At 43.4% G+C, this 576,716-nt stretch overlaps 1 protein-coding gene and 1 pseudogene across 4 annotated transcripts; one reads left to right on the top strand and one right to left on the bottom strand.

Annotated features, from left to right (window-relative positions):
- Positions 1 to 115,907: 115,907 nt before the first annotated feature.
- On the top strand, positions 115,908 to 116,709 carry LOC309561661 (annotated as a pseudogene). The gene is made up of 2 exons: positions 115,908 to 116,261; positions 116,416 to 116,709. The product of its transcript is annotated as an uncharacterized misc_RNA (transcript).
- Positions 116,710 to 130,489: 13,780 nt separating this feature from the next.
- On the bottom strand, positions 130,490 to 509,934 carry SEC16B (SEC16 homolog B, endoplasmic reticulum export factor). Of its 3 annotated transcripts, none has more exons than XM_082265600.1 (26): positions 509,784 to 509,934; positions 505,044 to 505,368; positions 481,491 to 481,597; positions 471,266 to 471,380; positions 445,284 to 445,359; positions 425,480 to 425,612; positions 410,450 to 410,604; positions 403,174 to 403,235; positions 369,094 to 369,229; positions 364,290 to 364,517; positions 363,862 to 363,959; positions 363,382 to 363,463; positions 354,466 to 354,583; positions 331,469 to 331,580; positions 314,654 to 314,759; positions 302,194 to 302,331; positions 297,786 to 297,899; positions 234,513 to 234,606; positions 230,101 to 230,334; positions 222,937 to 222,998; positions 208,007 to 208,129; positions 188,165 to 188,263; positions 187,081 to 187,177; positions 164,731 to 164,810; positions 164,570 to 164,650; positions 130,490 to 131,141 (listed from the first exon to the last, which is right to left on the bottom strand). In XM_082265600.1, exons 2-26 carry the CDS (start codon positions 505,334 to 505,336, stop codon positions 131,064 to 131,066), a joined length of 3,021 nt encoding a protein of 1,006 aa, XP_082121726.1. In that variant the 5' UTR covers positions 505,337 to 505,368; positions 509,784 to 509,934; the 3' UTR covers positions 130,490 to 131,063. The 3 variants fall into 3 exon arrangements, with proteins under 3 accessions (XP_082121726.1, XP_082121727.1, XP_082121728.1); XM_082265601.1 differs by lacking the exon at positions 509,784 to 509,934 and adding an exon at positions 509,631 to 509,729; XM_082265602.1 differs by lacking the exon at positions 364,290 to 364,517.
- Positions 509,935 to 576,716: the final 66,782 nt, after the last annotated feature.

Below are 576,716 nucleotides of genomic sequence, written 5' to 3'. Positions count from 1 at the left end.
ACAGTCAAGTGCTCGCCGATACCAAGTATCGATACTTTTGCGGTACAATTTAAGCCCATACAAAATAAATAGGATCAAATCACACTGCAAGATTTTTCTGAATCGCATGCAGTTTCTCCCGCTGTGTGATCCCAGTATAGAAAGACAGGGAAGCACCATCTAAGAAGTGCAGAAATGGGCAAACAGTTTACTAAAAATGGTATCACAACTCACATGTGAAAAAAAAGTACATAATATACAGTATCTTGCATGTCAAATCCAAACCCATGGCCGCTTGCGGTGCTCACAGGGCTGGAGGAGATGTAGGAAGTTTCGAGACCCCTGTGGGTATAGGGCGGAAGTGGTTGCCAATTGTTGCACTTTTTTAGATGGCGCTTCCCTGTCTTTCTATATTGGGATCTCACAGGAGCGGTGGGGGAAACTGCATGTGATTTGCACAGGAATTGCACCACATTCTTGTTCAAATAGCATGCTATTCTTTGCTGTGCGATTTGAGCCCATTCATTTTGCATTGGCTCAAATCACACCGCAATGGTATCGGTTTTGGGTATTGGGAGCTTGTGCAGGAGTATAAGTACATGTGCAAGTACTTGGTATTGGAGCTGATACTGGTATCGATGCAACTCTACTTTTTAGCTATAGGCCCCTTAACCCTACATTCACATGTATGCTTGTTTTTTTAAGTTTGCAGAAATGCACTACAGCCCATTTACCATGGTTTCCTATAGTACACAATCACATTTATGCTTTCTGCAGCAGGTGCGTTTTTGGAAAGGGTCGAGGACTTTTTTTTCCCCACATTTTGCATGTAATAGACTTTAATGGAGTTGCAGGAGAAGCGGAAGTGTTCCGTTTGTGATGTACCATGTACCGCATACTCATTCACATAGGGAAGAAGGCTTGGATTTCAGATCCCGATAAGCCCCCTGCCCGCAGACCCGCACAACCATTGCCGAGAGTTGTCGGGAAGAGGCCCTTGTCCCCATCAACATGGGGGACAAGGTGCTTTGAGGTGGCGCCCCCCTGCCCTAAAGAACCCCCCCCCCCCAAGTTAAGAGCATGCAGCCTAGTATGGTTCAGGGGGGGCACTCGCTTTCCTGACCTGCCGAGCTGCATGCTCGATTAAGGGTTTGGTATGATGTTTGGGAATTACCCCACGCCATTTTTGTTTTTTATTTTGGCGTGGGGTCCCCCCAAAATCCATACCAGACCCGAAGGGCCTGGTATGGACTTATAGGAGGACCCCACACAATTTTTTTTTCACTATTTGTTTTTTTTGGCAGTTCTTTTTTTTACATTCAGCTGTCAGCGGGGATCCTTGCTGACAGCTGAATTAGTTATTAAGGATGCAGCGACTGGCTTTTTGGCCTGTTTTTTAACAGCCAGCTATATACAGTGTGTTTAAACACTGTAAAAATGCATGAAAACTGCATGCAAAAATGCATCTAAAAAGAGGGTTTAACCACTTCCACACCACAGTACGTCATATAACGCCCTGGACTTTGAGTGGGGATATCTAAATGAAACCTGCAGCTGCAAGCATTATTCATATATATTTTTTTTCCAGCCGGCAATTCCCTGCGCCATAAGAACAATCATAGCGACTGTTCAATCTTTTGATTGTTCTCTGGCAGCTGAAGTTTACCATAGAGAATACCGCAGTCTCTATGACTCTCAGAGGCCTGGGCATGATGTTATGACGTCATGTCAGGCCTGGCAGTTGCAAATACTGCCGTGTTCTCAGCTGGAAAGCCAAAAACGTTTTTATTTTTTGATCCTAGCCTGGAGGAAAGATGCGGGGTGAACCAAGATCTCTCAATAAAGAGAACCTGTCATGCCCTATTCCTATTACAAGGGATGTTTACTGTCCTTGAAAAAAAAAAAAAAAAAAGTGATAAAAAAAAAAATTGAAAGGGAAAGTGTAAAATAAAAAAATAAAAATAAACAATTAAAAAAAAAAAATTAAAAGTTCCCCCCATCCCCGCATGCTCGCACACAGAAGTGAACGCATACGTATGTCGTGGCCACATATGCAAATGGCGTTCACTCCACATGTGTAAAGTATCACTGCAAATGTTAAAATGAGAGCAACAATTCTATACCTCCTCTGTAACTCTAAACAGGTAACCTGTACATTTTTTTAAAGCATTGCCTATGGAGATTTTTAAATACCAAAGTTTGGTGCCATTCCACATGTGTGCACAATTTTAAAGTGTGACATGTTAGGTATCCATTTACTTAGCATAACATCATCTTTCACATTATGCAAAAAAATTGGGCTAACTTTAGTGTTTTTTTTTTTTTTTAATTAATGAAACTGTTTTTTTTTTTTTAATTGCTGGGCAAATGCAGTGTGACATAAAAAAGTTGCAATGACCGCCATTTTATTCCCGAGGGTCTCTGCTAAAAAAAAAAAAAAAAACATATATAATATTTGGGGGTTCTAAATAATATCCTAGCAAAAAAAAAAAAAAAAAAAACAAGATTTTTACATGTAGGTGCAGAGTGCCAGAATTGGCCTGGTATGGAAGTGATTAAAAACGCAAAACGCACCACAAAACGCATCAAGCACAGTCCGCATAGATGTGCCCCTAGACTAAATCAGAAATAAGTTTGTTATTAAGTCCAAAACAGTAAAGGCAAATTGTAAGTAAAAAGTAGAATTCTTTCCAGTTTGACCAATGATCATTTTAATAACAACAAGCAATGCGGATAAATGAAATAAACAAAACTACTCTAAATGCGCCCCAAAAAAGCACATTGTTGTAATATCGCAAATGCAAAACTGGCAATTTCAAAGAAACATCCATTTTTTTTTTCCGAATTCAGTCCCCTCATCCCTAATACAGAACACACCATGCAGATAGAAATTTTGAGTATGAATGTCAATATTTCACTCTATCCTTGTCACAGGGGAGAATAGGCTACAGACAGAGGTGAGCGTCAGGATACTTGACTACGTTGCCCAGAGTAAGACATGTTCTGCCTGGGGGCATGGGTTTCATCTGAGAGGGAGGTCTTCTAATATTGAAACTCATAGGCAGCCAGTGAAATGCAGATTCTACTTCTGTTACATCTGTAGAGTCGAACACCTGCATTCACACTGGAGCCTCTGGAGTTCTACTCCTACAAGAAATCAATTTCAAAAGCCTGCACAATGCCAAAACACTACCTATAATGAGATAATGATACTCTGTAAAGCATTAAACAGCAGTTATGTGGAACAGTTAAATGAGAGAAACAGTCCATCATAGAAACATAAATGGGGGTTCTACGTCACTGCAAACATACTGGCAGGAGACACAGCAGCTATACATTGAGGGGAAAGGTATTTGCAGTAAGCATTCATTATGAGCTATTTTAAAATTTACATCTTACCTGCTTGCTGTGTCATATTTTCACGCTCATATTCATATATTATTGAACTGGGAGCCCTCTTGTGGCTTTCTATAGTCACTGCCTGGCCCACAAAAAAGTCACCACCTGGAATTAACCACTTAAGCCCCGGAAGATTTTACCCCCTTCCTGACCAGGGCCTATTTTGCGATTCGGCACTGTGTGATTTTAACGGACAATTGCGCGGTCGTGCGACGCTGTACCTAAACTAATTTGACGTCCTTTTTTTCCCACAAACAGAGCTTTCTTTTGGTGGTATTTGATCACCTGTGCGATTTTTTGATCATGCGCTATAAACAAAAAAAGACTGTAAATTTTGCAAAAATAACAATATTTTTCACATTTTTTTATATGAAATTACCCAAAAAAAATGTAAAAATCTAAGTTTTTTAACATTTTCGGCCAATTTGTTTTATGCTACATATGTTTGGTAAAAAAAAATCGAAAAAAGCATATTTTGATTGGTTTGCGCAAAAGTTATTGCGTTTACTAACCAAGGGAAAGATTTCTGTCATTTTATTTTTATTTTTTAACCAGTAATGGCGGCGAACTGCGTTTTTTTTTTGCGGGACTGCGACATTGCGGCGGACAGATCGGACCCCTCACTGAAATTTTTGACACTTTTGGGGTTACCAGTGACATTACTACAGTAATCAGTGCTATACATATGCACTGTTACTGTAAAAATTACACTGACAGTGAAGGGGTTAACTTTATTTGAGAGGGAGGGGCTGTGTGTGTCCCTAGGGGCGTGTTTCTTACTGTAAATGGATGTGGCTTGATGTGTAAGGACAGAGATCAATGGTCCTACATAGTAGAACCGTGTGATCTCCATTCTTACACAGGGAAGAAGGACAGGCGGCTTTGTTTTGTGTAACGGACGATCGCGAGTGCCCGGCGGACATCGGGTCCACCAGGCAGACGCGCGGGGGGTCCGTGACCGAGCGGGAGCGCACCTCCGGCTGCGCGCGCTCACTCCCTAGAGCCTCACAAGCTAGCGAAATAGCCCTACGTCACTTTGCCTGTGAGAGGCTGACCGCCGCAGTAATTAGTCGTGGGGCGGTCGGCAAGTGGTTAACTAAACAACTAACTAAACTAAGCATACAGTAATATCCTATTGGATAGTTACTGCCTTTGCCCAAAGAATGAGGTCAGCTGACTACCTGAATATACTGAATGACCAGGTTATTCCATCAATGGATTTTTTCTTCCCTGATGGCACAGGTATATTCCAAGATGACAATGGCAGGATTTGTCTCAAATTGTGAAAGAGTGGTTCAGGGAGCATGAGACATAATTTTCACACATGGATTGGCCAAGTCCAGAACTTAACCCCATTGAGAATCTTTGGGATGTGCTGGAGAAGGCTTTGCGCATTGGTCCAATTCTCACATCATCAATAGAAGAACTTGGTGAAAAATGAATGCGACACTGGACGGAAATATATCTTGTGACGTTGCAGAAGCTTATCAAAACAATGCCAAAGCGAATGCATGCCGTAATCAAAGCAAAATTGGTGCAATGTGTTTGACCTTTTTTTTTTTTTTTTTGGGTGGTGACTTTTTTGGCCAGGTAGTGTGTAAGGCACTGCACCCAGCATCCTTAGAGCTCCCTAGAATATGTCTGTAGTACTGCCCTCTAGAGGACTGCTGAGTATTACACTTTCTGGATTCCCCTGGGTTACCCTTAGCAACTGATAGCAGACAAGCAGTATTGAAAGTCCTTGGCTCAGTCAATAATCATGTAACAGAGAAAAGAAACAAGGGCGCCAAGTCATAAAGGTAGATGAACAGCTGTGTAATTTAATGTAGTAACTTACATGTTAAAAACAGGTATTCCAATGAAACAGCATGCATGGTGTAAAAAGACAGTCCCCACAGTAGATCCGATGGAAGATGCAAATGAAGGACAGTCACATCTGGGTCCTGTGTGGCGCGTCCTGTGTAGTGGTGAAGAAAGTCCTGAATACCGGCAATGCCGGGTGATGCTGCAAATGGCGTGGGCTCCCTGGCTGGGCAGCCTCACCGCTGTCTGCCGTACAGCAGGAAGGTAATAACCCGGAACCGGAAATAGAAGGACAAGTCTGTCGGTTCCTCCACGGAAGCCGACAGGAACGTACACTGAACCGAGAGTGGAGGGCGGGCTGCAACGTCGTTTCGGAGGACCTTCTCCTTCATCAGGCAAGCCCACCCCTCCACCATAGAAAGTATTTATAATCCTGAGAAACAATTGCACTGCTGAGGATTGGACAAACCTCAGGTGTCACCAATAAAAAAGGGAGGGAAAATTAACAACAAGAAAAAAAGGGGAGGGAGGGGGGGAGAAACGAACACCTCCCAGCAGCAACAGAGGCAATCATTATTAAAGGAACATCACATTATTAGACATTATAAAAAAACCCTATATAAGAGCAGAGTAACTAGCTCATCATAATAATTGGCATATGTAGAACCCTATATAGGAGCGGAGTGACTAGCTCAATGCGGACATCTCCCCATTGGATTCATATAAAATTATAAATATATAAATACATCAGATATAATTAAAACATTAAATTAATATAACCTCCGCTTTGAACGAGGTATAACCTATCTTGTGTGAACATGTCACATATATAAAATATGTAGGTATATATGAATATAGCTGTAAATATGGGACTCTATTTAAAAACCTAAATATTATATACCATTAGTGGATGAATAATAAAATATAACTCTATAAAAAACAATCAATAAATACATAAAAGGCAAACAACCTCACTGGGGGTTAACCAATTAACCGCTGGCAAGGACAAAAATAGGGGGGGGGGGGGGGGATGGAGGGAAAAAAAAAAAATCCAGTAAATATCAGCAGGACTCGTTGTAAAAGGAAGGGAAATGCATAAAATTACCGAAAGTACCAAAATTAGCAACGATACATAATCGCATCCATAGTGCTCACTATAAAATGGTGTTGATTTCGAGCTCCTCATTTAACCCCCCGGGGGCCAAGGAATTGAGAGTGAAAATCCAGAAAGTTTCCCTATGGCAGAGGGTCTGGAAACGCTCTGCCACTGAATCGCAAGGGGGGATGGTCTCGATGACCCAAGACCGTAGTCCCTCGGTCGACTGATTATGATGGAGACGGAAATGTCTGGGAACACTATGCTCCACAGACCCCTTTTCAATTAATCTCCTGTGGTCTCCAAAACGGGCACGCACTGTGCGGATGGTGCGTCCCACATAAAGGAGACCACAGGGACACGCCAGGCAATACACCACAAACTCAGTGGAGCAACTGTAGAAATGTTTATGGATGTATTTTTTCCCCAATGGACCCTGAAACCACTTCTGTCTGTGCGTAACAAAGGGGCACATCTTGCATAAGATTTTTTTACATTGGTACATGCCCACTAAGTTACAAAAGGTAAGAAGGGGCTGTGTGGAAATTTTGGGCTTATTGAACCTGCTCGGGGCTATTATGTTTTTTACATTTCTGGGCCTCCTATAGATGACTCGTGGATACTTGGGTAAAACAGGAGCCAATTTTGGATCCTGCATTAAAATCCCCCAGTGGCGTCTAATTATATTCTCCATCCTCTTGTGTGCATAATGATATTGGGTTATGAATTTAACCTCTCCAAAGGCTGTCAAGTCAGATGTAGATTTAACGGAACAAGGATTTTTACATTCTTCAAAGGCCGCCTAGACCAAGGTGGAGTCGTACCCCTTGTCCAGGAACCTATGAATCAAAACTTGGCCCTGCTCCTCATAGTCTTCTCCACGGGTGCAATTTTTTCGTAATCTGGAAAATTGCCCCTTGGGGATGTTATGTATCCACTTTGGATGGTGGCAACTTCCAAAGTGGAGGTATGAGTTGCCTGCAGAGGGCTTGAAGTGTGTCCTAGACACAATCCTACCCTCTCTGTGGGACAACTCTAAATCCAAGAAAACCAAGGAGGTTGGATCGATCACATGTGTGAAAGCTATACCCATGTCATTGCTGTTGCAATACTCGATGAAGGGAGTTGCGGTGGAAATGGGCCCATCCCAGATGATTATTACATTGTCAATGTATCGACCGTAGTAAATCAGATGGGCCGCGAAGGGATTGTTCCTCCAAATGCATTTATCCTCCCACCAACCCATGGTGAGGTTGGCATAGGAGGGAGCAAAGGACGCGCCCATGGCTGTCCCATGCATCTGGAGGAAGTAGTCACCTGAAAATTTAAAATAATTATGTTCTAAGCAAAACTGGGTACTATTGGTGATAAATTGGGCCTGCTTGTGGTGAATGTCGGAGTCCCTGGACAAGAAATAACTAACAGCCGCAATACCTATGTCATGGGGGATGGAGGTATAGACAGACGTCACATCTAAAGATAACCAGGTGTAAGTATCACTCCAGTAGTAATGGGAGAGGGTATCTAGAAGATGGATAGAGTCTCTAATATAAGATGGTAGGGCCTGAACCAGGGGCTGCAGGAAGGAGTCTATATATAAGGATAGACTGGAGGTCAAGCTATCCATTGCGGCTATAATGGGTCTACCAGGAGGACAAGTGGAATTTTTGTGCACCTTGGGTAGGTGATAAAAATAAGGATGTTTGTATAGTTCCTTAAAAAGGAACTGATGTTCCATTTTATTTATGATGTTCTCCTGTAGGGCCGGATCCAAAAGAGATTTCAATTCCAATTTGAAGGAATCTAAAGGATCACCCTTCAATTTGATGTAAGTTGTCCTATCCGACAAGAGTCTATTAGACTCTTTGAGATAGTCAGCAACATCCTGAATGACCACCCCTCCCCCTTTGTCGGCCTGTCTTATAATGATATCCGAGTTGTTGCCCAGGGAACTAAGGGCCAACTTCTCCCCGGGGGTGAGGTTAGTGTGCTGATGTGAACCAGACTGCACTGAGGAGCACAGCTCCCGTAATTCATTAAATGTTGTGTGGTAAAAGGCATCTATGAATGAACCTTTAGCCTGGGTGGGATAGAAGGTGGAGGTTGGTCTGTAGTTGGAATGTCTGATGGGAGCAAAAGATATCGGGGTCGGGGTAGGATACCCCTCTCCATCCCCCCCAGCTTCTGCGTGTAGTGACTCCAGGATCTCCAATATCCTCAGGTCATCCTCACTATAATTCTCCAACAGGGGTACATCCGAGGGCCCCCGTGGAGGAAGACTGTTGTTGTTGGCCAATTCCTTAATGTAGAAGAATCTCTTCAGAGTCAACTTCCGGATAAATCCGTTGAAGTCTCTGAAGAGAGTAAAGGGATTGGGAGGGTTACTGGGGGCAAAATTGAGACCCTTTTGGAGAATAGACGTCTCATCATCACTCAGGGAGTGGGACGAGAGGTTATAGATTCTGATGGTATTGAAGGACTGTCTATGTATTGCCTTTTGTTTGGATTTCCCACCTCGTCTGCCTCTTCTGGTTTTTTTCTTTTTATGGATGTTTCCATCAGGCAGACGGGTGGGGTCTGCACCAAATAATGATGATTGTGGTCCTCAATGGGAGTATGGACACTGGATACAGAAGGGGAATTGGACTGGGACGAGTCCTGCAATGGTATGTGTATGTTAGGTACTAGAGCCACTCCATTCACAGTGACTGTGTGGTTAGGCGAAGGAGAGTGGGCTGGCAGAGAAACCAAGCCTAAACAAGACTGGATCTCATCAGTGCTAGTAATGTCACTCTGTTCCACTTCCAAAGGTAAAGACACAGTCCCAGGGGGAACACAAGCGGAGGGCACAGTCGCAGGTGGAACATCAGGAGAGGGTACGGGGGGAATACCCACCCTACTAATGTGTAAAGTGCCCTCCTGACTGGGGATCCGCTGGGGCTGCGTCTGAACAGTGGATCGGGTGGAACGTGAGGTCAAACCTGTGTGTGATCTACGGGAACGAGGGGGTAGGGATATGCCTGTGGAGGGGTGTGGCAACTGTTGAGCCAACCTCCCCCGGCGTTTATCAGTAGCCCAAGTATGGGCTCTGTTTAGCTGATAATCCACTAGATCTCGATTCAATTTGCTAATTTTCTTGTGGACCATCTGCCTCTCTTTCGTGCAAATTTTATCTAGAAGATGGCTAAACCACCTCTCTAGAAAACAAAAGGAGGAATGTTTGAAAATAAGTTCAACAACATGGTTGATTTGGGAAGCATATTTGCTTATCCTCTGCTCTCTTTGTCTAATAATTACTTTGATCCATTGTGTAGTACAAAAATCTGAAATATGTCGCCATTCGATCATAAGATCCGGGTCTAAGAAGGAACACCCCTTGTAGACCCTCAGGCCTCTAGGGGTGACCTTCAGGTCCAAGTACTTGTACAAGAAGGATACGTCCCACCATTGGAGATTTTCAGCAACCAATAAATCTTCCAATTGGTGGAACAATTTGCGCATATGGTGTTCAAGGTGGGTGTGTGGAGAAAACAAAGGAAGAGGTTTGAACTTCACTGAGGGTATATCAGGGAAAGGGGAGGAATCCTTGACAAATAAATTACTGAATCTCCTATCTCTGTGTGATAGGAATTCTCTAATAGTGTCCATAATGGTTCAGGTGCAGCTGACAAACCCAAAACAAATTAGTGAATAAAAAGACACACACTGACCTAGGTCAGTGAATCAGCGCTCACTGGACCATTTTGGACCATAAAAAAGGGAGGGAAAATTAACAACAAGAAATTTCTCCCCCCCTCCCCTTTTTTTCTTGTTGTTAATTTTCCCTCCCTTTTTTATTGGTGACACCTGAGGTTTGTCCAATCCTCAGCAGTGCAATTGTTTCTCAGGATTATAAATACTTTCTATGGTGGAGGGGTGGGCTTGCCTGATGAAGGAGGAGGTCCTCCGAAACGACGTTGCAGCCCGCCCTCCACTCTCGGTTCAGTGTACGTTCCTGTCGGCTTCCGTGGAGGAACCGACAGACTTGTCCTTCTATTTCCGGTTCCGGGTTATTACCTTCTTGCTGTACGGCAGACAGCGGTGAGGCTGCCCAGCCAGGGAGCCCACGCCATTTGCAGCATCACCCGGCATTGCCGGTATTCAGGACTTTCTTCACCACTACACAGGACGCGCCACACAGGACCCAGATGTGACTGTCCTTCATTTGCATCTTCCATCGGATCTACTGTGGGGACTGTCTTTTTACACCATGCATGCTGTTTCATTGGAATACCTGTTTTTAACATGTAAGTTACTACATTAAATTACACAGCTGTTTATCTACCTTTATGACTTGGCGCCCTTGTTTCTTTTCTCTGTTACATGTTTGGAGGGTATCCCTACCTCTTGAGGAGCTGCCTGTCCAATCTTCACCCCAGTACCCTGATTTGGACTTTTTGTACTCTTTCATCAGCAAGGATCCATCCGGGATCATCGCATGATTGATTAGGACTTCTACACACTTGAGGTTCTTGTATCTTGTTTGCCCTGCAATATTCTCAATATTTTCATTGTTACCCAATTTAATTTAATTATTTATCCATTTATATTTTTAAATTTTGTTTTTTTTTTTTTTTGTTTTTTTTTTTTTATTTATATTGGTGATTCATCTGTGGTACCACTGGTCATGTGGTCCCCTCCAAAATGGTCCAGTGAGCGCTGATTCACTGACCTAGGTCAGTGTGTGTCTTTTTATTCAGTCAATAATCAATCCAGGGGATGTTGTTTTTTTTTGTGTTTTATTTAAGAACTGGGATAGGAGAAGGGCTGAGTGCGATACTCCAACTATGAACTATGCACAATCTTGAGGACAACTATCTGCAGAATGCGGCAAGGCACCTTACCACTGAACTGAAGATAAGATTACTGTTCCCACTTGAATATTCTCTTCACGCTTGGCACCCCCTTTACTCTCATTGCCTGTGTGCTGACACCTGTCCACTGACTCTAGCCACTGGAGTGGTCCCCTTCCTGGGCAGACCCTTTGGCAAGCTCCCCTGTACTCACGGACACTGTTTTCCAGAGTTGCTCAGCCTTCACCTCCACAGTCAGCTTCCACTAGACCTCTGTGTTCAGCCACACTTTCCTGGTCCACTAGGCCGACTGCCTGTGATCACCATCCCCAGCAACAGGGGGAGAGACAGCCGTCACCCTCTTCCTGGGACCTGGCTCCCTGCCAAATGACACCCTGTCACATGTGCCCTTGGCTTTTATAACGTATCCCAGAATGCACCACTGTCTGTGCCAACCCACTGGGACGGTTACAAAGCCTGTGTGTCACTGGCTGGGTTTCGTCCACTGTCCAGCAGGCTCCCCTATTGGATACAGTGGGGACACTCCCTCAGACCAGGCGAACCACACATGGACACATGCAACAGGCCCGACTAGAAATCCTGCTCCCCTGATAAGCAGAGAGAGAGAGATTATATATATATATATATATATATATATATATATATATACTGTATTTTGAGGAAAATAATGAATTTAATCCATTTTGCAATAAGGCTGTAAGATAATAAAATGTGGAAAAAGTGAAGCGCTGTGAATACTTTCTGGATGCACTGTATGTGCTCAGTAGGACCCTATTCTGTTACTGGGAATGAGGTAACAGAGGTACTCTGTCGCCTTTCAGAGGAACTCTGTATTATTACTGCACACAGTGAGTGCTCATCTCTGAGTAGAGAAACTGCCTTAATGTTAGATTCTTCACATTACTACAGTCTCTGCCTGGTCCCGGGCATTAATGGTGCACTCCGCATGAGAGGTACCCCCACGTGAATGGGTGTAGTTGACCCTAACCACAATTATACTACAGAATTATAGTAACCTGTTAAAATAAGATATACAGTAAAAAAAAAAAAAAAAAAAAAAAAGTGTTGTGGGTGTATTTTTTTTTACATTTATTTATTTATTTATTTTTTTGCAATTTTTGCAACAGATTATATTGCTTTTTCTTTAAAAAGTATGGAGAATGTAAACAAAACATCAGTAAATACATTAAATTAGATCTTGGCTAGCAACAAATACATCTAAACAAATGTAGAAAAGGTAATAATACATACAACATAGTACAAATATTTTTCTGACTTTTAGTTCAGGAGCTATCTTTTAGTTATTCTAACATGGCCCATGCCATTTGGGTATTTTCCTTAAGCAAAATAAACCCTAAAATTAGACCCAGCACCACCACTTAAACTCCCTGGACTTTTGGAGGATATTAGATCTGACACAGGCTGAATGTTCAGCAGTCCATTTGAGGACTCATGATGAGGGCAGGTGTGCCCTGCAGTGTAAGTGCAAAGTAACAACCAGCAGGTAGCGAAGGCTCAAAGATAATAATAACAGATACTTAGGAAGCAGTGTTAATTTCGTCGACTAAAACCGACTAAAATGTTTTCGTCGACTAACACAATTCAGATGACTAAAATACGACTAAAACTAAAATGGCATTTTAGTCTTAAGACTAAAATACGACTAAAACTAAAATGGCATTTTAGTCAAAAGACTATAACTAAAACTAAATCGAAATTTGCTGCCAAAAATTAACACTGGTGCATGCTGAAAGCATAAATAATAACATATTAGATTTCTCACTCCAGGACCAGCAGTAGTATATAATGAGTTTGGAAATTGTAGAGAAATGCTTAAATAATGCATTACAAATTACAATTGAACTACACCCACTTGATTATAGATGACTAAAATTAGTTTTAGTCGACTAAAATGTAGGGCGTTTTAGTCGACTAAAATATACTGGAGTTTTAGTCGACTAAATACGACTAAAACTAAAACACTTGCAGAAGACTAAAATAGGACTAAAACTAAAATGCCATTTTAGTCCTAAGACTAAAACTAAAACTAAATTGAAATTTGCTGCCAAAATTAACACTGTTAGGAAGTCAATGAGCCCAAGCCAGCAGGTCTTTGTTTTAAGTGCCCCAACACACCACTGGCTGCATGCTTTCTCTAGATAAGTAAAAGTAAAAATAAGCAAAAAAGCATGGATAATGATGGTGTATGGATCTATAACATGATTACATTTGATTGCAATACAACTTTAAGCTTATTAAAATCTCAGCAATCATTTAACTGAAATAAAATGAGATGTTTTGTGTAAGAGGGCTATTGGTGGTAACACATTATAATGTTTGGTTACAGAAGCGTACCTCTTACAAGTAGAGTCGACGGGAGTTCTATCTTCTTAGGATGGTAAAATGCAGTAATCTGCACACAGTAAATAAATAAAGGATGATATTTAAACATTGTAGCAGTCACAGTGGGTTTAAACTCTGGAAGAAAGCGAGGCCAGGAATACATTAATATAATAATGCTACTGCAGTACTGCAGCATATGTTCACCTGTGTTCTGCAGATGCTTAGGCCTGCAAATATGTGGCAATTATCGGTGTATAACACTAGGGAGACATACTGTGCTTATCATTTTACCTGTGACTGATCCCGTGTCTGCTGGAAATTGAAACAGTTTCTCACCACCTGGGTTTACACTCCATTGCTAAAAACACCAGGTTATCTATCTGATGCTTAAAGAGACATCTCTACTATTTCCCTCAAAAAGAAATGATGTGTTACATCACATATTAGTTTTTATACTAAAGATTTATTTCTTTACTATGAACTAATAAACATTTCATTAGTTTAACAGAGTGCTATGTGTTTTACACAGGGACAGCATGGAAGAAGCTGTTTTCTTTCAGATCATCTATTTCTAATTGAGAGAGCATGTGGAGAGGTAAAAGCAGAGGGAGGGAGTCACTGCCCTTTATCATTCAGCTGTGGGTGTAATCTGAGCTAAAGCTATTGGGCAGAGGCGTAACTAGAGCCTTCAGGGCCCCGAAGCAAGAAACCATGAAGGGCTGGGGCCCTTCCCTAAAGCCTGGGGCTCTTCCCACTGATCCTGGGGCCCTTTACTCTCATTTCGGGGGCCCTTTATTACAGCCCCGCAGCTGGACCCTTTCACAAAGTCTGCAGTGGGCCCCCTTCCTGCCATCTTGGGGCCTCCCAATTATGGTGAAATTCCAGGGCCCAGTCACAAGTGTGACCTTTGCATCCTGGAAAGTCACCTACTGGTGTCAGTAGTTTTTATTTTTTGGTATTTTAATTGTATTATTTTTTAACATTTTATTAAATTTTATTTACAATGTCACTGACTATGAATCTGTCCATTCAGAAAAGGAAGGAGCTGGTAAATTACATATTTACTGACCCCTTCCTGGTTCTCTATTGTGACACATCCCCTGCTGCAGCGGCAGGAGAGGGAAGGGAGCACGGTGGTGGGGGGGGGACCAGGGGAGCACACAGGGACCCAGAGACAGCAGAGCACAAGTTAACTGGATAGGAGGAGTGGTGGGGGCAGCATACAGAAGAACCAATCTCCTCCCATTGTCCTGCGGCAGCTACAGGAGGAAAAAGGAGGCCAGTGATTTCTCTACATGCTGCCCCCACCGCCCTTTCTATCCAGGTGTACAGGGGAGCAGCACAGGCCCCCTGGTGCATGGGGCCCAGTTGCAATTGCAACCCCTGTAGTTACGCCCCTGCTATTGGGGCTTGTTCATGTCTGTAGGTTATTGGTGGAGTGTGTTGGGCAAAGTGCTGCTTGCTTCCTTTTTTATGCAATTTTTATATGTTTTTTTGTTGCATGCTAGTCCCACATCGAAAGTGAAGAGGTCACTTTCATACGAAAATTCTTGCATGAAAAATTCTACTTCAGAAGTGATGTAATGTGTTGAACTGTTTTGTATGTATTCTTTAGTTTCCGAGCATGTGTAGTCTTGCTCTTACGATTTTTTATGGACGAAAATCCGTAATCGGCTGTCAAAAGCACTATACTAACAATCCAAAAATCGTCAGATCGTTTGTAGGACGAAATTTTACTTCGATTTTCTTTTCATGTGTATGGTCCCTAAATCGCACTTAACCACTTGCCGACCGCCGCACGACTATTTACTGCGGCGGTCAAATATCAAACCAAACCAGCTTCTTTTTGCTTCCAAAACCTCCTGTTCTCTAGTTTTATTTAACCTTGCATGCTTGGATCCAGGCTATATAAATCATGTATAAAAAACAGGTGCACTCTTTAAAAGTTTTAAATATAAATAAAACTCCCCATGAGTCCACTAGCGGCGCTCAAGGTGCATATTAAACATACACCGATAACGCATGTAAATAAATTCAATCGTTGGTGAGTGAACCACTATTATTGCTAAATGTGATCCAGATGACAACAGTCCAAATGAAAGTCCATTGAAGTGCATGGACTGCTTGACCACTCACCCAGACGTACATGCAAAAATGAATGTCACAACAACATAGCGTAACCCCGTTTTTCATTTATTTTCGAAGATAAAATCAAAACATTAAGCTCCTAGGAATTACACTCACATGCTTAAATATAATGACAAACGTTGTGACAAATTAGATTCGAAAGTTACCGCACTGTCGATCGTCCAACACCGTTCGTAGCAGACCGCCGGTCTACACATGCAGGTAACAGGATTCAAGACCTCCACCTCACCACAGTGCACGCCCAAATGGAAATGCACTTACCGACAGTAGCTCAAATAAAAGCCTGTAGTATCAATCACTGCAAGGTCCTCAAAACTGGAGTCAGTATGGTATCCTCTCCAACAGAAACATGGACTGCTTGACCACTCACCCAGACGTACATGCAAAAATGAATGTCACAAGCACATAGCGTAACCCCGTTTTTCATTTATTTTCGAAGATAAAATCAAAACATAAAGCTCCTAGGAATTACACTCACATGCTTAAATATAATGACAAACGTTGTGACAAATTAGATTCGGAAGTTACCGCACTGTCGATCGTCCAACACCGTTCGTCACACCCGCCGGGTACCAAGGCGGATGACTTCCGGGTGTGACGTCTGACGTATGTCGGTAACCAAGGTAACCGCGTGCTCACGCCCTAACCTACCTTGGTTACCGACATACGTCAGACGTCACACCCGGAAGTCATCCGCCTTGGTACCCGGCGGTCTGCTACGAACGGTGTTGGACGATCGACAGTGCGGTAACTTTCGAATCTAATTTGTCACAACGTTTGTCATTATATTTAAGCATGTGAGTGTAATTCCTAGAAGCTTTATGTTTTGATTTTATCTTCGAAAATAAATGAAAAACGGGGTTACGCTATGTTGTTGTGACATTCATTTTTGCATGTACGTCTGGGTGAGTGGTCAAGCAGTCCATGTTTCTGTTGGAGAGGATACCATACTGACTCCGGTTTTGAGGACCTTGCAGTGATTGATACTACAGGCTTTTATTTGAGCTATTGTCGGTAAGTGCATTTCCATTTGGGCGTGCACTGTGGTGAGGTGGAGGTCTTGAATCATGTTACCTGCATGTGGTTGTGCTGCACTTCAATGGACTTTCATTTGGACTGTTGTCATCTGGATCACATTTAGCAATAATAGTGGTTCACTCACCAACGATTGGATTTATTTACATGCGTTATCGGTGTATGTTTAATATGCACCTTGAGCGCCGCTAGTGGACTCATGGGGAGTTTTATTTATATTTAAAACTTTTAAAGAGTGCACCTGTTTTTTATACATGATTTATATAGCCTGGATCCAAGCATGCAAGGTTAAATAAAACTAGAGAACAGGAGGTTTTTGGAGCAAAAAGAAGCTGGTTTGGTTTGATATTTTTGAGACAAGGGATAATTATGTGCTCAGGTTTTGAAAGATTAAGTTATAGGAAGTGGTTTGTCATGATATGTAAATTTGAAATGTGCAAGGAGTAGAGAGATAGGTTTGGGTCTCATCAGCATTGAGATAGTATTGGAAGCCATGTGAGGTAACGGTTAACAATTGACTAAGAGAAGAGGTGAAGAGAGAATTTAGAGGGGTTTCAAGTGCAAAGTTGTGAAGGAACCCGATTGAAAGAGAAATAGGAATAGAAGGAGAACCATGAAAGAACCGAGTCTTGGAGGCCAAGGAAGTAAAGTTACATGAGGAAGAGTGGGTGGTCAACTGTGTTGAAGGCAGCAGAAATGTCTAATAGTAAGGGTACTGAGCAGTGGCCATTAGTTTTAGCAGTTTTTGTAAGTCATTGGTGAGTTTTATTAGGGTAGTTTATGTGACGTGTTGTGAGTTAAGGGGATAGGAAGGTTAACAGTGAAGTATGCGCTCAGACCATTGTGAACTAGATGTTTCAGGGAATTGAAAGTGGGAGTTGGGGAGTCCAGACTGGTGAGATCCAATGGAGGCTTTTAAAGCACAGGGGTGCAGTGCATACAGTATTTTAGTTGGCAGTGGAAGATACCAGTAGAGAGGGGGAGAATTAAGATGTCAGTAAAGTGAGCAGAGAGTGAAGAAAGAAGGTGAATAGAGAAGCTGTGAGGAAATGGGGTCCACAGGGCAGGTGGTGAGGTGAACGTCAGAGGAAAAGTTTTGCAACCTCATCTATATTGACAGAGTCAAAAGAGGAAAGTGATGATGGTAGAGTTTGTTTGTTAATTATAATAGGACAGAAGCAATCTAATCACGAATTGTATCTATTTCATTTTTTAATGACTATCAATGTACTGAGCAATGTGTGTTAGTGGGCAGCACCAGTAATATCTTTGGAATACATTTAATGTATTTTACAATTTGGTATAAATTCAAAGAGAAGTAGGTCTACTATTATAGTAAGTTTATTATTATAATTTTTATTTATTTGGTATTATTTTCTGTGACTAAAATGTGTTTTCTTGCAGACTTCTACTTTTGCAATAAACAGTGACCATTGACAGATCAACCTGACCTGGGCCTTCATTTTTAATGTCTGAAATAAGAACTGTTTTTGTTGCCCCATAGCAGCCAGTCAAACTTGCACTGAAAAATTAACGGCTGTAGAGTAAGCCTTGAGTTTATACTTCTGTACCAAGAAATGATGTTGTTGAACAGTTCTGGAGATCCACATCCAAAGTGACCTCCTCCCCAAGGCACAGAATACTCATCTCTTTAACTTCTCTCTCTCTATCCTCAGATTAAAGAGCAGTATTGGCTTTCATTCATAGATGACACATTGCACTAAGACAAAGAGCTGCATTTTGGATTTTCAGACCAGAGATCCTTTTTTTTTCTACTTTTATTGTGTTTTCTGCATGTTTTTTGTTTGTTTGCAAACTCCGAATACTGTCGTTTTTGATGTGCATTTTTTAACCACTTCTGGACCAAGAGGTTTTACCCCTTTAATGACCAAGCCATTTTTTGCGATACTGTACTGCGTACTTTAACCAGTTCTGGACCGGAAGGATTTGCCCCCTAATGACTAGGCCATTTTTTGCGATTCGTCACTGTGTTACTTTAACGGAAAATTGCGTCAGACAGATCGGACCCCTGACATTTTTTACACTTTTGGGGGGACCAGTGACATTACTACAGTAATCAGTGCTAAAAATATGCACTGTTACTGTAATAATGAAATTGGCAAGGAAGGGGTTAACCTAGTGGGTGATCAAAGGGTTAAATGTAAGCCTAGGGGAGTGTTTACTAACTGTTGGGGGATGTGCTTTTGAAATGACCATAGAGACCTGTGATCCTATAAAGAAGGATCACAGGCGCTCTGTAATCATTCCAGAGTGAAGAACGGTCAGCTGTGTTTGCAACAGCTGCCCGCCCTTCACTCTCATTGGGGAGCGATCATGGCCACCGGCCCCATGCATGGGCATTCCTACTGCCTAGTACCCACTCCCCCTAGCACCAGGTGCGCGACCAATGTAGTACTACGACGGTTCGCGCAGGAGGGGCTGCCTGCCACGGTAAAACTGCGGCGGGCGGTCCGGAACTGGTTACCTGACAATTGCACAGTCGTGCAAAACTGTACCCAAACAAAATGTATGTCCTTTTTTTCCAACAAATAGAACTTTCTTTTGGTAGTATTTGATCAGCTCTGCAGTTTTTATTTTTTGCGGTATAAACAAAAAAAGAGCGTCAATTTTGAGAAAAAAAAAAAAAAACAATATTTCTTATTTTCTGCTATAAAAAATGTACTTTCATTGCACTAATGACACTGGCAGGGAAGTGGTTAGCATTGAGGCGATCAAAGGGTTAACTGTGTCCCTAGGGGGTGCTTGCTAACTGTGCTTAGCAGGAACACTGTGGTCATCCCTGACAGAACCGTGATCTGCCTTGGTTACATTCTGCCATTCTCCCAGGGATGATTGCGAGTGGCCAGCGGACATCGGTTCTGCCGGACCCGTTGATTGACATCCCGGCTAGCCAATCAGGGTGCGATCCTGCCTCTGGATCATGCCATCTAGTGGCTATTGAAAGAAACAATGTACAGGTACATCAATTTATGCAACAGAGCCACACTGCGGGCAGTCGGCAAGTGCTCAGGCAATGTCTTTCTTTTTGCAACTCTTTCATTAAAGGCTAAGTTCACCTTTTTTTTCTAAATTCCAACTCCCCTATGTACCAATATAGTATTAATGCACTTATTTTGCAAAAATAAGACAGCTTTCCATTTATTCTGTACACGCTTACCTCACTGTCTTCATAGCTGTTTAAAAACACTGCTCAATTACTTCAGCCCTACTTCCTGGATGGACTATGGGTCATGACACAGGAAGGAGTTGACCAGCTGATCTCATTAGCATACACCCTGCATCATCTACACTCAGCTGGTCAACTCCTTCCTGTGTCATGAAACAGGAAGGAGTTGACCAGCTGATCTCATTAGCATACACCCTGCATCATCTACACTCAGCTGGTCAACTCCTTCCTGTTTCATGACCTAAATTCCAGGAAGTAAGGCAAAAGTAATTGAGCAGTGTTTTTAAACAGCTATGAAGAGGTAAGCGTGTGTAGAATAAATGGAAAGCTGTTTAATTTTTGCAAAATAAGAACATTAATGCTATCTTGGTACATAGGGAAGCTGGAATTTAGAAAAAAAAAAGGTGAATTTAGCCTGTAAGCTCAGATTTGTAGAGCATCCAGGTTATATTTGTCTTGCTGTACGTAATAAAGAAAACCTGTGAGGAGCTCACCAAAATCAAAAAAATAGGTGACTACAAATAAAGTGCTGAGTGAAAATTCCACTGATAGTGCTAAGTGCACATTTCATAACAATTCAAATAGTTCATTAACATTTAAAAAAAAAAATCAAAATACAATCATAAATAAATGGTGCTAGGTGATAATCCCATAATAAAGTGCAGATCACATATGACAATTCACAATTCACACAGAGTTCATCATGAACTTAAAGATAGTACTTGCTTGTGATGTTCTATGAAAATAGCAGCGGTGATGAAAATATATAAATAGTGTCCTGGTGATGAAAAGACACCCCAAATCCATGCTGACAAGTGAACTTACATACACACCAGAAAATTTGACCCTTTTTCTCAAAGAAGGTTAAAAACACTTGACGTCCGAGGATACACTCACCTTAAGTGTTTTTGGGTTTTACTTGTTTGTTTCAGTGGGTTTTTTTCTGAAATTTTACCTTTTTGGTAATATCAAGTGACATAAAAAATGGAACTACGACTATTTTATTCTGTAGGGTGTCTGCTATTAGAAAAAGATATAATGTTTGGGGGTTTTATGTAATTTTCAGGCCTAAAATTATTTTTTAAATATCTGTGCACAAAATGCAAAAACTGCTCTGGCAGTGAAAGGGTTAAAGGGGAAAGTGTGCTTTATTACCCTTAGCTCACAGGTAAGTGGGGTGAATAATGCTGGACCAATGCTGGATCACAGATTGATGAGCTTATGTGGGACAGATAGGTGGAGTAGTGCAGCAAGAGCTGTTTTTTAACTACTGAATGGCAATGTTTTTGGTATTTTTTTCTAGCTGCTTTGTTATTTATTTATTTATTTATTTATATTTATCTATATTTTATTTTGCCCAAGAGTCGGTTCACACTAATCCGACTGGAAGCCGCCCCGACTTCGGGCGACTAAGGAAGTTTTCCATGCAGCGCGACTTCGCGCGGCTTTCAACGACTTCTCATAATGGAAGTCAATGGAAGTCGCTCCGACTTTGTCAAAAAATAACGCAGGGACCTTTTTCTAAGTCGGAGCGACTTGAGTCGCTCTGATTAGAACAGTTCCATTGCATAGCATTGGAAGCTAGTTGTCATGCGACCAAGTCGCCTGACAAGTCGGATCAGTGTGAATCGGCAGTAATAGTGTTCCAGAAAATGTTTAATGTTTACTTGATAGCTCTTTGGTCTTCTGAGGCTGTTTGTATTGTATTCTCTAACAAGCTCTTTGACCTTGCAGAAATATTAACTGTAACATTTAAATGGTGTATAATATTTTAATATGTAGCTGGGGGCTGCTGGCTGTGAGCAGAGCGGGCTGTCGAAATCCCCCACTTAACACCCTCCCTGCTGGCTGCAGAAGAGCCTGTGAGGAGAAGACGGATAACACAGTAGCCGCATGGGATACTGGGATATGTAGTCCTGGAGGAGTGCAGCTCAGGGGGAATGAATACAGTTAAAAATGACAACACACAGGATTCCCTGTTGACAAAGGAGGAGAGACATAATACTTCCCAAGCACTTCTAGAAAGGTCGGAGTCTTTTGCCAAGAGGAAGCAGAGTGTAAAGACCAGATATTTTGAACTGCCAGTGCAAGTAGAGACTGCTACAGAGGAGACAGTACGGGAAACAAAGTGTGCAGACCTGCTGCTGTGTTCTGAGCACCCAGCGAGCAGAGAGCCTGAGTCACAGAGAGTCGCTGTGTCTTGGGACCAGAGCTAGAAAGACCTGTTTCCTTGTGTGCCTACATCAGTGAGGATCTGATCATGAAGGTCTGTTCAGAAAAACCTGATTGTGAGGACTGAGACTTCTGGGGAAACTGACAGCCAAGCATCTGAAATAAAACCTGTTGCATGCTAGGAGTGGTGACCGGAACAACCAAGTTTAATCCTTTGCTACACTCAATTAATGCCAATAGAGGCTGCTCCTTACTTAGCAGCCCATCAGCCATCCACTGCACAGTCTTAAAGTGATGGATCAACGTGCACCCCCTTATAGATGGGCCCCCAACATCAGTCAGCTTAACATTGCACATTAGGTTCCAAGTATCACGCAAACACCTTCCTGGGATACCCCATTCAGTAACATTTACATAAACCCACATCAGTGGGTGTCATTACAGAGTACAATCTAGGACACTTTCTTTAATTGGTTATTACAGGGTTACCTTGAGTCTTCCTTGACTGTCTTTATATATTTCACTGTTTTTACAGTTCCTTATTAATGCTGTGGAATCCATGTTAGTTTGGTTTAGCGTTACTGTGGTTTAAGTTAATTACCGAACTTAAGGCTAGTATTCAAATTAGCTAGCCAAATCCATTCTAATGTGATTTATGACCATTTATTGGTTTGTGCCTTGTTTTACCTAGCCATACCTTAATACACTTATTTTATTTACCATTAGGTTGCTTGTGGCCTTTTTCTATGCACTATTATACAGTGGTAGCATACTAATGTTTAGGATACATAGGTGTGAGTGGCCTTCAATTTATAACAAGGTGTGTTGTTGAGGATCAAGTTGTTTAAAGAGTCGTGGCAGAACAGAGAACCCATCATATCAAGCGACTCCTATGGGGGTAAGCGCTACAAATATAAGCAGAAATATGTTTTGCTTGAAGTCAACAGAGACTGCAGCATTCACAAGTAGTGAATTACTATAGGATAGCAATTGCCAGTCATTTCACGTTTGTTGCTGCAGCTCTGCAGGAGGTAAGCACTCTCTGCTTTTCTGTTACAAAGAGTAAATTGTGTTGGAATGCTCATCTGATGTTTCTCTTTGATGCACATTTTTCATGTTTGACTGGAGTTCACCTTTAAACCAGAGAGTTTTCTACATATACTGTAGAAGATGGTGCAATGTTCAGCTTTCCTCTGAAAATTGAGAGTGACAGGATCTGCCTGTGTGCCACCAGCACTCTATGCAGAGGACCCGCAATGTGCCGAGTACTTAACTATATGCACCTGCTCCTCATCAGCAGCCATTTAAGAGAATGCATAAAACCTGCCAGGTTATCGGGTTTTGCCTGGTAATCCAAGTAAAGCTCCCCTTCACTGATCCTGGGCTCAATCGGACTGTGCCAAATCCCATCTGTGTGTAGAGTAGCACTGCTACTTTCTGTCCGTATTGGCCTTGAAAGCACCACAGGGAATGCTTTGGTTTCTACTGGGAGAAGCTATATATTTATCCTGTGCAAATGATTCAAATTAAATAAAGTCGTGACTCATTGGTAGTCATTTATAAAAAGACGAAAGGCTGGATATCAGACCATTATTTGCAATTTTTTTAAGTGTATTTAATTTTTCTGATGTGGGTTTTCTTTATATCTCACATCTACATGAAGGTTTACATTGTACATGCTAAATAGCTAAAAAACAAAAATTGGGATGTTTATTTATTTACAACCCCAATTCCACAAATGTTGGGATGCTGTGTAAAATCTACATAAAACAAAACCAAATGCAATGATTTGCTAATCTCATAAACCCATATCTTATTTACAATAGAAAACAGAAAACATATCACGTTTAAACTGACAAAATGTACCATTTTAAGAAAAAATAACTTTGAAATTGATGGCAGCAACATGTCTCAAAAACGTTGGAACAGGTCAACAAGAAGCTGGCAATGTAAATGGTATTGACACGGAATAGCTGGAAGAACATTTTGCATCTAATTAGGTTAACTGGCAACAGGTCATGATTGGGTATAAAAAAAAAAGCATCTTAGAAATAAAGTTGGGCAGAGGATCACCAATCTGTGAAAATCTGCTTCTAAAAATTGACAAACAATTTCAGAATAATGTTTCTCACCGTAAAATTGCAAATACTTCAACTATAAAATCATCTACAGTACATAATAACATCAAAAGACTTTGAGAATGTGGATAAATCTCTGAGTGCAAGGGAGAAGATCAAAACACAATACTGGACGTCTGTGATTTTTGGGACCTCAGACAGCACTGATAAAAAAATAAAAGGCATGATGCTGTAATGGTCATCACTGCATGGGCTCAGGAAAACTTCTAAAAATCACTGTCTGAGAACACAGTTTACTGTGCCATCCAAAAATGAAAGTTAAAGCTCTATAATGCAAAGAAGCTGCCAGAATCTGAATATGATCCAGAAACACCATCATCTTCTCTAGGCCAAATCTAATTTCAAATGGTCTGTTGCAAAGTGGAAAACTTTTCTGTGATCAGACAAATTTAAATTTGACTTTTTTTTTTTGGCAACCTTCTGGCTTGTTATCAGAGCTTAGTTCAAAAGCCTGCATCTTTGATGGTATGGGAATGCATTTGTGTGTATGGGATGGGCAGCTTGATATCCTGAAAGGCACCTTCAATGCTGAAAAATATATCCAGGTTCTAGAGCAGCATAGGCTCCCATTCAGATGCCATTTTTTTAGGGAAGGACTTGCATATTTCAGCAAGGCAATGCTAAACTGCATACTGCATCAAATTAGGAAAAAACTGGGGTGGTTCTGCACAAATGGCTGTTAATTAGTTTCTATGGGAGCTGCTGCCTCCACTGGGACAACTACATAAGTAGAGTCTGTGATAAAGATTTGAGTAGTGGGTGTGGCACTGCTCTGCTAATATTGTAATATGTATGTGATTCCTTTTGACATAAAAAAAAATGAAATATCTTCAAAAAAGTGTCTGGTGCTCTGTAATTTGCAATGTGGTATCCATATGAAACTACACATTTAGATTACAAAAACTGGATCAGTTAAAAATACATATAATCACATAAGTTTGTAAAGAGAAAGGTGTTCCTATAGACCAGGTATTAGGTGAACATTACACTCTATAACAGTAAAATGACCAATTTGTGTTGTGTGCCATAAAGTCCTTGAGGTCATGCTGCCAGAATGCATAGGGCGGGGCTTTCAGCGTCATTGTGTCACTTCCTGTCGGGTCCGTGGAGCGCATAGTGTCCCGTACTTCCTGATCCCTATGCCTACTGAATTCTGACAAATTGTATGTGAAATTCAGACTGTTTGAATGGAATAAATAGTAAAAATGGGATTTCATTTATCTTCTATATATGGATGAAAGGAAGGGGCTAACTTTCTAAGGAAGAAAGGAGAGAAAAGACACATACAAGCATGGATCTGGGTCCTGCCATACAGCAGGGTCCTGCCATGAGGCGATAGCTCTCTGGTGAGTGCAGTTGCATAAGCATTAATTTGTGATATGCATGAAAAAAAAGCACCGCTCACTTTATTTCTCAATCATATATGAACTGATTACTTACTCAAGGACTTTCTGGCACACAAAACAAATTGGTCATTTGTACTGTTATAGAGTGTAATGTTTACCTAATATCTGGTCCATAAGAGAACTGGTCACTTTACAAAAAAGTATTTTTCACCAATTCAGTTTTGATCATTTAAATGTGTAGTTTCCTATAGATACCACATTGAAAATCACAGAGCACCAGACACTTTTTTGAAGATAGTTAATTTAATTTATTTTATATGTCAAAGGGAACCACTCACATATCATAATATTAGCAGAGCAGCGCCACACCCACTGCTCCTTAAGGCCCCTTTCACACAGGCAGACCGTTCAGATCCGCCTGTCTGTTTTTTTTGGCGGATCTGAACGGTCCCCCCATGCATTCCTATGGGGCATCGGATGTCAGCGGAGACATGTCCGCTGACATCCGACCCGATCCGATCCGTCAAATCTGGACGGATGGAAACCCTATTTTCCATCCGTCCAGCGGATCGATCAGATGGGATCGGGTGAGAACGGACTGACGGTCCGTTGACATCCGATTTCCCCCATAGAGATACATGGGGAACTGTCAGCTGTGTCTCCGCACACAGCGCGGAGACACAGCTGTCCTCCTGCTGCTCAGCGGGGGATCGGCGGCTCGATCCCCCGCTGAGAAAAACGGACTCCGTCCAACGGACGGAGTGTGTGAAAGGAGCCTAATTCTTTATACTGCATTAATGACAACAGCATGCTTTGGCAATAAAGGAGCCCAGGTGTTTAACTGGCCTGCCTGCAGTCCCAACCTTTCACCTTTGAAAATATTTAGAGCATCTTTAACCACTTGACCACCGGAGGATTTTGCTGTCTTCCGTCTAGGCCACTTTTTGCGATTCGGCACTGTGCGACTTTAACTGACAATTGCCCGGTCGTGCGACGCCGTACCCAAACAAAATTTACGTCCTTATTTTCCCACAAATAGAGCTTTCTTTTGGTGGTATTTGATCACCTGTGCGATTTTTACTTTTTGCGCTATAAACAAAAAAAGAGCATAGGTATATATCATAGGTAAAAAGGCGCTGGTAATCTTAATATATCACGTGTTATAAAAATTAATAAGTGATTTAAAGTGTAATATATGTGATTAAAAATTGCTACAAATATATATATGATCTACTATTGGTGCAATTAGCAAAGAAAAGTGCATACCAGTGCAATTTCAATTCAGAAGTGTTTGTGCTTCTCAAAGTAAATTAATCCACAAAGGTGTGGATCAGTGAACCAATAAATAGATATATAAAGAATTCCATACAAAAATCACATAAGAATATATAAAAATATAAATATATAAATGTGCTCCAAGTAGTGTTTTAAAAGTCCAGGCAATAGCATGCAATCAAAATTGTGCTTGGTGGATTCTTATTAATCCCTTCACATTGCTCCAGGTGCTGGGATGTGACAACCGTCAATTAAGAAGTGCTTGTGCTTCTCAAAGTAAATTAATCCACAAAGGTGTGGATCAGTGAACCAATAAATAAATATATAAAGAATTCCATACAAAAATCACATAAGGATATATAAAAAAATCACATAAGAATATATAAAAAGTATAAATATATAAATGTGCTCCAAGTAGTGTTTAAAAGTCCAAGCAATAGCATGCAATCAAAATTGTGCTTGGTGAATTCTTATTAATCCATTCACAGTGCTCCAGGTGCTGGGATGTGACAACCGTGGCCTCTTACCAGCTAGCAGCAGGTCACAAGGACCCCCAACGCCCGTGATCCCTTTATTGGGTGGATCAAACCTCTCCTCGATTGCTTGGATCTCTGGCTCCTATATTACTCGAGTTGGACCATGTAGTCCCCCCATACACATAAAGATATAGAAGAACAAATAGCCTCCAATAGTGAAATACTGTTTTATTCTCCAAAAAACATACACTATAAGGTGACAATTAGCCTCTTACTATTTGTTGTGCCCTCCTGGCACTGGGCAATTCGGCAGTACAAAATCGTTTTTTTGGGTCTTAGGAAGATATTCTCCGGGGATCTGCAGCACCCTGTATCTCCTTTCCCCCTTCTTTGTATTGCGGCGGTGGATGTGTATCCCAGCCTCTGTTCTGACTGCCTCTGTGTGTTACTTCCGGGTTAGCATTGACCACAATGCATTTCGCCTGAGGACGCTCGTTAAGCGAAATGCATTGTGGTCAATGCTAACCCGGAAGTAACACACAGAGGCATTCGGAACAGAGGCTGGGATACACATCCACCGCCGCAATACAAAGAAGGGGGAAAGGAGATACAGGGTGCTGCAGATCCCCGGAGAATATCTTCCTAAGACCCAAAAAAACGATTTTGTACTGCCGAATTGCCCAGTGCCAGGAGGGCACAACAAATAGTAAGAGGCTAATTGTCACCTTATAGTGTATGTTTTTTGGAGAATAAAACAGTATTTCACTATTGGAGGCTATTTGTTCTTCTATATCTTTATGTGTATGGGGGGACTACATGGTTCAACTCGAGTAATATAGGAGCCAGAGATCCAAGCAATCGAGGAGAGGTTTGATCCACCCAATAAAGGGATCACGGGCGTTGGGGGTCCTTGTGACCTGCTGCTAGCTGGTAAGAGGCCACGGTTGTCACATCCCAGCACCTGGAGCACTGTGAATGGATTAATAAGAATTCACCAAGCACAATTTTGATTGCATGCTATTGCTTGGACTTTTAAACACTACTTGGAGCACATTTATATATTTATACTTTTTTATATATTCTTATGTGATTTTTTTATATATCCTTATGTGATTTTTGTATGGAATTCTTTATATATTTATTTATTGGTTCACTGATCCACACCTTTGTTGATTAATTTACTTTGAGAAGCACAAGCACTTCTTAATTGACGGTTGTCACATCCCAGCACCTGGAGCACTGTGAATGGATTAATAAGAATCCACCAAGCACAATTTTGATTGCATGCTATTGCCTGGACTTTTAAAACACTACTTGGAGCACATTTATATATTTATATTTTTATATATTCTTATGTGATTTTTGTATGGAATTCTTTATATATCTATTTATTGGTTCACTGATCCACACCTTTGTGGATTAATTTACTTTGAGAAGCACAAACACTTCTGAATTGAAATTGCACTGGTATGCACTTTTCTTTGCTAATTGCACCAATAGTAGATCATATATATATTTGTAGCAATTTTTAATCACATATATTACACTTTAAATCACTTATTAATTTTTATAACACGTGATATATTAAGATTACCAGCGCCTTTTTACCTATGATATATACCTATTTATTGTTTTATTACAATTAAAAGGGCAGCAGGTTCAACAATCTTTTATTTAAAGGGCCAGGCACCTTCTCTTTTCTTTTTATTGCTAAAAAAAAGAGCATAAATTTTGAAAAAAAACAATATTTTTAAAATTTTTTTATATGAAATTCCCCCCCAAAAAAATGTAAAAATCCATTTTTTTTTTTAATTTTTGGCCAATTTGTTTTCTGCTACCTATGTTTGGTAAAAAAAATCGCAATAAGCGTATTTTGATTGGTTTGCGCAAAAGTTATTGCGTTTACTAACAAAGGGAAAGATTTGTGTCATTTTTGGTGTTTTTTTTTAACGCGTAATGGCGGTGATCTGCGATTTTTTTGCGGGACTGCGACATTGCGGCGGACAGATCGGACCCTTGACTGACATTTTTGACACTTTTGGGGGTACCAGTGACATTACTGCAGTAATCAGTGCTATACATATGCACTGTTACTGTAAAAATGACACTGGCAGTGAAGGGGTTAATTTTATTGGAGAGGGAGGGGTTAATGTATGCCTGGTGCTTACTGACGTGTGGGGGGGGGAGGTGACTGAGTGACAGAAGGACAGATCGGATGTTCAGCTATGCTGAACACTCCGATCTGTCAGTCCCTGTCACTATGGAGATCTGCCCGCTCTGTTTACACAGGCGGGCGGATCTCCTCACTAGATTCCCCGACGATCGGGGCAGAGCAGCGGCGATCGCCGCTGCTCCTCCCCTGGCCCGACTCCCGCTGTGAATGAAAACAGCGGGAGCGCGCCTCCGGCGGGGCGCGAGCGCCGCATACAGGGGGAGGAGTCCAGCGATGTAGGTCTACGTCGCTGGACGGGAACGAGCCACTTTGCCGCAGTACGCTCCATGTGAGCGGTCGGCAAGTGGTTAAATTAAAAATATGACAAAGTGGACCCAGAACTGTTAAGAAGTTAGAATCCTATATCAGGTAAGAATGGGATAACATTCCTCTCACAAAAGTCCAACAACTGGTCTCCTTAGTTCCTAGACATTAACAGATATTTGTAAGGGCAGATGTCACCATAAAAAGAACCTGCCACTGCCTATTGCTGTCACAAGGGATATTTACATTCCTTCTGACAGCAATAAAAAAAAGTAAAAGAAACAGTGTAGAAATATAAAAAAAAATAAAAATAAAATGAATAATGTAAAATAATGTAAAATCCCCCCAAATTTTTTTTAAAGTGCTCCCATCTCCCGTGCTCACCTGCAAAGGCAAACACGCGCATTGGTCCTGCAAGCATATGTAAATGGAGATCGTACAACACTTGAGGTATTGCTGTGAATGTTAGAGCGAGAGCAATAATTCTAGCACCAGACCTTCTCTGTAACTCTAAACTGGTAACCTGTAAAGGCTTTTAAAGCGTTGCATATGGCGACCTAGTTTGTCGTCATTCCATGAGAGTATGGTATGTTAGGTATCTATTTACTCGGTGTAACACCATCTTTTATATTTTACAAAAAAAGTGGGTATTATATTGTTTGCATGCATTTAAATTCATTAAAGTGTATTTTTTCCCAAAAATGTGTGTTTGAAAATTTGCTACGCAAATACCGTGTGATATAATAAAAATTTCAAAACCCACCATTTTATTCTCTACGGCCTCTGCTAAAAAAAAAAAAAAAGTATATAGATGTTTGGAAGCTCTAAGTAATTTTCAGATTTTTACTTGTAAACAAAACGTGTCAGAAAAGGCCCGGTCTTCAAAAGGTTAAATCTCTTTTTTTCGGAGAGCATTAACTGCTTGTTGACAGTTATCACATTGTGCTGCAAATGAGGTGACTGCCAATAAATTGTTAAAGTAGAAGCCCAGTCAAAATGTAACTACTCCCACCCCCATCCTAAGTCCTATACTAACTACCCTGTAAAGGAAACATGTGTATACTTACCTAATCTAAGGGTGCTCCTGTCTTGTCACCTGATTGTCTACCAACACCAGCTTCAGTGTAGACGAAGTATGGAGGTCAATGGGTGCCCCAATTTTAAGTCAGTTGGTGAACCTAGGCTCTGCAGCTGTTGTCGTTCCTCTCTGTTCTCCCCTGAGGTCAGCTGCTGGGAATATCACAGGCTGGAGCACCCTTAGATTAGGAAAGTATACACATCTTTCCTTTGCAAGGTAGCTAGCGTAGAGCTTAGAATAGGGGTGGGAGTAGGTTTAGGCACAGTTATGTTAAATATCTTATTAAGATGTGTTTGAAATAATGAGTTTCAAAATTGTACCGACATCCCTGGGGGTCAAATAGTAAATAGTTGGGAAAGAACCCAAAGACAGAAGGGAGGCAGGTCCAGGCGACAAGACCTGCTACCCTAAAGATATAGAAGGAAGAAGCCTTCCTGGAAATCAATAGGTTAGAAAAGGAGGAATAGGAACTTGTGAGGGCTATAGGGATTTTTCAGTGGTACTTAGCTCAATTAGTAGAACAGTACATAAATCAAGAAAATATATTAAAAATGATAAAGTTTATTCATCCAAAATTTTAAAATAACATGCATAAAAATGCACAAGACATACATACAGCGGTATGAATACAGGAGTACATTTTAGAGTGCTTGATAATTAATACATCCGATACAACTACCGGAAAAACACGACATGTTTTGCAGTTTTTCTTACTGCTTCTTCAGGGGTACATATTAATTAATGCTGTAATATTTACTTTTCTTTGGTATTCCTGTATAAAAAATAATAATGTTGTTAGTTTAACAATATAGTACACAATTATATAAGGAGAGTTTGATGTCTCAAGCGCACCAGCCAAAACGTCCCAAGAATCCGATATATATCTACTTCTGGCACGCTATCGTTACATACTGTGTATTGCCTCCACAACCGTCGGTGAGACGTATGTCATGGGCATTCCCCTTTCCCCACACCTATTGGGGCTTCTTGGGACGTTTTGCCTGGTGCGCTTGAGACATCAAACTCTCTGTATATAATTGTGTACTATATTGTTAAACTAACAACATTATTATTGTTATACAGGAATACCAAAGAAAAGTGAATATTACAGCATTAATTAATATGTACCCCTGAAGAAGCAGTAAGAAAAACTGCGAAACATGTCAGGTTTTTCCGGTACTTGTATCGGATGTATTAATTATCAAGCACTCTAAAATGTACTCCTGTATTCATACCGCTGTATGTATGTCTTGTGCATTTTTATGCATGTTATTTTAACATTTTGGATGAATAAACTTTATCAATTTTAATATATTTTCTTGATTTATGTACTGTTCTACTAATTGAGCTAAGTACCACTGAAAAATCCCTATAGCCCTCACAAGTTCCTATTCCGCCTTTTCTAACCTATTGATTTCCAGGAAGGCTTCTTCCTTCTATATCTTTAGGGTAGCAAGTCTTGTCGCCTGGACCTGCCTCCCTTCTGTCTTTGGGTTCTTTCCCAACTATTTACATGTTAAATATCTTAGTGGCAAAGACATTTAATTGCCCATGTGGCCTCAATCTTACAGTTAAAACTGCCTGTCTATAAAAGACACAAATTAGTGCAGCTCTGTTGTCACGTACCTGGTAGGTGAGCCTGACGTGTAGAGGAGGGCCTCTCGTACAACTCCAGCTCGTGGGCCTCTGATAGTGAGACAGCGGCCACAGGAGCACGGTGACATAGGAGTGCCTGTAATCAGTCCAGTAGTAGCATGGCCGCAGTGAGCGGGCTGGTATGAGGCTGCTGGGAGCAAGCTTGCTGGGCTGGAGTTGTAGCAGGCCGGATGAGCAGGGTGCAGGGTCAAACAAGGTAGGTAATGGTCGGGCAGGAAGGACATAGACGATAGGCAGCAGAGTAATCGGGTCACAAGCCGGGTCGGTACCAGGAGAGCAGCAAGGCAGGATCAACAGGCAGGTGCGAAATCCAGAAGACAAGCCAGGGTCAGGGTAAGAAGCAGACAAGCACAGGTTAGAGACAACAAGCCGGATCAAGATCAGAGGTCACATGGAGTCAGGAACACTACACAGGACGCAGCAGACCAAACAGCAATGAATCCATGCAGAAAGTCAGTTTAAATAGCCAGCTTGGCGCCATCTAATCGCGGGAAGTTCCAACTACCTTATGGACCAGACATCTCTGACATCTGTATTTACCATTACACCATTAAATGCAGTGCTGTATCTTGGCCTAGGCCAACAAGGCCCAGGCCTAGGGCGGCACTTTGCAGGGGGGGCAACAAAAAAGCTGCACCCTGCACAAAAAAAAAAACAGCCTCCTCCCGAGTCCCGCACGAAAAGGGTCTCCATCGGCTTGCGCTACACTTTTAATATAGTGCCAGTCTTATGGGGGGAATTGGGTCAGAGGGCAGAGTCCAGGAGGCAAATCAGTCTGGCAACCCCATAAAGCGGTCAGTGATGAGGCTGCACTGATAAGGGTGCACAGATGGGCACTGATGAGGCTGAACATATCGGAACTGATGAGGCTACGCTGATAGGCACTGATAGACTTGTGGTCTGTGGTTCACAGATGACAGGGCGGGTTGTAAACAGTAAAAGGCGTGGCCTTTACAGGAAGGGGTGGGTCATATGTAAATTAGGGGGTGCACAAGTTAATCAGGCCTAGGGCAGCACAAAACCTAAATACACCACTGATTAAATGTACAACATACAGTATTTATTTGGAATGCAAGCAGTGTTAATACCTGATTTTGGCTTGGTAACAGTCTCTTGCAGTCCCCATTCAGCAGAGCTGGGAGGAATAAGCAGCACAAGTAGTCAATCAGTCCATGAGCTAAGAAGGTGCTAAGCTCTTCAATGTTCAGCTTCTGCTCCACTATCCAGATATAGCCTGAGAGCAAGCCCATGACAGCCTAAATTCAGAGAAAGTCCTCTCTTCATCCATAGATTAGTGACTGGAAAGAGCAGAAATAGAATAATGATGTCACCCCTCTGCTCTCTCCTCCTTACTTAACTGGCTCCAACTTCTGCACCTCTCTCTCCTAGTCTAAGCTCTGCTGTACAGGTGATTGCAAGAGGCTGATACCAAGGCTAATTCAGGTACTTACACTGCCTACATTTAATCTACTGTATATAGTCAGGCCATTATAAACTGTTGCATTTTGATCATTAGTATTCTTCTTTTGAACAGGAGATGGCACTCATTTCACTTCTCCAGGCTCTTTGCTGCCAAGCTCAATATTAGGATACAGGAAGCCTTATCAGCAGTGACCCATCCCTTATCCCACTGCTAAGGCTGAATTAATAATTATACAAAGTGGGACAAAAGATAAGCAGATACTGTTGTGCTGTCCTATTTAGCTAACCCATAGTGCTCAGGGGATCATTTGCCATAAATGTTTATTCAAAAAACACATAGTTTGTATACAGATAGTGAATTAAAAATCTATAAAACAAAGCTTAAAAAAAATGTTTTAAAAATTACAAAATAAAATTGACCTAAAACCATTATAGTTCCTTTTAAACTAGCTTGTATTGCTGGCTGAATGCAGTAAGTGGGTCGCTATACTTCAACCCACATCTTTATTCAATTTTAAATAGTGTATTAGTAAAAAAAAAAAGAGAAACAAAAAAAGAAAAGCAATACCCATCCCACCCCCTCTCACCAACCATCCCACCCCTCTCACCAACCATCCCACCCCTCTCATCAACCATCCCCCCCCCCCCCCTCTCACCTCCCATCCCACCCCCTCTCACCTCCCTGTGCAATTATATCTTTATAGGAGATGCTGAAAAGAAAAAAATGCATTGTCCCAAAAAAGCAAAAAAGGACTCATAGAGGTATAATAGAAATCCAGTTACAAGGCATTTAATTCTGCAATTAAAATAATTGAATAGATTACAATTTGGAAAAAAAAAAAAAAGCTCATGCACTGCTATATTTAGTACAGTTCTTTTAGGTGTACTTTAAGCTCACTGCCCCTAACTCTACATAGGGAACTGATCCGATTGGATGGCTAGTCCAAGATGAAAATGATAAATTGCCCCAAAATAGTTGGAACTTATTTATTTCTGCTTCGTGCCCATGACAGAATTATTCCCAATTTACCAGCTGTCAGAGCTCTTCATTTTAATTAGGTATTAATTAAACATCATTGAAGTGATTAAATAGCCATAGAATGACATGCGCACTGTCAGAGGCAGTTGTGCAGGGAAAGAATAGCAGAGATTTCTCTTTGTACTGCGACAAGGTTGTGACTCACCTGTCCGTTTCTCTGATAAGGTGTGAAGTGGCCATTCCTGCAGCTTCTTCATTAGCGTGAAGCAGTCTCCTAACAATACTACGTCTATAATTTTTACAATTTTTATACATACAGTATATAATTTGACTTAATATAATTTCATTTAATGTTGAAATCCTTACTGCATCATAATACTGACTGTTTTTTAAGGCACAGCTACTAATTAAAAGTATTGTATGCTGTGGTGTGAGTACTGAGGATGGTAACTGGTGTCTAGCAAGAGGACACCATTTTTTTAGAGAGTATTTTCAGCTCTCCCTATCATAGCAAAGAAGACTATTAGGCAAGCTTTAGGCTAAGTTAAAGCTTAAAGCTTAACTCCAGCCTTACGTTCAGTCTTGCATAGTTCCTCTGAAATTGCTTATTCTGAGCTTCTAATAGGGTGCAGCAAGTCAGATAGAGCCCACCTAATTTCCTGGCTGGAGGACATCCAACATCATTTAGTTATTTCCTCTCCAGCCTAACTGTCACTAGCCCGTCCCTTTCATTCATTGGATTTCAGTTCTGCATTCACAGAAGAACAGCATCACATGCAGAGTTACCTTGGGTGGTCTGCATGCAAATGCTGTCTAGGCAGCGGAGGATTGGGCCAGGGGAGCAAATGCCCCCCTGGGCCACTCTGATACCCTGTAAAAAGGCTGCACCGCATCTACCACAGACATGCCTAAATAATTCCTGGTGAAGAGAAGTAAAAAGTCCCCGCTGATGACCTTCTGAGTGCAGGATGAAGACAAGGACAGAGTGCAGCCCCAAGCATGGATGGTGTAAACTGTATCTGAGCTAAGGCTGGTTCCATGCCCCACTGGAGACTCTCCTCCGGCCAGCCCCAACTGAGCTTTCCCAGCTCCCCCCAACCGCCCCCTGCTGGCTAGGTTGGAAACCCGGATTCGGCTGGTGGTTAGAGAGTATCTAGAGTGGAGCTTCAGCTTGGAATGGGGGTCAGAAAGAGGGAGAGTGGGAGAGGGGCTGAGTCGCTGCAACATGGACCTCAGGATTGTACTTGGTCCCTGGGCCAAAAGTTGCCAGTCAGCCCCTGTGTCTAGGAATGCCCACTTCTCCAAACTGACACCCATCTGGCATTTTGATTTTTGCATAGCACTTCCCAGGAGCCTGCCCACAACTTGCAACAGGACTACAGGCTCTTGATAAGAGTACAGGGGCAAGGTGGGGTGATGTTTTTAGGAAGCAATGTACAGCATCCTGCTGGACTTTCCCACCTGAACTCCATAGAGATGAATCTAAAATAAGGTATGTAATGAAAACATTTCCAGGACAGAGCTAATCTTTATAGTGGGAGTTTTTGGACAGGCTTTGGGAATTCTACTTTTGCCAGAAAACCTCCCACTGTAAAGCCCTCAGCCCATCAGCTCTGTCCTGCCCATGAACTGGGATGCTCTGTATCTTGAGCGCTCACCCCTTGCATCACAGAGGCTAGCACACATCTTAATTTAAAACGCACATATGCACACTTTGCTCTCTCGCCCCCTTTTGCAGCAATACTGAGCCTAGCTGTTGCGCATAAAGGGTGAGCGCACTGCCCATTCGAGTGTATCGCTTACCCTCAAAGAAGCTGTTTTTTCCTGGGTCTCCCATTTCTTGTGCCCACGACTCTGCAAGTTGCTCCACACACACTGACAAACCTGGGCTGCAGGAGGAATATTTAAGGGAAATTTATGCAGTACCCGGCAGTTTAAAGGAAAAGAATCAATAGTAATTGCTCAACAAATAGGTAAAACAATGGAAATTAGGATATACGGTTGGTGAGAGACAAGTGGAATAGAGAGTGATTCCTAAACCCTATTAAAGGGATTAGCACCACAATTCTAGTTAAACAATGTTCCATTTCCCTGCTAGCCACCATGTTGGCCAAATCTGATGTTTGATCACTCAGGATAAAGTTTCTCCAAACACTGGTAAGAGCATCTGCACTGTGACTCACATGGGCAATGCCCTTTCTTGTATCAGGGTGCAGTAGGCAGTGGTGGCTGGTAAAGTTTTAAGATGGTGAGGCGCCAGACCCCGCCCTTCCTTTTGACCCCTCCTACTTCTCATAAGATTCTTTGTAATGGGATATATTGACAGACCTATTATTATGGGATATACTGAGACACCCCCTATAAAATAATAGGGGTCTCTCACTATAACCCATAATAGGGGGTCTCTCACTCCCAGTATATCAGTACTAGTATATCCCATAATAGGGGGCCGAGGCCATATTATGCTAAAGGATATACTGAGAGACCCCCTATTAGGGGATATACTGATTGAGAGTGAGAGAGACCCCCAATACGGGATATTTACTGAAAGAACCCCTATAAAAAATAGGGAATCTCAGTATATATCCTATATAGGAGGTGTCTCTCTCACTCTAAGTCAGTATATACTCTCAGTGTTGGTTTGGGCTGCATTCCATGCTTCTCCAGTCTCCACACAGCTGAATATGTATGCAGCTGCTGCTGGAGGGAGAAGTGACTATACAAAGAGGAGAGGAAAAAATGGTGCTTGTAACTCATCAGCCTGCATGTTCCCCGTGCTTTCTCCCTGTCTGCTTGCTGTGACCTCCCCTGTCTCCCCCTGCTGCTCCAAAATCGTCTTTCTGGCTAGCCTACTGTTCACCGGACAGTGAGATTTCTCTCCCTCCCAATCTGCCAAACTGTTAGCTCCTGCACTTAGTTCCAGACAGTAGAAGAACAAGCCAAGCAGGAGCAGCAGCAGTAGACTCCTGACTCCCTCTTCTGAATCTTCTTGCTTTGCAGAACTACAGGTGGAAGCTGTAGTCTTGCTTGGATTGCTCCCCCTTCAGGATGTGGCAGAGCTGGGGCTCGGGCACTCCTGGGACATTGCGGGTCATGGGTAAGGGGTGGCTGGCAGTCAGTGGAGGATGGTGGGCAGGGGGCAGGGGCACAGTGTGGGGATACCTCCTCATCTCTGTTCTGGCTCAGCAGTGCAATGCAACAGCAGCAGGGAAAATCTCCACCCCCTGATGCAGGGAGCAAATAGGGAGCAAATAGGGAGCTCAATGGGCAGACGAGGTCCGCATATAGGCCCATCCTACTGAGCTCCATTGAACGCAATAGGGGACTACCAGGGAGCCAGTAAGCGGGGAGAAACGGTTTCTCTGTGTTTCTAAATTACAGTTGTAATGATTTTTAGGATGGATGGTCTGTTGCTAGGCAGATTAGGAAAAAAAATCATTAGACCTTTTTTTTCTAATCTACTGAGTAAATATATGGGGGCCTGAAAAATGTGTTCTCTATGTAGCACCCTCCTAGATAGGTGCTAGAGAGAAATTACCTTCTGCTTACCAGAAGGACTGCAGGTAAATCTACATTGTTTTCGGCCTACCAGAGAGCAGGATCAGCTAGTGAGGTCTGCTCATTGTGCTCTGTCTGCAGAGTGTTTCACACTGGTCCAATAGGGAGGCATATTGAACAGTGGGAGAAAACCTGACAAATGAGTGCACAGGTGTTTGATACAGCCCTGATGATTTGGCAGAGGAAAAGTGCCTCAGTGCATGCTGGGATACCGTATAAAAGCCTGAAGCACATGTGCTTGGGGTCTTTTGGCTGGATAGTGGAGTCCTGGAGGGAGGGGGTGGCTGCCTCCTCCTCTGTAGAGGTGCCATGCGGCCTCAGGTAGTCGACCTGAGGGCCTAGAGAGAGCTGGAGAGGAACTGAACCCAGAGGTCCGGTGAAGCTTACTGAAAGGGGATACCTTGGAGGATCTGATTCTGCAGTACAGTGAGTACAGATCTGTGTCAAGGGGCCTGACCTGAGGGGGCCATCCCTGCAGTTAGAAAAGTCAGTGGACGTCTGTCAGTAAAGGGGATGCTAGTGAAGTGTCCCGAAGATAATGTAGGTTCACCAAGTCTATTGCTTGAGAGAAAAGAGCAAGGAGATTTAACCCTGTCCATACATGTGGCAGTATGGATTAAGCAGTGCAGCTGCTTCCACAAGCAACCTGGTGAGGCAAAATGAGAGTTGTCCTTATCCATTGTGAATAGTTACAGTTGGAGTATCCTGTCCCTTCTCCCATCCAAGTTCCAAAATAAACACTAAAAAACAATACCCCTGGACTGTTTATTGTGTGATGAGCCATCAGGGGTAAGGATGGATGTGTGAACTGTTCCCTAAGTGACTGTGTGCTGGTAATCAGAGGAGGCCCAACAAGTCATCATACAGCAAGCTCTACAGTGCTACATTTATATACCATATATACTATTACTTTGGATTTTTCACTGTCATTTCATTGAGCTAATGTACACTTTTCTGTAAAACTATAGGAAACAAAAGTCTGAACCTGTGATGACACTCTCCGCCTGATGAAAACCAACCACCTACCTTCCTGTTTGATCAAAGAATAGACATTTGTGGTCAGAATCAGTTTGAATCAACAACTGTCATGGTGGACTATATATATAAGAAAAATCAGCGCACCTGGATACAAAATATAAAAGCAGCTATGCACTCAGGGTCAATAAACCAAAATCCCAATAACATATATAAATCAAAATAGTGCAGCGCTAGCATTAATAGACAAGATGAGTGTAAGAGAGTGTCCAGCGCTATCATTGGTAGTCACGATGAATATGAGAGAATGTCCCAAGGTGCAGATAAGGTGATTCATGCACAAAAGGTGATAAGGTGAGCAGCTAGTGTGACTAGGTGATGGAATGAGCACTGAGTGGAGCACATTTGATCATATTTTGTGCATGAATCACCTTATCTGCACCTTGGGACATTCTCTCATACTCATCATGACTACCAATGATAGCGCTGGACACTCTCTTAAAATCATCTTGTCTATTAATGAGAGCGCTGCACTATTTTGATTTATATATGTCATGGTGGACTGCTGCTTAGTTCCCTTTTTGTGTCAGTCACATGATGTTAACGCCCATTTAACTATTAGCTTGCCATTCAGAAGATATAGACACTGATTGGATTGATTATATGATCACACCTAGATTACAACCTAGAACACGCCTATGTCTTATGCATATTCATTACTATAAATTAGTTAGCCTAATGTTGTTAGCTAGAGGATATACTTCTGCCTTTGCCCAGTTAACTTCAAACTGAGCTTTGTAAGACTGTATCCTCTCCTCCCACTGCAGTGAATAAATTCACCTTTTGGGCTCTTTCACACGGCCGCTCCGTGTGTCCGCAAATCATCCTATTTTTTTGCGGATGATTTGCAGACATAATATAAGTCTATGGCATTGCGGATGTCAGCGGAATACCATCCGCTGACATCTGATTTTCTTCCTTTCAGTTCTGTTCCGTTTTTTGGAATGGAACAGAACCCTATTTTTTTATCCGTTCAAAAAACGGAAAGGAAGGAAAATCAGATGTCAGCGTTGTCACCCACTGACATCCGCAATGCCCATAGACTTACATTATGTCCGCATATCATCCGCAAACGGATGGGATGATATGCGGACATACGGAGCGGATGACACAAATGTCATCCGCTCCGTGAAAAAAAAAAGTCCCGCAGCGGAGCTTTCACACGGAGCGGCCGTGTGAAAGAGCCCTTTCTTTCATCAATTTGGACACATTATCTCATCTTGAAGGTCTTGTTAGCAACAGCAGACTGAGAGGTAACAAAATATACAGATATATACAAAGTTAAAGAGGTTGTAAACTTGTTTAAAATTATTTTTTTTTTTTTAAAACCTGCAAGAGAAAGACATAATGAGCTAGTATGCATCGCATACTAGCTCATTATGAAATACTTACCTTAGAACGAGCCCCCGCCGTGCCGCTCTCTTACCTGTATGACGGGCGACATGACATGTCGCTCGTCTTCCGGGATCGCGGCATCCGGTCATCTGATTGGCCGGACCCGCGGTGACGTCACTCCCGCGCACGCGCGCGGGAGCCGACGGTCACGGCACGGGGCTCTGAAGGAACGGCACGATCAGCCGTTCCTTCAGAGCCCATGCGCCAGTGACGTCACTGGCTGCATTAAAGGTAAATATCTCCTAAACGGTACATGTTTAGGAGATATTTACAGTACCTATAGGTAAGCCTTATCATAGGCTTACCTATAGGTACAACTTCCTGAGGAGGGTTTACTTCCTCTTTAAAAACAGAAAAAATAATTATATACAGCATATATTTATCTTCAATTATCCCGACATTGACTGGGACGAGGGGACTGCACACTCACAGAAGGCCCGCCTATTCACGGAAACCTTACAGGATAATTACATGTCACAGTTGGTGGATTCTCCGACTAGAGAAAATGCAGTCCTGGATCTATTGATCACTAATGACCCAGACCTAATCTCGCAGGTAGGAGTCCAGGACAATCTGGGCTCTAGCGATCACAGGATGATCACATTTAGTATAAATAACAATATAACAAAGCAAGTGGGGAACATAAGAACCCTAAACTTCAGAAGGGCAAACTTTCCAAAATTGTACTCATTGATGGAAAGGGTAAACTGGGACCAAACCCTGGGATCCCTGACCACAGAGGAAAAATGGGAATGCTTTAGGAACATATTAGGCAAAGGCATCTTGCAGTGCATTCCTATGGGAAATAAATTTAGAAGAGACAAAGCCAAACCTGGCTGGCTAAACCGTAGCGTCAAAAAACTTATTAGGGGAAAAAAATTGGCCTTCAAGAAGTATAAATCAGAGGGCACAGTATCGGCTTTCGAGCAATACAAGGAGGCAAATAAGAAAAGTAAACAAGAAATCAAGATGGCTAAAATCAACTTTGAGATACAAATAGCGGAGGATAGTAAAAAAAACCCAAAGAAATTCTTTAAATATATCAACAGCAAAAAAACTAGGGCAGAGCATATTGCACACATAATTAACAATGATGGGAGGATGGTTACAGAGGACACTGAAAAAGCAACCGTGCTGAATGCTTTTTTCTCGTCAGTCTTTACACAGGAAACGGAGGGGTACACTGACCATGACTGTTTGGTTAGTAGTAATACACAGGACTTGCCACTATGGCTAACAGAGGGTGAAATCAGGGAAAGGCTGGATAAACTCAACACAAACAAATCACCAGGCCCGGATGGCGTACATCCGAGAGTACTCAAGGAACTCATTAAGGTTATATCTAGACCACTGTTCCTGATCTTTGCTGACAGTATTAGGACAGGAGATGTACCAGGGGATTGGAAGAAATCTAACGTGATTCCGATATTCAAAAAGGGCCAGAGGCATATCCCGGGAAATTATAGGCCTGTCAGTTTGACATCAATAGTATGTAAACTTCTGGAGGGGATGATAAGGGACTATATCGTAGAGTTTGCTAAAGACAACAACATCATCAGCAGTAATCAGCACGGGTTTACAAATGGGCGTTCTTGTCAAACCAATCTATTAACATTTTACGAGGAGGTGAGCTGTGAGCTAGATAGGGGGAGACCAGTGGATGTGGTGTACTTGGATTTCGCTAAGGCGTTTGATACAGTTCCCCACAAGCGCTTAATTTATAAAATAAGATCTGCAGGTATCGACAGCAGGGTTTGCTCTTGGATACGGAATTGGCTTAAAGGGCGTGTCCAAAGAGTGGTAATAAACAGCGCATACTCAGACTGGTCTGAGGTAGTAAGCGGGGTGCCCCAGGGCTCAGTCCTGGGACCAACCTTGTTCAATTTATTCATAAACAACATTGAGGTCGGGATCAGTAGTTCGATATCAGTTTTTGCAGATGACACAAAATTGGCCAGAGCAATAACTGCACAGCATGAAGCAGATATCCTACAGAATGACCTGGACAAAATTACAGAGTGGGCACGGACATGGCAAATGAGGTTTAACGCGGAGAAGTGTAAGGTTTTGCACTTGGGGACTAAAAACATAAAAGCACAATACACGTTAGGAGGGGAACCCTTGGGGGAATCAAAAATGGAGAAGGATCTGGGAGTCTTGGTTGATGATAGATTAGGCAACAGCATGCAATGTCAAGCGGCAGCTGCCAAAGCCAGCAGAATATTGGCATGCATAAAGAAAGGGATGTATTCCAGAGATAAGACTATAATCCTTCCACTTTATAAAACTCTGGTCCGACCGCATCTGGAGTATTCTGTCCAGTTCTGGTCGCCAGTCCTCAGGAGGGATGTGTTGGAGCTGGAGAAAGTCCAGAGAAGGGCAACTAAACTAATTAGGGGATTGGAGGACCTTGACTATGAAGAGCGTCTACAATCGCTCGATTTATTCTCCCTGGAGAAGAGACGTCTGAGGGGGGACATGATAGCAATTTATAAATATCTTAATGGGGATCCCAGCTTAGAAAAAAAGCTGTTCATTCGAAGGGATTGCATGAGGACTCGAGGGCATACAATGCGATTAGAGGAGAAGCGTTTTAACCTCAGGCAACGTGGGGGGTTCTTTACTGTTAGGGCTACAAGATTGTGGAATTCTCTACCACAAGAGGTGGTTTCTGCGGGTAGTATGGTGGCTTTCAAAAGACTCTTAGACTTACATCTCAAGGATCAGAACATTCAGGGGTATGTGAGATGATTACAGCCACACACACCTACACAGGTTGAACTGGATGGACTATTGCCTTTATTCAACCTCACCTACTATGTAACTATGTAATATATTTTTTTTTTCCTGTAAACTGGTGGAGGGGGATGCTGTCCCAGGAGCCCCTATGAACAAGCCTCCAATGGTAGTAGGATTTGCCAGTGACCTATCCAAACTCCTGCTGGTTAAAGGAAAAAACTGTATCATCTATGGAATGCCTAATGCCCCGTACACACGCAACGATTATCGGCCGACCGATCGTCCGACTTTTGTCCAGAGTGATGTTTTGTTGATGCCTAGACTGCACACAAATTTTCTCAGCCAACAAAAATCTACTTCTGAAGTGATGTCATGTGCTGGTTCACTTTCCGTGTGTTTTTTCTTCTCTGAGCATGCCCAGTCTTGCTCATCAGATTTTTGTCTGCCGAAATCTGTACTGACTGACGGAAAACCGGCCGTTGTGTTGACGGCCAACAAAAATTTTACAGTCTGCACACCAGATTTTTTTCGGCCCGAAAAGTCGGAGTCGGTTGTCGGAAGCATCATACTAACAAGCCGAAAATCGGCCGATCGGACGTTGGCTGAAAATTCACGGCCAATTATCGATGCGTGTGTTTGGCCCTTTAGTCTGTATGGAACTATTCTCTAACAATCCTCAGTTTAATCCAGCATTCACAGCAATTTAACCACATAAGGACCGCCCGCCGCAGATTTACTGCAGCAGGCTGGCCCTCCTGCGCAAACCGGCACATTCCCGCCTCCACTCGGCAGCAGGAACTCTGATGCACAGGGCCGGCGGCTCCGATTGCCGTCGGGCACCCGTGATCGTTCCCAGCTGACAGAGAAAGATGGTCAGCTATTGTAAAACACAGCTGACCGTTCTTCTCTCTGGAATGATCACAGAGTGTCTGTGATCATTCTATATAGGATCACAGGTCTCTGTGATCATTTCAAAAAGTCCATCCCCCCATACAGTTAGAAACACTCCCTTAGGCTTACATTCAACCCCTTGATCACCCACTGTGTTAACCCCCTTCCCTGCCAGTGTCATTATTACAGTAACAGTGCATATTTTTAGCACTGATCACTGTAGTAATGTAACTGGTCCCCCCAAAAGTGTCAAAAATGTCAGTTAGGGGTCCGATCTGTCCGCCACAATGTAGCAGTCCTGCTAAAAATCGCAGCGAACCACTATTACTAGTAAAAAAAAAAAAACAATAAAAATGGCATAAATCTTTCCCATAGTTAGTAGGCGAATAACTTTTGCGCAAACCAATCATAATACGCTTATTGCAATTTTTTTTTACCAAAAATATGTAGCAGAAGATAAATTGGCCTAAAATGTTAAAAAATTTCGATTTTTAATTTTTTTTCTGGGAATGTTACCGGTATATAGCAGAATGTGAAAAATATTGTTTTTTGGGTTTTTTTTCAGAATTGTCGCTCTTTTTATGTTTATAGCGCAGAAATTAAAAGTCGCAGAGGTGATCAAATACCACCAAAAGAAAGCTCTATTTGTGGGGAAAAAAAGGATAGTCCGTTAAAGTAACACAGTGCCGAATCGCAAAAAATGACCTGGTTATTAAGGGGGGCAAATCCTTTCAGTCCAGAAGTGATTAAACAGTCCGCATCCTCTTCCTCTGTATGGTGGGTGGACTTAACAGGCTACACAAAGCTCCATAATCATAGTCTCCAATAACAGAAGTCCCTGTCCCTCTGTAAATATGAGCAGGAAATGCAGAAGAAATAATGAAACTGACAGCCAGATTCATAGAGCCGCTTCTTTCTGTCTGCGCTGTGGACTAGGGTTAAGCCCCGTACACACGTACCGATTGTCGGCCGTAAATATTCGGCCGACGACCGATTGGCCGATTGTAGGCTTGTTAGTATGATGCTTCCGACAGCCGACAGCGCACTTTCGGCCGAAAAGAATCTGTCATGCAGGCGTTAAGATTTTTGTTGGCCAACACCAGAACGTCCGATTGTTCGCCAGTCAGTACAGAATTCGGCCGACAATCAGCAGATTTGCAAGACTGGGCATGCTCAGAGAAGAAAAAACACAGGGAAAGTTAACCATCACATGACATCACTTCTGCAGTCGGCGGACAAAATTCTTGTGCAGTCTTTTGCACTTTTCAGCAGACAGGACAGCCCTGGACAAAAGACGGCCGATCGGTCGGCCGACGATCGGTACGTGTGTACGAGGCAATACACATACGTTTTGAATGAAGGAAAGCACTTGCTTATGTGATGAGGGCACTGGGCTGCTCTTTACAGTGCGAGTTTTTCATACAGGCTTTGGGATTGCAACTCATGGCCTACAGGTAAAGCATTTAAACTAAGTGCAATATTTCAAAGCTGTATTGTGTTTTTAACACACTGGGGCCCCTTGATTGCATAGTGTATTTTATTGAAAAGGTGAACTTAGCCTTTAAAGAAATAAATAGATGAACAAATGGCATTGATACATATTTGACTAGAGTTGTTCTTTAAATGTGTACATTTTTTAACTGAAGTGTTTCAGGTAATGCTATTTTATCACTTGCCAAATGATTAAACAGATGGCTAAGCATCGCCGTGTGAATTTAATTTATTATAAGAATAACAGCAATAAATATAGTAAATGGATCTATGTTGACTGCTGTTTCTTAGAGACCATGGCATGAATCTTCCTTTCCATCCATTAACAGCTATTACTTTACCATGAATTCCCAGATCCTCTTATTGCTCCTGTATTGTACACGGTGACCTCTTGTTTCAGATTCTTTGTACCATCCACTGCATACATTCACTACCTGGCCCCTTTCCTTTATGTACCCATCTTCCCTCTGGAGTTCATTATCTGCTTCATGTTGTCCTGGTGATTCTGTGACATGACCAAGGTCAAGAAGCGCCTGACACCCAATATGAATGAACCACAAGAATGGCAGATGTCTGATGGTAAAGATAGATTGAATTTATTGAAAGTAATGTTTTTTGTTAGTGCTTTAATTTATGTCATGTCCTCAACTGAGATAAACAATTCTGGTTCAATTATCCCAATAATGATAACATGTGCAATGTGTAGTGAATGTTGGCTTCTGTCAACAGTTATAAGTGAGATAGCCTGACCTAGTAGAATACAAAGAATATTCAATTTTTTTAAATTAAAAATATATTTAAATATTAATATTTTTTACAGACCAGTCAGTCTAACATCAATAGTATGTAGATTATTGGAGGGAATGATAAGGGACTGTATCCAAAAATGTTATGATAAAAATAGTTTCATTAGTAGTGACCAGCATGGATTTAAAAAGGATAATTCTTCCCAGACCAAACTTTTACATTCTATGAGGAGGTAAGCAGTAATCTGGATAGAGGAATGCCAGCGGACGTGGGGTATCTGGGCTTTGTCACAGCATTTGATACAGTACCCTACAAACGCTTAATTTACAAATTGAGGTCAGTTGGCATTAATGATAATCTTCCATGATAGAAAACTGGTTACAGGAGCGCATCCAGAGGGTGGTGATAAATAGTATATCTCTGAATGGTCTGACATTGTGAGCGGGGTGCCTCAGGACTCTGTCATGTAGCCAATTCTGTTTAACTTGTTCATAAATAATATAGAGGTTTGAATACATAGTTCAATCTCAGTGTTTGAGGATTATGCAAAGCTATGCAGGGTGATACCCTTGCAACAGTATATAGCAACCGTACAGTAATACTTCAATAAAGGGGTTGGGCAACTGCATGACAAATGAGGTTCAATAAATACATTGATAAATGTAAAATAAAGCACTTGGGAACTAAAAATATGATTGCAAGTTACACACTAGAGAGATAACCTCTGGGAGAATCTAGGATGGAAAGTATCTGGGTCCTAATAAACCACTGGCTTACCAATAGCATGCAATGCCAAGCTGCAGCAAGCAAAGCTAGCTGACTATTAACATGCATTAAAAAGAGTATTTACTCAAGAGATAAGAATATAATTCCACTACTGTACAAAACTCTGGTTCCGCCACATCTTGAATCTGCGTCCCAATTCTGGTCTCCAGGAGGGATGTACTGGATCTGGAGAAAGTCCAGAGAAGGACAACAAAGCTGAGAAAGGGACTGATAGACTTTTGTTATAAAGAACAACTACATACATTAAACATATTCTCCCTGGAGACGCTTAAGAGGAGACATGGTTGCAATATACAAACATCTAAATAGTGATCGTAGCAAAGGGAAAAAACTATTAAGAAGACACATGGCCACTCAATGAAGTTGAACAAGACGTGTTTTAACCATAAACTAGAGTGAGAGAAACACTGATTGCAGCAGCTATCTAAAACTGCCACCCTGCAATGCTAAACTGGTTAGCAGTTATATCAGCAAGAGTAGGGAGTTCAACAGACTGAGTCCGGAAGCATGCATTGTGGGAGCTGTGGTCCAGAACAGAGTGACTCTACCAATAGCTTTTGATCTGCATTTCTGAGAGGGAGACTGCCAGGAGGAGGGGAAAAAGCTGCATTTTCTCAAGCTGTACATCACACGGCTTCCTCTTGACATAAGGGAGCCCAGAGAGTGTATATTGCTGAAAAGTGTGTACCACGGCTGCTGCGTAATGGTGGCCTTAGCAAGATTCAGAGTGCTGAGTCCAGATATGCTTACAGCCAGAGTCACCTAGGTGCAGAGCAGAGAGTGGACTAACCGCTCTGTGTGACTGGATGGATCGTAGCTGCAATAGCGCTGGGACTGGTAAGCTGCTGCTGTGTGGATTTACTACCTGCTGATAGAGAGACATTAGCCCTTTAGGAACTGATGATACAGCCACCTAGTAGCCTTATTACTGCCTGAAGGCTGGACTGGGACTAGTCTCACATGCACCAACAGTACAACTGGAACCCAATGCCAGCCAGCTAAAGAGTTAGGTCTAAAGATTTTCCTTTTATAGTTGCTACACAGAGACCTTAACCTATTGCCAGGGGTGGAACTACCAGGGTCACAAAGGTCACACTTGTGACCGGGCCCTGGCATTCTGCCGCTTTCAGGGGGCACCAGCGGGGTAGCTGGCCTCAGGGTTCTGCGCTGAGAGTGTCTCTCTCATACAGCCCAAAGCCTGCACTGACAGTTACCCTTCCCTTGCATGGATGGGAGAGGAGAGAGCCAATCTGCTCCTTCTCCTCCAGCCCCTCCCCTCCTGTGTGCACCGCAGGAAGTGTGAAGCTAAGCAGCTGAATTTTTTCTTTTATCTGCTGAGCTTTACACTTCCCACAGGAGCAGATCGGCTCTCTCCTCTCCAATCTGTGAAATGGAGGAGGGAGGGGGAACAGTCAGTGCAGGCTCTGGGCTATATGAGAGAGGCTCTCAGCTCAGAGTCCTGCTGAGGAGTCACTGATAGGTGGCACTGACAGGCAGCACTGAACGGTTGCACTGATGGGCACTGATAGGTGGCATTGATGAGCACTGATAGGCAGCCTTGATAAGCACTGATAGGCTGTATAGATTGGGCTGCACTGACCATCTGGTGAGGATCAGTGCCCTGATTATTAGTGTAAACAATGTACTGACAATATTGCCAGTTAATGGGTCTCCTTTCCTCACACAGACACAGCGTGGGAAAAAAGGACTGCCGATAACCGGCAAGCCTGTTTACATGTGATCAGCTGATTATATGGAAAAGGGCTGCTGTGATTGACCCTTTACCATGATTAGCTGTGTTCGAAGGACCCAGCAGTCCAAGAGCGTGCTGAATTCATGCCCCATGGGGGCAGGCAGGAGGCAGGGTTCTGGGGGGGTGTCCATAATGCCCTTCCAGAACTGGAAATCTGGGGCTCGGATGGAGGGGGAGCGTTAGTGGGGGCCTTAATGGTTAGTTATGCCTCTGCCTATTGCTTATGCTGAGAGGTACCTTGCAGGAGACATTGTACCATATCCTAGTCATTCTTCCAAAGTGTACTCTAGACTAGTTATAGTATTATTATTCACATTGCAGTTAATGGTTACTATACATGCACGGTTTACTGGTGACTTTGCTGATTTATGAGTTAATCTTAGTCTAGTGGTATAGAACTTTGTTTTCTGTTTCCTTGGCTTATTGATCATACTGTCTAGGGGACTGTCTCTGAACCTACTTTCTGTGTGCTCATTTATGCTCAAACTACCATTTATTCTAATCCATACTAGTGATGTCGCAAACCTAAAATTCGCCGTTCGCGAACGGCGAACGCGAACATCGGCAAATGTTCGCGAACCGGCGAACCGCCATAGACTTCAATAGGCAGGCGAATTTTAAAACACACAGGGACTCTTTCTGGCCACAATAGTGATGGAAAAGTTGTTTCAAGGGGACTAACACCTGGACTGTGGCATGCCGGAGAGGGATCACGCAAAAAAAAGTTCTTAAAAATTATAATTTTTTGATAGAGAGCCAATTATTGGAAAAATTAAAAAAAAATAAAAATAAAAAATTTCTTTGGATTTAGCATCTGGGGGGTCTAAAAAGTGTACCTGTGAAGTTTCAGCTCTGTAGCATGTCCAGAACCCCTAAAAAACAGCATTTGTCTTATATTTTCAGGAATATGGCTTCTCTGCGGCTGGCTTTTTCTCTTGCAGGCATTTATCGGGCATTTTTTTAGGCAGGCATGTCATTTTTTGTATTTAGTGTCTGGGGGGTCTAAAAAGTGTACCTGTCAAGTTTCAGCTCTGTAGCATGTCCAGAACCCCTAAAAAACAGCATTTTTCTTATATTTTCAGGAATACGGCTTCTCTGCGGCTGGCTTTTTCTCTTGCAGGCATTTAGCGGGCATTTTTTTAGGCAGGCATGTCATTTTTTGTATTTAGTGTCTGGGGGGTCTAAAAAGTGTACCTGTGAAGTTTCAGCTCTGTAGCATGTCCAGAACCCCTAAAAAACAGCATTTGTCTTATATTTTCAGGAATATGGCTTCTCTGCGGCTGGCTTTTTCTCTTGCAGGCATTTATCGGGCATTTTTTTAGACAGGCATGTCATTTTTTGTATTCAGTGTCTGGGGGGTCTAAAAAGTGTACCTGTCAAGTTTCAGCTCTGTAGCATGTCCAGAACCCCTAAAAAACAGCATTTTTCTTATATTTTCAGGAATACGGCTTCTCTGCGGCTGGCTTTTTCTCTTGCAGGCATTTAGCGGGCATTTTCTTAGGCAGGCATGTCATTTTTTGTATTTAGTGTCTGGGGGGTCTAAAAAGTGTACCTGTGAAGTTTCAGCTCTGTAGCATGTCCAGAACCCCTAAAAAACAGCATTTGTCTTATATTTTCAGGAATATGGCTTCTCTGCGGCTGGCTTTTTCTCTTGCAGGCATTTATCGGGCATTTTTTTAGGCAGGCATGTCATTTTTTGTATTTAGTGTCTGGGGGGTCTAAAAAGTGTACCTGTCAAGTTTCAGCTCTGTAGCATGTCCAGAACCCCTAAAAAACTGCATTTTTCTTATATTTTCAGGAATACGGCTTCTCTGCGGCTGGCTTTTTCTCTTGCAGGCATTTAGCGGGCATTTTTTTAGGCAGGCATGTCATTTTTTGTATTTAGTGTCTGGGGGGTCTAAAAAGTGTACCTGTCAAGTTTCAGCTCTGTAGCATGTCCAGAACCCCTAAAAAACAGCATTTTTATTATATTTTCAGTAATACGGCTTCTCTGCGGCTGGCTTTTTCTCTTGCAGGCATTTATCGGGCATTTTTTTAGGCAGGCATGTCATTTTTTGTATTTAGTGTCTGGGGGGTCTAAAAAGTGTACCTGTCAAGTTTCAGCTCTGTAGCATGTCCAGAACCCCTAAAAAACAGCATTTTTATTATATTTTCAGTAATATGGCTTCTCTGCGGCTGGCTTTTTCTCTTGCAGGCATTTAGCGAGCATTTTTTTAGGCAGGCATGTCATTTTTTGTATTTAGTGTCTGGGGGGTCTAAAAAGTGTACCTGTCAAGTTTCAGCTCTGTAGCATGTCCAGAACCCCTAAAAAACAGCATTTGTCTTATATTTTCAGGAATACGGCTTCTCTGCGGCTGGCTTTTTTTCTTGCAGGCATTTAGCGGGCATTTTTTTAGGCAGGCATGTCATTTTTTGTATTCAGTGTCTGGGGGGTCTAAAAAGTGTACCTGTCAAGTTTCAGCTCTGTAGCATGTCCAGAACCCCTAAAAAACAGCATTTTTCTTATATTTTCAGGAATACGGCTTCTCTGCGGCTGGCTTTTTCTCTTGCAGGCATATATATCAGTGGTGGGTGGGCAGTGGCACAGTACACTCTCTGTGGACCTGACAGCAGTCACTGGCACCCAGGCAACTGCAATTTAAAAAATATATATATATTTTTTTACTTTGCAAGCTGCTGTGCCACTTTATATATCAGTGGTGGGTGGGCAGTGGCACAGTACACTCTCTGTGGACCTGACAGCAGTCACTGGCACCCAGGCAACTGCAATTTAAAAAATATATATATATTTTTTTACTTTGCAAGCTGCTGTGCCACTTTATATATCAGTGGTGGGTGGGCAGTGGCACAGTACACTCTCTGTGGACCTGACAGCAGTCACTGGCACCCAGGCAACTGCAATTTAAAAAATATATATATATTTTTTTACTTTGCAAGCTGCTGTGCCACTTTATATATCAGTGGTGGGTGGGCAGTGGCACAGTACACTCTCTGTGGACCTGACAGCAGTCACTGGCACCCAGGCAACTGCAATTTAAAAAAATATATATTTTTTTTTACTTTGCAAGCTGCTGTGCCACCTTATATATCAGTGGTGGGTGGGCTGTGGCACAGTACACTCTCTGTGGACCTGACAGCAGTCACTGGCACCCAGGCAACTGCAATTAAAAAAAATATATATATTTTTTTACTTTGCAAGCTGCTGTGCCACCTTATATATCAGTGATGGGTGGGCACACAGTGGCACTGCAGTGGGCACAGTACACTCTGTGGACCTGACAGTAACTGGCAGCCCAGGCAACTGCAATAATAAAAAATATTTTTTTTTTCAATTTATTGCAACAAGATGCTGTGCCACCGTATATATATCAGTGGTGGGCAGTGCACTGCAGTGGGTACAGTGCACTCTGTGGACCTGACACAGCACTCACTGCAATTATGACAGAGGAAAAAAAAAATATTTTTTAAAATGCAAGGTACTGTGCCTGTGCCACCCGAAATGAGTGTGGTGTGCACACAGTACAGTCTGTGGTGGGTCTGTGGCCTCTCACACACAGCGGGCAGGCAACTGCAGTGTACAATAGATATATATAGATATATATATAAGGAAAAAACTCTATTACCTTACCAGCCCTTAAAAGGGCTTTTGGGGACACTATATATATATATATATATATGTATATATATAAATAAAAAAAATCCTCAATTACCAGCCCTTAAAAGGGCTTTTGGGGACACTAGATAGATATAGATATATATATATATATATATAAGAAGAAACAACTCAATTACCAGCCCTTAAAAGGGCTTTTGGGGACGCTAGGTATATATATATATATATATATATATATAAAAAAACACAAATACCAGCCCTTAGAAGGGCTTTTTGGGGTGCTGATATTACAGCAGTAGTGGACCAAGAACACTGCAAGACCAGGAACACTGACTAACTGTCCCTAGCTTAACAGCAGCAGCAGCAGCAGCAGCAGCAGCTCTCTCCCTACTCTCACTACACACACTGCTTCAGAATGATCTAAGATGGATGCTGCCCTTGCTTATTTATAGGAGGTGGGAGGGTGTGGGAGGGAGGTATGCTGATTGGCTGGAAATGTGTCTGCTGACTGTAAAGTTCAGGGTCAAAGTTTGCCTCAATGATGTCTTATGGGGGGCGGACCGAACATCGCATATGTTCGCCGGCAGCGGCGAACGCGAACATGCTAAGTTCGCCGGGAACTGTTCGCCGGCGAACAGTTCTATACATCTCTAATCCATACCAATACATTGAGTTTATTTATGACTAAATAGTCTTTACTTCCTGGCATTTATTACAGCCAAGTTAAAGGCATACATGCTTAAATTCTTATAAGTGCTTGCAGTAATATTCGTTCAACCAAGTATGTCAGAGGGACTAAGATTGTTCTTGGAGTCAAGGCACAGAACAGAGAACCCAAATTCCCTTTGGGGGGGAAGTGCTACACAAATATTGGGTTCATCTTAACCACTTGCAGTACAGTCACATTGACTGTACTGCGGCAAAGTGGCTCGATTCCTTCCAGCGACGTAGACCTACGTTGCTGGACTCCTCCCCTTGTGGGTGGTGCTCGCGCGCCGCCGGAGGCTCGCTCCCGCTGTTTTCAGTCACAGCGGGAGTCGGGCCAGGGGAGGAGCAGCAGCGATCACCGCCGCTCTTCCCCGATCGACGGGGAATCGAGTCCGAAGATCCGCCCGCTTGTGTAAACAGAGTGGGCAGATCTCCTAAGTGACAAACAGTGAGAGATTGCAGGGTTCAGCATAGCTGAACATGCGATCTGTGCTTGTGTCACTCAGTCACCTCCCCCCACACACGTCAGTAAGCACCAGGCATACATTAACCCCTCCCTCTCCAATAAAATTAACCCCTTCCCTGCCAGTGTCATTTTTACAGTAACAGTGCATATTTATAGCACTGATTACTGTAGAAATGTCACTGGTACCCCCAAAAGTGTCAAAAATGTCAGTCAAGGGTCCGATCTGTCCGCCGCAATGTTGCAGTCCCGCAAAAAAAATCGCAGATCGCCGCCATTACTCGTTAAACAAAAAAACACCAAAAATGACAGAAATCTTTCCCTTAGTTAGTAAACGCAATAACTTTTGCGCAAACCAATCAAAATGCGCTTATTGTGATTTTTTTAACCAAACATAGGTAGCAGAAAACAAATTGGCCAAACATTTTGAAAAATTTAGATTTTTACATTTTTTTGGGGGGGAATTTCATATAAAAAAATGTGAAAAATATTGTTATTTTTTCAAAATTTACGCTCTTTTTTTGTTTATAGCGCAAAAAGTAAAAATTGCACATGTGATCAAATACCACCAAAAGAAAGCTCTGTTTGTGGGAAAAAAAGGAAGTAAATTTAGTTTGGGTACGGCGTCTCACAACCGTGCAATTGTCAGTTAAAATTCCCACAGTGCCGAATCGCAAAAAGTGGCCTGGATGTAAGACAGCAAAATCCTCCGGTGGTAAAGTGGTTAACCTTGGTAGTGTTTATCACTTTGTCCAAGAGATTAAACTCAAATGTGTTGCATTCATGTGGCTCCATCTTATTTCTTGAGAATAATGCAGTTTACATTTTTAAATTGTATACATCTCTACATATTGGACAATTCTTCTTTTGCAGAAGGTTCAATAGAGTGAAAAACGTTTCAAGTTTGCCTGGTTTTCAAACCAACTTGCTCATCACTAACTTCATGTCAATATGTAATGTTTTGGCTGGATTTTTACTTCAATTATTCAGCTTATTCTTTAGAGGAATAATGAATTGCTAACCACCAAGCATATTCATTCGGCTGATTTTAGGATGTTTTATCTAAATCACCAGTCCTGTCATTTTTTCTGACACCAAGCAACTGTTTTTATTTCTATGATAAACAAGCTAATTAATCAGGATCCGTGTACCATCATCTACTGTTGTGGTCTATTTGCTTTATGTTAACAGCTACATTTTATTTTGAATGTTGGGCAGATATCAGAAACATGGTGCATTCATGGTTCCTTATTTGGGCCTATTAAAGCGGAGTTCCGGGCACAAAATCGGTATTTTTTTTTTGTGCCCCTCCGCTAGCTATACATAACCTGAAAAGGAATTGGATAGTTATTTTTTTTTTTTTTTGTATACTCACCTTGTAATTGAAGATCGTAAATACTCACCTCAGGGTACTTCCTCCTCCAGCGCCGAGGCTCACCCCGTCACTTCCTGCCTCGCAATGATTCCTGGGAGCTGAACGTCATCGCTCCCAGGATTCAATGCGACGGCACCGGCCCCGCACGTCACTTCCGGGCGACGCCGCATTCCCCTGCTAAACAGCTTCTGGGCATGCCCAGAAGCTGTTTAGGAATGCGGCGCCGCACTGGAAGTGACGAGAGGGGCCGGTGCGGCGCATTCTGGGAGAAGCAGACGCGGAAGAAGACACCGAAGAGGACCGCGCCGGCTTCAGCTGCCCACAAGAGAGATGGAAACGCTGTGGAAGAAATTTTCAAAGTAAGTATTTCTTCTAAAAGGTAAGTGCGAACCGGGACAGATCAGAGGCTAGCCATTGTGGAATGTGCTAGCCCTGACTGTCCCGGGGGTATGTTCAGTAAAAAATCATTTCTGTGCCCGGAACTCCGCTTTAAGGTAGGCTTGAGACAGTCAACCTTTATTAAACTTTAGCAACCAGAGTGACCTTAAAGCTCATCCGCTGGAAGAAACCAACCCACTTCATCCTACCTTCCTTTACCTAATCTAAATGTTTAATTAAGAAAATTAATCTAGCTGAAATCCCTGTCTACTTACATTGATCTATAGTCATTAATAGTGACCATAGTCCTAGGTCTAATTTTTTTCTGATTGGTTGTTTGGGAGATTCACATCTACACTGTCACATTGCTTCCTGGTGACATGGCCACTACCCAATGTCTGCCACAGTTATCCATCACATAGGGGTCCTTTAAGTTCTCAATGGATCCCACAGTACTATACAGTGGTGTCATACAAGGGGCCAGTGAATACAATGCAGTATTACATCCAACCAGCAGTCAACTATCAATAAATTCTGTATTAAATGCTGCTCATACTCCCTCTTTCACTATAAGATTGTTTTCTGTATTCTGTAAAAAAAAAAACTGGTTCATCCTGCTGCTATCTATCTCCACCTTCTGTTCATGGCCCCAGTTCTGCTAGGGATTGTGCAACTGTGGTGGAAAGTCTGCACTTGCTCAGTTTTCAGGGAGTTTCTACACTGAGCATTTCCCTATCACATCTGAGCAGCCCATGTGACTATAGAGTCACACATGTGGGTGTATACACAGTGCTAAATGACAACCCACTCCCTCCCTCCTCCTCCATGCCCACTGACCAGCTAAGCACAATGGGGGTGGGATATTACATGTAGATTACTAGAGGCTTCACCTCCCTCTTATTCACCTCCCTCTTATTCTAAGATACAAGGATGGAGGAGAGTGACACAGCCTGTGACTAGCAGAAATCCACTCACACCATGTTATTGCCAAAAAATAATAAAGATTTGATTTCAAATATATATTTGTATGACATTTTAAAACAGTTTATTGATAATATTTATTTATTTTTACTCTGTATCCCAAAGGTTGATCGTTTTTTTTTTTTTTTGAACATTTGACCAGCAGCAGAGGACTAGAAGCTCCTCCTGCTTATGTTTCCCAGACAGTTTGGGAAAGATCTGGGTCATGTGACAGCTGTATATAGATCAGGAAAAAGGTACTTACTGTAGATGTTTTTTTTTTCTTATTAAAATAATTACAGTGCCATTATCCATATACAGAAATAGAACAGACAATGTAAATGAATCCCTTGCTGACCAGCCGTCGCAGTTATACGGCGGCAAGCCGGCAGGTTTCCACGAATCGCTGTACCTCACTCGCCAGTGGGAAAGCCGATCCATGGGGTCGGCAGCCGCAATTGCCCCTGGGCACCCGAGATCGCTCCCCGTGAAGAGAGAAAGGCGGTCTGCTGTTGTAACCACAGCAGACCATTGTTCTATCAGCTATCAACACAGAGCTCCTGTGTTCCTCCTTTTTAGGATCACAGGTCTCTGTGTTGATTTCACAAGCCCATCCCCCCACAGTTAGAAAACACCCCCTAGGCTCACATTTAACCCTTTGATCGCCCCTTCTCTGCCAGTGTCATTATTACAGTAACAGTGCATATTTTTACCACTGATTACTCTAGAAATGTCACTGGTCCCCCCAAGTGTGACAAATGTCAGTTAGGGGTCCGATCTGTCTGCTGCAATGTCGCAGTCCCGCTAAAAATCGCTGACTAGTAAAAAAAGAAAATATATAAGAATGACTTTCCCCTAGTTTGTAGACGCGATAACTTTTGCACATACCAATCAAAATACGCTTATTGGGATTTTTTTTACCAAAAATATTTAGCAGAATACAAATTGGCCTAAAATTATGAAAAAATTACATTTTACATTTTTTGTTATTGAGAATGTTATATAGCAGAAAGTGAAAAATATTGTTTTTTTTTTTCAGAATTGTCGCTCTTTTTTTGTTTACAGCGCAAAAAATGAAAATCGCAGAGGTTATTAAATACCACCAAAAGAAAGCTCTTTTTGTGGGGAAAAAGGACTGCACAACCGCGCAATTGTCCGTTAAAGTAACGCAGTGTCGAATCGCAAAAAATGGTCTGGTCATTAAGGGGGAACATTTTCCGGTCCAGAAGTGGTTAAACAGTGGGTGTTTAGTAACAAGTTTTAATTGGTTTCTGGGTTGCTGTTTTTTTTTAAGAAAAAGTTAGGTAGATGGGGGTGGAGGGTGGGAGGGGGAGATAAAGAGGACCTCTTTTCTTTTCCAGAGTCATCAATCAAGAATTAAGTGGCCAAAGAGTCAGAACCCCCGAAGGAAGACCAGGAAAAGATGGAAGCACCCATGGCAGTTGAGGGGACTGACACCTCAGTGCTGGAGGGGTATGCTTTTTGGGTAAGTCGGACATAATGTTCTAATATACGATGCATACCAATACAATATGGAATAAATCTCCCAGAGAACACGGAAGGAAGACCAGGAAAAGATGGAAGCACCCATGGCAGTTGAGAGGACTGACACCCAGAGATGTATAGTAACTAAGTAGAACTACTTCACTACTGTACATAAGTACCGAAAGGCGGTATCTGTACTTTCCTAGAGTAGAATTTTTTTCTCCTACTTCCACCTTTACTTCACTACATTTTTTCAATGATTTCAATACTTCTACTCCAATATTTTTTTTTTGTGCTGCATAGTTACTCGTTACAATTATAAAAATTACCACTGGTTTCATGAAGCTCAAAACATGTGTATTATCAGCGCATACGAAAATAAAAGCTACTGTATGTATAAATAAAATCTGCATTTGAAATAATAAAAAACAATATGATGTTCAAACTTTTGATTTCTTTCTTTAATAACTACATAACACAGTACTTGTACTTTTACTTTCAGTACTTGAGTAGCAATTTTTTTTCAAAACTACTGGTACTTTTACTTTCAGTACTTGAGTAGCAATTTGTTTTTCAAAACTACTGGTACTTTTACTTTCAGTACTTGAGTAGCAAAATTTAAAAAAAAAAACTACTTGCAATACTTAAGTACAAAAAATGTTGAATACTTTAGTACTTCTACTCAAGTCACTTTTTGATTGAGCACTTCCACTTCTACTCAAGTCACTTTTTGATCGAGCACTTTTACTCAAGTATGGGTTTCGAGTACTTTATACAACTCTGCTGACACCTCAGTGCTGGAGGGGTATGCTTTTCAGGTAAGTCTGACATAATGTTCTAATATACGATGCATGCCAATACAATATGGAATAAATCTCCCAGGGGCCTTTTTTTTTTTTTTTTTTTTTTACATATCTGGAGGTTTATTTCCTCTTTAAAGCATACTTATGAAAATTCTGGAAGACCAGGAAAAGATGGAAGGGTCCATGACAATTGGGAGCACTGACACCTCCATGCTGGGGGGGGTATACTTGGCAGGTAAGTCTGACATAATGTTCTTATATGCAGTACTTACTGTTACTAATACATTATTGCATAAAAATCACAATCACGGAAGCAATCTTTTCAATTTGTTTTGTTGAGGTTTATTTCCTCTCTAAAACATACTTCTGATACTTCGGAAAATGCTGCTTTTCTAGCTGTTTCACTTATCCACTTAGCCTCAGCACTATATTACTAACTGACCCAAAACAAATATACAGATCAGGCAAGTCAAATAAAAGTCAGGAGTGCTTAGCTGCGTACTTGTGGTTGACTACAATTATTGAAATAAGAGGGCCACCTTGACAGCCAAGAAACTAGCAGTTCCAGAGGTAAGGTCAGCAATGGCCACCTCCATTTTTTTCCTTTAATACTCCAGTCAACATAAATAAACCTCTTCTGAAATAAAAGCCTTTTTTCACTTTTGCCCTATTAGTTTTATTGGCACGCAGACCCGTATTTGCCAGTCAGGTGGCATCAATAGATGTAAAAATCCCCAAATGAGGTTCTTACACTAAACAAATGAGATGTAACACACATACATTTTGAATGAGTTTATCTTGTGTTTCCTCCTTCAATGTCATCCCGTCCTTCGAGTATAACAATGCTGCGACGGTAACATTAATATATTTCCTTCATGTATCCCTGGGTACAAACTATTAAAGCCGAATACGTCTTAAATTAATTACAGCTTTTTAATAAGATGGAGTACTTTGTTAAAACAGCAATCACTGTCCTAAACAATTCCTCACTCTTCAAATATTTGTTTTTCAGAGTGACTACACAGCATAACAGGATTTACTGTGTTGAACGAGGTAATGAAGTTGTACGCGCGTCTGTAAATCTCAGACTTATGCTCTTTGTAGCAGGAAATTACATCATATCTCCTTGCATCCTCAATTAAAACAACTAGGATTTAAAGAGAACCTGTCAGCTACTTAGGAGATTCAGACCATTGTCTTGTGTGCTGAGTGGTTATAGTTTCTTAACCACTTAAGCCCCGGAAGATTTTACCCCCTTCCTGACCAGGGGGTTTTTTGCGATTTTTTACTGCGTGACTTTAGCGGACAATTGCACAGTCGTGCGATGCTGTACCTAAACGAATTTGATGTCCTTTTTTTCCCACAAACAGAGCTTTCTTTTGGTGGTATTTGATCACCTGTGCGATTTTTACTTTTTGCGCTATAAACAAAAAAAGAGCGTACATTTTGCAAAAACAACAATATTTTTCAAATTTTTTTATATGAAATTCCCCCCCAAAAAAATGTAAAAATCAAAATTTTTTAACATTTTTGGCCAATTTGTTTTCTGCTACATGTTTGGTAAAAAAAATTGCAAAAAGCGTATTTTGATTGGTTTGCGCAAAAGTTATTGCGTTTACTAACTAAGGGAAAGATTTCTGTAATTTTTGGTGTTTTTTTTTTAACGCGTAATGGCGGCGATCTGCGATTTATTTTGCGGTACTGCGACATTGCGGCGGACAGATCGGGCCCTTGACTGACATTTTTGACACTTTTGGGGTTACCAGTGACATTACTGCAGTATAATCAGTGCTATACATATGCACTGTTACTGCAAAATGACACTGGTAGTGAAGGGGTTAACTTTATTTGAGAGGGAGGGGTGGTGTGTGTCCCTAGGGGCGTGATTCTAACTGTGATTGGCTGTGGCTTGAAGTGTAGGAACAGTGATCAACGGTCCTACATAGTAGAACCGTATGATCACTGTTTCTACACAGGGGAGAATGACAGGCAGCTTGTTTACATCAGCCGCCTGACTTTCTCCCTCTGCACCGACGATCGGCGAGTGACCGGCGGACATTGGGTCCACCAGTCACACGCACGGACTTGCTGGGGAACGAGCCGCTATTGGCTCCCAAGCAAGTGACAGGCTAGTGACGTATATATACGTCACTTTGCCTGGCCGGGGCTGACTGCCGACGTATATCGTCGTGCGGCGGTCGGCAACCGGTTAAAAGTGAACTTCAGGCAAACAGCAAAATACACAGATAAAACACATTTAGGGCACCAATATAATACATATAACTAGCCAATGCTTTGAAAAGTGTGGTGCCAAGTGACAATTTATAATGGGGCTAATGAGCTTCAATAACGTGTTTGTTTTAAGTTTCCTACATGGCCCCATTGACCTAAATGGGTGATTATGACAGGTGCTGCCACCTGTCAACTCATCTTGCCACGTTAAATTGGCTCATTGGCCTGTTTTTACAGCTTCTCGCCCACCCATGTGAAAGAGGCCTATGGGAGCTTTTTTACAGTGCATCTGGAAAGTATTCACAGCGCTTTACTTTTTCCACGTTTTGTTTATTCCAAATTGGATTAAATTCATTATTTTCCTCAACAGTCCACAAACAATACCCCATATTGACAATGTGAAAGCTGTTTGTTTGTAATCTTTTTATTAAAAATAAAAAATGAAAAAATCCCAAGTACATAGGATTAAATAAATCAGTTCTAGGAGCAGCTAACCACATCCACATCCATGGACTAAGATTGCACAAAAAAAATCAAAGGGGGGGGGGGGTCAAAAAGGAGGATGGTCACTCACTGTGAGGAAAAAGATCTGACGCTTCATTGATCGGCATTTTTTGGTCCGGTGCACGTCAATCCCACCCCCCGCCAGAAATTTGGCTGTCGGGTGAATATATTGCCACACAGGGTGACTTTATTAATGTGCTGTCCATGCTCAGTTGATGAAAGGTTATTTATGGATTGTAATGTTTGTAGAAACATATCAGCCAACATTCAATGGTCCCTGAGGAAGCAATATATGAACAAAATGTTCAGTGAAACGCGTTGGACCATCTAAATAGGTTTCATAACTAATGTACAATCCTAAAATATATTGGAGTAGATGTAACTTGTGAAATTTATGTTTATGTATCTCTTTTACCTTTGTATATTGAATATATATGTTTTTATATCATTCAATTCAACAACTGTTGTAGTGCTCATCTATCGTCCTCAAAAGTCCTACTGCATTGAAAGGGATATGGGAAAACTTTTTGCCCCCACCCTTTCTTTGATTTTATTGTGCAACCCAAGTACATAAGTATTCACAGCCTTTGCCATGACACTCAAAATTTAGCTCAGGTGCAACTGAATTTACCTTTGGTAAATTCAGTTGATTGGACACGATTTGGAAAGGCACACACCTGTCTATATAAGGTCCCACAGGTAACAGTGCATGTCAGAGCACAAACCAAGCCATGAAGTCCAAGGAATTGTCTGTAGACCTCTGAGACAGGATTATATCAAGGCACAGATCTGGGGAAGGGTATAGAAAAAATTCTGCAGCATTGAAGGCCCCAATGAGTACAGTGGCCTCCATCATCTGTAACTGGAAGAAGTTTGGAACCACCAGGACTCCTTCTAGAGTGGGCCGCCCGGCCAAACTGAGCGATCGGGGGAGAAGGGCCTTAGTCAGGGAGGTGAGCAAGAACCCGATGGTCACTCTGACAGAGCTCCCAGTGTTCCTCTGTGGAGAGAGGAGAGCCTTCCAGAAAAACAACCATCTGTGCAGTACTCCACCAATCAGGGAGACTAGTCAGATTTGAGTGAAAGATGAATGCAGCAATGTACAGAGACTTCCTGGATAAAAACCTGCTTCAGAGCACTCAGGGCCTCTGGGGACTGGGGCAAAGGTTCATCCACCAACAGGAAAACAACCATAAGCACACAGTCAAGATAACAAAGAAGTGGCTATGGGACAACTCCATGAATGAGGTGTGTCAACAAAGTATTGAGCAAAGGCTGGAAATACTTGCAGTACGTTTTTTATTTTTAGTTTTTAGTTTTAATACATTACTTCTCTTACATTTTAAACAAACTTCTCTTACATTGTCATTATGGAATATTATTTGTAGAATTTTGAAGAAAATAATGAATTTAATCCATTTTGAAATAAGGCTGTAACATAACAAAATGTGGAAAAAGTGAAGTGCTGTGAATACTTTCCAGATGCACTGTATATGCCAAAGGATTTGTATTTCTGTCAATCCAGTCCTTAAATTTTGTTTCTCTTCTGCATAAGTAACATTTACAGGATGTCCCTCCCTCAGCCTGTGAATGGACAGTGAAAAGAGAAGCGAAAGACTGATGAGCTTATCTCTCAGTTGCTCCACCCAACAGTGGGATCCTTGTTAGCACTGCAGCACAACTGATTGGCTCCTTGTACTATTCACCCTCTCCCAGCTAGAGCTTTGCTGAACAGGGACTGCAAGAAGCTAATATGCAGTCAGGTCCAGGTTCTTACACTGCTTGCATTTAAAAAACACAGATTATAGAACTGTATTTATATGTGTGTTTTATACCTGCCTGGATTTCAGATTTAAAATATAAGTCAACATAAATTTAAAAAAACATAACTAGTAGTGTTGAGCGAACACGGACTGTATTATTCGTGTTCGTACCGAATAATTGGATTTTTTGTACCCGAACACGGACACGGACACTTTACTGTATGTTCGGGTAAAAATCCGTGTTCGGTCGTTTTATTTCCGGGTTTTGCATGCTTTGGCGCTCTTTTCATGGCGGGCTTTCAACAGCCAATCAACAATCGTTTAACTGGTGTGCCTTAAGCCATCCCAGCCATGCCTGCAAATGTCTCAGTAGCTGTGATTGGCCGTCTGAAGCATGTGACCAAGTCTTTATAAGTTCGAGGCAGCCGCAGCGGCGTCATTATGCTGCTTAGATTCAGGGACAGAGCACACATCAACGTGCTGGCTGCTGATTAGGGAAAGATAGGCAGGAAAAAACCATTTGTGTCCGGATAGAATTGAGGGACAGGTCGGAGTGTTTAGGCAGGGCGAGTTGTAGGCATTTTAGGGATAGAGTCTGCTGAATTATATAGGGTCAGTGTCTTCTACAAACTACAATCGATATTGCTGTGTGGGGGGTGGGGTCTGCACTCAATCCTGATCTACGATCTCTTCTCAATCCTGTTAGGGACAGAGTCTGCTGAATTTTAGGGAAACTGTGTTCTACAAACTACAATCGATATTGCTGTGTGGTGTGGGATTGGAGATAGGCAGGTGTCAGTGATCCACATCCATTTTTCTGTGTGTGAGCTGCAGTGAACACAATCTTTTTGGGCTGCAGTGAACACAATCTTTTTGGGCTGCAGTGAACACAATCTTTTTGGGCTGCAGTGAACACAATCTTTTTGGGCTGCAGTGAACACAATCTTTTTGGGCTGCAGTGAACACAATCTTTTTGGGGTGCAGTGAACAAAATCTTTTTGGGGTGCAGTGAACACAATCCTTTTTGGTGTGCAGTGAACACAATCTTTGTGGGGTGCAGTGAACAAAATCCTTTGTGGGGTGCAGTGAACACAATCTTTTTGGGGTGCAGTGAACAAAATCCTTTTTGGGGTGCAGTGAACAACATCCTTTTTGGGGTGCAGTGAACACAATCTTTTTGGGGTGCAGTGAACAAAATCCTTTGTGGGGTGCAGTGAACACAATCTTTTTGGGGTGCAGTGAACACAATCTTTTTGGGGTGGAGTGAACAACATCCTTTTTGGGGTGCAGTGAACAAAATCCTTTTTGGGGTGCAGTGAACAAAATCATTTTTGGGGTGCAGTGAACACAATCTTTTTGGGGTGCAGTGAACACAATCTTTGTGGGGTGCAGTGAACACAATCTTTTTGGGGTGGAGTGAACAACATCCTTTTTGGGGTGCAGTGAACAACATCCTTTTTGGGGTGCAGTGAACACAATCTTTTTGGGGTGCAGTGAACACAATCTTTGTGGGGTACAGTGAACAGAATCTTTGTGGGGTGCAGTGAACACAATCTTTGGGGGGTACAGTGAACACAATCTTTGTGAGGTGCAGTGAACACAATCTTTGTGGGGTGCAGTGAACACAATCATTGTGGGGTGCAGTGAACTCAATCTTTGTGGGGTACAGTGAACACAATCTCATACTGAAGGTTTGAGGGTGCTGCCTGTTCCATACTCCCCCTACTCCTCATCTAGCCTTTTAGGGGTACAAACAATAGTAATTGGGGCCTAGTGTGGTTGTGTACGTGTGATATACATACACTTTTTTGGGATCATATTTTCTATTCCGCTATTTAATCAAAAACCTTTGGGGATCAGTTAAATTGGGGGATAGTCTGTGTTGGTACGTGTGAGAGAGATCCACCTTTCCAAGTTGTTGGGGTTCATCTCATACTTCTGAAGGTTTGAGGGTGCTGCCTGTTCCATACTCCCCCTACTCCTAGCCTTTTAGGGGTACAAACAATAGTAATTGGGGCCTAGTGTGGTTGTGTACGTGTGATATACATACACTTTTTTGGGATCATATTTTCTATTCCGCTATTTAATCAAAAACCTCTGGGGATCAGTTAAATTGGGGGATAGTCTGTGTTGGTACGTGTGAGAGAGATCCACCTTTCCAAGTTGTTGGGGTTCATCTCATACTTCTGAAGGTTTGAGGGTGCTGCCTGTTCCATACTCCCCCTACTCCTAGCCTTTTAGGGGTACAAACAATAGTAATTGGGGCCTAGTGTGGTTGTGTACGTGTGATATACATACACTTTTTTGGGATCATATTTTCTATTCCGCTATTTAATCAAAAACCTCTGGGGATCAGTTAAATTGGGGGATAGTCTGTGTTGGTACGTGTGAGAGAGATCCACCTTTCCAAGTTGTTGGGGTTCATCTCATACTTCTGAAGGTTTGAGGGTGCTGCCTGTTCCATACTCCCCCTACTCCTAGCCTTTTAGGGGTACAAACAATAGTAATTGGGGCCTAGTGTGGTTGTGTACGTGTGATATACATACACTTTTTTGGGATCATATTTTCTATTCCGCTATTTAATCAAAAACCTTTGGGGATCAGTTAAATTGGGGGATAGTCTGTGTTGGTACGTGTGAGAGAGATCCACCTTTCCAAGTTGTTGGGGTTCATCTCATACTTCTGAAGGTTTGAGGGTGCTGCCTGTTCCATACTCCCCCTACTCCTAGCCTTTTAGGGGTACAAACAATAGTAATTGGGGCCTAGTGTGGTTGTGTACGTGTGATATACATACACTTTTTTGGGATCATATTTTCTATTCCGCTATTTAATCAAAAACCTTTGGGGATCAGTTAAATTGGGGGATAGTCTGTGTTGGTACGTGTGAGAGAGATCCACCTTTCCAAGTTGTTGGGGTTCATCTCATACTTCTGAAGGTTTGAGGGTGCTGCCTGTTCCATACTCCCCCTACTCCTAGCCTTTTAGGGGTACAAACAATAGTAATTGGGGCCTAGTGTGGTTGTGTACGTGTGATATACATACACTTTTTTGGGATCATATTTTCTATTCCGCTATTTAATCAAAAACCTCTGGGGATCAGTTAAATTGGGGGATAGTCTGTGTTGGTACGTGTGAGAGAGATCCACCTTTCCAAGTTGTTGGGGTTCATCTCATACTTCTGAAGGTTTGAGGGTGCTGCCTGTTCCATACTCCCCCTACTCCTAGCCTTTTAGGGGTACAAACAATAGTAATTGGGGCCTAGTGTGGTTGTGTACGTGTGATATACATACACTTTTTTTGATCATATTTCCTATTCCGCTATTCAATAAAAACCTTTGAGGATCAATTGAATTGCGGGATAGTCTGTGTCGGTACGTGTGAGAGAGATCCACCTTTCCAAGTTGTTGGGGTTCATCTCATACTTCTGAAGGTTTGAGGGTGCTGCCTGTTCCATACTCCCCCTACTCCTCATCTAGCCTTTTAGGGGTACAAACAATAGTAATTGGGGCCTAGTGTGGTTGTGTACGTGTGATATACATACACTTTTTTTGGATCATATTTTCTATTCCGCTATTCAATAAAAACCTTTCTAGGGCAAGATCTTAAATTACAGAAATATGAGGAGACCGTCAAATAAGGGCCGTGGCCTGGGTCGTGGTGCTGCTGGTAGAGCTCCTGTTGCAAGGAGAGGACATGGTCGATCTGTGCCAGCTACACGCACAAGTGAAACACCTTCCTCAAGTGTGAGTAGGCGACAGAACCTGCATCAGTATTTGGTAGGGCATCAAACGCCCCTAGAAGTGATGAGGCCAGAACAAGTTGAGGCGATAGTAGATTGGTTTGCTGCTGACAGTGCCTCCAGTTCCTTCACATTGTCTCCCACCCAGTCTACTGCAGAAAGGTCAGAGTTGGCACCTGCAGCCAATGTCCAACCGTCTTTCACCTCACCCCCTTGCAAATCAGGCCAGCAGTCTGAGCCCCAAGCCATACAGCAGTCTCTTATTCTTTTTGAGGACTCTGTCAGCAGGGTTTCCCAGGGCCATCCACCTAGCCCTGCCCCAGAAGTGGAAGAGATTGAGTGCAGCGATGCCCAACCACTTATTTCTCAAGATGAGTACATGCAAGGATCATCGCAGCACGTCTCCGATGATGACGAAACGCAGGTGCCAACTGCTGCGGCGTTCAGCATTGTGGAGACCGACAAGGAGGGCAGGGGTGAAGACTGGGTGGAAGATGATGTGGAGGACGATGAGGTCCTCGACCCCACATGGAATGAACGTCATGCAGGTGAACTGAGTAGTTTGGAGGAAGAGGCGGTGGTCGCACAGAGCCACCAGCACAGCAGAAGAGGGAGCAGGGTGCAGAAGCGGAGCGGCCGTGCCCTAGACACTACGCCCGCTACTGCCCAACGCAGCAAGGGAACGAGCGCACCAAAGTCAGCTCAAAGGAGTTCTCTAGCGTGGAAGTTCTTTAGAAAATGTGCTGATGACAGGACACGAGTGGTTTGCACCCTGTGCAATCAGAGCTTGAAGCGAGGCATGAACCTTCTCAACCTGAGCACAACCTGCATGATCAGGCATCTAAGTGCAAAGCACGAGCTGCAGTGGAGTACACACCTTCAAAACCAAGAAACGTCTCTGGCTCATCCTGCTTCCTCTTCTGCTGCAGTCTCGGCCGCTCCAGCCACATCTGTAGTGATACCGGCACCTGCCACCCCGCAAACAGACGATCTGTCAGCAACACCACCACCTGGGTCACCAACAACCATCTCCACAATGTCCCGTGGAAGCGTTCAGCTTTCCATCTCCCAAACACTTGAGAGGAAGAGGAAGTACCCCCCTACCCACCCGCGATCCCTGGCCCTGAATGCCAGCATTTCAAAATTATTGGCCTTTGAAATGCTGTCATTCCGTCTGGTGGAGACGCACAGTTTTAAAAACCTTATGTCGGTGGCTGTCCCACAGTACGTCGTGCCCAGCCGCCACTACTTTTCCAGGCAAGCCATCCCTTCCCTGCACAACCAAGTGGGGGAAAAAATCAGGTGTGCACTGCGCAACGCCATCTGTGCCAAGGTCCACCTAACTACGGATACGTGGACCAGTAAGCACGGTCAGGGGCGTTATATCTCCCTAACGGCACACTGGGTAAATGCAGTGGCGGATGGGCCTGAGGCGGATAGCAATTTGGCGCATGTCCTTCCACCACCGAGGATTGCAGGGCGCTTCAGTTTGCCTCCTGTTCCTAACTCCTCCTACTCCGCTTCCTCATCCTCTACCGCCTCCTCATCCGGACAGCGTAACACCTTCACCACCAACTTCAGCACGGCCAGGGGTAAACGACAGCAGGCAGTTTTACAACTTGCCTGTTTGGGGGACAAACCACACACCGCGCAGGAGTTGTGGAGGAGCATGGAACAGCAGACAAATGAGTGGTTGCTGCCAGCGAGCCTCAAGCCCGGCCTGGTGGTGTGCGATAACGGGCGAAATCTCATAGCAGCTCTGGGCCTAGCCGGTTTGACGCACATCCCTTGCCTGGCGCATGTGCTGAATTTGGTGGTGCAGAGGTTCCTTAAAAACTACCCCGATATGTCAGAGCTGCTGCAGAAAGTGCGGGCCGTTTGTGCGCACTTTCGGCGTTCTCACCCTGCTGCTGCTCGCCTGGCAGCGCTGCAGCGTAACTTCGGCCTTCCCGCTCACCGCCTCATATGTGACGTGCCCACAAGGTGGAACTCCACCTTGCACATGCTGGAAAGACTGTGCGAGCAGCAGCAGGCCATAGTGGAGTTTCAGCTGCAGCACGCACGCGTGAGTCGCTCTGCGGAACAGCACCACTTCACCACCAATAACTGGGCCTCCATGCGAGACCTGTGTGCCTTGTTGCGCTGTTTTGAGTACTCCACCAACATGGCCAGTGGCAATGACGCCGTTCTCAGCTTAACTATCCCACTTCTATGCCTCCTTGAAAAAACAATTCGGGCGATGATGGAAGAGGATGTGGCACAGGATGAGGAGGAGGAGGAGGATGAAGAGGTAACATTTCCAAGGCTTTCAGGGCAGTCATTCGCAAGGGGCTCCGAGGGTGGGTTCCTGCACACGCAAACGCCAGGGACGCAATTGTCCAGCAGGGGCACAGTTCTGGAGGATGAGGAGGATGAGGAGGAGGAGGAGCTGGAGGAGGAGATGGAACCATGTTCACAGCAGGGTGGCACCCAGGCCAGCTCATGGCCATCACTGGTGCGTGGCTGGGGGGATACAGAGGACACGGACGATACACCTCCCACAGAGGACAGCCTTTCGTTGCCTCTGGGCAGCCTGGCACACATGAGCGATTACATGCTGCAGTGTCTCCACAACGACCGCCGAGTTGCCCACATTCTAACTTGTGCTGATTACTGGGTGGCCACGCTGCTGGATCCCCGTTACAAGGACAACGTACCGTCCTTAATTCACTCACTGGAGCGCGATCGCAAGATGCGCGAGTACAAGCGCACGCTGGTAGACGCCATGCTGCCCACATTCTAACTTGTGCTGATTACTGGGTGGCCACGCTGCTGGATCCCCGTTACAAGGACAACGTACCGTCCTTAATTCACTCACTGGAGCGCGATCGCAAGATGCGCGAGTACAAGCGCACGCTGGTAGACGCCATGCTGCTGGCATTCCCATCTGACAGCGGGGCCACAGTGGAAGCACAAGGCAGAGGAGGAGGAGGAGGAGGTCGCCAACGCAACCAGGGCACCGCCAGCACCTCAGAAGGCAGGGTTAGCATGGCCGAAATGTGGAAAAGCTTTGTCAGCACGCCACAACAAACAGCAGCACCAGCAGCTCAGATGGAACGTCTTAGCAGGAGGCAGCATTTTACCAACATGGTGGAGCAGTATGTGTGCACACGCCTACATGTAGTGAATGACGGGTCTGCCCCCTTCAACTTCTGGGTCTCCAAATTGGGCACATGGCCTGAGCTTGCCCTTTACGCCTTGGAGGTGCTGGCGTGCCCTGCAGCCAGTGTATTATCTGAACGGGTATTTAGCACGGCTGGGGGCGTTATAACAGACAAGCGCAGCCGCCTGTCCAGAGACAATGTGGACAAGCTCACGTTCATTAAAATGAACCAGGCATGGATCCCACGGGACTTTTCCGTACCTTATGCAGAATAGCAATGGATACCGACCTTACCCACCCATTGTTCCATTTTTGCTCTTTCTCACTCTTTTGGGGTGTACCCTCATTTAAAATTTGTGAAAAGAAGCAGTGTTGGCTACCTCGTCCTCCTCCTCAGGGCCAGATTAATGTAGGGGCTATTGGAGCTGCAGCTCCAGGCCCCTACCTTTTATATAGGCCCCGGGTTGGCCATATTCACTGTTACCGCTCTTCTGTCACTTGTAAACACAGAAGTCTGGCTTCTATGCTCGCTTCCCCAGGCAGCACCCTCAGAACCTCCCCACACAGCGTGAAGGCCGGACAAGGAGGGACAGTTGGCGATGCATGGATGTGTTTATGGGCTTCAGAGACAGCATCCCATGTTGAATTAGGCATGCATGGCTGCACCCTTCCTCCTCTGGGTGCATGGCAAGGCACGGCCCTAAGGCCCTTCAAAATCCTCAGCACCAAGCCCATGATGCTGTTAATCCGGCCCTGGTCCTCCTCCACCGCCGCTTCCACCTACACCGCCCATAGGTGTGGGCAGCCTATTGCATTAAGGTGTGCACCCCAAAGTTGAAATACACATGCATGTGTTTGCCAGCAGGGAGAGTAATGTATCGGGGCCATGTACCTGTAGGCAAGGAGAAATAGAGCAGAGCAGGTCCCAGGGAGATCTTTCCCATCTCCTCACTGGCAATGCTATGTGCCCTAGGTGATTAGGGTGTGCCCAGGCACACCCAGCACACCCTGTGCGCACGCCTATGTCACCGCCACATCCACCACCACCTCAACCTCCCTCCTACTCCATATGGGCCTCGTCCTTCAGAGATGAAGAAGAACATTGTTTTATTTTTCTGTTTTTTTTTGTTGTTTTAAGTTATTTCCCTATCCACATTTGTTTGCAGAGCACTTGCCATGCTCTTAATTACGTTTTGCTGCCATTTGCAGCACTCTAGCCCTTTCCTTTGGTGTTTTAGAGCCATTTTAGTGCCTTAAAGTTCGGGTCCCCATTGACTTCAATGGGGTTCGGTGTCCGGGAAAAGTTCGGTAAAAGTCCGGGACACGGACCCGGACTTTTTTTTAAAGTTCGGCCGAACCCGTCGAACACGGACATCTAGGTGTCCGCTCAACCCTAATAACTAGTACATCTCTCTAATACATGCACATTCCCTCATGTTTTGTATCTCCAGTGAACTCCTAAAATGCTGTGCTCTCTTTCTGTGCTGCACTGAAATCCCAAGCAACATAATCAATTATGTCCATTTCTCATCTGTAGACTGCAGAACTCCCTCCCTTTAGGTCAGGGGTGTCAAACTCAATTTCATCGGGGACCGCATTAGCAGTAGAGTTACCATCAAAAGGCCGGTTGTATCTAGGGTGGGCTATGTACAGAGTGCAGAGTTCAGGAGGGTCTTATGTACAGAGTGCAATGTTCAGGAGTGCATTATGTGCACAGTTCAGGACTATGCTATGTACAAAGTACAAGGTTCAGGAGTGCGCTACATACAGATTGCAGGGTTAAGGGGTACGCTATGTACAGAGTGCAGGGTCCAGGTGTGCGGTATGTACCTAGTGCAGTGTTCAGGGGTGTGCTATGTATGGTGCAGGGTCTGGGGGTGCACTACCCCCCCCCCCCCATGAAGCTTCCTCGCATCTCTTTCACCTCCCTAGCCCGGCTTTAGTACCTCTCTGTGTAGGCGGCTCTACTACCTGTGTATTTGCAGAGAGATTATTCTTTCTTTTAGATTCTGGAGATCTGTCCCCTCTGTGCTCTACCAATGAGTGCGTCCAAGAATCTGGACCCGCTGAGGGCAAAGCTTTCTTTTATAAACACATGAGGCTTCTGTATTTACAAGTGGAGCAGAGGGTGAGAGCTGGAGGTGGCCAAATGGAGTTTTTGCCATGTAATGACTGCAAAACTGGGTGTGAAGGCCTCATAACAAGGCCTGGAAGGCCACATTCGGCCAGCGAGCCTTGTGTTTGACATACGTGCTTTAGGTTATGGAGAGCAGTAGAGATAAGAGTGTAATCCAAATTAGGAACAAACAGGCAAGGGTTCCAGTATAGGTGGTGTGTTGCTGGCAGGATCACCAGGTGGCAAAAATTGGGCCGATGTCATATGACGTCGCTCAATCTCACCGCAATCGCAGTGACCCCAAACTCGGTAAAGAGCTCTTTACCCATGTAATTGGCTGTGTTCAATCACAGCCGATCTCATGTACACAAAGAAGTGACGTTTCTCGGCTCTTCTCGCCTCACACTGGCCTCACAGGGGAGACCTGTACAGATAATCAGGGCACGGATTATCAGTGCCCTGATTATCAGTCCAGCCCCAACAGTGCCCAGCAGTGATGACAGCCTGTGCCTATCAGTAATACCAATCTGTGCCCATTAGTGACGCCAATCTGTCCCAATCAGTGATGCCAATTTGTGCCCATCAGTGATGCTATTTTGTGCTCATCAGTGATTCAAGTCAGTTCTACCTTTCAGTGCTGCCCATCAGTGCCAGCTATCATTGTCCATAAGTGCAGCCTATCAGCGCCCATCAGTGCTGCATATTAGTGCCTCCTCCTCAGTGCCGCCTCATTAGTGCTACCACCACTGCCTTATAAGCCATAGAAGCCGCTGGTTATTTGGGCCTATTTCCCCCACATACAGCTTGCACAGCTAGGCAAATCACATTTTTAGAATTCTTACTTTGACTCAAGAATCAGTCTAGGGGTTTCTTTTTTGGGTTATGTTGGGAACAAGAACTTGGAAAGCAATAGGCAGCATGGGACACCCCGAAGCTGTAGAACTTGAAGATTGCTAGGCTTCTGGCTGCTCTGCACAAAAATGCTGGCTGTATTGCAAAACCTCAGGCTGCACATGACTTGTACAACTCCTGGCTGTACTGAGCACACTTTATAAGTATTGCTCATTCATGACTGTCTTGAACAACTCCTGCCTGAACTTGCTTGTGAGATAAACCACCCCACCCCACAGTCACTTCTCCTCTCTATATCAGGACCAAGTACTCACTCAGTCTCTGAATAGTTGGGCTTCCTCCTACCAACTCACTTCTGGCACTGCTCAGTTTCTGATCCAGGCTCTTTTCGATAGGCCCCCCCAGCTAAACCTAGCTGGAACCTCAATGTTTTCAACAGTCTCCTCTGTTTCTGTCTCTGCCCCAGGGGCAGAGCCCCAGAACAGGGGACTCTTCTCAAAGGCTGGACTCTGGAACACTGCCAGGTCTCAGAACATTTAAGGGGCTTCCCCAACCTTCTGGGCACAAGTCCCCAGGGATTTGGCAGAGTTCCATAAATATTCAGACTGCCTGTTCCACTCTCCCTCCTACTATACTTCCCAAAGTCTCCAGAAAACAGGGAAGTAGCAGAACAACTGTCTGTGAGACACTGAGCAGCCCTAGGTAATAAACCCTTGCCTACTCTGAACTAGGAGGGTGCTGCATAAGCTCACTAAAATAGCCTAAATGTTCCCTTTAAGCAAAAACAAAAGTGCAAAATGCAAAAAAAACAATATTTTTCATTAAAGCAAACTTTAGCTTATTCTATTAAATATTTATTAGGACCTCTGAATATATATTCTATTCTTTCATCTAGGCAGTGGAAAAGCATTTCTTCTCAAATTAGCTGCTATGAAGCAAATGAGATTTGTTCTGACCCTGTCCTAGATTAAAGTTATCAGAAATAAACCCAGTGTGTAGGTGTAGTTTATATAGAGGAAAACACACAAATTAGATTGTAATGGAAATTCGGTAGCCGATACGGACTTAAATAATTTTAGATGCTTTCATCTGTTTAAGTGCAATAGTATTTCTGTTTTAATGAAAGAATTTATACAAAAGCCGTATATGTTTCCTAATTGCCTATCATATTAGGATGCAGCAAAGCAATTCATGTTGATTATGTTTAGGGTTGAGCGGACACCTAGATGTCCGTGTTCGACGGGTTCGGCCGAACTTTAAAAAAAAGTCCGGGTCCGTGTCCCGGACTTTTACCGAACTTTTCCCGGACACCGAACCCCATTGAAGTCAATGGGGACCCGAACTTTAAGGCACTAAAATGGCTCTAAAACACCAAAGGAAAGGGCTAGAGTGCTGCAAATGGCAGCAAAACGTAATTAAGAGCATGGCAAGTGCTCTGCAAACAAATGTGGATAGGGAAATAACTTAAAACAACAAAAAAAAACAGAAAAATAAAACAATGTTCTTCTTCATCTCTGAAGGACGAGGCCCATATGGAGTAGGAGGGAGGTTGAGGTGGTGGTGGATGTGGCGGTGACATAGGCGTGCGCACAGGGTGTGCTGGGTGTGCCTGGGCACACCCTAATCACCTAGGGCACATAGCATTGCCAGTGAGGAGATGGGAAAGATCTCCCTGGGACCTGCTCTGCTCTATTTCTCCTTGCCTACAGGTACATGGCCCCGATACATTACTCTCCCTGCTGGCAAACACATGCATGTGTATTTCAACTTTGGGGTGCACACCTTAATGCAATAGGCTGCGCACACCTATGGGCGGTGTAGGTGGAAGCGGCGGTGGAGGAGGACCAGGGCCGGATTAACAGCATCATGGGCTTGGTGCTGAGGATTTTGAAGGGCCTTAAGGGCCGTGCCTTGCCATGCACCCAGAGGAGGAAGGGTGCAGCCATGCATGCCTAATTCAACATGGGATGCTGTCTCTGAAGCCCATAAACACATCCATGCATCGCCAACTGTCCCTCCTTGTCCGGCCTTCACGCTGTGTGGGGAGGTTCTGAGGGTGCTGCCTGGGGAAGCGAGCATAGAAGCCAGACTTCTGTGTTTACAAGTGACAGAAGAGCGGTAACAGTGAATATGGCCAACCCGGGGCCTATATAAAAGGTAGGGGCCTGGAGCTGCAGCTCCAATAGCCCCTACATTAATCTGGCCCTGAGGAGGAGGACGAGGTAGCCAACACTGCTTCTTTTCACAAATTTTAAATGAGGGTACACCCCAAAAGAGTGAGAAAGAGCAAAAATGGAACAATGGGTGGGTAAGGTCGGTATCCATTGCTATTCTGCATAAGGTACGGAAAAGTCCCGTGGGATCCATGCCTGGTTCATTTTAATGAACGTGAGCTTGTCCACATTGTCTCTGGACAGGCGGCTGCGCTTGTCTGTTATAACGCCCCCAGCCGTGCTAAATACCCGTTCAGATAATACACTGGCTGCAGGGCACGCCAGCACCTCCAAGGCGTAAAGGGCAAGCTCAGGCCATGTGCCCAATTTGGAGACCCAGAAGTTGAAGGGGGCAGACCCGTCATTCACTACATGTAGGCGTGTGCACACATACTGCTCCACCATGTTGGTAAAATGCTGCCTCCTGCTAAGACGTTCCATCTGAGCTGCTGGTGCTGCTGTTTGTTGTGGCGTGCTGACAAAGCTTTTCCACATTTCGGCCATGCTAACCCTGCCTTCTGAGGTGCTGGCGGTGCCCTGGTTGCGTTGGCGACCTCCTCCTCCTCCTCCTCTGCCTTGTGCTTCCACTGTGGCCCCGCTGTCAGATGGGAATGCCAGCAGCATGGCGTCTACCAGCGTGCGCTTGTACTCGCGCATCTTGCGATCGCGCTCCAGTGAGTGAATTAAGGACGGTACGTTGTCCTTGTAACGGGGATCCAGCAGCGTGGCCACCCAGTAATCAGCACAAGTTAGAATGTGGGCAACTCGGCGGTCGTTGTGGAGACACTGCAGCATGTAATCGCTCATGTGTGCCAGGCTGCCCAGAGGCAACGAAAGGCTGTCCTCTGTGGGAGGTGTATCGTCCGTGTCCTCTGTATCCCCCCAGCCACGCACCAGTGATGGCCATGAGCTGGCCTGGGTGCCACCCTGCTGTGAACATGGTTCCATCTCCTCCTCCAGCTCCTCCTCCTCCTCATCCTCCTCATCCTCCAGAACTGTGCCCCTGCTGGACAATTGCGTCCCTGGCGTTTGCGTGTGCAGGAACCCACCCTCGGAGCCCCTTGCGAATGACTGCCCTGAAAGCCTTGGAAATGTTACCTCTTCATCCTCCTCCTCCTCCTCATCCTGTGCCACATCCTCTTCCATCATCGCCCGAATTGTTTTTTCAAGGAGGCATAGAAGTGGGATAGTTAAGCTGAGAACGGCGTCATTGCCACTGGCCATGTTGGTGGAGTACTCAAAACAGCGCAACAAGGCACACAGGTCTCGCATGGAGGCCCAGTTATTGGTGGTGAAGTGGTGCTGTTCCGCAGAGCGACTCACGCGTGCGTGCTGCAGCTGAAACTCCACTATGGCCTGCTGCTGCTCGCACAGTCTTTCCAGCATGTGCAAGGTGGAGTTCCACCTTGTGGGCACGTCACATATGAGGCGGTGAGCGGGAAGGCCGAAGTTACGCTGCAGCGCTGCCAGGCGAGCAGCAGCAGGGTGAGAACGCCGAAAGTGCGCACAAACGGCCCGCACTTTCTGCAGCAGCTCTGACATATCGGGGTAGTTTTTAAGGAACCTCTGCACCACCAAATTCAGCACATGCGCCAGGCAAGGGATGTGCGTCAAACCGGCTAGGCCCAGAGCTGCTATGAGATTTCGCCCGTTATCGCACACCACCAGGCCGGGCTTGAGGCTCGCTGGCAGCAACCACTCATTTGTCTGCTGTTCCATGCTCCTCCACAACTCCTGCGCGGTGTGTGGTTTGTCCCCCAAACAGGCAAGTTGTAAAACTGCCTGCTGTCGTTTACCCCTGGCCGTGCTGAAGTTGGTGGTGAAGGTGTTACGCTGTCCGGATGAGGAGGCGGTAGAGGATGAGGAAGCGGAGTAGGAGGAGTTAGGAACAGGAGGCAAACTGAAGCGCCCTGCAATCCTCGGTGGTGGAAGGACATGCGCCAAATTGCTATCCGCCTCAGGCCCATCCGCCACTGCATTTACCCAGTGTGCCGTTAGGGAGATATAACGCCCCTGACCGTGCTTACTGGTCCACGTATCCGTAGTTAGGTGGACCTTGGCACAGATGGCGTTGCGCAGTGCACACCTGATTTTTTCCCCCACTTGGTTGTGCAGGGAAGGGATGGCTTGCCTGGAAAAGTAGTGGCGGCTGGGCACGACGTACTGTGGGACAGCCACCGACATAAGGTTTTTAAAACTGTGCGTCTCCACCAGACGGAATGACAGCATTTCAAAGGCCAATAATTTTGAAATGCTGGCATTCAGGGCCAGGGATCGCGGGTGGGTAGGGGGGTACTTCCTCTTCCTCTCAAGTGTTTGGGAGATGGAAAGCTGAACGCTTCCACGGGACATTGTGGAGATGGTTGTTGGTGACCCAGGTGGTGGTGTTGCTGACAGATCGTCTGTTTGCGGGGTGGCAGGTGCCGGTATCACTACAGATGTGGCTGGAGCGGCCGAGACTGCAGCAGAAGAGGAAGCAGGATGAGCCAGAGACGTTTCTTGGTTTTGAAGGTGTGTACTCCACTGCAGCTCGTGCTTTGCACTTAGATGCCTGATCATGCAGGTTGTGCTCAGGTTGAGAAGGTTTATGCCTCGCTTCAAGCTCTGATTGCACAGGGTGCAAACCACTCGTGTCCTGTCATCAGCACATTTTCTAAAGAACTTCCACGCTAGAGAACTCCTTTGAGCTGACTTTGGTGCGCTCGTTCCCTTGCTGCGTTGGGCAGTAGCGGGCGTAGTGTCTAGGGCACGGCCGCTCGGCTTCTGCACCCTGCTCCCTCTTCTGCTGTGCTGGTGGCTCTGTGCGACCACCGCCTCTTCCTCCAAACTACTCAGGTCACCTGCATGACGTTCATTCCATGTGGGGTCGAGGACCTCATCGTCCTCCACATCATCTTCCACCCAGTCTTCACCCCTGCCCTCCTTGTCGGTCTCCACAATGCTGAACGCCGCAGCAGTTGGCACCTGCGTTTCGTCATCATCGGAGACGTGCTGCGATGATCCTTGCATGTACTCATCTTGAGAAATAAGTGGTTGGGCATCGCTGCACTCAATCTCTTCCACTTCTGGGGCAGGGCTAGGTGGATGGCCCTGGGAAACCCTGCTGACAGAGTCCTCAAAAAGAATAAGAGACTGCTGTATGGCTTGGGGCTCAGACTGCTGGCCTGATTTGCAAGGGGGTGAGGTGAAAGACGGTTGGACATTGGCTGCAGGTGCCAACTCTGACCTTTCTGCAGTAGACTGGGTGGGAGACAATGTGAAGGAACTGGAGGCACTGTCAGCAGCAAACCAATCTACTATCGCCTCAACTTGTTCTGGCCTCATCACTTCTAGGGGCGTTTGATGCCCTACCAAATACTGATGCAGGTTCTGTCGCCTACTCACACTTGAGGAAGGTGTTTCACTTGTGCGTGTAGCTGGCACAGATCGACCATGTCCTCTCCTTGCAACAGGAGCTCTACCAGCAGCACCACGACCCAGGCCACGGCCCTTATTTGACGGTCTCCTCATATTTCTGTAATTTAAGATCTTGCCCTAGAAAGGTTTTTATTGAATAGCGGAATAGGAAATATGATCCAAAAAAGTGTATGTATCTCGCACGTACAAAACCACACTAGGCCCCAATTACTATTGTTTCTACCCCTAAAAGGATGGATGAGGAGTAGGAGGAGTATGGAACAGACAGCACCCTCAAATCTTCAGAAGTATGAGATGAACCCCAAAAACTTGGAAAGGTGGATCTCACACGTACCGACACAGACTATCCCGCAATTCAATTGATCCTCAAAGGTTTTTATTGAATAGCGGAATAGGAAATATGATCAAAAAAAGTGTATGTATCTCGCACGTACACAACCACACTAGGCCCCAATTACTATTGTTTGTACCCCTAAAAGGATGGATGAGGAGTAGGAGGAGGAGTATGGAACAGGCAGCACCCTCAAATCTTCAGAAGTATGAGATGAACCCCAAAAACTTGGAAAGGTGGATCTCACACGTACCGACACAGACTATCCCGCAATTCAATTGATCCTCAAAGGTTTTTATTGAATAGCGGAATAGGAAATATGATCAAAAAAAGTGTATGTATCTCGCACGTACACAACCACACTAGGCCCCAATTACTATTGTTTGTACCCCTAAAAGGATGGTTGAGCAGTAGGAGCAGGAGTATGGAACAGGCAGCACCCTCAAATCTTCAGAAGTATGAGATGAACCCCAACAACTTGGAAAGGTGGATCTCACATGTACCGACACAGACTATCTCGCAATTGAATTGATCCCCAAAGGTTTTAATTGAATAGCGGAATAGAAAATATGATCAAAAAGAAAGTGTATGTATCTCGCACGTACACCACCACACTAGGCCCCAACTACTATTGTTTGTACCCCTAAAAGGATGGTTGAGCAGTAGGAGGAGGAGTATGGAACAGGCAGCACCCTCAAATCTTCAGAAGTATGAGATGAACCCCAAAAACTTGGAAAGGTGGATCTCTCTCACACGTACCAACACAGACTATCCCCCAATTTAACTGATCCCCAAAGGTTTTTGATTAAATAGCGGAATAGAAAATATGATCCAAAAAAAGTGTATGTATATCACACGTACACAACCACACTAGGCCCCAATTACTATTGTTTGTACCCCTAAAAGGCTAGATGAGGAGTAGGGGGAGTATGGAACAGGCAGCACCCTCAAACCTTCAGAAGTATGAGATGAACCCCAACAACTTGGAAAGGTGGATCTCTCTCACACGTACCAACACAGACTATCCCCCAATTTAACTGATCCCCAAAGGTTTTTGATTAAATAGCAGAATAGAAAATATGATCCAAAAAAAGTGTATGTATATCACACGTACACAACCACACTAGGCCCCAATTACTATTGTTTGTACCCCTAAAAGGCTAGATGAGGAGTAGGGGGAGTATGGAACAGGCAGCACCCTCAAACCTTCAGAAGTATGAGATGAACCCCAACAACTTGGAAAGGTGGATCTCTCTCACACGTACCAACACAGACTATCCCCCAATTTAACTGATCCCCAAAGGTTTTTGATTAAATAGCGGAATAGAAAATATGATCCAAAAAAAGTGTATGTATATCACACGTACACAACCACACTAGGCCCCAATTACTATTGTTTGTACCCCTAAAAGGCTAGATGAGGAGTAGGGGGAGTATGGAACAGGCAGCACCCTCAAACCTTCAGAAGTATGAGATGAACCCCAACAACTTGGAAAGGTGGATCTCTCTCACACGTACCAACACAGACTATCCCCCAATTTAACTGATCCCCAAAGGTTTTTGATTAAATAGCGGAATAGAAAATATGATCCAAAAAAAGTGTATGTATATCACACGTACACAACCACACTAGGCCCCAATTACTATTGTTTGTACCCCTAAAAGGCTAGATGAGGAGTAGGGGGGGTATGGAACAGGCAGCACCCTCAAATCTTCAGAAGTATGAGATGAACCCCAAAAACTTGGAAAGGTGGATCTCTCTCACACGTACCAACACAGACTATCCCCCAATTTAACTGATCCCCAAAGGTTTTTGATTAAATAACGGAATAGAAAATATGATCCAAAAAAAGTGTATGTATATCACACGTACACAACCACACTAGGCCCCAATTACTATTGTTTGTACCCCTAAAAGGCTAGGAGTAGGGGGAGTATGGAACAGGCAGCACCCTCAAACCTTCAGAAGTATGAGATGAACCCCAACAACTTGGAAAGGTGGATCTCTCTCACACGTACCAACACAGACTATCCCCCAATTTAACTGATCCCCAAAGGTTTTTGATTAAATAGCGGAATAGAAAATATGATCCAAAAAAAGTGTATGTATATCACACGTACACAACCACACTAGGCCCCAATTACTATTGTTTGTACCCCTAAAAGGCTAGATGAGGAGTAGGGGGAGTATGGAACAGGCAGCACCCTCAAACCTTCAGAAGTATGAGATGAACCCCAACAACTTGGAAAGGTGGATCTCTCTCACACGTACCAACACAGACTATCCCCCAATTTAACTGATCCCCAAAGGTTTTTGATTAAATAGCGGAATAGAAAATATGATCCAAAAAAAGTGTATGTATATCACACGTACACAACCACACTAGGCCCCAATTACTATTGTTTGTACCCCTAAAAGGCTAGATGAGGAGTAGGGTGAGTATGGAACAGGCAGCACCCTCAAATCTTCAGAAGTATGAGATGAACCCCAAAAACTTGGAAAGGTGGATCTCTCTCACACGTACCAACACAGACTATCCCCCAATTTAACTGATCCCCAAAGGTTTTTGATTAAATAGCGGAATAGAAAATATGATCCAAAAAAAGTGTATGTATATCACACGTACACAACCACACTAGGCCCCAATTACTATTGTTTGTACCCCTAAAAGGCTAGGAGTAGGGGGAGTATGGAACAGGCAGCACCCTCAAACCTTCAGAAGTATGAGATGAACCCCAACAACTTGGAAAGGTGGATCTCTCTCACACGTACCAACACAGACTATCCCCCAATTTAACTGATCCCCAAAGGTTTTTGATTAAATAGCAGAATAGAAAATATGATCCAAAAAAAGTGTATGTATATCACACGTACACAACCACACTAGGCCCCAATTACTATTGTTTGTACCCCTAAAAGGCTAGATGAGGAGTAGGGGGAGTATGGAACAGGCAGCACCCTCAAACCTTCAGAAGTATGAGATGAACCCCAACAACTTGGAAAGGTGGATCTCTCTCACACGTACCAACACAGACTATCCCCCAATTTAACTGATCCCCAAAGGTTTTTGATTAAATAGCGGAATAGAAAATATGATCCAAAAAAAGTGTATGTATATCACACGTACACAACCACACTAGGCCCCAATTACTATTGTTTGTACCCCTAAAAGGCTAGATGAGGAGTAGGGGGAGTATGGAACAGGCAGCACCCTCAAACCTTCAGAAGTATGAGATGAACCCCAACAACTTGGAAAGGTGGATCTCTCTCACACGTACCAACACAGACTATCCCCCAATTTAACTGATCCCCAAAGGTTTTTGATTAAATAGCGGAATAGAAAATATGATCCAAAAAAAGTGTATGTATATCACACGTACACAACCACACTAGGCCCCAATTACTATTGTTTGTACCCCTAAAAGGCTAGATGAGGAGTAGGGGGAGTATGGAACAGGCAGCACCCTCAAACCTTCAGAAGTATGAGATGAACCCCAACAACTTGGAAAGGTGGATCTCTCTCACACGTACCAACACAGACTATCCCCCAATTTAACTGATCCCCAAAGGTTTTTGATTAAATAGCGGAATAGAAAATATGATCCAAAAAAAGTGTATGTATATCACACGTACACAACCACACTAGGCCCCAATTACTATTGTTTGTACCCCTAAAAGGCTAGATGAGGAGTAGGGGGAGTATGGAACAGGCAGCACCCTCAAACCTTCAGAAGTATGAGATGAACCCCAACAACTTGGAAAGGTGGATCTCTCTCACACGTACCAACACAGACTATCCCCCAATTTAACTGATCCCCTAAGGTTTTTGATTAAATAGCGGAATAGAAAATATGATCCAAAAAAAGTGTATGTATATCACACGTACACAACCACACTAGGCCCCAATTACTATTGTTTGTACCCCTAAAAGGCTAGATGAGGAGTAGGGGGGGTATGGAACAGGCAGCACCCTCAAATCTTCAGAAGTATGAGATGAACCCCAAAAACTTGGAAAGGTGGATCTCTCTCACACGTACCAACACAGACTATCCCCCAATTTAACTGATCCCCAAAGGTTTTTGATTAAATAGCGGAATAGAAAATATGATCCAAAAAAAGTGTATGTATATCACACGTACACAACCACACTAGGCCCCAATTACTATTGTTTGTACCCCTAAAAGGCTAGGAGTAGGGGGAGTATGGAACAGGCAGCACCCTCAAACCTTCAGAAGTATGAGATGAACCCCAACAACTTGGAAAGGTGGATCTCTCTCACACGTACCAACACAGACTATCCCCCAATTTAACTGATCCCCAAAGGTTTTTGATTAAATAGCGGAATAGAAAATATGATCCAAAAAAAGTGTATGTATATCACACGTACACAACCACACTAGGCCCCAATTACTATTGTTTGTACCCCTAAAAGGCTAGATGAGGAGTAGGGGGGGTATGGAACAGGCAGCACCCTCAAACCTTCAGAAGTATGAGATGAACCCCAACAACTTGGAAAGGTGGATCTCTCTCACACGTACCAACACAGACTATCCCCCAATTTAACTGATCCCCAAAGGTTTTTGATTAAATAGCGGAATAGAAAATATGATCCAAAAAAAGTGTATGTATATCACACGTACACAACCACACTGGGCCCCAATTACTATTGTTTGTACCCCTAAAAGGCTAGATGAGGAGTAGGGGGAGTATGGAACAGGCAGCACCCTCAAACCTTCAGAAGTATGAGATGAACCCCAACAACTTGGAAAGGTGGATCTCTCTCACACGTACCAACACAGACTATCCCCCAATTTAACTGATCCCCAAAGGTTTTTGATTAAATAGCGGAATAGAAAATATGATCCAAAAAAAGTGTATGTATATCACACGTACACAACCACACTAGGCCCCAATTACTATTGTTTGTACCCCTAAAAGGCTAGATGAGGAGTAGGGGGGGTATGGAACAGGCAGCACCCTCAAACCTTCAGAAGTATGAGATGAACCCCAACAACTTGGAAAGGTGGATCTCTCTCACACGTACCAACACAGACTATCCCCCAATTTAACTGATCCCCAAAGGTTTTTGATTAAATAGCGGAATAGAAAATATGATCCAAAAAAAGTGTATGTATATCACACGTACACAACCACACTAGGCCCCAATTACTATTGTTTGTACCCCTAAAAGGCTAGATGAGGAGTAGGGGGAGTATGGAACAGGCAGCACCCTCAAACCTTCAGAAGTATGAGATGAACCCCAACAACTTGGAAAGGTGGATCTCTCTCACACGTACCAACACAGACTATCCCCCAATTTAACTGATCCCCAAAGGTTTTTGATTAAATAGCGGAATAGAAAATATGATCCAAAAAAAGTGTATGTATATCACACGTACACAACCACACTAGGCCCCAATTACTATTGTTTGTACCCCTAAAAGGCTAGATGAGGAGTAGGGGGAGTATGGAACAGGCAGCACCCTCAAACCTTCAGAAGTATGAGATGAACCCCAACAACTTGGAAAGGTGGATCTCTCTCACACGTACCAACACAGACTATCCCCCAATTTAACTGATCCCCAAAGGTTTTTGATTAAATAGCGGAATAGAAAATATGATCCAAAAAAAGTGTATGTATATCACACGTACACAACCACACTAGGCCCCAATTACTATTGTTTGTACCCCTAAAAGGCTAGATGAGGAGTAGGGGGGGTATGGAACAGGCAGCACCCTCAAACCTTCAGAAGTATGAGATGAACCCCAACAACTTGGAAAGGTGGATCTCTCTCACACGTACCAACACAGACTATCCCCCAATTTAACTGATCCCCAAAGGTTTTTGATTAAATAGCGGAATAGAAAATATGATCCAAAAAAAGTGTATGTATATCACACATACACAACCACACTAGGCCCCAATTACTATTGTTTGTACCCCTAAAAGGCTAGATGAGGAGTAGGGGGGGTATGGAACAGGCAGCACCCTCAAACCTTCAGAAGTATGAGATGAACCCCAACAACTTGGAAAGGTGGATCTCTCTCACACGTACCAACACAGACTATCCCCCAATTTAACTGATCCCCAAAGGTTTTTGATTAAATAGCGGAATAGAAAATATGATCCAAAAAAAGTGTATGTATATCACACGTACACAACCACACTGGGCCCCAATTACTATTGTTTGTACCCCTAAAAGGCTAGATGAGGAGTAGGGGGAGTATGGAACAGGCAGCACCCTCAAACCTTCAGAAGTATGAGATGAACCCCAACAACTTGGAAAGGTGGATCTCTCTCACACGTACCAACACAGACTATCCCCCAATTTAACTGATCCCCAAAGGTTTTTGATTAAATAGCGGAATAGAAAATATGATCCAAAAAAAGTGTATGTATATCACACGTACACAACCACACTGGGCCCCAATTACTATTGTTTGTACCCCTAAAAGGCTAGATGAGGAGTAGGGGGAGTATGGAACAGGCAGCACCCTCAAACCTTCAGAAGTATGAGATGAACCCCAACAACTTGGAAAGGTGGATCTCTCTCACACGTACCAACACAGACTATCCCCCAATTTAACTGATCCCCAAAGGTTTTTGATTAAATAGCGGAATAGAAAATATGATCCAAAAAAAGTGTATGTATATCACACGTACACAACCACACTAGGCCCCAATTACTATTGTTTGTACCCCTAAAAGGCTAGATGAGGAGTAGGGGGGGTATGGAACAGGCAGCACCCTCAAACCTTCAGAAGTATGAGATGAACCCCAACAACTTGGAAAGGTGGATCTCTCTCACACGTACCAACACAAACTATCCCCCAATTTAACTGATCCCCAAAGGTTTTTGATTAAATAGCGGAATAGAAAATATGATCCAAAAAAAGTGTATGTATATCACACGTACACAACCACACTAGGCCCCAATTACTATTGTTTGTACCCCTAAAAGGCTAGGAGTAGGGGGAGTATGGAACAGGCAGCACCCTCAAACCTTCAGAAGTATGAGATGAACCCCAACAACTTGGAAAGGTGGATCTCTCTCACACGTACCAACACAGACTATCCCCCAATTTAACTGATCCCCAAAGGTTTTTGATTAAATAGCAGAATAGAAAATATGATCCAAAAAAAGTGTATGTATATCACACGTACACAACCACACTAGGCCCCAATTACTATTGTTTGTACCCCTAAAAGGCTAGATGAGGAGTAGGGGGAGTATGGAACAGGCAGCACCCTCAAACCTTCAGAAGTATGAGATGAACCCCAACAACTTGGAAAGGTGGATCTCTCTCACACGTACCAACACAGACTATCCCCCAATTTAACTGATCCCCAAAGGTTTTTGATTAAATAGCGGAATAGAAAATATGATCCAAAAAAAGTGTATGTATATCACACGTACACAACCACACTAGGCCCCAATTACTATTGTTTGTACCCCTAAAAGGCTAGATGAGGAGTAGGGGGAGTATGGAACAGGCAGCACCCTCAAACCTTCAGAAGTATGAGATGAACCCCAACAACTTGGAAAGGTGGATCTCTCTCACACGTACCAACACAGACTATCCCCCAATTTAACTGATCCCCAAAGGTTTTTGATTAAATAGCGGAATAGAAAATATGATCCAAAAAAAGTGTATGTATATCACACGTACACAACCACACTAGGCCCCAATTACTATTGTTTGTACCCCTAAAAGGCTAGATGAGGAGTAGGGGGAGTATGGAACAGGCAGCACCCTCAAACCTTCAGAAGTATGAGATGAACCCCAACAACTTGGAAAGGTGGATCTCTCTCACACGTACCAACACAGACTATCCCCCAATTTAACTGATCCCCAAAGGTTTTTGATTAAATAGCGGAATAGAAAATATGATCCAAAAAAAGTGTATGTATATCACACGTACACAACCACACTAGGCCCCAATTACTATTGTTTGTACCCCTAAAAGGCTAGATGAGGAGTAGGGGGAGTATGGAACAGGCAGCACCCTCAAACCTTCAGAAGTATGAGATGAACCCCAACAACTTGGAAAGGTGGATCTCTCTCACACGTACCAACACAGACTATCCCCCAATTTAACTGATCCCCAAAGGTTTTTGATTAAATAGCGGAATAGAAAATATGATCCAAAAAAAGTGTATGTATATCACACGTACACAACCACACTAGGCCCCAATTACTATTGTTTGTACCCCTAAAAGGCTAGATGAGGAGTAGGGGGGGTATGGAACAGGCAGCACCCTCAAATCTTCAGAAGTATGAGATGAACCCCAAAAACTTGGAAAGGTGGATCTCTCTCACACGTACCAACACAGACTATCCCCCAATTTAACTGATCCCCAAAGGTTTTTGATTAAATAGCGGAATAGAAAATATGATCCAAAAAAAGTGTATGTATATCACACGTACACAACCACACTAGGCCCCAATTACTATTGTTTGTACCCCTAAAAGGCTAGGAGTAGGGGGAGTATGGAACAGGCAGCACCCTCAAACCTTCAGAAGTATGAGATGAACCCCAACAACTTGGAAAGGTGGATCTCTCTCACACGTACCAACACAGACTATCCCCCAATTTAACTGATCCCCAAAGGTTTTTGATTAAATAGCGGAATAGAAAATATGATCCAAAAAAAGTGTATGTATATCACACGTACACAACCACACTAGGCCCCAATTACTATTGTTTGTACCCCTAAAAGGCTAGATGAGGAGTAGGGGGGGTATGGAACAGGCAGCACCCTCAAACCTTCAGAAGTATGAGATGAACCCCAACAACTTGGAAAGGTGGATCTCTCTCACACGTACCAACACAGACTATCCCCCAATTTAACTGATCCCCAAAGGTTTTTGATTAAATAGCGGAATAGAAAATATGATCCAAAAAAAGTGTATGTATATCACACGTACACAACCACACTGGGCCCCAATTACTATTGTTTGTACCCCTAAAAGGCTAGATGAGGAGTAGGGGGAGTATGGAACAGGCAGCACCCTCAAACCTTCAGAAGTATGAGATGAACCCCAACAACTTGGAAAGGTGGATCTCTCTCACACGTACCAACACAGACTATCCCCCAATTTAACTGATCCCCAAAGGTTTTTGATTAAATAGCGGAATAGAAAATATGATCCAAAAAAAGTGTATGTATATCACACGTACACAACCACACTAGGCCCCAATTACTATTGTTTGTACCCCTAAAAGGCTAGATGAGGAGTAGGGGGGGTATGGAACAGGCAGCACCCTCAAACCTTCAGAAGTATGAGATGAACCCCAACAACTTGGAAAGGTGGATCTCTCTCACACGTACCAACACAGACTATCCCCCAATTTAACTGATCCCCAAAGGTTTTTGATTAAATAGCGGAATAGAAAATATGATCCAAAAAAAGTGTATGTATATCACACGTACACAACCACACTAGGCCCCAATTACTATTGTTTGTACCCCTAAAAGGCTAGATGAGGAGTAGGGGGAGTATGGAACAGGCAGCACCCTCAAACCTTCAGAAGTATGAGATGAACCCCAACAACTTGGAAAGGTGGATCTCTCTCACACGTACCAACACAGACTATCCCCCAATTTAACTGATCCCCAAAGGTTTTTGATTAAATAGCGGAATAGAAAATATGATCCAAAAAAAGTGTATGTATATCACACGTACACAACCACACTAGGCCCCAATTACTATTGTTTGTACCCCTAAAAGGCTAGATGAGGAGTAGGGGGAGTATGGAACAGGCAGCACCCTCAAACCTTCAGAAGTATGAGATGAACCCCAACAACTTGGAAAGGTGGATCTCTCTCACACGTACCAACACAGACTATCCCCCAATTTAACTGATCCCCAAAGGTTTTTGATTAAATAGCGGAATAGAAAATATGATCCAAAAAAAGTGTATGTATATCACACGTACACAACCACACTAGGCCCCAATTACTATTGTTTGTACCCCTAAAAGGCTAGATGAGGAGTAGGGGGGGTATGGAACAGGCAGCACCCTCAAACCTTCAGAAGTATGAGATGAACCCCAACAACTTGGAAAGGTGGATCTCTCTCACACGTACCAACACAGACTATCCCCCAATTTAACTGATCCCCAAAGGTTTTTGATTAAATAGCGGAATAGAAAATATGATCCAAAAAAAGTGTATGTATATCACACGTACACAACCACACTAGGCCCCAATTACTATTGTTTGTACCCCTAAAAGGCTAGATGAGGAGTAGGGGGGGTATGGAACAGGCAGCACCCTCAAACCTTCAGAAGTATGAGATGAACCCCAACAACTTGGAAAGGTGGATCTCTCTCACACGTACCAACACAGACTATCCCCCAATTTAACTGATCCCCAAAGGTTTTTGATTAAATAGCGGAATAGAAAATATGATCCAAAAAAAGTGTATGTATATCACACGTACACAACCACACTGGGCCCCAATTACTATTGTTTGTACCCCTAAAAGGCTAGATGAGGAGTAGGGGGAGTATGGAACAGGCAGCACCCTCAAACCTTCAGAAGTATGAGATGAACCCCAACAACTTGGAAAGGTGGATCTCTCTCACACGTACCAACACAGACTATCCCCCAATTTAACTGATCCCCAAAGGTTTTTGATTAAATAGCGGAATAGAAAATATGATCCAAAAAAAGTGTATGTATATCACACGTACACAACCACACTGGGCCCCAATTACTATTGTTTGTACCCCTAAAAGGCTAGATGAGGAGTAGGGGGAGTATGGAACAGGCAGCACCCTCAAACCTTCAGAAGTATGAGATGAACCCCAACAACTTGGAAAGGTGGATCTCTCTCACACGTACCAACACAGACTATCCCCCAATTTAACTGATCCCCAAAGGTTTTTGATTAAATAGCGGAATAGAAAATATGATCCAAAAAAAGTGTATGTATATCACACGTACACAACCACACTAGGCCCCAATTACTATTGTTTGTACCCCTAAAAGGCTAGATGAGGAGTAGGGGGGGTATGGAACAGGCAGCACCCTCAAACCTTCAGAAGTATGAGATGAACCCCAACAACTTGGAAAGGTGGATCTCTCTCACACGTACCAACACAGACTATCCCCCAATTTAACTGATCCCCAAAGGTTTTTGATTAAATAGCGGAATAGAAAATATGATCCAAAAAAAGTGTATGTATATCACACGTACACAACCACACTGGGCCCCAATTACTATTGTTTGTACCCCTAAAAGGCTAGATGAGGAGTAGGGGGAGTATGGAACAGGCAGCACCCTCAAACCTTCAGAAGTATGAGATGAACCCCAACAACTTGGAAAGGTGGATCTCTCTCACACGTACCAACACAGACTATCCCCCAATTTAACTGATCCCCAAAGGTTTTTGATTAAATAGCGGAATAGAAAATATGATCCAAAAAAAGTGTATGTATATCACACGTACACAACCACACTGGGCCCCAATTACTATTGTTTGTACCCCTAAAAGGCTAGATGAGGAGTAGGGGGAGTATGGAACAGGCAGCACCCTCAAACCTTCAGAAGTATGAGATGAACCCCAACAACTTGGAAAGGTGGATCTCTCTCACACGTACCAACACAGACTATCCCCCAATTTAACTGATCCCCAAAGGTTTTTGATTAAATAGCGGAATAGAAAATATGATCCAAAAAAAGTGTATGTATATCACACGTACACAACCACACTAGGCCCCAATTACTATTGTTTGTACCCCTAAAAGGCTAGATGAGGAGTAGGGGGGGTATGGAACAGGCAGCACCCTCAAACCTTCAGAAGTATGAGATGAACCCCAACAACTTGGAAAGGTGGATCTCTCTCACACGTACCAACACAGACTATCCCCCAATTTAACTGATCCCCAAAGGTTTTTGATTAAATAGCGGAATAGAAAATATGATCCAAAAAAAGTGTATGTATATCACACGTACACAACCACACTAGGCCCCAATTACTATTGTTTGTACCCCTAAAAGGCTAGGAGTAGGGGGAGTATGGAACAGGCAGCACCCTCAAACCTTCAGAAGTATGAGATGAACCCCAACAACTTGGAAAGGTGGATCTCTCTCACACGTACCAACACAGACTATCCCCCAATTTAACTGATCCCCAAAGGTTTTTGATTAAATAGCGGAATAGAAAATATGATCCAAAAAAAGTGTATGTATATCACACGTACACAACCACACTGGGCCCCAATTACTATTGTTTGTACCCCTAAAAGGCTAGATGAGGAGTAGGGGGAGTATGGAACAGGCAGCACCCTCAAACCTTCAGAAGTATGAGATGAACCCCAACAACTTGGAAAGGTGGATCTCTCTCACACGTACCAACACAGACTATCCCCCAATTTAACTGATCCCCAAAGGTTTTTGATTAAATAGCGGAATAGAAAATATGATCCAAAAAAAGTGTATGTATATCACACGTACACAACCACACTAGGCCCCAATTACTATTGTTTGTACCCCTAAAAGGCTAGATGAGGAGTAGGGGGGGTATGGAACAGGCAGCACCCTCAAACCTTCAGAAGTATGAGATGAACCCCAACAACTTGGAAAGGTGGATCTCTCTCACACGTACCAACACAGACTATCCCCCAATTTAACTGATCCCCAAAGGTTTTTGATTAAATAGCGGAATAGAAAATATGATCCAAAAAAAGTGTATGTATATCACACGTACACAACCACACTAGGCCCCAATTACTATTGTTTGTACCCCTAAAAGGCTAGGAGTAGGGGGAGTATGGAACAGGCAGCACCCTCAAACCTTCAGAAGTATGAGATGAACCCCAACAACTTGGAAAGGTGGATCTCTCTCACACGTACCAACACAGACTATCCCCCAATTTAACTGATCCCCAAAGGTTTTTGATTAAATAGCGGAATAGAAAATATGATCCAAAAAAAGTGTATGTATATCACACGTACACAACCACACTAGGCCCCAATTACTATTGTTTGTACCCCTAAAAGGCTAGGAGTAGGGGGAGTATGGAACAGGCAGCACCCTCAAACCTTCAGAAGTATGAGATGAACCCCAACAACTTGGAAAGGTGGATCTCTCTCACACGTACCAACACAGACTATCCCCCAATTTAACTGATCCCCAAAGGTTTTTGATTAAATAGCGGAATAGAAAATATGATCCAAAAAAAGTGTATGTATATCACACGTACACAACCACACTAGGCCCCAATTACTATTGTTTGTACCCCTAAAAGGCTAGATGAGGAGTAGGGGGAGTATGGAACAGGCAGCACCCTCAAATCTTCAGAAGTATGAGATTGTGTTCACTGTACCCCACAAAGATTGAGTTCACTGCACCCCACAATGATTGTGTTCACTGCACCCCACAAAGATTGTGTTCACTGCACCTCACAAAGATTGTGTTCACTGTACCCCCCAAAGATTGTGTTCACTGCACCCCACAAAGATTCTGTTCACTGTACCCCACAAAGATTGTGTTCACTGCACCCTAAAAGGATGTTGTTCACTGCACCCCACAAAGATTGTGTTCACTGCACCCTAAAAGGATGTTGTTCACTGCACCCCAAAAAGATTGTGTTCACTGTACCCCCCCAAAGATTGTGTTCACTGCACCCCACAAAGATTGTGTTCACTGCACCCCAAAAAGATTGTGTTCACTGTACCCCCCAAAGATTGTGTTCACTGCACCCCAAAAAGATTGTGTTCACTGTACCCCCCAAAGATTGTGTTCACTGCACCCCACAAAGATTCTGTTCACTGTACCCCACAAAGATTGTGTTCACTGCACCCCAAAAAGATTGTGTTCACTGTACCCCCCCAAAGATTGTGTTCACTGCACCCCACAAAGATTCTGTTCACTGCACCCCACAAAGGATTTTGTTCACTGCACCCCAAAAAGATTGTGTTCACTGCACCCCAAAAAGGATTTTGATCACTGCACCCCAAAAAGGATGTTGTTCACTGCACCCCAAAAATGATTTTGTTCACTCCACCCCAAAAAGATTGTGTTCACTGCACCCCACAAAGATTGTGTTCACTGCACCCCAAAAAGATTGTGTTCACTGTACCCCCCAAAGATTGTGTTCACTGCACCCCACAAAGATTCTGTTCACTGTACCCCACAAAGATTGTGTTCACTGCACCCCAAAAAGATTGTGTTCACTGCACCCCACAAAGGATTTTGTTCACTGCACCCCAAAAAGATTGTGTTCACTGCACCCCAAAAAGGATGTTGTTCACTGCACCCCAAAAAGGATTTTGTTCACTGCACCCCAAAAAGATTGTGTTCACTGCACCCCACAAAGGATTTTGTTCACTGCACCCCACAAAGATTGTGTTCACTGCACACCAAAAAGGATTGTGTTCACTGCACCCCAAAAAGATTTTGTTCACTGCACCCCAAAAAGATTGTGTTCACTGCAGCCCAAAAAGATTGTGTTCACTGCAGCCCAAAAAGATTGTGTTCACTGCAGCCCAAAAAGATTGTGTTCACTGCAGCTCACACACAGAAAAATGGATGTGGATCACTGACACCTGCCTATCTCCAATCCCACACCACACAGCAATATCGATTGTAGTTTGTAGAACACAGTTTCCCTAAAATTCAGCAGACTCTGTCCCTAACAGGATTGAGAAGAGATCGTAGATCAGGATTGAGTGCAGATTCACCCCACCCCCCACACAGCAATATCGATTGTAGTTTGTAGAAGACACTGACCCTATAATTCAGCAGACTCTATCCCTAAAATGCCTACAACTCGCCCTGCCTAAACACTCCGACCTGTCCCTCAATTCTATCCGGACACAAATGGTTTTTTCCTGCCTATCTTTCCCTAATCAGCAGCCAGCACATTGATGTGTGCTCTGTCCCTTAGCTAAGCAGCAGAATGACGCTGCTGCGGCGGCTGCCTCGAACTTATAAAGACTTGGTCACATGCTTCAGACGGCCAATCACAGCTACTAAGACATTTGCAGGCATGGCTGGGATGGCTTAAGGCACACCAGTTAAACGATTGTTGATTGGCTGTTGAAAGCCCGCCATGAAAAGAGCGCCAAAGCATGCAAAACCCGGAAATAAAACGACCGAACACGGATTTTTACCCGAACATACAGTAAAGTGTCCGTGTCCGTGTTCGGGTAAAAAAAATCCAATTATTCGGTACGAACACGAATAATACAGTCCGTGTTCGCTCAACACTAATTATGTTGTGTGTGAAAGGGGTAGCTGCAATTAAAAATAGAAAAATCCCACGACCCCCTCTTCCCCATTGTGTATCTTATCAAATTGCAAAATAGGACTGCAGCGCCTTGTCTAGGACTGAGCAGTGCTGCCAACCTGCAGTCTTATGGTGGTCCTGTGGAAAGTCCCATTGGTGGCAGTGCCTACTGTCCTCCGAAAAGTGATCCATGGTGGATCGTTTTTCAGAGGGCTGTAAAGCAGTGGCTGACAGGTGTTCTGGAGGCAATCCTGCTCTCTTCTAAATGTCTACTTTTTTTCCCCTTTTTTTTTAATACCAAGGGGAGTTATGTATATAAATACTGAATTGTAGCCACTGGCCAAGCATTGCAGCATGCTCCCATTGGACTTAGTGAGTGAGTTTGACAGACCAACTTAAAAGACCACGGACGCAAAGCGATGCATCACAGCCACGGCATGTATACAGCTCTGTTTTGCTCTCGGCCTTTTGGCTAAGATCAAGTGTAGTATCTGTTCTTATCAGTTGGTATGGAACCTGATGGTTAGTATCGGTGGGGGCCGAAATGAACCAGGGTGCTCCGGAACTACCGGGGGACTGGGAAGTAAGCCACATCAGAGAAAGCCGGATGGGTCCATTGCCTTCTGATTTGAATGGGTCCGCCCCTGCCAGTTTGAAGGGAGCGGGAAAACTGGATTGGTTCCGTGGCCAGTTAGTACTGCTCCTGGATGTGATTGGTAAGGAATGGCGGTGGTGGTGGGGGAGCCTTTCCTCCTGGGTTGAATCTGGCCTTGCAAAAGGCTTGTCCCCACTTGAAGGTAGGTTCTCCCTAAGCTGTCCAAAGTTCTGATGCCTCCTGGTAGGATAGGGCTACACTCGGTCTGGCCTTTGGGCCGGGGTAGAAAAAGCCCGTAGTGTATGTGCCCCTGGGGTGGCAGCCCAGGGGTGCCTTAATTCTCACTGGTGAGGGGCAGCTCGCCTTGAGTTTTTCGGCACCATGGTCACTGCACCTACACACTTTTTTAAGCACCTGCCTCTTGGGCAAGGCCTTTTGGCTTCGACCAGAGGAATTTTTATTCCGGCCAGAAGGCCTGCCTTTGCATTTTCACAAAGGCACTAATTCACCTCTCCACTTCCCCTTCCCCACCTTTTCGTTTGTGTGTATTTTTCTTTGTGGTGTGTCACTTCACTTTCACTCTTCTTTTCCTGCACGACGAGTACGGTGTGGGTCTCTGGGCCTACCTTGAAAGTCTTGGGAGGGGGTGGACATGGCCTTCTGGCTTAGTTCGCCCTCTCTCATGGGGTCTCCCTTCGGGGGAGCCCCACCCAGTACTTGGGGTGGGCTGTTTCGGCAGTCCCCCTGGAGAACGGGGTTTGCCAGGTCTCGGCCAGGCAAACCATAGGAAGTACCTCAGTCCCTGTCAGGAGTCTTGCGCCCCGGGGGATTAAGGTATAGGTCCAACCTCTTCGGAGGCCAGACCATTTTCGCACACCCTGTGCAGTTTTTGTGTGTTCACGTTTGCGTGTGTGCACTTTTTATGCACCAGGTGAAGTCTTTTGAGTGTGTTAATATTTAGGGGGAAATTGCATACTGCTTGTATTATACTTTACTCATGTTGGTTTAGCGCCTCCTCATGGCTGGGTGCCAAACTACTTAATCAGGGCCCAACATACACTTGTCCTGGCACCTACTAAATGGACATTTTGAGAAATACAGGGGTGAGAACTAAGTCCCCTTCCACACTGGCTTTCCGATCCGATCCACCGGTCAGTTTTTCAGGCGGACCTGATCGGATGCTCCATGCACCCCTATGGAGTGGCGGATGTCAGCGGAAACATCTCCGCTGACACCCGCTGCTATCTGATCCTATTCTGTCCATGAAATCCGGAAAGATGGAACCCCTATTTTCCATCCCTCTGGAGGATCGGATAGGATCGGATGAGAACGGACAGGCGGTCAGTTCTCATCCGATCTTCCTATAGAGAAGAGCGGGGATCTGACAGCTCTGTCGGTGCACACAGAGCGGAGACAGAGCTGTCATCTGCCTGCTCAGTGGGGGTCGGCGAATCAATCCCCCGCTGAGCAGAACGGACTCTGTTGGGCGCACTGCCCGTGTGAAAGGAGCCTAAGGCCCCTTTCACACTAGCGGACCGTTCAGATCAGTTTTTCAGGCGGATCTGAACGGATGTCCCATGCATCTCTATTAGGGATGATCGAACTTTTGAAAAGTTCGGTCCGGCCAGAACATCCGAACTACCCGAAAGTTCGGCCCGGATTTCAGAACCCCATTGAAATCAATGGACCCGAACTTCGGTAATCAAAAAACACAATTTTAAAGCCCTAAAACCCAATAAATGCCCCTAAAAAGTGCCTAGGGTTCTGGGTCATGCCCCAGGGACTATTAATCACACAAAAAAGTTCTTAAAAATTGTCATTTTTGATAAAAAAGCCAATTATTGAAAAAATAAAAAAAAATATATATATATTTTTTGATTTTGACTTTGGATTTAGTATATGGGGAGTCTAAAAAGTGTACCTGTGAAGTTTCAGCTCTGTAGCATGTCCAGAACCAGAAAAAAAGATAATTTTTCATTAGAGCAGGGATGGTGGGACCCCACTTTTACACCTATATGATCTTTTTTGGGGGGTTCTGGACATGCTACAGAGCTGAAACTTCACAGGTACACCTTTTAGACCCCCCCAGACACAAAATCACACAAAAAAAGTTCTTAAAAATTGTCATTTTTGATAGAGAGCCAATTATTTAAAAAATAAAAAAATCAAAAAAATCTTTGGATTTAGTATCTGGTGGGTCTAAAAAGTGTACCTGTGAAGTTTCAGCTCTGTAGCATGTCCAGAACCAGAAAAAAAAAAGATTGTTTGTATTAGTGCAATTATAGATCTGGAATATGGCTTCTCGCTTTTCACACCTTGCCGGTTTAATAGCAGGCGTTTTTTTTTTTGGGCATTTTTTTGGGTTCTTTGGAGTCAGGAAAAACATCTGAACTTGTGTATAGTGGTACTTTATACACAAGTTCAGATGTTTTGCCTGCCTCCAAAAACCCCCAAAAAATGCCTGCAACAACACACCTGGGCGCTTTTTCTTTGGCGCTAGCGTTTTTTTGGGCAGTTTTTTGGGTTCTTTGGAGGCAGGCAAAACATCTGAACTTGTATACCACTATACACAAGTTCAGATGTTTTTCCTGCCTCAAAAGAACCCAAAAAAATGCCCAAAAAAAATGCCTGCTATTAAACCGGCAAGGTGTGAAAAGCGAGAAGCCAACCTCCTGTGCTGAAAGTGTTCTAATACAAATGATCTTTTTTTATGGTTCTGGACATGCTACAGAGCTGAAACTTCACAGGTACACTTTTTAGACCCCCCAGATACTAAATCCAAAGAATTTTTTTTTTTTTTTTTTTTTTTTGTTTATTTTTTTAATAATTGGCTCTCTATCAAAAATCTATCAAAATGACAATTTTTAAGAACTTTTTTTGTGTGATTTTGTGTCTGGGGGGTCTAAAAGGTGTACCTGTGAAGTTTCAGCTCTGTAGCATGTCCAGAACCATAAAAAAAAGATCATATAGGTGTAAAAGTATGGTCCCACCATCCTTGCTCTACTGAAAAATGATCTTTTTTTTCTGGTTCTGGACATGCTACAGAGCTGGAACTTCACAGGTACACTATACACAAGTTCAGATGTTTTGCCTGCCTCCAAAAACCCCCCAAAAAATGCCTGCAACAACACACCTGGGCGTTTTTCTTTTTTTTGACGCTAGCGTTTTTTGGGCATTTTTTTGGTTTCTTTGGAGGCAGGCAAAACATCTGAACTTGTGTATAGTGGTGTATATACACACATACTTATATGTATATACACACCTAGACATATATAGGTGTGATAGGAGCAGAAATATATTGGTGTTAATTATTTCATTAGCGCAAGTAGTTTTTTCTGCTCCTTTCACACCTACATATATACAGACATGTGTGTGTATATATACCCCCTATACACATGTTCAGATGTCATGTCTGACTCCAAACATGTGCTCAAAAAAGCACTAGCAACGCCTGCAGCCAAAAATGCTGGCGGCGGTGAAGCCATATTACGGAAACGAAAGTGACTTCAGAGAAACTAGCTTTTCTCTATAGCGGTCACCCTGCTATGGAAGGGTTCGGTCACCCTGCCATAGCAGTCACTGTCAGTTCACCCTACACTACATTACGGTCACCCTGGTATGGAAGGGTTTGGTCAGTCGGTCACCCTGCCATAGCAGTCAGTTAACCCTACACTACATTACGGTCACCCTGACACTTCATACTTTCCCTACAGAAACTAAATTTTTGAAGCTAACTAAAGTGTAAAGGAGCACTCTAACTACACTAGATATCCCTTTCCTCACACTAATAAATGCTAAATGACACTTTTAAAGTAAAATTAACAGAACTGCTTCCACTCTCTTCCATGTCCAGTGTAAAAATGCTAGGAGTTTGGAGGGGGCTATCTTATAAACTGGGGGGCGTATTCACTAATGATTGGACTATGGACCCCCTAGTCACTCCAATCCCATTCCTAGCATGCTTCTGCCCCCTCAATTGGCTTTTGCTAATGGTTCTGGTCCAATCACAGGCTTTTAAAGCCCATTTCCTGAACCATTGCATTTTGGTCGGTTCTGGTTGCCGAATTCCGAACTGTTTGGGCAAAAAGTTCTAAATTCGGCCGAACCTCGAACACCCAATGTTCGGGCCGAACCGATGGTCGACCCGAACCGTTCGATCATCCCTAATCTCTATAGGGCATCAGATGTCAGCGGAGACATGTCCGCTGACATCCGATCCGATCCGGTCTGTCAAATCTGGACGGATGGAAACCCTATTTTCCAACCGTGCAGCGGGTCGGATCGGATGGGATCAGATGAGAATGGACAGGCGGTCCGTTCCCATCCGATTGCCTCATAGAGAACAGCGGGGACCTGACAGCTCTGTCTCTGCACACAGTGCGGAGACAGAGCTGCCATTCGCCTGCTCAGAGTAGGATCAGCGGATCGATCCCCCGCTGAGATAAATGGAGTCTGCCAACAGACTACCTAATGTGAAAGGAGCCTAAGTCTCTCCACCAGCTCTTCTCACACTGTACAATTGACCCTGTTCAACCTGAAGGCATAGAGAGAAGCCATAACACCTACTTTGCAAGGCCTCACAACATGGCCAGGCCTAGTCCCTAGAAAGGTTTCTTTCCACCACGGGCCCTAAAATAGGGACCCAGCCTCTCTGTAGGATACACCAAGTGCCAGGCCATTCAGCCTACAGAACCCTAGGCAGCATCTGCCATCTCTCTCTCTCACTGAAGTAACTCAAATACTCATACAGAATCCCCCCCCTCAAAAAAAAAAAAAAATCAAAATAAGGCCCTCCATAAGCCATTAGTTACCATACTACCCACTGCCACTTCCCCCTCACAAATAAAAAAATAAAATAGAAAAGACAGACCCCCAACCACAAAGCCAGGGAGCAGAAAGACAGGGGAGAGTTTTAGAGAGAGATACATAAACTCTACAGATATATGTGCCTAGGTTGGATTTCATGAATGGGGTTTATGACACAAATAATACTTGGTAATGAATCACATAGGCTCCCTTCATTGTCACCCCTGCCCCCCCCCCCCACCCCCCACTCAGGGTGTGAGTCTGCAGCCCTGTGTTGACATAATGTGGGCCTAATCTCTTTGCTTTTGGAGGCCTAGGAGCAGAAGAAAAGCAAAAGAATTAGTATTTAGTATTTGTGGTTGGAGGAGCCAAACTAAAGTGAGTTACTTGCTTTGTCCTGTATGGAAAAAGCACAGGTTCACTTTAAAGACAAACTGCAGCCAAAAATAACAAAATAAAAATGCATAGCTCATTACAATATTGAAAGAAAAAAAAAAAAAACTTTTGCTGCATTTTTTACCTATAATCCAGAGATTTCTACTATAGTACTTCTATCTGCCAGTCTATAGAACAACATCATTCAACCAACTTCCTCCAAGTCCTCGTCATCCTAGATCTACCACAGCCCGTGACTGGACAGTGAAAGGAGAAACAACTCAGTGATAAGCTAATCTCTCTGTCACTCTGCTTTCTCTTATCAGCATGTTCCTTGTCAGCACTGGAACTCACTGGCTCCTTGGCGGACAGTAAGAGGCTGATAACAGGTCAAAATACCCCATTCATGGAGTATTGAAGTATAAAGTGTTTCAACGTCTACACCGACAAGTAATGCCACCCCAGGCATCACAGTGTATTGTAATTTCCTAAGAATGTCTGCTGTGTCCTATACATATGAAGGGAGTCGTGTAACCATTTCTTTGATCAACAGGTCAAGGTTTTTCCCAATTCTTTCAAGGGGTCCTCCCATTGCAGACATAATAGGTCTTCCAGGGGGTCTAAGTGGATTTTTATGGATTTTAGAGATAGCGTAAAATACAGGGGTTTCCACCTAAAAAAAAAAGTCTGCTTCCTCTGCCAGCACTAATTTATAGTTAAGTTGAGAAATCAGATGGGGAAAGGGATTGCTAGTTTGTTTAAGGTAGGCTGACCCATTCCCTAAGTCGTCAATCAATCTCTCCCACATAATCAACTTCATCCATGAGACCTCTCTGCCCTTTGGCTCTAGGAGCACTGTGCTTGGCGGTGGCTGCACCATCTGGTGCAACATACCCTCTGGCTATTTATCAACTAGACACCTTTATCGTGCCTGCATGACTCTGCCTGCATGGGAATCTGCTAGGTCTTGCTGGACTTCATGGGCGCCCATCACCATAAATTCTGAGATTCACTCCTTCTTGGCCATTGGGTCGGAATTCACTGTTTGATTTTATTCTATTTGTGGCTACTGTATGTAAAACCTTCTCCAACATAAACCATCTGTTATCACCACAGCAATACACACCCTTGAAGAAAGAAGCAACTTCTGAAACGCGTTGGGTGTTTCTTAGTAGTGTTGCCATAGCGGTCATATTTATGGTCACCATGATGATCCGCACAGATCCCATTATATGAGTTCCTATTATGTTTGTAAACTCTGGTATATTCATCCACTAGCCACGGTTTTTGTGTATTTTGTATATCATTTTTATGCAATGTTCAAATAAACTATATGTTTTTATATTGAGAGTTTATTCTTTAAAACTGACATAGACAGGCCGCTGAAGTCCCATTAAAGGGGGTCTTTTCCTTTCCAAATCTCACCACTACGAGGCGACCATTCTAGCTCCACTCAGTAGCAATATGCTCTCACCCATACAGTGATCGCTTTAGGAGCTCTCTACCATGAGTAGACACTGAGAGGGAGGATTTTTTCACCACCTTAATAGACACAGTCTATACACACACACATATATATATATATATATATATATATATACAAACACACAATATAATATATGATATACATATAATATAATACACATATAATATACACAGTCTATTATACACATTCTACCTATGCCATGCTTTACACACAACTGCTCAGTTGAGCCAATGACATGATTGATGCCTATAGCTAGACAACAACTTACCCCCCTCTGTAAAATGTGTTGTGTGACTGGGCCCGGTGTGCATTTGGTATTTTACTGATAACAACTTTGTTATTGTGGTGAAAGTTGGTGGGTTTAACATCTTCCTGCTTCTAAATCAAATTTTTTAAATTAGTCCAATAAAATTTGTATCTCTTTATATACTGCATACTCTCTAAGGTTACTTTATAGTTACTGTCTGTTGGGTCTCTTTCCCCTCCCTCATTGTTTATGCTAGTTTTTTGGTATGTTGACCCACTCCTAACTATAGAGGAATGATGGATACCTTATACTGTACCTCACTTTTCCCTTGCTAAAGTGAATGTACGTTATCTCACAAAAGTGAGTACACCCTTAACATTGACCACTCTGAACAGGCCTCGCCATGGTTGACCAAAGAAGATGAGTGCACGTGCTCAGAGTCATATCCAGAGGTTGTCTTTGGGAAATAGATGCATAAGTGCTGCCAGCGTTGCTGCAGAGGTTGAAGGGGTGGGGGTCAACCTGTCAGTGCTCAGACCATACACCGCACACTGCATCAAATTGGTCTGCATGGCTGTCATCTCAGAAGGAATCCTCTACTAAAGATGGTGCACAAGAAAGCCTGCATACAGTTTAGTGAAGACAAGCAGACTAAGGACATGGATTACTGGAACCATGTACTGTGGTCTGATGAGACCAAGATAAACTTATTTGGTTCAGATGGTGTCAAGCGTGTGTGATGGAAACCAGGTGAGGAGTACAAAGACCAGTGTGTCTTGCCTACAGTCAAGCATGGTGGTCAGAGTGTCATTGTCTGGGGCTGTATGAGTGGTGCCGGTGTTCCGTGAAAAAACCATACCCGTGAGAAAACCATACCCTCGTCACTTCCGGTTCCGCTACGGAGGGTATGGATTTCTCACGGTAGTTAAACTTGCGGCGGGTATATTAAAACACTTCGGGTGCAACATAAATCATGTCCTCTCCTATCGCTGTAACATCCCTCATCTCCGGTAATAAATATAAAAGCGGATCACGGAGCCGCGATCGCCGTCACATTTACATCTCATACTCCCGCCGCCGCTTTTATATTTATTACCGGAGATGAGGGAAGTTACAGCGATAGGAGAGGACATGATTTATGTTGCACCCGAAGTGTTTTAATGTACCCGCCGCAAGCATTAAATTTCACAGAGTGCCGTGAGTTTTTCCTAACCTCTGAGCATGCGCACTTCTCTAATTCTTTGATTGTCAATTAGGTATCCGGGGCTCTGAGCATGCGCACTGCTGTGCTGCTCAGCTGTTTCCCACAGGAAGTGACGATGGTATGGTTTCTCCACGGGGTATGGAATTCTAACGTTACACCGGCACTGGGTAGCTACATTTCATTGAGGGAACCATGAATGCCAACATGTACTGTGACATACTGAAGCAGAGACTGATCCCCTCCCTTCGGAGACTGGGCCGCAGGGCAGTATTCGCGGTTTAGACATTAATGGCTGTGTGTGTTGAGTTATTTTGAGGGGACAGCACATTTACACTGTTATACAAGCTGTACACTCGCTACTTTACATTGTAGCAAAGTTTCAGTGTTGTCACATGAAAACATATAATAAAATATTTACAAAACTGTGAGGGGCGTACTCACTTTTGTGAGATACAAACACAGGGGGGAAGGAAATGGGACTTTATATGAGACTCATGACCAACAGAGTCTCCATTCCTATATGCGATAAAGCAAAAGAACAAACACAACTTGATTTACTTGCCTATTGGATGTGTTGTTGTTTATATTTGTACATCCTATCTAGATACTTGAACCATGACTACTCCTGATGAAGTGAATTTTCACAAAACGCGTTGAGTTCAAAACAGGCAACTTCATCAATTACTAGTTTTGATTATGCACTTTTGTTTCATGACCTTATCATATTTTCAATTATGTACCAGGATGTACCAGGATAACATTGTATTATATTGTACCATTGTCCTAGACCATTGATATTTATATGTGTATCATTCATGTTTATCCCAATCTGATGGGCTACATGCTCTCACCGAGCAATTTGGTTTTACCAATATTGGTTTATAGACTCTCCAATAAACAGGCAATTTTATTATTTATTTGGTCCTTCTCATTATGTATTTATAATTCTACTACGCGTCTGGCCACACCTCATATAAAGTCCCACATTTTGCGTTTGTTCTTTTGCTTTATCGCTTTTGTGAGATACTATATACCTCTTTGTATTGTGCAATTCAGTCCATCTGGCAATCAGCACTTTTTCTGGAGTGCTCCCCCAACTGATGCATCTGTAATTGCAGGACCTTCACCACTACCAAAAGGAGGAGCTACATTATATACTATTTATTATATCTAGAATAAAAGAGAGGGATTTTTTTAAATCTTTTTGAAAATTCTGTGCCCTTTGCAGTCTCTAATGATGTAAAGCAAGCACAATGTTCCTGACAGCCAGAAACCATGTGATCTAGGCCTAAGTCACATGATGGAGCTTGCCATTGAACATTTTGGGTTAATGGAACCCAGATAGCAAGAATAAATTACAACACATTTTTGGCATTGTTGAATTGTAAATCTGTTAACTTGCTGCACATTTTTACTGGCAAGTTCTACACTTGCAGAGCTCATGAAGTACAAGTTCTAGTTGACACTTTTCTGATTTGTAGCAAATTTTGCGTGGCAAGTCTCTAGCAAGAGCATTGGTGAGCCTACAACAAGAGCTTTGCAAGTCACAGTGACCCCTGTGGTGGGATGACTATTGCACAACATAACTGAACCAGAACTTTCAGCAGACTTTATGTTTTACAAAGAAAGTTGATCAGGAATCATACAATGCAGACTTGTTGCAGTTGGGCAACACAGTTGTGAAGCCTGGTAAGTCTAGCAAAAGCTTAGCAAGTCATTTTTAAACTTGCAGCTCAATTGCTTGCTATCTGGGGAAAGAAATAGTAATGTCCTATAGTTTCTTTGTGCTCATTGATAGGTCCACTTTACATTATGAGGCGATGACCTTGTTCTTTATTGTCATTATTATGAAATGCGCATTGCATTTTCCAGTCAACCATGAAAAACCTTTCACATATACTGAAGCAGTAGAGGAAGGATTCACAGTTTGGGGATTATAGTGAAAATCCTGAGGAATCTAAATGCAAGATAATGGGGGAGATTTACTAAAACTGCTGCACTCAGAATCTGGTGCAGCTGTACATGGTAGCCAATCAGCTTCTAACTTCAGCTTATTCAATGAAGCTTTGGCAATAAAACCTGGAACCTGATTGGTTATTATGCACAGCTGCACCAGATTTAGCATTCTCTGTTTTTACTAACTAACCCCCAATGTTTGTATTCATATGGAAGGTAAACTTAGGGGACCAAATAAATTCTTGGGCTCATGTAACAGTCCAAAGGCTTGCAGATGTATTTGGTGCAATATCCTTTCTTGTGCTCGGTGTCTATCACTATTTATACCTGGCCTGAGCCTCATGACAGCCTCATCTATGACCGTGTCCCCACACAGAATGGGTCACTTTTCCCTTCATGTGTCCATGTAAATAGCTTGTGATTACTTTCATGATGAATGACTTTTAGTGCCAAGAACACCATTATAAATGCCAACAACAGACATCTATTAGTAGCTAATTAGGATCCATCTGGCAGGTTAGGGAATAGTCCATGGAATGTTTTTTTTTATCTAATTTATATTTTATTAGCTGTTAAAGCTATTTGCTGCTTACATTGCCTGTATTAAAAGATTTCATACAACATTTTTCAGCTGGAAACAGTGTGACACTCATTCTCTGAAAGCAGCTCTTGAACTCCATACATTTCAAGGTTTGTTTATACCTGTTTATACCATTTGTCTCCAATGATCATTTATGAAAAAAAATGTTAAAATATTAAACCGATCTCCTGTCATACTTTATCTTAAGAGCCAACTGTGTGAAAAATAGATAATTATAAGTAACCAATTAAAACCTGTACTGAGGAAAATATTGGGGCTGCCATTGTATGCACAGCATAATATGGTTCCAAGCCTTTGCTGGCTCTCATCTGTGACTAGGTGGGGGCTGGTCCAGTTCCAGAGGTCATCCCTACTCACAATGTACCATTTGGAATAAGGACATCCTCACGCATCATGGGGTTGATTTACTAAAACTGGAGAGTGCAAAATCTGGTGCAGCTCTGCATAGAAACCAATCAGCTTCCAAGTTTTTCATCAAAACCTAATAGAACAAGCTGAAGTTAGAAGCTGATTGGCTACAATACACAGCTGCACCAGATTTTGCACTCTCCATGTTTATCTAGTGTTCTTGCTACGCTTTATTGATCCAGATAGGATATGATAAAAGCTGGGCGTCCACTGTGCCCCCAATTACCTTTAAGGAGGGCTGGGCTACCTCCAGGCTCACCTGCCCCCTAGCTATCCATTAGAGTGCATGTGCTTCCACTGTGGAGACTCTCATAGATTTACAGGAGTTAGGACTGCAGGTAATACAGGGTGCCATGAAGTGGCCCTGCAGCTTACACATGCGTTTGCAAATGTGTGCTAACTAAACCCCTGTTTTTAACGCATACTGTTGGACAGGTTAAAGCCGAGTTCCAGCCTTGGAAAAGTTTTTTAGAAAAAAATACCCCTGGGACAGTCAGGGCTAGTGCATTCCACAATGGATAGCCTCTGAACTGTCCCAGGTCGCACTTACCTTTTAGAAGTAATACTTACCTTGAAAATTTCTTGTCCAGCGCTGCCATCTCAGGTGGGGGCAGCTGAAGCTAGGGCATCTTCTTTCATGTCCTCTTCCATGTCTTCTTCATCCCAGAATGCCCTGCACCGACCCCGCTCATCACTTCTGGGGCAGGCCCGTCATCTCTGCATGCCCAGAAGCTGTTTAGCAGGGAAAGATGCGCCATCACCGGAACTGACGAGCGGGGCCGGTGCAGACGCATTGACTCCTGGGAGCGATGACATTCAGCTCCCAGGAGTCAATGCGAGCAGGAAGTAACGGCGCGGGCCGCGGCCGCAGAAGGAGGAAGTAGAAGGAATGTAAGTATGCTTTGTTCAAAAACAAGGTAAGTAAACAAAAAAAAAAAATCTAATCTAAAAACTATCCATTTATTTTTCAGGTTAATGTCAGCAAACGGATGGCCCAAAGTCATTTTTGAAGCCCAGAACTCAGCTTTAATTTGGTTGGTAAGCAAACTGGTCGGTGAATTGAGCTGGGAATTGTTTCTGCTTTTGTCTAGAATATGATAAAACCGTTACTGTTTCCTCCCACCCAGGGGATTGCCATTGTCAACCTTCTTTTAAGAATATTCAATGTTTGGCTGTTTCTTCATTTCATTGTGACAGCTAAAGCCAGCAGGTTTGTTTATAACCACCATGATTGGAACTTTTTGTTCCCTAAACCAGTTTTTTTTAACTTATGAGGCATAGAGGGCCTCAGTTGTGACCACTGACAGCAACAAAGAGCTGCACATAATGTCAATAGAATTCAAAGATAGCCAGAGATTGAGGATATGCAACATAAGACTGCCAGAGATCATTGCCATTACAGTTTATTTTCAACTGAATGCTCCTATTACTGATTGCTAAGGTCAGCAAAGGGCTGCACAGCAAATACCAGAGGGCCACATGTGGCCCTCCGGTCGCAGTTGGACACTAGGGCCCTAAACAGTTGCAAAGGCTAAAGCACCTCAAACTGCTCTCTCAGTCTGCTTTTTCTACATGATCAGTCTATATTAGCCATAGAGAAACCTGCATTGTAAGGGTGTAACTGTAGCAGTGAACTCTGTGAACTCTAGAATACTAGAGTTTGGAGATTAGAGGCTTTATTCAAACGGGCACTAAGGATCGTACAACATGAATAAGGCTGATGCTGCCTAGAGCAGCAAGCAGACAGCCCATATTACTGAGTGGGGTCTCAGTGGTTGTACAGACACATTCACATGTCCTAATTTGACAAGTGAAGTGCCACCATCTGGGCACCTCTCTCCATGGATTGGCTAAATATTCAGCTGCTGATCTGACTCTCCCAGTCCACTATCTTCCAGAATCTTTCCAGACAGGGGGAAGCAGTCAACCCTGCAGCCAGTGAAAATCAGAACAGACCAAAACAATCCCATGCAGTCTAATTGATCACAGTGAGCCAGCAACTAAATTTACCCAACCTAGCTCCTATCTAGGAGGGTTCTACACAAGTATGAAGAGGCATGTGCACATCTGCGAATGCAGAAAATGTGCGTTTTGGGTAGTGCATTTCCCTCCTGCATGCCTGTCCGTCCAGCTGCTTCATCCCCATTCAGTAATGTGGATTTTCTGCTCACACCTACATGGGGATCCAGCCACATATCCAAACGGCTTATTGGCTCATTCACACTGCATGGGCCTCAGCACCCATGTGAAGCCTCAAGAGCATTTTTATTTACTTTTAGTTTTTAGTGTTTCAATGTGCTATGTATATCACTGCGGCTCACTATTGGGACATTCTGAGGGGATGCACAATTGTGTATAGCAATAAACACCAAAGCACAACCTTCCAATATGCCTTGTGCATCAGCACAGCAAGGACCAACTACTGCTTTTTACCAGAGTCCATGTACGTGAGTGCATACATAGGTATGTAACAATGCTGCCACTGCATACAGGCCACGAAAAGGCAAATTGCCTGGGGCTAGAGTTTTCTTTTTTACAGAAATTGGATCACTAAAAAAGAAAAAAAGCTGGCCAAAGAGGAACAATAAAACATATCATTATTATTATTATTATTATTTTTTGCAATTAAGAGTTACATACACGTTAAGCACAGTAAATAAAGAGGGAAAAACTGCTTGGGAGCCCATGAGGTTATGGGGTCAGGGCTGTCATCTCTATCCAGGCTTTACTAACTAATGAAAATTGAATAGAAGGAACATGCAACCTCTGAGGTCTGAAAATCATGAACCCCTGTACTTCACACGTATTCCAAGTATTGGGCTCATTTGGTAGTGAAATCAGGATGCCAGTTGTGGAACCTGTGTCTTTAAAAACATATCTGCAATAGCAGCTGCCATATTTTTATCTTGTTCCATTTAAATAAAAAGCAGAATCAGACCACTTCAGCACTTTCTGTGTAACACAAGCTCAGTCAATATTTAGCAAATCTTGGCAGGCAAAACTGGTCCATATGGATGAACATGGGTTCATAGATAAGCAGCAATGGGTGCCTGAGATATTTTGTCCTGTCTTTGCAGAATTTAGTAACTGGCTGTAAAGTGAGACATTCCTTGTCTAAACATGAAAATAAACACAACTGCACACATTATTTAGTAAAAAGAATCAGTTGAAAAAAAAAAAAAAAAATTTAAATAGAAAGCAATAAAATGGAAAATGTCAGCTCACCTAATAATTAAATGTACAGTTAATATTAGTTGGGAATCCATAACAATCCTATCCATGTTTATTTCCACGACCACAGAGCCTCAGATAAGGGCTCTTCCTGAGACCTGTGTCCTCAATGTCAAAGTTATTTCAGAGGTCATCCCAAGTTGGCTTTGCATTTAGGTTTGAAAAGAAACAAAGGGAAGGAAGCACCAGCTAAGTTAAGTAATCCAGTAAAAAAAACTTTAATATCAATGGATAAAAAACACTCACAAAAGGTAAAGGATACAAAGGCTCATCTGGTGCAGAGGATGTAGGTGTAGGTTCCTCCTTAATCTGACCTGCACTGTGGGATGTTCCAGCTGCTGGGAGAGGAAGATGGCCTGCTCTGGACATTTCCAGTGTGCATTCCATGCTGGTTAGTGTGGCTTCCTGGGATCCTCCAGGCTCCCGAGCGGGCAATCTTTCTCTCCCAGCAGCTGGAACATCCCACAGTGGTCCTGCAGGTTGGATTAGGGAGGAACCTACATACTCTGCATCAGCTGAGCCTCTTGTGGCTGTTTTTTTATCCATTGATATTAAAGTTTTTTACCCAGCTACTACACTTAACTGGCGCTTCCTCCCCTTTGGTCCTTTTCTCTCATTGAACTGCACAGAGCCTGTCACAACTCTGAGGATAGCAGCTGCAGGTGGTCCCATGCATTCCCCCTAATATATCTCATCCTATACAGATCAGAGACTGTTTTTGGACTATTCCAAACTTTCATCATTGGTTTCATAGACATTTATTGCTGACTGGACTATACAATCTCTGTGTGCCAGTTCATTTTCCTTCACTTTTGCATTTAGGTTTACCCTCTTTCCTTTGCCAATATGTACAAAAACAACTGCTAAACACTGCTAAATATTAGAAAAGAGAAATGGACAGAGGGCGCACCAGCCTAGCGCATTATCTTTAAAACAATTCATTGTAATAGACATGTATACACATTATACTCACAAAACGATTATGAAACAAGGGCAATAAGCAATAAGGGACCACCAGAGCTCTGATGAAGGGGGAACACCCCGAAACGCGTAAGCAGTTTTTTGGAGGTCTACATTCTTCCACGGCCTGCGGCAGCTGAGGATGCCCAGTGGAGACCCCTGGTGGTCCCTCATTGCTAATTGCCAGTGTTTCATAATCATTTTGTGAGTATAATGTGTATACATGTCTATTACAATAAATTGTTTTAAAGATAATGCGCTAGGCCGGTGCGCCCTCTGTCCATTTCTCTTTTCCAGTATCTGCTTTGGGTTACCACGATCCGTTGAGAGTGGCAGCACAGCCTGAATTTACTACAATTTGACCTGAATCGCATTTTCAGGATACCAGCCGCAAGGCCACCCCTCAAGCGCAGGAGTCATTTGCTCTTTGTACTGCTAAATATTAAATGGTAGGCTCATTAAACAGCTCACCAGTTCCTAATCAGTGCACAAAAACTGCTTCCATTTGTCCCCTAAGGCCCAATTATGGCCGCATTGGGTACCAGCATCTTGACTCTTGCAGAGAGAAGGTAAATCCAAGCTGTCAAGCACAGCCCACATTTCAAAAACTACCTCTTTATTTCCTACACCATCATTTATTTTTTCTTTCTGCACAACATAAGTGCCCTCGGGGAGTGGTTAGAACTGGAGATGAGAGCTTAGTTGTTGACTTTTAACAAAAAAGTCAAAACTTGCATATCTGTGAAATAGCAGTTTATTTTCACATTTCGGCAAGTGGAGGAAAATTGCTGGTGCCGCATATTATAAAGGAAGCACTATGTGTACATACTTGGGGAACAGAACATCTCACTATAAGCAGACACACCATTAAGGGAAATATTCAGCTCTTAGAATCTATCTCCTGAAAATGAGCAATTCATTTTCAAGGTGACATAAAATGTATGTACTGTATACATTTTCAATCACCTCTGCTGATTATACGTTAAAAGTCTCTTACATGCCTGTTATTTTCTTAATATCACTTTGAAAAGATTATTTTATTACTACTATCCATACTCTCTGTGCTTATACTTTGTTATTACATAATTTTGTTAGAATTATCCACTTACTAGCCTTATATGTATCAAACCCATATACAGAGCATCAATTTGATAAGGTATTGACGAACAAGCATATGTATATCATTATAAAATTGGCATATTGAAGTAGTGAAAAAAAGTGATATTCTTTTAAGAAATAATAGCAGAAATCTATGAAAACAAAGTTTATTGTGTGCCATCTATGAGACAGAAGCCATAAATGATAAGAGGAAAAAGACAATGTTGTTTTTGAGGAATGTGATGTATTTAATTACAATCAGAGTAAGCAAAAACATCTCAATGAACTGTACCATTAAAATGCTTAGCCATACCACAAACGGGCTATTTACTTTAAAAAGAGATGAATGGCTTGTCCTCTCTGAACAGTCAAATTGGAAGTCATCAATGTTGACTGTGGTTACACCAAGCTTTCATTTCAAAGGGCTGTGTGAACCTCGTACCACTAAGGTTGTATGGAATGTAACATTTCTCAGGAGGTTGCCAGGGGTTCTTTGAGCAGTAAGAACCTTACAGTGTAGGCATAGATCTTGTGCAAACCTTAAAGAGGTTGTAAACCCTTTTTTTTTTTTTTTTTCTTTTTTCCTTTTTATGCTGAAAGACAAACACATAATGAGCTAGTATGCATCGCATACTAGCTCATTATGAATACTTACCTTAGAACGAGCCCCCGCCGTGCCACCTGCTTACCTGTATGACGGGCGACATGTCCAGTCGCCCGTCTTCCGGGATCGCGGCATCCGGCCATCTGATTGGCGGAGCCACGATGACGTCACTCCTGCACACGCGCGCGGGAGCCGACGGTCACGGCACGGAGTGCTGAAGGAACGGCACGAGTGGCCGTTCCTTCAGAGCGCATGCGCCAGTGACGTCACTGGATGCATTGAAGGTAAATATCTCCTAAACGGTACATGTTTAGGAGATATTTACAGTACCTATAGGTAAGCCTTATCATAGGCTTACCTATAGGTACAACTTGCCGAGGAGGGTTTACTTCCTCTTTAATTGATAAAGCCAGCCGCATGGGACCTGTAATCATCATTCTTTGGTGGCACTACACTGTCTGCCAATCTAATAGGGCATTCTTCACTGATTACTAATGCAGCAGAGAATTCTCTTGATTGTCCACCAGTGTAAAGATGGCCCTTCTCCATTGACCACCAATGTTAGCCGACATTCTCCTCTTACCACCAATGTAATAGGAAATTTCACTAAATTTCCAATGGGAGGAGCCATTACTCACCATGTAAAAGGGACTATACAATTTGCTCTGCAAATGTACTTAATTGTATTTGTAATATTGTTTCTTATTTGATACATTTTATGATCATAACTAAAAATATTTTGGCAAATAGAGCAGACGGTGCTCTGGGTGTTAAATATTCTAAGTCTTAGAATATTTAACACCCAGAGCACCGTCTGCTCTATTTGCCTAAGTAAACCACATTTTTTATTTTTGTAATTTATTATATCTAACTACATACTGATCAGACTTTTGTACCACGAGTTGTGGATACGAGGGGTCATCAAAAAGTTTTTGCACATTTATATTTTTCGTTTAAAACAGTCAGGGTTGGAGGAGTAGTAAATGGTCGTGTCTGAGAGTGTCATGTAACTAGTCTGTCTGGCAGTAGCCAGCCGGCTGACCTTGTAGTTTAGTATAAGAGTTTGCATGCTGTGGTGAGGATGGCTGGCTGTGAAACTTATAAAGAATCCTCATATAATAATTTTTTAGCAGGCATTTTCTTAGATCTGTAAATTATTTTGATTCCTCTATTGAAAAAAGGTTGATATGAAGTGTCCTACACATGCAAGCGTGAGTATAGCTTACTGTATAAAACATGTATTAAGAAATGTGTCAAAAATGTCCATTTACTTGAAACTTCCAATTATATTACTGCCACACCAATCAGTAAAACCCACGCTCCAGAGTGCCACCATCATGAAGTTTCAGTCGCCATATGATAATGACCTCCAAATTATAGGCAGGTCAAATATGTCTAATCACAACCATCCACTGCATCCAGGGATCAGTCTTCAACACCTCCTTAATAAAATAGCTTAAAACACTGAAGAATGTTATGGTACTCCAAAGAAGCAAAAAAGCTTACTGCTATTTAAAATGTATTATTATATAAAACAAAGAGCCACTCACATCTTTATAGTGCACCATAGCACTATGTATCAGTGCTCCAATATAATATCCCCATTCAAATACAAGCCAAACCATAGCAAAACAGCTACCAGCAAGGTTCTGAACTCAATGACATTGCAAGGTCCCAGCCAATGCCTTTAGTCATTGGACTTCCTCAGTGGCTTATGGGTAATTCAAGTCATCATATTTACACCAATCAGCCATAACATTATGACCACTAACAAGTAAAGTGAATTACATTGATTATCTTGTGACAATGGCAGCAAGTGAACATGTTCTCTCTGAAGTTGATGTGTTGAAAGCAGAAAAAATGGGCAAGTGTAAGGATTTGTGCAAATTTGACAAGGGCCAAATTGTAATGGCTAGGTGATTGGGTCAGAGCGACTCCAAAACTGCAGCTCTTCTGCAATGTTTCCGGCCAGCAGTGGGAAGTACCTACCAAAAGAGGTCCAAGGAAGGAAAATCAGCGAATTAGCAACAGGGCCATGGGAGGCCAAGGCTCATTGATGCATATGGGGAGTGAAGGCTGACCTGTGCAGTCCGAACCAGTAGAAGAGCTACTGTTCTGATAGAAAGGTATCAGAACACACAGTGCATAGCAGTTTGTTGTTTTTGAGGCTGTGCAGTCTATGCTAACCAATGTCCACAGCCAAAAAGTGCCTACAATGGGCACAGGAACATCAGAACTGGATGGAGCACTAGAAGAAGGTGGCTTTGAGGTGCTGACTTGGCCTCCGACATTCTCCAGATTTCAGTCTAATGGAGCATCTGTAGTGGAAAAACAAGTCTGATTCATGGAGGCCCCATCTTGAAACTTACAGGACTTTTGGGGTTAACTTTGTTTCTAGAATCATACTTACCCAGCTGGGTTCCCCGGCACCTCTAAGACCGAGAACTAGCACCACAGATTGCTCGGTTCTCACAGCTCCCTGGGCAGAGAGCTGCGGACTGTCAGTCACCAGCTCTCTGCTCTGCCCCCCTGTGCTTACTGGAGTTCTGGGCTGTGGCGAGGGCAGGAGTGGCTGGCTCAGGCTCTCAGCAGCTTGCTAAGAGGCTGAGCCGAGTGACTGTCCAGGCATGTGGGTGGAGCCTGACGTCATTATCGTGATCTTGCCCGAGCCTGGACTGGCTCTGTGATGTCAACTGTCTGCTAAAATTGGGTCACTGGAGTGAAGAACAAACTGAACTCCTGTGATCCACAAGAGAAGTATAGCCAAATGAGTTTGGTATCAGTTAACACAGCATATAGTCACAAAAAAGTGCAGCGCTCTTCTTCAATAAAGTTCATTCAAATTATAGTGCATAAATAAATATCTGAAAACAGTGTAAAAATCATCAATATATAATAAATTTAGTAACAATGTGGCAAGTGATGGCGTCCTAGGTAAAAAAGTGAATAGCTGCCCCTTTAAAAAAGTAATAAAACACTATTGGATTGAAAAAGAATGGGTAAAGGTATTGGCGATTCACCGTGTGTACTCAGAAATAAATGCACATCTCTATAGGACCATCTTAGACTGCATATACAATATAAGTGAAAAAGAATTACATATGAAATAATAAATGCAAAAGTAAATCCAATGTGACTGTGTCAAACACCAATAATATAATGTGCTTCTTGATGCGCATGTCTTCTAATTGCTTCACCACGGGTTCTCAGAGGGTAGATGGTAGCTCACCAGAGGTGTTTGACCCCTTTTTACAGAAGGTCAAAATGTGCTTTTGAGAAGACCAGATTGGTTTCTAAGCTCACACCATTCCACCCCAATGGCCCCTAGAGTTGAAGCCAGAAGTTAAGAATGTACTTCACCATGGACACAAAAGAATCACTTTATAGTTGTGATGTTTGTGTGGGATCACTGTGACCATTGCCCTTAATCTCTTGATGCATGATGGGGGGAGGGGCTGTACAAGGAAGTCAGACACAGTGTGTGTGAGACTGGAAGTAGACACATGGTACTGGAAGAGATTACAACTGGTAGGAACAGAATTCTGTTGTATTAAGACTCCTCCATGTAAGAATGTCATAATGTCTCTGAGTGAGTAATAAACCTTTCTCTGGTTAAGAAATACATCCGGCCTGTGTGTAACTTGCTGAGCGGATACTGGCAGCATTGCTAGCAACACCCCGAGAGACTTTGTGTCAAAGGGACATAACAGTGGCTACGAGGATTGTGAATTTTAGCACACATGGCCTTCATAGGGTTTATTCAACCATTCGATCCTGCTGCTGAGTCATGGAACTCCTTTGTGGAGAGGCTGGAGCAGTATATGGAAGAAAATAGTGTGGCTGTAGAAAAGAAAGTTGCAGTTTTCCTCACAGCATTGGGTCAAGCTGCATATGGTACTCTCAGAGACCAAATTTCTCCAGACAAGCCGGCTTCTAAGCCCCTGCCTGAGTTCATGCAGAAGCTACATGTGCACTACAACCCGAAGCCGTTAGAAATTGCAGAACAGTTTAAATTCTACAGTAGGAGGTAGCAGGCCGGGGAGGACATAAAGACATATATCATTGCTTTACGTAAACTAGCTGCTACTTGTCAGTTTGGAGAATTATAAAACAGAAAAACACAGCACTTGCAAGTATATAAAGTGCCTGAAATAACCAAATTCATGATAAAGTCCAAAAAATTTAAATAGTTCAAATTTCATGTGCACAAAGTGTGACGTATAACCTTAAATACAACTATAAATATAGTTTGGAGACTACCTGCAGACGGTTCTCTGCGACAAGTTTGTTATGGGACTCTGCAACCCAGCCATACAGAAACGTTTACTCACAGAACCTGACTTGACTCTGACGAAAGCCACTGACTTTGCTGCGGTCATGGAGTTGGCTACACGGGACACCACCCTACTCAAGGCCCCACCTGTAACTCCTGCAAGCCAGGGTGAGGAAATATTCCACACTGCTATCACCCGACACCCAAACGGGCGTCCTCAAATCAGCCTAAACCTCGCCACCCCAATTCTTCTGTCTCTAGAATGCTGACTTGCTACCATTGTGGTAACACTACTCACAGTGCACATGCTTGCAAGTTCAAGAATTTCGTTTGTTTTCTCTGTGGAAAGACTGGTCATCTTGGGTGTGTTTGCCGCAGCTCCTGCTCCCCAAACACTACCACAAAAGGTAGACATAAACAGCCATTTTGTGTGGATACGGACAATAACGGCTTCAGCTCTGATGAGGAGACCTGTGTCCAGCATGTTGGACTGTTTCGAGTAGCTGGGAGTACTCCTGTGATAAAAGTGGATGTCACACTCAATGGCTGTTCTGTCTCCATGGATGTTGATACAGGGGTGGCTGTGTCTGTCATTTCATGGACTGATTTAAAGGCATCGGGTCTGTCCCTACCACTCCAACCTACAAATCTCACACTGCAAACCTACAGCAAGGAACTGCTACAGCCCTTGGGTTATGTGAAACCCCTTGTTACATTAGGCAACCATAGTCAAACTCTACACCTTTACGGTGGTCCTCCCATTGTACGGTAGGGTCTGAATCAAAGCCCTGGGCTTTCTGAAGTAGACCATTGGGTGGAATCCCTTAAGTCCTGCTTTAAGGAGGTTATTAGGATGGCCCACCTGCTCTTGAAGCCTGGTGCTACACCTCATTTTTGTATGGCAAGATCAGTACCTTTTGCCTTGCGGAAGAAAGTGAAAGCAGAGCTGGACCACCTATTGGCTGAAAAAATCATAACGAAAGTTGATAGAAGTGAATGGGCATCGCCAATTGTGCCTGTCAAGAAAAAGAATGGAGACATTAGGATTTGTGGGGATTTCAGGATTGCCCTGAACAACCAACTTCTTGTGGATCAATACCCATTGCCTCGACTTGAAAATCTATTTGACTCACTGGCCGGAGGGCAAAAGTTTACAAAAATAGATTTAAAGCAAGCTTACCTGCAACTGCAAGCACACCCAGATTCACGCCATCTGTTGACCATTGAAACACATAAAGGATTATTCCAATATAACTGCATGGTTTTTGACATAGCCCCAGCTCCAGCTATCTGGCAGCGGATCATGGATGAGGTCCTGGCAGGCATACTCTTCACCAAATGTCTACTAGATGACATGCTCATCACCAGTCCCACTGATGAAGAACACAGAAAGAATGTTGTAGCTGTGCTAGAGAGACTCCAAAGGTATGGGTTACGTGTCAGTCTTTCAAAATGCAAATTTCTCAAGTTTTGACTGGAATTTTGTGCCCACACGGTGGACCGACATGGGTTACACACTACTAAAGAAAAGGTTAAAGCCCTTACCCATGCCCCTACTCCCCAGAATGTCACATAGCTCAAGTCCTACCTTGGCCTCCTAAATTACTACCACCGTTTCTTGCCGAACCTAGCTCACCAGCTCTACCCGTTACATCGCCTACTGGATGTAAGAGCTAAATGGATATGGACAGAAAAATGTGAAGAAGCTTTTAGGCTTTCTAAAGGACTCATTCTGTCTTCTCGAGTTCTGGTCCACTATGATTTAAAGAAACACGTCACCTTGACTTGTGACGCCTCGTCTTATGGACTGGGTGCCGTGCTTTCCCATGTCATGCCAGATGGCACGGAGCGCCCCATTTCTTTCGCCTCCAGGTCTTTATCTGGGAGTAGTTTTGTTCTGCTGAGGTTAGACAAGGAAGCTTTTGCCATTATATGGGCCACAAAAAAATTTCACACGTACATCTATGGTGGGGAGTTTACACTTATCACTGACCACAAACCTCTGTTATCAATACTGAACCCTCAGAAAGGAATTTCTACAACAACCGCATCTCGCTTACAAAGATACACATTATTTTTGGGAGCTTATACTTACTCTATCAGATACCACTTCCATGATACAAATGGCAATGCAGATGCATTTTCCAGATTGCCACTTGGAGACCACCCACCAAGAGAAGTACACATAGTGAAAATACATAGGCCACGATCCTGCATGTCCACCTCTCTAATTGCCAGACATACAGTCACAGATCCCTTCCTGTCTCAGATATTCTCATATGTTCAGACTGGATGGCCACAGAAAGTTCCGGGTGAATATCATCCGTACTTTGCCAGAAAACGTGAGCTTGTGACTAATGCTGGTTGCCTACAATGGCGCAATAGAGTGATTGTACCTTAATATTTGCAAGCAACCATGCTAAGAATACTGCATGAAGGCCATCCTGGTATGGTGCGCATGAAGCAGCAAGCCCGGAACTATGTTTGGTGGCCACAAATGGATACAGCATTTGAAGATTATGTGGCTCAATGTCCTGGGTGCTGTCAAGCTCAGCGACCCCAAAAGAGAGGAACCCTGCAACCTTGGCCATGGCCGACAGACCCGTGGTCAAGACTCCATCTTGATTTTGCTGGCCCAGGGTAAAATGTATTTGATCGTGGTAGATGCACATTCAAAATGGCCGGAGGTTTTTCAAATGCCTTCTATTACCTCAGCTGCTACCATTCTAGTCTTAAGGAAGCTCTTTGCTCAATATGGCTTGCCAACAGCCATAGTCTCGGACAATGGAACTCAATTTACATCGTATGAGTTTCAATCCTTCCTCAGTGGCTTGGGCATCCAACACTACAAAACAGCTCCTTATCATCCAGCCTCAAATGGGCTGACAGAACAGTTTGTGCAGACGTTTAAGAAGCACTTATTGTCCACTCTGGAGTAGGTTGGAATGTCAGAGGAGAAGCTGCTGGAGTTCTTGACCATGTACCGAAACACGAAACACGCTACTACTGGGCTGTCTCCAGCTTTTCTTATGTTTGGCAGGCATCTCCGTACCAGACTTGATTTAGTTTGTCCACAGGAACAGTCACCAACACTTCCTCCGCCAGGCCGTCCTGGATTCTGTGCCGGTGATCTTGTATGATTTCGGAATTACAGAGTTTAGCCTCTTTGGCTTCCTGGCATTATTAATGAACCTCTTGAAAGAAGAATGTACCTTGTTCACCTGGAGGATGGCGTTTATGTTTGATGACACCTTTCACAATTGAGAAAGTGCATTTGCCGGCCACTAGAGACAAACCTGACCCTTCTTTCTAACCAACCACCAGAGTCTACTCTGAGCTCTGCTGGTGACATATGGTATGGTGTCTGGCATGATCCCACAAGTTTACAACCAACCCCTGAAATGGTTGGTGACCATATTCCTGAGGAGCCCAGACATGTGCCTGGGAGTTACAGAGACTGATTTGTCTGTTGGACACCCACTGACATCTCCAGAACCTTTGACCGACTATATCCCTCCCAGTGCTGTGTCACTTTGTAAGTCTACCCACCAAAGACATCAAACTCCTCATTGGCAAAGCGCTGAAATCTTACGGGAAACATTGGAGGTCAGGAAATGGAGACAAAGGGCTCATGAAGTGCTGCGGAAATCACAGAACTGAGTTGGAGATCCTGCTTTCTGAATGATTGTGCTTGCCTTGTTATGTGTTGAACATTGTGTTCTCTTATGTTATTTTTTTTGGGGGGGGGAAAGAGAGGAGGAGTGGTTTGTGTGGGATCACTGTGACCCTTGCCCTTTTTCTCCTGATGCATGATGGGGGGGAGGGGCTGTACCAGGAAGTCAGACAGTGTGTATGTGAGACTGGAAGCAGACACATAGTACATGGTACATCCGGCCTGTGTGTAACTTGCTGAACGTATACTGGCAGCATTGCTAGCAGTGGCGGCCTGTCTATAGGGGGCACAGGGGCGCCGCCCCCCCCCCCACTCACTGGCCAGGAAAAAAAAAGATTAGAAAACATTTTTTTTCCATTTTCAGCCCACTAGGGGTGCTGGACCTAGTAGTGGGTATTGGGGGGGGTGGGGTTTTTCACCTCACGTGTGGCGGGCAGAGGCACCGATTGGCCTTCTGGGGGTCATCGGGGCGCAGAGCAATGTGCCCCGACACTCCCCACTTTACTGATGTCCTGGCTGTGATTGGTCCAGACTCCAGCCTGGACCAATCACAGGAGGACATCCCGGGACCTGGTGACGTGAGGCGTAGGGGCAGTGCACCGCCCCGGTGTCACGTGATCACCTTCCCGCCCGCCGGCACAGAGAGAGGAGAGCCACGTGAGGACTGGAAGTATCGGAAGTTCGCAGAAGAAGAGTGAGTGACCTGACAGGCTCAGTGTCAGTGAGTGACACTGTCGGACCGGACGGTGTGAGAGAACGTTCATCTCGAGTGAGCCCACACGTCTTCAGACTGAGTCCGCACTGCAAGCAGGCCGCAGGCGCAGAGCCAGAGACACTACTCCCGCAGGCCGCAGACAGACCCGCACTCAGCAGCAGCAGTGAGCTGGTAAGAGGGGGGCCTGGCCCGCACACTGTCACTGACAGTCTGGTGCTTTGAAGGGGGCACGCACACAAGCTGGTCTCTGCATTGATGGGGGGGGCCCGGGGGCCATGCCAGGCAGACAAGCTGGTGGTCACTGCCGGTCAGGTCACACTGCACATTTGCCATTGATGATGGGGGCACGGCAAGCTGGTGGTCAGTCACTGCATTGATGATCATTGGGGGCACAGCAAGCTGGTGGTCACTGTCTGCATTGATGATCATTGGGGGCACAGCAAGCTGGTGGTCACTGTCTGCATTGATGACCATGGGGGCACGGCAAGCTGGTGGTCAGTCACTGCATTGATGATCATTGGGGGCACAGCAAGCTGGTGGTCACTGTCTGCATTGATGATCATTGGGGGCACAGCAAGCTGGTGGTCACTGTCTGCATTGATGACCATGGGGGCACGGCAAGCTGGTGGTCAGTCACTGCATTGATAATCATTGGGGGCACAGCAAGCTGGTGGTCACTGTCTGCATTGATGATCATGGGGGCACAGCAAGCTGGTGGTCACTGTCTGCATTGATGATCATGGGGGCACAGCAAGCTGGTGGTCAGTCACTGCATTGGTGATCATTGGGGGCACAGCAGGCTGGTGGTCACTGTCTGCATTGATGATCATGGGGGCACAGCAAGCTGGTGGTCACTGTCTGAATTGATCATCATGGGGGCATGGCAAGCTGGTGGTCAGTGCTGCATTGATGATCATAGGGGCATGGCAAGCTGGTGGTCACTGCATTGACGTCAAAGTCACGCATTGATGATCATTGGGGGCACAGCAAGCTGGTGGTCACTGTCTGCATTGATGATCATGGGGGCACAGCAAGCTGGTGGTCACTGTCTGCATTGATGATCATGGGGGCACAGCAAGCTGGTGGTCAGTCACTGCACTGATGATCATTGGGGGCACAGCAAGCTGGTGGTCACTGTCTGCATTGATGACCATGGGGGCACAGCAAGCTGGTGGTCACTGTCTGCATTGATGATCATGGGGGCACAGCAAGCTGGTGGTCACTGTCTGCATTGATGATCATGGGGGCACGGCAAGCTGGTGGTCAGTCACTGCATTGATGATCATTGGGGGCACAGCAAGCTAGTGGTCACTGCCTGCATTGATGATCATGGGGGCACAGCAAGCTGGTGGTCACTGTCTGCATTGATGATCATGGGGGCACAGCAAGCTGGTGGTCAGTCACTGCATTGATGATCATAGGGGCACAGCAAGCTGGTGGTCACTGTCTGCATTGATGATCATGGGGGCACAGCAAGCTGGTGGTCAGTCACTGCATTGGTGATCATTGGGGGCACAGCAGGCTGGTGGTCACTGTCTGCATTGATGATCATGGGGGCACAGCAAGCTGGTGGTCACTGTCTGAATTGATCATCATGGGGGCATGGCAAGCTGGTGGTCAGTGCTGCATTGATGATCATAGGGGCACGGCAAGCTGGTGGTCAGTCACTGCATTGATGATCATTGGGGGCACAGCAAGCTGGTGGTCACTGTCTGCATTGATGACCATGGGGGCACAGCAAGCTGGTGGTCACTGTCTGCATTGATGATCAGGGGGGCACAGCAAGCTGGTGGTCACTGTCTGCATTGATGATCATGGGGGCACGGCAAGCTGGTGGTAAGTCACTGCATTGATGATCATTGGGGGCACAGCAAGCTGGTGGTCACTGCCTGCATTGATGATCATGGGGGCACAGCAAGCTGGTGGTAACTGTCTGCATTGATGATCATGGGGGCACAGCAAGCTGGTGGTCAGTCACTGCATTGATGATCATTGGGGGCACAGCAAGCTGGTGGTCACTGCCTGCATTGATGATCATGGGGGCACAGCAAGCTGGTGGTAACTGTCTGCATTGATGATCATGGGGGCACAGCAAGCTGGTGGTGAGTCACTGCATTGATGATCATTGGGGGCACAGCAAGCTGGTGGTCACTGTCTGCATTGATGACCATGGGGGCACAGCAAGCTGGTGGTCACTGTCTGCATTGATGATCATGGGGGCACAGCAAGCTGGTGGTCACTGTCTGCATTGATGATCATGGGGGCACTGCAAGCTGGTGGTCAGTCACTGCATTGATGATCATTGGGGGCACAGCAAGCTGGTGGTCACTGCCTGCATTGATGATCATGGGGGCACAGCAAGCTGGTGGTAACTGTCTGCATTGATGATCATGGGGGCACAGCAAGCTGGTGGTCAGTCACTGCATTGATGATCATTGGGGGCACAGCAAGCTGGTGGTCACTGTCTGCATTGATGATCATGGGGGCACAGCAAGCTGGTGGTCATTGTCTGCATTGATGATCACGGGGGCACAGCAAGCTGGTGGTCACTGTCTGCATTGATGATCTTAGGGGCACGGCAAGCTGGTGGTCAGTCACTGCATTGATGATCATTGGGGGCACAGCAAGCTGGTGGTCACTGTCTGCATTGATGATCATAGGGGCACAGCAAGCTGGTGGTCACTGTCTGCATTGATGATCATGGGGGCACGGCAAGCTGGTGGTCACTGCTGCATTGATATGATCATGGGGGCACGGCAAGCTGGTGGTCACTGCATTCACGTCAAAGTCACGCAATTTTTTTACCGTGTTTTTTGCCGCAAATTTTTGTTTTTGCGCCCCCCCCCCCCCCCCCAAAAAAATTTTGAGCACCAGCCGCCATTGATTGCTAGCAACAACCCGAGAGACCTTGTGTTGAAGGGACATAACAATAGTGTAATATGTTTATTGATGATTAAAAGAAGGCATAAAAAAAGATATATTGCACTCTTCTTTCGCAGCTGTACAGAGTTAGGCACACACCTACATACATGGTGGCATTGTCCGATTGTCACCTCATTTTGGGGTAAGATCTTTGATCTTGCATCCACAATGTTTGACCCCCAAATTCTACCTGACCTGGTAACAGCTCTTTTGAATGCTAAACCAGATTGTCTTTCGCGCAAACAATTTAGACTTTTTATCCAACTCCTCACAGCTGCAAAGCAGACGATAGCCAAAGCATGGAAATCCCCTTTAAATTTTCTTGAAAGCAAGCATCATATGAATTGTGCCATGTTACATGCTAAAATGACAGCTTTGGATAACGCAACCTTGAGCAAATTTGACTCCATCTGGAGACCGTGGATTTCCAAATTCTTCCTCCAGATTTTAATGAATCTGTGCTACTTTTTTAGTAATGCCCTTATCCACACCGGCTCATGCGTCATGTGGATTCCCGCCTAAATTCTCGAGACCTACTTTCTACCTTTCTTTCCTTCCTTTTCTTGACTCTGCAGCCTCTTTTCTCTATTCTTATTCGGCTCGCCCCTCCTCCTTTCTACTTCTCTTTTCTACACCCTTATTATATGGTTTTCTTTAAATACAATTAATTATTGGCTACAGTCATCTATTTTCCAAATACTCGGGTCCTATCTTATGGTATCTTTAGAGGACACCCCATGCCTACAATTTTCTTATTAGCTTATTGCTCCAAACGGAACATAGTTCTTCTTATGCCCTATAATTCTCACGTTATATTAGTTTGTATGTTGATTTTCTTACTGTATGGTCTCCCTCCGAGCCACAGTTTGATCCGTTTTAGGGTGTCCTGGAGGAGATCATGACCATGCTCCATATTTCCTTTACCCCAATTGAACTTCACCTTTGCAATATAGTTCTATACTTCAAACTTGATAGATATGTTTTGTTCCTGTATGGACCCTGTGCCATGCAATTTTCATGTATTTGGGAAAATACTTCCATATCCTTATCTATTTGTTATATGCTCTTAAACTAATAAAATATATATATTGCACTCACACATATCAGTGTCTAAGCCTGGCACTGGGGATCTACAGCATGTGCGGATGTGTCATCCTGAAGACTTCAAGTACAGTGAAACGTACCTCGGAGCAGGGATTCGTCACTTCCAGATTCCTATGTGACTTTTTACCAAGGACCAGTACTAAGAGCGAGGCGTGGAGCGCACGCCGGTGCTAAACTGACAGGCCACATCTGCACATGCTGTAGATCCCCAGTGCCAGGCTTAGGCACTACTACATGTAAGTGTAATGTTTTATGAGGTGGTAGCACTCTTAACATGGGTTTAACTGATTGCTGTGGTTGTAATATAATGGGAAGTGTGACTAAAGAGCTATGCCAATTGCACATTTGAGCTGTTGAGCTGTTAAGTGAGGTAGGTCAATTATGCTGAACTCATGGTACATCTGAGACTCATTATTTTGTTACCCAATTCTTGTGGTGGTGTAGCAGTATTTCCAGCATCAGTGCTGGATATGGGTCTGCCATGGTTACCGTTAACACCAACAGCACATTTAAGCTTGTTGCCAAAGTGTGAGATCTGAGACAATGAACAGTCCGGCATCTTTGGTTTTTAGTTTTATTGTAGGAACTTGGATGGGAGAAGGGAATGAGTGGGATACTCCTCTGGCTCAACTAGTTACAGAATTGGGACACTTAAGAAAAAAATGCTGTCTATGTCTAACACTTAACACTTTACACTTCAGGGCCCAACCGCTGGCACCCCCTTTACTCTTCAGGGTAATCTCTGGCACCCCCTTTACTATGTTCGTGTACCGGCTAGCTAGCTCTCAGAATACTCAGAATACTTTCCTGAAGCTTGACCCCAATGCTCCACTGGTCCTCAGCACACCTGGATCCTTCTCTGCAGCTCAGCCCTGTGTCCACTCAGGCAAGCCGCCTGGGACACCCGATTCTTCCTGACAGGAGGAGAGACAGCCGTCACCTCCCTCCTGGAACTCTGCTTCCGCCAAAGACAATCTGTCATGTGCTCCCCACAGACTTATACCCTCTCCCAGAATGCTGCCCATCCAGGATGGATAAAATCACTGGTGTGCTATTGGTCAGGTTTCCTCCACTGCCCAATAAGAGCCCTCATTGGAATACAGTGGGGAGACTCCCCAACACAACAGGCACACCTGGGAACACATGCCAGCCTAGCTGAAAACATGGCCTTGCTGATAAGCAGACAAAGCCCACTATATTTTACCTAGCACCTACATTGGAGGGTGCTACATCCACTCCCCACCAAATTGAGTCATGTCCCCAATGACTCCGAGGCAGCCGCCTCCTATCAAAAACTTCAACCAAAACTCAGGAGTATCCCACAAACCTGGAAAGGGGGAAAAGGGAAAGAACAAATGTACAAATAAATTATGTGGAAAAAATATAGATATACATTTCTCTGCTGTACAAATATACAAACAATTTTAGGTGCATGGAAATGATGCACCCCCCACCAAACAAACTCGCTTGGTGGGGATTTCAAATAATATACAATTTACATTCCCTCACTGTCTATCTCTACTGTGAGCCCACCTGTAGAGAAAATGGAAGAAAAAGTTAGTCAACTGCATACATGAAGAAATACAAGACTAACTAACTGAGCAGTTGAGTGAGAAGACCCTCCTATCCAGGGCGACCTTCTCACTCCCTTCCCTGACTACCTCTGCTTGTCAGTGTCTTGACACGCCGGGTCCACTTCTCCCCTCCTGGGAAATCTGTGCCCTAACACTGGCTACCTAGACAGAGTCCTTTTTGAAGTGAGACACAGCGCCCCTTGCTGTTTCTCAGAACACTTTTTATCAGGAAAGAGGACAAACCACTTGGAGCCTAAATGGCCTGCAGTCCTGACGAGTCAGGGAAGTAGAAAGGGGTCTCTCAGGATGCCCCCCACCAAATCTTCTGAATACACCATCAAACTTGTGTCAGTGACTTGTTTAATTTCCTTGCTTGAACTGTGTAAAGTTTCTCACACAGTATTTGTAATCCACACATAGATCCTGGCCCGATGGCCTAAGGGATCTGTCATAGTCAAATATTCTCCTTAAGACCCTGGCCCGATGGCCCAAGGGGCCTGCAAATGAACATAACATTCTCAACAGGAAACTGTAGAATCCAGCATTATTAGTTTTTTTCCCCCATGGTCCTTTTGGTCAGTTGTGATGGCTAGCCAGCCATAAATACACAGTTTGAAGACTTGGAAAGAACTTTTTTCTCAAATATAATAATCTGGATGAGGAACCCGGACATAAGTACCTTGTTCATCCTTTACTCTTACAGACCAAGCCTGGCATGATCTATCTGGGCGGCGAACTTCCACCTTGTCGATGTAAATTGAACTCTGTCTCATCAGCTGACCCTCAATCATCCATTCCTTCCTCTATGAATCCATACTTGAATTGCAAGGATGGGGAGCCTATGTTCACATCTCCAGCCTCTTCTTCCTCACCACTAGTACTTGTGGGTGAGGCTTTAATGGCCGCAGGCCTGGTGCACTGCGGAATTGAAATGGGAGCAGATCCTGCTACTGCTACAGTAGATGCATCTTCCGACCACCATCGGGCCGCTTGCACTGGCATGCATCCTCTCCCCAGAGAGCTCTGCGACCGAGTCCCCCTTACAGATAATGCTGGCCCACTGTCCACTGGCATGGCCTCCAGCTTCATAATCAACCATAGCATGCCCCTGCCGCCTCCACGGAGGAACTTGAACTCTGTACCGGTCACCTCCTGAGTGAGTCCAGACTCCCAAGTCACATACAACTTCTTGGGCCAGCCCTCACTCCTCTCTGCCCGCAGCAGCAGATAGCCACATTGCCCACACTGGACCCACGCTTGCACTTTCAAAGTTATATTTGCACATTGAGGACATACCGCTCCCAGGTACTCCAGGCCGCCTCCCGTGCAGAGCCCGAGTCCTCCTTCAGGCACCATCCGGATGCCTGTGTCCCATACGATAGCTGGGCTGGTGGATCTGCTCCAGTGTCTGCCTAGCAGGATCTCCGCCGATGGATGCGGTGATAGCGTTCCCCCTCTTCTTCTCTCTCACAATTCCCATGTTTCTCTCTCCTACATGTGTCTCCCTCGCAGCCACAAAGGAGGGGGTACTAATAGGACTCCCTTGGTCACTCCTGATTGGCTGGATGTTCCTGCTATCTCCACCCTCTCACCATGCTGGGCGGTGACTCCTCTTGCTAGGCAGGGCTGTGTGGATCACGCTTTCCCGCGTGGTACAGTAACTCTTCCCCCTACCATGCTCTTTCACTCTAGCCCACAGGGAAGTCGCTGTAAAGTGGACCACGTCACTTGCCAGACGTGCATCCACTCTTCTTACTTGCAACCGGGCCACAACTGCACCTTCCTCTCCTGAAGCCAGCTGTCCCTCCGTGCTAGGTAAGAGTAATATCCCGCTGTCATAAGCACGGTCAATAGTCCTCTCCCCAACGACACATGTGCAAGTAAGGGCATCCATACTGTCTCCGAAGATAGTCCCACTGCCTCTCCCAGCATGGCTGACTGCAATCTTCACAGTATCCATGCATTTACTATATAGAATAAATATCCCGCTGTCAGCAGCACAGCCAACATCAGTCCATAGAGCTTGTACACACACCTGGCCCCTGGCACCTCGCTCCTTGTGCCCCCGGCCACCATCTTCTCCGTCCCCACCGGGACCTCTCCCTGTTAAGCAGTTGCAGCATTTGTACACTTTTACTCCTTTTCCCCCTGCTTTCCAATGCCTGATAGCAGAGTACATGTCATAGTCCATGTGGAAGGTTCCCATCATTTTACCGGATTTTCTTGGACACTTGCATTGCCATGGGCACCCTTCCATGTGCACTTCAATCTTCATCCCACTCTCCCTGCCTCCCTCAGATCCGGCCTCACACTTGGCTTGAAATTTAAAGAACAGTTCTGGGCACAAAAATTGAGATTTTCTGCTTTTTGTTTTACCTAGCACCTACATTGGAGGGTGCTACAGTGGGTACAGACAACCAAGACACATTTCAAATGAAAATGTAGGATGGTAAATTTGATCATTTTGCAACATTCTTACCCATATTCTCATGAGTACTAATAATTATTTCTATCTATCCAGTAAATTGCCCCTAGTATGCATGTAAAAAAGTAATTACTGATTAAACTATGCATTTGAAACACCGTAAATATATCATATGCTTGGTTATTGGCTTGGTCTGTTCATGTATGTGTTTGAAGGGCGTTTGAAAATACAGTATACCGTGAGTACCTGAAATAAATAAATTTGTGGCCATGAAAATTCAGCCTTCAGCCTGGAGCCTTCTCTGCCTACTCCCGCTGTTTATAGCTCTTCTACCCATACTGAGTCACCCCTTGTAAAGCGACTTTAAAACCTTTGACAAAAATGCAGCTGCCACTAAAGTTAATAGCTTTTAATTATGTTGTAAACACTTCAAAATGTTTCATTATAATAGATAAAGGAAACATAAACTATATAGATAAAGGAAACAAAACTTATCTACTCAGGGTCTTTTGTATTTTATTTAAAGTGAGTGTAAAATCTTGCTTTTTTTCTATTAAAATAACAAACATATTATACTTACCTCCTCTGTGCAGTGGTTTTGCACAGAACAGCCCGGATCCTCCTCTTCTCGGGTCCCTGGCTGGAGCTCCTGGCTCCTCCCTCCTGTTGAGTGCCCCCCACAACAAGCAGCTTGCTATGGGGGCACCCAAGCCAAGCTGCAGCTCTGTGTATCCATTCAGGCACAGAGCTGTCATTCGCTCCCTGCCCACTCTCTCTCTCCTGATTGGCCAACTGAGTTGATTGACAGCAGCAGGAGCCAATGGTGCCACTGCTGTGTCTTGGCCAATCAGGAGAGAGAGTCCCAGATGGCAGAGGCACTTGTGGACATCGCTGGATAGACATGGGGCTCAGGTAAGTATTAGGGGGGCTGAGGGGGGGTCTGCTGCACACAGAATGCTTTTTATCCTAATGCATAGAAAACATTAAGATAAAAGACGTTCTGCCTTTACAACCCCCTTGGCTTAAGTTGTATAGGCTACCTGCAAATTTCTCTGAGACTGGTAATCTGATATTTTAAGGCCCGTACACACAATACGAAAGTCGGAAGTAAAATTTCATCCGACGAACGATCTGCCGATTTTCGGATTGTTAGTATAATGCTTTCGACAGCCGATTATGAATTTTTGGATGACAAAAATTGGATGTGCAGGCTATAAAATTTTTATCATAGGTCAACAAAACGTCTGATTTTCATTTAACTAGTACAGTTTTCGTCCGAAAAAAATCGTAAGAGCAAGACTACGCATGCTCAGAAACGAAAGAACACATACAAAACAATTCAACACATGACATCACTTCTGAAGTTGAATTCTGTCGTACGGGAATTTTCCTATGAAAGTAAGCTCTTCACTTTCAATATGAGACTAGCATGCAACAAAAAAACGGACGAAAGATCGTTTGATAATCTGATCGTGTGTACGAGGCTTTAGAAACACTTAAAAAATCACGAAACCTTCAATTCTGCAGGGAGATTTTCAACTCCACCCATATGTTCCTGCAGCTTAAATATACAAAACCTTGAACGGTTACACCCTAACTGCAGTCTACAAGAATTATTGCATGGGAGAGATAAAGATCTAATGAAGGGAAGTTTTTATTTTGTATAAAGGCAATATTCTACACAGTTTTGCACAAGATGGTGTTCAGTCAACAATTCTACAGTGCCATCAACATGTTAAAAATCTAGGTTTTGTTTTGCACAGAACAACATGGCTGGCAAGAGGCTGTAGGACTGACCGGAGACACTGTGAAAGCTTTTGTCAAACTGGCTGCTGGGAATCATGAAAAATGTATTTAAATCTTCCTTTAAGGTAAATTTAGTAGACATTTTAAATCCAGTATAGTTGTGATGGTTTCTAGGTAGCATTACCAGTTCCATAAAAATACCTGAGGACTCTGTAAATATAACTTCCCATATGGGCTTTACTATTTTCTGGTCAACATTTACCAAAAACAGTTGAGAAATAAAAACGGGTAGTTGCTTGGGTAAGATTAAGGCACAGTTCTTCCCATGTTTATCTTTGGATTGTTGAGCCCATGTTTCTCAAAAAACGCCTGATTCTTTTACAACTGGCTCTATAGGAATGCTCTTCAGTCTATTAACAATTGGCCATCTGGCTCTCCCTGAGTTGGAATTCAGACATGTTTTTTCATCTGGGTGGTAGTGGGTATCTCCCTCGTGGAGGACGTCTTGGCTGATTTGAGCTTCGACTTGAGTCCTGTAAGAACTAAAGAAGAAAGAGATCATCTATAAGAACTGAACCACAAAAGTGTATCTAACAAGATGAAGGAATTAACTTGAGTTTAAACTAATGGAGTGTTTGTTCCAGTCGATGAAACAGAACTAAACAATAAATTCACAATCCAATAAAACATAAATTAATGGCATTTAAATCCAAAAGGAGATTCATCTTTTTACACCTAAATTGCTAAATCCTGAAATTCTCTTCTGAAAAGCCTGTAATTACAGTGTGTGAAAACACTGGTTAGTATGTTATTTGTTCATGCATTGTCCTCAGTCTTAAGCTGGATACACACTAAACAACTTTCTTTAAATTTTTTCCTTTAGATTTACCAAAACCATATAATATGAGGTCAAACCTAAACACTTTCAATTTATATGCAATCAGACAGGCCCTTGCACTACATAGTTGAAGGTGAATCTAAAGCAAATCTAACTACAAAAGTTGTATAGTGTGTGTATCCAGCCTAAAGCCTCGTACACATGATCAGATTATCGGATGAATTTTCTTTCATTTTTTGTTCCATGCTAGTCTCATATGGAAACTGAAGAGGTTACTTTCTTATGACAAATTCTCGTCTGACAGAATTCAACTTCAGAAGTGATGTCATGTGTTAAATTGTTTTGTATGTATTCTTTCGTTTCTGAGCATGCCTAGTCTTGCTCTTATGATTTTTTTCAGATGAAAACTATACTAATTAAATGAAAATCGGATGTTGTGAAAAATTTTATAGACTGCACATCCAGTTTTTGTCGTACGAAAATTCATAATCGGCTGTCGAAAGCACTATAATAACGATCCGAAAATCGGCAGTTTTACTTCTGATTTTCTTAACGTGTGTACAGGCCTTTAGTCGACTTCATCTACACACATTTACAGTCTGGAGCAGCCAATCACAAATAACCACCCAGAGAGGTAGATGATACAGTACACAATCATGTGACACGTGGTTGCAGTGCTGCTCCAAAGCACAATCCAAAGGCAAAAAAACTCATGCTTGAGCTTTTAAATTTACCAAAATTTACCAAAATTGCAATGTTTCCTATATATTAGTATTTTACAGATTATTTTATCTGGTAAAATGACTGTGTCTGGTGTTGCATTTTATTTATGATGCATATTAGGTAGACAGGCGCTAACACAACCCCTCCATAATATGCCTTCCTAGCAGCTTCACTGTGAGCACAGCAAATACTTTAATTTCTGTATAAAAAAAACAGATGACTGCAATGTGCATCTATGGTGTTTTCATTTCCCATAGTTATTTCTGCTTTCATAATCAGAAGAAATATGGTACCCTGAAGTATTTAATAGAAACATAGGAAATCTGTGCTGTTAATTTTAATGCACAATAGTCTTATTTAATAAAGTGTGTTTGGGGAATATTTGCATAATATCCATTAACAGGTTTATTTAAATAGAGAACACCCATTTATCATAATGATAAAATTAGACTAAACACTTTTTATGTGAAAAGTTTCCAAGTTGAGACTTGCAGCAGATTTGAATTAAACACATTTATGAAAAATGATTAATTTCTGGCTTTTTCTGTAGTAAATACCCATATTGCAATCTCACACAAAACACTGGAGGCCAGAAATTCCAATGTTGAAAGCACAGCAGCTAGACAACACTAAGGCCCCTTTCACACAGGCGGACCATTCAGATACGCCTGTCAGTTTTTTTGGCGGATCTGAACGGAATCCCCCCATGCATCTCTATGGGGCATTGGATGTCAGCGGAGACATGTCCGCTGACTTCCGATCCGATCCATCAAATCTGGACAGATGGAAACCCTATTTTCCATCCGTCCAGCGGATCGGATGGGATCAGATGAGAACGGACAGACGGTCCGTTCCCATCCGATTCCCCAATAGAGATGCATGGGGAACTGACAGCTGTGTCTCTGCACACAGCACGGAGAACAGCTGTCATCCTCCTGCTCAGCGGGGGATCGGCGGATCAATCCCCCGCTAAGAAAAACGGAGTCCGTCCGATGGACTCCATGTGTGAAAGATAGCAAATCAGGCAGACAACAACTTCAATCAAAGTTACTGTGGCTGCAATTCCGGAATAACGCTTATTTGAGAAGTGTTCGGCCGCAGGCCGGTGTTTGTGGGAGGAGCTAGCGGGCTTTATAGCGCCGCCCCTCCCCTACACCGGCCTGCCGCTGGGCGCTCGAGTCAGGTGTTCTATTGTGTCACCTGACCGCTGCCGGAACTTGAGGACCGGACTTCCGGGCGGGATCGTGGACGCCGCAAGTCATCTTCGCGGCCGCCGGATCCTCCACCGCGGCCTGCCGTCTCCTCTGCTCCCAGCGCCTCCACCGCTGCCAGCCGGCCTGCGCCTCCTCCGCTGCACCAGCCGCCACCAGCACCTCCACTACCGCCAGCTTTGCCCGCTGCAACTCCCCGCTGTTCAGCCGCGACCAGGTAACCATTGGGGTTGGGGGGGGGGGCGGCTGCCTGCACACATTGCCTGCCTCTCAGTCAAGGCCACGGCATTTTCACCAGCACTACATTGCCTGCCTCCAGCTAGGCCTCGGCATCTTCCACTACAGGAGAAGGGGGGGCGGGGGGGCGGGCTCCTGTCCTGCTTGTGGTACACAACTGAGAGATCTAGGGGGGGATGGAAAAAAAAAAAAAAGAGTAAGGGTATTTGTTTCATTTGCCATGCTTCACCCTTGCTGGGCTGGTCTAGGGGCCATTAGGCGCCCCCAGGCCAAGGCCCGTCAGGGGGCTCTTGGAGTTAGGTCTAGGGTAGGTGGAGGGGTACTATACACTTGTACATGCTCACATACCTTCCCCCTCGGTCAGGAGGGAGGTTGGTGGCTGGGTTTGGGGGGGGGGGGTCTCACTACATTCCACAGGGTCATATGTTCCCGTTTCTGGCTCCCATTACATGCTATCTACACTTGGGGGGTCATGTGTCACTGCTTCTGGTTTTGACCTATTGCCTTATTCCTCCAGGATTACGTCATGTCCTTCAACGCCGGTATCAGGTACTACTGCCAGGCTGCAGGTTCTTCCTGTGTGTTTTCTCACGGCTCCGTATGCAGGTAGTCTTCACAAACGCCACTCCGGCGTTGCCCATAGGCACTGCTAGGCCAGTCTCACATCTCATTGGGCCTCCACACGCATCTTAGTCACCTTCAGTATGCTTCTACCGGTAGCCTAGGCCGTCCTGGTAACGCTTCGGGCACACATCACACCTTCGGTATGTCACCAGCAGGTGCCACTTGGTTCCTGTTGTTCCTTTACCACCTTCACCACCTCCGTGCCACGCACAATACTCATGTCATTGTCCTTTCTCGTGGGCACTGCATTCGCTGTCTGCACCTCAACTGTGTTGTACTTCGTCATGTGTTGTCTCCCCTGTCAGCCCCCCCCCTCCCCGTAGGGTGAGCGAACTGGCTGTTAGGGTTCAGGTGCTGGCCATTACTCCCCCTTCATAGCTGGTCTCGCGAGGCCAACTTCCCAATCTCAACACAGAGATTCTTCGCCCCTCGGGCCAAACCATAGTTAGCGCCTCGCTTCACCCACCTCATGGGTTTATAGTTAGGGCCTCACCTGTCACGGCCACACGTTTGATTCTTTACTGTCACCGAGAGACCAACCTTCCCGCCACCACACTAGTGGCTTATGCCCCACATCCAAATCATAGGTAGAGTCTCTCGCGTGCCGCTTGGCATCTAGCAGGGCCTCACCTGTCACGGGGTAGTTAGGTTTTTCGCCTCAAGGCACTAGCTAGCCAGCCAGTTTTTCTTGGGGCTCTCGCGGTTGTTAATTGGACTTTGGTGTTCTATTTTTCTTTTGACAGCGTGCCTCTAGGAGCCATCTTGGATGAAGGATCATCCTCCCCCTCCACGCCAGCCAGACCTGGCACCCCAGTCAGATCTGTTACCCCCAGGGGTCATCGGAATCCATCCCCGCTGGGCTCTTATGGACCTTGGACCATCCCGAAGATCTCGGCAGTCCTTCGCCAGAGGGGCATTCCGTTCCCGGCCACGGCTAGGAAGGCTGAACTGTTTAGGATCTTGACTGAGCACCCGGAAGATCCTGGACTGGGCACCAGCTCTCAGGGCTGTGGATCGGCCATGCAAGGAACTCTGGACTCCATCCTGTCTTCTCTGCAGTCAATCTGCGACAGACTGACGAAACTGGAGGACGCCAGTGCAGCTAACGGGGTTCCTCCTCTTTCCTTACCGGTGCAGGCTCCCGCCCCCGTTAGTGAACAGGGTAGGCCCCCAGTCCCCCTCTTCCCCTCTGCTGCGGTATCTCCCATCATCACCCCGGCACACATGGTCCCCCCAGCCCTCCGCAAGGATATCCTGGAGGGGAAGGATGTTAACCTGGTGGCTCTCCTTATTGCCTCCCAAGATGTGGTAGAGAATAAGGTCTACAACTATGGGGATTTGTCCATAGTGATGAAGACCAGAGACCCCAGGCTAAATAAGAAGCTGACCATCCCTGAATTCGTCCTGGCTTTCGGGATTTACAGGGATGTGTTATGCTCTGTCTACCCACATCGTCGGGAGGAACTGGACCTTTATCTCCACAAGGTTGTGGATTTGGGCCATAAGTACGGGGGTTTTACCTTTTTCGACTTTCACAAGTCAGTTTCAGCCAAAGCAGCGGCTACCTTGGCACAATTCAATGTGCGGTTTGATTGGAGCCTCCTGGACACAGAACTTTTATTGCAGGCACTTTGCAGGATTGGTGCCTCCCTCTTGCGCCACATGCTCATCCACCTCGCACTCTGCCAACCTTTGCCCCATGGAGACTGAGTCCTCCACATCCGGGGTCCTGGGGGGGCTGGCAGATCAGAGCAGCGTGGCCTAAGAGACAAACTGGGTCGCCCGATCATTTACTTAGGCAAGGCCCAGGTCTGCAACAATTTCAACGGTGGGGCGTGTAGTTTCAATGCCTGCAGGCTGCTCCATGTTTGTTCTATCTGCTTCAGGGCTCACACCAAGTCCATGTGTCCATCAAGGCTCAATCCAAAACAATGACTGACCGGGGTCAAGATCGAGGTACTGGCTTTTTACCTTCAGTCTCACCCATCTCCGCACCTGGTCGAGTATTTGGTGTCTAATAAAAGATGGTTAATCATCGACATGTCGGCTCCTCATTCCTCTAATAAACCTAGCCTGAATTCTCTTATCCCTTCAGCTGAGTTCTCTCTCCACTATACCACCGTGGACAACGCCATCCAAGCCATTTTGGGGGCAGGCAGGGCTGCATGGCTCAGCAAGACAGATATAGCCAACGCCTTCAAGCTGTTGCCCATTCACCCCTCTTTATGGCATGTTCACGGTGTTAAATGGAGGGAGGAATATTATTTCGCCATCAGGCTCACATTCGGATCCAAAAGCAGTCCTAGGATTTTTGATACTTTTGCCGAGACGCTCTGCTGGCTTCTTCTGAATATCACCAGGTGCCCTACGGTTTTGCACTAACTGGACGACTTCTTGTTGATCGAACAGGGCAACTGCACTCCTGTCAGTTTGAGGAGCACTGTGGCCTTGTTTTCAACCTTAGGGGTCCCTCTATCACCAGGCAAGACGATTGGACCTGTCACCAGGTTAGATTTCTTGGGGATCACCTTGGATTCCATCTCCATGCAGTCCAGCCTCCCTGAGGACAAGCTTAGGCGCATTCGAGAGGTGGTAGGCAGGTTCCTGGAAGTAGGGTCTTTTACGAGGAAAGATCTGCAGTCGTTAATTGGGTCATTGAATTTTGCCATGCACATCATTCCCCAGGGCAGGTCATTCATCTCCCGATTACTGTGTCTATTGCCAGGTCTTCCGGAGGGTGTTGTCACCCACCTGGATCCCCCAGCCAGGGCGGACCTGGCCATGTGGGTGGAGTTCCTGGAAAGGTGGAACGGCATTTCCATGTTTATCCCGCCTATCTCACCCCAGTCCCCTGTGTTTTGGACGGATGCGGCTGCTCATACACGGTTTCCTGCCATCTTTGGGGGTTCGTGGTTCAGGGATCATTGGCCGGCAGAGTCACTCGCCTTACCCGCTTTCCGGGAGACCTCGGCGTTGTTCGAGATATACCCTATAGTGGCAGCAGCTTTCACTTGGGGTAGGTGCTGGTCAGGGATGGCAGTTAAGTGTTTTAGCGACAATAAGGCAGCCTGTGACATCATTAACAAGGGCCGGTCTGCATCCCTGACCATCATGAGGCTGGTTCGCAGGCTGACTTTGTTAGCAGCCACCCACCAGTTTTTCCTTTATTGTGAACATATCCCGGGCCACTCCAACGCAGCTGCTGATGCTCTTTCCCGGTCTTAATTACAGGTGTTCTTCAACCTCCACCCAACGGCCGACAGATGCCCCACTCGGACCCCGAAGTTCGAAGAATTAATCCTGGACTAGCCCGGATTGTGGCTCATGGTCGGGAATTGGCCCGGACGGCTCTGTCGTCAAACACCAGGAAGGCTTATGACCGAGCCATGTCCATCTTCCGGAGGTTTTCAGCGGAATTTGGGTTGCACGACCACTCAGTTCAGACGATGGTCGCCTTTGCAGCTTTTTGCCACCTCCAGCTGAAACTTTCTGCCAGCACCATCAAACTGTACCTGTGGGGGGTTCAACATCACGTCCTGACGTACCGGCCGAACTCGTCTCCCTTTCTCAGGGCATATCTAGTGAAAAACCTTTTGAAGGGTATTGGCAAAGTGGATCGCCATACCCCGGTCAGGCGGTTGCCGATAGATGGGGAGAAATTCCGGGCTCTTTCTGATTTGTTGGACATGGCCCCTTTTGAGCCCTTCACGAACTTAGTTGTAAAGACCGCCATGTACCTGGCCTTTTACAGCTTTCTCAGGCCCGGGGAGTTCACGGTGGCTTCCCTGTCAGAGGGTCGCACATGCCTCCTCAAACGGGACTTGGTCAAATGGGGAGATCACTACGTCTTGACACTTCGGTGTTCTAAGGCCAGGCAGGTGGGACACCCTTTGTCCATCCCTTTGTATCCATCGGGAAATAATTGGTGCCCTGTCAAGGTCCTGGACAATTACGCAGCTCAGACTCAGAGCTCGCCCAGCTACTCACCACTTTTCACGTTGCTGGGCATTCCCCTCACCACGGCCAAGTTTTTATTTTACATCCGCACTTTATGTATCAGGCTGGGTTGGGACCCTGCGGCACATTCTGGCCACTCCTTTAGGATAGGAGCTGCGTCAGCTGCCTCCGGCAACAACACGCCAGGTCATATCATCAAAAGACTTGGTCGATGGGAATCTGATGCCTTTCAGATATATATTCCTCACCCCGAGAAGGAGTTGAGGTTAGCTTTTAGTAGGCTTGTAACATGAATTTAGGTTGTCAATAAAGTGTGTCATTTGCTTCCTTTTTTGCCCTCTTTATTTACAGGCCTACCCCCTTACGTCGGTTCTGGCACACCACACCGACTTTCCATACCAAGGGTATCTATCATTATTTACCGACCACAAGTGTTAGGCCGCAGGCCGGTGTTTGTGGGAGGAGCTAGCGGGCTTTATAGCGCCGCCCCTCCCCTACACGGCCTGCTGCTGGGCGCACGAGTCGCCCCACCCACCTTCACCCTTTTTTCCTGACCTCTAATCTTCGGGGGGCCCTCTTTATTTACAGACCTACCCCCTTACGTCGGTTCTGGCACACCACACAGACTTTCCATACCAAGGGTATCCATCATTATTTACCGACCACAAGTATTTTTGTGCACATTAAGCATGTGCAATTACTTTGATGTCTGTAGGCTGGAGACAAGTTCACCGAACAGTTGAGCAGCCTCAATGCTCCTCTTAGGCTTTAGCTGCATGCAACTAGACACCAGGGCATATACTCCTGCAACAGCACACCACCCCAAAAACTCAAGGTGACATTTGCATACACCATCCACACATCCCTAGTAGATCAAGAGAGGGATCAAACTTCTCCAAAACCAGGGTGTGGAAGAACCTAATATACCAACTGAAACTCTTCAAATAATTGTTATGGATGGTTTGCCCACATTCTGGAGAATTGTTGATTTATACTGTTACATCCATTTACACTTGTGCGACTTGTTATACGACTTCAAAGTCGCATGAAAAGTTGTTCCCTATGTTTTTCAATGATAACCATTCATATTAGGGATGCACCGAAATGAAAATTCTGGGCCGAAACCAAAAATTCAGGATGCCCTTGGCCGAAAACCGAACCCGAAAATGACTGTTTTCCCCCAAATGATTTTAAATAGGTAGAACAGGGGCATACGCCAGAAACAGGCAGCGATGTACACCTGTAGCTGCCACCCTATCACAGCATATGTACTGTGACAGGTTGGCAGGTGGTTAATTCAATTGACAATGGTATTTGCATTATGCAGCATGAGTTATGCTGCATAATACATGAGATGTATTGCCACTGGTCACTGATGAATTAGTGACCGACCAGTGGCAGTTAATTAACCCCTTTGTGCTGCATTAGTGGCACCAGTGTCAGTGTTAATTAATACTGGTTGCACTGACACTGATACTGGTTGCACTAATGCAGCACAAAGGGGTTAATTAACTGCCACTGGTCGGTCACTAATGCATCAGTGACCAGCAGTGGCAATACATTAACCCCCTCATGCTGCATAATACAAATACCATTGGTAATTAACCTCCCCCAGAGCCCCCCTCCCCCATGATGATGGCAATCTGATTACTTGTGGTGGGATTTACATGCTTGGTTCTTCCCGCGCGGCGGAACCTCCATGTCACAGGCAGGCGAACTCTCTGCTGCTCCTGTGTCCTTCCTTTCAAAAAACCTGGCTCTGGCCGGCAGCCCGCCTCTCAGTGATGTCACTACAATGACTATGTGTATGAACTAACACACCGGGCGGGAAGGCGAGCGGCCGCTTATAGCTATAACTAAGTGAGCCCTTCACTTCCCTGTCAGCGGAGATACCCGCCTGACAGGGAAGTGAAGGGCTCACTTAGTTATAGCTATTAGTGGCCGTTCGCCCGCCCTCCCGGTGTGTTAGTTCATACACATAGCCATAGCAGTGACATCAATGAGAGGCGGGCCGCTGGCCAGAGGCGGGATTTTTGAAACATGTGCTGTGCCCCCCTTCCTCGCGGGGGCCATTAATTTTGCCACCTTTGACCCATTTTCGGCCGAAATGGGATAGGCCCATTTTCGGCCGAAAATTTTGGTTGCCGAAATTTTGGTGCACCACTAATTCATATATGTGCTTCTTCAAGTTGCTGTGACTTCAGTGTAGTTCGTGCATTACTTCGGTCCGACTTTCATGCAATCTGAAGGCTAAAGACTTCAATGATAACTAGAGATGAGCTCAGGCGTGCTCGAATTGCTACGTGCCCGAGCCCGCTAGGAAGTCGACACTGCACTCCACTAATCACAGGTAGTGAGACATTTCCTGATCTGTGCAGCTGCAGATCGGGAAATGTCTCACTGCCTGTGATTAGTGGAGTACAGTGTCGGCTTCCTGGCAGAATCGGACACGTATGAACTCGAACACGCCCGAGCTCTTCCCTGATGATAACTCTCAAAAGTTGCATGAAAGCCATACCTGAATGTTAAAAAATGCAACAGTCCATTATCAATGGTCAAAGCTAAAGGTGTATCCAAGTCACACCCACCCAAAGTTGCCTGAAAGTTTCTACCCCAAAGTCGGTGCAACTTTGGAGTCACATAAGTGTGAAAGGAGCCTTAACTACTCTTCCATTATAGGCAACAGTTTCATCCAATTTCTTCATAATATTAAATAACAAATGGCTTTGTAGCATACATATATATATATATACACTCACACTATATTACCAAAAGTATTGGGACGCCTGCCTTTACACGCCCATGAACTTTACTGGCATTCCAATCTTAGTCCGTAGGGTTCAATATTAAGTTGCCCCAACCCTTTCAGCTATACCAGCTTCAACTCTTCTGGGAAGGTTGTGCACATGGTTTAGAAGAGGAACTTGACTGGCCTGACCTCAGCCTGATAGAACACCTTTGGGGTGAATTAGAGCGGAGACTGCAAGCCAGGCCTTATTGTTCATATCAGTGCCTGACCTCACAAATGCACTTCTGAAAGAATGGTCAAACATTCCCATAGACACACTCCTAAACCTTGTGGGTAGCCTTCCCAAAAGAGCTGAAGCTGGTATAGCTGAAAGGGCTGGGCCAACTAAATAATAAATTCAAGTATAGCTGCATATAGCTGCAAATGGTTGGCCAAGTCAATATTGAATTCTGCAGACTGAGGCTCCTGTCACACGATCTGCTGTCCGGTGCGGTCCGTTCTCTGCTCAGCGAGGGATCGATCTGCTGATCCCCGCTGAGCAGGCAGGTGACAGCTCCCTCTCCACTCTGTGTGCGGAGAGGGAGGTGTCAGAGCCCCGCTGCTCTCTATGGGGGAATCGGATGAGAACGGACCGCCTGTTCGCTCTCATAAGATGCCATCCGATCCTATCCCCTGGACGGATGGAAAATAGGGTTTCCATCTGTCCAGATTTCACGGACAGGATCGGAATCGGATAGCAGTGGGTGTCAGCGGACATGTCTCCGCTGACATCCGCTGCCCCATAGGGATGCATAGAGGATCTGATTAGATCCGCCTAAAAAACAGACAGGCGGATCTGATCGTTCGTGTGAAAGGGGCCTAAGGGGTTTATTTACTAAAGCTGGAGAGTGCAAAACCAGGCTCACTTCTGCAAATAAACCAATTAGCTTCCAGGTTTTATTCCCAAAGCTTAATTGAACATGAACTTCTGGAGAGAGTTTGCTGCACTGAAAGTAAAGGGGGTTAATAATTTTGCACGCCCAATTTTTCAGTTTTTTATTTGTTAAAAAAGTTTGAAATATCCAATAAATTTCGTTCCACTTCATGATTGTGTCCGACTTGTTGATTCTTCACAAAAAATTGCAGTTTTTATATCTTTATGTTTGAAGCCTGAAATGTGCCAAAAGGTCGAAAAGTTCAAGGGGGCCGAATACTTTCGCAAGGCACTGTATGTATATATACATATATATATATATATATATATATATACACACACACACACACATTATTGCCCCATACACACGTGCAGATTATCTGCAGACTTTTGTCTGCAGACTTACCAAAACCATATAATATGAGGTCAAACCTAAACACTTTCAATTTGTATGCAATCCGGCAGGCCCTTGCACTACATAGAAAAGGTAAGTCTGCAGACAAAAGTCTGCAGATAATCTGCAGGAGTGTATGGGGCATATCACACAAAAGTGAGTACGCCACTCACATTCTTGTAAATATTTTATTATATATTTTTATGTGACAACACTGAAGAAATGACACTTTGCTACAATGTAAAGTAGTGAGTGTACAGCTTGTATACAGTAACAGTGTATATTTGCTGTCCCCTCAAAATAACTCAACACACAGCCATTAATGTCTAAACTGCTGGCAACAAAAGTGAGTACACCCCTTAATGAAGATGTCCAAATAGAGCCCAAAGTATCAATATTTTGTGTGGCCACCATTATTTTCCAGCATTGCCTTAACCCTCTTGGGCATGGAGTTTACCAGAGCTTCACAGGTTGCCACTGGAGTCCTCTTCCACTCCTCCATGATGACATCATGGAGCTGGTGGATGTTAGAGACCTTGCGCTCCTCCACCTTCCGTTTGAGGATGCCCCACAGATGCTCAATAGTGTTTAGATCTGGAGACATGCCCTAGCCAGTCCATCACCTTTACGCTCAGCTTCTTTAGCAAGGCAGTGGACGTCTTGGAGGTGTGTTTGGGTTCGTTATCATGTTGAACTACTGCCCTTCGGCCCAGTCTCCAAAGGGAGGGGATCATGCTCTGCTTCAGTATGTCACAGTACATGTTGGAATTCATGGTTCCCTCAATGAAATGTAGCTCCCCAGTGCCGACAGCACTCATGCAGCCCCAGATCATGACATTCCCACCACCATGCTTGACTGTAGGCAAGACAAACTTGTCTTTGTACTCCTCACCTGGTTGCCACCACACACGCTTGAAACAATCTGAACCAAATAAGTTTATCTTGGTCTCATTAGACCACAGGAAATGGTTCCAGTACTCCATGACCTTAGTCTGCTTCTCTTCAGTAAACTGTTTGCGGGCTTTCTTGTGCATCATCTTGAGAAGAGGCTTCCTTCTGGGACAACAGCCATGCAGACCAATTTGATGTAGTGTGCGGCATATGGTATGAGCACTGACAGGCTGACCCCTCACCCCTTATTGCAAAAAGTTGTCACCACCTCCACTTATAACTGGTCTTAGTGGTAAGGAGCACTGGAAGGGCGGACGCAGATCAAAAAAACGAAGAGATTTCCAGTCACAACTTACCAACCAGCCAGCAACCAACCAAATTGACCTGTCTAACAGTATGCGTTAAAAACAGGGGTTTGGTTGCACACATTTGCAAATACATGCGTAAGCTGCAGGCCCCGACAAGGCACCCTGTGATCTGCAGTCCCTAACTCTACAATTTAAAGAGTCTCTACAATGAGAGCACATGCATTTAATGGGATAGATGGAGGACAGGTGACTTGAGGGAGCCCACCCCTCCTTAAAGGCACAGGGTCACACTGAACACCCAGCACATCGCACAATGGCGGCAAAGGTGTCAGTGCTTTGCCTGGCTCAATATAGATATCAATAATGCAAAAAGTGGTCACCGCCTCCACCTATAACTTGTCTTAGTGGTAAGGAGCACTGGAAGGGCGGACGCTGATCAAAAAAACGAAGAGATTTCCAGTCACAACTTATCAACCAGCCAGCGACCAACCGAATTGACCTGTCTAACAGTATGCGTTAAAAACAGTGGTTTGGTTGCACACATTTGCAAATACACGGGTAAGCTGCAGGCCCAGACAAGGCACCCTGTGATCTGCAGTCCCAATTCAATTAAAAGAGTCTCTACAATGAGAGCACATGACCCCTCACCCCTTTAACCTCTGCAGCAATGCTGGCAGCATTCATACATCTATTTCCCAAAGACAACCTCTGGATATGACACTGAGCACGTGCACTCAACTTCTTTGGTCGACCATGGCGAGGCCTGTTCTGAGTGGAACCTGTCCTGTTAAACTGCTGTATGGTCTTGGCCACCGTGCTGTAGCTACGTTTCAGGGTCTTATAGCCTAGGCCATCTTTATGTAGAGCAACAATTCTTTTTTTCAGGTGGCATGTTGAACTTCTAGTGACCAGTATGGGAGAGTGAGAGCGATAACACCAAATTTAACACACCTGCTCCCCATTCATACCTGAGACCTTGTAACACAAACGGGTCACATGACACCGTGGAGGGCAAATGGTTAATTGGGCCCAATTTGGACATTTTTACTTAGGGGTGTACTCACTTTTGTTGCCAGCAGTTTAGACATGAATGACTGTGTGCTGAGTTATTTTGAGGGGACAACAAATTTACACTGTTATACAAGCTGTACACTCACTACTTTACATTGTAGCAAAGTGTCATTTATTCAGTGTTGTCACATGAAAAGATATAACAAAATATTTACAAAAATGTGAGGGGTGTACTCACTTTTGCGAGATACTGTATTTCTTACCTTTTAGATGTTTGTCAGGAGAAGGTGTCATGGCTGACTGCAAAGTTTTCTGTCCAAAGCCTGTTCTCATTACCATACAATTTAGTAACCCTATCTTTAACCCTTTGTTAAGCTGGCCATAGATGTATCTAAATTTGGCCAGTTCAGTAGGGACCAAATTCATTTCCATCCATCTATGACTGCTGCTGCTCAAAATAAGTTGATCTAACGATTGTCTTCTTATGAACAGGACTCTTGGAAAACTTCCATTTGATCAGTGCCTGCAGGCAATAGGCTGAAGCGCTTATCAATGTATTTTGACAGCGGAAGAGTCCCTGCTGTCAGAATACATTAATGCACAGCAGGGAGGATTCCTCCATCCACCTCACTTGTGTGAATGAGGAAATTCATTCTCTTTTTTTTAATGTGCCCACTGGCTGACCAAAAAAAAAAAAAAAAGAGCAATGATCCAAATATGGACAGCCTTAAGACAGACAGTGTTCACATCTAGTGACAATGGATAATGAAGATCTGCCTGCTCAGTACAGACAGGGTAATTATGGCAAACACAGCTGCCCAGCGCTCTCAAAAACAAAAATATCTACCTAGCGTTTTTCCTTGCTGGAGGGTCAAGGATAGAGCATCTAAAAAAGGTAAGCTGCAATTTTTTTTTTTAAGTTACGCTATGTGAATGGGACAAGTGACAAACAAAGAAGTTGTTATCCAAATTCGGCAGCAAAAGTGAAAATACACTTTAAAGAACCTATCATGCCCACTTGGAAAAGTTTACTTTACTTGCAGATATGATGATCTGCTTACAGTTTTGCAAAGCTGTCTATTAAATATATGCACAAACACAACATCCCATGTGTCTACAGATGTCCCACTGCGACAAGCAAAACCTGAACATTTCAAGCTGTGCAATGCTTTAAGATCCTCTACAAGTGTAGGCAGTAAAGTATATGAATTGGTTCCCTTTTCTCACAATAGATTTACTTTGTTTCTTTGTGTTTACTCTTTGGTTAGAAAGATCTGGCACAAATAATAAAACAAACACAAATGGATATATTTAAACAAGTAAATTTGTTCTGAAAGGAAAAACAATATGTTATCATGTATCTAAATCCTAACAATATGTTTCTCTTATTTGGTTCCTTTTATTCTATTAAATATACAATTGAGAAAGTGTTTTGTTATATTTGTTTGATAAATTCAAAAAAATACCTGCTGATCTTGCCAGAAATGTTGTGAGCTACTAATGTCCTATGCTCCCTGCCTGTGCTATTATTCTGTTACAGATGACGGCAGTTGGGGGAGGGGTGTGTGCGAAGGTGAGGGCTGTGGAGGAGCAGAGGTAAGCCCTTGATAAGGGTTAGCAACTGCGAGAGGTGCAGGGGTGAGCTGTGGACAAGGGTTAGCTATGGCGAGGGGTTCAGAGCTGAGATGTGGACAAGGGTTAGCTATGGCGAGGGGCTCAGAGCTGAGTTGTGGGCAAGGGTTAGCTATGTCGAGGGCTGCAGAGATGAGTTGTGGACAAGAGTTAGCTATGGCGAGGGGTGCAGAGATGAGTTGTGAACAAGGGTTAGCTATGGGGATAGGTGCAGAGGTGAGCTGTGGACAAGGGTTAGCTATGGGGAGGGGTGCAGATGTGAGCTGTGGACAAGAGTTAGCTATGGGGAGGGGTGCAGAGGTGAGCTGTGGACAAGGGTTAGTTATGGGGAGGGGTGCAGAGGTGAGCTGTTGACAAGGGTTAGCTATGGGGAGGGGTGCAGAGGTGAGTTGTGGACAAGGGTTAGCTATGGGGGGAGTGCAAAGGTAAGCTGGGAACTATGGTTAGTTATGGGGAGGGGTTCAAAGGTGAGCTGTGGACAAGGGTTAGATATGGTGAGGGGTGCAGAGGTGAGCTGTGGACAAGGGTTAGCTATGGAGAGGGATGCAGACATCAGCTGTGCACAAGGGTTAGCTATGGCGAGGCGTGCAGACATGGGCTGTGGACAAGGGTTAGCTATGGCAAGGGGTGCAGACATGAGCTGTGGACAAGGGTTAGCTATAGCGAAGGGTGCAGGGGTGAGGTGAGAACAAGGGTTAGCTACAGCAAGGGGTGCAGAGGTAAGCTGTGGAAGGGAGAAAGTGTGTCGACGTAAGCTGTGAGCGGGGGGTGGGGGATGGATTGCTTCAGAGGTGAGTTGTGTATGGGGTGGAGAGGTGAGTTGTGGGTGGGGTTGCAGAGGTAAGCTGTGGATGGGGGTTACAGAGGTAAACTGTGGATTGGGGGGGGGGGCAGAAGTGTGCTTTGTACAGGAGTTTATAGATGCTCATTGGATGGTGGTGCACAGGTGAGCTGTGGATAGTAGGGTGTAGAAGTGAGCTTTGGGCAGGGCTGCAGAGGTGAACTTTGAATTGGGGGAAAAGAGGTGAGTTGTTGACAGTGGGGTGCAGTGGTTTGCTTTAGATGAAAGGTGAACAGGTTAGCTTAGATGGGAGGTGCAGACGTAATCTGTGGACAAGGATTGCAGGAGTGAATGATGGGTGTTGCTTTTTTTAGGGGGGGGGGATCTTTCAATGGGGAAGATGTTTTCTTGGCGGGGAGGAACAGCACAGGATCCAGAGTTCAGTAATCAAGAGCATGAAATGCAGCACTTAGGAATTTGTAGTGGGAGAATTTTCGGTCTGTACAGGGAGAAGGGGGTTTGGGGAAAAATTGGGGGGAGGTAATGTTTGGTTGAAAACTGGCCTGTGAGATTTGGACTCCTGAACCCTGCATTATGCGTGTTACACACTTCTGGTTTTATTTAACAATGCCCCTTTAATACCCTCCTACCCATCCTATGACAGTAGGCACAATGTGCCACATTGCTGCTGGGGGGGGGAATATTTGTTTGGGTGAGTTCTCGCACCCATTCTCTTACAAAAAAGCCCCGTATATTACATTTGCTGGCCTTTGTAATATCTGCTTGGACTTCAGCTTTAATTAAGGGATTACATACCTTTATATGAACCAAGACAGTGGCTAAATATAGCGCTTCAGAGGGTAAAACTGACCACCTTTTGGGTGTTTAGAGGTTACCAAGTGTCCATCTAATTGTGTTTAATTTTAGAGAAATGTCTAATACTGTATCCAATAGGGTGAGTTAATTCATATAAGCATATTTGACCCCATCTGGGGTGATTAATGAACTCTGTGATTGGTAGTGATAAGTAAAACATCCCCTTCCACACATCACACAATTTTTTGCCAGCTGAATGATTATTTTTCTATTAATTTTACGTGATTGCTTTTTTCTTGATTTCTTAATTATGTTTGCACAAACTAGTGATGGGTTGATTAGCATTTATAATACTGCTATCACGGCAAAATTTTAATCCTTGTATGAAATCACCATTTATTGTCAGTTTAACACTTCGGGATGAGGACTAAAATAATTAAAACCCCTTCATGTACATCAGAGATGTAAGAAAACAACAACAACAACAACAACATATTTACCTTGCTCCTGGCATTATTTAACGTAAACATTGGACTCATTATCATCTATTCATGATTTCAGAACTAGCAGATTTTGGAAGCAAAGTTGCATGGAAAATTACAGCAAGATGAAAGCAATTAAACATTATATTTCCAGCCATGTGCAACGTAAATATTTACAGCTAGGAGAACTTCTTTTTTTTTTTGTTTGTTTTTTTTGGATAATTATTATTATTCTACATAAACAGTGTTTCTCAATATCTGGAGGATGGAAACTCTAAGGGTCCTTTCACACGGCCGCTCCGTGTGAAAGGTCCGCTGCGGGACTTTTTTTTTTTTTTCCACGGAGCGGATGACATTTCTGTCATCCGCTCCGTGTGCCCGCATATCATCCTATCCGTTTGCGGATGATATGCGGACATAATGTAAGTATATGGCACTGCGGATGTCAGCGGATGACACCGCTGACATCCGATTTTCCTTCCTTTCTGTTTTTTACACGGAAGAAAAAATGGGGTTCTGTTCCATTCGTAAAAACGGAACAGAACTGAAAGGAGGAAAATCGGATGTCAGCGGATGGTATTCCGCTGACATCTGCAGTGCCATTCACTTACATTATGTCCGCAAATCATCGGCAAACGGATGGGATGATTTGCGGACACACGGAGCGGCCGTGTGAAAGGACCCTTAGGCAGGCCAAACATTAAACAATTTTCTTTCCTTCATCCATGACTTGAAGGAAAGGAAACCACTTGGTTCCCCCATCAACACATTCAGTGTTGATGAAGGAATCCCTCCCACTGTGCTATTGTGTTCTGATAGCGAGAGTAATCATAAAAAAAACACCTGACAGGCTGGTTGTACTGAAGTCAATTAATAGATCGACTGCCCCTGGATGGATCGAAATCTGTCCGGTTCCTGCAGTACCAGCTGTCTATCGCCAGCTTTAGGCCCTTTTCACACAGGCATTCTGATCAGGGCCACCTGTCAGTTTTTCAGGCAGACCTAATCAGAAGGTCCATGGAACCCTATGGACAGGCAGGCGTAACTGGACTTTAGTGTATTTACATCCACCTACCTCCAGGTCCAACTAGGTCTGGTAAAGGAAAACTGCATATGTTTTGGCGGACCAGACCAGAGGTAGCCTGATGTTAATGGACAGCCGAGTCTATTTACACCTGGCCACCCAGTGGGGTCTGCTTGTGTCCGCTCAGCATTAAAGTGGAAGTAAACTCCTCAAAATGTTTTTTCTTTTTTTCTTCCCTGCAAAGTAAATGCATAATGTGCTAGTATGAATCACATACTAGCACATTATGTGACACTTACCTCCAACGAAGCCCGCAATGTCCCTGCTGCTGGCCGCATCCATGTTCACCCGTCTTCTTCCGGGTCTGCGGATGACGTCATCAGCTGCATGCACTGCAAATATCTCCTAAAAGGTGCAAGTTTAGGAGATATTTACAGCACCTATAGGTAAGCGTTAATATAGGCTTACCTATAGGTAAAGGTAATTAAAGTGGGTTTACAACCACTTTAACTGAATAGGTATGGATGTATCATCTGTCCTGCTCGGCTCCAATCAGCAGGGGATCTGCTCACTGTTCCTGTGCTGATCAGAGCAGACTTCATTCCTCTTGTACGGGGATGGTGAGAGGCTGTAATTTTTGCCCAGCAGAAAATTCCGGGAGGTTTCCCGGAAATGTCATGCACAGGAAATACATTGTATGTGTTGCATTGCATGGGTAAATGCCAATGCACAGAAGCATCTGCATTTACAAAACGACACACTGCAGGCTGTACGTGGCACCTGTGGCTCCCTGGGATAGAGAAAACACCTAGAATTTTACATTCTCACTGTCGGCGTGCATGAGGCCTTTACTCTGAACGGGCTCAGGTGACCCATGTGCAATTGGCAGCGTATTTCCTTCACCCAGGTTCAGCATATGACCTGCTGTTGATGGGAATGGCTGTACTCATGCTCATGCTGTATATTTTCTTTTTTTTTTTTTCTTGCATACACCCATACTGCTTTACATAGCATCACCATACATATCTTTTAACAACTTGACAACCTCCCCATAGCAGATATACTGCTACAGGGTAGCCGCACTGTGCAGAATCACGTATATATACATGATTCTGCACTTCGGGTTTTGGGAGCGACTGCACGCAGGCAGTGGCTCGCTATTGCTGTGATTTTATACAGTGGGAACTGATTAGCGGGTCCTGCAGACCCGATGTCCACTGGCACTTCCTGATCATTCAGTACAGTGACAGAATGCCAGTCTGCCTATATAAACAAGGCAGGTTGTCATTTTGTCAGTAAAGAAGACATGGATCCTGTGCTTCTGTAAAGCAGAAACACTGATCCATGTCTTCCACTACTAAAAGCACCTCCCCCACTACACTGAAACATTAGCTAGGCACACAGTTAACCCTTTGATCGTTCCTGATGTTAACCCCTTCCCTGTCAGTGTCATTAGTACAGTGACAGTGCGTATTTTTAGTACTGATCACTGTAATAATGTCACTGGTTCCCAAAAAAGTGTCAGTTGGGTGTTCGATTTGTCCGCCGCAATATTGCAATCCCGCTATACATTGCTGATTGTCGCCAGTAAAATATATTTTTATATATATATATATATATATATATATATACACAGTGCATTGCGAAAGTATTCGGCCCCTTGAACTTTTCGACCTTTTGCCACATTTCAGGCTTCAAACATAAAGATATAAAACTGTAATTTTTTGTGAAGAATCAACATCAAGTGGAACACAATCATGAAGTGGAACGAAATTTATTGGATATTTCAAAAATTTTTAACAAATAAAAAACTGAAAAATTGGGCGTGCAAAATTATTTAGCCCCTTTATTTTCAGTGCAGCAAACTCTCTCCAGAAGTTCAGTAAGGATCTCTGAATGATCCAATGTTGACCTAAATGACTAATGATGATAAATAGAATCCACCTGTGGGTAATCAAGTCTCCGTATAAATGCACCTGCACTGTGATAGTCTCAGAGGTCCGTTTAAAGCGCAGAGAGCATCATGAAGAACAAGGAACACACCAGGCAGTTCCAAGATACTGTTGTGGAGAAGTTTAAAGCCAGATTTGGCACTGTATATATCCCATAGTTTGTAGACGTTTTTTTTTTTACATCTGTGTCCAATTTGGAGAGGACATTTCCCTACTCTATAAACCTGGCAATAAAGTAAAGGGGGGGAAATAAGTATACTTACCTATGTCCATGTGACTTTTTCTTAATTTTTACCAGTTTTCTGCCTGCCTCTCTGCTGCTTAGGCCCCTGCAATCATGATACTATGTTGAAAGATTTACTTACTGCACATGCACGAGATGAAGTGCATGACACCAAGCAACTCCTCTCACATATGCGCCATTCAACCCTACATACATCTGTTGCAGCAAAAAAAAAAAAAACTTTTCCTGAGATCTTGTGATGTAAATTTTAGGGATGGGGTGAAAGGTCCACTTTAAAGTGATTCTAACGTCTAAATAGTTTTTTTTACCTTAATGCTTTCCCTGCATTAAGGTAAAAAAAAAGCACCCCATTTTCTGTTCCTTCCCTCCATTATCCCTAAATACTTAGCTGCCTCCTCCCATTGATCCAGCACTGTATCAGCTGCAGCACCGCTTTCCTCTCTTTCTGGATTCACAGGACACACTGAGAGCAGTAAGCGCCATAGGCTCCTGCGGCTGTCAGTCAAACTCCAGTAAAGAGGGAGCGGGAACATGGCTTGCCGGTACTGTGTGTGTCTATGAATGCACATAGCCTGACTCGGGAGCCTGCCCCCCACAGGTGACCCCTTAGCATCTGGGTTACTAAGGGGGCACCTGGAGGAAGAAGGAGGGGACAGCGCTGATGGGGGGACTGCCAATAAGGAGCTAAGGGACTGCTCTGTGCAATATAATTTCACAGAGCGGGTAAGTTTAATATCTTTTTCATTTTACATTTAAAAAAATAAAAATAAACCTTTAGCATCATTTAAAGCTGTTCTTGCTATACATAGGGAAATATTCCCTGCCAGCCTGTATAAAAATTGTTATCTGTTGTTTGTAAATCCTTATATACTGTATCAACAAAAATGACAAATGTTTTTAATAGTTTACTGAGAAATGTAAGGCTACATTCACACCTGAGCGTAGCGTTTTTCGCGCGTTTTTACCGCGATTTTACCGCGATTTTTGCGGCGTTTTTTACCGCGATTTTACCGCGATTTTTACCGCGATTTTTGTGCAGGCGTTTTTAGATTGAATAGAGATCAATGGAAAACGCCTGTAATCTGCCCAAAAAGAAGCTCATGTACTTTTTTGAGCGTTGGGCGTTTTGTATACAGCGTCAAAACGCTCAGATGTGAACAGGGGCCATTGAAATGAATAGGATTTGTCTTGTTGGGCGTTTTGAGAGCTGATCCTAGAGCAGAAAAACGCCCCAAAAACGCCCCAAAACGCCTAGATGTGAACGGAGCCTTAATTGTTAGGCAACACAAAAGGATAGCCAAAAAAAAAACAGAAGAAACAACATTAGAAGGTGCTACATGTATGCAGTAACTGCTAAGTTATTGTTTTTGCACTGTTCATTGTTACACTGACTTGGATGATTTATTATATAATGTAAAATTCATTGGGAAATGTAGGATTCCCACACTTCAAAGAATTTACTGTTCTGTCCTGCAGCAGTTTAAAATCCCAGTGCAGGGTATGGTAATATGATTGTAACTTAATAAGGAACCCCAACAGAGCAGAGAGTTGTGCGTCATTCAGAGATGAATTTTTTTGGCAACATCAAGGTTGGATGAGGTCCGCTGTGTGGGTAAACCTGTACACAACTATCTTAAAATGGTAAGTTATGAGTACAAAGAACCCGAACGCTTGCCAAAAGCTGTAAAAATAATTATAAAATGAAATCTGTATTGGAAGTAGGGATGGGCTTTATGTTTGAATCGAAACAGCAGGTTTTCGTGTGTTCGCTGAACACACGAATATCCGGGGCACTTGGCGGGAAATTCTTGCAGTGCATTAATTGCTAGTGATTGGCCAAAGCATGCACCTTACTTGCCTTTGGCCAATCATGGCTCAGGGGCTAAGTCCACGCCCCACACTATATAAGACTGTGCACACAGCAGCCCTGTGTAGTGTGTTAGTGTAGATTAGGCAGGGTAGTCAGCGGATTGTGTGTTCAGTTAGTTTAGTGCAGTGTAGTGTAGTGCTGTGATTCTTGTGTAACAAAAGTGTAGTGGTGCCACTGATGTGTTGGTCATCTGTGTTACCCCACTGATCCCATTTTTTATTTATTTTTTTCAGTGATTTTGTTTTTCTTTTAAATTCTTTTGCAACATCAGATTCCATTGCTGAATTATTAGTTGTCCCCCATCTGTGTCGCAGGTGCTATTCCTTCTGTGTAAGCAGTGATTTTCATATAAAAAAAAGTTATTAAAATCCCTCCAAAAAATCCCCATCATGTCTGAAAGGCCAACAAGGAGAGGCAGACGCTCACAGGCCACTAAAAGAGGGCAAGCAGCCTCTGTGTCCACAGTGAAAAGTGGTGGTCGCAGACATGGTGCATCCTCTGCAGGCTGGGCACGCTTGTCCTTTTTTTCCAGTGCTGGCCATGTTATTGAGCCACAACATGCAGAAGAGTTGGTGGAGTGGATAACTAAGCCATCCTAATTCACCTCATTCTCTGTCACCCAGGCTCTTATTAATTTGATTTCCGCCACAGTTGCTAAAGGGGCCTATTGCACAGGCTCCTTGTTTACAGCTACTCCTTCCATAGCCCCCCCATCATGCATGGAGAAGTCAACTGAATTATTCGAGCATAGAGTCAGTTACATGCTGCTGGAGGATGCACAGCAAATTGAATGCTCCGATGTTGGTTCCCGGGTTGAGGAAGGGAGTAACATGAGCCTAGAGAGAGGGGGTGCCAATGATGGAAAATAAACTAGCAGTCATGTTCCCCAGATGCAGCATACTGCCAAGTTTGCTCCAGTGACGAGGAGGGAGGGGATGATGAGGTCACTGACTGTACTTGGGTGTCTGAGAGCACAGAGAAGGAAAGTGAGGAGGAGGAGGCACAACTCCAATGAGGCAGGATGTCCTCCAGGGGCCGGCTTAAGGTCAGCCACTCTATTGCATCACACCATAGAGCTCCACAGGTGCAGGGCGCTGCTAACTCCCCGCTGACTTCTAAAAGTTCTTTGGTGTGGGCTTTTTTCAACACATGTGCAGCAGACCACAGCATTTCTGTTTGCAATCTCTGTCTGAAGCAGATCAAGCGTGGCCAGAACACCAGCTGCTTGGGTACCACATGCTTGACAAGACATATGACGACCTGCCATTCAGTCCGTTGTCAACAGCCCCTGAAGGACCCACATCATAAAAAAAATGCAGACTTCTCTTTGCTCCTCATCTGGGAATTCTAGCCCTACTATACCTCAAATCTTCTCAAAAACCTGCACTGAGAGGGATGATGGTATAGAAACGGGTGCCACAGGTACTTGCACCCAGTCTGCTAGCAGTTCACCCCCTGTTGATTTCACCAGGCAAATTTCGCTACCCCAGTTTCTGAACCATAAAGAAAAATACTGTCCCAGCCATTCACATGCTCAGCATCTAAATGCTAGCTTGGCCAAACTGCTAGCACTACAACTGCTGCCTTTTCATCTGGCAGACTCTGCCCCTTTTCAAGAATTTCCAGAATGTGCTGTACCACAGTGGCAATATCCAAAAAGAAATTTATTTTCAAATAAAGCCATTCCAGCACTGTACCATCATGTGGAAGGAAATGTTTTGGCCTTGTTGCACAGAGCAGTCAGCATTAAGGTTCACATTACTGCTGACTCGTGGTCTAGCAGACATGGTCAGGAACATTACATTTCCTTCACGGCTCACTGGGTAACTCTGCTGGCAGCTGGGAAGGATGCAGGACAGGGTTCGGTGCTGGAGCTTATTCCACCACCACGCCTCAAAAAATCTGGTGGTGATTTTGCCACATCGGTCTGCTCCACAGCCCCTGTTCTTCTTTCTCTATGGCCTTTTCTGCTGAATTGTCCTTTGAACCAGCAGTGCTCCCTAAGGGTTCAAGGGGCTAGACAAGCAGTTAAGCTAAAAGATGCTATGCTGTGCTTCAGTTGGTTTGTCTAGGGGACAGGAGCCACACCGGGCCAGAGATTCTGTCAGCTCTGCAGGGGCAGGTTCAGAGGTGATTGATGCAACTGCAGCTTGAGCCAGGAATAGTTGTATGCGACAATGGCAAAAACCTTCTCTCCGCCCTCCGACAGGGACACTTGACACATGTTCCATGCTTGGCGCATGTCCTAAATTTGGTGGCGCAGCATTTCTGTAACAGGTAGCCGGGCTTCCAAGATCTTCTGAGGCAGGCCAAAAAAAAAGTCTGTGCCCATTTCCAGTGGTCTTACAATGCCAGTGCTTGGCTGGCTGACATTCAACGGGAATTCAACCTGCCAATCAACGGCCACATTTGTGACATGCCCACCAGGTGAACCTCAACACTGACAATGCTGCAGAGGCTGCACATGCAGCAGAGGGCCATCAATGAGTACCTGTGTGAGTATGGCACAAGGACAGGCTCAAGGGAGCTTGGCTTCTTTTCACCACGCCAGTGGTTGCTGATAAAGGATGCATGCACTGTCCTGTCACCATTTGAGGAGGCCACAAGATGGGGAGCTGCGACAATGCATGCATCAATGACACTATTCCTCTAGTCTTCCTGCTGGAGCACCCACTTTATGGAATCATAGATAGGGCATTTGAGGCAGAACAGCGGGAGGAAGAGGAGTACTTCCTTTCCTCACAAGGCCCCCTTTATGCAGATACCATTCCTGCGGGGCGGCAAAACACACATGAGGAAGAGGAGGAGGAGGATTATGCCAGCATGGATGTAGAGAACATACAGCAGTCTTCAAGGGATGGTTGTCATTCCCCAGAAGCCCTAGGAGTTTACGTGGCTGGGAAGAGGTAGTTCCTAAAAATGTCATCCTTAGTAACCCAGAGGACGCAGAATCTCATGCCTCCTCAAACTTACACTGCATGAGCTCCCTAATTCTGCAAAGCCTGCGAAAGGGCCCGAGGATTTGTGGTATCAAGGAGAGGGATTATTACTGGTTGGCAACCCTTCTTGATCCATGCTACAAGGGTAAAGTTGCAGAGCTCATCCTGCCTTCACAGAGGGAGCAGAGGATGGAACATCTTGAGAACGCCTTGAAGAAAGATTTGTGTAACACCTTTCCATAAACTGGGAGGTTACCATTTCCTGGACAATGTGTTTCTGAGGCTTCGTTCGGTCAAAGGAAGAGCGGGGGAGAAAGCAACTGGCTGACTGATGCCTTTAAACAATTCTTTAGTCATTAGCGTCCAGGACTGTTAGGTTTAGGCAACCATCGGCAGCATCTGCATCATATGGTGCAGGATTATCTAGGGGTAATAGCAGACTTGGAGACTCTTCCAACTGAGCATCCACTGGGTTACTGGGTCTTGAGGATGGACACTGGGCAGAACTTGCTCAATATGCAATCAAGCTACTAGCCTTTCCTGCTTCCAGCATGCTTTCTGAACCAATATTCAGTGCTGCTGGAGGTTTTGTGATGGATAAAAGAGTGTGTCTGTTCACAGACTCCAATGACCGGCTGATATTTATCAAAATGAATCAGTCCTGGATCAACAGCAGCAATCAAGCCCCTGATGCTGATGTAACTGATTGAATTTGCTAGGGATCTGGGATCCCTTTGAGACTGCCTATCCTATTCTTGAACCCTGATTATGCCAGCTTCCAACAATGTTTTTGGTTTAAGGCATCACCAGCACCCAAGGCCCAATTTTTCTGCACCTGTTTGACAGGTGCATATAATTTCAATTTTTTTTTCTAATTTTTAACAGCAGGGCCTGTTCCTGTGCCCAGCAACAGTAACTGTGAGGGGTTACAGTGCTCAGGCAACACCAACACCCAAGGCCCAATTTTTCTGCACCTATTTGACAAGTGCATGTCATTTCAATTTTTTTTTCTATTTTTTTACAGCAGGCCTGTTCCTGCGCCCAGCAAGAGTAAGTGTGAGGTGTTACAGTGTTCAGGCAGCACTGGGGAGGGGTGAACGGTTTGGGCCGAGCATAAGTTTGGCCTAAACATCGTCCATTCAGGTACTTGCCTAACACCTGAACTTTCTCGGCACTTAGCAGGATGTTGTAAGATCCTGGCACTCTCAGTGCCTTTCTATCATCTCACTTCCGGATTGCGTTCCACCACTCAGGTAGGTGGAACGCATATAAGGTGTGTATTCCTTTAACAGTGCTGACGTCATCATCAGGCGCCGCACTGAGCGGCTATTTCAACTGACGGTCTGCACTCACACATTGTTCGTGCAACCGCTCCTGATACCTGCCTAACCTGACGCTGCCGAATCTTCCAGCTACATACCCTATACCTGGATTGACCGGAGCCTCGCTACCTTGTCCTACACTCCCTCACTACTGGCTATTGATAAGTACCCCACAGGGGACCCCCTCTTATCAACAACGCTTGCTATCTATACCTGCATTATAAGAACTATTGCTAGCTCTAGGATACATGCTCTCCAGTATCTACCATCTGCATTTCTAAACCTAGATCGCTAGCTCTTGTGCCTATTATTTGTAACCTGCATTACCGAACTAAGCTTAGCAACACCTGTATATCTTGCTTTCTATTATCTATCACCCTCTATACTAGATTGCTAGCTCTTGTAATTGCTATCTATCATCATCTACTATCATTCCTGTAACATCACTATCTGAGTGCTTATCATCATCTACTATCACTCCTCAGAGCCTATACCTTCAGTGTAACATCTCACTGCTACTTGCATAATTACTATCACTCCTGCAACATCATTATCTGAGTGTTTGTATATGTGCATACTGAATCAGGCTGAACCACTATGATGAGTCAAGAGAGTTGGATCAGGTGATTTAACAAGATCTCTACAAGACTACTGAGTGGAATTCTGCAGCTGCAAATCCAGTATCCTTGAGCTAAAACCCAGAGCGTTACAGATTGCACGAACCCTAAAAAATGGATTCAGCAGAAATGGCCACTCATGTGATGCACCTAACACAAAAAGTAGAAGCATTAGTTCATACTCTTACTGAAGTACAAAAGGAAAATCAAACCTTGAGACAGCAGGTGGCCCGTGTATCTCAGCTTACTGCTGCTCAACCCCGTGAGCCCAAGATAAACCCTCCACAAGTGTTTACAGGTGACCGGAAAAAATTTCGTGAGTTTAAAAACGCATGTCAATTGCTTTTCAGTTTAAAACCTCGTACTTACAATACAGACCGTATTAAAGTCTGCACTACTATCTCTTATATGTCAGGTGATCCACGGGCTTGGGCAGACTCCTTCTTTGAGAAAGATGATCCTATTCTCAATTCCTATCCTGCGTTTTTAGCAGAACTCTCCCGTCTATATGAAGACCCAAATAGGCAAAGTACTGCTGACAGCCAATTGAGAGCTTTAAAACAGGGAAGGAGACCTGTTGAAGACTTTGCAGCAGAGTTCAAGAGATGGACCCTTGATGCAGGGTGGAATGATGCATCTCTGCGTACCCAGTTCAGGCTTGGTCTATCCAAAGCCGTTAAAGACGAGCTCGCCCGAGTGGACTTACCTGGCACTTTGGATGCTTTAATACAGCTCAGTATCAACATTGACAGACGGTTACGAGAAAGGAAGGCTGAGAAAATGGGAGTACCATCACCCAATCCTTCTCGTTTCTCGTCTTCTGATTCTACTCCCATGGAGGTAGGGATCATACGCTCCCCATTATCATCTGTTGAACGAGCCAGGAGAAAATCTCAGAACCTTTGCATGTATTGTGCTTCCTCTGATCATCTAATAAGCGTCTGTCCCCTTGTCCGCAAAAAAGAGGGTGAGTTTTCACATATATTATTGGGGGGGTTTAACGACTTCTTTTTCTAACCCCTATCTTTTCATCCAATTAATTTTACAGTGGGACCAAAATAGAATCACTACCAAGGCTATGATCGACACAGGATCTTGTGGGAACTACATTGACACTAGTTTTGTTGCTTTAAATAAAATACCTATTATTTCAAAATCTAAACCTGTCTCTGTTAGTTTAATTAATGGTATTCCCTTATCTTCTGGTCCAATCGTTAAACAAACTCAAGCATTTCTAGTTACTGCTAACAAGTCTCATGTTGAGACAAACACTTTTGATGTGTTACCTTCACCACATTTTCCCATTATTCTGGGACTTCCCTGGTTACACATGCATCAACCAAACATCGATTGGAAAACACGAACACTGACTTTCCCCTCACACTACTGTGAGACCACGTGTAAGATCCAATCGTACCGAAATATCCTTTCCATGGTGTCAGATCAAATCACACCACCACCATGCTATCAGGATCTGGCTGAAGTTTTCCTTGAGAAAAATGCTCAAGTGTTGCCTCCCCATAGGGACTATGATTGTTCCATTGATCTACTCCCTAACAGTAAACTACCTTTCGGACATGTTTATCCTCTCTCTCAGGATGAACTTTCTCATCTCAAACAGTATTTGGATGAGAATTTAGCGAAGGGGTTTATTAGACCCTCTACTTCTTCCACAGCTGCAGGACTTTTCTTTGTCCGCAATAAGGATCAGAGTCTCAGGCCTATCATTGACTACAGGCAATTAAATAACATCACAATAAAGGATCGCTATCCTTTACCTCTCATTCCGGAACTCATTGAACAGGTGCGTGGAGCCACTTACTTTTCAAAGTTGGATTTAAAAGGGGCATACAATCGCATCCGCATACGCAAAGGGGATTAGTGGAAGACGGCATTCAGAACTAGGTATGGATTATTCGAATATCTGGTGATGCCCTTCGGATTATGCAACGCTCCCGCAGCATTCCAGCGTTTTATAAATGACATCTTCAGAGACCTACTCGATGTTTGTGTTGTGGTATATCTGGATGATATACTCATCTACTCACAATCCTTGTCTGAACATGTAAGACTTGTACGACGTGTATTATCCAGATTGCTCTCACACAATTTATATGTAAAATTGAAGAAATGCCTATTCCATATGGAGGAAGTGTTATTCCTGGGATACATCATATCAAAGAATGGCATTAAGATGGATAAAAGCAAGATATCGTGTATCCAGGATTGGCCTATACCAACAACACGTAAGGCATTACAACGATTCCTTGGGTTCTCAAACTTTTACAGAAAATTCATCAAAAACTTCTCTACCATTGTAAGACCGTTGACTCAACTCACCAGTGTGAAAAAGACGTAAAAATGGTCTGAAGAAGCGAATCAAGCTTTCCGCTTGCTAAAATCAAGCTTCACTTCTGCTCCCATATTACGTCATCCAGACCCATCTCTACAATACATCCTAGAGGTGGATGCATCAAATATGGCTGTAGGAGCAGTTCTCTCCCAAAGACCGACAAATACGTCTCCTCTCCACCCAGTTGCTTTTTTCTCCAAAGCACTGACTGCCCCAGAGGTGAACTATCCAGTGGGTGAAAAGGAGTTACTTGCCATAAAATTGGCACTTGAAAATTGGCGACATTTACTTAAAGGTACCCGGTTGCCAATACTCATATATACGGATCACAAGAACCTCCAATACCTCCAAACCAACAAAACCCTTTCCCATCGGCAAGTGCGTTGGTCATTATTCTTCCTAAGATTTAATTTCCTAGTGACCTACAAACCTGCAGATAAAAACAAGAAGGCGGATGCATTATCACGGTTAGCCGAAGATAACTGTGCAGAAATCCCTTCACTCCCTATAATACCACAAGATCGTATTGTTGGCTTTGTTCGTTCCTTAAAAGAAGAGATTCTGCATAGTCTAGGATTGGATTCACCACCACCACATCTAAATTCTGATGCAGAAGGCTTCCTTTACTTTGATAACAAACTCTACATACCTCCTGACATGCGCACTAAGATCTTGGAACTAACACATGATGTACCTATGGCAGGACACATGGGTATGACCAAAACATTAAATTTACTCACCAGGCAATTTTGGTGGCCTGGAATGAAGACGTCTGTACAGAAGTTCATTTCCTCATGTGACACCTGTGCTAGGTCCAAAATTGAGACTACAAAGCCATTCGGGCTACTTTGCAGTCTACCTATACCCAAAGTTCCATGGGAAGTTGTGTCCCTAGATTTCATAGTGAAATTACCACCTTCCAAGGGATTCACTACCATTTTAGTGTCAGTGGACCATCTGACTAAGATGGCACATTTCATTCCCATTCGCAGATTACCATCATCTAAAGAAACAGCGGAACTACTAATTAAACATGTGTTCAAGTTACATGGAATTCCAAAGACCCTTTTATCTGACCGGGGTTCACAATTTATTTCTAAGTTTTGGCAAGCTCTATGTCGTATATTACGTATTGAGCGGAAGCTTACTTCCCCCTATCACCCACAGACTAATGGACAAACTGAACGGGTCAACCAATGTATTGAACAATACTTGCGCTGTTACACCTCCTATTTATAGGATGATTGGGTGGATCTTCTTCCTCTGGCGGAATTTGCTTACAATAATGCAACCCACAGTACCACTAAGCAAAGTCCGTTCTTTCTGAATTATGGGTTTCATCCCACATTTCTTCCTCCACGCATCCTACCATCAAGTAACCCGGTGGCTACTGATTACCTTACGCAAATAAAAGACTCCTTGGATTTACTGAACACCACCATCTCTCATGCCCACAGCCAGCAGAAACGGTACTACGATCTTCGTAGAAGACCTTCCCCTCAGTATACCGTTGGAGATCTCGTGTGGTTATCCACGAAAAATCTGAGATTGAAAATCCCCAGCAAAAAACTTGGACCTCTGTTTTTGGGACCTTTCCCGATCGAGAAAGTCATTGGAACATCTGCAGTTCGACTCACATTACCGACAGATCTCAAGATACACCCTATATTTCACGTATCCTTACTAAAACCACATATACCTAATCAGGGAATTAGACCTACCATCTTGCCTCCACCTCCAGTACAAGTAGAAGGGGGAGAAGAATTTGAGATTCGGGAGATTTTGGATTCTCGTATCCATAGAGGAAAACTCCAGTATCTCATCAGATGGAAAAATTATGGACCTCAAGATGACACCTGGTTGGATGCTTCTGATGTTCATGCATCCAGACTTATACAAAGGTTCCACACCAAATACCCTGAGAAACCAGTTCTATAGGCCTTCTGGAGCCGGCCTTATGGGGGGGGGGGTACTGTAAGATCCTGGCACTCTCAGTGCCTTTCTATCATCTCACTTCCGGATTGCGTTCCACCACTCAGGTAGGTGGAATGCATATAAGGTGTGTATTCCTTTAACAGTGCTGACGTCATCATCAGGCGCCGCACTGAGCGGCTATTTCAACTGACGGTCTGCACTCACACATTGTTCGTGCAACCGTTCCTGATACCTGCCTAACCTGACGCTGCCGAATCTTCCAGCTACATACCCTATACCTGGATTGACCGGAGCCTCGCTACCTTGTCCTACACTCCCTCACTACTGGCTATTGATAAGTACCCCACAGGGGACCCCCTCTTATCAACAACGCTTGCTATCTATACCTGCATTATAAGAACTATTGCTAGCTCTAGGATACATGCTCTCCAGTATCTACCATCTGCATTTCTAAACCTAGATCGCTAGCTCTTGTGCCTATTATTTGTTACAACCTGCATTACCGAACTAAGCTTAGCAACACCTGTATATCTTGCTTGCTATTATCTATCACCTGTTGATTATACTAGATTGCTAGCTCTTGTAATTGCTATCTATCATCATCTACTATCATTCCTGTAACATCACTATCTGAGTGCTTATCATCATCTACTATCACTCCTAAGAGCCTATACCTTCAGTGTAACATCTCACTGCTACTTGCATAATTACTATCACTCCTGCAACATCATTATCTGAGTGTTTGTATATGTGCATACTGAATAAGGCTGAACCACTATGATGAGTCAAGAGAGTTGGATCAGGTGATTTAACAAGATCTCTACAAGACTACTGAGTGGAATTCTGCAGCTGCAAATCCAGTATCCTTGAGCTAAAACCCAGAGCGTTACAGATGTTCACCCACTGAGCGCACAGTCAATAGGTTGTAAAGGCTTCCCTGCTAAGAGCTAAATAAAAAAAATAACAATTGTGAAATACAATGTCAATTCTGGGTTAAAAACAGCTCTGGGGGACCCTTTGGGTCTGGTATGGCTTTTAAGGGGAACCCCATGACAGAATTAGGAAACAAATGGCACGGGTCCCCCCCCCCCCCCCAAAAAAAAAAAAAAATCTATACCAGGCCCTTTGGGTATTTTCACAATAAAGAGTGCATGTGTATGTAGTATCAGAATAAAGAGTGTAGTATCTGTAGAATCAGAATAAAGAGTGAATGGAGATAGGTGAATGAATAAAAGGTCAGTCTCCTCCATTTATAGAACACTTTTTATTGCGAGAACTGATAGTATAGCTTCTATGAATGGAGCAGGGGGGCAGAAAGATGGCACTTTTAATGAGTGACTAAAAAGCCGTTTGTATTTCCTGCCACAACACCAGAAGATTAGAGCCGCTGGAGTATCCAGAAGCCAGAGGACTGAAGATTTAAAGGAACAGAGCAGCCACCACCACATGGGGTACTTGTCATTAATGTAAGTACTGTCCCTGGTGCTAACTTACCATGCTGGAACTTACACAGGTTTAATGATTTAAACCCCTACATGGCAGTGTTTGGGCCTGGCGATTGGCTCAGGTCCGAACACTGCATCCTGAAAATGAAGGGGAAGCTCAGATGATCCCCTGTACCGAGAAGTATCAGTTATCCCTGAAGGATCCAACAGGCAAGCAGAGCATCAGGACTGGAGAGCCCTGGGAAGGTAAGTATAGGTTAGTGGGAATGGTGCTTTATCAAGAGAACGTGTCACTTTTCCTTGAACTCGCCGTGTGACTTACAATCACATTTCGTTTTTAACAAAACATTCAATACAATGCTATAGTGCTCCCTTAACCAGCAAATAGACTTGAAGGAGCCCTTAAAGTGGAACTAAACTGTCATTCTATACAGAAAAGAAAGCTGCCATTTTAACCTCTACTTGATCTGCAGTTGCCATGGTGCTGTACATGTGATCAGTTATGACACCAGCCATTCGATGGCTTGACAGTTTTGTTAAGAGTGTATATTAATTATGACAGTTATCATTTATAGAATGTCTTGAGTGTAACCGTTTTGAGAAATTGTCAAATCGATGGGTTTAGTTGCATTTGAATTACTGTATAGCAGTATTCAAAAAAAAAAAAAGAAACAGCGAGCCCTCATGAGAAAAAGGAATTACCTGTGAAGGATTGTACAGGGGGACAGCTCCAGGAGGCAGGCTCATCTGACTTCCAGAGACAGATGCATTTGGATAAATGCCCTAATAATGCAAAGAGTAACAAGCATAAGTACACAGACCTCAGAGTTTTAACCCCACAGTCCCCTGATCTAATGATTTACCATGTTCTCTTGCTGACCCTGGATCTCTGGTAACACTGAACTGCTATTGATCTTCTGCCGATCTTCACTTTCTTTAATTCCTGCCAAAGAGTAGAAGATACAAAGGATCTGTGACTCTGCTTTGATAAAAGGGCAGCGCTGTTATCCACCGATAGGAGTTTGTGAACAGTGTGTCATTATTTCCTTCCCAGCGGTATTAGGGAGTTTCAGGGAGTCATATCAAACACTTCACACATCAACATCAAGCCAGAGCAATATTCAAGCACCCGCTGGAATCACGTTAATCAGACTATGTAAAATAGTTAACGTATTGACACTGAATCTTGTATAGGGCTTTAGAAATGGTTCATTATAGAAGCTACGCCATTATATAAAGAGAATTTAAAATAACTTTAAAAATGTATTTTTCTTTTTAAGGAAAATGTGTCATCATCAGCTGAAAGACTAAGTCCACCCAAAACCAGGATTTCATATTGTGCTCTATGCTAAATAAATGACTACCTATTGGATCCATACCTGAACTCCCACCTCTTCTGCCCTGTAGAAGCAATTATAAGCTTAAACAAAGAGTTTACTTCTGCTGCTGCAGTCTTCACAATATAAAATAACATTTTCTCATGTTAACTGAGCCAGCCAGGTGCTAAATGTTACAATGTTTTCATGTTTTCCTGTATCCTAAGGTTGACCTGACAGATATGGCAAACCAGGCTGTAAGGGTTAAAGTTTTCCCGCCAGTTTCAGCCACATTACTGCCCCCTACAGGTCAACCAACATAAAATGGGCTGCCTCCAAGCCCCTAGGGTAGAGTTCTGAGGAAATACTGACAAAATGTAGCTGGTTATTCTGCTGGATTAATCACCTCCTTTGAGGGATAATTAGAGACTAATCGGGGTTCCTGGAGGGGGTCTAAAACCTGGGGATCCTACAGACTTGTAGCTGATAATTCCAGACTCGCTGCCTTTAGGGATTACTGCCAAGCATGGACTCTAAGGGACATTATCACCTGTAAATTATTGCTTAAATTGACTCTTGCCTTAAAAGGGATTGCCATATGGACTTGCCTTCTGCTTACACTATGCACACTCTATGGGATATTATAAGAGCTCTGTATAGGAACTGTGTTGACAATGTTTCTTAAGAACTTTACTGTTATCAGCAAATACCTCAGTAAAGTTCTTGTTTTTTTACTTGCTTTGCCTAGTCTGAAGTCTCTTAAAGGGGTGCATGCACAGTGTATTAAAAGAACATGGCTTGCTACACAACAAGGACGAGAAAGAGGAGGAAGATACAACACATGGGTCTGACACACAATACTACCCAGGGGAAGTTCATGGGTTATTCAAGGACTACAGTGTTTGTCACACGCAACATAGCCAATCAGCCAGGAGATGGGTGAAATGGCAGAGGGGATGGCTGCTCTGGTAGTGTAGGGGATTAAACGCTTGCCACCTCCACTAACAGCCAGTTCTCAACTGTTTGGGACCATCCCCACAGCACAGAGTGCCTAGGGACCCAGCCTGGAGTCATGGTAGAGAGTGATGTAGAGGGGCCCCAGGAGAAGAGAGCAAGAATGGAGGTTGGAGAGAGACAGAGAGAGCGTTTCCTGTATCCCATAGTAACCATGGTATTGGTCACTGGGATAGAGGTGACGCTAATACTGTATTGGTGGAGATGGGTACAGGCTCTGTGATACCTGTCCCTAAATGCTGCACACCTGGGAAGTGATGTCCTTTAATGGAGAGCATGTCTGAAGTGTACAAGTGTCATCAGTGTAATGTGGTCAGCCATGGAGTACAAATTTCAGCTCACTTCTAAATACACAGGCACCTAGGCCCCGCCTACAAGCCTATGGCTAGCCATTTTTTGTTTTTGAGTGGGAAAAGGTTAGAACCCCTGTCAAGTTTAATATTTTGTCTTTGGCCTTGTTTAAGGCTCGATTTAGATGTGCGGTTGTGTCCAGGTGTGTCAGATGCCTGCATGCCATGTCATGCACTGTGGTGCCATCCACCAACCCCTACAGGACACAGTAATGATATAGGGGTCGAAAGAAGAGACCAAGAAGCACAGATGGAGACCAGAAAACTGACACATCCAGAAGTGTTGGACACTGAAGATTCTGCTGGGGGTCATAGCTAGCCCTTGATGGCAGCTCTTGTTGTCCTGCACTCTTGAAGACAACACAATTCTTGATATTTTGAATGCCAATTTACAGCTGTGATCTGTGGTGCCTCCTACCAGCTTCACATTACCACTTTAACCTGTACTGATGTAGCAACTGGTAGATGGAAATGTAGGATGTGGCAGGGGATGCAGGTATCTAACAAAACTCTCCACTGCACCGCACAACCAACACTTATCCCCAAAGATGGCTGCCCAACGGGTCTGTGTAAAAGACAGAATAATGGAAAGAATTTTTTTTCCCTTGTATTACATTTGAGTGTGCTGATGTGTTAAAATGCAGACGTAGAATTTTAACACAACACATAGGACACCAGCAATGTGGTGTGAACATGACACATAGGAAACATTTGGCATTTTTCCCAGACACTCCAAGAACGGGAGAGGCCAGGGCTATGATGTCTAAAAAGGAAGGGGGCTATGCTAGAGAATTTACCTTTCTGAAGTAGTAAAATAAATCGCAAATCAATAAAAAGAAACATGTATAGGAAAGCAAAAAGCATTTCAAATACACTTTTTTTTTTTTTTTTTTTTTTTTTTACTTTTACCTGAATTTATTATTTTTTTTAGCTGATGTTTTTGGGTATACTGCCCCAGAGTTATAACTTACCCCTAAATAAGTGTATCCTACATACTGCTGGCTTCTGGTTACTGTAAAAATTCTCCAGTGATGCCAGATTCTGGCACTGTATAGGTTTACCTCTGTGAAGGATCACCCCGCTCGCCCCTTGCTTCTGCCCCAACTGTCAATTCACCATTCACAAAGCGCCTTGTATTTTTATTTTTTTTATAGAATGCAAAGTGTTCTGTGAATGGAGGTGGGGGGTCTTATCATTCACCCCCCCTCTCTTCCAGTCATCATATAACTAGTGTGGCAGTGATCAGGGATACTGACTGGTGACAGTATGTAAAACAAAAAAAATTCAATGGTATTTCATTGAACTTTTTAATTTTTTTTTTTCGTTTTTTACCATTTTATTTACATATTGTCATCACTGTACTACTCTGATGATCACTGTAACAGCAATTTTTTGAATTTTCATGAATGGTTTTCATTCCTGACTCATTGTTTACTATTGTGATGCTGTGATTGGGGACGGCTATCACAAGATACAGAGTGCTGTAATTAGCCCAGGTACCATGTGATCACTGGTAACTAATCACAGATCACACGTAACTAATCACAGATCACACAGTGACCATGGGTGGTAACGTCATTACAGGCCGATGAGATGCGGGCCTGTTGTGGACTTTCGGTTCCGCTCTTTCCTTTTTTTTCCCTATACCATGTGAGTAGATATGTTTTAATTAATTTAGTTTTATAATAAAAAAGAAATTACGCTATGTGGGTCTTTCTCTGCTATTTACACCATGTATGAGCATCCCATTGCCCAATAATTAAGGAGCGATAAAGGAGGACTAGAAAGCTCAGCAGACCCAGGATATGTGCACAAGCACATATGACTCCAGTCATTGGGAGTCCATAGCAGCTAGTGAGTGAGTGGGCACACAGGAGGGGAGCAAGATTTGCACTGCATTTGGGTTTACAGCACTTGGCAGTTTAGCATGATGAAACTTTACTTCACTGTTAAGAAGATTTGAGATAATGGACTTTATGTGAGTTATGATGCATTGAATTTGATTTATTTGCATTACTCATTCATGGTTGATTGATACTTTTTTGTTTATATTTAAACACAAAATAATAGAAAGAACCTATATAAGGTAGCATTCTTTATATACACTTCATCACAGATCACACAGTAATGTCAAGAATGGTGATTATGTGATTGCACAGCGATCACGTGGTATCTGGGCTACACAGGTAAGGGCGCACAGGGATCACATGGTATCTGGGCTACACAGGGATAGGCGCACAGGGATCACACAGGGATCATGTGATATCTGGGCCAATCACAGCAGCCTGATACCGAGCATCGCAATCTGCTGTGTCCGGTGGACACAGTGGTCACAGATCGCGCCAGGGGGCACACCAGTGTGAGTCAGCATGGCGAAATACAAGTACAGGGTGCCTGCTCAAGCCATCAGCCAGCACTAAAATGACTTTTGGCCAGTCGGCAAGTGATTAAAACAAGTAAATATGATATACTTTTCTATCTCTTTATTAATGCTAGCAGCATAAGGATTACAAATAGTCAGTGTTGATTGAGAGAGTTAGCCCCCGTTCACACTAAGGCGACATGTGAACGGGGCCTAAAAGTGATTGTAAAGGCTCGTTTTTAAAAAAAAATAACAAACATGTTATACTTACCTCCTCTGTGCAGTTGGTTTTGTGGCCCGGATCCTCCTCTTCTCGGGTCCCTCTTTGGCTCTCGTGGCCCCTCCCACCTTTTGAGTGCCCCTACAGCAAGCAGATTGCTATGGGGGAACCCGAGCCGAGTCACAGCTCCCTGTGTCCATTCAGACACCGAGCCCTGACCTGGCCTTGCCCCCTCTCACTCCTGATTGGCTGAATGATTTTGATTGACAGCAGCGGGAGCCAATCACGCCACGCTGCTGACTCAGCCAATAAAGAGGGGAGTCCCAGGCAGCTTAGACACACCTGCAACATCGCTGGATAAAGACAGGCTCAGGTAAGTATTAGGGGGGCAGCTGCATACAGAAGGTTTTTTATCTTAATGCATAGAACGCATTAAGATTAAAAAAAAAAAAAAAACCTTCTGCCTTTACAATCCCTTTTTTTTTAAGTTCTTTTAAGTTAAGTTTAAGTTCGTTAAGTTTTTAAGTTCTGAATTAAAGTGATAATAAAGACTATCATTTTTTTTTTTTTTTTAAACAACAAACATGTTATACTTACCTCCTCTGTGCAGCGGTTTTGCACAGAGCAGCACTGGCCCTCCTCTTTTCGGGTCCCCAGTCGGCGCTCCTGGCCCCTCCCTATTGCTGAGTGCCCCCAGAGCAAGTTGCTTGCACTGGGGCACCCGAGCAGGCGTGCTCCTAAGCCGCTGCCATGTGTGTCCATTCACACACACAGAGACGCGGCTCGCCTCCCCCCCCCCCCCCCCCACACACACACTTTTCAACCATTGACTCACTGGCTGTGATTTACAGCAGAAGGAGGGAGTAGAACGAACAAAGAGGGAGAGGCCCAGCAGAGACGATGCTCCCGTGATCTGAAGAAAGATCAGGTGAGTGAGTATCAGGAGGGGGGGCTGCTGCACAGAGAATGTTTTTTACCTTCATGCATAGAATATATGAAAGTAAATAACCTTGAGCCTTTACAACCACTTTGAGTCTGTGACAGGGTCTACTTATTGCAGATGTCAGCTATCTCTTTCTCTGTAAAGCGTGGCTACTTATCCATGGCAGTGATCATTATCAGTAACTTTTTCTCATTTTACAAATATTGTTTTTTTGAGCACAGAACTCTTTTACATAAAGTAATAGATAATTGTGTGTGTGTGGTTTAAGGCATATCCACATCTACTTGCTATTTTGTTTTTTTTGTTTTACGGACTGACAAATAACATTTCTAGCAGAATTTCTTGTGTTGTGCTAAGTGTAGACTTTGGTTTGTGGTTAATCAATAATTAAAAAGCCTGTAGTCTGTTTTTATGTGTATATCCATTGATAGATTGCTTGAGCAATACACTGGGGCAGAAGGATCAATGTACAGAAAAGGGCAAGCGGGCGTTTATTTTACTGTGTTGATTCATTTTCTGTCTGCATCAGCGTTATACGTATAAATTGTTAGGCAAAGTTTATGCCAGCTGACACAGGGGAGAGATGTTTTTTAAGGAGATTCCTCTTATTGTATTCTGTACTGCATATAATTTGTCCAAAATATGTTCAAGGGCTGAATTAAAACTAACAGGATACGTCACCCTAGCTAGGTGTTCGGTTACATCAATATGGAGAAGGAGGCATTGCCTTTTTTTCTTCTCTCCCTCTACTGAAATACTGATGTTATGCTGCACCATCCTCCTCCGGCCAGCAGGGGGAATGCTAAAGCCGAGTAAACCCATAGACTTCTATGCAGAGCGCTGACACTCCTGGGAGTTGTAGTTTGAGATGGCAGCCATATAATTGGGCCAATTGAATCTTTACAGACCCCAATATGTACTGTGCAGTAGGAGGAATGAGAGAAGATTTTTATTAAAGTGCCTGGGAAAGTTATTCATCTTGACACCAAGGGAGTTAGAGAGACAGCACCTCTGTCCAAATATTCCATACCAGCAGAGATCTGAGCCTAAAACTGGGAGTAAGGACACCTGGGAGCAGTATAGCACTGTCCACTAGGGATGATCGAACGGTTCGGGTCGACCATCGGTTCGACCCGAACATTGGATGTTCGATATTCGGCCGAATACCGAACTTTTTGCGGCAAAAGTTCGGTATTCGGCCACCAGAACCGCCCAAAATGCACTGGGACAGGAACTGGGCTTTAAAAGCCCGTGATTGGCCCAGAAACGTCTGCAAAAGCCAATGAGGGGGCAGGAGTCTCCTAGGAACGTGATTGGAGTGACTACGGGGACCAGAGGCCAATCAGGAGTGAATACGCCCCACACTATATAAGATGGCCCCGCCTAACCCCTAGCACAGTTATCCAGGGCCTGTTGAAGAGAGTTGAAGCAGTTCTGTCTGACTCCTGCTTGCTACACTACATTTCCTACATATCGAGTGGTTCTAAAGCTCCATATAGCAGAATTGTATTTAGCTTACAGCCAGTGTAGTTAGATACAGCGATTGTGCTGGTTCTTAGAGTTAAAAAAAAAAAAAAAAAAAAAAACTTAAGGGACAGTGTCAGTCTTCTGCTGTATGGAGCTTTCTATTTAGTGGAAAGGGATATCTAGTGTAGTTAGGGAATTTTGTACTACATTAGTTAGATTTGAAAATTTAGTTTCTGTAGGGAAAGTGTGAGGGTTCTGTTTAGTGAGCACGTGGCACAGTGCTGCTGTATCACAGCAGGTATACGTGCTTGCTAGGCAGCAAAATACAGTGACAACTTAACGCCTGTTGTTCAAAGCGTTAGGTGCACTGTACAAAAGCCTTTGCAACTGTGCGTGACACGGAACTGCTGTGCTGTATCCAGCGACAACTGTGGGTCGCATAGCAGTGTGCGTTTTTCACCGCACACAGTTGCCAACGCATCAGTGACAACCTAACGCCTGTTGTTCAAAGCGTTAGGTCCACTGTGCAAAAGGCTTTGCTACTGTGCGTGAACCGCAACTGCTGTGCTGTATCCAGCGACAACTGTGGGTCGCATAGCAGTGTGCGTTTTTCACCGCACACAGTTGCCAACGCATCAGTGACAACCTAACGCCTGTTGTTCAAAGCGTTAGGTCCACTGTGCAAAAGGCTTTGCTACTGTGCGTGAACCGCAACTGCTGTGCTGTATCCAGCGACAACTGTGGGTCGCATAGCAGTGTGCGTTTTTCACCGCACACAGTTGCCAACGCATCAGTGACAACCTAACGCCTGTTGTTCAAAGCGTTAGGTCCACTGTGCAAAAGGCTTTGCTACTGTGCGTGAACCGCAACTGCTGTGCTGTATCCAGCGACAACTGTGGGTCGCATAGCAGTGTGCGTTTTTCACCGCACACAGTTGCCAACGCATCAGTGACAACTTAACGCCTGTTGTTCAAAGCGTTAGGTGCACTGTACAAAAGCCTTTGCAACTGTGCGTGACACACAACTGCTGTGCTGTATCCAGCGACAACTGTGGGTCGCATAGCAGTGTGCGTTTTTCACCGCACACAGTTGCCAACGCATCAGTGACAACCTAACGCCTGTTGTTCAAAGCGTTAGGTCCACTGTGCAAAAGGCTTTGCTACTGTGCGTGAACCGCAACTGCTGTGCTGTATCCAGCGACAACTGTGGGTCGCATAGCAGTGTGCGTTTTTCACCGCACACAGTTGCCAACGCATCAGTGACAAATATGCCTGGTAGACCAAGAAAAGGCATACGTGGCCCTGCTGCGGAAAGGGGCACAGCTTCTAGGGTGTCTAGAGGCAGGGGTGGACGTGGTGGTCAGTCCTCAGCCAGGCCACCATTTGGATTGTTCTCCGGCAGTGGCCAAGCTATACGTCCACAGTATGTACAGGAGGTGGTGGACTATATGAACAAACCCTCATCATCGGCATCATCTGCAACTACAGTGACCCAGGCAGAGAAAAGTGGTCAGTCTTCTGCAGTTGTCAGAACAAATACAGATGAGTCCATGTCCACCTCATGTCCTCCCTTAGACCCAATTTCAGACATGGCAGAGGAGTCAGCTGAGCTGTTTGACCACAGTGTCGGCCATCTACTCCAGCCTGATGCTCAGTCCTTTATGGAGTCTGATGTTGGGTCTGAGTTTGAGGAGGAGGCAGAGCAAACAAGAGGGGAGAGCAGACGGCCCGCTCCATCTAAGGCCGCACCTGTTGTCTCCCAGGCCAGGCCTGATGCTCAGTCTTTGATAGAATCAGATGTTGGGTCTGAGGTTGAGGAGGAGGCAGAGCAAACAAGAGGGGAGAGCAGACGGCCCGCTCCATCTAAGGCCGCACCTGTTGTCTCCCAGGCCAGGCCTGATGCTCAGTCTTTGATGGAGTCAGATGTTGGGTCTGAGGTTGAGGAGGAGGCAGAGCAAGCAAGAGGGGAGAGCAGACGGCCTACTCCATCTAAGGCCGCACCTGTTGTCTCCCGGGCCACTATACACACCTCATCTTGCTGGGCCTTTTTTGAGACATCCCATGCAGATAAAACAGTTGCGATCTGCAAGATTTGTAAGAAGGGTATAAAACGTGGCAAAAATGTCAACCACCTGGGTACAAGCTGCCTAAACAGGCATTTGACAACCCACCACTCGGCCCGTTGGCAGGAGCATTTAAAGAACCCACAAAAGGGCCAAAGATTGGTCAGTCGGCCTCCTAGTTCTCCTCGCGCTCCTCCTCATGCTCCATCTGCTCCACCTGCTCCACCTGCACATCAGTCTGTTCCTGGCCCTGCTATAGTCACTCGTCACCTGTTGGCAGCCTCCACTGGCAGGGATGATGATATAGCAGGCAGTGTCGCATCTACCTCCAGCACACCACCAGCTGTATCATCTAGACGCCAAATTTCGATTCCACACATGCTGGAACGAAAAAAAATGTATACTCCCCGCCACCCACATGCCCAGCGTCTAAACAGTAGTTTGGCTAAACTACTGGCTCTGCAACTATTACCATTTAACCTGGTAGAGTCTGCTCCCTTCCGTGACTTCGCAAAATGTGCAGTTCCACAGTGGCAGGTGCCAAGTCGGCATTACTTTTCCCGTAAGGCCCTGCCATCCCTATACCAACATGTGGAAGGCAATGTAGTGTCATCCCTGGCCAAGTCAGTCAGCCGTAAGATACACTTGACGGCTGACACTTGGTCAAGCAAACATGGGCAGGGACGGTACATTTCTGTCACTGCTCACTGGGTGACACTGCTTGCCAGTGGAAGGGATTGTAGCCAGGGCTCGGTGCTGCAGCCAGTGTTGCCCCCACGTCTGCAAACAGCTGGTGGTGTCGCTGATCCGGGTAGATCGATCACTTCTACCCCCTCCTGCTCCTCCTCCTCTACCTCCTCCATGCCCTCCTCTGCAGAATGGTCCTTTGAATATGATGAGATACCACGTAAACGTTCAAAGGGCTATTCTATGTCTCAGGCCAAAAGGTGTCACGCAGTGCTGCAGCTTGTGTGTCTAGGGGACAGGCAGCACACTGCCCCTCAGATTCTTGGGGCTCTGCAGGCACAGGCCCAGAGGTGGTTGACACCACGCCAGCTGCAGCCAGGGATGGTGGTTACTGATAATGGGTCAAACCTCCTGGCCGCCCTTCGTCAGGGAAAGTTAACCCATGTGCCATGCCTGGCGCATGTCCTGAATCTCCTGGTACAGCGGTTTTTGAACTCGTACCCGGGAATGCAGGATGTGCTAAGGATGGCAAGAAGGGTGTGCAGTCACTTCAGGCGGTCGTACAGTGCCACTGCACGTTTGGCCGAAGTGCAGCGCGAGTTTCACCTGCCGGTACACCGCCTCATCTGTGACATGCCCACCCGCTGGAACTCCACCTTGGCTATGCTGCAGCGCCTGTACACGCAGCAGAGGGCCCTCAATGAATACCTATGCGAGTACGGCACCAGCACTGGCTCTGCGCGCCTGGGCTTCTTTTCACCACGGCAGTGGCTTTTGATTAAGGATGCATGCGCTGTCCTCTCGCCATTTGAGGAGGCCACAAGGATGGTCAGCCGGGACAGCGCATGCATCAGTGACACCCTACCGGTACTGTTTTTGTTGGAGCACACTCTGCGTGGCATTATGGACAGGGCACTGGAGGCAGAGCAGCAGGAGGAAGAGGAGGACTTCCTTGCCTCTCAAGGCCCCCTTTATCCTGAGAATCCTGACCCCATTATGCCTAGCTCCCAGAGGCCCGAGCAGGATCCAGGGGTGGAAGAGGAGGAGGAGGAGGACGATTCTGCGGGAACTTTTGCAGGGTTTGAGGAGGAGGAGGAGGAAGACATGCGGCAATCTGCAAGGCCTAGTTTGACTCCCTCGGGACACTTTGGAGTAGTACGTGGCTGGGAGGAGGAGGAGCCCGTTGAAGATAATGTCGTTATGAGTGACCCCGAGGAGTCAGCTTCTCAGGCCTTCGCTAATTTGCGACGCATGGGAAACATCATGCTCCAGAGCCTGCGAAAGGACCCCAGAATCAAGGCCATTAAAGAGACTAACCACTATTGGTTGGCCACCCTACTTGACCCCCGGTACAAGTGTAAAGTCTCGGAGCTTTTCCCATCCACCCATAGAGTCCACAGGATCAAATCCCTTGAGGACAGTCTCAAGAGGAATCTGGTGAACATGTTCCCCGACTCCCGTAGGGTGCAGGGGCGGGGACAACCTACCATGGATTCTACTGGTGGTCACGAGAGGAGCGTTGGAGAAGGCGTGCGGTTGACGGATGCCTTTCGGTCTTTTTTTAGTCCTCACCGCCCAGGCCTCTCAGCTGCCACATCGCATCGACAGCGTCTGCATCACATGGTGGACGATTACGTGAGGGCACAAAGTGACACAGAGGGCTTTTCATGTGACGAATCCGATCCACTGGCATACTGGGTCTTAAGATTAGACCACTGGCCAGAACTGGCCCAGTATGCCATGGAGTTGTTGGCCTGCCCTGCTTCCAGTGTCCTATCGGAACGGGCATTCAGCGCAGCAGGAGGATTCGTCACAGACCATCGAACTAGACTCTCCACCGACTCAGTCGACCGTTTGACATTCATTAAGATGAATCAGTCGTGGATATCAAGCTTTGATGCACCTGATGCAGACCTTGTAGACTAGGCTATCGTTGTGATGTGGCAGTTGAGCCTCAGTTTAAGCCTGGACCATGGTGCCACCCTCAAACCCTCCTCTCATTCTCTTTACGTTCACAGAACCTCATTTTGGTTATGACAAAAACGACAATGTTTGCGCACCTGTTCCACAGGTGCACACCTTTACAATTTTTGGGCCTCCTTCAACACCAGCTCTTTGGGGTTAAGGTGGGGAGGCTATGCTAAAACAAAAACGACAATGTTTGCGCACCTGTTCCACAGGTGCACACCTTTACAATTTTTGGGCCTCCTTCAACACCAGCTCTTTGGGGTTAAGGTGGGGAGGCTATGCTAAAACAAAAACGACAATGTTTGCGCACCTGTTCCACAGGTGCACACCTTTACAATTTTTGGGCCTCCTTCAACACCAGCTCTTTGGGGTTAAGGTGGGGAGGCTATGCTAAACAAAAACGACAATGTTTGCGCACCTGTTCCACAGGTGCACACCTTTACAATTTTTGGGCCTCCTTCAACACCAGCTCTTTGGGGTTAAGGTGGGGAGGCTATGCTAAACAAAAACTACCATGTTTGCGAACCTGTTCCACAGGTGCACACCTTTACAATTTTTGGGCCTCCTTCAACACCAGCTCTTTGGGGTTAAGGTGGGGAGGCTATGCTAAACAAAAACTACCATGTTTGCGAACCTGTTCCACAGGTGCACACCTTTACAATTTTTGGGCCTCCTTCAACACCAGCTCTTTGGGGTTAAGGTGGGGAGGCTATGCTAACACAAAAACGACAATGTTTGCGCACCTGTTCCACAGGTGCACACCTTTACAATTTTTGGGCCTCCTTCAACACCAGCTCTTTGGGGTTAAGGTGGGGAGGCTATGCTAAACAAAAACTACCATGTTTGCGAACCTGTTCCACAGGTGCACACCTTTATAATTTTTGGGCCTCCTTCAACACCAGCTCTTTAGGGTTAAGGTGGGGAGGCTATGCTAAACAAAAACTACCATGTTTGCGAACCTGTTCCACAGGTGCACACCTTTACAATTTTTGGGCCTCCTTCAACACCAGCTCTTTGGGGTTAAGGTGGGGAGGCTATGCTAAACAAAAACTACCATGTTTGCGAACCTGTTCCACAGGTGCACACCTTTACAATTTTTGGGCCTCCTTCAACACCAGCTCTTTGGGGTTAAGGTGGGGAGGCTATGCTAAACAAAAACTACCATGTTTGCGAACCTGTTCCACAGGTGCACACCTTTACAATTTTTGGGCCTCCTTCAACACCAGCTCTTTGGGGTTAAGGTGGGGAGGCTATGCTAACACAAAAACGACAATGTTTGCGCACCTGTTCCACAGGTGCACACCTTTACAATTTTTGGGCCTCCTTCAACACCAGCTCTTTGGGGTTAAGGTGGGGAGGCTATGCTAAACAAAAACTACCATGTTTGCGAACCTGTTCCACAGGTGCACACCTTTACAATTTTTGGGCCTCCTTCAACACCAGCTCTTTGGGGTTAAGGTGGGGAGGCTATGCTAAAACAAAAACGACAATGTTTGCGCACCTGTTCCACAGGTGCACACCTTTACAATTTTTGGGCCTCCTTCAACACCAGCTCTTTGGGGTTAAGGTGGGGAGGCTATGCTAAACAAAAACTACCATGTTTGAGAACCTGTTCCACAGGTGCACACCTTTACAATTTTTGGGCCTCCTTCAACACCAGCTCTTTGGGGTTAAGGTGGGGAGGCTATGCTAAATAAAAACTACCATGTTTGCGAACCTGTTCCACAGGTGCACACCTTTACAATTTTTGGGCCTCCTTCAAAGCCAGCTCTTTGGGGTTATGGTGGGGAGGCTCCGCCAACACCAAAACTACCATGTTTGCGCACCTGTTCCACAGGTGCACACCTTCATAATTTTTACGCCTTCTTCAACACCAGCTCTTTGGGCTTACAGTGGTATGGCTCCGCCAACACCCAAACAACAATTTTTGCGCACCTGTCACACAGATGCATATCATTGTAATTTTTTTCCTTACAAAGGCAATTATTGCTTTCATTACCAGCACTTTCATAGGGATATGGTGTCAAGGCATCGTCCGCACCACCAAATGCCCAATTTTTAAGCATCCTTTACTTCTATTCAAAGTCAAGAGACAACACTATTCATCCAAAACATCTCTAATCTTGTTCACTCTGCACTACCTTGTGGCCCCTACCCCTAACCCTCAATGTATCCGTGCATATATGTCTGTTTCTTGTGAGATTTCAAGTTAAAGTGCACCAAACACCATTTTACATGAAATAAAGTGCAATTACATACATCTTTGGACTTCTTGAAACATTTGGTAATAAAAGCCCCATTGTGGAAATACACCCGTTAATTATATGCACATTTAAAGAGACAGCACCTTTTTCCAAAAAAACCTCTAATCTTGTTCCCAGTGCACTGCATTATGTCCCCATCATACACATTGGCTGAGCCGTTGATTAGGAGCAAAAGAAAGGTGCGGTTAAGCAAAAAAGTCATTTTTGAAGGTTTGGTATGCTGTAATTCTGGTTCTGGACATGCTACAGAGCTGAAACTTCACAGGTACAACTTTTAGACCCCCCAGACACTAAATCCAAAGAAGTCTCTTTTTTTTTTTTTTTTTTAATTTTTTCAATAATTGGCTATCTATCAAAAACGACAATTTTTAAGAACTTTTTTTTGTGTGATTAATAGTCCCTGGGGCATGACCCAGAACCCTAGGCACTTTTTAGGGGCATTTATTGGGTTTTAGGGCTTAAAAATGGTGTTTTTTGATTACAGAAGTTCGGGTCCCATTGATTTCAATGGGGTTCTGAAATCCGAACCGAACTTTCGTGAAGTTCGGGTGTTCTGGTCGAACCGAACTTTTCAAAAGTTCGATCATCCCTACTGTCCACATCACAGCAACTGCACCATTGCTGCAGAGATACTGGAACATCCATTCACTCTCTGCTTCCCACCACTAATCACCAGAGGCTTTCGAGGAGAGACCAAGGGGGTCCCCCCTCTACAGCTGGAGGTCACCGCAGCATCCTGGGGACTAGTGAGAGGGCTTTTCACCCATTGCTGATACTGCTAGCAGGGATTGAGGCACTGAGAGCAGGACATCAAGTGTACCCAATCTATACTGCACTCTATACTGCTCTTATTGTAAACCTATATGCATGTAGAAAGAAAGTGGCACTTCCAGTCTCAGGAAAGTAGAAACTTGAGTTTTACTGTATTTCTTCAAATCGAAAAGTCCAACATCGACATGTGCAAGACAAACAGGATAGCAGCAAACGCGTTTCACACCATGTGCTTATTCATTCAGCAATGAATAAGCACATGGTGTGAAACGCGTTTGCTGCTATCCCGTTTGTCTTGCACATGTCGATGTTGGACTTTTTGATTTGAAGAAATAAAACTCAAGTTTCTACTTTCCTGAGACTGGAAGTGCCACTTTCTTTCTACATGCATATGGACTTCTTAGGTTGCGGACCTTGGTGAGCACCCAGTCTTGCAGGACTACTACAGTTTACTTGGGAATCCTACTGGCCCAGCTGTCAGCACTTTGAGCGGTGATTTGTTTCTTTGCTTCTTATTGCAAACCTAGACAGCCCCAATACCAACCCTATATTATATTATACCGAACCTTTAACACATCTGAACCCCATCTACCTTACACCTGTGCTGAGACTTTACCATACCCATACTGAACCTATACTGCATGCAGCTTAGGTGGGACTGTTGGTAAAGGGAAGGTCCAGGCTCCTGCAGAAAAAAAATTAAAGTCAGCAGCTACAAATACAGTAGCTACTGACTTTTAATATTAGGACACTTACTTGTCCAGGAATCCAGCTGTGTCTTCACCAGAGCCGTTTTTTTTTATTGGCTTTCAGTTGCTGCCACTGCCATATCTGCTCTCTGATTTGCCCAGCAGTGGGGGAAGGAGGAGGGGGGCCAAACATCAGGCTGAGTTTGCTGCTGCCAATTTAGCCAGATATCGAAGCGGATACCTGTCAAAACCAGGTACCCGCTCCCCCCCTCCCCCCCAAAAGATGCCAAATATGGCAACGGAGGGGGGGGAGGAGGCAGACAAGCGGGGGTTTCCCCTTTGGGTGGAGCTCCGCTTTAAGTGCACTTATGATCTTAAAGGGCCCCAACAATAGCCATCAGAAAAACATCTCAAAGGACTGCCCCTCCCATAATAATTTTTCTGCAAGTCCCCTTATTCCCCTTCCCCACCCTCCTTTTCTTTTGGACAGTACATACCTAGTCGGTCTAGGAGTGGCATCTCTACTATAAATGCGCTCTAGATGTATAGTTCCAGCACAAGGTAAATTAAACTTTACTACTGCTCACTGCTGCACCTGAGGTGGCCTTGCTACTGTTTATGCTGATCTGGAAACCAAAATGTCATCCTATGCCTAGCCCTTTCTGTTAATAATAACTTTGTATGGTAAGCTGTGTTATTACCATTGTTAATACATTTTATGCTTGCCTAGTTACCAACCATACTGGGTGACAATTAAGTTTAGACAAAGAGACAAAAATGTACACCGCTCAGGCAGTTGGAACTTCACAACTAGCCATGGGTGCAGGACCTCGGATCGCCACCGCAAACAGGATACAAGAGAAATGGCCGCACACCAAGCGTTGGCTCACGATGAAAGGCTTTATTGAACAAGGATGCAAGGTACAGCAAAATGGATGGTAGACATGTTTCAAACGACTCACAGCATGCTTGTTCACTACTTGTTCATTCAGGTAGTGAACAAGCACGCTGTGAGTCGTGTGAAACATGTCTACCATCCATTTTGCTGTACCTTGCATCCTTGTTCAATATAGCCTTTCATCGTGAGCCAACGCTTGGTGTGCGACCATTTATCTTGTAATATATTACATTTGCCTTTACTATTTCATTTGGTGCCTGTATTTTTTTTTTTTATATAGCGCTACTTTGGGGTACTTCAGTGATTTCCTGTAATATTGAATGTCTGTGCACTCAACCTGGTGTGTTTTCACAGCATCCTATCCAGTGGTTACTACGGTGGTAGTGCTACATCACAAAGTTCTGTATGATGAAAATTCAATTATACAGTACACCATATTGGTTTTTACTTGATAAACTCGAAAGGCCTTGCAAACAATGTGACTTATGTAAGACTTCTAATATATCTGTTAATAAAGATTTGTGTAACAGTTTCAGAAATTATTTGAGATTTGGTATTTAAAGGTCAGGTGAAGTCACAGAAATAGATATTAGATGAGATAGAGTGCTAACATCTCCAGGCTTATGGGCTCATTCACACCATGTCCATTGAGCTCTGCTAATCTGTACAGACCAAGACAGGCCCAAAGCAATATTATTTACACCATGCAGGCAAATTGCGGTGTCTGTATTTTTAAGCAGGACAGCTGAATTCACGCATGGTGCAGTAAGAGGCATTTTACTACACTGTAAAACACCTGCCACTGCAAGGACATACAGAAAACAATTGTTTTCTATTCACACAACAAGGCAGCCTGGAGCTGCGCTAAAATGCACACATGCTGCATTTTATCCCAGCACACTGTACAGAACCACAGGGCACTGCATAACAGCGCAGCTGTAGTGTTATGAAAACCATGCCTGTCAGCCATAATGTGACCTGAGCTGTGCATGTGCTACTCATACCACATTTACAGCACCTGATCTGTGCCATGGTGATTACCCCTGAGGATCCCTCCAGTCAGTCCAGTACACACTTCATAAAATAGTACCAAACTCTGATGAAGGAGGACCCTTTCAACTCCCGAAAAATGTTGGCTTTTTATTATACAAGAGCTCAGTGATGGCTGGTACTCCATGGGCCGTGGGGGGGTGTCAGACGGACCACACCACACCATACCCCCCCCGGACCACACCAGCCCGCACACTATACCCCCCCCGGTCGCCGGCTCACTCACCCTGAACATGTGGAGGGCAGGCAGGCAGCAGTGGCGGCGACGGCGGCTTCTTCTCAGTCTCCTGCATCTCCTTCCTCCTCCTCCTCCTCCTTTCAGGCATTTAGGAAACGAGTCTCGCTTCCTGATTGGCCAGGAGGAGGATCCGTGTGGCAATAGCGAATATTAATTTTTATGTTCTGCTTTTGCCATTTTCCCAATCCCTGCTGCACTGCAGGCCTGTGGCACAAAGACTATATACATCTATCCTAAACCCACAGAGTTCCACGGTCTGAACTAAACTCTGTCCTTGAAGGAGTGTAATATCTATTTGGCCTTCTTCTTACTTTTCCACTGGTAGGCTCAGTTTGAAAATCAATCCACATAAAACAGACAATATAGTATTTATTCACACGTCTTTTACTATAATTCATAAAAGGATTCAGTTCATAAAAAATACCGGTCATGATTACTAATAACATTTTTAAACATTAAATCACATACTGCTTTACTTTGCAAGATTTTATGATGTTCATTCATCCTGCATTTATAAAGTAATATATAGTTTGATTTGTATCTGAATTTTATTAGAGTGATTTTTACAAATATAATCTCTTAAATTGATAAATGTGTTAAAGATGCAAACACTCTTATGGATTTAATTATAAGATATGGATATATTTCTAGTTATGTTTTTTTTTATATTATATAGCTCTTGGATGAATATATATATATATATATATATATATATATATATATATATATAGTTGTGGTTTGAAGGTCTAGCATGCATAGAGGTAGTCTTGACACCAAAGGGGACTTTATGTATTTGCTACCCTAACACTTAATATTCCTGATATGTTCCTGCTGTTTCATGCACTTGTATGAGAAAGTATCCTGTTCTCTTTGTATCGCTTCCTTTATGTGAAATCCCTGGTGGCCATGCTAGTCCCCTTGCTTTCCTATTAAAAACTGAACACACCAAGCAGGAGAGCACATTGTGGTCAGTTCCCTAGCTATGTTGGGGACTCTGTGTACTCTCATCCAATGATCAGGCTTGTCCTGACCCCACCCCGGCTGCACAGCCATTCACTGGCAACCTCAGTATGCTGCTGCTCGTTCCCCCCCCCCCCCCCAGCTCTTATGCAGCTGAGAACAGAGGGAATGTGATAATATAAAAAAAATATATAAATACCCTTTTTTTTAAATCTATACAAAAATGTTTTGCCTGTAATTTCTATTTTTAACTGAATTGGTTGTTTTGTTTTACAAAGTGAACATTTACCATCACTTTAAATAACCCCCCTAAATTGGTTATAAACCCTTACATCTACCCAGTACTAAACTGTCTCTCTTTATATGAAGCTCATCAAATCCCTTTAAAAAGTAACTCCACTTTTGTTGAGAAAAAAAGATTCCCCTGTGGGTGATCTCTGTACATTGCAAAAGATTTAAACAAACTTTGTTGCAGATTTCTACCTTTCGTTATTCTGAAGAAATAGCTGCTTATCTGTGTCCATGTGCTCAGTGAATCTGTATGGGTGTGGTATTATCACTATCAATCAGCTGTTGCACCTGCAGGGCTCTACTGAGGGCATCAAAACCGCAGGACATAAAAGAAGTCTATGGCAAAGCAACTAACCACATAAACCGGTTCACAGGTAGTCAGAGGAAAAATTAAAGGGTAACTCCACTTTCGTGTAAATAAAATTAGCAAATGAAAAAAAAATTAAAAACACACACATATATATATATATATATATATATATATATATATATATAAAACGTCTACAATTGCGACACAAGTCATATTGTAATTGAACAATTTCCCTACCAGCGCATAGTAAAATTACACTGGCAGGAACACTCTCTCCTTCCAGGTGGGCGTCATATGACGTCCGACGTCCGCCTGTTCTTGCCGCTCCAGAGCACACAGCACGGTGATCCGGGATGGGGTGTGTCCCTTGGAACACAGCCCATTCCCCATCAGGGTAAAGAGCCAGTGAAAATGGCTCTTTACCACGAGACTGGCTGTGTCCAATCACAGCCAGTCACACGGGCTGTCCTCCTCCCCGCCACTCATGCGCACCCCCGGGGATGAGGCATGCCCTTCGGACACAGACCAAGCACGATCAGGGTAGAGAGCCAATTAAATTGTGATTGTGTCCAATCACAGCCACTCACAAACATTAACAAATGGCTATAGTGCCATTATCAGGTTCTCCTCCTCAGTGTGTGAGGAGGAGACCTGGAAAAAAAGTGTTACAGCAGTACAGTGATGTGCTCCGATTTCCCCCAAAATAAAGAGGACCTGTCACAAGCCCATCACAGTACCTGTCACTAGCCCATCAGAGTACCCGAGTACCTGTCTCCAGCCCATCAGAGTACCCGAGTACCTGTCTCCAGCCCATCAGACTACCCAAGTACCTATCTGCAGCCCATTAGAGTACCCGCATACCTATCTGCAGCCCATCAAAATACCTGAGTACCTATCTGCAGTCCATGCTTCACGGGATATACATGGGGGTGTTTGCTTTCCAAAATTGGGTTATTTTGTGGATAATTCCACTGTCCTGGTGCTCCAGGGCCTTCCAAAATGTGATAGGTAGTCAGGAAATGAGATGTGTAATGTATGCTCCTAGAACACCTGAAGGTGCTACTTGGATGTTCGGCCTCTGTATGCGTCTAGGCTGTGTAAAAGTCTCACACATGTGGTATTGCCATACTCAGGACGAGTAGCAGAATGTATTTTGGGGTGTCATTTGGGGTGCCTATGTGTTAGAAATATCTTATAAATTGACAAATTTGTGTAAAAAAAAAATACCTATTAATTTTTTTCCACATTTTTAAAAAAAAATGGGAAAAAAAAGACATGTTTTAAAGACTCATTAAGCCTCAAAGAATATACATTGGGGTGTTTTATTTCCAAAATTGGTTCATTTCGTGGGTTATTCCATTGTCCTGGTGCTCCAGGGCCTTCAAAGGATCAGGAAATTAGATATGAAATTTATGCTCCTAGAACGCCTGACGATGCTCTCTGCATGTTGGGCCTCACACATGTTGTATCGCCATACTCAGGAGGAGTAGCAGAATGTGTTTAGAGGTGTAATTGCAAGTATACCGGTGCTGTGTGTGAGAAATAACCTGTTAATATGACAATTTTGTGTAAAAAACTAAATACATTTCATTTTCCCAAGAATTGTGGGAAAAAATTACAACTTCAACAACTTACCATGCTTCTTACTAAATACCTTATACTGTCTACTTTGCAAAAAGGGGTCTTTTTGGGGGTTATTGGTACTGTCCTGACATCAGGGCCTCAAGAAATGAGATAGGCCGTCAGTACATCAGATATGATCAATTTTTAGGCTTTGTTCACATCTAGGCATTTTTGGGTGATTTTCTGCTCTAAGCCTCAGCTCTAAAAACACCCAACAACACAAATTCCATTAATTTCAATGACCCCTGTTCACATCTGAGCGTTCTGTCACCTTAAGCTAAACGCCTGTCGCTCAAAAAAGTACATGAGCTTCTTTTTCACAGATTACAGGCGTTTTATTTTTTTTCATTGGTCACTTGTCAACCTAAAAATGCCTGCACAAAAACGCTGCAAATACGCCTGCAATAAAACGCTTGTAAAACACCTGAAAAAATAGCAACGTCTAGATGTGAACGTAGCCTTAATGATTTGCACCATAGCTTAGACTCTATAACTTTCACAAAGACTAAATAATATATACTAATTTGCATTATTTGTAACCAAAGATATGTAGCAGTATAATTTTGCCCCAAATCTTTGAACAAAATGTACTTATTTGTACAATTTTATAATAGAAACTAAAAAATACTGTTTTCTTTTTTTGTTTTTGTTTTTAATGTTTCACTCTTTCACTTATATCGCAAAAAAATAAAAAACCCAGTGGTGATTAAATACAACTAAAAGAAAACTCTATTTGTGTGAAAAAATTATAAAAATGTTGTTTGGTTACAGTGTAGCATGACTGAGTAATTGTCATTGAAAGTGTGGGAGTACTGAAAGCTGAAAATTGGTCTGGGCAGGAAGGGGGTGAAAGTTACCTCTATTGAAGTGGTTAAAATTATTTTCAGTCTGCAGTGCTGACATTTTCTGTAAAATGCATTACAATATGGCTACCAGGAGGTGTTTTGTATACAGATGGTGTACAGAACGCCCCCAGATATGTAATTTCCTGCTTGTGTGATTGGCTTACTGATTTTCCCAGAAGTCTGCATTAAGATACGAGTCAGTTTTTTGGCATCTCCTGGAACAAAAATTTAATTTTTTTGATGAGATACTCCCAACATGAAATCAAGTCTAAAGGGATGCAGACCCAGCCACGTTCCTCATTAGAGCCATGCAGGTGCAGCAGCTGATTGATAATTTAAAACCACTCCCATACAGATTCACTCTGCACATGGACCCTGACAAACAGCTATTTCTTCAGAATAACAAAAGGTAGGAATCTGCAAGGAATTTAAAATCCTTGCAATGTACATTGATCACCCAAAGGGGAACCTGTAATACTTTTTAAAAAGGATGTCCAGTAAGATTACATAGGTGTCAAGAGCCCACAAAGTTTGGCCATATGGGTTATTTGTGGTTGATGAGAAGATAAATCCCTTGCTGGCTTCTATACTTCTGAGAACTCCACAAGACATCCTAAAAAGAACACCTAGTACTGATGACCTGTTGTGTTCAGTACAAAGCCAAATTAAGGAAAAATGCATGACTAGGGCAGCAACACAGTCACATTTTTCTAGTGGCATTGTGGATAGTGATGGACAGAACAAAAGTGAAGAAATATCATTGCTGGGGTCTATGAACAATATAAGAATGTAAGTAAGTGCCCAACCAAATATAAAATATGTGTTTTGGAAGGGGCTGACCTTGACATTATTATAGGTTACTTACTACATAACAAAAAGCAGTACCTCTAGAGGATAAATTCATTGTGTTGTCTGGAGGAAAGTAGCCAGAAGCTAGAGGTGGTGGAAGAGGTTTGTCGCCTGGTCTTGGTGGAGATTCAGCCTGAATAAAAAGAGAGGACGAAAAATACATATCTGTAGAGATGTAGACCACATAGATGAGTCTAGAGGAAGATCCAATTGATGTAGTTAACTGTACTGCATATATTACTATTTAAGGGGAAGTATAGGCAAACCCTTTTAATAGAATGCTAATGGATCAATGAAAATGCAGGGACTGTAAGGTATAATGCAATCACTGAAAAAAATAAACGCTAATTCATCTTAAAATATGGGGACCATCAGTGTCATATCGATCAGCACTGCATTTTCTCTTACACAGTGACAACTGGCGCCACATAGATGAATGGGCTAGGTTCATTCATTAATCTCCGAACACTTGTAGTCCATTACATTACCTTTAAACTTTAAGTAAGAGCAAGCCCATATTGACTGCTTGATGGAACTATTATGAGAGGTAGAAAAAGGAAACACGCTAAAGATACTGATATTGGATAATGAAGGGTGCATAGTCTGAACATGATATTTGAAGGTATACCCAGAGCTGATATTTCACAGAGACTGAAACAATAAGTATAGAGTGCAACAGATTGTATACTTGCAATCCAAAGTACTGTATATACAGTCAGCTGCATAAATATTGGGGCATTGACACAATTCTAATCTTTTTGGCTATACACCACCACAATGGATTTGAAATGAAACAAACAAGATGTGCTTTAACTGCAGACTTTCAGCTTTAATTTGAGGGTATTTACATCCATTACATCAGGTGAACGGTGTAGGAATTACAACAGTTTGTATATGTGCATCCCATTTTTTAAGGGATACCATGCACAGCTGCACCAGATTATGAGTGCCTCAGTTTTGGTAAATCTCACCCTTTACCAAGAATGGAGCACCAACAAATATGCAGAAACCGTATGCCATCAACAAATATTCCTGGGGATGGGAGGTTAAAAACATATGTATACATTTGTTGTGGTTCATGGTTAATATACTTTATAAGTACAGTATTGAGTATTTTTACCTGATATGAAGATTTTGCAGTTTGTGGATTCCTTGACGGGATTGGAATTTCTTTGGTTGGCTTGGACCGAAACCAGCTAAACCATCCAAATGTAGAGCCCTGCATAATAGAACAGATGAATCACTCCTTTCACTGGAAATTAACTTAACCTTATTCCAACAGAACACAACAGAGGAAGTCATTTTATACACTGACCTGATAACTAGAATACGGTTATCTAAATATCTAATACAGTAGCTAATCAAATCACTAGCAAGTATTCTTAGAGAAGTGAAGTAATTCATCACAACCTAACAACATTCTACCATTGTCTGCTCTAAATTGATGAAAATGTGAAGTTTGATTAGTTTCTATGGGTTACTACCTTTAATTCATAATTATTTTTGGGGGATTTAATTGCTAAACAGCAGTTTCATCAAAAACAGATCCCTTTGTTTTAGTAGAATGAAGCAAGGTTTAGACTATTAGAAGCCTTTACGGCTATCCAAAATAATAATATATTAAAAGCCCACTGTCACAAAAAGCATTCTATTCTGAAAACTGCACGTGGTTAATACATTTAAGTATCATTTAATATTTTGCTCCATATTTACCTACTGACCAAGCTGTCCAACAAATGTGACAACTGCTGGGAGAAACTATAACCAAGCCAATAATAATAGCTTACTTTAAACCCAAGAACCCTTGGCAGAGCAAAATATGAATAAACACATGTAAAATAGGAGGTTTATGTACTGAATAATATCATTATATGAAATAACTTCCAAATAATTACCAAAATCAGCAATGTTAGCAAGAACGGCCTACTAAACACTCAACTATGATCTCTGCATCCTTGTTGGAGTCCCAGACAACAGTAAAGGTCTGGCTTGAAATCAAAGATAGTTCTACTATACAGAAACCCAAAAACATAGTCCTTGTTGAAGTGTTCTTTTAAATAAGTCTGTACGGCAATGCACTTCCACAGACTAAGGAATTAAAAAATCATGGTAACCTGAGAATCCTTCACTCAACATGGTAAAAAGATGAGTTTTCTGTCACGTGCATTGCATTCGCTGCTCTGAAGTACTTATTTGACATTGTCCTTAATCCCTGGAAACCTCTTCAAATGCCAGTTCAAATAGGATTAATAAAGATGAAACTTAACCTTTATTAAGATAATATTAAGAGTGACATATAAAACATTACAAATTTTGTTAATGTCAGAAATCTAATTCGTGTCCCTTGATGTGAATTACCGAAAGTTCTCACCAACTGTCAGGTTATCCAGAATTTGAGTCATAATTCATTGAAGGTAATTACGGTGAATATATTTATTGGATGCTTCAAATGAAACAAAGGTTTATAAAGTAAAGTTAAGTGAACCTAGGCTTGATCAATCCAATCCTGTGAAGAAAATTCCCTTTTATATTCCACTGCTTATAGTTTGATGACTGAAGTAAATACATGTTCACTTGACTTCAATTAACTTTAATACATTTTATAAAGTTATTCAGAAAGTTCAACTAGTTCCTCCTCAGGATTTTATCAATTAAGAAAGCGATATGGGGAAAGATCTATGGATCATGCTAGATTATAGACCTAAACATTAATTTTGCTCCTATACAAGGTATTACTTCAAATGTGGTCCCCACTTCACAGAAATGATGTCCTGGAAATAAAAATATGTAGGGAAGGAAAACTGAAATAATAAGCATCCTAAGGCTCCATTCACACTTGTACAACTCCAAGGACACATGACTCCAAAGTCACACAATTCTTTGACGCAACTTTGGATGTGTGCAACTTGGATGCAACTTTTGGCTTTGACCAGTAATAATGCAAAACTGTTGTACAACTGTCACATGTATAACATTCAGTTGCTACTTTCATGTGACTTTTGAGGGTTTACATTGCAGTCTATGGCACTCAATTCCCATGAAAGTGAACCAAAGAAGTGCAGGAAACTTTTTAAAGTCGCACATATTTGAATGGTTGCCATTGAAAACATAGGGTGCGCATGACAAGTCGCACAAGTATGATGGAAGCCCTACTCTAGGCTTCTGTTGTCTTTGAAGCAGTGTTCTTAGGCACAGGCCACCATTCTGTGACAACCTTATTTTAGACCGCACTGGTGAACTACCAGCATGTGCCTGTGTGCAGTCCCATTTATGTTTCACTGATAGACTACAGATCAGGAATCAATCATGGTTACCAATTATGTGATTGTTGTCATATACAAGGAATAAGTGATAATTATGTAAAATAAATTTCTGCAGCAAAGAGTTCAATGGTTCTTTTCCAGAGAGATATTATTGGATCCCAGCACAGAACCACAAGGGTCCACAAGGTACTTGCAACAGATGACAAAATCCAGCAGAGTATTTGTAAATATTACAATGAACAGCAGCCTTCAAAGTCACAATTGCCATTCATGTCATAGGAACTACAGAGATACTACACCATCCAGCATAATATATCCAATCTATATTATGCATCTATGTAGCTTCCATGCATGCAATAATGTATAATTCAAGGCCTGTAGTTCCATACAACTGTGTGTCAGCAATCAAAATCTTTTTTATATACAGCTTCCTTATTGACTGGTTTTACTAGCACCTTTGAGCTAGCGAGGCTGATTTACTAAAGGCAAATAGACTGTGCACTTTGTAAAGTGCAGTTGCACTCTGGAAGAGCAGTTGCTTCAGAGCTTAGTAAATGAGCAGAAGCTCTGCTGACTTCCATCATCCAATCATGTGCAAGCAAAAATGCATTTGTTTTTTATTTTTCTGGCATGTGACTGGATATTCTTTGCAAAGTGAAGCTTTACCATATTCACTAAACTCTGGAGCAACTGCACTTGAAGAGTGGAAAGTGGAAAGTACACATTCTATTTGCCTTTAGTAAATCAAGTCCATCATCCAGTCATTCAGTCATCCAGTCATCCAGTCCATCATCCAAGTCCGTCATCCAGACATCCAGTCATTATACACCGTACAAAAAAAAAAAAAAAGAGTGACAACTCCCAACCACGTAGAACCTATCACTGTGGCAACTGTTCACGGTGCCCATGGGTTCATGAAGGTCCAGGTATTAGATTACCCTATGGGCAATGGCATAGATCGAATGCTTTTTCGAATTGCTCTACAGAAGGGGTTATATACATCATGATTTGCCGATGTGGAGCATTCTACATCTGCAAAACTAAGTTTGGACAAAGGATTGGTATCTATTATTCAGGGAGTGGGAAAGTTATCACCCCAGTTACTAGACATATAGGCCTTCACCACAAATACCACAAAGAAATGGTATATTTTTTTGTCCTTGCAGTTATCTTGCGTGATCCCAGGGGAGGAAATTGTGACAAATGTACACTCCCGTGTAAGACCCTATGGATCGAACATTTAAAGCTTTGGTACCCCCTGGACTCAATGAATTTAATTCTTATAAACCTTTTCTATGACTGCTCACCAAAACACTCTTGTCATTCAGACTAAGGCCCCTTTCACACAGGGGAGATCCGCCGATCCCCCGCTGAGCAAGCGGATGGCAGCTCTGTCAGCTGTCAGGTCCCCGCTGTTCTCTATGGGTTAATCGGATTAGAACGGACCATCTGTCCGTTCTCATCCGATCCCATCCGTCCAGATTTACGGATCGGATGTAAGCGGATATGTCTCCGCTGACACCCGATGCCCCATAGAGATGCATGGGGCATCCATTCAGATCCGCCAAAAAAACATACAGGCGGATCTGAACGGTCCGACCTGTGTGAAAGGGGCCTTAATGTTACTGTTTTGTTTTTTTTTTGTTCTTCTAAGAATGTCTTTGTTCAGTATTGAGTCACTATTAATATTGTATTAGGAATATTCTATTGCACACGTCACTTTATCACTGAATCACTTGAGTGATGTATTGGGTCTTATGATTTTGCCCTAATTAATGTATAGCACTTATGTAGAATAGGTTTGGGTGCATATATACACAAAGCATTTTAATAGATCCCAGCACTAGCAGCACCACATCCACCAATCTTCTCTAATACACATTATGGGGTATTGTTTGTAGAATTTTAAGGAAAATAATGAACTTAATCCATTTTGGAATAAGGCTGTAACATAACAAAATGTGGAAAAAGTGAAGCGCCGTGAATGCTTTCCAGATGCACTATATTCGATCACACACAGCGGGAGCCCAGTGGCCTGTACCGCAGACTTGATGTCCGCAGGCACCATCTGATTGTTTAGTACACAGGCAGAATGACGATCTGCCTATGTAAACAAGGCAGATTGTCGTTCTGTCAGTAGGGAAGGCGTGGATCCTGTGTTCCTGCAAAGCAGGGACACGGATTTTGCCTTCCATTAGTAAAAGCACCTCCCCCACAGTACACAAGCACTGGCTAGAAACACATTTAACCCCTTGATTGCTGATGTTAACCCCTTCCCAGCCAGTGCCATTAGTACAGTGACAGTTTGTAGGCATTATAACTTTTGCGCAAACCAATCAATATATGCTCATTGGGATTTTTTTATACCAAAAATATTTAGCAGAATACATATTGGCCTGAATTGAGGAAGAAATTAGATTTTTATATTTTTTATTGGATATTGTTTTTTTTTTTTTATTCAAAATTTTGGTCTTTTTTTGTTTAAAGTGCAACAATTTAAAATGCAGAGGTGATCAAATACCACCAAAAAAAAGCTCTATTTGTGGGAAAAAATTTTTATTTGGGTACAGCATTGCACAACCGTGCAATTTTCAGTTAAAGTAATGCAGTGCCGTATCGCAAAAAATGGAATGAAGGGGGGTAAATCTTCTGGAGGTCAAGTGGATAAAGAATATCCTACATAAATCTGCCTACAGTGGTCCCCATGGCAGCCAATCAGGGTGGTTACTAGAATCTTTATTTCCTAAAGATCTCTCTCTTTTGTCTCACATTTTTGTCCATTTATAGGCTTGCAATAAAGAAAACATTTTAAGGGTATTATAAAAACAGCATAGCAAATAAAAATATGATATGCCTTTGATCAATGTAAAAATTACACAGGAAGGAAAATTAGCCAGAGTTATTCTTTGGATTCTGATGCTGCAACAGTACATTGTGTTTTCGCAGCTAGACTCCAGTGACCTCTGGTCCTAAAAAGGTTAAAGGACCTTGACCTTGAAGAAGATTGAATTGAACTAAATGTATTTACCCAGGAGAAGAGGTTATTACGTTGGGAATATTAACCCCATCAGACACAAGAACCCATGCCCTGCACATGGTAAATATTCCTCACTATAAGAGTTGTAAAATTAAGAAATAGTTTTCCATATGAACTGACTCTAGCAGTGTTGGTAAATTGTTTCAGAAAGGTTTGGATAAATGTCTAAAAGTACCAAATATAAATTGCCTCTTTTAAATTATAAGAAATACATATTGATCCAGGAAGCCTTTGGGATCAATACAATTTTTACCTATTTTTAATCTTAATAATGCTTTTTTAATTTCATCTGAATCAGCTACTGGTTTTGAGGGTGCAATTGTTTTCTTACTGCTTGAGCTTTTGGACATTTATTCTTCTTCATCCTGACAAACTACAGCATATAATAAGAATCTAAAATATGTTTTCCTGTCCCTCAGCTATGTAACCACGATAAGTGTGCGGCCGCAGGCCGGTATTTGTGGGAGGAGCTAGCGGGCTTTATAGCGCCGCCCCTCCCCTAGACCGGCCTGCTGCCTCGGATCGTCACCCCACCCTCCTTCACCCCTTTTTTCTCTACCTCTTTCCCTTAGGGGTGCCCTCTTTATTTACAGGCTACCCCCCTTACGTCGGTTCAGGCACACCACACCGACTGTCCTTATCAGGGGGTGACAACATTTAGTATTGACCACAATTAGCAGTATTAGCTGTAGAGCATCACTTAAAGCGGATATTCACCCTCTATGTACTTGGCTCCTTTCCAAATGCCCCCCCCCCCACCAAACTTGCGTAGGCGAATTACATCAGTGCCCCCACGTGCCTCCTGGCATATGTGACATTCATATCCCAGGAGGCCCCCGGGTGCCCTGCTTATCACCCTATTTACTAATGGAGAAGGAGGGCGGGCCTAGCGGCACGTCATTGGAAGGCTTCGCCAGAACTCTCAGCTCTCTCTCCCTATTGGCTCAGACATATTAAAGGGAGCTATTGGCTCCTCCTGCTATCAATCACAGCCAGTGAAGAGGTAATGGGGGGCTCGGCTGAACCCTGTTCTTTGTGTCAATAGTTTGTGAGCATGCACGAGTGCCCCCACAGCAAGTGGCTTGGTATGGTGGCACTAAGCATGCGCGCGCGGGGGGGGGGGGGGGGATGTGAAAAGCGCCGACAAGGAACCTGAGAATAGAAGGATCAGGGCTGCTCTGTGCAAAACCATTGAAAAGAGCTAGTAAGTATAACATGTTTGTTATTTTAAAGAGAAGAAGATTGAGCCTTTAAAATCACTTAAACTCCATGCAGATATTGAAGCTGAAGTTCAATCTGCTTATATTTTAGATTCAATATTTCTTTATTAAAGTTTTCAATAATAGTAGTACACAATAGCAAGGAAAACAATGCATATATAATAACATTGATAAATAATAATGGGGTACATATATCCAAAGGTCATAAGTCAGAACCCCTTGAAGGGGTATTCATACCATAAACACCAATTTATCAATGCAATTACCCATAATCCTTAACAACAAATAATCAACCATAATTCTCCATAGTATACACTAAATTTAAAGCAAGGGTAAAGACAAACAAAATAATAATAACAAACAACACAAAAACGAAGGGAAATCTGCTTATATTTTGCCTTGTTTGCACCCTGCCCCCACCCCTAACACGCTAATGCAATTTTTTTTAAAAACTTCAGTTTTTATTACATCATCACTAATTATCTGTGCTTTTCTATGCAATACAGGCAGGCCATGGCTGGTCGGAGGGGCTGGCAGGGTGCTGTAACTAGTTTCCTGAAAACAGGAAGCCACCCATCCAAATCCACTGAATGTATGAAGGGATGGGTCAAGGAAAGCAAGGCTAGGGGAAAAAAGAGATAGATGAGGCTGGATATCCTCCAGCCAGGTAATGGTGGTGGGGGGTGGAGGTGGGTTCTTTATGTAACGCTCAAAGTGAAATCAGGATAAGCAATTTCAGTACAGAAGAGGAGCCTGTATAACTGTTTTAGAATAAAAGGTAAGTTCAGCTCTTAAAAAAAAAAAAAAAAAACACAAATTATGGCAGCTTTATTCATTAAAAATAATTCAATGTATTTTAAATGCACCTAGTATAAATGTCAGGATTTGACTTGATTTTAGCCTTTTGTAATCCCCTGTACAGGAGCACACAGACTGGAAGTGTGCACGCGTTTTTTGTGCATTGAATCATAATAAGAGAGGCATTAGCAGGCATGCATTGCAGAGTGTGTGTGAACGTGTGTGCACATCCACAATAGACACTGGCACTGGGTGGGCTATTTAAACATGCATGCATAGGTTCATTGCTGAATGGCCTTTCAGTCTGTTCCTCTGATTCCTGATTCTGAACTTGTGCTTGACCTTCGTTACTGACTCAATTTCTATCTGACCTGATCTCTAATTTCCTTTATCTGCCTAAAATTGCTAAACACGTCTGTTACCAACTTCTGCCTGGACTTCTGACCAAGATTCTGCATTTCACCAGAGTTGTATAAAGTACTCGAAACCCATACTTGAGTAAAAGTACAAGTGCTCGATCAAAAAGAGACTTGAGTAGAAGTGGAAGTGCTCGATCAAAAAGTGACTTGAGTAGAAGTACTAAAGTATTCAACATTTTTTGTACTTAAGTATTGCAAGTAGTTTTTTTAAAAATGTTGCTACTCAAGTACTAAAAGTAAAAGTACAAGTAGTTTAAAAAAAAAATTACTACTCAAGTACTAAAAGCAAAAGTACAAGTACTGTGTTATGTAGTTATTAAAGAAAGAAGGCAAAAGTTTGAACATCATATTGTTTTTTATTATTTCAAATGCAGCTTTTATTTATACATACAGTAGCATTTATTTTCGTATGCGCTGATAATACACGTTTTGAGCTTCATGAAACCTGCCATCTACTGTTCTGGCAGTGGTAATTTTTATAATTGTAACGAGTAACTATGCAGCACAAGAAAGAAAAAAAAATATCGGAGAAGAAGTATTGAAATCATTGAAAAAATGTAGTGAAGTAAAAGTGGAAGTAGGAGAAAAAAATTCTACTCTAGGAAAGTACTGATACCGCCTTTCGGTACTTAAGTACAGTAGTGAAGTAGTTCTACTTAGTTACTATACATCTCTGCATTTCACCTAGGTACTTCACCTCCTGCACACTATCAACCTCAGTTTGTTCCTGACCTAGATTCTGCCTACAATTTGATGCTTCACTGTTCACCTACTACCAACACTAGCTTGTGACCTAACTCTGCTCATCCGTGCATGTGCTTTACCAGCTGTTCTCCTGCACACCCACTACCAATGCTTCCGAGTTTCCGTCACCAGTTTTGATAGTCAGTCACTTGTGCCCTTCCATCACTATTGCAGCCCTTTCAATTTCCAGGGGCACTTAGACAGGAACTGTGCAAGAGGCCACCCTTCTTGATATCCTCATACAAGTGCACAACAAAAGAACAGTACTTGGGTGCTTTTAGATATTCTGCATTCATATATGCTAACAAGGAACAAAGTGAAAGGAAGTGCTAACAGGTGGCTATATCAATGTGTTGCTGCCCTCTCATGGTCCAGTGATTTAGAGGTCGAGAGTGGACCTAGCTGTAACTGTGGTAGAGAAAAGCCAGGAAACCAGGCTGGCTGTACAATGTGTAAATCTTGGAACCGGATAGACAGGAATTCAAATTCTTTGGCAGGTAACACAGCTCCTGTATATATACAGGGCTTTTTTTCAGCGGGAACGCGGGGGAACGCAGTTCTGGCACCTCCTGCACTGACTGTATGTAATGGCAAGGCGTTCAAGGTCTATTAATGCTAGCTGCTGGGGGGATCTATTGTTGCTGGAGGATATCTACTTTTGCAGGGTGGGGAGGGGCGTCTACTGTTGCTCAGGAGGTCTATTGTTGTTGGTGGGGGGGAGGGTCTACTGTTGCTGGGGGTCAGTTGTTACTGGGAGGGATCTAGTGATGCTGGCTGCAGGGAAATCTGTTGTTGCTGCTGGGGGTCTATTGTTGCTAGGGGAGGGGGTATTTTTTTTTTAAACAATCTTTATTTTTCAACATATAACAAAATCACACAGTACAAGAAAAAAAAAGTAACGCACAGTAGAAACAGCGAAGTAACCAATAGGCAAATTGACAAGTGTTGCATGAGGGGAGCAGCAATCCTAAGCATCAAAAGGTGCTGTATCTCCGCATACTACATTAAGCCTCAAGGGCCGGTGATCTAAAGCCCAGGGGCGAGAGGCACGCCACCAGGCGCCAGTGGTGGACACAAAAACGGAGCACGCAGGCCGCCAGGTGTGCGAAAAGGAGAGAAAAATCAAAATAGGAACAGCACCCCATCGGGGCCCTCCGGCGGGATACACCCATAGAGAGGAGGGCCCAAAAAAGAGGCCTCCAACAAACCGCTCTCCGGGAAGTCGCCCCAACAGAGCACAGTCCCATCGCTCGACCCACCACCCAAGCCGGGCAGCGGGGAGGGGGGGGGGGGCCAGGCACATGGCACACCACAGCACCCTGTACTGATAGCAGACAGGGTGTCCACGACCCAGTGGGTCCACGGACACGACGCCAGCAGCATGCCTGTCGCCGGGAACATACAACACAAGCAAGTAGCATCACACAGTCAGTGAGAGAAATAGAACGAGAGGGAGAGAGTATCAGAAATAGGAGGAAACAAAGAGGAGGAACAGCAGGAAAATAAGAAGGGGGGGGGAGAAGAGAGAAACGTACCTGCTATCATCCGGGGCACACCCATCTCCACCACGCGTCCCATCCACCGCCCTCCATCAGCCGGCGGCACGCAGCCTCCAGTGGCAACCTAAGGAGAGGGGGGCACTGGACCCAGGGGTCGGGTTGGGGGCGAAGGGCCGGCCAAGTCCGCTAAGGACGGGTCGGCAAGCACTAACAGGGCCCTATCTAGGCTGGAGGGCACAAGGGCAGGGTCACCAATGTGATCCAGCCAGGGTCTCCACTTCTCAGCATTGCGGTCCCCGGTTCCCCTGCATTTAGCAAGCCATTCCTCCGCATCTCTGATGCCGTCAACCACCCACCTCCACTCCGAGCCGCCCGGCACCTGCGGCCTCTTCCAGTACATAGGGATTAATCTCCTGGCAGCATTGAGGAGATGGGGTAGTATACTGCGCCGGTATCGGCCAATCGGCAGGCATGGAACGTGCAGCAAGAAGTGGAGGGGGTCGAAGGGAACTTCAACGTCCAGGATGGCTTTAATCTGATCACGGATGTCCCGCCAAAAGGGGGCGATGACCGGGCACCCCCACCAAATATGGAGGAGAGTACCACGGCCACCACACCCCCTCCAGCAAGTAGCAGGGACGGAGGGGAAAATGCGATGAAGGTCGGCAGGGACCCTGTACCATCGAGTCATAATTTTGTAATTCGTCTCTTGCATTTTGGAATCTGTGGAGCTTGAGTGCGTAAGCTGGTAGAGATGAGCCGACCTCGTCCCCGAAAGTTCCCGACCCAAGTCCCGCTCCCACGCCCGGAGGAATCCGGGCCTGGAAGCAGGAGCCGCCTCCCCCAGTAGTTGGTACATTCCCGACACAAGACGTGGGGCAGCCTCGTCCTGTATGAACAAACGTTCAAAGGGTTTGAGAGAGGCAGGAGGGCGAATCGAGGGGCCGTGAACCCGGAAGAAATGGTGCAGTTGGAGGTATTTCCAGAAATTTAGTGGGGAACCACCCCGACGGCCTCCCAGCCGCTCATAAGGCAACAGTCTACCCCCCTCCATCAGCTTACCACAGCTAGCGTTTCCATCATCCACCCAGGGGTCAAAGAACGACATTTGCTCACCCGGAGGAAACCAGAGGAAACCCCCAGGGGCGCCAGCGGGGAAACAGGGGGCGCCAGGTCCAGCAGCTTATTGATACGATCCCAGGTGTCCAGGACCTGGGTCGTCAGAGGAGACGTATAAGCCGACAGCCCCCTGTGTTCCCGGGACAGCCAGGGAGCATAGGACAGGTTCCTACCCGCCATACACTTTTCTAAGGAAACCCAAAGCTTGGAGTGGGTATGGAAACGCCAGTTCAAAATACGTTGAAGAACAACCGCCCTATAATAGCGACGCACATCTGGCAGGCCAAGGCCACCTAGATTTTTCGGGCGTTTCAGGGTAGTCAGGGCGAAGCGGGGGCGTTTCGCGTTCCATGCAAAATCAATGAGCATGCCGTCAAGGTGAGTGAAGAAACCGCGGGGCAGGGGGATGGGCAGCATTTGCAAGTAAAACAGCACCCGGGGGAGGACAGTCATTTTAACAATGTTAACCCTCCCCAGCCAAGTGAAAGCCGTCTTAGTCCAATGGAGGAAGTCCTGTTTGATGTTAGATAGCAGTCGGGGATAGTTCTGAGCGTATAGCGTGTCGAAGCTGTTGGTAAGTTGGATGCCGAGGTACCTCATAGACGTGGTGGTCCATGTGAAGGGAAAGGCAGCTCTAAGGGCCCTAGAGAGGGACGAGGGGACGGACACCGGCAGTATCTCCGATTTGGCGAGATTTATTTTAAAGTTGGAAACAGTGCCAAAGCGCTCCAGTTCCCACATCAGGACCGGCAGCGAGAGCAAGGGGTCAGTGAGATGGAATAACACATCATCAGCGTAGGCCGAGAGTTTGTGCTCCATGTTGCCTACCGTCACGCCCCTAATGTCGCCATTCGCCCGAACCCTGCTCAAGAAAGGTTCCAGAACAAGGGCAAAAAGAAGGGGCGAAAGGGGGCACCCCTGCCTGGTATCGTTCCTGATCGGGAAGTCCGCTGATAAGCAGCCATTGACCCGAACCCTGGCCCTAGGGCCCGCGTACAGCGCCAGAATCCAAGCCATCATATGGGAGCCGAGGCCCAGGGACCCCAACACTGCCTGCATATAATGCCAGTCCACCCGATCGAACGCCTTTTCGGCATCGGTCGAGAGGATCAGGTAGGGCGGGGATTCAGGGTTTGATTTGGCCCAGTGGATCAAGTGCACAGCCCGGATGGCGTTATCTCTGGCTTCCCTACCAGCGATTAAACCCGTCTGGTCTAGGTGGATGAGTTGGGGCATTAAGAATTTCATGCGGTTGGCCAGGATTTTAGCGAGTATCTTCACATCCGTATTAAGTAGTGAAATGGGGCGGTAGCTCTGTGGGGAGGTAGGGTCCTTGCCCTCCTTAGGGAGCACCGTGATATGCGCCAACAACGCCTCAGGGGGTACCGATCCACCCGAGGCTAGGGAATTAAAGTACTTACACATCGGCCCTTGTAATAGCTGGAGGAATGTCTTGTAGTAAGCTTTTGTGTAACCATCGGGGCCCGGGCTCTTGCAGTTAGGCAGGGAGAGGACAGTATTTTCCAATTCGAGCACAGTGATAGGAGCCTCCAAAGAGGAGCGCTGTTCTGCTGTCAAGGAGGGAAAGGCATGATCTGAAAGGTAGTCCCGGATCGCACCAGTCTTAGCGCGGTGAGCGGCAGAGGAGTCTCGGCTGGACAGATCATAGAGGTCGGCATAGTAAGTCCGAAAACAGTCCGCTATGTCAGAGGGCTTGTGCACCAGTCCACCCGAAGGGGCCCGCATTTTAGGTACACAAAGTCTGGCCTGTTGTCTATGCAGCGCCCGGGCCAGCATCCGCCCACATTTGTTGCCATGCTCATAGAACTTATGGGAGACGTGGCGAAGACGAGCCCGGACGCCGCGGTCCAAGAGGCGGGAAAAGAGCACCCATAGCTCCGTCAGGCGGGTCAAGGCATCAGGGTCACCAGTTTGCTTATGAGAAAGCTCGGCCTGTTGAAGGGAGGTCAGGACTCTAGCAAAGTCCGCCTGCCGTTCCTTCTTAAGTTTGGCACCCAAGGAAATCAATTTTGGCCCTCCCACACCACCCCCTCAGGCAGACCGTCCGATCCATTCTCAGCAAAATAGCACCGCAAGACCTCCGAAACGCTAGAGACAACCTGTGAATCATCCAGCAAGTTTTTATTCAACCGCCATGTCCAGGACCTATGGGTGCTAGCAGGCAGGGCAAGTTCCATCAGGATCGGTGCGTGATCAGAGATCGTGATGTTGCCAATCGACGATCTCCGCAGGCACTCCAAGGAAAGCTGATCAACATAAATGACGTCAATACGCGTATAGACATCATGTAAAGAGGAATAGTAACTAAAATCCTTGTCCTGGGGGTGGAGAATCCGCCAGGAGTCCACCAAGCGGAGAGATAGGAGGGTCTTGCGGTAATGTTTGAGGAAAGCGAAGGAATGGGAGGATCTGCCACGAGAAGTGTCCAGGAGGGGGTCAAAGCAGACATTAAAATTGCCCCCTACCACCAGGGACCCCTCCCTAAAGTCAGCTAAACGTGAAAGAGTGGCATCTAGGAAGGAGAGTTGCCCCGTATTGGGAGCTTAAAGTGAGGCCAACGTGACCATTTTGCCGTGGAGCGTTCCCTTGAGGAACACAAAGCGTCCCTGGGGGTCAACTACATGGTCGACTGGTTGAAAAGGACAGGCCCGGTGAAAGGCAATAGCCGTACCTCGGGATTTGCTAACAGGGGATAGGCTATGGTACCATTGACTATAGAGGTGCGTGGGGAGCTTTGGGAGGGAGCGGGGGGTGAAGTGGGTCTCCTGCAGGAGAACCACCTGCGCCCCGAGCTTCTTCAGTTCCCACCACAATCTGTTGCATTTGTGCGGGGAGCACAGGCCCCGCACATTGTATGACATTACCTTAAGTGATGACATCACGAGACCAGGGTTGCGACGGACCAGCAAGGAGGCAGCGGGGACAACGTGGAGAGACGAGGAGAACCGGCTTCCAGATGTGCAGGCACGAAGGAGGAAAGGAACAAAGAAAAGAGGGTAAGTAAAACACAGCAGTCATGATAATAATACCACAGTCAATTAAGTAAGAAAAAAACACAAAAAGATAACCCATAAAAAAGAGAAAAAAAGAAAAAAAAATTGGAGGTTGACCGAGAAACCGAGCAACCACCCTGACCCCAATAGGGGAGGGAACTAAGGGCCGGGCCGAGTGTGACACCCCAGAAGGAGAGGCACACTGGGCAGCAGCCACAGTCCACAATAGGGGACTAATACCACAGGGGGTAACCTACTGGGGGAACGTAGGCCGACCACCAAGGGGAGGACACCCACAGAACCAGGGCAGGGACCAACAACAAAAAAAAAACCCCAAAAAAAAAAACAGGGGACCCAACCCGCACCCGCCCAACAGGTTCCCGGTGAGAAAAAGGGGCTAAGGGGAGAAAAAAGAACCCCCCCCACCCCCCCCTGCGGAAGGATCCCACGGACAACCGGGCCAAGGCAAGAACACTGGGAGATTGCAAGGCACAGTTCAGAGTCCCAAGCAGGAGCCCCACTTCACATTCAATAGGGCACAAGCAGAACCAGGGTCATGGGCAACTAAGATTCAGGAGGAGGGGAGGCCACGCCGGGTCCCTCCACATGGCGAGGACGGTTACGTCTGCGTTGCCGGCGGGGAGCCGGTTGCCAGGGCTGAGGTAGGCGGACGGACGACATTTCGGGCAGGGTTCTCCAGTCCGGAAAGTCCACAGGTCCTAGGCCCAGGGCTGATAGGAACCCCTGGAGGTCGTCTTTGGTGCGTAGGGTAGCCGAGACATCACCTCTAGTAGCTTGGAGATAAAAGGGGAAGCCCCAGCGGTAGGTGAGGCCAGCAGCTTGAAGTGACTCGAGCAGAGGACGAAGAGCCCTGCGTTGCATAAGGGTGCGGCGTGACAAATCCTGATAGAAGTAAAGGCGTGCACCATCGAAGTAAAAAAAGGGCTTGTTTCTCATCTTCTGCATTATATTGTCTTTAATGGTGTATTTATGGAGCTTACAGATGACGTCACGTGGGTTGTCAGCGTCTTGTGAAGGGGGTCGCAGGGCCCTGTGCGCCCTATCAATTTCAATAGGGGCAGTGGCAGGGAGGCCCAAAATCTCTCTGAATATGTCCGTCAAAGTGGGGACAATGTCCCTAGGGGCTGTGGCTTCAGGGAGGCCCCGAATCCTGATATTCCCCCGGCGGCTGCGATTTTCAAAGTCATCAAGTTGGGAGAGCAGGGCCTCAATTTTCTGATCCTGTCCCACACAGTGTGCCTGCAACTGGGATATGATAGGGAGAGCTGCATCCAGGCGCTGTTCAACAGATTCCACATGGGATCCCAAGTGAGAAGTGTCCACCTTTAGCTGAGCGATGTCCTCCTTAAAGGCAGTCTCAACCCTGGAGATGAATCTGTCCAGGTCTGCCTTAGTGGGAAGGGCCCAAATGTGCCTCCTCAGGTCCCCATCGCCCAGAGTGTCAGCGAGACCGGGACCCCCCTCCTGGGACTCCGAGAGGCAGGGGGTGGCCGGAGGGATCGGGGTATGCACCGATCGCTGTGGAGAGAGCCGGTGCCTCCGCCGCAATCTTGGACGACTGTGGATCCCGGCCGTGGACCTCAGGGAAGAAGGCCGGGATGCGGCCCGGCGTGGAACGATCCGGCCGCGGCGGTTGTGAGGCAGTCCAGCGTCGGGAGGGCATTGCAGAAGCCGACAGGGAGGTAGGATGCTGGCAGATTCTAATGGAAAAGGCTGTGGCGGGTGCGGAGCCGAGGCAATGTGTGTCCTCACTCCTCCATGGTCAGGACACGCCGCGGGCGAGGGGGTATTTTGTTGTGAGTGATACATTGTTGCTGGGGGAGGGTCTATTGTTGCTGGCTGCTGAGGAGTCTATTGGTGCTGGCTGCAGGAAGAGCTGTTATTGCTGCAAGAGATCTTTTGTTGCTGGGGGAGGGGGTATTTCCTTCCGGGTGGTTCATTTTTGCTGAGGGGATCTATTGTTGCTGGCGCATGTGATCTAGTTTACAGTTTTTCTTGTTATTATTAACAAATTCCATACAAATTACTTAGTACCACAATTGTTACATGGTTCTGTATTCTCTAAAAGGAGAAGTACTTGGGAGGTGGGTAGGGGGCGGAACCAAGAAATTGTGCAGGAGGTGGGTAGGGGGGCGGAGACTAGGGGTGACTCGGAAAGGGGAGTTCCTGCACCTATTGTCTGAGAAAAAAAGTCCTGTATATATATATATATATATATATATATATATATACATTCACCCACCACTTTATTAAGTACACATTGCTTGTACTGGATTGGACCCCCTTTTGCCTTCAGAACTGTCTTAATTCTTCGTGCCAACAAGGTGTTGGAAACATTCCTCAGAGATTTTGGTCCATATTGACAGCATCCCGAAGTTGCTGCAGATTTGTCGGCTGCACATCCATAATGCCAATCTCCCATTCCACAACATCCCAAACTCCCAAATCCCCAAATCCCTGAACTAATTGTCATGTTCAGGAAACCAGTTTGAGATGATTTGAGCTTTGTGACATGGTGGAAGTAGCCATCAAAAAGGGATGGACATGATCAGAAACAATACTCAGGTAGGCTGTGGCGTGTAAACGATGCTCAATTGGTACTAAGTGGCCCAAAGTGTGCCAAGAAAATATCCCCCACACCATTTCACCACCAGCCTGAATCATTGATACAAGGCAGGATGGATCCATGCTTTCATGTTGTTTACACCAAATTCTGACCCTACCATCTGAATGTCGCAGCCTAAATCGAGACTCATCAGATCAGACAATGTTTTTCTAATCTTCTAGTGTCCAATTGCAGCAAATTTTAGCCTCAGTTTCCTGTTCTTAGCTGACAGGAGTGGCACTCCGTGTGATCTTCTGCTGCTGTTGCCCAACTGCTTCAAGGTTCGATGGTATTCTGCAAATACCTGTCATACCTGGAATTTAGCTTTAGCCTTCACCCATTCCTTCACTCCCAGCTCACTTTTTTCTCCCCTCTCATGACACGTTTCTTAATCCCCCCTATACATTTGCTCCCGACCCCTTTTTTCCCTTCACACATCTTCTCTTTCACCTCTTTCTCACTCCTTTTTTCTCCTCTTACTATTCCGACATCCATATTAGCTATTACCCTTCCCCACCTTTAAAGTTAAACTCCTTGTTTGGAGGTGGGTGCAGGTACAGTTTACATTGACACTAATAGGTCAATTTATTAAAGGCAAATATACTGAGCATTTTTGAAAGTGAAGTCGCACTCTGCAAGTGCCGTTGCCCCAGAGCCTAATAAAGAGATAAAGCTTCACTTTACAAAGAACAGCCAATCACATGCAAGGAAAAAAAACACATAAAAAAACAGCATTTTTGCTTGTACATGATTGGATGATGAAACTCAGCAGATCTCTCACTTATTTACTAAGCTCTGGAGCAACTGCACTTGCAAAAGTGCACAGTCTATTTGCCTTTAGTAAATCTACCCCTAAAATGGCAACTACTGTACAATCAATCTATAGATGGCAAGCTGTTCTTCAATTAGCCGATTTTAAAGACAGTTTTTTGCCTTTTCTACCACACTCTGATGTTATTTTTAACTACCTAACTGACTCTGTGAGGAACCGTGTTCTTATGCTGTATGTCAATGCATTCTTTTAAAAAAAAATTAAAAAAATAAAAATAAAAATAAAATGACATTTATAACATTGGGTATATTGGGTGATCCAGATTTGGGGATTGAAGGATTTTTCGCCATATTTATCCTGATAGGGTTTTCTGTTTGTGCAAATCAACCATACAATTTGTAAAGGTTTGGTGATTGATGTAGTATTATATGGAGCCATTCTGCTCCTGCATAGTTTTCAATTTCAAAGTATAAAGATGAAACTGCGACTATGAAAATCTGCATTACTCTGGGCTGGCCAATAAAGACAGATAAAAGGTGGCTACATACACTGATGTCTATTGTACCTTGACTTATTTGTTCAGATATGATAAAACATATATCCCCTGAAGAAGCCTAATAATTGGCAAAACATGTCAGGAATATTGGGATTATCATTCCACAATTACCATCTACCATAGACCATGTTTGTAAATATCGAAGATGAACTGATCCATTACATTTTTTAACATATTTTATATGTCCTTCCATTTATTTGCTATTTTTTTCCCTTTGATATATTTTTAATTGATGGAATAAAATATTAAAATTGTATCTTGTATTTGAGAGTTACTTGCACCTTAAAAATCCTTGCTCTGCTGGGAGCATTTTTTTTTTTTTTTTGTATCTTGTCCTATTTCAATGGGATGCGGTGCCTATGAGATCTCCTCTGACAATCTGCTTCCTGTACTCTGATTCTGTAAGGAAACATGTCCTTATGCTGTATGTCAATGCATTCTTTTTACTTATAAAAAAAAAAGACATTTATAACATCGGGGATATTGGGTGATCCAGATTTGGGGATGAAAGGATTTTTCGCCATATTTATCCTGACAGGCTTTTCTGTTTGTGCAAATCAACTATACCATTTGTGATGGTTTGGTGATGTAGTATTATATGGAGCCATTCTGCCCCTGCATATTTTTTTTAAAATTCAAAGTATAAAGACAAAACTGCATCTATGAAAATCTGCATTACTTTGGGCTGGCTAATAAAGACCTATAAAAGGTGGGTACATACACTGATGTCTGTTTTACCTTGATTTATTTGTTCAGATATGATAAAACATATATACCCTGAAGAAGCCTAATACTTGGCAAAACATGTCAAGAATATGTCAGGAATATTCGGATTATCATTCCACAATTACCATCTACTATAAACCATGTTTGTAAATATCTAAGATAAACTGATCCATTATGTTTTTTTAACATATTTTATATGTCCTTCCATTTATTTGCTATTTCTTTCCTTTGATATATTTTTAATTAATAGATTAAAATATTTAAATGTTATCTTGTATTTGAAATAGAACAAGATACAAAGCAAATGCTCCCAGCAGAGCAATAATTTTTAAGGTGCCAGTAACTCTCAATGGAATGCGGTGCCTATGAGATCTCCTCTGACAATCTGCTCCTGTACTTTGTATCTGTAAGGAACCCTGTTCTTATGCTGCATGTCAATGCATTATTTTTCCTTATAAATAAAAAAAAATTAAAAGATGACATTTATAACATTGCGGATATTGGGTGATCCAAATTTGGGGATTTAAGGATTTTTCGCCATATTTATGTTGATAGGGTTTTCGGTTTGTGCAAATCAACCATACCATTCGTGATGGTTTGGTGATGTAGTATTATATGGGGCCATTCTTCTCCTGTATAGCTTTTTTAAATTCAAAGTATAAAGACGAAAGAGCGTCTTTATGCATTACTTTGGGCTGGCTAATAAAGACAGATAAAAGGTGGCTACATACACTGATTTCTATTGGCAATCAAAAGTGTTTTATTTGCGTAAAAAGCAATACATCTGTAGCTGGGACTTCATGATTCTCGGTTAAAAGTCTGAGATTAATGATTCCCTATGAGCTTGTTTAGAATAAAAGCACCAATTCCATTTAACATAAAACATTACAGATGGATTTAAAGATGTATCCAGCTTGTATCTCCCCTCATCCTGTTGATGCTTGCTTGTGTTGTAATGTACACAAGGCTATTTAAAATTTAATCAAAAGCCCTATGCTATGTGCAGAACAAAGACAAACTCCTGGGAGAACAGAATCAATGTTAATTTAGCCCAAAGCCCAAGTAGCTAAAGGGAGTGAATAGAGGCTGATGGAACGTTAATTTATACATTTATATAGAGACATGAAATATACCAGAAGAAGAAATACATCTATATATAGAGATATCACCTTTTTCTCTTCTGATTTCTGTGCCAGAACTTCATCATTAGATCTTTCCTCCCCATTATCATCTTCAACAGAGACTGTGGACGTCTCAGACACCGTGCTCACTCTTCTGGACATAAGTGCATCCTGTAATATAGAAGAAAGCACTTACTTAGCATCGCATATAGTGGTCAGAAGTTCCAGTGATAATTCTGCATAGTGGCTGATTTAAAACCACTTTTGCTCAAAGGCTACTATGGGTTTGGGGGTCCAGATTGACCAAACTCAAAGAGCTCTCACAGATCACATGACCAAGTGAAGGGGCACTGCGCTCTGTGTGCAACCTCAGTGGTATTACTTTGGCAGCTTTGCTTTGAAACATGACTTGACAGTTAATTTCCTTGGTTGATCTGTAGTAACTGTAAGGTACTGTTCACACTTATATGTTCATGCTTGATTTCAAGCCTTGCATTTAGGACAGGCCATTTGTTTCAATGGGCTGCCCTACACATTAAAATCACACAAATGAAGTGCATGACACTTTTTTTAAATCGGGATGCACCACTCTTCTGTGGTATTTTGTTACTATGTGATTTGGTGTGTGCAAATGCATTAGCAAGATGCATCAGGGCGCCATTGAGACTAAATGGCACCACTGCATGCCTGTAAAAGAGATGCATATTTTTCCCGCAGTGCACAAATGTGAACCTGGTCTATGTCATTTTGTGCGTCACAGTATATGGGAAATATAGCTGAAGGCTCCATCCAAAGTTCTTACTGGGGCATTCTGGGTAATAAATACATGTAAGGTCAGCTTTGTATTCATTAATACATTGTAATATACCGAGTGTATATATATATATACATATATATACCATATATACGCATGTATAAGCCGACTTATTCAGCACATTTTTTATGCTGAAAAAGGCCCCCTCGGCTTATACTCGAGTGAGGGTCCCCAACTGCTCACACAGTGGTTCCACAGTGGGCGCCGGGCACACGTTCCCTCCTGGTGTCTCCTCTTCTACTCACTCTCCCATCCAGTCCCAGCTCTCTCAGGGGATATGGAGCTGCGCTCGAAAACCCCTTATGACCCCAGGCATGCCAGATGATCAGGGGTGGGGGGGATAGCCGCTGGACAGGGGTGGATGATCGGCAGGGTCTCTTCATATCAAATGCTTCAGCATATGTCCCAGATGGGATCTCCCGGAGCACCTCAGCAGCTCCTTTCCGGCGCCATCGTCAGGCCCCTCCCTCCCTCAGTGTGTCATTGACACTTTTGATAGTTAGGCACTGCAGTTTATATAGAGGTCGGTACATCAGATCAAAAAAAGGGACAATCGAGGAGGAAAGAGAAAAACATGGATTTGGTCCTGAAAAAGGTTATAGTAGCAATTAGCCACAGCTTGCTTGCAAAAAAAAGGTTAAGAAACCTGGACCAAGACAAAAAATTTACCACATTTTACACAAAATTTACCCACCCTAGGCTTATACTCGAGTCAATACATTTTCCCAGTTTTTTGTGGAAAAATTAGGTGCCTCAGCTTATATTCGGGTCGGCTTATACTAGAGTATATACGGTATATATATATATATATATATATATACATACATAAATACACACACACACACATATATATATATATATATATATATTTTTTTTTTTTTTTTAATGCAAGGCATGTAAGTACCTCAAGTTGACTTGGTATCTCTTTTAACTTGTATAGCAGAGCTCAGTCTGAGCGAGGGAGAAGCAGCCCAATAAAGCATGGGAGGCATGGGATAGCATGATATCAGGGGAGAGCAGAGTGATAAATGAGCTCATTTGTCTGCTGCTTCTTTTTTTTTGCATGTCCATTCACAGGTTGGAGGCGAAACAACAACTGTAAATGTTACATAAAGTGGAACTAAAGCCGCTTGCGACAGTTATCATTCATGGTATGGCTTCAATGTAATTTTTTGGGGGGAAACCATCATATTGATGGGTTTAGTTGTGCTTTAAATGCAGCAGAAAAAAAGGTTCCCTGTTTTCCCAGATAAGCTTGTTTTTACAATAATGCATTTTTGCTGCATTTTTACCTGGCTTAAATGCAAAAAGAAAGACCTCAATAGAAATATTTCCCTTTAACCACTTGCCTATTGGGCACTTTTACCTCCTTCCTGCCCAGGCAAATTTTCAGCTTTCAGCACTGTCACACTTTAAATGACAATTGCGCAGTCATGCAACACTGTACCCATATGAAACTGTTATAATTTTTTTCACATAAATAGAGCATTTTATGGTGATATTTAATCACCGCAGTTTTTTTATTTTTTGCTAAACAAACAAAAAAGATTGAACAGTTTGAAAATAAAAAAAAACATTTTTCAGTTTGTTATAAAATTCCGAAAACAGGTAATTTTTCTCCTTCACTAATGTCCACTGATGAGGTTTCACTGATGGGCACTGATAGGTGGAACTGATGGCACTAATGAGGCTGCTCTGATAGGCAACACGGATGGGCACTGAAAGATGGTACTGATAGGCGGCACTGAAGGGCACTGAGAGGTGGCACTGATGGGCACTGATAGGCAGCACTGATAAGTGACACTGATGAGGAGGCACTGATGGGCACTAATTTGCAGCACTGATGGGCACTGTTAGGTGGCACTGGCGGGCACTGATTGGCAGCATTGGTGGGCACTGATAGGCTGCCCTGGTGGGACTGCACTGTTAATCAGTGCCGATGTCCCTTTAACATAAGCCAGTTATCGACTTTCTTCTCTCCTCAGGCTTTCAGCATGAGGAAAGATAAGCCAAAAACCGGCTTGTGTTTACATGCTGTGATTAGCTGATAGCTGATTACGGGGTAAAGGGCTGCTGTGATTGGCCCTTTACCTCGATCTGTGATCAGCTGAGTCTGAAGGTAGTGCGATCACGGGAGGATGTCCATGTATGCTCTCCCAGAAAAGATTTAGCAGTATATATTATATATTTTTGAGTTTTTAAGCATTTTGATAAACATTGTATTTTATTGTATGTTTCAGAGCAAGTCATCAAGGTCATGGCTCGGTTTTAGTGACGGTTCACATTGGTGTCATGCGGGAACCCTGCGAATCCACTGCGCACCCGACTCGCAGGCAGTTCACACTGCCATATGTGAACTGCTGGGAGTGTCAATACAAAGTTAATGACACTTTCAGATTAGTTTGCATATTGCAATGCAAACTGTTAGTTCGGACACAAATCAGATCGTATTGGTGTGAACACCCATGTGATCCGATTCTGGTGCTGACCAAAAAAAGGGTCCTGCATGACTTTGGTCTGAATGCAATGCAAATTCAGTCATACAATCTGTATGGCTGAATTTGCATTGCACAGACATCACATGTGATTTGCAGAGCAGTGCGGTGCGAACCACATGCGATGTCTGACATCGCTATAATGTCAACCGGCAGTTACACAGAATAATAAGTAATTACATTAGTGCTTCCTACATTTATGTGAAGGTTATATAAAGAGGACTATTTACTTCTTTTTAAGCCATCATACTATTTTCCCATTGTATAGCTAGATAACAGAAACAAATCCAGTGGTGGCTCTTATGCTTTTGTGCTAGAGTGGCCTTCAGCCATTGTTTCTTCCATGGAGGCAAACTGATTCAACAAACTCGTCAAAATTCAATAGACACTGAACTGAGGTTTGCCTGGCCCCCACCAAAACGTTACACAATAAAAGACAGAGGATGTGTCTAAGCAACAATATAGGAGCACTCAACCTAAACTATAGATGGCTTATATAACAATAACGAATAATACGCTCAACAACTTTGATAGTTTCAGGAGCTCATGGAAACTGATATTAAAAATGAAGTGCTTATCAAGCTGGACTTATTTTTCCTAAAAATAAAAAATAAAATGTAATTCAAAAAATGCTGACGTTTCTTTCGGCTGTTCCCTCCCCCCAATTGCAACTCTGTATAGAGCCCATTGCAAATGGAAGGAGAGGGAGAGCAGTCACTGCTCCGATCTATTTTTACATGTAAATTTCAGCTTCAGCTATTGAGCTCTATAAACATCAGGTTTTTTCAACAGACAGAAAGGATGGACAGAAAACATTTTAAAAAATTGCACAATATATTTGATCAAAAATAAAATTTGTCTGAAGCTGTGGTCTGGGCAGTAGACATGTGCAGAATGAAAAAATGTGTTTCACTTCAATTCGTTATTTGAATTGATTTGAATTTTCCAAATTAAGTTCAGTTGAACTCAATTTGGCTGAATTTGGAAAAATTTGAATCAATTCAAATTCCATTCAAATTGCATTCTAATAGAATCCCATTTAAAATCAAATTTATTCTATAAGAAATTCAAATTTTGTAAGATGGTTATATTATTTACATTTCATTCTATTCTATTGTTTTTTCTATTCTATTATTTTCTATTATATTCTATTCTTTTCTATTCAAATTTGAATATAGTCTATTTGAAATTCGAATTTCAGAAAACGGATATATTGCTATATTCTTTCTAATGCATTATTTTCTATTGTCTGATCTATTCTTTTCTTTTCTATTATTTTATTTTATTTTTTCTATTCTATTCTTTTCTGATCTATTCTAATTTATTCTATTCAAAATTCGAATTTTGGAAGATGGTTATATTCCTTCTATTCTATTCTAATCTAATATTTTCCATTCTATTCTTTACTTTTCTATTTTAGTCAAATATATTCTTTTATTTTCTATTCTATCCCTAAACAAATTCTTTTCTATTCTATTTGAATTTGAATTGATTCTATTCCCTTTTTGGGAAATGGTTATATTCTTTCTATTTTATTCTATTCTATTGCTTTTTTAATTATATTAAATTATTTTATTTTCTATTCTTTTCTATTCTATTCTAATTTAATTTATCTATTTATTTTATTCTAATCCATTTTTCTATTATTTTCTTTTGTATTCAAATTCAAATGTATTCTATTTGAAATGTACATTTCAGAAGATGGTTATATTTTATTTTATTCTATTTTTTAACATATTCTATTCTTTTCTGCTTTACTATATTTTTTATTTTCTAATCTATCCCTTTATTTTCAATTCTATTTTTTCTATTGTTTTATTTTCTATTCTGTTTTACCTCGTTATATTCTATTATTTTATTTTCTATTTTATTATTTTCTATTCTTTTCTATTCTATTTCATTATTTCTATTCTATTTTATTCTCTTCAGAAATTTGAATTAGATCTTGTAATGGAACCTCAACGCACACTGTATTTGTGGACTTCCGTCAGTATACGGCTTCCTACAGTCTTGAACATACATACCAGATTTTCCAGCCGCCCTACATACAAAAGTAGCCAACAACTTAACTTGTACTGGAATCACAGTTTATTGAACAGTCACACAGAATTTATACTATATGCAGCATGGACTCCCCCCCCCCCCCCCGATCAGATTACCACACACAGGTCAGGGGTTGCCTGAATACATTATCATATGCAGATGAGATAGAATTAACCTGAACTAATTATCGAGCATCTGGACAGAATCAATGTGAAGTCATTAACATTTAACAATGAAATAGACAGACTTAACACAATCCACATCACACCTCAATAGGCAGACAATAGGGAGAAACTGCCAGTGACAGTCTGTCGATCTCTTACATTGAAGTACATGGAATACACGTCTAAGCATTGCTTTGATTATTTAGGAGTCACAGACTTCATGGCAACAGGCTATAGGTCTCACAGTGTAAAGTGGGAGTAAATCTTCATATTTCTTGAGAGATATTGTTGATAAATATTACTCTCCCATTTGAAGTTATCCAAATTATTTTCTCAGAGTCCATTAAGTATCTGTCTTTCACTCCCAGTGACGGTGAGACCCGTCACATATCTTCCCCCCAAAGGTCACAGATAACAATTCAAATTTAAATTGGATTCGAAAAACCATTTAAATTAGATTTATAAACTATTCAAATTTCATCTGAAATTTTGTTTTGTTATTTAAGATTTGTTTAAATTTGTTACCATTGTAATTCAGAAGTTCAGATAAATCCAAATTTATGAATAACAAAAAATGTGTCCAGATTTTAATTTGGAACAAAACAAACCACACGTCTACTGATCAGATTTGTTTTTATTAAATGAAGCAAGCACCCTAACTTTTTTAGAGGACTAAGTGTGCCTTTCTCCCTTTGTATTCATTCATTAGGATATGCTGTCTGTTCAATGTGCTTGATGCAAATTGTCTATTGAGTAGACAGGTCACCCCAGTAGGCTATCTGCTATTTGGGTGACCAGTCTCCTTAAAGCCCCTCAATAGTTCTGCAAAGATATAGCAACCATAGCAATCAGCCCACCCTAGGTGTGACGTCACATCCTGCCCTGTGTTCCACAGTGGCTCACCTCACTTCCTGGAACACTGGACTTGGTTTCCTCGCTGACAACATGATGTTTGCTGTCACAAGTGTCTCTTCTGGTGGATGGCTTCCATCCAATATGGCATGGCTGCAGATAAGCTCTTTGATTTTATACTTCTGTGAGTTTGTATTTGGCTTTTTTATTGGTAATAAACCTATTGATGCTGTACCTAGCTGGCGCCCCCTTGTGTTCCTTTTCATGAAGACATAGGGTGCCCTGCAGACTCCTCCTCCCTGCGGCACTGGAAGGCAAAGATACTGAAGCTGGGTGCCAGTGGATTATATCACTGTGACTTCAAAGAAGATGTTCTCCCAACAGGAAGAAAGTATAAAAAAGGGCTGTAGAGGGTGTGGGCGGGTTAGCAAAATAAAAGACTTGCTCCAAAATTTAGCTGTCTTGATGAAAATAAATAGGGAGATAGAATATATACTAATCCAGAATACATTAGATGCAATTCAGTACAATATTAACTTTCCACTGCATTGTGATTTTCTATAACTAGCAAAAGAATTGTAACATTCTCCTCCTTTAAACACTGATAACATTATTCCGTTTGTAGAAAGGTAGTAGGTTTCCCACTAGCTTCACACTACAGAAGTCTGTATGGAGCCTGAGGTCAAAAAACCAGCAACAACAGACTAACAGGCTTGTACTGGGAAAGAATAGTAGTAAAGCATGGTTACTAAACAGACTGCACAGAATGTATATTTAAAGACATGGCCACCCTCATTGCAATCTATACAGTCGACAGAGCTGTGGCCTCAGTCATTTTTTTACCCTACTTATACCAAAGAAAATGACAGTGCATATCAAAGAAAAACGCACTTGCATTAATTACATTATAGGTGTAACATCAGTAATTTGCATTCTAGCACTGCGGGAGACCTAGCAATACAGTACTGTACAGTACACAGGTTTATTAAGCTGAGTTTGAAATTAAATTAAAGTGTTTTGGGAGCATATTTAGGGTTTAAATGATAAAAATAGGTATTTATAGGCATTTTTCTGACCACATCCAAAATTCACGTTTTTTTCATAATTTGCGGGTGCTCTAGGAACATAACCACCTGTGAATTTCAGGGGGACAACTCTATATTAGAAATGAAACTGTTAAGTGTCAGCTTTGCAAAGTAAGGTGCATTTAATGAAAAACAGATGTTATTGCTACCCTACTCTACTTTTACTTATGTGAAGATATGCTTTCTTTTTATTATATGCTTCTATCATATGTTGTTGATCCTGGGGGTATGAACCCCTCCTGTCCTGGTGTGACAATGCTCACTTGCCATCCTAGGGCAGTCTTTTTCAAGCTAGGGTTCTATGAAACACTAGCATCCCTACTGTTATTGGTAGTGGTTCTTTGCCCAGATTGTTTATGTATTTTTTACCTAAACTGTCCACAATGTATTGTTCTTGCTAATGTCTCGGGAAGTCACCGTGTCGCCGTGTCCTTAACAACGGGTGACTCATCAGCTGTCAGCGGGGAATGTTAACCCAAGAATTGCCGGCAATAAAATTTGAAAAAAAAACAGCATGGGAGTCTGGTAAGTTTTGGTCTGGTAAGGGTCTCGTTAAGTCCCTCCTTAAAAATCCATACCGGACCCTTATCCAAACATGCAGTTAAAGGTGGCTTCCAGATTTCGATAAGCCCCCTGCAGGCAGACCCCCACAACCACCGGTCAGGGATGTGGGAAAGAAGCCTCTGTCCCCAACATGGGGACAAGGCGTTCTGGGATGAGCCCCTCTACCTCAAAGCACCAACCCCCATGTTGAGGGCATGTGGCCTTATAAAGTTCAGGAAGGGGAGGGGTGCTCATTCGTCCCCCCCCCCTCCTGGCCTGCCAGGCTGCTTGCACAGATAACAGTCTGCTATGGATTTTGGGGGGACCCCCACACCATTTTTTTTCTTTGATTATTTTGGCATAGGGTTGCCCCTTAAAATCCATACCAGGCCCAAAGTGCCTGGTATAGTTTAGTGGGGGGGCCTCCCCCCTTTTCTTTTAATAATTTGTGTCCAAAACTGATGACATATGCGATTCAATCGCGTTCCCTAAGAAGACAGTAAGCCTGGAATTCACAGCTGAACTGCACCTCTATGCTTAGAAAACACATAGGACTCTTTAAATTTGCACTGAATTTGCAATGTCGCTGCACCGTAGATATGTGAACCGGCTCCATAGAAAGCTGGTTTGGTTCACATGTCATGCGAATCAGATGTAGTTCAAAATGCATCCAAATTGCATATATGTGAGCAGAGCCTCAAGTGTATATGAAGTCACATAGCACACCTGGTTGGCCAGCTAACCTTTAACTGCTTGACAAGCCTTAGGAATGCCCACTTACAGTAAAGGAGTCTGGGTCCAGTGTAATCAACTGTAGTCCAGTGTGTGCAAGCAGATCACAACACAATTTGAAGAATCACTGACAGCAATGCCACTCATACACCCAGTAAAGGTAGTAGAGAGAGCTATCGCACCACACAGGGTTAAATTATTTTCTTAACTCAAAAAAGTAAGTTTAAAAAATGTATTTAAAAAAATATAGATTATTAGATTCCATTATTGTATATGTGTTAAAGCGGTATTAAACCCAAAATGAAAAATGTAATATATTGCAGCTTACCAATCATTGGATGTGGTGGCTGCATACCTTTTCTTTTTTAAGCTTTTTCCCTTTGTTTTCACCTAGTGATCTGGCCAGTAACAAACCTCCTGTATTAGAGTGTGCCAACTTTGCATGTAGGAGCACAGGGGGCACCTTTGCAAAGAAGCATTATCAGTCATGCGGGAAGGGATTGTTAGATGTATTAGCAGATTTTAATACACTAATAAACTGACACTAAACCCCAGCTCACACTTTATAAGCAGTTACAGCAAACTGTTTTTTTTTTCCTTTTGGGATAAAGGTGTTATGCAAATAAATAAAAGCTGATCATTATAAGCACCCCTGCCAGTGTTAAATGGTTTGTCTCATCTCAACAGACTTACTAGCCAGATCATCAGATGAAAATAGGAAAAGAAAGCCTAAAATCGCACATATCATACAAAATGTAAAACAATATATCCTTTTTTAAGTATTTGATAATGCACAAAATATTTCACCAAAAATCTATCTTTGTAAATAGGCTGTAAGTAAACATTATAGTGCTACATAGTTCTTCTAAAAGCAGAAGAAAAAATTGTGGGGTTGATTTACTACAACTGGAGTGTGCAAAATCTGGCCAGTATAAAATTCAAACTGGCATTTTCAATCCGACTTCGGGGGCGATTTCACAGACATCTGTGCGGGTTCCTGTATAGATGTCTATTGAAATCGCCCCCCGGAGTCCCCAAAAGTAGTTTCTGAATCAGAGCGGCACACCGATTCGGACAGTGCCATTGCCAGCAATTGGCTCCGATTTGACATGCGATTTGACGTGTCAAATTGGACCAATGTGAACGTGGGCTCATTGTCAAAGCTTGATTGAACAAGCTGAAGTTAGAAGCTGATTGGCTACCATGCACAGCTGCACCAGATTTTGCTCTCTCTAGTTTTAGTAAATAAGCTACAATGTCTATATTACCAATGGACATTGAGGACCTTCTGCAGTTTGGTGACCACACCTGTTACATGATTGGCATACTAGACAGATAGATGTCCCCCTCGAGTTCCAGTTATTGCAAACACTTCCAGACATCCTACACGTTGCCCCCACTGCTCACTTGTTCAATTACGAATAGAGCACCCCTCTTGGCACCCTATTCAGTCAGTGCTACAAGGCTTTTGAACAATACTTATATTGGCTGCTAACCAGGAAAAATCTAACTTAGTAGCCTAAAGCTTAAGGAAAAAAATGAGTTCACTCTTCTCATAGTCGCTGGTAGAGGGGAAGTGTGGAGGGAGAATGGAGGGAGCAAGGTTATAGCCATAGCAACTGGGGCAGCAGAGAGCGAAATCGTTTCTTTTCAGGGATTGATGGGCACCTCGGAGAGTCAAAGGTCAGTAATCACATAATCATTAGGTACACTAAACAAAAATTAACCCTAAGCGTGCAGGTTTCACACTAATATACTGAGTGTTAATAGAACATAAGATCAAAACTACAGGCGTGAAAATGAAGAATACAAATACTACTACCTACAACTTCAAACTTCTATGTTGCAAATATTTAGCACTGAAAATTTCCCATATTTTGGTACACACCAGCTATATTATTTTATTATCTGAACATACATTTACATTTTGGTTCTGTTAATAGGAAAATATTCATTGAAAATTGCCACCAAAGGTGCAAACAAAAAAAATAAAATAAAAAAGTGTTCTACGTACAGCCGTGGCCAAAAGTTTTGAGAATGATACAAATATTCATTTTCATAAAGTCTGCTGCTTCAGTGTTTTTAGATCTTTTGGTCAGATGTTATTATGGTATACTGAAGTATAATTACAAGCTTTAAAGGCTGTGTCAAAGGTTTTTATTGACAATTACATTAAAGGGTAACTCCACTTTCATGGGAAAAAAAATCAGCAAATAAAGAAAAAACAATATAGCGTATACAATTGTGACACAAGTCATATTGTAATTGAATGTTATTCAAAAATTACCTTTCCTTTTCAATCTGCAGCTGTTGTAATTTTCTGAAAATGCAATGCAGTATGGCTACCTGGAGTTGTTCTGTACACAGAATGTTTACTGACCACACCCCAGAAATATAATTTCCTGCTTGTGTGATTGGCTCACCAATTTTGCCAAAAGTCTGCCTAAGATCAGATTTCTGGCATCCCCTGCAACAAAAATTTCATTTTTAGTGAGATACTGCCAATAGGAACATGTCTACAGGAATGCAGACCCAGAAGATTTCCTCATTAGAGCCCTGCAGCTGCCACAGCTGATTCGACTCCCATTTGACCCACTCAGCCCAGAGGCACAGAGGAACAAACAGGGATTTCTTCAGAATAACAAAATGTAGGAATCTGCAACAAAGTTTGTTAAAATCCTTGCAATGTACAGAATTCACCCAGAGGGGGATGTTTTTTTTTTTCTTAAAAAAAGTAGAGTTACGCTTTAAGTTTATGCCAAGAGTCAATATTTGCAGTGTTGACCCTTCTTTTTCAAGACCAGTGCAATTCGTCCTGGCATGCTGTCAATCAACTTCTGGGCCACGTTCTGACTTATGGAAGCCCATTCTTGCATAATCAATGGTTGCAGTTTGTCCAAATTTGTAGAGTTTTTTTGTTTACCCGCTTCTTGAGGATTGACCACAAGTTCCCAGTGGGATTAAGGTCTGGGGAGTTTCCTGGCCATGGACCCAAAATTTCAATGTTTTGTTCCTCAAGCCACTTAGTTATCACTCTTGTCTTATAGCAAGGTGCTCCATCATGCTGGAAAAGGCATTGTTGCTCCCAGAGGATGTTTTTGTACCATTCTTTATTTATGGCTGTGTTCATAGGCAAAATTGTGAGTGAGCCCACTCCCTTGGCTGAGAAGCAACCCCCAGCTAAATGATCTCAGGATGTTTTACTGTTGGCATGACACAGGACGGATGGTAGCGCTAACCTTTTCTTCTCTGGACAAGGTTTTTTCCATATGCTCCAAACAATCAGAAAGGGGATTTATCAGAGAAATAGACTTTACCCCAGTCCTCAGCAGTCCAATGCCTGTATCTTTTGCAGAATATCAGTCAGTCCCTGATGTTTTTCCAGGAGAGAAGTGGCTTCTTTGCTGCCCTTCTTGATGCCAGGCCATCCTCCAAAAGTAGTCCTTCCCTGCTGCTCGGTGTATCCTCTCAGCTGTGCGATCTTATTGATTAATCTTATGTTACAAGCATGACTCCAAGTTGCTGTTTGTGAGTATATTGATCTTAATAAACAGCTGTTACCAGCTTATTTGCACGGAGAGCATTCGATTTCTTTTTGTTTTTGCTTCTTTGCTTATGTGGTGATCTCTATGTGCCCTGTGTGAAAGCGGCACCATCGCTGTTACCTTGTCCCTGTGCATCCGTCTGAGACCTCCTTACCATTTGGTGACATCTGCCTGTGACCCCAGAGGGGTAAAAAAGCTGCTTTTGACTCAGTGTTCTGTGTCAAATCTTAAGGTGAGAGGCTTTGATCTCTGGTGGCGGTGGAGTGAAGCACAATATTATATATTAATCACTTCTGTGGTGGCCATTGCTTTGAGGATTGGAATGCACCTATTTATGGATATTTAATTTCATGATTTTGAGTGTATGCACATATTGATTTATTGACACTTATTTATTTTTTGATTTTTTGTGTGATATTGAGAAGCACTTATGATTTATTTATTTATTTATTTTTTCACAAAAAGGTGCTTTATTGAAAAAAATTAACACAAGTTACAGAAAACAGTTATGATTTAAGATCATTGAGTTTGCTTATTATTTACACATATTGTCATTATACATATATATTTTTTTACATATTCACTATTCATTTTTCTGGCGCAGCACCTGTTTGTTTTGAATGACATCCTCCAAGCAAAGAGCGTTTGTGAACAGCAGTTTTCAGTTCTTTCCACAGATTCTCGATTGGATTCAGGTCTGGACTTTGACTTGGCCATTCTAACACCTGGATATGTTTATTTGTGAACCATTCCATTGTAGATTTTGCTTTATGTTTTGGATCATTGTCTTGTTGGAAGACAAATCTCCGTCCCAGTCTCAGGTCTTTTGCAGACTCCATCAGGTTTTCTTCCAGAATGGTCCTGTATTTGGCTCTATCCATCTTCCCATCAATTTTACCCATCTTCCCTGTCCCTGCTGAAGAAAAGCAGGCCTAAACCATGATGCTGCCACCACCATGTTTGACAGTGGGGATGGTGTGTTCAGGGTGATGAGCTGTGTTGCTTTTACGTCAAACATAATGTTTTGCATTGTTGCCAAAAAGTTCGATTTTGGTTTCATCTGACCAGAGCACCTTCTTCCACATGTTTGGGTAAGAGAAGGTAAGAGACACCGCTGCTCGCTCTGCACATCCACCCCGAGCGTGACTCGGGGATACCGATAATAGCATGGAAAATCCACCCCGAGTCACACTCGGGGATACCGCTAAGCAGGTTAAAGAAACCTGAGCTGAGAGTAATACATGGAAATACTATGCAGACCTCCTGAAAATAATAGTTATCCATCTGTCTCAGGCTTCAAAATTTCCTGAGTTACAGACCCATAACATGTTTGAGCTTACAGTGAAGTTGAAATTTACAATCTTTTTATTTGTTCCAGGTCAGCGACACCTAAAATGTTTAAACCACGGCATTATTGTCACTGGCCTCCAGCTAGCATTTTCAGAGAGAGGTCAGAAATACGAGAGCTGCCATTGTTGACTTCTTTTTGAAAATGCTACTTTGCTGGCTGTTGTAGCAAACCTCTGACTATAATACTTTCTGAGTAACTGACCTGAAACAAATGTCAATATGAACCACTTCGGTACTACAGCAATTTTTGTTGTTGCTGCAATTTTTTTTTATGCCCCACAATGCGAAACTATTTATTAAATGCATATTTTCAGGAAAAAAAGTATAATATAATGAATTTTGTTGCAAACACACACAATATAATACCCACATTTTTGGGTAAAATATAAATGACGATGTTCTGTTGAGCAAATAGATACCAAACATACCCAGTCTTAAATCTAAGTGATATTGCGAAAAGCAATGGTACCCAAAAATCTACATAGGCGTCACTTTAAAAGTCTTTACAGCACATCAGTTTAGAGCTAAGTGTGCACTCTGGTGCAAAAATGATTGCTCTCATGCTGACATTTGCAGTGATACCTCACATGTGTGGGGTGATCGTGGTTTACATACATGTGTGCATCCTGGGCATTAGTTGGCATTTTTTTTTTTTTTATTATTTAACAAACCCCCATATGATAGCATTGGGCAGATGACATGTACTCTTTATGGAGACAACGGGGGGCTCTAAAGAGACTCCAATTTCTGCCTTGCCCTCCAAAGCATCTAACCGAGCAGAGACCTGCTCAGTTAGATGCTTTCCTGGCTGTATCAGAATGACAACTCTGAAATCAGAAGCGACAAAATCATTGTTGCTTCCAGTTTAATTCCTGGGCAGAAGAGATCGAGGAATGGATGTTCCTCTATCTCCTACTGCTCACCATGATGAAGTCCTGCAATGTGATCCTGGGCTCCTGGTAAGAGTGGGAGAGCTATGGAACCACACGGGGGTGGGTGGGTCTATGCCACCTGCACTGTAGAAGTGATATTGCCACCACATTTCTTTCACTTTATAGCCAGTAGCTGGCTGAAGAAACGGGGCACATGCCATCAGCTTGTCCTTAATCCTTCACTATTTGGATGTATAGTACGTAATACGTTCAAAGTGCCAAACTAGTTAAGAAAGTCAGAAAAAAGTCAGAATCCTCATTTACATAGCTGTTCTACATTAATGACTGATGCAAGAGGATCAGCATGACTGCCAAGCAACTAGCATTTTGCAGAAGTCAGCAGGGGCAGCCCCTTTGTATCTTCTTATACAGGTTTCCTTTAATAAGCTCATCTACTGGAATAAAAAATAACTGGTAGCCTACCTGCATTAAGAAAGCATTGGTACTTCCATGTGTGGGCGACTCTGAAAACTCCTCTAACGTCTCTGGTGAGGAAAGAAACACACCAAGTTTAGGAAACATAACTGGTATGGTACAATATATGGGACAATTACTGAATTCAACACATTTTAGGCCTCCATTACTAAGGTATATCTAAAGCAAAAATATATTATTGTAGTTTTAGGACTAGGAAATGCTGAAAACATTTTTTTGCTGTGCTTCATTAAGGAGATTTTCTTTAACTTCTTGTCTGAGAAATACAACAGGAAGTGAGAGGAAATCTTTTCAATCCCATTGTAATATTTTCTCTTATCTTCTGTTCTAGATGTCAATTGTAGAATTTTGGATTTTCTGTCATTTTCCTCCATGATAAATATAGATGGAACATCCGTAGCAAGACCACAGTAAAATCCCATAGTTTATTATGAGAGGATCAACAAGATAAGGCAGCCAACTTCATAAAACAAACAAAAATTTCCCAGCACACCTACCAGCGAGCCTGCTAACAAACCAAATTGACCCTGTCTAACAATTTATGTTAAAAACAGAGGGTTTGGTTGCACACATTTGCAAATATACAGTCAGGTCCATAAATATTGGAGCATCGACACAATTCTAATATTTTTGGCTCTATACACCACCGCAATGGATTTGAAATAAAACAAACATGATGTGCATTAACTGCAGACTTTCAGCTTTAATTTGAGGGTATTTACATCCAAATCGGGTGAACGGTGTAGGAATTACAACAGTTTGTATATGTGCCTCCCACTTTTTAAGGTACCAAAAGTAATGGGACAGATTAACAATCATAAATCAAACTTTCACTTTTTAGTACTTGGTTGCAAATCCTTTGCTTTCAATTACAGCCTGAAGTCTGGAATGCATAGACATCACCAGACGCTGGGTTTCATCCCTGGTGATGCTCTGCCAGGCCTCTACTGCAACGGTTTTCAGTTTCTGCTTGTTCTTGGGGCATTTTCCCTTCAGTTTTGTCTTCAACAAGTGAAATGCATGCTCAATGGGATTCAGGTCAGGTGATTGACTTGGCCATTGCATAACATTCCACTTCTTTCCCTTAAAAAACTCTTTGGTTGCTTTCGCAGTATGCTTCGGGTCATTGTCCATCTGCACTGTGAAGCACCGTCCAATGAGTTCTGAAGCATTTGGCTGAATATGAGCAGATAATATTGCCCGAAACACTTCAGAATTCATCCTGCTGCTTTTGTCAGCAGTCACATCATCAATAAATACAAGAGAATCAGTTCCACTGGCAACCATACAAGCCATACATGCCCAAGCCATAACACTACCACCGCCATGCTTCACTGATGAGGTGGTATGCTGTGGATCATGAGCAGTTACTTTCCTTCTCCATACTCTTCTCTTCCCATCACTCTGGTACAAGTTGATCTTGGTCTCATCTGTCCATAGGATGTTGTTCCAGAACTGTGAAGGCTTTTTTAGATGTTGTTTGGCAAACTCTAATCTGGCCTTCCTGTTTTTGAGGCTCACCAATGGTTTACATCTTGTGGTGAACCCTCTGTATTCACTCTGGTGAAGTCTTCTCTTGATTGTTGACTTTGACACACATACACCTATCTCCTGGAGAGTGTTCTTGATCTGGCCAACTGTTGTGAATGGTGTTTTCTTCACTAGGGAAAGAATTCTTCGGTCATCCACCACAGTTGTTTTCCGTGGTGTTCCGGGTCTTTTGGTGTTGCTGAGCTCACCAGTGCATTCTTTCTTTTTAAGGATGTTCCAAACAGTTGATTTGGTCACACCTAATGTTTTTGCTATCTCTCTGATCGGTTTGTTTTGTTTTTTCAGCCTAATGATGGCTTGCTTCACCGATAGTGACAGCTCTTTGGATCTCATATTGAGAGTTGACAGCAACAGATTCCAAATGCAAATAGCACACCTGAAATTAACTCTGGACCTTTTATCTGCTCCTTGTAAATGGGATAATGAGGGAATAACACACACATGGCCATGGAACAGCTCAGCACCCAATTGTCCTGTGACTTTTGGTCCCTTAAAATGTGGGAGGCACATATACAAACTGTTGTAATTCCTACACCTTTCACCTGATTTGGATGCAAATTCCCTTAAATTAAAGTGGAAAGTCTGCAGTTAAAGCACATCTTGTTTGTTTCATTTCAAATCCATTGTGGTGGTGTATAGAGCCAAAAAGATTAGGATTGTGTCGATGTCCCAATATTTATGAACCTGACAGTATATGGAAGCTCCTGTGCCTCACCAAGGCTTTTCTGTGTACTGCAGTCCTAACTCTGAATTTCAGGGTCTCGAAGTTGCAGCATATAGAGCAGTGGATAAATAAAGCGTTACTAAACCCAAAACAGTAAAATCAGTCTGTATATGCAGTAAAGCATGCTTGTTATACTCACTTTGGAACCTAATGGGTTAATCCTCCACATTATATAAATAGGCTGTTTGATCCTATCTTTTCTGATCCTCCCCTTCTTCCACTGTCCACAACTCATCTCCCGATGAGACAGAGCCTTTGCAGTCACTCTGCAAATGCTCAGTTTGGTGTGTATCACTAAAGAGTTTTTCCTTTTTTTCGTTGGGAGGGTGCATGTAATCGGCACAGGGCCAATCTGCACTGTCCAGACAGAGGGTCAGGGGTCCTGAAGCCTCATAAGACAGAGTACAATAAAAACTCCTCCTACAAGCTTTAAAGAGGAAGTAAAACTCCATCTTTACATTTTACCTATAGGTAAGCCTATAATAAGTCTTACCGATAGGTAGTGTAAATATCTCCTAAACATTCACCATTTAGGAGATATTTACTGAGCATGCAGCCAGTGACATCACTGGCGCATCCCTCTAGAGGAATGGCCACCCGTGCCGTTTCTTCAGTGTCCTGTGCCGTGATCAGTATCTCCCGGGGGCATGCGCGGGAGTGACGTCAACGTGGCATCTGGCCAGTCATAGACGGGTGAAGATAGAAGCTCACATTATGCCTTGCAGGTAAGGAACAAAAAAAATGTGCAGTGGTTTACAACTGCTTTAACCAGACACAGATAGAAGCCATAAGACTGCTATATACTGCTGATGAGAAAATGTATTTAGCAGTTTATATTTACTAAAATAATTGCATTCCCATGTTCTGTGTACTGGGGGGGGGGGGGCATATATAGTGGATGCAGGGTCCTTGGTTTAGAAACACTTTAAGGGCACATTTGCCTGGAGGGAGCCTACTCCTCCTTAAAGACAGCTGACGCTCCTCAGCCTGTCCAGATTATAGAGAGATACTGACTTTAATGTCAGAATGCACCCAGATGCCTGGCCAGCAGCTGGCTCTGCCTGTCTCCTCTGAGAGACTTAGCTCCTGCCCCCTGCACGGCCTGGTGCTCCAGTGGATATGGCAGAGCAGAGAGCCAGTGACTGATACTCACTGGCACTCTGCTCACTGAAAACGGAGAATTGAGTGATCAGCGGTGTTTGATCTCAGTGATCCCAGTGTAGAGGTGGCAGGGGACAGAATTCCGCATCGGACCAATGCTGCATCCACCTAGGTGAGTATGTGTGTTTTGTATTCTCTTTTGACATCACTAGATCTGCATAAGATTTAGGCCACATGTATTGTCAGAAAAATAACAACAGTCAGGTAAATATAATAAAGCTTTACCAACGGTTTTCCAGTGGTAGTTCCCTTCAAAACTACCTGTGCCTAATTCAGGCAAGGATTTTTTCATTAACATTACACGTGCCCCAAATTCAGGTAGTTCTTACTACCACCAATTTGGGATCATATGACTATGGCAGAGACAGATTCTTAGATAATTACTGTTAGTTCACAGATTAGGAAACTGATAGTAACTAAGACCAACTTTGAGCTGGTGTACGGAGGTATGCCAGTACTCAGAATGGGACATGTCTGTGCTGGGAAGCTGTCATACAGTGAGGGGAAAAAAGTATTTGACCCCCTGCTGATTTTGTACATTTGCCCACTGACAAAAAAATGATCAGTTTATAGTTTGAATTATACACCACACATATATATATGTATGTAATATGTGCATGCTGCTGCCTCTTATAAACTCTGGGTGCATCATCACTTGCCTGCTGCCTGGGTGTGGCACAGTGATGATGCTGCACACCTGACTATATTATTCACCTGATTGGTTGCATTCCTCGCCCTTGCATTTGTGCTCCAAGGTGCATCTCTGCTAGCAGTCTTCTGTTCTCAGTCTTCCTCCGTGTATGACCTGGCCTGGCTGACGACTCTCCTGGCTCTTGACCCCGCATCGGCAGACGACCCTGCATCAGCAGACTACCCACTTCTGGACTCAACCCCAGCTTGAATGACTACCCGCTTCTGGACTTGACCCCGACTTAGATGACTACTCGCTTCAGGACTGGAACCCGGCTTGTTCCTCATCTCACTTCCCACTCTTGCTGTGCATTTATTGTTGTTTGCTCTTTAATAAACTGCTTTATTTTACCTGTATCCCTGTGTGGTCTGGTTTTCTGGCACCCTGACAATTCCATAATACATGGCTGGCAGGCACTAGGACCCTGCCGGTCCAGGTGCCTCCACCACAAAAGGCAGGCACTAGGACCCTGCTAGCCCGGTGCCTCTCCATAAATACAGCTCCCCCTGCTCCACTCTCCTGCCTGATGAAGGAGTGTGTATGCCCAGGACTGGCATCGCGCAGACTCAGAAAATGTGTCGCGGAGCCTCCCCCCCCCCTCCGGTGACATCATCTGCATGCACTGCGCTTCATCCTTTCTGCTTAGCTTTCCACCCAAGGTCTTTCGCCTGGCCTTTTCCATGCAGAAGCAGACTCTGGTGGTCCACATCGTGGACATCCAGTGCTGACATCATGGACTCCCCTTCCTGATGAGCTTGTTTTACTTCACTCCATGCGAGTTGCCCCTTGTATTTTATTGCACCTAATAACCTGTAAACTGTCTGCACTTTCTTCTTTCTCCTGCCTTTCACTGGGAGAAGAAGCAGTACAGTGCAAGAATTTTGTGGTACTGCAAATCAGGGATCAGAGCCTTCATTTATTATAAGCAAATAAATCGATCTACAGTAATGTTCATATATAGTTACAAACTATAAATAGAAACTTTATTATGCATAGCATTACAATCCTTGTGTATATATGACCCCCTTTCTCCCTTCAGATGTAATTTTTGCAGTTAAAATTAAATAAATTGTAATAGGGCAAAAAAACTGAACTCTAGGCAGATATAAAAGGCACAAAGTATTGACTGGCCAAGGCACTATTTATACTGTTCTAAAAGCTTGAAAAAACATGAGAATTCCAGATAGTTGGTATTTGAAAATCTCATTGCCGTCAGATGTGTTATTCTGATATCCCTATGAGTTTGACTCCATTTTGTCTCCATAGGAGTCACGTTTAGCACTCAGTTCTATAAGCAGCACATTTTCACCTGCTGGTATTTCAAGCTCTGTTCATTGAATGGGTCAATCTGTCGCCTTATTAGTGGCAACCACCTATTGTTTCCCTTCACAGTGACAAAGTGACACGCCATTGTTACTGGGGGAAATGAGTTAAAAGATAGACACTTATTGCTAGATTAAAAGGAAAAAGACACTAATGGAATCATACAAAGAAAGCACATACAGAATGATGCAATACTATCCATATCTACAGGTACCTATAGACAAAAGGCTGACATTTATCAAATGATCCCACCATTTATTCAGCAGCTCTTTGAGATTCTTGGGTAATAATTGGGCTGCTTAGGGTTACCTTATAATCCCTGCTTCTCTCCATCAGAGATATTCCAACTTGCTGGTTGCAGCATGTAGTGGAGGTCAGTGATCTGTTTGACTATAAACCATTCACATAGTCACCTAGTATATCTGTTATTCTATGGCAGAGCTTAAGATGGCCACACAATTCAATTTTTTTCTGGTTCCAATGTCTGCTAGCCCCACTACATTTGACAGGAGTTGATGGTTCAACCATCTTTGTCAGAGGAGCCTGCTGAAAAATGTTTTTATAAACAGTGGCTGTATCCAATCAAATGTAGCCGCTGTACAATCATTTTGACAGCTGACGGGGTTGGTTGTCAAAATACAATAGCTGTAGCTGGAGATTTGGTTGGAGAAATCGACAAGTCATTTCTGCAGGCTGAATAAAAAATAAATTACCAGTATTCAGTCAACTTTAGACCTCATTCACTCTTGCAGCAGATTTGTAAAGTTTTCTTCGAGCCAGACGACAGTCTTGCATTCTCAATGTCCGTTTTTTGATCCCCAAGGGGGATTTTACATTTAAATCCTTCTGGACCAGCTGCTAATCTCCAGGGAATGTTCTTCATACATGGTGGTCATGTTCCATGCTTTCCAAATTTTGGACAAAGGTCCTTAAACTATTACAAATGTTGCTAACCTTCCCCTTCCCTAGGGACCCTTGGCACGTCCTATTACATTTAAAGTATAGTTAATATTCCTATCGCACACCTTCCTGGTTTGTAGGCTCGTGTGTACTGGGTGCTGAAGCGATCACCAGTTGGCAACTGGATTAGTTACAAGTAGATACATATTCGCCAGCACACCGAAGGGGTCCTGTGCGGCTCCGAAACGTTGCACTATATTTTTCTGATGTGATCTTATCTTGAATAAAGTTTTTTTGGACTTCCTTGGTGTGCTGGCGAATATGTATCTACCTATTACATTTAAAGCCTCCAGGTCTCATGAGACCCTAATTCAACTGGATGCACTTGCGTCTTTTTTAAACCAGACTAACTATGTAACATGGGTGTTACATAGAGACTGCGAAGTAAATTTGTGACAGTGCTAGGTCAATCACCAAGCACCAGCACAGTTATCTAAGAGGAAGAAGTAAGTCATATGTTCTTTCATACCCAAAAATAGTTTATTAGCTTCCAGCAGTTAAACAAAGCAGCATGAGAGGGAAGGAAAGGTGAATATGTGTTTTTGGGGAAGACGGGGAAAGCACAAGTTTGCTTTCAACAAAATCCTTATCTCCAGTAATATCAGGACAATAGGGAAGAATAAAATATTTACTTAGGTTCCTGAAGTCACAGGGATCTCACATTAAAATCCCCAACAGCCATTAAAGTTGAATTACCAATGGGTTCTGCCAAGTGACCATAAAAGTCTGAAAATATTGGTACCTTGCGCTTGTGGTTCTTCAGGGCTGTTGTAATCAGAAGGAAGGTCAGCACTGAGCTCACTCTGCTGTGAGCCCCACACATAATTATGTCCACTCTGTGCATTCACTGATTGCAGGTCTGTGTACTGGGGTACCCAGCTGCCAACGTGGTCTTCCTCCTCTGCTGCATTTTGAAGACTATGTCCAGTTTCATTTTCTGGATATCTATGCAAAGCTTCTCCTAATGTAGGCACATCTAGAACATAGAATACTGCAGTTATAAATTACAGATTTATAAGCACAAAAAAAAGAAAAGAAACTTTTCATAAGCCTCCAAATGGACAATGATATAGTTAAAACCCTCCAATGAAGTGGTAAAAAATCACCACAGCTTTTAACAATTGAAACCATTCAAAACAAAAGTGCTTGTTCAATGTTATTGTTCCCAAGGATATAATAGCTATCAGACAATAATCACTGATTCAGATAAGCTGCTACTGTAACCCTGGAGGTCAGTGTCTTTCCAAAGAAACAGAAAAACAAAACAGTATGCTTGAAAAAAAAAAAAAAAAAAAACACAAAGACTATCTCCCATCAAACTTTTTATATATAGTAAGGAAGGGTTAGACCCTTTGTCCTGCTTTAACCATTTGCTGAGTGCCTATCGACGATTTACGTCGGCAGTCAGCCCCTCACAGGCAAAGCGACGTAGGTCTACGTCGCTAGCCTGTGAGGCTCTAGGAAGCGAGCGTGCGCCGCCGGAGGCGCGCTCCCGCTCGCTCCCGCTCGCTCATGCCCCCCCCGCGCGTGTGAGAGGCGGACCTGATGTCCGCCGCTCACTCGCGATCGTCGGTTACACTGGGAGAAAGGCAGGCGGCTAGTGTAAACAAAGCCGCCTGTTATTCTCCCCTGTGTAACAGCAGAGATCATACGGTCCTGCTATGTAGGACAGTAGATCTCTGCTGTTACATGAAAAGCCAAATCCAATCACAGTAAGAAGCATGCCACTAGGGACACACTTAACCCATCCTTCTCAAATAAAGTTAACCCCTTCCCTGCCAGTGTCATTTTTACAGTAACAGTGCATATGTATAGCACTGATTACTGTAGTAATGTCACTGGTACCCCCAAAAGTGTCAAAAATGTCAGTCAAGGGTCCGATCTGTCCGCTGCAAAGTCGCAGTCCCGCAAAAAAAATTGCAGATCGCCGCCATTACTCGTTAAAAAAAAAACAATAAAAATGACAAAAATCTTTCCCTCAGTTAGTAAACGCAATAACTTTTGCGCAAACCAATCAAAATACGCTTTTTGCGATTTTTTTTTTCCCAAACATATGTAGCAGAAAACAAATTGGCCTAAAATGTTAAAAAAATTTGATTTTTACATTTTTTGGGGGGGAATTTCATATAAAAAAATGGGAAAAATATTGTTATTTTTGCAAAATTGTCGCTCTTTTTTTGTTTATAGTGCATGATCAAAAAATTGCACAGGTGATCAAATACCACCAAAAGAAAGCTCTGTTTGTGGGAAAAAAAGGACGTCAATTTCATTTGGGTACAGTGTCGCACGACCGCGCAATTGTCCTTTAAAGTCACGCAGTGCCGAATCGCAAAATAGGCCCTGGTCAGGAAGGGGGTAAAATCTTCCGAGGCTTAAGTGGTTTGCCATGTGTGGCCCTAACAGGGAGAGTTTCCCTCACTTCCTGTCCGCAGTGATTTGTAACTGTAGGCTCTGGTGTATATTTCGGAATCAGTAGTGTCTGTAGCAGAAGTTAGATCTCACAGAGAACAAAGCGGGCTATACACTAGTAAGATTTTGTTAAAAATGTTCTCATTTTAGGGAGCTTTGTTTGATTTTGTAATCACTAGTGGGGTCACATCACCGTTCGTTTTTGACCACAGTGGCAAAAACATTTGAAGGAGAAGGATAAACTAATTTGGAACAGTGTGGTTTTTGTGGTTTTTGTTTGGGAAAGTCCGTTCACTCCAAAACTGAATGGTAAAAGCAAACAAAATTTTAAAGTACTGTTGAAAGACATTCATCAAGTCACTGAATGTACTGAGAATTATTGTTCATCGCAAAACTACTAGTGTATTTCCAGATTAACTGTGCCTGGCATGGGATATACACCAGAGCTTCAGCGTAGGGGGGATCAGCAATAGAGCAGACAATCAACCCGCAGCTGAGACGTATTGCTGATTCGTAGTTGGTAGATGGTTACATACAGCCTGCAAAAATCCAAAATGAACTGTGAACATTAGTACAATTAGCATTGAAGACAGCCATGGCAACCTGTTTTCTTTAACCACTTCTGGACCGGAAGGGTTTGCCCCCTTTTTAACAGTTTAGGCCAATTTGTTTTCTGCTCCATATTTTTGGTAAAAAAAAAAAATCGCAATAGGTGTATTTTGATTGGTTTGCGCAAAATGTATCGCGTCTACTAACTACGGGAAAGATTTATGTCATTTTTATTGTTTTTTTTTTTTTTACTAGTAATGGCGATCTGCGATTTTTAGCGGGACCGCGTCATTGCGGCAGACAGATCGGACCCCTAACTGACATTTTTGACACTTTTGGGGGGGGGGGGACCAGTGACATTACTACAGTAATCAGTGCTAAAAATATGCACTGTTACTGTATTAATGACACTGGCAGGGAAGGGGTTAACACAGTGGGTGATCAAGGGGTTAAATGTAAGCCTACAGGAGTGTTTCTAACTGTGGGGGGGGGGGGGTGGGCTTTTGAAATGATCATAGTGACCTGTGATCCTATATAGAAGGATCACAGGCGCTCTGTGATCATTCCAGAGAGAAGAACAGTCAGCTGTGTTTACAATAGCGGACTGTCCTCCTCTCTCAGCGGGGAGCGACTGTGGGTGGCCGGAGGCAATCAGGGACTCCGCCCCCAGTGCATTGGAGTCCCCGCTGTAGAGTGCAGCAGCAGCAGGCGAGCGACCGACGTCGGTTCGCGCAGGAAGGGCAGCCTGCCGCAGTATATCTGCGGCGGGTGGTCCGGAAGAAGTTAATATAGTGCTACTACTGCTTATTAAGTATTACTTTCAGTGATTTCCTGCAATACTGCATGTTTGTACACTCAATCTGGTGTGTTAAAGGGGCTGAGGTTTTTTGGCAAAGGTTGATGTAAAGAACAAAGATCCCATCTTAATCAGCGGCTCCTACGGGGTAGCACTACATTATTTATGTCCACAATGCATCATGCCTTGTACCTCCAAGAGCTCAGAGGAGCTCATAGGCAGCCTTTAGCTCTGCAGAAGCATGGCACCCTTGGTTCCCAGAAAACACCTATGCAATGGTCCCAGTAAGCACCCCACATATCCTTAGCAACTGATGATGAGAGGGGCAGCTAGCACAGCACACTGTAGTTGTGCAGCTCTAATGCCAGTTTTAGAAAGCACCAGACCGGCAGCTCTGTGAAAAAAAGGCTGAGCCAGCAGGGGAAAATGTTTGAGAGTGATAGGTGTCCCGGGAGCCGCACATCAAATCATAGCCTGCTGTGTGATAGTGAATGGCAGTCTCAGCCTGAACCCCAGCCACTTGGGGGCATGGCCTGGCGGTGGTGCAGGCTGAGACTGCCATTCACTATCACACAGCAGGCTTTGACTTGATGTGAGGCTCCTGGGACACCTATCACTCTCAAATATTGCCTAGAGCATAGATGAGCTCCCTTCCTGGCCAGCACTCACAGAGGTGGGCACAGGACTTCATTCCCATACAGCCTGAGCGGCTCACACTCATATCTAGGTTCGCAAGGAGAAAATGTTTGCTATAAATGGCTGCCTCAGGGCAGATTTTTATATTTGTGCCGGGAAATCCCTGAGGAGTCTTTTTGGCACCCCAGGTTTTCGATGCACCCCTGGTTGAGAAACACTGGCCTAGAAGATGGTGTTCGATGTAAGGGGGACTCTTTTTGGGTTTTGATGTAAGGCTAGGTTCAGATCCATGCGGCTACATTCTGCATATAAGGCAATCAATACCTTTCAATGGGTGGCTCCACCTGCAGAAATGCAGGGAAAATAGTCCCTGACCCTTTTTTTTCTTTTAATCATGCTGCACTGAATCGCATGGTCGCGCACCACGGTTGCTGTTGTGTGGGGATGCCATTAAGTTTTAATGACAACCCACGCTTAAGAAAAGTGGAGCTCTCTGAATGAATGCAATTTTGTGTGCGATCCCCACTCACCGATACATGAACCTGTCCTACGGGGGCTCTGATAGGGACACTGATGAAGGGGGAGGGGGGATTCCTTTGTTTATAAAACAGTTTTTTTTTTTGGGGGGGGGGGGGCCTGCAGATATTTGTAGAATATAACCTCTGGGCTTCATACTGAAACGTTTGTAGACCTCTGGTGTAAAGCATCACAAATTGCTTAGTATGGAATTCTGGCTATTTGCAGTTCATGTGTCTTTTTCTCACCTAAAACCTCTAGTGGTTTGTTCTGTGGTTCTGTTTCTGTTTTGTTGACTTGATCACTGCAGGTTACAGGGCTTCTACTCTTTTCATCATTTGTCTAGAGATAAAATAAAACAAGCACATATCAGCTGTATAATATACTGTACATCCACCGTACAGCATGGAATTATAATAAAATGCAAAAAAATAACAGAAATATATATTTAATACTGTATGCTATTCTTATTATACAAGATTTCTACAGTATATGACCGACAGATTTGCAGAGCTTAAAAAATAAATAAAAATATGGAGACAGTACAGTTTTAAAGTACAATTCAAGATAAAAGAGTTAGGTGGGCCCTGCTTGTAAGAGATTACAATCTAATATTGAGTTCCCTCAAACATTGGTATTCAGCAGACATGGGAGTAAGTCACACATGTGCAAGTCACAAGCAAGTCTCAAGTCTTAACCTTCAAGTCTCAAGCAAGTCCCAAGTTACTGTGGTGAAAAGCAAGCAAGTCAAGTTGAGTCCCTGCTAGAAGTCAAGCAAGTCAAGTCAAGTCATTTATTTTGGTCAAGTCACAAATCAAGTTAAAATACTGATCTACCCTAATTTTCACCTTTAAATCAGTTAAAAGTCAGTGGTCAGGAAAGGTATTGTTTTATTTTCAACATTAACAAAACTGCTTAGTGCTTTTTTCTTGGCATATTAAAGAAACCCTTTGAATGCCCAAACAGCTGAAAATCCTTCGTCCGGTCATGTTTCAACACCACAGTCACTAAAAACATGTTAAGTATTTCCATTGTTAAACAGCCAGTGTCCTAAAAATTAGAACACACTGAGGTGTTTTTTTTTACGTGACTGTGGTGTCAGAAAAATAACAGGCACATTAATTTTGCTTTAACACATCTTGAGAAAATGCAAATATTTACTAACTTAAAAAAGTAAAGTAATTTCGAGTCATATGTCTCAAGTCAAAGTCAAGTCTCAAGTCATGAATACCAAGTCAAAGTCAAGTCAAGTCTTTTATTAATTTTAGTCAAGCAAGTCTCAAGTCCTCAAACTGGTGACTTAAGTCAAGTCATGTGACTCAAGTCCCCCACCTCTGGTATTCAGGCAAACATCAATGTAGTCAGATGTACAGCACAATATAGAAGTTTAGTAACAGGAACTCATGGAGTTTTATATAAAAGATCAGTACACTGAAGAATGATACTCCAGTCCAACATGGATGCTGGTCAATTGAAACATCAGCTGGGGGCTTACATCTCACCGAAGGTCCCACAGCTGCCCACCTGCTACAGTAGAACCTCTCTTTTAGTTTTTTTTTTTCATTTATTTTACATTAGGAGTAAATAAAAGGCAATGAGAAGATGGAGACTGTTCTAGCTACTCCAGGAAAAGTAAGGCTCCATGGAACTCCGGTGGAGAATGTCTGTCACGTGGCTATGTAGCCTGGTAGTGTCAACCCACAACATAAATATAAGACTCAGTTAGGGCTCATTTACATGTGTAGCAATGTTTACCGCCCCCCCTGAACAACTGTTTTAACTGGCAACACCCCATATCGGCCCCATTCACTTGCTTGGGGTGCGTTTGGTGGCACTGCCTGACAAATGCCACAAGTTGCAACCAAGGCGATGTTTGTTATTATGGCCGCTGCTGATATTACATTACGGTTTAAGTATGTTACAATTAGAGTTGAGCGGACACCTGGATGTCCGTGTTCGGCGGGTTCGGCCGAACTTTAAAAAAAAGTCCGGGTCCGTGTCCCGGACTTTTGCCGAACTTTTTCCGGACACCGAACCCCATTGAAGTCAATGGGGACCCGAACTTTCAGGCACTAAAATGGCTCTAAAACACCAATGGAAAGGGCTAGAGTGCTGCAAATGGCAGCAAAACGTAGTTAAGACCATGGTGAGTGCTCTGCAAACAAATGTGGATAGGGAAATAACTTAAAACAACAAAAAAATACAGAAAAATAAAACAATGTTCTTCATCTCTGAAGGACGAGGCCCAAATGGAGTAGGAGGGAGGTTGAGGTGGTGGTGGATGTGGCGGTGTCATAGACGTGTGTGCAGGGTGTGCCGGGTATACCTGGGCACACCCTAATCACCTAGGGCACATAGCATTATCGCTCTGTTTGCCAGTGAGGAGATGGGAAAGATCTCCCTTGGACCTGCTCTGCTCTATTTCTCTTTGCCAGCAGGGAGAGTAATGTATCGGGGCCATGTACATGTAGGCAAACACATGCATGTGTATTTAAACTTTGGGGTGCACACCCTAATGCAATAGGCTGCGCACACCTATGGGCGGTGTAGATGGAAGCGGCGGTGGAGGAGGACCAGGGCCGGATTAAGAGCATCATGGGCTTGGTGCTGAGGATTTTGAAGGGCCTTAAGGGCCGTGCCTTGGCATGCACCCAGAGGAGGAAGGGTGCAGCCATGCATGCCTAATTCAACATGGGATGCTGTCTCTGAAGCCCATAAACACATCCATGCATCGGCAACTGTCCCTCCTTGTCCGGCCTTCATGCTGTGTGGGGAGGTTCTGAGGGAGCTGCCTGGGGAAGCGAGCATAGAAGCCAGACTTCTGTGTTTACAAGTGACAGAAGAGCGGTAACAGTGAATATGGCCAACCCGGGGCCTATATAAAAGGTAGGGGCCTGGAGCTGCAGCTCCAATAGCCCCTACGTTAATCTGGCCCTGAGTAGGACGAGGTAGCCAACACTGCTTCTTTTCAGAAATTTTAAATGAGGGTACACCCCAAAAGAGTGAGAAAGAGCAAAAATAGAACAATGGCTGGGTAAGGTCGGTATCCATCGCTATTCTGCACAAGGTACGGAAAAGTCCTGTGGGATCCATGCTTGGTTCATTTTAATGAACGTGAGCTTGTCCACATTGTCTCTGGACAGGCGGCTGCGCTTGTCTGTGATAACGCCCCCAGCCGTGCTAAATACCCGTTCAGATAATACACTGGCTGCAGGGCACGCCAGCACCTCCAAGGCGTAAAGGGCAAGCTCAGGCCATGTGCCCAATTTGGAGACCCAGAAGTTGAAGGGGGCAGACCCCTCATTCACTACATGTAGGCGTGTGCACACATACTGCTCCACCATGTTGGTAAAATGCTGCCTCCTGCTAAGACGTTCCATATGAGCTGCTGGTGCTGCTGTTTGTTGTGGCGTGCTGACAAAGCTTTTCCACATTTCGGCCATGCTAACCCTGCCTTCTGAGGTGCTGGCGGTGCCCTGGTTGCGTTGGCGACCTCTTCCTCCTCCTCCTCCTCTGCCTTGTGCTTCCACTGTGGCCCCGCTGTCAGGTGGGAATGCCAGCAGCATCACGTCTACCAGCGTGCGCTTGTACTCGCGCATCTTGCGATCGCGCTCCAGTGAGTGAATTAAGGACAGTACGTTGTCCTTGTAACAGGGATCCAGCAGCGTGGCCACCCATTAATCAGCACAAGTTAGAATGTGGGCAACTCGGCGGTCGTTGTGGAGACACTGCAGCATGTAATCGCTCATGTGTGCCAGGCTGCCCAGAGGCAACGAAAGGCTGTCCTCTGTGGGAGGTGTATCGTCCGTGTCCTCTGTATCCCCCCAGCCACGCACCAGTGATGGCCATGAGCTGGCCTGGGTGCCACCCTGCTGTGAACATGGTTCCATCTCCTCCTCCAGCTCCTCCTCCAGAACTGTGCCCCTGCTGGACAATTGTGTCCCTGGCGTTTGTGTGTGCAGGAACCCACCCTCGGAGCCCCTTGTGAATGACTGCCCTGAAAGCCTTGGAAATGTTACCTCTTCATCCTCCTCCTCCTCCTCATCCTGTGCCACATCCTCTTCCATCATCGCCCGAATTGTTTTTTGAAGGAGGCATAGAAGTGGGATAGTTAAGCTGAGAACGGCGTCATCGGCACTGGCCATGTTGGTGGAGTACTCAAAACAGCGCAACAAGGCACACAGGTCTCGCATGGAGGCCCAGTTATTGGTGGTGAAGTGGTGCTGTTCCGCAGAGCGACTCACGCATGCGTGCTGCAGCTGAAACTCCACTATGGCCTGCTGCTGCTCGCACAGTCTTTGCAGCATGTGCAAGGTGGAGTTCCACCTTGTGGGCACGTCACATATGAGGCGGTGAGCGGGAAGGCCGAAGTTACGCTGCAGCGCTGACAGGCGAGCAGCAGCAGGGTGAGAACGCTGAAAGTGCGCACAGACGGCCCGCACTTTCTGCAGCAGCTCTGACATATCGGGGTAGTTTTTAAGGAACCTCTGCACCACCAAATTCAGCACATGCCCCAGGCAAGGGATGTGCGTCAAACCGGCTAGGCCCAGAGCTGCTATGAGATTTCGCCCGTTATCGCACACCACCAGGCCGGGCTTGAGGCTCGCTGGCAGCAACCACTCATTTGTCTGCTGTTCCATGCTCCTCCACAACTCCTGAGCGTTGTGTGGTTTTTCCCCCAAACAGGCAAGTTTTAAAACTGCCTGCTGTCGTTTACCCCTGGCCGTGCTGAAGTTGGTGATGAAGGTGTTACGCTGTCCGGATGAGGAGGCGGTGGAGGATGAGGAAGCGGAGTAGGAGGAGTTAGGAACAGGAGGCAAACTGAAGCGCCCTGCAATCCTCGGTGGTGGAAGGACATGCGCCAAATTGCTATCCGTCTCAGGCCCATCCGCCACTGCATTTACCCAGTGTGCCGTTAGGGAGATATAACGCCCCTGACCGTGCTTACTGGTCCACGTATCGGTAGTTAGGTGGACCTTGGCACAGATGGCGTTGCGCAGTGCACACCTGATTTTTTCCCCCACTTGGTTGTGCAGGGAAGGGATGGCTTGCCTGGAAAAGTAGTGGCGGCTGGGCACGACGTACTGTGGGACAGCCACCGACATAAGGTTTTTAAAACTGTGCGTCTCCACCAGACGGAATGACAGCATTTCAAAGGCCAATAATTTTGAAATGCTGGCATTCAGGGCCAGGGATCGCGGGTGGGTAGGGGGGTACTTCCTCTTCCTCTCAAGTGTTTGGGAGATGGAAAGCTGAACGCTTCCACGGGACATTGTGGAGATGGTTGGTGACCCAGGTGGTGGTGTTGCTGACAGATCGTCTGTTTGCGGGGTGGCAGGTGCCGGTATCACTACAGATGTGGCTGGAGCGGCCGAGACTGCAGAAGAAGAAGAAGCAGGATGAGCCAGAGACGTTTCTTGGTTTTGAAGGTGTCTACTCCACTGCAGCTCGTGCTTTGCACTTAGATGCCTGATCATGCAGGTTGTGCTCAGGTTGAGAAGGTTTATGCCTCGCTTCAGGCTCTGATTGCACGGGGTGCAAACCACTCGTGTCCTGTCATCAGCACATTTTCTAAAGAACTTCCACGCTAGAGAACTCCTTTGAGCTGGCTTTGGTGCGCTCGTTCCCTTGCTGCGTTGGGCAGTAGCAGGCGTAGTGTCTAGGGCACGGCCGCTCCGCTTCTGCACCCTGCTCCCTCTTCTGCTGTGCTGTTGGCTCTGTGCGACCACCGCCTCTTCCTCCAAACTATTCAGGTCACCTGCATGACCTTCATTCCATGTGGGGTCAAGGACCTCATCGTCCTCCACATCATCTTCCACCCAGTCTTCACCCCTGCCCTCCTTGTCGGTCTCCACAATTCTGAGTGCCGCAGCAGTTGGCACCTGCGTTTCGTCATCATCGAAAACGTGCTGCGATGGTCCTTGCATTTACTCATCTTGAGAAATAAGTGGTTGGGCATCACTGCACTCAATCTCTTCCACTTCTGGGGCAGGGCTAGGTGGATGGACCTGGGAAACCCTGCTGACAGAGTCATCAAAAAGAAGAAGATACTGCTGTATGGTTTGGGGCTCAGACTGCTTGCCTGATTTGCAAGGGGGTGAGGTGAAAGACGGTTGGACATCGGCTGCAGGTGCCAACTCTGACCTTTCTGCAGTAGACTGGGTGGGAGACAATGTGAAGGAACTGGAGGCACTGTCAGCAGCAAACCAATCTACTATCGCCTCTACGTGTTCTGGCATCATCACTTCTAGAGGCGTATGATGCCCTACCAAATACTGATGCAGGTTCTGTCGCCTACTAACACTTGAGGAAGGTGTTTCACTTGTGCGTGTAGCTGGCACAGATCGACCACGTCCTCTCCTTGCAACAGGAGCTCTACCAGCAGCACCATGACCCAGGCCACTGCCCCTATTTGACGGTCTCCTCATATTTCTGTAATTTAAGATCTTGCCCTAGAAAGGTGTTTATTAAATAGCGGAACAAAACAACAACAGTATCGCATGGGTGTATCTCACAGTCAAATATGCAAACTATGCCACAATTTAATGTTTTTTTACCCCAAAAGGGTGTATATTGAATAGCGGAATAGGATAAAAAACGGTGTATCTCACACGTACAAACACAGACTAGGCCCGATTAAAAATTTTTGTACCCTAAAGGGAGGATGAGGAAGAGGAGTAGGAGGAGTTGGGAACAGGAGGCAAACTGAAGCGCCCTGCAATCCTTGATGTAAACGAATTTATGCAGCGCTAGCTCCAATACTATTTGGCTATATATCAAATTGTCATAAACATAAAGTGCTATGTGCTGAAATAATCATATATGCAATAACCAATAAATTATAAAGTGCATAAATCCACATAGGTGATTGTAAATAAGTCCAAGTAAATATTCAGTGCTTGAGAAGAAAAGTCCTTAGTGTGATCCAAATAAGGTGCCAAAGTGCCAAGTACTCAAAGTGCTTGCAAAGTGATAAGGTGCCCCTCACGGTTCCCCACTCACCAGATTGCCGATATAAAAAGACCTTGGAAATTAATTGCACACTGGCCCGGGATCTTTTGAAAACAAAACTTCTCCTATACAGGCTTCGAGGTTAAATGGGTCCGCTCTCATAAACGTCTGATTTCCCAGGCTGAGCTCTCAATTGTTTATACCCAAAGGTTTTTATTGAATAGCAGAATAGAAAATATTATCAAAAAAAGTGTATGTATCTCACACGTACAGAACCACACTAGGCCCCAATTACTATTTTTTGTACCCCTAAAAGGCAGGATGAGGAGTAGGAGGAGTTTGGAACAGGCAGCACCCTCATATCCTCGGATATATGAGATGCACCCCAAAAATTGGAAAGGTGTATCTCACACGTACCAACACAGACTATCCCGCAATTTAATTGTTTATACCCAAAGGTTTTTATTGAATAGCGGAATAGAAAATATGATCAAAAAAAGTGTATGTATATCACACGTACAGAACCACACTAGGCCCCAATTACTATTTTTTGTACCCCTAAAGGCAGGATGAGGAGTAGGAGCAGTTTGGAACAGGCAGCACCCTCAAATCTTCAGAAGTATGAGATGAACCCCAAAAACGTGGAAAGGTGTATCTCACACGTACCAACACAGACTATCCCGCAATTTAATTGTTTATACCCAAAGGTTTTTATTGAATAGCGGAATAGAAAATATGATCAAAAAAAGTGTATGTATCTCACACGTACAGAACCACACTAGGCCCCAATTACTATTTTTTGTACCCCTAAAAGGCAGGATGAGGAGTAGTAGGAGTTTGGAACAGGCAGCACCCTCAAATCTTCAGAAGTATGAGATGAACCCCAAAAATTGGAAAGGTGTATCTCACACGTACCAACACAGACTATCCCGCAATTTAATTGTTTATACCCAAAGGTTTTTATTGAATAGCGGAATAGAAAATATGATCAAAAAAAGTGTATGTATCTCACACATACAGAACCACACTAGGCCCCAATTACTATTTTTTGTACCCCTAAAAGGCAGGATGAGGAGTAGGAGGAGTTTGGAACAGGCAGCACCCTCAAATCTTCAGAAGTATGAGATGAACCCCAAAAATTGGAAAGGTGTATCTCACACGTACCAACACAGACTATCCCGCAATTTAATTGTTTATACCCAAAGGTTTTTATTGAATAGCGGAATAGAAAATATGATCAAAAAAAGTGTATGTATCTCACACGTACAGAACCACACTAGGCCCCAATTACTATTTTTTGTACCCCTAAAAGGCAGGATGAGGAGTAGGAGGAGTTTGGAACAGGCAGCACCCTCAAATCTTCAGAAGTATGAGATGAACCCCAAAAATTGGAAAGGTGTATCTCACACGTACCAACACAGACTATCCCGCAATTTAATTGTTTATACCCAAAGGTTTTTATTGAATAGCGGAATAGAAAATATGATAAAAAAAGTGTATGTATCTCACACGTACAGAACCACACTAGGCCCCAATTACTATTTTTTGTACCCCTAAAAGGCAGGATGAGGAGTAGGAGGAGTTTGGAACAGGCAGCACCCTCAAATCTTCAGAAGTATGAGATGAACCCCAAAAATTGGAAAGGTGTATCTCACACGTACCAACACAGACTATCCCGCAATTTAATTGTTTATACCCAAAGGTTTTTATTGAATAGCGGAATAGAAAATATGATCAAAAAAAGTGTATGTATCTCACACGTACAGAACCACACTAGGCCCCAATTACTATTTTTTGTACCCCTAAAAGGCAGGATAAGGAGTAGGAGGAGTTTGGAACAGGCAGCACCCTCAAATCTTCAGAAGTATGAGATGAACCCCAAAAATTGGAAAGGTGTATCTCACACGTACCAACACAGACTATCCTGCAATTTAATTGTTTATACCCAAAGGTTTTTATTGAATAGCGGAATAGAAAATATGATCAAAAAAAGTGTATGTATCTCACACGTACAGAACCACACTAGGCCCCAATTACTATTTTTTGTACCCCTAAAAGGCAGGATGAGGAGTAGGAGGAGTTTGGAACAGGCAGCACCCTCAAATCTTCAGAAGTATGAGATGAACCCCAAAAATTTGAAAGGTGTATCTCACACGTACCAACACAGACTATCCCGCAATTTAATTGTTTATACCCAAAGGTTTTTATTGAATAGCGGAATAGAAAATATGATCAAAAAAAGTGTATGTATCTCACACGTACAGAACCACACTAGGCCCCAATTACTATTTTTTGTACCCCTAAAAGGCAGGATGAGGAGTAGGAGGAGTTTGGAACAGGCAGCACCCTCAAATCTTCAGAAGTATGAGATGAACCCCAAAAATTGGAAAGGTGTATCTCACACGTACCAACACAGACTATCCCGCAATTTAATTGTTTATACCCAAAGGTTTTTATTGAATAGCGGAATAGAAAATGTGATCAAAAAAAGTGTATGTATCTCACACGTACAGAACCACACTAGGCCCCAATTACTATTTTGTGTACCCCTAAAAGGCAGGATGAGGAGTAGGAGGAGTTTGGAACAGGCAGCACCCTCAAATCTTCAGAAGTATGAGATGAACCCCAAAAATTGGAAAGGTGTATCTCACACGTACCAACACAGACTATCCCGCAATTTAATTGTTTATACCCAAAGGTTTTTATTGAATAGCGGAATAGAAAATATGATCAAAAAAGGTGTATGTATCTCACACGTACAGAACCACACTAGGCCCCAATTACTATTTTTTGTACCCCTAAAAGGCAGGATGAGGAGTAGGAGGAGTTTGGAACAGGCAGCACCCTCAAATCTTCAGAAGTATGAGATGAACCCCAAAAATTGGAAAGGTGTATCTCACACGTACCAACACAGACTATCCCGCAATTTAATTGTTTATACCCAAAGGTTTTTATTGAATAGCGGAATAGAAAATATGATATAAAATTGGTGTGATTTATCAATAGCACATGTGAACAGCAGTGTCTTATATCATTCAGCTCTGCTGCAGGCCACAATTTAATTTTTTTAACCCAAGGCTGTATATTGAATAGTGGAATAGAAAAAAGTGTATGATTTTTGAAACCACTCAATAATAGCACATGTGAACACTGAACACAGCAGTGTATGATCAGAGTCAGCACAGCACAGCTGAAGGAAAAACTCTCCACACAGTGACTGATAGAAAAAGACTTTTCTCCCTCCTCCTCAGTGGGCAAAAAAGATTGTGTTCACTGCACCCCACACACAGCAAAATCGATGTGGACCACTGACACCTGCCTATCTCCAGCCTCTCCCTAAAAGGATTGATAAGATCGGTCACTGCAAACCCCCCCCCCCCACACAGCAATATCGATTGTAGAACACACTGTCTGACCCTAAAAATCAGCAGCCTCTCCCTAAAAGGATTGATAAGATCGGTCACTGCAAACCCCCCCCCCCACACACAGCAATATTGATTGTAGAACACACTGTCTGACCCTAAAAATCAGCAGCCTCTCCCTAAAAGGATTGATAAGATCGGTCACTGCAAACCCCCCCCCCCCCCACACACAGCAATATCGATTGTAGAACACACTGTCTGACCCTAAAAATCAGCAGCCTCTCCCTAAAAGGATTGATAAGATCGGTCACTGCAAACCCCACCCCACACAGCAATATCGATTGTAGAACACACTGTCTGACCCTAAAAATCAGCAGCCTCTCCCTAAAAGGATTGATAAGATCGGTCACTGCAAACCCCACCCCACACAGCAATATCGATTGTAGAACACACTGTCTGACCCTAAAAATCAGCAGCCTCTCCCTAAAAGGATTGATAAGATCGGTCACTGCAAAATCGATTGTAGAAAACTGACCCTAAAAATCAGCAGCCTCTCCCTAAAATGCCCTACAACTCGCCCTGCCTAACACACTCCGACCTGTCCCTCAATTCTATGCGGACACAAATGAGTTTTGCCTGTCTGTCCCTAATCAGCAGCCAGCACGTATGATGTGTGCTCTGTCCCTGAACTACACAGCAGAATGACGCAGCGGCGCTCGGTCTCGAACTTAAAGATTTGGTCACATGCTTCAGATGGCCAATCACAGCTACTAATACATTTGTAGGCATGGCTGGGATGGCTTAAGGCACACCAGTTAAATGCTTGTTGAGTGGCCTGTTGAAAGCCTGCCATGAAAAGCGCGTTAATGCATACAAAACCCGGAAATAAAACGACCGAACACGGATTTTTACCCGAATATACAGTAAAGTTTTCGGGTCCGTGTTCGGGTAACAAAAATCCAATTATTCGGTACAAACACGAATAATACAGTCCGTGTTCGCTCAACCCTAGTTACAATAATATTACATATTGCAGCTTACCAGTCCTTAGGTGTGGAAAGTGCATTTGTTTTCTTTTTTTTTTGCACTTATTTTCATCTGTAGAGCCTTCCAGTAATACTTCCCATCTAAGGGCAACAGCACTCATACACTGTACTGTAGCTACAGAGGAAGAAAGTGTTTCGCGACATTAGAATATCTTCTTCTTGTTAATATGGGGGGAAATGTGTTCTGTATTCCACAATCAGAATTGACAACAATTCCAACTAAACAGTAACCACAGAAGAGAGCACAGGAATTTATCAGCTAACAAGATTTCTGCCAGAAACAACATGTAGTTTTCCACTTATCAAACAAATATAACAAAACACTTTCAGTGGTATATTTAACAGACCAAAAAAAGAGCAAAATAAGAGAAGATCATCGTTAGATCACTTTCACATGGGGCAGACTCCAGCAATCTGATCTGCCTGTTTAGCGCAGGATATGTCCGCTGATTCTCACAATGCAGGCGGATGACAGGTCTGTGTCCATTCTGCTTATGCAGAGTGGACACAGACCATCCCGCTGTTCTCTATGTAGCGGTCAGATGGAAACTGACTGCCTGTCTGTTTCCATCCAACTGTCATTCGGTCTTATTTTTGGTGGACCGGATTGGATGAGATGCAGGCGGGTGTAAAGGGACACATGTCCATTTTCATCCGCCTCCCCATAGAGAACAATGTGTGGTCTGATCGGGTTTGCTTAAAAAATGGACAGGCGGACCAGATCGGTCTGCTTGTATGAAAGGGGCCTAAGGGGTTTACATGCACATAAATACAACAAATTAGAAACAGTGGTGGAGTTCAAAATAAACAGCTTACAAAAATGTATTAATGTCCCGGGAGGCATTATCCCAAATTATTATACAAGCCAGAGTCCCAAAGGACAAAAACTGGACTTTAAATGTACCTCTGAGAAACCAATACATGAAAGACAAATGTTAAAAACAACTAGTCTTTACTAAATACAAGGAGGACAACCATGGTCCATAAAACCTCATACATATACAAGGAAATAATTTACAAACATCGATTGCAGGCGTTATACAAAAAGATGGTATAAGAAGCTTAAAGATTTATGTGTTTTGCAGAAAACACCACTTTCTCAGGACCTTTACGCACCTTGCACCATATTTGCACTTGTGCCCCACCATGGAATGGAGGAGTCTTTCCACTGGTAGAAAAATGAGACAGTCCCACTGGCCCGTTGGAGGATATAGATAGACCTCCATACCCAAGTCACCTGAACAGTCACAAAGATTCCTTCACTGTGTAAAACAGGAAGAAGCTGACAGGAAACCCTTGGCGGAAACCGTCAGAAAGGCACTTTATTTTTGGCAAGATCAACATTTTCTTTTATTGCTGAAAAAGATCTTACATGGTTACATAGTTGGTAAGATTGAATGAAGACTCCAGTTCAACCTCTGTGGGTGTATATAAGGTCTCTACCACTTCCCACTTCCTATATCCCTGTATATTGTGCCTACTAAGATGCCCATCTAAAGGTTTTTGAAATTATCAACACTTTCTGCTGACCACACCGATTGGGGAAGGGATTTCCACATCCTTACCACTCTAACCGTAAAGAACACTCTACAAAGTCTAAGGTTAAACTGGTTCTCGTACAACTTCATTAAGGGGCCATGTGTCTTCCTAAACAAACTAAGACTGAATAGTTTTCTCCCTATGCTAGAATCACCATTTAGATATTTGTACATTATGATCATGTCTCCTCTCAAGTGTCTCTTCTCCAGGGAAAATGTGTAGCCGTTCCTCATAACTAAGACCCTCTAGCCCCCCTTATCAGCTTTGTTGCCCTTCTCTGAACTCTCACCAGTTTCAGCATATCCTTCCTGAGGATCAGTGACCAGAACTGGACAGCATACTCAAGATGCAGCCAAACCAGAGTGATAGAATTATGGTTTTATCCCTTGTATAAATGCCCTTTTTAATGCATTCTAAAAGTCTGCTGGCCTTGTTTGCTTCAGCTTGGCATTGCATACTATTGCTGAGTCTATCATCTACTAGGACACCCAAATCCTTTTCCATCCTCGATTTCCCCCCTAGCATGTAACTTTATATTTTTAGCCCCCAAGTGCACTACTCTATATTTTTCTACATTGAACCTCATTTGCGATTTAATTGCCCACCCCTTTATTGTATCAAGATCTTCTTTTAAAGTTGCTATATCCTGTTGGGGGGTTATTACCCTGTTTAACTTTGTATAATCAGCAAAAGCTAAGATGAAACTATTTATACCAATCTTAGACTGAAAAAAAGAAAACAAATGCAGACACCACATTTAGAGACTGGTAAGCTGCAATATATTATATTTGTATTCTTGAGTTTGATTATCCTTTAAAGCTAATTTCCAGGTAGAGCAGTTATTACATAGTTATATTGGTTCAGATTGGACCAATTGTTCATATATATATATATATATATATATATATATATATATATATATATATGTGCCATATCTGTGGGATCCCCATGAAAGCTGGATATCATTGTAGAGGGCACCGCTACTATAGTGATCGCCGCTAGCTTCTAGGTCCCGTGCCAAGTGGCTGCCCTGTTGCTTAGTAAACACATGAGGTTGCCCACTCGGCACAGTCACCATTCAGAGAACACCTAGTATTTTCTAAATGAATGCAACGCCTTTTCTGATTGGACGATCTGGAGACAGTGATGTCACTCCCCCGCCTCTCCACCTTGTCTAAGCAGAGAAGGCTTTGCAATCATTGAGATAATGCAAAAAGGTTGATGTACTAAAGCCAAATGTACTATGCACTTTGCATAGTACAATTGCACTCTGCAAGTGCAGTCATTCTAGAATTTAGTAAATAAGATAAAGCTCCACTTTGTGAAGAGTACCCAATCACATGCCAGAAAGAAAATTTAAGACCCTCTAGCCCCCCTTATCAGCTTTGTTGCCCTTCTCTGAACTCTCACCAGTTTCAGCATATCCTTCCTGAGGATCAGTGACCAGAACTGGACAGCATACTCAAGATGCAGCCAAACCAGAGTGATAGAATTATGGTTTTATCCCTTGTATAAATGCCCTTTTTAATGCATTCTAAAAGTCTGCTGGCCTTGTTTGCTTCAGCTTGGCATTGCATACTATTGCTGAGTCTATCATCTACTAGGACACCCAAATCCTTTTCCATCCTCGATTTCCCCCCTAGCATGTAACTTTATATTTTTAGCCCCCAAGTGCACTACTCTATATTTTTCTACATTGAACCTCATTTGCGATTTAATTGCCCACCCCTTTATTGTATCAAGATCTTCTTTTAAAGTTGCTATATCCTGTTGGGGGGTTATTACCCTGTTTAACTTTGTATAATCAGCAAAAGCTAAGATGAAACTATTTATACCAATCTTAGACTGAAAAAAAGAAAACAAATGCAGACACCACATTTAGAGACTGGTAAGCTGCAATATATTATATTTGTATTCTTGAGTTTGATTATCCTTTAAAGCTAATTTCCAGGTAGAGCAGTTATTACATAGTTATATTGGTTCAGATTGGACCAATTGTTCATATATATATATATATATATATATATATATATATATATATATATATATATATATATATATATGTGCCATATCTGTGGGATCCCCATGAAAGCTGGATATCATTGTAGAGGGCACCGCTACTATAGTGATCGCCGCTAGCTTCTAGGTCCCGTGCCAAGTGGCTGCCCTGTTGCTTAGTAAACACATGAGGTTGCCCACTCGGCACAGTCACCATTCAGAGAACACCTAGTATTTTCTAAATGAATGCAACGCCTTTTCTGATTGGACGATCTGGAGACAGTGATGTCACTCCCCCGCCTCTCCACCTTGTCTAAGCAGAGAAGGCTTTGCAATCATTGAGATAATGCAAAAAGGTTGATGTACTAAAGCCAAATGTACTATGCACTTTGCATAGTACAATTGCACTCTGCAAGTGCAGTCATTCTAGAATTTAGTAAATAAGATAAAGCTCCACTTTGTGAAGAGTACCCAATCACATGCCAGAAAGAAAATTTAAAAAACTGCATTTTTGTTTGCACATGATTGAATGATGAAAGTCAGCAGATCTTCTGGTCATTGACTAAGATCTGGAGCAACTGTACTTGCAGAGTGCAACTGCACTTTGCAAAGTACACAGTCTATTTGCCTTTAGTAAATCAACCCCAAAGTGTTCTCTAAATGGCATCCACGGTGAACAGCAGGGTAGCCACTCAGCATGGTACCTGGAAGCTAGGGGAGTGGGGGTGCAGTAATTTCCAGCTTCCACGGAGATCCCACAGGTATGGCACATACATACTTACATTGGTCCAAGCTGGACCAATGCAACTGGGTAAACATTTCCATTACCTAAACTTTCAGTTTCCATAGAGATCCCACAGATATGGCACAGCCATACCTATTGATTCAAGCTGGACCAATGTAAAAATGTAAAAATGTAAAAATGTAAAAACTGCCACATCTTAACTTCAGCTCTAAAGTCCAACTTCAGGAAAATGTGAAATCATCCCTTGCAGTGGCACTGCAAAGGTTAATTGCTCGCTTTATCTAGGGAAGAAAAGAAATGCGTTATTTACCTGATCCTCCATTTCCCTGGCATACGGCACTCCCTCATGCTACAGTGGTGGGCTGTCCCTCAGGGTTTTTTTTACTAAAGCTAGAGAGGGCAAAATTAGTCCAATTCTGCAGAGAAATCAACCAGCTTCCAGGTTTTAGAGCTGAAGCTTAATTAAACAAGCTGAGGTTAGAAGCTGATTGGTTTCTCTGAATTGTGACTCATTTCGCCCTCTCTAGCTTAAAAACAAAAACCCTCAGTGACAACGTATCCATTGTAGAACCCTACATTTGTCTTGACAATGTCAGCACCTTAGACCACTGGAGCATTGGGGAGATGAAGCTGCGGGGACCAATGTAGCTGAGGGGAGGAGAAAAGGATCGCATAAATAAATTGTCTTTCATTGCTACCCTAGACTTAAAGTGTTTTATCCGAAAGAAGAAAAAAAAATCCTGTTGCTTTAAAGCACTAATAACAGCACAGTGCTGTGTAATTTGGCTCCCTGTATAATCTAAAATACCTGGGTGATACTGCCTGGTTCTGCCCTCCCCGCTGTAAACTGACTATGGTTTATCATGGCTGCTGAGCCCTGACACCGTGGTCAGTTTACATGCCTCCGTCCCCTGCAGCCCTCATCTGTCCTCCTTTCCCACCCCTCCCTGCCTGTCAGCTCATGCCAGTGCCCCTCCCCTCCTGCTGCTGAAATACCTTTATCATTTTCAGGCAATACCGAGTGTTAGATAACGCTATGTCTCCACTGTATGTGCTTTTAAAAAAAAAATGCTGTTGTATACCTTATTTCAGGGTGCCGCTCGGCACTCACATGACCGCCCGCCGCTCTCCTCCTCTCCTCCCGACTGACGTCAGAAGGGGATTCTCAGCCCATCCCACTGTAGCTGTGAGTTTAGGAGAGGAAACAGTGGGCGTGCACGTAAGTGCCAAGTGGTGCGCTGAAAAAAGGTATACAACAGAATTTTTTTAATAAAGCACATACATAGTTACATAGTTAGTTATGTAACAGTACTGAAAACCCAACCATACAATCCCATATACACAATCCTATACCCGCAGTTGATCCAGTGGAAGGCGAAAAAAAAACCCCAACAAAGCATGATCCAATTTGCTACAGCAGGGGAAAAAATTCCTTCCTGATCCCCAGAGAGGCAACCTGGATCAACTTTACCTAAAAAAATTTTAGTACCCATTTATATTATGTACACCTAGGAAAGAATCCAGTGGAGACATTGCATTATCTAACACCGGGGATTGCCTGAAAACTACATAGTGGGTTTACACTCACTTTAAGCTGGCCATGGATGGTTCAAATCCCTTTACGGTTCAGCTGGGACCAGTCAAGATTCGGCAAGCTAAATGTACCCAAATCGATCCATCCTTGGGTAAAATAGCATGTCCAATTTTCGGGCATTCAATTACAGCCAATGGCTATAACTGCTAGCAATAATTACTCTTTTCCTGGCAGGGATGACATCTCATGCAACCCCACCCCCACCCTGCCGAGAGAACACAATAGCTCCATGGGAGGGATTTACCCTTCAATTGAACAATTGTCTTGCTTGCAACCTGTGGTTGCAGGAAAGAAAATTGCACCATCTATTGCTGACTTTAAAGGAGCAATTAGCCCTTGTAGTGCCAACACAGCTCCACTTCAAGGGAGTATTTTTTAGCTGCCTTAGTTGGGCTTTAAGTAATTTTGTACATAAACAACTAAAAGGCCACGTCTTACACAGCACGTAGCAATACGCTTCCTTCATCGTGTTTAATGAGAGGAATCCAGAGTACTCGTTTGCAGCTAATTAACATATGAATGTTCCACAGATATAAGCAGCCCACACAAAGCCTGTCAAAAAGCAAAAAAAATCTCCCAATAAAATTTTAGCTAAAGATAATTGTACAGCAAAAATGAGAAACAAATAGTATTGTATCACCTTTTAATGTGTCAAATTTTTCCTCAGAGTCTGTCATGACTCTTCTCTCATTTTAATTAATCCAGGAAAGAGAAACTAATAAACACCCCAAAAATGGTCCTGGGATTTCAAAAGAAGTTGTTTAGAAACTAGTTCAGATACGGCTTAATTATAAGAGGCAAATGGACTTTTTTTATTCTGTTACACCACAGTAAGCATGATATAATGGTCGTATTGTACCTTGAAACACACACATCTCATTCCATTGTTCTACAAGAGGCTGAGAACAAATCCCCTCTAAGACTTTCAGTATGGCTCTGGCTGTGGCAGGCTCCACGGTTACAGCTTCACCTTGCATCCCTGAGCTTCCTGTCAGAAGGCCTTTTATGCTTCTGTAATTGCTTGATTCTGAAACCACAGAAAGCCTGCAATATCTTGTGCCAATTACAAGCACCAGTACCTAATACATGCAGACCCCTCGCCCTTGCACAATCACTGGTTCTCCTATCTGAGAAGACAACAGAGAACGAGGAGACCGTAGAAAAAAAATCACTACAGAGGAAAAAGAACACATTTTTTCTGATTTTACAAGACTGAAATGTAATTTTTCCTGCTCTTGGGTTAGGTTCACAATAGGTAGATGGAACTGAATTAAAAATGGCATGTTGTGAAAACGCAGGGATTGTGAATGACTGTTTGTACAAATATGGCTGTAGTTCATCCAAACTGATATAAAACCTCTTTTTAAACATTTGAATGTTGTTGCCTATCTATTTTCTAACACTTCTGGTCCAGTTGTGGCATTCTAATGACTGGCAGTGAAACTTTAAAGTCCAAGGATTGAAGGAACGTTCTCTCAACCTCATAGCAGATGCCCAGGTCCTTAGACTTGTAATGATAGCCACTGGCAATGAGCTCGGGCACTATCCAAACTCATCTCTATCTGAACACATCAAAACTGCACTTTTTTTTTACTTCAGTCAGCTGCAGGTGGGGTCATTCCCCGCAGCACACGTACACAAAGGAGTGGAACGCTGGTGACATCAATGCCCTTTTTTGGACACATGCCCAGTGGCGACTCTAGGAACAATATATAGTGGGGGGGGGGGCACATAAGATACCACAGTCAAAACTGGGGGGGGGGGAGTGGGCACTCATAATTTTCACCACTTTATCATACCACTGAAAAAAATGAAATAAGTATATAAATATAAATAAGTTTACAAAATATGAGAGTAATGCAGTAAGCAATGATACCTTTTTATTGTACTAACCTAACAAAAGACAAGCTTTAAAGAGTTTTCCTTTCTTCCTCAGGTATTGCTTCAGACCTGAGAAAGAGGAAAACTCTCAAAAGCTTTTCTTTATAGTTTAAAGCAATTTCAGCAAATAGTTTACGCAGTAATGGTGTCAGTTTATGCAGTAATAGCCCCTAGTATTGTTGTCAGTTTATGCAGTAATAGCCCCTAGTATTGGTATTGGTGCCAGTTTACGCAGTAATAGTCCCTAGTATTGGTGTCAGTTTATGCAGTATTACCCCCTAGTATTGGTGCCAGTTTGCGCAGTGATAGCCCCTAGTATTGGTGCCAGTTTACGTAGTAATAACCCCTAGTATTGGTACCAGTTTACGTGTTAATAGTCCCTAGTATTGGTGCCAGTTTACGTGGTAATATCCCCTAGTATTGGTGCCAGTTTACACAGTAATAGCTCCTAGTATTGGTGCCAGTTTACGCAGTAATAAAGCCTACTATTGGTGCCATTTTACACTGTAGTAAAGCCTAATATTAGAGCCGTTTATGCAGTAATAAAGCCTAGTAGTGATGCCATGTTCTCAGCGTTGAGGAGGTAGAGAAGAATAGTGAGACCTGCCAACCACAGTGATGAAAGTGTTAAGGCCAGCCGTGACAGTAACAGCGGTCTTAACCCTTTTATTAACTTCATGGGAGATCTTAATGATTTCCCCGTGGGTCTCCTGATGTGCTGCAGTACAATGCACCTGTCCATCCGGGACTCCTTCCCTCTGCTACACATCATGGCAAAACTAAGGGGGAAGGCTGCTACAGCGCACCTCTCTATCCGGGGCTGGTACTGCTGGCTGGTACTGCTGGTGGGTACTGCTGGCTGTTACTGCTGGCTTATACTGTTGGTGGGTACTGATGGCTGGTACTGTTGGTGGGTACAGTTGGTGTGTACTGCTGGCTGGTATTGCTGGTGGGTACCGCTGGCTGGAACTACTGGCTGGTACTGTTGGTGGGTACTGCTGGCTGTTACTGTTGGTGGGTACTGCTAGCTTGTACTGCTGGTGAGTACTGTTGGTTGGTACTGCTGATGGCTACTGCTGGTTCCTCTGAGACACATCAATGGAGTGGGACGCTGGACGAAGCATGCGGCTACAGTACACAGCAGAGCTGCTGCTTCCTGTATCTCTTCTGTGACCTGTCACATTTGGTATCACTCCGCCAGTGACAGGAGCTGGAACTATACAGGAAGCATTGGCTCGACTTCCTCTAGTCCGGCTCCGTTCATTACAGTAATGCTCGGGGATGGCGGGTCAGGATCCCGCAATCTGGGCTTACCGACCCACCATCCCAGAGCAGGAGGTGGCTGGGATCCTGTTGGGGGGAGGGGCACAGCATAATGTTGGGGGAGCCATGCCCCCCCCCCCCCCTAGAGACGCCACAGCAAGTGCCCAAATTCAATGTCATTGGTTTATTGGGGTTTAAAAAATGTGTAATTTCTGTGTTCGGTTAGATGAATTCAGAGGACATTCATCTGTAATAGCCACCACTAAAACGTCAGCCATTGCCCATCTCTGGTGGCAGAATGTTCTTTCACAGCAGTGGCCTTTTCTGGAATATGCACTATAAAAAGCTGACATCAGCTTCTGGCTGACCATTAACTACTGGCATTTAAAGCATATATACACCCAAAACTTGAAAAAGATTACCAGTCCTTAGATAAAGTGGTTGCATTCAAATTTCAGCACTATAAGTAAAACTGTCCTAATCCAAAAATATGTTGTTTTTTTTTTATTAAATGCCCAATAAATATCCAATCCAAAGATCCAGAAAATTAACCACTCAACATGTATGTACACTGGTGTGCCAAAGAATCTGAATGTGGGATGAACACCAACCAACACCAGGCACTCAGGGTGAAAACTCACCACATAGTACTACCCTGCATACTGTAGATAGAGGTGAATTGACATTTGCATCCATAAAGAAAATATAGAACTACTGTGTAGTCAGGCCATACACAGTTCCCCAATCATTGAAGATGGTAAACACCCTCTTGTACAGCAGCAAAATAAAATTATCTGGCTCAAACTCACTGAGGATGTTGTTGGCACAGTATCTCATATCCAACAACATGTGATGTCAGTCTGCTAGCTCCACTCAGCACATTTTGTCCTACAGGATGTCCTCAGGGGCCCATATACCCTGTGAATTGACCCCTATCAATGTGGCGTTCTACTATTTGGTGAGTTTTTACCCTGAGTGTCAGGTGGCGGTTGGTGTTTATCTCCTATTTGGATACTTCACTGCACCGATGTACCTACAAGTTGATTGGTTGATCTCCTGGATCTTTGGATTGGATATTTATTGGGCATTTAACAAGAGATACAGTATCTCACAAAAGTTAATACACCCCTCACATTTTTGTAAATATTTTATTATATCTTTTCATGTGACAACACTGAAGAAATGACACTTCGCTACAATGTAAAGTAGTGAGTGTACAGCTTGTATAACAGTGCAAATTTGCTGTTCCCTCAAAATAACTCAACACATAGCCATTAATGTCTAAACCGCTGGCAACAAAAGTGAGTACACCCCTAAGTGAAAATGTCCAAATTGGGCCCAAAGTGTCAATATTTTGTGTGGCCACCATTATTTTCCAGCACTGATTTAACCCTCTTGGGCATGGAATTCACCAGACCTTCACAGGTTGCCACTGGAGTCCTCTTCCACTCCTCCAAGATGACATTGCGGAGCTGGTGGATGTTAGAGACCTTGTGCTCCTCCACCTTCCGTTTGAGGATGCTCCACAGGTGCCCAATAGGGTTTGGAAAAGGTCTGGAGACATGCTTGGCCAGTCCATTACCTTTACCCTCAGCTTCTTTAGCAAGGCAGTGGTCATCTTGGAAGTATGTTTGGGGTCGTTATCATGTTAGAATACTGCCCTGAAGCCCAGTCTCCGAAGGGAGGGGATCATGCTCTGGTTCAGTATGTCACAGCACATGCTGGCATTCATGGTTCCCTCAATGAACTGTAGCTCCCCAGTGCCGGCAGCACTTATGCAGCCCCAGATCATGACACTCCCACCACCATGCTTGACTGTAGACAAGACACACTAGTCTCTGTACTCCTCACCTGGTTGCAGCCACACACGCTTGACACCATTTGAACCAAATAAGTTTATCTTGGTCTCATCAGACCACAGGACATGGTTCCAGTAATCCATGTCCTTAGTCTGCTTGTCTTCAGCAAACTGTTTGCGGGCTTTCTTGTGCATAAGCTTTAGAAGAGGCGACAGCCATGCAGACCAATTTGATGCAGTGTTTGGCAAATGGTCTGAGAACTGACAGGCTGACCCCCCACCCCTTCAACCTCTGCAGCAATGCTGACAGCACTCATACATCTATTTCCCAAAGACGACCTCTGGATGTGATGCTGAGCACATGCACTCAACTTCTTTAGTCGACCATGGCGAGGCCTTGTTCTGAGTGGAACCTGTCCTGGTAAACCGCTGTATGGTCTTGGCCACCATGCTGCAGCTCAGTTTAAGGGTCTTGGCAATCTTCTTATAGTCTAGGCCATCTTTATGTAGAGCAACAATTCTTTTTTCAGATCCTGAGAGAGTTCTTTGCCATGAGGTGCCATGTTGAACTTCCAGTGACCAGTATGAGAGAGTGAGAGCGATAACACCAAATTTAACACACCTGTCTCCCATCACACCTGAGACCTTGTAAGACTAACGAGTCACATGGCATCGTGGAGAGAAAATGGCTAATGGGCCCAATTTGGACATTTTTACTTAGGGGTGTACTCACTTTTGTTGCCAACGGTTTAGACATTAATGGCTGTGTGATGAGTTATTTTGAGGGGACAGCAAATTTTCACTGTTATACAAGCTGTACAATCACTACTTTACATTGTAGCAAAGTGTAATTTCTTCAGTGTTGTCACATGAAAATATAGAATAAAATATTTTCAAAAATGTGAGGGGTGTACTCACGTTTGTGAGATACTGTATATATTTTTGGATTAGAGCAGTTTTACTTATAGCGCTGCAATCCTATTTTTTATTTGACTAAAGGACTTTATATATATTTTTTTTATTACTTTCTTGTATTAGCACAGACGGTTTTTTTTTTTTCATTTTAGTGGTTGTATTTGTAGTATTTGTAGTGCCCTGCTTCAGTTAAGCTAAATTTAGTTTTTGCCTCTTCTGTAGTCAGTGGAGAAATGGTATGGGTTTTTTTGTTTCTGGTCAGGGTTCCCTAAGCTGGGTGATAGCAAAATACATAATGCATTACATTGTCTTTGTCCCTCGTCAGCTGCGTAACTAGAACCTTTAGGGCCCTGGTGCAGGAAACCATGCAGGGCCCCCCTGACCCCCCCCCCTTACATCCGAGCCCTGGGCTTTCAGTTCTGGGAGGGTTTCCATGGACATCCCCCCAGAACTCTGCCTCCTGCGTGCCTCCTGGGAAGCACATCCAGCAAGCTCTGTGACTGCTGTGTCCTAAGACAAAGCTGATCACAGATCACGGTAAAGGGCCAATTACAGCAGCCCTTTACCATGTGATCAGTTGAACATATGTAAACAGACTTGCCCGTTATCAGCAGTCCTTTCCTCCCACGCTGTGTCTGAGTGGGAAAGGGAGAGCTGTTAACCGGCAAGATTTTCAGTACATTGTTTACACTGATGATCAGTGCAACCAATTCGGTGCAGCCTATCAGTGCCCATTAGTGCCGTCTATCAGTGCACATCAGTGCGGCTTATTAGTGCCCATCAGTGCTGTCTATCAGTGCCACCTATCAATGATCAAAAATGCCACCTAATCGTGCTGCGTATCAGTGCTGTCTATCGGTGCCTCCTCAGCAGGGCTCTAAGCTGAGAGCGTCTCTCTCATAAAGCTCAGAGCATGCACTGACAATTTCCCCTCATTCGCATGGATGGGAGAGAGCCGATCTGCTCCTTCTCCTCCTGCTCCTCTCTTCCTGGGTGCACAGTGGGATATGTGAAGCTCAGTAGCTGAATGATCAATTTCATCTGGTTAACTTCACACCTCCCGCAGTGCACACAGGAGAGAGGGGCAGGAGGAGAAGGAGCAGTGCATGTGAGGAGGAAGGGGAACTGTCAGTGCTGGTTCTGGCTCCACAGCGCCAAGGAAGTTAATTGAAAACTACAAGCCAACAGCCGCAAAGTGAATGAGGGATGTGGCCAGGCAGATGAAGCTCCGCTTGGCAACGTTTTTAAAAAATTGTGACAGCTATTAGGGGGAGGGAGAAGATTTCTGCTAACTGTCAGAGCAGGGGAATCAGGGGGTACGAGGCCAGTCCGTTCATAACATGTTACACGTTACACCCTGAATATGGGTGTAACATGTAACATGTTACGAAAGGTGAACTTATCCTTTAAGTTTGTTAAAATAGGCTTTGACAAAAAAATCCTGGAAGCTGATTGGCTTCTATGCAGAGTTTCACCAGATTGTGCACTCTCCAGTTTTAGTAAATCAGCCCCATTGTTTGTCGTTTCAGTTCAGCTCACAGGAAGAGAGAAGGGAACTACAATTCAGGCAAAGAAAACAGGTATTTTTATAGTTACTAAAAATGTTATTGGTCTCAAAAACAAAAATAAATGCAGTAAGCACATCTAAGAACTGGTAAGCTGCAACATAATACATTTTTGTTTTTGGGTTTAGATACCTTTTAAAAGCATTGGAGAATCTAGGGCCATGTCATACTAACGATCTTGTTGTTGGTGGATATCACTTGTGGCCACCTCTCTCCCACTCTATTTAATTTGAAGAATTTCACTTGCCAGTAAGGGAGCATTGACAGAGCAACACCTCACTGTTGTAGCTAGCGAGGAAGTGACACCGTAGAAGCAGGTGAGTGACCCCTATATACTGCCAGCAATATGCAGTACACATCCTAGCAGCAGTACACAGCACTGCATCACTGTGAAGAATCGGTGGCAGATAAGAAGAGCTGTTATTTAGGTGCATGTGTATGATTTGCACAGCTAGGCTCTCAGCAGTATAGAAGCTCTGCAGAATTATAGCAGCTCTTTGGACAACATCACAGTTCCCTGGCAGGAGGGGTCTCTGCAATATCTGTACATGTCAGACTAAAATCTTTCAATAGTACTAAAGCATAGTGACTTAGTTGTTAGCACTTCCACCTTGAAGCCATGGGTTTGAATCTCAACCAGGACACTATCTGCATAAAGTTTGCATATTCTGGGTTACCTCCTATACCTCAAGGACAAGCTGAAAAGTGTCCTGTCTAAATTGTCCTTAGGATATGCATGAGGGATAAGGACCCTGGACTGTATGTTTCCTGTGGGCAGAGACTGATGTGAATGCGCATCACTTATGCTGGCCGAAATTTGGCAGGTTCAGCAGAGACCAGACAAGTTTTGATTTATGTATGGGCAGGGAGATTGTACAGAAGTCAATCGTCTTTTGTACAACCACCCTGTTGGAAATATTCCGCTCAATCAGCGCCACGACCTATAGCCTCACCGGCCTTGAATGTGTGGATGGGGGAAACCAATCTTTTTTTTTTTTTTTTTTTTTCGTTCAACATGCTGTTTGAACAAAAAAAAAAAAAGACTCATCTAGGGACTGCCTTAGCTTGGATCACTTGTAAAGCTTTGTGTAAAACTGTTGGAGCTGGAGAACTCATTGAGAACTACAAGCCGAAGCTGCAAAGCCTGTCTGGTACCTGTAGTTCTCACATTCACAGAACTCTGTGAATGAATGACGTGGCTGAGTGGGCGAAGCCCTGCTTGGCCCCATTTTTTTTAAATATTGTAATAGCAAGTGCGAGAAGATCACCCATTTGCTGTCACAATAGAGGATCGGGGGGTGTTGCGATTGGAGCAATGCTACTGAATATGAGTGTAAGATGTTATTGAAGGTAAATTTATCCTTTAAATAATACAAAATTGGTGCTGGAAACACCCTAATCTGATTGTAAGCTAGAGTTTGCCATACCTGCACAATGTAGTTGACATGACTATAGCTGGCCATAGATGAGCCCATTTCTTTCATTCAACCAGTGTTGAACAAGAAAAAAAACTGGCCTGGATCCCCCTTACAAACATTCAAGGAGAATGGGAGAATCCTCCCCGTCGTGTCTTTGTATTCTGATAGAAGAGAGACTTCCCCACTTCCAGAATACACAGATCAGCGCTGCAGTCTATAGCCTGCAATGCTGATTGAGTAGATAGTGTATGGGTATATTTTTTCTCACAAAAATGCTGATTGAGCGGCTAAAATCCAACAGGGTGGTAAAACAAAAGTAAATCAGTAGATCGACTTCTGTTCAAGCACAATGGGCATATATGGATCGAAATTCAACTGGTCCCTGCTGAACCAGCTGAATTTCAATCCATGCCTGGCCAGCTGTACAGGTGGTCCCCGGGTTACAAACATCATCTGACTTACAAAGGACTCCTACTTACAAACGGAGAGAGACAACAGGAAGTGAGAGAAAATCTCACCCTAGGAAGGGAAATTCACTCTTGGAAGAGTTCTCATGGGAAAAAGGTGTCTCCACTGAAGCTTTATCATGAATCCTTGTTTCCACAACAACCCAAAAATGTTCAAAATCCAATTGTCACAGGGACTAAAAGTGAGATAAGCTCTTCTGAACAGGGGTACAGACAGCAAAACAAACATTACAGGGGTGTTAACCCTTCCCTATGCTATCCAAAATACTTAAAATGTATTGTTTTGGCTGGAGCTACACTTCGAAACAAATTCAACTTAAGAACAAACCTACAGACCCTATCTTGTTTGTAACCTGGGGACCGCCTGTACATAGGCAAACAAACACTGACTTATTTTATATTTTGTTAGTCATGTGAACATAATACTTCAATCTGGGAAAATGCAGTCTCAGGATCATATAAGAAAATAACATTATCAATGCCAGGTTTTTTTCTATGTATATATTTATAAGAAATAGATGAACATATTGGAAAAGCTGAAATTAATTTTAAATTGTGCTATATATAGCCACCAGGACTTGCCAACTCATTCCTTTAATTACAGACATACATGAAAAGCTCAGGTTCTAAAGCTGATTAAATAAAGGTGAAAAATGATTGAATCAAATTAGCATATTCACATTCTTTGTGATTAATGTTACTGCTATAGAACTAGAATGGGGTATGGGAGTCACTGAGGGCAGATTCTGCTTAAAGCCCAACTCTGGGAACCACAAAAAATACCCTTACAGTAGCCCTTCCAATGCCAAGTCTGCACTTAAAGGGTGCATACTCTTAGCCTAGAGTTGCCAGTTGAGTACTGTCCGTGATACTTTTTTTATTTGCACTAACATACAATTTTTCAGCACACGCTTTCGGGATATGTCCCCTTCATCAAGGTCCAAGCAGTACTGATTCACAAACATTTTAGCAGAATGGTAAAAATAAAAAAAAACACAATCTGTCAGCCAATGGAAGAAAAAGAGAAAAGCAAACAAACATAAACAAAGGTACCTGGCAGTGGCGTAGCGTGGGTTGTCAGCGCCCGGGGCAAGGTAAGTAATTTGCACCCCCTACACAAATCTACACAGACCACTACACTGACACCTACACTGACCTAGCTGACCACTACAGAGACCTACAGTTGTGTTCAAAATTATTCAACCTCCACTGAAATTGATTGTTTTGGCCAGTTTGACATTGATTTTGATCATTCAGTCATCCTGCTTACAATTAAATCAAAGAGGCACGTGTAGGTCAGACAAATATAACATAACATTTATAATGAAATAACCACAAATGTCTTTTCTGTGTTCACATCATTATCAGTTTTATTCAACCCCCAAGTGACATTCAATCTTAGTACTTAGTACAACATCCTTTTACAGTTATAACAGCTTTTAAACATGAAGCTGTCTTGCAGCGATCTACGGGTATCTTCGCCCATTCGTCATGGGCAAAAGCCTCCAGTTCAGTCACATTCTTAGGTTTGTGCACTGCAACTGCTTTCTTTAAGTCCCACCAGAGGTTCTCAATCGGATTTAAGTCTGGTGACTGTGATGGCCACTCCAAAATGTTCCAGCCTTTAATCTGCAACCATGCTCTAGTGGACTTGGAGGTATGCTTGGGATCATTGTCCTGTTGAAAGGTCCAACGTCTCCCAAGCCTCAGGTTTGTGACGGACTGCATCACATTGTCATCCAATATCTCCTGGTACTGAAGAGAATTCATGGTACCTTGCACACACTGAAGCTTCCCTGTACCTGCAGAAGCAAAACAACCCCAAAGCATGATTGACCCCCCGCCATGCTTCACAGTAGGCAAGGTGTTCTTTTCTTCATAGGCCTTGTTCTTCCTCCTCCAAACATAGCGTTGATCCATGGGCCCAAACAGTTCTAATTTTGTTTCATCAGTCCACAGAACACTATCCCAAAACTTCTGTGATTTGTCCACATGACTTTTGGCATACTGCAGTCGACTCTTCTTATTCTTTGGAGACAGCAAGGGGGTGCGCCTGGGAGTTCTGGCATGGAGGCCTTCATTACGCAGTGTGCGCCGTATTGTCGGAGCAGAAACTTCAGTACCCACATCTGACAAATCTTTTCTCAGTTCCTCAGCAGTTACAGGGGGACTTTTCTTCACTCTACGCTTCAGGTAGCGCACAGCAGTCGAAGTCAGCATCTTCTTTCTGCCACGACCAGGTAGCGTTTCAACAGTGCCCTTTGCCTTGAATTTGCGAATGATGCTTCCTATGGTGTCTCTTGGTAAGTTTAACATCTTTGCAATCTTCTTATAGCCATTGCCCTTCCTGTGAAGAGTAATCACCTCTTCTCTTGTCTTCCTGGACCATTCTCTTGACTTCACCATGTTTGTAACCACACCAGTAAATGTCTAGAAGGAGCTGAGTATCACAGTCATTTTAAAGCTGCCTAATTGGTGCTTATTAGGCTTTATTGCTGCTCCCTGACATCCACAGGTGTTTTCAATACCTGATTGAAAACACTTCAATGAACCTCTGTTCTTCAGAGTGGTAGTCTTTAAGGGGTTGAATAATTGTGTCAATGAAGAATTCACAAAAGAAACATTTACTACTGTATTACAAAACCAATTGATGTCATTTTATTTGCATATGGTTCTTTAAGAAGTCCTTGTAGGATTTGATTCTGAATACAATTACAAATGTACACTAAATTCCCTAACCCCTTTACAGCAGGGGTGTCCAAACCTTTTTCAAAGAGGGCCAGATTTGATGAAGTGAACATGTGTGAGGGCCGACCATTTTACCTGACATTCTTTGGACCATTTAAATTAAATACAAAACAAACTATTTTATGCAAAGTTTATTGCAAACGGCATACTTTTCCTTTCATCACATGGATGACAAATCTAAACGGATGTTAAATCGCTCCACCTTTCATATCTGAAGGCCAGATGAAAACAAAAATCCAGGAAGCTGAAATATATGTCGGGAACATTGTAAAGTACATTACATACTATCGGTAAAAAAGGTGTCAACTTTTAAGTTAAAAAAAAATATGAACAGGAACATAACACCAAGTATACATGTTGTGTTCAAATATATTGATAACTGATTTAGACCAACTGACGTTAACTGAGATTTTACAATGTATTCATCTCAATCCGGAGCATGCGTGCTTCCTAATCAGTCACACAAGGGTTAACCACATATAAGCGCTATATTAACCCACCGATGATGATTAATGATGGCAGCAAAAAAAAAGTCATGAATGATGCCAATGTATTTTTCCAAATTACCTGTGGGGCCGTATTAAAGCAGCCCGGGGGCCGCATTTGGCCCGCGGGCCGGACTTTGGACATGCCTGCTTTACAGCATTGGGGGGTTGAATCATTTTGAACACAACTGTACCTTATTCCTACACTAACCTACCTGATTACTATACTGACACCTACACAGACCTACCTGACCACTACACAGACACCTACACTGACCTACCTTATTCCTGCACTAACCAACCTGATCACTACACAAACCTACCTGACAATTACACTGACCCCTACACTGACCTACCTGTTTCCTGCACTAACCTATCTGATCACTATACTGACACCTACACAGACCTACCTGACCACTACACAGACATACCTGATTCCTGCACTAACCAACCCTGATCACTACACTGACCTACCTTATTACTACACTGACCCCCTACACTGACATTCCTGATTCCTACACTGACCTACCTGACACCTTCACTGACCCCTACACTTACACCCCTACACTGACCCCCCCCCCCCCACACTGACCCCTTCACTGACACACCTTCACTGACCCTTCTTCCCTGCCCCTCCTTCACTGACACCTATACTGTCCCCCCCTTCACTGACCCTTCTTCTCTGCCCCCTAGACTGACCTCCCTCCTACACTGATCCCCCCCCTACACTAACCCCCCCTACACTGACCCCTAAACCGACCCCCCTACACTGACACCTACACTGACCCCCCCTATATTGACCCCCCATTCACTGAACCCTTACACTGACCCCCCTACATTGACCCCTTCACTGACCCCCCTTCCCTGACACCTACACTGACCCCCCCCCCCACATTGACACCTACACTGACCCCCCCCTACATTGACCCCCCTTCACTGAACCCTTACACTGACCCCTACATTGACCCCTTCACTGACCCCTTTACTGACTCCCCTACACTGACCCCTCCCTACATTGACACCTACACTGACCCCCCCCCACATTGACACCTACACTGACCCCCCTTCACTAACCCCCCCCCCTACTGATACCTACACTGACCCCCCTTCACTGACCCACCCCCCACTGACACCTACACTGACCTCCCCTACAGTTCCACTTTCACTTTACTGGAGTCAGTGCTTTCCAGTCCAGGCTGCCCCCCCCCCTCCTCCTCCCTCCCTAGATGCCTTGTGTGTCTGTCAGTCCAGAAAAACATCTCTCATGGTCTCACCTCACCTCTCACAACTCTCTCTTCAGTCCTCTTCACGCTGCTGGCTGAGTGCCACTACTGGAAAGATAGAGATGAATGATTCCTGTGACAGTGCCGGGCGGCTGAATGAAAAGAAGGCTGCTGATTCGCTGAGCTGACTGAGCTGTGCAGAAAACACCGCCGACAGGCGGGGCTTGGCTTGCAACGCTACGCCAATGGGCTGGGGAGGCACAGTCCAGCTCCGCCCTGCCTCGATCCGCAATTTCCAGCCATAGGGCACCCGCCGGCTATCTCCCAGCCTAAAGATGGCGGCAGCCGCAAACAGTGTGTGATGACACTGTGTTAGTAATATATATATAATGTCAGACAGAGTGACACTGCAGGATGCGCCCCCCCAGATGTTGCGCCCGGTGCGGCCGCCCCCCCCCCCCCCTGCACCCCCCACGCTACGCCACTGGTACCTGGCCATGGTAAAATAACTCGCATAGTTAGGGGGATAAGACAGAGGGAGAGCTATAGACTGATGGGGAGGGGCGGGGGGGGGGGGGGGTGATAGTCACAGAGGGGGGTCATCAAAACTGTGGGATAATGAGTAAGGAAACCCATATCTAAATTTAGGGTGTTATTTTTTGTGTCAAATAGAAGTATCATTTTTAATTCAACATTTTTCCTTTCCTGGATAGTTCTGACATTTCTTTTAACCACTTTACCACCGGAGGATTTTGCTGTCTTACGTCCAGGCCACTTTTTGCGATTCGGCGCTGTGAAACTTTAACTGACAATTGCGCGGTCATGCGATGCCGTACCCAAACAAAATTTACGTCCTTTTTTTCCCACAAACAGAGCTTTCTTTTGGTGGTATTTGATCACCTGTGCGATTTTTACTTTTTGCGCTATAAACAAAAAAAGAGCGTTTATATTTTTCACATTTTTTTATATGAAATTCCCCCCCAAAAAAATGTAAAAATCAAAATTTTTTTAATTTTTGGCCAATTTGTTTTCTGCTACCTATGTTTGGTAAAAAAAATCACAATAAGCGTATTTTGATTAGTTTGCGCAAAAGTTATTGCGTTTACTAACTAAGGGAAAGATTTCTGTCATTTTTGGTGTTTTTTTTTAACGCGTAATGGCGGCGATCTGCGATTTTTTTTTGCGGGACTGCGACATTGCGGCGGACAGATCGGACCCTTGACTGACATTTTTGACACTTTTGGGGGTACCAGTGACATTACTACAGTAATCAGTGCTATATATATGCACTGTTACTGTAAAAATGACACTGGCAGGGAAGGGGTTAATTTTATTGGAGAGGGAGGGGTTAATGTATGCCTGGTGCTTACTGACGTGGGGGGGGGAGGTGACTGTGTGACACAAGGACAGATCGAGGGTTCAACTATGCTGATCGATCCCCGACGATCGGGTAAGAGCAGCGGCGATCGCCGCCGCTCCTCCCCTGGCCCGACTCCCGCTGTGACTGAAAACAGCGGGAGCGAGCCTCCCTGCTTGCAGTAGCAGCAAAGTGAGCGGAGGTAAAGTGGTTAAGAACTAAAACATTGAGGTCTTCTATAGTGTGATCCAGTTGTGAGAAATGATGTCCCACTGGTGTGCAGAAATTATCTTCTTTATGTTCCCTGATCGTATGTGTGTGCAAATTCATCCTCGCTTGCAACTTCTGTCCTGTTTTGCCGGAATAAGGAAAAATACTTACTTTATTCTGCACTACAACAGGGTCCTTCCCGCGGTGCAAGCAGTCCCTCCAAGTCACTCGCGGCAGAGGTAACATGATTGCCCCTTTTATGTACAATGCAGCATTAATAGCCCTGCATTGTACATGATGACTCCAAAGGACCAGCCACAGACCACAGCTTTGGGGAGAAGAGGGCAGCACCGGAGCACTGGAGCCGGTCAGAGTGGTGGATAGGGTAAGTAACCCTAGCCTTAAGGTTTGTAAAGGAGATTAAAAAGGTAAGATTTTTTACCTTAATGAATTCTCAGCATTAAAGTAAAAAAATCTTTATCTGTCTGAGCATCCCCCCCCCCCCCTCCCTTCACCCATGCCCCAAACACTTATCTGACACCACTCAATCTAGCACTGTCCCGGCCAGAAGCTCCACTTTCCTTACTTCCTCCTTTCAGAGGTGGCACAGACAGCAACTGGAGGCATTTGCTCCCACTGCTATCGATCAAATCCAGTGACGGGGGAGCAGGGGGCAGGGCTGAGCCGCACTATGTGTGCCAATAAAGGTGCTGGCAGGGGACCTGAGGAGAAGAGGTTCGGGGGCCAGTATGTGCAATACCATTGTACAGAGCAGGTAAGCATAACAAGTTTGTTAATTTAATTTTAAAAATGTAACCTTTACAAGCACTTTAAAGAACATTAAATCACTCATATGAACACTTACATGTGATTTAGGACTCTGACCAATCCTGACAGTTTGCATCCAGAGACCGTGTTTCTGGCTGCACACAAACTGGACATAGCTAATCAGCAAGTTTGTATGCACCCATAACACAGAATACTGCTTCATCCAGAGGTGGCATTTAACCTGCCAAAAATAATGTCTGGCAAAGCTGACACCGCTGCATTGGAATGATTATCAGTGTTGTCAGCCCCATATATGATGTTTGCGTCTAGACTACAAGATAATGTACCAATGTTACCCACTTCACCACAGTACCTCCTGCTCATTTCAAGCCTGCCAAAGATAGTGCCAATTTCCTTCCTGCAATCCATAACCCATTAGCACAATCCCCCATCAATACAGACAGTGCTGACAGAGGAATCCCTCCTGCTGAGACATTGTATTCTCCTGGTGGGGCAGGGGAAGCTGTCCCTGCCAAGAGAAGACTGTGATTATTGCTAGCGGCTATAGCAGCCTCTAGCAATAAGCACAAGTGAATCTGGCAGGCTGGTTGTACCCAAATGGATTGATCGATCAACTTGGTACATTCAGCCCGCCCACAGCTAGAATCTCAACCGGTTCCTGATAAACCGGCAGAGATTCAAGCCGCCAAAGGCTGGCCTAACACCAGTGCTTGTGAAAAATGTAGATCTATATCTGCCTGCACATCAAGGAGGCAAAGGAAATATGTGAAAATCTCTGATGTGTCTCAGGTAGGAGCAATAATTTGAAGGCACTTTGAACACTACCGAGAATTGACTGGGAAAGGCAAACATGGTATTTGCACTTTTATTTCAAGCACAGCTGTTGTTTTGAAGTCCACCATGAGTACAGCATACCTACCAACTTGAGATAGGAGCGAGGGACATATAGCTGGTGGCACTAATCGTTCAGGAAAAACCCAACAGGCTTGTTGTCAATTGATAGACCAGCTTGTGTACAACCAGAACATAGATTGAAATTCATCCGATCCCTGCTGAACTGGGCAAATGTCAATCCCCCTTACTGCTTTCAAATGGTGACTTTTTTACTTTTTTTGACCTTTTACTGTCAAGTCACTGGATGAGGGAAGGGGATTCAGAACTACTTGGACCCAGAGAAAGAGCGCTGAATAATGCTGGCCATCAGACGGAGGACACCCAGCAGCAGAAAAAAAAGTACTCAGGGAAATCTCTGGATTTAACGTGAACATCACAAAACTAGTTTGTTACTTTATCTTTTAAAGTAATGTTAATTTTTTTTTTTAATTTATGGTTATATTTCTGCTTTAAAGCGGAGTTCCAGCCTCAGAAACTATTTTTCACTAAAAATACCCCTGAGACAGTCAGGACTAATGCATTCCACAATGGATAGCCTCTGAACTGTTCCAGGTCGCAGTTACCTTTTAGAAGAAATACTTACCTTGAAAATTTCTTCTCCAGCGCTGCCATCTCAGGTGTGGGCAGCTGAAGCCAGCGCGTCCTCTTCCGTGTCCTCTTCGGTCCCACAATGCACTGCACCAGCCCCGCTCGTCACTTCCGGGGCAGGCGCGTCATCCCTGCACAGCTTCTGGGCATGCCCAGAAACTTGTTAGCAGGGAATGACACGCCTGCACCGGAACTGACGAGCAGGGCCGGTGCAGGCGCATTGATTCCTGGGAGCGATGATGTTCAGCTCCCAGGAATCAATGCAAGCAGGAAGTGACGGCGCAAGCCGCGGCCATAGAGGGAGGAAGTGGAAGAAAGGTAAGTATATTTTCTTCAATAACAAGGTAAGTAAACAAAAAAAAAATCGGGACTCTCTATTTCTTTTACAGTTGACTAAAGCAGATTGCCCAAAGTCGTTTTTGAGGACGGAACCCTGCTTTAAGCTTATTTCTTTACAGCTGACCAGCTTTCAACAGGGTTGCTTTACGGCAACATGCTACAGATAAAATGATTAAAAAGGGTTTGCATCTACCTTACATTTCAAGCATCCCTAGCATTGTCCTTAGGTTTGCTGCAGAGAGCCTTTCATCTTTGGTGACCACATGTCGGAAGGGATGCCAAGAGGCAGTTTTTATATTTTTACAATTCCTGGAGTAACTGTGCCATTATAGTAGGCAGACCCATACTGTTTAGGTTAGTCTAAGATAGTTACAGTTTGTACTGCCAAAGATCGAAATAACAGAAGCAGGTAACAATCTGCAACGAAGTTTGCAAAAAAGTCTTGCAATATATTTAATTGGTCTAGAGAGATTTCTTACTTTCTCAACTGAAGCAGAGTTTAATTTTACAAGTGACAGGTTGTGTTTTAGCTCATGTCCTTGACAGTGTGCTGTAATATTTGTTCTACTCTGGAGGTAGAGGTTACTGTACTATTCAAATTTCAAAGCATCATTCAAATGTGAGTGCAGACTAAGACATTCTAAATATCCTAATAAATAGGAATCAATACAACCGCAAGGATCTCATGGAGAAAGTTGCTACCTAAGGTATTGGAGTTTGGTGAGAAACCCATCAAAGCGCAATTAGCTGTTAAATCACTTTCATGCTGATCTGCATAAACTGCAACAGTAACAATAAATCAGGATTATATTAAAGTGTTCGGTTTTTAGTACCAGTGATGTGCTTAAAAGTGAATAATTACCTTTATTTATGGTTGGTTCCCTCTCTTTTCCCCTTGCTGAGATCAGGCTCTTGTCCCCATGTCTGAGCTAAGCAGGCAACCAGTTTGTAATACTACTTTTTGGTATAATTTTCCTCATAAGAACCTCCTTTTAGTGAGATGCCTTCTGTAGCCATCATTGTTGCAGGTAGAAATCAGACTATAAGCTTGTGAGCTCAAGAGTAAAGTAAACCTGACCTGGCCTAAAATACAGTATTTCTAAATAAGCAATAGTAATGAAGATCTAGGGCCCTTTGGCTTTATGTAAAGCCAACTGGATCATAGGCATAGATTGTACCCAGAGCCTCAACTTCTGCCTAAGCCAAACGTAAAGCTAAACCCCAGCCTTACCTTTAGTCTTGCACAATTTCACAGGTTCCTCTCCTGTACTGAAATTGCTTAGTCGGATTTAACTGCACACTGTGAGCTTCCCAGTGCATTAGGAGATGCAGCAAATCAGATAGAGCTGCCACATTTTCTGGCTGAAGGACATCCAGCATTATCAAGCACTGTCCTCCTGAGCCTTACAGTTCTTGGCCTTCCCCTTTTATTCATTGGATTTTAAATCTTTCAATTAACGGAGTCTCAACATCACGTGTGTGCAGCCGGCTTAGGACCTCCCACTCCGCCAGACTGATGTACACTTATCGAGACATTTTGATATTTCCATAATTCCTTCCAAAGTCAAGCCCACTACTTTCAATCATGGTTGAGAGCTTTTGAGAGGTGTACTAAGGCAGGGTGTAATCAAGAAGCTATATACACCACCCTACTGGCTCCTACTTTAAAAGTCATCATATGTCTGCATTGCATAGAGAAGCACAGAGAACCATCAATGATGTCACTAGGTCTAAAATAAGGTATGTAATGAAAACAGAAATGCGTTATCTTACATTTAATTAGCACGTTGATGGGAGGGAGGAGCAAGGTAAAGCAAAATATAAGTAGAATAAACTTCAGCTAACACAGAAAAAAAAGGTCCCCTTTATTTACAGCCACCCCCCAAATGACTTTAAAAATACATTCAAAAATAAAGTTTATGCAAAGAAGATTCCAACCTCTGCTTGGTTTCCAGCGAGAGGCATAAATTATGTCATAGTACCTCCTAAGAGCTGGCTACTAAAATGTAATCCACAATTTTGAGCACCTAGCTCTCCTGAAAGATATGGTTGTATCTCCTGGGAGGGTTGAAAGCTGGGCCAAGATACATTTTTTTATTTTTTTATTCTCGCATAAACTTGATTTTTAAATGGCCACTTTAAAGCTTAAAATGGGGGTTCATGAATAAAATGGACTTACAATTTTCATGAAAGCTACACTTCAAACCCTTCCTTTCCCAACAATAAGTAGCAAAGCCTCAACTAGGCCCCAATCTTGACTTGGCCAGTCAAGGCCCTATATAATGCATGACCTTAGGATCTAAGGGTCTCCTAAAGACAAAGTGATCCATTTTGAGACTAAAACCCTGTGCACACGTACCGATTGTCGGCCGTAAATATTCGTCCGACGGCCGATCGGCCGATTGTAGGCTTGTTAGTATGATGCTTCCGACAGCCGACAGCGCATTTTCGGCCGAACAGAATCTGTCATGCAGGCATTAAAATTTTTGTTGGCCAACACCAGAACGGCCGATTGTTCGCCAGTCAGTACAGATTTCGGCCGACAGACAGCAGATTAGCAAGACTGGGCATGCTCAGAAAAGAAAAAAGACAAGGAAAGTTAACCATCACATGACATCACTGCAGTCGGCTGTTTTTGGCCGACAAAATTCGTGTGCAGTCTTTTGCAGTTTTCAACAGACACGACAGCCCTGGACAAAAGACGATCGTTCGGCCGACGATCAGTACGTGTGTACGGGGCTTAACACTGGCACAGTTACTACAAGGTTTCAGTATAGTTGTTTGTTTGTTTGTTAAGGTTTCAGTAAAGTTGTTACCATAGAACTAACCTGTTGGCAGAAAAATTTTCGCTAAAAAGGGTCCCCTGAAAAAGAAGGCTGCTTATACTTACCTCTCAGATGAACTCAGATCGTTGTTTTGCTACATTCTCTTGTAGAATCTTTACATCTGACACTTCAATGAGTGTTGGATGCTTGTGTTCTTTTTTTTTTTCTTTGAAAATCTTTTTATTTGGTATAAAGAACATATAACAAAGAAAGAACAAAAACAGGTGCAATAGATTCAGTGTACAAAGAATGCGTCAGTAAATCAATCAGCAGCTTGCTGCCCACGCAGGGGCGACTACAAAACTAGGGAGAGAAACAATGTGGCCTAGGTCAAATGCATGAGACCGGAGAATATGCCAACCACAGTAGAACAATCATGTAAGGGCATCAGAGCGAGGAACAAGCAGCCAGTAGAATACAATGCAACGAGACCATGAGCCAGAGGCACAATAACAGTTAATTTGATAATGCGGCGGAAGAATCCGCCAACCATCGTGCCCATACCCTGTCGTGCTTTTTGGGGCAACCCCTATGGAAGTAGGTATCATGGTACAGTGGTATAGCTGAGTCCACGAGGCCCCTCCACTGCAGGATCTTGGGGGGAGCCCGCTGACGCCAATGAAGTGCTATATTTTTCCTAGCATAAAAAAGGAGTAAACCTAGGAGAGTACGGTCCGCCACCCGGGGAACCAAGTCGTCCAAGAGGCCTAAGAGGCCAATTCTGGGAGAGAGCGCCACCAAGATTTGCAGAATGGTGGAGGACACATCAAAAAGCTGGAACCAGGATGCTTGTGTTCTTACCACACACAGCAGTATCTTTTATCTTCCACTAGGTCACTACAGGACATAGTAGTGATGTAGTAGCAATTTTGAAAAAAACACAGAACACAGCGGGGAACTGGACATCCTGCACACATAGTATCCAAAAAGTATGTAGGATGCTGGAAAGTCTTTGGTGGTATTATATCTTCTGCAAGGTTAGGTAGGTTGGTTGGTTGTAGGTAGGTTGGAACAGTTGTAATTTTCAAGTGTCAATATTGGCAGATGGTGTGCTGGGCATAACACTGAAATTGGGGTCAGGGTTGGGGGGTTAAGACTGTCTTGGTGGCACAGTGAGAAGTTAAAGTCCTATCTATTGTAAAAGCCCAAACCATTCTCATTATATATATGGCTGTCCTGCATTGTCGTGAAACTCTATTCATTTTCCTGATTGGTGCTGTGAGTTCAAGAGCATTAATACAAAAGTGAAGGGGGGTATGAGGGGTTTTTCTAATAACACAACATTGGAATGTCATTTTACATATGTGCCCTAATGTGAGATATAATGTTTTAGTGTGATCTATATATAAGATTATCGCTTCTCTTTTATATTTCTATACACAGTGTCTATCCAGTGATGGAGGCCATTTACAGCTTTTTTTTTTTTTTTTTTTTTCAAAAAACAGTACATTTATGACAAAACTATAACTTACTGTTTAGCTTCTAGTTCAAGCTTTGCCCAAACCAAATTACAACCACTCTTTGCACTAAACTCCACCGCCTTCAGTATCCAAACATCGTAGTGTATAAACACATGTAGTTGCTGTGCTTAATACAGCAATCAGTGTTCCTTTATAATGTAGATCTGACCTCAAGCACATTTAAAAAGACCAGGGAGTACTTAGCCAAAGTCCGAGGCTGAATGCCAAGAGAAATCAAATACATGTACTCCAAATTGACTTTAAAGGAGAACATTATGCAGTTGGACCCTGACAGCATCACTGTACTTCAACAGCTGGCCAGACAAAAAGAAAAAATGTGCTAAGAGAAATATCGAGACTGCCATCACTAACTTAAAAAAATGCTAGCTGCCTGGCTGTATGTAAATTTCTTTACATAAAAACGTGCCTCAGACCCTATAGAGCAACCATTTTCAACCTTTATACCCCAGAGGAACCTTTAAAATAAACTTTAGGTCTTGGGGAACCCCTGCTAAAATTAAATAATTTGGGATCAGTAGGAAAAATACCCCTTTTATAGTGGTTTATGGGAAGAATACCCCATTATAGAAGTTATCAGAATTCCACTCTTAGAGGCAGCTTAACCACTTAAGCCCCGGAGGATTTTCCTGCTAAAAGACCAGGGGGTATTTTGCGATTCGGCACTGCGTGACTTTAACGGACAATTGCGCGGTCGTGCGACGCTGTACCTAAACGAATTTGACGTCCTTTTTTTCCCACAAACAGAGCTTTCTTTTGGTGGTATTTGATCACCTGTGCGATTTTTTGATCACGCGCTATAAACAAAAAAATAGCGACAATTTTGCAAAAATAGCAATATTTTTCACATTTTTTTATATGAAATTCCCCAAAAAAAAATGTAAAAATCAAAATTTTTTAACATTTTTGGCCAATTTGTTTTATCCTACCTATGTTTGGTAAAAAAAAATCGCAAAAAGCGTATTTTGATTGGTTTGCGCAAAAGTTATCGCGTTTACTAACAAAGGGAAAGATTTTTGTCATTTTTGTTGTTTTTTTTTTTAACGCGTAATGGCGGCGATCTGCGATTTTTTTTGCGGTACTGCGACATTGCGGCGGACAGATCGGACCCTTGACTGACATTTTTGACACTTTTGGGGTTACCAGTGACATTTCTACAGTAATCAGCTATACATATGCACTGTTACTGTAAAAATACACTGGCAGTGAAGGGGTTAACTTTATTTGGGAGGGAGGGGCTGTGTGTGTCCCTAGGGGCGTGATTCTTACTGTGATTGGCTGTGGCTCTAGCTGTAAGGACACTGATCAACGGATCTACATACTAGATCCGAGTAATCAGTGTCTTTACAGCGATGAGAATGACAGGCAGCTTGTTTACACAAGCTGCCTGACATTCTCCCTCTTCCCCCGACGATCGCCGAGTGGCCGGCGGACATCGGGTCCGCTGGTCACACGCGCGGGGGGGCGCGTGACCGCGCGGGAGCGGGAGCGCGCCTCCGCGGGCGCGCGCTCGCTCCCCAGACCCTCCCAGGCTGGTCACTCTGCCTGGCAGGGGCTGACCGCCGCAGTAAATCTACTTGCGGCGGTCGGCAAGCAGTTAAAAGATCATTGGTGTCATGCTACTGGCCCTTCCAAGTGGCGCTGGCCCTGGAACTATGCAGGCATCATCAGATGGGAGGTCAATCACTCACAGACTAAAAAACCCCTAGCAAAATCTAGTCAAACTCTAGTTGAGAACAGCTGCCATAGAAAGGAAAAATTATCATTAAGGCCCCTTTCACACTATCCATCCGCCGGACGGATTCCATTTTTCTCAGCGGGGGATCGAGCCGCCGATCCCCCACTGAGCAGCCGGAGGACAGCTGTGTCTCCGCGCTGTGTGCGGAGACACAGCTGTCAGTTCCCCATGCATCTCTATGGGGGAAATCGGATGGGAACGGACCGCCGGTCCGTTCTAATCCGATCCCATCCGATCCGATCCGCTGGACGGATGGAAAATAGGGTTTCCATCCGTCCAGATTTGACGGATCGGATTGGGTCGGATGTCAGCGGACATGTCTCCGCTGCCATCCGATGCCCCATAGGAATGCATGGGGGGACCGTTCAGATCCACCAAAAAAACGGACAGGCGGATCTGAACTGTCCGCCTGTGTGAAAGGGGCCATATGGGCATGACTGAAATCAGTGAAAGGTCTTCCTCAGCTGTGACCTTCTACTCAAGTCCATTCATCTGATTTTCATCCTTTGAAAAGGCATGTTCTGTTCACTCATATTAAATTAGAGAAAGATCACACTCCAGTTGAACTGACATTTTTCAGTACTAGAAAACCTCCAGAAACGTTGTTATCACTGTCTTGTTAACTATAGCACTCAGAAGTTCCAGGATCAGCATTACTTGCTATACTGGGCCATCTGGTGTCTTTTTCCCAAAGAAAAATAAAGTTATTCCAGTGATATATTTGTTTGCATATTGGTCTAGCAATGCTTCTTAGGAGAATCAATGCAAAAAATTAGGTTTGTAGAAAGTTCAGTAACATATATAATACCCTCCTGCATTTCAAGACATTTGTCTTTCCCAGACAGGCAAAGGTTTGTCAGTAAATGTCTTCAAATGAATGGGAAGATCATGGAGGAGGAGCATTAATTAGCTTGATGTGTGCTTGGAAAAGAGGCAACGAGAAAAGCATTTCTGGATGACTACCAACACCAGATCTGGCTAACAGTCTGCATTGTTTTAGCACTTAAAGGGAGTGTAAATATGTTGTTGCTATAAATTAATTAATTATGTTCATAACTAGAAAATATGTTTACTTTTTTATAGACAAATGAATATATAGAATTATTATTATTAGCAAACAGCATCTGAAGTTAAAGGCTCCTTTTTCCAATGTATGAGGCTAACCATAATGTATTTGATGAAAATAGCCAGTTTACTAAGCTTATACACACAGCTAAATAATCAGAGAAGTGTCTCCCCACCCCTATTTTATTGTTATGTAGGACTTCTGTGGAGTTTCTCAAGAAAGACAATCTCAATGGCAAAAACTATTGCTGTGCTCTCTGTTTGGAAACCCCACAATGCTCTGCAAAACCAGTGTCAATAAGCTGTACGTGGGAGCCCTTCCAAGTGCACCTAACTTTTAAAGCTAGTTATACACTGGAACAGTTGTCATTTTTGTATAGCTTGTTGAAAATTGAAATAGGGGCACACTGGGCACCTTCAGCTGCTATTGTGCTGTGAGGGTGTCTGGTGTGCCCCTGCACCTTTAAGAAAGAATAGGCTGCCTTCAGGCATGCCTGCATACCTAATTTATTCATTGCTATGTATGCCCCAGCATGGAAGCTTTTAAAGACTAGAGTTAGGACTGCATTAAAGGATAGGTTACAAAAAAAAAATAATAAATGCACGTTTTTTTGCAGGTATAAAATGTGCAAATATTTTTTGTGTTAGAAGCCTGTAAAGCATTGCACCATGATCAGCAGATGGGTGTAATGCCATGATTCTGCAGACAGCCATATTTCTTTTAGGTTGTGACAGCAAGCCGAGAGAAAAGATTCCCCCTTTGGCTGTCAAGAGCACGATATGGCCATATGGTGGGACCAAACCCCCATTTTTATTTATGGACTCTCTTCAGATTTGGTAGTAATTTCTTTTGCATTTGCGCGCTATTCTTTTTTAATATACATGTCTTTTGGTTCATAGCTGCAGCAGCTTTGGAAATACATGGGTATGCTCCCCCAAATTTTTTGCCTGTTTATTATGTATTCAGTCTGACCAGACTATCGAGGTTGAGCAGCCCTCCCCACCCCCCACACACACCTGTACTCAATCAGTGTCCACCATCAAGTGGATATAGGAGGAGTCCCCTGTGGTGCATTTGCACATCTCTCCCAGCAAGGAGTGTTATCTCCAAGGGTCAGAAAGGCTGGATTCATCTCTTTTTCATGGATAGTGTAGGACCCACTGATAATGGGGTACTTTGACGCAGTAGTGGGCTTGAGCACGATATGGCCATATGGTGGGACCAAACCCCCATTTTTATTTATGGACTCTCTTCAGATTTGGTAGTAATTTCTTTTGCATTTGCGCGCTATTCTTTTTTAATACTTTTTCTGCAGACAGCCATATTTCTTTTAGGTTGTGACAGCAAGCCGAGAGAAAAGATTCCCCCTTTGGCTGTCAAGACGGGGGATCGGTGGGGGGGGGGGGAGCTGTGCATCTGTAAAATGTTACATGTTACACCCCTTAGTATGGGACATGTTACAAAAGGGGAACTTATTCTTTAAAAGGGGCCTTGTCAAAGCATTTTTTTTTTTGCTGGCTAGCTGGTAAATGTGCTGGGAAATACACATTCTTTGCTCTGTAAAGCCTTTCCATGTGCACCTTATTAAAAAAGCTAGTTGTAAATTGGGACATTGCCATTTTTAACTCTCTGCATTACACACTCCTGAGCCCTGCACTCTGAGTTACTCACTCCTGGTCCCAGCACTCTGTGTTACGCATTCCTAAGCCCTGCACTACAGACATTATGCATTTAATTTCATACTCCTGATCACTGCACTCTGTACGCTGTCCTTTATTTTGATATACTCCGAACCACTGCACTTTAAGTACATTCAATACTCCTGAACTTTTTATTTAGGGTAGGCTGTGTGCCGAAAACCATATGTAATGAAAGAGTATAATTTTTTCAAAATGATTGTGCTGAGGTTTGTACATGTCTGCTTTTGGCATAGTAATGAAAGCATATTTTGTGGGTAAAAGGACTATAGCATATTTGTGCTGTGTATAAGTGAGCAGACTCAGATTTTATTTTAGCATGCATACATGAATGCATGTGCTTCCATTGTGGAGACTCTGAGAAATTAGAGTTAGAACTACAGAAAACAGGGTGCCTTAATGGGGCCTGTAGCTTATGTGTGTATTTGCAAATGAGTGCAGACTAAACCCCTGTTCCTAACGCATATTGTCAGACAGGTCAATTTGGTTGGCCGCTGGCTGGTTGGAAAGTTGGAGCTTGGAAAACTCTTTTATTTTGTTTTGCTATATGTCGCCCTTCCAGTGCTTCTTGCTGCAAAGACCAGTTAACAGTGGGGGCAGTGGCCACTTGTTTGTATTTTGAATATATTGGTCAGGCATAGTGCTATGTGCTCGGTGTTCAGTGTGCCCCTGAACCTTTAAGGAGGGGTGGGCTCCTTCCAGGCTCCCCTGCCCTTTGCCTGTCCATTAGAATGCAAGTACTTTCATTGTAGAGACTCTCAGAAGTTAGAGTTAGGGACTACAGAAAAAGGGTGCCTTGATGGGCCTGTAGCTTACGCATGTATTTGCAAATGTGTGCTGACTAAACCTCTGTCCTTAACGCATACTGTAAGTTAGGACAATTTGGTTGGTCACTGGCTGGTTGAAAAGTTTGAACCTGGAAATCTCTTTGCATTTATTTTACCATGCTTGTTTAAGCCCATTTCACTGTTAATGCTCTTTGGCCACACCCACAATTTGCTGCTGAAGCTCAGCTTTAAGGTCTGGTTCACACTAGTGCGATTTTAGATGGGACTTGAGTCACACAGAATCACATGTGAGTGGAAATCCTACTGTTGTCAATTGTGTCTATTCACATCAATGGACACATAAATGTTCATTTACTAATCAATCCATTTGTGTTATATAGTCCACCTGTGAAGCCAATGCATGGCAAAAATGAATACGGAGTTCCATAAGTGATATAAAAAAATGCTAATAATAACATTAGTGCCCTAAATGATTAATGCCGATCAACTGAATAATGAGCAATCCACATATTCCATATGTAATATTTCCACAGAATATAGTGCTCTTCCCTTCACTGAAAAATATTTATACTCCCACCTCCAGTATTTGACTCAAAATAATTTTAGGGCAAATATCGCTTTTTCATTTGAACTGGGTAGGTATAGCCACAGATATCTCTCCAGATTTACATCTCCTAGGTATTCAAGCCATCTCCATCCTCCTTGACCATGCCATATTTCTTCCACCAAATCTCAAATGAAGATAGACCATCATAGCATTAAACATTTTTCACCAGCATTTATTTAAAAATAATTTAAAAACTCACATTTAGAAGTGCATATCGGATGCATATGTGGGAATGCATATAATACCAGCTGTAGTCTAAACGCATTTACTTATAGGATAGCACATAATTGCGCTAAGGTCCGTAGTTCTAAGTAGACCACTGCTATAGTCCAGAGTTTGGTAATTGCTACAAATCACACAGCAACAAGTATCAACTTCTCCAGATAAATAAATATAAATGTACCAATCAGAATATTTTGTTACAATACTAGCAGTTGATCTTGCAAGTAAATTACAAAAGAAATCTGGTATCTTACACCCAGCCCATTCCTAGAGCAATTGAAGATCTTCACATCTGTCTCAGCCAGGCATTATACTGCTTTAATATAATTAATGTGTTTAATAAAGAATAAATTTTTGAGTCATTTTGTTTCTCTATAACCCAGAGGGGAAGTTGTTTTTGGTGCAGCAGCTGCCTAGTCTTCCTTTTTGTCATTATCCGATCCTTCCTTATGTTATTGTCAGATCTCTTTTCTGGAAATAAATACCAGTACTTTTATGAGGCACCTTTGCCTCTAACATTCAGGACGACATTGTTATGTCTGAATTTTTTTGGATCTCCTAAAATGTCGCCTTCTGCTCTGTATGTTTGATGATTTCAGAATGATAACAACTGCAGACCTCTTGTGTTTTCTACAAAACCATTTCTCTAGCCTCCCATTAAAGCGGAATATGGTGTATTTTTAGTGAGCAAATATTTTATGGAATTATTGCAGTTTTAAACTTATCTTTGATGTGACTAACATTTTTACAAGTTTGCCATTACAGTTTATTTTAGCGTATTTTTGTATATTGAAACCCAAGAAAATGTATTATTTTGCAGCTTGCAAGTCCTTGCAATCCAGTGATCAACTTGTTTATTTTGGTATCTCACTCCTTCCTACACTACACTGTCTGTGGATTGTGCCAAGTCAGTAAGGGACTATATTGCCTGGGACTCAGACTGGGTCTAAGGAGGTATGTCAATGAATAAAGTGGAATTTGAACCACAACACATGTATTGGCCGCATACACGTTTTCTTTGTTTGACGTTTTTTTTTTTGTTTCTTTATTATCTGGTGATTGTGCCAGTAACACACTTCTTCTCCTAGGATGTAAATGTTGACTCACTGTACTGTGGCTTTGGAGAAGCAGCATTGTCACCCTAGGTCAAGAATAGGGATGATCGATTGGTTCGGGTCGACCATCGGTTTGACCCGAACATTGGCTGTTCGAGGTTCAGCCGAATCCTGAACTTTTTGCTAAAAAAGTTCAGAATTCGGCAACCAGAACCGACCAAAATGCAATGGTACAGGAAATGGGCTTTAAAAGCCCGTGATTGGACCAGAACCATCAGTAAAAGCCAATTGAGGGGGCAGGAGAATGCTAGGAATGTAATTGGAGTGACTAGGGGGTCCATAGGCCAATCATTAGTGAATACGCCCCCCAGTATATAAGATAGCCCCCGCCAAATTCCTAGCATTGTTATACAGGGACATGGAAGAGAGTGGAAGCAGTTCCGTTACTTCTGCTACAAAGTGTCATTTAGCAATTTTTAGTGTGAGGAAAGGGATATCTAGTGTAGTTAGGGTGCTATTTTCCACTATAGTTAGCTTTAATAATTTAGTTTCTGTAGGGAAAGTGTTAAGTGTAAGGGGACCGTAGTGTAGTGTAGGGTTAACTGACTCTGACTGCTATGGCAGGGTGACAAAACCCTTCCATATCAGGGTGACCGCTATAGAGAAAAGATTTCTCTTAGGTCACATTCAGTGCAGTGATATGGCTTCTCGCCTGTGAGCATGCTTTTTGCTGCAGGCGTTTATTGGGCTTTTTTGAGGAGATGTTTGGAGTCAGGCATGACATCTGAACTTCTGTGTAGGGGTATATATACATACACCCATGTCTGTATATATACACATATATAGCTGTGAAAGTAGCAGAAACATATGCTTGCGCTAATTAAATAATTAACAGGCATATGTCTCCGCTCCTATAACACCTATATATGTGTGTATGTGTATAAATACATACAAGTGTCTGTGTATATATACCCCTATACAGAAGTTCAGATGTTTTGCCTGCCTCCAAAGCAGACTTGTATAAAGTACTCGAAATTTCTACTTGAGTAAAAGTACAAGTGCTCGATCAAAAAATTACTTGAGTAGAAGTGGAAGTGCTCGCAGAAAAAGTTACTTAAGTAGAAGTACTAAAGTATTCAACATTTTTTTTACTTAAGTATTGCAAGTAGTTTTTTCAAAAAATTTGCTACTTAAGTACTAAAAGTAAAAAGTACCAGTAGTTTTGAAAAAAAAATTCTACTCAAGTACTGAAAGTAGAAGTACAAGTACTGTGTTATGTAGTTATTAAAGAAATAAGTCAAAAGTTTGAACATCATATTGTTTTTATTATTTCAAATGATTTATTCAAATGATTAACCTGTGTTTGTTAGTAGTTTCTTGATGCACTTTAAGCGCTGTAGCACCATTTATTTGTTTGTTTCATATTTTCTTTTTATTGGAAAGATTTGGTATAGCAGCTTTTATTATACACAACCTTTATTTTCGTATGCGCTGATTTACAAATGACATTATACACATTTTTTTGAGCTTTATGCAAACTGTTCTGGCAGTGGTAATTTTTTTAAAAGTAACGAGTAACTATGCAGCACAAAAAAAAAATACTTGAGTAGAAGTATCGAAATCATCGAAAAAATGTAGTGAAGTAAAAGTAGAAGTAGGAGAAAAAAATTCTACTCTAGGAAAGTACAGATACCGCATTTCGGTACTTAAGTACAGTACTTAAGTAGTTCTACTTCGTTACTATACATCTCTGCTCCAAAGACCCCAAAAAACTGCCCAAAAAAACGCCAGCTGCAAAAACACACCTGGGCGTTTTTGTAGCTGGCATTTTTTTGGGCATTTTTTGGGCATCTTTCCAGGCAGGCATAACATCTGAACTTCTGTGTAGGGGTAAATATACATACACCCATGTCTGTATATATACACATACACATATATAGGTGTGAAAGTAGCAGAACACTATGCTTGCACTAATGAAATAATGAACACCAATATGTCTCCGCTCCGTTTTTTGGGGTCTTTGGAGGCAGGCAAAACATCTGAACTTCTGTATAGGGTTATATATACACACACACTTATATGTATTTATACACATACACATATATAGGTGTTATAGGAGAGAAGCTATATTGGTGTTAATTAGTGCAAGCATAGATTTCTGCTATTTTCACACCTATATATGTGTATGTGTATATATACAGACATGGGTGTATGTATATATACCCCTACACAGAAGTTCAGATGTTTTGCCTGCCCCCAAAAAATGCCCAAAAAAATGCTTGCTACTAAACCGGCAAGGTGTGAAAATAGCGGAGCCATATCCCTGTTCTATAAGTGACCTAATACAAACAATCTTTTTTTTTTTTCTGGTTCTGGACATGCTACAGAGCTGAAACTTCACAGGTACACTTTTTAGACCCCCCAGACACTAAATCCAAAGAATTTTTTTTTTTTTTTTTAATTTTTTCAATAATTGTCTCTCTATCAAAAATGACAACTTTTAAGAACTTTTTTTTGTGTGATTAATAGTCCCTGGGGCATGACCCAGAACCCTAGGCATTTTTTAGGGGCATTTATTGGGTTTTAGGGCTTCAAAATGGTGTTTTTTTATTACCGAAGTTCGGGTCCCATTGATTTCAATGGGGTTCTGAAATCCGGGCCGAACTTTTGGGAGGTTCGGGTGTTCTGGTCGAACCGAACTTTTGAAAAGTTCGATCATCCCTAGTCAAGAAGTGCTAGGAATACAGAACACTTAACTTTCCTCATCTCATTAGCATAAGGTGTTCTGTAATTCAAAAAAAAGAACTCAGACAGGGCTGATAACTTTGTCTGTCAGTACAGCGCACCACAGGAAGTTAGGAGCTCACTGAATTTCTGTGAGGATTAACAAGTTATTTTTTTGTACTTGTCAAACAGATATAACAAAATGCTTTAAACAGTATAGTTACAGACCAAAGGATAAGCAAATAATAGAGGTTCACTGTTAAATACAGAGATCTGTAGATTAGTCACTAGAATGAGCTCTCAGTGGCTAAGTACTATTACTCTGTAATTCTCTTGCCTTACCACTTGCCGACCAGGCCATAGACGAATGATGGCAAAAGCTTGTCGGTTAATTCTGAGAGGGCATAAAATGATGTACAGTGTCCGTGCTCACGGATCGTGGTAAAGGGCCAATGACCATGTCCAATGACGAAACGATCAGTTGTCAACAAACCAGCGCATGTCCGGTTCAGCTGTCTCCTCTCCTTGCACGTTGTACACACCGATCAGTACAGCATGCGAGGAGAGGAGGGAGACCACAGCAGTGCTCACCCCTGCCTCATCAGTGCCTCATTCATGCATATCTGTGCCCCATCAGTGCCTCATGTATACTCATGTATGCCTTATTCCTGCCCATCCGTGCCTTACTTATGCCTATCTGTGCCTTATCTGTGCCCATCTGTGCCTCATTCATGCCCATCTGTGCCTCATTCATGCCCATCCATGCCCACCTATGCCTCATCTGTGTTAATCCATGCCACATAAGTGCTCATCTGTGCCCATCCATGCCACATCAGTGCTCATCCATTCCACATCCATGCCACATCAGTGCTCATCCGTGCCACATCCATGCCACATCAGTGCTCATCTGTGCCACATCCATGCCACATCAGTGCTCACCTGTGCTACATCCATGCCACATCAGTGCTCATCCGTGCCACATCCATGCCACATCAGTGCTCATCCGTGCCACATCTATGCCACATCAGTGCTCATCCGTGCCACATCCATGCCACATCAGTGCTCATCTGTGCCACATCAGTGCTCATTCATGCCACATAAGTGCCACTACGATGCTTATTAGTGCCCGACAGTGCCTTACAAAAGTGTAATGGGTAGTCAGGAAATCAGATTTGTAATTTTATGTCTCTAGAGCACCTAATGGCCTCTGTATGTGGGTAGGCTGTGTAAAAGTGTCACACATGTGGTATCGCCATACTCAGGACGAGTAGCAGAATATATTTTGGAGTGTAATTTTTGCTATATATATGCTATGTGTTAGAAATATCTTATAAATGGACTTTGTGTAAAAACAAAGTGTTTTCATTTTATTTCCACATTTTCCAAAAACATGTGGAAAAAAATGTTCAAAAGACTCATAATGCCTCCTAGATTATGTGTTGGGGTGTTTGCTTTGCGAAATGGGGTCATTTTGTGGGCATTTCCATTGTCCTGGTGCTCCAGAGCCTTCAAACGTGTGATAGGTTTTCAGGAAATTATATGCGTAATTTATGGTCCTAGAACACCTGGAGGTGCTACTTGGATTTTGGACCTCTGTATGTGGTCAGGCTGTGAAAAAGTCTCACAAATGTGGTATTGCCATACTCAGCAGGAGTAGCAGAATGTATTTTGGGATGTAGTTGCAAGTACGCCTATACAGAGTGTGAGAAATAACTTTGTAAAATAAAAGCTTTGTGAGAAAAAATAAATAAATAAAATAATATTCTTTTTGCAAAGAGTTGTGGGGAAAAAATTACAATTTAAAAAAAGCTCACCATGCCTCTTACTAAATACCTTGGAATGTCTACTTTTTACAAAGGGGTAATTTGGTGGGTGTTTTTACTTTCCTGGCTTGTTAGTGTCTCAAGAAATGAGATGGCTGTCAGTACATCAGGTGTATTCAATTTTTAATGATTAGCACCATAGCCTGTAGACTCTATAACCTTAACAAAGACCAAATAATATATTTATTTGTTTTTTTTTTCTTTTTGTTTTTTCTTTTTACCAAAGATATGTAGCATTTGTTTGGCCAAAACAAATGAAGAAATTTTTTTTTTACAAAATTGTTGGTCTTTTTTCATTTATAGCGCAAACAATGAAAAACCAAGTGATGATTAAATACCACCAAAAGAAAGCTCTATTTGTGTGAAAAAAGGACAACAATTTCATATGGGTACAGTGTTGCATGACTGAGTATCTGTAATTCAAAATGTGAGAGCATTGAAAGCTGAAAATTGGACTGGTTAGGAAAGGGGTATAAGTGCCCAGCTGTCCAAGTGGTTAAAGTACACCTGCCAAGAAAGAAATATGTATGCTGCCATTTTTTACCCTAAAATAGGCCTGCATTGCAAGAGAAATCAATAAAGAACAGCCATTGTGTGGCCCTGCAATACAGAATGCAAATAATGACTAATAGGTAAATAAGGGATTTCTGTAGTATAGAAAATATATTTAGATTTAAACCAATAGTTTAAACTCTGATAAGGAAGGGGGGGGGACTTATATCCCTTGAAATGCACTTGCTTGTTGTTTCTGGAATTCTATGATGAAACAGATACCCTTGGACAACTAAATGTTTGGTCTGATGCTCCTTCCAAAGGACCTTTGAAGACCCTTTGTGTTAGAGAGCTGCCTATAATGAGTTGCTGTACTCTATAGCAGAGGTAAGCAACCTTTGGGATTTACCTGAACAACATGAAAGAGATCAAAGATCACCAGGGTTTGGCGCCTTTTTTTTTTTTTTTTTTTTTAAAGAAATGACCTAGCAAGGCCTAGCTAAATAGTAAGAAAAACTTAGAAAAATGAAACCTCAATTACAAAAAAGTTGGGTTGCTGTGAAAAATCTACATTAAACAGAATGCAATGATTTGCAAATCTCATAAACCCATATTGTATTCACAATAGAAAATAGAAAACATGTCAAATGTTTAAACTGAAAAAATATACTATTTTAAGAAAAAAAATAAGGTAGTTTTGAAATTGATGGCAGCAACACTTCTCAAAAAATTTGAACAGGCCATGTTTACCATGATAAACATCTGGGAATGGAGGAGACCAGTAGCTGGAGTTTTTGGAGCACAATGCTGTCCCATTCTTGCCTAATATAGGATTCCATCTACTCAAGAGTCCTGGGTCTTCTTTATTGTATTTTTTAATTCAGGATGTGCCAAATATTTTCAGTTGGTGAAAGGTCTGGACTGCATGCAGGCCAGTTAAGCACTGCTACTATGAAGCCATGCTGTTGTCATAGATGCAATATGTGGTTTAGCATTCTCTTGCTGAAAAAGATGTCTCCTGGATGGGAGCATATGCTGCTCTCAAACCTGGATATACAGTATTTTTCAGCATTCATGGTGCCTTTCCAAATGTTCAAGCTGCTAATTCCATATGCACTAATGTGCCCCCATACCATTAAAGATGCAGAACTTTGAACTGAGCGCTGATAAGCTGCAAGGTCCCTCTCCTCTTTAGTCTGAAGGACGTGGCTCCCATGGTTGCCAAAATGAATGTCAAATTCCCAGGGCTGGACAAAGATATTGTGCTGCCTGGGTCCAAGACTGAAATGCTGACCCCCCCCCCCCCCAAAAAAAAAGAACTCACGCCCACCAAAAGGCCCCCTTGTCCATTATTTTGTATAAATATAAAATTTAGAAGATAATATATATACTGTTATCTCCTTCCAAAACTCACCGCCAGACCGGTCCATCCAAACACCCGCTGTCTGTCCTTCTGTCACTTCTATGTCTGCCTTGTCCACCGCCCTAGAAGATTCAGCCTGCCCTGCATGAGATGGAGTGCGCTGATGCCTGACGTCATTGCGCACACCACAATCATGTGAGGGATGCTCCCCAGAGGAGTCGCTCCACCTCCTCATACTCATCAATTTGCACTACAGGCGGCAGTATGAGATGGGAAAATGCCACTGGTAATGTGCCGCAAACTAATGACACACAAAACTGCTGGCAGTCAATTTGCTGCCCCTCTCCAAGTGCTGCCTGGGTCCAATGGACTCAGGGGGACCCATGGTAGGGCTGGCCCTACAAATTTCAATTCATCTGACCACAGGACAGATTTCCATTTTGCAACAGACCATTTTAAATTGCCCAGACGAGCCAGCAGCATTTCTGGATCATGTTCAGATATGGCTTCTTCATTGCATGATAGAGCATCACCTTGAATTTTTGGATGGCATGATGAACTGTTGATGAGGACATATGTAGTCTTTGCAATTTTATGTTGAGGAACATTATTCTGAAAATATTCAGCAATTTTTAGAAGCAGTTTTTCACAGACTGGTGAAACTCTGACCATCTCTACTTCTAAGGCACTTTGACTCTCCACAATGCTCTTTATTTACCCAATAATGTTACTGACATGTTGCTAGTTAACCTCATTATGTTAACCTCATCAATATGTTTTTCCAGGTCTTCCATGCTAGTACCACTTACTTTGCCAGCTTTTTCTTACCCTGCCCCAATATTTTTGAGAAGCATTGTGCCATCAATTTCAAAATACCCTACTTAAAATGTGGAAAATGTCAGTCAGCAGAGAAATGGACAGTGTCAGTAGAGCAGTGGACAGTGTATGGACATTGTCAGAAAGGCAGAGGTTGGGGTCACTAGGGCAGTGGAAAGCGTTAATAGGGCAGAGGTTGGTGTGAGCGGGACAGTGAATAGTGTCAGCCAGTAGAGCAGTAGACATGTCAGTAGGGCAGAGAATGGTGTTAGTCAGTAGAGCAGTGAACGGTTCCAGTAGGGCAGTGAACTTTGTCAGTAGAGCAGCGGACGGTGTCAGCAGAGCAGCAGATGGTGTCAGTAGAGCAGAGATTGGTGTCAGTTTTTTTTTATTTTTATTATTTTATTGTTTTATTGTTTTTTTTTACAATTTTTACATTTTTTTTAAATATTTTTTATTTTATTTTTTTTTTTTACTTTTAGGAGCCCTGTTGGGGGGCTTTGATGATATATTTTCGGACAGAGGAAGGGACTGTAGACAGATTCCCCTGGTCAGAGGCGTAACTAGAACCTTCAGGACCCGGTGCAAGAAACCATAAAGGGCCCCCCCGAACCCCTGCCTGGGGCCCTTCCCTTCAAGCCTGGGGATGTTCCCACTGATCTTGGGGCCCTTTACTCTCATTGCAGGGCCCTTTTTATGGTCCCAGAGCGGGACCCTTTCACAAGTTCTGCAGTGGGCCCCCCTTCCTGCCATCTTGGGGCCTTCCCACCGTGGTGGAATGCCAGGGCCCGGTCACAAGTGTGACTTTTGTGATCCTGGAAATTCACCCACTGGTGTCAGTAGTTTTTATTCTTTGGTATTTTAATTGTATTCATTTTTATCATTTATTTTATTTTTTTTACAATGTCACTGACTATGACTCTGTCCATTGAGAAAAAAAAGAGCTGGTAAATTAAATATTTACCGACCCCTTCCTGGTTTTCTATTGTGACACATTCCCTGCAGCAGCTGACAGGAGAGGGGAGGGAGAATAGTGGGGGGGGCAACCAGTGGAGCACACAGGGGCCCAGAGACAGCAGAATACAAGTGGCAGAGGCAGCATACAGAGGAACCAATCTCCTCCATTTTCCTCCTGCAGCTATAGGAGGAAAAAGGAGGACAGTGATTTCTCTACATGCTGCCCCCGCCGCCCCTCCTATCCAGGTGTACAGGGGAGCCACACAGGCCCCCTGGAGCATGGGGCCTGGTTGCAATTGGGACCCCTGCAACCCCTGTAGTTATGCCCCTGCCCCTGGTCCATTCTCTGTAGCCTCAGCTGCACTGGACAGTGAATGAATTGGAAGTACTCTGTGCTGAGTGGCCTTGTGATAATTAACAAACTGAAGCACAGTTTACTGTGCTTCAGTTATGAATGAACACATTGAGTGATTGGTACTGATCATTCACTGTGTTCATTCAGAAAAGGAAGGGGCTGGTAAATTAACCAGTTCTCCATCCTGAAACAGGAGACCAGGAGAGCACACAGGGGGCCTGGATAACAGGAAAATGAGGAACATGGAAAGGATAGGAGGCATTTACTCGTACCAATCCCCTTGTATTTTCCTCCCACAGCAGCTGAATGCTGGCGGAAGGGAGAGGAGGAGAAGCCGCCTTTCAGATGCTGCCAGAAGAAAGGGAATTGGTTCCAGTAAATGCCATCACCACTCCTGTTCAGGTTCCAGGGGTCGACCTACGATTGATGGGTAGATCGCGATCAACAGTTTGCTGACCCTCGCCCTATAGTATAGACTTATCTTTACATTATTGAATTTAACCAGTTTCAGAACTAGTGTCTACCATCTACATCTTTATAAAAAGGAAAATAAAGCGACCACTATGTATGATCCCAATTTACATTTAAAAACAAACTGAGAAAAAGAATACCCTCCAAGGAAGCAAGGGATTATTTTGGCACCACAGACAAAAAAAACTCCAAGGTATGATTATATAAAAAAAGTATACAAATTTTATAACAATGTACAACAATCCATTAAATAGGTAAATGGGTTAAAAACACGATGGCGGCTAGTACAGTGTGGAATAAACACAGTAACAGTGATGGAACATGACCTTGATCATAATAGCAAGTTACAGAGACATCTGATGCATTTCAAATGGAAAATTATTTGATTCTCTTCAGGAATGCTCATAAGTAGGCCACAAGGATGTTCGAACCATGTTGGGTATGAAAATGTACTTAGCCACAAATGTATAAAAGCAGAGTGCAGATGCAGAGCTGCCTCTCACTAAGACCCCAGATAGCACGGTGTGCTCAACCAGCCAGGATGGCAAGCTGCTGGAGCCGCTGATGTCACCCCGGGAGTCGAAGTGGTGGTTTGCCGCTTGCTGCTGACTTAGATCCATGGCTATGCTGTAAGATGCCACTAGCTGGCAGCCATTTAGCACATGTTGGTCTGCATCCATAGTATTTCAGCCCTTTCCTGTCTGTACTGACATCCTATCCGGCTGTCCGTCCATTGGTGACATTTGGACCAATGAATTGCAGCCTTTGGCAGTCCCAGCAGCTTGTCGGCATGGCTGATTGGGCCCAACGCACCCCTGTGGTCTTACGGAGAGGCAGCTCTGCATCTGCACTCTGCTTTTATATATTTGCAGGTAAGAACATGTTCATGCCTAACACAGTTCGAACATCCTTATGCTTACATATGAGCATCTCTGAAGAAGATCAAATAATTTTCCATTTGAAACACGTTGGATCAGGTTCCATCACTGTTTCTGTGTTTATCCCATACTGTATCCACTGTCATCGTGTTATTAACCCATTTAGATATTCAATGGATTGTTTTACATTGTAATAAAGATTTGCACACTTTTTTATATAATCATACCTTGGAGTTTATTTGCCTGTGGTGCCAAAATAATAGCCCCTTACTTCTTTGGAGGGTAGTCTGTTTCTTTATCGATTTTGGGATGAAGGCTAATAAAACATTCACACATACTTATAAGACGAATTACATCAAGCTGATTTCTTTTACAAGACTATAGAGAAAAAAAAAATGTTGAAAAGATATATATACTCCCTTTACACAAGCCCTGAACTGACAGATAAGCCTTTTAGTGTGCCACCTGAAATATCAGGAATGCCAAATTTAACAAAAGCTAGACTTCCCTGGTAAATGTCAAGGTGTTGTGAGTCAGAAAGCTACTAATTTGCATTGTTAGCTCCCCCAAGGAGAGGAAACTGAAAAAAAGCAGACGCACAATTATATTTAGCGATTTTTACTGCTTGTTCATTGTAGTCTATATGCAAATTTTTATCTCAGTCTATTTTTTTTTTAATTTAAAGTACTTTTAAACCCAAGAACAAATGTAATATATTGCAGCATACCAGTTCTTAGATGTAGTGGCTGCCTTTACATTTTATCCAAATACAGAAAAAATACCTGTTGATCCTGCTAGAAATCCAGGGTCCTTGTAACATCTTGAGCACTTGAAATCTGAGTTCATAAATGCGGTTTGCAGTCCGGGGTCCAGTGTGCTTCTGTTCAGTGGTTCAGGTGTTATTCAGATGAAAATTTTTTTCCTGAATTCGCACCTATACTGGACCCAAAAATGTGCATAGGACTCTTTCGGAAACCGCATTGCATTCGCCCCGGACATGTGTGAACGGGCTCCATTGAGAGCCGGTCACATTGACATGTAATGTTTAATACACATCCGATTTACATATATGTGAACCCAGCCTGAATGTTATCAGCCCTCCCAGTTCTTTTCTGTCAACTAACTAATCTGTCAGCTAAAGAACACCTGCCCCCTATGATCCTGACATGAGAAGAAGAGGGGGTGTATGTATTTCCAAGCTGGAGAGCATCCTAGGGTGACCACAATTTTCCTCCATAGATACAGCACAGGGAGTGAGCATTGTCACCCTATGACAAAAAGTCTGTTACTGGCAGAATCAGTAGTGGAAAATAAGTTTTAAAGAAAAAACAAATGCACCCACTAAATCTAAGGACTAGGGTTTTATACGATTTAATATTGTGATATAACTCCACTGATCGATTTAATAAGGCAGTTAAACATTACCTGCACTGCAGGTTCTGAACCAGTGCCCCAGGGTTCTTGTCATTTGAATGGTTAGCTCTGCTTATTCATATAGATGCCTTGTAACAGTTTAGACTTATGGCAAATTCTATATACATTTAAGGGGGAATCACAAACTTCTTGTTCTAATTGGAGAATTTTGCCACTATTTGAAGCTACATCCTATTTATATTGAGTGTTCAGTAGGTAAGTACATATCAGAGTGATCCCCCTGACCAACTACTTAGAGCACATGGGAGTCTCAGGCCTTTTTCCTATGTGCTTTAAAGATACATTATAAATTCCAGACTTGCTGCAGGAGTATACCTGCATTCCTGCCCAACTTCTCAGATCTGACCCCTTCTGGAGCAGCACAACCTACAGTGACATCAAGGGATATGCTCAGCGGATTCCTACATGTGTGCTTGTATAACTGTCTAGGAGTCTCAAGTAGGGTGATCAGACATCCCCAGTTTCCGACTGAGGACACTGTCCCGGAACCAAGTCTGTCCCCGGTTTTGTCCCCGGATTCAGGGCCAGAATAACATAGACAGGGCATGGCTGAAAAACAGCCTGGTGGCTCGGATGCTGACACCCCCTGCTGGACCATCTCACTGTCACTTCTGCTGCTATTCAGAGGAGGAGACGCAGAGCCAAAAATGACTGTGTAGAGGGCCGAGACCAGGAGGCGAGAAGAGATGGGGGGGGGGGCATCTATTTGTACACAAGTGAGGGCAGTGGGGGAGCAGTGGTCAGAGCTGATTCAACTGCATGGAGAGATGGAGAGTTTAGCTGTTGTGGGGTAAGGGCTGAGAGGTGGCTGCAGAGATAATCTGTGAGAGAAGGGTGCAAAGGTGAGCTATGGATGTGGGGGCAGAAATGTCCTCTGGCATAGCAAACCTCTGAATTCTGCAAACTATGCCTAACATTCTCATGTATATTATGTAGTCCTGTGCCCAGCACTCTGTGTATTATGTAGTCCTGAATCCAGCACTCTGTGTATAATGTAGTACTGAACCCAGCGCTATGTGTATTATGTAGTCCTGTGCCCAGTACTCTGTGTATTATGCAGTCCTGTGCCCAGCGCTCTGTTTTATATGTAGTCCTGTGCTCAGCGCTCTGTGTATTATGTAGTACTGTGCCCAGCGCTCTGTGTATTATGCAGTTCTGTACCCAGCGCTCTGTGTATTATGCAGTCCTGAACCCAGCGATCTGTTTATTATGTAGTCCTGTACCCAGCACTCTGTTTATTATGCAGTTCTGTGCCCAGCGCTCTGTGTTTTATGGATGTGGTCCTGTGGCCAGTGAGCTGTGTATTAGGCAGTTCTGTGGCCAGTGCTCTGTGTATTATGTAGTCCTGTGCCCACTGCTCTGTGTATTATGCAGTTTTGTGCCCACTGCTCTGTGTATTATACAGTCCTGTGACCAACGCTCTGTGTATTATGTAATCTTGTGCCATTTCCCAATTTAAAAAAAAAAAAGTCCCTGGATTTTATTTTAAAAATCTGGTCACCTTAGTCTAAAGCAGTTAGCAACTGTAGCACTGTATGAAACACAGCAACATACCTAGCATCACTGTGGCAATGGTACTGTGCCACATTCCTCCTTTGTAATGGCAAAGAACCTTGTAGAAGATCTCTTTGTTTTTAAGACAATGTCTGTGATCCTTCTGTCACCAAAGTAACAATGCAGAATTCTCTGTTGCATTGCCAACAGGGCCAATCCCTTTGTCACCATGGCAGTGTCCCCAATTTCTTTGTCAGCACAACACTGGCACCAAGATTTCTCTGTTGTCCATGTAATAGGTTAGTACTTAGCCTAATTTCTTCTACAACAGCCTTTCCCAACCTTTTTACATCATAAAAACCCTTGAAATAGGATTGCGGTCTCAGGGAGCTCTTCAAAAATAATTTATCTGAGGTCATCTTGAAGAATGCTCCTTGTATGTGTGGTCGGGGGAAGAATGATCCCCTTACATTAGTGGTTGAAAATTCTACCCTTAGGCCCCTTTCACACTTGTGTGAGCTGAAAGTCCCACAATGTTTTGCCAAGATTTTGCTGTTACTGTGACACAATTTTGGTGCGATTTTGCTGTGATTTTGACTGGACTTGGAGCAATGCCTGTGTAATCCTGGGGTCTATGAACCTCAAGTCACATCAAAGTCGGACCAAAGTAGTGCAGGGACTACTTTGAAGTCACTGTGACTTCAAGTCGCACAGATATAAATGGTACTCATTGGAAATTATGGTGTATGACTTGTCATGCGACTTTGCAGTCCCAGATCGCAGGAAAAGTCATACAAGTGTGAAAGGGGCCTTATGGACTGTAAAAATAGAGAATAAGTGTCATGCCGCTGGCTCTGCCAAGATGTTTGACCCAGAGCTATGTAGGCACCATCAGATGTTAGGTCAATTAGCCTCAGTTTAAGGAACCCCTAAGAACTCCTGGAGGAAGCCTAGGGTTCAGTGGAACCCAGATTGCAAATGGACACGTGAGTAAGAAAATTGATTTGAAGAAAAAAAACAGGCACTTGCAAACACTACAGTAGTATTGCCATAAATATAGGAGACTGTCTCGAGAACAGTGATATATAATTAGCGCTTACTGGTGGTAAATGCACACGGTACTTGACATAAACCCCACTCTAGGGGAAACATGGTAAAAACCAGCTTAAATAAGGAGATATATGCATTAAAGTTGATAAACACTGACTTATACTACATGACAAAAGTGTAGCTCAAATTTAAGAGGAACTTTACCCATAATAACTTGATAAAAACAATATTCTTTAGCAAGGAATATACTGTACATTCCACTTTAATTATTATTCTCCCAAAATTAGTGTGTTGCCTCCAACATTGCTCCTGTTTTTTTCTTGCCAAAGGCTACAATTTTGCTGAAGCCCAGAGCCCCTGAGCAGCAGCAAATATTTAGGCTGTCAGCTGATTGGCCTCTACAGATTTGGCACAGTGCCTAAAAATAGAAAGCAAATAAACATTCCACTTTAATTATTATTCTCCCAAAATTAGTGTGTTGCCTCCAGCATTACCCCTGTTTCTTCTTGCCAGAGGCTGCCATTTTGCTGAAGCCCAGAGCCCCTGAGCAGCAGCAAATCTTTAGGCTGTCAGCTGATTGGTCTCTACAGATTGGGCCTTAAAGTGCCTTAAAAATAGAAAGCAAATGAGCATGTGCATAGCAGGGTGAGACAATGTATTACTGGATTTTACACAGTATAGGCAATTATGTTTAAGGGTTTACATATTTATACCTGCAAAAAGGGCCCAGCCTTTTAGAACAGGGGTCTCCAAACTTTCTAAAGGGTTGGTTTATTGTCCTTTATACTGTAGGAGGGTCAGACTGTGGCCAGCAGGAGTGGACATTTTTTTGGGCATCAGAGTAAACATCACCATATTTGGTATTAGTTAGAGAAATAGTACCCCATCATTGGTATCATTGGGAGGAATAGTGCCCCAATGCTGATGTCAATAGGAGAAATGGTGAAGAAAGGTAGGGTGATGGCGCTGCCTAGTATTAAAAATATTATAGGGTGTTCATAAAGTGCTAGTGAAGGATAAAAATATATGTATAATGCACTGGAAGTCCAGAATATGGAAAAAAGGCACTAAAAGTACAACTGTATAATAGGATCCAGAAAAGAAATGTGACTAAAATGTCAAAAATTCATAAAAATGTACTAAAGTACAAATATACCTAATTGGCATATAAAAGTGATGTGTACATATATGTGTGAGCATAAAAAGGTATGGTAAAGATATAATAAAATGTGATGCAACTAAGGCAGTGTAAACAATAAATATAAGTATGAATGGATACCAATGTTTAAAGTGATGTGTGCATAAATGGCTACACAATTGATGATCAAAACATAAACTGTATAGAATTTCAAATACCCCAAATGAAATCACACACTAGGGTATAAAAGGTGAAGTGACAATAAAATAGTTAAATATGTGCAAACAAAGTACCGTATATACCAAATAATAAAAATACTGTAATGAAAAGTCCAATATTAGTGATTGGTGCCTATAGAACAAGTGCAGTGACCATAGAAGAAGTATATTTATAAATGTGGTGGGCAAAAGTTCAATGTTGATAGCAGGTGACAATTATCATGTAACAAACTGTGAAGAGTGACCCCGTGGTGGGCGGTGAGGTGCTGGGTGATCCCTCTAGTAAATAGCACACTCGCCAGAAATACCCACCCCACACAGGGGTATAGAGCGGGTATATAAATGTATCCTGTGGCCAGAGGGATCCTGGTGTCCTCAATAGGTCCTAGGTGGGGACGTCCCGGGAGATTTCTGAAGGGTCCTAGGTGTAAGGAAGGTTCCCCAAGGAGAGTGGTCGGGATCTAGTGGGCTCCTGCCAGTAGGACGTAGGCTTCCAAACATCCACGGGGTATCACTCGTAGTAAAATACCAGGGTGTAGGGAATAACGGAAAGGCACATAGTGTGATACCGTATAAACAGGTTTATTTGTAGTTGAAACATAAGAGAGGTACTCACATTTAGGGAGAAAGATATAAGGGGTCACTCTTCACAGTTTGTTACATGATAATTGTCACCTGCTATCAACATTGAACTTTTGCCCACCACATTTATAAATATACTTCTTCTATGGTCACTGCACTTGTTCTATAGGCACCAATCACTAATATTGGACTTTTTTTATTTTTATTATTTGGTATACTTTGTTTGCACATATTTATCTATTTTATTGTCACTTCACCTTTTATACCCTAGTGTGTGATTTCATTTGGGGTATTTGGATATGCACAGAGCACTTTAATCTATCTATAGCTTTATACTGTGTGATTCTATACAGTTTATGTTTTGATCATCAATTGTGTAGCCATTTATGCACACATCAGTTTAAACATTGGTATCCATTCATACTTATATTTATTGTTTACACTGCCTTAGTTGCACCACATTTTATTATATCTTTACCATACCTTTTTATGCTCACACATATATGTACACATCACTTTTATATGCCAATTAGGTATATTTGTACTTTAGTACATTTTTATGAATTTTTGACATTTTAGTCACATTTCTTTTCTGGATCATATTATACAGTTGTGCTTTTAGTGCCTTTTTTTCCATATTCTGGACTTCCAGTGCATTATACATATATTTTTATCCTTCACTAGCACTTTATTAACACCCTATAATATTTTTAATACTAGGCAGCGCCATCACCCTACCTTTCTTCTCCATTTACTATATATGGTCTTTCTGACTATAATTTAGGGAGGCTGCAGCCTAAATACCTCCATATATCCATCTATATATTTTTTATCCAAATAGACCATAAGCGCGGAGTTTCTATATAATAGGAGAAATGGTGCCCCACTGTGAATGTCAGTTGGCAGAATAGTGTCTTGTATCAGTGGAAGAATAGTGCCACAAGGGCTGGATAAAGGCAAGCAAAGGGCCACATCTGGCCACATTTGGAGACCACTGAATTCTGGAAGAACATCATTTTCAGACTAAAGTTCAGGTTTAACCTATGCTATTTGGTGTGTAAGTTTAAATCAATACCTGGAATTGTAGGAGCAAAGCACGAAGCTGGACAAGCCACAATGGCTCCTGATTCTGTTCCGGTTCAGGCTGCTCTAGAATCTGAGGATCCGAGTATCTCAAACGTTCTGCAAGCTAGAAGTATTAGACACAGGAGAGCTTCAAAACACATGACACTTTTACATGAACATGACATTTATTTGCTCATCTCCAAGCATGTTATTTTATTGGACCCATCTTCCTTCTCTGACTGCACTCACGCATTAAAAAGATATGCTACCATACTATGCCCTAGAGCCCTGTGATTTCAATTTTTATGGACAATGATATTATCACGTTGTGTGCTGCTGTTCCTCTCACAGTTGCTCTCTGAAAACAATGGACTCTTTGAACTCCCAAATACAATGAAATGGCCATACTGTTCCTGAAGCCAAAGACTATATAATGGGGTTTCTTTGTTAAGGAAGGAACAATATTTTTTTAGTTATAAGATAGAGGCACTTTTGATTATCATAATATTGTGTTGTAGATATGACAAAATGTGCTCTAATAATTTACGTAAAATATCAGTCTTAGATGCAGCTCTACTTTAAAATGGTCCTGAACTCAAAAAGTGAAGATTTGCTATTATAAGGAACATTTAGAAAGGTTATGTGGGCCTAAGCAGTACCCCGACAAATGTACTCTTTGTCTGGAATTCCTCTTGATAATAGCAGTGCACTTCCTGGTATGTGATGGTGCCTAGGCACTCCTGTGCCTAGAGTCTCATAGCTGTAATTTCTAGGCTCAGAAGATTGGAGTGAGGTTTAGGAATGCTCGCTGTTTTCTTTGGTGGAGGAAGAAAAGCCCTTTTTCTATCTGTACCAAAATGGCTGCCTAACACATGCATTCTGTAATGGTTTAAAGACTGGCTAAAGGGAGACTACAGACAATACTCTTTGTCCTTTATATTAGTGATCGACCGATAACGGTTTTTCGTTGCCGATACCAATATTTTGGCCAATGCATATCGGTACTGACCGATATGTGCCGATATTTTTGTACATTTAAAACATTTTTTTTTTCTTTTTGACAGGTACTCTTGTGGAGGGATCTGGGGACCCCACACCCCTCCTTTGCACTTAAAAGCATTCAAAACGCCAAGTTTGGCTGTTTTGAATGCTGTCATTTTTTTTAATCAGTACCCGAAATGTTATGACATCACTTCCGGGTTTTTGCATGGTGACCCTGATCAGAGCCGAAAGCGGCTTTGATCGGGTCTTCGGCGGCCGTAAAGGCTGGTTTCCCGGGTCTCCTGGTGGGACAGGAGACCCGGGCGAGCCATAGAAGGCGGGAGGGGGGGTGCCCCCTCCCGCTCCTTGTAATGACAGCGGAATCGGTTGTCATTACAAGACAGCTGACCCTCGTCTATGGACACCGATATCGAGGTGATGCCTCTAGCTGCAGGCATCACTCCGGTACAAGCACTTTCTCCAAAATATCAGCAATATCAGTAATTTCCGGGGCCGATTCCGATATATCGGGGAAAGTGCATATCGGCCCTCGATATATCAGCTTTGCCGATAATTTAGTCGATCCCTACTTCATATACATTTTTTGTGTGGCACAAATTCCACAGTAATCATAGACAGGAGCTAAAAATGTTCATGTATGTGACTGGCAGAAGATTGTAGAAGACTCCTTTAGCCAACCAATTTACAGTGATTGGCTGTGATTGACATTTTCAATTGACCACTATTGTTTCTTTGGTGATAAGGCAGGTTCAGTCTGCTTTTTCTCTCTTTCTCTCTCTTACAGTCTCTCTATATCTGTTTCCCTTTTCCTCATCCACATACATAAATATGCAAACTCAGGAATTCTTAGTCTGTATGTGTGTGTTTATGCAGTTCTTTTATTAAATATAACATTTTTCTGTAGTAGGGCCTTGCCCTCTGGAAAAGTGATCCACAGAAGATCAATTTTCAAGAGGCGTTTCATAGTTGGAGCGAAGACATTATGTTGTCTCCACACCTCCTGTTTTAACCCTCAAAATGCAGACCCACTGCGCACAAATGATGCAGTTGAATAAGTCACATTCAGCAATCAGTACTGCCAGCATGTATACACCCCCATCTGCTGCCTGCAGCTTAAAGGGATAGAGGCTGGAACTGGTAAAAACGTGGTTCAACAGCATGTTTTTACTGCCCCTTTTCCCCTTCAGCCACAAATGTAAATGTAGCCTAAGATGTCTATGGTCAACATTAAGGCCAGGTTCACACATGTCCGGCCATGGGTTCGTGCCTGGGGTCCAGTGCCATTTCAGGTACCATTCAGGTCTGAATTTTTGCCTGAATTCGCTCCTGAACCAGACCCAAACACGCACCAGACCCTTTTTCAATCTGGACCGTGGTCGTCTTGGACATGTGTGAACAGGCTTCATTGAGAGCCAGTCTCCCTTGCCTGTCATACGAATTGGATGCCAGGAAACATGCATCCAATTCGCATATGTGTGAATCCAGCCTAAAGAAAAAGTATGGTCAAAGCTATTTTGCCTGTACTTCTCCTAGGATCACAGGAGTGCACTTCCATCTGCACTCCTGTGACCCTTTTTCTGCCGATAGCAGGCTAAAGTCCGCTGTCGGCTGATGTCAAAAGTCGGTAAAGGCGCTGGATCGATCCCGACTTTACAGTTGGGATCCACACAGATGTCTGGACCAGCAGCTGGCTCAGCCTCCCAGCAAACTGCTCAGAGACTGAGCCATCTGGTCTTGCACCCTCCACAGCCCAGCGCTCCAGTGAGCCCCGGAGGGGAGAGCAGAGAGACGCTGGCTGACTGGCAGTCACCGGCTCTCTGCAGGCTGAAGACCGAGAGCTGAGTGATCAGCGCTGTTTGATCGCTCAGTTCTCGGTCTTAGAGGTGGCGGGGGACAGCTGCAGCTGTGATCAGTGCTTCAGCCCCCTAGGAGAGTATGTACGTTTAGTTTTTTTTTTTAAAGCCATACTTCTAAGGCTTTAGTCATTTATTCTGAGTGAACACATTTCTTAGTGCATTAAAAGTGTCATAAAGAAAAGGATTCTGAACAGCTGCACTTCCAAAAATCCTTTCAACTGCAGTTTATGTGACAGGCAGGTGAGGACTAGGCCAGGCCCCTCTGATGCCCTGTAAAAAGTCTCCACTGCTTCTGCCACAGATATGCCTAAAGGATTCCTGGTGAAAAGAACTAAGAAGTCCCTACTGCTGACCTACTGAGTGTGGGATGAAGAAAGGACAGAGCGCAGGCCTCCCCCCCAGCATGGATGGTGTAAACTGTGTCTGAGCAGAGGCCGGTTCCATACCCCCGCCAGCCCTGACCAAGCTGTCCCACCCTCCCCCCCCACACCACAACTGCTTCCCGCTGGCCAAGTTGGGAACCCAGATTTGGCCGGTGAATAGAGTACCTGGAGTGGAGCTTCAGCCTGGAATGGGGGTCAGGAGGAGATGAGGAAGAGTGGGAGGGGGGCTGAGTTGCTGCACCATGGGCCTCTGGTTTGTACTTGCCCCCCCTGGGCCGAAAGTTGCCAGTCTACCCCTGGTGACTGGTGGTTACCAGATTGAGCAGGAGACAAGGAAGTAGACATGTTATGCGTAAATTTTAGCGTTTAGTCATTACCTGGTAATGACTAGGCAGTAATAGTTGCGTGAAACGCGTCTACTGCCTTGTCCCCTGCTCCATCTGGTAACCATCTGTCACATGAGCTTCAATAAAGAGGATTTTTGGAAGTGCAGCCATCCAGAATAATTTGCACACAGCATGCAAGCTGGGCTAGTGTGGGCATTAATTGGAGACTCGCTCACCTGGAGCGGCTTTCTTTGTTGCATTAAAAGTGTGTTGGATGTACAGAATTCCTTGTGGTTGCTGTGTGTGGTGCAAGGTGTGGGTGAACCAACCTGAACCTATAACAGCAGATTAATATCTTTGTAGCTATCAGTGTATATTGCCTATATGACCATTATGAATGCAGTACATGCAGTTTGAACACATAAAGGGAAACACACTCTGGAGACCAGGAGCAATCATTTCCCATTTTAAAGTGAAAATGCTGGTTCTTCAGCTGGAAGCGTTAAACACATTTTACTGCAGGCCATTTGAGAAGAGAAGTCATTAATGATTAATGTTTATTCCCAGAAGTTTTATGTCAACAGGGAAATGGTAGAATTTCTGCTTAAAATGTGCAGGCAGTTTCCTTCTGAAATAATGTTTAGCTTTAAAGGAGCTTGGGTTTTATTATATATTTGGAGAAGAGCAGATGGCCTGTTTTCTACAGTTAACTCCCATTGACAGCAATAGAAATAAAGAAGAGGGAAAGTGCCATATCAGCTTTTCTGCTTGTACAGTATAAGGGCTATAATCTCCAGAGCCAGATTGCTGGTGCTTGGATATCTAAGGATGTCTGCAAGAGCCTGAGTCACCTTGATTAACTCTGATATCAGCACTGAAGATCCTGAGCTGGAGGAGAGGAGGGCATAGGCAATGCATTCGCAGTAATGAAGGGCTAGGGATGTCAAGCCATAATCCAGCAGCCGAGTGGCATATAGGAATTTATATACCTGCAAGATGAAAGACAACAGCATTAGGTATTATTGTCTGATCAAGGTGCTTTACTTGCTCCCAATTATCATGAAATGGCCTTCAATAAGGAAGCACAAACGATTGTACTGGTGCGTTAAGTACAGTAACCCTCAGCAACCAATGAGAATTAATCATTTACTGATCCAACAGAGTAAATGGAGCTCCTATTACATTTATTTTATTTTATTACAAGCACTTTTATAGTGTTGTCAATTTATGTAGTGCTTTACATATTATTCACATCAGTCCCTGCCCTCAAGGAGCTTACAGTCTAAGGTCCCTAACTCACATTCGTACACATACTGGGGCCATTTAGACATCAGCCAATTAACTTACCAGCATGCCTTTGGAATGTGTGAGGAAGCACACACATGGAGAACATGCAAACTCCTTACAGGTAGCGCCATGGTTGGGATTTAAACCAACAACCCTAGGTGCTGCTAGGCAGAAGGGCCAACCACTTAGCCACTGTGCTGCCCATGAACATCACCCTTACGTTTTTCCATTGCCCTACAGAATATGGCCATGAAGAGAAAGGGAGGCGGAATTAGGGTACAGCAAACAATACTGGCTCAGCAGAATGCCTGTTTTAACAAAAATAATGCAAAACTGAAAAGGTAGTCTTAGAGCTTAGTTCCAATGAAGGGAATCCTTAAGGCGTCAGCATACCAAGACATTTTGGACAATTTCATGCTCCCAACTTTGTGGGAACAGTTTGGGGATGGCCCTTTCCTGTTCCAAAATGACTACGCACCAGTGCACAAAGAAAGGTCCATAAAGACATGGATGAGTGAGTTTGGGGTGGAGCTTGGCTGGCCCGCACAGAGTCCTGACCCCAACCCGATAGAACAGCTTTGGCATGAAATAGAGCGCAGACTGCAAGTCAGGTCTTTTCGTTAAACATCAATGCTTGACCTCACAAATGTGCTTCTGGAATAATGGTTAAACATTCCCATAAACACACTCCTAAACCTTGTGGACAGCCTTCCTAGAAGAGTTGAAGCTGTTATAGCTGCAAAGGGTGGGCCAACTCAATATTGAACCCTACGGACTCCCGTTAAAGATCATGTGCATGTAAAGACAGGTGTCCCAATACTTTTGACAATATAGTGTATACTGTATATATATATATATATATATATATATATATATATATATATACACACACACACATATATTTTACCATAGCAGTCCAACTAGCTCCCTTATTGTTGCTCTCCCTGTAAAATCTGTCCGTGTTTGGAACTACAGTTCAACAATACTGTACAACTAGAACTATCAAGGGTACTGACACAGAGTAGCAAAGCTTCACCACCCCAGCCTTGCCTTGAAGAAGCCTAGTGACATTTCCTAGAGGTGGTGTCTGTTCTATCTCTGTGGCCAACAAAACCTCTAGGGTGGCAGACACTGACATGATGATGACATCTCTACTCAAATAACCAGAGAGGCAAAGAAAAAAAAAGGTTGATAATGGGTCTATGAATTCAGCAGCACTGTGTTCTCATTGACGGCCCCCCACAAGAAGAAATGCATCATCACAATCATTAGCAGGGTCCACAGGTAAATGCTATGTACACACTATAAAAACTTTTCATGATGTAATCCATTTTAAAGTGAAAAGAGCATGTATATGCAGCAAACCTTGTTTTTTTTTTTTGGAGCAGAGTTCTACATAAAATGCTTTATAAACTTGTTTGACTGCAATGTTCCTTAAATTTAAGAACATCTTTGCACAGATGTCAGAAATGAACAGGTGTCTTTTTTTACTAGAAGACCAAAAAACACCTATGAAAATTGTATGAAGATTAAGTTAAAGCCTTTAAGGGAGTTTTTAAATCTCCCTACAGGAGCAACAGCAGTAAGGTATCTTTGCGCTGTGTGTGTCTAAATATTTCAGCGTAAAAGCATATCAAACACAGTTACATTTGTTATGATGTAATTCTCCAGTCTGGCTGCAGATGAGCGCTCTAGTCGATTACCTATACAGTACAAGAAAAAAGTTGCATGCACAGTCTTAGCATAGTTTTATCTCATATTTGTACCACAGTTAGGTACAATGTGTGTTATACCCCCCCTTTTTTTTTGCGCTAAAGGCTTGTACACCCTTAGAAAATCGGGCGGACATTTTTGTCCAAAGAATTTTCGTACGATTTTTGTATAGTGTGTACAGAACTTCCTACAGACGATTCAGAATTTTTGTACAAAAATTCTCAAAGGGACAAACTCCACAATTTTTCTTGTACGGGAAAAAATGAACGATTTTCGTTTAATGTGTACCGTTTTCGTACAATTTTTGTACAAGAAAAATCAGAAAAGAAAGACTGCGCATGATCAGAAACAATAAAGAACAAAAAAAAAACCTTTGTCCTATGAGAATTTTCATACAAATTTTCATACGAAAATTCTTTCATCGGTTCCGATTTACTGTGAAACAATCGGACAATCGTTCACCCAATTTTCTTATAGTGTGTACCCCACTTAACAGTTACATTTTTAGGACAAGTTTTATAGGGCTTAACCCTTTCTTCTCAATCCAAGCAGTACTGATACACAATAGTGTATTAGAATGTTAAAAAAAGTAACAAAGACAACACTCTCGAGAAAAAAGAAACACTGAGGCCCCGTTTACATATCACATAGTGGGAACTATGCGCAATTTTCACAAACTTTTGGGTGTTGTGCATAGCACAGCCCATTCACTTCAATAGTATTCCCTATGTGTGTTTTTGCAGAAAGGAAGCTCCAGCTCTTTTTGAGTTACAAACTTAGCGTGATTTTTTAAACGCACAAATTTACCACGTTTGCTGTGCAATTCTGTCACATGACAATCGTGGCAGAATCGCTCCACTTTTAAGGTGCCAATGAGAATAATGACACCCAAACCCAGGTTAAACAGTTTGCCAGCAGTTACCAGTGATTCTGCTGGCAATTTCAAATTGCATAATGTGAATGGGGCCTTACTGAGATCCAAACCAAGGACCACAGTGCTTTAAAAGAGGTTGTAAAAGCTTACTTTTTTTCTCCTAAAATAATAAACATGTTATACTTGCCTGCTCTGTGCAATGGAATTGGGGGTGGGCAAAATAACTACAGTAAAACCTTGGATTGCGAGCATAATTTGTTCGGGAAACATGTTTGTAATCCAAAGCACTTTTAGATCAAAGCCAATTTCCCCATAAGAAATAATGGAAACTCAAATGATTCATTCCACAACCATTTATTCATAAGTCCTTTAGTTTATAGTCCATATAAAAAGATTATAGCAATGTGATTATTGTGTAACCATAAAATGTCCATCCACAAATGGCACCTCCACAAGGGGATTAGAAGCAAAATCCAGCAGGAGCTACAGAGTATAAAAGAGAAGAGAAGCATCTCTAAGTGTAGCAATATGGTTACCTTCAATGAAGGTTCAACATTTAGTAACTCACATGGTTGATGATTAAAAGAGGCACATCTAATCTAAGTATGTAGGCATCTGGGGTAAAGCTGTCCATGTAGACCATCCTCCTCACCGTCGGCACTCACCGCTGTCAGTCTGCAGTTGTGACCCGGAAGACTACCCTGCAGTAGAGCGATCTGAAAGCGAGGCTTGAAGAACTCGTGGAGTGCAGCGTGGAAGGGATGACATTGATGGCGATGAGAAGGAGAGTCTATGTGGATAGCTTTAAACCTCGTACACGCGCACCAATTGTTGGCCGACCAATCGACCGTCTTTTGTCCAGTGTTGTTGTGTTGGTTGAAATGTGCTCTAGACTGCACACGAATTTTGTCGGCCAACAACAACCAACTGCAGAAGTGATGTCATGTGCTGGTTCACTTTTCGTGTGTTTTTTCTTCTCTGAGCATGCCCAGTCTTGCTCATCTGACTTTTGTCGGACGAAATCTGTACTGACTGACGAACAATCGGCCGTTCTGGTGACGGCCAACAAAAATTTTATAGCATGCACAACGAAAATTTATGGCCAACAATCGGTGCGTGTGTACGGGGCTTTACCCCGGATGCCTGCATACTTAGATGTGCCTGTTTTAATCACCAATCACTTGAGATGCTAAATGTACTTTCAATAAATGTAACCATATTGCTACAATTAGAGGCACCTCTCTTCTCTTTTATACTCAGTTGTGACGTGGCGCTACTTCTATATCAAGACATTGCTTGTTTATCAAGTCAAAATTTATAAAAAAAATGTGCTTGTCTTGCAAACACTCTCAGACCAAGTTACTCTCCATCCAAAGTTTTATGGTACTGGGATAATTTTTACCAAAATGCAGGGAATGTATTAAGGGGAAAAATGTCTTGCCTAGAACCACTGTAAGTGCTGACCCCCCTAAGCCACTGTGCTTCCTAAGGTTTTGTTCCCTTTTTTGGGTTCCTGTAGTTATAATGAAATTTCCTGCCGATTTATTCATGTCTGAGTCTGGGGCAGTTGCATTAGGGCCAGCATTTAGAGTTGTTGGCAGATTTTTCAGTCTTTAATCTTCATTTATGATTATGGTTGCAGCTCAGACTATATTTCTGCTAGATTTTTTGCGGTTACTAGAGATACAAGGCTGTTTTTTTCCTTTTACATTTTTCAGTAGCCACATACAATCCAGCACTAGAAAGGATAAGAATAATAATCAAAGAGCTGCAACCCATCATAACAGAGGATAAAATCCTTAAAGAAATCTTCCAACATCCCCTAATGCTGGCCTTCAAGCAATCACCCAACCTCAGATATAAATTAATCAGAAGGAAACTTTATTCTGACTACAGAGAAGTAAACAAGGGAACCAAAATCTTGCAACAAGAAAAGTTTCAAACTGTGCAGCCACAGCAACCCATCAAAAAGTGTCACATACACAAAAACTGGATCACACAGCTGCACCCCCACTAATGTAGTGTGGTGTACCTCGGTCATTGCAACAAGTGTACCCAGGGATACTACATTGGTGAAATAGGACAGGCATTACAAAAATAATGATTTTACATAGACACATCCTAAAAAAAAATGATTACTACACACATAGGACATCATTTCTCGCAACCAGACCACCTTATAAAAGACAATAATGTTTTTTTTTCTAAAGGGAACTTTAAAAATCCTCAGTAAGGGTTCTTTCACACGGGCGGTCCGATCAGATCCGCCTGTCAGTTTTTTAGGCGGATCTGATCGAATGCCCCATTCAGCCCTATGGAGCAGCGGATGTCAGCGGTGACATGTCCGCTGACACCCGCTGCCATCCGTATCCGATTCTGTCCGTGAAATCCGGACGGATGGAAACCCTATTTTCCATCCGTCCTGGGGATCGGATGGGATCGGATGAGAGCGGATGAGAGCGGATGAGAGCGGACAGGCGGTCCGCTCTCATCCGATTCCCCATAGAGAGCAGCGGGGGCTGTGACACCTCCCTCTCCGCACTGCAAGCGGAGACGGAGCTGTCATCCGCCGGTGTTCTAAAATTTTCTTGGACCCGTGAAAAAATCGGACCTCGTCACTTCCGGTGATGGGAGTCTCAAGTGCGCATGCGCATAAGACATTATCTTGGTTTGGTAAACTTATAACACATAGCGGGCAGCTGAATGAGAGGAGGCGGGGCTGAGGTGGGACGGAAGACACCGCCGCGTCATCTGCAGAGCTGAATAGAGGAGGCGGGACGGAGGTGCGGCCGTGTAATAAATGCAGGACTTTAGCGACTCCTTGTTTTATTATCTTTAGCAATTATCGTATTATTTATCCTTAGGATTTCATTACATTTACTATTTATATAATACAAAATAAGAAATACTAAATGTAAAGATAATAAAACCTAAGGAGTCGCTAAAGTCCTGCATATATTACACGGCCGCACCTCCGTCCCGCCTCCTCCACCAGCTCTGCATATGTGCCTCCGTCCCTAATGTCTCGATGACGCGGCGGTGTCCTCCGTCGCACCTCAGCCCCGCCTCCTCTCAATCAGCTGTCCGCTCTCTGTTATAATTTTGCCAAACCTCGAAAAATGTCTTCTGCGCATGCGCACGGACGACTCCCACCCGCTGTTTTGTGATGCTCTATCACCGGAAGTGACGAGGTCTGATTTTTTCACGGGTCCGACAACATTTTACAACACCGGCTCAGCGGGGATCGCGGATCGATCCCCGCTGAGCAGCACGGATCCACCTACAGAGGCGGACCGTGTGAAAGAGCCTTAAAGGAAAATCTTGGATCTACAAATATTAATTCTGTTTGACACAAGAGATAACAGACTGATCATGGACTTCAGCTTTCTAAATCACTATCAAAAAGTTTTATGATCTTTCTCACCTCTGTTACTCTTTCCTCCTCCCTCAGACTCCATAACCCATTCTCTATTTTTTGTCTGCCAAACTTTCTCACTTTTGTTTGGGTCCTTTCACATGATGTGATGGTCCTCAATGGTGATCTCAGCATAGAAAAAAAGCTATTCATTCGAAAGGATTGCATGAGGACTCGAGGGCATACAATGCGATTAGAGGAGAAGCGTTTTAACCTCAGGCAACACAGGGGGTTCTTTACTGTTAGGGCTACAAGATTGTGGAATTCTCTACCACAAGAGGTGGTTTCTGTGGGAAGTATGGTTGCTTTCAAAAGACTCTTGGACGTACCTCTCAATGATCAGAACATTTAGGGGTATGAGAGATGATTACGGCCACACACACCAGTTGAACTGGATGGACTATTGTCTTTATTCAACCTAAACTACTATGTAACTATATGTGCTGTCCGGCACGGTCCGTTCTCTGCTCAGCAGGGATCGATCCGCTGATCCCCACTGAGCAGGCAGATGACAGCTCTGTCTCCGCTCTGTGTGCGGAGACGGAGCAGTCCGATCCCCACTCTCCTCTATGGGGAAATCGGATGAGAACGGACTTGCCTGTCTGTTCTCATCCGATCCCATCCGATCTGATCCGCTGGACGGATGGAAAATAGGGTTACCATCCTTCCGGATTTCGGAATCGGATAGCAGTGGGTGTCAGCGGAGATGTCTCCGCTGACATCCGCTGCCCCATAGGGATGCATGGAGGATCCGAACAGGTATGCCTAAAAAACTGACAGGCGGATCTGATCGGATCGTTCATGTGAAAGGACCCTTACCCTATGAGGAGAATTTATTAAAATAGAAGTATGGCTTTATTTTTATTTATTTATTTTTTTCCATATACATTCTAACCTAGTCCGATGCTGCATCTGTCCCCCCGATGCCTCTGCACTGAGAACCAAACGATCAAACACTGCCGATCCCCCGGTTCTGACAGCTCTCTGAGCAGAGAGCAGCTGACTGTCAGTAAGCAGCTCTCTGCTCCCTCCTCGCTCATTGCAGTGCTGGGCTGTGGAGAGGGCGGGAGTGGCTGGCTCAGGCTCTCAGCTGCTCACTGAGAGGCTGACCCAGGTGTCAGTCCAGGCATTCGGCGGATCCCAACTTCCATCATCACGATGACCTGGTGCCTAGACTGACTTCTGTGACACCAGCAGAGAGCGGACTTCAGCCCGCTCTCTGCTGAAAATGGGTCACAGGAGTGCAAAACAAATTACACTCCTGTGATTCATAGGAGAAGTACAGCCAAACTAGCTTGGCTATACTTCTCCTTTAAAGCGGTTGTAAACCCAAAACTGCAAAAAAAAAATGCGCGCGGGAGTGATTTTCCGGCAAGCTCCCGGCAAGCAAAACTGAAGGTCCCCCCAGGCCTTCAGAGCGCATGCGCCGCTTGCGTGAGCGGCTGCATGCACTGCAAATATCTCCTAAACCGTGCAGGTTTAGGAGATATTAATTGTACCTACAGGTAAGCCTTATTATAGGCTTACCTGTAGGTAAAAGTGTAAAAAAGCGGGATACTACCGCTTTAAGATTGGAGCAGACAGAATCTGAAGCAGCTCTGCATGACAACCAATCAGTTTCCAGTTTTCATTTTCAAAGTTTAACTGAACAAGCTGATGCAGGAAGCTGATTGGTTGCTATGCACAGCCGCTCCTGGTTTGGTCTACTCCATAGTTACATAGTAGTTGAGGTTGAATAAAGACAATAGTCTATCCAGTTCAACCTGTGTAGGTGTGTGTGGCCTTAATCATCTCTCATACCCCTGAATGTTCTGATCATTGAGATGTACGTCCAAGAGTCTTTTGAAAGCCACCATACTTCCCGCAGAAACCACCTCTTGTGGTAGAGAATTCCACAATCCTGTAGCCCTAAAAGTAAAGAACCCCCTGCGTTGCCTGAGGTTAAAATGATTCTCCTCCAATCGCATTGTATGCCCTCGAGTCCTCATGCAATCCTTTCAATTAAATAGCTTTTTTTCGACGCTGAGATCACCATTGAGGTATTTATAAATTGCTATCATGTCCCCTCTCAGGTGTCTCTTCTCCAGGGAGAATAAATCAAGCGATTGCAGACGCTCTTCATAATTAAGGTCCTCCAGTTTTAGTAAAATTCCCAACTATGTGCGTGTGTGTGTTTTTCCCCAGAGATTGTTGCAGATGATTTCTTAACATTTTGCTACACCTTTGGGTATCAGTACAGTTTGGATTGAGAAGAAGGGTGTTGGCCTTGGAAAGTTTGCCCTGAAAATGTAACTCTTGGTGCAAAAAAAAAAAAAGGTATCACGGTCAGTGCTCAACTGTGTTGTTGCAAGAGCATTAATATGACAAAAATCACCTAGGCATTAAATTGTAAGAAATGTTCTTATATGTAGTTCAGTTACAAGCTCTATCATCTTTTCCCACAAATAGAATAAGTGCAGATTCATCCAGATTTGGCAGAGATCACACTCATAACACACTGATAAAAAAAAAAACTTTCAAAGTCTGTTTGTTTCAATTTTGTGCTGAAAAAGCCTAACACCTGTAACCACGTCTGGACCGGAAGGATTTGTCCCCTTAATGATCAGGCCATTTTCTGCTATTCGGCATTGTGTTATTTTAACGAAAAATTGCACAGTTGTGCGACGCTGTACTGAAATAAAATTGATGTCCTTTTTTTCCCACAAATAGAGCTTTCTTTTGGTGGTATTTGATCACCTGTGCAATTTTTATTTTTTTGCGCTATAAACAAAAAAAAGACAATTCTGAAAAAAAAAAAACAATGTTTTTCACATTCTGCTTTATAACATTCCCCCCCTCCCCGAAAAAAAAAGTTAAAGATCACATTTTTTTCATCCTTTTAGGCCAATTTGTGTTCTGCTACATAATTTTGGTAAAAAAAAAAAAAATCGCAATAAGCGTATTTTGTTTGGTTTGCGCAAAAGTTATTGTGTCTACAAACTAGGGGAAAGATTTATGTCATTTTTATTTATTTTATTTTTTTTACTAGTAATGGCAGCGATCAGACATTTTTGACACTTTTAGGGAGACCAGTGACATTACTACAATAATCAGTGCTAAAAATATGCACTGTTACTGTAATAATGACATTGGCAGGAAAGGCGTTAACCTAGTGGGTGATCAAAGGGTTAAATGTGAGGGGAGTGGGGAGTGTTTACTAACTGTGGGGGAAGGGTTTGTGAAATGGCCATAGAGACCTGTGATCCTATAGAGAAGAACAGTCGGCTGTGTCTATAACTTCTCTCTCAGCGGGGAGCGATTGCGAGTGCCCGGCTGCAATCGCGGGCGGCGGTCCCGTGTATTGGCATCCCCGCTGTCGCTCGCCCCCCGCACCAATCGCGCGACCGACGTAGGGCTACAATGGTTCGCACAGGGAGCTTTACTAAAACCAGTGCACACGGGATCTGGTGCAGCTGTGCATAATAACAACCATTTAGCTAGCTTCTGACTACGAAACGCTATGGTACAGTTTGCACATTACCATGAATTACCACAACGCATAAATGTGAATCCAGCCTGAATGTTCACTTCACATAGGAAAAGATGACAAATATCAAAACAAAGCTTCCAGGTTCAAGAAGCCTCAGTTCACACTAGGGCGACCTGTGAGGCGACCTGGTCGCCTCACAGGTCGCCGCAGGTCGCCTCCCATAGGGAATCTGCGGACCCGTTCTAATAGGAGCGACACAAGTCGCTCCAAACCTAGAAAAAGGGTCCGGAGCTTCTTTGGGGCGACCAGGAGGCCACCGCCATAGACTTCAATGTTATGAAGTCCGTGGCGGCCGCTCCGAGGTCGCGGCGCGCTGCTCGCACCGCGATCTCGGAGGTCGCCCCGGGAAGTAGCGTCGCGGTAGTGTGAACCGGCGCGAAATGTGCATGTAATCATTCATTTAATAACAAAAAACAGCCATAAAAGTGCACCTCAATCAATCATTATTTAGAATATTATAAAGGTCACCACCTTTTTTTGTTCAGACCACTATCTTATATCTATAAATTTAGTTTTGCCCAAACCCTGCCATCCCAATCTGTTAGGGCTGTGGAATTCCTCAACACGCAGGTGCACATAACAGAGAGGTGAGGATGCTCATAACACTATTGTCCTCCTAATATGCCACATGGCATATGGGCAAAATTGGCCTGAACCTAAGGCTGGCCATAGCTAATCAAAAAATAAAATACAAACTAGTTCCCCCATCCACACAAGATGGATGGAGGAGTCCTGCTCGCTATGCTATTGTATTCTGAAATTAAGGACTCCTCCACTGCTAAAATGCACCAATCAGCACTGAAGCCAATTGGCTGATTGAATGAAAACTTCTCAACATCCCGTTCAACAAAAGTCAATTATTAGATTGACTTGTGTCTAGCGGTAATGGCAATAGAATGATCAAACTTTGGCTGCTCCGTGCCGAACCTATCCATGGGCAATCTTAGCTTATCGTCGGTCAGAAGCTAACTGTACAACCTCCTTTAGATGTACTGACAACTATATAGTGTGAGAACTTACTTTATGGTCATTAAATGGACTGTTTAGATAGGTCTTTGCACTATACAGCTGCTAATTCTAAAGGACAGTACACACTTCCCAAAAGTCAGTTCTAATGACCATCTTCAGGCAAAAGGCTATGCTGAAAAACCAGCATTCGATCAATATTTGCAGCCAATGGCTGCAAGCTTTGATCAGTGTATTCGGACAGGAGTGGGGGGAGTTCCCAGAGTGCCTGCTGTCAGAATAGAATACCTGAGCAGGAAAGATCCTAGCATCCCACATCATTGTAATGATGCAGGGATCTTGTGTGTGTTTTTTTTTTTTTCGTTTAACTCACTGAAAAAAAAATCCAATGTGTATACCCAGCTTATAGTGTTACTAAACCCTCAACAGTAAAATGAGTCTGTATATGCAGTAAAGCATGCTTGTTATACTTACTTTGGAACCGAAAGGGTTAATCCTCTGCATTGTGTAAAAGGGCTGTCTTGTCTGACCCTCCCCTTCTTTCACAGTCCCCAATCCATTTCCTGATAAAACAGAGTCTAGGGGACAACCTGGGCATGCTCAGTTTGGTGTGTATTGCTAGATAGTCGTTTTTTTTTTTTTTTCTTGGGGGAGAGGGCCAATCAGCACTCTCCGGACAGAGGGTCAAGTGTCCTGAATTCTCATTGGACAGTCATAGGAGAATGAAAACTCCTCCAAGTTTTAACCAGACATTGATAGAAGTCACAAAGACATCTATATACTGTTGATGAGAAAAGGTATTTAGCAGTTTATATTTACTAAAACTATTGCATTTCCATGTTCTGTGTACTGTGGGAGACCAGATATAGTGAATGCAAGGTCCTGGGTTTTGTACCACATTAAGTGCCGGTTCACACTATAGCGAGTGCGGCGATCGCATGTAATATCGGAGTGCACTGCTCCTTCATTACATGCGATCGGATGTGCAGTGCGAATTCAGCCATACACTTTGTATGGCTAAATTCGCACTGCACCCGCACAAAAGTCGCACATGACCCTTTTTTTCAGCCGCATCAGAATCGGATCGCACAGTGGTTCACACTTGTGCGATCCGATCCTGTGCGAACTGTCAGATCGCACTGCGATATGCGATCAAACTGGGGGTGTCGTTAACATTTCATTGACACCCCCAGCGTATCGCATATGGCAGTGTGAACTGCCAGATGTGCGTTTGAGATGCGGGAACAGGCTGCAAATTCGCAGCCTTCCCGCATCGCACAAGTGTGACCCGGCACTAAGCCTGTAAATCTAAAGGTAGTTGTACAAGGATTGTACAATTAGGTTGTATTTTTTGTCTCCAATTTTAGTTAAACATGTACACTGTGGGAAATGGTGACATGGACATAAACTCCAAAAGACAGGGAATGGGCATTAAATGAACAGGATAATGAAAAGAGGAAATGTTAGAAAATAAATACTAAAGAGCAACATGCAGAATAAACTGCATGTAAGTAGCAGGTACAATACCTGGAAAGAAGGAACACAATGGCTGGGTTTTCCCAAACTTTGGCAGTATTCCAGGATCTCCGTGCGTTGGATGTTGGCAGTGCTGGCAAAGCTCTTAAACGTTTGGCTGAAAGATATCATCAGAAGACAGTTAACACCTACCAGCATGGAGGGTAAGGTGGGAGACTGGAGAGCGTGAATTGGACCCAAAGAACACAGAAACAAGCGAAGAACTTTTTACAAATGGAAAATTACAAATACAACAGAAAACCTTTCCCGTTAGACGTCCACAAAGAAGAAATCTATAGAAAAACATTGCCCTCCAGTGGTAAAATAAAATGTTTGCTAAGCTAAAGATTTTCTTTTTTCTTCTAACGATTCTAAAAACGCAAACCTAGGGATTTAGTAAACAATTGAAAACTGGCGTTGGAAGACTTTAAGATTGTAACAACTGGAATTCGATAATGAGCTGCAACTGTTTACAAGTATGTGTTGGCGAATTCAGTCTGTGCTGAATGGCAGCCAATTCTTTTGCCAGTTGGGTCTTTCACTTAGAGAATTTTGTTAATGTTTATCAAAATGTGGCAGATGCACTAGATACAAACAAAGGGAAAGAATATCTTGTTGTGCTAAGGTTTATCACAGAGTCTTAAAGCAGAACTACACTGCATCTGAGCACCACAAACCCAAAACGCTATTTAATTCATTTTCAATATTTAAAGCAAACTTACCATCCACGTCTCTATGCTTTATTTTGAGAAATCGCTTTTACAAACAGCCTAGCTTTTCTGGCCAGTGTACTTCCTACTGTACTCCTATGACCCAGATTCTGAGCCGGTCCAGGCTCTGGGGGGATCCCGACTTTAATGTCAGAATCCACCCCGAAGTCTGAGCAGCAGCTGGCTCAGTCTCTCAACATGCCACTAAAGCCTAGTACACACGCAACGATTATCGGCCGACCGATCGTCCGTCTTCTGTCCAGAGTGGTGTTTTGTTGGTTGGAATGTGCCTAGACTGCACACAAATTTTCTCGCCCGAAAAAATTCTACTTCAGAAGTGATGTCATGTGTTGGATTGCTTTCTTTGTGTTCTTTCTTCTCTGAGCATGCCCAGACTTGCTCATTAGATTTTTCCCTGTCGAAATCTGTACTGACTGCACGAAAAGCGGCCGTGTTTTGACGGCAGACAAAAATTTTATAGCCTGCACACCAGATTTTTTTCGGCCAAAAAGTCGGAGTCGGTTGTCGGAAGCATCATACTAACAAGCCGAAAATCGGCAGATCGGTCGTCGGACGAAAATTCCCTGCCGATTTTCAACGCGTGTGTACGAGGCTTTAGAGCCTGAGCCAGCTGCTCCCTCCCCCTCCACAGCCCAGTGTTCCAGTGAGCACTGGAGGGGTAGAGCACAAAGTCGTTGACTGACAGTCACTGCTCTCTGCTCACTGAAGACTAAGAACTGAGTAATCAGCGGTCTTTGATCGCTTAGTTGTTGGTGTAGAGCCAGCAGGGGACAATATGTATGTCTGTTATTTTCAAATCCCATACTTCTCTTTTGAAAATAGCCAATGTTGATTGAGAGAGTTTGACTTTAAAGGGACACTAAAGTTTGGTTTAAAATAAAAATGATCTATTAAAGTATGTATTCTTAACTCAGAAAAGTCCCTTTGATCGCTCTTAAGCTGGATACACACTATACAACTTTTATTGGTAGATTTCCTTTAGATTTACCTTTAACTATGTAGTGCAAGGTCCTGCCTGATTGCATACAAATTGAAAGTGTTTAGGTTTGACCTCATATTTTATGGTTTTGGTAAATCTAAAGGAAAAGAATCTAAAGAAAATTGTATAGTGTGTATCTAGCTTTAGTCTCCTCCAAATCTCCAAAAAATGTTTTTTTCTTGGTGCTGTGATCTAACTTCCTGTTAGAGCACATGTTAGACACAAGGCCCGCAAGCTGAATCTGGCCCATCAGGCCATTTCATGTGGCCCTCACACCTCTCCTGCAGTTGTGGCATCGATATCAGCTCCGTCCCCACCTTGTTTTAGCAGTTGGCAGCAGAGAGGAGGACAGAACTTCTCCACCAGATCCTGCGCTTCTCTGTGTAGCCGAGAAGAGGCTCATCTCTGCCCACCCATCTCAGTAGTCGGCAGCAGATAGTAGGACAAAATTCCTCCAACAGATCTCGCGCCTCTTTGCGCAGCTGCAGTACCCCTTTGTTTCCGCCTCCCCTGGTCTCAGCATTCAGCAGACTCTGCCAGCTGACTCCAGCCCTCCTCCTCCAGACTCTGCACTTTCTCTTTTTGTGCTTCTCAACTCCGCCCCCTACCATCCACCAGCACAAAGTAAGGGGATGCCCTGCGATGTAAGGGAGGGTGGGAGATTCTTGACATCTGATGTAAAGGGGGGTGAGGTGCTCTGGACATCTAGTCTAAAAGATACAACTGGCCCTTTGAGGGCAACTATAATGTTAAATCAGCCCGCAATGAAATTGAATTTGACACCCCTGTGTTAGAGGATGGCTTTGTTCATTCTGCATGGATCTACTGTATGTAGGAAGGCAGCCACCCTCTCTTGCTCACTTCTGAGATAAACTATGGACTGGGGAATGTGTAGTGTGCATTGAGCAGAGCACATGACTGCAAAAAAACAAAGGAGGGCGCTTCTAAGTGCAGTATGTAAGATCAATTTATTATTAAAAAGCAAATAAACATCACATGTAGTAGAATAAAAAGCACATGTCAAACTCTGTTGCTCTCATCCAGAAACACAGGCAGTGCAAAGATGAGAGGGAGCTGATCTGACAGCATAGGAACTTAGCTGAAGATATCCCACAAGGCATGTAGGGGGCGTGGCTGCGTGTTTCAAGGCGGTAACACTTTTTTTTTTTTTAGAAAAAGTTGTTACCGCCTTGAAACCCATAGCCACGGCCTCTGGGGCTCTCAATAGTCACCGAAGGGAATTTTGTTTAAAGCAGTGAATCTGACATGCAACAAACATTGATGCAGGTGAATCTTCCAGGTGTATGTATTTAACATGAATGTTTGGTAAAAGTCACATCCCCCTTAAATATGCAAACAATCCATACAATCTGATCTTTAACAATAATTACATTTTCCACGTCTTTAATATTTTTAAATTTGCAGCTTTCATTAACCTGTTGCCATCCATGTAACACATACACTATATTGTCAAAAGTATTGGGACGCCTGCTTTTACACGCACATGAACTTTAATGGCATCCCAGTCTTAGTCCGTAGGGTTCAATATTGAGTTGGCCCACCCTTTGCAGCTATAACAGCTTCAACTCTTCTGGGAAGGCTGTCCACAAGCTTTAGGAGTGTGTCTATAGGAATGTTTGACCATTCTTCCACAAGTGCATTTGTGAGGTCAGGCACTGATGTTGGGTGAGAAGGCTTGGCTAGCAGTCTCCGCTTTAATTCATCCCAAAAGGTGTTCTATCAGGTTGGGATCAGGACTCTGTGCAGGTCAGTCAAGTTCCTCCACCCCAAACTCACTCATCCATGTCTTTATGGACCTTGCTTTGTGCACTGGTTTAATCATTTGGTGGAGGGGGGATTATGGTGTGGGGCTGTTTTTCAGGGGTTGGGCTTCACCCCTCAGGGAACTCTTAGGGCGTCAGCATACCAAGACATTTTGGACAATTTCATGCTCCCATCTTTGTGGGAACAGTTTGGGAATAACCCCTGGAGTCCTGACCTTGACCTGATAGAACATCTTTGGGATGAATTAGAGCAGAGACTGTGAGCCAGGTCTTCAGTGGCTGACCTCACAAATGTGCTTCTGGAAGAATGGTCAAACATTCCCATAGATACCAAAAGGATGTGTGTGATCCCTGCGCTGTCTGAGGTGATTAGAGACTCCCTGCTGCAGCGCCACTGGTACTGATACTGAACAGTTAAATATATTGTTATGGGGGTAGTGGTGCGCTTCAGGGGTTAGCTCTTGTTAAATCTCTAATTGGATGGGTAGGTATATTGTGCAAAAATCTCGATCAAAAAGTGCTCAATGTAATCCGTATGTACATATGTATTTGTTGAAGAAATATTGGGTAATCAAAGTGCAGGTGCGTAGTGTTAATCAAAACGATGTGTGTATCAATAAAGGAGCTCTATACCCGGAAGTGACGTTACGACGGAGCCCGATCTCCACAGCGGCGGTTGTTTTGATGTACGCTGGTTTATCTTCGCTACACTGTAAGTGCAATTTTGTATATATAAAAAAAAAAGGCTTTATATACTGCACCATGAAAGCTCTTTGTTTCTGAGGCACAATAAGGCTCAATAAGGAGGATAGGACAAGGACAGCGGACCGGACTGGTACCTATAGGAATCCAGGAAATCTTTCTCAAAAAGGGATCAAGGATTTGGATTGAAGTAAACAAAGTCTTTAAAAGAAAAGTATCCATTGAAAAGTCTGGATATACACCAGAGGCATATCTTTCTTGCCTTTAAGGTGAGAGTTTAGCGCACATAGAGGTGACACACAAGGTGGAGGAGATTATAGTCACTTTATTCAACCACTGAAGCACGGTCACAAAGGAGAAAATACACACAAGATTTTTTGGAAATCAATATATATTTTCTGGACTTTTACAGCAGAAATTGTTTATTTTAAGTATTGCAACAGGGCTGTTCACTTACTGTTTCACTTATTAGAATTATTTTGCAACACTTTTATTTGATTGGAAGAAGCATGCAGCACTTTATCTGAGCACCTATATATTTTATTTGTTTAATTATTTATTTATGTATCGGATTGTAGATTTATATTGCATTATTGGTACATCCCATTATTTTATGTGAAAATTAGAAGACATTCGATATTTATCTTTTTATTGATACACACATCGTTTTGATTAACACTACGCACCTGCACTTTGATTACCCAATATTTCTTCAACAAATACATATGTACATACGGATTACATTGAGCACTTTTTGATCAAGATTTTTGCACAATATACCTACCCATCCAATTAGAGATTTAACAAGAGCTAACCCCTGAAGCGCACCACTATCCCCATAACAATTCCCATAGATACACTCCTAAACCTTGTGGACAGCCTTCCCAGAAGAGTTGAAGCGGTTATAGCTGCAAAGGGTGGGCCAACTCAATATTGAACCCTACGGACCAAGACTGGGATGCCAACAAAGTTCACATGCGTGTAAAGGCAGGCGTCCCAATACTTTTTACATTATAGTGTATATAGGGAGGTGGGGATTGGGGGTGATGCAATCACTGGGACACTTTTAAATCTTAATACAGGGAATGCATTAAGGCAAAAAAATGACCTGCCTTTGGCCCCTTTCACACTATCCGTCCGTCGGACGGATTCCGTTTTTCTCAGCGGGGGATCGAGCCGCCGATCCCCCGCTGAGCAGCAGGATGACAGCTGTGTCTCCATGCTGTGTGCAGAGACACAGCTGTCAGTTCCCCATACATCTCTATGGGGGAAATCGGATGGGAACGGACCGTCGGTCCGTTCTCATCCGATCCCATCCGATCCGATCCGCTGGACGGATGGAAAATAAGGTTTCCATCCATCCAGATTTAACGGATCGGATGTCAGCGGACATGTCTCCGCTGACATCCAATCCCCCATAGAGATGCATGGGGGGACCATTCAGATCCGCCAAAAAAATGGACAGGCGGATCTGAACGGTCCGCCTGTGTGAAAGGGGCCTAAAGGATCACATTAGGTTTGTGTACACTTCCCAGATAATCTTTCCTAAATAGGAGGCTAGTGTGAATGTACTGTAGCCTTACTCAACTCAAAAATGTCTCTTCCAGATGTATTTCACAGAATAAAAGCTCTATGATGTTTAGGAATCTAATATCAATTTTGTGACAGTCACAGCTAAAAGACTGCTGAAATGATAGACTGATGTATAAAAAATGTTTTAAAAGGCAGATCAAACTAAAAGGGTTCTTTTCATTTTCAGGGGAAAAAAACGACAATTGGAAGGTGACTGGTTCCTACAGGCAACACTTTGCAGACATGTCCGCTACAGAAATCAAAGGCAGCTTGTCAAATTAATTATGTGATCTCAATAGCCAGCATCAGCTTGAGCTTTATTAAATAATAATTGTTATTTAATAATCATTTATAACAAGCCTGTCAACATAACCTGATCCATATAGTATAGAATGCTCCGATTCTAGGCTTTTCTTTACCTTTTTTGATTTACATTACCCCTTTACAGGTCACAGCAACAGGTGCACTTTATTGGTCACCTTCACATACTTACCTTTCCTTTACATCCCTGCTGCTCTGTTCAGCCAGGAAGAGCAAGGAAAGACAACTGTTTGTAAGCTCTAATGCCTCGTACACACGCATCGATAGTTGGCCGTGAATTTTCGGCCAATGTCCGATCGACCGATTTTCGGCTTGTTAGTATGATGCTTTCGACAACCGACACCGACTTTTCGGCCGAACAAAATCTGGTGTGCTATAAAATTTTTGTTGGCCGTCAACAGAACGGTCGATTTTCCGTCAGTCAGTACAGATTTCGGCAGAAAAAAATCTGATGAGCAAGACTGGGCATGCTCAGAGAAGAAAAAACACACAGAAAGTAAACCAGCACATGACATCACTTCTGAAGTTGGTTTTTGTTGGCCGAGAAAATTTGTGTGCAGTCTAGAACACATTTCAACCAACACAACAACACTGGACAAAAGACGGCCGATCGGTCGGCCAACTATCGATGCGTGTGTACGAGGCATAAGTTGCTTTAGTAAGGGCTTGCACAAGGCTGAGAGCTCTCCTGTCTCCATGTGACAGTGCTGGCCAAACAACAAGCATCAGCACTGTTACATATACTGAACAAAATTATAAACGCAACACTTATTTTTGCCCCCATTTTTCATGACCTGAACTCAAAGATCTAAGAAAACCGGGATTCATCCGTGAAGAGAACACCTCTCCAAAGTGTCAGACGCCATTGAATGTGAGCATTTGCCCACTCAAGTCGGTTACGATGACGAACTGCAGTCAGGTCGAGACCCAGATGAGGACGACGAGCAAGCAGATCAGCTTCCCTGAGAAGGTTTCTGACAGTTTGTGCAAAAATTCTTTGGTTATGCAAACCGATTGTTGCAGTAGCTGGCCGGGTGGCTGGTCTCAGACAATCTTGGAGGTGAAGATACTGGATGTGGAGATCCCGGGCTGGTGTGGTTACACGTGGTCTGCAGTTTTGAGGCTGGTTGGATGTACTGCCAAATTCTCTGAAATGTGTTTGGAGACGGCTTATGGTAGAGAAATGAACATTCAATTCACGGGCAACAGCTCTAGTGAACATTCCTGCAGTCAGCATGCCAATTGCACGCTCCCTCAAAATTTGTGACATCTGTGGCATTGTGCTGTGTGATAAAACTGCACATTTTAGAGTGGCCTTTTATTGTAGCCAGCCTTAGGCACACCTGTGCAATAATCATGCTGTCTAATCAGCATCATGATATTCCACACCTGTGAGGTGGATGGATCATCTCGGGAAAGGAAAAGTGTTCGCTAACACAGATTTAGACAGATTTGTGAACAATATTTGAGAGAAATAGGCTTTTTGTGTACATAGAAAAAGTCTTAGCTCTTTGAGTTCAGCTCATGAAAAATGGGGGCAAAAACAAAAGTGTTGCGTTTATAATTTTGTTCAGTATCAGTCAGACAGATCAGTGATAAGCAACACTCTCCTATCTATTAACATAGAATGGTATGCTTACCCAAATGCTTATCATAATGTTTACCCTTAATGTGGAACTAAACCCTCCTTTCCTTTGCAGCCCACAAAGTGGCCATCTTAAACTCTGTTTAATCTGTAGTTGCCATGGTCCTGCAAATATGATCCAAAAAAATGCAAACAAAGGAAATCTAACTGATTCCCCCATCCATCCTAAACAACATGGATGAAGGAATCTCCCCTACCAGCTATTGTATTATTATAGCCAGCAGCCATGGCTGTCAGAGTATCCAAACAGTGCCTGCATCTGGTTGGATGCAGATATTGTTTGGCCAACAATTTTCCATTTGGCCCGCCAAACACCCTGCAATGCACTGCGCGATGCACAGTGAATTCTGTGCTAATCAGGTTGTTCTGGTTGTTAAGGAGTGGGGCTGGGAAGCCACCAACGGCGTCGTTAACAACTGATGAGTCATCATCAGCTGTCAATGGGTTTCTATTGTATGTTGGTCTTTATAGCAGCACCAGCTTTAAAAATTTATGTTTAGGGTGTGCCCCCCCAACCCTTTGTTTGTTTCTCAACATGGGGGAGAGTGCTTTGGGGCGGGGCAGCTGTGGTGTCCTTAACAGCTGCTGGCTCATCAGCTGTCAATAGGTTTCCCTGCTGACAAAAAAAAAAAAGTGATGGTCAAAAAAAAAAACACGGTCCCCCCCCCCCCCAGTCCATACCAGACCCTTATCCAGGAATGCAGCCTAGCAGGTCAGGAAAGGGGGGTGATGACTGAGCGCCCCCTTCCTGAACCATACCAGGCCACATGCCCTCAACACGGGGGGGTGCTTTGGGGTAGGGGGGGCTAGGCCCCATCCCCACCCCAAAGTACCATGTCCCCATATTGATAGGGACAACAGTCTCTTCTTGACAACCCTGGGCTGTGGTTGTTGGGGTCTGCGAACTGAGGGCTTATCGACTTGAAGGGTTTGGTATGGACTAGGGGGGACCGTTTTTTTTCTTACATTTTTTTAATAGCCGGGTGCTGGCAAATGCAACCGCAAGTCATTTTAAATGGGATTTGACTTGTTTTTTTTTTTTCTTTAGAAATGTCATTTTTGCTGCAGCATGTTATTTATATGCTACAGATGTGCCACTTACAGGCAGACTAAAGGGACCCCCCAGGAACGATATTTAAAGGATTTTTTCATTTTTATTGTTACTCTTTAAGCATCATTAAAATCACTGTTCCTGAAAAAATTATTGTTTAAAAAAAAATGTTTTTGCATTGATACATGTCCCCCAGGGCAGTATCCAGACCCCCATACCCTTTGTATGCCCAATTACTTATACAAATTATATAAGAAAATTTCCGCGCTAGTATGACAATGTGATAGGTGAAAAAGTAATTAGATACAAGCAGCTAGCACAAAATCAATTGTGATTCAAACATAAAATATAACACAAAAGTGCAGCACTAGGATTTAGGTGAATATAATTATGAATAAAAAATTCTAGTATTCATAAAGAAATATATAAAGGAATATGGGTAGTGTCCAAATTAATGAATATAGTCCCACAAAAACAGGTGCAAAATAAAATGGATCCGCATGCAGGATATTCCAAGGAAGAGACTCTTTCCAGTGACACCAAGGAAAAGTGTGAGAAAGGGACACCTCTGTGATCGGGTATAGTAAGCAGCTTACCAGAATTCCGTGGCTGCTCAATTAAATGAGTCAGCCTCTCCCAGCTAATAACCAAACCAGTGTGGTCGGATGTCAGACCCAAGCACTTCAGAATTTCGTGGTTACTTTCCAAATAAGAGGGGCAGCCTCTACAAACAGGTGGTAAAATCAATGTGGTTTGAAGGATGTCAGGCTTGGTACTCCTCAGTTAGCTCCATCAAACATAAATGAATATGTAGAAAAGAAACAAAAGCCCATAGCGTAATCCCGTAAAAAATTATAGGCAATATTTATTAAAAAGTTACTCACAAATTACAGATGATAACAGGCATGAAGGACAAGCTGATCATAGGGCAAAAGCGTCCCGAAAATTGCCGAACAGCATACAATGTATTACGAACAGCCGGCCTCTTCCAGGGGGCGTGTGGACGTTGCGTCTGGAGTCGCCAACGTTTCGTCATCAAAAGACGTTGTCTTTTGCCCTATGATCAGCTTGTCCTTCATGCCTGTTATCATCTGTAATTTGTGAGTAACTTTTTAATAAATATTGCCTATAATTTTTTACGGGATTACGCTATGGGCATCTGTTTCTTTTCTACATATTCATTTATGTTTGATGGAGCTAGCTGAGGAGTACCAAGCCTGACATCCTTTAAACCACATTGATTTTACCACCTGTTTGGAGAGGCTGCCCCTCTTATTTGGAAAGTAACCACGAAATTCTGAAGTGCCTGGGTCTGACATCCGACCACACTGGTTTGGTTATTAGCTGGGAGAGGCTGACTCATTTAATTGAGCAGCCACGGAATTCTGTTAAGCTGCTTACTATACCCGATCACTGGAAAGAGTCTCTTCCTTGGAATATCCTGCATGCGGATCCATTTTATTTTGCACCTGTTTTTGTGGGACTATATTCATTAATTTGGACACTACCCATATTCCTTTATATATTTCTTTATGAATACTAGAATTTTTTATTCATAATTATATTCACCTAAATCCTAGCGCTGCACTTTTGTGTTATATTTTATGGCCAATTACTTACATATACGGTAAGCCTTCAAAATTGACACTTTTGATTTTTCCTGTTCAGCTCCCATAGACTTCAACAATGTGTGTCGTTTGGGTTAGAACTTTTCCCTCTGTTCTGGAGTTCTGCTGCAAACCGAACAAGAGGGTGTTCGGCCCATCTCTATTTCCCAGTCTGACAACTGAAAATTCTTTAGGAATTAGTCACTCCCATAGCAACAGGTTCCTAAAGCAGAACTAACCCCTCCCATCGTTTACAGCCAAGGAAGCTGCTCTTATCCTCTGTTTGACCTTCAACTGCCATAATGCTGCACATGTAATGAGTTATGACACCATCAATTTAAAGGTTTGACAGTTTGGTTGGGAGAATTATGCAGGAGCCAATGATTTATTTCACCCCTTCCCCCTTGCTTAGAATCCCCATTCCGTGGTTAAGCTCCGGGGGCGAAGCGAAACACGTTGGGGAGCATGGCCTGGTTGGAGCCCTGGCTGAGACTGCCACATACTCTTTTACAGTGAACTTGCGGCGATGTGCCTCTTAGATAATACCCTTTTTGCTATATATGGTGACATCTGGAGCTGAGAGGAGCTCCTGGCCGCCACTCCCAGCAGTTGGCATCGGATCAGAACCCTCCAAGAGCCTGAGCTAAACCTATACTTTTCATTTAATTACATTTCTGTCATGTGCCAGCAATATAACGTTTTTTTGAAACTGTTAAATTGATGGGTTTAGTTCTGCTTTAAGGTGGCATTATTAAGAACTATCTGAATTTGCCATACGTTTCGGTATTGTTAATAATGCTTTCTAATGCTTGAATTAGGTGGAGGTGGTTCGTAAGGGAACTATGGCCAGAAATTTGTAGCTAGGGCTATTCTTAATTCCCCTGAATATGCTCTAAACACACTGTCTGGAACCTTATATATGTGAATTATGCCTTTTTTTGTATGCCTATTATTGATGAGCGTATTATATATCGCATATACCCAGAGCATTAAATGCATGTTGTGCTTTGAGCTTTTCACCCTCATATAATCAAACAGCATGTTTCACTTTGAAATCCCTTAACACCCACTCTTGTATTATGCAAACCTGCTATCTGATCTAAGTTTGGATGAAATGAATGGGAACATGCCTGTGAAAAGAGCCCAAACCATCCGTTTGAGGTTTACAGAATTCAGCCCAAAATAGAGCTGTGAGCAATAATGTGGAATTATGCCCCCACTGAGCCTAACAACATAGACACCTGACTGTGATGAATGGGCCAGCTGAGAAAAACAAAGGCCTTGGCTCGCACCCATATTTAAATTCCTTGTGTATTTAGTTGGCCATTTTCAGGCTTTCGTTTGTGTGTTGGAGACCCGCACAACATTATCCTAATTATTTTGTATGATTAATCATTGTGCTGACAGAGCAACCTCAGGTGCCAATGATGATCTCACTCCATAGGGTCAATTCCACTACAGTCCAGCTGGGGAAGGATTTGACAGATTATGGGATGGGTCTATTAAATCCTGCAAAAACCATAGTGTCTTATCTTCCCTTGCATTCTCTATTAAATGGATGTGCATTTAAGAAGAGTAAAATATGAGGCTTTCTTAGAAAAAAAAATAATGTGATCTAGTTGAGGTTTACATTTTAACCAGTGAAGATCAAATAACTACACAAAAGATTTAGGCCCCATTCATACTTTTTAAGTACCCCAATGCACATTGTATGATGGGTTTTGGTACCTATTAGCACAGTAAGTTCCAACGGACTTGCGCTGAAGCTTACTGCAATAGACATACTAAGGAATAATTTGGGGTTAAGATCATAACTCTGTGCAAGTCAAGTTCTTCTACCCCAAACTCGCTCATCCATGTCTTTATAAACCTTGCTTTGTGTCAAGCAAGCAGTGAACAGGAAGGGGCAACCCCAAACTGTTCCCACAAAGCTGGGAGCAAGAAATTGTCCAAAATGTCTTGGTATGATGGCGCTTTAAGAGTTTCCTTCACTGGAACTAAGGGGCCATGCCCAACCCCTGCCAAAAAAAACCCCACACCATAATCCCCCTCTACTAAATGATTTTGACCAGTGCACAAAGTAATATCCATAAAGACATGGATGAGCAACTTTGGGGTGGGGGAGTCCTGACCTCAACTCGATAGAACACCTTTGAATTTGAGCGGAGACTACGAGCCAGGCCTTGGTCAAACATTCCCATAAACACACTCCTAAACCTTGTGGACAGCCTTCCCAGAAGAGTTGAAGCTGTTCAATATTGAACCCTACAGACTAAGACTGGGATTCCAATAAAGTTCAAGTTCATATATATATATATATATATATATATATATATATATATATATATATATTGTACATATATATTTATTGTATAGTATATATACAGTATATATACACAAGGTTTATTACAGAGGGAGTGACATTACTGTTTTCCATAGGCCCGACACCAGCCAATACTTGTTTGTGTATTTTTATTATTTTTTATTTTATTTCAGGTACTTTGCATAGCCATCACCTTTGCATTGGATTTCATTATGTAATGAATATATACAGTGCCTTGCAAAAGTATTCGGCCCCCTTGAACTTTTCAACCTTTTGCCACATTTCAGGCTTCGAACATAAAGATATAAAACTGTAATTTTTTGTGAAGAATCAACAACAAGTGGGACACAATCATGAAGTGTAACAACATTTATTGGATATTTCAAACTTTGTTAACAAATAAAAAACGGAAAAATTGGGCGTTCAAAATTATTCAGCCCCCTTAAGTTAATACTTTGTAGCGCCACCTTTTGCTGCGATTACAGCTGTAAGTCGCTTGGGGTATGTCTATCAGTTTTGCCCATTTCTCCTTGCAAAACAGCTCAAGCTCAGTGAGGTTGGATGGAGAGCGTTTGTGAACAGCAGTTTTCAGTTCTTTCCACAGATTTTCGATTGGATTCAGGTCTGGACTTTGACTTGGCCATTCTAACACCTGGATATGTTTATTTGTGAACCATTCCATTGTAGATTTTGCTTTATGTTTTGGATAATTGTCTTGTTGGAAGACGAATCTCCGTCCCAGTCTCAGGTCTTTTGCAGACTCCATCAGGTTTTCTTCCAGAATGGTCCTGTATTTGGCTCCATCCATCTTCCCATCAATTTTAACCATCTTCCCTGTCCCTGCTGAAGAAAAGCAGGCCCAAACCATAATGCCGCCAACACCATGTTTAAAAGTGGGGATGGTGTGTTCAGGGTGATGAGTTGTGTTGCTTTTACGCCAAACATAACGTTTTGCATTGTTGCCAAAAAGTTCGATTTTGGTTTCATCCTTCTTCCACATGTTTGGTGTGTCTCCCAGGTGGCATGTGGCAAACTTTAAACGACACTATTTATGGATATCTTTAAGAAATGGCTTTCTTCTTGCCACTCTTCCATAAAGGCCAGATTTGTGCAGTATAAGACTGATTGTTGTCCTGTGGACAGAGTCTCCCACCTCAGCTGTAGATCTCTGCAGTTCATCCAGAGTGATCATGGGCATCTTGGCTGCATCTCTGATCAGTCTTCTCCTTGTATGAGCTGAAAGTTTAGAGGGACAGCCAGATCTTCGTAGATTTGCAGTGGTCTGATACTCCTTCCATTTCAATATTATCACTTGCACAGTGCTCCTTGGGATGTTTAAAGCTTGGGAAATCTTTTTGTATCCAAATCCAGCTTAAAACTTCTCCACAACAGTATCTCGGTCCTGCCTGGTGTGTTCCTTGTTCTTCATGATGCTTTAAACGGACCTCTGAGACTATCACACTGCAGGTGCATTTATACAGAGACTTGATTACACACAGGTGGATTCTATTTATCATCATTAGTCATTTAGGTCAACATTGGATCATTCAGAGATTCTCACTGAACTTCTGGAGAGAGTTTGCTGCACTGAAAGTAAAGGGGCTGAATAATTTTGCACGCCCAATTTTTCAGTTTTTTATTTGTTAACAAAGTTTGAAATATCCAATAAATTTCATTCCACTTCATGATTGTATCGCACTTGTTGATTCTTCACAAAAAAATTACAGTTTTATATCTTTATGTTTGAAGCCTGAAATGTGGCAAAAGGTTGAAAAGTTCAAGGGGGCCGAATACTTTCGCAAGGCAGTGTATCTTTGGGGGTTGATTTACGAAAACCGAAGAGTAGCAAAATCTGGTGCAGCTGTGCACGGTAGCCAATCAGCTTCTAATTTCAGCTTGTTCAATTAAAGGAATTGTGAAGTCAGAAGTTTTTTCCATCTTAATGCATTCTATGCATTAAGATAAAAAACCTTCTGTGTGCAGCAGCCCCCCTAATATTTCCCTGAGGCCCCTCTCTGTCTAGCGATTTCCACGAGTGTCTCAGCCATCTGGGATTCTCGCTCCTGATTGGCTGAAATACAGCAGCGACGCCATTGGCTGTTGCTGCTGTCAATCAAAGTCAGATAGACAATCAGTAGAGAGCAGAGGCCGGGGCCGTGTCAAGGCTCCATGTCTGATTGGACACAGGGAGCTGTTTCTCAGGTCGGGTGCCTCTATAGCAAGCTGCTTGCTGTGGGGGCACTCAACAGGAGGGAGGGGCCAGGAGAGCCAAAGGGGGACCCAAGAAGAGGAGGATCCGGGCTGCTTGTCAAGGTCTTACCTTGCTTTTCTGTTGGCACCCATCTTGGACATGTGCAGACTGCTGTCTCTTATAAACCCTGTTTGCATCATCACTTGCCTGCTGCCTGGGCGTCGCTCAGTGATAATGTTGCACACCTGACTATATATATCACCTGAGGGCTTACAGTCCTTGCCCTTGTGTTTGTGCTCCAAGGTGCATCACTGCAAGCAGTCTTCTGTTCTCCGTGTTCCTCCGCACATGACCTGGCTTGACTAACGACTTTCCTGGCTCTCAATTCCGCATCTGCAGATGATCCGGCATTGCCAGACTACCCACTACTAGACTCAACAAAGGCTTGGATAACTACCCGCTTCTAGACTCAATCCTGGCTTGGATGACTACCCGTTTCTGGACTTGACCCCAGGTGTTCCTGATTTCGCTCCTTACTTTTGTTATGCATTTATTGTTGTTGCCCTAAAAAACTGCTATATTTTACTTGCATCTTCATGTGGTTTGGTTTTCTGGCACCCTGACACCGCTCTGTGCAAATCCACTGCAATAGAGTAGGTAAGTATATCATATTGTTATTGTAAGTATATATATTATATATTATTGGTAAGTATATATTATATTGTTATTTTTTTGGGGGAAAAAATGAAACTTTACAATCGCTTTAAGCTTTGACAAAAAAAACAAACCTGTAATCAAATTCATTTCTATGCAGAGTTGCACCAGATTTTTCACTCTCCAGTTTTAGTAAATCAACCTCTTTGTGTTCACATCTTTTGGCAATCCAGTGTGACTACATATTTTTTACTGTATTCTGAAGTGGTGCAATCCAGTTTACCTGCATGTTTGGATTAGTTTGTTTAGTCTTTAGCTAGACCCCTCCCTTATTCATCATGTTCTCTCAGTTATTTTCAGCCTTCATAGTGGGCACAAGGTATAGAAGGTCATTGTCCATTTGCACTTTAATTTGACCGGTAAACAATCAAAGTACTGCATTTTATCAAGTAAAGCTATCTTGGATTAAACTACCATGTCTTTTTGGGGAGTTATGCTGTCTGTGGAGGGTGCTTGTTTTGCTTCCGCAATGTAAGCACAATCTCTATAACTGATCCAGTTGTGATGAGCCTAATTTACAGTCTCAGTAGCTTAGCAGACAGTGACTCGATCCAATAGACATCTTGCAGATCATAGAAAGCTTTAATCCAAAACTTGTGCAAATCATACCAGATGAAGATCAGATAGGTAAAAAAAATTAGTTTGTCTAGCTCCAGCAGAATACAGTACATGTGATAAATTGAGGCTAAAGCATGAAGAAGGGTTTAACTAACAACATAGAGCAGCCCCTAGCTACAGAATGAGGTAGGGACAAACTTATTATAGAAAAACAAACAACAATGGATGTGTAACATGATAGCGTGTATTCAGCAGGCAGCCGTACTGGCTAGATGGACCGAGATCGAAAGGAGGTACATCAATGCATAAATCAGTGCTTGAAACAGAACACCTCGTATTCGTTAAAAAAATGCAAAGCAATCCATGAATAGCCAGAGTGCTGAGCGAGTGACTGGTGTTCAGCGTGCAGAGGGGAAGCTGCTTGCGTAGTATTTGATAAATTGTGGCTATAGTAGTGCTGGTTAAAAAGCAATTGTCAGCTTCCCAAGTGGTCTCTCAGGTATGAGATATGGATTCCCACCTTAATCTAAGCTGGGCCGTTGTAAATATGCAATAAAGATTGTACCTGAGGTTCAGCTGTTAAGGAATTCCAAAGTTGAATAAACCGACATAAGTAGAGCAGAAAATTTCCTAAAGAAAGTTGACTTACTTGTGATTGCTGCCCAACAAAACCAGACGGTCTGACTTCTTGTAGAACTGGCCGAGAGGGATGCCAGCTGTCAGGTAGCAGCAGTGTCCAGCCTCTGTGAAGCCTTTGAGAACTGAATATTCCATAAACAAAGTCATTTTAGTACAACGTTCTGTACTGGAACTGTTAATTACATTACTTTCCCATCTGCACAACAAAAGCCTTATTATAAACAGAGCAGTGAGGTAACAAGGGCGATACCCCAAACAACCAATGCTTGCTTTTATCTTCTAAATTATAGTAGGTAAAATAATAGATAAGCCGGCCATAGGCGGTGTGATTTACCCAAATTGATCAATGGATCGATCAACTTGGGTACAATCAGCCTGCCTAAACATGGCCAGAACTTCTTCTGCAATTACCTTTATAAATAAGACCCATAATATGTGTATACACTGCACAGTCAATGTGGGAGAAGGAGTTTGAGTAACCCCAGTAGTACAGGTTACCTACATGTGTTATTACTGTATCATAGACACTTTCCTATTCTATAATTGATTACTGGAGGGTCTATAGTTTATTTAGAGATCAGGTAGTTCTATGGTTTAATTGTGATCTTTTGTACAAGCCTCACCTTTTACCAAACAGACTACAATTTTTGCTCCCATCCAGGGGCACAACTACGGATTATGGGCCCTATGGAAAAATGCTGCCCCCAGCAACCTCCCAGCAATTGGTAATATCAACTGGGGCCCCCCAGCACTGGTAGTGTCAACATGTCATTGATTTTAAAAAAGAGTATACCTAATCAAGGACAGGCAGCAAAGCAGAGACATTTATTTAGACTTCTGCTTCTTTAAACTTTTATGTAGAATAATAAACCTTAGATTTCTTAAAGGTTTTAGCTGAGGAGAAACTCTGAGGTTTTTGACTACATTAGACATACAGTATATTGTCAAAAGTATTGGGACACCTGCCCTTACTTGCACATGAACTTTAATGGCATCCCAGTCTTAGTTCGTAGGGTTCAATATTGAGTTGGCCCACTTTTTGCAGCTATAACAGCTTCAACTCTTCTGGGAAGGCTTTCCACAACGTTTAGGAGTGTGTCTATGGGAATGTTTGACCATTCTTCCAGAAGCGCATTTGTGAGGTCAGGCACTGATGTTGGAGAGAAGGCCTGGCTCACAGTCTCTGCTCTAATTCATCCAAAATGTGTTCTATTTTGTTGAGGTCAGGACTCTGTGTGGGCCAGTCAAGTTCCTCTACCCCAAATTCACTCATCCATGTCTTTAAGGACCTTGGTTTGTGCACTGGTCCAAATCATTTGGTGGAGGGGGATTATAGTGTGGGTTTTTCTTTTTCAGGCGTTGGATTTGGCCCCTAAGTTCCAGTGAAGGGAACTCTTAGGGCATCAGCATCGCAAGACATTTTGGACAATTTTATGCTCCCAACTTTGTGGGAACAGTTTGGGGATGGCCCCTCCCTGTTCCAACATGACTGCACTTCAGTGTACAAAGCAAAGTCCATAAAGACATGGATGAGTGAGTTTGCGGTTGAGGAACTTGACTGGCCCACACAGAGTCCTGACCTCAACAAAATAGAACACATTTTGGATGAATTTATGGACTTATGAATGTCTTTATGGATTTTGCTTTGTACACTGAAGTGCAGTCATGTTGGAACAGGGAGGGGCCATCCCCAAACTGTTCCCACAAAGTTGGGAGCATGAAATTGTCCAAAATGTCATGATTTGCTGATACCCTAAAAGTTCCCTTCACTGGAACTAAGGGGCCAAGTCCAACGCCTGTAAAAAAAAAAAAACCCACACTAAAATCCCCCTCCACCAAATGATTTGGACTAGTGCACAAACCAAGGTCCATAAAGACATGGATGAGCGAGTTTGGGGTAGAGGAACTTGACTGGCCTGCACAGAATCCTGACCTCAACCCAATAGAACACCTTTGGGATGAATTAGAGCGGAGACTGTGAGCCAGGCCTTCTTGTCCAACATCAGTGCCTGACCTCACAAATGTGCTTCTGGAAGAATGGTCAAACATTCCCATAGACACACTCTTATACCTTGTGGACAGGCTTCTCAGAAGAGTTGAAGCTGTTCTAGCTGAAAAGGGTGGGAAAACTCAATACTGAACCCTATGGACTACGATTGGGAGGAGCTATGACTAGCTACTATGCTGAGTTCTGGCTTCAACTGTTCAATAATGGGAACTTCATAGTTCAGTTAGCCTAACAGCCTCCCTAATGAGCCCTTTCCTACCCCAGGCCCCATAGCAGTTGTGCGGGCTACTATGGCTATTATTAAACCCAATAGTGTATTTAAGTTTTGTGCTGCCCTAGGTACTAAAATTGCCCCCCAACCCCCATCTAAATTGATTCCACCTTTTTCCTGTTTAGGACCCACCCCTTGGAGCTGCCTGTGTCCATGGCTGTTATTATTAGTGAAGCCCCAAGTTCTCCTTACCAGCAGATAGACTGGAGGACAGGCAGCATACCATTCTTGTCTCAGGGTCTGATGAAGAAGCTGCAGCAGTTCACAGCGAACAGCTGTAGCTTCCTCATCAGACCCTGAGACAGTATTCATCCAAGTGCCACATATTAGGAGCTTCTCTGCAGTCCTCGTAGCGTCCCCAAATGCCACCCAAGGCAAACGCCTTGTTTGCCTCGCGGTAGATACACCACTGCATTCAATAATTAGTGTTTTGGCAATAAAATGTTGGAGGGAATGTGCTGGGTGCTTTATTGATTTATATTCAGACAGTACAAAAAAGGAGAAGCTTTGGCGGCACACTGCTTGAGCTAAAGAAAGTTCCACGACTGCCCTTAAAATCTTTCTTATGTTCTTGAGTTCAATAACCAATAGGAGCCACTCAAAGTTCAGTTTATTGTGATCATTTATATATAGAACTACCTAAAGGGGATACTGCCAGTCTCAGAAAACTAAATTGCATGAGTTGCATATCCATCTACATTAGAAGCCATGTCCATTTGACCCTTCTTAAGGAGCGTTTGATATAACAACACAGGGATACTCTAGAAAAGTTTAATAAGCTACGAAAACTTTGGTTTTCTGTCCCTGGTCTGGTGCCTACTTTTTTGACAATACAAAATGTGATGAGGTGTTGTTTCCTTTACCATTACTATTAACTATGATGACACGTTAGTAGCAAGAATTACTAAGCTGCAGTAAATGTCTTATGGCCTATCACGCTGTGGTACAAAAGGAAGGAAAAAGGCTTTTTATTGTTATTGTTGTAGAGGTCCATATGTGAATAGAGGTTATACTGAGGCCTATTTTGCACATTGTACTTTGACTTTTTTCTTGGATTCATTTTAATTTCTAAAAGATAACATAAAATGATTAAAAAATGAAAAATAAAGATATAAAAAAAAAAAAAAAAATTGCATGAGTTTAAAAATGTGAAACTGACCAAAGTCAAAGCTTTCTTTAAGGGCTAGTGACAGAGAAGTGGTATATCATTGCTATGCTTAGTCAACGTAAAGTCATGGGTTGGACCATCCACCACTCTACAATGACTTTACATAGTAACAATGTATTTTGAGAGATGATAAATGATTGTAACTGTTCAGCACAGAAATAGAACAAGCACTATGTGAAACTAAGCACTATGAAAAAAAGAGGTTTGCTTGACAATCAAAACAGTCTTGGTTGTTGGGACCCTTCCATCTGGTCTCTAAGCTATTACAAGCTTTCCTTACTTCCATAGCTATTATTATGTTTGGTGTACAATGTTTTTACAATTCTATATTGCTATGTTTAAGTGTTACTTATTTTGTTTGCATTTTATTACACTTATATACCATCGCTGACATTTTTACTGTTGTTTGCATGGTTTTGCATATGCAGTATCACTTTCTGTATTCATGTCTATTTATACAACACATATATAATTGTTATGGCATATTCACACATTAATTCTCTTTAACTGGCCTCAAGGTAAGCACACATATAAATAGATAAAATGAGAATATGAGAGTTGTTTACTTTCCAAATAATTTGCATTTTTGCTTATCCAGTTCTGAGCTTTACACAGCTCTGCCCTACAGAACAGCCCTGTCCAGCATGCTGCATGCAGTGAAGCACACCCAATTAGCTCTCTCTGCCTCCCCTTCTCTAAGCTCTGCTGTACAGTGTGGCATAAATATCTCCAATGATGTAACAAAAAGGGAAAAAAATTACAGAAACTGTACACCTAAGTAAAAAAACAAACACTAATTGATTGTATGAAGACTTTAACCAGTTGTGGAGTTAGGGCACATGTTGTACAGTATATCTTAAAGAAAAATGTAATCTTAGTACTTGGGGTAAATGCTGTATGCCCTGCTCTTCTACTTTCCTGGCAGTTCCCTGCTCTTCTTCCTCCCTGGCAGTTCCCTGCTCTTCTACCTCCCTGGCAGATCCCTGCTCTTCTACCTCCCTGGCAGTTCCCTGCTCTTCTTCCTCCCTGGCAGTTCCCTGCTCTTCTTCCTCCCTGGCAGTTCCCTGCTATTCTACCTCCCTGGCAGTTCCCTGCTCTTCTACCTCTCTGGCAGTTCCCTGCTCTTCTACCTCTCTGGCAGTTCCCTGCTCTTCTACCTCTCTGGCAGTTCCCTGCTATTCTACCTCCCTGGCAGTTCCCTGCTCTTCTACCTCTCTGGCAGTTCCCTGCTCTTCTACCTCGCTGGCAGTTCCCTGCTCTTCTACCTCCCTAGTGGTTTCATGGCCCCAGTTACATGCAAATGGCAACGGGGGCTTGCTCTGAAGCTGCTCTTCAATAAATTGACACTCACAGACTAGTGTCTGCAACAACAATAAGCATTACAATGTAAAAATGTTGTGGTAACATTGTAACTACCCAGTTTCAAAAATATGCTGTCAGTTAAAGTGGTATTAAACCCAAAACCAAAAATATGATACAGTAGATTGCAGCTTACTAGTCATTAGATGTGATGCTTTATCAGTTTACATTTCGTAGTCTTTTTCCCTCTGTTTTCACCTGGGGATCTGGCCAGTAACACACCTCCTGTATTAAGCCTGGTTCCCACTGATGCAATATCAGATGTGACTTGGATCGCACTGAATCCCATGGCAAGGGAAATAACATTGCTTCCTTTGACGCCTGCTCACATCAATGCAGTGCTGCTGCGATATGACTTTGGGGAAATTCAGTGCAACTTTGTGGTTCATAGACTTCCTCAAAATCGCATCTACATGTTTTCTTTGATGCATTTTTGCTTGCGATTTAGGCTAGTTGTTAGGAACCAGCAACTATCAGCATCCTAACAACCAGTGACAAATCCCTGCTGTTATCTTAAGAATTTTAAGGGGAACTTCACAACAAAAAAATGGCATTGGGTCCCCCTGCAAAATCCATACCAGACCGTTATCTAAGAATGCTGTCTAGCAGGCCAGGAAATGCCCCCCCCCCAACTATACCAGGTCACATGCCCTCAACATGGGGGGGATGCTTTGGGGGGGGGCACTTCCCGCCAAAGCACCTTGTCCCCATGTTGATGAAGATAAGAGCCTCTTCCCCACAACCCTGGCCCAGTGGTTGTGGGGGCCCAGTGATGTCACCAGCTGGCCCTGTCCATATGATGTCACAGAGTGGGTTTCCAAGACACCACCCTGTGAGATTGTTACAGGGGGACCACTCAGTGATGAAAACAAAGCTTCCTCTGATTGGCAGAGAGGCAAGCTGATGATGTCACAACCTCTGATTGCTAATCAGAGGAAGCTTTGTATTTATTGCTAGAATACATTGCTTTCTCTGAATGGCTGAGTGCACTCTATTGTGTTCCGGGTATGAGACAAGATCCAACCCGGAACACAGTGCGTTATGCTATACGTAGCATCAGCTACATACAGTTTGTTTAGCACATCCAGCCGCCTCAAATGTTAGTGAGGGACATAGTTTGTTTGGACCAGCTTGGCCCAAAAGCTTTAAAGTGTGTTAAAAAGCTGGAGCCCTTTTTGGTTTCTCTGTATGCTCTGGGTTGAAAGTAAACTGGTATAATTCTCAAGTTTGCCAACTGACCCAGAGGCATGGCGGTTGGCAGACCAGACCCTTCCTTAGTAAAGACAAATAAGTTCAAATACCTAGATATTTTTGTCTCTCCCTCTACATCAGGTTATTGTGCATTAAATTTGTCTCTACTGCTACAAAGTATTAAAAAGTTGATTGAAGGCCTGGACGCATCTCCCCCTCTCCTTGGTTCGGGAAATCAACCTTTTCAAAATGAAACTTTTTCTTGCTTTTTATTTGTACTTCCCCTGCATGGATACCCAAGAAATATTTTCAGTTTATTAACTCCGCCTTAGTCTCTCTGTGGCTCGAGTCAGCCGAGGTTTAACCTCCCTAAGTCAGAATTTTTGAGCTAAAAGTGGTAAATTGTTTTGCATGGAAATATGTTGTTTTATATTTTAGGCCTGTAATTCTTAGGAATAACTCACTTAAATCTGTCCAGACAAGAGCCTAGTAGATATGCCGGGTATGATAAAGTTTGAAACACGAAATCATGAATTATAATATAATAATAATACATTTTATTCATTTATTTATTTTATTGGTCTCAGTAACAATTTTTTCAATAACCTCATCGGTCAAAAATAATTGTAGGTATGCAAAGGGGTTGTCATGGTCAACGTAAACTTTCATAACAGGTGCTCCTGTAAATGGGAATCTTGGGGGCGCTGCCTGATCCGTACCACAGTCAATAATGCACCAAATCGGCACATCACTGATCTCAGTCGCAGAATCGTTGCTGTCGTCACTTTCCATACCTAAAGACAAATTTTCCCACAAGTCGCTATCGCTCAGTTCTTCAAGTAACTCAGTTTCGCTGTCGCTGTTTTCCAGTTTGTCTAAAAGCGCTTTTGCGCAAAAAGCACAGGCAGGGCACTGGAAAAGTCACCAGGTGAAATCCTGAGGTGAAATGGCTTGATACAGTATAATCCGTTAGGATAACAACTTTGTCTCATGTCATTTGTTTTATTTACTTTTTTGAAATTGCAGCTGGTTCCAACCCCCTGCATTACAACGCTCGCAGGAAAGAGAACCGAAAGACAGGTGCTGGCATTTGCCGGGCACACAGAGGGAGGACAGCGGGAGAATGGCTGGAGGATGGCTGGGGAGGACGGCGGGGGATCGCAGGGGAAGGTGAGTTTGATTGTGGGGTAATCCCGAGTGTGGCTCGGGGTTACCACTTTTGGTACTCTATATTAACCCAGAGCCACACTCTGGAATAACGCTAGGGAGGTTAAATGAACAGTCCTATAACAACCCTGGCATCTGGGCCCCCTGGCCTGCCCTGATCTCCATAAATATTTTCAGGCTGCTATGTTATTTCATGCTCATAACTGGCTGCTTGTGGTTGACCCTAATGCATTTTGGTTTTGGAGGCTTCTTGTTTGGGTTCATTTGAGGCATCGCCCCCTACAACCAGCTTACTGCAGCCGGAACAGAAAGCTGCCCACACACTAAACCGTTGTCATTAAGGGCTCTTTCACACAGGCGTTCCGTATGTCCGTTTTTCATCCCATCCGTTTGCGGATGAAAAACGGACATAATGTATCTCTATGTAAATACGGATGTCAGAGGATGATGATCCTCTGACATCCGTTTTTTGTCAGTTCAGTTCAGTTCAGTTTTTTTGAACGGAGGAGAACCCTATTTTTTCTTCCTTTCAAAAAACGGAACTGAAGCAAAAACGGATGTCAGTGGTGTCATCCGCAGACATCCGTATTTACATAGACATGCATTATGTCAGTTTTTCATCCGCAAACGGATGGGATGAAAAACGGACATACGGACCGGATGACACAAGTGTCATCCGTGTCCGTTACAAAAAAAAAAAAAAAGGACCTGATCGGGCAAAAAAAAAGGAACGCCCGTGTGAAAGAGCCCTTAGTGTGCGTGCAGTGCAAAAGGACCCTTACAGAAATTTTTAAAAATAGCAGTTAAAAGCACAGAAAATTCAGAAAATGTAAAATTCTTAATTGCAGTGTTCCATAAGCAATTTTCATTCATTTGCAATGTGCCATTGCATTTGGTGATAAATTTTACTTCTGCAGGAAGAGTCAATTCCCTAGCACAGCTCCATCCTACATGTATGTCATAGCCCTCCCTTCTTCTGGGAATGTCTAATTACTGTCTGTGCCAGCCCAGCTCTTTAATAAATAACCCTTTATGTAGCAGCCAGGGGAGGAGCGGGGAGGAATAGTATGAGCATAGCTCCCAACTGTCCCTGATTTCGAGGGACTGTCCCTGATTTGGAACAAAGTCCCTCTGTCCCTCTTTCCTCCTCATTTGTCCCTTAATTTGGTCTGATTTATATAGTTGTATTTAAAATGCACTTTTCATTTTTCAAAAAGTGTCTTTCATTGCAACTTTGACGCAATTTCTAAGGCCCCTTTCACACTTGTGCAACTTGGCATGCAACTTTGGACATTAGAGTTGCATGACATGTCTTTCCTCATGTTTTCCAATGATACCCTTTCATACATGCGCAACTTAAAGTTGCAGCAACTTCAAAGTAGTTCATGCACTACTTTTGTCTGACTTTCATGCAACTTGAGGGCCATAGACTTCAATGTTAACCCTCAGAAGTTGCATGAAAGTCATACCTGAATGTTATACAATGCAACTTGTGTGCAACAGTTGTCCATTAAAACTGGTCAAAGCCAAAATCGTATCCAAGTTGCACCCATCCAAAGTTGCATCAAAGTTGCACTAAAGTTGCACTCCAAAGTCGTACAAGTGTGAAAAGGGGCCTTACGCAACTTTGGATGGGTACGACTTGGCTTTGACCACTGATAATGGACAACTGTTGCACAACTGTGACATAACTTTTAGGTGCATCTTTCATGCCACTTTTTCAGGGTTAACACTCAAGTCTATGGCATTAAGTCACATAAATGTTAGACCAAAGTAGTGCATGAACTACTTTGAGATTGCTGCGACTTTAAAGGAGGAGTTGTAAAGTCAGAAAGTTTTTTATCTTAATGCATTAAGATAAAAAAAATCTTCCGTGTGCAGCAGCCCCCATCGACCACCCTAACACTTACCTAAGGTCCCTCCCTGTCCAGCGATGTCCACAAGTGTCTCAGCCATCCAAGATTCTCCCTCCTGATTGGCTGAGTCACAGTAGCGGTGCCATTGGCTGCGGGTCCTGTCAAAGTCAGCTAGTCAATCAGGAGAGGAGCTGGGTCAGGGCTCGGTGTCTGAATGGACACACGGAGCTGTGAATCGGCTTGGGTGCCCACATTGCAAGCTGGTTGCTGTGGAGGCACTGAACAAGATGGAGGGGCCGGGAGAGCAGAAGAGGGACAGAGAAAAGGAGGAACCAAGCTGCTCTGTTCAAAACCAAATGCTCAGAGGTGGTAAGTATAACATGTTTGTTATTTTTATAGGAAAAAAAATGAGATTTAGCAATCACTTTAAGAAAAAAGAAGCACTTGTGGGATTAACTAATCATTTTTTTTTGGAAAATTCTCCTTTAAGGGGGCATGTCAGGGGGTGTGTCCTATGCCTATATACAGTACTTTTGCCAATAGGTGTCCCTCATTCCCATCTTAAAAAGTTGGGAGGTATGACAGAGTATCAGTTAATTGACCGTTCTGAGTATTCAGGGACTACTGACATCCCATCCAAGATAACATTACCCAACCCAACAGCAGACTCAGGGAGTTTGCAGGTTTACACAAGGGAGGTTTTTATAAGTAAATGCCTAAAATATGTTAACTTTGCAGATAAAACCCATGGGAAGGTTGTTTTTAAATTGAATTGTCTGGTAACAAGGTCTCTTCAACTACCACTACTAAATACAACACTCAGACATCCCTAAAGGACACCTGTACTGGCCATTTTTTTAAATGCAAGTTACCTGGTTATCTCCGATGCTTACAAACATTGCAGCCAGGTAGCTACTGCAGGTCAGCAATTGCAGCCTATATTTTTCTCTCAGTACAGGTTTTCTTTAAAGATTAAAGTGTCTGTAAAGTCTTTTTTTTTTTTTAATAACAAACCTGATATACTTACCTTCTCTGTGAAGTTGGTTTTGCACAGAGCAGCCTGGATCCTCCTCTTCTTGGGTCCCTTTTCGGTGCTCCTGGCCCCTCCCTGCTATCACGTGCCCCCACAGCAAGCAGCTTGCTTTGGTGGGCACCCGAGCCAAGCTGCAGCTCCATGTGTCCATTCTGACACGGAACTGCCGTTCGGCCCTGCCCCCTCTCTCTCCTAATTGGCTAACTGACTTTGATAGCCGCAGATGCCAATGGCCCCCGTGGCTGTTTCCCAGCCAATCAGGAGGGAGAGTCCCCAAAGAGCAAGGGACTCATGGACATCGCTAGACAAAAAAAGACCTCAGATAAGTAATTAGGGGGAGCTGAGGGGGGCTGCTACATCCAGAAGGTTTTTTAGCTTAATGCAAAGAATGCATTAAGCTATAAAAAACTTCTGACTTTACAAATCCTTTAATTGCTTTTATAAAATGCTAATACAAAACCCATGTACTATGTCAGTGAAACAATGTGTACAAGCAACCTATAGAGGAAGTTAATTATCCTCCGGAGTATTTGATGTTTTCTTGGGGTCAGAATGATTTCAGCAGTAGTTCTGAAGTGTCTTTTTCCTGCAGGGAACAAACAGACCACGCCAGGGGCCTTTCAGTGACTGAAGTTGTGTAAGTCAGGATGAGCTTCGGAGGTCAGAGTTGAACTCGTTAGCCTTAGATTTCACAAAGCCATTAAAAAGAGACGGGGTCGGGGGAGGGGGGGTTCCAACCAGGCTGAAGCCATGCAAGTTTTAAAGGCATGTACAGTATAGGCGATTAAGCCCAAGATGTTGCTTTCTCTCAGTACATAAAAATGTATAAAAATGTATAACTTACATATAATATCACAAAGGAATAATTTTAATTAATTTAATTCATTTTAAAAACATATGAAACAAGTAACACATAGGCAAATTCCCATAAATGAGAATGAAAAATAAGTATTTATTTCCTGTGATTTTCAGCCCCATCTAGTGGCCATAATGCTATATTTTTTGATTGACTATTCTTTATGAAAAATAATATTCTAGCTGGAGAGAAAAGAACCTAATAACACTGATGTTTGAATTAGTACTTGTGAAACAGACTTGAGAAATAACCATTTGGAGTCGGACCTATTTTTGTATTGCTCAGGCCCCATTCACACTTCAAGTTTCCTGACAAAACACACAGGAAATGTGCATTTTTCCCCACAATACGGAAACGCACTGCAAACGTGTGTCAAGCTTTCAGTGCTATTAAATGTTAATGGCACTCCAAGCATGGTTAGTATACATCCATTTTGTTGTGATGAAAATGTGTTACAAACGTGCCAAAATGCGCACTGAAAAAATGCATGATGCTCCATGGCCAAAAAGATTCTGGTGCCTCTTTGGCGCATTTCTCCCATGTAGGACAGCCCATTCAAGTGAATGGGCTGCCTCCCACTAACAGACTTCCCAGGCTGCCCAGAAAACCAGAAAGTCGATTCATGCAAGCAGCATGGTAAAGACAGAGGAACATATCAGGCTGGTGAGGCCAAGAAGCTACCTATACAATACCACAGATCCAGCCCATAAGGGCCGGTCCAAAAGGGATAAGGGATGGATGGAGATAGCTCTGAAAATATATCCAAGATGGGAATCATTCTCCCAAAAGGCTGCACCTACTGTATGTAAGTTCAAATTAAAAATGTAGTTTGTTTATTTTTACATTATTCTGTGCAATGATGGTCCACTATTCCTCCCACTGATACCTATAATGGGACACGTTTTTGCCGATTGACACCAATGATGGGAAACAATTCCTGCTACTGACACCAATGACGAGAAACAATTCCTAGAAAACAGAAGGGTGTAGCCGCTCAGGTGTGTGTCCAGGAACCTGGTGCAGGTCGGATCCGTAGTCCGGAAGCATGCAAAGTGTGAGGAAATATGACCGCACTCTGGTAGAAGTTTCTTGAAATCAAAAGTGTTTCCTTTATTCTTCCAATAAAATCAAATGACAGACAGTGTACAAGCAGACAAAAAGGTTGACGCGTTTCACGACATTCCCAGTCGCTTACTCATAACCACACTGTGGGATTGCAGAGAGCAGCTAGATATTTGTAGGAGAATCATCAATTAGGAGATATAAAGAACACATGATAAAACATGTGGATAGATGATTCCAACAAGCTGTTATGCAATGACACAGTGAACACATTCTGATTGCACATAGGATCCCAATAGGGAAAAGTGATACCAATCTCATTGTTTTAAACAAAAACAATTACATAAAATTAAAATTAAAAACATGAGTGCATTTACGGTTCTCTCAAAAAACAGGCTGCACGAATATATGCATATAGAAAGAAAATATAGACGCATATATGGACATATGAAGAATAGTTGGACATAGTAAAAATTGGTGAAAAATCGTCACATGTATGTGTAAATAAAATGGTGAAGCAACGACAAATAATGAAAATACATGAAAAGTGAAGGTATAATATCCTACTTCAAGCTTATATATGTAAATGAATAAAATAAATCTGGCAAAAATAATGTGAAAAAATGTGAAAAAAATGTGAAAAAAATATATTCACCAATTTTTACTATGTCCAACTATTATTCATATGTCCATATATGGTGTGGTTATGAGTAAGCGACTGGGAATGTCGTGAAACGCGTCAACCTTTTTGTCTGCTTGTACACTGTCTGTCATTTGATTTTATTGGAAGAATAAAGGAAACACTTTTGATTTCAAGAAAAAATTTCTACCAGAGTGCGGTCATATTTCCTCACGAGAAACAATTCCTGCCACTGACACCAAAGATGAGAAACAATTCCTGCCACTGAAACCAATGATGGAGGCAAAAAAAAAAAACGCAAAACGCATCAAAAATGCGTGTTTAAAAAAAAAAGCAAAACACGCCCAAAAATCAGCAAACTGCATAGATGTTAACATAGACTTGAGGGTTCTTTTACACTGGCATCTGGAGAATGGTAAAAACAGGCTGCAGCCACATTTTAAGACTCCTGGGATGCCCACCTGTCCTATGTAATACTCATGTTACATTTGTCATTTTGCGAGTATAATACTTACCTTTTATTATATTCATAAAGTAATATTTCTGGATAATGCACTAGATCTGTGCTGACAACCGCAACTGGGCCCCATCTACATACAGGGTCTTCAGGGCATCATGCTTACTTTCCACCCTGAGTCACACTTTGCTCATATGCACAGATGCAAGTTCTGGACCTTCATGTCACATCCCCCCTGGTCACTGTACACATTAACCCCTAAATATAACTAAGGTCTCTTTCACACTGGTTCACTTCAAAACTACCATTTAAAAAGATGAGTGCTTTTGCGGTGCGGTTTTTTAAAGACACGTTACTCAAAGACTGCTCCAAAACGCTGTGTGGCATTTTTAAGGGGGTTTTGAGGCGTTTTGGAGACACTTCCCATTCATTTCAATGGAGAGGGGTGTTTTTTTAGCTCTCCAAACATGCTCCAAAGATGCTGAATGCATGATTTTTTCACTACACTGCTAGTGCACCACCACAGTGTGAAAGCATTGGTTGATTTTAATGGAAAGCATTTTCTTGAGCTTTTCAGGCACTTTTTTAACGCAAAAGGGCATGAAAAACTCCTGTCTGTGTACCCTCTTTATTTTTCCTATTTACCATTATCATTGAACGTAAAGTAAAAGTAAAATAAAATCCTACATTTTGGGTTGTCCACAGAAAAGGAAGGGGGGAAATCTTCCATTTGGGATGCTAGTTCTGGTGACCTGGGGGGGTATTTGCAGATATTTCCACTTACTTCCTGTTTGGTTATGGGACAGGAAGTAAAGGTAAATCTAAGCAATGAGACAAAGTTGGCAAAAAATAAACCTTATAACTGTCCCTTACTCTATTTAAAATGAAAAAAAAAGTTTTGCCTACAGTTCTACCTTAATGCTGGGAGTACCCTTACATAGGCCTAAGCTTTCCGTGGGCCAGATAGAGGCTCCAGAAGTCCAACTGACCACCCTAGGCCCATGTGACAAGGGAGCCAAGGTCACTAGATGCATGATAATAGGATTTTTGACTTACCGTAAAATCATTTTCTCTGATGTTCACTGACGGACACAGCTCTTGATCTTTATAACCATTGGGTTATACTGCCTCCTACAGGAGTAGGACGGTAGACAGAAAAAGAATCTGGCTATGCCTATGGGCAGTCCCAGAGGGTATAATCCCTCTCCCTGCTATAGGTACTCAGTTTGGTTACAAGCAGTGTCAGAAGAATTACAACCCAGAGTGGTGGGTACTATGTCCATCAATGAACAGCACAGAAATGGATTTTATGGTAAGTCAAAAATCCCATTTTCTCTTTAGTTCATTGACAGACACAGCTCCTGATCTTCATAACCATTGGGACGTCCCAAAGCAGTGTTAAACAGGAGGGGTGGGAACAACCAAAAAATTCTCCAAGGCTAAATATTAGCCATCCAGGCAACAGGAGCTCAACCAAACAACCGGAGCCCACCTGAAAAAAAAACAATACACCCTCAAAGAGGATCAAGTCCTCTTAAACAGCAGTCTGCAAAACCTTGTTTGTTGAGGCCAAAGGAAGCATCCGCAGATGCCAACACATCTATTTTATAAAACTTTGTAAAAGTGTGCACCGACGACCAAGTGGCCGCCTTGCAAACCTGCGTCACTTACGCCTGATGACAGAAGGCCCAGGAGGCACTAAGCCCCCTAGTAGAGTGCGCCTTGACAGGGAAAGGAGGAACCTGATCCCTGACTTCCTGAAAGACTCCATAGCTGCCAGGTACACCCTAATTGCCCGGACCACATCCAAGGCATGCAAGGCAATTTCCTTTGGATGTTTAGGCATAGGGCACAGGGAAGGAAACACAATATCTTCATTCAAATGAAAATCAGAGACAACCTTTGTAAGGAACGACGGACAGGGGCGTAGAACCACCTTATCCCTGTCAATCACCAGACAAGATAATGCCGCCAGTTCCGATATCTTGCATGCAGAAGTGATAGGCCACTAAAAAGGCCACCTTCTGGGAAAATGTAAGCAGGGGAATATCCAGAATATTTTCAAAATGAGGCTTCTGCAGAGCTGAAAGCACCAAATTAGGATCCCAAGGCAGCAACAGAGCCCGCACTGGAAGAACCAAATGTCGGACACCCTAAAGAAAGGTAAGCACCAGGGAGTGTGTGGCCAAAGGTCATTGGAAGAAGACCGCCATAGCCGACACCTGGCCCTTGATGGTACTCAAGGCCAATTTCTGTTCAACCCCCATTGAAGGAAGGTAAGATCCGAGCCACCGACAAGAAGCGAGGAGGAACCCCAAGAGACTCACACTACGCAGTGTACATCTTCACATACGATGGTAGATCTTCCTAGAAGTAGATTTCCTAGCTTTAATCAGGGCAGGAATCACTGACTTAGATAAACCCCTATCATGCAACACCTGGCGTTCTACAGCCAATCGTTTAAAACCAGCAACTGTAAAGCAGGATGGAAGATCAGTCCTTGGGACAGACGATCCTCCCTGAGAGGAAGCTTCCATGGAACGTCGGCAACCAGCTGCACCAAATCGGCGTACCAAGCCCCGGCGAGGCCAGTGGCTCCGGACTACTATGACCAGAATCCCTTCTGCCTCGATCCTGCATAGAAGTCCGGGCAAAAGCTTGAGAGGAGGGAAGGCGTAAATCAGCCGATAGTGACTTCATGGAGCCACCAGCCCATCTGTGACATCCGCCAGAGGATCCCTTGACTGAGCAACAAACCTCTGAACCTTTCTGTTGAGCCAAGATGCCAACAGATCCACCTCGGGGTGCCCCACCAGAGACATAGCTGATGAAACACCTCTGGATGAAGGGACCACTCCCCGTAGTCCAACGCCTGCCGATGAGATAATCTGCCTGCCAATTTTCCACCCCGGGAATGTGTACGGTGGAGAGGGCTGGAACAAACCGTTCTGCCCACCTTAGAATGCTGGATACCTCCAGAGCCGGTAGGACACTTCTTGTGCCCCCTTAATTGACATAAGCCATGGCCTTGGCATTGTCCGATTGAATGCACACTGGACAACCCTGAAGACGATCCGTCCAGTGGTCCAGGCACAGTCTGATCACTCAGAGTTCTAAGACATTGATCGGTAGTCTAGATTCTTCCAGTGTCCAGATCCCCTGAGCAGATTTTTTTGGTGAGGATACCTCCCCAGCCAGACAGGCTGGCATCCATAGTGATCACTGTCCAATACAAAGGGTGGAAAGATTTGCCCAGCCAAAGTGCCGGAAAACGAAGCCACCATATCATCGACTCCTTCATTCCCCAGCTCAGCGGAATCTGATTGTCCAGAGACTGTGGAGTCCTGTCCCATTTGGCCAGAATCTCCCTTTGCAGGGACCTTGTATGTAACTGTGCAAACGGAACCACCTCAAAGGTAGACACCATCAGGCCCAGCACCCGCATGCAAGTCGGGAGGGATGACCATCTGTTGGACAGCAGGAGATGAACTGCAGTCTGCAATTTCTGTAGTTTGTCCAGAGGAAGGAACACTCTGACTAAGGCCGAATCCAGAGTCAGACCCAGATAGTCCAGCTTTGTAGACAGAACCAGAGCAGACTTTTGAAAAATCAGAATCCACCTGAACTGAGTTTGTATGGTGATTTCCAGGTTTTCCACCAGAGCAGTAGGGGACTTTGCTCGCAGATGAAGGTCATCCAAGTAGCCCAGTACCACGATACCTTGTTGGTGTAACAAAAGTGTTAGCTCCGGTGCTAGCATTCTAAGACCCGAGGACAGAGGCGTAACTAGAACTTTCAGGGCCCAGGTGCAAGAAATCATGAAGGCCCCCCCCCAAAAAAAGCATGATTTTTACACTTTTTATTTTCACATTCTGCTATATAACATCCCCCCCCAAAAAAAATCGCAATAAGTGTATTTTAATTGGTTTACGCAAAAGTTATTGCATCTACAAACTAGGGGAAAGATTTATGTAATTTTTTTTTTACTAGTAATGCCGGTGATCTGCACTTTTTAGCGCGACTGCGACATTACGGCGGACAGATCGGACCCCTGACTGACATTTTTGACACTTTTGGGGGTACCAGTGACATTACTACAGTAATCAATGCTGAAAATATGCACTGTTACTGTAATAATGACACTGGCAGGGAAGGGGATAACCGAGGGGTGATCAAGGGGTTAAATGTAAGCCTAGGGGAGTGTTTCTATCGGTGGGGGAGGGGCTTGTGAAATGATCATAGAGACCTGTGATTCTATATAGAAGGATCACAGGTGCACTGTGATCATTTCAGGGAGAAGAGTGGTCAGCTGTGTTTACGACATCCGACCGTCCTTCTCTCTCAGCGGGGACCTATCACGGGTGGTCAGCGGCAATCACGGCTGCAGGCCCCCGTGAATTGGCATCCCCGCTCGCCGCTAGCACCAGGCAAGTGACTGACGTAGTATTACGTCGGTTTGCGACTGCCAAAGTAAAACTGCGGTGGGCGGTCCTTAAGTGGTTAATGTTATGTAATTTCTTTGATTTTCCACCTCAGGATCGGTAAAATATGACCTGGGGAATGGGACCAGTAATAGTGCTGGTGGAGAGAGGGGTGTATGGGATCAGTGGCAGGACTGGTGGGGAGGAGGGAATGGGACCAGTAATAGTGGCGGCGATGGTGGGGAGGGGGTGGGATCAGTGGTGGCAATGGTGGGGAGGGGGGATGAGATCAGTGGCAGCGATGGGGAGGGGGGGATCAGTGATGGTGGTGAGAGGGGGATGGGGGGGATCTGTGATGGTGGTGAGGGGGGGAGGGGGATCAGTGATGGTGGTGAGGGGGGGGATCAGTGATGGTGGTAAGGGGGGAGGGGGATCAGTGATGGTGGTGAGGGGGGGATCAGTGATGGTGGGGAGGGGGGGGATCAGTGATGGTGGGATCAGTGATGGTGGTGAGGGGGGGATCAGTGGCGGCAATGGTGGGGAGGGGGGTGGGATCAGTGGTGGCGATGGGGAGGGGGGGATCAGTGATGGTGGTGAGGGGGATCAGTGATGGGGGAGAGGGGACCAGTGATGGTGGTGAGAGGGGGGATCAGTGATGGTGGTGAGGGGGGGGTTCAGTGGTTAAGGAGGGGTGGGATTAGTGGTGGTGCCAACCTCCCCCACCTCTGCCTCTTACTGATCCCATCTCCACCCATCCCCCCCCCTCCCCACACCAAGGATCTCTGTTGTAGAAGTGATGGGGGGGAATGGGATAGGGATGAAATCTGTAGTGTGGGATCAGTAAGAGGCAGCAATGGTGGTGGTTGAGATCAGTGGTGGAGTTAGCAATTTGTCACTGACACTTACATGTACTAGTCGATTCCCCTCATTCACTGGTCACGAAAACGGCCTCCACAGTCCAGGGATCAGGGATGCATGTTGTGAATCACACATGTGGAGGAGAGATCCACCCCCTTCTGGACGGCTGACTCTCCAGTGTCTGTGAAACTCCGCCTCTCTACTCCCTGCTTTCTACATGGATTGGCTGGCTGGCTCTCTCATTCATCACAGTAAGAGCTCAGCTCAGCCTCCTCCTGACAGCCCGGCCACAGCATCCCCCCCGCGCGGCACAACTGTCTCTGACTGAGACTGATTCTGAGGAGGCTCTCACTCGCACATCCACATCCAGAACTGGCAGGTGCCGGCGGGCCCCCCACGGTAGAAGAGCGGAGGCCGACGGGCCCCCCCACAGTGGCGGAACTCCAGGGCCCGGTCGCAAGCGCGACCGCTGCGACTCTGATAGTTCCGCTACTGCCCGAGGAGTAAGGGTGAGGAGCAGAGGTGAGACCAAAGGGTAACGCCACAAACTAATAATGCTCCTCTCCCATGGAAAACGCATGATAACCGGCACATATTGGAATGTGAAGGTAAACATCCTTGATGTTGATGTTGATAGAGGCAAGAAAATCCTCCTGATGCAGGGATGCCACCGCAATGCGAATGGACTATATCCTGAATTTCTGCACCCGCACAAAGCAGTTCAGCGCTTTGAGGTCCAGGATTGGACGCACCTTGCCTTCCTTCCTGGGAACTGTAAACAGGTTTGAGTAAAAACCCTGAAAACGTTCCGAAATCGGAACCAGGACAATCACCCCTTGAAGCAACAGGTCTTGTACAGCCCCAAACAGACCCTCTAAACGGTCCGGGGACAGGCGCAAGTTGGAAGGAAAGAACCTTGCCGGGGGTCAAGAGTGAAACCTAATTTTATATCCACGGGTCCGGAAACCAACAAAGACGTCCCCCCACCCCCGATACAGGTGAGCGTGCACCTTGATGCTGAAGGAGCCTTGTCTGCGGGTCTGGAGAAGCCCGCTCTCAGCTTGCCAGACTAGGTTCGTTTTGATCCTCCAGAAGAGGCCCTAAAAGGCTTCGAGCCCTTGTCAGTCGACCCTGAGGGATAAAAAAACTCCTTATGAGCATAGGAGGACCCATATCTACGAGGAGGTAGCCTTAGTAGCCTGCGGAAGAAAAGTACTCTTTCCCCCGTGAGACCTTTAATGATGTCATCCTGGGGTAGCACCAAACAGGGTATCCCCTTGAAAGGGGAGATCAGTCAAGTACTTTTTAGAAGTCTAGTCCGCAGACCAGCATTCAAGCCAAAAGACATGCTGAAGGACCACTGCCAAAACAAAGAGCCTAGCCACTATGGGAACTGCATCCAAAAAGGCATCACAGATAAACTGCAGCCTTTGGACCAGCTTGCCTGCCAGCTCAGCAAAGGCGGGAGAGGGAGCTGTTCTCCCTCCAGGTCACGGCATAATAGCTTAGCCCACTCGGTTAGAGTTTGCGACACCAGGGCAATAGTGAATACTGGCCTCAGTGCCGAACAAGCCAGAACGTACATATTGCGGGCCACAGCCTCCGCCTTCCTGTCAGCTGGATCCTTAAAGGTTGGGGACTTTTCAACCGGAATCATGGTTGCCTTGTTAAATCCGGAAACCAGAGGGTCCACCACCGGTGGACCAGTCCACTTCTTAATAAGGGACTCCTCATAGGGGTAACACCTAGTAGATTGCTTAGGGACCCTAAGGGGACGCTTCGGTCATCCCCACTCTTTAGCGACAATTCTGTCAAAATAGGCGGGGAAAGGAAACACCTTTGCGGCTCTAGATGGCTTGTGAGTGCCAAAAGGAATGTCTCAAATATAGATACAATCAGTATTTCCACCAGAGCCTTTTCGTGCGCTGTTGCAGATGTGGAGGAATCAACCTCACTATCTGACCCAGCAGGGTGAACCACGTCCGCAGCGGCCAAATCAGATTCAGGATCTGATGAGACAGATAAGGCAGGAGAAGGCGGGGGGGGGGGGGGTTTCGCTAGCCCGTTGCCTAAAAACCACCTCCACCTGGGACACAAAGGACCCCAGGACCGCAGAGAGGGGGTCAGGTGGGGAGATGTGCTCCAAAGACTCCATGAGTCACCAGGCTAAAAACACTGCAAAGGGACAACCCCCATCGCACTGGCAGCACCACCCAGTCGCCAGGTACAAAGCACTTAGCAACCCTCAGCAGAAAGGGAAAGAACCCCACCAGACTCACCACCCAGCAAAAACAGGCATCTGCAGCCACCAGGATAATCTGCACTCCCCGCAAGACGATCAGGAAGTGAAAAGATCCAGGAGTTAGCACCAGGGGCTCCCACCGCCGAATTCGATGCCCACAGGGCTCCACAGTCATAGCCGCCACTATTTTCAATGGCAAACCACCGCAAAATGGCTGCCGGACTATACAATTGTGGCTGCCGTGCACAGAAACACACAGTCTACAGAACAGAAATATGGTGGATCCCTAGAACTCAAGGAGGGGCCCTAGCAGGAGCCCCAACCAGGTACAACCCCCCCCCCCGCACAGCCTATCGTCTGGTCGACAGCAGCGCACCCCCCCTGGCCCCCATCACCAGCATAGCACCCTGCCCCCACCTCAGGAGATAGACCAGACCACCCACACAGCCCCAGCATAAGTGGAGGAGGGGGTAGGATGAGGGACAGATGAAAGGGGGGTGCCTGACGGGAAGGAGGGGAGCTGGGGGGACCGACTATCCCCAGGAGGGGCCCACGTCCACTCCAAAACCCTCCAGGAGGAGAGACAGCTAGGTCACCATACCAGGAACAAGGCAGGCACCGCTCCAGACAGAACCCCTCCCCATCTAAATGGGGGGCTGTCGACCAGGAGGAACGCTGCAACTTGAGCCAAGACCCGGTCGTATGCAACCTCGGGAGGCGTTTAACTCACAGGCCAGCCCCGTCCAGTGGAGCTATGTCGCGACCAAACTAGCATGAAGCTGAGGTTTGCACTAGCTCGCTGGTCAGACTGGGGTGACCACTGGATCTAGATTATCCAGCCTGCCACCCAGTCCGGCAGTTGATTGTAGATCTCACAGGAAAAAAACAGGAGAAAAAAAAAATTATATCTAAAAGGAAAAATTTGCCAGGACCAGAGATCCCAAGGAACTAGGTCCTAAGTCCTGACTGGGCAGAAAAAAAAACTGAGTACCTATAGCAGGGAGAGGGAGTATACCCCCTGGGACTGCTCATAGGCATAGCCAGAATATTTTTCTGCCTAGTGTCCTACTTTTGTAAGGGGCAGTATAACCCAATGATTATGCAGATCAGGAGCTGTTTCCGTCAATGAACGAAAGAGAAACATGAGAGTTTTCTCATGGAGGATTATTTTCCTCATCAGAACACTTCAGATCTTACCAGGTTTTACATTGGCTTTACTCTACACTACTCCTGATAGAACTTCACAAAGCTGTATCTGTTTGTAGAAATAACTTCTGTACTGATCATAACTTTTGCAGAACATTGCATTCCAGTGGTAAATACAAACCATGGCAAAATTCATCAGATAATAATTTTCATATCTGGGTTTTTGAAAGAAGGTAGGGAGCATAAAAATACTTATTCAGCACTCTTTGGATAGTCTTTACATTATCTCAGTCCTAGGTCTTAGCTCTGTAGTACATGCCAATCCCTCCACCCAACTGTCTCTATGTTGTTCTCTCTTCTGGGGCTCCAAACTGTGCCCTCTTTAAGACTCCACCAATGCCTTAAACAGGCAACCTGACTAAAGCTGGGTACACAATAAAAGTTCTGGTTGGAGCCACTGTACCAATGATCCAACATTAGTACAGCGATCTCCCCCGCTGAGCTAGTGTGTTCTCTGCCAGCGCTGAACGGGTGCCAGTCGGCTCCTAGTTTTATAGCATGCTCGTTTAACAGAAGCCGGACAAACAGCTGACATACACGCGGTCCGAATGTCAGCCGGTTTTTATTGAAACGGCTGGTATCTGCCGACATTCGGCCTTTGTGTACTAAGCATTAATCTTCTCCTACTAGGGGGAGTAAGAATTAAAAGAGACTTAAGCTGGATACACACTATCCAACTTTTGTGGTTAGATTTCCTTCAGATTTACCTTTTCTATGTAGTGCAAGGGCATGCCAGATTGCATACAAATTGAAAGTGTTTAGGTTTGACCTCATATTCTATGGTTTTGGTAAGTCTAAAGGAAAAAGTCTTCAGAAAATCTTATAGTGTGTATGGCCAATTACTCTTGCCTGCAAGCAGAAAACTAGAGGTTAGGCGAGGCAGTAGATCACAGAAAACTTTACATGGGGGGGAGAACCCTGAAAGGTTTATCATGATTTAACAAAACCCTTTTGAATTACAGTGCAAATAAACCTCTTATTACTACATTTTTATATTTTCTTTAAGCTTCTCGTTCTGTGCAGACACTCATGCCACAAGAGTACAGAATTTTAAAAATAGGTTGGGCTTACAGCTGGAAAACACCAAATAGTAACAACCACAGCTGAAACCACAACAGTAGGAAATCGCATAAGACTGGTTTTATTCAGGCTGCCATACCCCAAATGATGAAATGCTATTTAAAGTTTAAAGCACTAGGCCGACTTTCTTACCTAAATGGTCTCCAATGGTAACAATAGCACAGTTGTTCACCTCTGGTTCTCCCATCTGATTGGACAGCATTACAGCCAAGTGAGGCCTCCAGTCTCCCCAGTTTGGATCCCCACTGCACTGTGATAATAAATTGTAAGTAAATTGTGGTTAATAAATAATTAAGCTATACAGATACACCCAAAGGTTATGACAATATTAAGTAAGCCACATTAAAGTAAAACTATCCTTTGAGCTATATAAAGGCTGACATCTTCTGGAAATGTTAGTTTCCTGGTTGTCACACTGACACTTAGGGGTGTATTAATAGTAAAATTAGAGAGCTATTCGTCCTTTTAAACTGCATGTTTATTTGTTCTTTGTGAATGGGGGAAAAATCAAATGTTATTAGACTATTTTCTCTCCAGGTTGACTGTGCTTCATTTATACAGAATACAGAGAATCAGGAAAATACAGCATTATGGCCATTAGATGGCGCTGATGATCATAGGAAATAAATACTTATTTACTATGATCAATGGTCCCATCTAGTGGATAAAAGGCTCCATTCACACAGTCACAGGACTTTGGAGTGCAACTTTGATGTAATTTTGGATGGCTACTACTTGGATGCAACTTTGGCTTTGACCACTAATATTGCACAACTGTTACAAGTAAAACATTCTTGTGCGACATTCATGCCACTTTTGAGGGTTAACATTAAAGCCGTTGGCTCTCAGGTCACATGAAAGTTGACCAAAGTAGTGCATGAACTACTTTTAAAGTCACTGCGACTTTACATCACATAGATATGAACGGTACTCATTGGAAAACATGGGGTGCAACTTGTCATGCAACCTTGATGATCAAAGTCACATGACAAGTCGCATAAGTGTGAATGAAGCCTAATGCAGTATTTTCCTGATTCATTCTATGAAGAACATTTGACCTGGAGAGAAAATAGCCTACTGATATTTGTTTTTGCCCCATTTAAACAGACAAATGTGCATGTAGTTTCACAGGCTCTGCAATTTTTTTTTTTACACATACCTCCCTTAGACTTCTATGTACAATGTTTTATTATAATGTATATATATACTTTATAAAGAAGATAAACATTTTTCAGGAAAGCATTTTGTGACTGGCCCAGAGCAGGAGATGGAAAGGGAGGGTTATTGATGATATAATGTATAGAGAGAAATAGCCGCACTCCAACTTGAAGGTGAAAAATATAAAATCTGTTTTATTCGTATCCAAAAGATAAAATCAATTCAAAGTGTATCCATAATATAGTCAGAGACAAGAGATGAACGCATAGTAGTTGACGCGTTTCACTGATAAACGTCCGCTAAGTCCTAACCTGGTTACGACTAAGCGGACGTTTATCCGTGAAACGCGTCAACTACTACAACTACTACAACTACTGGATACACTTTGAATTGATTTTATCTTTTGGAATACGAATAAAACAGATTTTATATTTTTCACCTTCAAGTTGGAGTGCGGCTATTTCTCTCTATACATTATAGTTGCCTGGACTTCGGATCCTTGCTGCACCTTATTTTGATGGTTGGGATTACCTTATCACTGGAGCGGTTCTTTTGTCCTTTCTGCTGATCTGTGACTATGTTATTGATGATATGACATGTTGATATTGCATGGTCTTCCCAGTTAAAGTGGTTGTAAAGGCACAAGGTTTTTTACCTTCATGCATTCTATGTCCACAAGAGCCTCACCTCTCTGGAGACTCACACTCCTGATTGGCTATTGGCAGCCTTTGGCTCCCGCTGCTGTCAATCACAGCCAGTGGGCCAATCAGGAGATGGAGGGGGTGGGGCCAAACCGGGGCTCCGTGTGTGAATAGACACACAGAGTAGCAGCTTGGCTCGGGTGCCCCCATAGCAAGCTGCTTGCTGTGGGGGCACCCGACAGGAGGGAGGAGCCAGGAGCGCTGGCGTGGGACCTGAGTAGAGAAGGATCCAGGCTGCTCTGTGCAAAACCAACTGCACAGAGGAGGTAAGTATAACATGTTTTTTATTTTAATGAGAAAAAAAATTAAATCTTTACAATCACTTTAATCCCTTCTTGGCCTAAGCGGTCTTCGTTTCCGGGGGTAAGAATATGGATGTTTGCCCTTGCTTAAAATGATGACCTGCAGTGTACATCTGGGCCTGCACTCTTAACTCAGTGTACAGTAGGCTAAGGTATTAATAAACCATACCCCATTAGGTCTCTTAGCACAATTTGGTCACACCCAACATTTGGTTCGCTTCGCATGCCGTTATTATCCCCACCCGCTGTTCTACCCCTGCCCCACCCCTAATAAAAGTAGGTGTGGTCAGTAAGGTGTCCCCGGATTTAATTTTTAAAGTCTGGTGACCTTACTCTACTGCCATACAGCTAAGCCACCTTCTTTCCTGGAGAAAGACTGAAAAGCAGGACAGGTAAAGTAAGGCTCAGGTGAAGATACTCATCATCTGCGTGTCAGATCCGTAATCTTTAAGCAGCACCATACACACAAAGGCAAGGACCGCACTCCGATGTGAAAATAAACATGAATTTATTCAGCACTTGTAGATCCATACACGACTTGTAAAATCACGGACAAGAACAAAAGGTTGACGTGTTTCACGAAATTACATTTGCTTACTGTGTGGTTATGAGTAAGCAAATGTAATTTTGTGAAACGCGTCAACATTTTGTTCTTGTCTGTGATTTTACAAGTTGTGTATGGATCTACAAGTGGTGAATAAATTCATGTTTCTTTTCACATCGGAGTGCAGTCCTTGCCTTTGTGTGTATTGTGCACCTTCTTTCCCCCAGTTTGTGACTGGGCAGTAAGAAAGAGGCAGCTGACTGCTGAGATCAACCACTGCTTCACATTCTGTCTGCTTGGTTTGTCAATACATTTAATTACCACATCCTCATCCAGTGTGAGTTCTCCTGTTTTCTGTTCAAGGGATAACAAGAAGCTGATACTAACTCAAAATCAGGAAATGCATTTTTGGATTTGGAATGGTTTACTATCCGTAGGACTGCTATAGAAGGACTGCTGCTTTCATCTTCTAACTCTACATGCAATTGGATTTTGGGCTAGTGCTTGGGAGCAGTTTAACTATGAATTACAGTATGAAACTTATTTTACTTTTTGCACACTGTGGACTGTATCTACTGTATTTTTCATGATGGCGTCAATTGGGCTTTAATCAACTAGTTGCCTGTGTTCATGACTATGTAAGATCAGTAAACAAAATGGTTGCATCTAATATGACAGGTGCACTTTAAATGATTATTCTCTTCTATTCTAAAATGCGCTTTTAGCAGCACATGGATTAATATTCTCAGTCTAAATAATATTAAGCAATGTTTTAAACCTTTCAATTTAACCCAAAAATCTTTGGCTTTTCTTTAATGTGTTTGCCATCTGTGCTCCAATGTACTTTTAGAACTGTGTTATCCACAGTGCCATGCCAAGTAAATATAATTAAGGAGTATTTTCGTCACCTTGGGATTTTCAAAACTTGGTGCTTGGCATGCAAAACATATTATTTAATTTCTGCTGGTTGAGACTAAAACACTGCATTTTAACATAATTGTGTTTTTAAAGGAAATCTTTCGCCAAGATTTTACATAATCATAATTTCTAGGAAAAATAGACTCTAGTTTATTACAAATGTCTCTATTTGGAAATATATTTTGTACTGCTTTTATACTAATATTAAATCACCAGAAAGGTCACTAAATGTTGCAACTGTTGTAAATGTTAACTCAAGAAAGCATAGAAATTGGCAGTAAACTAATGCTAGCCCTATGAGTAATGATAAACCAAAAATTGATCACAGATCTGATCATTTCAGACAATCTTCTCTCAACACAACAAAGATAGAGAAAGATTTCTCAAGGTTTGATGGGACTTTACAAAGGAATTCACAAGACTTTTTTAATGAAACTTCAATTTAGCCCTCGTTCACATTGGTTCGATTTGACATGTCAAATTGCATGTCAAATTGGAGATAATTGCTGGCAATGGCACCATCCGAATCAGTGCGAAGCCGACTTTGTGGTGCCGCACTGATTCCCCAAAGTAGTTCTACTTTTGGCTATTTGGGGTGGCGATTTCCATAGACATAGATGTCTGTCAAATTGGCCCCAAAGTTCAGCTGAACTCGCACGATTTAAAAACGGCCACAGTGTGAACCTAGGGTTATTGATCAAATTGCCCATTTAGTGCAACTGGTTCTGGAAGATTCTGTCATCAAAATCATCATGGTGTTGTTTCAGCCATATGTTTACTATAACAGATCACTTGAACTTTTTTGTTGTTTAATTGTGAACTGCAAACTTTAAAGTGGTTGTAAGGGCTCAAGGTTTTTTTTACCTTCACACATTCTAAGGTCTGTTTGTGGGAAAAAAAGACATACATTTTATTTGAGTACAGTGTTGCACAACCACACGGTTGTCAGGTAAAGTAATGCAGTTCCATATCGCAAAAAAAATAACCTGGTCATGAAGGGGGGGTAAACCTTTGAGAGCTGAATTGGTTAATAGCCCATAATCTATTTTTCATGGAATATTTTCTGTGTTTTTTCTGCCTCCTTGTAACATCCTTGTATGATCTCCCAAACCTCTAATTTGTTCTTTGCTCTCCCTCACTTTCATTTTTTTAGAATGAGCAGTGCATGCTTATTGCTCTGTGCACAGTGCAGCAGTGCATGCACAGCTCTGTGCACACTCCACATCCCATAGTCCGTAGTCCAACTAGGGGGGAAGCAAATGACTACGACTATGTTCCTACATATAGTATAGGGTGACCAGAAACAGCTTCTGCCAGCAATGAGAGGTTTTCACGTTGTGTCATATAGAAAGAAGAGCAGCATCAGGACAGGATGTGTGTGTTCTATCCCTCCCTCCATACCTCTCTCCATCCATCCCTCTCCATCCATCCATCCCCCCATGCCTCCCTCCATCCTTCCATCCATCCTTCCCTCCCTCCATCCAACCATCCTTCCCTCTATCCAACCATCCCTTTCTCCAACCAACCATCCATCCTTCCCTCCCTTTATCCATCCATCCATCCATTCATCCCTCCCTTCATCCGCCAATTATTTCTCCATCCTCCATCCATCTCTCCCTCCCTCTATCCACCACCCATCCCTCTCTCTATCCATCCATCCCTCTATCCAACCATCCTTCCCTCCATCCATCCAACCATCCCTCCCTCCATTCATCCATCCTTCTAACCATCCCTCCTTTCATCCATCCATCCATCCCTCTCTCCATCCATCCCTCTCCATCCCCCCATGCCTCCCTCCATCCTTCCATCCATCCTTCCCTCCCTCCCTCCATCCAACCATCCTTCCCTCTATCCAACCATCCCTATCTCCAACCATCCATCCTTCCCTCCCTTCATCCATCCAGCCATCTCTCCCTTCATCCGCCAATTATCCCTCCATCCTCCATCCATCCCTCCCTCCATACTCCACCCATCCCTCTCTCTATCCATCCATCTATCCAACCATCCTTCCCTCCATCCATCCAACCATCCCTCCCTCCATTCATCCATCCTTTTAACCATCCCTCCTTTCATCCATCCAACCATCCATCCCTCACACCATGCCTCCCTCATCCATCCCTCCATCATCCAACCATCCCTTCCTCCATCCATCCCTCTATCCAGGGGAGGACTGGGCCGGGGGGGCAATTGCCCCCTGGGCCACTCTGATGCCCTGTAAAAAGGCTGCACTGCTTCTGCCACAGATATGCCTAAAGGATTCTTGGTGAAGAAAAGTAAAAAGCTCCACCACTGACCTACTGAGCGCGGGATGAAGACAGAGACAAAGCGCAGGCCTCCCCCAGCATGTATGAGGTAAACTGTGTCTGAGCAGAGGCCAGTTTCATGCACCACTGGAGACTCTTCTCCACTGGCCAGCCTCAACCAAGTTGTCCCAGCTCCCCCCAACCGCCCCCTGCTGGCCAGGTCGGGAACCCGGATTAAGCCAGTAAGTAGAGAGCTGCTGGAGCAGAGCTTCAGCTTGAAATGGAGAACAGGAGGACCGGAAGAGGGGGAGTGGGAGGGGGGCCGAGTCACTGCACCATGGGCCTCTGGTTTGTACTTGCCCCCTGGGCTGAAAGTTGCCTGTTTGCCCCTGCCTCTATCCATCCCTCCCACCATCCATCCCTCCAACCATCCCTTCCTCATTCATCCCTCCCTCCATCCATCCAACCAGCCCTCCATCCATCTAGTCATCTCTTGTTCCTTCCATCTAATCCTTCCTCCCTCCATCAATCCAACCATCACTCCCTCCATCCATCGATCCAACCAGCCCTCCATCCATCCAACTATTTTGTGGCCACCATTATTTTCCAGCACTGCCTTAACCCTCTTGGGCATGGAGTTGACCAGAGCTTCACAGGTTGCCACTGGAGTCCTCTTCCACTCCTCCATGACCTCACAGAGCTGGTGGATGTTAGAGACCTCCGTTTGAGGATGCCCCATAGATGCTCAATAGGGTATAGGTCTGGAGACATGCTTGGCCAATAGGGTTTAGGTCTGGAGACATGCTTGGCCAGTCCATCACCTTTACCCTCAGCTTCTTTAGCAATGCAGTGATCGTCCTGGAAGTGTATTTGGGATCATTATTATGTTGGAATACTGCCCTGCGGCCCAGTCTCCGAAGGGAGGAGATCATGCTCTACTTCAGTATGTCACAGTACCTGTTGGCATTCATGGTTCCCTCAATGAATTGTAACTCTCCAGTACCGGAAGCACTAATGCAGCCCCAGACCATGACACTCCCACCACCATGCTTGACTGTAGGCAAGACACACTTGTTTTTGCACTCCTCACCTGGTTGCCACCACACGCGCTTGACCACATCTGAACCAAAGAAGTTTATCTTGGTCTCATCAGACCACAGGACATGGTTCCAGTAAACCATGTCCTTAGTCTGCATGTCTTCTGCAAACTGTTTGCGGGCTTTCTTGTGCATCATCTTTAGAAGAGGCTTCCTTCTGGGACGACAGCCATGCAGAACAATTTGATGCAGCAATGCTGGCAGCACTCATACATCTATTTCCCAAAGACAACCTCTGGATATGATGCTGAGCATGTGCACTCAACCTCTTTGAACAATCATGGCAAGGCCTGTTCTGAGTGGAACCTGTCCTGTTAAACCGCTGTTTGGTCTTGGCCACTGTGCTGAAGCTCAGTTTCAGGGTCTTGGCAATCTTCTTATAGCCTAGGCTATCTTTATCTAGAGCAACAATTCTTTTTTTCAGATCCTCAGAGAGTTCTTTGACATGAGGTGCCATTTTGAACTTCAAGTGACCAGTATGAGAGGGTGAGAGCTATAACACCAAATTTATTACACCTGCTCCCAATTGACACCTGAGACCTTGTAACACTAACGAGTCTCATGTCACTGGTTAGGGAAAATGGCTAATTGGGCCCAATTTGGACATTTTCACTTTTGTTGTCAGCAGTTTAGACATTAATGGCTGTGTGTTGAGATATTTTGAGGGGACAGCAAATTTACACTGTTATACAAGCTGTACACTCACTACTTTACATTGTAGCAAAGTGTAATTTCTTCAGTGTTGCCACATGGATAGATATAATAAAATATTTACAAAAATGTGAGGGTGTACTCACTTTTGTGAGATACTATATATATATATATATATATATATATATATATATTATATTATATATATATATATATATATATATATATAAATATGTGTGTAAAAGTGTCACATAACTTGATGGTGCTACAGTATATAAGTACCTGTAATAAATATTACATATGGGCTGAAATACCTGTTGCCCATGTTTGGAACAGCAAAAAAGGACATTTCTTTTTTTTAGGAACAGGGGTCTTTAAAGGCATGGTTCTATGACCTGTGACACATTGTAGATAAAATTCAAGTTTAGTGCATCACATTAAAAAGCGGTGAAGTAGAGTACAATCACTGCATAAATATTACATATGAAATAAATTGTACAAATGCATTAATGGACTACTAGATGCTAAAAAAAAACACTTGTTCGTGCCAACGTGTTTCGCAGTCAAAACTGCTTCATCAGGGACACCGTGGAAGCATCACTGCATTTGTCACCTATATAATATCTGCTGACTCTCCAAGGGGAGCCCTCAGCCAGGGTCTAAACACCAAGCCCACAGACAATCTATAAAGAAAAAAGGGGAAAAGAATGGGTAGGTGAGTGGGGGGCCGGATACCGGCCACTCAGGGTGGAAACAAGGACTGTCACTGGCCACCCAGACACAGCTCACCCTTAAAGTCCCCTGTTTCCTTTTTTGCCGTTCCAGTATTATTTGGGATATGGCATTGTACACCCTTCCCTTGAGATATAATAATAATATTTGTACCTGTTGCCCATGTTTAAAATTCTCAGCTGTCCTACATACTCCCTGCGTTATCTCAAGGAGTCTAATTTGCCCTCCTAATTATCTTGGGACTGCAGAATGAGAGCTGGGAGTGTGTGAGTTTGAGTAGTTTAGCAAATGAAAACTGGGCAGGGTTGACACCACAGTGCACAGTGTGTGTTATTAGCCCACCACAGGCTTTGGTAGCTGAATGCATTTCTGGCAGATCAATGGGTATTTTTCTGTATTTATAAGGGTCTGTGAGGGATAAAACATGAGGAGATGTATTGCAGGAATGCACTAAATATGCTTTTTATTTTCATTTTCCCCTAACACTTTAATGGTAAGATTGCCATTTTCCACTCCATTATGCTGCCCTCTCCAGGGGGTGGCATTCTAGGTAATCACCTAAATTTCCAGTGCTTGGATCTTTAAAATAGATATACATGTAATACACATTTATTTTTTTTACATAATTTTACTTCATGGAATGGAATGATATAATCATGGCATCGGCAGCCTGATGTCTTTCCAAGAAAATGGCTTACTTACTGTTGCTGCTTGAGGTATTCTCCCGGCCATAAGCTGGAAAAGTGTCTGCAAAGGGTCATTGGGAGCCAAAGTGCTGGTAAACCTGAAAACAGCATCAAAACCGTTATTAGTAGTAAATTAACATCCATACTGAGGAGGAAATGGGATAAGATAGAACATGCTGAGAGGTTAAGCCTATCAGCAAGTAATGCCTGATCAATTCACAACCTGGACTGCAATGTTTATTCAATCATTTTCTGTGCAGTTGATGTCCAATCAATTATCTGTCCTCATTCAACTAGACTCCTTACAAGTAATCACCAGCCTTATAGTCTCTTCCTGTCTCTTAGTTCTAATTAGGAGAATTTCCTACTAATTTCTCCACATGACATGTTAATCATTTCCCCTTTCCTGTTATTAAATTGATGCTTATATTTATTCTTTCATGTCTGTAGCTGTTAGTAAAAATGGATGATGGCAGATTTGTTAAATACCCTTTACCTTGCCATTACCCAGCTGTATGTCCGAGGATCCATTTTACTCGACAAGAACAGTGCATGACCCCAAAGCTGACTCTTCATAGCCCAATCCAGAGCCTCCTGGGTATTGCACAAGACAAATACAATTAGCAGAAACATACTACTGAGATCTAACTGCCTACTGAGCTGATTCAGTAAGAAAGATCAGAAAAGATAGTCATATGGATTAAGATTCAGTCTTACAGATCAACATTACATAGACTAGAAGAAAGTTCAGGAAAGATTGTTTGCAATAACAAGGAATAAAGGTTTAGCTTGCCAATTAGTAATAAACCATAAACAGAATATCATCAAGGCAGACTTGGCTGCAAAAAGTGAGGTTAGAAGCTGGAAATTGATACAGAGTGTGAATCGAAGATATTGCCTATACTGCGAGGATGGGCAACTTGCTTTTTTGCGGCCAAGGAACAACAGCTTTGTGAACTTCTCCACAGCCCGAGCAGAGGTTTCGGCAGCAGATGGGGCCTCTCCGGTCAGAAGATCTACCTGAGCACCATCAGGTATGAGAAGTGGTTCCTCCATAAGAGAAATGAAGTCACTGTCTGTTTGAACATTCTTGTACCTTTCCTGCTTACAGTCTTGTAGTAATAGCTCTGCCACATCTGTTCCAGCAATACACTAAAGAAATTCATACACAATAAAACAAGGCATCAAATAAATCTGTTTACATCAAAAAACTTCCATTATATACATTAATTTGTAATAACTGAGAGCAATATATAAGGGGTAGCGAAGGTAATAGGTCAAATAGGGGTGGTTACACACGGGCCGAATATCAGCCGGTTCAACAAGAACCTGCTCACATTAAGTCAGCATGTACAGCTATCTGACAGAAGCTGGTCTAACGACTGTCTTTTGTCAAAGGGACATGCTAGAAACCCAGGATCGGATCTGCGCTTGCAGCCAATGACTGCAAGCACTGATCAGTGTGTTCTTGGGGGGAGGGGGGATAGCCTCCTTGTCAGAACACAAATGCACAGCAGGGGTCGATGGCCACACCAATATCGCTTGTTAGTACAGTGATCTGTCTGGTTTTGTCTGGGTTGAATGAAAAAAAAAAAAACTTTACGTGTGTACCAGGCTTTATCCTTACCCCATCCTGTAATTATAGTGTAGAGCCAAGTAAGCCTATATTTGCCTTTATAAGCCAGAAAAGATAATGAGTGCTGTTCTCAAGCCCCAGAGTTGGCTTGTTCACTGGGTACTTGTCCTGACTCCAGGGAAAATCCATAACAAAGAGATTAATCCCATCTGTGGGTGAATTGCGTCACATTTACTTACATTTTAGTTACACAAGAAATGTTTGGTGTGCAGCCAGTGTTGTCTTTTCACCCGCTTATACCAGTCTACATTTAACCAGCACCTGACAACTATTTCCATTAAATACTCTCTGATATAAATCTCTGATATCCAAATGCAGAAGTGAAAATCCTTTCTTACCTAGAGGCATAAAAGACGGCTGATTATTGGCTTTTAGGGGTTACTGCACATTACTTTTTTGCAGAAAAACTCTAGTCTAAAGGAAAAGGAGAACATTGATAGTCTGTGTATAAGGATCAGTTTTCAGCTCCAAGAAACCACGCCCTGACATGTTTTGGCTGGATGGGCATGCTAACAGCCTGCACCCCTTCACCTGCTGATCATGGGAATGGAATCCCATGGGAATTAACCCAATTGATGTAAGCAAGACAAACCAACATTAAAACGTTTTATTTTTTTTTTACAGAAAAGTAGGTTGTTTATACTGCATTGTGCTTAGGTGGTTAGTTTAGATGGAAATAGTGTTTCATTTTTCTATTAATTGGCATCAAAAACGCAAAGGCCTGGTATATACTGTCCAAGCCCATTACCTCCGTAAAAATCATCTGCTATTAGTGATTGTAAAATTAATCTGAAAAGCACAAAGTTAGATGTATATATATATCTTACCCCCATCCTCTGCCTCTCTGGGTGTAACATTGCAGTGTTTCTGGGAAGATTTCAAGCGGATTTTTTTAACTGTGCCACAGTGTGTTTAAATCAAAATTAAAAGAGTTAAAAATAAGAAATAAATAAAAATTAATCAAAGCACTGTCGCTGTCTTGTTGGAACATCCAACAAGACCAACTCAAAGTATAAGGTTATCAAATAACAGCGCTGTGCTAAAATGTGTAATCTATCCTAATATTAGTGATGTATGTTTCATAAAATATATGTTAAACAATTCTATTCAACATACAATATAGTTCAATATGCCCACATACTGCCATTGTGCAAAACATATTGATCAGATAATAGATGTAAACAATTTGTGCAATAATAAATTAAATAAAAAGTCTGTGCAATTCATTTATTCCTGGCCGCAAGAGTAGACTCGGAGTGCTTGGTAATGTCACATCCATGCCCCACCCTATGTGTTTCGTCATTTGACATCCTCCAGAGACGGCAGCAAGCTTGGTTCTATGTTTATGCTGGTTACACTTGTATCAGCGAGGTCCCATGGAAATGTGAGTTTTCAGGATTGATTTTTATAAATAAAAAAGTTTTAATGATTTCACACTATGCAAGCTTTTCTCTCTTCCACCGGAATGTATAAATTGGCGGCCGTGAGAGTTTTAAGAGGAATTTGCAGAGTCTGCAGATCGTTACTCCCAGAGGGGAATGTGCTGTTAGCTGGTTTATAACATTACTAGCATTTATCTCTGGTGAGTTCATTTAGTACACTGGTGGTGGAAGAAAAAAGAAATAAAAAAAGAAAGAGAATTTCACCTTGATTTTTTATATTGGGACTGTTTAATTATAAATGAATTGCACTGACTTTTGTACTTAATTTTATATTGCACAACTTGTTTACATTTATTATTGGATCAATATGTTTTGCACAACAGTACTTTGATATCTGCACTATAATGTATATTGAATAGAAATGTTTATCATATATTTTTTGCAACATACAGCACTAATATTACGATAGATTACACATTTTTGCACAGGGCTGTCTTTTGATAGCCTAATTCTTCTGGGATGATTCCTTTGCAAGAGCGTCCCTCACAAGATTTCGACTACTCTGTATTCCCTAAGATCTTGACAGAAGGAGTGTGACATCACCTTCACTATTAACAGGAAATTTCTACACAGAGGGCAGTGGGTGGAAGTATAGGTAGGTATTGCATTTTACTGCAAGATCCATTTTATTACACTGTAATCCTACAGAAATTACAGGCAAGCAGCTGCACATTTCTTAAAAGGGTAAGTTCGCCTTTTCGCAAAAAATAAAAAGGTAAACTAAATATTCTAGCCACCCCTATGCAGCTTCTGCACATAGCCCCATGATGCCCATGCAGCAGTCCATACACAGCCCCAGAGTGAGAGAGACCATGCTCACAAACAAGAATCACATCTAAGGCCCCTTACACACGGGCGATCCGATCCACCTGTCAGTTTTTCAGGCGGACCTGGTCGGATGCTCCATGCATCCCTATGGGGCAGCGGGTGTCAGCAGAGATGTCTCCGCTGCTATCTGATCCTGTCTGCGAAATCCGGATGCATGGAAACCCTATTTTCCATCCGTCTGGAGGATCAGATGAGAATGGACAGGCAGTCCGTTCTCATCCCATCTCCCCATAGAGGACAGCGGGGATCTGACAGCTCTGTCTCTGCACACAGAGTGGAGACAGAGCTGTCATCCGCCTGCTCAGCGGGGATCGTCGGATTGATCCCCGCTGAGCAGAACGGACTCCGTTGGGCGGTGCACCCATGTGAAAGGGGCCTAAGGCTTTGTCTTTTGGTAAGGTTTCCCAGGAGAAAGAGGAGCTTCTCATTGGTTAGTGTGATCACATTGCTGCGCTGATTAATGAGCACTTCCCCCTGCAAGCATTAAGATGAATAGTCACTCCGGGACTATATATACTGTATATATATATATATATATATATATGTTCGTCTATGGCATACGAATCGCTAAACCAGCAGCACAGGGCATCATGGCGGCTATGTGCAACGGGGTCCAGAGTGATGGCCTGCAGTGTTAATTTCGTCTACAAAAATATTTTCGTTGACTAAATTAACACTATTTTAGTTAACTAAAATAGGACTAAAACAATTCAGATGATTAAAATATGACTAAAACTAAAATGGCATTTTAGTCACAAGACTTTGAGTAAAACTAAATCCAAATTTGACATCAAAATTAACACTGCACTGCCACATAAGAATAAGTTAGGGGGCATCTACCGCTGAGAAAAAAAAATGTTCTTTTTTTTTTTTTATATTTAATATTAGTAATATAGTCAGGTTATATGTGAAATGGCAATAGAGTTTACAGTTTTGGGGATTTTTTTATATTTTAAAGCTGCACTTCTGAAGTTTGTCAAAAAACAATATTTTCATTTTAGTTTTATTTATAAAAACGTTATACATCACAACAGATAAATCTGTGTCTGTAGTGCAGGTTCAAACCTTAATACCATGAATGATAACATGTTATTAGATTCTTACTCTAGAGGTACTGTACATAATGAGTTTGGCAATTCTAGAGACATGCCTATATAATGCATTACAATTTAACTAAACCCATTCGATTTTAGTAGACTAAAATGTTCTGGAGATTTTAGTCGACTAAAATACAACTAAAACAAAAATGGCATTCATGCCAAAAGAGTATGACTAAAACTAAATCCAAATTAGACGTGAAAATTAACACTGGTGGGCAGGATATTTGGCCTTAGTTTACCTTTTAATTTTTCATGAAAAGGAAATAAATGTTTGCTATGATCAATGTACTAGCATTCACCTGTGGCTCTCCTGCTTCTCAACAAACAGGAAGGTGTTTCAAGCTGATCTTTATTTTCGATAAACTGTGTCCTTATTTCAAATTTTAACAATAAAATGGACTGGAAAGGCTCAAAAATTGATAGAAACTAGATGCCACATCCGTTAAACATTAACTAAAAACCAATCGTCAGTTTAATTTTTCCAATCTCCTCCACGCTGTAATGCAAACAAAGCAATTAATTACTGTAAGCCAGAACTGTTGGCTGAAGCCCACATTGCATAAATGGAATCTGCATAATGTTAATTAAGGAGAACCATATTTACATAATATATGATCGACTGCGCTATAAATGTAGGTTGAAACAGCACTCCGTGGATGTTGCAAAGCGACATTTGTTCGGCGCTAATGGGAGGCCGATTTGTAGTGTTTCATGCGACGTACCCCATTTTGCCGACACATCTGCAGCAGCACCTGCCAGAGCAGAGCGTCGTCGCGGCTCCTCGGGCCCCCTGAGCGCAGGCATTGGCTGGCATTCTGCTGGCAATAGTTCATTACATCGACTTTATGTAAATCCTCCCTGTAGGATGCCAAGAGCAAAAGAATGAGAAATTTAAGTCCAGAGGGCATGCCTACACTTCTGTTAATTGTGCAACTTTTTTTTTTATGAAGGAAAATAGACATCCAAGACAGATTGGGAAATTGTGCTCAACTAGTATTATAAACAAAATTATAATATTTTAATGCAACACCATAATGGCCCGCAATTTACAAATATATTAGTGTTTAACTTACCTTTTCTCCCAAATTATGAAGTTACACCATTCTGTCTTTCCACATTTTAAAGGATATATTGTCTAGTTCAGGAATACATACAAAATTTAGGGACATATTTATAAATCAGAGAATGGGACATTTACCAAACATTTACTGCAGGTGAATCTATCACCAATGTTTGGTGAAGGTCATATTCTTTGTTTTTTAACTATACCCGTAGATAATATACCATAATAATAATAAGCCAATGTCTTCAAAATCTGTATATTTGATTGTCTATGGTATGTTATCTATGAGTTTTCAGATGTGGCACCTTTCACCGCCAAAATATATATACATACAGCATATATCATAGTTCCATAGTTGGTAAGGTTGAATAAAGACACCAGTCCATCCAGTTCAACCTGTGGTGCATGCATGCGTGCGTGCCTGTCTGTGTGAGTTTATGTCAATAGTAATTCCCATATCAGTGTATGTTGCGATCGTTAAGGTGCCCATCTAATAGTTTTTTTAAACTATTGACGCTCCCTGTTGATACCACTGCTTGTGGAAGGGAATACCACATCCTTACCACTCTGAGATTAAAAAACCCTCTATGCAGTTTAAGGTTAAACCGCTTCTCTTCCAGTTTCAATGAATGGCTGCTTGTGTTTTTAAACTACCCCCCCCCCCCATGAAAAGTTTTTCCCCTAGGAAAAATACCTTACTGGTGCTAGGGTCACCAGTAAGGTATTTGTATATTGCTATCATATCTCCTCTCAAGTGTCTCTTCTCCAGAGAGAATATGTTTAATGCTTGGAATATTTCATAGCGGAGGTCATCTAGTCCCTTTATTAGCTTGGTTGCCCTTCTTTGGACTCTCTCCAGTTCTAGCACATCCTTCCTGAGGACTGGTGCCCAGAACTGGAGGGCATACTTAACATGTGGCCAGATTAGAGTCTTGTAGAGTGGGAGAGTTATCGTTTTATCTCTAGAGTAAATCCCCTTTTTAGCGCATGCTAATATTCTGTCGGCTTTACTTGCTGCAGCTTGGCATTTCATGTCATCTACTAGGACCCCTAGATCTTGTCCATCCTGGATTCCCCAGGGGTTCTCCCCCTAGCAAGTAACTTGTCTTTGTATTTTTAGCACCCAAATGCATTACTTTAGATTTTTCAGCATTAAACCTCATTTACCCTGTAGTTGTCAAATTCATTATTTCATTTAGGTCTTCTTGTAAGGTTTCAACATCTGGTTGTGACGTTATTGCCCTTTAGCTTTGTATTGTCAGCAAACACTGAGATTGAGCTATTCATCCCATGCTCTATATCATTTATAAATAAATTAAACCGAATTGGTCCCAGGAGAGATCCTTGGTGGACCCCATTTACCTCTCCAGCTCATTCTGAATGCTCACTATTTATCACCAACCTTTGGACATGCCCCTGTAACCAGTTTTCTATCCAGGTACATACCCCATGGTCCATGCCTTCAGACCTTCATTTTTAAAGTAATTGTTTATGGGGGACTGTATCTGCAAAATTGGTTGCCCACCCCTGTGACAAGAAGCAGGAGTATTTTCTTGGTTGTGCCAAAGACAGTTGTGAAGATGAGTTTGAACCCTACCCACTAAACTAAGATTAGGTCTGTCTTATTCCTAAAGGAAATATATTTTAAAGAACATTTTCTACTTTACAAACACAGAAAACATCTTTCAAAAAACAAATAAGCCATGGCAACATTTGCAAATGACAAATATGCAACAAAACCACTTCAGACAGTCAAGAGTCATCTCTTCCCACACAAAACGCGTAATCCCTAAACAAAGTGTTTACTGGCATTCTTGCGCAGAAATGTCATTATTAAGATCTACTTTCAAGCTGGTGAACGATGTCTGAGGATTTAAAAATGTAATCATTTTTTGACTAGTACATTTAACACAATTTTTTGTTTTCTCCATTTTCAAGGATGTGGAACCAGTTACTGGCAAACCATTCTATATTCTATATTCTACCCTTATTTTATTGAAAATAAAAAAGGTCAAATACAGCTCTTTTTGCATTTAGAAACTGTCACTTGGTGAATGAATTTACATGCACATTATAAATGTATTCATTTAAGGAGAACACCAGGAAAAATGGTAACATATACGGTAACATATTGTCTGAATGTCTACTAGTTGTCTTTGGTATTGCTTACACTGGCAAGAAAGGCATAATGTATCCCAAGGGCTGGATCCAATCAAAACTCAGATTTTAGTTCTGCTTCTTTGCTAGCAAGCTAAACCACAATTCAAAGGATGATATTAAAGATATAAAAAGATGACTGGTATTTCAGCTCACCAATGGCCACACCAAACGTTTTTTTTAATCTAAGCTGCCCTTAAAGTCTTTGTATAAATGATATAACATTTTAAGCCCAACTCCATGTTCAGCAAGACCCTCCTAACCCCCCCCCCTCAATCTTCATATTATTTTTTATAAAGCATGTTCTACATAACTGCAGTTATCTAGCTGGTCACGCGATATCACAGGTCCTTAAGCCTAGTACACACTATTCGGGTTTTTTTCGTTCAACCCAGCAGGGCTGAATAAAAAAAAACTAAAAGGTCCTCCATTTATGCGATGTTAGTGCAGCGATCTCCCCTGCTGTGCTACTGTGTTCTGACACATTGGCTGAGAGCGATGTTGACAGAGAGCGCTGATCAGGAGCCGTTTGGCAGACCTTTTTTGGTCATGCCAAATCGAACGTCCGGCTTCTGTCCAACCGGCTGCCGTAAACACATACAGAAGGTCGGCCTGTTTCTTTTGCCGCCGAACATTCGGTCCATGTGTACTAGGCTTTACTGTTCACTTTCAACATTGATGGTGATTACTCTTGGGCAGGCAGCCCCTCCTGCGCGAACCGACGTAACTGTACATTGGTCACGTGCCTGCAGCAAGGGGGCGAGCGTGCGCCGCCGGCGCCGTGCTCCCACCCTCACTCGGCAGCGGGGACTCCAATGCATGGGGCCGGCAGCTCCGATTGCTGCCAGGCACCCGCGATCGTTCCCCACTGAGAGAGGACGGTCAGCTGTTGTAAACACAGCTGACCGTTCTTCTCTCTGGAATGATCACAGAGTGCCAGTGATCCTTCTATGTAGGATCACAGGTCACTATGATCATTTCAAAAGCCCCGCCCCCATACAGTTAGAAACACTCCCCTAGGCTTACATTTAACCCTTTGATCACCCACTGTGTTTTTTTTTTTTTTAATAAACGTTTTATTGAGAAAAATAGAAATGAACATTGACAAGTGATAACATTATGGCACAGTCAGCAGATACAAATACAAATAATAACACACATCCGAAATCACGGTAGACTGTACCAAGGAGCAGGAATATGCCAAATGCAGTAAATACAGAAACATAGACAAGTCAAGTGTGACCCGGTCATGTAAAATACAAGGCCAGGAATTCAGTATAACATTGCGTTTAGGAGGGGCCGATACGGCTCGGGCACGGGCCCCAGCCACATGGGCCAAAACAAGTGTGTAATGGGGTTAAGTGCTGTCAAGAGGGGTATTGGGATCCTCCTGGGTAGAGCAGCTATGGGGAAAGGAGAGAATTCTGACCCATCAATCTGGAGAGACATGGATGGGGGCGGCCAGGAGGCAATAAGATGATATTCTTGGAGGGAGCACCCCCGGAGCGGACACCCCCAGGGGGAACACGCTGTGTCCAGGGCCGGGGGAGCACTATCCACATATGCGCACAGACTGCTCCTCGCTGAGCATGGGTGCGGTAGGTAAAAGGAGGTAGGGGAGAGGGGAGGCTAAGGAAAAGCATGGGGGGGAGGCTGACGCCAGGAGCGTCATGAGACAGCATGTGAAGGGAGCAATAGCAAAAAAAAAGGGGGATAGAGGAGCAGGGAAGGTGGACTAAGTGGGAAGAATAGAAGGGAGACTGGAAATAGGGAGGGAAGGAGAAGAGGAGTGCGGGTACACTCCTCCGGAACTGGGCAGAGAAGCAGGTAGGGTGTGGCAATAAGAGGGCAGACTATGTGGCCATCAGGCGACGGTATTCGTCTGAGGCAGCGAAGTCAATCCATGGGGCCCAAATGTCATAAAATTTGGAAGGAGTGTCAAGGGCTTGAAAAGTGAGATCTTCCATATGGGAAATCCTTCCCTCCCTCCGCAGCCAGTCAGCTACAGTAGGTGGGGAGGGGGAGAGCCAATGACATGGAACGCACATGTTGGCGGCAGAGATCATATGGAAGACCAAGGACCTCCTGTACGTCCGTTGGGGGAGGGAAGAATGATGAAGGAGGAATTGTGCCGGGCTGAGATCCGGTGCAAAGGTAGTGATACGGGTTATAATGTCGTGTACCGTCCTCCAAAAGGGCTGAATCCGGGGGCACTCCCACCAGATGTGCAGAAGGGAACCGGTATGAATTTGACAGCGCCAACATAGGGAGGAGAGGTCGGCCGACATTTTATGTAAAATTTCCGGTGTCCTGTACCAATGTGCGAAAAATGTAAAACCAGTCTCCTGGGTGAGGACGTTCCTGGATCCCTTGTGGATGTGAAAGAAGATACGCTCCCAGTCATCATCCGACAAGGTTTTGGCCGAGATCTCCTCCCATTGAGCCCGTAACCGGACGAGGCGAGGTGGTAATTGCAGGGAGAGGAGGGAGTACAATAGGGAGATGAGATGTCGTTGTGGGTCTGACGATCTGCACAGGGTCTCAAAGGGGGTGAGGGCCCTAGACCAGCAGGAAATATCAGGGGTGCAGAGTAGGAAGTCCCTGAGCTGTAAGTAGTTGAAGAAACGAAGCTTGAAGTCCGGGTATTTCTGCGCCCATTGGGGGTGAGAGAGCAACTTGCCCTCTTGAAAGCAATGTTCGGCCCTACACGGAGCGTTGGAGACTGTGCCCTGCGGGGGGATCACCCACTGTGTTAACCCCTTCCCTGCCAGTGTCATTATTACAGTAACAGTGCATATTTTTAGCACTGATTACTGTAGTAATGTCACTGGTCCCCCCAAAAGTGTCAAAAATGTCAGTGGTCAAATCTGTCCCCCGCAATGTCGCAGTACCACTAAAAATCGCAGATCACCTCCATTACTAGTAAAAAAAAAAAAAAAAAATGACATAAATCTTTCCCCTAGTTTGTAGACGCGATAACTTTTGCGCAAACCAATCAAAATACGCTTATTGCTATTTTTTTTTACCAAAAATATGTAGCAGAAAACAAATTGGCCTAAAATGTTTAAAAAATTTTATTTCGAAATTTTTTTTTTTGGGGAATGTTATATAGCAGAATGTGAAAAATATTTTTTTTGTTTTTTTTTTTTTTCAGAATTGTCGCTCTTTTTTTGTTTATAGCGCAAAAAATAAAAATCACACAGGTGATCAAATACCACCAAAAGAAAGCTCTATTTGTGGGAAAATAAGAAGATCAATTTTATTTGGGTACAGTGTCGCATGACCGTGCAATTGTCCATTAAATTAACACAGTGCCAAATCGCAAAAAATGGCCTGGTCATTAAGGGGGCAAATGCTTCCGGTCCAGAAGTGGTTAAAAGTGCTATTAGTCCATATCGGTGTGATGACAAACCCCCCAAAGGGGTGTGTCCATAATGGCTTGGGCTCACAGAAAGTGGATTGGATGATGAAAGTGGAGTGGTGTGGATCTCTGAGCAGTTACCCCACAGAGCAAAGTTTTATGTTTTATGCAATTTTTCACAATTTATGTAATTGCTGTGTTTTGTTTCATTATTTGTATCTCTGCAATGTCAGTGTCACATGGACGGTATTGCCAATTGCTTACTTTTTGATCACATAGGGTTATTTCACATTTTATTGTGTGTGTGCTATTGTTCATGATTTATACAATTTTTTCACGATTTGTGAAATTATTTGTGCTTATTTTTTTCGCACTTGGTTTTGTGAGCTTTTTTTATTTCTAGTTGTGTTTGTAAAATAACACTCATTTAATCTGTGATTAGTGCAGCACTTTGACTTCCTGTGATACAATTTGGATATTTACTCCCTAAAACCAAGATTTCCTATCCTTTCAATGTGCCTTCTGTACCATGTGCTTGTATGAAAAAGTATCCTGTTCTTTTTGTATTGCTTCCTTTGTGTGAAACCCCTGGTGTTCCTGCCAGTCCCTCTGCTTACCTATTAAAAACTGACAGGAGAACACACCGTGGTCAGTTCTCTAGCTATGCTGCTCTCCCCCAATGATCAGACTTGTCCTGACACATGCACAGTCTTTTACTGGAAAGCTCAATGTGCTGCTGTTTCTTCTTCCCCCAGCTCTTATGGGCACTTTTACTGTGGCAGGTCGGCTCTATTAAGCAAAACGACATACCTGTACGCTGTTTAGTGTAATAACCAGTAGGAGTGCATGCGCACTGCTGATTAGCTAGAGGGGGAGGCAATCAGCAGGTCCGGTGGACGCGATGTCTGTCAGCCACCCACGATCGCAATGTAACGATGTAAGCAAGGCAGACCGCCGTTCTATCAGAGATGAACACAGGGATCCTGTGTTCCTGCCATTTAGGAACACAGATCTCTATGTTCATCTAGTGGGTCCACCCCCCACACAGTTAAAAAGCATCCCCTAGGGACACACTTAACCCTTTGATCGCCCCTGGTGTTAACCCCTTCCCTGCCAGTGTCATTAGTACAGTAACAGTGCATATTTATAGCACTGATTACTGTAATAATGTCTCTGGTCCCCCCAAAAGTGTCAAAAGTTTCAGTTAGGTGTCCGACCTGTCTGCTACAACGTCGCAGTCCTGCTAAAAATCCCTGATCGCCGCCATTACTAGTAAAAATAAATAAATAAATAAATAAAAATGACATAAATCTATTCCCTAGTTTGTAGATGCGATAACTTTTGCACAAACCAATCAATATACATTTATTGTGATTTTTTTTTTTACCAAAAACGTAGCAGAATACATATTGGCCTAAATTGATGAAAAAATGTATTTTTAAAATTTTTTTTGATGGTTGTGTTTTATAGCAGAATGTAAAAAATATGTTTTTTTATTTTTAAATTGATGTTCTTTTTTTGTTTATAGCGTAAAAAATAAAAAACGCAGAGGTTATCAAATACTACCAAAAGAAAGCTCTATTTGCGGGAAAAAAGGATAGCAATTATATTACAGCATCGCACGACCGTGCAATTTTCAGTTAAAGTAACGCAGTTATGGCCTGGCCATTAAGGAGGTAAAACCTTCACTTTCCCGGGTAAGTTTTTGGTGAGATACTCCCATTAGGAACACATCTAAAGGGATGCAGGCCCAGCAGATTTCCTCATTAGTGCTCTGCAGCTTCACAGCTGATTAATAATTATGAAACCACTCCCATTAGACCCACTAAGCACAGGGGCACAGAAGAACAAACAGCGATTTCTTCAGAATAACAAAAGGTAGGAATCTGCAACAAAGTCTGTTATAATCTTTGCAATGCACATTGATCACCCAGAGATGAATGTTTATTTTTCAACAAAAGTGGGAGTTACGCTTTAAGCTTGAACTTTGGGCTCCAACATTTAATAGTACACTGGCCAGTGGGAAGGGTTTTGAGAGACGTAAAGACCTTTTAGCTTCCAGTACTGCTCCTTTAGTTAGGACCTCACTAGATTCAAGGATCAGGTACAAGACACTTTAAGAGGTCCTCTCATTGCTTGAGGTGTTGTACAAAACAATCTATCATTGCTATTGTTAATTTGTATGCTGGTTTTTGTGGAGTATTTCCCATAATAAAATCTTTTTCTTTAGCCTTGGTGTGTCAGAGGGTGTGGCACTGCCAGAAGGGTCGTTGTCACCCGGAATCAGGGACCAAAAGATCAGCGGCAAGTGCTACAAGATTATCATAGCAATCAGACTGAAACTTGTGCAGTCACTGTTGGACCTCTTCTCCTTATAATCCTCCAAAGCACAGGCTGCTGTATCAATGGAAGATGTGGCTGTATGAGTTTGTATTGGCATGTGTATGGGCAGCTTTAACCACTTTACCCCCGCTCACATTGCTGCTACCGCGGCAATGTGGCTCGTTATCGTCCAGCGACGTAGACCTACGTCGCTGGACTCCTCCCCTTGTGGGTGGCGCGCGGGCGCCACCGGAAGCTCGCTCCCGCTGTTTTCAGTCACAGCGGGAGTCGGGCCAGGGGAGGAGCGGCGGTGATCACCGCCGCTCTTCCCCGATCCTCGAGGAATCGAGTCTGGAGATCCGCCCGCTTGTGTAAACAAAGCGGGCTGATTTCCTAAGTGACAGGCAGGGTCAGATTGCAGGGTTCAGCATAGCTGAACCTGCGATCTGTCCCTGTGTCACTCAGTCACCTCCCCCCACACATGTCAGTAAGCACCAGGCATACATTAACCCCTCCCTCTCCAATAAAATTAACCCCTTCCCTGCCAGTGTCATTTTTACAGTAACAGTGCATATTTATAGCACTGATTACTGTGGTAATGTCACTGGTACCCCAAAAAGTGTCAAAAATGTCAGTCAAGGGTCCGATCTGTCCGCCGCAATGTCGCAGTCCCGCAAAAAAAAATCGCAGATCGCCGCCATTACTCGTTAAAAAAAAAACACCAAAAATGACAGAAATCTTTCCCTTAGTTAGTAAACGCAATAACTTTTGCGCAAACCAATCAAAATACGCTTATTGCGATTTTTTTTTTTTACCAAAAATATGTAGCAGAAAACAAATTGGCCAAAAATGATAAAAAAAATTTGATTTTTAAATTTTTCGGAGGGGAATTTCATATAAAAAAATGTGAAAAATATTGTTATTTTTTCAAAATGTTCACTCTTTTTTTGTTTATAGCGCAAAAAGTAAAAATCGCACAGGTGATCAAATACCACCAAAAGAAAGCTCTGTTTGTGGGAAAAAAGGACGTAAATTTCCTTTGGGTACGGCGTTGCATGACCGCACATTTGTCAGTTAAAGTCGCACAGTGTCGAATCGCAAACAGTGGCCTGGACGTAAGACAGCAAAATCCTCCGGTGGTAAAGTGGTTAAAGCACTCAGGACAATGAGACATGATTGCGGATTGGTTGTCATGGTTTACACTCTACCTGGCATGTTTCGCCTTGCCTTGCAAGCTTGTATCCCTCAAGTATCTTTTTTGCTGCGGCCTAATTATTTTTAAAACGTTTTGTTTTTAACGAGAGACAAATAGAGATAAATTCAATTACAGGATGCTCACAGCCTTATACCACATACTTGATTATTTGTTATGGTTTTAGCTTCTAATTTTATTTCCAGTTTTAATTATTTACAGGATAAAGGCTTAAATTAGTCGGCTTCTGTGCCAGAATTCTACTGTCAGTGATGTGTTATGGACAGAGGATTAGAAACATGCCGAGAGCTGTTAAAAGAAGACGGCGATAATGATAATATAACACAAAAGGAGAAAGAAACATATGGAGATGTTTTGTTCTATTGACTTGTATCACTGTCAGTGAACTGAGAGAAAATTGCATACCTAATGTCCTGCCTTTTAAACTGACTGCTTTGTAGCAGTGTTTTATTGTTCTTTTGAGTCTTTGCTTTGATGCTGTAGCTCTATACTGTTTAATTCATTTATAATACACTACTAACTATCACACGAATGTAAAAACCTCCCACAATACAGACAGTTTAAAATGTTTTATTAAATAGCTGTGAGGGATCCAGACTTTGCAGAGCACCTCCATGAACATTATGTTCAGCAAGGTAGGAAAGGTCGAATTTGACCTGCCTATGGTTGCTGAATGATCCAAGGAACGAAGTGTGGGGGACCTAAGAGACCTAATCATGGACTGGTATAGGGTACAAAGCCTTTAGGCAGAAGGGGCCCAGTGTTAATGATTGTGTTGGCCTTCAAAGAGTGCTGGTTCTGTTAAGGGATATCATAGATATCCCAGGTATGTTGTGTGAATTTTGCATATTCAGTCGGCAGAAAAGAAAATAAAGTGGCTTAAATCCCCCCTAGTCTCACGGTCAAACAAAGTAAAAAAAAAAGCCGAACACATAATCATAGTCGCATTCAGGCAGGAGACAGCTGAGCTGCATTGTTACCACTTTCAACTGCCTTCTTAAGTATACATAGTCATGGAAAAAATTATGTCCCCCCCCTCCCTCGTTGCGTTTGGTGGGCTGTACCGCAACAGTCCTACAACCATACATAATGCACAGGGTTACTGCTTGGTGGTGCAGGATTTTAGGGGTTAAAACAGGCCAGTGAGGAACTTCCTCGTCAGCTGTCAAACACCCTCTCCATATAAACCCACCCACCAACCAAGGAGGGCAAGAAAAATATAATGGTAAGCACTGAACTGGATTACCTACATGATCCACAAAAATCACAGATATCTAAAAACATCATGATAATTATTTTTTTTGGATCATGGGCGAAATTAAGTGTGGATCTATCCAGACTTTGCTATGACCAAGACCAGGACTGGCTAAAACGCGTAAGCTTCTTTATGGTTTTTATCCAGTACTCCCTAAGAAATCAAATGGGGAAATCAGCGTCTAGGAAGCTTATGTGTAAAAACAATTAATCACCAGAAATGCAGCCGCTGAACCATAGCAAAAGCTATGTTGCAAGTAAGGAAAATAAATTAGACGCAATATCTGTGAAAGAATTGTATGACGAGAAAAAAATGTTTTTTTATATATATAAATGGTGGTAGTGAATAAATATGTGATAGTAGTGAAATTAATGTAAGACAGAAAATACAAAAGCAAATGTATGCTAATTATAAGTGCTAGTGCTTACGTGCAAACATATATACTAATAAGCACCTGAAACCAATTGCTTGGTATGTATGGGTGCAAACTTAAAGTGCTAGTGCTTCAGTGCAATGGTGTATACTTATAAACAATAATATTCATAAGCCCAAAAAATTACCAATCACTATAAAACAAAAAATGATTATATCACAAAATTGTCTTTTGTGTGCAAAAAGTGCAAGTGCAAAACAGAAAAAATACAAAAAAATATTTCTCAAACCTAATAAACTCATATCAAATAATTATAAATAAAGTCCATTGAATAAGGTTCATTATCATAATCCTCCCGTGCAGAAAAGTGCCAATAGTGCTGAAAAATAAATAAATTCCAAAGTGCTTGTGATGTGTCAGATAAACCAGCAATCAAGCTTTGTTCACACTTAATTAATTCTTGACCTCCTCACTCCTTGGTCACCGCAGCTCAAGTTTAACTTAGTGGAATCACATAGAGGGATAAAGAGGGATGCCATACATAGCGTTATACTGCATAATAAGACTATTTTATTTGTAAAAGATAAGTTCCATAACACTCACAAAGGTGGTGTCTGCCAGACACAAGGGATATGTGCTGTGTAAGATTGATCCTCTGCTCAAGCCATCCGTGAGCAGGGATATGTGAAGCAGTTCCTTTCCAATGCTTGAGCGGTGCTGTCTCAGTGTCCTGTAAGCCACGCCCTACCGGTTTCGTCACCTGACGTCTTCTTGGGGCGGACTGACCCAAAAAAAAAGTCTTATTATGCAGTATAACGCTATGTGTGGCATCCCTCTTTATCCCTCTATGTGATTCCACAAATTTATACCTGAGCTGTGGTGACCAAGGAGTGAGGAGGTCAAGGATTAATTAAGTGTGAACAAAGCTTGATTGCTGGTTTATAATTTTACCAGCAATATATGTGGTGAGCTTACCCAGGCATTAATTACTGTGGTGGAAGGATCCTCACTGACACATCACAAGCACTTTGGAATTTATTTATTTTTCAGCACTATTGGCACTTTTCTGCACGGGAGGATTATAATAATGAACTTTATTCAATGGACTTTATTTATAATTGTTTGATATGAGATTATTAAGTTTGAGAAATTTTTTTTTGTATTTTATTAATGCTCGCATTTTTTGCATTTCTTCTGTTTTACACTTGCACTTTTTGCACACAAAAGACAATTTTGTGATATAATCATTTTTTGTTTTATAATGATTGGTAATTTTTTGGGCTTATGAATATTATTGTTTATAAGTATACAACATTGCACTGAAGCACTAGCACTTTAAGTTTGCACCCATACATACCAAGCAGTTGGTTTCAGGTGCTTATTAGTATATATGTTTGCATTTAAGCACTAGCATACATTTTCTTTAGTATTTTTTGTCTTACATTAATTTCACTACCATCCCATATTCATTCACTACCACCATTTATATATAAAAAAAACAATTTTTTCTCGTTATACAACTTTTTCACAGATATTGCGCCTAATTTATTTTCCTTACTCCCTAAGAAAATATGAACTTGTATTATGGAACTTTCAAATATGTTGTTATTTTGTGACTTGCTAGTTTACAGGATCAGAAAGTGGCAGAGACACTACATTTATATAGTTACCTAGGTAGTCCGCTTGAAAAAACACATCTCCATCTATTTCAGGGGTAGGCAACCTTCGAGAGATTGAAATCTACTTGACCAACACTGATGAAGTCAAAGATCACCAGGCACAGTGTCCTGTTGTTAGGACCGGTTCGCTCCAGAAAGGCATGTTCCATAGGTGTTTCCTGCACCATGTTCAAAATGCACTGCCTTTGTGATCTACTGCTGGTGATAATACATTGTTAACCCCAAACTTAGATCTCAAACGCAGTGTTATTGTGAACACAAGACCGCATGGTACTGCAGTATCATGCAATTTGGCACAGTGCATTTTTAAAAGTAGTGAATGCACTTGAGCCTATAGGCAGAGAATTGAGAAGTGCCCCCCCCCCCCAAAAAAAATAAATAAACAGAAAGACCGGCCTTTTTTTATTGATAAAATATTTTTACAAAAATAAAAAAAGTATTACAAGAGAGTGCAGAGTTCAAGAGTGTATTATGCAGAGAATGGCGGGTTCACCAGTGCATTGCGCTCAGAATGCAGGGTTCAGGAGTGCGATGTGCTCAGAATGGAGGGTTCAGGGGGGACGGGGGTAATGTGAAGGGTGGTAGAGGACACTGTTATGTGGGTGACTGGTTGCTTAGGACTGCCCTGTGTCCTAGTAAGCAATCACCTGCAGTTTAACTTAAAAAGTTAACTTGGCCAGCTCCTCCTCCCACCCTTCCTCCTGAACTGTGCTGCCTCCCACTGTTCACTAATGACAGCGGCGGAGGAGGCTGGGAGGGGGGAGAGGAAGAGAGAAAGACCGGGACATGGAAGGTGCGGCAGAGGAGGCTGGGTGGAGAGAGAAGGACCGGCACCTAGAAATTTCACTACCATCCCATATTTATTCACTACCACCATTTATATATAAAAAAAACAATTTTTTCTCGTTATACAACTTTTTCACAGATATTGCGCCTAATTTATTTTCCTTACTCCCTAAGAAAATATGAACTTGTATTATGGAACTTTCAAATATGTTGTTATTTTGTGACTTGCTAGTTTACAGGTTTAGAAAGTGGCAGAGACACTACATTTACATAGTTACCTAGGTAGTCCGCTTGAAAAAACACATCTCCATCTATTTCAGGGGTAGGCAACCTTCGAGAGATTGAAATCTACTTGACCAACACTGATGAAGTCAAAGATCACCAGGCACAGTGTCCTGTTGTTAGGACCGGTTCGCTCCAGAAAGGCATGTTCCATAGGTGTTTCCTGCACCATGTTCAAAATGCACTGCCTTTGTGATCTACTGCTGGTGATAATACATTGTTAACCCCAAACTTAGATCTCAAACGCAGTGTTATTGTGAACACAAGACCGCATGGTACTGCAGTATCATGCAATTTGGCACAGTGCATTTTTAAAAGTAGTGAATGCACTTGAGCCTATAGGCAGAGAATTGAGAAGTGCCCCCCCCCCCCCCCCCAAAAAAAAATAAATAAACAGAAAGACCGGCCTTTTTTTATTGATAAAATATTTTTACAAAAATAAAAAAAGTATTACAAGAGAGTGCAGAGTTCAAGAGTGTATTATGCAGAGAATGGCGGGTTCACCAGTGCATTGCGCTCAGAATGCAGGGTTCAGGAGTGCGATGTGCTCAGAATGCAGGGTTCAGGGGGGACGGGGGTAATGTGAAGGGTGGTAGAGGACACTGTTATGTGGGTGACTGGTTGCTTAGGACTGCCCTGTGTCCTAGTAAGCAATCACCTGCAGTTTAACTTAAAAAGTTAACTTGGCCAGCTCCTCCTCCCACCCTTCCTCCTGAACTGTGCTGCCTCCCACTGTTCACTAATGACAGCGGCGGAGGAGGCTGGGAGGGGGGAGAGGAAGAGAGAAAGACCGGGACATGGAAGGTGCGGCAGAGGAGGCTGGGTGGAGAGAGAAGGACCGGCACCTAGAAATTTCACTACCATCCCATATTTATTCACTACCACCATTTATATATAAAAAAAACATTTTTTTCTCGTTATACAACTGTTTCACAGATATTGCGCCTAATTTATTTCCCTTACTCCCTAAGAAAATATGAACTTGTATTATGGAACTTTCAAATATGTTGTTATTTTGTGACTTGCTAGTTTACAGGATCAGAAAGTGGCAGAGACACTACATTTACATAGTTACCTAGGTAGTCCGCTTGAAAAAACATATCTCCATCTATTTCAGGGGTAGGCAACCTTCGAGAGATTGAAATCTACTTGACCAACACTGATGAAGTCAAAGATCACCAGGCACAGTGTCCTGTTGTTAGGACCGGTTCGCTCCAGAAAGGCATGTTCCATAGGTGTTTCCTGCACCATGTTCAAAATGCACTGCCTTTGTGATCTACTGCTGGTGATAATACATTGTTAACCCCAAACTTAGATCTCAAACGCAGTGTTATTGTGAACACAAGACCGCATGGTACTGCAGTATCATGCAATTTGGCACAGTGCATTTTTAAAAGTAGTGAATGCACTTGAGCCTATAGGCAGAGAATTGAGAAGTGCCCCCCCCCCCAAAAAAAAATAAATAAACAGAAAGACCGGCCTTTTTTTATTGATAAAATATTTTTACAAAAATAAAAAAAGTATTACAATAGAGTGCAGAGTTCAAGAGTGTATTATGCAGAGAATGGCAGGTTCACCAGTGCATTGCGCTCAGAATGCAGGGTTCAGGAGTGCGATGTGCTCAGAATGCAGGGTTCAGGGGGGACGGGGGTAATGTGAAGGGTGGTAGAGGACACTGTTATGTGGGTGACTGGTTGCTTAGGACTGCCCTGTGTCCTAGTAAGCAATCACCTGCAGTTTAACTTAAAAAGTTAACTTGGCCAGCTCCTCCTCCCACCCTTCCTCCTGAACTGTGCTGCCTCCCACTGTTCACTAATGACAGCGGCGGAGGAGGCTGGGAGGGGGGAGAGGAAGAGAGAAAGACCGGGACATGGAAGGTGCAGCAGAGGAGGCTGGGTGGAGAGAGAAGGACCGGCACCCAGAAAGCAGGGATCGGCAGCGCAGAAAACAGTTTGCAGTCAACAGGTAGACCACTATCGTCCCCCAATGTAGTTCAACCAATAGAAAAAACACAGAAATAGAAAACTCTTACATACACAATCCTTTACCAACTATCCAGAGGAAGGAAAAAAAAAAAAACATTAAAGCATGAACCAATCTGCTCCAGTGTGGGAAAAATCACATACTCCCTGGATCAACCACTAATTCGGATACTTTTTCGCAAGTAATTTCCGATACTAATTATTACTGATACCAAGTTTTAGTGTCATGTGATGTTTTTTTTAGGACTCGTTCACACCATACATGCATGAAAACTGCAAAGATCACATGCAGAGACATCAGTTTTCATGTGAGTTTTTACAGCCTATTCACAAACGTGCAGGCCAGACGCAGTGCGATTTGAAAGAGTCCTGTGTGGTTTCAGTCCGGTTCAGGTGCAATTTTTAATTTCTTAAACTACAATTCACATTGGAATCACACCTGAACCGCACTGCAAACCGGCCCGCACATATGTGAACCGGGTCTGAAAGTACCGGTTTTAGTATGGGAGCTTTTGCTTTGCATTGTGTTAGCTGCAGATTAGGCCCTCTTTCCTTCTATCCCTTTCATCTCTCTCTGTTCATTGTTTTTTCCATTCACGTCCTTCCCATCAGGACTATCAGTTTATCATTGTTAATGTGCATTTCCTTTAAAGACGTCCAGCCAGCAATTTTTTATATAATGTGAAAGACCATGTTCATTTATGTAGTCTCTGGCTTGTGTCTTCATGCATTGCTTTTAATTATTTTATACCATGTCCTACAGTTTATAGGATGACTATTGATCAAGCTTTTATCCATCTTATTGTTCCTTCATATGTATATGCTGTATAATCTTTTCTTTAACCACGTCAGTACTGGCAATTTTACCCCTTTCTGTCCAGGCCCATTTTCAGCTTTAAGCGCTGTCGCACTTTGAATGACAATTGTGCGCCCATGCAAAACTGTACCAAAGATAATGTTTTATCAGTTTCTTCACACAAATAGAGATTTATTTTGGTGGTATTTAATCACTGCTGGGTTTTTTATTTTTTGTTAAAAAAAATGTAAAAAAAAAAGACCACAAATTTTGAAAAAAAACGATCGTAGTTTCTGTCAGAAAAATTTGTAAATAAGTAATTTTTCTCCTTCACTGATGTGCGCTGATGAGGCTGCACTGACGAGGCAGTACTAAAGGGCAACGATGAGGTGGCACGGATAAGGAGGCACTAATATGCAACACTGATAGGTGGCACTGAAAGGCAGCACTGATTGGCATCACTGATGGGCACAGATTTGCCTGACTGATGGGTACAGACTGGTGTCACTGATGGGCACAGACTGGTGTCACTGATGGGCACTGTTGGGGCTGCACTGTATTTAGGGCACTGATGATCAGTGCCTTGATTACCTTTACACGTCTCCCCTGTGAGGAGATGCCGCTGATCGACTCTCCTCTCTTCTCTTCAAAGTCTGTCAGTGTGAGGCAAGGAGAGCCAATAAACGGCATCTCCTTGTTTACATGGTTTACAGCCAATCACATGGGTAAAGGACCGCAGCTCTTTGCCGAGATCGGGGTCGCACCGTGTTCCAGGAACACAGTGCGCCCACATTTGCCGCTCTGTGCGCCCCCGCAGGCACATGATCACGGCTAAACTGGGCGCCCTCGTATGACGTTGTCCCAGAACAAGAGCCGCCCTGCTGTGCCATCATTTGTCTAGACAGCGGGCAGGGAGTGGTTAAATAATAAAAATATATTCAACTCTAAATGTTAGTATCCAGTTTTTTTTTTTTGTGCATTTAGAAATGCATCCAGCTATTTCTTTAACTACCAGCAGAGGTAGCGAGACAGTCAACAGTAATTGGCTCCAAACATGCTTTTGACAAACATACGTAGATCTATAGTCAGACAAAAAAATTAATGGGAAAAAATAAACAACAAAAACAAACAAAAAACAAAACCAGCAATAAAATTAAAAGTTTTTTTTTGGGACATTTGTTCCTAGACTTCCGGGTCGTCAGCAACTTCAGATCATGCGCGGTCTTTCGTATCCGATTTTTCGCGGACATACTGCATACACATTAAATGAAAATTGGTCGTGCTGGGGACGGACAATAAAAATTTGGTGTTTGTCCCTCTGTTTTTTTTTTTTTTTGTGAAAAAGGTCTGCATCGGCTGAAAGTTGTGTACACACTAGCCGAAAATCATATGATTTTACCTCGGATGAGAATTTAGTCTTTTTCTGCCATCACTTTTCTATGTTTTTTAAAACAAACTACTGAGCTGGCCAGAAGTAGTTCTTGAGGGAGTTTATTCTACATTTTCACAGCTTACTGAAACTGATAACAGTCTAAAGTGTGTGTCTATAATAGAATGTCCATGCAAACACAAAAAGTCCACTGTGAATTAAAAATGAAATAATCTTCAAATGGTGTAAAAAAACTCCAAGTGGAAAAAAAACAATGCACTCCGTGCTCCCCCGCCAGTGCCCAAATCGATGTCTTACCGGAGCGCTTATACCCTCACAATGAGAAGTCATAAGGGAATTGAACTGAAACATGATTAGCTCAGATCCTGAATATTTGATGTTGAAACTTCAATCCACCGTATTTATCAACAGCCACATAGTATAAAATCAATGGTAACCAATATTTATTAAAAACTATGTTACTCACGGGTATAAAACTTGAACGGCTCTGTACAAGTCAAATTCCCCATGAGAATATGCAGATAACTTCCAGATTTTGTGATGATGTCATTAACCTGGGCTCTGCCTAACCTATACCTCCTTAAATACAAGAAAGTATTTTGCTAGCTTTAAAAACTGTCGATTGGCATTGCATGCCATTATTAAGCTTATGATCTACCAGAACACCCAGATCCTTCTCCGCTATTGACTCCTCAAAGCTGTTCTTCTCCTAGACTGCATGAATTATTTTAGCCCCTGAGTGCATAATTTACATTTATCAACATTAAACTTTATTTGCCACATAGTTGCCCAATTAAATAGTGCATTGAGGTCTGGTTGTAAGTGTGAGGCATCCTGTAAGGACGGTATTCTACTGTAAAGCTTTGTGTCATTTGCAAACACTGAAATTATACTTTCCTCCAATCAGGGCTCAGAGCTGTTCTTAATGAGATCTGCACTGTGAAACTTTAGATTCCTGCCCCCTGCATTTCAGAGCTGAGAGATTCTGTGTAAATTCTGGACTTTCAATGGCTGTAGAGGACATATGGCTTCAGATAAACAGGTACAACCTATGTAAGAGGATTTGATTATTTATGTGTATCATCTGATGATAGCTACTTCCCTGGGTATATGTGAGGGGTTTTAACCACTTAAAAAGTAAGAGTCCCAACACTGAACCTTGGGGTATATCACGAAAACCTTAGACCATTCAGAGTTTTTAACCAGTTCTTGTCCCATTACAAACTAAGCCTGTAGACTTTAAAGATGGAAAATTTAAAGTCAGCAGCAACAAATACTGTAGCTGCTGACTTTAATAATAGGACACTTACCTATCCAGGGATCCAGCTATGTCCTCACCTGAGCCAGCTTTTCGGTTGTCTTCGGTTCCAGGCGCCATCATGTTTAAGTTGGGAAGCCACTGTGACCAACTTTGGTCTTTCGTGAATCCATGCTGACTGTTGCTTAAAATATTATTTTCTAGCAAAAAAGTTTTCTATGTGGTCTTTTAATAAACCTTGGAGTATCTTCCAAACTATAGAAGTTAGACTAACAGGTCTATAGTTACTTTGTAAAGACATTGATCCCTTTTTAAATAAAGGTAACACATTGGCCTAAAGTCAATCCAGTAATATCATGCCAGTCAATAAGAAGTCTCTTTAAAGTAGAAACAATGGTTTTGAAATAACAGAGCTCAACTATTTGAGGGCGTGTAGGTGTAAGTCATCTGGTCCAGGTGCTTTATTCACCTTTATTTTTCTTAAATGTTTCTGGACCATATCAATTTTGAGCCATTGTGGATCATTTGGGGGCTCTACCAACACCATCCCCATTATTGACTTAAGCTCTACAATTTTCCCTTTTTTACACAGAGCCGAAGAAGGTATTTAATAAATGTGCCTTTTCTTTGTCCCCAGTCACCAACTCAACTTACATTTCTGGCAAGATCAACGGGTAGCTATTGTAACTTCTGAAAATGTAGCCTGAAATAAGGACACAAATGAAGCATCCACATCTATGATCTGGTAAGCTGCAGTATATCAATTGTTTTTGGATTTAGGTATCCTCTAGAAGAGAATTGGTATAACATCTGAGAGAATCTAAATGTCTGCTTCTCCTTTTGCCGTATTCAGTATTATTAGATGAAAACGGTAACAATTCTGTGCCAGGCCTGTGTCTGGAACCCTAAAATGTTGTGCCAGGATTATCCTGCTTGTACCACATACACTGTAAAACAATTGCCATGTCTCGTGCGTGTGTATGTACCTTTATCTGGGAACCACATCTATTCTAAAAAGAATCTGTCTGTGGGGAAAAGGGTGTCTGCTGTTTGCTGCCGCAGTCATTCCTATGCACCAGCAGAGAGTCGGATCACGTGTATCACCTGCTGTGAGCCATATGGTATCTGAGACACAATCTATATTACACTGCATCTATTGCCACAGCTGATTATATTTCCAGACCAATTAACAATTTTGTACCACTTTCTGAAGCAGGAAAGGCTGCGAACATGCAATTTAACCAGTCAATTAAACCAGACACCCATTGTAATTTATTGTCTGCATCCACCCTGATTTTAAGTAGATCTAAACCCTAACTGGAAGACATTTAATTTTCGAAAGCACTGTGTATCATAAAGAAAAAAATTGCTTTTCTTTTTCTCTTTTTAATAAAATCCTGTTTTAATCCTTCTTTGCATTGCCGCTAATCTCTAAGGCTCGATTCACATCTATACATGTTGCTTTTGAGTGTTTCTGCAGTGATTTTTGCTGTGCTTTATGCATTTTTAGATACACGTTTTTTGATGCGTTTTGCGTTTTTTTTAAACTCTTTATTAAACTGTGTATAGCTGCTTGGTAAGTAGCAGGCCAGGAAGCTGGCCGCCACATCCTTAACAACCGGTGAGTCATCAGCTGTTAGTGGCTTCCCTGCTGACAGCTGAATGTAAAAAAATTGGCAAAAAAAACAGCGTGGAGGTCCCCCCCAATCCATACCAGGCCCTTTAGGGTCTGCTATAGATTTCGAGGGGAACCTCACACCAAAAATTTAAAATAAATGGCGTTGCCCCCCCCCCAAAAAAAACCATACCAGACCCTTATCTGAGCATGCAGCCAGGCAGGTCAGGAAAGGGAGGGGATGAGTGAGTGCCGCCCCCCCTCCTGAACCATTACGTGGCCACATGCCCTCAACATGGGGGGTGCTTTGGGGCAGGGGGAGCTCTGCCTATTAGCATCTTTCAGCCACTTGGACTGGCTTCCTGGAAATAGTCTCCATCAGGGGTGCATGTGACAGAGTCACAATGCAGGAGAACAATTGGAAAACAGTTGTTACCCGGTAACAGGAAATATTTGAACAAGACCTTTATTCCCATCACTAGGAATTCTTTTAAAGCTTAAGCTTAGTTTTTTGGGTTTTTTAATCGGCACAGGGAATGGTACTTATATTGATTGAAAGGTGTTCCTAGTGCTGCTGGATGGTCTTTATTTAAATCCTCAGTCCTCTGCAACATAGCCCCGCATTGGTAATCTTCTGGTGCTAAGGGGCTTAGTACAAGCTGATGGCCCTGCCATGGGCTCTCATTAACAGTGCCAACTATGCCTGCCCTATGGCTGGTCTAGCAGCTTGTATTAGTACCAGAAAAAAAAAACAGTTTTGGGGGTATGGGAGGTGGGGGCAAAGACTAAAGATGTAAATGAAGAGAGCAGCCACCAGCACAAAGGACGCTTCTCATTCAATGTAAGTGCTGTACCATGTGCAGATAAAAAAAAAAAAAAAAGCTTTAATGAAAGATGCAAATTAAACAATTAAAAGACCAAAAGATTGAAAATGGCTTTTGCAATTACATCAAAATGTTAAAGCTTATATGAGATTTTACGGATTCTGATTTGATTTAGATCTACTTATTATTATTGGGAGTCAGTGGCACCTTTGCTGTATCTTTGCACAACCTCTTAAAGGGAGCCTATAGCTATACAGAAACTTTATTCCCAAAGCATACCTGTCTGCTTTTTAACAACGTTTGCATTTGCAGAGTAATGTCTAGTATACAGTATCAGTTTTTTTTTTCTTTTTTTCGTTCAACCCAGCAGGCTGAACAAAAAAAAACAAAAAACTGTGGAGTTCGGGAGGAGCTCACTGTACTAGCTATCCAATCTTAGTACAGCGATCTCCCCACTGAGCTATTGTGTTCTGACAGGGGGCTGCCAGTGCTGATCGGATGTAGGTTTTTCAGCATGCCCGAATATCACTGGGTTTCTTTTGAACCAACTGATACTGGACGATTTTCAGCCAGTGTGTACCAGGCATAAAGCGGAGTTCCAAAGGTTTTCGTGTTTATTAAAAGTCAGAAGCTACAAAAAGCGTAGCTGCTTACTTTTAATAAACACACACTCACCTGTCCCACGGTCCAGCAATGTCATCGGCGGGAACCTTAGTTCTCTTCCTCTTCTCCGCACGGCACCAGCATCACTAGTGTGGGCACCCAGCTGTGACAGCTTGCGGCTTCACAACCGGGTGCGCACTGTGCATGTGTAAGTCGTGCTACTGGTCCTGAGTGGACAGGCAATCTTCTGAGACCTGTGACGTGTCCCAGAAGATTTCAGGGAGGGAGGGGGAGAGGAGAACTTCTACTCGAGCCGCCTAGGCAGCCCGAGCAGAAATTGGGAGCCTGTACCTGTCAAATCTAGGTACCCGCTGTCAGGGGGTCAGGAGGCCTTAAAACGGAAGTTCCACTTTTGGGTTGAACTCAGCTTTAAGCACCAAATCACACAATAAAACAATTTAAATTAATGAATGTTCTGTACAGTCACCATGTGGCTGTTTCCATTAGCTTGTAAATACTAAAGATAAAATTAGGAATTCAAGCAACTGAGATTCCTGAACTGTATAAATCTACCCAGAGTAATCAAACTAATAATTGATTCTACCAACTATTGCCCTCCATGGGACTTTATATGGCAAAACAAACAAAATATAGAAAATACAATGTATTTTGCTGGCAACATATAGCCTCACATAAACCTATATTAACAAATAACTGATAAAAAAAAAAATCTCAGTCCAACAATTACCTAATTTGCAAGGTGATTTGCTCACCACTGCTAGTAATGTTACTTGTTGGAATAGATTGTTTCATACCAGGCTCACAGATTACAAGGAGCCAGCAAAAGAAATGTTAGAGTTGACATGTATAAAAGTATGCCCATTAACAGACATGGGAGTAAGTCACACATGTGCAAGTCACAAGCAAGTCTCAAGTCTTAACCTTCAAGTCTCAAGCAAGTCCCAAGTTACCGTGGCGAAAAGCAAGTCGAGTCCCTGCTAGAAGTCAAGCAAGTCAAGTCAAGTCATTTATTTTGGTCAAGTCACAAATCAAGTCAAAATATTGCTTAAACACATCTTTAGAAAATGCAAATATTTAATAACTTCAAAAAGTAAAGTCATTTCGAGTCATATGTCTCAAGTCAAAGTCAAGTCTCAAGTCATGAATACCAAGTCAAAGTCAAGTCGAGTCTTTTATTAATTTTAGTCAAGCAAGTCTCAAGTCCTCAAACTGGTGACTTAAGTCTGACTTAAGTCAAGTCATGTGACTCAAGTCCCCCACCTCTGCCCATTAATAACCAATCCACTATCAACTGCAATTTCTGCTGTCAAAATTTTAAATAAACCAAGGATTTGGATTGGTTGCAGCAAGAAATGTTACATATAGCACATTTTTTATACATCTTCCTACATTCTTTGTCTGCTCCAACCTTTGTATTATCAATGCTGACACAAGACGCCAAGGTAAGGAAGCATCTATTGGTTAATGAGAGTATTCTTTTGTAATTCTTTATTTAGACTAATTCAGTATAACTGTTGAAAGAAATAGAGGTTAATTCTCTAAGCATTTGTTATTTTACTTATGGATTATTTAGGATAAATTTCTCATTAAAAATGTTCCAAAACACAAACATCAGTGGGGTAGGTATTTTTCCTCCTGGAAATAAATATTAAACTATTTGAAAACTCTTTTTCTCATGAATCTGTATATTAGTCTTTAAATCTTATAAATATCTATTTTATCTCCACCTCAAATTACTCCGTTTCCAGCTCTTAGTTTTTAGCAGTAGGGTGGTAACAATATTGATAACCCACACAATAAATTTTGTGGACTGATCGCCTAAAAAGAGAAATAAGAAGGGGTTGTTGTTTTTCTGAAATATCATCTTGGTTATATTAGGAGGTCAATTTATATGTACATAGATTTTAGCATAGTTCCAAAATCTTAATTTTTATTCAGTTACATTATAAACAAAAGATGATGTTTGTTAGTTTCCTATAGCCCTCTATGGGTATTAACTCATGCATATTACATTTTTATGTCTTAGCAAAACAAAAACAACATATTCGGTACATCTCAGCAATACATTCACATTTTCCCACGTACAGAAAATTACTTGTTGATCGGCCAAAAATGCTGTCAGCTCTAAAAGGGATAGTTCACCTTTACCAAAAATCACCTATGTAGGTAGAAAAAAAAAAAACTATGCAGCTTTGAATACAGTTAGACGATGCGCTTGCTATAAGTATAGGCCGTTTATGTACCTCCTGATGGCTGGCCAAAAACCTCCCAGAGAAGGCATCACCCCATCCTGTCTTGTTGCTTGGACATTGCTAATACACCTAGCCATTACTGCTCACCCCCACCATCACAGGAGCAAGCTATTTTTCTGCTTCAAACCCACTTGCATGCCCTTTCTCTTTCCTGTTACAATAGGTCTGAGGTTAGGGATGCTGTGACAAATAGCAAATAGTGGACCAAGCATATGCAGGCTCCGGTGATGGTGGGGGTGAGGAATAACAGCTGGGAGTGTCTTACCAAGGTCCTAGCAACAAGGAAGGATTGGTTGATGCAATCTCAAGGAGTTTTTCAGCTTGGCTTCAAAAGGTACGTAGATAGCCTACACCTACAAAAAGGCAACTATCCAACTGTAGTCAAAACTGCACAGTTTGTTTTTATATTAGAGGCCCCCCTTAACTGCATAGGCAGTAATGGCATTGGTAAAATTGAACTAACCATTCAACTTTCTGTAGTGTGCCAACAACGCAGCACCTCTGTTGCACTGTATTTTTAAACAATGTTGTTAGCCCTGTAATCCTCTGCTGGATTACAACATACCTTCCATCAAGGGAAACTGGGCCAGGCTGACAACTCTGCTTGGGATTTTCAGTTCAGAAGAGGCAGCATTGTCGACCCACTAGAGAAAGTTATGAGTTTACTGGATTTCTATCTGGATAGGATGAGATAAACAGGCATTTATGGACCTGTAGCATTTTTATAGAAAAAAGTTGAGGATATCTTTATGTATTAATGCATTATACTGTATGTACTATAAGTACTGTACTGATGTATGTAGAGAAGTACTGCATATGTTGCTTCTGTTTTTTTCATTGTAAAGACATACACTTTAATTCATGTAAGTTTATGCCCATACAGGTTTTTCTCATGACACAGTAACATCTGGAGGTGGAACAGCATGTGTGGACAGAGTGAGGCATAGGTGCCTGGCTGAAGTTAAGAACAGGTCTAGGTTGAGGTAGGGGGATTTTGTTTGTCAAAATACAAGCTTGCAAGCCAAAGCATGGACAGGTTCATAATCTTCATATATCCCCAAAAAATGACTATGTTATGAGCAAATCAAGCAAGCTCACACACAAAGGGACAAGCCAAAGTCATCTAGTCCGCAGGTGTGCCACAATAGGGAGCATGTAGGTGGGGTGCAACGCGGTGCAGTGGCAAAAACACACAGTCCCAGCCAGTGGCGGCTGGTGCTACATGTTTTTTTTTGGGGGGGGGGGTGCAGCAGAGGTTCAGAGGTTGCACTGATAGGGGGTCCCTGGTGAAGGTGGGAAGCAGGGAAGCTACTCAATGTGCCCTGTGGTGATGTCAGCTGGCTCCTCTCCTCCATGTCCGGTAAGCTCATCTGTCACAGGAGTTGCATGGTGAGCCGATGCCATCTTGTGAGTGGCCGGCGTGGAGGCTGACAGTGGCAGCGGCTTCAAGAAGTGCTCCATGGTCTGGTGGAAGGCTGTGGGAGGTGGACTGTACTTGCTGGGTTCCAGAGGGACTAGCAGGTACCAGGATCTACCAGGATCTGTATAGCTGCAGGAGAGCCGCGGACTGTGAGCTCTATAAAAAAGCCTCCTTATGCCGCCATGCCACGACCCCCCCCTCAATATGGTCGCTTCTCCTCTCTGCCAATCAGGTCTCAGAACCCGATTCCTGATTGCCTGGGAGAAGAAGCTGGAAGACAATAGTGAATAGTAATTTGCTATTGTCACACAACTGGGTGGGCTCGGGCGCACTCTTTTTTTGAAGCCAATTAGAGCCCAAGGCTGTAACGATGTGCTTAAGAAAAAAAAAACCCATTGAAATCCACGCGTCTGTCACACTGCATGTAGATTAATGCTTGAGCGCATGGATTAGGGGGGGGCGGCGCCCCTGCACCCCCAATGCTAATGGAGCAGCCGTTACTAGTCCCAGCGCGATCAAAGAACTTGTATTGAAATAATGAATAGACAGTTCAAAAATAACCCGGTGGGAAGGCAGCCCAGCCGGGAACACTCTGTTCCAACAGCGTGTAGAGAGCAGTATTCAGCCAAACTGACAGCACATGTAGTGAGAGGAACAATGCCCAAGCAGGCAGATGTCCAGAGAAGTTCCAAGCCCTACGCTTTCCCTTCTCGCCAGGAACCTTTCCTTGCCACCAGGTAGGGTACCTGTCCTACTTTACCAACTCATCAAATGCATGCTAAACCTGGGAGTCAGGGTTTAAATAGACTCTGCCTGACCCAAGATGGCTGCTAGAGCCACATTAGGCAGCAGCATCCAATGGGATAGCTTCCCCAGTGACCCAGGAAACCATAGAGGAACCATGTCGCTCTTGACTTCCTTTCCAACAGCAAAAGCAAATTGGTAATTTTGTTTCAAATTCACTATTGCTAAAATCCCCTTGCTCATCTCTACAAATGATTTGCATTGAAAGCTAAGTTCACTTTTACAGGAAAAAAAGTAAATGCACATACTTTTGCAGATAAAAAATGTGCATGTATTTTTTTTTCCTGCATGAGCCTGGAATGCAATGCACCCAAGATCAGTGGATCACAAAAGCAAAATGGGCTTCTGCAGGCACATCTTGCAGCTTGCAGCCCATACCTCTGTGGGGCTTTCTGTTTGAAAGCTGAAGGACATGTCAGTGGACTATGAGGGCACTCATCATCACCCCCCGTAGCCCATTGAAACTGAAGGCTTTCTGCTGTGGTTGCAGACGGTATTTGTAGTTAATTAATTCACAGGAATCTGTGGACAAAGACACCCACAACTGTGCTGTTTTTAACCACTTGCCGACCGTCTAATGTACTTTTACTGCAGCAAGTCAGCTTCCCTGTGCGAAATCATGTACCTGTACTTAATTTCATGCAGGGGCGCACGCTGGTTGGCCAATCAGCGGGTCTGGCGGACCTGATGTCCGCCGGCCACCTGCGATTGTTCCCAAGAGACACAGAATGGCGGTCTGCCTTTGTAAACAAGGCAGATCACCGTTCTGACAGGGAGGAAGACAGAGATCTTGTGTTCCTGCTAACCAGGAACACCGATATCTGTTCTCCCCCAGTCAGAGCAACCCCCACACAGTAAGAAAGCACTCCCAGGGAGCACATTTAACCCTTTGATTGCCCCTGATTTTAACCCCTTCCCTGCCCCTGATGTAAACCCCTTCCCTGCCAGTGTCATTAGTAAAGTAGCAGTGCATATGTGCATACTTTTTAGCACTGATCACTGGAATAATGTCACTGGTCCCCAAAAAAGTGTCAAAAGTGTCCGTTAGGTGTCCGATTTGTCCGCTGCAATTTCGCAGTCCCACTATAAGTCCTTGATTACTACCATTACTAGTGTAAGGGTAACCCCAAAACTCACGGGTTTCAGTAACATTTTGACTGTTGAAGCCAGATTGAAAATTATATTTATTTAGACAAACATGTAGATAAAAATGACATGTTTGGAGAGCAAGTCAATCACATTACATTCTGTTGGCTTAATAATCATTGCTCTATCTGACTAGGGTTCCTAATACAATTTATACTTTCTAGAGTGGGTGGAACCTAGCTATCTAGTTTTCTGTAAAGTCAAATATGAGTCTTTAATAACGTCCATTGATATGCGGATGGACATTTTAACATAGACGTGTCACTTCCAAGTTCGTTAATTGAACAGATCTTCAAAGACTTGTTACTTCCAGTAACCAACTGGACAGGTCTTCAAAAGCCTAGATAGCAATCTTAACAGCTGGAGCTGTAAATGGCTTTTGAATACAACAGCTGTTAAACAATAGGACATATCACAAAATATAAATCCAATATATCTGCTTAATCATAAATCCATGTTTGATAATCATAAGTAAATATTTCATAAATAAAATGGCTGCTTCCCTTTTTCTCATCACTAGTAAATAAAAAAATAAATAAATAAATCCATAAGAATATCTTATCGTTTTTAGATGCTATAAGTGCCGGGTCACACTTGTGCGATGCGGGAAGGCTGCGAATTCGCCGCCTGTTCCCGCATCGCAAACGCACATCTGGCAGTGCACACTGCCATATGCGATACGCTGGGGGTGTCAATGAAATGTTAACGACACCCCCAGTTTGATCGCATATCGCAGTACGATCTGACAGTTCGCACAGGATCGGATCGCACAAGTGTGAACCACTGTGCGATCCGATCCTGATGCGGCTGAAAAAATGCCTCATGTGCGAGTTTTGTGCGGGTGCAGTGCCAATTTAGCCATACAAAGTGTATGGCTGAATTCGCACTGCACATCCGATCGCATGTAATGAAGGAGCAGTGCGCTCCGATATTACATGCGATCGCCGCAAACGTAGAAGTGTGAACCGGCACTGACTTTTCGCAAGCCAATCAATATACGCTTATTGGGATGTAGCGGAATACATATTGGCCTAAATATGTAAATAAATATTTTTTTTTTTAATTGTATTGGCTATGTTTTATAGGAAAAAGTAAAAAATATTGTTTTAACTTTTTCAAAATTGTTTGCTTTTTTTTTGTTTATAGCGCAAAAAATAAAAACAGCAGAGGTGATCAAATAACACCAAAAGAAAGCTCTATTTGTGGGAAAAAAAGGACATCAATTTTTTTTTTTGGGTACAGCGTCACAGTTTAACGCAATGTTACATGTTTCACCCTAAATACAGGTGGAACATGTAATATGTTACAAAGGTGAATGTATCCATTAAGCCCGAATTCCTTGTCCACGCTCCACTCTTGGCACACTATTCTGTCCTCTCTCATTTATCTAGATAATTTTCAGCTGTTTAAACTAAAAAGAGTTCAGTGATATGTAAAACAGTTAATAAATGGGATGGTGGAATCATTTATGGAGAAAACACTTGCCAAATTAACTCTGTTTACTTTAGAAAGAGGGGTCTAAAGGAGAGAGATAATTAAAACTGACAAAAATGACATGTTTTCATGAAATGACATAACTTGGATGTGTCCTTGATGATTCACATGGATGAGTAAGTTTACTGAAATGTAATATTTCTGTGTAATTTAGCGAAAAGAAAACAGTGCCAGCTTATGATCTGAACCGTTTCATTTCCCCTGTTCCTAGATTGCTCTGTTGTAAAGATACAGTATGTCGGAATGTTACTAGTAGAGGAGCCTCTGTTTGGGCCTTTGTCTGGTAATTATTTTTGAAACTTGAAATTGTCAAAATTAAAGTGGTTCTAAAGGCAGAAGGTTTTTCTATCAATGCATTCTATACATTTAGATAAAAAAACTGTGTGCAGCAGCCCCCCTTACCACCCCTAATAGTTACCTGAGCCCCATCTCAATCCAGCGATTTTGCACGAAAGCCTTGGCTGTCTGGATCTCTCTCTCCTCACGGGCTGAGACACTGGCTCCTGCTGCAGTCAAAATCAGTGAGCCAATGAGGAGATAGAGGGGGCAGGGCAGAGCCACAGCTCAGTGTCTGAATGGGCACACAGAGCAGCGGCTCGGGTGCCCCAATAGCAAGCTGCTTGCACTCGGTAGGAGGGAGGGAATAGGAGCGCCAGCGAGGGACCCGAGAAGAGGAGGATCTGGGCTGCTCTGTAAAAAACAACTGCACAGAGGAGGTAAGTATAACAGAATTGTTTTTTTTTAAACCAAAAAAACAAGACTTTAATATTACTTTAACCACTTCCCCCAAATGGACATACCCGTACATCCTTGGGATTCGGTGGTAATACCGGGATGATGCCTGCACCTTCAGGTATCATCCCGTTATAATTTTTTTTTTGCAGCCAGCGATCCTCTTTTTGCCATAAGTGATTTGTGTGGCTGATTAGTAACTCGATCACTTCTGCGGGTGGCGGAAGGGGGTCCCACCCATTTCCCTTTGCTGCCTCTCCTAGGCTCTCTGGACTCATCGCGGAGGCCAGAAGCGATGCGGCCGGCGGCGATGGCTGTCTGGGACAGAAAGAGAGGCACTGACGTCTTTCCCCTCTCTCTGTAACCCTGGAAACTGGGAGCAACATGTATTTATCACTTTCGGTTCCGCCCCTTTGGTTACCTGGCAACCAGCGGCCAGAGAAGCAGCCGATCGGACCAATCTCCATCTGATCGACTGCATGGAGGGCCAGAGGAGAGATTTGGGGTTTAATAGACCCCAAATCTCTCCATAAAGAGGACTTGTCATGGCCCATGCTGTCACAAGGGATGTTGTTCCTCCCTTGTGATAGCAATAAAGTTATTACAAAAAATAAAATAAAAATAAACAGTAAAAAAAAAATGTTATTTATAAAATAAATATTAAAAAAAAATTTAAAGCGCCCCCGTTCCACCATGCTTTACGCACAAATGCAAATGCATACGTTCCTCCCTCACGCATATGTAAACAGGGATCCTGTAAGATATTGTCGCGAACGTCAGAGCGAGAGCAAGAATTCTAGCACCAGACCTCCTGTGCAATGCTAAACTGGTAACCTGTAAAGGCATTTAAAACATCACCTATAGAGAGTTTTAAACACTGTAGTTTGCTGCCATTCCACGGGCAGATGCAATTTTAAAGAGTGACATGTTAGGTGTCTATTTATATATAATTTTTGGGGGTTCTAAGTAATTTTCTACCAAAAAAATGTAGATTTTTACATGTAGTAATGAAGTGTCAGAAACGGCATTGGAAGAAGGTGGTTAAAGAATAATTCCAGGCATCAGCATGTTAAACATACACTATATTGTCAAAAGTATTGGAACGCCTGCCTTTACACATGCATGAACTTTAATGGCATCCCAGTCTTAGTCCGTAGGGTTCAATATTGAGTTGGCCCACCCTTTGCAGCTATAACAGCTTCAACTCTTCTGGGAAGGTTGTCCACAAGGTTTAGAAGTGTGTCTATGGGAATGTTTGACCATTCTGCCAGAAGCGCATTTGTGAGGTCAGGCACTGATGGACAAGAAGGCCTGGTACGCAGTTTCCGCTCAAATTTATCCCAAAGGTGTTCTATCAGGTTGAGGTCAGGATTCTGTGCAGGCCAGTTAAGTTCCTCCACCCCAAATTCATTCATCCATGTCTTTATGGACCTTGCTTTGTGCATAGGTGCAGACGCAGTCATGTCGGAACAGGAAGGGGCCATCCCCAAACTGTTCCTACAAAGTTGGGAGCATGAAATAGTCCAAAATTGTATTGGTATGCTGACGCCTTAACAGTTCCCTTCACTGGAACTAAGGGGCCAAGCCCAACCCCTGAAAAACAACCCCACACCATAATCCCCCTTTACCAAATGATTTGGACCAGTGCACAAAGCAGGGGCAGAGCTCTATTCTGATTATCTCCTCACTGGGGGTGCTGGCAGTAGGATTGCCACCTCATCCCTTTAAACCTGAACACATATTAATTACACGGTTCTGTGGCTGATTAAGGTAGTAATTAAACTCAATTTGTGCCTTATCTGCATTAAATTAGCCTCATAACCTGTGTAATTAATATGTGTTCGGGTTTAAAGTGAAGAAGTGGCACACCTAGCTGGTAGTCATCCATTGGCCGGCACCAGCTTATCGGCTTTTGCTGTGACTAAAGCCTCGTACACACGATCAGATCATCGGACACATTTTTGTCTGTTTTTCGTTACATGCTAGTCCCATATCAAAAGTGAAGAGGTTACTCAACATAGCAAAATTCTCGTTCTACAGAATTCAACTTCAGAATGATGTAATGTGTTGAATTGTTTTGTATGTATTCTTTCGTTTCTGAGCATGCGTAATCTTGCTCTTACACTTTTTTCGGACAAAAACTGTAGTGATTACACGAAAATCATACGTTGTGTTCACTTACTATAAAAAAAAAATTAGCCTGCACATCCAGTTTTTGTCATCTGAAAATTCGTAATCGGCTGACGAAAACACTATACTAACGATCCGAAAATCGTCAGCTCGTTCGTCGGACGAAATTTTACTTCCGATTTTCTTATCGTGTGCGGGCCTTAAAGAGGTTGCAAACTCATTAAAATGTATTTATTTTTTTTCCCCAACCTGAAAGAGAAACACCTAATGAGCTAGTATAAATCGCATACTAGCTCATTATGAAATACTTAACTTAGAACGAGCCTCCGCCATGCCGCCCGCTTACCTGTATGACGGGCGACATGTTCAGTAGCCCGTCTTCCGGGGTCGCGGCATCCGGCCATCTGATTGGCCGGACCCGCGATTACGTCACTTCCGCGCAGGCGCGAGGGAGCCGACGCTCACGGCACGGGCTCTGGAGGAACGGCACCAGCGGCCGTTCCTTCAGAGCGCATGCGCCAGTGATGTCACTGGCTGCATCTAAGGTAAATATCTCCTAAACGGTACAAGTTTAGGAGATATTTACAGTACCTATAGGTAAGCCTTATCATAGGCTTACCTATAGGTAAAAGTTGCAGAGGAGGGTTTACTTCCTCTAAGTCTGCTTTCACATTGAGCAGTTTTTGAATTACTTTTGCATTAAAAAAGCGCAAAAAAAGCTTAAGAAAAATGCAAATTTTAAATTCTATGTATGTTTTCACATTGGTCCGTTGTGTTTTCATTGTGGTGTAAACAATTCTGCTTGCTACATTTTTGGTGAATATTTGGTCAGTAAAAAGAAAACAAATGCACCTCCCCATGGAAAGCATAAAAATGCATAAAAAAATGCACCTGTGTTGCGTTTTTGATGCAGTGTTTGAGTCACATGTCATGTGGAAAACACAGTAAAACGCACATGCATTTTTACCATGTTTTTGTGACTGATCAGCTGCTGCAGAGAGTCGCACAGGGCTTCCTTCCTAAATTGCCCCTCCTCCCGACCGCACTGATTCTCCGTGCTGTTGGGGCCCCCCGTGTGCCCGGGACCCCTACAGCAGGACTGGTGCCCCCCCCCCCTATAAGCGGCCCTGGGTACAGCAATACACTTACATTGAAAGAGAGAATAAATGAAGAACAATCACTACTCACTCCTTGGAACTAATAAACAGAAAGCACAGACTGTCCAGAAAAGAGGCAGTTGGAAGCCCCATGCACATATACGCAGATTTACTACCTTGAACATGTATTACTCTTTTCACACCAGCAATCACATTTGCATATAACTAAGGTTTTAAGGTTTGGTTCTAAAATTTACAGTTGCACCAGTAGGTAGAGTTTTAAAAATCAAAATGGGTCTTTTAGAAATAAATTTATATACACATATAGAAGATAGGAATAATAAACACAGATTTTTTTTTTTTTTTTAAATAAAGACATACAAATAGGGGTAATCAGCCTGTTATAGAAGGACACATAATATCATTTTTGGAACATTTTACTTTAGGATAAATTTCACCTTTTACCATTATTGTTTTTTATTTGAAAACTGAAAATGATGTCCTATTTAAAGCAGAACTTTAGCCATAACAACTTGATAAAAAATATTCTGCAGCAAGGAACATCCATTCCACGTTAATAATTATACTACCAAAGTTAGTGTGTACTTTAAATTGCCTCCAGCACTATTCTTGTTTGTTTCTGGAGGCTGCCATCTTGCTGAAACCCTGGAAAAATTTGCATACAACTAAAAAAAGGTTGCTAAAACACGGACGGTGGGGACAATAGCATCAGCCAATACCACTGACCTCTGTACAGGTCCTGGAAAGTTTCTCATCACCTCTTGTTCTTCAGTGTCACTGAGTAGAACCTACACAAGAAGGCAAGGCACAGATAAAAGAACAAACATTAAATGGCCACACTGTATTTAAAGGGTTAGTTCAACTTTAACAAAAACGGCAGTAATGGTGTAATGGTGAACTATGCCTTTAACACTACATTTTCACCTCTGCATATCTTTATGTGGCATTTTAAACAGGCTTAAGAATATATGGAAAGTAGATTCAGTTTAATTCAGCATGTACACCTTTTGTTTTGATGCACCTGGAATATATTTAGCTAATTTAAATATACTCATTGCACAAAACATAGATATGTAAATGGACAAAAAAAAAAAAAATTTAGCGCCAGAAGAAGAAACAGTATATGACCAAGCGATTCAAAATGATGTGCATACACTTAATACAGTGCCTTGCGAAAGTATTCGGCCCCCTTGAACTTTGCAACCTTTTGCCACATTTCAGGCTTCAAACATAAAGATATAAAACTGTAATTTTTTGTGAAGAATCAACAAGTGGGACACAATCATGAAGTGGAACGAAATGTATTGGATATTTCAAACTTTTTTAACAAATAAAAAACTGAAAAATTGGGCGTGCAAAATTATTCAGCCCCCTTAAGTTAATACTTTGTAGCGCCACCTTTTGCTGCGATTACAGCTGTAAGTCGCTTGGGGTATGTCTCTATCAGTTTTGCACATCGAGAGACTGAAATTTTTGCCCATTCCTCCTTGCAAAACAGCTCAAGCTCAGTGAGGTTGGATGGAGAGCGTTTGTGAACAGCAGTTTTCAGTTCTTTCCACAGATTCTCGATTGGATTCAGGTCTGGACTTTGGCTTTTCTAACACCTGGATATATTTATTTGTGAACCATTGCATTGTAGATTTTGCTTTATGTTTTGGATCATTGTCTTGTTGGAAGACAAATCTACGTCCCAGTCTCAGGTCTTTTGCAGACTCCATCAGGTTTTCTTCCAGAATGGTCCTGTATTTGGCTCCATCCATCTTCCCATCAATTTTAACCATCTTCCCTGTCCCTGCTGAAGAAAAGCAGGCCCAAACCATGATGCTGCCACCACCATGTTTGACAGTGGGGATGGTGTGTTCAGCGTGATGAGCTGTGTTGCTTTTACGCCAAACATAACGTTTTGCATTGTTGCCAAAATGTTCGATTTTTGGTTTCATCTGACCAGAGCACCTTCTTCCACATGTTTGGTGTGTCTCCCAGGTGGCTTGTGGCAAAATTTAAACAACACTTTTTATGGATATCTTTAAGAAATGGCTTTCTTCTTGCCACTCTTCCATAAAGGCCAGATTTGTGCAGTATACGACTGATTGTTGTCCTATGGACAGAGTCTCCCACCTCAGCTGTAGATCTCTGCAGTTCATCCAGAGTGATCATGGGCCTCTTGGCTGCATCTCTGATCACTCTTCTCCTTGTATGAGCTGAAAGTTTAGAGGGACGGCCAGGTCTTTGTAGATTTGCAGTGGTCTGATACTCCTTCCATTTCAATATTATCGCTTGCACAGTGCTCCTTGAGATGTTTAAAGCTTGGGAAATCTTTTTGTATCCAAATCCGGCTTTAAACTTCTCCACAACAGTATCTCGGACCTGCCTGGTGTGTTCCTTGTTCTTCATGATGCTCTCTGCGCTTTAAACGGACCTCTGAGACTATCACAGTGCAGGTGCATTTATACAGAGACTTGATTACACACAGGTGGATTCTATTTATCATCATTAGTCATTTAGGTCAACATGGGATCATTCAGAGATCCTCACTGAACTTCTGGAGAGACTTTGCTGCACTGAAAGTAAAGGGGCTGAATAATTTTGCACGCCCAATTTTTCAGTTTTTTATTTGTTAACAATGTTTGAAATATCCAATAAATTTCATTCCACTTCATGATTGTGGCCCACTTGTTGTTGATTTTTCACAAAAAATTACAGTTTTATATCTGTATGTCTGAAGCCTGAAATGTGGCAAAAGGTCGCAAAGTTCAAGGGGGCCGAATACTTTCGCAAGGCACTGTATATCAGAAGAAGCTTACAATAAATATAACAGTAATGCTAAACTTGATTTAGAGTCCAAAGTCTTTCACCAAGGAGTGAATAATGCAGTTCACTTTAGAGCAGAAAAAAGTGGACTGTATTAATCACTCCTTGATTAAAGACCTTGGACTCTGAGCCCCGGTTAACACTGAATATGGCTTTGTAATCGCGCTACTTTAGCGCGATTTCAAAGCTGCTGGTCAGTGCGATTTCATGTGCGGCTTGCCGACATCTGTACAACTTCATGCACAGATGTCTATGCAAATTGCACATGAGATCACCAAAATGAGTGTAGGAGCCCTTTTCAAAGTCGGTGCAAGTCTGAGTCGGATCAATTTGAATGGTTCCATAGCCAGAAATAGGGTGTGACTTGTCATGTGACTTTAATTTGTCAAATTGCATAACAAGTCACACCGGTGTGAACAGGGGCTAAATCAAGTGTAAAACAATATATGACCAAGTGATTCACAACTATGTGCATACACTAATATACTGTATCAGGAGAAGCTTACAATATGTATAATAACAGTAATTATACAATATGTATAACAGCACATAGTTTTGAATCGCGTGGTCATATACTGCTTCTTCTGGCGCTGCACATTTTCTAGCCCATTATTTGAAGGTTTTGTATGTTTAACTTTGCTGCTAGCTGCCATTAATTATTTAATATTCACATTTAATAGATATTTTAATGCAGCATTAAACCATTTTAAACCTAGGGCGTTGTAAACATGCCCAAAAAAAACTTCATTACAGGGTGTGTGAAGTACATCCACTGTCCTGTACTGCTACCGCAAACCCTAACTACCATACCCCACTGCTGGCAGTTCCAGGTTGTTGAAATAATAGCCAGGACTTGCTTTGTAAATACATGTATAGCCCTACTCCAGAGGGAGCGGCTGAGTGTGGGTCCCCCTGGGTTACCGCTAGCAACAACAGTACCTTCAGACATGTTTTCAAGTGTGAGAACCTTAGACAAGAACCAGTCCAGTTTCTTTGTTTTTTTTGGGGTTTATTTGATAACTTGGATGGGAGAAGGGAGGAGTGGGATACTCCAACAACTGAATTATGCACAATTAGGCAGGGACACTGAATAATGCTACTTGGCGTTTTGTTAGCGCTCCTCTGACGCTGATTAACGCTGACTGATTCTGGTTAACGCTGACTGATGCTGGTTAACGCTGACTGATGCTGGCCTCAGCAAGGCCAGATACTGGAACTTCACCTCTAACAAAGGAACAAGTCCCTTTAAGCTCCCCAAGACACTCCCTCCTGAGGTAGCTGACTTTAAAGTAAAATATATTGCTGAATACTTCAGGGCCCTTCCTGGCGCTCCCTTTTACTCCCCAACTTCAGGGTTTAACTACTTGGCACCCCCACTGTGGACTCCTGGTTAGCTGGCTCCTGGATCCCCTTTGACCCCTCAGGAGTGGTCCACTCTCTTAGGCAGACCCCTGGGCAGTTCTTGAGTACTCACGATACTGTTTTTCCTAAAGAACTCTGCCCAGCAGCTCCACTTGGTCAGCAACTCTGGATCCCTTGCAGCTCAGCTCAATCTCCAGTCCCTAGGCCGACTGCCCGGAACACCTTCACACTTTACAGAAGGAGAGACAGCCGTCACCTCCTCCTGGGACTGATGCTCCCGCCAAAAGACACTCTGTCACATGGTCCCCACAGATTTATTCCCAATCCCAGGGTGCATTGTAGCAGACCCCGCCCACTGGGACAGTCATAAACCCTGGTGTGCTATTGGCTAGGTTTCCTCCACTGCCCAACAAGAGCCCTCATTGGATACAGTGGGGAGACTTCCCAGACTCCCCAGATCACACCTGGAGGCCCTCCTGATAAGCAGACAGGACCACAACTATACTTTTCCTAGCACCTATCTAGGAGGGTGCTACACATGTAACTGGAGAAACTGCTTATGTTGAAAAATGTCTGTTAATGTTTATAAACACTGTTGTTTAGAGTAGGCTGAGATAGACAGATTCAAAGCAACAATGTTACTTTTGTATCTACTCTGTTTCGTTTATCTGCAGATCAAAGGGATGAGATTCTACCTGCTTTTGACATCAATTGAAGCAACTTTCCAATCCTGGGGTAGGCAACCTTAGAGCAGTGGAGAAGTACCTGAACAATATGGGAGAAATCAAAGATCACTGGGCATCCTATTTTTAGGGAGCTAACCTAGTGTAGCCATACACAGCGCAAAGTTCACCAGTCAGGAGTTCAGAGCGCAGAGTTCACCATTTAGGAGTTCAGAGCGCAAAGATTACCAGTCAGGAGTACATAGCGCAGAGATTTCAGAAGTCAGGAGTACACAGCACACAGTTCACCAGTCAGGAGTACATAGTGCAGAGTTCACCGGTCAGGAGTACATAGCGCAGAGTTCACCGGTCAGGAGTACATAGCGCAGAGTTCACCGGTCAGGAGTACATAGCGCAGAGTTCACCGGTCAGGAGTACATAGCGCAGAGTTCACTGGTCAGGAGTACATAGCACCAATACTGACAGGTGGCGCAGCATAGTCCCGGCTGGGAGCTGTGCCAGCAATCTCTGACCATTCTTTGTGCCATGCCCACATTTTTTGATCTTCTCTTGTGCCTTGCCCACAGTCTCTGACCATTGCTTGTGCCATGCCCGCAGTCTCTGACCATTCCTTGTGCAATGCCTGCAGTCTGTTTGTCTCTTGTGCCATGCCTGCAGTCTCTGATCATCTCTTGTTCCATGCCCGCAGTCTCTGACCATCTCTTGTGCCATGCCCAGAGTCTGACAATTCCTTGTGCCATGCCCGCAGTCTCTGACCATTCCTTGTGCTATGCCTTGCAGTCTCTGACCATTCCTTGTGCCATGCCCGCAGTCTCTGATAGTCTCTTGTGCTTTGCTTGCAGTCTCTAGTCATCTCTTGTGCCATCCCGTAGTCTCTGATCGTCTCTTGTGCCATGCCCGCAGTCTGACGTTCTCTTGTGCCATGCCCACAGTCTGACCATTTCTTGTGCCATGCCTGTAGTCTCTGACCATCCCTTGTTCCATGTATGCAGTCTCTAACCATCCCTTGTGTCATGTCTCAGCGTCCCTTGTGTCATGTCTATAGTCTCTGACCATCTCTTGCGCCATGCCCGCAATCTCTGACCATTCCTTGGCAATGCCCACATTCTCTAACTATTCCTTGTGCCATGCCCGCAGTCTCCGACCGTCTCTTGTGCCATGCCTGCAGTCTGTGACTGTCTCTTGTGCCATACCCACAGTCTCTGACCATTCCTTGTGTCAAGCCCGCAGTCTCTGACCATCTCTTGTGCCATGCCCGCAGTCTCTGATTGTCTCTTGTGCCATGCCCACAGTCTCTGATCATCTCTTGTGCCATGCTGCAGTCTCTGACCATCCCTTGTGCAATGTACGCAGTCTCTGCCAGTCTCTTGTGTCATGTATGCGGTCTCTGACAGTCTCTTGTGTCATGTATGCAGTCTTTGACCATCTCTTTTGCCATGCCTGCAGTCTCTAACCATCTCTTGTGCCATTTATGCAATCTCTGATCATCCCTTGTGCCCTGTATGCAGTCTCTGACCGTCTCGTGTGCCATATATGCGGTCTCTGATAATCTCTTGTGCCATGTATGCAGTCTCTGGCCATCTTTTATGTCATGTCAGCAGTCTCTGACCATCTCCTGTGCTGTGTATGCAGTCTATGACCATCTCTTGTGCCATGTATGCAGTCTCTGACAATCTCTTGTGCCATGTATGCAGCCTCTGACCATCTCTTGTGCCATGTCTGCAGTCTCTGTGGACTGTAATGTAAGAGGGAGCACTATGGACTCTTGTGTAAGGAGGGAGCTCACTTACATCAGAGTTTCCCTTTACACCAGAGTCTGCAGCATTAACCTCTTACATCACAGTTCTCAAAGTTCTCCTTTACGTCAGGGTCCACAATGTTCCCTTTTACATCAGGGTCCTCAGAATTACCACTTACACTGTAAAACTCTGTGTTGGGTTATATTAACCTGACCCTCATATAAATGGGCAAATATGTTTTTTGCCTTTTTTATATTTAAGCACATTGCTAGTCACACTAGTTACATGTGCAATTAGCACAATATATAGCTTAAATATTAATATTTTCAATTTATTGAAGTGTCCCTAAAAAATGGGGCTGTCAGTAAATTTTATGATTTTTGCCTGTAAAAAATTGGTGCTGTTTGTAAATTTTGGGTACCCTCTCAGTAATTTTCACTTCGGGAGGGTGGCAATACTGCACCCAAGTAAAGTAACCCCTGCTATGTATTCCAAGCGCTGCTTGCCCGTCTTTGGCATCCGGGACCGGCATAGCATGTGCCGCCAGGTAAAGTGGAGGGAGAAGAGCTGATACACATCCACTCTCCTCCCTTTCTTGTTCCTGACTTGGAAGTAACATTGACAGTTTCCCCGACCATTAAGGTTGGGAAAAAATGTAATGCAATGCAATCTACACTGCATTACATTTATGACTGAATACATGATAACATTGATGATGTAACATCAGCAGGCAAATAAAGTGTATGCCATGTGGGCGTTTGCATTGTGGAGGGGAAGGGGTGGCAGGACGACGGTAGGTGAGGGGTGGGGGCAACCAAAATGCATCTTCACCTAAGTTGACAAAAATCCTTGCACTGGCCCTGACAGAGATCCCCGGTCAGGAGAACATAGTGCAGAGATTACCAGTAAGGAGTAAATAGTGCAGAGTTCACGGGTCAGGACTACATAGCGCAGAGTTCAGACAGTAGCTGCTAACATATGTAACTCAGCGTAGACCCTGAAATGTTCCCAGTGCCCAGCTGCTAGTATCCCCCTGTCATCTGCTCCTGCTGTATAATACATCTTTTTTTTAAGATTACTGTTTTGCCCTTCTTTAACATGTAGCCCTTGTAGCAAAAATGTTGAGGTTTTTCTAAGGCCCCTTTCACACTTGTACAACCTAAAAGTCAAGCAACTTTGACGTGACTTGAAGCAACGCCTGTGTTATCTTGAGGTCTATGGACCTGAAGTCACATCAAAGTTGGACCAAAGTAGTGCAGTACTTAAAGTCGCACAGATATGAATGGTACTCATTGGAAATCATGGGGTATGACTTGTCATGCGACTTTGCAGTCCCAAGTCGCAGGAAACATCGTACAAGTGTGAAAGGGGCCTCAATGATCATATACAGTTAGGATTCCAAGTTACCTCCATGCTGTGTATCTCCACACGTGCAGGCTGGCCTTCATCTGGGAAATTGGGGCACACTCTAACCAGCTGCCCCTGAGCACCAAAACACACCGTTACATGCGGCAGAGAAAACTTCATTTGAGCTGTAGGCTGAGGAGTGCATTCCAGAGTCTCTTTAAAAAAATTACAAATCACAGTTATATTCAACTTTATGATGTATATTAATTGTATATTTAAGAGGAAATGTTGTACAGGAGGAAAATGGAATGTCTGTTGACATTTCAAAGCTGTTAAAATGACTTTTTATGTTTTTATACAACAACTTACCTGTAAAATCAATTTCTTGGAGTACATTATGGGACACAGAGCAGCCATTTTCATTACTATCTGGGTTATACGCCACCTATAGGTGATTGGCCACTGGCAATCAATTAAAACAGGAAGTCCCCCTCTATATAACCCCTCCCATACAGGAAGTACCTCAGTTTTGTAGCAAGCAATAAACATCCCAGACAAGAGGAGAGGGAGCTCTGTGTCCCGTAATGTACTCCAAGAAATTGATTTTACAGGTAAGTTGTAGGAAAAATCCATGCTTCTTTATCGTACATAACAGGGCACAGAGCAGCCATATTAATTTACTATCTGGGACGTCCCAAAGCAATGCACTTGAGGGGAGGGGGACACTATAAAAACACCGCCATCAGATCGCAAAGGATCTCCATAGCTGTCTGCAGAACACTGCAGCCAAAGTCAGACTCCTCCTGGGTCCTAACATCCACTTGATAGAATCCGGAATCCAGTTAACGTATGCACCGAAGACCAAGTAGCGGCCTTGCAAATCTGAGCCATAGAAGCTTGATGGCGAATTGCCAAAGTGGCACCCTATTCTTCTAGTAGAATTTGCCTTTACCGGAAAAGGTGGACCCTTCCCTTTTAAACCATACGCCTGGATAATAACCTGGCAAATTTATTGAGAAATTGTAGACTTAGATGCTGCCTGCCCTTTCCTAGGCCCTTCTGGTAGCACAAACAAAAAAGTCAGTGTTACGAATCTGAGCTGACCTCTTAAAATAAATCCTAAATGTACGTACTATATCAAGAGGATGTAACAACCTTTCCTCTGCTGTTTGAGGATTTGGAAAGAAGGAAGACAGTATAATGTACTGATTTAAATTAAAAGCAGACACCACCTTGGGCAAAAAACCTGGGTGTGGACGTAGAATCCCCCTATCTTGATATAAAATCAAAAATGCCTCTTTACAAGAAAGAGCCTGGCTGAAGTTACTGCAACCAAAAAGACTAACTTTCTGATCAAAAGAACCAGAAGAATATGCCGCATGGGCTCAAAAGCCTGTTTCTGTAAAAACTACCAACACCAAATTTAGATCCCAAGGACCCAATAATGGCCTCACTGGTGGAAGCATATGTAGCATCCCTTTAAACGAAGGTTCGAACTAAGGAATGTGAAGCAATTGGTCTCTGGAAAAAAATATGATAAGGCTGAAATTTGACCCTTAATAGTGCCTGAGGCTAATTTCATATCTAACCCTACTTGCAAGCGAAGGAAATGTAAGACTTCCAGACTCTGTAATAAATGCCTCTAGACTGCAGGGCCAGATATATCCTGTTCCTTCAAGATCCAGTCTTCAATAGCCAAGCCGTCAAATTTAGAAACTGAACTAGATCTGATGGAATATCGGACCCTGAGAGAGCAAGTCCGGACGTGGTGGAAGAACCCAAGGCCTTGCCACTGCCAACTTTAGAATTTGTGTGTACCAAAACCTCCTGGGCCACGCTGAAGCTACTAGGATTACTGATTTCCCCTCTACCTGGATCCCGCATAGAACATGTGGCAGCAGCTGAACCAGAGGAAAGGCATAGAGCAGGGAAAACTCCTCCCAAGGAGTCACCAAGGCATCCACTCTGACTTTGAGTGGATCCCTGGTCCTGGACACAAACTTTTTCAACTTGTTGTTGAACCTGGATGCCAACAGATCTACATATGCGACCCCCCAGCATTGGCGGATCAATGCAAAGATCTTGGGGTGTAAGGACCATTCCCCCGGAAACATCTGCTGACGACTCAGAAAGTCTGTTTGCCAGTTATTTCCAGGATTAAAACGGCAGACAGGTATGGAACAAATTTTTCCACCAAGGATAGGATGGGATCCACCTCCTTCTGGGCTAACTGACTTTTGGTGCCTCCCTGATGGTTGATATAAGCCACAGCCGTGGCATTGTTGGATTGTAACCTGACAGGGTAACCCCGAAGTCTGGGCATCCAGTACTTTAATGCCCGACAAACTGCTTGGATTTCCAGGATATTGGTGGGAAGGATCCTTTCTACCCAATACAATTTTCCTTGGACAGTGGCTTTCTCCAGAACCGCTACCCAGCCAGAGAGATTGGCATCTGTAGTCACCACCTTCCAGACTACTGGAAGAAAGGATTTCCCTCTTTCCAAATTCCTGGCTATCCACTACCAACCTAGATTCTGACATACCCTCAGTACCAGAGACATGCAGCAATCTAAGGCCTATATTTTTCTGCTTAAGACTTACAGAATGTTGTTCTGTAAAGGTCTGGCATGGAGTTGAGCAAAGGGAACTGCTTCAAAAGAGGACACCATCTTCCCTAATAACCTCATGCAAAGAAGTACAGAAGGATACTTTTTCCTTCTTACGGACCAAACCCGATCTTTCCGGTCTACGACCTTTCTTGAGACCATTTGTCACTTGGTCGGCTAGGATATCTCTAACACAGACCTTTTGCCACCTCTACACGGTTCTGGCAGTCTCATTTCAATGTGTACCTCTTGTTAACTTTATACAGCCTTTAATCTTTGTACATAATACCTTTACTTTGGGAATGTGTGTAAACCTCTACTTTCTATCCCCGAGGAAAGGTGGATATCACCTGAAACGCATCATACACATGAGGAACACCTACCATTCCCTGTTTTATTCAGTTGTAATATTTATGTATTCAGATTCTCACTTGGCCATTATTTTATCCAGTGCGACTGTAGTCACATTATTGTGTATTTATTACTATCAATTGTGTATATATATTGAATATTTTTTATGACTTTCCAATAAACTTCACTTTTATCTTATTTGGTTACTTGTTTCCTTAGTTCCCCTTGGACCCGGACGTCTTTTTTTTTAAAGGTATTTTATTGAACAAACAAAACAATACATAACAGAGAAATAACCGGAACCATGTCAATTGAGGAGCCAAAAGAGACACACACAAGACTCCATTTCACAACAAAAGCCATGACAAAAATAACATACATAACTGTCAGCCGTACCATTAGTATAGAACCCTCCCAGCCGAAATAAAAAAAAAAAAAATCTTCCAGAGGCTGTAAGACCATTGTCTATGCAGAGTCAGAAACTGAAGAAGTAGTCCGGTCAGAGTCCACCCAAAAAGACCAAATTTTCCGGAACTTCTTGGGGCAGCCTCTGGCCTCATACGTCATTTTATACAGAGGCAATGCCTGATTAATGAGAGCAATCCATAATGGAATGTCAGGGGGAGCAGTAGACTTCCATCTAGTAGCTATAGTCTTCCTAGCATTGGACCCGGACGTCTAGCACGCTATTGTATGCCGTGGCTTTTAAATCTTCTACATGCCTTTTATCATCATATACATGTAAGTGCATTACTTATATTATTAAAGCATCTTCTGTGCAATCTACACTATTTGGCTTGCTTTATTATCCTGAGGTAATGTTGGGGAACTACGGAACCAAGTATTGTTTACACCTGGAATTGCCCTTCTACCCTTTGAGTGTGGGAATGTCTTTCTGACCGAAGGATTTGTGGAGGAGGTTCGTGACATCTTACTCTCCCAGATGATCTATTTGTTTTGGTGACCTTCTGCATTGTTTGACCTCTCTGTAATAGAAGGGCCAATTGCTTCTGGTAAGCATGTCTTTTGGCTATCACTAGTGGGTGCCTTTATCCATTCCTATTGAATCACCGGTGTTTGGAGACTTCGGACTGTATCCTCCCTTTCCCTCTCCAGGATTCTGGGACTTTTCTAGTTTATGGACTCTTTTGCATATTTGTATGTGCCTATTTATATTGGCGCTGCTTTTACTGTTTATATTATCAATTTAGGTTTGTAATCTACCTTATATAGCTGGCTGCCTTACTTTTTATATCATTGTATTTATTTTCTGAGCGCAGATATCTCTCTTTATATGTTTAAACCCTTACATATACCCAGAGAAGTCAGTGCCTCAGGTGATACACAGAGATGAAACAAATCCTCTTATACAAGTTGTACCTGTTTATTTGTGGTCTTCTCTTCATCTGATCAAAGTGCTGAATTATAAAGCTTGTCTGAAAGTTCAGAAAAAAAAAGGTGGAGAACTGAAGTTACACTCTGCAGAGCTCAGTGGGGAGAGGTCTGAGAGCTGATTGAAGGGAAGGGACACACCCCCTCCACACAGCAAACAGGAATAGAGCTGAGGCTGTCAATTTCCTGGAGGTCCCTCCCCTGTCCTCATTTCTCACTTGATGTCAGGAAAACTTGTCAGAATGCTGATAGCAGAGAACCAAAGCCGCAGACAAAAGTGAAACTTAGTGCTTAATTGAGAAAAACACATGCTAAAGAGGAATAGGATTCGTTCACATTTCAAGTAACATTTAACCTTCTTTTTTTTTTTTTTCACTATAAAAATAATATATGTGTTGTACTAACCTGCTCTGTTGCAATGTTTTTTTTTTACAGAGCAGCCCTGATTTTCCTCTTCTGGGGTCCCCCACAGGTGCTCCAGGTTCCTCTTCAGTGAGTGCCCCCACAGAAAGCCGCTGGGTCGGGATTGGGCATAAGTATAAGGGGGGGAAGGTTGTTAGCTGGTGGGATCTTGCTTCTCAGAAGGTTGGCCCCAACTCCTACAGAGGAGGAATCCACTTTGATGGAGAAGGGCTTGAAAACATCAGGCCTCAAGAGAGCAGGGCTAGAGAAGAAAGTCCCCTTTAAGGTGTGGAAGGCCTCCACCAAGTCGGGTGGCCAGTTACTATAATCAGCTTCCTTCCAGGTAAGGGCTGTGATGGGTGCAACCAGAACAGAATAGTTGCAAATGCCAGTAGTAGTTTGCTAAGCCAAGAAATCACTGGAGGGCCTTCAAACCACCAAGCCAGGGCCAATTGGCGATAGCAGCAACCTTTTCGGGGTCCAAGGTGAGACCATCTCTGGAGACACTGTAGCCCAGAAAAGGTACTTGAGATTGTTCAAAGAAGCATAAAAGCATATTCTCACAAAGGCGTTGGAGGACTGTACAGACATGAAATTTGTGCATAGGGAGATCTGGGAAAAAAAATAAGAATGTCATCAAGATAGACTACTACACAGACACAGGGGAGGTCACAGAAGATTTTGTTGATGAAGTGCTGAAAAATTGCCAGGGAGTTACAGAGGCCAAAATGCATCACTAAATATTTATAGTGGCCCTGGTGTTGAAAGCAGTCTTCAACTCATCTCCATCTTTGATGCAAATTAGATTATAGGCTCCTCTCCAATCGAGTTTCGTAAAAACTTGTGGCCCACGAGTCGATTAAACTCCGTAATAAGGGGCAGCGGCTAATTGTGTTTAACTGTAATGGCATTTAGTCCCGGTAGTCAATACAAGGACGAAAGGAAACATCTTTTTTCTTGACAAAGGAGAGAAGGATTTTCGGGAAAATCTTTTTTGGAGATTTTCTTCAATGTACTTGGACATGGCTTTGGTCTCAGGGAGACTGAGGAGATATACGAAGCCCCTAGGGATGCTGGAACCTGCGACTAGGTCTATGGCACATTCGTACGGTCTGTGGGGAGGAAGTTGGTCTGCCTTGAGTTCATTCCTAGTAGTTCGTTGGCACCAGGGATAAAACCCCAGCGGATGCCACTGGAAGGGTTTTGGCTGGAACCACCTTGCTGAGGCATCTGCAGTGATAGGTGGGGCTCCAGGATAACAAATAAGGACCAGACCAGTCTAATATTGTGGTTGTAAAAGCAAAGGAAGACCCAGGACTAACTTAGAGGTAGCCAGCGGTAACACCAAAAAGAAGATGGATTCCTGGTGAAGCACTCCCGCGACATGTTGACGGGAATGGTACAGGAATGAATAGGACCCAAGGCCGAATGGTTCCAGCAATGGCCGAAACTCAAAGGATCTGAGGAAGGGGTTCTGTGGTTCAAGCAAATTCCTTTATCAAGGATGCAGAGATGAAACTGTCCGCTGCCCCAGAGTCAACGAATGCTTGCATTGAGACAGTGGAATTAGGAAAGTGTAACTGAACAGCAATAGTTGGACGTGGAATTGAGGGGCAGAATTACGGTCTAGCATACCCCTCTCTAGGTATACTAGCTACCCCTCTCAAGGTATAGTAGCCTTGGAAGTTTCATGGCCGTGGTAGGCACTATTTCATGAAATGTTCTTTTTGTCCACAGTAGATGCACAGTTCCTGAGTTTGACAAGGGTTCCTTTACTCAATGGATAGGCGTGAATGGCCTAGTTGCATTGGCCTGAGGAGTCATTGGGAGAGATACTAAGGGGTATTGGAAAGCTGGAGCCAGACGAGGAACTAAGAATTTGTGCTCCCAAGCCCTGTCCTGAGAACACTCCTGGAAACGGGTGTTGAGCCAAAGAAATACGATTTTCCGGGATGGTAGGAATTTCACTACCTGCCAACTCTTCAAATACATTCCACCAAACCTTGCCAGCAGGCCACTGTAAGTGCTTCATTGTTCCAGGAAAGTTTAGCTGCTAGGGTGCAAAATTGAATAGCGTACTCTCCAACAGTGAGGTTGCCTTGACGTAGGCGATGAAGTGCACATGCAGCGGAGGACAGGCAAACTCGCTCACCAAAAATCTTTTTAACCACTTAACCACTTAAGGGCCATTTTTGTGATTCGGCACTGCGTTACTTTAACTAACAATTGCGCGATCATGCACCGCTGTACCCAAATAAAATTGAGGTCCCTTTTATCACAAATAGTGCTTAAACAAAAAAAGTGTGACAATTCTGAAAAAAAACAATATTTTTTACTTTCTACTATAAAACATTCCCAATAAAAATAAATAAAAATAATTTTTGTTTCATCATTTTAGGCCAATATGTATTCTGCTACATATTTTTGGTAAACTAAGGGGCAATCAAAGGGATAAATGTGTGCCTAGGGGGTGCTTTATAACTGTGTGGGGCATGGGCTCACTGTATGAACATAGAGACCTGTGTTCCTAAATAGGAGGAAGACAGGATCCCTATGTTCATCACTGACAGACTAGCGGTCTGCCGTGTTTACATGAGCAGACCACTGTTCAGTCTCAATTGGGAGCAATCGTGGGTGCCCGGTGGACATCGCATCAGCCGGGCCCACTGATTGGCTCCCCCTCTAGCCAATCGGCGTGCACGCGCCCACAATAACTCCTACATGAAGCAATGTACATGTACATCGTTTTGGGTAACAGAGCTGACCTGCCACAGTATAACTATGGCGACTGGTCGGCAAGTGGTTAAAGAGAGTGAGAAACGCTGTGATATCATTGGCTTTTGGTTCAACCTTTTTCCACAGCAGAGAGGCCCATGCCAAAACCTCTCCAGAAAGCAGAGAAATCATGTATGTGACATTGGCCTGACCAGAAGGAAAATTCTGTGGCTGTAACTCAAAGTGAATGTTATAATGGTTAACAAACCCACAGCAGACCTTAGGATCTCCACAGAATCACGGCAGGGCCGGAAGATGAAGCATGGACATTGCCACTGGAATGGTTTGCAGCACAGGGGCTGCCTGAGGTAGGTCTTCAGGTGCCAGAAGTAAAGCTTGGAGTTAATCCAAACGAGTAGTTAGAGTCTGGAGATGACGAATAACTTGAACTTAACTAGATTCTTGAGCACTGTGCATTTGGAGAAGTCGCTCGTTGAAAGCCGCAGGTAATGGGGACTTGTCGGTCATAGTTCAAGCAAACGGTCACGATCAGAGGAGAAGACCCCCTGGAACTGTAAACTCAAGATCTAGCGGGCCAATGGAACAACTAAACAGAGGTGTGCCAGAGTCATATGATCTAAGGAGCCACCCAGTCTTCACCAGAGACACTGGAGGTGTGGATGTTGCAAGGCAGCCCCCAGGTTGCAGCTTGCAAACAAACAGCACATTGGAAGGACACGGGGTACGCACAGAAAAATAATCAAGGAAACCTACTGCAGCTAGCTAGAAAGTGACGCCAGGTGAGAGGCCGCAGGGAGCAAGCGTGAAGCGCAAGATAGAGGGGGATGCTGAGCAACGGTGCCGAGAGAGAGAGAGAGATTTAACAAGCTGGGAAGGGCTGCTGGCAAACAACAACAAGAAACAATGCTGGAAAAAGACAAACACAGCAACAGGAAAGGAAGGGATCCACAGACCGAAACCAAGAGAATATAACTGCACAGCCAGAGGAAAAACACTGAGAACAAAGTCAGGTTCAAACAACACACAGAATATGGGAATACTCACTACAGGAACAGATGGGTCTGGCTTTCACGTGAAGACACGTTGTTTGAACACTAAGCGTCCTTTCACACAGGCTTTCCACCCGGCGGACTCCATTTTGCTCAGCGGGGATCGATCCGCTGATCGCTGATGACCGCCGTTTACTTTGCAGAGATGGACCTGTCAGATCCCCGCTCTCCTCTATGGGAGTTCGGATGAAAATGGACCTACTGTCCGTTTTCATAAGATCCTATCCCATTCAATCCTCCAGACAGATGGAAAATAGGGTTTCCATCTGTCTGGATTTCACAAACAGGATCGGATCGGATAGCAGCGGGTGTCAGCGAGATGTCACTGCTGTCATCCACCTCTTCATAGAGGTGCATGGAGCATCCGATCAGGTCTGCCTAAAAAACTGACAGACGGGCCTGATCAGAAAGCCACACATAGGTGCAAAGGTTAAATAATACCTAGGTTCCGGGCGGATAGGCAGGAACCTGAGCAACTCAGGACAGGATACAAAACCTGGCTCCGGATCAATGTGCTCGGACGGAAGCGTGACACCTTAAAGGCCCATACACACGATACAAAAATCGGAAGTAAAATTTCATCCGACGAACGATCTGCCAATGTTCTGATTGTTGGTATAGTGCTTTCGACAGCCGATTACGGACGACAAAAACTGGATGTGTAGGCTATAAAATGTTTATCGTCCAAGAACACAATGCCTGATTTTTGTTTAATTAGTACAGTTTTCATCTGAAAAAAATCATAAGAGCAAGACGAGGCATGCTCAGAAACGAAAGAACACATACAAAACAATTCAACACATGACATCACTTCTGGAGTTGAATTCTGTCGTACAAGAATTTTCATGAAAGTAACCTCTTCACTTTCGATATGAGGCTAGCATGCAACAAAAAACGGACAAAAGACCGTCCGATAATCTGATCGTGTGTACGAGGTTTAAGGCTTTAGAACCACTTTCATGTCTGAAGTTTACAACCACTTTTAGGGTCCTTTCATACAGTCCGCCTCCGTTGGTGGACTCCGTGCTGCTCAGCGGGGGATCAATCTGCCGATCCCCTCTGAGCAGGCAGGTGACAGCTCCCTCTCTGCTCTGTGTGTGGAGAGGGAGGTGTCAGAGCCCCGCTGCTCTCTATGGGGGAATTGGATGAGAGCGGACTGCCTGTCCGCTCTCATCCGATCCCATCCGATCCAAAAATAGGGTTTCCATCCGTCCGGTTTTCACGGACAGGATTGGAATCGGATAGCAGCGGGTGTCAGCAGACATGTCTCCGGTGACATTCGCTGCCCCATAAGGATGCATGGAGGATCCGATCAGATCTGCCTAAAAAACTGACAGGCGGATCTGATTGGATCATTCGTGTGAAAGGGGCCTAAGGCAACCTGTATTTAAACAAAAAAAGATCAAGCACCAAGGTAATCAGAGGTTTTGATTCAACCCAAGGAAAACAAAAATGCTGCTAATCTGCTGCAGGTGTCCTGCATGTGAATGAACAAAAAAGGTAAACAGCGCAAATTCGTGCTATTCCCAAGGTAGCTACAAAGTGCACATGTGCAAATGAAGAATAATGAATAAATAAATAATTCATATATAAATCGTGTATGAGATATATATATATATATATCTTTACCCAAATGACCGTATTACCATCCGACAGTGGGAGATCGGTGATAAAATCCATGGCAATATGAGCCCAGGGTTCCTTAGGAATGGGCAAAGGCATGAGGAGACCAGCAGGAGCTTGTGTGGAGGATTTAGACTAAGCACAGACATGACAAGCCTTGACATAGTCTTTGACCTCTGAGTGGAGATTAGGCCACCAGTAGTAACAGCTGATGAGCAAGAAGGAGCGGAGGAACTCTGCGTGGCCCACCACCTTGGAATCATGCCCCTAATGAAGAATCTTAGTTCTTAGCTCAGTGGGGACAAAGGTCTTACCAGGAGGAATCTTCGAGTCCAGGATGGTAGAATGGGCAATAATGCATGAAGTGGGGATGATCGGCTCAGGTTCAGGAGTGGACTCCTCGTCCAAAGTGTCAAAGGACCTAGAAAGTGCATCAGCCCGACCGTTGCAGGAACCAGGTTTGTACGTAATCGTGAAATTAAAACTGGAAAAGAAAAGACTCCCCCTGGCCTGTCTGGGATTCAAACGTTTAGCATTCTGTAGGTACTGTAAATTCTTGTGATCGGTGAAGATCGTTATGGGGTGAGGAGAACCTTCCAAAAGATGACGCCACTCTTCCAGCGCCAATTTGATTGCGAGAAGTTCCCGGTCGCCGATGGCATAATTTCTCTCTGCCTGAGAAAATTTTTTGGAAAAAAGCACATGGTTGACGTTTCTTCTCAAAGAGTTGAAGAAGAACAGCTCCCACCCCCCACTGAAGAAGCGTCCACTTCAATAAAGAATGCATGCCCAGGATTAGGTCTCCTCAAGAGAGGCCCAGAGACAAAGGCCTGTTTCAGATCATGAAACGCAGCGACAGCTTCGGGGGGCCAGACTTTGGCATTAGCACCCTTCTTGGTCAAAGCGATATTAGGTGCGGCAATGGAAGAGTAATTCCTTATGAACTGCCTATAGTAATTTGTGAAGCCAGGAAAGTGCTGTGTGGCCTTAAGACTAGCAGGAAGGGGCCAGTTGGTAGTGGCTAAGACCTTTCCAGGATCCATATGAAGGCCCAAACTTGAGAAAGCATCCTAGAAATAGGACCTCAGAGCATTCAAAGGAACATTTCTCCAGCTTGGCATAGAGATTATTCTCTCTAAGGCGCTGGAGTACAGTGCAGACATGGTTTCTGTGGACACGCAGATTTTCAACAGAGCCTCTAGTGGTGAGGATGGACTTGGCTGCAGCTGGGCCCAGGTCGCGGCCCCTGGGGTCCCCCAGGTCACGCTCCGTAGGGAGAGAAGGGAAGCAGCCATTTAGGACACACCGAATGGAAGGGTAAGCCGAGGTCGGGGTAACAGGCAGACAAGGGTAACCAAGGGACAGGCCAAAGGTCAGGGTAACAGGCAAACAGGAATAGTCAGAGACAAGCCAAAGTCGGTACACAGAAAAGTAGATCAAGCACACGGCAAACAGGAAACAAATACTGTTGAACAGCAAAGCAGACCTGCAGTGCACTGGTTAATGTAGACTTCCTGTGATGACCTGGGTGGGGCAGGAACAGGAAGGAGAGGTGATAAAAAGGAACCAGAAGTGCAGTCTGACCTCTATTACAGACATTAAGGGACAGGTAAGCTTGCCAAACACTATTGCAAGTCCATGACAATAATATCCAAAAAAGTGCAAGTACAATAAATCACTATTGAAAAAAATTAATAAATTATTACATCAAATCATATCTCAAAAAAGTGCATGTGCAATAAGTCACTATATAAGCACTATTGAAATGTTCCATCAAATTGATAAAAAAAATCCTTAAATAATCCATAGATAAAAAATGTACAATTAATAAATAGTCTATCAAAAAGTCCCAAGTGAAAGAAAGTATAAAACTGTGATCTGCTGAAATTCAATCGATGGATAATTCTCAGTGATCACATGTGAAAAAATCACACCAAATGTGCTCCACCATTTCCACCAAATATAACTCACCAGATGGGAAGCTGGTCAAATTATAAACCAGCATTCGCGCTTAATAAACATTTCCCAGCATGATGGTTCGTGTTTGAAACTTCAGCCATGAATCTTCATAGACATATTAATCTCACAATGTTGCCAGATGGGGATAAGAGATGGGAGAAGAAAGAATACCAGAATAGTGTTGCACCACACGTATCATACTCCACGCTCGTGGTTCGGAGACAATGCCAGAGCATGCGGTTTGGATGTTCAGAGATCTCAGTGTCAGGCAGACACTTGAATATGTGAGTATAACATTGTTTCTTCTAAATAAATCATTTAATTTTATTCGGAGTTACACTATTCTGGTATTCAGCATTCCATCTGGTGAGTTATATTTGGTGGAAATGGTGGAGCACATTTGGTGTGATTTTTTCAAGTGTGATCATTGAGGATTGTCTATTGATTGAATTTCATCAGATCAAAGTTTTGCACTTTCTTTAACTTGGGACTTTTTGATGGACTATTTATTAATTGTACATTTTTTTTATCTATGAATTAACTTATTTATTTTTATCAATTTGATGGAACATTTCAATAGTTCTTATATAGTGACAATTGCACATGCACTTTTTTGAGATATGATTTATGTAATAATGTATTCATTTTTTTCAATAGTGATTCATTGCACTTGCACATTTTTGGATATTAGTCTCCTATTACAATTTTAGTAATTCATAATTTTTGAGGCATTTGTGCACTTTGATCTTGTTATAATCCAAACACCATTGAATATATATATCATAACGATTTATATATGAATTAATTATTTATTCATTATATTTAATTTGCACATGTGCACTTTGTAGCTACCTTGGGAATAGCACGAATTTGCGCTGATTACCTTTTTTCTTCAACCTGTACTTAAGCATATTTATTTAGATGCTTACTGTATAACAGGTTTCCACCATGTTTATTTTTTGTGGGTTTTTTTTAGGAAACAGAAAGATGGTGTTATTATTTTGATTTGCAGCAGTCCTGAAGTAAGAGGAATGTAATTGATGATGATGCTTGCTAAACAGATATTGCATGTTAAAAAAAATACATTAAGATGATGCATATAACAGTAACTATTAAAAAAATTGCAAATATGGTATAGGAAACTTTGTGCTATCTCTAAATAAAATGTTAAACATTTTCAATTGTGTGACTAGTGTCCCTTTAAATGGCATTGGCCAAGCTAAGCAAACTATAGTGGAAATTGTTTTGTCCTGTACTGGATTGCCTAGATTAGACTTGGCTTTTACTGTGAAAACCCGAGATATTGGACTGAGATGAAAGGCAAGGCCTGTGATTGTTTCATTAAAAAGAAGGCATGTTGCTTAATTTGTTCAATAACGCCGCAGCAAAGGCCTTTTGGGTATTGCAGAAATTTGAGAGTAACTATAATGATTAAAGAGGAAAGCTTGCATTTCTTTCTCAGCTTTGTGATATGCTGTTCAATAGTCTGGGATTTTAATTTCCATAATTAAATGTTGTTTGATGTCTTTCACTTTGAATTAGATTGCATTTTAAACTTTTATTAAAACACCATTTTTCTGTTTTTAAAAATGCAGAATTGCTACGTTCTGCTTTCACATCAAAATCCCAGGAGAAAACAATGTTTTATTGCAGCACTATCAATGCCACAATCATTTGCAGGGCCAAAACATCTTACTATAGACACAGCTTCTGGTGCCTTAGGTCCCATCTCATGACCAGTCACCATGTCTCTATTATGCAAATAAGCATGTAGTGAAAATATTAAATAATAAAGCCATGCTATCGTAACCAGAGGTGTGTTATAAAGGTGATATTTTACCCAACTAGGTTACTACACAGTCAATACTGCCAGAAGTACACGGTACCCACATTACAGAGGAAGAGGCGTGGGCAATGGCCCACATTGCCACTGCTAACAGAGGTGCCAGGTTATATGGGTGCCCTAATTCCACATGGGTCCAGTAACACAGACATCATGTTAGTACAGGGAGTTTTGTTAGGCCGGCCCTAGACAGAGTACATTTCTTTTCTGCAACCACCAATGATTCTTGCTAGCGGCTATAACAGCCACTGGCAAAAAGCCCATGTAAACCCTGGAAGGCTGGTTGTGCCCAAGTTGATTGATTGATCAACTTTGGTACATTAAGCCTGCACATGGTTCGAATCTCATCTGGTTCCTGCTGAACCTATAAACCTACTGTATGTTTGGCTTTGCAGACATGGCAATTTTTCTGATCAGTGTATCAGGTACCATTGTGTCCAAGAACCCCACATATCCGCCATTATCTTTATTAACACAATGGGCCCAACTATAGCCATAACGAACTAGAAAGTACACATAATCTCCCCCCTCTTCCTCCTACCCAAACAATGCTCTTTAAAGCTGAGCTTCTCTCTCCCAATCAACATGGACTATTTTGAATCCTTATGCTGCTAGCATTAGTAAATAGATAGTAAAGTATATCATATTTACTCGTTTTAAACTTTTTTCTTTAGGTACTTTCTGAGGAAAAAAATCAAATCCAGCAAGAAAACGGCGATCCATATCATAACTGCCACAGGTGGTGTACAGTTTTGAGAGCTGAAGCACTAAGATATCACCACGAAAATTCAGCAAGATATTGTACAGAAATTTACTAAATTGCTAACTCTCCAGCATTCAGAAGCTAAAATACCAATTTTTGGGATGACTGACTCTAAACGTTAGTAAATCTAATTTGTGACAGTTTTCTTTGTACCCTATGGGCTATATTATTATTATTACTGTCAAGTGACTAAAGTAACATTTTTCAGAACATCTCATATTTAATTTTTATAAGAATAATAAGGATCTATAATAACAAATCATATCCGATTGTTTTTCGGTCCAGTTATTTGGCTATTCTGCACCGTGGTCCAAATTCTATTTGGAGTTTGACTATTATCTTAATAGAAAAAACACTCACTTACCATCCTGTAATGGATTCCAGTAGTCAATCACATCTGCTGGATCATGCATGTACTGACTCAACTCATAACTACTAGATGACATACCAGAATCACGATACTGAGATAGCAGGCTGGGTTCATTCGAGCTGAAAGACTGCTGGGGCAGAGAAATATAGGTAGACATTACATATGTATAAAAGGTAACAAGCTCTAAACAATGTTACTTTCCTCTCCCTCAAACTCTACCCTATATAAGCCAAGGAGTCCATACCTTTCACTGCCAAGGTCTAACAAGCTTGCAACAGCTGTATATACTGTATTTTAGTATCCAGTTGCTACTGCAGATAAAAGTGATGTCAGTGCACAGATGGCCAATGAAATATAACAGAATGATCGTCATGTTGTTGCCAAATATTCTTAAATTAACGATAAACCCCTTGTTCTTTTTGGATATACAATGGAAGTGAGGACAAATACATTCTAATTTACCTCCTAATTTAAATAGAAACATGTGGCATAAACAATATATACAGGTGCATCTCATTAAATTAGAATATCATCAAAAAGTTAAATTATTTCAGTAATTCAATTCAAAAAGTGAAACTCATTTATTTTTATATAGATGTGTTACACACAGAGTGATATATTTCAAGCATTTCTTTCTTTTAGTTTTGATGATTATGGCTTACAGCTAGTTAAAACCCAGAATTCAGTATCTCAGAAAATTAGAATATTACATAAGACCAATAAAAAAAAGGATTTTTAATACAGAAAGGCTGGCTTACTGAAAAGTATGTTCATGTACAGTATAGTATGCACTTAATACTTGGTCGGGGCTCCTTTTGCATGAATTACTGCATCAATGTGGCGTGGCATGGAGGAGATCAGCCTGTAGCACTGCTGAGGTGTTATGGAAGCCCAGGTTTTCTTGATAGTGGCCTTCAGCTTGTCTGCATTGTTGGGCCTGGTGTCTCTCATCTTCCTCTTGACAATTCCACACAGATTCTCGATGGGGTTTAGGTCAGGTGAGTTTGCTGGCCAATCAAGCACAGTGCTACCATGATCATTAAACCAGGTATTGGTACTGTTGGCAGTGTGGGCAGGTCCAAGTCCTGCTGGAAAATACTATCAGCATCTCCATAAAGCTGGAAAGCAGAGGGAAGCATGAAGTGCTCTAGAATTTCCTGGTAGAGGGCTGCGCTGACTTTTGACTTGATAAAACACAGTGGACCAACACCAGCAGATGACATGGCTCCCCAAATCATCACTGACTGTGGAAACCTAACACTGGATCTCATGCAACTCGGATTCTGTGCCTCTCCACTCTTCCTCCAGACTCTGGGACCTTGATTTCCAAATGAAATGCAAAATTTTCCCAAGTTCCTGATGATTTGGGGAGCCACGTCATCTGGTGTTGGTCCACTGTATTTTATCAAGTCAAAAATCAGTGCAGCCCTCTACCAGAAAATTCTATAACACTTCATGCTTCCCTCTGCTGACCAGCTTTATGGAGATGCCAATTTCATTTTCCAGCAGGACTTGGCACCGCCCACACTGCCAAAAGTACCAATACCTGGTTTAATGATCATAGTATCACTGTGCTTTATTAGCCAGCAAACTCACCTGACCTAAACCTCATAGAGAATCTGTGGGGTATTGTCGAGAGGAAGATGAGAGACATCAGGCCCAGACAAGCTGAAGGCCGCTATCAAAGCAACCTGGGCTTCCATAACACCTCAGCAGTGCCACTGCCACAGGCTGAACGCCTCCAAGCCACGCCGCATTGATGCAGTCATTCATGTAAAAGACCAAGTATTGAGTGCATACTATACTGTACATGCACATACTTTTCAGTAAGACAACATTTCTGTATTAAAAATCCTTGTTTTTATTGGTCTTATGTAATATTCCAGTTTTCTGATTTACTGAATTTTTGGTTTTCACTGGCTGCAAGCCATAGTTATCAAAATTAAAAGAAAGAAATGCTTGAAATATATCACTCTGTGTGTAACACATCTATATAAAACATATATGAGTTTCACTTTTTGAATTGAATTACTGAGAAAAATTTACTTTTTGATAATATTCCAATTTTCTGAGATGCACCTGTATATGTTTTTTTTATCCTATAAAGGTATATCCTAGGATTGGCTCACTGCTCTAACTTTGGATATTTTTCTTTTTCTTTTTGCAAGACAGTACAGCTCTCATTGCACTCTCGGACACTGTGTGTATTAGAAGTGCAGCTCTAGTGTACAAAAGGAAATAGTGTCATTTGAACACTCCACTCTCCCCCTTGTCTGATCACAGAATGACATGTAATACACAGTATTTTGTGAATGTACAAGGGGAGATGGGGGGCATACAAATAACACTATCCCTTCCAGCTCTCATAATGCAGCGGCTGAAAGTACAATAAGAGCTGTACTATTTAGTGTAAATAAAAATAAAATGTTGAAAGACAAAGCAGCCATTGGGCCATATGATTAACCTCATGAGAGTTACTATTAAAACACAACAATTTATATATATATATATGTGTGCCTGGAGCTCTGATTTAAAAAAAAAAGGTGTTCTTCACTGAAGTTCAAGCAGTAGTACACCCAAGAGCAAATGTTTACTATACTGCAGCTTATCAATTCTTAGATGTGATGACTGCATTTGTTTTCTTTTTTAAACTTCCATTACTTTATTTTCACCTAGTGGTCTAGCCAATAAGTATGTTGTTTTTAACCGATTGCCGCCCGCCCGCCGTCATATTACTAAGGAACACAGCTGTCACCGGCAGTAGTAAACAGTCACTGACAGTGACTGTTTACTATGTAATCGGCTTCGAATCCATTCACAGCCGATCATAAAATGTAAACACAGAGCAGTAACTCAGTGTTACTAGCTCTTCTCCACTCATACAGCTTCCAGTGTGAGGAGAGCAGAGCCAGAAACAGTGAGTTACTGCTCTGTACACCTGTCACAATGTAAAATCACAAAAATAAAGGTCCCCACACAGTCCTCAGCCCCCCCCCCCCCCAATTGCACCTGTCACCCAACAGTCACCTCATCAGTGCCCAGAAATTGACACCCATAACGTTCACATGTGAGCGTAGCGATCGCGGGCAGAATCACAGCGATTCTGCCCGCAATCCGGAAATCATTGCAAATCGCGGGGCGCCTGTGCGTTGCCCGTGATTTGCAATAGCACCCCAAAGGCTGTGCGATGTTGCCGCCATTTCCGCCTGCCGAATCGAGGTAACATAGCGCAAACATCGCATGACGCCCAAAAAAGGTACAAGAGCTTCTTTGGGGCATCATGCAATGTTTGCGCGATGTTACCGCGATTCGGCAGGCGGAAATTGCGGCAACATCGCACAGCGTTTGGGGTGCTATTGCAAATCACGGGCATCGCACAGGCGCTTCGCCATTTGCAATGATTTCCGGATCGCGGGCAGAATCGCGGTGATTCTGTGAACATAGCCTTAAGTTCACCGGTCACCAGAGACTGCCATCAGTACCACCGTGCACCATCACCCGTCACCCATCAGTGACCATCGCCCGTCACCTGTCACCCCATCAATCAACGTCACCTGTCACCCCATCAGTCATCGTCACCTGTCACCCCATAATCATCGTCACTTGTCACCCCATCAGTGATCGTCATCTGTCACCCCATCAATCATCGTCACTTGTCACCCCATCAGTGGTCGTCATCTGTCACCCCATCAATCATCGTCCTCTGTCACCCCATCAGTCATCGTCACCTGTCACCCCATCAGTCATTGTCACCTGTCACCCCATCAGTCCTCGTCACCTGTCACCCCATCAGTCCTCGTCACCTGTCAACCCATCAGTCATCGTCACCTGTCACCCCATCAGTCATCGTCATCTGTCACCCCATCAGTGATCGTCATCTGTCATCACATCAGTGACCGTCACCTGCCACCTATCAGTCACCTGCCACTTATCAGTCACCTGCCACCCATCAGTGATCATCCGCAGTCAACCGTCACCCGTCGCACAGCCCATCACAGCCAGCATGTCAAAAAGGATGTACAGCAGCGAGGAGGCCCTTGAGGTCCTCTCCATGACTGATGAGAGCACCGGGGAGCTCTCATCAGTATCCGAATCCAATTCCGAATCTGATTCGGAATTTGAAATTGCTAATAGTAGCGGATCGGAGATGGACTCGGACTATTCCTGTACACTTCCTTTATAGAATGTATTTTGGGGTGCAATTTTTGCTATATACATGCAACCACTTACCGACCGCCTAACGACTATATACGTCGGCCATTTAAAGCTAAATACTGGGGTTATGGCAGCAGATAGCCCCCATAACCCTGGTATTTTTTTAAACGGCGGGCGGTCGGCTTTCAGATAAGGGTGGTCCCAGTGGCGGATTCACCGTGGAATTCCCCCTTACGGTGCAGGGGAAGAGGTGCCCCCCCCCCTCCCGCCGCGTCCCAGACGTTTTCCCAGCTCACCCGACCCGCCGGCAGCGGGGAAAACTATCCGGTCCCGGATTCTCAGAGACAGGAAGTCGAGTGAGGGCAAGATGGCCCTCACTCGACTCTATGGTCTTGGAGGACCGGAGCTACGTCAAAAGTTGTTGCCTAGCAACCGGTTTAAAGGGCCGCTTTTTTTTTTTCTTTTTTTTCTTTTTCAACAATTTTTTTTTTTTTCTTTTATAGTGTAGTTGTGAGGTGTGAGGTCTTTTTGACCCCAGATCTCACAATAAAGAGGACCTGTCATGCCTATTTCTATTACAAGGGATGTTTACATTCCTTGTAATAGGAATAAAAATTATCAAAACATTTTTTTTTTAAAAACTGTGTAAAAATAAAAAATGAATAAATAAAATAAATAGGAAAAAAAAAATGAAAGTTCCCTGTCCCCGTTAGCTCGCGTGCAGAAGCGAATGCATACGCAAGTCCCGCCCACATATGTAAACGGTGTTCAAACCACACATGTGAGGTATCACCACGATCGTTAGAGCGAGAGCAATAATTTGAGTGCTAGACCTCCTCTGTAACTCTAAGCTGGTAACCTGTAGAAATTTTTAAAATGTTGCCTATGGGGATTTTTAAGTACCAATGTTTGGCGCCATTCCGTGAGCGTGCACAATTTTGAAGCATGACATATTGGGTATCTAATTACTCGGCGTAACATTATCTTTCACATTATGGGAAAAAATTGGGCTAAATTTACTGTTTTCTTATTTTTTAATTAAAAAAAGTGAATTTCTTTCAAAAAAATTGCATTTGGAAGACTGCTGCGCAAATATGGTGTGATAAAAAATATTGCAACGATCGCCATTTTATTCTCTAGGGTCTCTGCTAAAAAAAAATATATAATGTTGGGGGGTTCTAAGTAGTTTTCTAGCAAAAAAAATGGTTTTAGCTTGTAAACACCAAGTGTCAAAAATAGGCCCAGTCTTAAAGTGGATAAATGGACAACTTTGTGTAAAGTGCTACTTGGATGTTAGGCGTCTGTATGTGGCTAAGCTGTGTAAAAGTGTTACACATGTGGTATCGCCATACTCAGGAGGAATAGCAGAATGTATTTCGGGGTGCAATTTTTGCTATGTACATGCTATGTGTTAGAAATATTGCATAAATGGACAGCTTTGTGTAAAAAAATGCGTTTTAATTTTCTTTCCACATTTTCCAAAAACTTGTGGAAAAAAAGACATATTCAAAAGACTCATTATGCCTCAAAAATTATACGTTGGGCTGTTTGCTTTCCAAAATGGGGTAATTTTATGGGGGTTTCCATTGTCCTGGTGCTCCAGGGCCTTCAAAAGTGCGATAGGTTGTCAGGAAATTATATGTGAAATTTATGCTCCTAGAATGCCGGAGGGTGCTACTTGGATATTAGGCCTCTGTATGTGGCCAGGCTGTGAAAAAGTCTCACACTTGTGTTATCGCTATACTCAGGAGGAGTAGTAGAATGTGTTTTGGGGTGTAGTTGCAAGTATATATATGCTGTGTGAGAGAAATAACCTGTTAATACGTCAATTTGTAAAAAAAAAAAAAAAAAGAAAAAAAAAATCTTAATTTTGCAAAAAATTGTGGGAAAAAATTACAACTTCAAAAAACTCACCATGCCCTTATTAAATACCTTGGAATGTCTACTTCCCAAAAAGGGGTCATTTGGGGGGTATTTGTACTTTCCTGACTTTTTAGTGTCTCAAGACCAGTGGAGTGTGCTGACCAGTGGAGCTGTTGGGCAGAAGACTTTGGGTAAAACAGTATCGTGAATACTGAGGGATCTGCTCAAGGGTCTGCCTAGGAGAGGGGACCATTCCAGAGAAGTCAGGTTATCAAGGAGCCAGCTCACACAGATTGTTACAGTAAAAGGGGGTGCCAAGTAGTTAACCCTGAAGATTAGGCACAAATGGGGGTGCCAGGAAGGGCCCTGAAGTTGTTCAGCAGCACAGTCTACCTCAGAGTACAGCTTACCTAAGGATACAGTTTACCTCAGGAAGCTCTATTACTTCATTCACAGCCAAGGGAAAAGTGAAGCAGCGGCCTAGCCATGACTAGCTCTATTCAGCGTTACTCAGAGCTATTCAGCTTTATTCAAGTTGTCCCCGCCAATTGTGCATAGTTCTTTAAGTTGGAGTGTCCCACTCATTACCTTCTCCTATCAAAGTTCAAAATAAAACCTAGATTTTAACCCAGGGGAACCCACACACAGCAGCTCCCATGGGAGTAGTGCTACATATATATATATATATATACACACATACACACACTATTTTTGTCTAAAGTACTGGGGCGCCTTCCTTTACACGCACATGAACTGTAGGGTTCAATATTGGGTTAGCCCACCCTTTGCAGCTATAACAGCTTCAACTCTTGTAGGAAGGCTGTCCACAAGGTTTAGGAGTGCGTCAATGGAAATGTTTGACCATTCTTCCAAAAGCGCATTTGTGAACTCAGGCACTGATGTTGGACGAGAAGGCCTGGTTTGCAGTCTCTGCTCTAATTCATCCCAAAGGTGTTCTATCGGCTTGAGGTCAGGACTCTGTGCAGGCCAGTCAAGTTCCTCCACCCCAAACTCACTCATTCATGTCTTTTTGGACCTTGATTTGTGCACTGGTCCAAATCATTTAGTGGAGGGGGGGGGGTTATGGTGTGGGGTTGTTTTTCAGGGGTTGGGCTTGGACTCTTAGTTCCAGTGAAGGGAACTAATAAGGCGTCAGTATACCAAGACATTTTGGGCAATGTCATGCTCCCAACTTTGTGGGAACACCAGTACACAAAGATAGAACACAAATGCGCTTCTGGAAGAATGGTCAAACATTCCCAAAGACACACTCCTAAACCTTGTTGACAGCCTTCCAAGAAGAGTTAAAGCTGTTATAGCTGCAAGTATGGGCCAACTTAATATTGAGCCCTACAGACTAAGACCTGGGATGGCATTAAAGTTCACGTGCGTGTAAAGGCAGGCGTCCCAATACTTTTAGTAATAGAATATATATATATATATATATATACACACACACACACAGTGTCTATGTACACAGTATACAGTATATTGTAAGGAGACAAGCTTGTCTGGTAGTGGCAGCAGTAAACCATACACAAGACAGGGACACCCAGGAACAGTCCAAATAGGATTGTCCTGCACTTTTTTCAGCAATGCAGCAAACAAACATAGGTTCCATGCAGGAGGGCTTTCTACAGCAAGTCCATAGAATTAAAGGAGTTGCAAAGTCTCAAAGTCTCAAAACCTTCTTGGTTGCAGCTGTCCCCCAGATACCCTTGGTATTCTTACCTGAACCCAAATGTTCCAGCGACGAGCACGAGCCCAGCAGCTCCAGTTGATGTCTCGGGTCCTCATTGGATAGATTTATAGCAGCGTCCCCCCATGGAAAGCGGCTTTCTGTGGGGGCGCCCATTGAAGAGGAGGAGCCAGAAGAGCCACTGGGGCACCCCAGAAGAGGAGGATATGGGCTGCTCTGTGTAAAACCCTTCGCACAAAGTAGGTAAGTATAACAGGTTTGTTATTTTTTTTTAAATAAAAAATGAACCTTTAAAATCATTTTAAGCAAACAAAATATCCACAGCCACTAACTAAACGCATATCAGTTCCTAAGGCATTGTTTACACGGGTGGCAAGGGGTTGATAAAGACAGGTGGTTGAGCCATGGTTTTACTGTCCCCTGACTGCCCACCAAAAACATGACATGCAGCCACAGGAGGTTGTACACATGCATTTGTTGCTGTGTTTCAGTGTTAAAGCTGACAGCAAAACTTTTATCTTTTATTTTCACTTTGAACAGAGCAAAGGCAGGGTTATAAACCTTGGATATTTTTTTTTTTGCCATCTGTGTCCCATTGGGGAGATTCACTTCCTGTCCCATAACCAAAACAGGAAATTTTTCTAAAATGCGTGAATACCTGATTGTCACCTGAACTAGTGTCCCCACTGGAAGATTTCCCTTCTCTTCCGAAGGGCCTGGTATGGACTGGGGGGAGGGGGACCCCACTCTGTTTTTTTCTTTATTTTTATTACTGGCACTTTGGGGGTTTTTTTGTCCAGCTGTCAGCGGGGAAACCCTTTGTCAGCTGATGACTCATCGGTTGTTAGGGACACCACGGCCGGCTTCCTAGCCCCATTTCCTAACAACCAGCTTACACTGCGCCCTGGTTTGGCAAAGTTTTTACCAATCGGGGCTCAGAATGCACTGTTCAGGGCTCAGTGCATTGCAGGGTGTTCATCGGGGCGAGCACCTGGCGAACACCATGCAAATTCGGGTGTTCGGCAAATGGCCGAACAGGCAAATGTTTGGCCCAGACTCATCCTTGGGTCGAAATGTTTGCCCATCCCTACTGTTGGTGATAAGGGTAAACAGAGAGAATGAATATTCCTAACAGGGAACAGACAGTAATAAAAACCTGGCAGGGCTCCAAATTCTATCCACTGTATCTAAAACTAAAAAAAGTTTTGCATTTATTTATACTTTAACAAAGTGCTTCTTGTTCACATTTTCCTTTGATTTCATTAAATATTATTTATTATATATTTAGTATTTGCTAAATAACATAAACTGTTAATATTCACGTCCCTAAAGTATCCAGATATGTGAGCAGATGGTTAAAGTTGGTACTAGGTTTCTTACTGAGAATTCAATAATAAAAAAATATTATAAAATGTCCTGAGCCACAGGCAGATATGTAAAGCAGGCATCTAAATGTGTTATTCAGTTTGCTTTTGAAAAATAAATAATAAGATAGCATTAAAAAAAAATATTCTGAGCTGCAGGCAGATACTTAAAGCAGGCACCTAAAAGTACCGGCATGTTAAATCACAGACCTAAAACCAGTGGAAAATGATTATGCAAACAGTGACTTTGGTTGCTGAGGTTGTGTTGACTCCTCCCACCTCTGGAGTTTTGCAATTGGTTATTTGCGTATTAGAGCTTCCTAGGCTTTAGCGATCCTGGAGAGCGCTACAATACATGTGATGTGCAGGCGTCTGTTTTTCCATATCAGCATGCAGCTTAGAGCACTTTAACATTATGTTTTATTGATTTATCAATAAACTAAAATAACTTGTACAAAAGTCAACAAAGGTTCACTTTAAATTTGCTTAAAAACGTATATTAATTTCCAAATAACGTAAAAGAGGGTTCAGGAGGGTGGTGGAAGAACGGTTGTTTGCCCTAGGGCACTGTCTAAATTAATTTAACTTTATTACCCTGAAACTAGCTTCCATGTTCCACTAGATTATAGGCCCATTTCCTTACTAAATGTAGACTTAAATACTTTTTCAAAGATTCCGGCAAACTGCCTATCACCCTTTATACCGACTCTAATAAACAATGATCAAGTGGGCTTTATCCCTGGAAGGGAAGCCAGAGATAACACCCTAAAAACTATAGACTTACACTACTGGCTGACCAGAACCAAGCATAGAGGATTTTTACTTTCATTAGATGCGGAGAAGGCATTCGATAGGGTGGCCTGGGACTTTATGAAAGCAGTTCTGGATTACAATGGCATTACATTATTTATTCTAGCTCTCTACTCTAATGCTATCGCCAGGGTCCCAATAAATGGCCACCTATCGAATGCCTTCCATATCTCATACGGGACCAATCCTGTTTGTTCTAACACTGGAACCATTACTGCAATGCATTAGAGCGAACCACAGCATTAGAGGGATCGAGGTAGCAGGACACACATAAGTTAGCGGCTTTAGTAGTTGACATTCTGTTGTTTCTGACTGAGCCCCATTCCTCTATACCAAGCCTCCTAAAGGTTTTTGAACAATGCAACATTTTTTTCTAATCTTTAGATCAACTTCACCAAATCTTTCGATCTTAATGATACCTTCCTGAGAAGTGGCTTTCTGTAAAGCTAACTTTCCCTTTAAATGGCAGAAGAGGGCAATAACTTACCTTGGGATCCAACTCCTAGAAATTCTCACTGACCTCTATTCATTAAACTATCTACCCATACTAAAGGACATTCAAACTGATCTACAAAAATGGCACAAAGGGCTCTTTTCATTGTTCTGGAGGGCTGCTATTATTAAAATGAACGTAGTCCCCGTCTCTCATATATATATTGCAAATAGTACCTTTTTAATCACCCAAAGCTTTCTTCACGACGTTACGCAGAATATGTACTTCCTTCCTTTGGGGACACACATGCCCTAGACTCAGCTATGCCTTACTTATCTTACCCAAATCACAAGGAGGCATAGGCCTGCCCGACATGCATAAGTATTACATGGCTTACCACTTCACAAGGATAGTGGACTGGAACTCAAATCAGAACAGTAAGGCCTGGGTACAGTTAAAACAAGCGTACTCTGAGACGATAATACAACTAATCCCTTGGTTACCCCCGAAACATACAAATCCAGAATAAAAAGACCACCCGATTGTAGCACTGATGTTGGAGAGAATGTCTAGGTTGTGGTCTGCCCTCTAATTCATCCCAAAGGTGTTCTATCAGGTTGAGGTCAGGACTCTGTGCAGGCCAGTCAAGTTCCTCCACCCCAAATTTGCTTATCCATTTCTTTATGGATCTTGCTTTGTGCATTGTTTCAAATCATTTGGTGGAGAGGGGATTATGGTGTGGGGTTGTTTTTCAGAGGTTGGGTTTTGCCCCATAGTTCCAGTGAAGGGAACTCTTAAAGGGTCAGCATACCAAGACATTTTGGACAATTTCATGGATGACATGGATGAGTGAGTTTGGGGTGGAGGAACTTGACTGGCCTGCACAGAGTCCTGACCTCAACCCGATAGAACATCTTTGGGATGAATTTGAGTGCAGACTGCAAGCCAGACCTTTAAGTCCACATAAGTGCCTAACCTCACAAATGCGCTTCTGGGAGAATGATCAAACATTCCCAAAGACACACTCCTAAACCTTGTGGACAGCCTTCCCAGAATAGTTGAAGCTGTTACAGCTGCAAAGGGTGGGCCAATTCAATATTGAACCCTACGTACTAATACTGGGATGCCATTAAAATGCATGTTTGTGTAAAGGCAGGCATCCCCATACTTTTGGTAATACAGTGTAGATCTATATTCCACCTACGAACTGTACCCAAGTCCCCTCCATCAGATCATGCCCCTAGCTATTACCTTTTCTACCACCTCCCCTACCCTTTAGATTGTAAGCTCCATGAACAGGGCCCTCCTATTTTTCTGGAATGACCTGTATTTTAATTGTACTGTCAACCCTCTACATTGTAAAGTGATGCATAAACTAAATCCTGTATATTATTAAGAATAATAATATACTCAGACAAAAAAAGTCAATAAAAAAAACAAAAAATACAAAAACATGTATAAATACATTTTTTTTTTTAAAGGGAGCAGACTCGATGGACCACTGTAACAGCTAACCGTGACAATATGCGAATAGCAAAGGCACAGAAGTCACAATAGGTAGGCAACAAATGGGCATTTTTGACTATATAGGGGCAACATATGAGCAATTGTGGCTATGAGGACAGCAAGCTGTAAATGAAGACAATATGTGGACATCAAACAAATAACTGTAACAATAAATGGCAATTGTGGCAATATGAACCCCCCCCCCCCGACCAGCATAATTGCTCTTTCCCCAGCAAACCCCCACCCATCAAACCCTCTATTAGTAACCCCATATACATATATTAGGAGGGTGTGTCCTAAATCACCACAGTGGTTGTACCCAGGATGGTCCACTGCCTGTTGATCATGTCAGAAGCTTAAATCTGTCCTGTGCTATCTCTAGGTGTTAGCCCTCCTAACTCTTATCTTGAACTAGAGAATAATTAGTGTCAAAGTTTTCAAAAACAGGTTTGAATCTGATTAGAACCCCTTGGAACTGAAATTGTTTTATCATGCTGCATGTAGGAAAAAGCAAGGATCTTGCAGTGGAAATTCTCAAATGCGCATTTCCAAATCACTAGATTACCCAAACAGGGATCACAGAGCAGATGTTCTGTGGCTGTGTGTCCTGCATCCATCTCAAGAATTTATTTTCAATTTTGAAAGGCATGTAAGTTTACTACTTTAGCCACTATATTGTAATAGCCCATCGAATAATCAAATCAGTTTATTGTATCTCTACTCTCTACATCAAAGGGAACTACCAATGTCACAAAGTGTTATTGTTTCCCATAAAATATGTTAAAACAAAACAGAAACCCGTGTCGGTTCACACTACCGTGACTTGTCAGGCGACTGGTCAGCCTTACAAGTCGCGGTCCATTCTGTACTACAGGAACCGTTCTAATAGGAGTGACTCAAGTCGCTCCGACTTAGAAAATAGTTCCTGTACTACTTCGGGGCGACATCGGAGGGACTTGCATTGACTTCCATTATGTGAAGTCCCTGCAAGTCGCGCCGAAGTCGCGGTGCACGCGACTTCACAAGTCGCCCCCCGAAGTCGTGCCGTGGTAGTGTGAACCGGCACTTAAAGGGTTAGTTCACCTTTGCCAAAAATTGCCTATGCAGATAAGGGGCATCTGTAGAAAAAAACAAACTGTGCAGCTCTGACTAAAGTTGAATAATGACCTTGCTATAGGTGTTGGCCATTTACATACCCCATGAACCTCAACCTGAAAACAGGACGTTGCTAGAATGTTGCTAAGAGAGGCCCAGCTTTTATTGTTCATCTTCACCATCACAGCAGTGAGCACTAAAACTCTGGGCACAAAGTTACTGCATCAGGAGAGAAAAAGCGTATGTAAGGGCAGGAGGTCTGAATCAGAGAAAGAGTTCATTCCTGTGATGGTGAAGGTGAAGAATTATAGGTGGGCCTCTCTTAGCAACGTCTTGGTAGTTTTCAGGTCAGACTATATGAGGTACGTAAATGGTCTATACCAGTGATGGCGAACCTTGGCATCCCAGATGTTTTTGAACTACATTTCCCATGATGCTCAACTTCACTGCAGAGTGCATGAGCATCATGGGAAATGTAGTTCCAAAACATATTTGGTGCCAAGAATTGCCATCACTGGTCCATACCTATAGTAAGGGCATTAGTAAGTGTTGGTCAAAACTGCACAGCTTGTTTTCATCTACATATGTCCCTTGTCTGCATAGGCAGTTTTTTGGTAAAGGTAAACTAACCCTTTCAGAAGAGAAATTTGAAAATTTGTACAAACTGGATCTATAACTCAAAATATATATTAGTGTTATATTTTAGTTATAAATTAAATTAACTTTTATTTTAGCAATATACATTCTCATTTGTAATTCCCTAGACCAGGGACTGGTCACAAGACGTTCTGAGAGAACTAAAAAAAAAAAAAAAGGAGATAATTGTTTAACCTTGGCATGTCACAGTTGACTGATGCATTGTAAGGAGTGGAACACAGTAAGGTAATAAAGTCAGCTTCTCCTTCCTAAATTACCATCCCCAATGTTCACCCAAGGGCTGTCAGCTGACTTGAGAGAACAAGCTCTGCCAATGTAAAATTGGAGGGAAGACTTTAAAGCCTACAAAGATAAGGTAAAAGAAAAAAAAGAAAAAAACATCCCAAAAAACTGAAGCCATAGGGGCAGACATGCAGGCTTGATCATGAATCAGGCTGTGTGTGTCTATTGACACACACAACACAACTCTGCCCCACCCTATTAACCCTCCCCATCCTCCCCGCCCTAATCCCCCTCACCCCACGCTTTCTACTCACAGGATTTGATTAACAGCAGGAGCCAATTGCTCCTGTTAATGTCTCTGTGAGTGGAAAGAGGAGAGAGCCGCTGGAGACAGGCACAGCATTGGATGAAGAGTATAGGGGAGCAGGGGGGGGGGCAGTGTCCAGGCTTTAGAACCACTTTAAAGTTGGTGGGGGGGTGGAGGAAAACCACGCAAGGTACACTTAACAGATGAATATTACATGAATGTACTGTGAGCTGTACATACAATAATTTTATGCAGAGGTTCCCTGAAACCTGAAAGTTATTTCATGGGTTCCAACAGGGTAAAAAAGTGAGAAAGGCAGGTCTACATGAATCAAGCCTTCCCACCTAAAATTATCGATCATTAACTTAACCCCTTATCACTTCTCCCCCCAAGAACAAGAGGTCCTTGAACTTGGCCTCACGTTCTGCCCATCTACTCCTATGGATAGATATGAGACCATAAAGGACGTCTATATGTTCATAAGGAACTTGACGTATAAACATATCTACGACCCAGAAAGACAACGTAATACACAAGATAAAGAAATTTCAGAAAAAATAAAACATTATACAATGCAAGAATTCCGTGTTCTACGGGATTTAATCTTACTATTGGAGGAAGGCAGTCTTCCGGATTCCCAGTCCCCCGATCAACCTATACAAACAAAGACAGTAAATCCAAGACAGGTCCCCTTCAAACCAAAATCCAATAATTTCCCTGACTTGACTACAAATCCTAACCTTTTGGCTTTTTTGACTACAGTGGTAGGTGAGATTAAAAATTGTGAGCTAAAATCAACACAAAATAATCTTTCTAAACAACAACTACAGATGCTTAACAAACTAAGAAACCATACAGACTTGGTTATCAAACCCTCAGATAAGGGTGGTAACCTAGTATTGATGACTCGAGAGGGATACGAAAAAATGTGCCTTAATATCCTCTCAAATCGTACATGGTACAAAAAGATATCCCCATCGGTTACTACAGAATTTAAAGCAGAGTATTTGGATATAATCGGACGTGCATATCAATTGGCTCTTATAGATAAAGACTGTTATAATTTTCTTAACAACAAATTTCCGAGACAGGCGACATTCTATTCACTCCCAAAAACCCATAAAAATTTAACTTCTCCACCAGGTAGGCCTATTGTATCGGGCATTGGAAGTCTAACTGAAAATGCGAGTCGTTTGATCGATTATTATTTACTACCACATGTAGTGCGGTTACCGTCATACGTCAAGGACACACTCGAGTTTTTAAAAATGATTGAAGATATGGTGGTTCCTCCCGACGCCCTGCTCGTGACTTTGGATGTGGAGGCATTATACTCCAGTATCCCTCACGAGCAGGGCGTCGGGATGATTCGCACGTTCTTATATGAGCAAGACCATCACACTTGGCCATTTTGTGATTTTATTTTGGAACTTCTATTGTTTATTTTGAAACACAACTGGTTTACTTTCAACGGGTCCCACTACCTCCAGGTGCAGGGCGTGGCCATGGGCACTTGTTGTGCCCCGGCCTACGCCAACCTGTACCCTGGGGGGGTGGGAGCGACAAATTACATCAGATGAAAATTTATCCCACTTTTTTTCATCTGTGGCAATCTGGTTTCGTTATATAGACGACATTTTTGCTGTCTGGACAGGTTCAAAATCAATGCTAGATGAGTTTATTGCCCAACTAAATATAAACGACTTCAACTTGAAGTTAACATCTACCATCAGTAACTCGAGTGTTAATTTCCTTGACCTAACGGTACTCAAACATGTGGATGGACACCTGACGACTAACCTATACAGAAAGGAGACGTCAGGGAATGTAATATTACATGCGTCTAGCGCCCACCCAGGGGCGCTTATACGTAGTATTCCATACGCCCAATACATACGCCTACGGTGTAATTGCACATCTGATAACGATTTCAAAATACAGGCTAACCTTTTACGAGAACGCCTAATGGCTCGTGGATACAGTAAGCGTTTGTTGAGAACAGCTTTCAACAAAGCGTTTTCTCAAAATAGAAACAGCCTCATCTTTAGAGCCAAACCTCCAAACACGCAATCAACAGTTAAACTAATAACCAAATACTCCGCTCATGAAAAAGTATTGAGAGATATTCTTGAACGGAACTGGCATCTTCTTCGTGATGATCCGGTTATAAACAAATACGTGGGCAAACATCCCCAAATTGTTTTCAGGAGAACAAGATCTTTAAGAGATCAACTAACAACAAGCCACTATCAACCCATTAGAAATAAAGTAACAACAGGTAGAGGTACTTATAAATGTCGCAAATGCGCTTTATGTCCTTGGATAGAGGAGAATACTGAATACACTTTACCTAATGGGGAGACATTTGCTCCAAAATTTCGAGCCGACTGTAGCACACGTGGAGTGGTATACATGATGCATTGTACCTGCGGCATGTTCTATATAGGTAAAACTATAAGAGAGCTCCGCCAAAGGATAAATGAGCATGTGTACGTATCAGCAGGGGGAAGGATGATCACGCCCGTGAGCAGACACCTTGACCTATACCACAGGTTCAATCCCAAAAAGGCAAGATTTTATGTGCTTGAGGTTATTCCTCAAGATCCTCGGGGTGGCAACTGGGACAAAAAAATTCTCCAGAGAGAGACTCTCTGGATAGAGCGTCTCAATGCCACTTATAGACCTGGGTTAAACGAAACACAGTCGTACAAACCCTTTCTGTGAAGGTTTCCTCGCTTACCTAATGCCAACAGACCTAATTGACCTCGAGTAGTATACTCGGGTTACGATAATGGCCCTTTGTGGGATATATGGGCCAGGGTGTCGGCTTGGTTTTGGCGTGGTCATCCTCCCCCCGTATCTACATATATTCAATTATTCTGATACCTCTTCACATCAAATAGGTCTTATGGCACATATATCCCTCTTCCTTTCTTATGTATAACAAACAGTTTTTTGTGCTATAATCCCTATTTCATCAATATTATGATCTTGAGGATTTATAATAAGTCAAAATATGCAACTTTCTCTTGGGGTTTGAAGTATGGAAGTGTTTCTAGTAGGGGGCAGTTCAGCCCCTGTCCTTTCATTAGGGCTGTCACTATTGAACGCCCTGACTAGTGGTTAATGTCAAAAAATAAACATGGTTATATTAATAATTTTTGATAAACAAACATGTTACCGATATATATCTCCTGGTTTCACCAGGAACATCTTTGTACCTTAGTGAAATATGCTTTTATATCTGTATTTTTTAAATATATAATTTCTGTCTCTGTTGTGTTGTTTTTTCATTTCAGGCAATTAGAATTCTCATGTAATTGCGGACCGATCCTGTGGGGGCAGTGTGGGTAAGCATGGAGGTCGGCCTCATCAGTGAGATATGTGCGGCCAGATAGGCCGCAGGTCAGTCCCGCCCCTTCCGGGCGGAACTTCCTGTGGCACCTGAGCGGACTACGGAGGCACTTCCTGCCTCTGTATAGTCTGCACACACCTGTGACTAAGCCGAGAGCCTCGCCGGGGTGTCCCCGCGTGGGCTCTCGAGCGATGTCCGGTGGGAGTGGCCGGGGCGGTGACGTCCGTTTGACGAACCGCCCGGGATCCATGCTACTTAAGGGCGCCATTTACAAGCCCTGGTATGGTGGAGGTTCCCCATCCGGTGAGGACTGTGCGGAAGCTGGGAACAGCGTGGCAAGGGGTAAGCTGTATATGGCCAGTACTAATACTGTAGCATTACACTTTTGTGATATCCGGGAATTCACCTTAATCTTACTGTGCTTAACAGCCGACATACAAGCAGAGGAGACACGCTCCCTACATTTAAGCTCTGGTCCTTCCTAAGTTTGGTGAGCATTGCTAAGGTGTCTGTGTATGTTTGGAACTTTCGTACTGCATAGGGATCTATCATTTTGGGTGGCACTCTATATATTTACCACTATGTTTATTACCTATGTCTATTCTAAGTACGCTTTGCATGTACTCATCTTGGACCCTATGTAGCAACTACTTATCTATATATAACCCTGGTCACCCCCCTACTATTATAGAGGAGGGTGGGTCGGATACTAAATTGATTACACACACATATTCACATATGTGAAAGCAAATCAATATACATGATATATATTTTACTATAGGGGTAGCCCATACACGAATGGGTAAACTCTGTATGTTGGTGTATAATCGTTTATAAACGCATGGCACCTGTCTACTCTTACGGTCCAGAATGACTATGTGGCTTTTCTGTTGCCCCCCTTTTAGGGCAGATGGTCTATGGGCTCTATAGGTACTTACACACTCTTATAACAAGCATGAGGCATACTGACTTTACCATTTTAAAACACTTGAGCTTATGGTTTAGCATTCCTATGGGCTTTCCCTTAAAGTGATATCATAGAATAAAAACGCTTACTATTCTGAGAAACATTGTTTTTCTGCTCTCATCCACCCAGATATGAGACATGGAGTGACTACCCTCACTACTATGTCACTACACATTGCCTTTTTCTGAGCTTCCCAAAACGCACAGTCCTCCTCGTTAAAGAATTCTCTATGGAAATTGAGATATGTGCCTGATTACTATATGTACAGGTATGTATACATTTTTCTGTCCATTTACCAGGTATATAAATAGGATATATATGCTTATACTATAACTACAGCATGGATCCCCACATATACTCACTATTGGCAGCCTCCGTTCTTTCCCCCAAAACTCCTCTAGTGTCTGAATGCAACTTAAGACCCAATGTTATATTGTGTTGATATTGTAAAAATAGAAGGACTTATCTGAGAGGTGTAAGACGATTATATGTAATTAAAAGGAAAGATAAATGATATGCAATTGTAATTTTAACATACTGAAAATAAGGTAACATATATATGTAATCTATCTAAATACTGTTATTTTTCACACAGACAAAAGAAATGATATGCTCCAGATGAAGCTTTTTTGTCTAAGAAAGCGAAACATGTCGAGCAAAGGTCATATATTACATGGTGAATGTTAACTTACACTTTCAGTCGACCCCGCTGACCGGCACCATATTGTTTGGGTGTCCGTCGGCGGTTCTTCTGATATCAAGTAATACGTTTCCAAGGATTATATGACTACTAATGATCTTGTACTTTGAACTGTATGTAAATCGACTTTTATAAGTTCTATGCACTGAGATATTGTACAACATAGACCATTGTTGTGTGGTCTCACTGTGTCCTTAATACACAATTATTTGCCTGTATTTTTCTATGATTTTAAAATATTTAGGTTTGTGTTGAATAAAAGAAATCTTTTTAACAAAACTCTTGTGCCCGAAATCTCTGTTTCCCAATCCTTCCAAATGTAATGAATCAAGCCTAGAAAAATGAAAATAATGACATAATGAATAGACCTGAACACGCAAACAGTAACTCACCCTAGCTCCACCGCACTGTGGGAAAATAAAGAGCTAAGTGTCGGTGCTCAGGCTGAACGTCCAAACCAAATGTTATATGAATAAAGCCGGCACACGAAAAGTCTTCTTCCAAGTAAAATGCTTTATTCCAACATGGATAGCGGTGACAACATGACAGATGCTGACGCGTTTCGGCTTTACGCCTTCCTCATAGCAGACCTGAACACACAGGCATACTTTCTATGTGGTATGTGTAGGAATTATTTGTTGATATGTGTACCAGGAAGATCTTACCTCTATTTTTTCTGTTGCAGAGCTGCAGCGTGTATTACTGGAGTGCCAAGCATTAATGTCATCATATCTTTGATTCCTATAAAAAAAACATACCTAACTCAGAAAGACATACAGAATACAGGATAGTATGCAGTGCTGTGCTCCCTGATTCACAAAGGAGGATCCATTTAGAAATAATTTGTATGAAATCCCTTTGATTGCATGAGCATGCTCTAATTTCTTTCCATAACCCAAGAATATGGTATACTGTATTTAAAGATTCTTTTTAAACTGACTCAAGGAGAAGACATCAATGAATGGCTCTAATTTTCCTGGCATACCATCCTATGACCTCTGCATTCCCACTAGCCAAGTCTCTCTACTTATCTTAAGAACAGCCAAAAAAATATGCCACCAAAAAGTGCTATTAGGCTCTGAGCATCTGTGTTACCCACAAGCTGGTTAAAAATGAGCAGAATTTCTAATGAAAATTCTTGAGAAGATTCTAACAAAGTTTGTTATTTGTTCTTTTCATTAATGGGCCAAATCAATGTTTTCATAGTGATTAGAAAATTCGAAGGAGTAACATAGTACATTTTTCTAGAATGAACGTATTTCTGACAGTATATTTGGTTTTCATTTGGTAAAGTCCATTTATTCCAAAATCAAATTTTAAAGTGGTAGTAAACCACACTTTTTTTTTTAAACTCTGCAAGTCATTGGCATATTGTGCTAGTATTCATTGCATACTAGCACATTATGAAATACTTACCTTAGAATGAAGCAGCTTCATTCTAAGGTTTTCCTTCTAGGTTTGAGTGCTCCGGCCGTTTAATTGTGCGGCAGTCACGACCGCGACATGGAGCTCTGAAGGGACGACACGGGCATACCATCACATCAGAGCGCATGCGCCTGAGACATCACCAGCTACACACAGTGTGAATATCTCCTAAACAGTGCAAGTTTAGGAGATATTCACTGTATCTAAAGGTAAGCATTATTATAGGTTTATCTGTAGGTGCAAGTGCAAAAAAATACTTTACTACCATTTTAAAAGGAAACACAATTTTTTGAATGAAAACTAAAGAATTATTGTTCAAAATTCTACCCACCTATGACCAGCCTTACTCTGAGCAGACAGTAGCCTTTCTAGAAAACACGCTTTGCTTTCATAGCACAGAATCATGTGATAAGGGGTTAAAAGCTGCCCATAATTGATGAAAATCTTGATGAATCTGCCTTCAGTGGATTGCATACAACTCTTTTTCTTGTTTACTGAATGTAATTTATCATTGCTTAATTGATTTTACTTGTTGTATTCCCCAGCAGATCCCAAGTATGCAACCATAAAATACATAGACTCCCTATAGGCTTCAGTGTATGTCAATGGTTGGGCTCCAGCCATCAGGTATTATAAGAAACTGTGATGGAAGTCCTGCTTTTACTTGTAGAGCTATGGGATCTTAGCAGCCTTTGATGTTACTACATGGAATAAAATTGTGACATTTACATTTTTTCTGATACATGCCTTTTAAAAGAATAAAACAGATTTATTCTAAAACAGCACTGTCCCACCTGAACAGAAAGAAATCTCAAACAGAAAGAACATACTCAAGTATGTTCAGTGCTAAATTCTAATCTAATCATGTCACTGAAAACTAAAGAGCTTAATTCATATGGATTTCTACTCACTGACATCAAACTGATAATTTGTTCTTTGATTTATATTAGTCTATTAGTGTCGGAAGTGCATTTCCTGAAAGTTTTAGGGACTGCAAGTAATGGAAAATCTCTGAGATTTTTCATGGCAACATGAAGTTGTAAATATACAGTACTGAAAGTGAACTGCCACTTTTAATCAATCCTGAAACATTACCATCGGATTTGTTTCAAAGTTGTTAAAGGATGCCCTTACCATGAATAGTGAATTATTTTATTCAATAAATAAAAACACTTTCTATTTACCTATGGTGGTGTCCGATACTCTGCGAGATAAACTAAGCAGCAACATTTTAGAAACATTCTCCCCAAGACTCAGCTTGGAGGGTCATCCAGGTAAAGGTAGTTGACCAATCTGAAAATATTTTTTTCTCTTTCATTCATTGACGGACACAGCTCCTGAACTTTCTAACCATTGGTTTATACTGCCCCCTACAAGAGAAGGACACTAGGCAGAAAAAAATGTAGACTCCCTCTCTCTGCTATAGGTACTCAGTTTTTTTCTGCCTAGTCAGGAGTAAGGACCTAGTTTCTTACTGGGATCTCTGGTCCTGGCAATTTTTTCTTTTTAGAATTTTTTTCTCCTGTATTTTTTCCTGTGAGATCTACAATCAACTGCCGGACTGGGCGACGGGGTGGATAATCTAAATCCAGGGTCACCCCGGTCTGGCCAGCGAGCATGCGCAGAGCTCAGCTCCATGCTAGGTCGGCCGCAACATAGCCCCACCAGACGGGTGCTGGCCTGTGAGTTAAACACCTAGCGAGGTCGCATACGACTGGGTCTCGGCCCGAGTTGCAGCGTTCCTCCTGACAGACAGCCCCCCCCATTTCTAGGGAGGAAGTTCTGTCTGGAATAGTGTCCATCTGGTTCCTGGTATAGTAAGTAACTGTCCCCCCTCTCCCCCTGGAGGGTTTTAAGGTGGACGTGGGCCTCTCCATGGGATAGTCAGACCCCTGGGTTCCCCTCCTTTCCGTTAGGCACTACCCTCATCGGTCTGGTGGTCCCTGTGGGCCATCTCACCCCCCATCCGCCCCCCCCCCTTTCACTGACACTGGGGCTGTGGGGTGGCCTGGTCCCCCGCCTAGGGTGGGGTGGCCTGGTCCACCGCCTAGGGTGGGGTCAGGGTGCTGTGCTGGTGATGGGAGTTGGGGGGCGCACTGCCAACGATCAAGCAATCGGCTGGGGGGGGTGGGCTGTACTTGGTTGGGGCTCCTGCCAGGGCTCCTTTTCCTGCCTGTGCCATTTTTTGAGGCCTAGGGAGCCCGTCTGGGTCCCTGGGAGATTTATGGGGCTGCCATTTTCTTGTAGCCTGTGTGCCTAATGCATGACAGCCATGTTTGTGTAGTCCGGTGGCAATTTTTCGGTGGTGGGAGCCCCTCCTCATCCCCTGGTGCTGATTTTTTAATTTACTGATCGCCACTCATGCAGTGCAGATTCTCCTGGTAGCTGCAGTGCCTGGTTTCTGCAGGGTAGTGAGTCTGATGGGGTCCACTCTCTACTGAGGATCAAATGGTGCTCTGTGTCTGACAACCGGGTGGGCTGCCAGAGCGGTGAGGGTTGTCCATTAGCAGTGTTTTACACTTCTTTGTGGGGTCCCCCTGGTAACTCAAGGAGTCTTTGGAGCACAACTCCCCACCTGTTCCCCTCTCTAAGGCTGCGGGGCCCTCTGGGTCCCATCCATCCATCTATGCACTTATGGCGGTCCTGGAGTCCTTGATGTCCCGGGTGGAGGTGGCTTTTGGGCGACGGGCTGGCAAAAAGCACCTCATCTGTCTCCTCAGATCCGGAATCTGATTCGGCAACCGCGGACATGGGTCACCTTGCTGGGTCTGCGACCACGCGCCCTGAATCCTCAGATAGTGAGGAGGATTCCTCCACTTCTGCAACCGCGTCCGAAAAGGCACTAGTGGACACACTGATTGTAGCTGTGCGTGAGACCTTTAAGATGGAGGATGCAGCTGAAGCTGCAGCGGAGGTTCCCTTTGGCATTCACAAGCCATCCAGAGCAGAAAAATTGTTCCCCTTCCCCTCCTATTTTGACAGAATTGTCACAAATTAGTGGGGATGACCAAAGCGTCCCCTTGGGGTCCCTAAGCAATTTTGCTAAGCTAAGAAGTGGACTGTTCCACCGGTGGTGGACCCTCCGGTTTCCAGTTTAAACAAGCCAACTATGATTCCGGTCGAAGAGTTTCCGGCCTTTAAGGACCCGGCTGACAGGGAGGCAGAGGCTGTGGCCCACAATATGTACACACTGGCTGGTTCAGCACTAAGGCTGATATTTACCATTGCCCTGGTGTCCCAGACTTTTTCAGAGCTGGCAGACCAGCTGGTTCAGGGGCTGCAGTTTACCTGTGATGTATCTCTGGATGCGGCTCTCCTAGTGGCTCAGCTCTCTTTTTTGACAGTGGTCCTTTGGCGTGTCTTTTGGCTCAAATGCTGATCTGTGGACCAGGCTTCTAGAAAGGCCTTGATTGGCCTTCCCTTTCAAGGAGATCACCTATTTGGTGATACCCAGGATGACATCATTAAAGGTCTCACCGGAGGGAAGAGTACCTTTCTTCCGCAGACTACCAAGGGCAAGGACCCTCGTAGTAAACATGGGCCCTATTTGGTTTCGCCTTGGTTCCTCAGGTCTTCAAGAAAGTGTTGACCCCCGGTGCTAGCATTGTTACACCAATGGGGGATTGTGGTACTGGGCTACTTGGACGACCTCCTTCTACGAGCGGAGTCTCCTACTGCTCTGGTGGAAAAACCTGGAAATCACCATACGAGCTTGAGGGTGTTTGGTTGAATTCTGAATTTTCAGAAGTTTGCTCTGGTTCCATCCACAAAGCTGGACTATCTGAATTTTAAGAAGTTTGCTCTGGTTCCTTCAACAAAGCTGGACTATCTGGGTCTTTCTCTGGACTCGGCCTTAACCAGAGTGCTCCTTCCTCTGGACAAACTCCAGAAACTGCAGGCTGTATTTCGTCTCCTGCTGTCCAGCAGATGGTAATCCCTCCAGACTTGCATGCGGGTGCTGGGCCTGAGGGCGTCTACCTTTGAGGTTGTTCCATTTGCACAGTTCCATACGAGGTCCCTGCAAGGGACATTTTGGCCAAATGGGACAAGAATCCGCAGTCTCTTGACAATCAGAATCCGGCTGAGCCAGGGAACGAAAGAGTCCCTGATATGGTGGCTTTGTTCTTCGGTGCTTTGTCTGGGAAAATCCTTCATCCCCTTGTATTGGACAGTGGTCACTAAGGATGCCAGCCAGTCCGGCTGGGGAGGCGTCCTCTGCAAAATTTCTGTTTAGGGGTCTGGACACTGGAAGAGTCCAGAATGGACTCTTCATAGGGATGGGGTTCCGCTCCTTTCACACCTATATGTGTGTATGTGTGTATATATATATATATATATATATATATATATATATATATATATATATGTGTGTGTGTGTATATATACCCCTATACAGAAGTTCAGATGTCATGCCTGCCTCCAAAGACGCCCAAAAAATGCCCAATAAACGCCTGCAACAAAAACGCCCAGGTGTGAAAAGAGCGGAGCCCCATTCCTGCGCTACTGAAATTCTAAGAAAAATTATCTTTTTTTTCTGGCAGTCACCCTGACATGGAAGAGTTTGGTCACCCTGGCATAGCAGAGTCAGTTCACCCTAAACTACGGTCACCCTGACACTTAACACTTTCCCTACAGAAACTATATTATTGAATCTAACTATAGTGGTATATAGTACCCTAACTACACTGCATATCCCTTTCCTCACACTAATAATTGCAAAATGACACTGGAGCAGCAGGAGTAACAGAAATGCTTCCACTCTATTGCACAGCCTCTCTATTACAGTGCTAGAGATTTGGCGGGGCTATGTTATATACTGGGCGGCGTATGGGGGGCGTATTCACTCCTGATTGGCCTCTGGACCCCCTAGTCACTCCAATCTGCTTTTACTGATGTTTCTGGGCCAATCACTGGCTTTTAAAGCCCAGTTCCTGTCCAATTGCATTCTGGGCAGTTCTGGTGGCCGAATTCCGAACTTTTACCGCAAAAAGTTCGGAATTCGGCCGAATTTCGAACAGCCAATGTTCAGCTCGAACTGATAGTCGACCCGAACCGTTCGATCATCCCTACTTGTAACAAAACTGAGTACTTATAGCAGAGAGAGGGAGTAAACCCCCTGGGACTGCCCATTGGCGTAGCCAGACTTTTTTTCTGCCTAGTGTTCTACTCCTGTAGGGGGCAGCATAACCCAATGGTCAAGAAGATCAGGAGCTGTGTCTGTCAATGAACATCAGAGAAATGAATTTATTGTAAGTAAAAAATCACGGTTTTTTTTTTAATATGCTCTTAACTCTTCCTCCTGAAGTATGTCCAAAAAATTTCTGCAATGCAAAATTTCCAAATTTACCATGGACTGCACAATGGTCTTTTTACCTCTACTGGACTGCCATTGTGGTGTGATTGGCCAAGAAGTGATATAATATGCTCTTTAAAATTGGAAGCTTTGTCTGAAGACAGCATGGAGTGTAATGAAGAACAGAAGAGCCTTGGGAAGAATTTGACCAAAGTGGATCTACTTAGATTAAAGCAGACTGTCAAAATACAAAGTATGATTTTTAGTTAAACCAGTAGTATTCAATTTTCTTGTCATAGGGGCCTTACCCGTGGCCCCTGACACCACCAAAGGGTCACTAATAACGTATTGCTACAGAAAGCGGTCACAGACTGCAAAAATGAAACACAAGATGGCCAGAGATTATGGTCATTTTACAAGAGATGATCAGAGACTGCAAACATGCTGCAGGAGATGGTCAAAGATTTCAAACATATTGGAGTTACTGGAGACTGGGGGAAGGCTTTAGGAGGCCTTCATAGACTGAAGATACGTTACGTGAGACTGTTTGTGATCACTGCTAATACAGCACAACAATGCATTAGACCTTTACCCTCATGTAAAAAAGGCCACAAAATACAAAAAAATGAAGAAAACTAAAAAATACATACTTTATACCCCAACTCATGCCTAGTTGAGCATGAAGTCACAGATATCCGTATAGTTCTATCTTGGGGACATTGAGGAATTTAAATCTCACGTAAAGATGCTACAGAATTGTGTTCTTGTGAGATCTGGGATCCACAGTGTGCCCAGTATCCTGGTGGAAGGCCCATGATGTCACACTTGCCTATGCATGTGGGCATCAATTTTTAAGTTCTCTACAAAAAGTGTGTGTTGCTTTTTTCTGTTTACATTTTTCACAGAGGAGGAATTTAAATACCTTATTTTGATGCAAGGTCTCACTGTTCAAACATGCTGAAATCCATCAACAGACAAATAGGCGCTCAATGTACAAACTGTGTTTGGTCTATTTTGCTGCTGGAGAGGTGTCCCCCCCCCCCCCCCCCCCCACACACACACACACACACACACACACACTTTCTGTCTAGTAAAACACTATCAGCAAGAGTGAAAGACAGAGGAAATGTATCTAACAAAGTCCCCTGAAAGCAGTAAAAGTCTGATGAGGTTCTAAACCTTCCTTTCTTTATCCTTAAAAGATTAAAAAGGTTTTGGCTGGACAGACTTTAAAGCTGAACTCAAGGAATTAGGCAAAATGTACCTTTGCATTGGGGGCCCATTTGAACTGGAAGGTCCAAAACTTTCTTTTAGTCTAGGCCAGGAATCTTCAAACTATGGCCCTCCAGTTGTTCAGGAACTACAATTCCCATCATGCCTAGTCATGTCTGTGAATGTCAGAGCTTTCCAATGCCTCATGGGACGTGTAGTTCTGCAATAGCTGGAGGGCCGTAGTTTGAGGATCCCTGGTCTAGGCTTTTGGAGTACATGAATATTTAAGTTATTCACAGCCAAGCTGTGCAACTAGACCAGCATTTCAGGCCAGAGCCACATGCTCAACTCCTAATGTTCAAGAAAGGGTTAAAAGTTCTGCAATGCATGTGATGCTGAAGATCTGCCCATAGTGTGGAGCTTTGGGCAAAAGGGAACAGCACTAGAACAAGATCTAGGGTAACTACTATACATATCCCTGCACCCTAAAAAAAAAAAAAACATTTAGGGTAGATGTATGTAATTCCCAGAGTTTAGTTTTCAAAAGGATTTGCAGATTCTACCAATAACAAATATACTGCAAATATATGCAATTAAATAGCAGCAAAAAGGATTTGTGCTGAGATCTAAGTCGCCAATATGGAAATTTGTCTATTGACAAACACAGCACAGTTGTTGGTTTATGAGTAATGGTTGCTCTCTGGGGAGATATAAGAAAGGAGTTACATGAGCTTCAGTTTACCAGCTGCTTTCACCTACTTTTGTAAGACGACATTTGTAAGACTTGGAGTTCTGCCTACTGTGAGATGCAGTTGAAAGTAGTAAACCACATACTGTAGACTGCATGTTTTCACTTTTCTGAATCTTAGGTAATGTTTGAGCCATCATGTAAAACAGTAGGAGTCTATGAATGTTTTCACCCAAAGATTTACACAACTTTCACCCAGGATTCCCACATTTTTCTAACTGGCTTTAATTACATAAGGTAGACCTTCGTGTTTGTCCTCTGTTGCTTATAAAACCCCCTATATTACAAAAAAGGCATTTTGTACTTACTGTAAAATCCATTTCTTTGGATTTATCAAGGGACACAGAATTTAGTTATTCAGAGACAATTAGGCTATATTGCAACCTGCAAAAGGATTTTGACAGTGGCAAACAAAAAAAAAATCAGTCAGCCAGGTGTAATCCCTCTCACTCCCAGTATGCCATAGTAAGCTTCCAGAAGCAGTCCAACTTAAGGATGGGCAGCAGTAACAAAACACCGACGGCTCCACATAACAAAACAATAGAACTGAGGGCAACCTGCAGCTTAGAAGAGCTGCTTAAATCACCTTATGCCCGAAGTTGGAATCAGATGAGACCTCACCATCCACCTGTTAAAAATTTAGAGAAAGTGTGAACAGAAGACAAGGTGGCAGCCCTAAAAATTGGGGGAACATGGGCCTGATGCTGAAAAGCCAAAGAGGCACTCATAGGTCTATTATTGTGAGTTTAACAGGAAAGGGTGGAACCTGATGCTTAAAGTGATACTAAACACACACTGTTTAATTTAACCACTTAAGCCCCGGAAGATTTGGCTGCTCAAAGACCAGGCCCTATTTTGCGATTCAGCACTGCGTGAATTTAACGGACATTTACGCGGTCCTGTAACGCTGTACCCAAACAAAATTGACATCCTTTTTTTCCCACAAATAGAGCTTTCTTTTGGTGGTATTTGATCACTTGTGCGATTTTTATTTTTTGCGCTATAACCAAAAATAGAGCGACAATTTTGAAAAAATAACAATCTTTTTCACATTCTTTTATATGAAATTCTCAAAAAATTTTTACTAGTAATGGCGGCAATCTGCGATTTTTTTTACAGGACTGCGACATTGCGGCGGACAGATCGGACCCCTGACTGACATTTTTGACACTTTTGGGAGTACCAGTGACATTACTATAGTAATCAGTGCTATAAATATGCACTGTTACTGTCAAAATGACACTGGCAGGAAAGGGGTTAACTTTATTGGTGATCAAGGGGTTAAGTGTGTCCCTAGGGGCATGATTCTAACTGTGGGGGGGCATGACTTGTGATGTAACCACAGAGACATACGATCCTACATAGCAGGATTGTATAGTATCTGCACTTACATCAGGGAGAATGACAGACGGCTGTGTTTACATCAGCCATCTGCCTTTCTCCCTCTCCTGCGGGAGATCGCGAGTGACTGGCGGACAACGGAGCCGCCGGTCAATCGCACGGGGATGACTGTGAATGAGCGGGGGCGGGTGGGCGCCTCTGGCGGTACGCGCTCGCCCCCTACAGGCGGCTGAACGAGTGACGTACCCCTACGTCACTTTGCCCAGCAGCGGCTGCCTGCCGCAGTATATCTGCCGTGGGCAGTCGTTATGTGGTTAAATTGCCCTTCTATTTTTGTATGTAGATGATGGAACTGTAATTATTATAACCACTTCTGGACCGGAAGATTTTCCCCCTTAACCTCCTCCCACCCTGGCAATGCACATATACGGCCAGATGAGAGCTTCCTCCTTCTGAGTGGACGTTCAGGAACGTCCTTCTGAAGGAGGGAGATTGCGCAGCTGCGTGCACGCAAGGCTGCAGGATCTCGTGTGCCTGTGTCCCCTGGACACAGCACAATACTGTTCGGCAGGAGGGCCCTGTGATTGGCCCTCCTGGTCACATGATGGCTGTGTCCAATCACAACCATTATGTGATGTCAATACAGCAGTTGTCACAATGATCAGCTCTGCTTCTCCTCACATAGTGAGGAGAAACAGAGCGGATAGATGCTGGCAGGCTGCGATCAGTGAGTATAGAGCTGCTTTACTGCTCTTTACTCACTGATCACCCTGCTAGTGTCAACACACAGTGTCCCCAACACACCAATACAGTGTCCCCAACACAGTAAAAGCACCTGTAACACATCTGTCCCGGTACAAGAATCTGTTACAGTGAACATCTGTCCGTGATAATTTGCCACACCTGTCCATAATCATTTGTCACATCTGTCTGTGATCATCTGGCGCACATCTGGCTCACATCATCTGCCAGTGATCGTCCAGCTCATCTGTCCATGATCATCCGCCGCATCTGTCCGTGATCATCCGCCGCATCTGTCTGTGATCATTTGCCGCATCGGTCCATGATCATTTACCACATCTGTCCGTGATCATCTGCCATATCTGTCCATGATCATTTGCCGCATCTGTGCTTGATAATTTGCCGCATCTGTCCATGATCATCTGGCGCACATTTGGTGCACATCATCTGCCACATCTGCCCGTGATCATCTGGCGCACATCACCTGCTACATCTGTCTGTGATCATCTGGCGCACATCATCTGCCCCATCTGTCTATGATCATCTGGCGCACATCATCTGCCACATCTGCCAGTGATCATCTGGCGCATCTGTCCGTGATAATCTGGCACATCTGTCCGTGATAATCTGCCACATCTGTCTGTGATCATCTGCCACATCTGTCCGTGATCATCCGGCGCACATCATCTTTCACATCTGCCAGTGATCATCTGATGCATCTGTCCATGATAATCTGTCACATCTGCCCATGATAATCTACCACATCTGTCCGTGATAATCTGCCACATCTGTCTGTGATTATATGGCACACATTATCTGCCAGTGATCATCTGGCACATCTGTCCATGATAATCTGCCACATCTGTCCATGATATTCTGCTACATCTGTCCATGATATTCTGCTACATCTGTCCGTTATCTGCCCCATCTGTCTGTGATCTGCCACATCTGTCCCAGTGAACATCTGCCACATCCCAGTGATCAACATCTATCACAGGGCCTTCAAAAATATGATAAGTACTCAAGAAATTAAATGTGTAATTTATGCACCTAGAACGCCTGAAGGTGCTACTTGGATGTTGGGCCTCTGTATGAGGCCAGGCTGTGGAAAAGTGTCACACATGGGGTTTCGCCACACTAAGGAGAAGTAGCAGAATGTATTTTGGGGTGTAATTTTTGTTATGTACATGCTATGTGTTAGAAATATTTTATAAATTAAAGACACATTATCTCTCGTAGAATATACATTGGGGTGTTTGCTTTCCAAAATGGGGTAATTTGTGTAAAATTCCATTGTCCTGGTGCTCCAGGGCCTTCAAAAATGCGATAGGTACTCAGGAAATTAAATGTGTAATTTATGCCTTTAGAACGCCTGATGGTGCTACTTGGATGTTGGGCCTCTGTATGTGGCCAGGCTGTGGAAAAGTCTCACACATGTGGTATCGCCATACTCAGGAGGAGTAGCAGAATATATTTTGGGGTGTAACTGTAAGTTTATATATGCCATGTGTAAGAAATAACTTGTTAATATGGCAATTTTGTGCGAAATGTTTCTTACTAAATACCTTGGACTGTCCTCTTTACAAAAAGGGGGGATATTTGTACTGTCCTCACATTTTAGGGCCTCAAGAAATGAGATAGGTAGTCAGTACATCAGGATTGATCAATTTTCAATGATACGTAGCCTAGCTTGTAGGCTCTATAACCTTTACACAAACCTTTTAGCATACACTTATCAGGATTTATTTTTACCAAAGACATGTAGCAGAATACATACTGAATAAATACCACCAAAAGAAAGCTCTATGTGTGTGAACAAAATGATAAAAATTAAATTTGGGTACAGTGAATAATTGTCATTCAAAGTGCGAGAGCACTGAAAGCTGAAAATTGGTCTGGGAAGGAAGGGTGTGTAAGTGCCTAGTATTGAGGTGGTTAATGACCAGGCCATTTTTTGCGATTCGGCACTGCGTTATTTTAACGGACAATTGCGCGGTCGTGCGATGCTGTAAAAAATTGATGTCCTTTTTTTCTCACAAGTAGAGCTTTCTTGTGGTGGTATTTGATCACCTATGCCATTTTTATTTTTTGCGCTATAAACAAAAATAGAGCGACAATAATGAAAAAAAAAAAACTATATTTTTTGCTTTCTGCTATATAACATTCCCCCCCAAAAAAAGTGTAAAAATCAAATTGTTTCATCATTTTAGGCCAATTTGTATTCTGCTACATATTTTTTGTACTAAAAAATCCCAATAAGCATATTTTGATTGGTTTGTGCAAAAGGTATCGCGTCTACAAACTAGGGGAAAGATTTATGTCATTTTTATTTATTTATTTATTTATTTACTAGTAATGGCGGCGATCAGTGATTTTTAGCGGAACTGGCACATTGCGGCGGCCAGATCAGACCCCTGACATTTTTGACACTTTTGGGGGGACCTAAAAATATGCACTGTTACTGTACTAATGACACTGGCAGGGAAGGGGTAAACCCAGGGGCTATCAAAGGATTAAATGTGAGCCAAGGAGGTGTTTTCTAACTGTGGGGGGGTGGGCCTATGAAATCAACACATAAATCTGTGTTCCTAATTAGAGAAACACAGGAGGAGCTCTGTATTGATTCCTGAGAGAACAACGGTCTGCTGTGTTTAGAACAGCAGACAGCCGTTCTCTCTTCACAGGGAATGATTGCAGGTGCCCGCGTGGATCGGCTTCCCCGCTGGCAAGAGGGGGAGCGCACGTGACCCGAGGATTGCGCCTGCGAACCACTGTATAGATACAGCAATTTGCGTGAACCTGCCGCCGTATAACTGCAGTGGCTGGTCAGCAAATTGTTAGTTTTAAAACAAAAAAAACATCTACTGTAAGTACCTTTTTCCTAATCAATATACAGCTGTCACATGACCAATTTCTTTCCCATGCTGTCTGCAGGGAAACATAAGCAGGGGGAGCTTCTAGTCCTCTGCTGGTTACATGTTCAAAATAAAAAAAAAAACAGCTATTGGAATACAAATTAAAAATAAATAATGAATATCAATAAACTGTTTTAAATTGACTTACAAATATTTATTTGAAATCAATTATTTTGTGGAAATAACATGCTGTGGGTGGATTTCTGCCAGTCACAGGCTGTGTCAATTCCCTCCAGCCTGTGTCTTAGAATAGGAGATGAATCAAGATTAATTATCCCACCCCCATTTTGTTTAGCTGGTTGATGGGCATGGAGAAGGGGGAGAGTGGGCTGTCATTTACCACTGTGTATACGCCCACATGTGGGACTCTATAGTCACATGGGCTGCTCACATGTGATAGGGAGGAAGCGCTTAGCATAGAAACTCACTGAAAAGTGAGCATGTGCAGAGTTGCCACAACAGCTGTAAAATCCCTAGCTGAACAGGTGACATGAACAGAAGGTGGAGTCAGAGAACAGCAGGATCAACCAGGTTTTTTGCAGAATACAGAAAACAAATCTCATAGTGACTGAGTGAGCATGAACAGTATGTAATACTGCATTTATTAATAGATTTTTTATGATGTGAGGTTAGTGACCATAAGCATCAATAAGCATAAGCAGAACAATGGTTTAAGCCACTGGGAAATGGTGAAATGAGAAGCTGGTTCCCTTTTGCAGGAACCATCAGGACTGACAAAAAGAGAGTCAGTCTTTCTAATGGAAGAAGTGGCTGAAAGGACGAGAGGAAAACCTCCACAGCACGAACTACATTTATCCAGTGAAAGGAAATTTTATTTTAGATAAACCAAAGCCAGAGAGGTGTAAGAAGTCTTGGTTGATGTAAAAGGCTGAGTCACCTTTAGAAGAAAAGAGATTCTAAGCCTCAATACCACCTTATCTTTATTTAAATATAATTCTTTACAGAACAACGCTGCCAGCTCCAACACTTACCTCCCAGAAGTGATAACAACAAGGAAGACAACCTTGTAAGTGAGAGCAGAAAGGAAAATATCCCCAATAGGTTCAAAATGTGGTTTTTGAACCAGATTCAAATCCCACAGAGTCTGGCATGACTGCAAAGGAGGAGCTACATGAGATACACCCTGTTCAATAGTCTTAACCAATGAATGGGAGGCTAGTGGTTTTTAAAATGTGATCGCAAGGGCTGAAATTCACCCTTTGATATTACTCAGGGCCAAATTATGTTTTAGGCCTAAATGCAGACAGGTCAAGCTGGGGCTGGGGTGAAAGCTTTGGTCTTTGCACCATGCAAAGTATGCCTTTTATGTGCAATGATAGATCTTGCTGGAGTTAGACATGCTAGCTTTTAACCAGTTTCGGCTTGCCCCACGTACATTTACTGCAGTAGGACAGCCCAGCTGCACAAAATCACGTACAGGTAAATGATTCCCATGCGTATGCCTGCCCGCCGTCCCCACGGCAATCTGATTCGGATCATGTCCAGGCCAATGATTTATGGCCTGGACATGCTGATCAGTTCTGACCAATGGAAGAACCTCCTGTGCCTGTGTAATGTAAACAAAGGCACAAGAAATGATGTAATCTCCTCTCCTGGAGTCCTGTTCAGTTCAAGCGAGCGAGGAGAGAGCATCAACAGTGAGTACACAAGCACTACACTGACACCAGTAAACATAGGCACATATTTCACCCCCTGATCACCCCCCCCCCTTCAGTCAACCCTTTCATTCCCTGTCACAGTGTCGCTATATACAGTGTACAGATATTTTACTGATCACTGTATTGGTGTCACTGGTGACGCCAATTAGTGTCAGCCGAAGTTTGTGGTAGTTAGTGTCAGTCCCAGATAGGTTTAGGGTACCTGCCATATATTCCCTAATAAAGGTATAACCCCTTGATCACCCCCAGTTAACCCTTTTCACTCCCTGTCACAGTTTCATTAGAACAGTGTACAGTTTTTTTCTGATCACTGTATTAGTGTCATGGGTGACGCTAGTTAGCTAGATAGCATCAGTGTCAGCCTTATTATAGCTTCAGGGTCCCGCCACATATTCTCTAAAAAAAATGTTAACCCCCTGACTCCCTCGCCCCAGTTAACCCTTTCACTCCCGGTCACAGTGTCATTGGTAAAGTGTACAAATCTTTTTTCCTGAGCACTGTATTAGTATCACGGGTGACGCTAGTTACAGTAAATAGTTAGCATCAGTGACAGTCTTAATACAGCGTCAGGGACCCGCCACATATTCTCTAATAAAGTTTAAACTCCCTGATCAACCAACCCCCAGTTAACCCTTTCACTCCCTTTCACAGTGTAATTGATATAATGTACAGATCTTTTTCCTGATCACTGTATTAGTGTCACGGGTGACACCAGTTAGCATCAGTGTCAGTTAGGGTCAATCCCAGACAGCGTTATATTTTAACCCTTTAATTGCCAGTAACACCATCACACACACTATATACCTCCATAACTAGTTTAGTGTTTGAACGGAAAAATATCTTCGATCTGATCAGAACTTTACTAGCGTCCCCAATAGTATAGTATTCCCAAAAACACTGCATTAGCAGGATCGCCCCTAAAACCTGCCAGCACCTGCATTTAGCCCCTCTGCCCAGCCCACCTAAGCAAGTGCAGTATCAATAGATCACTGTCACTTCCAATACACAGTACACAAAACCGCAGCGTTAGAGTCAGGCACTAGCAGTTAATTTTTTTTTTGTAGCAGTTCAAACAGTCTTCGATAACCAAGTGCTTTTTTTAGCTGTGAGTCACACTAGGTACCTGTAAATTGAGTGGCCAAAATGTCAAACGAAAGGTACACTAGTGAAGAGGCCTACGGGATACTGAGCATGACAGATGAAAGCGATGGGAAGTCCTCACTGCCAGAATCAGGCTTGGCATACGAACCTGTAGAGAGCAGCGGCACCCTGACAGATAGCTCTGAAGGGTCCCTGCTACGGTCAGACATACCCAACCCCATTCTTCTGTTGCTGACATGCAACAACTGCATGATTCTCATATGCAGTGTCGGTACTAGTGCCGCTCTACCTTCTGGTGAACTGGCGAGCACCAGTGGCCTAGTACATCCTGGTCATAGACAAACCAGCACTGCAGTATCACATGGTAATGTGGCCCGCAGCCACCAAGAATTTGAACGCAGACCCATAGACTCCATAGTGTCCTTCCTGATTTGCTTGCAAATCATGATTGGCACCCCACAGATTCTGCAGCACCCGTACTTCCCCCATTCACTGGCCAACCCGGAATTCAGGTGGAAACAGCGGATTTTAATCCATTAAATATTTTATATTTTGCCACAAGTTTCAGGAAAATTACAATTAATTTATCTTTTTACACAAAGTTGTCACTAAATGATATATTGCTCACACATGCCATGGGTATATGTGGAATTACACAAAATACCCAAAATACATTTTTCTGCTTCTCCTGAATAAGGGGATACCACATGTGTGAGACTTTTTAGCAGTCCAGCCGCGTACAGGACCCCGAAAACCAATCACCGCCTTCAGGCTTTCTAAGGGCGTAAGTTGTTGATTTCACTCCTCACTACCTATCACAGTTTCGGAGGCAATGAGGCAATGAAATGCCAAGATAGCACAAACCCCCCCCCATGACCCCTTTTCGGAAAGTAGACATCCCAAGGTATTTGCTAAGAGGCACAGTGAGTATGTTGCAGCTCTCATTTGTTTTGGAAAATGTAAAGGACATTTTTTTTTTCTTTTTTCAATTTTCAAAACTTTGTGACAAAAAATTTGATTTGCAAAATACTCAAAATGCCTCTCAGCAAAAAGCTAAAAGTCTTTTAAAAAATATCCAATATACTCAATTTATGTCATTTTTTTTGGCCAAAATATATTTACCTACATGTCTTTGACAAAGAAAATTCAATGAGCGTATTTTTATTGGTTTGCGCAAAAGTTATAGCGTCTACAAACTATGATGTAAATACTGAAATTTACGCAGCTTTAATTTCTGACTGCCTATATCATTTCATGAAGTGCTAAAATGGCAGGGCAGTACAAAACCCCCCCCAAACTACCACTTTTTGGAAAGTAGACATCATAAGGAATGTCCTGAGAGGCATGTTGAGTTCATTGAATATTTAATTTTTTTGTCACAGGTGTTTGAAAAATGACTAAAAAATAAAAAACTTTTTTTACACAAAGTTGTCATTGAAATGATATATTGCTCACACATGCCATGGGTATATGTGTAATTACACCCCAAAATATATTCTGCTGCTTCTCCTGAGTACAGGGATACCACATATGTGAGACTTTTTGGGAGCCTAGCAGTGTACGGGAACCCGAAAACCAATCCCCACCATCAGAATTTCAAAGGGCGTACATTTTTCATTGCATTTTCTCACTACCTATAACGGTTTAGGAGGCCCTGAAATGTCAAGATATCACAACCCCCCCCCCCCCCCCAAATGACCCTATTTTGGAAAGTAGATACCCCAAGCTGTTTGCTGAGAGGCATGGTGAGTCCATGGAATATTTAATATTTTGCCACAAGTTTTGGGAAAATTACAATTTTTATTTTTTATTTTTATTTTTTAACACAAACTTGTCACTAAAAGATACATTGCTCACACATGCCATGGGTATATGTGGAATGACATCCCAAAATACATTCTGCCACTTCTCCTGAGTATGGGGATACCCCATGTGTGAGACTTTTTGGGAGCCTAGCTGTGTACGGGACCCCGAAAATCAATCACCATCTTCAGGTTTTCTAATGGCATAAATTGTGCATTTCACCTCTGCACAAACCCCCCCCCCCCCCAAATGACCCCATTTTGTAAAGTAGACACCCCAAGCTATTTGCTGAGAGGCATGGTGAGTCCATGGAATATTTTATATTTTGCCACAAGTTCCGGAAATATATATATATATATATATATATATTTTTTTTTTACACAAAGTTGTCACTAAATGATATATTGCTCACACATGCCACGGTTATATGTGAAATGACACCCCAAAATACATTCTGCTGCTTCTCCTGAGTACAGGGATACCCCATGTGTGAGACTTTTCTGCAGTCTAGCCAAGTACAGGACCCCGCTAACCAATCCCCACTTTCATGCTTTCTAAGGGCGTAAATTGTTGATTTCACTCCTGACTACCTATCACAGTTTTGGAGGTCATGAAATGCCAAGACAGCACAACCCCCCCCCCCCCCCCCCCAAATGATCCATTTTCAGAAAGTAGACACCCTAAGCTATATGCAGAGAGGCATGTTGAGTGTTTTGCAGATCTCACTTTTTGTCACAAAGTTTTGGAAATCGAAAAAGAGGGAAGAAAAATGCATTTTCCTGTTTTTTATTCATTTTCCAAAAAAAATGAGAGCTGCAAAATACTCACCATGCCTCTCAGCAAATAGATTGGAGTGTCTACTTTGCAAAATGGGGTCATTTGGGGGGGGGGGGGTTTGTGCAATCTTGGCATTTCATGGCCTTCAAAAGTGTGATAGGTAGTAAGGAGTGAGATCAACAATTTACGCCCTTAGAAAGCCAGAAGGTGCGGATTGGTTTTCCGGGTCCTGTACGCGGCTAGACCGCCAAAAAGTCTCACACATGGGGTATCCCTGTACTCAGGAGAAGCAGCAGAATGTATTTTTGGGTGTCATTTCACATATACCCATGGCATGTGTTAGCATTATATAATTTACTGACAACTTTGTGTAAAAAAACAAACAAAAAAAAATAATAAATTTTCCCGAAACTTGTGGCAAAATATAAACTATTCCATGGACTCATCATGCCTCTCAGCTAATAGCTTGGAGTGTCTGCTTTGCAAAATGGGGTCATTTGGGGGGGTTTTGTGCTATCTTGAAATTTCAGGGCCTCTAAAACTGTGACAGGTAGTGCAGTGGTAAAATCATATAAGAAGGTGTTCTGTCCAGTGGTCAGAACTTGAAGATGGTTAAATGGTCAGGACAAATTTAGGGACACAATGTAAAAAGTAAATCATAGCAATTTATTGTGGACAAATCATATGTGAATACATAACCGTTCAGATACTAATCATGTGTATTGTATAACCAGTATAAACAAGAAACAAGACATATAACATAAAACAATTAACAGGGTACCGGCCGGTGCATAATAAATCGCAGGAGTACAATGTATCAAAAATAATGCAGGTGGTGTACACCACAATTATAGCCTCCCTGTGATGTGTTCCTATGGACGTTCGGGATATTCTGGGTAATTAGTCACTTTGTGCTTAACTAAGCAGTATATGCGGGAGTATTGTGTGGCAGGCTTGTCGGGATGGCTATTCCGCCATTTAACATCATCCGTGATGGTTAGGGATATATAGGGACTTTTGCAGAGTCGGTGCAGTGACCCGTGGCTCTGGCGGCTAATGCCGTTACTTCACCCTTTTCCCTTCGTGATGTATTTGAGTTACCAAACTCTTCAGGGGTCTAGGTATATATGGGAATATTTACAGAGTCTGCAGTCTGTCCTTAGACTCCGATGGCTGAAATGCCGTTTTGATCCCTTTCCTGTTCCTGAAGGGTGTGTTTTCGTGCGGGGGAGAGATGATTTCATTCGTTGCAGCGGTATAGTGGAGTGTCAGGTATGGTGTTTAAACGCTCCATAAATCCACCTTATACTATAATATGCTTGCGGATCACTAGTGATCCATTCCTTAGGAGCCAAAACGTAAAAACAGACAATATTACCCAATCAAACTTTTTTATGACATGGCATATTCACTGGGAGAAGAATTCGATTTAGAAATAAGAGAAGCATTTAATAAAGACAGTACGACCACATTAAGCAATCAAGAAGAAATAGACAACCGATTCAAAGAACATAAAAAATTCATAATAAAACACCTCAATAGAAAATGGGACATCTCCTTCTTGGAAATGTATATTAAAGAGAAAATAATACCTAGAGGACTTCGCGACAGAGTGATCCCAGCAGAACACCTACAGAATGATTGATTTCTACCCAAATGGCAAAACCTATGCATCAATAATGGAATAGAAGTAATGAAATTAATCTTAGAAGAGGAAAAAATTCAACTTGCCGAACTTACAGACCAGATAACGGAAAGCATTAAAGGACTAGAACCCTTCAAAAATTGCGAAGAGTTCAATATACAAAACGACAACCTCAAAAAAGAGGTAGAGAAAGCCCAGCAAAATCTGAAAAAAATGAAACAATCAAAGTACAAAAGAGACATTGAAGACTGGGAGAAAGGTCAAATATTTGATCTATCAAGAAGACGTAGACAGTATAGGTCAAGACAGAGAAGCTCAAGGTCAAGATCAAGAGGTGACCCCAATTCAAGTGAAATGGATGAAGAGAGACGCAGTAAATCAGTATCTTTTTTAGTACCCGGGGAGGAGCCAGACAGAGAAACAGAAACCCATTCAGAGCATCCCAGCTCCTCCCAGAGCAACACCAAACAGAGAAACCTGACAAAACAAAGAGGAGGAGCAAGAACCAGAAGCCAAAGGGACTAAATAGAACTGACACACAAGAGACAACGAAAGACGTTATGAAGGTCATAAACCTATCAGAATTCCAACTGGAAGAACGCCACATAACACTTCTGCAGAGAGGCCTCTCGTTTTACCCAAGGCAACAATGGATGAATTTACTGTTTTCAAGGACATAGTACTCTTCCTACGTAAGGTATACCTGCGTTCATTGTATAGCAACCAAACGACGGAAAGAGAAGACAACCAACCCCAAGATGAAAACGATAAGAAGATCTTAGAAATCCTCAACTCACTGTTACAAGAGAACGAAGACACACCACAGGAAGACTACCAAGAAGGATTCAGGAAGTCCAACATACGTATTAAATCCCTTAACATGCCCCAGCTACATAAGAACAAATGGATAAGTGTGTTCCTCAACCAAGTCCAAACTGACCTGCACAAGATAAACTGGTCATACATAGGCGGGGACAACATATCAAAGGAAGAACGCCAAGCCATAATGGAATTGAATGAGTCCAGAAATATAGTAATAAATCGGAGTGATAAAGGAGGCAACGTCGTCTTAATGGACGCAATCAAGGATGAAAAAGAAGTCCTCAGACTCTTGAATGCAACAGACACATACAAAAGACTGGAGGACAATCCATTCCCCAAAGTAGTGAAGGAACTTAATAGAAAAATTAAATGGGCCAAAGAGGAAGGTCTCCTTACAAAGCAAGAGGCAGAGTACATAAGTGTGAAGGATTACAATACACCAGTCTTTTACATAATACCGAAAGTGCATAAATCACTCGGGAATCCCCCTGGAAGACCTATCATATCAGCAATCAACGGGCCTCTGGAAAAGGTAGGAAAATATCTAGATGCACTCTTCAAAGAAATGGTCACAAACCTTGAGTCTTATGTTCAAGACACAAGAGACATCCTGGAAAAAATCGACAAAATAAAAATAGAAGGCGAAACCTGGTTGGTGGGCATAGACGTTGAATCTCTGTACACCTCAATACCCCACGCATGGGGAATAAGAGCAATCGAAATTTTTTTGGAGAAACATTATACAGACTTTAGCCACCAAAATGAATTTTTGGTCGACCTTATTACATTCGCCCTAAATAACAACAATTTTCAATTTCTCTCCCGATACTATAAACAGATCCAAGGCACGTCCATGGGTGCATCATGGGCACCAGCATACGCATGCCTACACCTAGGATTGTAGGAAGAAGATATTGTATACCCAAATGAATTATACAAAAAACATGTACACACCTGGTTAAGGTATATAGACGATGTGCTAATGGTCTGGAGAGGGGACATTGAGATACTACACACATTCGTTCAAACCTTGAATATGAACGACCGAAACATACGTTTAACGTATACTTATGACAAAACCAAGATATCTTTCCTAGACCTCTGGATCAGTAATCAAAACAACAGATTGATAACAAATACCTTTCGCAAAACAACGGCAGCAAATACTTTATTAAAGCTGATAGCCATCATCCCCAATGGCTAAAGAACGGAATACCCACTGGCCAATTTTTAAGGATTAAGCGAAATTGCTCAAAACAAGATGATTACTACCATGAGAGCAAAGAACTCTATAAAAGATTCCGGGAAAGAGGATACTCGCATAAACAGCTGAGGAAAGCAAAAGAAAAATCCAGTAAACGAGAAAGAAAAGAACTCCTAGCGCGAAAAAGCCCCCCCCACAAAAGATGTGATTGGGGCAACGAGAATAATTACGCAATATGGGACGCAATGGGAGTCAGTACGCCAAGTCCTCAAGAAACATTGGGGTATCCTCAGTAGCACACCAACCATTAAAGAAATAATAGGCACCAACCCGAACATGGTAGCAAGACGAGCAAAAAATCTGAAGGACATCTTAACAAAATCTGAATTCTCAAAAGAATCAGACGGTACCTGGCTGACGCAAACTCCAAGAAGCAAGGGCATGTTCGCGTGCGGCAGATGTCAAATCTGCCCGTACATCGACAGAACAGATACATTCCATGATGCTACAGGAGAAAAAGAATACAAAATCCGTAACCTCTTGAACTGTGCAACAACTAAAATAATTTACATGATCACGTGCCCATGTAATAAAAATTATATTGGAAAGACGAAGCGACAACTTAAGATACGCATTGGCGAACACATGAGAGAGATCAGAGAGAAAAATCCGGATAAACCACTAGGCAGGCACTACACCGAACATCACGATGGAAACCTAAAAGATACGAAAATCAAAGGAATTTATGAATTAAAACTCTCCCCTAGACGGGGCGACTTTAACCGTATCCTATTACTAAAAGAAAAATGGTGGATATACAACCTAAATAGCCTCAACCCCACAGGCTTAAATACCGAGATGAACTTTCAGGTTTTCTTAGAGAAATAATGGGGACTGCAATCCATTTCTGAACCTTCAAAATCCTCCGTTAAAAAGGTCTGTTAAAAACGTTTTACTAAACCAAAACTTCCTCTTAGTAAAGCATTCCCTAAATGAAGGAAAAAATTAGGTACACCAATATACTCTATTCCCAGCCAACACTACTGCACATATACTTCTTTTTGAAAGGAAAACCAGTATATAGGTCTCTGTCATCGTTAGGTGTTGTCTGTCTCCATAATAAGCAACTTCTTAAATTGTTTACTGTGATAAAAATGTATAAAGACCAACATACACGGACAGATATGTCACAATATCGTCCTACAAATGTAAGATTTCTTCCCCCAAAGAGTTGTATCATAACTACAAGGATGCATCAACTAACAGCCATACCACAGTAATATCCAGTTTAGGATTAAATGCATTCAAAAAATGATCAGTAAATTATGACATATTCAAAGCACTTCAAATTCTCTCATGAGGGATCCAAAATCACCCGATGTGTGAACAAGCCCATAGAAATTCCCTAATTACCTAATTGAATTTAAACCCGATCACCTGTGAAGGCATGTACATATAGGGCACAGGCATCAGGTTAATCCACGTCCAGACGAAGCTACGCTACGTTAAAGCGAAACGCGTTGACGTCATCATTACCGCCGGTGCGACCACGAGTGTCCCAGGCGCGGATGGCGGGCGGAGTTGACTGAAGCGAGGCGACCGGGACCGGCATCTACACCACCTACACCAGCGGAGGATAGGAATAGGAGCTATTCTGTTACAGGACGGAGGTCAGGTAAGTGAAGCATCGCACAAGTAGGCAAACTACTTTACAAAGGGGTGAAGCATCAGCCAATTGGCTGACAGAGTGTTTGGCTGCAGCATTAAGACTACCGAGGTATTCCCCCACCAGGCAGCCTATAGCATTCCAAAAGCACACTCTGCATAGTCCCCACCCGATGCTTCAGAAACACCATACCTGACACTCCACTATAACGCTGCAACGAATGAAATCATCTCTCCCCCGCACGAAAACACACCCTTCAGGAACAGGAAAGGGATCAAAACGGCATTTCAGCCATCAGAGTCTAAGGACAGACTGCAGACTCTGTAAATATTCCCATATACACCTAGACCCCTGAAGAGTTTGGTAACTCAAATACATCACGAAGGGAAAAGGGTGAAGTAACGGCATTAGCCGCCAGAGCCACGGGTCACTGCACCGACTCTGCAAAAGTCCCTATATATCCCTAACCATCACGGATGATGTTAAATGGCGGAATAGCCATCCCGACAAGCCTGCCACACAATACTCCCGCATATACTGCTTAGTTAAGCACAAAGTGACTAATTACCCAGAATATCCCGAACGTCCACAGGAACACATCACAGGGAGGCTATAATTGTGGTGTACACCACCTGCATTATTTTTGATACATTGTACTCCTGCGATTTATTATGCACCGGCCGGTACCCTGTTAATTGTTTTATGTTATATGTCTTGTTTCTTGTTTATACTGGTTATACAATACACATGATTAGTATCTAAACGGTTATGTATTCACATATGATTTGTCCACAATAAATTGCTATGATTTACTTTTTACATTGTGTCCCTAAATTTGTCCTGACCATTTAACCATCTTCAAGTTCTGACCACTGGACAGAACACCTTCTTATATGCATTTTCTGGTTAGGTCGGACATGTATTATTGAAATACAGGGACCTATCATAGCATTCCAATTTAAACGCTTCATAAATCCACCTTATACTACAGTGGTAAAATCAGCAATTTACGCCATTAGAAAACCTGAAAATGGGGATTGGTTTTCGGGGTCCTGTACACAGCTAGGCTCCCAAAAAGTCTCACACATGGGGTATTCCTGTACTCAGGAGATGCAGCAGAATGTATTTTGGGGTGTCATTTCACATATACCCATGGCATGTGTGAGCAATATATCATTTAGTGACAACTTTGTGTAAAAAAACAACAATTTAATATTTTGTTTTTTGAGGTGTGAGAACACATATCAGTGCTAGCAGCAGTTTATATACTGAGTCATTTGTTTTCTTTTTTACAGACCTAAGGGGGAGCACTGATGTAAGGGCAATTTGATCTAATGGGGGAGTCTCTAAGGGGGGGGTGCTAAAGATTTAACTGGGGTCTGTAAGTTGGGGGGGGGCTGATATTAGGTGACTAAGGTATAATGGGAGGGGGTGCTGATATAAGAAAACTCTGATCTAATAGGGGGTCTCTAACGAGGGGTGTTGACTGCTGATCTAATGGTTTGTCCCCCCCCCCCATTAGCTCAAAGTCCCCTTATATTAGCGCCCCTCCCCCCCTTTAGAGCCCCCCCCCATTGCATCAGACTGACCTTCCTTATATTAATACCCCCTGGCCCCTAAAAACACCCATTAGATTACCTTACCAGCAGACTGGGAGCCACTGCAAGCCAGCAAGTCAAGTATGGACGCCAGAGTTTGGGAGCGGAGCTGGGAGGTGAAGTAGCTCAAATCTACTGCTCTAGCTATATTCCTTCCACTGTGCGAGAGAGGGGGAGGAGAAGCGGGCAGAAGGGAGGCAGACAGGCAGGAGCTGCGCTGGCACAGGAATCCTCACTGCCTGGAAGCACTGTCTGAAAGCAAAGCAGCCGCAGCCCGCCGAAATTCGCTTGGCTCCATCCCCGGGACAGAATTATATGGTTGCACTGAAGGAACAAGACTGCCCCCCACAGTAGTGGAACTACGACTTTTGCGACCCTGATAGTTCCACCACCACCAATGGCTTTAGTTCACACCAGTGCAGTGTATTCCAGTGCAGTCAAAAAAAGTAGAGCATGTTGCATTTTTTTCTGCATGGAACACATCTGGAATGTGGCAAAACGCATAAAAAATGCACCAGAACACATATGTCCTCAACTGAAAAAAATTGGGGGAAAACCAACTCAAACACATCAAGAATGCAGAAAATGTGATGTGAACAGGGCCAGAATATAACACAAGAAAAGGGAACAGAAGAAAACTGACAGACAATTTAAACTACACATAGAAAGTGGTTTACCGGTCTTGAACTATCATCTGTTTCTGGTCCACCACGTTCTGATCTGCATTGCATACATTAGGCGGATTTTGCATCCAGTGTTCCATGTGCTGGTTATGTGTTTCTCTCCTCCAGTCTACATGAAAGAAAAAAAAGCACATCAGCTGAGGTAAACAGGAAAGCATCATTTATGTATTTATTTATTTTGTTCTGTACTCATGTATTTATTTTTTTAATCAGGTAAATATGAAGCAATGCATACAAACATATGAACATTTCACACTTTAAGGGCCTGTTCACACCACAACGGGGTGCAAGAAATGCACATTCTGTGCGTATTTCCCATACCACGTTCAAAATGCACTGAGTGTTCAATCTGCTGTGGACATCAATGTAATTGTGAGGACACAACAAAAGCAGATCTCCAATGCAATGTATTTGCCTGCACTGGATCGCATGGTACAGCAGTACCATGCGATTTGGTTACAGTGCATTTTTAAAAGTACTGCATGCACTACTTTTAGTGCAATCCAATGCTGTTTCAGTCCATTCAAATAAATGGGCTGAAAATACAACATACTATATTGCACAGGAATGCGGAACGCGTTCCTGTGCAATCCTGGTGTGAACCAGCATGTGATGAAGCGCCAGCACGTGATGAAGTCAGCATGTGATGAACTTTCTACAGAACTTTCCAAGAACCACCAAGCACTGTTGTAAAATTAGATTGAACAGCAGCAGAGATTGAATCATACAGTGGGTTGAACGGAAAAAAACCTGACTCCTCTGATCGGAGCCACTGTACTAACAATCCGATGTTTCTACAGCGATCTCCCCCGCTGTGCTGTTGTGTTCTGACGGGGATGCCCCCCAGTCAGAACATTCCGGTCAGCACTCTCAGTCATTGGCTGAGAGTGCTCATTGGGAGCCGGTTGGCTGCTGGTTCTCCAGCATGTTCCTCCGATAGAAGCCAGGCAAATGGCTGGCTTATGTTGGACCAGCTGCCTTACACGGGCCAAATGTCTGCCACTTTTTATTGAACCAGCTGATGTCGCCCGTACTGTACTAGACATTAAACTCAATCAAACTCAGGCTGCCAAAAACATACAGGCAGTGCTGGGCTTCCACATTTTCAATGGCTGTAATGGATGAACAATTATTTAATACATGTTTATATAATAAAGATTTTATATAAACTAGCAAATATGTGCCTGTTATGGAATGGGCAAGGTGGGGGGTGGTGAAGAGTCTTATAAGTTTGGTTTGGGTGGAAGTTGTGAAGTAGCAGATGGGCTGAGATAGTGTCAAGTGCTGTGGTGACTGCACAGTGGTGAGAACAAGGTTGGGTGGGTGAGGGCAGGTGTGGGTAGATAAGGAAAAGGTTTTGAGGGCAAGTGGAATGCAGAAAAGTGGTGAGAAAGTTGAAAAAAATGTGTTTAGAGCGGGGGTTGTGTGGCAGAGTGATGAGGGAAGAGTACAGGGTCCTCTGTTAAGGAGAGCAGAGTGACTGGTAAAGGAGGGGGCCTAGGGTGGTTGGGGAGGGAAGACTGGTGAGATCAGGATGGTGGAAGAATTGTGAGAGTGCTGGACACAGTGGGGTTGATTTACTAAAAAACTGGAGAGCGCTAAATCTGGTGCAGCTATGAATAGAAACCAATCAGCTTCCTTTTTTTTTTTAACTGAAAAAGCTAAAGTTAGAAGCTGATTGGCTACCATGCACAGCTGCACCAGATTTTGCACTCTCCAGTTTTAGTAAATCAACCCCAATGTTTAGAATGGGGGAGCTGCAGAGTGGTAAGGGGGCAGGGAAGAATGGTGGGAGCAGAAGCAAGTGGGTGGGCATGTGGCAGAGTGGTCATGGTGGGGAGACTGAGTTTTCAATGTGAGGGAAGGGATGATTGACAGACTGGTGAGTGAGGGAAAGCAGAGTGGTGAGAGCAGGAGTTTATCAGGCACACAAGAGTGAGTTTGACTCCCGGGCTTTCTAAAGAAATCCTATGCATTCACAGTAAAAATAGGGAGCACAAAAGGCAGTTTTACCCATGCACTTCCAAAAGGCTGCTAGCAATATAAAGGCAATATTCTGTGAATGGGCAAAAGTGGATGGTCTGTGTTGCCACTGCCATGCATGCACAAGGAAATATGGCGGCTATATCCTGCATATCCTCCCTTATCCTGCACATTTGTCCATTAACCCCTTCATCTCAATCCCCCACTCTATGTGACCAGTACATTAAAGTATAACTAAAGGCAATACTTTTTTTTTTAGTTTTGGATAGAATGGAGAAGTATTAGAACACCTATTAGGTTTTTGTTGCTGTTTGTGGCCCCGTTAAGTAGATTCACTCCACCCTCTCTATTTGTCTATTTTGGGGCTGTCCCCAGAAAAGTAATAGCGGGGAAATCTTCCACTGGGGACACTAGTTCTGGTGTACTGGGGGTCCCCAAGGAATTCCCTTAATTTGCAGGGATTTCCTCTCACTTCCTGTTTGGCTATGGGACAGGAAGTGAAGTAAAATCTCCGCAATGGGACACAGATGGCGAAAAAAATATGACAGCGGTTATAACCCTCCTTCACTCTATCCCAAATGAACAAAAAGCGGGAAATTGTATCATACTTACCGTAATTTCCCTTTCCTGGTGCCAATCCATGGCAGCATACCAATGATAGAGCTCCGCCTCGACTCCTCCCTCAGGACTAGTGCATAGCATAAAAGACAAGAAGGTCCCTTCCCCCAGCATTCTCCTGTAATTTAGAATACCGAGGGTGGGAGCGTATGCTGCCATGGATTGGCACCAGGAAAGGGAAATTACGGTAAGTATGATACAATTTCCCGCTTTCCTGGTGCCTCCATGGCAGCATACCAATGATAAATAAATAGCTGACACGGGTGGGATAATGCACACACAAAAAATAAATTTTATTCAGACAGAGGACATGGCTAAGCTTAGTGCCTTCCTTCCAAAGTTTACAGTTGAAAGGGATCCTGGATCAATTCTGTAATGCCTGATGAAAGTATGGCAAGAAGACCAGGATGCTGCCCTGCATACCATCTCCAAGGAGACGTTGGCCCTAGCTGCCCAAGATGCTGCTACAGCCCTCGTGGAATGAGCTTTCACCTGTGGGCACCAACTTCTTGGATATGTACGTTTTTTTTTTTTTTGATTAGCTTCACTATCCAGGAGGCTAGAGTTCTGCTAGTGGCATCTTTCCCTCTATTTTTCCCGTGAGGGATGATGAATGTCTTTCCGATATCCTAAAAGATTCGGTGGCAGCCAAGTAGGCTTTCAGCACTTTGGCGATGTCTTATTCGTGGCAAGTATCGGAATCCATGTCAGTAAAAACTGGCAATGCCCAGGGTTCTCTTAGGAAAGCTGATGACGCCACTTTGGGGGCAAAGCCATGAATCGGACGGAGTTCCACCCTATCCGGGAAAAAGGAAATGTGTTCCTCACCAATTCCTAGTGAGTGGAGTTCCGAAATTCTCTTTCCAGATGTTATGGCTAAGAGGAAGACCGTTTTTAATGTAAGATTCCAAAGTGAAATTTGCTCTACTGGGGCAAACGGCTGATCTGAGAGGACCTCTAAAACGAATGAAAGATCCCATTTTGGAAAGGAGCGCCTGGCCGGAGGGCGGATTCTTAATACTCCTCTCAAAAAGGTCATTACTAAGGGGTCTTCTGCCCACCTTCTATTGGATGCGGCCGATATTGCCGCTACCTGAACCTTTAGGGAGCTCAGACTAAGACCCAAATCTAGACCCGTCTGTAAAAAACTGAGGACGTCAATCGTAGAAAGAGAGATGGGGTTGAATCCTTTTCCAGAAGCAAAGGTTTGAAACTTGTTCCAGATTTTATTGTATACTGTGTTTGTGGAAGGCTTTCTTGCTCCTAGAAGGGTAGAGATGACCTCTGCGGAGCATCCTAGGTTTTCAAACCTCTGCCTTTAAGCTTCCAAACCCGAAGGTCCAGCTTGTGGGGATTCGGGTGAAAGATCCTGCCTTGGGATAACAGGTGAGGAAAGGAGGGGATCCTTGTCGGCGGTTCCAGGCTGAGATACATGGCTAGAGGGAACCATGGTCTCTTCGGCCAATAGGGTAGTATTGCCAAGACTTGGACTTCTTCCTTCAGAAGTCTTGAGAGAAAACTCGCAATCAGTGGGCGAGGTGGAAAGGCATAAGCCGTCTTGAAGACCCATGGGCATACCAGAGCGTCCACTGCTTCGGCCGATGGGTGAGGAAAGCAGGAGAAGAAACGGGTCAACTTTTTGTTGCTCGGAGAGGCAAACAAATCTACCTGAGGATAGTCCCAGAGATTGACTATCTACTGGAAGATGTGGGGGTGTAGAGACCACTCGTTGCGGTCCGTGAAGTTCCTGGACAGCATATCTGCTTCCATATTCAAAGTGCCTGCAAGATACACAGCTTTCAGGCCGAGGAGATTCTTCTCTGCCCATAAGAGTATTGGCTCCACTTCCCTGAGAAGGGATCTGCTGTGTGTGCCCCCTTGTCTCTGAAGATAAGACACTGCTGCCCTGTTGTCCAGACGCAGTAACACTCTCTCACCCTTGATGATGGAAGTCAAGGCTAACAATGCTTGAAAAGCCGCTCTGATTTCTAGGATATTCGACACAACCCCGTTGGTAGGGAAAGGCCACCTTCCCTGTACCCTTGTCTCCCCGCAATGGGCTCCCCAGCCCTGTCCGCTGGCATCGGACGTAATTGTGATCCATGAGGAAGAGCCGAGGTGATGCGATTTGGAAAGAATTGTTGCATCTGTCCACCAGTGTAGGCTTCTGATTGTTGACGCTGACAGACTGATCTTTTGGGAAAGATGTAGTCTCTTCCACTGTGCCAGAAAGGCTACTTGGAAATGCCTCAGATGCCAGTGAGACCAGGGGACTAAAGGGATGCAGGCCGACATAGTGCCTATTAGACCCATGCATTGAGATGCTGTCAGGAAAAAACATCGCCGAACTTGGATCATTTTCTGAATAATGGCTTTCCTCTTCTGAGGAGGCAACAAAACTGAACTTTGTTTCGTGTTGAATAAGGCGCCCAGATAAATCATCTCTTGAGTAGGTATTAACTGGCTCTTCTGTAGGTTTATCAACCATCCCATTTCCGTTAATTCCTGCATTAATATTTCCTTGTGGACTATGAGCTGGTTTGGGTTGGAGGCCAGAAGCAAGATATTGTCTAAATAGTGGTAGACTCTTAGACCTCTCTCGAAGTGGAGCCAGGGATGAGATCAGTATCTTTGTGAAAACTCGTGGAGAGGTGGACAAGCCGAAGGGAAGGGCTTGGAATTGGAGGTGCAATTGTCCCACTGCGACTCTCAGGTATTTTGGAAAGAGGGGAGAATAGGGACATGCAAATACGCATCCTGCAGATCTATAGAGATCATCCAGTCCCCTGGCTGGATGGCATGGATAATCGTTTGCAGGGACTCCATTTTGAACTTTGAGAATAATGTGTCGATTTAGCTTCTTTAGGTCTATAACAGGTCTTCAACCTCCTGTTTTCTTTGGGACCAGAAAAAGGGTAGAATAGAATCCCTTGAAGCGCTCTTCCGAGGGAACAGGAACTGCCGCTTTCTGAAGCTGGAGAGATGACAGGAAATGAGACAGTGCTTGTGCCTTTTGATGGGAGGTCGGCCACGTTGTCTGTTGGAACGAATCTTGAGGAGGATGACCCAAAAAACTCCAAAAATGGCCCCAACGAATAGTCGATAGAACCCAAGGATCCTGGCAGTGGCTTGCCCAGATTGGAAAAATTGTTTTAGCCTGGCCCCCACTGGGAGGGACAAGGCTAAGTTGGCGTCAAAAAGGTGTTGGCGCCTCTTGGGGAGCGGTAGGGACTTTATTTTTTCTGGAATTTAGGAAGGAAGCTTGAGTGCCTCTCCAGGGTCTCCTGCCCTCTCTGGCCTGTTTCGGCTGTCTGTAATCCCACACATTAGATGGATGGAATCTTGCTGTAAATGGCCTTGACTTGCGAGCCCTTCCGTCTTGTGGAAGCATGCCCGATTTTCCGCCCGACACTCTCGAGATAGCTGTATTTAGTTGTTCCCCAAACAAATTCTTCCCATCAAATGGAATCTTGCACCAGTTCTGTTTGGATGCAGGATCGGCTATCCATGGTTTAAGCCATAAAGCTCTTTTTGCCATCACAGCTCTGGCTGAGCAGCGGATGGTATCAATTGCTGCTTCTCCCACAAAATCTGCCAAAATCTTGAGCTCTTCCAGGACTTTGATTATGTCCTCCTTTGAGACGTCCCTCCTTAATTTCTCCCATTAAAGGGAAATAGATCTGTTTCCTTTTAAGGAATGGAAAATAGGATTTGGATTTTTGAGGAGTGTGATCTTCTACCTCCTCCCAGGCAATAGCTTCTTTGACCGCCTGAATGAAGGGCTGAACCAAGGTATACTGGAACCCAGATGGATCCCGTTCATCTGAAGATCCCACCGAGTCTGACTCCCTGGCTGGATGCTCTACCGGATGTAAAGGAGTAATAGTTGCAGAGGGACAGGGCCTTTCGGTATCTGGAACATGAACAGAAGATTTGGAAACAGATTGGGTCAGAGCCAATGCTAGCTCTGAAATTGAATCCTTAACCGTCTGTTTGATCAAGTCTACTACTTGTTTGCTTTCCTGCTCCCGATTGGCCGCATAATCTCTCAAGCAGTCCTTGCAGACTAATTTATCCGGGAGAGGATTTGCGCCACAAGCCCAGCATTTCTTCCTGGAAGTATGAGGAGGGGGAGATGGGGAATAGTCCCACCTCCTTGATCTTGATCTTCCAGATCTATGTTGTGAGGATCGGAATCTATATGGACTCTCGTCATCTCGATATCTTGAAGATTTCTCCGATCTCTTGGAATGGGCAGGGCTGGTGAGAGAGGGAAAATTCCCATCACTCAAAGGCACATGCTCTCTTTTTTTTTTTTTTTTTTTAATACTCACGTAAAGTTGGTCCCATACCTATCAGAAGTGTGAGGATCTTTTGCATGAGATGAGTGACTCGTGATGGCTTACGAGCAGCAGGGTCAGGAGAGAGAGGCAGAGAGAGAGAGAGAGAGAGAGAGAGAGAGAGAGAGAGACAGACAGACACAAAAACTCCCCATTTTTTTTTTTTTTTAAAGACAATAGGGATGAAGAAAAAGAAAAGAGAGAGGGAATAAAACTGTCAGACCTATACAAGACAGATACCCATACATACACGCATATACATAGACGCACACACATATACACACATATATATATACACATACATACACATATATATATATATATATATATATATATATATATATATATATATATATATATATATATATACACACATAAACATACATACATATACATAGCTGCACAACTATACCCACAGATATACCTGTACAGATTTTAAATAAAAATTTACTTTACTTAAGGGCAGGGAAAGGAGCACTTGAAGATCTTCTCATAGAGGCAGATCCCAGCAAGATGCCTCCTTATATCTTTAATTAGGGAAAGGGAGAGCCTAATGGACAAAACTGCTGCTCATAGTTTACTTTGATTGCTTTAGGGAAAGCGAGCACTGCTTTCCCCCAACAAACATGGCCGGCGACTAACACACTATACAATTTTCTTTAGATTTTTTCCTCCAGACCTACCAAAACCATATAACATGAGGCCAAACCTAAACACCCCCAACCTGCATGCAATCAGGCAGGCCCCTGCACCACACAGAAAAGACAAATCTAAAGGAAATCTGACAACAAAAGTTGCACAGTGTGTATCCAGCTTAAGAGGTAACTTTTTGGGAAAAAGGACAAACCCCTAAAAAAACGCATTACTACCAGAATATAAGGAAGAAAAATAACAAAATATGCCTAACTAATAACATCATTTTGTGACAGTAACCTGAAAAAAGGGGAGAAATGGAAAATAAGACATTGATAACACATACAGTAGCCTTAAAGAAACCAGTGAAATATATAAATGAAACAGATAAAATAAAGGGAAAAACCTGACCCGGCTGTTTTGCAGAAACGACTCATCCATAATTTTCCAGAAACTGCAGACTGCGTTCCTATGAGGAAACTCTGCTTTGACCCCAAAAGATCCACAGAAGGGGTTCCCTGCCTTATTAGTGCTATGAGCGACCCAAGAGCAGGGACTGCGTCTGGGAGAGGCTGAACCCAGCGGAAGCTGCCAAACTAAGTAAGGCAGAGGTAGGGACATACTGCTAACTCTTCACCAGTTCCAGAGGTATGAGGAAAAAAAGGAGAATGCTGGGGGAAGGGACCTTCTTGTCTTTTATGCTATGCACTAGTCCTGAGGGAGGAGTCGAGGCGGAGCTCTATCATTGGTATGCTGCCATGGAGGCACCAGGAAAAAGTTTTGCCTATAGTTGTACTTTAATGCCTATGTTTAGTCAAAATGCAATAATAAAAAAAAAAAAATCTGATGGCTGTGGCTTTACTTAAAATCTTCTGTCCTTGTATCCTCCCCTACCTCTGCAGTGATGATCTTCCAATTCTTTGGGGGTTAATAAAACCATGGACCTTTACAGGCACTCATCAAGAGTGCCAACTATGCCAACCCTTTTTGCTCCCTCCTCCATTCACAGAAGCTGCACTATAGCTTCCATGAATGAAACTGATTTATAAATGGAGGAGGCAGACCATTTATTGATATTTCATTCACTAAACTTAGGCCTTAATGCCTTCATCTCCTCCACACCTCTTGTTTATGACCTGTACATTTATTCTATCTAGTGAACCATAGCCAAGCTCCATGTTGTTACCCCCTCAATACTGGTATGTTTGTTAATTTCCAAAAATTGTGCGAAAAAAAGATCAGATCACCCTGCGGTGTCTACTTTCCTAAAAATAGTTATTTTGGGGGTTTTCTACTGTCATGGCATTTTATATTTGTAATCTTTTATAACAGAAAGTAAAGGAAACAGTTTTTTTTTTCTTCAAATGCTTTGGTCTTTTTTCTTTATATAATAAAAATCAAACTCCTGTAGGTTATCAAAGATTACTAAAAGAAAGTTCTATCTGTCCCCAAAAAAAAAAATTAAAATGTATTTGGGTACAGTGTTGCATGATGGAATAATTGTCAGTTAAACAATAAGAGCATTGAAAACTGAAAGTTTAACATGCTGTTCCTGAAGTGGTTAGGAATAAAGTAGTAATTATAGTCTATGTCCAGTATTTCTTTTGGGATGGGATTCCTTTGAAGCAAACATGCATTTGTTCCTGAGCTAGTAAATGACTTCTGACTTTATTGGTGTTTTTACATATCCTCAGCTATCTTCAAGACTACACTGGATCCCCAGAAAAAAAAAGGCTGCACTAGTATGCAAAAACCTTCTTCAGCTAGGGAGTCAGTGCTTTGGCCTACAACTTATTTCCTTCCACCTCCTACAGCCCTGTATTGCAGTGGTCCCCAAACTGTGGCCTGTGGGCCAGAGGGCCCTTTGCTTGTCTTTATATGGCCCTTGTGACACACCCAATGATATGAGGTACCATTCTTTCTACTGACCAAACAATGAGGCTCTATTCCTTCAATTGACACCAATAATGGGGCACTATTCCTCTCACTGATAGTAATGATGATAACTAAGGGGGAAGTTTTCCTCCTACTGACAAGTAGGTGCTATGTAGTCTATTTACTCCCAATGGGGCATTTTCTACTCTCACTGGCCACAGTCCGGACCTCCAAAAATCTTTGTTTAGAAAGTTTGGAGACCCCTGATCTATTGCATACCTCCCAACTTTCTGAAATAATAACGAGGGACACCTTTCAACACACAGGGGTTCTCCTAAAAACTGGAGAAATTTGGTGCAGCTCTGCAGAGAAACCAATCAGCTTCCAGTTTTGTTTTGTCAAAGCTTATTTAAACAAGCTTAAGTTATAAGCTGATTGGCTACCATGCACAGCTGCACCAGATTTTGTACTCTCCAGTTTTAGTAAATCTACCCCACAGTAAAGGACATGTCCCTGCTGAAGCCACGGCTGGAAGCTAAGCTATTGCTTAGTAAGCATGCCCATCACATGAACTAACCAGTAGCTGGTTTTGCTGGGTGATAATTACATAGTAGATAAGAGATGCTTATGACCTTTTTTCATAATTAAATAAGATTGAGGTACAGAGGGAAAAAAAGGAACTTGCTAAATGCTTAAAACTAATTAAAAGTCATATACCAGTCTTCTGTTACCACTAAAGATCGAACCAAACAGTAGGAAGAATACTGTACCTTTTTCTGCAGAGACAGTAGCCGTAGGATCATAACTGTAGTTTCTGTTGCCATAGTTTTCTCTATGTACAGTTTCATAAAACCCATATCTTTCATCATATTCCTGCCTGGAAAGACAGGATCAGGTCAAGCAAAGGCAAGAAGGAGAGGGCAGCATTGTTTCTGAAGTCATCTTCCTATTAGCTGGTATAGGCGTGTATTATTACAGAAAAGTCTGTAAAATCCAAGGCATAATGAAATAAACAGAGATAGCAGCATTGCTAAAGTATATATTGTATATATGAAACCTCTATTGTTATTAGTGATTTACATGATTTATGGTTCCCTAAAATAAACTTGTACTGAAAGTGTATGGAGGCTGTGCACAGCTTAGCTGTCACTGATTTCTGACAGCAGAGCAGGTACTAAGGGCAAATTATTTTAAGCGTCTGGTTTAAAAGGTGAGGGAATTTGCATATCAACTTCAGTCATAATTGTTAATAGATATATTTAGCAATCCAAACCATAGGATCTGAAACAGTGCTACACATGCCACAGAACATGTTTCTCAAAGGTACAGAGGAGGATGCTTCTAGGTGTTTAAAGTAGTTCTAAAGTTCAAACATTTTTACTGTTGCGCTATCCCCCCAGGAGCCACTGATTAGGATGAGTTATCTGTTCTTTGCCTCAACCTTTTCAAGAACCTCGGGCCCTCTAACACACCAGTGGGGAGGGGGGAGAGAAGCACAACAACCATAGCGTAGAATATAAAGTGTCATTTTAAAATAAAATATAAAAAACACTCACAAAGATAAAATAGAGCTCAGCATGACAGCCAGGTAGCCTCTGGGACAGAGATAAGACATGCCATCAGGATGCCTTGCCATGGCCACTGGCAAGGGAGCGGAGATGGACTGGAAGCAGGGAACTGCTGTCACTACAAAGCCAAAGCCATGAATGGAACTCAAGACCCAGGGTATGAAGCCACATATGTAGTAGAACAATGCTGGAGCATTTTAAAGCAACCTTTCTTTTTCTTCGGCCTGTCTAAAAATGGGCTACCTACCAGCATTTATAAGACCAGGAAGAGGTAGGTCCCAGGGAGCCAGAACACACCCTCTCAAACACTAATTACCACAGCTGTCAGCGGGGTGAAAAGCACAACACCTAGAGCTGCCGTAGCAAACAGCAGTGGCTAAAATCCAAAAATGTGGAAAATAAATAACTGTGTAATCTAAAAAATGTATAACCACAACTAGGCTGTACGTGGGGAAAAAAGGAGGTGCTGTATGTCGGCACAGACATCATCCAGGACTGCCAAAAACAAAAAGACAAAACAAAAATATTTATGAAGGAAATCAAATCAAGGACTAGACTGGGTTTGAACACTAGTCTGTGTGAACCAAAGCCTGCAGCCAAGTGTATGTAGCCAGCCGCTCCAACTACTTATAGAAGTGACAAGTAACAGATCCAGAGTGGCCACTACTATTAAAACAATGCATTTCCTATTGAAGCAGCACTAGTTCTGAGACATCCTGCACTGACAGGTGCAAAAGGGATATATAAGCTCAGACTAGATGACAATTCGACCTGTCAGTGGAGGAAGGGTGCATGTGGAATACTGCCACAGATACCAGGTGTAGAAACGGGGCAAGCGGCACATGACACTACACAGAGAGGTGTCAATAATGGGCTTGTACCTGGCAATGCCCCATTTCTGACACAGGGCATAAATAAATGAATAATAAGATAATAGTGGGATGGAGTAGGTAAAGATTTCCTTAAGGGAATACTAGGAGGGCTGACAAGTCCCACACTTAAATAGACATTATCTAAAACAAACTATAAAACAGATCAGAAGGTGTGCAAATAGCTTAACCTGCCTGTAAAAAACCTTTAGAGCAACAAATAACAGACTGGATTGTTGATGATGGTATAAGGGATACTGGAGTGACTAAAGGATAGTGCTTACGTCTAACTCTTCATTTAGACCGTTAGGGGACATGGTGTTAAGCTTAAAAATCCAGTATGTTTCTCTGGCACATAGGGGTTTCAATCGTTTGCCTTCTGATGAGGAAGCCGTAATAGAATCAATCAGATGGACTGTGAGGCAACTAGGATCTTTCCCTGATGTAAGAGGCAGTGTCTTGATAGACTGAATTTGGGTAAGCCTTGATCTACATTCCTGCAATGCTCTCCAAACCTTACTTGGAGAGATCCAACAGTCCTACCCACATATTGCATACCACAACAGCAGTGGATGCCATATACAACAAAGAAAGTGAAACTAGTGAAGAACTCTGTTCGATGTGCTAAGTAGGGCCCTTGCAGTCTCTAAAGGATCGCTGCCCATGACTGACAAAAGCTCAGGTAAGGCAATTTCATTTTTTGCATTTGAACATGCCTTTCAATGTGAGAAATGTTGGTAAACTGCAAATTGTAGCTGTTTGCGCCAGTGGCTACTTACTTGTAGAAATGTTGTTCTTCGCGTTCTGAGATTTCCTAAATACAATTTTGGGGCGATTGGGTAATATAGGACTCAGTTTAGGGTCACTTTATAGGATAGCTCGGTAGAACCAAAGATGATGGAGCAGCATAGCCTCTTCAGTAAGAAACCAGTGACATCTATAATCTTTATAGCATCCACTGACAATCAACGTAAGAGCGCACTTTGCCACAGACCAGCACGATTGGGTGTACTACACCAGTAACCATTAAGCTAAGTCAGCACTACACCACTGGACACCAAACTAAGAGTGCAGGATAATGATCAACAATCTAAGTGGGTACACCACCATTGACTAACAACATAAAGGGTAATTTCACCACTGACTATCAATGTAAGGAAGCAACTGACCTTCAGTGTAAGTGTAGGTATACAGTAAAATGTGTGTATTGAATGTAAAAAAATACCCTGTCTGTACATCTGTTCTGTTCTGGGATCCAATAAATGCTAATCTCTCAGGAGAATCAAGTTGCTGCAGAAGGTAATTTGAACTAGAGAGGAGATTGCATAGTATACACTCCTGTTTCCATAGCAGCACTAATAATTACAATAACAAATATTAGTCATCACCTATGTATTTACATCAGTAAGGAGGCATTTCACCTACAACCTCTAACATAAATAGAAACTTTACCTCTGACCACTAAAGGGGACACCTCTCCATGGACCACTAAAAGGGAGCACAATGTATTTAGCAAGTAAATTCACTTTCTGCCTAACCATACAAAGTCGTAACTACCATTCAGATTGATGTGGCTATATGTAGCATTAGCCATAGCACACCATTGCACCTTTTCCCTCTTTAATGTACCCAAGGGTTCTAGGATTGTGCTTCCACCTTTGAAGACTGGGAGCACTTTGGTATGCTGACCAGCCTCTTGGTCACTACCTCTGAAGGTATTAACTAGGAGGCTGGTCAGTATACCAAAGTGATAGCTAATCTAAGAGGGTACACCATCACTGACCAACAACATAAAGGGTAATTTCACCATTGACTACCAATGTATGGGAGCAACTGACCTTCAGTGTAAAGAGGCACTTCACCTACAACCACCAACATAAGGTAAGGGGACACCTCCCCACGGACCACTAATGTAAGGGGAAACAGTGTATTCAGCAAGTAGGTTCACCTTCTGCCTAATCATACTCCTTTAAGTCATACCTACCATTCAGATTGATGTGGCTACATGTACTATTAAGCACAGCACACCAAGTGCAGTGCACCTTTTCTCTCTTCAACGTACCAAGGGTTCTGGGATTGCGCTTCCAACTTTCAAGACTGGGAACACTTTGGTTTACTTACCAGCCTCCTGGTCACTACCTCTGAAGGTAGTGACCAGGGGGCTGTTCAGTAGAAGGAACAGTAATAGGAACTGACAGCGCTACTATTGTGTAATGCAAAAGAGGGTAAATACCTTACCGGTGCCCTGCTCAATGCCTCTGCAAGCCATAAGAATAAACAGTCAAAGGAGCAGGCAACTCGTTAGGTTAAACTCTAATCTTTTTATTAAAAATTATGTTGGGGTAAAATACCAGGAACAAAACAGTTGACACGTTTTAGCCAATGCAGGCCTTAATCATAACTATATCTACAGCATATATGACTAAGACGTGCATAGGCTGAAACATGTCAACTCTTTTGCTCCTGGTATTTTACCCCAACATCATTTTCAATTAAGAAGATTGGATTTTAACCTTCCGAGTTTCCGGCTTTTTTGACTGTTGGTCAGTAGAAGGTACCTTCTGCATCTTACGATTTGTTAGCAAAGCTACACGACTACAGAAAAAGGCTAATAGTGAAGAGAGGAACCAGGAAGCCGATCTCTGTTAGTACAGTGGAGCTCCTGACTCTTTTAAGTATGAAATTTAGTACTTTATAATGTCCACAGAATGACCAAGCGCAGCTTGATCAACAACACAACCCCAGCCTGTTGACTGGAGTTGAACTGACTGAATTAAGATGCAGCAGCACTGTCTGCTCTCTCCTCCTCTAAGCATGCTCCCTTTTCAGTACATGTGCACTATAAGAAGACATATTTGGCTACTAATTGAGGTATTCCCTCTCCCACGCAGGGCATTAGGCCCCTTTCAGATGAAGCGGTTCGTGCAAGTCGATCCGCCTGCTCAGCAGGGGAACTCTCCGATGATCCCCCCTGAGCAGGCGGATGACAGGTACGTGTCCACTCGCTATGCAGAGTGGACATGGACACAGCCCGCTCTGCTCTATGCAGCGTCTATGTGGATGTCCGTTTCCATGCGATTGTCCTACGATCTGCCGGACAGATGGTAAACCTATTGCCAGCCATGCGTCTGTTTTTAGCGGATTTTATCGGATCGGATGCCTGGTGGGTGTCAGCGGACACATGACAGCTGACATCCACCACCCCATAGAGAACAAAGGGTGGCCTGAAACAGTCTGCTCATGTGAAAGGGGCCTAGAGTAGTCTGACAACTTGATAACTGAAGTTCTTATACTAGCTGCATTTAAATACACATTTAATAATTTGTCAATGCAGGGAGAAAACAGGCGCCACACTGAGTGCAGTATGTCAGGATCGTATGTTTAATATATCAAATGAACAGGTACTCACAAACGGTATGATAAAAACAGCATAGCAGTATGTGACAGGGAAATCCCAGTGTCCAGATTCAGGATGGCACTAGCGGTCTCGAAGCCCTGGGTAGTAGCGAGTGGAGAATCGACACTTCCCATATGCTGGGGACACAGCGCTGGCCGTCCTGACGTCACTTCCGGGATACGTACTGGCGCCGGCGACGCGTTGTCGGAGCATGCGCTCCTTCTTCAGGCCGATAATGCGCCATTTTGGACGAGGGCTTAAATAGACAGAAGGGCAGAGCCAGCTGGGTCCTAAAGAGTGCCATAATTCTGACTCAAAAGGAAGAAGCCTGCTATAACACTGAACTGAAACGAAGTGTATTATAGACAAACAACCAAAGCAGTGGTCAACTGGAATGCAGTTATCAAGAAACACTTACATCACATTACATATGTATATATATCCCCATATTGTTACACACAGGAATATATTATCATAATATAGTGATATAATTTAAATAATTTGTTATAAAACCAAATATATAAAAAATCAAATATATAAAAATATATAAAAAAAATATATAAAAAAGGGATATATATATAGAAATACCATTTTTCGTTTTATAAAAGCCACCATATTTTTATAAAAAATACACCATATTTTTAAAAAATGCACCATATTTTTCAAAAAATGCACCATATTTTTTAAAAAAGCCACCATATTTTTAGAAAACATATCTTGTCTAAAAATTATAAATCATATAGGTTATCTGAAAATTATCATCAGCCAACATATCCATCCAATAGTGTATCCCATTGGATTATCCTAACTAAGTACATGGCCATTATAAAGGATATTTTAAAAAGGGTATTTTAAATAAGACAATAGGGCATATCTCTCAGATGTCCAAACAAAAAATTATTGAATAGGATCAAATGAGAGAATTGGTCTCAATTTCCTCATTCAAACCACCCGGCACCAAAGTATCTAGGGTATAAATCCAATAGGCCTCTCTTTGACATAATCTCTTATAACGATCTGCTGGCGCAAAGGTAGCGGGTATGGACTCAATAATCCACACCCTGAGGCCGACGGAAAGGTGTCCATGATGCAGCAGGAAGTGGCGTGGAACACTGTGCTTGTCATCACCAGCCTCCACAAACCTGCGATGTTCACCAAATCTCTTCCTCAGGGTGCGGATTGTCCTTCCTACATAAAAGAGCCCACATGGGCATGTGAGGCAATAAACAACAAACTCAGTGGAGCAGTTGTAAAAATGTGTAAATGAATATGTTTTTCCCTTCACTTGAAACATTTTCTGTCCATGTGTGACGTGTTTGCAAGTCAAACACAATTTTTTGCGGCATTGGAACATCCCAATAAGTGGGATCAAGCAAGGTCTCTCTAAACGTGACATAGGTAGATGTTTCAACTTGCTGGGTGCCACCATACTTTTGATGTTCCTTGCTCTTCTATAAGTAACCTTTGGTTTGGGGGGTAAATTTTCCCTCAGATTGGGGTCTTCCAGTAAGATTGGCCAATGCTTGACCAGAATTCGCTCCATTTTTTTAAACTTAGTGTGAAATTGAGTCACGAATCTGGGGATGGCAACTTCTGTATCAGATTTTTCTTTTTTAGTACTTTCATGGCCGGCCAAATAGATGTTATGGGCATGATTCAGAAGGGTGTCCGGAAAGGCTTTATCAGTAAATTTTTTCTTCAATTGGGCACTCTGTTCTAGATAGTCATCGTCATTGGTGCAATTTCTTCTCAATCTGCAGAACTGGCTCTTTGGGATATTATTTATCCACCTAGGATGGTGGCAACTCTTAAAATGTAAGAAGGAATTCCCTGCTGTGGGCTTCGTATAGTTTTTTGCTTCTATTCTTCCCTCACGATGGTATAGGAGTAGATCCAGAAAAGCCAGCTCTGCAGAATGATACACTGAAGTGAAGGACAAATTATATTCATTATTATTACAGTGACTGACAAATTCAAGGAGTAGGGACTCTGAGCCGTCCCAGACAACAATAATGTCGTCTATATATCTACCGTAAAAGACAATGTGAGAGGCATACGGATTATTGTTCCAGATGCGTTTGTCCTCCCACATCCCCATCGTTAAATTGGCGTAGCTGGGGGCAAAATTGGCCCCCATAGCAGTGCCATTTACCTGTACATAAAAGTCTCCATCGAATAAAAAATAATTGTGGGTGAGACAAAATCTGGTTGCCTCCACGATGAACTGGGCTTGGGACGAGTTGATGGTAGGGTCATCCATAAGAGACTGGGTAACTGCTTGTAAGCCTACAGAGTGAGGGATGGACGTATAGAGAGAATCCACATCAAGGGAAACCCACATGTACGTGGACTCCCAACTATAAGGTGCCAATAGTTCAAGCAAATGGACCCCATCCCGAATATATGATGGTAGGTTCTGAGCCAAAGGCTGCAGAAACTGATCTACATATTGGGAAAAGGGGTTGGTGACACTATCCATTGCCGCAACTATCGGCCTACCAGGCGGATTCTGTAGATTCTTATGTACTTTTGGAATATGATAAAAGTACGGTGTTGAGTAGAAGTCCCTGTGAAAAAAGGAATATTCTGACTTATTGATGGTACCTTCTTCCTTTGCTTGTGTAATAAGTCCTGTAGCTTCAAGAATATAACCAGGTTGGGGGTCAGCCGGTAGTTTACGATATGTGGTGGTATCCGCCAGCAGACGCTGGGCTTCTCTCAAGTAGTCAACTCTATCCTGGATGACTATCCCCCCTCCCTTATCTGCAGTTTTGATTATCAGATTGTGATTTTTGGATAAATCAGTTAAGGCCTGTCTCTCCGCATGGCTTAAATTGTGGTTAAAAGAGGGGAACTTGCTACAGGGATTAGGGTGGGTACACATCTTCTTTAACTCTGAGAAGACCACCTGGTAGAACGTCTGTATATATTGGCCTTTAGAGTGTACAGGATTAAAATTAGATTTGGCACGAAAACTAGTGTGTTGAACTGGTGGGGATGTAGAAGGATGTTGGGTGAAAAACGCCAGATCCTCATCATCATCGCTAATATACAACTCCTCTAGGAGTTTCAGCCCAATGGGATCAATGGATGGCTCAGATTCCATCTCTAGAATTGGTGTAGATAAATCAATGGAAACATTTTGGTTTTTATCTTTATTTTCTTGGATCTTAAAATGCCGTCTCAATGTAAGCAAACGGATAAAGCTATTAAGATCCTTAAATAAAGTGAAAGGGTTGGGGAGGGCTGAGGGAGCAAAATTGAGTCCTCTATGGAGAAGGGAAGTTTCTGATAGGGATAAAGTATGTGTCGACAAGTTAAATATTTTTATGGTATCAGCAGTCTTACCCTTTTCTTTGTTCCTATGTCGTCCTCCTCCCCCCCGCTTACCCCTACATCAAGCTTTCTCTTTGTGTGGGCAGGCGGAGGGGGAGGACCTAAAAAATTCTGGACATTGGGTATACCAGTACTGGAAGTGGCCTCATCCCTAGGGGAAGTCGCTACACCATCACCTACCGATCTCATTGGAGAAAGGTTGGGGGCCCTAGAGGACATAGGGGACACTGCCACCTGAGGGGGCAAGAGGCACCCACTGTCCACATCAGATGGTCTACTACATATAGGGCTAATAATAGGTACTAACGAACTAATCTCAACTGAAGGAACTTCCTGCACCTGCATATGGCTGGGGCTTAAAACCCTCGTAGAAACAGGGTTAGTCATATCAGAGCTTTTTGCCTTTTTAGTATTACATTTACGTTTTGACTTGGGCTTACGCTGGGGTTTGGGTGTGGAAGGGGGAGGGGAAAGACCAGGAGCTAACTCCCAGGAGTCATCTCCAGACCCTATAGGTACTGATGATGCCACCCTCTTTCCTTTTCTCTTTTTCTTGCTATTATCCCTATCCTTATGGCAATTGCCATTAGACCTGGTGTTGGGGGCACAATTAATATATTTGTGGATGGTCCGAGATTGGTGGTAAGGATTAGTACTAGAGTGTGATATTCCATTTGAGGGCTGCAATGTGCGCTCCATCAATGGAATAATACTATGTTGTGGCTCCTCCTCTCTATTGCCATGAGGGTGGGGGACATTTCTTCTTTTCCAACTAAAAACTCGATCTAAATTATAATCGTCCAGATCTCTGCGGATTTTTCCTAATTTTGTCCGCAACACTTCATCCTCATTTTTCTTAGTATGAATTTTTAATGTACGTAACCATGTCAAGGGCAGATGGGGGGTAAGTATTACTAAGGAGGAAATGAGCTCCTTTAATTTGGCAAGGTCCTCATTATATTTCAAATCCCTTTGTTGGATGATTATTTGCATCCACTTGCGTGTGCAAAATTCAGACACCTGACACCATTCCTTCCCCAGAGTAGGGGATAGGAATGAGCAGGTCTTTAGAACTCTCAGCCCTCTGGGGGTGATCGTACTAGAAACATATTGGGTCAAAAAGAATTTATCCCACCAATGGTGGTTGGCTGAAATTATAAGGCGTTCAATTTTCCTCAACAGGACACTACATTCTTGAGACACTGGAGGGGAAATTTGAAAGGTGGCTGAAAAAAAATTAGATGGAAAAAGATTGTACAAATGATCTAAGTTCTCAAATTTAGCAGATTCAATTGTTGTTAAAAATTCCATAATGAAATAACACAAAAAAAAAAAAAAAAAAAAGGAAGGAATAAAATTAAAATTATATATAGGCTAGTACAAAATAAGAAAATGAGTGGATATACTTATATACCCAGATCAAGACAACAATAACGTGACCACTGCTTGAGTTGACCCTATACACAATGCACAATTAGAGGATATCTCCATATATGTGCATATATATATATATACACATCTGTGCGTATGTGTGGTCACACACACACAGGTCTGTAATTGATAACAGAAATCAACTATAGGACATAATTTAAAACTAGCAATAAAAACATTGATATCGATATCATAACATTGGTATCATAGACCTAAGGAGTACGGTATGCCTAGGACACTAACAGAAACCCAGGGCTGCACAGAGACTTCTACACAAACAAGCTGAAAGGAAGGGGGTTAAACCTGGCGCACAACTGGGAAAAGATAAGTGTCCAAAAAACAAAAAAATATATAACAACAAACGCTTCCGCACACTCCAATAGCCAACTTGTACTAATAAACGAGCACACTGACTAGATGGTATAAATTAAATAAGAAGAGTCCTTATATAAAGAGTCCATCTACATACGTATCCATGCACCACACTCCGCAGGCTGCTCTGCAAACAAGTAGAAGGGGCTTGTGATGAGCTGCAGGGAGAAAACAGGCGCCACACTGAGTGCAGTATGTCAGGATCGTATGTTTAATATATCAAATGAACAGGTACTCACAAACGGTATGATAAAAACAGCATAGCAGTATGTGACAGGGAAATCCCAGTGTCCAGATTCAGGATGGCACTAGCGGTCTCGAAGCCCTGGGTAGTAGCGAGTGGAGAATCGACACTTCCCATATGCTGGGGACACAGCGCTGGCCGTCCTGACGTCACTTCCGGGATACGTACTGGCGCCGGCGACGCGTTGTCGGAGCATGCGCTCCTTCTTCAGGCCGATAATGCGCCATTTTGGACGAGGGCTTAAATAGACAGAAGGGCAGAGCCAGCTGGGTCCTAAAGAGTGCCATAATTCTGACTCAAAAGGAAGAAGCCTGCTATAACACTGAACTGAAACGAAGTGTATTATAGACAAACAACCAAAGCAGTGGTCAACTGGAATGCAGTTATCAAGAAACACTTACATCACATTACATATGTATATATATCCCCATATTGTTACACACAGGAATATATTATCATAATATAGTGATATAATTTAAATAATTTGTTATAAAACCAAATATATAAAAAATCAAATATATAAAAATATATAAAAAAATATATAAAAAAGGGATATATATATAGAAATACCATTTTTCGTTTTATAAAAGCCACCATATTTTTATAAAAAATACACCATATTTTTAAAAAATGCACCATATTTTTCAAAAAATGCACCATATTTTTTAAAAAAGCCACCATATTTTTAGAAAACATATCTTGTCTAAAAATTATAAATCATATAGGTTATCTGAAAATTATCATCAGCCAACATATCCATCCAATAGTGTATCCCATTGGATTATCCTAACTAAGTACATGGCCATTATAAAGGATATTTTAAAAAGGGTATTTTAAATAAGACAATAGGGCATATCTCTCAGATGTCCAAACAAAAAATTATTGAATAGGATCAAATGAGAGAATTGGTCTCAATTTCCTCATTCAAACCACCCGGCACCAAAGTATCTAGGGTATAAATCCAATAGGCCTCTCTTTGACATAATCTCTTATAACGATCTGCTGGCGCAAAGGTAGCGGGTATGGACTCAATAATCCACACCCTGAGGCCGACGGAAAGGTGTCCATGATGCAGCAGGAAGTGGCGTGGAACACTGTGCTTGTCATCACCAGCCTCCACAAACCTGCGATGTTCACCAAATCTCTTCCTCAGGGTGCGGATTGTCCTTCCTACATAAAAGAGCCCACATGGGCATGTGAGGCAATAAACAACAAACTCAGTGGAGCAGTTGTAAAAATGTGTAAATGGAATTTTTAACAACATGGAATTTTTAACAACAATTGAATCTGCTAAATTTGAGAACTTAGATCATTTGTACAATCTTTTTCCATCTAATTTTTTTTCAGCCACCTTTCAAATTTCCCCTCCAGTGTCTCAAGAATGTAGTGTCCTGTTGAGGAAAATTGAACGCCTTATAATTTCAGCCAACCACCATTGGTGGGATAAATTCTTTTTGACCCAATATGTTTCTAGTACGATCACCCCCAGAGGGCTGAGAGTTCTAAAGACCTGCTCATTCCTATCCCCTACTCTGGGGAAGGAATGGTGTCAGGTGTCTGAATTTTGCACACGCAAGTGGATGCAAATAATCATCCAACAAAGGGATTTGAAATATAATGAGGACCTTGCCAAATTAAAGGAGCTCATTTCCTCCTTAGTAATACTTACCCCCCATCTGCCCTTGACATGGTTACGTACATTAAAAATTCATACTAAGAAAAATGAGGATGAAGTGTTGCGGACAAAATTAGGAAAAATCCGCAGAGATCTGGACGATTATAATTTAGATCGAGTTTTTAGTTGGAAAAGAAGAAATGTCCCCCACCCTCATGGCAATAGAGAGGAGGAGCCACAACATAGTATTATTCCATTGATGGAGCGCACATTGCAGCCCTCAAATGGAATATCACACTCTAGTACTAATCCTTACCACCAATCTCGGACCATCCACAAATATATTAATTGTGCCCCCAACACCAGGTCTAATGGCAATTGCCATAAGGATAGGGATAATAGCAAGAAAAAGAGAAAAGGAAAGAGGGTGGCATCATCAGTACCTATAGGGTCTGGAGATGACTCCTGGGAGTTAGCTCCTGGTCTTTCCCCTCCCCCTTCCACACCCAAACCCCAGCGTAAGCCCAAGTCAAAACGTAAATGTAATACTAAAAAGGCAAAAAGCTCTGATATGACTAACCCTGTTTCTACGAGGGTTTTAAGCCCCAGCCATATGCAGGTGCAGGAAGTTCCTTCAGTTGAGATTAGTTCGTTAGTACCTATTATTAGCCCTATATGTAGTAGACCATCTGATGTGGACAGTGGGTGCCTCTTGCCCCCTCAGGTGGCAGTGTCCCCTATGTCCTCTAGGGCCCCCAACCTTTCTCCAATGAGATCGGTAGGTGATGGTGTAGCGACTTCCCCTAGGGATGAGGCCACTTCCAGTACTGGTATACCCAATGTCCAGAATTTTTTAGGTCCTCCCCCTCCGCCTGCCCACACAAAGAGAAAGCTCGATGTAGGGGTAAGCGGGGGGGAGGAGGACGACATAGGAACAAAGAAAAGGGTAAGACTGCTGATACCATAAAAATATTTAACTTGTCGACACATACTTTATCCCTATCAGAAACTTCCCTTCTCCATAGAGGACTCAATTTTGCTCCCTCAGCCCTCCCCAACCCTTTCACTTTATTTAAGGATCTTAATAGCTTTATCCGTTTGCTTACATTGAGACGGCATTTTAAGATCCAAGAAAATAAAGATAAAAACCAAAATGTTTCCATTGATTTATCTACACCAATTCTAGAGATGGAATCTGAGCCATCCATTGATCCCATTGGGCTGAAACTCCTAGAGGAGTTGTATATTAGCGATGATGATGAGGATCTGGCGTTTTTCACCCAACATCCTTCTACATCCCCACCAGTTCAACACACTAGTTTTCGTGCCAAATCTAATTTTAATCCTGTACACTCTAAAGGCCAATATATACAGACGTTCTACCAGGTGGTCTTCTCAGAGTTAAAGAAGATGTGTACCCACCCTAATCCCTGTAGCAAGTTCCCCTCTTTTAACCACAATTTAAGCCATGCGGAGAGACAGGCCTTAACTGATTTATCCAAAAATCACAATCTGATAATCAAAACTGCAGATAAGGGAGGGGGGATAGTCATCCAGGATAGAGTTGACTACTTGAGAGAAGCCCAGCGTCTGCTGGCGGATACCACCACATATCGTAAACTACCGGCTGACCCCCAACCTGGTTATATTCTTGAAGCTACAGGACTTATTACACAAGCAAAGGAAGAAGGTACCATCAATAAGTCAGAATATTCCTTTTTTCACAGGGACTTCTACTCAACACCGTACTTTTATCATATTCCAAAAGTACATAAGAATCTACAGAATCCGCCTGGTAGGCCGATAGTTGCGGCAATGGATAGTGTCACCAACCCCTTTTCCCAATATGTAGATCAGTTTCTGCAGCCTTTGGCTCAGAACCTACCATCATATATTCGGGATGGGGTCCATTTGCTTGAACTATTGGCACCTTATAGTTGGGAGTCCACGTACATGTGGGTTTCCCTTGATGTGGATTCTCTCTATACGTCCATCCCTCACTCTGTAGGCTTACAAGCAGTTACCCAGTCTCTTATGGATGACCCTACCATCAACTCGTCCCAAGCCCGGTTCATCGTGGAGGCAACCAGATTTTGTCTCACCCACAATTATTTTTTATTCGATGGAGACTTTTATGTACAGGTAAATGGCACTGCTATGGGGGCCAATTTTGCCCCCAGCTACGCCAATTTAACGATGGGGATGTGGGAGGACAAACGCATCTGGAACAATAATCCGTATGCCTCTCACATTGTCTTTTACGGTAGATATATAGACGACATTATTGTTGTCTGGGACGGCTCAGAGTCCCTACTCCTTGAATTTGTCAGTCACTGTAATAATAATGAATATAATTTGTCCTTCACTTCAGTGTATCATTCTGCAGAGCTGGCTTTTCTGGATCTACTCCTATACCATCGTGAGGGAAGAATAGAAGCAAAAAACTATACGAAGCCCACAGCAGGGAATTCCTTCTTACATTTTAAGAGTTGCCACCATCCTAGGTGGATAAATAATATCCCAAAGAGCCAGTTCTGCAGATTGAGAAGAAATTGCACCAATGACGATGACTATCTAGAACAGAGTGCCCAATTGAAGAAAAAATTTACTGATAAAGCCTTTCCGGACACCCTTCTGAATCATGCCCATAACATCTATTTGGCCGGCCATGAAAGTACTAAAAAAGAAAAATCTGATACAGAAGTTGCCATCCCCAGATTCGTGACTCAATTTCACACTAAGTTTAAAAAAATGGAGCGAATTCTGGTCAAGCATTGGCCAATCTTACTGGAAGACCCCAATCTGAGGGAGAATTTACCCCCCAAACCAAAGGTTACTTATAGAAGAGCAAGGAACATCAAAAGTATGGTGGCACCCAGCAAGTTGAAACATCTACCTATGTCACGTTTAGAGAGACCTTGCTTGATCCCACTTATTGGGATGTTCCAATGCCGCAAAAAATTGTGTTTGACTTGCAAACACGTCACACATGGACAGAAAATGTTTCAAGTGAAGGGAAAAACATATTCATTTACACATTTTTACAACTGCTCCACTGAGTTTGTTGTTTATTGCCTCACATGCCCATGTGGGCTCTTTTATGTAGGAAGGACAATCCGCACCCTGAGGAAGAGATTTGGTGAACATCGCAGGTTTGTGGAGGCTGGTGATGACAAGCACAGTGTTCCACGCCACTTCCTGCTGCATCATGGACACCTTTCCGTCGGCCTCAGGGTGTGGATTATTGAGTCCATACCCGCTACCTTTGCGCCAGCAGATCGTTATAAGAGATTATGTCAAAGAGAGGCCTATTGGATTTATACCCTAGATACTTTGGTGCCGGGTGGTTTGAATGAGGAAATTGAGACCAATTCTCTCATTTGATCCTATTCAATAATTTTTTGTTTGGACATCTGAGAGATATGCCCTATTGTCTTATTTAAAATACCCTTTTTAAAATATCCTTTATAATGGCCATGTACTTAGTTAGGATAATCCAATGGGATACACTATTGGATGGATATGTTGGCTGATGATAATTTTCAGATAACCTATATGATTTATAATTTTTAGACAAGATATGTTTTCTAAAAATATGGTGGCTTTTTTAAAAAATATGGTGCATTTTTTGAAAAATATGGTGCATTTTTTAAAAATATGGTGTATTTTTTATAAAAATATGGTGGCTTTTATAAAACGAAAAATGGTATTTCTATATATATATCCCTTTTTTATATATTTTTTTATATATTTTTATATATTTGATTTTTTATATATTTGGTTTTATAACAAATTATTTAAATTATATCACTATATTATGATAATATATTCCTGTGTGTAACAATATGGGGATATATATACATATGTAATGTGATGTAAGTGTTTCTTGATAACTGCATTCCAGTTGACCACTGCTTTGGTTGTTTGTCTATAATACACTTCGTTTCAGTTCAGTGTTATAGCAGGCTTCTTCCTTTTGAGTCAGAATTATGGCACTCTTTAGGACCCAGCTGGCTCTGCCCTTCTGTCTATTTAAGCCCTCGTCCAAAATGGCGCATTATCGGCCTGAAGAAGGAGCGCATGCTCCGACAACGCGTCGCTGGCGCCAGTACGTATCCCGGAAGTGACGTCAGGACGGCCAGCGCTGTGTCCCCAGCATATGGGAAGTGTCGATTCTCCACTCGCTACTACCCAGGGCTTCGAGACCGCTAGTGCCATCCTGAATCTGGACACTGGGATTTCCCTGTCACATACTGCTATGCTGTTTTTATCATACCGTTTGTGAGTACCTGTTCATTTGATATATTAAACATACGATCCTGACATACTGCACTCAGTGTGGCGCCTGTTTTCTCCCTGCAGCTCATCACAAGCCCCTTCTACTTGTTTGCAGAGCAGCCTGCGGAGTGTGGTGCATGGATACGTATGTAGATGGACTCTTTATATAAGGACTCTTCTTATTTAATTTATACCATCTAGTCAGTGTGCTCGTTTATTAGTACAAGTTGGCTATTGGAGTGTGCGGAAGCGTTTGTTGTTATATATTTTTTTGTTTTTTGGACACTTATCTTTTCCCAGTTGTGCGCCAGGTTTAACCCCCTTCCTTTCAATAATTTGTCAATGAACACATAACTTCAATAATTAGTGTATTTTATGTCTGCTTTGTGTTTAGCTTTAGGAAAAAGCATTTCGGAAAAAGAACCCTTTATTAAATAAGGGCCATATATGCCTTATGCTACAGCAGTGCCAAAAGCTCCTAGTGAATTGATTTTCTGAAACACTGATCTAGCCTCTTTCCATGGTTTATGATGGACAGATACAATTTAATGCATCTGTGGCTGACCTTTAATTTAACCGAACAAGTGTTTTCTAGAGGATTACACACTGTTCTTTACAGAGATAAAATGCGCCCTAAAAAGATGAACTAACAAATCAATTGATTAAAAATAACTCTGACTTTTTTATAATTCAACATCTTTACAGGGTATGAGGATAATAGTTGTAAATGTGGGCAGCACTCATGCTGCAGCAGTCAGCATCCCTCTAGCTGTATGTGCAGCACTCTAACATAGTCATTATCTTCTGTTCCAACAAACAAAACCGTTCAAACATGTCTCCATCACTGCAGTTCTTTTGTATGTAAGATTAGCCAAGGTTACTGGTCGTGTAACGGACACACACAATGGTGCATATGTGTATACATACAGTACAAAAAAATATATATATATAAACAGTATATGAAGTGGGGGAAATAATGATTTGATCCTCTGCAGATTTTTGTATGTTTGCCCACTTACAAAGAAATGAAGGGTCTATAATTTTTATCATAGGTGCATTTTAAATGATAGAGACAGAATATAAACCAAAAATCCAGAAAAAAAAAAAAAAAAAACACACGATACAAAGGTTATAATTTGAGTTGCAGTTTAGTAAGTAAAATAAGCATTTGATCGCCAAAGCAAAACATGACTTAATTTTTGGTGGAGAAACCCTTGTTGGCAAGCACAGAGGTAAGACGTTTCTTGTAGTTGGGTACCAGGTTTGCACACATCTCAGGAGGGATTTTGGTCAACTCTTCTTTACAGAGCTTCTCTAAATCCTTAAAGTGATTGTAAAGTCCCATTTTTTGGGGTTAAAAATAACAAACATGGTATACATACCTGCTCTGTTTAATGATTGTGAAAAAAACAGCCCAGATCCTCCTCTTCTCGGCTCCATCTTCGCTGCTCCTTACCCTTCCCTCCTGTTGAGTGCACCCACAGCTCCCTATGGGGGCACCTGAGTCGAGCCGCTGCTCCCTGTGTCCATTCAGACACAGAGCCTAAAGTCTAAGTATTAGAGGGCCTGAGGGGGGCTGCTGCACACAGAAGGCTTTTTAATCCTGCTGAATAGAATGCGTTCCGCCACCTCTGCCAGCCCTGTCCTCTCCATCCTGGCACGGAACAAAGAAGGCAGTAGAGGAAGCTTTTGCACTACTTGCTTCCTCCACCGGCTTTTGTGTCCTATTGCCAGGCACTTAGGATATGTTTACAGCTGTGCACGTGTCACTGGGTGCCCCGAGTCCCCACATCGTGACCGCTGCATTTTTTTTTTCATTTTTATGGAGCTTACAGTGGCGCCTCCTGTCCCACCCATACGCCCCCCCCCTCCCTCCTGTCAGACGTGTGTAGTTCAGTGCCGAGTAAAGTGTTCTAATACTCCTCCTTGGCTCTGTGCTACACAAGTCTGACAGGGGGGGGGGGCGGGGGGGGACGGAATGGAGGGAAAGGGAGAAGGGGAGGGGGGAGTTGTTGTGCATAGAGGCATCTGTGACAGCCGCAGTGGGGGGGGGGTTGTCAAGAGGGCTGAAGTTGTGAGAAGAGATGACAGCTGGAAAGGGGGAGAGATGGGGGAGGCAAGTGGTACAGGGGCTGGGAAGGGGGGTTGACAGGTTGTTTAAGGTGGCAGGGGGTGAAGAGGTGAAAGTTGGAAGGTTGAAGGGATGAGAGCTGTGGATTGGGGTAATCTGTAGATGGGGGTGCAGAAGTGAAATGTGGAAGGGGGATGAGACAAGCTGTAGTTGTGGACTGAGGGTGTAAGTTGTTGATGTTGGGTGAAGAGTTGAATTGTTGACAGGGGGTACAAATGTGAGTTGTGGGGGGTGCTAAGGTAAACTGTGGGCAGAGGTACAGAGGTGAGCTGAGAACGGGAGAAGATGTAGTGAGCTGCCGAAAAGGGGGAAGAAGTGGTAAGCTGCAGACAGGGGGAAGAACTAGTGAGCTACGGACGGGGGGGAAGAAGTGGTGAGCTGCAGACATGGGGAAGAAGTGTAAGCTGCATATGGGGGAAAGAAGTGGTGAGCTGGGGATGGGGAAGAAGTGGAATGCTGCGGACAGGGGGAAGAAGTGGTTAGCTGGAGACAGTGGGGAGAAGTGGTGAGATGCAGACAGTGTGGGGAAGTAGTGAGCTGCAGACAGGGGAAGAAGTGGTGAGCTACAGAAGTAGGGAGAAGTGGTTAGCTGCGGACGGGGGAAGAAGTGGTGAGCTGTGGACGGGGGAAGAAGTGGTGAGCTACAGAAAGTGGGGAGAAATGGTAAGCTGTGGTTGGGGGGAAGAAGAGGTGAGCTGCGGATGGGGGGAAGAAGAGGTGAGCTGCGGATGGGGGGAAGAATTGGTAAGCTGTTGATGGGAGAGAAGAAGAGGTGAACTGCAGAGGTTAGGTGTAAATGGGGGGACAGAGGTGAGCAATAGTTACACTGGGGGAGATATGTACTGTCCCTTTTGCTGATTTTTTTTTTTTTTCTGTGCCCTGTGTGATACACACACCTCATCACTGCAGAGTACACTTTCCTGAGCTCCGTGTGTTACGCGCTCCTCAGTGCAGTACTCTTTGCCTTTTGGGCCTTACGCAATAAGCAGATTTGGCGCTGCTTTACTTCTTCCCAGGGAAGGGAAGTTGGGGTTGGGGGGGGGGGGATTGGCTGGGGAGGGTGAGTTCCTGGACCTATTTTCTGAGAAAAAAAGCCCTGCATTTAGTTGTTCTTTGGCAAACTTCAAACAGGCTTGTACATGTAGATTCTTGAGGAGGGGGACCTTGTGTGTGCTGCAGAGTTCAAATCCATGGCGGCGTACTATGTTACCAATGATTTGTTTTTTGACTGAGGTCCCGACTGCCTTCAGATCATTCACAAGCTCCTCCCGTGTAGTTCTGGGCTGATCCCCCACTTTTCTCATGATCATCCTTACCCCATGAGGCGAAATCTTGCATGGAGCTCTAGACTGAGGGCAACTGATGGTTACGTAGTATTTCTTCCATTTGGGAATAGTCGATCCATCAGTTGTCTCCTTCCCACCAAGCTTCTTGCTGATGGTCTTGTCTTCATTCAAGCCTTGTGCAGTTCTACAATTTTGTCCCTGACGTCCTTTGACAGCTCTTTGGTCTTGCCCATGATCGTAAAGTTTGAATGGAAGAAATATTCTGTGGACAGGTGTCTTTTTACACTTAATGAGTTGTCGTTAGGAGCACCTTCTTAAACTGACACGACTAATCTGTGTACCACATGAGCACATACTGTAGCCAGTCTGTGGGAGCCAGAATTATTGTTGGTTGGTAGGGGATCTGTACTTATTTTACTCACTGAACTGCAACACAATTTATAACATTTGTATCATGTATTTTATTATTTTTTTGGCTGATATTTTGTCTTTATCATTTAAAATACACCTATAATAACAATTACAGACCTTTCATTTTTTTGTAAGTGGGCAAACAAAATCTGCAGGCAATCAAATATTTATTTTCAAGGATACGATGACATTAATTTTGAAAATGTCATTGTCATATTAGTAGTAATTATAGATATGCTATGTGGTTTTATGATTTTAATCTGTCCATGCTATACATTTTAGTTATTTGTTTCTTGCTATTTTATTAACCTCTTGTATACGAGATTGTAAAAAGGAAGTGAGGTACTCTTTAATTAGATTACCATTCTGATTGGTGCTCCAGTAACCACGGCATCTCTAGGAGCAGTATAAATTATCTGGCCGTATGCGGAAGTGATGTCTTTGAAAACACCCCTTGTAGGCGGGTGAAAAGCATTGACGCACTTCCGGTAAACGGCAAACCACGCAACGTCACTTCCTGGAGTCCGTGGAACGTGGGTGCGTTCCCGGAAGGATTATGTGATCGCTCTTTGCATGTGGACATTTGTGTCTTTTTTAAGGAAAGTTTTAGTTTTATCCTTGTGAGTATTATTACTTATACGTAATTAACTACTTCCCATCCGCGCTACAGCCTATATACGGCTGCAGCGCGGACTCGAATTTTCGGGAGGCCGTTTTTAAACGGCCTCCCAGTGACACGCCCCCCGCGCGCTCCCGCGAGCGCGCAGCGGGGAGAATCTGTGTCGGCCGTGTCCCTTGGACACGGCCGATCACAGATCGTGGTGAATGGCCAATCACAGTGGCCATTCACCACGTGATCGGATCATCCAATGAGAGATGATCTCATATGTAAACATATGAGATCATCTCTCATCACCAGCGCTCCTTCCTCACACGGAGCCTGCAGTGTGAGGAAGGAGGGAGAGCTGCACAGCGCCAGGGACAAAGAGACATGTAATCAGGGCACTGATCACCAGTGCCCTGATTACTACAAGGTAAAAAACATACACAGTGCCCGCCATCAGTGTCCCCCATCAATGCCCACAATCAGTGCCCATAGTGCTGCCAGTCAGTGCCCATCAGTGCCTGCTCATCTAGGCACTGATAAGCACTGACTGGCAGCACTATGGGCACTGAGTGTGGGCACTGATGGTGCTGCCCATCAGTGCTCATCAGTGCTGCCCATCAGTGCCACCCGTCAGTGTCCATCAGTGCCATCCGCCAGTGCCCATCAGTGCCGCCTCTCAGTGCCCAGCAGTGCCGCCCGCCAGTGCCGCCTCTCAGTGCCCAGCAGTGCCACCTCAGTGCCCAGCAGTGCCACCTCTCAGTGCCCAGCAGTGCCGCCTATCAGTGCTCATCAGTGCCGCCTATCAGTGCTCATCAGTGCCGCCTATCAGTGCCGCCTATCAGTGCCACCTATCAGTGCCGCCTATCAGTGCTCATCATTGCGGCATATTAGTACCTCCTCATCAGTGCCCATAAGTGCCACCTCATCAGTGCCCATAAGTGCCACCACATCAGTGCCCATCAGTGCAGCCTATCAGTGCCCATCAGTGCCGCCTCATCAGCGCCCTTCAGTGAAGGAGAAAAATTTATTTTCAAAATTTACTCACAGAAAATAAGAAAAACTTTTTTTTTTTTTCAAAATTTTCTGTCTTTATTCTTTTTTTTTTGTAAAAAATAAAAAACCCAGAGATGATTAAATACCACCAAAAGAAAGCTCTATTTGTGTGAAAAAAATGATAAAAATTTCAAATGGGTACAGTGTAGCATGACCGCGCAATTGTCAGTCAAAGTGTAACAGCGCTGAAAGCTGAAAATTGGCCTGGATGGGAAGGGTGTTTAAGTGCACAGTAGGCAAGTGGTTAATAAACTTATATATGCAGGCTTCACTTTGTTGATTCATCCCTTTTTTTTAGTGACACTGAAGAAGGGGATCTACTGTGTTTCTGCGTGGAGGTTTACCGTCCACCTTATCATAAGGCTCTTGACCTTTCTAAGGTCCATCGGCTCTGGTGAGTGGATTCCCTAAAGGGGATTTTTGTCACCTTTGCACCATGTGGAGCACCTATTGCACCTTTTCTTCAGCAGCACTTTTTGAGCACTCTGCACTTGATATTGGACATATTATATCATACATCATTTGGGCAACCTATTGGATTGTCACATCAGTGGACATTTATTTTTGCTTCAATTTGCACTATTGCACCTCATATTGATTACACAGTTCTTATAGATGATTATTATTGCACTTTTGTTATTAAGTATTATGGTTTGGATGTAGCACGATTGCACTTTATGCACCCATATAATCAACTATTATAAGTTTATATCTAGAACTATTGCACTACATGGTTATTACTTCATATATTATAAATGTATATAATATATATTTTTTATTTTTATTGGAATTCACATTTTTGCAAGCGCTGTCTTTCCATACACCAAATATTTATTTGACCTTACTGTGACCTTACACCTTCATGGCTTCAATCGGCCTCCAGAAATGAGGAGAGAGGAAGCCCTGCGTAAGTTATGAAATCGCATCTTGAAACTTATACAGGACTAATGTCTCAGAACCTGTCAAAATGTGGCAACACTAAGCATCTGAGTGGCTAATTATTAACTAGCAGCACTGTGGGAAGAAGGGGACATCATCAAATGCACCCCATACCTAAAATTATCAAGTATTTCTCTTAATTCCCAGTGGACTAATGGAGGACAGCAGTTTTTAAATCTGTTGCTTTGCCCTGAATGAGCAAAGTACAGGTTCACTTAAAGGCTTAAGGTGCCTACAGACATTAGGGAACATACACCTGATCTAACAATGTTTAGATCAGAAGAGCATTCGTACAGTACGTCTCTGGGCTTGGTGGGCAAAAGTCCTTGGTCAGGCCAGCATCAGCAATGTTAAAACGGAACTACACCATCCTATCTTTTTCAGCCAAGGAAGCTGCCATCTTGGCATCTGTTTGATCATAAACTGCCATGATGCCAAACGTGTGATCAGTTATCACACCAGCCATTTGATAATTTGACACTTGCGGGGAATGTAACTGTTTTTTGGAACTGTTAAATTGATAGGTTTGTTTCCCTCTTAACATGCAGAGTGGACAATCTAGCACTGAAAGATTAATGTTTTGAGCCAAGAGAACAATATACAGATGATATTAAATCACAGCAGCCCTTACGAACTTTCACCAATATACATAAACAGAAACTTGGTGATTGTATACTTACTACACTTTGAACATCATCATTGCTCTTTGCCTAAACTCATTAATTGTTCTTGTTATTAGTCTATGTCTTTAAGTTTGTATTATCATGTTCTTTAAGGAGCTCTCACCTGGACAAAGGTCGATATGGTTCTCTTCTGTCACTCCTTTCATAAATTTCTGCCCTTGATGCTGGGCGCCCAGTCTCTACAAGCCTGGGCATATTAGCAGGATATCGGGAATAGTAGTCTATCCACTGACCATGCCACGCTTGTTGACCACCTTGCATTGGATACTGTTGGTAATATCCGTAGTCGCTGGTCCTGTAGGGATGCAGAGAAGGAGGGGGGTACATTCCTCTCCACTGGGGCATTCCAGCAGCTGGTCTGCTTTGGTTAATCCAAGGAGGAGCACCATGATCCATTGCACCCAAGAAATGCCACCAACGGGTTACACCTTTATAAAATACAAAAATAACAAGCTTTACCAATATTCCCTATAATTATTCAACACATAAAAGGCCAATAAACAAAAAAAGTGGCCTTGTATATATCTTCATGTTTTATTATCAGTATAAAAAAATACATTTAGAGTTCTATTGTAAGCAAAAACAAAGTTTACACAAATCAAATGATCAGTAATTATCAGCTTTAGCCTAGTGCTCAGAAAACGAGGCAATTTGAGATAAACAGTCTTTAAAACTTTGAATCTTTGTTGTTTCTAACAAATTTGATCTAGGAATCCTGAGAATTATTACTACCACATCCATCAAGTATTTTATGTTTTTTAAACTGAACTCCAGGCTGTAAGATTCTGGTACCTCTGGTACCCTTAATCACCACTTTCTCTGTAATGCGTCCCACCTTTCTCTTCAGGTGGTACGCATATACCTTTAAGAACGATGATGTCACTGCTGAGCGCCGCAGAGCGGCTATTTCAACCGCCGGCGGTCTCACTCACATTGTTCGTTCAACCGCATGGTTGGTTCGATCAAGCCATGCCTGAAGCAGCCATACCTGATGTTACTCGCTCATGTATCTCGCTACCTGGACTTGTTTCACTCACTGATCTTGTATCTCGCTACCCGATCACTCTTGGAATACTGCTTCTACTTATGGCTATCTCACCCTGCTTTCCTGCCTTGTTATCCACATGCTTTCAAGCCTGTCTCTCGATCGGAACCTCCAGCTATTCCCTTTACCTGGAGCAGACCGGAACCTCCCTACTGATCCCTGTATCTCGCTACCGGATCATTCCTTATCTACTGGACCTCTCTAAACTACTAACATTACAAGTGATAAGTACCCCGCAGGGGAACCCTCCATAACCTTATTGCACTATCTACCTATGCACATTAAGGACTGTTACTACCTATCCATACTATCCTATCATCTGCACTGTTACATAGATTGCTAGCTCTTGAGCCTACTACCATCTATCATCTGCACTGCTGCATAGATTGCTAGCTCTCCTGTCTACTACTATCTATCCTTGCACTGGGTTAGTCTATCCTGTAATTGTCATCTGCTGTCCTCACCACCTGTTAGCATACTCGATACTAACCTATCTGCATTCCTAAATACCATCTTGAACTCTCCTATACAAACCTATCAAGTGATTACCATCCTTGTCACTGTTCACACCTGTCCCTTCAGCACATCACCTTCATACTATCATATACATCCTATCACTCCAGGAACATCTCATTGAGTGTGTATATATCTGTATGTTGAAGCTGACAGGCCCACGGTGATGAGTCCTGGAGAGTTGGATCTGGTATTCAACACATCTTTACATGACTACTGAGTGGAGATTTTGCAGCTGCAAATCCAGCCTATACTAAAAACGCAGGAGCGTTACACAGGCAAGCATGTAAATGCACAGGACATACTGTATTTCACCTAAGAAAGGATTTGTGGTTCTGACCATTTAGTCCTGGGATTTAAACAGCTATTCCAGACAACTCACCCAGCCAGATGACACCACTTTCTTTTTGTGTTGTGTAGACAAAATACATGGGTGTCCCCTCTTCACCCTCAGCCTGCAGACTTGACAGTTAAAGGACAGCAGGGGATTTTTATGGTCATCCCTCTGCTTACTCTGCTCTCTTTTCCTTGTCAGCCCACTTGCATACAGTACATCTGATTTTCCCCCAGTCTTTCCTCTTATATTCTGAACTCTGCTATATATACAGGGAATTGCAAGAAACTAAAACCAAGTCAAATTTAGGTACTTGTATTAAAAAAAAAAAAAAAACATTTAAAGCCCATCTCTGGACGACAGAATAAAATTACCCTTACAAAGGGCCCCTAACAATGCAAAGGATAAATGCTAATTTAGTCTAGTGTGGGTAAAAGCTACAATATGCACTTTATTTCCAACTCTCGCAGGCTTCCTCCCAGATGCATGACCAACCCCTAAAACAGCTTCACTTTGTGGCTTCTCCAAATTCGGGCTTTTCTATGTCACTGCATGCAATGCAGGACCAGTAGTCCTGCACTGTACTTGAGGACAGTGAGGGCGTGCCCACATACTGGGATGTTGGAGAGCGGGGAAGAAATGTAAAGGTGTTTGGCCAGCTTATGCATGTAGGTAGGCGCTCCCCTTTAATGTGTGGCCACTTTCTTTGGGAGGTGTGAGTGAACGGCCATGTTGCTATAAATTTGGAAGGGAGGAGCTAATCTGGGTCTTCATCAGCAGCAAAGACAGGGCAGGATGGAGCTCTGAAGGAGAAGCGCTCCCCCTGAGGGAGGAAAGTGTAGAGGCCTAAAGAATGGAAAGCACAGTATCAAGCTTAACTTGTGAGTAGCACCGCAGCACCCCCTCCTGACTAGTTAATGGGACTTGTCTTATTATCAGGATGTGGACTTATTTGCTACTATCTGCCAATGAATGAATTTCATTTATACCCTGTCCAATAAGCGTTACACCAGCTTATGGAACTGTATAACCTGTTAAATTCATTAAAGTTTAAAGCTAAGCCACTCATCACCACATCCTTGTCTAAACCAGGGAAATATCGAAATTGTGATGGTGTGAGTAAAGCCATTTTGGAGAAGGAGACATGAACTTGTTTAATTGTGCAAACCTGATCGGTTCAGGAACAGGTTATGACTAGGAAAAGAGAGACACCCCCCTGGCGGTGAGAGCTGACCCCCCCCCCCATTGAAAGATGAGCCAGGTGATCCGGGCTCCTGTGTACTATGGGCCCCGGCTATTCTCAGTCCATGCCCTGGAACTCTAGTCTGGATTACATTAAAGTGTAGGTCAGCCTGGATCATGTACATGTATTTCATCCAGCCTGTTCAGCATGGCTGTAAAGCAGGATTTTTTCCAGCAGGTCCCAGCCAATGATTTATGGCTGAGACCTGCTAATAGGCTGTAGCCAATCATAGCACAGAGTCCTATGTTTACAAGCACACAGGGCTCTGTACACAGATAAGAAATCTGGCTGTTTCTTCTCCTTGCAAAGGGAGGGAAAAAAGCCAGATCTGTTAGTAAAAGCAGCACATATTACACTTGTTAGGCACACAGTTAAACTCTTGATGCTAACCTCTTCCTAGTCAGTGTCATTAATACAGTGTAGAGTATTATATTTCATCACTGTATTTGTCACTATTGATGTCAGTGTCAGTTAGTGTGCATCCCAGTGAGGGTCTGTTAGTGCCAGATTGCCAGCCACACTATCACAGTCCAACTATAAGTCACTGATCACCGCTATTCTTAGTATAGAGTCATAGCTGCGTACATTCCAGTAAACATGCCATTGTTTGTAGACACTATAACTTTCACACAAACCAATTTATATACACTTAATGGAATTTCGTTTTTTTTTTTCCAAAGACATGTAGTAGAATGCATATGAAGAAATTCGATTTTATTGCAAATGTTTCATAATAGAAAGTGAAAAATATAGTTTTTTTTTCTCAAAATATAAATCAAAATAATAAACAATAAAAAAATTTAGTGGTGATCAAACAACACCAAAAGAAATCTGTATTTGTGTGAAAAAATTATATACATTTAATTTGCCTACAGTATTGCATGACCGTGCAATTACCAGTTAAAGTGCTAAATAGCAAACAATGATCTGGCCATGAAAGGGGTAAAACCTTCTGGAGGTCAAGTGATTAAAGCTAAAATGTAACTCCCACCCCTACCACAAACCTAACCTTTAGACCAGTGCCTAACACAAAATCAACCCCTCTGCACCTTTCTCTCCTAGTGCTGCCGCAGAAAGCGTTCTGGTTTCACAGAGCTAAAAGCGTCTGCTTCCCATTTGTTGATCCTACAAGTTGGCATTGTATTTCCTGAGCCTCGGAGGTTGTCATTATACATGTAATGACACCAGAAGCACAAAACTCTGTCATTATCCCTTTTCATGACAATAGTGACAACGTACAATGCACATTTCATATTTGCCTTAGGCTCCACATTTTGTTTAGACATCCCCAGTACAAGTTCTGACAAATAAATTGGCAAAGTCATTACATTTACAGAGAAACCATCGTTTTCAAAAAGAAAACCCATTTTTGTTGTGTTAAATCATATACAAGGGAGCTCAGCCAGTCTATTCACTAAAAACCTCTCGTTCATGAAGTGCATCGGCAAGTTTAATTGTTCCTGCTGAATTGATGGGTTGCAATTTCACGGTTATTAGTTCTGTCCAGTGCCCACTAAATGTCTGCCTCCACCTGTTAGCAACAGGTGCACTTTACCTTTTGTTACTGGATCTAATAACTTCTCCAAGCACAGCTCGCTCTTAACTCCGTATGGAAGGCTTAAAAAGTGACGTGCGAAGAAATGAAAATCCTATAAAACCGTAACCTATGTACATCGAACGGCAGTATATATGACATGAGAGAGCTCACCTGTGTCTGTCACAGAGAAAGAAACAGAGATTGCTCATAAAGTATGCTAAAGTCCATGTGCCACATGAACCAGAGCCTTATGCTTCAGCTTCAAACACCCGTACACAGCCAACAAATATAGCGGGGTCAAGGTACATCGGTATGATGACAACCCCGGCTGGGCTGTGTGTATCTAGAAAAGAAAAAAACAAAGACAACAGTGAATGAACTGAAACTGATCTTTTCATGGAAAAACTTTCTAAGCTAATGCTATGAAATAACATGTTTAGGGCAATCATTCACATGGGCGTCTGCATGCTTTCTGTATGGAACACAGGTTCTTGCTGGTAGAGCTAGCAGAAAATTCTGCATTATAATATGCACCTAAAGTACTCGCGTTTAGACATGTAAAATTCTTCTAACGACTTTATGTATAGGTGCAGGGCCGCTGATAAGGCAGTACAGTCAGCCCTCCTGTACTGGGCCCAGACCCCATCAGTTCAAAAGGGGGGCCCAAGCACCTGCTGAGCAGGAGGGCCTAAAGTACTCTTATTGCAGACACCAATCCTCTTCTGCCTCCCCCTGCAGCGCTGCCAGCTTCTGCTTCTCTTTCTCCCTCTGGCTTCACTGCAGGGGGATTGGTTCTAGCACATGCTCCCCATCTGGGCCCCCCCTGTGTGCCCCGTTCCCCGCAGCACTGCCGGTTTTCCTCCTCTCCTGCCAGCAGCTCCTGAGGGCACACAGGGGGATGTTTCAGGATGGAGAGCGGGAGAAAGGGGCCATTAAATATATCATTTAAGGCACTTTTCCACTGCAAGTACCGGCTAGTACCGGCTCGGCTCTACTCGGCCCTGCTTGGCCCGGTTTGCTTTTCCACTGCTGGTACCGCATGGTATAGTGTCGGAACGGTTCGGTACGGTACGGTATAGGTTTGCTTTTCCACTAAAGTAGTACTAAAGTTAAGTGGGTGGGATAACAACGGGGTGGGTGGGATTCTCTGACCAATCAGTGGCTAGTAGTGACTGCATGCAAAGGATTGTGGGATATGGTACCAGTTTGGTACCTGTTGGAACCACAATCGAGTAGGTACTGTTTTTTCAGAGCCGTACCGTACCGTTCGGTTCCATGCAGTGGAAAAGCAAACCTATACCGTACCGTACCGAACTGTTCCGACCCTATACCATGCGGAACCAGTAGTGGAAAAGCACAAAAGCGTGCCGAACCGTTACGGTTCCATGCAGTGGAAAAGCGCCATTATTGATCCCTTCCTTTTCTGAGTGAACACAGTGAGTGATCAGTGCCAACCACTACTGCCCATTCATCACTGAAGTATAATAAACTGTGCAAGAAGCCTCAGAGTGCTTCCAATTCATTAATCTGTGCAGCTGGGGCTGCAGAGAAAGGGACTGATAAATCTATGACCTCAGTCACTCCTGGCCAGGGGGCCCTGCCAGGTAGGCTGTATAGGGCCTGTGATTTCTAACAGCAGCCCTGCGTAGGTGCATTTAAACACGAACATGTGTAAAATCTGCCGATATGTACGGCCCTGAATGAAGCGGTGTCCGACACTAAAAGCTAGAAAATCTGGATAACCCTCTGCACACTGCTATATACCCTTTCTAGCAAACTTTGCAATGAAAAACAGGGATTTTTAGTTTACACATATTGCAATACATGTTTAAGCTGGCCAACTGCGTCAAAGTAATCCCTCTTATGGCGAGTCTTACTCTGCTCTGCCAATGCTCCTGTGGACACAATGCCAACATGGGGCAAACAGACACAAAATGGGGGAAAGCTACTAGGTTTAGGTCTGGACACTGACAAACACTAACGCAGTGCACATTTTTGTTTGTAGACACAGCTCTGTGTAAGGCCCATTGATTCCTATAGTGTTATGTTTAGATGCGTACAAAACTATTTACTCTGTATCAATCTAAATACAACATTTTAGATGGTAGCCAAAAGGGTAGTGGACACACACAAGTGAAATTAATAAGAAACTTCATACCTCCCCCTTTTTATTAACCCTCGTTCCTTTTCCACTGGATTGTCCACAAAAAACATGTTCACCTACCCTGCAAATCCAGCATTGACTGCAGTAAACCACCACTCTGTCTCAGCACTCCTGGTCCTGTGCCACTACCTCTTTCTGTTTTTTGAGCTGCCCCTAATGACAAGCCTAGCCTGGCTCATGTGCAGTGCATCAGAGCTTGACCTGAAGCCTCCTGGTATGTGTGATGTTGGTATCCAAGGAAGCTTCAGGCAGAGAGGATGCGGTCATCCTCGGCTAGAAAGCAGGAGCTGCAGGTCTGGTTCCTGCGGAAAAGCCAGTTAACCTCGAAAAGTTTAAATGTTCGATTGTGTAATAGGGGGGAGGAGGAAAATGATGATGATGTAGAGTTATGCCCATAGAAGTCGCTAATAAGGATGGGTCCTTCTCTTCTTTGCCTCGACCTTCTCAAGAACCTCAGCTGCTCTGACACACTAGGTTGAGTGTATACAATATCACAGAAATTCACTGAAAGTAATACTTAGTACCCAACAGCAGTGCTGTATCAAAGAAAACAGGCACCAAACCAGGTAGTAAAGGCAAACTTAAAATATTGTCACCCAATATGGTTGGTAACTAGGCAAACATAAAATAGATTAACAATGGTAATAACACAATTTAGCATATAAAGTGATTAATAGTAGGGATTAGGCATAGAATGACATTTGGCATCCAGATCAGCATAAACAGTAGCAAGGCTACCTCAAGTGCAGCAGTGAGCAGTAGTAAAGTTTAATCTACCCAGTGCTGAAACTATCCTGCCAGAGCGCATTTATGGCAGGGATGCTACTGGGTATGCACTGTCCAAAAGAAAAGGAAGATGATGGTAGAGGGGGCAGGGAAACAAAGAGGGCTTGCAGAATAATTATTACGGGAGGGGCAGTCCTTTCCAGATATTCTTCTGCTGGCTATCATTGGTGCCCTTTAGGCACATCAATGCACTTACTGACAGTCCCAATTAGCCTGCATGCTGTTTAGGTATAGTATAGGTATGGTATGGTCTCGGCACAGGTGCAAGATAGATGTAGTTCAGAGGCAGTAAAGGTTGGTAAAGGTTCGGTATAATGTGGTATACATTTGGTATAGGGGCCCTCTAGGTTAGAATAGGTGTGGTATAGAGTGCAGTATAGGAGTGGTATGGATTGGGTACACTTGATGTGCTGCTCTCAGTTGCTCAATTCCTGCTATCAGTATCATCAATGGGTGAATAGCACTCTCACCAGTCTCCAGGATGCTGCAGTGACCTCTCGCTGTAGAAGGGGAAGCAGCGGTGGGAAGCAGAGTGTGAGTGGATACTGTCCTCAGTCCCTTTCTCTGTCTCAAAAATGAGACATCAGGGGTCTGTTTAGATCCCTGATGTTTCACCAAAGACCCTCAACCGGAAGTGGGGTGGTGGCCATCTTAGAAAAGGTTTTTTACACTTGTTTCCTTGTGAATAATGTAAGTGGAATACTAAGGCAATAAAGTGTTTTATTTTTTCCACTGCTGCACTACGGTCGCTTTTGCTTGAATTTTGCATGGTGTCTGAGTTTGTGGCAGCATCATGAGTGTGGGATGGTGTCGGCTATATGAAGATACAAAGTGGACCACAGAATCCGTATATGTGTGTTTATGCTTAACTCTGCTAAGCTGCATTGTCTAAAGAAGTGGTCTCCAAATTACGGCTCGGGGGCTGAATGTGGCCCTTTGCTTGCCTTTATGCGGCCCTTGGGGCACTATTCCTCCCACTGACACCAGCAGTCGGGTACTATGCCTCCAACTGATACCAATGGTACAGAAACCAATGCTGGGGCACTATTCCTCTCACAGACACCAATGATGGAGCACTATTCCTCTCACAGACACCAATGATGGAGCATTATTCCTCTCACAGACACCAATAATGGAGCACTATTCCTCTCACGGAAACCAATGCTGGGGCACTATTTCTCTCACAGACACCAATGATGGGGGACTATTCCTCTCACAAACACCAATGATTGGGGCACTATTCCTCTCACGGCATCCAATGCTGGGGCACTATTCCTGTCACAGACCCCAATGCTGGAGCACTATTCCTCTCACGGAAACCAATGCTGGGGCACTATTCCTCTCACAGGCACCAATCATGGAGCACTATTCTTCTCACTGACACCAATGATGGAGTACTATTCCTCTCACGGAAACCAATGCTGGGGCTCTATTCCTCTCACGGAAACCAATGCTGGGGCTCTAATCCTCTCACAGACACCAAAGATGAAGCACTATTCCTCTCATGGAAACCAATGATGAAGCACTATTCCTCTCACAGACACCAAAGATGAAGCACTATTCCTCTCACGGGCACCAATGATGGAGCACTATTCCTCTCACAGACACCAATGATGGAGCACTATTCCTCTCACGGGCACCAATGATGGAGCACTATTTCTCTCACGGACACCAATGATGGAGCACTATTCCTCTCACAGACACCACTAATGGAGCACTATTCCTCTCACAGACACCAATGATGGAGCACTATTCCTCTCACAGACACCAATGATGGAGCACTATTCCTCTCACGGGCACCAATGATGGAGCACTATTTCTCTCACGGACACCAATGATGGAGCACTATTCCTCTCACAGACACCAATAATGGAGCACTATTCCTCTCACAGACACCAATAATGGAGCACTCTTCCTCTCACGGACACCAATGATGGAGCACTCTTCCTCTCACAGACACCAATGATGGAGCACTATTCCTCTCACAGACATTAATGATGGAGCACTATTCCTCTCAAGGAAACCAATGCTGGGGCACTATTCCTTTCACTGACACCAATGATGGGGCATTGGTACCGATGCCAGGACATTTTCTTCTCTCACTGCCACAGTCCAGCCTCTCTAGAGCTTGAAGGATAGTAAACGGGGCCCTTTTTTTTTTGGAAATTTTGGAGATCCCTGGTCTAAAGGGTAGGGTGGAGTGCACTGATGGTGGATAAAATACACGTTGGGTGATTTGAATAACTGATAAATGTGAGTTTTAGGAGGATCATTATTTGTGTTGATGCAGGAATTCCTCTAATTGAGGGTAAGGGTAGATATTGAAGGAGGCGGATGGCATAAGTTTTTCACATGATGGGGATATAACGTTTGGCACATTTTTATTTTCTTTAATGTGAGCACGCTAATTATATTTGATTTAATTTATTTTATGTTTTAAAATGTTTTTGAGCATACTACTCTATATGCAACTTTGTTTTTTCACATGATGGCGAGAGAAACACTGTGGAGTATATCGGACAGTAACAGCCAAGAAAAGACACGTGTAATTTTTCAAGGGCTTTGTTTCTTCATTTTGCTGGTGAGAGAAGACTAATATAACCCACATATGGAAGTCCATTCCTAATATATGGACTTTGATAAGAGACTGTAATGAACATAGGAAACACTGGCTTTGGTATACTGGTAATACTATAGTGTGGGCAGATTTCTGCCAGTCATAGACTGTGCCATGCCCCTGCAGCCTCTGTCTTAGAATAAGAGGGAGGTGAAGCCTCCATCCATCAAGATCTAATACCCCACCCCATTGTGTTTAGCTGGTTAGTGGGCATGAAGGAGGAGGGACGTGTGGGCTGTCATTTACCACAATGTATCCACCCACATGTGTGACCCTATAGTCACATGGGCTGCTCCGATGTGATAGGGAAGAAATGCTCAGCATAGAAACTCACTGAAAACTGAGCATGTGCTGAGCTGCTAACACTGCTATGAAAAATCCGTAGCTGAATTGGGGACATGGACAGGCGGTGGAGATACAGAGCAGCAGGATTTGCAGAATACAGAAAATGATTCTCCTAGTGAGCATGAACAGCATGTACTGAAAGGCTCCTTTACCCCATAGAGAGCAGCGGGGCTCTGACACCTCCCTCTCCACACACAGTGCGGAGACAGGGCTGTCATCCGCCTGCTCAGCAGGGATCGGCGGACCGTTCTCTGCTCAGCCGAGATCGATCCGCCGATCCCCGCTGAGCAGGCGGATGACAGCTCCGTCTCCGCACTGTGTGCGGAGAGGGAGGTGTCAGAGCCCCGCTGCTCTCTATGGGGGAATCGGATGAGAGTGGACCGCCTGTCCGCTCTCATCTGATCCCATCCAATCCCCTGGATGGATGGAAAATAGGGTTTCCATCCGTCCGGATTTCACGGACAGGATCTGATGCAGATGGCAGCGGGTGTCAGCGGAGGTGTCTCCGCTGACATCCGCTGCCCCATAGGGATGCATGGAGGATCCGATCAGATCCGCCTAAAAAACTGACAGGCGGATCTGATCGGATCGTTCGTGTGAAAAGACCCTAAGGGCTCTTTCACACGGCCGCTCCGCTTGTCCGCAAATCATCCTATTTTTTTGCGGATGATTTGCGGACATAATGCAAGTCTATGGCATTGCGGATGTCAGCGGAATACCATCCGCTGACATCCGATTTTCTTCCTTTCAGTTCTGTTCCGTTTTTTTGAACGGAACAGAACCCTATTTTTTCATCCGTGTAAAAAACGGAAAGGAAGGAAAATCGGATGTCAGCGGTGTCATCCGCTGACATCCGCAATGCCATAGACTTACATTATGTCCGCATATCATCCGCAAACGGATGGGATGATATGCGGCACACGGAGCGGATGACACAAATGTCATCCGCTCCGTGAAAAAAAAAAAAAAGTCCCGCAGCGGAGAAAAGCAGCGGAGCGGCCGTCTGAAAGAGTCCAAACTGAAAAAAGAAAGAACTGAACACCATTTACTGAAAGCTTTTTATGATGTGGGTTTCCTGACACTTTAATATGTATTTTATTGCATTATTTATTTTTGGTTTGGCCAATAAAGGCTGATTTATTGCAGTGAAATCATCACTGTGGACTTTGCCAGGGTCTGGCAATGCATTTAAATGCACTATACGAGGGTTTTCATGCATGGTTCCAAATAGCGCCCCCTCTTCTCATCTAGATCTAAGTGCCCATTCACACTATATGCTGTCACCTGCGTGCTCTGCATGGAAAAACGCAGGTAAACGCAATGGCACACAGAAAACAATTGTTTTCTATGTGTCACGTTCACACCAGAAGGCTGTGTTTCTCTGCATTTCATAGCAGTGCGATTTTATACAACACGTTTGCATAATTTTGCACCTCAGCGCACAGATACATGTAAAAGCGCATCAAAACGCAATGTAATGCACCTCTTACCCACAGCAATAGGTCAGAGGAAACGCACTTTTAGAAAAAAAGAATGCAGAAAAAAACACGGAAACGCTCATTAACATGCATATAAACGCATGTAAACACCGAAAGGCGCAAAACGCAATATATTTGAAGCATCTTTTTTTTACATGCATTGTAGTGTTAATTGGTCCTAAATGCTCTCCAATGGGCCCTCCATGTGTGTCTTGTAGGGTTCCCAGCTGTCACTGCTTGGGGTCAGATGAGCCAAAAAGTGTTTTAATAAAGCAAAGCAAATATCATAAACCTAAACCACACTTAATATTATTTACCAATAACAATTCTATTTTCTCCTGCTTTCTATGATCAATCTTACACATTTCTATCTTCCCAGTGTCCCTGTGCCCATCAGCGCTGTCACTGTCCCTCTATCTCACCGATATCACAGCGACGCCACAGCTGCACCACAGTATGAACGCTGGGGGGCAGTCTAGCACACGTCCCTGGTCAGCATCCAGCTGAACCAATACTCACAGCATCAGTCACCAGGTAACTGTTATCAGCACAGCGCCACTCCCTCCTCCGCCGGTCACCTCCGTGCCACGTCATCAGCGGGAACCTTTCACTGGCAGCCTTTAATTCTGCACGGACACGATTCTTAGTTGCGCTCTGGAGGCTTTGAGGCTCCATATTGGGAAGGTCACAAAACGGATAATGAGTTCAGTGATGATTCCAGGCTGTGTGTTTTATTAGAAATCAATAAGGTATAATATGACAGTGAGCATTTACAGAGCACAGGACAGCAAACCTTTAAAGTGACAATAAAGTTTATTTTTTACAGCAGTATTAGTCACTTGAGGTTAGGAAGGTTTTATCCCCTCTTTCATGACCAGGTCATTTTTTGCAATACGGTGTTCTATCAGAATACCGTTACCTATCAGATTCTGCAACCCGGAAGTGACGTTCGGAAGAGAACAACTTACTGCGCATGCGCCATGCTTTCCAACATGGCCGCTATGCGTTCCAATAGCATACGGGACACCTATTAGAAAATGTATGTAGGCATAGGACACACCCCCTGCCACACCCCCTATAACCACTTGCCGACCGCCGCAAGTACATATACTGCGGCGGTCAGCCCCTCCTGGGCAAAATGACGTACCGGTACGTCACTCGCCCACGAGCCAAAAGGGGGCGAGCATGTGCCGCCGGAGGCGCGCTCCCGCCCCCGCTCGTTCCCTGACATCCCCATGCGAGTGACCGGTGGCTCCGATGTCCACCGGCCACTCGCTATCCCCCGCTGGAGAGGGAGAAAGGCAAACGGCTAATGTAAACAAAGCCGCCTGTCGTTCTCCCTGGTGTAACTGCAGAGATCATACGATCCTGCTATGTAGGATTATATGTCTCTGCAGTTACATCAAAAGCCACGCCCCTTGACAGTTAGAAGCACGCCCCTAGGGACACACTTAACCCTTGGATCTCTAATAAAGTTAACCCCTTCCCTGCCAGTGTCATTTTTACAGTAACAGTGCATATTTATAGCACTGATTACTGCAGTAATGTCACTGGTACCCCCAAAAGTGTCAAAAATGTTGTCAGGGGTCCGATCTGTCCGCCACAATGTCGCAGTCCCGCAAAAAAAATCGCAGATAGCCGCCATTATTAAAAAAAAAATCTATAAAAATGACATAAATGTAGTAAACGCAATAACTTTTGTGCAAACCAATCAAAATCAGCTTATTGCTATTTTTTTTACCAAAAATATGTAGCAGAAAACAAATTGGCCTAAAATGTTAGAAAATTTAGATTTTTACATCTTTTTTTTGAGAATTTCATATAAAAAAATGTGAAAAATATTGTTATTTTTTCAAAATTGTCGCTCTTTTTTTGTTTATAGCGCAAAAAGTAAAAATCCCACAGGTGATCAAATACCACCAAAAGAAAGCTCTGTTTGTGGGAAAAAAGGATGTCAATTTCATTTGGGTAGTTGTACATGTGTAGTTCATGTGGAGTGGTCCCGTGAGTGCCACATCCCAGATATAAAATCAAAAAACCGGTTGGTTTCCCTAGGGGTGGGACTTTTAAGGCACTAGTGTTTCAAAAATTGCACATAAGTAAGAGTAAAAAATATCACTTTATTGAAATAGTTTATACAAAAAAGTAAAAGATAAAAGCAAAGGCAAGCAAAATCATACGTCACATTACAGAATTGAACATCCACCATAGAACCCCCGGGTTAACATCCGACGCGTTTCGGAGATACACTCCTTCTTCAGGGGTGCCTTGGGAGGGTGGTCTGCAAATAATCAGTATATATATATACATATTATAAATATTCCAGATCCAATCTAACAAAAAAAAGAATTTGAATCAAAAGAATGCACTTACATGGTTCACTGTAATGGTTGAAGGAAGAGTGCCTGCCTGCGAGGCTAAAAACTGAACATCAACAATGCCGATGTGGATCTATGGTATGCCATTTAGAAGAGATGGAATTTGCTTCATGTAAAGAGAAGTTTTTTTAATTTGTAAGATTGGAGTTCAATCGAGATTGCTTGCTACCAGACGTCCGTGTGAGTCTGGGTGGGGACAGCTGAAATCCCAGAAGAGGCAATCCTGCTGGGCAAAAAGCCAAAATAGGGAAGGATTCATAATCAATGATGAGTCATATGAAAAAGTAAAGGGGCAAAAAAAGGACAGGGAAGGGTTAATCCCAACCAGAGGGCCTCCAGCAATGTATGAATGGTAGGCTCTCTGGAATGAGGGGATAATCCCGGTGGCTCAAATGCTCTGGCAGTCAAAAAATAAAAAATAAATAAAAATGAAAAAAGAAAGAAAAAAGAGGACAGAGGCCCCTTGTACATAAAGTCTATCGTTATAAGACAATATAAAGTCAACCACTAATGGGTAGCAAATGAAGTGAATGATAAAAAGTTTTTTGAACAAAAAAGTTTTTTTTCCCTTTTTTTCTTAAGTAAAAATTGCAACTGTTTGAGAGCAGAGGAGCCAACAAGGATTAAAGACCCAAAACAAAAATATCTAAAGTATAAAAATACCTTCAAAGTCCAATCTTGACAATAAGTAAGTCCAATGGCAGAGTAGATGTTATTCCATGCTCGGCAAAGGAGCATATGAGTCCGATGCCGAGCATGGAACATATATAGGGGAATGCCTAATCAGCTGAGAACAGTCTCAGCTGGACGGCTATTATGTCCAGCTGACTGCCAAAAGGATTTCCTGGGTTGCATGGGCCAGCACCGCCCCCAGCCGGAAAGGGTCCGGCGGAAGTGATGACAAGTCATCGCCGCCGGAAATAATCCGGCGGAAGTGACGTCGGCCCGTGTGTCCCACCGACACGGTATAGACTTCCGCCAGCGTTGTGATCGTCAGGCGGGGTCTATTGGGCATGCGCGATGGGCTCAACACATGAGCCAGGTGTTAAAGGCTGCTGCTACCATTTGCGAACGCCACAAGGTGGCGTCCGCTTTGCCGTGCCGGGCTGTTCCCATAGCAATAGCAGAAAATAAGTATTTCTCTGCAACACAAACTCGGCAAGGGTAAAGGATCATGTGAAAAATATGTGTTATCTATATACTGGGCGGCCAAGAAACTGAGATTATGTGTCTGAAGGTTATATAGTAATCTTGAATAACAGAGAACAAAAAATAGCACATTGATTCAAGACACATCTCTATGTTTAGATTTCTTGGCCATTAAATAGAAAAAAAGAGAAGAACGTTGACAACCATAGTTACATTACAAGGGCAGGTTGATGTTCATGTGTACAATGCAATGCTGTACAATGTACAGGTCGCCTCACAGGTTGCCCCAGTGTGAACGGGGACTAACTGACACTTTTGAGGACCAGTAACCCTAATACAGTTTTTATTGTTAAAAATATGCACTGTCGCCTCTGGGACGCCCTTAAATTCAAATTCAAGCTACAATCACCACACAACCCGCTGCTTTCCTTTCTACACAACCCATCCTTTCTCCCGGCCTGGGAATCCCCCTCATCCTTCCGACACTGGGCGTCAGCTGGTCTACTTCGGGCATACACTCTGATAGCATCCAACACTATTAAGCCTTTCTCTACGCTTTGTGAGTCCCACCACCTACGGAGCTCTGAGATTTTCCGCTACATCCAACTAAAACACTTTTACGCCAATTGCATCCGCACTGACTCTTCTCTGCCCACCATGACTGCTTTCGAACATACCTGCCACCGTGACCCACACACCCGGGGCCTCATTTCCCAGCTGTACTCCAGACTCACGGACTCCCCTGACAACACCCCCCCCCCCACTTATGCTGCTAAATGGGAACAGGATCTGGGGTCCTCCTTAGATACTGAGGCCTGGGCTAAGATCTGGCAAGTGACAAAAGCGGCCTCCCAAAATATAGTTGCCTTGGAAACCAATTACAAAGTGCTGATGCGGTGGTACTTGGTACCCTCACGTATTGCAAAATTCCTACCCTCCTACTCTTCCACATGCTTCCGAGGATGCCTGGAGGCGGGCACACACATGCACATCTGGTGGACTTGCCCACTAGTAAAAACCTTCTGGCAAGCTGTCTTCCAAATCCTCTCTACCTTGATGGCTGAATCAATCGCACCTGACCCCCTCTTTGCGTTACTCAATGTGAAGCCGGACACTGTATCTAACTCTAAGCACAAACTATTCCTCCAAGTCACCACGGCAGCCAAACAAACCATTGCAAGAGCATGGAAGTCCCCGCACCTCTCCTTGCCTGAGGTCAAGCAGCGGGTCACCACAGCCATGATACACGCCAAAATTGAGGCGGTTCTAATAGATAAAATAGACAAGTACAGTAGACTTTGGCAACCTTGGGTTGACAATTTTCTTCCATCCAATTTTGACACCTCCATCCTACTGCCCTGATATTAACCTGTGGCTTACTGGCTACTACTCCCTGTTCATTGCCCCCCCCCGGCGAACCTCCCTTCTCCCCCCCCCCTTTTTTCCTTCTCCGCCTCCCCACGTGATTTGTTCTGGCACCAACAACACACCTGTTTGAGCCTGTCAAGAACTACAGAGTGCACCCGACAGGCTCCCTGGTTTGGCCTGCTTTTCCTGGTTTTACTTATTGTATCCTCTGTTTCCCCCGTCTAGTTGTATTACCATGTGAATTATCGCACACATTTATCCCTTCTCACGTACTACCGAGCTACTGGGCTTTGTTCACCCTTGCTTCGCCTGCTGCTTGGCCGCGCCTCCCCACCTGGGCACAGAGTGTTCCCTTTATGGGGTGCCTATGGGTTGGCTATGCCGGTTGCAGAGTCCTGGCCACAGCCCCCCTGGTTGCCTCTTATCTACCTACTCCTAAGTTTGACCCATGGTTATTGTAGCCATTATTTTGTTAGCGCATCTGGCTTGTACTTATCTTGTCACTCTGTTTACCAACTGTTGTTACCTGTTTACTTTGCTCTCCAATAAAATGTTTGAACCAGAAAAAAAAAAAAAAATATGCACTGTCGCTGTATTAATGACACTGGCTGGGAAGAAGTTAACATCAGAGGCGATCATAGGGTTGTACTGTGTGTGTGTAGCCAGTGTGAGGTGTTTTTACTAGAGGAAGGGATGGAATTCATTCCCTGCTTTGCAGAGACACAAGACCACCCCTTCCCTCCTGTCAGAACGAGATCTGCCTTATTTACATAGGCAAAGTACAGTTCAGTGTCCCTACCTAATGATTCAACAATTCATAACCCAACCCCAAAGAAAAAAAAGAGAGAAAAAAAAATTATAGTGATAAATAAAGTATACATTTTTTAATATATATTTCACTTTTATCTCCCCTTTCCTTTTCCTTCCTTCCCTTCTAGGTACTAAAGCATATCTTTACCACAAACATTACTTTGCCATTTTGCTGAAGCCCAGAGCCCCAGAACAGCAGTAAATCCATAGTGGAACTAAACCCATCGATTTAATGATTTTTATAAAGTGTTACATTCCTGTAATGCCGGAATTGCTAACTGTCACATTTTCTTGTGTCCTCCACCAAACTGTCAAACCATCAAATGGCCGTTGTGATAAATGATCACATGTGCAGCACCATGGCAGTTGCAGATCAAACAGAAGCAGCTTCCTTGTCTGTAAAGAATAGGAGGGTTTAATTCTACTTTAAGGCTGTCAGCAGATCGACCTCTACAAACCCGGCAGTGCCATAAAATGGAGAGCAACTGAGCATGTGCAGAGCCAGTGTATTACTGCATTTTACTCAGTATAGATACTTATTTGTAATATTTTACATTGCTATACCTGCAAAAAGGGGCCAGCCTGAAGTGATCTATCAGGACTTAATTTTCTAACTAAAGTTGCACTTTAAAGCTGTCAGCAGATCAGCCTCTACAAACCCAGTGTTCTGCCGAAAACTCCAAATTGCAGAGAACTCCAATGACGTCACTTCCGGTGACTGTACACCAGGAATAACTGGAGAATTCGAGCACTTGGTGTTTTCGCAGAACACCGCAGCCTTTACACTCCGGTACACACTATAATGAGTGGACATTGTTAGTCCGCCTGCTAGTTGTCACCGCCTTGGAGGCGGCCATGTTTTTGGTTACTAGCGGGCGGGCAAACAATCTCCACTCTCAGTCATAGCGTGTACTGGAGTGTATACGGTGCCGCCTGTTCTGCGCAAACACCAAGTTGTCAAAATCTCCAATTATTCATGATGTACAGTCACCGGAAGTGACGTAATTGAAGTTCTCGGCAAGTTGGAGTTTTCTGCAGAACGACGGCAGTGCCTAAAAATGGAGAGTGACTGAGCATGTGCAGAGCAGGGAGAGACGGTGTATTACTGGATTTTACTTAGTATAGGCACTTATTTGTAAGGTTTTACATAGCTATACCTGCAACAGGACTTAATTTTCTGTCTAAAGTTCCACTTTAATGCATTAGCGCATTTTAACATTTTCAATGCATTGAAATCACACTTACTAGATGCTCCTTCTGTGTTGGCTTTTATAGTATGGATTTTTGCATTATTATCCCTGCTAGTAACACTTTTTAAATGCATCTCAAACACACTGTTGTTTACATCAACATCAATGGAAGCATTTAAGAAGTGCAAAGACCCGGCAAACAACATACTGTATGTCAGGTCCGTTTTGACGCAATGCAGTGTGACACAATGCCATGTAGATGTGACAATGTGAACCTCAATGGAGCGCTGCCATGCACATCATTTTGACAGGTGATCATGCAGATTCAAAAACGCTCATGAAACGCTTGCTTTTAAAGTTATAAACTTAGCTTAGTCTGTTATTTTTCAAAAGAAGAAGCTCCCCAGCAGAATGTATCAATTAGCGCCCTTATTTAGATGTGTAAAGGAATTTGAGCCCCAATTAATGCACCTAATACATTAAGATCTGTTAATGACGCATCTGCTGATGGGTTTGCATTATGTTAAAAAACACTTGCCAGACATTTTGCTTATTATTGTAGGGATTTTTGTATTATTATCACGGTCGGTAGCACTTTCTAAACGCATCTCAAATACACTGTAAATGCCATAGGGACATTTGTTAGGTGTTTGCAGTGCGTCTGTAGTGCGTTTACATTGACATCAATGAAAGCATTTGCCGAGCAGCAAAGCCTGGCAAATAACACATGTAGGGTAGCGATGGGGTCGGACGCGTTCAAGTTCGCACGTGGCTGATCCTGCCAGGAAGCCGACACTGCACTCCGCTAATCACAGGCATTGAGATGTTTCCCGATCTGTGCAGCTGCTGATCGGGAAATGTCTCACTGCCTGTAATTAGCAGAGTGCAGTGTCGGCTTCCTGGCTGGATCAGGCACGTGCAAACTCGAACACGCCCGAGCCCATCTCTAATGTTGGGTCATACCTATGATCAAAAAATACCTGCATATGCACTCATTACTCTTAAAAAGAAAAAAAAAAGTGGAAAAAACACAATAGTCTAGGTGGGACTTTAAGTGAGACCCCAGCAGGTAGTGCCCGGCGTCTCGATCCCTGTATCAAGAAAAAAATGAGGTTGAAGGATTATAAGAGGTGCATGGAAGTCAGCCAGCCCCCAGTCTGATGTACTCACCCTCCAGTCTGTCACCAACCAAGTAGATGGTTATGATACAAAGAACAGGGGTTTAGTTGACACACATTTGCAAATGCATGTGTAAGCTGCAGAGCCACTACACGGCACCCTGTTTTATCTGCAGTCCTAACACTTTCTAATTTAGTGTCTCCACACTGGGAGTACATGGCTGCTAATGGATGGATGGGGGAACAGGTGGGAGGGAGACAAAAAAAAATTAAGTTGAAGGATTATAAGAGGTGCATGGAAGTCAGCCCGCCCCCAGTCTGATGTACCCTCCAGTCTGTCACCAAGGGGATGGAGGTGTAATGCTTCTCAGCTGGTCCTTTCCAGTTTGTACCATCGTTACAACTTAGTTATTTGAGTTTTCAGACAACAGACCAGTCATGGATGGGGGTGGGTTGGGGGAGGTTTGGGCTGTCTTCCTCCCACCTGTTCCCCTATCCACCCATTAGCAGCCATGTGCTCCCAGTGTGGAGACACTAAATTAGAAAGTGTTAGGACTGCAGATAAAACAGGGTGCTGTATAGTGGCTCTGCAGCTTACACATGCATTTGCAAATGTGTGTCAACTAAACCCCTGTTCTTTGTATCATTAGATAGGTCTACTTGGTTGGTGACAGACTGGAGGGTGAGTACATCAGACTGGGGGCTGGCTGACTTCCATGCACCTCTTATAATCCGTCAACCTCATTTTTTCTCTGTATAGAAGAGGAAACATTTATATACAATTGAAGCCAGGTGCTGGGCTACAGCAATAAGGAGAAGGATACATTCTTCTCTCCCTACTGAGATACTAATGTTTTACTGCACCATTCTTCTCCAGCCAGCAGGGGGAGAGCTAAAGCCAAGCAAGCCAATAGACTTCTATGCAGAGTGGGGAAAATCCTGGGAGTTGTAGTTTTAGACGCCAGCCATATAATGGGATGAATAGACTCTTTACACTACAGATCCCAATAGGAGGAGTGAGAGATGATAATTATTAAAGTGGAATGTCACTCTCCCAACCAACATTGATTATTTTTAATCCTCATGCTGCTAACATTAGTAAATAGATAGGAAAGTATATCATATTTACCTGTTTTGAACTATTTTTTTACATGTCTTCGGTTACTTCCTGGTTTCCATACCTAGGCAAATGATATCATACATCTGAGTCTTCAGGAGGGGAGGAGGGGAGGAGGGGAGAGGGGTTTTCTCAGCTCAGCATACTATCCTGCATGCATACTTGAGTTAAGGGCAGGAAGTGAATGCTACATTAATCATTTGCCATTACTCAAGATGGCCACGGCCAGAAATGCTAGGGGGGTGCCTTTCAAAGTAATTTATCACTAAAATAAAGCATGTAGACATGGATAGATGAGGAAGTTTGCTATGAATAATAAAAATTAATTAAACAGTGTTTTTTGGTTTGTGGTGCTCAGATTCAGTGAAGATCCTCTTTAAACTGCCCATGAAAGCTCTTCCTCTTAGCAGTAAGGGAGTGAGAGGGAGAGCACATTTGTCTGGATATTTCCTGCTAGCGGGAGACCATATCTGTGGAGATCCAAGTCTGAGACTGAGAGTGCGGACACCTTGGGACGATGTAGTACCACACAGATCACAACACCTGCACCTCTGCCACAGGGAGACTGGAGCTTCCACTCACCCTTTGCTTCCAACTGCTTATCACCGGAGGCTTTTAGGGAGAGACACAGAGGGAACCCCCTCCCCACCTTCTATAGCAAGAGTTCACGGCAGAAACCCAGGTACTGGTGGAAGGGCTATTTGCCCATTGCTGATACTGCTAGCAGGGACTGAGCCACTGGGAGCAGGACACAAAGTGTAGCCAATCCATACCGCACCAATACTGCACTCTATACCATACTTATTCCAAACCTAGACTGCACCTATACTGCATTTTACCGAACCTCTACCACATCTGAACCACACCTACCTTGCACTTGTGGCGAGACTATACTATATCGTAACTATACTGCATGTAGGGTACCTGAGACTGATGTTAAGTGCACTGACGCTGTTAAAGGGCTCCAATGATAGCCATCAGAAGAACATCTCAAAGGACTGTCCCTTCTGTAATAATTATTCTGCAAGCCCCTTTTGTTTCCCTGCACCCTCTGCTACCATCCTACTTTTCGTTTGGACAGTACATACCTAGTCAGTCTAGGACTAGCATTGCCGCCATAAATGCACTCTGGCAGTATAGTTCCAGCACTCAGTAGACTAAACATTAAAGCTCACTGCTGCAGTTGAGGTGACCTTGAAACTGTTTATGCTGAAAGGGGCCCCACACGTCAGCCTATGCCTAGACCTTTCAGTTAATTACTTTGAATGTTAAATTGTGTTTTTACCATTGTTAATCCATTTTATGCTTGCCTAGTTACCAACCATATTGGATGACAATATATTAAGTTTGCCTTTTCTACCTGGTTTGCTCCACTTCTTGTACAAAAAAAAAAAAAAGGAAAAAAAAAAGAAAAGTAGTAAATGAAGCAACACTAATCTCAAGATCAATGTGCTTTTACTAATGTTTGCAATGAAGCCTGCAGAGCATTGTACCCACAGTCAGTGTATCGTAGGTGTTGTGCTCTTGTAGTGTTTTCCCACAGCCTCAGGTATGTACATAGGTAAGGACCTGCTGTTATGGGGATAGAGGAAGTACACCTGAACTACAGCTTGCATAGGCATCCCCTGGCATCCTTTTGCCAGGAGGCAGATGGAACCTGTAGTAATTTGCAATGATGCCAGACCTTGATGACACATTTGTGTAGGCAGAGCCATGCACAGTAGCAATAAATTCAAATAATTGCATTAGCAAAAATAATATGGCCGTTCCAGAACTGGGGTATTATATGGTAGCAGCTGGGTTGGTGAGAGCAAGTTTATGGTAGCAAGGCCATACCAAGTGTGTGTGGTGGGGGCTGGGATTGAAATGATACTGCGCAGGAAAGAGTGGTTGGGGTAGGTTAGGATGAGCAGAGGTTATGAATGGTGAGGATTAGGGATGCTTGAGAAGAGTGGTGAGAGCAGGGGTGGGCAGGGGAGAGCATGGTGAGGGCAGGATAGTTGGATGGGCAGGGGAAGAGTGGTTAAGGCAGGAGTGGGTTGGAAAGCGAAGGGGGTGTGGTAGACTGGTGAAGCAGGGGGAAATATGTGTAGAACGGAGGTTGTGCTGTGAAATAGTGAAGAGAAGATGCATTGTTAAGTTGTGAGAGTGAGTGCGGGCATGCAGCCAGTTGTAGGGGGGGGGGGGTAAAGGGTGAGTGGTAGGGTTGCCACCTCATCCCTTTAAAACTGAACATATATTAATTACACAGGTTCGGGGGCTAATTTAATGCAGATAAGGGACTAAAGCTCCATACACACTTTGAGAAAATTGGGCAAACAATCGGCTATTTTCTCTCAATGGTTCACAGCAAGACTGAATCGAGGATAGAAATAATGTATGAAACTACTCCTACAACAAATACTTTTTTTTTTAGCTATTTGTTGTTTCTGATCATGTGCAGTCTTTCATATCTGATATTTCTCATACAAAACAGTACATATTAAATTAAAATTGTTCGTTCTGTTCCTGTACGAGAAAAATTCTGGAGTTTGACCCTTTGGAAATTTTTGTTTGGAAGGTTGAAATGGGCTGTCGAAAGTTGTATACACACTATCAGAAAATTGTATGATTGTTCCTAGGATGAAAATGTTTGCCAGATTTTCTTATAGTGTGTACAGGCCATAAGTGAATTTAATTACCACCCTAATCAGCCACACAACCTGTGTATTATTATGTGTTCGGTTTTAAAGGGATGAAGTGGCAAGCCTAGTGGGTGGACGTGGCAGAGTGATTAAAGTGGGAGGGGTGTGGTGAAGGTTCGGGACAGAGTGTTAAGAATAGGGTTTGCAGAGTGGTAAGGAGGCAGGAAAGAATAGTGAGAGCAAGGGTAGGTGTGTGGGCAAGTGGCAGAGTGGTAACGGTGCAGGCAGATTTTGAAAGAGGGGGCTTTCGGGAGCGAGATACAGTGAGGGGGGGGGGGGGTCCAGTAGAGTGGTAAGCAGGGGCAGCAAAATGGCCTAAGAAGAAGTTTGTCAAGCATGATAAAATTAGTTTGACTTCCATGTTCTTGAAAGGATCCCAATGCATGCCCATTGAAAATTGTGGTTTTCTCTCCCTCCCAAAAAGATGCAAGCAACGCGTGGGATCTCTCCGCAATACTGTGATGTAAAAAAACATAACGTCAATATCTTGCAGTAGTATAGTAGTTGTTGATCTGTACTGCCACTATTACAAATGCACAGGATATTGTTGCCATGTTTTTTCATCAAAGTATAGTGGAGAGATCCACGCAATGGCGGTAGAGACTGACAATTAGGGTGCATATGCAGGATCTTAGATTGTAAGCTCTAACGAGCAGGGCCCTCTAATTCCTACTGTATTAAAGTGTATTGTATTTGTACTGTTTATCCTCAAGTTGTAAAGCGCTGCGTAAACTGTCAGCGCTAAAAAAATCCTATATAATAATAATAATATTGCTGGGAACCAATAGGTAGCATGGGAGTGAAACATCCTGTTCTCCCAATATCTAGAACAGTGCATGCATGGGGAGACATTGACGTGTACTGCTCAGGTGTGGGGAATTATGCCACAAATAGCACACATATAAATGTAATTTTAGGTGATACATCACCATTTTGCTGAAGGCATGGTGGGGGCAGAGAGTTATGCTTTAAAGGGTAACTCCACTTTAGTGGGGAAACAAAATAGCAAATTAAGAAAAACAATATAGCGTATACAATTGCGACACAAATCATATTGAATTTTATTATTAAAATTACCTTTCCTTTTCCATCTGCAGCTGTTGTAATTTTCTAAAAATGCAATGCAATATGGCTACCTGAAGCTGTTCTGTACACAGAATGTGTACTGACCACACCCGAGAAACATCATTTCCTGCTTGTGTGATTGGCTCACCAATTTTCCCAGAAATCTTCACTAAGATACAAGTCAGATTTCGGGCATCCCCTGCAACAAAAATGTCATTTTTGGTGAGATACTTCAAATAGTAACATGTCTAAAGGGATGCAGACCCAGCAGCTTTCCTCATTAGAGCCCTGCAGCAGCACAGCTGATAGATAAGTTATGAAACCACTCCCATTAGACCCACTCAGGAAAAAACAGGGGTTCCTTTAGAATAACAGAATAGAAAGGTAGGAATCTGCAACAAAGTTTGGTAAAATCCTGGCAATGTACATAGATCACCCAGAGGGGAATGTTTTTTTTCTCAACAAAGGTGCAGTTTTGCTTTAAAGATTGTCCTGTGTAAGTAAAAGTTTTAATGTAAACCAAGCAAATTTTGCATACGTCTATAATCAATGATTATCCTATATTTTTACTATGAACATGCATTATGATTTTCAACCTAAAACTAAGAGGGGAAAGAATAAGTCAATTTTATTCCTGTATTCTTCTACTAATGTAATTAAAGGATGCGAAACAAACTCCTCTCCATTGAAACAAATAGAGTATGATCTAGGGTCACATAAATTCTCAGCAAAATCATAAGTGAAAAAAATATGTTAGAAAGTCTATAAATTGGCCAAACTGTTTCACAAATTAGATTTTGTTGAACTTTTTTAACCTGTGTTGAAATATGGTGAAAATGTGTGTTGAAATTGCCCAAAGCAGCTTTATTAATAGTCAAAACTGTTGTAGCCGACATTTGCCATGAAAAATATTGCCGAATACCAATGCTCATGTTGTATAAATAGGTCACTGTGCTTTAGTAAATGAAAAACTATTAGTGTTTATTAGCTGTGGGGACAGGAGTGGTGGTCTACTGCCACCTGGTGCTCAAAGAGTAAAATAACATCATCTTGTTGCTAGTCATTTCAAATTTTCCATGTGACTTGATATAATGAAATATGTGGCCAGAGCGCCTTTCCCATTGAGGTTGCACTCACCTAGAAAATAGTAATTTTTTTTTTCCTTTTGTTAACATGTGAACATATATTCTAAAAGTAGTCCATACATAAAACATGCTAAAAATGTATTTTTATTGCTTCCCTATGAGAGTATTTCTTGTGCAGAGAAAGGTGTACACAACAGTTTGGTGTTTAATTACATTGCTTTTGTTTTAATAATAAATCTGTCGAGTAGCAGGATGTATGAGTGGAGAAGAGCGTAATGCAGCGATAGCTGATGCAAGTCTTTTGCTCATTAGAGCAAATCATTGAAGTGGCTGATTCCATAGAGAGCTTGTGGAAGCAAATTGTGATAACATACGCGTAGCAGGACTGAGTGCAATTAGCACCACAGCTGGTATGATTTATCTAATAGCGTGTCTTTGCTGTTTCAGAGTCAGTGTATTAGGTGTCTTGGTGACAACAGGTGGTGTGATAACGGAAAACAAAAATAAACTACATAAAGAAAAGACTTTGCACAGGTAAGCGCTTTAAAAATGTCACCTTGCCTAACACTTCTATGGGCACAGAGAAACACTTGCATTTGACCGTGCCTGAATTGCATTAATGTAAGTGTGTCAACCATGCGGGTGTTAATGGTCAATTTGTTACCTTAAAATTAATTAGATAATTAAACACCAGTTAATGTTGGAAAAGAACGTGTTCTATAACTCCAGTACTTTAATGTGTGAGGCCTATTAAAAAACGAAAATTATCATACTCCAAATAACACATAAATAGACATCTACCCTGCATGGCGAAGTGCATACTCTAGGTAAAGCCCACATGCCCACCAAAGGTGCGCGCAAGGGAGCGTGCTGGGTGTGCCTGGGCACACCCTAATTACCCCGTGCGGCACAGATTCCCCTTGCTGTCTGGTGCTGATACTTCACCAAAGCCCCCCCAATGGTGCTCCCAAAAAATTTGTAAAAAATAAATACTATTGTAAAAAAGCTATAAAAAAAAAAAAGAAAATTAAAGATAGAAAAGATAAGATAAAAAAACTACTGACACTGCCCTCTGCCCTACTGAGTGACTCCATCCATTGTCTTAAGTGGGGTACACACAGTTGTGTATTTAGGTTTTGTGCCGCCCTAGGCCTGACTAAACTCGTGCGCCCCCTAATTTAAATATGACCCACCCCTTCCTAAAAAGGCAACACCCCTTCCTGTTTAAGACCCTCCGTCATCTGAAAACCACATCCCTTCCTCTTTAGGCTTCACCAATGCAGTGGCTGGTGTGAATGGACCCTAAGCTGTGTTAAGAGGCTTTTGCTTGCCTCAAGTAGGTTTTCCATACCTATGCAAGTCTATTGGAATGCAAAATCTGCATTAGGCACAGGTAAATGCAGGTCAGAAGGAGGTCAAGTGCACCTGTCAATGGTCAATGATCACTGAAACATCCCTAACTGATGTCAGAACAAATGCCAGTGCTAAGTGATAACAAAAGCACTTCCAGTAGTGGAAGCGCTCATATTCACCTGCTAAAATATCCCTAAATGACATCACATTGGGCAAGCGGATAGGGTTGGGCTAAATCCATATTTGTGGATTATTGAACTCGTGCCGTTCCTTCAGAGTCCCGTGCCGTGACTGTCGGCTCTCGCGTGCGTGCGCGGGAGTGACGTCACCGCGGCTCCGGCCAATCAGATGGCCGGATGCCGCGATCCCGGAAGATGGGCGACTGGACATGTCGCCCGTCATAGAGGTGAGTGAGCGGCACGGCGGGGGCTCGTTCTAAGGTAAGTATTGCATAATGAGCTAGTATGCGATGCATACTAGCTCATTATGTCTTTCTCTTGCAGGGTGAAAAATGCGAGTTTACAACCTCTTGAAGGTGGTCATGTGACATTTACAAACCTGTTTGATAGTCAAAGCATTAGGACTCAATCAGGCCAAAAATGACCCCAAAATATGTCAACACACAGACTGAAAGACATTTAACCTGTGTATGTTTATTTAAAATACATTTTGCTAAAAAAAAAAAAAAAAAAAAAAAAAAAAAACAGGATTGCCTGGCATTAGGATGTTCCTATAGAAAAAAACCGAAGACAAATCAGCTGGCTGCAAAAACCATCAACAAAAAAGTATATGTTCCAACTTTACTTCTCATCCAGAAGACTACAAAAGCCTGGTGTGCCTCAGAGGAGGATTAGCCTGCTAAGACCTGCTGCCAGTGCCACACTTACTACTAGTATTGGCGGCCACCAGTTGTATTAAGTGCAGCAACCGGTCTGTCCAAACGTCAGGCCAGTCATCGGCCACCGGGCAGTATTATCATACTGGAAGCATTGCTGCCACTTTATGGGGGCGCCAGACTGATTTGCCTCCAAGGCCCTGCCACCCAGCCCAGTCGAGCCCATAAGACTGGTGCTACACTAAAAGTGTAGCGCAAGCTATGGGGACTCTTTTTGTGCAAGAAGCGGGAGGAGGCTTTTCTTTTCATGCAGGGCTTTTTTGCGCCCCCCCCCCCCCCCTGCAAAGTGCTGCCCTAGGCCTAGCCCTTGTTGGCCTAGGCCAAGATACAGCGTTGGGTGCACATTATAAGAAAATCGGGCGGACGATCATCCGATTTTCCTCGTTGATTCACAGCAAAGTGGAACCCATGAACGAAAGTTCGTACGAAAATTTTCGTAGGACAAAGGCTTTTTTTGTTGTTTATTGTTTCCGATCATGCACAGTCTTTTTTTTTCTGATTTTTCTTCTACGAAAATTGTACGAAAACGGTACAAATTAAACAAAAATAGTTCGTTCTGTTCCTGTACGAGAAAAATTTTGGAGTTTGTCCCTTCGAGAATTTTCGTACGTAAATTCGGAATCGGGAGTCGAAAGTTATGTACACACTATACGAAAATCCTTTGGATGAAAATGTTTGCACTTATTAAAAAGGGAAAAAATGTATTTATAATTTTTTTTAATATCTGTACACAAATGTTTTACGTTTAATTTCAATTTTAAACTAAATGTTTTATAAGGTGATAGTTTACAATCACTTTACATTTTTTTAAAGTGAGTGCCTGACTACATTCCCCACCTCTGTGTCAAGTCTTGTAAAGGCCAAAGTACCAAAATGCAGCATGAGGGACATTTTTCCAACAGACCTCAATGGAAGACATAAGTATGAGGGAGCAATGAAAATCCATGTACAGGTACACTGCTCAAAAAAATTAAAGGAACACTTTTTATTCAGAGTATAGCATCAAGTCAATTAAATTCCTGGGATATTGACCTGGTCAGTTAAGTAGCAGAGGGGGTTGTTAATCAGTTTCAGCTGCTTTGGTGTTAATGAAATTACCAACAGGTGCACTAGATTGGCAACAATGAGACCACCACTAAAACAAGAATGGTTTTACAGGTAAAGGCCACTGATATTTTTTTTCCCTACTCATCTTTTCTGAATGTTTTCCACTAGGGTTCAATGTCACTACTGGTAGCATGAGGCAACACCCGAACCCTATGGAGGTTGCAGAGGCAGTCCAACTCCTCCAGGATGGCACATCAATACATGCCATTGCCAGAAGATTTGCTGTGTCTCCCAGCATGGAGGAGATTCCCGGAGATGGGCAGTTACTCTAGGAAAGCTGGACAGGGCCGTATGCTTAACCCATCAGCAAGACCGATATCTGCTCCTTTGTGCAAGGAGAAACAGGATGAGTCCTGCCAGAGCCCTACAAAATGACCTCCAGTGGGCCACTGGTGTGAATGTCTCTGACCAAACAATCAGAAACAGACTTCATGAGGGTGGCCTGAGGGTCCGACGTCCTCTAGTGGGCCCTGTGCTCACTGCCTTGCACCATGGAGCTCAAATGAGCATTTACCATTGAACACCAGAATTGTGCTTTTCACAGATGAGAGCAGGTTCACCCTGAGCACATGTGACAGACCTGAAAGGGTCTGGAGAAGCCGTGGAGAATGTTATGCTGCCTGTAACATCATTCAGCACAACCGGTTTGGTGGTGGATCAGTGATGGTCTGAGGAGGCATATCCCTGGAGGGACGCACTGACCTCTACAGGCTACATATTGGTACTCTGACTGCCATTAGGTATTGTAAGGAAATCTTTGGACCCATTGTCAGACCCCACGCTGGTACAGTGGGTCCTGGGTTCCTCCTGGTGCACAACAATGGCTGGCCTCATGTGGCAAGAGTATGCAGCCAGTTCTTGGAGCATGAAGGAATTGATACCATTGAATGGCCGCCAAGCTAGTCTGACTTAAATCCAATAGAACACCTCTGGGACATTAAGTTTTAGGTCCATCTGATGCCAGCAGGTTGCACCTCAATCTGTTCAGGAGCTCAGGTCCAGATCTGGGAGGAAATACTCCAGTACACCATCCATCATCTCATTAGGAGCATGCCCTGATGTTGTCAGGCATGCATACAAGCACGTGTGGGCTATACAAACTACTGAGTTCCATTTGAGTTGCTGCAATGGAATTTCAGCAAAATGGACTAGCCTGTGGCATTATTTTTTCACTTTGATTTTCGGGGTATCTTTGAATTCAACCCCTGTAGGTTGATAATTTTGATTTCCATTACACGATGTGGCATCCTTTCGTTCCTAGCGATTGTCAGCCGTAAATATTCGGCCGTCGAACGATCGGCCGAATGTCGGCTTGTTAGTATGATGCTTCCGACAACCGACAGTGAATTTTCGGCCGAACAGAATCTGGCATGCAGACTTTAAAATTTTTGTTGGCCGTCACCAGAACGGCCGATTGTTCGCCAGTCAGTACAGAATTCGGCCCGACAAACAGCAGATTAGCAAGACTGGGCATGCTCAGAAAAGAAAAAACACACGGAAAGTTAACCATCACATGACATCACTTCTGCAGTCGGCTGTTGTTGGCCGACAAATTTTGTGTGCAGTCTTTAGCACTTTTCAGCCGACAGGACAGCACCGGACAAAAGACGGCCGATCGTTCGGCCGACATTCGGTACGTGTGTACGGGGCTTAACACATTACCCAGTCCAAATCAGTATAGATATCCAGCATGATATTTTTACCCTTTGAGATCTGATGTGTTTTCAAAGTGTTCTTTTAATTTTTTTGAGCAGTGTATTTTGCTTGTGTTGGAAAAATGCCACAAAATGGATGAAACACACCTGGTATGAATGAAAACAAATAACTGGTCTGCCAAAAAGAATCCATCTTCATCTACAAAGGAGTTAAAAACAAAAGCCAGTAAGTAACAGAAATGAACTGGAGTAATCCAAGAAAGGAATGTTTCTGTGTGAACATTTAGAAGGCTTGGAAGCCAACATCCGCCTTCACATTAAGATAATGAGGTATAAAACTGCTAGAACAATTACATTGCATTTCAGTGTAAATAATTATCTTCACAACTGTATTTAATATGTACTTTCATGTTTGGAATCTGTAAAAGGTTATTTCAGAGTGGAGGCATCATTAATATCAGCCTTGATGGATAATAACTGGTCTCCCATACTTATTTTTTTTTTTTTAAATTGGTCTAGAAATATATTTACATACACATTAAATTCAAGAAGGGCATTCATAAAACTCATGGAGGCTGAGAGCCAGGCAATTGCATTACCTCGCTAAAAATATGCAATTTTCCTAATTATTTACCCCCCACAATATAGTGAAAAGCATGCACACATGTTATTTATTCATGAAAAGAAAATGTGTGTTCTAGAAAAAAAAACAGAATCCTCAGAAATTGCTCAGTTCACAGCCTAAAGACATGTTTGATCTGGTTTATACAAGCACCTTTTCTGTCTGAAGAATAGCGTGCGTTTACAAAGGTTTCAACAAGTTTCAAGTAGCTTCTTTGAAGCCGTTTAAAAGAAACTATAATGCTTATGAATTAATTTTTTATTTTTATTTTTCTGTCACTTATGTTTTTTAATTGACATTTATATATTCTTTATCATGTATACAGTCATTGCTTAACAAATAAATATTTAAAGCCCAACCATCGTTTTGTTCTCTTCTCTGGAACTGTGAACAACTATAACTTCCAGACAGCTCTTGGCACACACACATCCATAATGTGTGTCCAGGAATACTGTTAGCCCAAGCTGGCGTAATGATGTCCCAATGATGGCCTGGGCTCACAGAAAAATATTTAACCCATAGTGTTGGATTGAGAAGCAGCAAGTCAATTTAGGGCAGCATTGGAGAGAAAGTGAATTTGTCAGCCAGAGCTGATTTTTTTTATTTTTTTATTTCTCAATGTTTTGTTTTTTTATTCCTTCATTTTTAAATATGGAGATGGGCTTTAAGGCCCCTCTCCCATTAACGGATCATCCATAGCTCTTTATGGAGCAATGGAAAAGCACACGTGTGTCTTCTGACACCCGCCATAATCCGATCTGATCCTGTCCGCTAAAAACAGACGAATGGGGATTCGTTCCTCATCCGTCTAGTGCAGGGGTCTCCAAACTTTGTAAAGGAAGGGCCAGTTTACTGTCCTTCAGACTTTAGGGGGCCGGACTGTGCCCAGTGGGAGTAAACAATGCTCAATCTTTGGTATTAGGGGGAGGAATAGTTGGTGTCTTTGGGAGAAATAGTGCCCCATTTTTGTTGTCAGTGGAAGGAATTATGCCCCATTGGTGTCAGTGGAAGGAAGTGCCATCATGTGGGTGTCAGTGGCAGGAATTATACCCCATTGTGGGTGTCAGTGACAGGAATAATGCCTCAAGGGCCAGATAAAGGCAAGCAAAGAACCACATCCGGCCCAGAGCTGTAGTTTGGAGACCACTGGTCTAGCGAATTGGATTGGATGACAGTCATATGGAAACGGACAGGCGATCCGTTTCCATCTGACTACCCCATAGAGAGCAGCGGGCTGTGTCTGTGTCTGCTCTGCATAGAGACAGACACAGACCTGTCATCCACCTGCTCAGCAGGGATTAGCATAGAGATTCCCCACTGAGCAGGCGGATCCGCTTGATGGAGTCTGCACTGTCTGAAAGGGGCCTAATACTTGAGCACCCTTGGGACAACATCTCTAGAGCCTTTTGGGCATTTTAAAGAGAGAGCACAGCAGAAGTAGCTTTCTTTCAGACATTCTGGCTCTGAAAATTTGTAAACAAAGAGGGGTGCCTTTGCTTCGACACATTTAGATGTGTGTGTAAATTTAGGCTGGAGCTTTAGAGCTCAAAGAACAGATAGACACTGGAAAACATGAAAAGGAGCCAAGGGTGCCATCTTTTATCTGCTCGTGAAAATTTAAATATTTCATATTTAAAGAGGCACATTTAAACTTTTTTTTTTTTAGTTGTGACCATAAACAAAAACAGAATAAACAGTATATTAGAGATGCACCGAAATTTCAGCCACTGAAACATATCAGCCGAAAATGGTGTATTGGCATTTTTTATGATAAGAGAAAAAGATGCCGATAATGGCACAGAAAATGCAGGTGATTTTGCAGCCATTTTGCCACAATTTTACCACAATTATGGTTTGTTTTTCATAGGTCATGTGACTCTAAGGCTGGGTTCACACTTGTGCGATCACAGACATCTCATGTGATTCACATCGCATTGCTGTGCAGATCACATGCAATGTCTGTGAAATTCAGCCATAAAGACTGAATGGCTGAAATCGCATTGCATTCACACTTTAATGATGCAGGACCCTTTTTTGGTCTGCACTGGAATCGGATCGCATGGGGGTTTACACCTATGTGATCCGATTTCTGCACCATTAGACAGTTTGCACTGTGATCTACGAACCCGCCTGGGGGTGTCATTAACTTTACATCGGCCCCCCCCCAGCGGTTCACAGATGTCAGTGTGAACCAGTGTGCAATTCAGGTGCGAAACGGGAACCGGCACTGAATCGCAGGGTTTCCCGCATCGCACCAGTGTGAACCAGGATGAAAACCGCATCAAAAACTTAAAACAGGTGCGTTATTGATGCATTTGATTGATGAGTTTTCAATGCATTTTAACAGGGAGGTGCGTTTTTTGTGTGTTTTATTTATTTTTTAACTGACCAAAAATACAGCAAGCAGGGGTTTTAACATCACAACGGAAGCGCAACTGACCAGTGTGAAGACATACATAGAATTTAAAGGGATACATTTTTCTGGAGCTTTTCTTGACAATAAATTCATATTCATTTAAATTCATGATATTAAGTTGAATATAATACAATTATATCGAAAAATATAAATATTTTCTAAAAACTGTCATTTTCGGTTTGGTTTTTCGACCAGGTGCATCCTTTACTTTTAGTTTCGGCACCAAAATATCCATTCGGCGAACCTCTAACATACTGTATATACAAATCTACTATACATTTGTTTTAAACTGAAGCTTTCAAAACAGAGATAAAGCCATTGCAGACTAGTTTTTTTTACATATGCCAAAATTACTTTTTTATTTTAATTTTTGGAGAGCACTTCATGAGCCTTTGATTTGTAAATAGTGAGCACTGACTGCCTACTTTGCTTACCTCCTATTAGCCTATCACTGTTATGAAGACTAACCAATAGTGAGGATTCTGAGGCCGAAGCAGGTGTGCAGAACTGATGCACAGAAACTAGTTGCATATCAGAGCACCCCTTAACATTCAGGACCCATTGAGATGAAAATATATGCAATGTTCAGGAATTGGAGGTGTTTTATAGCCAAACATGTTGGCTTTAAACCCAGAGCCAACACTACCATTAAGATCTGTATTCAACATTACTAGACCTTATAGAGGGACAATTATAAATCTTTCAGAGTTACAGCTGTACATTTAAATTTAGACTGAATATTGGTTTTTGCATAAGCCCAGATGTGACTGGTGCTTTACAACCACTTTAATGGATAAGTTTTGCCCAGGCCAATTTTCAGCTTTCACCCCTGTCACACTTTGAATGACAATTGAGTGGTCATGCAACACTGTACCCTAACACATTTTTATCCTTTTTTTTTTTTCATACAAATTTATTATTTATTATTTTCAGGTACTTATATAGTGCTGTAAATTTACACAGCGCTTTACATATACATTGTACATTCACATCAGTCCCTGCCCTCAAGGAGCTTACAATCTAAGGTCCCTAACTCACATTCATACATACACAGTAGGGCCAATTTTTTACAGGATCCAATTAACCTACCAGCATGTCTTTGGAGTGTGGGAGGAAACCGGAGTACCCGGAGGAAACCCACGCAGGCACAGGGAGAACATGCAAACTCCAGGCAGGTAGTGTTGGTGGTTGGGATTCAAACCAGTGACCCTCTTGCAGCTAGGTGAAAGTCCTAACCACTACACCACTGTGCCACCCCTCACACAAATAGAGCTTTCCTTTGGTGGTATTTAATCACCACTGGTGTTTTAATTTTTTGCTAAATAAACAAAAAAAGACAGAAAATGTTGAAAACAAACCTTTTTCATATTTTGTTATAATACTTTGCAAACATGAATTTTCCTTCTTTCACTGATGCGCGCTGATAAGCACTGATAGGCTGCACTAATGGGCATTGATGAGGCAGCACTGATGCGCATTGATGGGCACTGATAGGCTGCACTGATGGGCACTAATGAGGCAACACTGGTGGGCACTGATGAGGCTGCACTGATGGGCACTGATAGGTGGCATTAATGGGCGCTGATAGGCAGCACTGATAGGCAGAACTGATGGGGAACACTGATGGGTGGCGCTGATTGGCCCTGATAGATGGCACCGATAGGTGACACTGATGAGAAGGCACTGATTGGCAGCATTGATAGGCACTGATTGGCAGCACTGGTGGGCAGCAATGATGGGCACTGATAGGTGGCACTGATGGGCAGCAATGATGGGCACTGATAGGTGGCACTGATGGGGAGGCACTGATTTGCAGCACTGTATGGCAGCACTGGTGGGCACATATTTGCAGCATTGGTGAGCACAGATTAGCAGCACTGGTGGGTACTGCTGGGACTGCACTGATCATCAGGAAACTGATAATTAGTGCACTGATTATCAGTGTAGATGTTCCTTTTAGAGAAGCTGGTTATTGCCTCTCTTTTCCTCTCCTTATGCTCTCAGCATGAGAAAAAGTGTGCCGATAACCGACATCTGTTTACCTCCGTGATCAGCTGTGATTGGACACAGCTGATCACGTGGTAAAGAACCGCTGATTGACTCTTTACCTCAATCTGTGATCAGCAGTGTCTGGCGGGGTGTGATTATGGGACGCCGACATGTGTCCCAGAACTAGACAACGTCATTTCGCTATAGCGCGGTTGACAAGTGGTAAATCTGTAAAATCCACCACTGAATTTCAGAAGACACCCAGTGTTTTACGTTCACATAGAACTAAAGGCAAAACGTTTTTTTTTTTTTACATTTTAAATAAAGTTAAGCTGGCCATACACTAGCCAAAATATCGGGCAAACTCCTTTTCGAAAAACTAAAAATCGGGCGTGAGAGCAGACGATCGTGCCATCATGTAATGACCGAATTTCGAACGATAAATCGTTCAGTCGACATAAATTAATCCGTTTTTCGTTCTCTTTATCACATATGCCTAGTGCAAACAGGTCGGCCAAGAAACACATTAACCTTTCAATTTATTGTTCGTTTATCGTTCGGCCGGTGGATTTTCAAACCTGTTCCTTCGATTTTTCAGCTCTGAAAAGTTAAAAACGATTTTCTATTTGTGCCCATTAACTGGACGAAAAAAGGAATGATCGGACCAAATGACAAATTTTCGAGCGACCTTTCGGCTAGTGTATTGCCAGCATAAGAGTAGATTATAACCCCTGTCAGTTTTTGTTTTTTTTGCATTTGAGTCCTGTTGGGGAAAATTTCCTTCACTTTCTGTCCCATAGCCAAAACATAAAGTGAGGAAATCCCTCCAGTGAGGGTTTACCTTGTCACCAAGGTTACCAGAATCAGTGTCCCCATTGGAAGATTTATTTTCTATTACTGTTCTGGGAACATCCCAAAATTTGGGATTTTCGTTCACTTTCCCCTGTAGTCTGATAAATAAAAACATGGCAAATAGAGCGGGTGAATCTCTAATGCCAATAAAAACTGGATGAGGTCCAAAACCCCTCCAGTCTAAAGCTGGATACACACCATACAACTTTTGTTGGAAGATTTCCTTTAGATTTAAGCCCCCTACACACGTACCGATTGTCGGCCGTAAATATTCGGCCGCCGACCGATCGGCCGATTGTAGGCTTTTTAGTATGATGCTTCCGATAGCCGACAGCGCATTTTCGGCCAAACAGAATCTGTCGTGCAGACTTTAAAATATTTGTTGGCCGTCACCAGAACGGCCGATTGTTCGCCAGTCAGTACAGATTTCGGCCGACAGACAACAGATTAGCAAGACTGGGCATGCTCAGAAAAGAAAAAAGACAAGGAAAGTTAACCATCACATGACATCACTTCTGCAGTCGGCTGTTGTTGGCCGACAAAATTCGTGTGCAGTCTTTTGCAGTTTTCAACAGACAAGACAGCCCTGGACAAAAGACGGCCGATCGTTGAAAGTGTTAAGGTCTGACCTCATATTATAAGGTTTTGGTAAGTCTGAAGGAAAAAAATCTAAAGATAATTGTATAGTGTGTATCCAGCTTAAGGCTAAAAAAAACGGAATTTTTGTAAAATCTTACCTGTAAAATTCCTTTCTCTGAGTCCTCCGACAGTCGCCGCCTCTTCATATTCGTCACATATGGGGTATTAGACTTTTCTCCGAAGGAGTAGCTAGGCAACAGAATATGTTAATATTAAAGCTTTTAACATATCCCACCCTCAAGGGGTGGTCCCCTCAGTCAATACCCTCCTACTTCCTGCAACCATATCTCAGTTTTAGTGGAATAGCAGTAGAGTATACAACCAAACCCCAAAAGAGGGGCGGGGGCGGCGACTGTCGGAGGACTCAGAGAAAGGAATTTTACAGGTAAGATTTTACAAAAATTCAGTTTTCTCTTACGTCCTCCGACAGTCGCCGCCTCTTCATATTCGTCACATATGGGGACGTCCCAAAGCAGTGCAAACATGAGGGGTGGGAAACGCATCCGCGCCGAAAAGGCAACGCAGTCTCCGCATCAAAGAAAGGAACCTTACCAAAGGAAGGAAACCAGCTGGGCAACAGGAAAAACAAGTGCTCAACAGGAGCAACAACCCAGGAAAAGACAAATAACCAGGGGATAAAAAACTTATCCCAACAGCCAGTGGTCCCCACAAGGGACCCTAGGGCAACGCCGCACTAAGAACCTTGCGGCCAAAGGAAGCATCCGCAGATGCCTGAACATCTACTTTGTAGAATTTTGTGAAAGTGTGCACGGTCGACCAAGTCGCCGCCTTACACACCTGGGCTACAGAAGCCCCATGACGACAGGCCCAAGACGTACTCAGTGATCTAGTAGAGTGCGCCTTCACAGGCACAGGGGGAACCTTCCCCTGCAAAGCATAGGCCTGTTCAATGGTCTGCCTGATCCATTTGGCAATGGTAGAGGCCGAAGCCGCCATGCCCTTCCGAGGACCCTCTGGAAGAACAAACAAGGAATCCGTCTTTCGAAAAGACTCAGTCGATTTAAGGTAAACCCTTATCGCCCGAACAACATACAGAGAATGTAATCTCACCTCCTTTGGATGTTTAGGCTTCGCGCACAGCGAAGGCAAGACAATATCCTCATTAAGATGGAATTCCGAAACTCGTTTCGGAAGAAAAGAAGGATTAGGTCGCAAGACCACCTTATCCAAATGAACAACCAGATACGGAGACTTGCAGGACAAAGCTGCCAGCTCCGACACTCTGCGAGCCGAAGTGATCGCCACCAAAAAGGCGACCTTTTTGGACAACATAGACAACGAGATCTCCCTGATCTGTTCAAAAGGAGCACGTTGCAATACAGACAGAACGAGATTCAAGTCCCAAGGGGGCAAAGGATCCCTCCTAGGAGGAACCAGATGCCGCACACCCTGAACAAAAGTGCCAACCAAGGAGTTGGAAGCCACGGGACGTTGAAACAGAACGGCCAGCGCAGACACCTGACCCTTTATCGTAGCCAGCGCCAAACGCTGATCGACACCCGTTTGAAGGAAGGACAGCACTCAGGAAACCGAGTACGTGCGGGGTGAAAACCCCCTGGACTCACACCAGGCAAAATAGGCCTTCCAAGTACGGTAATAAACCTTCCCCGAGGAAGACTTCCTCGCGTTGATCAAAGTATGAACGACCTCTGGGGAGAGACCCTTCTCCTTCAGGACCTCGGTCTCAACAGCCAGGCCGTCAAAGCCAGAGACTGTAAAGCAGGATGGTATATCGGTCCTTGAGACAGGAGATCGTCTCGAAGAGGCAGACGCCACGGGGCGTCGACCGCCAGATTCACGAGGTCTGTGTACCAGGACCGGCGAGGCCAGTCCGGTGCCACAAGAATCACCGTGCTGCTTTCCGAGTGTAACCTGCGAAGGAACCTGGACAGCAACTGAATCGGTGGAAACGCGTACATCAGCCTGTACTGATGCCACGGGGCCACGAACGCGTCCGACGCGTCTGCCCGAGGGTCGCGCTTCCTTGCCACGAACCTTCTCACCTTGTTGTTGAGACGAGACGCGAACAGGTCCACATCTGGAAGACCCCACTTCGCGCACAACATCTGGAAGACAGCCGGGTGGAGAGACCATTCCCCCTGATCCAGGGTCTGGCGACTCAGATAGTCCGCCTGCCAGTTCTCCACCCCCGGAATGTGAACTGCCGTTATCGCCGGGACATGAGTCTCGGCCCAAGACAGAATGTCGGCCACTTCTCGAGCCGCTCGGGCACTCCTGGTGCCCCCTTGGTGGTTGATGTAGGCCACCGCCGTGGCATTGTCCGTCTGCACCCGAACCGGGCAGCCCTGCAGCCGGTCCGTCCAGCGATGAAGACAGAGATTTATCGCACGCAATTCCAGAATGTTGATCGGAAGGGAAGACTCCCCCTCCGACCAAGTTCCCTGGGCGGAAAGAACGCCCAGAACACCACCCCAGCCCGACAGGCTGGCATCCGTGGTGATCACCGTCCACGAGACAGGACGAAACGACTTGCCCCCGGACACCATCGGGGACTGGAGCCACCACAGAAGGTCTCTTCTGGTGCGATGACTCAACGAGATTTGAAGATCCAGAGATTGAGGTCGCCCGTCCCACATGGACAGGATCTCCGCTTGGAGACCCCGCGTGTGAAACTGGGCGAAGGGAATCGCCTCGAAGGCCGAGACCATCAATCCCAGACATCTCATGCACGTCCGCAGAGACGAGTGCGGAACGTCCCTGAGGGACCTGACTTCCTCCTGAAGAGTTCTGAGTTTGTCTTCCGGCAGGAAGACCTTCGCCTGCACCGAGTCCAGAATCATTCCCAGGTAGGGAAGACGAACCGACGGACTCAGTGTCGACTTTGGAAAATTTATCGTCCAACCAAACTCCTGCAGAGTTTGCATCGTGACAGACAGGTCCTTCTCCAGACCCTGGCTGGTCGCAGACCGAACCAGAATGTCATCCAGATACCCCAGGACAGAAATGCCCTGGGCCCTCAATAATCCCAGAACCGGTGCAAGCACCTTGGTGAAGACCCGCGGAGCCGAGGCGAGACCAAAAGGCAACGCCACGAACTGGTAGTGATCCTCCGCAATGGCAAATCGAAGGAACCTCTGGTGACCCTCGAAAATGGGGATGTGAAGATACGCATCCTTCAAATCGATGGAGGCCATGAATTCCCCCGGAACCAGGGCAGCCACCACCGACCGCAGGGATTCCATGCGGAACTTGCGAACCCGCACAGAGCGGTTCAGAGCCTTCAAGTCCAGAATTGGACGAACCTTGCCCTCCTTTCTGGGCACGGTGAACAGATTGGAATAAAACCCCCGAAACCTGTCCCGATGAGGTACCGGAACTACCACTCCCTGAGCCCTCAGGTCCCGCACCGCCAGGTGCAGGTCCCGTAAACGCTCTGGAGACAGTTGAAGATTTGAGGGAAAAAATCTGCTCTCCGGCCGAGAGAGAAACTCGATCTTGTAACCAGATCGAACGATCTCCTGAACCCATCTGTCCCGCACGCGGGTCAACCAGGGCTGAAGAAAACCGAGCAAGCGTCCCCCCACCCCAAAACTGGGTGAGGGCGCCCCTTCAGGCCGCACTGTTATGGGCTGCGGATCCGGATTGACCGGACTTCTGTTTTCCAGACCAGGGCTTCTTCTGAGAGCCTTGACCTTTGAACGGTTTGCCCTTGTAGTGCGACCGAAAGGCACGAAAGGACCCCTGAGGGGGCCGAAAATTAGCATGCTTCTTCCCAGAAGCCCCCTTAGCCTTGGGGAAATGGGGCAAGAGAGTGCTCTTACCTCCGGTGATCCCCTTAATCAACACATCCAAGGACTCCCCAAAAAGGCGAGACCCATCATAAGGCAGATTGGCTAAGGTCTTACGTGAAGACTGGTCCACCGACCAACATTTCAACCAGACCAGGCGGCGAGACAACACCGCCACGCTGTGCACACGTGCAGCCAACGGGACTAAGTCCAAGTCCGCATCACACAGATACATGACACCCTGGTGGATTTGATCCACCATATCCAGGGTCGCCGGCGAGGCCGAATCGGCCACTAGGACGCGCCTAAGCATCTGCGTCCAACTTGCGACCGCCTGGGCCGCCATGAGAGAGGCAAACAGAGCCTTAAGCATAGAACCCGTAACAGAATAAGTATGACGGGCAAGAGATTCCAATCTCCTATCCGTGGCATCACGGAACACAGGGGAATCCTCTGCAGGAATCGCAGTGGATTTGTTTAAAACCGCAATTGCGTGATCCACTGGGGGTGGCACACACCACCTTTCATCAGTGGAAGGCGAGAAAGGATAACGCAGCTTGAACCTACTTGGTACAGCAAAAGGTTTGCGTAGATTGCGCCATTGTTCCTTAACAGCGCGCTGAAAATCATCATTGCAGGGAAAAACCTGCGGCGTTCTGCGTTTTCTCTGCGTCCCATAAGCCGCCAAGGCAGCGGGAGGACACACTTCATCCTGCAAACGCAGCGTTTGTTTTATGGAAGCAATCAATTCATCCATGATTGCAAGCTCTTCAGGCGAGCCAGGGGGAGAATTATCAACCCCTTCAACTTCAGCCTCCACCTCGGACCCCACTAGATCCAGGGAGGAGCGGGACCCCGATAAGGAGGCCCCCGCCATAACAACCCCATCACCTTCACCCTCAGAATCAGAGGAAAGAGCAACTCTGGGTCTTTTAGTAGATTGAGCAGCCACCAGCATCTGCACCTGAGCAGCAAGGCCAGCCACAATAGTGGCTAAATCCCCCCCTGGGGGGGAAACAGCGGTCCCCTGGCTTTCCACCAAGGCGGTAGGAAATTTGCCCTCCTGAGAATCCATTGCCCCTATAACAAATGCCGGATAATAAAGGGTTAACTGCCCCTTTAACAAGCGCGGCGAGCGCAGCCCACCGCACCACACACAAGCACAATGAGACCCCCACAGGGACAATAAAACTGACACAGGCAATGGATAGGAAGGATATAACCTGAGGAGACCCTAGCCGCTGCTGCTGCCTCGATCGGTGTTCCTGGAGAAGAGGAAGTGATGCTGCCAGGGCGCTCTATGAAAGCCTATGGGAGGCTACAAGAAAATGGGCCGGAGCAAATGTAGGCAAAATGGCGCCGTTTGGCGCCGAAACCGCCGCTCCACAGTACAGTAATGCACACATGTCTGTATATAAAAAAACATGTCAGATCGCCGCAGCGATCGCTGTATAATGCCCAAACATGCCACAAAACATGCCCCACAGCACACAGCTTCCCACACTGACAAGGCTGACACACATAGTGTCACACAGCTCCCCCCCCCCCTTGCAGCCCACAGCATGCAGCCGAGAGATAGGGAGACAAACAGTGTGAATAGAGGCAGGTTACACAGTCCCAGACTGACACCCCCCCAGACAGACAGGTCCCCACATAAATACACTTACCTCACAGTGGTGTGGGGGACCCGCACAGGCGAACAAGCCGCTGCACATGAGGCAGGGAGAGTCGCATACAAGATGCACAGAATGGGGGTTAAGAAACCGCACAGCGTCCAGTGAGGTAGCCACCTCACCAATCATCCCTGCACCGAACAGGGATGGGTCGTTCACTGTGCCAGGAGCGTTACCTGGCTGAACGCTCGATGGCAGGCTGGGAAGCCACTGACCCACGACCTGCGACCAGGGGGATCAGCCCGAGACCCAGCCCGCATGATCCTCTTCATCCGAAGAACTAACTAATGCTGACAAAAAGAACAGCTAAGTAAAGGTAGAGAGAAAACTCAAACAAAAAATCAAAAAAGAAGAAAGAGTCTGGGGCAGAAAGCCCCAGCACAGAGAGAGCCAGCCACTCCTGACAAGCTAGACATTAAAACTGAGATATGGTTGCAGGAAGTAGGAGGGTATTGACTGAGGGGACCACCCCTTGAGGGTGGGATATGTTAAAAGCTTTAATATTAACATATTCTGTTGCCTAGCTACTCCTTCGAAGCAAAGTCGAATACCCCATATGTGACGAATATGAAGAGGCGGCGACTGTCGGAGGACGTAAGAGAAAAAAGCTTTGCCTTTAGTTATACCTTAAAGTTATTGTAGAAGGTTCTCTGCATTAAGGTAAAAATCCTTCTGTGTTAGGCACCCCCCAACCCCCCCCCCCCCCCCCCAAATACTTACCTGAGCCTGATCTCTATCTAGCGCTGTGCCCGAGAACAATAGCTCTCTCCTTTCTTTCTTCCTCCTCACTGGATATGGAGGCAGCAGCAGAAGTCATTTCGCCAGCTATAACCTGTCCTAGGTTGACCTACATGCATATACAGCTAGACCTGCTAATAACCTTAATACAGTGAAATGTTTATATGTGAGAGACAAAAACAGTTATTTACTGTGATTTTATGTTTGGATGTCACATAACAGTTGTATGTTGTGTTCACAGAAGCAAAAGAGAAAATATGCCTGTAAGATTCATTTATATGCCTTTGAGGTAAGTTCAGACACAGCAGAATTGAAACCAGAAAGCACAGAGTTAAACGTTATTACCCATAAGGAGTTTGTGGCCAATCACAGCCAATCTCATACTCAGCAAGAGTCTTGGCCAATCACAGCCAGCCTTACACTCATTTTGGTCTAAAAGTTCCATACTCACAGCCAGCATTCTCATTCCACCAGAGAGAGAAGATCTGTACAGACACAGATCCACGAGGCTGAAGTTGGTTTCTTATTCGTCCAGTTTCTTATTCACTGAAGTTGGTTTCTTATTCGGCAGTTTCTTATACATTACTATGACAAATAAACCTTTTTTCCTCTTATTCCTCTGCAGTAAATCTGTTTTTTTTCTACATAAATGTTAAATATTATTTGTGAACAATCAGATTAATAAAAAAAAATCTAGATTATTTGTGTTTTTACTGAAAAAAACGATAGTGAAAAATGGATGAAAAAATATGCATTTTGAATAAGTAACTGAGGAATTTAAGGGGTTAAACGCTGTTGGGCCACTAATCTAACGGTGGAAATACAAAGACTAAGGACCCCTCCATAATACCCAACTGAATCCAGCCTGGCCCAAACTGTGGATTGGCAGGAAAACAGGTGCCAACCTTGCCAACTATATACATTTTCAGCATTTTGAATAAGTAACTGGTGATTTTAAGGGGTTAAACGCTGTTGGGCCACTAATCTAAGGGTGGAAATATAAAGAGTAAGGGCCCCTCCATAATACCCAACTGTACCCAGCCTGGCCCAAACTGTGGATTGGCAAGAAAACAGGTGCCAACCTTGCCAACTATATACATTTTCCTAATTTTGAATAAGTAACTGAGGAATTTAAGGGGTTAAATGCCATTGGGCCACTGATCTAAGGGTGGAAATATAAAGAGTAAGGACCCATCCATAATACCCAACTGAATCCAGCCTGGCCCAAACTGTGGATTGGCAGGAAAACAGGTGCCAACCTTGCCAACTATATACATTGTCAGCATTTTGAATAAGTAACTGGTGATTTTAAGGGGTTAAATGCTGTTGGGCCACTAATCTAAGGGTGGAAATATAAAGAGTAAGGACCCATCCATAATACCCAACTGAATCCAGCCTGGCCCAAACTGTGGATTGGCAAGAAAACAGGTGCCAACCTTGCCAACTATATACATTTTCCTCATTTTGAATAAGTAACTGAGGAATTTAAGGGGTTAAATGCCGTTGGGCCACTGATCTAAGTGTGGAAATATAAAAAGTAAGGACCCCTCCATAATACCCAACTGTATCCAGCCTGGCCCAAACTGTGGATTGGCAGGTAAACAGGTGCCAACCTTGCCAACTATATACATTTTCAGCATTTTGAATAATTAAGGAATTTAAGGGGTTAAACGCCGTTGGGCCACTAATCTAAAGGTGGAAATATAAAGAGTAAGGACCCCTCCATAATACCCAACTGTATCCAGCCTGGCCCAAACTGTGGATTGGCAGGAAAACAGGTGCCAACCTTGCCAACTATATACATTTTCAGCATTTTGAATAAGTAACTGAGGAATTTAAGGGGTTAAATGCCGTTGGGCCACTGATATAAGGGTGGAAAAATTAAGGGTAAGGGCCCCTCCATAATATCCAACTGTACCCAGCCTGGCCCAAACTGTGGATTGGCAGGAAAACAGGTGCCAACCTTGCCAACTATATACATTTTCAGCATTTTGAATAAGTAACTGAGGAATTTAAGGGGTTAAAAGCCGTTGGGCCACTAATCTAAGGGTGGAAATATAAAGAGGAAGGACCCCTCCATAATACCCAACTGTATCCAGCCTGGCCCAAACTGTGAATTGGCAGGAAAACAGGTGCCAACCTTGCCAACTATATACATTTTCATCATTTTGAATAAGTAACTGAGGAATTTAAGGGGTTAAATGCTGTTGGGCCACTAATCTAAGGGTGGAAATGGGTGTTATGGAGGGGTCCTTACTCTTTAAATTTCCACCCTTAGATTAGTGGCCCAACAGCATTTAACCCCTTAAATTCCTCAGTTACTTATTCAAAATGCTGAAAATGTATATAGTTGGCAAGGTTGGCACCTGTTTTAATGCCAATCCACAGTTTGATCAGGCTGGATACAGTTGGTTATAATGGAGGAGCTCTTACTCTTTGTATTTCCACCGTTAGATCAGTGGCCCAATGGCGTTTAACCCCTTAAAATCACCAGTTACTTATTCAAAATGCTGAAAATGTATATAGTGTGCAAGGTTGGCACCTGTTTTCCTGCCAATCCACAGTTTGGGCCAGGCTGGGTATAGTTGGGTATTATGGAAGGACCCTTACTCTTTATATTTCCACCCTTAGATCAGTGGCCCAACAGCATTTAACCCCTTAAATTCCTCAGTTACTTATTCAAAATGCTGAAAATGTATATAGTTGGCAAGGTTGGCACCTATTTTCTTGCCAATCCCTAGTTTGGGCCAGGCTGGATACAGTTGGGTATTATGGAGGGGTCCTTACTCTTTGTATTTCCACAGTTAGATCAGTGGCCCAACGGCATTTAACCCCTTAAATTCCTCAGTTTCTTATTCAAAATGATGAAAATGAATATAGTTGGCAAGGTTGGCACCTGTTTTCTTGCCAATCCACAGTTTGGGCCAGGCTGGGTACAGTTGGGTATTATGGAGGGGCCCTTACTCTTTATATTTCCACCCTTAGATTAGTGGCCCAACAGCATTTAACCCCTTAAAATCAACAGTTACTTATTCAAAATGCTGAAAATGTATATAGTTGGCAAGGTTGGCACCTGTTTTCCTGCCAATCCACAGTTTGGGCCAGGCTGGATACAGTTGGGTATTATGGAGGAGTCCTTACTCTTTATATTTCCACCCTTAGATCAGCGGCTCAACGGCATTTAACCCCTTAAATTCCTCAGTTACTTATTCAAAATGATGAAAATGTACATAGTTGGCAAGGTTGGCACCTGTTTTCATGCCAATCCACAGTTTGGGCCATGCTGGGTACAGTTGGATATTATGGAGGGGCCCTTACTCTTTATATTTCCACCCTTAGATTAGTGGGCCAACGGCGTTTAACCCCTTAAATTCCTTAATTATTCAAAATGCTGAAAATGTATATAGATGGCAAGGTTGGCACCTGTTTTCCTGCCAATCCACAGTTTGGGCCAGGCTGGATACAGTTGGGTATTATGGAGGGGTCCTTACTCTTTATATTTCCACCCTTAGATCAGTGGCCCAACGGCATTTAACCCCTTAAATTCCTCAGTTACTTATTCAAAATGAGGAAAATGTATAGAGTTGGCAAGGTTGGCACCTGTTTTCTTGTAATCCACAGTTTGGGCCAGGCTGGGTACAGTTGGGTATTATGGAGGGGTTCTTATTCTTTATATTTCCACCTTTAGATTAGTGGCCCAACAGCGTTTAACCCCTTAAAATCACCAGTTACTTATTCAAAATGCTGAAAATGTATATAGTTGGCAAGGTTGGCATCTGTTTAATGCCAATCCACAGTTTGGGCCAGGCTGGATACAGTTTGGTATTATGGAGGGGTCCTTACTCTTTGTATTTCCACCATTAGATTAGTGGCCCAACAGCGTTTAACCCCTTAAATTCCTCAGTTACTTATTCAAAATGAGGAAAATGTATATAGTTGGCAAGGTTGGCATCTGTTTTCTTGCAATCCACAGTTTGGGCCAGGCTGGGTACAGTTGGGTATTATGGAGGGGTTCTTATTCTTTATATTTCCACCCTTAGATTAGTGGCCCAACAGCGTTTAACCCCTTAAAATCACCAGTTACTTATTCAAAATGCTGAAAATGTATATAGTTGGCAAGGTTGGCACCTATTTTAATGCCAATCCACAGTTTGGGCAAGGCTGGATTCAGTTGGGTATTATGGAGGGGTCCTTACTCTTTGTATTTCCACCATTAGATCAGTGGCCCAATGGCATTTAACCCCTTAAATTCCTCAGTTTCTTATTCAAAATGATGAAAATGTATATAGTTGGCAAGGTTGGCACTTATTTTCTTGCCAATCCACAGTTTGGGCCAGGCTGGGTACAGTTGGTTATAATGGAGGGGCTCTTACTCTTTATATTTCCACCCTTGGATTAGTGGCCCAAAAGCATTTAACCCCTTAAAATCAACAGTTACTTATTCAAAATGCTGAAAATGTATATAGATGGCAAGGTTGGCACCTGTTTTCCTGCCAATCCACAGTTTGGGCCAGGCTGGATACAGTTGGGTATTATGGAGGGGTTCTTATTCTTTATATTTCCACCCTTGGATTAGTGACCCAACAGCGTTTAACCCCTTAAAATCACCAGTTACTTATTCAAAATGCTGAAAATGTATATAGTTGGCAAGGTTGGCACCTGTTTTCCTGCCAATCCACAGTTTGGGCCAGGCTGAATTCAGTTGGGTATTATGGAGGGGTCCTTACTCTTTGTATTTCCACCGTTAGATCAGTGGTCCAATGGCGTTTAACCCCTTAAATTCCTCAGTTACTTATTAAAAATGCTGAAAATTTATATAGTTGGCAAGGTTGGCACCTGTTTTCTTGCCAATCCACAGTTTGGGCCAGGCTGGGTACAGTTGGGTATTATCGAGGGGCCTTTACTCTTTATATTTCCACCCTTAGATTAGTGGCCCAACAGCATTTAACCCCTTAAAATCACCAGTTACTTATTCAAAATGCTGAAAATGTATATAGTTGGCAAGGTTGGCACCTGTTTTCCTGCCAATCCACAGTTTGGGCCAGGCTGGATACAGTTGGGTATAATGGAGGGGTCCTTACTCTTTATATTTCCACCCTTAGATTAGTGGCCCAACAGCATTTAACCCCTTAAAATCACCAGTTACTTATTCAAAATGCTGAAAATGTATATAGTTGGCAAGGTTGGCACCTGTATTAATGCCAATACCCAGTTTGGGCCACGCTGGATACAGTTGGGTATTATGGAGGGGTCCTTACTCTTTATTTTTCCACCCTTAGATTAGTGGCCCAACGGCTTTTAACCCCTTAAATTCCTCAGTTACTTATTCAAAATGCTGAAAATGTATGTAGTTGGCAAGGTTGCCACCTGTATTGTTATTAATGCCAATCCCCAGTTTGGGCCAGGCTGGATACAGTTGGGTATTATGGAGGGGTCCTTACTCTTTAAATGTCCACCCTTAGATTAGTGGCCCAACAGCATTTAACCCCTAAATTCCTCAATTACTTATTCAAAATGCTGAAAATGTATATAGTTGGCAAGGTTGGCACCTGTTTTAATGCCAATCCACAGTTTGGGCCAGGCTGGGTACAGTTGGGTATAATGGAGGAGCCCTTACTCTTTATATTTCCACCCTTAGATTAGTGGGCCAACGGCGTTTAACCCCTAAATTCCTTAATTATTCAAAATGCTGAAAATGTATATAGTTGGCAAGGTTGGCACCTGTTTTCCTGCCAATCCACAGTTTGGGCCAGGCTGGATACAGTTGGGTATTATGGAGGGGTCCTTACTATTTATATTTCCACCCTTATATCAGTCGCCCAACAGCGTTTAACCCCTTAAAATCACCAGTTACTTATTCAAAATGCTGAAAATTTATATAGTTGGCAAGGTTGGCACCTGTTTTCCTGCCAATCCACAGTTTGGGCCAGGCTGGATACAGTTGGGTATTATGGAGGGGTCCTTACTCTTTATATTTCCACCCTTAGATCAGTGTCCCAATGGCATTTAACCCCTTAAATTCCTCAGTTACTTATTCAAAATTAGGAAAATGTATATAGTTGGCAAGGTTGGCACCTGTTTTCTTGCCAATCCACAGTTTGGGCCAGGCTGGGTACAGTTGGGTATTATGGAGGGGCCCTTACTCTTTATATTTCCATTCTTAGATCAGTGGCCCAACGGCGTTTAACCCCTTAAATTCCCAGTTACTTATTCAAAATGCTGAAAATGTATATAGTTGGCAAGGTTGGCACCTGTTTTCTTGCCAATCCACAGTTTGTGCCAGGCGGGATACAGTTGGGTATTATGGAGGGGTTCCTATTCTTTATATTTCCACCCTTGGATTAGTGGCCCAACAGCGTTTAACCCCTTAAAATCACCAGTTACTTATTCAAAATGCTGAAAATGTATATAGTTGGCAAGGTTGGCACCTGTTTTCCTGCCAATCCACAGTTTGGGCCAGGCTGGATACAGTTGGGTATTATGGAGGGGTCCTTACTCTTTATATTTCCACCCTTAGATCAGTGTCCCAATGGCATTTAACCCCTTAAATTCCTCAGTTACTTATTCAAAATGAGGAAAATGTATATAGTTGGTAAGGTTGGCACCTGTTTTCTTGCTAATCCACAGTTTGGGCCAGGCTGGGTACAGTTGGGTATTATGGAGGGGCCCTTACTCTTTATATTTCCACTCTTATATCAGTGGCCCAACGGCATTTAACCCCTTAAATTCCTCAGTTACTTATTCAAAATGATGAAAATGTATATGGTTGGCAAGGTTGGCACCTGTTTTCATGCCAATCCACAGTTTGGGCCAGGCTGGATACAGTTGCGTATTATGGAGGGGTTCTTATTCTTTATATTTCCACCCTTAGATTAGTGGCCCAACAGCGTTTAACCCCTTAAAATCACCAGTTACTTATTCAAAATGCTGAAAATGTATATAGTTGGCAAGGTTGGCACCTGTTTTCCTGCCAATCCACAGTTTGGGCCAGGCTGGATACAGTTGGGTATTATGGAGGGGTCCTTACTCTTTATATTTCCACCCTTAGATCAGTGTCCCAATGGCATTTAACCCCTTAAATTCCTCAGTTACTTATTCAAAATTAGGAAAATGTATATAGTTTGCAAGGTTGGCACCTGTTTTCCTGCCAATCCACAGTTTGGGCCAGGCTGAATTCAGTTGGGTATTATGGAGGGGTCCTTACTCTTTGTATTTCCACCGTTAGATCAGTGGTCCAATGGCGTTTAACCCCTTAAATTCCTCAGTTACTTATTAAAAATTCTGAAAATTTATATAGTTGGCAAGGTTGGCACCTGTTTTCTTGCCAATCCACAGTTTGGGCCAGGCTGGGTACAGTTGGGTATTATCGAGGGGCCTTTACTCTTTATATTTCCACCCTTAGATTAGTGGCCCAACAGCATTTAACCCCTTAAAATCACCAGTTACTTATTCAAAATGCTGAAAATGTATATAGTTGGCAAGGTTGGCACCTGTTTTCCTGCCAATCCACAGTTTGGGCCAGGCTGGATACAGTTGGGTATAATGGAGGGGTCCTTACTCTTTATATTTCCACCCTTAGATTAGTGGCCCAACAGCATTTAACCCCTTAAAATCACCAGTTACTTATTCAAAATGCTGAAAATGTATATAGTTGGCAAGGTTGACACCTGTATTAATGCCAATACCCAGTTTGGGCCAAGCTGGATACAGTTGGGTATTATGGAGGGGTCCTTACTCTTTATTTTTCCACCCTTAGATTAGTGGCCCAACGGCTTTTAACCCCTTAAATTCCTCAGTTACTTATTCAAAATGCTGAAAATGTATGTAGTTGGCAAGGTTGCCACCTGTATTGTTATTAATGCCAATCCCCAGTTTGGGCCAGGCTGGATACAGTTGGGTATTATGGAGGGGTCCTTACTCTTTAAATTACCACCCTTAGATTAGTGGCCCAACAGCATTTAACCCCTAAATTCCTCAATTACTTATTCAAAATGCTGAAAATGTATATAGTTGGCAAGGTTGGCACCTGTTTTAATGCCAATCCACAGTTTGGGCCAGGCTGGGTACAGTTGGGTATAATGGAGGGGCCCTTACTCTTCATATTTCCACCCTTAGATTACTGGGCCAACGGCGTTTAACCCCTAAATTCCTTAATTATTCAAAATTAGGAAAATGTATATAGTTGGCAAGGTTGGCACCTGTTTTCTTGCCAATCCACAGTTTGGGCCAGGCTGGGTACAGTTGGGTATTATGGAGGGGCCCTTACTCTTTATATTTCCACTCTTAGATCAGTGGCCCAACGGCATTTAACCCCTTAAATTCCCAGTTACTTATTCAAAATGCTGAAAATGTATATAGTTGGCAAGGTTGGCACCGGTTTTCTTGCCTATCCACAGTTTGGGCCAGGCGGGATACAGTTGGGTATTATGGAGGGGTTCCTATTCTTTATATTTCCACCCTTGGATTAGTGGCCCAACAGCGTTTAACCCCTTAAAATCACCAGTTACTTATTCAAAATGCTGAAAATGTATATAGTTGGCAAGGTTGGCACCTGTTTTCCTGCCAATCCACAGTTTGGGCCAGGCTGGATACAGTTGGGTATTATGGAGGGGTCCTTACTCTTTATATTTCCACCCTTAGATCAGTGTCCCAATGGCATTTAATCCCTTAAATTCCTCAGTTACTTATTCAAAATGAGGAAAATGTATATAGTTGGCAAGGTTGGCACCTGTTTTCTTGCCAATCCACAGTTTGGGCCAGGCTGGGTACAGTTGGGTATTATGGAGGGGCCCTTACTTTTTATATTTCCACTCTTAGATCAGTGGCCCAACGGCGTTTAACCCCTTAAATTCCCAGTTACTTATTCAAAATGCTGAAAATGTATATAGTTGGCAAGGTTGGCACCTGTTTTCTTGCCAATCCACAGTTTGGGCCAGGCTGGATACAGTTGGGTATTATGGAGGGGTTCCTATTCTTTATATTTCCACCCTTGGATTAGTGGCCCAACAGCGTTTAACCCCTTAAAATCACCAGTTACTTATTCAAAATGCTGAAAATGTATATAGTTGGCAAGGTTGGCACCTGTTTTCCTGCCAATCCACAGTTTGGGCCAGGCTGGATACAGTTGGGTATTATGGAGGGGTCCTTACTCTTTATATTTCCACCCTTAGATCAGTGTCCCAATGGCATTTAACCACTTAAGCCCCGGAAGATTTTACCCCCATTCCGACCAGGGGGTATTTTGCGATTCGGCACTGCGTGAATTTAACGCACAATTGCGCGGTCGTGCGACGCTGTACCTAAACGAATTTGACGTCCTTTTTTTCCCACAAACAGAGCTTTCTTTTGGTGGTATTTGATCACCTGTGCGATTTTTTGATCACGCGCTATAAACAAAAAAAGAGCGTCAATTTTGCAAAAATAGCAATATTTTTCACATTTTTTTATATGAAATTCCCCCCAAAAAAAATGTAAAAATCAAAATTTTTAAAAATTTTCGGCCAATTTATTTTATGCTACCTATGTTTGGTAAAAAAAATCGCAAAAAGCGTATTTTGATTGGTTTGCGCAAAAGTTATCGCGTTTACTAACAAAGGGAAAGATTTTTGTCATTTTTGTTGTTTTTTTTTTTAACGCGTAATGGCGGCGATCTGCGATTTTTTTTGCGGTACTGCGACATTGCGGCGGACAGATCGGACCCTTGACTGACATTTTTGACACTTTTGGGGTTACCAGTGACATTTCTACAGTAATCAGTGCTATACATATGCACTGTTACTGTAAAAATACACTGGTAGTGAAGGGGTTAACTTTATTTGGAAGGGAGGGGCTGTGTGTGTCCCTAGGGGCGTGGTTTCTACTGTGATTGGCTGTGGCTCTAGCTGTAAGGACACTGATCAACGGATCTACATACCAGATCCGTTTTATCAGTGTCTTTGCAGCGAGGAGAATGACAGGCAGTTTGTTTACACAAGCTGCCCGACATTCTCCCTCTCCCCCGCCGATCGCCGAGTGACCGGCGGACATCGGGTCCGCTGGTCACACGCGCGGGGGGGTCCGTGACCACGCGGGAGCGGGAGCGCGCCCCGGGGGGCGCGCGCTCGCTCCCTAGACCCTCACAAGCAAGCAACGTAGCCCTACGTTAGTTTGCCTGTGAGGGGCTGACCGCCGACGTAGATAGTCGTGCGGCGGTCGGCAAGTGGTTAACCCCTTAAATTCCTCAGTTACTTATTCAAAATGAGGAAAATGTATATAGTTGGCAAGGTTGGCACCTGTTTTCTTGCCAATCCACAGTTTGGGCCAGGCTGGGTACAGTTGGGTATTATGGAGGGGCCCTTACTCTTTATATTTCCACTCTTAGATCAGTGGCCCAACGGCGTTTAACCCCTTAAATTCCCAGTTACTTATTCAAAATGCTAAAAATGTATATAGTTGGCAAGGTTGGCACCTGTTTTCTTGCCAATCCACAGTTTGGGCCAGGCTGGATTCAGTTGGGTATTATGGAGGGGTCCTTACTCTTTGTATTTCCACCGTTAGATCAGTGGCCCAAGAGCATTTAACCCCTTAAATTCCTCAGTTACTTATTCAAAATGCATATTTTTTCATCCATTTTTCACTATCGTTTTTTTCAGTAAAAACAACAAATCTAGATTTTTTTTTTATTAATCTGATTGTTCACAAATAATATTTAACATTTATGTAGAGAAAAACAGATTTACTGCAGAGGAATAAGCGGAAAAAAGGTTTATTTGTCATAGTAATGTATAAGAAACTGCCGAATAAGAAACCAACTTCAGTGAATAAGAAACTGGACGAATAAGAAACCAACTTCAGCCTCGTCACAGATCCACAGAGTCAGTTTTATGGAAGCAAGTGGCCAAAAATAGGTAATTTAATACAGTTATATATGTTCCTATTGCTGTAATGTGATTAGAACTGTATACTGAACTAGTTATGTGTTCACTTGTAGTTCCACCGAACTCAAACAAACAATCCATATGTCCCAGCAAACTTCAAATACGCAAACGTTATATCAAACTATCAAACAGCAAACAGAATATAGAGCAAGTAAAACTATTGATTAAGCATCAGATATACCCCTCAGAGAGATCATAAAGTGTTTAGACAATTTAAAGTACAGATACTGAAGAGAGAAATATATCCACCATTTTATGTAGAATGACAAGATTGAACAGTTGAACCACCATTTTGTTATACTTCATTCAACACATGTTTGTACATGGACTGTCTGCTGCAAAAGTGTCAGTGTTATATATGAAGAAAAGTTGAAGTTAATAAAGAAGATATCTTAAGCGTTTGGTGTGCTCTTTAACCACTCTACTACCGCTCACGGTAATAGTACTGCGGCAGAGTGGCTCGTTCCCGTCCAGTCACGTAGTATTAACGTGACTGGACTCCTCCCCTTCTGGGCGGCGCTTGCGCGCCGCCGGAGGCTCGCTCCCGCTGTTTTCATTCACAGCGGGAGTCGGGCCAGGGGAGGAGCAGCGGCGATCGCCGCTGCTCTTACCCGATCATCGGGGATCGAGTCTGGAGATCCGCCCGCTGTGTGTAAACACAGCGGGCGGATCTCCATAGTGACAGGGAGTGACAGATCGGACTGTTCAGCATAGCTGGACATCCGATCTGTCCATGAATCACATAGTCACCTCCCCCCCTACACGTCAGTAAGCACCAGGCATACATTAACCCCTCCCTCTCCAATAAAATTAACCCCTTCCCTGCCAGTGTCATTTTTACAGTAACAGTGCATATATATAGCACTGATTACTGCAGTAATGTCACTGGTACCCCCAAAAGTGTCAAAAATGTCAGTCAGGGGTCCGGTCTGTCCGCCGCAATGTCGCAGTCCCGCAAAAAAAATCGCAGATCGCCGCCATTACGCGTTAAAAAAAAAACACCAAAAATGACAGAAATCTTTCCCTTTGTTAGTAAACGCAATAACTTTTGCGCAAACCAATCAAAATACGCTTATTGCGATTTTTTTTACCAAACATATGTAGCATAAAACAAATTGGCCAAAAACTTTTAAAAAAATTGGTTTTTACATCTTTTTTGGGGGGAATTTCATATAAAAAAATGTGAAAAATATTGTTATTTTTTCAAAATAAACGCTCTTTTTTTGTTTATAGCGCAAAAAGTAAAAATCGCACAGGTGATCAAATACCACCAAAAGAAAGCTCTGTTTGTGGGAGAAAAAGGACGTAAATTTCGTTTGGGTACGGCGTCGCACGACCGCGCAATTGTCAGTTGAAGTCGCACAGCGCCGAATCGCAAAAAGTGGCCTGGACGGAAGACAGCAAAATCCTCCGGTTGTAAAGTGGTTAAACTTACTGCTTTCCATAGAACGGTATTAGAGGAATTTATAAAGTAACAGACAGTCTAGTTAGACTGAAGTCAGAGAAATCAAGTTCTTCTAATGCCACAGCGCATTAGGCACTTTGTAGTGCTGCGCCTGCCACAGTGGAACTATTTAGCCCTTTGAGGGCAAAGTGATAGTGCTCCTCAACTTGCACAGTAAAGAGCGCATTTAAGCAGTGGAGCTACCATAGAGGCCATAGAACGTGTAGTTTAGTCAAACTGCAGCCAACTCTTAAAGTGGCAGAACGGCAAAGGCAAGATAGTCACAGAAAGAGCGCCAACCCTCCTGCGATTCCTAGAGAGAGAAAAAGACACATGGTGGGAGGCCAAAGTCCAGAGCTAGAGTGCCTGCACCGCTACCCACGGAGAGACCATGTACTGCAGCCAGCTAGTTTCCCAAAAGGCCCAAAGCCTGCAGCAGAGCATCGCAAGTCAGAGCAAAGCATCGCAAGTCAGCACAGAGCATCGCAAGTCAGCGCAAAGCATCACAAGTCAGAATAGAGCATCAGATCAAGAAAAGACAAGTCTCCTTTAAGACTGATATTTGTTCCAGTAACTTACAGATCACAGTATTCTGCTCTTCAGAATAAGGTCAGAACTTTCCTTTGTTACTTATCATTGCAATAAGCTTGACAAGAAAAGAGACATTTTCGTGTTCAGGAATAAAAGAGACTGTAAGTAAAAAAAAACAAGAGGCAGTTGTAGTACACAGACTCTAAAGTATTTAAAGTGAAAGTCATTTTTATTGCCTGTACTGTACCTATTGCTATCGCATTTAAAGTGAAAGTCTTCTTAATATTCGTATTGAGTGTTATAGCATTTAAAGTAAAATGTCTAAGTCTAGTATTGCTATGCCATTGTTAGAGGATACAAAGATAGATAAGATAGAAAGTGAAGAGCAAGTGAACCTGTCTGAGGTAGAAGAGTCAGATGCAGCATTAGTCTTGCCCCAAACTGATATATTCCAAACAGATGAACTAAGACGCTCAGAACGTATCAGAAAACCGACCCAAAAGATGCTGGAAAATTTGGAGCAAGAAGCAGCATTAAAAGGAAAAAAGTTCACAAGAATGTATGCTAAGTGGAAATTATACATTAAAGATGTTCGTAGAAAGCTAAAGCAAGAAAGCGCCTACGAAAAGCTGAAATGGAAGCTAAAATGGAGGCACAGCGCCATCAAATGGAAGCTAAAATGGAGGCACAGTGCCATCAAATGGAGGCACAGCGCCATCAAATGGAAGCTGAAAGAAGTTAAGATTATAGAAGCCAGACTAAGAGTACACGAAGAGGACATGAATAGTAATCATAAGTCCAAATCTGTATTAAGTGAAGATGCAGACTCCTACTTCCTTTCATACGCCCAGGAGAATGAAAGGAAATCACCTGCATGTAGTGATGAAAAAGGTCATTGTCCTTCCATCCCTGCTCAGAGAGACTTACCTAATTCAGAACTAGGTGAGAAAATAAAACTGGATGATCCTATTCCTAGATGTCACTGCAATGATCAGGAAAATGTTGCGACTATTGTCCCAGCAAGGCGACAGAGAACAGTCCCAGCAAGACTTCCCGTTCCAGAACCATCTGTATTTTCAGGAGACATACTGAAGTTCATAGAGTGGAAGGCGAGTTTTGAAATGATCATTGAGCACTATTGCTCCAGGCCAGTTGACAAGTTATTCTACCTTCAGAAATATGTTGGTGGAGAAGCAAAGAAAGCTCTTGAAGGTAACTTCTATAGAACAGACGAAGAAGCCTACAAGCAAGCTTGGGAAAAGGTAAATGCAAGATATGGTCCTCCTTTCTTAGTACAAAGAGCCTTTAGGGAGAAATTGAATAACTGGCCTAAGATAGGTCCTAAAGAACATTTCAAACTCCAAGAGTATGGTGACTTCCTGCAAGCATGCAGAAATGCCATCCCACATGTATGAGGACTAGAAGTACTGAACGACTATCTGGAAAACCACAGGATGCTAGCTAAACTACCTGAAGGAGTGGCTTCTAGGTGGAATCGCTATGTGACTGAACAGTTAGATCTAAATAAGGAATTCCCAAGTTTTGAAAAGTTCTCTGAGTTCGTTGATAAGGAAGCACGAATAGCATGTAACCCAGTAACAGCATCTTATGCCTTAAAATCCTAAGAAGAAAGGCCTGCAAGAGATATAAGACGTGCAAGAGCAACTAGCTTTGCAACTAACACAGCAGCTAAAGGTCTAGATACCTACGAGAGCAAGATCAAAGTCACTACTGGGATCAGTAGAGAGACAGAACCGACAAATCCTCAGACTACCTTTAACTTTGTTCTGTGGAGAGAACCACTCCATACACAAGTGCCAACAATTGAAAGAGAAGTCCTCAAATGAAAAGAAAAAAATTGTACTTGATAATCAACTGTGTTTTGGATTCCATATTACTAAGGAGTGTAAGAAAAGGGCCACATGCAATGTTTGCAAAGGACGCCATCCTACACCACTACATGAAGAACGTCCAAAGAAGGATGAATCCTCAATACCTAAAGATGCTGAGGAAGAAAAGAAAGTATTAGTATTCTCTTGCAGAGTAAGGGAAGGAGAAAGCAACGGCACATCAATGGATGTACCAGTGTGCATTTCAAATCCTAAAAGGAGGAATAAGAAGGTATATGCCTATGCACTATTGGATGCCCAAAGCGATGTTACCTTCATTGATCAAGAAATCTGCAAGAAATTACAAGTGGCTACAGAACCAGTGAAGCTCAAACTCAGCACAATGACGGGGAGAGACACATTAGTGAACAGTTAAAGAGTCAAAGGATTGAGAGTTAGAGGACTTTGTTTAAACCTCACATTAAATTTACCTCCAGCCTATACGAAAGACGATATACCTCTAGATCGAGATCGCATACCTACCTGTGAAACAGCCAAAAAATGGGAGCACCTATCTGTCATATCTCATGAAATGTCCCCGCTGAAGGAGTTTGGTGTTGGACTGTTGATAGGCTAAGATTGTCCCGAAGTTTTGGTATCACGAGAGGTAATCACAGGAGGGAAGGGTGAACCCTATGCTGTTTTCAAACTGATCTAGGATGGGGTGTTGTTGGAGGAAAACAGCAGATTGCAAACTCAAGACAGGTGACAGGATTGTGTCATCGAATATCCGTCCAAGAGTTACCAACTGTAAGTTCAGCAAAAGTAATCAAGATCCTTGAATCTTACTTTGCAGACATAAGTTCTGAAGAAAAGAGTGTATCTGAAGAAGACATAAAGTTCGACCTCATCTGCCAAATAACAGAAATCTTGCCCTAGCTAGATTGAAATGCTTGAAGAAAAAGATGGGAAGAGATCCAAAATTCAAGCAGGATTATTTGAAATTCATGGAAGGCATCCTTGAAGAAGGACATGCAGAGAAAGTTAATAACCAACCTAAAGAAGGAGAAGTGTGGTACATCCCACATCAAGGTGTTTACCACCCAAAGAAACCAGATAAGATTAGAGTAGTATTTGATTGCTCAGCAAAGTATGATGGTGTTTTATTGAACGATCATCTACTAAAAGGACCAGATCTTACAAACAGTCTGTAGATTCAGAAAGTATCCCTTAGCGGTCATGTGTGACGTTGAAAAGACGTTCCACCAGTTTCATGTGAAGAATGAAGATAGAGACTTCCTGTCACAATCTGGATGGAGGCCGAAGTGCAGAGAGGGCTTCCCTTGCAGCTCAATGCGAGTCACCCCTGGAAGTGGTACAGGAGGTGAAGCGTCCCAAGTAGCACAGGTCGCCTGTGGTGAGCACCAGATGATTTCAGGAACTCTGGGTAAGGCAGGCAACTAGAGGAGTAGTAAAAGCCAGGCCGAGGGTCAAACACCGGTGATCAGTCCAAGAGCAAGGTAAGTAGCAGAACAGGGACGAGCCGGGGTCATACACATGTGAGCAGGCAGAAACAGAGTCCTTAGGCAAGCCGGGGTCATACACTGGGAAAACAGGTAGGTAGTAGCAAGAGCAAAGTCCGAGAGGCAAGCCGAGGGTCAAACACCAGGAGGAGATCAGATGGTTCAGAAACAAGCTGGGTCACAACAGGAAGACCAAACAGGAAACAGGAAGCACAGGAACACAGGAAGCTGAGAGATAATCCAGCAATGAGTCTGCTCCTATGGCCACCTTTTATAGGCCAGCAGAGGGCAGTGTCAATTGAGGCCGGAGCGTCCATTGCTATTACTGACAATGTTGCCAGTTCTCCTACGGCCATTTCCCTGATGGGCCAGCAGAGGGCTGTGTCGATTTAGCCAGGAGCATCCATGACTAGTACTGGCAGAAATGCCAGTATGGCTGTGTCCCTGAAACTTCCTGAGGTTTCTATGGTGGGAGGACGGGGATACAGATACAGAGCCATCAGAATACAGAATGAAAGTACACTTGTTTGGAGCAGCATCGTCTCCAGGTTGCGCCAATTATGGTATGAAGTACCTGGCCAATAAAAATGAAGAGGATTGCCCATCAGCAGCACATTTTCTTAGGAAAAACTTCAATGTAGATGATGGTCTTATAAGTCTAGAGTCCACAGAATCTGCAATCAAACTAGTAAAAGAAAGCCAAGAGTTATGCACAAATGGAAACCTGCGCCTTCACAAATTCATCTCAAACAACAGAGAGGTACTGGAATCCATCAGTGACTCTGAATGTGCATCAACAATGAAGGATGTAGATCTCAATTATGATCATCTTCCAGTTCAGAATGTACTTGGATTGGGATGGAATGTAGAGAATGACGAGTTCTTCTTTGAAGTATCCTTGAAAGAGAAAGTTGCAACTAGACGTACTATTCTTTCCGCAGTGGCTTCTATATATAATCCATTGGGATTCTTGGCCCCAGTGATCCTCAAAGCAAAATAAATACTACAAGAATTATGCAGACGGAAGTTGGGATGGGATGAACCCATTCCTGAAGATTTGAAGCCAAGGTGGGAGGCTTGGATAAGAGACTTGCAGAATTTGAGAGAAGTTTGGATACCCAGATGTTTTGTACCTCACCTCATGATTTCGGAGAGTACAAGAAAATAGAACTTCATCACTTTTCAGATGCCAGTAGTTATGGTTATGGTCAGTGCTCCTACATCAGAGTGATAGGAGAAGGAAAAATACACTGTGCCCTGGTTGGGGGAAAGACCAGAGTCGCACCAACCAGTATTCAGACAATACCAAGACTTGAACTGACAGCAGCTGTTGTTTCAGCATCAGTAAGCAAGTTTCTGAGAGAAGAATTAGAGTTAAAAATAGATAAAGAATACTTTTGGACAGACTCAAGAATTGTCCTAGGATACATAAATAACGAAGCTCGAAGATTCCATGTCTTTGTCGCCAACAGAGTTCAGAAAATTTGGGAAATAACAAATCCAGGACATTGGCATCACATTGATACAAAGCATAACCCAGCAGATCATGCTTCAAGAGGCCTGAATGTAATAGGATTGAGAAATTCAAATTGGTTCACCGGTCCAGAGTTCCTTTGGGAAAAGGAGATCATACCCAGTGAAGGTTACACAGAATTGTCTATGGGTGATCCAGAGGTAAAGGTTGCACAAACATTGAGCACTGCTGCCAAGTGTCAAGATGACATACTTGAAAGACTAGCCAGATGTTCAAAATGGAATACAGTCATAAACGTAGTAGCTCGAATTCAACATTTGGCAAAGGGAATCAGAAGGAAGGAATCATTGAATGTAGAGGAAAGAATGAAAGCTGAAGAGACAGTCATAAGACTCATTCAACAGAGATTCTATAGTGAAGAGTTGAAGAGACTTAGTCAGGAACCTAAAAGGCTTCCCATCAACCACCCATTGTACAAGCTTAATCTTGTTCTACAGGATGGTATACTGAAGGTGGGAGGGAGACTGGAAAATGCATTGTTACCCAGCAGAGTGAAGCATCCAGCAATTCTACCCAAAAATTCTGATTGATTATTGATCACTACCACAACAAATCCTTGCATCAAGGAAGAAGCTTTACCCAGAACTGTTTGAGAGAAGGTGGTTACTGGATAGTGAAAGGAAGCAAAGTTATAGCAAAGTACATAAGTAAATGCGTAACTTGTAGAAAGGCACGTAGACCTACCGAAGAACAAAGAATGGCAGATCTACCGACAGATCGTGTAAACCCATCAACACCATTTCTTTATAGTGGAATGGATTGTTTCGGCCCATTCATCACCAAGAAAAACCACAAGGAGTACAAGAGATATAGACTAATATTTACATGTCTAAGCTCCAGAGCAATTCATCTGGAAATGTTAGAAAATATGTCAACTGACGCATTCATTAATGCCTTGAGATGTTTCATAGCCATTAGAGGTACTGTCAGAGAGTTTAGATCTGACCAAGGATCTAATTTTGTTGGAGCAAGGAATGAATTGAAGAAAGCTCTAAAAGAGATCGACAAAGAAAAAGTAACTGAGTATTTGTCACAGAATCAATGTGATTTTCATATGAATGCTCCACATGCAAGCCACACAGGAGGAGTTTGGGAAAGACAAATCAGAACTGTAAGAAATGTGTTAAGTTCAATGTTGAAAAAGAACTCCGGAAGAATGGATGATGCTTCACTTAGGACCCTATTCTATGAAGTAATGTCTATTGTTAAAGCGGAGTTCCACCCTGGGAATACTTTTTTTTAATAAAAATACCCCCAGGGCTAGTACATTCCACAATGGCTAGCCTCTGATCTGTCCCGGGTTGCACTTACCTTTTAGGAGAAATACTTACCTTGAAAAAGTATTGTCCAGCGCTGCCATCTCAGGTGTGGGCAGCTTGAAGCCAGCGCGATCCTCTTCTGCGTCTTCTTCCGTCTTCTTCCGTCTTCTTCGGTCCCATGATGCACTGCACCGGCCCCGCCGTCACTTCCGGTGCGCGCGCGTCATCCCTCCACAGCTTGTGGGCATGCCCAGAAGCTGTTTAGAAGGGAATGATGCGTGCGCCCTGGAACTGACGTCGGGGGCTGGTGCAGGCGCAATGATTCCTGGGAGCGATGACGTTCAGCTCCCAGGAATCATTGCAAAGCCAGGAAGTGACGACGGGCCGTGGCCGCCGAGGGGAGGAAGAAGGAAGTAAGGTAAGTATATTTTCTTCTATACGAGGTAAGTAAAAAAAAAAAAAAATGCGATTATCCATTTGTTTTTCAGGTGACCCGGAGCGAGAAGATGGAGGTAAGTATAAATTTAGGGTGGAACTCCACTTTACCAGTCGTCCACTTACAGTTGACAACATCAATGATCCAACAAGTTTGGAACCTTTAACTCCCAACCATCTACTTCACCTTATGTCTGATTACATACAATCACCACCTGGCAAGTTCACCAAAGAGGATTTATACGCCAAAAAGAGATGGCGAAGAGTTCAATATCTATCAGAACAGTTTTGGAATAGATGGAGTAAAGAGTACTTAGCCAATCTTACGCTAAGAAGTTAATGGCAAACACCCAAAAGAAATGTCCAAGTCCTAGGAGACTCAAAACTTGACAAAAAGGGAAAACGTCTCACTACTCCACTCAGGTTGGAACGTCCTATAGAGCAGTTAGTTGTTCTACTTGAGAGTGATAAAAGACACTTGGAAGTCGAGAACCTGATGAAAAATTCCCCAAATTCATGTTCAAATCCTACTATAGAGAACATAGAATTATAGGTAATTTTGGTGGGAGTGTAGCTGGCCAGCTATAACCTGTCCTAGGTTGCTAATATGACCTACATGCATATACAGCTAGACCTGCTAATAACTTTAATACAGTGAATATGTTTATATGTGAGAGACAAAAGCAGTTATTTACTGTGATTTTATGTTTGGATGTCACATAACTGTTATATATTGTGTTCACAGAAGCAAAAGAGAAAATATGCCTGTAAGATTCATTTATATGCCTGTAAGGTAAGCTCAGACACAGCAGAATTGAAACCAGAAAGCACAGAGTTAAACGTTATTAACCATAAGGAGTTTGTGGCCAATCACAGCCAATCTCACACTCAGCAAGAGTCTTGGCCAATCACAGCCAGCCTTACACTCATTTTGGTCTAAAAGTTCCATACTCACAGCCAGCATTCTCATTCCACCAGAGAGAGAAGATCTGTACAGACACAGATCCACAGAGTCAGATTTATGGAAGCAAGTGGCCAAAAATAGGTAATTTAATACAGTTATATATGTTCCTATTGCTGTAATGTGATTAGAACTGTATACTGGACTTGTTATGTGTTCACTTGTAGTTCCACCGAACTCAAACAAACAATCCATATGTCCCAGCAAACTTCAAATACGCAAATGTTATATCAAACAATCAAACCCAAATATCAAACAGCAAACAGAATATAGAGCAAGTAAAACTATTGATTAAGCATCAGATATACCCCTCAGAGAGATCATAAAGTGTTTAGACAATTTAAAGTACAGATACTGAAGAGAGAAATATATCCACCATTTTATGTAGAATGACAAGATTAAACAGTTGAACCGCCATTTTGTTATACTTCATTCAACACATGTTTGTACATGGACTGTCTGCTGCAAAAGTGTCAGTGTTATATATGAAGAAAAGTTGAAGGTAATAAAGAAGATATCTTAAGCGTTTGGTGTGCTCTTTAAACTTACTGCTTTCCATAGAACGGTATTAGAGGAATTTATAAAGTAACAGACAGTCTGGTTAGACTGAAGTCAGAGAAATCAAGTTCTTCTAATGCCACAGCGAATAAGGCACTTTGTAGTGCTGCGCCTGCCACACCTGCTTCTCTCAATCACAGCCTGTAAGGAGAGACCTGGGGGATAGAGTTCTATTGGCTGGTGTGAGGTTACTAGTGCTGTGCTGTAAAAAAGTACTGCACACAGTACACTACAGTGCACTACACCCGCACACCACCACAACGCAGTTGTGTGAACTAGGGATCGACCGATTATCAGCAAAGCCGATATATCGAGGGCCGATACGCACTTTTTCCAATATATAGGAATCGGCCGCGGAGGTTACCGATATTTTGCCGATATTTCAGGAAAGTGCTTGTACCGGAGTGATGCCTGCAGCTGGAGGCATCTTCCCGGTACCGGCGTCCATAGCCGACGGTTGGCTGTCTTGTAATGGCAACGGATGTGGCTGAGAAGCCGATTGGCTGTCATTACAAGGAGCAGGAGGGGATGCCCCCCCTCCTGCCGCCTTCCACGGCTCGCCCGGGTCTCCCGTCTCACCAGGAGACCCGGGCAACCAGCCTGCATGGCCACTGAAGACCCGATCAAAGTCGCATTCAGCTCTGATCTGGTCTCCATGCAAAAACCCAGAAGTGATGTCATGAGGCAAACCCCTTGCCTTTGGCCGAGGAGGAGGCGGGACCAGAAAGTACTCGTGGAGATGCGCCGGGGGACAGAGTGAGGAAAAGCTGCCGCCGGGACTGAAGAGGAGGCCGCCGCCAGGTAATTGCATTGGTCTCGGGGGGGGGGGCCCGAGGGGAGCCCACACTGCATTGAGGGAGACACGCTGTGGCACTCGGCAATGATTGGGGACAATGCTGTGGCGCTCTGCAATGGTTGGGGACAATGCTGTGGCGCTTTGCAATGATTGGGGACAATGCTGTGGCGCTCTGCATTGATTAGGGACAATGCTGTGGCACTCTGCAATGATTGGGGACAATGCTGTGGCGCTCTGCATTGATTGGGGACAATGCTGTGGCGCTCTGCAATGAGTGGGGACAATGCTGTGGCGCTCTGCAATGATTGGGGACAATGCTGTGGCGCTCTGCATTGATTAGGGACAATGCTGTGGCGCTCTGCAATGATTGGGGATAATGCTGTGGCGCTCTGCAATGATTGGGGACAATGCTGTGGCGCTCTGCATTGATTGGGGACAATGCTGTGGCGCTCTGCAATGATTGGGGACAATGCTGTGGCGCTCTGCATTGATTGGGGACATTGCTGTGGCACTCTGCAATGATTGGGGACAATGCTGTGGCACTCCGCATTGATTGGGGGGCACGCTGTGGCGCTCTGCATTGATTGAGGGCACACTGTAGCACTCTGCATTGATTGGGGGGCACGCTGTGGTGCTCTGCATTGCTTGGGGGGGCACGCTGTGGCTTTCTGCATTGATTGGGGGCATGCTGTGGCACTCTGCATTGATTGGGGGGCATGCTGTGGTGCTCTGCATTGATTGGGGGCACGCTGTGGCACTCTGCATTGATTGGGGGCACACTGGTCACTCATTTTTTGTTTGCGCCCCCCCCAAAAATTTTGAGCACCAGCCGCCACTGCCCCCAGATCCCTCCACAAGAGTACCTGTCAAGAAAAAAAAAGAAAACATTTTTAAATGTACAAAAATACCGATATGCATGGGCCAAAATATCGGTATCGGTATCGGCAACGAAAAACCGATATCGGTCGATCACTAGTGTGAACCAGCCACACCTGAGACAAGGCGTTTTGCCATGTCTTGCGGTGGGACTGCGCTGGAATAGCTGCCCAACACAGTCACATCAGACCAAGGGCGGACTGACAACTCATGGGGCCCCTGGGCAATAGGAGATCATGGGGCCCCCTGTGTCCCCATCCACACTCGAACCACACCCACACAAAGCCCCACCTATATATTGTACTACTCACAAATGCTTTAAAGCAGCAATATAAGAAAAGCAGTGTGTCACCGTCTAGCAGCAGCTAAACTGTAAGGAGAGCTGTGTCCTGGGCCGGCGCTACCTATAGGCAAGGTAGGCACCGGCCTAGAGCTCACATCAGTCGCCCCCGCGCTAACCCCCCCCGGGGCAGAAGGACTGCTGGGCGCATGCTGTCAGTGCTCTTTCCTGTGACACTCCGTCTCCCGGCCCCACCGCCGCCTCTTCAAAACGCTGCCAGAGCTGTGTGTTGCTAGGTATTAGAGGCAGAGGTTCGTGGTGTGGCTCACCAGTTGGGGTGGGGCTGTGCGTGTGATGGGGTGGAGAGCTGGCAGAGGTGATCCGAGTTTCGGGGTGCTGCTACCTTGTGTATTGTCAGCTCCGAACAGAGTAAGGAACCTCCTTCATGTAACGTGAGTGGGACCTGTCTGGGGAGATTAGCCTGGAGGGGAGGTGATGAGGGGCAGAGGGGAGAAGTACCTCCTGGGCTCTGTACTGGGGGTCATAGGGAAGAGGGGACCTGATTGGCAGAAGCAGTCACCTGACAGTCCAACATGGAACTGTGTGTGTGTTTATTATTATATGTAGAATACCATAGAAATCCCCTGAACACAGGAATATACTCTGATTATGGAACAACATAGGGGAAGCCTTCCATATACTACCCCAGCCTGTCCGTATACTACCCCAGCCTGTCCGTATACATCCCCAGCCTGTCTGTATACATCCCCAGCCTGTCTGTATACATCCCCAGCCTGTCCGTATACTACCCCAGCCTGTCCGTATACATCCCCAGCCTGTCCGTATACATCCCCAGCCTGTCCGTATACATCCCCAGCCTGTCCGTATACTACCCCAGCCTGTCCGTATACATCCCTAGCCTGTCCGTATACCACCCCAGCCTGTCCGTACACATCCCCAGCCTGCCCGTATACATCCCCAGCCTGTCCATATACATCCCCAGGCTGTCCGTATACATCCCCAGCCTGTCCATATACCACCCCAGCCTGTCCGAACACATGCCCAGCCTGTCCGTATACATCCCCAGCCTGTCCGTATACCACCCCAGGCTGTCCATATACCACCCCAGCCTGGCCGTATACATCCCCAGCCTGTTGTATGCCACCCCAGCCTGTCCGCATACCACCCCAGCCTGTCCGAATACCACCCCAGCCTGTCCGAATACCACCCCAGGCTGTCCATATACCACCCCAGCCTGGCCGTATACATCCCCAGCCTGTTGTATGCCACCCCAGCCTGTCCGCATACCACCCCAGCCTGTCCGAATACCACCCCAGCCTGTCCGAATACCACCCCAGCCTGTCCGTATACCACCCCAGCCTGTCCGTATACCACCCCAACCTGTCCGTATACATCCCCAGCCTGTCCGCATACCACCCCAGCCTGTCCGTATACCACCCCAGCCTGTCCATATACATCCCCAGCCTGTCCGTATACCACCCCAGCCTGTCCATATACATCCCCAGCCTGTCTTCAGTCTGGGCCCAGAAGAGCAGGTGCAGGCCTGGGGACCACGGCTGAAGAAATAGGTAGAGAGGCGCCACAAAATATCTTCACCCCTGCCACCGTATACATCCCCAGCCTGTCCGTATACTACCCCAGCCTGTCCGTATACATCCCTAGCCTGTCCGTATACCACCCCAGCCTGTCCGTACACATCCCCAGCCTGCCCGTATACATCCCCAGCCTGTCCATATACATCCCCAGGCTGTCCGTATACATCCCCAGCCTGTCCATATACCACCCCAGCCTGTCCGAACACATGCCCAGCCTGTCCGTATACATCCCCAGCCTGTCCGTATACCACCCCAGGCTGTCCATATACCACCCCAGCCTGGCCGTATACATCCCCAGCCTGTTGTATGCCACCCCAGCCTGTCCGCATACCACCCCAGCCTGTCCGAATACCACCCCAGCCTGTCCGAATACCACCCCAGCCTGTCCGTATACCACCCCAGCCTGTCCGTATACCACCCCAACCTGTCCGTATACATCCCCAGCCTGTCCGCATACCACCCCAGCCTGTCCGTATACCACCCCAGCCTGTCCATATACATCCCCAGCCTGTCCGTATACCACCCCAGCCTGTCCATATACATCCCCAGCCTGTCTTCAGTCTGGGCCCAGAAGAGCAGGTGCAGGCCTGGGGACCACGGCTGAAGAAATAGGTAGAGAGGCGCCACAAAATATCTTCACCCCTGCCACCGTATACATGGGCAGGGAAAAGGGGGTGGAGTCAGGGGCAGAGCCAATAGGGGGCGGCAAAATGTGGTTTCGCCTAGGGTGTCAAGAATCCTTGCACCAGCCCTGGCTGTGTCCTCAATCTTCTTTCTTTCTTTCTTTCTTTCTTATTTTCGCTCCAAGATGAAAGATTAGAGGTCTGTTTAGAACCCTGGTATATCACCAAAGCCTCCCAACTGGGCTCCTAAAAAAAGTTGTATAAAGTAAAAAAAAAAATAAAATTGTAAAACAAAATAATAAAATAAATTGGTAAAAAAATTTACAAAAATAAAAGACTACTGACCCTATCCACTGCCCTATTGGCAACTTCCACTGCCCTACTGACACCATCCACTGCCCTACTGACACCGTCCACTGCCCTACTGGCACCTTCCACTGCCCTACTGACACCTTCCACTGCCCTACTGACACCATCCACTGCCCTACTGGCACCTTCCACTGCCCTACTGACACCGTCCACTGCCCTACTGACACTGTCCACTGCCCTACTGACACCGTCCACTGCTCTTCTGACACCGTCCACTGCTCTACTGACACCGTCCACTGCCCTACTGACACCAACCACTGCTCTACTAACACTATCCACTGCTCTACTGACAATATCCACTGCTCTACTGACACTATCCACTGCTCTACTGACACCGTCCACTGTTCTACTGACACGTCCACTGCTCTACTAACACTGTCCACTGCTCTACTGACACCAACTACTGCTCTACTGACACTATCCACTGCTCTACTGACACTATCCACTGCTCTACTGACACTGTCCACTGCTCTACTGACACCGTCCGCTGTTCTACTGACACTGTCCACTGCCCTACTGACACTGTCCACTTCTCTACTGACACCGTCCTTTGCCCTACTGACACCATCCACTGCTCTACTGACACTGTCCGTACACTGCTCTACTGATACTATCCACTGCTCTACTGACACCGTCCACTGTTCTACTGACACCGCCACTGTTCAACTGACACCGTCCACTGCTCAACTGACACTGTCCACTGCTCAACTGACACCATCCCCTGCTCTACTGACACCATCCTCTTCCCTACTGACACCATCCGTACACTGCTCTACTGATACCATCCACTGCTCTACTGACTCTGTTGTCTGCTCTTCTAACTCTGTCGTCTGCTCTACTGACACTATCCTCTGCCCTTCTGACACCATTCACTGTCCTACTGACACCATCCACTGCTCTGTTGACACCGTCCCCTGCCTTACTGACACCATCCACTGCTCTGCTGGCACAGTCCACTGCTCTACTGACACCATCCATTGCTCTGCTGACACCGTCCTCTGCTCTACTGACACCGTCCGTCCACTGCTCTACTGATACCATCCACTGCTCTACTAACTCTGTTGTCTGCTCTACTGACACTATCCACTGCTCTACTGATGCCTTCCACTGCTCTACTGACACCGTCCACTGCCCTGCTGACACCTTCCACTGCCCTACTCACACCATCCTCTGCCCTACTGACACCATCCTCTGCCCTACTGACACCATCCTCTGCCCTACTGACACTGTCCACTGCCCTGCGGACACTGTCCACGGCCTTACTGACACGATCCTTTGCCCTACTGACTGACACTACCAGGGTTGCAAAGGTCGCATATGCGACCAGGCTCTGGTGTTTTGCTACCGTGGGGGGGACCAAAACAGCAGGAAGGAGATCCGCTACAGAACATGTGAAAAGGTCCTGCTGTTGAATTGTAATAAAGAAACCTGAAATGGGAGCAAATGGCCTCAGGGATCAGTGGGATGGGCCCAGGCTGGGGGTCAGGGGGGCCCCATGGGTTCTTGCACTGGGGCCCTGAAAGTTCTAGTTAAGCCTCTGTCAGCAAGCATATAGCAAGTCAGTTTTTTATGCTCAGTGTAAGAAAATCAGTGAGCAGATGCAAGAATTTCACTGTACATATGCATAGGTGTGCGCAGCCTTTTGCATTAGGGTGTGCACTCCAAAGCTTAAACACAATGAAGCATAATAAACTGTGTTTCCTATGCTTCAGTTTGTAAATGAACACAGCGTGTGAGTGCTTTCATTGTGTTCATTTAGAAAAGGAAGGGCCCGGTATATTTCATAATAACTAGCCCTTTACCCTGCTCTCCATACTGAAACATCCCCCGCAGCAGCCGAGGGGAGAGGAAAGAAGAGGAAGGAAGCCAGCAGCACTGCAAGGGGGAGGGGCAACACGGGGGGAAGCCCAGGCAATAGGTGGAGTCGGAGCCAGTGATTAGGGTGTGCCCAGGCACACCTGGCACACCCCCTGCGCACGCCTATGTACATATGCTTTAATGCAAGAACAGAGGATAGCAGCAGTGTAGCATTTCCTTGCAGCAGATAAGCAATGGTTAACACTCAGGGCTCTTCCACGGATGTCAGTAATTCAGAGTGGTCATACAGAGAGCAGAGAGCTTTACCGACTTTCAATTCTACTTCCAGCTTGCTGGTCCATCAAATCTGAAATACTGTCTCTGCACTCCCACATCAGATGTTGTTTTTACTCTCCCATAGCTCAAAGTGTAACACAACCTCGGAGCACAGAGCTGCTGTGTGTTCCTCTGCCCATGCCTGCTCCAGCTCACACCAAAAAGTCCGTCCGTGTTATACTCGGCTTCACTGAATATAGTAAGATGGCGAGCGTCATGGGGCCCCCTACTGGCCCCGGGCCCCCGGCCCCCGGGCAGTGCCCTAAATGCCCGTATGGTCAGTCCGCCCCTGCATCAGACCTGGTCTCTAGCAATACACATCAAACTGAGCATGAGCAGCCTGACTCTGTCTTATCCA

This window comes from Pelophylax lessonae, assembly GCF_965119305.1.
Source record: "Pelophylax lessonae genome assembly, chromosome: 8".
NCBI classification, from domain to species: Eukaryota; Metazoa; Chordata; class Amphibia; order Anura; family Ranidae; genus Pelophylax; species Pelophylax lessonae.
Note: the sequence above shows the minus strand (reverse complement) of the source record. Positions and strands in the feature narration are given on the sequence as shown.

Excerpts from the sequence above, each read along its gene's own strand:
- SEC16B (XM_082265600.1), bottom strand. The coding sequence starts at position 505,336 with ATGGATCATGGTGCTCCTCCTTGGATTAACCAAAGCAGACCAGCTGCT. Across the intron at positions 410,605-425,479 it reads CTGGAATCCATTACAGGATG|AGACTCTGGAATGCACTCCT; the intron begins GTAAGTGAGTGT and ends ATTTTTTTAAAG. Across the intron at positions 208,130-222,936 it reads CCAATGCTTTCTTAATGCAG|GATGCACTTATGTCCAGAAG; the intron begins GTAGGCTACCAG and ends TCTATATTACAG.